This window comes from Pseudochaenichthys georgianus, chromosome 15, assembly GCF_902827115.2.
Source record: "Pseudochaenichthys georgianus chromosome 15, fPseGeo1.2, whole genome shotgun sequence".
Lineage (NCBI taxonomy): Eukaryota > Metazoa > Chordata > Actinopteri > Perciformes > Channichthyidae > Pseudochaenichthys > Pseudochaenichthys georgianus.
Window position 1 is genome coordinate 17,476,929 of NC_047517.1, and position 404,088 is coordinate 17,881,016.

The 404,088-nt window shown below is 43.1% G+C and overlaps 13 protein-coding genes, 1 long non-coding RNA gene and 1 pseudogene across 25 annotated transcripts; 6 read left to right on the forward strand and 9 right to left on the reverse strand.

Annotated features, from left to right (window-relative positions):
- Positions 1-5,709: 5,709 nt before the first annotated feature.
- On the forward strand, positions 5,710-8,516 carry irf2bp2a (interferon regulatory factor 2 binding protein 2a). Its single transcript, XM_034101007.2, has 2 exons — positions 5,710-7,097; positions 7,396-8,516. Exons 1-2 carry the CDS (start codon positions 6,263-6,265, stop codon positions 8,112-8,114), a joined length of 1,554 nt encoding a protein of 517 aa, XP_033956898.1. The 5' UTR covers positions 5,710-6,262; the 3' UTR covers positions 8,115-8,516.
- Positions 8,517-20,740: 12,224 nt separating this feature from the next.
- LOC117459299 (uncharacterized) lies at positions 20,741-67,772 on the forward strand. The gene is made up of 4 exons (XR_004553509.1): positions 20,741-20,827; positions 22,896-22,976; positions 23,724-23,773; positions 67,420-67,772. It is a non-coding gene; the product is annotated as an uncharacterized lncRNA (long non-coding RNA).
- An 8,269-nt stretch (positions 67,773-76,041) lies between these two features.
- On the reverse strand, positions 76,042-77,718 carry LOC139435226 (uncharacterized). The gene is made up of 2 exons (XM_071205678.1): positions 77,233-77,718; positions 76,042-76,839 (listed from the first exon to the last, which is right to left on the reverse strand). The coding sequence occupies exons 1-2, from the start codon at positions 77,452-77,454 to the stop codon at positions 76,345-76,347; spliced, it is 717 nt and encodes a 238-aa protein (XP_071061779.1). The 5' UTR covers positions 77,455-77,718; the 3' UTR covers positions 76,042-76,344.
- Positions 77,719-137,750: 60,032 nt separating this feature from the next.
- On the reverse strand, positions 137,751-148,770 carry LOC117459642 (interferon-induced, double-stranded RNA-activated protein kinase-like; annotated as a pseudogene).
- Positions 148,771-149,838: 1,068 nt separating this feature from the next.
- On the reverse strand, positions 149,839-186,311 carry LOC117459400 (uncharacterized). Its single transcript, XM_071205598.1, has 29 exons — positions 185,971-186,311; positions 184,179-184,305; positions 183,903-184,057; positions 183,696-183,819; positions 183,466-183,533; positions 183,296-183,377; positions 182,373-182,404; positions 182,244-182,286; positions 182,088-182,164; positions 181,841-181,960; positions 181,578-181,712; positions 180,704-180,917; positions 180,474-180,617; positions 180,274-180,375; positions 179,613-179,675; positions 179,150-179,284; positions 173,255-173,415; positions 162,660-162,783; positions 162,450-162,523; positions 162,226-162,372; positions 157,641-157,773; positions 153,974-154,047; positions 153,751-153,870; positions 153,509-153,661; positions 152,749-152,953; positions 151,870-152,004; positions 150,795-150,893; positions 150,569-150,631; positions 149,839-150,375 (listed from the first exon to the last, which is right to left on the reverse strand). The coding sequence occupies exons 1-29, from the start codon at positions 186,063-186,065 to the stop codon at positions 150,250-150,252; spliced, it is 3,330 nt and encodes a 1,109-aa protein (XP_071061699.1). The 5' UTR covers positions 186,066-186,311; the 3' UTR covers positions 149,839-150,249.
- Positions 186,312-188,294: 1,983 nt separating this feature from the next.
- On the reverse strand, positions 188,295-190,650 carry gpatch11 (G patch domain containing 11). Its single transcript, XM_034100015.1, has 8 exons — positions 190,496-190,650; positions 190,066-190,292; positions 189,937-189,978; positions 189,710-189,830; positions 189,510-189,600; positions 189,180-189,317; positions 188,855-188,936; positions 188,295-188,754 (listed from the first exon to the last, which is right to left on the reverse strand). Exons 1-8 carry the CDS (start codon positions 190,543-190,545, stop codon positions 188,699-188,701), a joined length of 807 nt encoding a protein of 268 aa, XP_033955906.1. The 5' UTR covers positions 190,546-190,650; the 3' UTR covers positions 188,295-188,698.
- A 119-nt stretch (positions 190,651-190,769) lies between these two features.
- Positions 190,770-208,970, forward strand: heatr5b (HEAT repeat containing 5B). Of its 5 annotated transcripts, none has more exons than XM_034100010.2 (36): positions 190,770-190,923; positions 191,430-191,594; positions 191,679-191,890; positions 192,344-192,452; positions 192,631-192,780; positions 193,526-193,697; positions 193,791-193,948; positions 194,038-194,332; positions 195,815-195,970; positions 196,291-196,541; positions 197,089-197,200; positions 197,303-197,455; positions 197,549-197,648; positions 197,744-197,853; positions 197,939-198,102; positions 198,243-198,418; positions 198,538-198,643; positions 198,733-198,923; positions 199,169-199,328; positions 199,525-199,714; positions 199,959-200,128; positions 200,222-200,360; positions 200,648-200,833; positions 201,083-201,334; positions 202,098-202,279; positions 202,368-202,436; positions 202,600-202,779; positions 202,867-203,107; positions 203,547-203,783; positions 204,274-204,401; positions 205,188-205,332; positions 205,500-205,772; positions 206,020-206,244; positions 206,351-206,502; positions 206,618-206,831; positions 207,728-208,970. In XM_034100010.2, the coding sequence occupies exons 2-36, from the start codon at positions 191,469-191,471 to the stop codon at positions 208,033-208,035; spliced, it is 6,192 nt and encodes a 2,063-aa protein (XP_033955901.1). In that variant the 5' UTR covers positions 190,770-190,923; positions 191,430-191,468; the 3' UTR covers positions 208,036-208,970. The 5 variants fall into 5 exon arrangements, with proteins under 5 accessions (XP_033955901.1, XP_033955903.1, XP_033955904.1 ...); XM_034100012.2 differs by having other exon boundaries at positions 200,648-200,827; XM_034100013.2 differs by having other exon boundaries at positions 194,038-194,287.
- A 223-nt stretch (positions 208,971-209,193) lies between these two features.
- On the forward strand, positions 209,194-240,211 carry LOC117459632 (striatin-like). Of its 2 annotated transcripts, XM_034100642.2 has the most exons (17): positions 209,194-209,538; positions 221,522-221,625; positions 226,583-226,656; positions 229,086-229,164; positions 229,988-230,149; positions 230,544-230,682; positions 230,768-230,930; positions 231,882-231,992; positions 233,806-233,952; positions 234,068-234,204; positions 235,330-235,505; positions 236,611-236,658; positions 236,756-236,877; positions 236,956-237,123; positions 237,215-237,355; positions 238,049-238,237; positions 238,666-240,211. In XM_034100642.2, the coding sequence occupies exons 1-17, from the start codon at positions 209,326-209,328 to the stop codon at positions 238,833-238,835; spliced, it is 2,343 nt and encodes a 780-aa protein (XP_033956533.1). In that variant the 5' UTR covers positions 209,194-209,325; the 3' UTR covers positions 238,836-240,211. The 2 variants fall into 2 exon arrangements, with proteins under 2 accessions (XP_033956533.1, XP_033956534.1); XM_034100643.2 differs by lacking the exon at positions 231,882-231,992.
- A 495-nt stretch (positions 240,212-240,706) lies between these two features.
- Positions 240,707-264,717, reverse strand: vit (vitrin). Of its 4 annotated transcripts, none has more exons than XM_034100080.2 (23): positions 264,508-264,717; positions 259,554-259,639; positions 259,267-259,332; positions 258,502-258,658; positions 258,284-258,417; positions 258,129-258,206; positions 257,242-257,430; positions 256,547-256,591; positions 255,918-255,956; positions 255,791-255,841; positions 254,815-254,877; positions 254,065-254,127; positions 251,479-251,553; positions 250,711-250,776; positions 250,203-250,265; positions 249,093-249,155; positions 248,789-248,836; positions 248,032-248,103; positions 247,715-247,862; positions 247,527-247,630; positions 246,490-246,716; positions 245,559-246,072; positions 240,707-243,421 (listed from the first exon to the last, which is right to left on the reverse strand). In XM_034100080.2, exons 2-23 carry the CDS (start codon positions 259,585-259,587, stop codon positions 243,243-243,245), a joined length of 2,478 nt encoding a protein of 825 aa, XP_033955971.1. In that variant the 5' UTR covers positions 259,588-259,639; positions 264,508-264,717; the 3' UTR covers positions 240,707-243,242. The 4 variants fall into 4 exon arrangements, with proteins under 4 accessions (XP_033955971.1, XP_033955970.1, XP_033955972.1 ...); XM_034100079.2 differs by having other exon boundaries at positions 259,554-259,644; XM_034100081.2 differs by lacking the exon at positions 250,203-250,265 and having other exon boundaries at positions 259,554-259,644.
- A 1,387-nt stretch (positions 264,718-266,104) lies between these two features.
- Positions 266,105-272,472, reverse strand: opn6a (opsin 6, group member a). The gene is made up of 6 exons (XM_034100115.2): positions 272,334-272,472; positions 270,579-270,784; positions 268,498-268,597; positions 267,147-267,251; positions 266,835-267,058; positions 266,105-266,707 (listed from the first exon to the last, which is right to left on the reverse strand). The coding sequence occupies exons 1-6, from the start codon at positions 272,470-272,472 to the stop codon at positions 266,264-266,266; spliced, it is 1,218 nt and encodes a 405-aa protein (XP_033956006.1). The 3' UTR covers positions 266,105-266,263.
- Positions 272,473-303,678: 31,206 nt separating this feature from the next.
- spast (spastin) lies at positions 303,679-307,332 on the reverse strand. 3 transcript variants are annotated; one of them, XM_034100647.2, is made up of 17 exons: positions 307,225-307,332; positions 306,976-307,133; positions 306,808-306,891; positions 306,637-306,723; positions 306,366-306,523; positions 306,141-306,274; positions 305,944-306,037; positions 305,779-305,853; positions 305,608-305,679; positions 305,439-305,514; positions 305,252-305,343; positions 305,093-305,172; positions 304,959-305,001; positions 304,766-304,845; positions 304,609-304,679; positions 304,477-304,517; positions 303,679-304,384 (listed from the first exon to the last, which is right to left on the reverse strand). In XM_034100647.2, the coding sequence occupies exons 2-17, from the start codon at positions 307,091-307,093 to the stop codon at positions 304,259-304,261; spliced, it is 1,431 nt and encodes a 476-aa protein (XP_033956538.1). In that variant the 5' UTR covers positions 307,094-307,133; positions 307,225-307,332; the 3' UTR covers positions 303,679-304,258. The 3 variants fall into 3 exon arrangements, with proteins under 3 accessions (XP_033956538.1, XP_033956537.1, XP_033956539.1); XM_034100646.2 differs by having other exon boundaries at positions 306,976-307,331; XM_034100648.2 differs by having other exon boundaries at positions 306,637-306,720; positions 306,976-307,330.
- A 575-nt stretch (positions 307,333-307,907) lies between these two features.
- memo1 (mediator of cell motility 1) lies at positions 307,908-315,118 on the forward strand. The gene is made up of 9 exons (XM_034100823.1): positions 307,908-308,380; positions 309,716-309,797; positions 309,875-309,943; positions 310,118-310,230; positions 310,635-310,746; positions 311,782-311,924; positions 312,083-312,159; positions 312,384-312,488; positions 312,847-315,118. Exons 1-9 carry the CDS (start codon positions 308,320-308,322, stop codon positions 312,976-312,978), a joined length of 894 nt encoding a protein of 297 aa, XP_033956714.1. The 5' UTR covers positions 307,908-308,319; the 3' UTR covers positions 312,979-315,118.
- Positions 315,119-315,508: 390 nt separating this feature from the next.
- Positions 315,509-319,073, reverse strand: mkks (MKKS centrosomal shuttling protein). Its single transcript, XM_034100999.1, has 4 exons — positions 318,035-319,073; positions 317,527-317,708; positions 316,625-316,735; positions 315,509-316,534 (listed from the first exon to the last, which is right to left on the reverse strand). The coding sequence occupies exons 1-4, from the start codon at positions 319,017-319,019 to the stop codon at positions 316,106-316,108; spliced, it is 1,707 nt and encodes a 568-aa protein (XP_033956890.1). The 5' UTR covers positions 319,020-319,073; the 3' UTR covers positions 315,509-316,105.
- Positions 319,074-319,484: 411 nt separating this feature from the next.
- Positions 319,485-369,912, forward strand: slx4ip (SLX4 interacting protein). Of its 2 annotated transcripts, XM_034101057.2 has the most exons (8): positions 319,485-319,571; positions 320,907-320,964; positions 334,986-335,075; positions 335,398-335,524; positions 356,632-356,709; positions 358,547-358,635; positions 368,947-369,053; positions 369,137-369,912. In XM_034101057.2, exons 2-8 carry the CDS (start codon positions 320,938-320,940, stop codon positions 369,903-369,905), a joined length of 1,287 nt encoding a protein of 428 aa, XP_033956948.1. In that variant the 5' UTR covers positions 319,485-319,571; positions 320,907-320,937; the 3' UTR covers positions 369,906-369,912. The 2 variants fall into 2 exon arrangements, with proteins under 2 accessions (XP_033956948.1, XP_033956949.1); XM_034101058.2 differs by lacking the exons at positions 319,485-319,571; positions 320,907-320,964; positions 334,986-335,075; positions 335,398-335,524 and adding an exon at positions 342,284-342,326.
- Positions 369,913-372,662: 2,750 nt separating this feature from the next.
- jag1b (jagged canonical Notch ligand 1b) lies at positions 372,663-397,147 on the reverse strand. The gene is made up of 26 exons (XM_034101024.2): positions 396,782-397,147; positions 396,226-396,531; positions 389,788-389,839; positions 387,045-387,302; positions 386,454-386,514; positions 384,153-384,283; positions 383,936-384,055; positions 382,404-382,517; positions 382,203-382,316; positions 382,006-382,119; positions 381,622-381,668; positions 380,956-381,129; positions 380,399-380,549; positions 379,342-379,506; positions 379,119-379,232; positions 378,872-378,985; positions 378,594-378,707; positions 378,042-378,158; positions 377,348-377,375; positions 376,871-376,956; positions 376,173-376,286; positions 375,977-376,086; positions 374,801-375,040; positions 374,074-374,205; positions 373,694-373,841; positions 372,663-373,145 (listed from the first exon to the last, which is right to left on the reverse strand). Exons 1-26 carry the CDS (start codon positions 396,836-396,838, stop codon positions 372,676-372,678), a joined length of 3,651 nt encoding a protein of 1,216 aa, XP_033956915.1. The 5' UTR covers positions 396,839-397,147; the 3' UTR covers positions 372,663-372,675.
- Positions 397,148-404,088: the final 6,941 nt, after the last annotated feature.

Here is a 404,088-nt window from a genome sequence, read left to right on the forward strand (position 1 = left end):
CCCACAGTATTACTGTACCACTTAAGCTGAGCTGGATGTGGTGAATATGACTAAACTACTCTGTGTGCCTGGTAAGTATAATGGCTGCATGTATGACAACACCATTCATATTTGTTGCAAAACTGGTTGGTCAAGTTCTCAGATAAAGGTTGTCACCACTTTCATTCTATAAAAAAGGGCTCTAACACAAGGATGAAAGGAATATTTGATAGAGAATTATATACCAACATAAGCAGCTTGGTATCCGAAAAATGACATTCCCTTAAAAAAAACTGTAATGTTGTTGTCAAGGAAAGCTATGTTTCCAGGTGGATGGATGGTTCAAACCATTATATGACCTTTTAACAGGAGACCGCTCTTCATGTCCCATGTAAAACAAAAATCAACATTGACTTTAATGGCCAAACGCAACTAAAATAAGTCCCAAGTTGTAATAAACTGTGATCATCCCCCGTGAATTCACACGCACACGGTTGTACTCGTCATTCCAGCTCTACTTTCTATTCCAGCTCCTCACAGCGAGCTGTTTTGCTGAGACAAGGCTTTGAAGTGGACGTGGGAGGTGAGGCGTCGTGTGCCCAGATGCCCAGACACTGTGGTTAAGGGGGCTTTATCACACAGACAGGAGGACATCGCCTGGCCTCCCATCTTTTACTGCGGCTGAATGTGACAACCAATGCTCCTCAGCTGCTCAGGGGCCAGGCCTGCAAAACCACAGGCGGATAAAGAATGCCACGCCATCGTGACAACTTGCACTTTTATGGAAAGGGGGGGAAGGACATCTCTGGCATGGACGCTCACAGCATATGATGAAACATCCTCCATAAACCAGACAATCAACGGGAGGGCAGGGAAGCATCTGTGGAATCTGTGACGGGAACCTCGGCGGATTTATGACCAATACCAAAAAAGGTCTGCTTCCAAGTATATGTGTTTGGAGCGTAATTGCGAGAGAAAGAGAGATCACTTTCCAAATCCAGCCACAACATCTGTAAGCGATGCATTACGGTTGCATATCTCTATGATCTTCCCAATTTGAATAAGCCACATTCTCTCTATGAACAATTCCCCCCGAAAATTGAGGTTTTCCAATTAGGTCAGTATTTGATATTCTTGGCTTCCCTTCCTCCCACAGTTATTTTGTATTCTATACATCACAGACATTACTCTGCTTACCCTTTCTGCTTTCAAGGCAAATGTTACTAGAAAAGGAGTCGCTTTGATCTTCTTCCAATAGCAACCCTGAAATATCTTCTAAATAAAGGACTTGTACATATGCATGTTCACACACACACACACACACACACACACACACACACACACACACACACACACACACACACACACACACACACACACACACACACACACACACACACACACACACACACACACACACACACACACACACACACACACACACACACACACACACACACACACACATAGTTATGCATTATTCACCGGGGGTTTTATCCAGTTTGAGCTGAATTAATACATGCAAAGAAGTAAATACAAATCACAAATCACACGGGTGCTCTAACTAATGACAGAAAAGGACAGCAGCAGTGTGAAAATCATGCGCTGCACTTGAATTATTTGACATCCGAGTGCTGTGTTAACTGCTGTGCCGGGGATGTCAGAGTCCATTTTCTAGCTAGGCAGCTCAGAAACAGACAGGAGCACCGGTAATAAATAAGCCTACTCTGGGAAAGTTTTATTTTGGCTCAGACGTAGAGGTTACATAACACATGAAATACTCTTTTCTTTGTTGGCTCAACGAGAGGAAAGAAATGCAACCTTTGTCAAGATGAGTAGCTGAAGGGGAAAATGCTATGTGTCAAAAATATAAACGTTCCTGTTACACAAATACACACATTCAGACACCTACTGTACATACATATTCATACTGCTGTAGATCCTCGTAATTTGGACTTGTCCCTTGGGCTGTATAATCACTCAAGGTATGAGAACAAACCAGCCGTACAGAAGCTAGAGCAGTGATACTGTGCTGTCCTTCTATAAATATGTGTGTGTTTGTTTTGTGCATGATGCATGAGGACATTTTGAATATTTTGTCTGAGTCTGCCACAAAGCTGAAATGACTGCACTGCTCAGTTCAGTGAGCTAAACATAACAACTATGAGTCATGGCTGAAACTGCCTTTTAAGGGCAATAAGTACGAACCGTTTAAATGTGCAGTTAATGTTACTCATTCTAATAGTCACTTATAAATTGGACTACCTAACCTCGAATACTGGTTCAGCGAGTTCAAACTATGTGCTGATTTTGCTAAAAGAGGTCAGCGAAGGTTTGTTTACATCAACGTCTGGTTGCAAATGTATGGGGGTTTCCACTGGACGGAAATTATGTCGTCAGCTTGCTATGCATGCAAGCTTAGCATTACAGTAGCAAAGCTCAGTTTCTGTTCCTGACTGCCAAAATAGACTCTGCACTGCATCCTTCTGAAACTACCTTCTGTTTAAAAAATGGATGTGAAAACAATATGAATTTACATTTTTTTTCTTCTGGGACTATTTCCTCTACTTTCGCCTCTGCTATTTTCTGGGTCGCCTGTCCCCGGTCGATGCGGTCAGATTAAGGGGATATGTTACCATCTTGTTTTTTATTTCTAAATGGATGCACATGTGGCGCATCTGGGTCCAAGCCTGACTCATTACTCACTTTTGTATGTTCCATTCTCTGCAGCCATGGCAACTGCTGCATGTTTGGCAGAAAGCTTTTGAAGGCAGTGGAAAAAGAGAGAGAGAGTGGGAGCCTAGGGAGGGAGCATAAAGGGAGAGCAAAAAAAAGGGAGGGAGGGAGGGAGGGAGAGCGAGCAAGCTCTCAGTAGTTGGCCTACATCCAGTGTAATCATGCCATGGAGCCGAAATGAGGCCTTTGGCAGCACACCAGGTTTCTGAGAACAAAGATGTGAGCTTCTAATGTTGGCGGTGGGGCCTGCTTGGCATCCTTTGCCATTTCCCAGCAGCCCTTGCCTTGGCCAACTGCCAGGCCTCCACCCCCCGCCCCCAATGGGACAGCAAAGAGGATCAGAATAAAGAGAGAGACTTGTTTTTCACTCGCCTCTTGCTCTGGCCCAATGACATCACCTCTGCAGCCTCCAGCCCCCAGATTCCAGCCGCCCAGCACATTTTTCTCTTTTCGCCATCGACCCTCCATTTTATTTGAATTCCACCATTTTATACCTAATCAAAACAGACTCCTTAAAATGCCTAATTTCTGCATTTGTGCATATGTTGCAGAGCATTTCCATGCATCATGCAACCAGGAAATATAATGAATCAATTCAGAATAAGCAATAAAACATCTTTTAAAGAAATCAGGATAGCAGCTAATATATAATGCTTTAGCATTATCTTTCATTGTATATAAACTCTAATCCTCGCTGGCTAAAAATAGCGCCGTAAACAGGATAGATATGGTAATTGGGGTACTGTGATAATCTCCATGGTTACATATCCCTGTTGCATACAGGAGCTCTGCAAAGCTTGCACATTAGTCCTTACATTTACACCCCCCGCCACTCTATTAATCTGCAGGCAGGTCACCACAGCAGCTGCTTAACTTCAGTAGTGTGTCCTCACACTGTCCTGCTGTAACCTCCTGTATGTCTGTGCAACATGTTAGCATTGAGTTGGCTGCTCACCTCAGCAGTTGTGCCGAAAAAGGTTATATAACATGTATGTTGTTCTACTGAAGGACAGATGGAGAAAACATCCAGTGCTGAGTTCGGTTTAGGCATACAAAAACTTCAGAGAGAATTTGTTATGATTTGCTGCCATGAATAAAAGATGGCCAATATAAAATTTAACAGGCTCAGAAAGCGATAGAACAAAAATAACGTCATCACATCAGGCCTGCGATGCTGTCACACTCTGGGTATTCCCCTGGCCGTCACCTACTGTAGCTCTCACTCTTTATTTAGATATGTCTCAATTTACATACTGCTCGAAGAAAACAAGTTCAAAACAGCGTTATACTCCATCTGGTTTGGTGTGGTGATGTTACTGTATTCATGCTTCATATTGCCAATCAGAGCCATCATGTGCATGTCTGGCTTCCTCTCAGACTGTTGTCGCCTCTGCTCTGCAGCCACAGCAGCTTCTATTTTAAATCAATGGTTTCCTATTATAGAATCGGGTGATTTAGTTGTCATTTAATTAAATCACAGCATGCCTCCGTCTTGCATAATAGTGCGTAGCTATTTGCTTGCACAAACATCGAGTGAGCGGAAAAGCAAAGGATCAAAGCATAACTGTTTCCCACCAATCTTAAGGAAATCTTTTGTTTCTTTTGCTCCACACAACGGCCATTTCCTAACTGTGTCATAAAGCCTATACCAGCACTTCCTAGTGTTGTTCACCCAACAAGGACTAGGGTTCGAGAGAAAGCGGACATGGGAAACAAACAATACAGTAGTTTACATTCAGAGCAACACTGGGGGTACTAAAACCATGTGATGTTCTAAAGGGAATATAATTGTATTGCATTGTGGGCAGAAACAATCATGTAATGGAAATGTGCTTGGTGGTAACATGGCTGCCTTATTATTTTGTTTATGGAAACCCTCTGAAAAAAAAAAGCCTCACGCCACAGTGTTTGAATCATGGCCGCCGGGCAGGGAGCCAAATGGCCTGATGTCCCGTAGATGGGTGAGGCGGATGAGGGTACGTGACTAAACATCTTGCTTCCTCTTTCCAACGTCACATGGACTTGCACAAACATATCCTGCGTTGTGTCTGCAGGTTACAGACGCATTGCCTCACCCAAAGCCCGAGGCTAAACTGCAATGAGTTGGAATGAGCCCAGATGAGAGGGAGGAATCTGAACTCCTGGGACACTCCTCCACTTCAAACCTACACTTTTACTTCAGGGGATTTTTGGCTGGGTTTTTTTTTTCCATATGAAAACTTGTGACATTTTGTGTAAAACATAATAGTGTAACACACATCTTGACATCTCACTCAGAGTAGGCCTAATACTTTTTTATTTTGAGTGCTTTAGTTAATCATTCTTACAAACAAGTCAGAATGGATGATTCATTCAAGTGTAATTTAGTGGTGGCAGATTGAGATGACTGACTGTTTTGTTCACTAGAATAAAATGTGGGCAGGCAAAGCTATATTCATGCTCTAACCCCGATCCATTCAAGCTTGCAACACACTGGCTCTGGCTGGAAATCCCCACCTCATGACAGAGCTTCCTGGTTACTGGCTAACAGAGGTGCCCTTTTCTTTCTTTTAACATTAACAGGGTAGGAAAATATTATCCAACTGGTGATAAAAAACCAGTCAGTGCATTTTGAATTCATTCTGGCAAGGTGACATCATTATATTGGCAGTAGGCTACAAACCTTCTAATGATCCTAAAAATATCCCCTATGAAAAAAACCAAAAAACAGTGTGTTGCTGCACATTTTCTATGTATATTTCCTAGATTACAGTAATTGTTTTTCCAAGGATCGATCCACCTCATTCATTGCACAACAGTAGTAGTAGCAGCTCATGGCGTCGAGGCGCTGTGTGTGCATTGAGAAAAACAAGCTGCAGAGCGTTTTTCAGCCTGAACCGGATAATACACTGAATTTAGGACAAAGCAACAGTCAACTGCAGGAGCTACCGACTCTCTTTTTATTTTATCCCCTGGCGGTCTACTGCTAACCTACAGCCACGTTTTGGTCATACAAAAAAAATCTCCTTCTCGCTGCAGGCAGGTTGGTATCGGCGGTCATATTTGTGCAGGTTTGATAATAATAACACTGAGCTAACACGGGTTACTCTCTTCAGTCGGAGGAGGAGGTGAGGCTGAACTGGGTGCAGTTTTGGCAGAGGCTCAAGTGATTAAATAAAAAATAAAAAAAGCAGTGAGTGACAGAGGCTGCAGTAAACCGATGGGGGAGAGGAAGGAGGGGGGGTCTGTCGAAGAAATCAAGTCAATAGAAACTGAAGTGGAAGCAGGCGTTTAGAGCTCCGTGGTGACGTCACTGCTCCACATTGAGCCAGTAGTAGAGAGTCAGTGGAGATAGATAGAGGAGCGCCGTAGTAAAGTACACACCGTCATGAACTTCTCCCTCTAAAACTTCAACGTTGTTGCTCTATACGTCGGGAGAAGACCAGTTTGTGTGTTTTTTTCGACAACGGGAACGTGCTCTTTATTGGCTTTTTAAAGGGAGCTCGGAGGAAAGCAGGAGAAGAAGACATATTTTGGGTTTCTTTTCGGGGGGTTGACGACGAGCGCTATGTCGTCCGCGGCGGTCGCTGCTTCTTCCAGGAGGCAGTCGTGTTATTTATGCGACTTGCCCCGCATGCCGTGGGCAATGATCTGGGATTTTACCGAGCCCGTCTGCAGGGGATGTGTCAACTACGAAGGAGCAGACCGCATTGAGTTTGTCATCGAGACTGCCCGCCAGCTCAAGAGGGCTCACGGGTTTCAGGAGGGCAGGTCTCCCGGGCCGGGGAAGTCGCAGCTCTCCGGGAAGGAGATCCAGGCTATCAACCACGCTTCTGCCGGAGACCCTGGCTCCCGGCCGCCTCAGCCGCTGGACCGCTACCCGCTGTCCTCCGACCGCCCGCCCAGGCTGGGTCCAGAGTATCAGTCTAGCAGGCAGGCAAACGGCATTCCCGTCCCCAATGGATTTCCTAAGCCTGACGAACCTCCGGAGCTGAACCGCCAGAGCCCCAACCCGCGCAGGAATAGCGCGGTCCCCCCGAATCTAGTGCCTTTGGTTAACGGAAACATGCCCTCGGTGCACGCCGTCAACGGCAGACCGGGCCAGATGGGGCTTCCCTCCGCACTGGCGGGCGGTAGTCCCGCAGACATGGGCAAGAGACCTGTCTCGGTCTCCAGCACCGAACACGACAGAGACGGCAAGGAGAAGCACAGACCGGACAGTCTCACGCCGGAGCTCTCCGAGAGCCACAAAAACAGGGCAGACCCGGAGTGGATAGGCAAGGGCAAAACGGTGAGGGACCTGATGGCTCTGCACACCTTCGACAACAGGTTCAAAAAGGACCATGCGGCCATGCAACAAAGGGTTATGAGCTATGAATCCAGCGCCACGGCTTCCAAATCAGGTAAGCATCCAATAGTGTTGAAATTCATGAATATTGTGTGCAATTTAATTTTTTTTCAATTATTTTTATTTACTTGTTAAAGAATAGTAATTTGGTTGTAGTGTACAAATTAGAAGTATAGTAGCCTGAAACTTTCAAACTTGATTTTATTGTTATGTATTTGTTGTTATTTTTTCGTTCTGTGCCCTGTGGTGCAGCAGGGAACAGCAAAAAAGCATGTCTCCCTTTCAATGGAATTGTTGGTCCTTGTCTGAGCTATGCAACTCAACTACTTTGTTTAACCCTTTCCCACCTCCAGACAGAGGAAAACACCCCCGGAGCATGAAGAGAAAAGCCTCGCCTGAACCAGACGGAGAGGGAACAGCCGCCAAGCTCAATGGAGAAGGACAGCAGTGGTTACCACCACCTACTGACGGACTGAAAATGCCTCCAGTTCCCCCGCCAAGCTTCGCTTCTCCCCCCTCAACAATATCCCCCCACTCCCGCACCACCCCACCTGAGGCTGCCCAGAACGGCCAGTCCCCAATGGCTGCTCTCATCATGGCGGCAGACAATGCAGGTGGGAACAGCTCCCCCAAGGACGCCAACCAAGTCCACTCCACCACCCGGAGGAACAGCAGCAGTCCCCTCTCACCGTCCTCCATGAATCAAAGGAGGCTGGCGCAGAGAGATGCATCCGGTGCAGGTACACCCCACGTGCCAGGCATGGACCAAGTGCACCCCCAAAGCATTCCGGACTCCTCGGTACCTGGCAGCATACCCCTGTGCTGCACGCTGTGCCACGAGCGTTTGGAGGACACACACTTTGTTCAGTGCCCGTCTGTGCCCTCTCACAAGTTCTGCTTCCCCTGCTCGAGGGAAAGCATAAAGCAGCAAGGTGCCACGGGTGAAGTGTACTGTCCAAGTGGAGAGAAATGTCCCCTGGTTGGCTCAAACGTACCGTGGGCTTTCATGCAAGGAGAAATCGCCACCATCCTTGCAGGAGATGTCAAAGTAAAAAAGGAGAGGGACCCTTGATTTTGTTTGAACACTTCTTTGGGGAAGGGGAAGCAAAAATATGAGTATAAATATATAAATATCACATACATACCATTCAAACAAACTAACGGACTTGTACATATTGGACCCAAGGGAAGAGTATACTTCGTAAACATGGTTGTATAATTTTTGATTTTTGAATACATTGTGTTTCTATATTTTTGAAGATAAAGGTATGTACTCATTATAATGGACTACGTTCCTCTTTGTTGATGTTTAACAAAATTCTTGATGTACTTCTAGGTCTGGTGGCAGTTCCTGTTTAACGTAGAATGTGACTAATGCTACTCTACGAGCACTTGGAAAAACTGAAATGCTTTTAGCTGTACTTGTATGCACTTGTTTAAAAATTGCCAAATACAATTTCTGATCTTGTATGAACTTATTGTCTGAGCTTGCTTCATTGAGTGATTAAGAAGTTACACATGGACAGATGAGGGGTATGAGGATAGGTGGCTCTCTGCTCTGATGCGCAGGCTTGTTGTGACGGCTCAGGAGATTTGATTTACGCTGCACAACATAAGTAGGCTACTGTGTTTTCTGCACACATGCCTGTGTATGATTCATGGAAAAGCATGGGCGGAAAAAAACACAAATCACATTGTCCCAAATTTGCTCCAGATTGTGCATCACTGTAACTGATGGCAGCGTACAGAAATAGGTGCCAAGTCATGTTCAGTCAGCTGGAATCTGTTGAGTCAGTAATGTGTGAATGTGCATGATTGTCAACATGATACCATAGTGTTCCACACATTGGAATTTTAGCTGAAATTCACCCCTCTGCAAACATTCATAGCTTTTATAATGGTGCCACATACTTTCAAGCGTGTATGCAAATTATTTTAGATGTTGTGACGTTTTTGATTTAAGACAAACCTGTCATTTTCAAATATTCAAACTTTTGAATTACCAAGCAGATGAAAACCCATTTTGAATAAAACCAGCATGTCAAAAATATCCCCAAGCATGGATAAGGTGCATAAGCACTGCAGCACACCCCCTTTGACTATCACTGATACTACCAAGAGCAAATGTCTGCCTAAGTATGCAATGTTTGCTCCTTTAGAGTAAACAATGACACTGTTGCTGCCTTGCGTACCAACCTCGCTCTGTATCTCTTGAGATGCACATTTAATTGTCGCAGATTCATGGCGGCACAGCCATAAAAACAGCAATTCTGTCTCCGTAATGGCGAGTAGGCAGCCAGACTCATCTCTACAAGCAATAAGCGCCTTATGGGGTCGTTATGTGGCAAACTGCAGTTACTGTGTCTGCAAAAGAGAAGCGATGTTGAGGCTGGTTTCTGCTCCCTCAGACAAAGAAATCTCACTCCCATGTGGCTGACACTGCATCAAGCCGACAGTCACATGGAGATACATATCTAGCAGCGAGTGACTTGGTGTGGTTGCGTAATAATTTGACACATAAACTTGCTTCCTGCTCATGTTTCTTTGGAGCTGTCAGTGCAGCACCTCAAATTCAGCACATTCTGTTTTGTGTCCACACACAGACCTTTAAGTCGTGGCTTTATTGTGTTGCATTGGTGCCCATTCATTTTTTTTTCTGAACTGAAAGTCCATTGACGTCAATGCACTGATGTTTTAAATGTATTTTGGTAGGCACGTTGAAGACTTAACAGGGATTACCCCCTCTGTAATAAGATGTATGGTGTCCTGATTAACTGATTGATTCATTATGTTGAATGAAAACATAGCCTTTGCACCCCACTGTTTAGCAAACTAAGAAGGGCATGGCTAATTCTCGTTCCCTTAATTGACAAAACAAACCCTCAAACATTTAGAACAAACAGCTTTCTCCAGTTTGATCTGGGGCTGAAGAGCTTTTTTTGACCGACAGAAACCTGTTTTTCACTAGTGCAAATTCCAAAGCCAGCTGTTTGTTTCTAGTCCTTTTCCGGAATCTTTGGAATAGTTATCTTATCAGTTGGACTTCAAACGCAGCCCAGTTTGGATAAAGGTTCACATTTCACTGTGCTCAACGACACACCCACTACAATATTCAACTCACATACTGTTCTCAGAGATTTTATTAGTCGGCACTTTGACCTACTTGTTCCTTATGATAGTGTTCTGGGAGGATAGTTGAACTTGACACACCGTATGCTATCAGAGATGAAAGGCAGGTTTTTGCAGCCTGTCATGATGCAAAGAGAACATTTCTCTGTCTCTCTTCCCGTAACGAGTTATCGCAGCACAGCCAATACCTGTTTGTTCAGTACTGACTAAAATAGCCTACGCCGTATCTAATACGCTGATAATGTGTCTCTGGAAGTGGCTCTGTCATAACACAATGCTCGGGTGTTGCATTGTTACCAGAGGAATCGGTGCACAGCAGATGCTCGGCTGCAGCCTGCCCATTTATATGCAGGAGGGAACATTATGGGGAGATTTTCAGTAAACAACCTGCATGTGAACACAAGGTCACACAGAGTTGATGGCAGGAGCTTGAATTTCTATGATTATATATTTTTTTGTGTTTACACTTCCTAAAGTGAAAACCTCTCCTCTGTTTTCCATATAAGCATGCAGGATCCATTTGTGGTAAATGACTCACAGGCTTTCATTTTTGTTTACTTATAAGAACCTTCAGGGATTTTAATTGTTTAATCTCCTGCTTATGAGACAAGCAATGGACTTTGATGTTGCTTTTACCCTGGAACCTCTTTATTGGAAACCTAGTCTGAGCCAGGTGAAGTCCAGGTGAAACTGATATCACCTCGGGCAGAGATTAATTTAAATTCCTCCTCCTTCCGCTGCTTTATTATAGTAGCTTTTTGTCTGGTTTAGCTAACAGTCATGTTGTGTTGCAGGATTACATCCAAGTGAGAAGTAACTCCGACCCAGACGTTCTTTATCAAGCTGCGGCAACACACAGCCCAATCAATGGTCATAAAACCTGTCATTGATTGATTTACTTGACACAGTCTTGTTAATCAAGCTAAGTGAAAGGCAATGGCAGATTTCTTCTCTCCTTTTAATGGTTGACTAAATTGTAGGTCGACTGCAATGTTACACAAAGATCTTTATGTGATAGTAAAGCCATATCTGGGTTGGTCAGAGTTCATATTTGTTGTGTGTTTTTTGGAGCATGCTTGATGTTTCTAGTAGTATGCCACCCTGGTATGAAGAAATACTAAAAAATACACAAAATAAATCACATGTATTCATTTAGCTAGAAAGAGCAAGTGACTAACGCTGAAAACATCTACATCAAAAAGATGTATTACATTTACATTTTTACATTAAAACGTCGAATATGGTAGAGTGGGTGGTTGGAGGGAGGGAAGGGCTGCCTTTGTGGGAGACAGTGAAGCACTCGCCGTAGCCAGCTGTTTCACAAATGAATCTATGTTTAGCACAATAAATCAAGAGGCATGCTCGTGCTGCTCTAATCCCTGAAAGCGAGCGGAGACAGAGACGCGCCAAAATGAGAATCTGGTCCACATTTCACCGCTCCCAGTATAACTGATCCGCTTGGTTAATTTTAGACCTGTCAGGCAAAACAAGGTCACAGCAAATGTTGTATCGAGGACACGCTGGGATCTGCTCATTTTTCCTTTCTTTCATCAATCAAAGTTTCCCTTTGGAGTTGGTCTCGAGCTCCTTTGAGACTAGTAATGACAGTTTCTCTTCTCAGCACCGGGGGAGTAGCTGGAGCTCCAACCAGCAATTAGGAGGAAGGAGCACGGCTGAATCCGCAGGATGTGTAAAATGTCCCTTCTGATTCTTGGCTTGGTGCTCTGAGGTTTTTTTTTACATCTTACTGGTCTGGCCTGGTTACCATGAAGGCTTGCAAACTCAAGATGATTAAAATGCTGGGTGCCAAATTTGTTTTCTCTCAGACTGGTATGAGACTAAATTGCTGTAAGAGGCCTTCGAATAGTTCTGTGTTTGTGAGTTCAATGAGTTTGAATCGGTTTCGAAAGCGCTTATTTTCTACGTAGAGAATGAGCTGGAAACCAAATCAGTGTCTCCAAATCTGTCTTTCCATTCCCTTTTACGTTGTCCTTCATGTTTGCATCTGCATTCCTTTATACACATCATCATACTTTGTGAACGCGAAATAAGATCTATGGTAGCCTTTTTTCCCCTCCATCTTTCTTTTTCTCTCTCTGACGCTCACTCTCGATATTCCTGTATTCCTCCTTTTTGCTGTGGTGTTGCTGCGAATCAAGTCTGTGAAATGGAAATGAGGATTCTCTCACTCTCTCACTCTCAGCCTCCCTCTCTTTCCAGACATCAAAACCAGGCTATGCCTCCAATGTTTTTCTCAGATCTTGGAGTGCTGCCAAATCTTATAAGTGGAGCAGAGAGAGACAGAGAGAGAGAGAGAGAGAGAGAGAGAGAGAGGGTTGGAGGAAGAGAGTGAGCAGAATGCAGAGGAAGGAGAGGGGGCGCATGACAAAAAAGATGAAAGGAGAGAGGATGAAAAATGTACAAGGGAGAGAGGCAACGTGAGAGATGAGGACAAAGCATGGGACTGATCCAAGAGCATTTGGGCTTTTTCTCACATTATAGCCGAGACCAGCACAATCCCTCTTTTTTTCTGCTGAGCCACTACTCCTAGCTTCTGGCTCAGGATCAGCTGATAAGATGGCGTTCTGCTACGATGCCAAATGAAAACTAGGAAGCGAGCAAGGGGAGTGTTATCTCCTGCCATCTATAATATTCAGTGCATAACAACGCGGCTGTCGAATTGAACCCTAAAGAGGCTTTAATTAAATACACCCTATTGTGAACATTGTAATGTAAAAATACCCCTACAGATTTCAAAAGTCATGACTTCCCTCTTTCTCTGACTGAACTTTGCCTTCCAGACGTATATTTTGAGACTCTGGGAGGGGCATGACAGTCACAGTAGTAAGATACTTGTTGCCACTTCTGAGCTATAGTTAGATGTAGCCGTCAATCTTAGAGGCGCTAAAAGTAAACAGCAGCTTTTCTGTGGAAGGATCCGTAGCCAGCTAGGGCTTTGGCAAAAAGCATTTATCAACACGCAGTGTGTATTCTGAAAGGCAGTGAGCCCGTCCTTTTCAAAAACACTGATGCAATCATAGTTGTGCTGTTGTGTCTGTATTGTCTGTGAATGGGCTCGGTGGTGGTTGTGGGTATAGGCATTATTATGGGGGTAGCAGGTGACTGTCTGTCCCCCCCGCACCCCGAGGTGCTTGTTTAGTCAGCTGAGAGCCTGTATGGATGTGGCGGCTTGTGAGGCCATCTGTGCGCAGCCTTTTAAGCTGAACAACGACACAAAGCCCATGTAGGGGAACGCAGAATGTGCCTGAAGTCACGATACGGAGGTTAAGCAGATCTTTTCAAACAAAGGGCTGGTACAGCGAACCATATTAAGATAAAAGGGAAACATAGCAGCTACAGTGATGTCAAATATTTTAGCTGAATGTCTGTTGAGAGGACGGGCTAGACGAATGGATCCTTTTCTGGGGTGTGTCAGCAGGTCTGTGGTGATGTATAATGGGATGCTCATTTCCTCGTGTCCCTGTCTGTTCCAGGGCCTTGGCCACCGACAATTATCGCCAGTGTCTGCATGCAACAAAATCAGCTGCCTCCACCACAACCACACGATTTAACTTTCACCGTCGCGTTGCCAAACAACAAAGCGCCACGCAAAATGGTCTGAGACGACTTTTATGTGCTGCATAAAACCAGGATTCCTCAGCGAGTTGTACATTGCCTTTCATCTTCATGCAGGCATACAGTCGTCGGAAAATAAGAACGCGCTTAGATATCCTGTCACTTGTGTTTTTATCCGGGAGTACGAAGCGTGTGCATGCCCACACACACACACATAAGCTCATGCACACTAATACCCATCCACAACCTCGCTGTAGTTTCTTTGTATGTTACATAACCGTGAGTGGGAGCAATTTCTCTGAGTGCTAATGTTGTTGTCAATCAAGGCTTTATAGTGGCAGACACTGCACAATATCTGCAGAGGCAGAATAAAGCTTTTATCGCCTTTGTTCACCCTCCCTTGCCAGTCAAAATATTCCATATTGCTTTTACCTCCACCTCTTGTTTCCCCCCCCCCCCCCTCCTCTTTGTGTCTTTTGGAAATAATTTTCTGGAGAAGTGTTTACGTTGTCCCCCAGCCATGGAACATTTGAGTTGGAGTTAAAGAGCGAGAGGAGGTCAGGTCAATAGAGAGAACAAGCAGGGCCTGTGTTTGACAGGTGTGTGCTATTATTGGAGCCGGCGACTTCGAGTGTATTACACAACTGTGTCGCTCGGACAGGTTTATTTAGACCGCAAGGAGAGCCTTCGGAGTATCTGATAACTCGGGCAGAGCATGTCACAACAGGTGTCTGGGGGGATAATGGTACAGTAAATAAGAGGAGGGTTTTTATAGCTCATGGTTGATCTCAAATATGGAGCGCTACAGAGAAAGCATTCCCCAATTGAATTCCCCCGGAGCACTGGCACAAAGGCGACCCAGTTAGTTGGATCCAACACAAGCACACTTGTATTTAGCCATCAACATAAAGTATGCTAATGACAGGTTGTGCTCCATATACTGTATACATGTCTGCTGCTCTGTAATGATATAATCACAGAGCAGTATCAGGAGCCGCTCCCCTCCCTTGTCCTCCTCGCTGGCTGGAATGTGCAGGGGGAGAAAAATGATCCAATGTCATCCGGAGTGATGGAAGTTTCTCTGTTGAGCCAGAGAGAAATGTTCAGGGAGGGAGGGAGGCGGGGGGGAGAGCGGATATTTCTGGTTGAGTGTGAGTTTGAGTAAGTCCGGGCACTGAGCCAAGCATGCCGATGGAGGGTAAGGGAGGGGCGGGAGAGGTTTTGCAGAGAGAAAGGAGAGCGATAGAATACCTTTTGGGCTGGCGCACTGTCAGCTCCACAAGTACACAGCTGCTTCTGGAAAATTCTGCTCCCTGCCCTACTAAACCACCAGGCATGACATGAATAACAAGAATGGCCTAGCCGTCAACAGCGGATACTTTTTCTTTTGACGTGGGACTAACAGACTGGTACAAATGCCCTGGCCTTGCACATAGTGGAAAAATCAACAATGAGGGGGACACCGGGGCACAATGTGGAAATGAAATCCTGGGTTTAGAAGGCTTTGTCTAGACAAGGACGTGGTTGACATAGACCCTGAGGGCTTTGGAAAAGGCTGCGTAACAAAATGCCAACTGATGTGTTTTGATGGGGTTTCTTGTCCACCAGCCAGTCACTAATTGGAGAGTAAGAAGCCACTAAATTGCTTTTGCAGATTTCCTCTCCGAGCTGCATGAAGCCAAACAAAAGATGGCATGCTGTTTCTAACATGACCAGTCAACACTTGTCCCACTCTAAGTACAGCGTTACCAGTGTGTGAGTGTTGCTCTGCAGATGAGATAATGCTAGCCCTTATGCGTCCATGGGGTTGTTAGCCATGCACAGCCCTCCCTGGTGTTGACATTTCCCTGCCCAACCTGTCTGAACACATAAGGGAGGCTCCTCTCAGGCTGTCTGTATCCATGGCTGATAAAGAGGTGAGTCACCTGTATGAGTAAATGTGTGAGAATCCTGCTTCCTCCTCTCCCTCGTAGCAGCCTTACCCACAACCCCCGTCATCCTCGTTCACAAGGCCTTATGTGTACATCCAGCACATGGTGGATAGTATGAATAGCAGCGACCGCGTGGCTCGCCGCTGACACCTGACATTTTCATGCCCCAGCAAGCCTCTGATACATTTGGCGCTTGGCACGCATTCTTCTCCCGGGTTTATCCATCTGTTGATGCAGAGCCCAACCCCTCAGCCACTACTATGCACTCGTAACATAACACGAGGCTCGCCTTTCCCTCTATTCATCTGAACATGCGAGCACTGCATGGCACAGCTTTCACCCCGCCCTCCTCCGTGTTTTTTCTCTGGCTCTTGCTCGCTCCCCCTTCCCCGCCGTGCAGTCTTTCTTTTCCCTCGCACTAACACTATCCACCCAAGTCATTAGTCTTCAGATTGGCATTCAGCTGTTCTCAGAAACCCACCAAGATGGAGAACAAAAAAGTGAGATGGGAATAGAGTGGATCTGGAGTGATAGTGCTGGCAGCAGACAGAATGTAAGATTGTGTGCAGGCGGGGTGCTTCCTGGCTGCCCGCCAACTTCCAGCAGCAGCACTGCAGCATGTCAATATGCTCGTTGCCAGGGAAACAAGCAGATCACACACAGCCCATACAAATCCTTACATTTCTTTCCACCTTGTATTTGAATATAAAATGCTCAATGAAATTGTACTACTCTCCTGTCCACCGAGGATCATCCTACAGAGTTCAAGGAGTCCCTAGTAGTGCAACATTATGGGAATCATACCTCACTACCCCCCCTCCCCCTTAATACAGACAATGAACGTGTGATCTTGCCCAAAGTATTGCTCATAATTAGCTGGACTCTAATTGTCGACTCATGGTACACAACAGATCATTCCTTTATGTTGTTGCCACTGCAGAAAGCAGGCAAGATTCTCAGCTAATAGCTTTAAAATAGCTGCGTAAAATCAACAGTTTATTTAACGCAACATCTTTTAAATGGCAACCAAACAGAGAAACATCTACCAATTGCACACGTATGACGATGGATTTGCTTCTTTGGTGCAGGATATACTGTATTGCGGTAATGTTGACCAATCAGTGGTCTGCAGGGCAACATCAACCAAAATAAATACCAGGGATTCTTCAGACTGTTTGCTAATGTAAAACCATACAATTGCTGAGTTTAGTAGAGCCATGCCTTACCAAATGCATGAAGAACGTTGTGACCCAATGTTATTTTAAATGATGATGGTGACTCACAATTGTCTTAAAAAGGAACAAATAAATATCTGAGCGAATGAATACATTTAGTTGTCTTTGTCATTTCATGATAAAATGATAATATTGTCCTTCCTGGGCTCTTCAGAGTGTGAGTGTCTGTGTCCTCACTGCACATGCTATCCGATCGGTGATTGTACCCTGCAGCAAACAGCTTGCCTGTGAGTTATTACTGGCAGGGGTGTACTCCTCCATCAGGCATGGTGAAAGAATGACCTCAGATGCATCAGGCAGAGCGGCGGCTATGTTACAAAGTCACAACTTGCAACATAAGTCATGCGTTTTAGTCTGTTGAGCCACAAAGTGCTATAGCTACCCAATCCATCTGTCTTAAGCTGTGACCTTGATCAGAGCTACCTCCTCTATCTCTTTGCAGACCCTGTAATGCTTTCTTTTCTCATCTCGTAACAGTGGTAAAATACAAATATATATCTCAGTGTTTCCTTTGTGCTGCACAGTCTGTCACTCTAGAACAGCCTGTATTGTGCCGTGTTTAGAAACATATACTTTGTAAGCCAAGCTGTCTAAAGTGACCTTGGCAAGACAGCGCTAGCCCTTTATCTCTTTACTTCCAGCTCTGCCTGTATAGTGGGGTTTTATGAAAAGGCCATGATTAACAAATAAAGGAATGAATACCAAAAGATTGTATCATGTGGCCATATGTTGTAGAATGTTAATATGTTTGAACATAAGCCCTTAAATGCCACTGATTAGCCTACAATGTAGTAAGCAGATGCTGGTCTGATTACAATACAATGAAGGCAAATTGCTTTTATATTAGGTTTTTATTTTAATTGAACATTTGTGTGAAGGACAGCTGAAGGACATCTCTGTCAGCCACACCTAGCCTGGCACTCTTATCCATGTCTGGCTCCGTCTGTGCTCGTATCACTGGAGGGGAAAGGGGGTGTGCCAACTATAGCGCCTTAGTACTTTTCAGAACTCTATCCGTGCCTGTGAGTGGTCGAACAGCTGCTGCTGCAGTGTCTGAGCTTGCTCGGGGATGCAGATGAAAGTGCTGATGTGTCCTGTTATTTCTGGTTGTGCGGTGCCCTGGGGGCCGAGGAATCTTTGGAAGAGACCGGGCAGGATTGTTGGGGGGGGGGTGTTCTGGGGGTGGGGCCGTGCCCAGAGGTTTTTTTTTAGCTGAGAGTTTCTTCCAGAATGCAATGTGACCCTCGTTGCCACATGGCGCTGCAAGAATCCTGAGGGGGTGAGGAATTGCTGACAGTACCAGGCTGAGCGATGGGCACAGACACGAGCACACAGATTGATGTCTCTGATGATTGCCGGTATTTCTGGCTATCTTTTGTACTTGGAGGGAGGGGCTGCTGATGGCCTGTCACGCTCTTAAGTTTTACAATCGTTTGATCCAAACATCTGCTAAATCCTAAGCTTCATAGCCATTCTTGAAATTGAAAACAAATAGCTAACCTCAAAGTTTATTTACTACTCCAGTCAAGTCTATTTTATTTATACAGTCCAATAAAGATCAATTTAGCACATGATTGTCATACATTTTGAAATGGAAATATGGAGGGTAAGTCCCTTTAAGTAAAATCTAAAGATCTACAATTGATCAATAGCGACAGCCTCAAACAGCTAGTTGGTGGACCTTGAGGCGAGGTGACTTTTTGTCAGTTTGATGACATCATTAGAAGAGTCTTTTGTTAGTCTTCTTTTCTATTAATAATGATACTCATATACTACATTATATCTATGCTAAGTCATAATACTACGTGAAGCAGTAGGGCTCATGTTTGGATTGTACAAACATATTAATTAAAAACAAATGTATATAATTAAATACAATTTAAAGCTGCCAAATAGAAATATTGGTGGTTATGCTGGCAGCATTTATAGATAAGCAACAACTTAAGTTCTGGTTAATTAGGAAAGATAAACATATTTTCCATTGTGCACAAAAGCTCAGGAATTAAAGCTGCCCTGTGGGATGTTTGATTAACAGAAAAACAACTTATGTTTACATTCAGTTGCTCACCAATTGTAATCTTGAGTTGTAACTAACGTGTTGAATGCCTGCATGCATGTGTGCACAAAGTAAACAAAAGAGGGAAAGCAATTTCCATGGCACTAATAGAGGGCTCAAACTCCACAGGGAACCTTTCATATTATTATTGTTAGAAGTATAAGCATTATTAGTATTGTGTATCTTCATAGGGGTTTTCTCATAGCAGTTTTCATTTAAAAACAATGTCTTCCTCCCCTAAAGGGAGCACTATGTTGTGTTTTTTCTAGTGACTAAATTGTTTCTGCAATAAATATAATCGTTAAACAATATCACAATTATTTTTTCGAATAATATCCAAATATTTGACCAACACAGGAATGTTTTCATATATTCTATTACTGTGGTTTTGCTTTCATAGTCTGTTTTATTGACTTGGTGGTAGATGAACTTGAACTCCCTCTTCGTCATCTAACTTACTCCACATCTGCTCGAAGCCCTGCTGCATAACAGCAGCTGCTACATGCCTGAAATGTTAATGTCAGACATCATACTAGCATTAACTCTCTCTGCTGGTTGTAAATGTTATCGTAGATCTTTGCACAGACATAAAACTCCCATTTCCATTCAGTTCACACCCGTTAGTAGTATTAAAGCGCGAGCATTTGGCTTGGCGCGTGACAAAAGATGCCATGTCATTTACTTCACTACAAGTCCCCCGCGGCTCACAACTTGAAAACTACTTGATTTATTTGGCTGCTGAAAATAGTCCAGTATTTCCAGTGTTTTCTCATTCTGTACTTCATCAGAGAAACCTTGTCCGTATACATTATTACACTATATTAATTAAGAGGGATATTGCAGATCGCTCCATAAATCATTTTCCTCACATTGTCGTGCTTAGTCTAACGTAACAATTTGCATCTTGTTCCCTTCATCACAGAGAACACTTCTGTGGAGGAGCAGGAGGAAGAAGACGTGTAAAGGCAACAGCTTCATTGTCATGTTTCCCTCAAAGGAGTTTGACATTAACCCTTAGTAGGAACGCGTCCTGTGCTGCCTCGCTGGTGTTGTTCTCCTGCACATATGGGACCGTTATGCTGGGTTGGAAACGAAAGGTAGAACTTTATGTGTGCGCCAATCAAATGCAATAACTAGAATACGGCACACATGGTGCATTTACTGTGTGTGTTCATCTGGTAGTCTGTTCTTCAGACTTCAGTATGTTCAAGAGTTTAAGGTTTTTATGTGGAAAAACATTGTCACTACCAGTAGAATGTGTTATATGTCATTACTCATTTAAACAACACTTTGATAGCTGTGTCAGAGTTGTTACTCTGACCTTTTGAGACTACACATGAATGCAGCACAAAAGTAGACAAAATAATGTTGTACCTGCTCTGTAATATCGATATACTCCAAAATGTAATGGTTTGTTTTGGCTCCAATACTTTTACAAAGTTTTATAAAGTAATGTTTCCATAACCTTGCTGACAGACAGACAAATGGACAAACCGAGCCTTGGCAAGGTAATGAGTCTTGGGCAATTACTTTATAATAACCAACAAATAAATCTTCCTCTCTTTTTAGTAGGAGAGTAGGACTTCACTGATACAGCCTAATTTTCTCCTTCAATCAGATGACAACGCTTTCAATGCCAGTTCTCTGGTTACAATATTGCTTTATATATTATGTGTCAACATTGTGTTCTTTGGAGATCTGAACTGTGTACTCACACAAAGGCCCCAAATCAGACTGCTTTGTTATTTTAGCCGCTCATGTGATCAGCACTCAACACCAAAGGGCTACTCTCAACCTCCCCTCGCTCCCAATCCTCTGCAGACCGACACAGAGAGAGTCTGTTACCAGAGAAACAAAGGTCAGTGTACTGTGTCGTCACATTTTCAACTCACAGGACACATTTTGAAAGGGAAAAAGGGCTGCAACAAACACCCTTTGTGTTCACTAAAACAAGACAGCGTTTGTTGTTGTGCCTTGGGCTGTGATGTCATCGTCACGGTTCATCCTCACTGTGACCTCTGGTCAGACTATTCTCAAATAGCTTAATCAGGAGGTGCACGCAAATGATAGCGTTGATTTTGTTTCTCTGTCACACCCACACGTCCTCCCCCTCGCGAAAACGCAAACATGCATGCATTCATCTAATAACACACAACTAGATCAGTGAGTTCACTGTTCTCTGAAATCCCAGTGGGAAGCTGTGCTACATAGACTCTCTGCTTGCTGGAGCTGCACAAACACCATCATCAGTGCTATACTGTCTGAGTACCATCATTATCTGAGGCAGAGAGAGGCTGAGAGACATCAATCTGATTATGTTGCAAGAAAGCTCTTTGACTTTTACAGATAACTCATAAAACTGGCAACAAAAAATCACACAGGAAGCTGTGAGCTTCTATCGCAGCGACCTTTGATGATGTAAGTGATGCAATCCTCATGATAGATGTGTCAGGCTTTGGCCTTGGGCTGATCTCAATGTTCTACTCCCTGAAGGCAGAGCAAGCTAAACGGGCCAAAGCAGCCCCCATCAATACACCACCATGCAACGCTCTGGATCACCTCAATTGGCGCAATTAATCTTCCCCTTGTAACAAGTTGACAAGCCTTTAGCCAAACAACAAACAAAACATGGCTGATGATGATGGCGGGGCCACATGCTAATTCGGCTGCAGCTTCGCAGTTATCATCCTAATAAACCGGGCTGCACACCGCCTTTACCTGAGATTACAAATTAAAATGCAGTGAGATGAAAGCGGGATTACTCTGCTAAGCGCTCTGTAACAAAGGCTGAGGTGGATTAAGAAGGCTGGAGAAATTATGCATTTTCACCCACTCTTGCAGTGCTTGTTAATATAATTTATACAAGTAAATATGTTGTTGTTTGCTTATTGACCTTATTACCATGCTACTCAGGTTTAATTTACATTACAAAACCTGGAAGATTGATGTAACATTCACAACATAAACCCACATTTCTCTTCTGGAAGTTTAGTTGTTATGTCTATTTGCATATTTACAACTTTCCAAGGGTCAGAAGAGAAGTTTGATACCCGTCTGTTGAATAAGAAGCTATAGTCAGGAGATGGCTAGCTTAGCATAAAAAATAGCGCTGCATTCATTTGGTGTCGGACTAAAATTAAGAGTTCCTATCTTGGTAAATTCACGTGCGATAAACAAAATATATGCCTACCACCTCTACATTTCTCAAATTAACGGGTTGTGACTTGTTTGTAGTAAAAAATGACAAGTTGGCAGTTTGACTCTTTTTAAAAATCTTTAGGCAGAGCCAGGCTAGCTAGCTTACTATTGCTTTCCATCTTTATGCTGATCTAAGATAACGGTGTACTTGGAATGGCATCAGATTTAGTGTGCAGATATCTCCTCATCCAACACATAACTGTATTCCTTGATCAACTTGTCGAACAAATCTTGAGCACAGCAACACTAGCTAGATAGCTAGCTAGCAGGCAACGCTTACCAGGAATTGTAGCAAGAGCGAGACCTCAATGGATGACGAAAGCTGAATCTAGCATGCCCTAAAAGCTAATCTAAACTACAGCATTTGTAGCCTATGGCAAAGTCTGAGATTTACATGACTTTTAAAAGTAAATTGAAGTAAGTTATCAAGTGTTATGTAAATTAGCTCCAACAATGGGCTGCTGTCAGACTGGAGGTTGGTCCATGGCCTGTTTTGAATACAATACACAATGCAAAGCAAGGGAGGTTAAGACGTACATAATATGTGCATTGTTTCCTCGTTTCAACTAATATCTTGATCTCATTCAAATGTGATTTGCGGTAATGCGTGCCGCCGTGCCACGTCTTGTGCATAATCAGCTGAACACACCATGAGTCAAAGAGATTGCATAACCTCTATATGTCATGAGACTTATTTGGTGTTGCCTCATTCTTGTGTTTGTTTACAGAAGGAGTGTATGAGGAATGCAGCAGTAAGTCAGAGGAACAGCAGTGAAAGTCAGCATGAGGCCATGGTCAGATTATACAAGGTGATGTTTAAAGGAAATAGTCAACGTCATCAATTCAGTATGTTCTGGTAAATTCCCAGTGGCCGACTCAAGTCAGTTGACCTGTTGTTCGCCTGTCATGACTGGTTTGTTGAATTGGTAAATTGACCATAATAAACTGTAAAAGGGGACAAACCAAAGCTTTCATGCAAAGAGAACCCCTACAAAAAGTCTAATGGTCTTTATTATGTAAAAAAGGTTAACTTACTAGCTTTTTCCCGAGCTTTCACCCATATTGCATTGTCTCCGCATCAGTTTTGACAGTTGCAGTGAGGTAGCTTCGTTAATGTATTACCGCAAAACAATTTCGAAAAAACGTATCGGTTAACCCTGGGTTGGGATTGCTCTGTCAAACTGCTATCTCCAGAATCCAAAGTTGATTCTTATTGCGTAATAACAGCGGTATTTGCTTTATTTGTAAGTAAAAGTAATTCAATAAATGACAGTTATTTTCTCATTAAATCCACATATTCATTTTCTTTCCTTTCTTCTTTTGAAACCTTTGCAGTATTCTTCCACAGCTTATTATTGGGATATAAAGTGCCTAGAGCAATATATTATGCTTATGTTACACCTATACTGTACATGGGGAGTCTGCAATTGATTAATTTCTCATTCATGCCATTTGATATAATTGGGATAACTGAAAACAAATAAGAACAGTGATGAATAAAACCAGTGCTCTGTATTAGCTGGTACCTCATTAACCCTAGCGTTTGTCCTTCACAGATGTTACCATGGCACCTGGACAGCAGAGCGTTGAGATGTTAAAATCAAAGGTAAACTGATTTGTGATCATCGACCACAGGACATACGTACGAAGAAATTGAAAGCATGTGTCCTTTACAGATCGTTTTAACCACCATGGTAGTGGAGCCACATGGAGCACAAACACAGAGAGCTTACCATACATTTGCTGCCCTGAACACGACGAAAAAGTGTTATGTCAGCGCACAGAGAAATAGCATTAAATAGGAAGCAGAGAGGTACAAAGAGGTGTAGAGGGGGATGAGGAGGAGGAGGTGGAGGAGGAGGAGGAGGGTACTCTGAGATGCAGGCTGTACCTGAGGCATGGAGGGCTACATCATTATTCAGAGCAGCGCTTTGATGTTGAGGCTGGGTGGATCTCACAGAGCAGGCGAGAAGCAGTTCTAATTAAAACAGTAACAATGCAGCTCGAGTTGCCCCGAAGAAACGGGGCTTTGAAGAGTCACTGAATGCCCCATTTAGAGCCGGCTGCCCAGAGATAACAGCAGACATTCCACTGACGGACTCTGAGGCCTCTGTCGCAAAATGTGTATTTTCTTGTTACATTTCATAAAGCATGCCTCTCAGTGTGTGCGAGGAGTTCTCTGTGTCCTACTTTCTGGGTTCTTCGGTGGCGTAGTGGGCCTGACAGCAGTGACAGATTGAGATGGGCTGCTGGTACTCAGAGGGCAGGCGAAGACAAGAAAGCCTGGGGGATATTCCAATGACAGGTAGACAGAGGGGAGACAGAACTTCATTAAAACGTCTGCAGAGCTGAGCTTTGAATATCAAATGAACGTCCCCAATCAACACAAAAGAAAATGGGCGTTCACATTTGAATTCTTATACATATACAGCATATTCCAAAATGTTCCCTCACCCCGTCGATAGCGTAGTGCTGTTCGCTGGCTTGTATAAAAAGCCGATTTTACCCTTGTCCGCCAAGCATGTTTATGTCTCTCCTCATATCTACTGAGGCGTACTGCTCTGAAAGGCCCAAGTGGGCTGTAGAGAGAGCTGAGTGATGCTCTGAGACAGTAGCAGTTCAAAGAGACTGTCTGCACGGAGAGAAGGGTCTAATTTTAACTTGGAGACAGAGGGGCTCATGAAACAGCTCTCCGCTTCACTACAGCTCAATTATTAATCAACACAAGAAGTCTCTCAACTAAAAAGCCTGACACGTTATTCATCCCCCCCCTTCGTCTCCCATGCTGTTTCATTCACACACAAAAACCAGCCACACACACACACACACACACACACACACACACACACACACACACACACACACACACACACACACACACACACACACACACACACACACACACACACACACACACACACACACACACACACACACACACACACACACACACACACACACACACACACACACACACACACACACACACACACACACACACACACACACACACACACACACACACACACACACACACACACACACACACACACACACATACCAAAGCTACCCACCCGACACTCATCTTGAACTATGCAGTGCCCTCCAGAAATGCAGGCAGGCTTTGGTGAAGATGACTCAAAAGCACACAATAAGGTGTGTACAATGCTGGGGAACGTTGCACAACATCTCAGTTTTTTAAATGCTAAAGTAGTTGTTTGAGAAAGTGGGCTTTTATTTTGAAAATCAAAGTATTGTTATATTTTGTCCACTGTAGCTGTCTGGTAAATACATATTTTTGAATCACAGATACTTCCAAACTGATAATATTCTTTTAATAATAAGCATCAACCTCAGACGATTGTATTCATATTTTCAACATATTCTTAATTAAATTAGGTTTGTTCATTATTTGTTGTGGCTTATTGTGAATTACTCTGCTGAAATGATATCAACGTATAGGGAGTGGCATTAAGCTTGAAAGCATCTTGGTTATGCAGCATAGACACAAGACTCTCCTTCATTATTTTAGCAAACGCAGTTTCGGTTACGAAGCAGCCGGTCATCCCTGACAGATGACCAAACATGTGACGCCATGCTGACTCCCCCACAGCTGGTGGTGCAATAGGAGAAATGACAGAATCAAGCAGTTTGTATATTTCCCAAAAACATAGTTGTACTAAGCACGAGAGGTTGAACAGCCATCACATTGCTGTTGCTCCTTGAAGGATTCAGCTGAGCTTCTCTTAGTGACAGCAAGTCAACAGAGCCCATAAAACACTTCATTATTATTTTCCCTCTGTGCTTAGCTTTGAAAATCCTCCAGTCACTTGTTTGCTTCTCTCACAGGACAACTGCTGCTTTAATTCAGTTTCAACACGTAGGTTAAAAGCATCAACTGCTACACTACATTATATGACTGCAGCTGCACATAAGCTCTGTGTGGGAAGTAGGTTGTTGACCTTCACACCAACAGCTACAGTTTCCTGGTCAGCACAAGCCTCTGACTGATGTGCAGATGCAGCAGTCGGAACCTGTTGAATGTTTGTTGTGTGGCCTAAGCAGTGCAACCTCAGGCAATCTGGCAAGGGGTGTGCGCCTGCTGTGATAATGACACCATTTTAAGACCCGTCCAGACAAGCTGACAAATTGCTGCTGAGTTTTCATGTTGACGAGGGGACTGTAAGGCAAACACAGATAAACACATGGATCCCTCTCCCTCTCTCTCTGATGGATGGACAGTGACAGTATGATGATGTGTGTGAATGTATGTTTCTTTTTAAGAGCTAATATCAAACCCACTGAGAGCCAAGAGAGGCTTTGTGTAGATATCTCACTCAATACGCCCGACACATTTTATTTGTTTTCAGCAACAGACCAAAAAAATCCAATTGTGTCGGCATAAATCAGCAGGATCAATACGGAAAATACAATAACGCATCCTCAGTATTGTTGCTCTGCAGTAAGTACTTCCCTGAACATTTTTCATTATGAAAACTGCGATTTATCATTGATTTGCCTGCCACAGCATATAATGCTGCTGAACTCTGTGGTGTGTCTGCGTTAATTTGGACAGCACAGCTGGATTTAGCACGGGCTAAGTCTATCTGTGACAGGCAGCAGGTGCTGTGGATCATGTAGAGAGGGAGATAGGGCTGGCTAAAGACAGTCAGGTGTGGTGCTGTCTGTAGATAAGGCTACAGAGGCTAACTTTAACATCTGACGGGAGAAAGGAAAAAGCTGTGATTACCATTACTCTGGAACATTGGCTGCTGAGAGATGGAGGTGATATCTGAAACTCATCCTCTTCCAATATATGTCAGCTTTAGACAGGAGGTCATAAAGTTAGGAGAACATGTTTGTCCATTAGCTAAAGCCCCCCCCCAAACCATGATGGTCAAATCATAGATAGCTACAATCTAATCTTGGATTACTGTCCTGCAAAATAGCATGCTATTAATGAAAAACATGCTGTGTGGCAGAAAAACTGCTGTTTTACTGTGAGTATAATTTTGTGACATTTTATGATTTACACCTACCAGAAATTAAGAGCACCCAGAGGGGTAGTAAAAATGACCCCATTAACTAGCAATCAAATGTAACTATAAAATGACAGCCATCTCTGGGTTGGAAAATTATTGGGAACAGTTGCGATCATTTAGATACGAAACCTTACAAAATAATGAACAGTTCTAGTTTTTAGATCTTTAAATGCACATCATTATTTCATGTGTTAGCTTAAATTGTACAAAAGACAGCTGATATTAGCTTAAATAGCAGTAACATTTTAGAAAGAAAAATTGGCTTTTGCTAGACAGAATTGAGAGGTTTTCTTTTGTCTACCTCCACCTGAAATCAATTATATTATACTTACTGTGAATTTTGTAGAGTAAATCTGCTATTGTAATAATTGTTAACTGCTGTGTTCCGTCTGCAAACAGAAACCATGACATAGCAACAGTTAACTAAGTGTGACAGGGCTTAGCGAATAGTCAATAGATACATTTCCATCATCACGAAGGTTGAGGTCATAGATAATGTCCCTTCTTATCTTGCCATTCTAAGATGGTGTGCCGGAATAGTGTTTTTTTTCCTAAGTGGAAGGAGATTGCAGTACATTTTGACACTACAGGACACTTCAGAGTTTCCTGGCAGCATGGAAACAACAGGGCACCCCCGCTCTTCTCAGCACCGAGCCGCTATCTACTGTCTGTCTGTCTGGTGGCCTACGTAAACATGTGTCACGCCATGGAGCCATGTCAGCTCTCATGCTAATAACATGATTTACCCTCGCAGTTATTAGTGTTTTCGCACCTTATAAATTGCTTTGATGTCCCCCTCCGGTTTTCAGCGCTCTAGGAGTTCATCCGGTGTTTTATCCTTGCACAATTTTGTTTTTTCCCTGTCGAATCTTATGTTATGCTTTGGCAACAAAAAAGAAGCTCTCTGAGCTAGGCATCGTCCCATTAGAAGTCGAACGCAGCGGCAGGCAAGCTCAGTATCTGGCCGCGGGCGATCGGGGCAAGAAACTTATTTGTTGCTTAGTGAAATAAACAAAGCAAGCCTAAAAAGACACAGCATTAATTATTCACCCCCCCTGCACCACTCTGACATTCTGATTATGACTGGAGGTAGTTGCAGGGTATCAGTAAGGTTGCAGAGTAGGCATGACAGAGCTTCAAACTCTATGTTTACTGCCAAGAAATATGGGCGTCTGTGATGTGTACAGTAATAATGGTTATAATTCATCAGGAGAGAATGCAGCCTATTTTATGAGACACTCCCCTGGAAGGAAAGACAAGGTAATTACTAGTCTCCATGACACTGATGGTTATTTTTTTTCCCGACCTAAAATCGGCCGCATGCAGGACTCGGGTGAAGTTGGTCATTGTTATCGCTAATCATGTAGCCTACTTGGAAATAGAGAGATAGAGTGATACTATGACATGTGAAAACAGGGGTGTTGACCTCTGGTTTGATTACAGGTGTAAAGGTTTCCATGTCTGCCAAAATACTGCCTTACTACCTAAACAAGCAGCCTTGAACTCTCCTTGGGCTGGGCTTGGAAAGCTACCAGTGACTTAGCACACGTTGTAGAATTCTGCTAGTGGGGTGGTTTTGGGCCAACCCAACACAGTCATCTTTGTTTCGTTGGTGCACAACACAAAAATACCATTGTGTCACATTATTGCTGCGGTGTTTGCGTAACATCAGAACATGATTTGGTACAACAGCTGCTCAAAAACAGTGAGTGGAGGTTATTGTGGAGTCGACTCACTGCGCAGCCAAGGTGGAGTTGATTGAATTATAAAAGTATTTTACAGCCCTCATTGACAACAACAACAACCTCAGGCAACTAATGAGCTTATCTCCCATCCCACTGCTCACTGAAGCATATTTTTCGGGGCCAAAAAATAAATATCCTTGTGGTAAAATATTGCAGCGGCACTTCCAGCGGCATCAGTGCAAGTCTCTGGTGTGGTGGGGAAGTTGAAGTGTTGGTAGTCTTGGCAGGCCTGCACGAGGGGTGCACTGTGAAAACTGGCATGTTGATGCTTTCATGCCACCGTCACACTGTTCACAAGGTGCCCGGGAGGAGTGTCACAACGCATTCTTCTCACCTAGTAGTAGAGCATGTCCCCGTCACACTCCGGGTTGCCGTAGTCAGACGGCATTTCCCTCCTGCCATCTGTCCCTGGTGCTACAGTCGCATGCAATAGTTATTCTAGTCACCTAGGTCCAAACTTTAATCTGAGTTTACACGCTTAACTGTGCTACACTGATGCCACACAAACAACAGCTATTTTCCTTTAATGTTGCATGTTGAGGACCAGATTATTTGTCAGGGCAGAGATTGTTGACATGTGTCCACAGTATATTTGGTTACAACTTAATCCACTGAACATTCTGAATATGGTTACGATGAAAAATGCCAGATGGAAGTCATTATAGGACTCACAAACAGGATGGATGATTTGATGGTCACCAACGATCAACTTCATTCCAATCTCCATGAGAACAGTCACTATCAAAAGGTTATTATGTATTTTGAGATAATAGTTATTGTTCCTTAAATGATAGATTATGATATGTGACCTACATATCATAATCTATAATTTAAGGAACATTTCAACCCCAAATAGAACACATGTACATTTGTGCGCTCACTAGTTAGTATGTATCACTTTAGATTGTTATTGTCTGAGTTTCAAAGATAGATATTCCCACACTACATTTTATTTGTCACGCTTCCTTCTGTGCAGTGATACTGTTAGCTGTTGTTGTTCGGTGGAGGAAAATAGTACAGAAATGATCACAGCTTTAGGTCGGTGGAAAAAAGGTCATTTAAGTTGTATTTTTGCACTATTTCCATAAGAAAAGGCAGTCGTGGCTGATATCTCCAACACTCAGCCAGGGTAAGAGATAAACATATTTTTCTATTTGGTGAACTATCCCTTTAAAGCACAGACAGGAGGTCCTTATATAGTAGTTCATGTGTCAAACAATTACCCCACTCTAGCCGAGTCTTTCCCGCCTGGCACTGGCTGCTGTGACAGTGTTATTAGTACAACATTTGTCATGTTGCGGTTTCCTAACCTCCCCCCGTCTTCCAACAGTCTCAGAAACAGTCGAGAAGGCACCACATGGTATGCAGCACACAGCACATGGTTTCAATTACAACCAGGCTGTAGTCTAGTTTTGGAGAGGCAGCACAAGCAGCCTCTTTAAGGCCAAATCATAACAGGGTGAAAAGATATGAAAAATATTGAAGATCTTTTACCAATCTTGCATTTTGCTTTTAAATGTCATGCCACGCAAGCTACCATAAGCCTACTACTATTTTAAATATTAATCATAGATTGTTCACTTGAGACCAATTGAGGCTTATTTTCAGCAAATAAACATTGAGCTACTTTTTTATATTGTAATCTCTTGCTGTTCAAATAAGGCTCCTGTTTTGTTTGCCCGTCACGACAGCTGCAGTAGAACATTGCTTAGCCATGTGCACCAAAGATGAAAGTGAAGCATATATTCAGAATGTAATTGCAATCAGGACTTAAAAGGCTGCAGCTCGACAGAGATGATGGAATGATGTGATGAGCGCATAAATCTGAGATAGAGAAAAATGCATTATGCCCTGTTCAGATAAGATGGACACCATTTGTCTACTTCCATTTGGAGTCCAGGCACTCAAGGCAATTTAACTGCAGTGTTTCTCCTCAGAGGGGATCCATTAGTTATTGGCAGAATAGCTCAGGGCCAATAAAGCACATTGACTTCAACCTTTACATCCTATTTCCTTTCCTGTCCGCGCCCTTTCATGGTTCATGCTCTCCAGTTTCATTTCAGGGAACATGTCTTATTTCCGCATTCAGAACGAATACACGGTGGCTGTCTTCAGTGGAGTTTTTAGTAAAGCAAACATGAAACACATCTGGGAGAATGGGCAAAGTGTTTATGAGTGGCTTTGGGATGGTTAAAAAAAAGAATAATTTGATGTGTCACCTTGGAGATGGCAGTTGACAGCTGTTCCATGCACAAGCCGGGCTTAATTGGCGGGGAAATTAGCCTGACCTTGACTGCGGCGGCGCGGCCGACGAGCGCCGCTGCCTGCCACTTGAAATGACATTGTTGTAATTTTCGACAGCAGCGAGCAAACACTCAGAGCATTAATTATATGGTGGAATGTGCCTTGGTGCAACAGACGCACACAGTGAATACTTATGTAAGCTGTCGCTCCAGTCTCCATAGTAACCCGCAGCATTCTAACACATGCCTTCTCCGATCCACCTCCCCAGAAGTGGGCTGTTTCCATGGAAACCAGGCAGCTGCCTTTGATGATGGCTCTCATGAAACGACACCCGCTGATAACGCTGGCTCCTCTGAGTCTCGGAGAGGGAGGATGGATGGATGGATGGATGGGTGGGTGGGCGGTGGTGGCGGGTTTTTACAGAGATAAATTATGGAGAAAGAGAAAGCGAAAGACAATTATTTCTCCTCCAGAATCTGAGTCACGTAACCACAGAACGGCTCACCTCTTGTTCCCAGCTGGAGTGCTTTACCTGGCACCAAAGCAGGATTGCGACAGGAACAACCTGAACCAGATGAGATGTAGCAGACATGTTTCTCTCAGCCACATCAGGCTTTTGATTGTTCAAAAATAAGAGGCATCAAATGTTTCAACAGAGGTTCATACCCCACCATCTGCTGATTTATTTATTTTTTGAGTCAGACTACTTAGCTTCTCTCACTGTTCAATCGTTTGGCAGTGGCAACCCATACTTTGGCAACTCTCCCTGTCAGCTTTTTGACCTTCCTCTTATATCAGAACACTTATCATGTGTGGGATATCCTGTTGCATCAGGAGAAAAAACAGTTTGTGGTTAGAAGTGACTGTTATTCATCACCGTTGTGCAACATCCTCAAAGAATCAGATAGGCCTACCGTTTTTGGCCATACATACCAACTGAAATTTGCTCGACTCCACCTCCTGTGAGCCGTGCGGCGTGGGTTTAGTAGTTGCAGGGGGGGGCTATCATTGGTCAGATGAAACCTAAACCTGAATGTATGTCTCCTGCCTGTGGGCTAAAGCAGTCTGTTTGCTGCTCTATGGGTGGAGAAAATAGCTTTGGCACTTTCAAGCAGATTAAAGTGGTCAGACAAGTAATCCCCCATGAGTCATAAGGGAACCAGCTGGGGGGGAAGGGAGGTGTGTGTATTTGCATGGGGAAGGCCAGAGCAGTTTTATTCTTCATATTTCATCACTTTCCTTTTTCACCTACAACAAATTGTGTGTGTGTTTGTTTATAAGTGTTCAGACACTCCTCCAGTGTTTCAATTTCATCTGTCTGTTGGGCGCTTTGAAGTGAAAGGGCAATTTCGCTTTGACTGATTCAAAAGAATCACTGTACTTTCCCCTTGCAAGGCACGCCAGCTGTGTCACTACATGTCTCACTCCGAGTCTGGGGATATTTAGCAGCTGCTGCGCTCCTTTCAGACACAAATGTAATGGCCCGATGATCTTATGTTTCTGAAACTGAGACGCATCACTTTCACAAGCCAAATGATCTAACCCGCAGCTACAGAGAAGCTACCAGTTTGTGGTAATGCGTCACAAGGAAGATCGAATGTAAAGCCCCGAGAAAGAAAGGAGAAAAGGAAAGAAAAGGCATGATGATATCTCACTGATAATCAAGATGTCTGGCTCTCTGCGCTATGAAATGTACAATTTTGAACTTGTAATTGTTCGGCACTTAAATAATACCAAAAAAAAGGTCTGGATTAGCTATCTGAGAAATGTCATTAGCTAGTCGACACATTGTGAAGTGTTTGTGTGCCTTCAGGTCTCTGCATTTTGAGGGAAGTGTTTTGATGTTGGGTATGATTCACATTTCCCTCAATATTTGACACTCAGTGGGTGTACTTGCCTTCCCTCAGCAGCGACATTGCGGGAGTTAAAGTGCGGGTGCAAGCGAAAGCAATATCCAGGCAGAGGCAGAGCTGGTTGGGGTAGGCTGATGTTCGTTTGGGGCTTTGTGTCAAAGAGGAAGTTATTCTGCTCTCCAAGGCATGGTTGTGAAAATACAGTGTACTTGCACAGATGGTCGTGATGAGTCACGTCATCAGGCTTCCTCCTTTCGTGCTGGATAATCCTCATCAATTAGCTGTATTGTCAGCTGGCTTTTCACACCAGTGAAATTGATGTCTGAATGCTTGACGGCTGAGAATCTGGGCCTCTTTTCCCTTTGAATAGTGACTCACTCGTCATCAGGGAGGAAAAATGTTTTGTTGTTGGAGCTTTTCTCCTCAGTGAGTGTCGATGATTTATTTACGGAGCCGCAGGCATTCACGGCTAAACCCTCCCACCATGTACCGTCATGAATAAAGACAGCGTTGCATCACACTGGTTTTCATCAGTTAACAACAAAGGCACACCATGTTTTACTTATGGGAACGATGGTGAGCAGGCTCTTACTTGTCCTCTTCCTGCTTTTAATGCTTGAATGAGGTTTTGTTATCTCTGAGATTGCTTTCATGGTATCAGTGACGGGAACTGGATACAAGCACAAGAGATTCTCTGAGGCAGATGTGCTACTGGAAACGTTATCCTTACCTCTAACATATACAAAGACAAACACTCACACACAAAAGGAATGTCAGAGCTCAATGAAAAAGACTTGACAGCGGGACAGTATATCACTTCCTCTGCTAAACTTGACCTTTAAACCTAATGTGTACTGATACTTCTGACAGCTGTGGGAGGAACAAAGAAGCATTTAGACACTGTGTTAGGACTTTATGTTTTTAAAGCTTCTCAAATCAATATTTTTGAAAAACAACAAATGGCTATCCTTAATGTAAAAGGTGCTTTTGTACAAACCCACAAAGCATTTATCACCTAGTGCAGTTAGTAAGTGCATTTGTTTTGGTTTGAAGGCCCACACTGTCTTGGTTTACTTTCACTACTTTCACCGTTATTGTTTTTGCCTTGCAGGCACATGTTTTTTGGCCCCAAAGCACAGATTTTGAGCACTCAATTTATACTACCAGACTGGCGGCAGACAGACAAAGTTGTTGGCTATAGCTTGACATTATATTGAAATGTTGTGCCTTAATTCAACGGTTGGCTTTGCTCTATACTGGCTTTGGTACCAAACTAAAATGCAAAGCTCTCACCTCAAATCTTTATGAGATGATAATGTGTCAATTACTGTTAACAATGAATTCTGCTCTGAGTAGAGTAGGAATAACAACAATTATGCTGAATATGAATAAATAACAATACAATTCTAAATAATATAATATTGCAAAAGATAATGCTAAGTGTGAATGTACACAGTATCAAACATCTGATTATTAATGAGCAGACATTCATCATACTGACTGAAGCCACGAGATGAAACTGGAAATGAGGTTTGGGAGGGTGAGGTCACATTTCAGAAAGAAAAGAACCTCCTTCCTCTTTGTTCATAACCAGAGTACAGTATTAGTAAGCCTTCGTGCAGGAGGTGTAATCCAGTGTGAGTTATAGTCTGTCTCTGTGAGGTGCTGCAATGGAATCTGTGAATGGTACAAACGCATGTGTTGTTGTGGTGTGAACAACACTTACATCATGGTGTAGGTGTGTGACAGAGAAGAGCTTTGCTATTTGAGGAATGAGGACACTGCATCTGTTCACAGCTTCAATAACGTTTTGCTCGCATGATATCAGTCCGTTTTGTCCCCTCTCAGGCAGTACACCAATTTAGTTTTGAGCACATATCATCCGATTGCTATACTCTGTACAGAAGCCTTGGAAATTATTTGCCGGGTAGGGGCATAATGTAGAATTTCTGAGGGCCCTTTCTGTTGATTCAGGGGAAAATCCATTTCACAGCATGTGCTGCCAGCCAAGTGTCCAATTAGTACTGTAAGAAGAAAAAGTTCCCTCATCGAGGCAGGATTGGAATTACATTCTGTGAATTCTGGAGCCGTCCTCGCCAAGGTCTGACACGAGGGAATCAATGACTTCACCGAAATATCAAACTGTGCCATACATTAGAGTGTTTCATTGCCTACAACCTTGATCCACCGGAGTGAGGCAATTTCGTCATCTTTGCCGTTGAAGACGAGCCACGGCACTCCAGCCGCACTCCTGCGGATATTCAAATAATTGTCCTCGGCTCTGTGTGTGAGAAAGGGAATGAATTTGAATAATGTATTGCAATGGGAGTGGCCTCCGAGGTCATAAATTCTGCAGCTACATCAGCTCAGCCCACGGGAACGGGAGGCACACAGGGTTGTTTATAAAATGCCCTTGGAAAAATGAGTCTAATCCCCAGCCAAACCGTAAACCATGGGGAGAGCATTAGATAACCCACAAGCTTCAGAGTAATGAGAGTAATGAGGAGGATGGAGAATCAGAGCCAGGACAGAGAGAATGCATCCATCTATTGGCTGTATGCTCTGATTGCCCAGACCATTTGAGACAAACTGGAGCCTGACACAGTACTGGAGTTCATTTAGTCTGATCAGCAGCAATAAGCGCTTTCCAAAGCCAGCGAGTGCTCAGGGCTGGCCGTAGCAATGCATCATGAACCCTGTATCCCCACTCATTTGACATCTGTTTATCGTGTTGTATCATATTGTTATTGATCCACTGTGACTTTCAAATCTCCACCAACCCATATCAAAAGTTATTGGAGGTGTTGTAAGAAAACATGCTTTCCCTCTGTTCTACAACATCTTGTAGCCAGGAAAGAAATGACATTTTTGCCTGTCAACCAAACGTCACCATCCCAGCTCTGTTTTCACACCGCTAACGGCTCTACCACCTTGGAGTGCGCTAGCTTCAATGCAAATGATGCTGCAGTGTTAGCTTACACATCTGAGAGTGTTACAGGATGATGACGCACACGCACGTTCAGCTCCAGCTAACTTTTTCCTCAAACACAACGTTTTTTTCTAGATGTATAACATTAATACACTTTTGGCCTGTCATTTGTCATGTTGCTTGTGGTGTAAACCACCGTACTACTCCATCACGAGGAAGTACAGAAACACAAACAAAGGCTGATACACAGATATGAAGGTAGATATGGAGCAAAATGCGAGAGCGTGTAAAACCTGATATGAGCACTTGCAGAAAAAAAATCTGAGCTTGTGTGCATACATTTACACTTGTATAAAATATCCACGTATCTGTGAACCAAATTTGAAGTCACAGAAGAAGAAAAAAAGTTTTGTAGCTTGTAGAAAAAAAATGAACTATATATAAAAAAATATTTTTTTTTAATATATTTTCCATTACAACTGCAACTTGGTTATTACAACCTCTCAAATCAGTCATTACAACTTCACGAATCTGCTCTGTGGCAGTATAAATCGACAAATCTGCAGCCTTGACTTTTGCTACACTTCTTGCGATGAATGTGTCGCTTAAGTAATTTTCACCTGTAGATGTGGGGGGAGGGAGGGGGGTTGGAGCGAAGGGGCGGAGCTATCAGAACGAGAAGGCGCAAGCTCGGGTCAGTCACAGCCATGTCAGGTACATCGAACCGGATGACTGCGGGGTCCCGCATGTTGCCCCTTTCACACCAACGCGGTGCCAGGGCCGGTTCGGAGCTTGTGTCTGATAAGCACGGGTTTTTCCTGTTCACGCCGCAGCCGGGCCGGCTCTTCTCCCCGAAAACCGGTTCTTACCAAGCTTGAAAAAAGTGTCAGTCTAGGCAAGAACCGCATACGTCACGCTCGGAGGGGGGCAAGATTAACCTGAACTAACAGTTTATGGAGTGTAACGGCTGAAGCTTGACCAACAACCAATCACATGAATCTCCCGCCCTGGACACACAAGCACGCGGTTTGATTGGCTATAGCTTGTACTGGCATATGATTCGATTAGTTGACGCTTCTGTCGAAGCTTCAAAAGTAGAACATTGCTCTACTTTTGAAGTGAGCAACGCGAGCAAAGCAAATTGTCCACTAGATACACTAGTACAATTGTTTTTACCTTACTAGCTAACTTGTTACACACACTTTATCTCACTAACTAGTGAAGCCTTAGAGGAGTCACTAGTAAACTAGTGACACCGATGTTTTTCTTACTAGTTAACTAGTGGAGGGCATTTTTTCTCACTAGTCAGGTTATGTTATGCACATGTTAGACTTTGACCGTACATGTTACACATTTTTCTTACATGTAAGGCCTTTCCTTCAACTAGTTTGGCTTTTTTGGCACTAGTGAGCAACGGTATGCAACTAGTTAGATATTGATTCAACATGTATGGCTTTTTCCTAAACTAGTGGATATTTTCAGCCCACTAGTTGTGGTTTTCTTCTCTCTAGTTCAACACAATGACTTACTAGTTGACATTTACGTGCAACTAGTTTACTAGTGATGTGTCAACAAATTCACTTGTCAACATGTATGACTTTACATCTAGTAAACTAGTGAATCGTCGTTCTGATAGCCCCGCCCCTTCGCTCCAACCCCCCTCCCTCCCCCACATATACAGGTGAAAATTACTTTAGAGACACATTCATCGCAAGAAGTGTAGCAAAAGTCAAGGTCGCAGATTCATCGATTTATACTGCCACAGAGCAGATTCGTGAAGTTGTAATGACTGATTTGAGAGGTTGTAATAACCAAGTTGCAGTTGTAATGGAAAATATATTTTTCTGCATATGAACTAAGTTCATTTTTTTCTAAAAGCTACAAAACTTTTATTTCTTCTTCTGTGACTACAAATTTGGTTCACAGATACGTGGATATTTTATACAAGTGTAAATGTATACACACAAGCTCAGATTTCTTTTCTGCAAGTGCTCACATCAGGTTTTACAAGCTCTCGCACCATATCTACCTTACCAGCAAGTACAAAGCAAGCTCAGATTCCCCAGCTCCCCTTGATGTCTCATTAGCAGCAAAAGCAGGCTTCCTTATGCTTAGCCAACATTGAGAGAGGTGGGGGATGTGTGTGTGTGTGTGTGTGTGTGTGTGTGTGTGTGTGTATATTTCGGGGGGTGTTGTCCTAAAGGGTACTTTTGCAGAGTGCAGGTGAGCTGCGGGGCTGGCTGGCTGACTGCAGTGTTATTTACTCCAAAAGGGTTCCTGTAAATGAGGGCTGCCTGCCTGCCGCTGCCTCCTCCTGGCAGCCCTCCCCATAAAGCCCGGGTGACGGAGCAGATAATAAAGGGCCTGAACGCAATGAGTCAGCACTTTAGCCTCCATTTAATTTCATCTGAATGCAGAGCTGACCCCCCCGACACACTATTTCCCCACTTCCCCTTCTGTCTCCCCATACCACTCCTCTCCCCCCTCTCTCTGCAGTAGACTTAACCCATTCCTGCCTCCTGTGTCAGACGCATAGCAGTGCTTTCAAAGCTGCAGAGCAAACAGTCTCATGGCTGCATGTTTTTTTATAAAGTGCTTCCGTACAAGTGTGCAAGTCCCACACCCTTCCAAGGAAAATTGCTGTAAATCAGGACCATGTGCTTCAAATGTTTTCGTCCTTTGTTGTTTTTGGTATGCAGCCTCTTAAACTTTGCTGTGCTGAGACTGTTTGTGTTGGAAAGCCAGAGGCGGGGGCTCGAGAGGGAATGTAGGCCACACATTCCTTTCCGAGGTGCTGTCTGAACACAAGCAAACGCTGCCGCACAATCAGACCAGGATTTCCGCCATTCCACAGCATGGGCCACTGGGCCAGACTCTTTGAGTTCTCCTCTCACTTTTCACCCAATGCTCAGATCCCTGCTGTCGCTCGAAGCTCCCGTTTACCCTGTGAAAGGGTCTTGCATGCAGCGTGACTTTACATCCCTAAACGCCAACGGATCCATCTCCTCCCATTACAATGATTGCCGAGCTGTCACTCTTTGTTTTGCATCTGAATGATGAATCTATTCAAACCGGATGCTATCTGAAATGTGTGTCACACCTAAATATACTCAATCAAACTTGCAGTGTTTGTTTCTGTCTCCACCTTCTGCTCCTACAGTTTGCAGATAGTTTTAGAGATTGTTTGTTCTACTTCGAGATTTCCACTACACCACCCCGAATCCATTGTCTATTTATGGCGCGTCCCTGTGCTGTCCCCTCTTCTGCTCCACTGGGCTCATTTTTACTTATTGTTTGTGCCGTTTCCTGGGAAGGAAGAATGACATTGTCCAGACCTCCCATTTTTCCTGCTCCCTCCCCCCCATGAACTCTCTCTTTCCCTTTCTGACTCCCTCTCTTCTTCCTCCTCCCTATTTCCAACACTTTGCCTTTGTGTCTCATGCAGCTGCTGCACAATAACAGTGTTTGAGTGTAATAGTCCAGACAGGACTTTGGTTTAAATAAGCACCCCCGAGGCCACGTAATAACCCAGCAACCCCTGTCCCAGTCTCCCAGTCAGTCCCTCAGCGCTGGAGCCAGCTCCACAACACATTCCTCCTCATGCACCCTGCCAGCCGACCGGGCAGCCAAACCACCATAGGAAAAATACAGAGCATGGAACTGTGATTCACAGCCCTGATATAGAATATCACCTCCTCCCCTCTTCCTAGTCCAACAGCTGGTTTCCTGGAAACAGGCTAGTGCGGTGGGAGTTCGGGAAGGCGGTGGACTCAAGAAAACTCTGCTCCTTCAAAGGCCTCTCTGTTCACATCTGCAGCTCCTTGCTGCAATGTTGCAATGTCCTCAAGAGCAGCCTGTGTTTACATGAAGGGGAAACCATTCATTATATATAAATGGTTTGACGTAATGCAGGTTATCTCACATTGACATCAGTTAAAGTTCTTTGCATGCTTAATATCCGTGCATGTTTGGAGGTGAAGTGCTATCGTGGACACAGAACGGTTTCTTTCTGCAGCCGTCAGAGAAAGATGCATCAGAGTAATGCACACTATTGGTTGCCATCCGGGAATTATAAGCTCATCACTGACACCATCAACTAAATGTCTAAACTGCCGATGTAGTTGTAGACATCTGACTGTGACTACATCCCTTCGAACAATGACCCCCGATATATCCAAACCCCTTAAGGGATGGAAGGCATCCATAGATGACTCAGTAGTTTAAACGTGCCACAGAGTCATTAATTCACAGTTTAAATATAGAGTTCCTCTGCATATCTTACATTTGCAAGTAGAGTGTCCTTAAACTACTTTAGAGAGCATGTCAAGTCATATGTCTGTGTAGCCCTTTCCTGTATACACAATGACCTTGGAGTAGAGTAGAAGAATAGAAGCAGGGCTCACTTCCCTCCCGTGCACGAACAGCCTAATTTAGGAAAGCGTGTCAGTGTGAACCTTTTGTCACATTGCCGGGCTCAGAATACCCATTGTTCCCTTGATAGAGTCATTCCACTTAGGAAAGGCTTTTAAGAGAGCCAAGAATGTGATGCATTCTGCGCCGGCACACATCTGCATTTTGATGCATACAGCATGGTGAATTAGTGCACACATAATACTGGCGGGAACACTGGCTTTGACCCGCACACACATGCATGATATAGGCAGATTAAGAATAGAACTGGCTAGCATGAGATCATGTGTTCTCCGGCTCATTAGGTACATTTAATATAGTCTGCCTGGTAAACCATCTGTTCCATCCGCATGATGCCAGATATGATGTTATGCTGGCAGCCTTGTTTGTTCCTGTTTACCATTTTTAAAGATGGTTGTTATGTTGAAAGGCTACATTGCATTATATGTGCTATAAACAATATAGCACATAAAGAAGAATGTCCAAGATGAACGTTTTGCCTCAAAAAGGGCTTGATATTAGATGTTTAGTAACAAATGAAAAGCTATACGACTGTATGATAATGTCTGTATGGTAGCTGGGTAGGATTAGCTTAGTTCACTAAAATAACTGGAATGTGGAAAAACAGCCTGTTTCCCTTTGTTCCCAAGACAAGCTCGCTGACTACTGGCTGTGTGCTAGATGTCTTCCATACACGAGACAGGGCTGCCAACCTTTGAGTTCAGCTTGGAGTGAGATTTCTTTGGGGGGGGTGAAAAAAAGAAAATAAACTTTCATGTGTCCAGTGTTACAAATGTATTGAACATGTACAAACTATTTACATAAACAATTGACAAACATAACTTGACAGGGATTAACTCTAACAAATTAGAGGTCGCTTCCATAAACCAGTGGCGGCGCAAGATATTTTGCTTTGGGGCTGCCGTGTGGTAGCTTGACCTTTCATAGAGGGTGCTCAAACATTTAGGGTTTCCCATTAAGGTACCGGGCGCTACAGTGGAATACGCACACACACAGTGTACCTGTGACACAGTGAAGGCTCGATAGTCAGCTCACATATGTGTAAGCAGGGGTAAAGTGCAATTTTTTCTACGTGGGGGGTGGCCCTAACATCCTGTAGGGGGGTTCGGGGGCCTGCTCCCCCAGGAAGATCTTTTTTTAAATATTGAAGTTGAATGCATCAATCTGGTGCACTTTGAGAGCAACATTAAGAGATCTATGAATACCTCTCAACATCCATATGAAACAGAACTGTACTGTAGAACAGATTTACTTTTTCTTCATGGATATTTTACAAATCACTCCCCTTTCAATCTGTATTCTTGTTTTACTGTCATATAGTATTTCATAACTGTTTTTCATGTATTCTCTTATTGTTTTATAACTATAATGATCATATGAAGGTGTGCCTCGGAAATAATTGTTTACATAAATGGTGACCAAACCGTTTGAGACCCACTGAGATAACAACAACAACAATGCCAGGCAGCCTACCGTGCGCTGTCTCTCTCTCTCTCTTTCTCGCTCGGATCGGCGTTCCGGTTTGCTGTTCCTTCACTTTATTTTATATTTATATGCATTTATTTTGGACGAAAACTTAGCGTGAGGAAAGGCATGTGTGGCTGCCAACCCTCACGCTCAATGCGTGAGGGTTGGCAGCCCTGCATGAGAGGTTTATCAACCTCCTCAACTAACTCTCTGCAAATGGTGAGAGATTTTAAACTATTCCTTTAGAAGGTTCTTTGACCCATTACTAGTTTAAAGAGAGGATAGCTAAAGTGCTCTGCAGTAGCCTAACCCTAGTTGGTAGCATCCTTTTATATCGTCACATTTCACCTCGACTTTGTCCGCTGGTTCCTTAGCATTAGCTTTGTGAAAAGAATAAATATGCTTTGGAGATAATTATGGTTGTAAGGTGTCGGTCATCTGTATCTGATAGTGAATTATTAAACATATAAACTTAAAAAATAATACAAGTATTGTGCTGCATGCCTTCACTACTGTACCTCCTCTCAGATGTTGCTGTAACAATTATTAGTATTTGGCTATCTCTGCTTAAAATTATGGAATTTAAATGATGTTAAACAAATACATTATATATTTTATGTGAGTTCATATGTTCACAGAAATACTCACATTCAAATGTTAAATTGAATTTGGATGTCTTATCAGGAGGTGTTTCTTAAATCTGTGTGTGATCTACGGCTGTCTGTATCTTCGTGGCTGTATGTGTGTGTGTGTCACTGCAGCAGGGTGTGGGTGTGTGAATCCGCAGAGACACAAAGCTCCCATGCCTCTTTGCAGTTGCCAGCAGCCCCTCTCTTCTCGTATTGGCTGGGAAGGTCTTGGGGATTAACTTTCCACTTCTCTGATCCACTTTTCAACAGAGCCAATAGCTATGCAGGTCTGGAAATGTGTTATGTGGCTGGGTGAGACAAAAATCAAGGCCAATTGCAAACATAATTTATGAACCCTGTCTCAAGGTTATTTCTCTTCCTTACCTCTGCTGCCTTTTCGTTACGATGACCTCATCTCCATTATGAATCTTCCCGTAAACAAGGACATCATTAATATTCAAAGGACATTTATCATTATACAGAAAACATGACCAATCCAGTTCGTCCAATATATGAATTTCCCCCTGTTGCTAGCATTGGAATTCATCTCCTAATTATTACATAAGCTTGTTTTGCATATTTCCATTAGGTTTTTGCATGCTCCATTCCAAATCACAGTAATTGCTTCCTCCTCTTGCCTCTTTGCGACTCAAGAGATAACGCTCTGCAGCTGCACATGATTGTTGTACAATTAGAAGGGGAAGCCAAAATTAGGATGTGTGAATATATAGCGAAAAAACTCAAGTTTACTGTTATTTCACCTCCAGTCACCACAGCTTTAGTGCACTGTGGTTTATTAGCACAGTATATCTCTGATCCCAGGCAGCACTGTATGATTTCACTCAAACCGCAGGGTGGAGAAATAAAATGGGTGAGTCCTTTAGGAGATTGGAATGAAAGCCTCCATCAAGGCAGCCAGGGAGGGGGGAGCTGAGGTATTCCTTTGAAGTGGCTGGCTCAGATATTAAATAATTGAGTTTCAGGAGATTAAAGTTTCAGAAGCTAATTTGGCCCCCTCCACGGCCTGTCACTCCAGGGCTCAAAAGTCTGCAGCCTGCAGACGATGGGTGAATAAGTGTGACTCACTTCCTGTTTATGGCCTGGCTGGAGAAACCCTATATCTGTGGCAGACTGAAACAGGAAGTTCACCCAGGGCACACTCTGTATGTCTCTGACTCACAGCGAGGGTGACGCCATCTTTGCTTTCCGAGTTTTCAAGAATCCAATCCTGTGCTTCAGCAACAAAGTGGCACAGAGAGGTTTCACTTCCCCTCCTCCTTTTGCCTAATAAACACTCACCATGGTTGCTGACAGCTCAACTGTTATGAGAGAAGTTAATTTGCTGATGCAAGAGGAGTACGTTGCTTGTGTAATCTTGGATTTCTTTGTTGTCTAAATGGGAGGGTTTCGGTTTCAGTCACTGCTTGCTGATGGTAACGCTGAACCGCCTGGAGGTGAAAGCAACATTATTTTTGTCTGGAATGTGCCTCTCAGCTGACATTGAAACCTAATTGTCAAGCACCTTGAGGAGGACACTGCCCAAGTCGTAAAGTAATTGATATGTATGAGGGCATAAACACAACCACATCGTCTTTGAGGGTAAACAACAGACTTTGACAAAGGAGGTGTGAGGACATGGTGGTGAATTACCTATCCTGCTTTCTTTTCTGTCCGTGTGTGACTTATGCCGGTGCAGAGACTGTCGCCACAGTGGGCCAGAAGTCTTCCTTCAATGACTCAAAGCCGATAATGAAAAATAACAACTCCATCTTTACGGCTATAGATCGGCTGCATTGTGCCCGGCTGTAAGGGGTTGTAGATTTGTTTTGCAGAGACTTTAACCTTGCAGAGATGTCAAGATGAATCAGAATTACAGTAGATGTGACCCAGCTGAGGCCTGGACTGTCTCCGTTGCTTTGAAATACGAGACGTCTGGATCTGCTGCCCTCCCCATGGCCTGGAAATCACACTCTCATCCTCTTTGGAAAATTATTTAACAAAGCAAATATGTGGTATCTAGCCACCTTGTGTATTCAAATCTTCCTCCTGTAACATAGTTCAACTGCCTGTGTGATCACTTACAGCCTCCCACCCCTGGAGTATTTGTATAGCTCTGTGTAAAGCTCCTGTCACCTGGGCCAGTAATGTGTTTTGACTGTCAAGGGTCAGAGTTAGCTAAAGGCGATGTTGCTATGTTGCAGGGGGAAACAGGCCTCCTGTTGTCATGTGGGCCAGAGGGCTTCTGGGATGGAAAGCCAAAGCCCTGCGGTGAGATCAGTATGGAGGAGGACTATGTTTAAGAACTAGTCCCTGTGGGCTGTTTACGCCATGCTGAGGCAGCATTACTCTAATCTAGCTGGAGGAAAAACAAATATAGCTTTCACACTGAAAACACACCATTACTGCACACTGCTGTGTTATTAGTAGTTGCTGTCAGTTGCATCATATACTAAACAAACTGCATGTATTTTCATATTAAGTGTGTTTTCAATTCTACAGAACTAAATGTGCTACACAATGGAGGAATGTGTGCACATTTTGCTTGTTATTGTAATAAAAGGAGATGTTTTGGCATGTGTGTGAAGAGCTGGTCACATCTGAGTGTGTTCTTTGTGTGCAACATGTTATCGCAGTTAGATCACAATACAAACAAAAATCATTTCAACAACCTGTGTTTTCTCAAAGTAACCTTTGGACTCTGGAGAGATTATTTAAGGTGTTTGATTGCTTGAGGATTTAAACAAAATAAGAGATGCTCAATTAACTGCTTCAATTAGACTACATTTAAGAAAAAAAGCGTATTGTGTTTTTTTTAACAGTAATGCTGAATAACCTTTAAAACATGTTCTTAATAACAAGGCTCTAATTTTGTATTATAGGCACCAAATAAGTGAGGTGATAAGAGTGTTTGCATAAGTAAAAATAGTGTATCTTTAATTCAGGAATAAATTGACACAGAGAAGGCAAATTGTCCCAATAATCTTTTTATTTTTCAACCCAAAACATTACAACCACTGACGGTAGAGCCGTCTAATATCAGTCACCAAGGTAGCATCTGCATCATCTCCAGATAAACACACAGCATTATGACTAAAACAACAACACCAACAACAACCACAGGGGTAGCCTTCAGCAAGGAGCCACTGCCCCTCGCCTGCATGCCCCTTCTGCTCATCTCAGTGGACCTGAAAACTTTACTGTGCCTAACAAAAACACAGCCAGAGGGCTTCGGTGGAGTTTTCAGCAACGCACTTACAACCACCTCTGTCACTTTACCTCTCGCTTCTACTCCACTGAGATAATGTCTTCACTGCCTCGGGGAATGATCTAGGATGAACCCCTACAGATGAAAGAGAGCAGTGTGACGACAGGTGGAAAAAAGAAGAGCAAACACGAACTGCCAGGGAGTTTTTAGTGTTAGCAGCTACACAAAAGGCCCACAGCAACGTAGATCCCGCCCTCCTGTGGTATGGTGGCCAGGCATGCTGGAGCTCTGTCTGCATCTGGGCTCCTGTGCAGACTAGCTCCACTTTAGCTGCAGGCTATAGGGGGGAGGAACGGTGGGCAGGGTGTGTCTGCTCACCATGGAGGCAGGTGGGCAGATTGCACTCAGAGGTGGAGGGAGGAGAGGGGAGCAGGTGGAGTCGTGCCCCTGGCTCGCTCCCAGCAGTAACTAGGTAGCCAGGTTGACTTGACAACGGCGCTGATGAAATCACGCAGACGTGTAGAGTAGCCAGTCACCTTTTCAACAGGAGAGACAAAGGCATGCCACGTGAATGTAGAGGGTTGACATAGTGCAAATACGTCCTCTTCAGAGCTCTGTATAACCATCTGCCGTTGTGCTATGGCAGGAACACATATGTAATATTTGTGTGGCCATATGTACCCTTAGCTTTAACACTCAGTAGTGGTGTAAGAAAGTCATCTTTAGATGAAGTATCAATACTAAGCTGTGCGAATACTGCATTTGAACAATTTATCTTCATGTTATTTTGCATAGTTTTCCGAGCAAGACAAGTAATCAGTGCCCCTGTTCAACCCTTAGTAGGTAAAGCTTGTCGTTTGGGTTCAAATAGGTGGAGCAAATGTTGTATACAGAAGTCTAGAAAGAGTTTATTCAGGAAAACAGCCCCTGATATATTATTGTTTATTTCATTATGTAACCATTGAATCATAGCATAAGTAGAAATGGAAGGTTTTAACTGGTTGAGATATAAATAATTAATTTTATATATTCTACAAATGAAGTACAGTCCAAGCAAGGGATAAAGGCCCTCCAAAGGGGGTTGTGATGTGATTCATATTAATACAATACAAGGTATGTTTATCACTTTTCACAAGAATCTCCCACATAATGCATCATTCTTTTTTACAATTATTGACATAATTTGCTTCTTAGTTTTGATGATTTTGAGACTAACAATTATTTCAAAAGAGAAATTACTTTAGGTCGGAACTACTAAAATGACATCGGAATGCAACGTGGCAAAAGTCACCTTTAACTGATATGTAACAGATTAAAGAACTATACTGTATATTTTTCCAGGCAATGATTCTCTCTCGGTCACTCTACGAGACATTCTTTTTTTTCTCCCCGAAGGTTGTCCCAGATATCCGGCAATGTTTGATCTAGGCCAGCTCCACAGCAGGGTAGCCAAGGGGAAACCAAGGAGCCAAGTTAACTGGTTCATGTCACTCATCAACTTATTTGAACAGATATAGGTTGCATAGGCCTACTGTGAAAAACCAGGCAGCTACATCCATGAAGAGTTCTGGTTAAAAACTCTTCATGGCCTGTTTTCAGTAACACATTCTCACATCCCACAATCATTTTTCTGACACTAAGCAGCTTACTTTACATATATGTTCATTTACATCCACTTTTTCCATTGAGTTTGCCAGGGCAAGAAAGCAGAAGAGAGTGAAGTTCAGGCTGGGGCTAAACAAAGCAGCGCTGTCATAAGCCATCAAGTTCTAATAAGGCATAACCTAGTGCTGGGTGGGCGAGGGAAGCCGTGTTTTTCTGCTATTTCCATTTATAGACTGCACCAACGAGCCCCCTGGGAGATTGCTCGCCATGACTCATGTCTCCAGTGCTTCTGGTCCAGACTGCACTCTTTCCCTCGTTCATCATCCCCGAGCATCACTGCCTTTTTTTTTTTAGAGCTGGCTTTGTGTTTATCTCACTTTCCTTATTTTCATTTATTTGCTCTCAAATGTCTCTGCCTGTGCTTTTATTCATCCTAGATAAAGCCCTGTAAGCCTCGTCAGAGAGCGTAAAAAAAAAGAGGCAATCAATGGGAGGAGTAGAGTACGAGGGTCAGACACGCCACCGAAGCTGCTGATGAAAGAGATAAGCAGGCTGAAACAGTCCCATGGAAATAGTAGTTACAGTACAGACAGCGGCCATTTCCCAGAACTGTTGTTGTGGTGAAACGGCAGCGTCAATATGGGGGGATGTCTCTGTCTGCCTTTCCTGGCTTTTCACCATCACGTGGTCTGCTTGTCCTCTCCCACCCCACCGTCCCCCTCTCTTTGGTTATATTCCAGTCACGGCACCATTCCCTCTCTTCCCCCGCCACTCTACCCGCCCCACCCCTCTGTGCTCTGTCAGGTCACCCGCCTTGTTTGTTCAGATGGAACAGAAGAGGAAATGAAAGCTCTGAGTCCACGGTTAACCCATTCCTGGGACTCTGCTATGCTATTGTGTGTGCATTCCTGCTTTTTTTTCTTTCACCTCTCTGTTTCCATGCTTTGATGGTGATTTGCATCTATATCAGGAGGCAGGGGTTATTTTCTAGTATAGTATTGGGAAAAAAGAATGAGCTCAAAATACATGCAAATCTTAGCTGCTCCAAATACGATACTGTGACAAAGCTGCTCTGCAGTCAGTTGAAGATAATAACCATGCTCTACTTAATGTGCAGCCTGGGATATTTATGCATGACTTCACTGGAAAAATGCTGTGTCAGACAAAGCTAGAATTTACATTCTCTCTTATAAAGATTCACTATTTCTCAAATGCACATGAGCTGCTGTGTTTGCACACCATAACAATAATGTGTGGGCGCATACATAAGCTTGTGCTCATGCTCAAATGTATCCTCCAGTCTTCCACATTCTTGCTTGGTTACTATGCAACCAGGTCAGAACAACATGGACACCACAGTAGCTGAATGGCCATTTTGGGTAAAAGTACTCTGCAATAATAAACAGTTTCTGGCAGTGAGAAGTTGTTTTCCAGCTGCAGAGCTGTGCCAAAATACAGAATTAACTGCAATACCATTTACTGCTGTGGAAAAACATCAGCCGTCCAAACCCACATACCTACTGAGGCTTTGAACAGCTTGTAATCCCTCAGCAGCGAGATGGCTCTCAGAAACACGCCAGCTCAGGCTGCTGCCAAAGAAATTACTGCACAGTTATGGTGTTACATTAGTATAAACTAAAGTGTTCTTTCCTCACTCTGTCTCTGAGTGTTTTTCAGGGGACAGAACCGTATTTACGTGAGCTTAAATGGTCCTTCTTTGCCCACAGCTGGCTATTGTTTTTGCTGGGAGACGTCTTTACATGGGGAACTCAAAGGTTGGTAGCCCTGATCGGCTGCCAACCTTTGAGTTCAGCTTGGAGTGAGATTTGTCATGTGTCCAGTGTTACAAATGTATTGAACATGTACAAACTATTTACATACAAAATTGACAAACATAACTTGACTGGGATTAACTCTAACAAATTAGAGGTCGCTTCCATAAACCAGTGGCGGCGCAAGATATTTTGTTTTGGGGCTGCCGTGTGGTAGCTTGACCTTTCATAGAGGGTGCTCAAACATTTAGGGTTTCCCATTAAGGTACCGGGCGCTACAGTGGAATACGCACACACACAGTGTACCTGTGACACAGTGAAGGCTCGATAGTCAGCTCACATATGCGTAAGCAGGGGTGAAATCTTTTCTACGTGGGGGGTGGACCTAACATCCTGTAGGGGGGTTCGGGGGCTTGCTCCCCCGGGAAGATATTTTTTTAAATATTGAAGTTGAAAGCATCAATCTGGTGCACTTTGAGAGCAACATTAAGAGATCTATGAATACCTCTCAACATCCATATGAAACAGAACTGTAAACATATTTACTTTTTCTTCATGGATATTTTACAAATCACTCCCCTTTTAAACTGTATTCTTGTTTTACTGTCATATAGTATTTCATAACTGTTTTTCATGTATTCTCTTATTGTTTTATAACTATAATGATCATATGAAGGTGTGCCTCGGAAACAATTGTTTACATAAATGGTGACCAAACCATTTGAGACCCACTGAGATAACAACAACAATGCCAGGTACCGTGCGCTCTCTCTCTCTTTCTCGCTCGGAGCGGCGTCCCGGTGCTCTCCGGCGGCAGTACTACATCCCTGAGTGCAGGCATATTGTCATTCAAGAGAGAATACGATGGCCTACATGTTTTTCTTTTAGCCGATTTACCTCGTTAACATAGCCTAAATAACTTTCATGGGAGCTCAGACCCCTCCTTATGGGAGGTCAGCTCCCATTGGCTCCCACATAACTCCAACCCTGGTGGAGAGTCTATCAAACCGGCCCACACCTGTCACCTGTAAGACATGAACAACAGGGTGTCGCTGTTCAGGTTGCTAGGCGACAGTGCTACGGACCGCGGGTGTCAGGTGACGCAAACAGGAAGTCCTCCGTAAACCAGACCGTCTCATTTCATAGACCGCTCGGTTTGCTGTTCCTTCACTTTATTTTTATATTTATATACATTTATTTTGGACGAAAAGTTAGTGTGAGGAACGGCATGTGTGGCTTGAGATGGCAGCCCTGGGAGATAAGCCTTGGAAGCAAAAAACAGCTGCATTGGATTTTTTGGACATTGGAGCAGGAATTGTTCATACTTATTTTGAAGTGATGCCAAAGATATGTTAGATTTCAGTGGAGATCAACTGAAATTCACCGTTTTTCAGAAGAAGGGAAGAGAAACAGAATTTGTGAAGCTCCAGTTAATTTAGAGTTAGACAAAGTGAGGCTCAAACGTTACCGACTAATTTACTTTACATGTTTCATGTTAATCCCCAGTTATGTTCTGCCAATTATCTCTTATTTACTAGAATCAGTGAAAGCCCATGTGAGTACAGCTTGTGCAATTGGTCAAGGCTACAGTTAGTGCTGAGTAGTGATTATAAGGGCCGTGCTGTGTTAGCCTTGCACTGACATGTCATCATCATGGACTCCATGACCACACTATGCCAGGTTTCTTGGAATCGCTGGGAACACGACTATTTTCCCTGGCGGTGGGCCACGTTAAATAGATCAGCAACAGAGTGTGTTTTGTAATTGAATCAAATAAACAGGATAAGCTGGCCAGTAAACAGTAGAAGGAGGGCAGGGCGTCACTGGAGGTCTCAAGCGTTTCAGGTTCTGCAACGCCCATAGCTTCAAGGCATACAGTTTGTGTAGGTCTCCATTGTACTGTACTGTATGTACAAAATCTGAGCAAGAAGCATGGTGTTTATACACTTTTATTTCTGAGAAATGGCAATAACACTTGGTTAAGTAACACATTGATGTACATTATGCTAAATCTGTAGTTTAATCGACATTGAATTCAGGGGTTGTTAGCTTTGTACTAATATAAAAAAAACTTAACAAGGCTCTTTTAACAGATATTAATATGCTAAGAAATAGTCATTCCGTTTTTTTAAGTTATGTTTGAGTTAAAAAAGATAGAAACATCATGTTGAGTGAATGTTATTGTTGTTGGTCTGCCTTTTCCTGTCCTCATGCTATGCTAGGCAAAATGCTTCCACCTTCGCACTCATGTACTGTTACAGTTGTATTTGCTCATTCTCAGAACAAAGACTACCAGCTAGTTATTTTTAAGTATGTCAAGTGTACTGCACAAGATGTTTGTAGTAAGAAGTGAAGACAAGTGCACTCCTGTGATCCTACTGAACGTAGTGTAGGGGGTCAGAGGGCATGGTCCACCCCGAGGACACAGAGAAGTTCATCTTTGTGAATTGTGGATAAATACATGATAGTATTGTGCCCTGGGCTGTATCCAGGCAGGACTTCAATCTGCAGCCGCAGTCCCCCCCCCCCCCTATCAGTGGGCCTGGGCTGTTGTGACTGGGCCAGTCTGACAGATAGACCATGATGAGAGTCAAGGCTGAAAGCCAGGCTCTGTGACTGCAAGGCCAGGCCAGGGATGACGCAGGTCCAGGGGAACAGAGAGCACTGTGGACAGCCCTGGCCCCCCCCCCACCCCTCCCCTCCCCTCTAGCCCCTCCTGTGCCTCGGAGCACTTCCTGCCTCTGTCATACTACCAGAAAATCCAATCCCTGATCAAAGGCAAAGGAGAAAAAAAAGGGGAAGAGAAGAGAGAGGAGACAGAGAAGTGAAAAGGGCGAGGGAGATTGACGTGCGTGTAGGGGGGGAAAAGGGAGAAAACAACAAACCTCTCTTTATCTGACAGGGGAGGCAGCTGCTCGGGCCGGGGCACCTGTGTGCCTGCTGCCTCCCAGGCCGACGCCAAGCTCCGCCCTAGTGCCAGACCCATGAAAGGTTGCTATGGCAACACCCCAGGCCTGCAGTCTGAAATAAACAACCTTTCAACCTCATCTGAGGAGAGTAACCTTTAGATGATCTGTGGTCGGGCTGAGGTTGTGCTGGCATCGCCGACACGACTAATTACTCCTCACATTGTTCTTATTTTATGTGTAAATATCTGAGAAAATGCATTTTCTAAGGGCTCCATTTCTCAAGACAGAAGAGAAGAGCGCACACACCTGTTCCTGCGCCTGCCCGAGGCAACACCTAAATCCTTCAGGACTCAGGCAGCACCATTGTTTCAGTGCAATTACCCAGGCCAGATTAAAAATCAACTATCATTGAGCAGATGTCCTGGCTTTTTTTTTTTTACTGCACAGGGGCGGGGGATCTTATTACATTTCACCAGGCTGGATACAGACAGTGGAACCCTTTCCTTAGGATTGGATATGTCCTCTCTGTTTAGAGTTTACACACATACACACATACACACACATGCTCACCGGTGTAGAGGACAAGGCTTGTGGTTCTAAGCAGAAGTGACATCCCATTCATTTGAGCTGGTCAGGGTCTGATGTCCCCCATCTCATCTTACAAGGCTTAGCGCTGTGAAATGACATTGGCCCAGCTCCAGCAAAGTCCAGTGCAGTGGCTAGCATCCCTGAAGCTGGCTCAGTCTGCACCGCACCCACCCACACAGCGATGCTCGGCTGTCTGTCGGCAGCTTAATACTGTGTTATGGTTAAATGCCGCCATTCAGTATAATTTCACAGCTGTTAATGTTCCGAAGCGGTCACTGTCTGTCGTTTCCAAAAATACCCTGACAAGAGCTCACTAATTGATGTCAAATGTGAAGCTGAACTTGTCAAGTAATATGAGCTGATTACTTCATAGATTGCTGCTATGAAATTTGACAAGTGCACTTCAAATGTTAACTTGATAAAGACTGCATTGTGAATATTAAACAGGCTCCTTGGCGTGATAAATATTTGACCCAAAATCCCCAGTCGAATTCGCCTGCATATGCTCTCCGGTTTGTTTTGTTAGTGGTCACTTGCCGGCAGTGATGCAGCAGGATGAGGAGACAGTTGCCATGGTGAACACACTCACAGGAGTAAGAATCTTTTGTGTGGAGGACTCGTGACATAATTGCCTTCATTAATTTTCTTGTTAGGAACAATAAAGGATGTGCAAATATACACAAACAGACAAACCAATCAGTTCCTCAAAGCATCACGGAGGCAGGAATCAGGCCTAATGCAGACACACAAATATGTACAGTATGTGAACAAGATAAACATTGACTTACTGCATGTACAGTATGTGCGCTATATATACCAAATCTGTGTTTGAATAGCTTATCGTGTGAAGCAGCACATGAAACAAAACTATTGGATACAGATGACATTTGAACAATGTGTTCTATCATCACCAGCATCACACCATGTTGTTTGACTTTGAGTTAACAAATGAAATCCTGTCAGCGCGGCTGCACTGTAGCCTGCTATCCATGTCAGTAAGTTTCATTTGTCCGGCTTGTCCGCGTCTGTTCTTTGAAGGTTTTACTCTTTCATCCCCCTTCGTTTAATCTCGCCCGTCATGACAGCAGCGTTCCTGTCCCTGTGTTTCCATGTAGGGCAGGTTCACGGGGATGAGTGTGGGAGGGTGGGTGATTGATATTGACGGCCCGGTGGCCCTGGAACAACATGGAGCAGTGAGCATGCGGCGCTGCAGGATGATAGAGGTGGCATATGATAAACGAATATGCGATGAAACAAGGCCTGTGAAGGGAAACTATTTCTGTTCCTACCTCAAGGGTTCATTATTTACTTTTTCAACCTTGTGTTTCCACTGAGGCCAAAAGCAATCTTCAATCGGTCCAGAGCCCTGAGGAATAAGTGAGATATCTCATTCGGTCCTCTAACATTTTTACCATACTTAGTAAAAGCTCTGGGAAAGATGCTCAAACAAAAACACCAAACCCAGCTTCAGTCGTTTGAACATCACTGACAACACTGTTTGACTTCATTCACGTTCACTCTTTGCTTCTTCGCATCCTCTTGATTGCTGAATAAATCTGCCTGGGTATTGCTTGTGCTCTGCTCTGCGTGGTCCATTAATATTCCAATCATCTCCTCTATCAGATAAAGGGGAGAGACAGACTCCTCTTCATCTCTCAAAACACCAGCTGTGCAGAGCCGTGAGACATGCACACAGAGCTGTAAACAGAGTAAGGCAGACGCATTAATACATTCATACATACGGGCAAACTTATATAATTGAGGAGTTTGCAGGCAGTGGCATACATTTTGCATGGCGCTCATCCTGCATGATTCACGATGTGCACGGTCCTTTCCTTAAGATAATTCACAGATTTTGAGGCACCTGCACACTAATAGAAACATGTGCAGATATCACCTCCTGCAGTCAGGTGGGTGTTGATATGCTGCTGGCACCCCCAACAGTCCCTCCTTTCATATCCCACTCATCTCCCCCATCCTCCTGCCAACCCTTCATTTCTCAGAGCCTTCCTGTCACTCACGCTCCACACTATCCTTGTGTTCCCCCCCCACCTCTCCTCAAACTCCAGAATTGCATCGAAGCGTAGTTTCCCCCCCCCTGCCCCTGGGCTTTGCCGGTCCCCGCTTCTCTAAAGCGATTAGTCACTCAGGCATCCAGTGGACCAAGAGTCTGGAAGCTTCTGATAGAGGACTGCTCGCAGCCCCAGTGACAAACTCAAGGACATTTTAGTGTTGTTGTTGCTGTTCGTTGCAGTTGTTTATGTGGAGGGCTGCGTGAGTGTCCAGCTCCTGGGGGCCGAGTCGAGGCAGTGAGCCATGGTAATTACATGCCACTCGTCACAACGCTTTCTCTCTCTGCCCTTACCATCGCCAGCAAAAAAGCTAACAGCTTGTGTGTTATCTTCGTAATGATTCACCCATCAGTTCACATGGACACAGCACTCTCCCGTCTCCCGGCGCACAAACACTCACCCCATGCTCTCGCACAAATGCACCCTCTGCACACAGCTTCCTGTACACGCACCTTGGAGTCACAATACCTGGCTCCTGAATGTAGATTTTCTGGCCTCATTTAGTTTTATTTAGGATCAGCTGGACGCATTTGAAACACAAACCTATCAGCGTGCATCTGTAACACAAACAGGGTACATTGGCAAAGTTGCTGAGCGATGCAGTGGATTACCTCGTTTCCCAGAAAACAACTAAATCCAATTAAAGGAGCCCATGGACCATAGCAACATGTGGTAAACACAGCATGGCACCGTCGCCAGGTTGTTATTCAATCATCAGAAGTAAAACAAACAATTACTGCAGGATGACCCTAATGCAGGAACAAATGAGAATGTATGCATGAGGAAGCCTGGGTTGGGAGAGGAAGTGATCCTACCCATCACCCACGACGGCAAGAGCTGCTTATTCACAAGAATAATGATAATACTGATGAGACAGGCATTGTCGGAAATTTATTATTTTGCTGTCTAAATGTCTTTCATGTTCAGGACAAAGCATTTCCAGTGGTTTAGCATTTCAAAGAGAAACGGCCGTATTGTTTTTATTAGGAGTGATGGAAGTATGCTACCAATGCTAATTAACCGTATTAATTGTCTGGTTTAATACATTCTAATCAGAAGGGCGGCTTTGTAGAGTTGATTAATATTTCATGATGCCTCATTTGTTTTTGTTCTATGATTTATTTATTTTTTATGTTTAGGAGAACATAACATCTGCAGGAGCTCTGCTCTGTAAGACGCTCCGACTATGAATGAGTAAAATATAAACTCAATAATTAGCTGATGGGAATTCAAACATGTCAGCCTCTTATACTACACTCTCGATATAGGTCCCCTATAAAGATGGATGTGTATTCTGGTCACACGCTGCGGTGGCGATGAGGGATCCATATGAATAGGATTCATTGTAATTTTATGGAGGAATCACATTTCAAGGCTCGCTCACTCTCCCAGTTGCTATGGCAACAGTCTAACAGAGTTGGATGAATGGATGGGTGGACGGACTAATTCAGGGAACATTGATCCATACTGCAGATGTGATTTAATCTGTCTTATTGTTATCAAATAAAAAGGTATTTTAATCCCCCTTATAGTACATTTATAAGCAGTATGTAAACATATGTTAAATAGCTAAGGCCAGGATGTTAAGCTTGGGATATTCTCTTTTTTTCTTTCTTTTAGATTTGTATTATAAAGGTTGATTATACTGGTTTTTAAATGGTCAAAGTGTGTGGATTTTAACGGTAGATTCCGCATGTTTTAGTTTAATTCTAACCCCCATATGCTGGTGCTGAGGCAATTGAAAACAGGGAGAAAACAAAGGTAATGATCGGTGAAGCAATATCTTGTGAAACTGCTGCACACTCATGGTGCCTTGACACCCTGCTGTACATATTTTCTGTTTTTGGCTGATAGCATTGCTGGTGTGTTCGCAGCCAGATGGCCTTGTGTGCTTCTACAGCTGACTCACAGTGACTGGTGCAGCGGAGGCTTTTGCTCTTCACTACAGGCTGTTAATCGTGCAATTCTGGGCCGCGGTCAGGCGCTTCTCCCTTTCCCCTGATATACGGCGTTTAGCAGAATGGTGGCGAGATGATTAAATCTTGTGTTGCAGAAATGTTGCACGGAGAAAAGAGATTGCCTGTGTGCAGCCGAGCTGATGCTGGATGTGATTGAGTCGTCCTTGTGATTGCAACCCAGCCTCCCCCTCCTCTCCTCTCTCCCCCTCTTCGAGTCTAGAGACTGGTTGTGGCTTGTAACCATGGCGACGGCTGGTCTTGTTACCTGCTAAGAGGGGGGAAAGAGTGGAGCTTGTGACTGAGGTTACTAGCCATGGCGGACGAAGGGAGGGAGTTCGAGCTAGGGGACGGGGGGGACTTCACACAAAGACCACACTGTTCCCTGCACATCCATTCACTGCCCCAGCAGCCAGGGAGGGAAACAAGATCAATAGCATGGCGTGGTTGATTAGAGTAACTCAATATTACGACTTCAGTTTCCAGGGATGCTTTTAGAGCAGCCATATCAGGCCCTCTCTGTCTACCCCTCATGTAAGCAGACAGAATCATTGGCAAGCTCCACAGGCCATGAATAAACTCTAAACATAGGATTGACTTCATCGCTCCCTACGGAGATCCTAGTGACACATATTTACCTTAGTCCCATGCTGCAATCGCATAGCTTATGCTGAAAGGGCGCAATAGAGTATAATGTTCTCTAGCTGGAGATCTGAAGCAGTTTTTATTAATTGCACGCACATAAATGACCACGTGTCATGGCAGTCAAACAACCCAACGTTTTGTCTCATTAGGCTCATTAATTTGCCACTCATCTTTGTGTGAATCTGCATTATATACCTCGCCTGGACTAGTCTGACTCCAAGGCTCCCTTCAGTCTTTATTTACACACTGACTTATTATTGAGTGGCTGCTTTACACAGAGAAGTAATTCATTTTTGACCAATGATGTGCCAGTTGCTTGACAACAGTAATTACATCTTAATGAGTGAAAAGCTTAATGTCAAATGATTCAGTTGTAGCTGGATTGGCGCTTAATAGCTTTTAAGCCCTAAGTAAAGCAAATAGTGACAACATGGGCAGGTTAAGTACACTTTTTCATCTTCAAACGTTATCATGTAGTGCATGATTTATGTGCGGGGCGCTGAACTCTGTGCTCAGCGAGTTATGCATTCCGTAAATGATTGATATTTGAGATCTGACGTCTGAGGGGCAGCAGACGGGGTAAAAGAGACGGTTTTTCCCTGGCTATTCAAACATGCCAGTGAGACTGTCAGAGGCTCACCTTTGTATTTTCTGTGTGCTTTACTCTCAGCAGAGTGGGGTGGAGTCAACATTGGAACTGTACATTCACTCAGTGCTGAGCAGCTGCGAAAATGGCCTCAGGTTTCCCCCCTCCATGCAGGCCAACGCATTCCAGAGACACATCAATGGGATTTGTTGTTATGATGGAGCGAGGCTGGCAGTGGCCAGAAATGGAAGGACTGTTTCCATGGAGACCACTCGAAGGGCCAAAAGCAGCTGTAGACAGTCAGCTGATGCCCTTTGGGTAAATCCTTTCAAACATGATTTGCTTACCTCTTTATTTATTAATTTGTTCCTCTTTCAGCATAGAGAAAGCCCCTCACGACACACAAATGGCCTCCACCATTTTGTATACAGTGAGTGGATAGGCTTCAATGTCACTTACTTTGATTTTAACAAACAATTCATAACAATTGTAAACCCTGACACTCAAAAGTATGATGTATCACTATAGAGCCGCTATTAGCAATTAGCTGATGAATCAATTAGTCACTAAACAGAAAGTTAATGGGGACTAGAAATTAATTATTTGAGTCACATTACAAGCGAAAATGTCAAATATTTACTTGTCTCAGCTTTTATATGTGAGTATTTTCTATTTTTCTATTTAACTTATCATTGTTGATTGAATGCATTTGTGTTCTGAACTGTTGTTCAGCCAAAACAACACATTTGAAGATATCCCAACATAATGAAAATCCCCCAGTCGGAGCCCTACATTACTAATCTTGCTTCTAGAAAAAAGCGGCCCTCTGTTTTCCGAGCCCACCTCCTTGCGTTACACTCCACATGAATGTGTTCAGCATGTCACCGTGTGTGTCACATCACATGTTGCATGTGTTCTACGTGTCCTCTCTGTGGAACAGGCCGGCGTCTGTGTGTGAGCAGGGAAGCGAATTCGGACCTGTTTGAACAGATAATGCGGCCCAGCACGTCTAAGAGGACAAAGGGATCTTTTCTGGTCCGGAAGAGAGTGTGTAACACTATCTGCGGCTTAAATGGAGCGGGACAAAGAGTCAGGGGATCATCATGTATCACCACTGCCACTATCCTGCAGGAGACAACAGTGAGTGTGTGTCATCGCTCAGTCTCCAATTGCTGTTTTGTGCAAGTCATGAATGATATTCTTACACCATGTGATCCGACCTCGATTCATTATAAGCGCATATCAGGCTACAAGCAAGGATATGTTCTAGCCCTATAACTTGGTTTCATGTCAGCTGATTATACTAAACAAAGTAGGGAAATCTTGCTGCACTTGTTCAAACATTGGGAAGTTGACTAATGCTCATTTGCTTACAGCTGGTGGAACTGCCAGTTTACTCTTCAAACAGCCTGGAGCGCAGGTGTGTCTGTGTGTAACTACAGTATTTGGTTAGTATGTTACTTCATTGAAGTTTCATGGACATTCCAAACTAATTGTTTAATATCTGAAATGCAAACATCTCCACCACGTCATGGCCTAAAAGATATGACATTTTAACTTTGTTTGAAATGTTGAGTTGGGTGTGGTTTGTGTGTGCACAGTCTGTTTACACTGCAACTAATCCGGCTCACCTTGCCTCACTCTACCAGTAATCGTGGGAAAGAATGCATCTCCTCCACTGTACTCGTTTCCTTTTGTGACGGAGGTGTTGCCGGGTCATAATGTGAAGCGCTGCCACCGCTTCTCATGACTGTCATGCCTCCCAGGTGTCACCTTTCCAGATTGCCGTGTTGATTCTGTAATGGGGAAAGACTCTAAACAAACCGGAGCTGCAGTGACCTCATTTGCCTCAGGAGGTTCACAGAGTACAGCCGTGGTTTCACTTTACATTCATCATTGTGAAGCCATAATTAGTGTAAAGGTGATTCAGACGGCGCTGGTCCAACGCAGTAAAGGGAATTATTAGGATTGTCTTGCTAAAACCTTATCAGAAGACATTAATTAATGATGATAGATTGTAGCACTGTGCCCAACTGGTAACAATTCAAGTTAGTGCCTAACGTTTGTAATATTGATCCTTTTTGGAAGCACTAATACACTGAACAAGAGAAATAGCACCAGAAATGCCGACCTATGCTAAGGACAATGCTGCATTTAAAAGTTCCTTGGATTGTCCCAATTCACAAGTTGGGATGTGAAATCATGAGCATTAGGTCGTAGCGTGGAAACAACGATGAAAATGTGTTCTATTTTAAAGCTGAGACAGTTTAACATCACATTGATATGTTCTAGAGTTGTTGTTTATGGTAATTCTCCTAGTGACCTATCTGGAATTGTTAACCAAATTGAAACATCATTTCTGTATCTGGCACTTGATTCAGTTTTGCTCCAAAAATTGAATTGGCTCTTCCTTGGCCCTTGCTTTAAGTTTCATGAAAATCGTGCCGGTATTATGCAAAAGTGCTTTCGCAACTCAGGTTCTTCTCTGCACACATCAGCAAAACGCCCCAGAAGGGTAATGCCGACCACTTGGCAGAGGTTCGGTCGGGCTCTGCCACATTTGGGCCCATTTAAAGCAATGTTTCCCAGCCGTCAGCAGCTGCTTTCCATCTAGTGGCATTTTCCTTGTCTACCCCCCTAGCCAGCGCCTCCTCCACCACCACCACCATTCCCTCTTTCTTCACGTCAAACTTGGCAGGCTAGTTTACACTCTGATTTTCAAAGCCGCCCTGTTCTCTGTCAAATGTTGCGTGGCAACATCAAACGCTCTGCCGGACAGAGCCTTCCTGGGATTCCAGCGTGGTGGGCGGATAATTGGAGGCAGGCCTCAGCGGATCTGGCAGATGTGTGATGAGTTTTTACTGGAGCGTTGTTTTTTTTTGTTTTTTTTGGAGTGGTGTGTATGTGCATGGGGTGGGGTGAGAGACGGGTTTTTAGAGGGAAAACACAAGGGCTTTCTTTGTTGTCGTCCCCTCCACCCTCCCTTAAGCTGGCCACAGGGGCGTCTTATTGGCCCAGTGGCCAAGTAAGGGCTGAATGTGGCAGTAAACATTGCATACAGACACGATATTTGAACCCAGCATGTGGAATTTGATGTCTTAGGTTTGACTCACAAAGCCTTTGAGCCTCCAAACATTTCCACATGTCCTGTCCTTCGTTTTCTGTTTCACTTTTTCTTGAAGCAGCTTACTTACGCAAGAAACACCCAGATAATTACCGGGCACTTTTGTCTGGGGGTTGGCCGCAAGTTTGGGTGAAGGTCACTGCAGTTGCTGTCAAACATATAGTGATTACAAAGACGTTCAGGAATTCCCCCCCCCCGTTTTCCTCCACCCGCTCACCCCACTGTAAAAGCAGGAATGCTGGACTTGGATTCTTAGTTTTCCTGTCCATCCATCATTGAGCAAGCATAACAGGGACCCAGACCAACTCCTCCCAAGCTAAGGGTGGGCTTCCACTGAAAGTGCTAGAGGCCAGGGATCAGTGGAGGGTTGGGGAGAGGGAAGAGACGATGGGGGGGGATTGTTGGACTCGGGAAATTGTTAGACACAGAAGGAAATGGACAAAGGGGAAAAAAAGACATGTAGACAGAGTTCCAAGAAAAAAAAGAATGAAACACAGCCCTCCCATGTTTTAGTAAAGTCCCTTGGGCTCTTACAGACAGTATTATGTTCAATTTTTTTCTTTTTACACAGGAAGGCGGTGCAGATGTTCCTGAGAGCAGGCCTGCGGTTTCCCTGTTTTCCTTTTGCTGGTCTGTTCCCGGATCTCCAGTGTTGCCAAGGCGCTGCCTTACTCGGTGCTGGCGTTTTTGTTTTTCCTGAGAGTGGGGCTCTAACAGGAGGGTCATCTCCAGGCCAGCTCCAAATGAGAAATAGTTGGCCGGCTGCCCTGGCGGCCACTCAAATCCGCCCTTTTGAAAAGATTACTGTGCTGCTGCTGCCGCCGCCTCCTGTGGGGCATGCCAGATCTGCTGAGGGGAGAGGAATGTGCAGGAGGGCTGGAGGAGGGAGGAGGGGGGGCCACCGGGGGGCCACATTTCATTCGACCTCTTTCAGAAAGTTTTTCTCATTACTTTTCTTCTCCCTCTCCTCCTGAAATGTTTCAATTTGCGCTGTGCCGAACAGGACGTGGACTGTTCCCAAATAAAACCTGACAGGGTTTTTCCACCTAGCCAAGAGGTGTGTGACACAGGCCAGTTCCCTCCCCTGGTTGTCTTTTGGCTCCTAGTTTTTGTTTCTAAGGGACTCGTGATGAATGATAGATTGATAGAGTTAAGGTCCACTGTGGGACTGCAGCAAGCTATCTCTGCTAAGCTGCTTTGCCTGATAGGCTGCTGACTGTGGAGTCTCCAAAGCCGGAGCAATAAAAGTTGATTTGTGGGGGCATTGTGAGAAGCCCCGGACACTTACGAGAGGTGTGTATGTCTCCTCTGGCCTGTCACAATCAATACTACCCCACCACCACTGGGCCTCTCTGTCTCCACCGTGTTTACTCTTAAATAATGCATCATACTCTCGCACAAATACCTTCCATTCACACGAGGGATGGAGACCATTAGCCGTGGCCATGTGGAACAATGAAATACAGCCTCTGCATCCTCTTTCTTCTAACACAACCAGCAGATAGAGCATGTTCCTTCTCGTGAGTGCTTCTGCATGGCATTGTTTTAGAACTGCCTGACCTAATTTAACAACTTCAACATCCAATCTTTTCAGGCTCTGATTACACACCCGCCTAGCTCCAGCTCGGATTAACCCCTGAAAAGAACTCTATAGCTAGGTTGTCTGAACCTGACATAGTTCTCCCCTCTTAACTGCGTGGCCTGAGGGGACACATACCTCCATGTTGTATTTATTTAAAAATATGTTAGTGCAGTATATAAAACGGTATGTTAACAGGGCGTCTAGCAAAAGGGAAACACTTCTCTGCTATTATACATCACTGTTTATGATTCTCTTAGCAATCATGTTACTGGAGACTTTGATAAATGCTGAGTAATTACATCACTGCTCCACTATAAGAATGTCGGAGCCTCCCCGGGGATCATTAGCTGCTGACAGATTTGGAGTGATGAGGCCTTGGTGGGTGGTCCTTATCTGCAACAGTCAGGAAACAGGGCCAGACCCATAAACTCCCGCTTACCACAGAGGAAGCACCGTGTAAGGAGACCACACCCTAAGTTGCTGTAAACCTTGAATGTTCCCAAAATATGTGAAAAAAAGTGGACTTAGAGCTTGGTCCAAATCTCCCACTCTCACGGCCCTTAAGGGACCAGGGAAAGCAGCGGCCCAGCTTGGTTTAATTTGCTAAACTGGTCTGTTCCAGTAAACATCAGTGCACATGCAGGCAGAGTCAGAGCGTTGCTGTCAGTTCCTCTGCTCCACGCTGACACTAGAATAGCTGTGTGCGTTCCTGAGTCACATCATCTGCTTAGCAACACGCACGCCGGGGAGAGCAGGACAGAGCGCTGTGATTGGGGGAGACCATGCAGGACCCTCAGGACACAGAGCGCTAATTGCAGAGCAGTTTTCCTCCTCCGCTTTTAGCAGATGCAATACGCCAGCCACAGAATAGGGGTTGCATAACAGGATTTCTACAGCAGATCCCCCTCCTCCTCGGTGGCTCTCCCTCCATTTCCCTTTTATGCGCCCCCCACCCTCTTCCTAGCAACTCCATCTCTTCCTCTCCATCCACTAACAACAGCTGGAACCAAGCCAGATGGTTCAGATGCTATTTTAAAGAACAGACGGACAAAAGATTGAAAGATTCAGAGGTATTTTAATGGTTTTACTGCAATCTGTGTATTAAATGCATTTGTGTACGTGTATATTTGAGAGACAAAAGAAAAATCCTTTGTTAATTGGTCCTGCGGCTGTGTTGTTGACCTGACTTGGGTCTTTGGCAGTCGGGACAAAGAGCTCAGTGTGGCCAGCCTTTGTGCTGCAGAGCTGGAAGAGCGGTTTCCATATTGGGACAATATGCGCCGTGCCCTCTGACCCTGCTCAGAGGCGGCGGCTGGAGAGCACTCAGAGATTTGCTATCCAGAAACACAAAGCATTCCAGTCTCTCAAACACATCCACAAAATAAAGAAACAGAGAACATGTTGACACAAGTAGACGACGCACACATGCACACCAACTGTTACTTTTCGTTCTTCAACCCTGCGGGCCAAAAATTACACATGCAAGCGTTTTGCTGTCTGACGGGGGCAGGGCAGACTTGGCTGGGGGAGCAGAGAATATCTGCAACACATACAGACTGGTGATCTCACTCTCTAAGGGGAACATGAAGTATTTATTGCCACGGGGCCAAGAAAGAGTGTGCATCAGCAGGAGGGGGTGGGATTTGTTGTGCTTTGTGGGAGATGGGAGTGGGAATTAGACATAGCTCTTGTATGGCTTTTTGTTTTGTACAGTTTCAACAGCGGTCTTGGAGAAAACAAAGAAGAATTACGCAATGCAAGTGTCACTCAACCCTGATTACAGTCAATTACAAGCAAAACACAAAATATAAACGGTTACACATCTGCTTTGCATCTCAAAATTCAGAATGCGCCTATACCGTGTTGTACTTTCATTTTGTGCATGCATGTATGTTCACGTTGGAGAGTGCATGGTCCCTTATCAGAGGAACACACTCTTATGAAGTCTTTGCATGTTTGGCTGACTACATCTGCCATCTACAATAACCCTCAAAGTGATGTCTAATGTGCTGAGTATGTTCTGATGTTTGTGTGCGAGGGTGAGGGGAGGATAGTCCAGAAATAGAAATGTTCCATGAAAACATCAGATTGGAAAATCATCGCACTGTAAAGGCTACTTTCACAATCGCCCCGGAGGAACCGAGGCTTGTCCGTTTCATTTGAGCTCCCATTTTGCCCTAATTCACTTCTCCGACTCACATGTATTTAACCCAATGTCAGCTATGACTACCCTCGCTCTGTTATCTCAGCCTTTACTCCTGTCAGGTCATGTTTGTTACGAAAGGGTTGAGTGCTTTTTATTTCGTCTAGGGAAGTGCTGTTAACATCACAGCCATTATGATGACTGAGTTACTGTATATGAGGCAGCAATCATTCCTCTGAATGCCAGGCTGGAGAGTGGAGTGCAGAAATGAGTAAACAAGGTGTGGCGCCGTTGAGAGGAAATTCATATCCCTGAACTATCAGTCAGTGACTCATTCTGTTTTTCAGGATTCTCCCAGAATGTGTGTGAGCAGCGCTGACAGCAGACCGGTCCCAGGGCCTTTTTATGGCAGGATGCTTTTTCAAATAGACTTGTCATGGCTCAGGGCACAGCAGAGAATGTTTATGTAAGTGGTCAAAAATAGGCAGCACATTTTTTCATGTTTAACGTGAGTCATGACTTCATTAACTCTCCATGCACAGCATCAAGAGACTATGTGGCCTCTATTTTTTGTTTTGTGAACAGTAAATCTAGGGAGTCTACAGTCAGTGGTAGCATATCAGCTTGCTCAAAAACTCAGAACGACAACAATAACATGCTGATGTGCTATTTTAAACGAATCAGGAACATTGAAGGCACAAGCAAGTAAATGCTAACGTCCATCGGACGAAAGACACGTTCAAGTGGAGGGAGCGATTGTCATGTTCCTGCATGTAATAAAATAAAAATAAATAAAAAGTTCCTGAATAGTGCAAGTTAAAAAAATACTAGCGGTGCCTGAAAATATGTGTTGAAGAGGTCTCAGTTGAGCAAGTTAGTATGCTAACATCAGCTAATTAGCTTAACACAAAGTGTAGCCTATACTGTAGCTGAGGCTAATGGGAATGTCATTAGTTTTGTATGAATGTCATTATAAAAGAAAGTATTGCACACTCAATTTTGACCTGATAATGACACTATATGGAAAGTTAAATGAGCCACGAAAGCAAAACATTTACAGTAAGCAATTCAGGGCATGTTACAAGGAACATGTTCACGCTGCAATAGTGCAACACCAGCACAAGCCCACCATTTAATACACGGTGTCCCATATGACTTACTTAACATTATGCTGCATACTGTGGCAAGTCAAGCGCAAAATTGAATCACATATTTCATAACAAGAATGAACAGCAGCTTCTGACGGGTGCAGCATTTCACACAGCACTTTATTATGGCAGAACCAGCCAGTATCTCCACCGAGGTGTCTTTGCTGACCTAACATAATGCTCCTTTCATCATACATACATATATTGAATAATAAACTGTCCCACCAAGGCCATCCTCAGCACCTTCCATAATGTGAAAGCCATAGACAGTTTATCACTGAGTTGTCCCCACAGCGAGACAATGACATGGAATAAAGGGCAACTATAAAGGCACTACGTAGAATAGTATTTATACTATTTAGCACATGTTGTATTGCTAGCTAAGACTAATATTTAGCTAATTCTCATTGAAGACCTATTCTTTGTTCCCTAAAAATAACACAATTACCAACTTAAAGAAAAAGGAAAAGGGTCTGATTGTTAAATGGCAAATCCAAACATGTCTCCCCCTCACCATTTATCCACAACACCTGCTAACCCAGGCCGGATCCAGCCTGCACACTGGATAAATGCATATCCAGATCAATGGGCTTATGAGAGCTGCCGTTGAGTGGTGAACAGAGCCGATTAGCTGAGTCTCCACAGCATGTCCCCTCAGGTTGAAGAGAAACACAGAGGAGGTCGCCAGTCACAAGGTCATTGTGGAGCTTCTGGCCGTACATAGCGAGGCAGCTCCCGGCACATATGCTTAATAGAATAAGACTCTAACATTGATCAGCGCCCGCTCTAATCTATGCAGAAATCCCATTGATTTTGGACCAAGTCTAGCTTCCTTTTGGAAAAGTGCTAATGTTTGATGGAACCGCTCGAACCCTTAGATTTACAGTTACAGAAATATGTACTTAAAAAAAGGTTCACAACAAGCTTCTTCAAACTGCTCGGGTTTTAAAGGTCAATGAGTGCAATAAGCCCTCGTGAGACTATTTATGTGGCCGCCTGAGCAGTGAGGTGTGAGCTGATGGCGAGTCTGCGACGGTCAATGAAGGCAATGTTCTCCAGTCAAGGGGCATGACATGAATAGAGTCACAGCTAGGCTCGTTTTTGTTACATTTTACCCAAGACTTGTTTAAAAAACTGCTAAAAGACACTCATGACTCTGTGAGCTCTGCCTCAATAAGGCGCATAAGACTGCATACATGGAGGGAATGAAAGAGACGTATTCATGCCTTTAGGGTAATATCGTAATCATGGGTACCTAGGGTCTTATAAATCTTTTCAATTAGCAAATTATAGGCTGTCAATGACTAACATCACCATTCTGTGTTATGAATATTAGATACAGTAACTCAACTACTAATTTCCTCCTTAGAGTATATTAATAACGGGCAAGTATAGAATAAAGACAACACATGTTTAATATATAGTTTGTTGGATGGGTAAAATGACTAGATCAACAAAGTGGGTTTCATGTGAAAACAGAGATGACTGATTCATTGGAAACTTTCCAAAAACCTTCCCATGTGTGACTGCCATCCTGAGACAGAAGATGAATGGGCTGCTCTTTCTCCTTTTCCACAGAGATACTGGCCTTGTGTTTTGATCCCTGCCTTGTGAATTGAAGGCTCTCTACACCATGCTCTGTATCCTGAAACCCACTACTCATGGGGGGGAGTAGGACTGTCTTCGTCGGCACAAAGGCCACCTTTGACTAGGAGGCCTGTAATGAGTTGGAGGCGGGAGCTGAGCAGAGGCCAAGGGAATATCTGATGACTAAGAGGCTGCGAACGTACTCCACTGTACACGACTGTGTGATTAATGAATGCAGCATCATCACAGACCGGCCTTCACCCAAAGCTGTGAGGTCATCACCTCCCCTACTGCTCTTATGTTACCATGTAGCCAAGATTAATCTATGAAAAGGAAATGCATTCTTCAAAATACATGCTATTTGCATTCATTAAAGCAAACTTGCCTGTCATTTGGGTAGTTTTTATAAAGTCAGCGAGGTCTGCTGTAGTCTGCGAATATTGATCTGGAGCCTTATGTCTTGTGTGCTGGCTCAGGGTATATTTGCAGCTGCTGTTACTGGAAATGGATCCCTGGAGCGATCTGGATTCAGCTGATCCAATTAAACGCGGTGAATAATTGATCTGACAGTGAAACTGAGCCCTGTCACATGGGAGCGGTGACATCATCATTTAGGGGTTGAAACCGTACTCCTGTGCAGCTGGACTGCCCCGGGTCGTTTGTTCCACAATCAATCCACTGTATCTGATTACCGCCTGTGAAGGACGCAAAGCAGACCATGAGGACAGCAGGGGAGGTTACGCTGGCATTATCACGCTCAGCAAGACTGTACAAAGACAACAGACTCACTGATAGCCGGGAACTGGAAACTCATGAGATTGTCACATGTCTGCAAACCTTAACCCACTAAAGTAAGATCATTTAAAGGGATACTTCTGTATTTTTCAGACTCATTTTCTCATGTTTTTAATTCAAAATGACTAATGGGGACAACAATCTTTGAAATTGGTCAAGTATTGAGGTAGTTTTTTTATTACAGTCTGTTTGTTATTTTGTCTTACCAAATCTCGCTCAACAATGTCCATAGGAAATGTTGCAAGAGGTGACTTGTTGCCTAGAACACAAGAGTGGAAACTAAGTGTGAGTTGGAGAGCTGTGCTAGAATAGTTTGTTGTGTTGGAGTAAAGAAGGTTTAGCTTTGAAGTACAATCTAAAAGAGTTTTAATGTAATAGCTGAATTTCAGATGTTGACATCGTGAATGAGCCTTAACCAAGATTTCAGATTGAGACTTCTCCTTGAGCACAAACTGAATAGACACAACAACCAGACCGGATCTTTCAAAACAAGGTTGTCTCACTTTGTCAATGGAAATGGAAATACAGTTATTTCCCTTTGAGTTCTTACTTCATCTAGAATGCTGAGTTTGCAGTTATTTTCTACGAGAGAACAAATAATTCCATTGTTTCTTTTCTCACAGTCCTACGTTTGCCTCTTGCGCAAGCTGTGCTGCATTGCGTGCTACGAAGGCCATTCCTAAACAAGACCTCCATGTGAACCAGATGGACTCAGCGTGGGTCGATTATCTTCCTGGCCATGAAATAAGGTGCAAATAGGAGCCATCTTTGACCCTGGCCTTGGAGGAAGCTTATATTATAATATCTAATGAAACCCCTCCAGAGACGTCTGCTTCTGCCACTCGCCACCTTTTCATCTAGATCGGCAGCACAAATGAGAAAAGGAGGCCGTTGAACATCCAACATCTTGTCTGAATTAGACTCGAACCCTTGGGCATGGAACAGGGGGAGGTCTGCTTTCCAAGTCTCCCCTTGGTTTCTCACGGAGATAGGAAAGGGTGTGGGGTCCCGCTTACAGCTGACTCTCATGCTGAAAACATTTTGCTGGGTCGGCACTTCCGATCTTGTCATGATGAACTCATGGGCCTGATGAAATCGCCCACGTGGCCGCACAGTCATTGTGCATCACTGTGTATTGTCCACAATTGTAAAGTAGCTTTATTGCTGTCTGCCTGAGGAAAGCTGAGAGATTCATCAACTAAGCCTGATTCAGACAAAATCATGACGAGTTTCTCCAGACCAGATGTTTTGTTGATGGCCCATGTTCGTCCATGTTCACCAATTTTCTTTCTTAAGTTAAGCCCTATGATTCCATCCTCCACTTTCGCTGTCTCCATGGAAGCTGTTGGAGCTGTTACTGGCTGCTATTCAAATGTTGGTGTTTAAGAGCATTTCATTCTTTCCTACTATTATTTTTTGGATGTAGCTAGGTAGCTTGCAAGGACGATGTCAGTGACATTCTTAACCCTTCGTTTAAAGCTCAGTGGGATAAGGCCAGATCTGCTAAATCACTGAACCAGTCTGCGACCAGATTTAGCTTAACATAAAAACTAGAAGCATGGGAAACAGCTGCAAAAATCCACCATTTCTATATCTCACGAATTACCCCCTAAATCATTAGTTTAACTTGGGAACAAACTGAAATGTTTCACACAGAACACAAACAGCGGTCTCCTAGGTACAAGTCCTCTGTTTGCTTAAAAAAAGCCTCCAGGCCGGCCCCAATCTTAACCCAACCCGTTGTCTTCTGTAGTGTTTAGCATGAACCCAGGATTAGCCTTATCACTAACCAATCATCTACTTGACAACTACTCCTAACCTCACATTAACCTAAATTGAGCCCTAAAACCAATCACAGAGAACAGCAAGATAGGAAAACCCATTTAAAGGGAAAATACACTTTAACAAAAGAAGAACAGAACGATTTCTATAATAGATGAGCATTTGAAGTTCATCAACAAGTTGGGTTGTCTCCTTTGTAGTAATAACTTCTAGCTCTCGTGAAAATAAACATGAATCAAATACGCTTTTTTCTCAATATAGAGAAGGTCAACAAAAGCATGAATTGAGTCATTGGAACTTCATGCGGGCCATGAGGTGACCCTGTCAGTTAATTAGACGAGGGTGGTGACGGCTCCATCCATCAGCGTACGTTTTCTTCACTCTGAGTCCAGTCCAGTTGGAACATTTCCCTCATCCGTCAAACCTAGGAACATTTCCAACTGCAAAGACCACCAATGGGTGGAGACTGAGAGCTGGAATGAAATCTTTCGAGCAACACACTGACAAGAGCTCGACCTCCCAGGAAAGGTCATGCGGTGTTACCAAGGCAACAGAGAACACCACCGGTATGTTAAAAAGGTAGCCAGGAGGGGTGAAAGGGGCGCCTGAGCTGAATCCATGGCTGCGGAATTTCAGTGTGTGGGTGCGGATGCGTGTTGAATATTAAAATATTCTCTTAAAATGAAGTCGGTGTAGCCGTGCCTCCATCCATTACACCACTCTGATGTTCCATAACCATTAACATCTGTTAAAGCCCAATGCGCACCACAACACATCCAGCTCTCTTGACAAGGAGGGTATTTTTAGACATGTACTCATTAGTGCTGAGAGATCATTTGTAATGAAGGACAGGAGGGGAGAAGGAGGCCAATAACACAGTGAAAGATGGTATCCATATTCAAATAACCGAGGAGCGAGTGGGTTTAACTGCTAGTGAGGAGAGTGGAGGTGAGATGTGAGGGGCAGGCCAATCAAAGATTTTGAGGAGAGCGATGCAATAAAATAGTCAGGGCAAGGTCGAAGAAATTATGCAGCACATTATGCATTATCTGAATGCTTCTATAAAACATAGACATCATGTGACCTCTAACTAATTACATATGCTTATAAAACTGCTCTGTTCCCTGGACCGGGATCAGGCCTATTGTTCTCGCTGGGATTAACATTCCTCCAGTAATTCAGCCGTAATTCAAATGAGTTTGTCAGCTCTATTAGCAGAGCGGCTATGATTCAGAATCACGCATGGTATCGATTACTAGACTCTCCTCATTGTGAACTGTTCAATTATTCTACTCTGAAATTATATATAACCTGCAGTCAACATGTACCATATGTCCTGTCTTGGTCATACAATGGTGGTATTGAATCGTGGGAGTGTTATCTGTTTTTCTATAATGGCATTCAGTTTTAATTTGCTGCAGGAGCTAAAGAGCCGTGCAATCCGCCTCTTTCTCCAGGTGGAGGTTAGATTGGATAAGAATATAGTGCCATTGTCTTTCAAAGTGAGAACACAAACATAGATGGGGTGGTAGACATCCATGCCACTTCCCTACTCCTTCAGCTCTTACTGTGGGATGTAGCCTGATACAACAGTGCCCCCTAGAGGACACGTCTCTGTGAACTCAGAGAAACCAGGGGCGAATCCAGTTGTTTTTACAGACTGAGAATTACTCAGAATATAATGTTAATGAGATGTAATTACCATGGTGCACTCAATTGAACATTTTTCTAATTACCAGATGCTGCACTGAGTGCTTAATGTGTCAACATGACATATAACCGAGCGAGGGGGGAAAAGCACAAAATAGTAACTCTGCGGTCCAAATAGGCTTTTGCGTGGCCTGGTCTTGTCCCACCGGGCTGGCACTGTCACTGGCATCACAGGAGAACACAATGGGGTGATGGAGGGACTCATTTGCCAGAGCGGCCTTTGCTGCCACACAATTAGCAGCTGAACAGTGGGCACACCAAATATCCAAGTGCCACTCCACAGGGAAGCCAACTCTGTGTCGGCCAATTTGGCGTCACTGGCCAGTCATTGTCCCTGCAGGCAGCCGGCAGACTGGAGAGAAATGTGCCCAGGTGCTGAAAAAGCCTCAGAGATGGAGCGATACTATCATAATATCATAATATCATAATTACTATTTATTCATGATTGGATATTGAAACATCTGATTCATCACTAGAGCTCTGCAGTGGACCTGGCAGGCTCATATTTTTGTGACATGTCTTTGTAAAGGTATGTCACATTTACTTTTTTTATAAGACTTCAACTGTCTCACAAAGGGACTGCAAAAGAAAACATATATACGTATCAATATGAAAGGTAAGCTATAGTTTTGATAAATATACAAGATAGACCAAGGATTAGACAGAACAAAGCTAGTTGTTTATTCATGTCTTCATGCTAAGCTAAGCTCTGGCCACATATTTATTAGTATCTTCAAATGTACCTCTCAGAAATAAAGAGTTTTACCTAAAATGTCTAACTGTACCTTAAAAAAATGCTTTCTACTTGGGCTTTAATTTAATTTTGTTTCATCGGCACACAAAAATAATTTGGCTTGTAGTAATGAAACTAATAAGAGAAGCGCTTCACCTCTCCAAAGAAGAGAGCATCATCAGTATTTCGACAGCCTTAGCCACCTACTGTTCATCTGCCACCCACAAGAGCCTTGAAATGTCATCATGCACAAAGCTGTCATAAAGGCTCTGAGCTAAGGCGCTAAAGGAAAGCAAGGGATGCATTGGTCCTTGAAATAATATAAACAAATGGAGGTGATGTCAGAAGGGCATCATTGGCGACAGCATCTCCAAATCTGCGTTTCCCACCCATGTTGCTATGTACTTCACTTTAGATAATTTACAGCATGGGAAAAGCTCTTAGGGATGGCATTATCTGTTCTGTGGAGAATGTATCGCCTGTAATGACAGCGCACAGCATGTGCTCATAGGGTAACAAAACGCAGATGACAGGATGGCAAAGGTGATTTAGACCACAGGGTGTTGATTTCTGGGAATGTGGCTCAGGAGGTTGGAAATACAAAGACAGATGGCCACATGGTGCACTGGTTCCCCTATGAGGCTCCACACACAACAATAAATCCATTTATGAGATGGCTCTCTGAGTGTGATGCCACTAATTTGGGTCTGATGAAGAACACGGGAGACGAGTGCCAGCAACGGGGACTTTCATCCAGCCCTAAAAGGATTTTTGAGAGCCCAGATGTGCGGTGCATTGAATTTGATTCAACTGTTCATCCCTACAGGGGCTTTTAGAAGGATGTCTTATCAAGTAATATGCAGAGTTTTATATAAAACTAAATTGTTTGTAGTAATGGTACTGTATCAGTACATCAGCAGCATGATTACAAGCTTTGAAAACGGCACTATTGAATCCCACACCGGCAACACATTAGTTCAGTAGCTACAGTCGTGGTAAGTAACTAAGGATATTTACTGAAGTACTTTATTACAAACATTAACTTTACTTGACTATTTCCATTTCTTGCTATACTTATACTTCAGTACGAAGTGATTATACTTTCTACTTAACATATGAATTATGAATATGATGTATTCTTATAGGTAAAGATAAGACTTTATTGATCCCCAGGAGAAAATATACAAGCTACCCAGCATTTAAAAACTAATCAAAATTAACCTCACCGTTACCAGCGGTAACATTAAAGTGATGTACAAAATAATGTAACCGTCATTATAATCCAAGAATACCCTATTATTTATGTAAAATGGGCCATTCTGCATAATAATTACTTTTATTTTTGATACTTTCATTATTTCCATGCTGTGGTTTAGGTATACCTTTATTTAAAGATATATCTTCCGCCACTGGTAAAGAATGGAAACCCAGTTTCTAATCAGACCCTATACCTGCCCCGCTGTTAACTGCTGATACACTGAATTTTGCCTTACAAAGGGTTCACTGACTTTGACTGCCATTGATTTTTTGGAGGTACCAGACAGAACAATAAGGATCAATATAGGAGTCTAGGACAGTGTCTATGAATGGGGGTGTGAACCATCCCAACACCACAACCATGGTGAATTACAATGTGTAAATGAATGCTAACTATCTCTTTTGTCTAGACTGAAATATTTCAACAACTAAGACATGGATTGCCAATAAATGTATAAAATATATTTTTGGTCCCAAGAAGAGAAATCCAAATGTTTTATCACGATAAATATTGACTTGATTGCAATGCAATTTGGACCACCCATCCATGTCCTCCTTACTGATCACTTTAATCATTTTAACAATGTGTCAACTACTCTACTACTTCATGACAAATACTACATCTGAGGCTGACTAAAAGCAAATGTTAGCATGCTAACACGCTAAAGTGAGATGGTTAACATTTAACATATTGATAGTTACTCAGCACCAGATACTAAAGATAACTTCATTTAAAAACAAAACTATGTGGTGGTCAATAAAAACTAATTACAATATGCAAAAAATGGAAATAAATGCATGGCGCATCATGACTTGATAAACTCAAAGTCTAGGATTAGTTGTGACTTACAAAACAATGACCCAACCTCTGGCTGCTATTATGAATAGACTCTTAACAATAATATTTACAACACTAAACTGGGATTAATGAGAACAAGAGAGAACAGAGATAGTAACTTTATTTGTAAAAGTACGATGTGAATAGCTGGTGGTTTTGCCATATTCATAATTCCACCTAGTGTGGTGAGCTCTTTCATTCATGGACAATGATTGGCCTAACAAGTTTAAGCAAGACATTATTTGCTGCTCTCGCCAGTCACCTCAAAGGAGAATACAGACAAAGAGATGCAATTGTAAAGTATTAAAATATATTTCAAATTCACATTTGAAAGCCCCAATTGACCTTTCACTTAAATGGGAACAAACCCACTCAGTCAGAAAGGTTTAACAGCTCTCCAGTACAAGACAGGCGTGCTGATGGCAGAGAAGGAGGCAGAGTGTGTCTGCTTTTAGAGGTTGTGTTGGCTCGAGTGAAGCCAAACTGGACACAAATCATCTGGAGCACCATTCAGAAGGGTGGGCGTGCGGGTGGGTAGGCAGAGCAGATAAAACGAATCCTAAAAATCTCCTGGCAGCTGAATAAAACAGCCCCAAAGGCTGTCTGTCATGGCATGGTGTTCAAGCGATTGGCCCCCTCTTTCTGTTCATGTCCTGGTTTCACAGCGCTTTCATCTTTCTCCCTGCCTCTCCCATACGTGCCTGTGTAATTACTCCTGACACAAAGAGGAAGAGGCAAACGTGAATCCACAAACATTACTAAAGTGATTCCTTCCTCTATCGCTTAATTTCTCTCCCAGTTTGATGAGCTTGCCTTATTTCTCTGCAACCTTGTTAAAAAGCCTGAGTGCTTTGGGCTCAGTTAATCACTTGCCATCGCACTACCCAAATTGACCGTCACTTAGCATTTAAATTATGCAATGAAGTCACCTTGCTTGATACTGGCTGGAATGAATACTCTCTTTTCTACACTGTAAAAAAAATAAAATGTTTTTTCACAGTAATGTACTGTATTATTTTACAGACCTTTCTTGTTTTTCTATATTAAGTGTAAATACCATAAAAATACAGTAAATTACTTTTATTAAAAATAAATAAAGGTTTTATTCTGTAAATTGGTTTAATGAGAAATTATCGTTTTTTTACAGGATAATTCCATTGTTTAATTGTCTTGAATGTTAAATGACATGGAATTCTATGTAAAAACACATACAATACACATCATTTTACTACATGTAAAAAGAAGGCAACTTTCTTTTTTTTGCAATAAAACCTTAAATTTAATGTAATAAAAAACTGTATTCTGTACTGTTGTAGAATAAAAATAAATCTTATTATAAAACATCTCTAAAATGTTAAATAAATGTATAAATCTTCACAAAAAATGTAATATATTTCAGAAATACCCACAAATGATTTTGTTTAAATAAAGTAGTTTTCATAGTATGCTATTAAAGGTGTACAAAAACATTCTATAGAAAATACGATACTGGAACCTTTTGAAAGTATATTTATTTATACTTATAGCAAAAACACAGGGCAAAGGGGACACACGTGTGAAGCTGACAATTGAGCAGCCCGACCAAGCAAGGAGACATTACATTAGATTGCATTGCATTTAGCTGACGCTTTTATCCAAAGCGACTTACAATAAGTGCGTTCGACCAACAAAATACAAACTTGAAGAAAACAGAATCATATAAGTACATCAGGCTTCATAGAGCAAAAACATTTCAAGTGCTACTCAACTGGCTTTAGATAAGCCAGCCCTTTATTAGTATATAAGTTCTTTGTTAATAGTTCTATCGCTCAAGGTGGAGTCGAAAGAGATGAGTTTTCAGTCTGCTCCGGAAGATGTGTAAGCTTTCTGCTGTCCTGATTTCAATGGGGAGCTCATTCCACCATTTTGGAGCCAGGATAGCAAACCCACGTCTTTTTGCTGATGGGAACTTGGGTCCCCTTCGCAGCGATGGTGCAGCGAGCCGTTTGGTTGATGCAGAGCGGAGTGCACGTGCTGGGGTGTACAGTTTAACCATGTCCTGGATGTAGGAAGGGCCAGATCCATTCGCAGCATGGTACGCAAGTACCATTGTCTTGAAGTGGATTCTAGCAGTTATCGGAAGCCATTGAAGGCAGCGGAGGAGCGGCGTGGTGTGGGAGAATTTAGGAAGGTTGAAGACCAGGCGAGCCGCTGCATTCTGGATGAGCTGCAGAGGTCGGATGGCACATGCAGGTAGACCAGCCAGGAGGGAGTTGCAGTAGTCTAGGCGTGAGATGACGAGAGCCTGGACCAGAGCCTGTGTCGAGACAGAGGCAGAACGTCCAAAAATACAACCCGATGTGGGCATTTATTCAAATCATAAGCACATTATTCACAGCCTCAATTGCTGTTCCCCTGAACACAGCCAGCCGCCACAAGGATCTCACCCACACTACCAGCCTCCACACACAGGGAAACAGAGCCTAAATACCTACACACTAATCAGCACAACAAGACACAGGTGAGGGGGGAGCAATTAGACACAGGTGTGGGGGGGAGGAGACAACACAGGGCACCAGGTGAACATAATCAGGAGTAACAGAAAGAACGGGAGGGGGAACACTTTTCAAAATAAAAACACATGTGCAATATACAAGGCCTGAAGCCGTCAGTCCATAGTGACAAAGTTATCTTCGTCACATATCCTTACCCCTCTCCCCAGGAAGCACAGTGTCTTAACCGTTTTGGCCATTTTGCCCTCCTCCATGTGTCTCCACTCCGCCCGGTGTTTCCAGAGACGTTTCATATAATTCATCCTGAGGTTCTGGATCCCTCCGCTCTTCTCAGAGAGCCGGGACTGCGGCCTCTTCCACGGAGCGGGATCTGCCCGGGACCGCTGTAGTTGCATCAGCGTGGCCATCTGCTGCGTCATGATGATGAGCTCCCTCTCGCGCTCCTCCTTCTCCTTCGTGCTGCGCTGCAGGTGACGCTGTAGGCTGCTGTTCTGATTATGGGAGACCTATGAAACACACGGAGGAGTCCCCACCGCCCGTCACCCCCCCCTGTCAACGCCTTTGAGGATACTCCGTTCACCCTTTCACCCACGCCCACCATCCTGGAGATCGTTGAACACATGAAGGAGATACAGAGGGCTGGCACCGATTCCTTCCTGGATTTCAAAGACCAAACTAAGGCGATGCGCAGGGCTGGCAGCATGTCCTTTACCCCCGCCCCTCAACGACGCCTACCACAATCACTGCAGAGACGCGCACCATCTCCCCCGGCTTCATCACCATGCCTACCACAATCATCCAAACCAAAACAATCTGCAAACTGATATCTGCTGGGTCCAGGCTCAAGGGCGTATGGCACTCTCAACTCTTTCCAGGACATGCCGGGCCCTGCCTGCCAGTAGCTTTGCCGATATCTGTGTTGATAGGAAATAGATTAAGAGCGGTAAATCATCTTAGATACAGGAAGCGCTCAAACGTTTGTGTGAGTTTATCTAATTTAGCAGTGATTCCATGTCAGCCACAGCTTGTTACAAAAAACATGACTGATAGTGTGTTTAACAAACTTAAACTAGCTTTATTAAATGTCAGGTCTTTGGCAGGAAAAACATTTTTAATCAATGATTTTATCACTGAGCACAATCTTGATTTTATGTTTTTAACAGAAACTTGGATTGAACAAAATAACAGTGCAGCTGTTCTTATCGAATCAACCCCTCCCAACTTTAGTTTTATGAGTCAGGAAAGAATGCATAAGAAAGGGGGTGGAGTTGCTATTCTGTTCAATGATTCCCTTCAATGCAGGAAGACATCGTATGGAAACTTTGATTCTTTTGAATATGTGGCCCTTCAGCTGAAATGCTCCTCTCGAGCTCTGTTCCTAAATATCTATAGACCACCCAAATACTGTGCAAGCTTTTTTGATGACTTTACTGAACTGCTGTCTATAGTGTGTATTGACTTTGACCGTCTAGTCATTGTTGGTGATTTTAACATCCATGTTGACAACCCCCAGGACAGAGGGGCTAAAGAACTGTTTTGTGTTCTTGATAGCTATGGACTGACTCAGCATGTGACGGAGCCCACGCACAATAAGGGGCACACTCTGGACTTAATTATCTCAAAGGGTCTGAATATCTCTAAGGCTGTGGTGACTGATGTTGCGCTCTCTGACCATTCCTGTGTTTTCTTTGAGAGCTCTATTTCTGTTCACACAAGTGCTCAAAAAGAGGTAACCACAAAGCGATATTTAACTGAAAATACTAGGGAAATGTTTACTCAGAATTTTTCTTCCACACTTGCCCCTGCTAACATCTCAGTAGATGAGCTAGTAGATCATTTTAATTCAAAAATTAAAAATGTTATAGATGCCATTGCTCCAATTAAGGTAAAGGAAGTGACTGGGAAGAAAATATCTCCATGGAGAAAGGCCATGACCGTTAAAACAGAAAAAAGAGAATGTCGAAAAGCTGAACGCAGGTGGCGAAAACAAATCTCCAGGTTCACTTTGAAATTTATAAAGAGAGACTTGGCCTTTATAATTTGGAATTGAAAAACGCACGACAATCATTCTTCTCTGACATCATTACCAAAAACAACGCACGTGCCTTGTTTGCTACCGTCGACAGACTAACTAACCCCCCCAGTGTCAGTAGCCTCTGAATTTCTAACCACCAGGGCGTGCAATGATTTTGCCTCCTTTTTCACTGACAAAATTCAGAAAATCAGACAAGCAGTCAGTGCCTCTGCATCAGGAACAGCAAATGTGTTGTCTCTGTGTCCACTTAACATCAATTCAGACATCATGACACAATTCCATCAGATTAATGATAAAAACCTAGAGGACATTATACAACTTCTGAAGTCCTCCTCCTGCTGCCTTGATATTATTCCAACAGGATTTTTCAAAGATGTTTTGCCTTGCATGGCCTCAGAACTACTTCATATAGTAAACAAATCTCTTCACTCAGGTATTTTTCCACAGGCCCTGAAAACTGCAGTCATTAAACCGCTCTTAAAAAAGAATAATCTAGATGCTTCAGTAATGAACAATTACAGGCCCATATCAAACCTGCCATTTCTAGGTAAAATCATTGAAAAAGTTGTTTTTCAACAGTTGAGTAATTTCTTGCATTTAAATAGTTGTTTCGATGTGTTCCAATCAGGCTTTCGTCCAAACCACAGCACTGAGACTGCTCTTGTAAAGGTCTTTAACGACATCCACTTAAACACAGACAGTGGCAGAACTTCAGTGTTAGTATTATTAGATCTCAGTGCTGCGTTTGACACTGTTGACCACAGCATATTACTATCCATCCATCCATCCATCTTCTCCCGCTTATCCGTGGTCGGGTCGCGGGGGTAGCAGTTCCAGCAGAGAGCCCCAAACTTTCTTTTCCCTGGCGACATCAACCAGCTCTGACTGGGGGATCCCAAGGCGCTCCCAGGCCAGCGAAGAGATATAATCCCTCCACCTGGTCCTAGGTCTACCCCTTGGTCTCTTCCCAGCTGGACGTGCCTGGAACACCTCCCTAGGGAGGCGCCCAGGTGGCATCCTAACTAGGTGCCCGAACCACCTCAACTGGCTTCTTTCGACGCGAAGGAGGAGCGGCTCAACTCCGAGTCCCTCCCTGATGACCGAACTTCTCACCTTATCTCTAAGGGAGACACCAGCCACCCGGCGGAGGAAACCCATCTCGGCCGCTTGTATCCGCGATCTCGTTCTTTCGGTCATGACCCATCCTTCATGACCATAGGTGAGGGTAGGAACGAAAATGGCCCGGTAGACAGAGAGCTTTGCCTTCCGGCTCAGCTCCCTTTTCGTCACAACGGTGCGGTAAAGCGACTGCAATACCGCTCCCGCTGCTCCGATTCTCCGGCCCATCTCACGCTCCATTGATCCCTCACTCGAGAACAAGACCCCGAGATACTTGAACTCCTTCACTTGGGGTAAGGACTCATTCCCTACTTGGAGTGGACAGTCCATCGGTTTCCTGCTGAGAACCATGGCCTCAGATTTGGAGGTGCTGATCCTCATCCCAGCCGCTTCACACTCGGTTGCGAACCGATCCAGTGAGTGCTGAAGGTCGCAGACCGATGAAGCCATCAGAACCACATCATCTGCAAAAAGCAGTGGTGCAATCCTTAGTCCACCGAACTGCAGACCCCCCCCCCCACGACTACGCCTCGAAATCCGATCCATGTATATTACAAACAGGATTGGTGACAAAGCGCAGCCCTGGCGGAGGCCAACCCTCACCGGAAATGGGTCCGACTTACTGCCGAGGACCCGGACACAGCTCTCGCTTTGGGAGTACAGAGATTGGATGGCCCTGAGTAGAGACCCCCTCACCCCATACTCCCGCAGCACCTCCCACAGTAACTCCCTGGGAACCCGGTCATACGCCTTCTCCAAGTCTACAAAACACATGTAGACCGGATAAGCGTACTCCCAGGCCCCCTCCAGGATCCTTGCGAGAGTAAAAAGCTGATCTGTCGTTCCACGACCAGGACGGAATCCGCATTGTTCCTCCTCAATCTGAGGTTCGACAATCGGCCTGACCCTCCTTTCGAGTACCTTGGAGTAAACTTTCCCGGGGAGGCTGAGTAGTGTGATGCCTCTGTAATTGGCACACACCCTCTGATCCCCCTTTTTGAAAAGGGGGACCACCACCCCGGTCTGCCACTCCTTCGGTACCGTTTCCGACTTCCACGCAACGTTGATGAGACGTGTCAACCATGACAGTCCCTCAACACCCAGAGCCTTCAGCATTTCCGGGCGGATCTCATCCACCCCCGGGGCTTTGCCACTGTGGAGTTGTTTGACGACCTCAGTGACCTCCCCCCGGGAGATTGGCGTTGATCCCCCGTCATACTCCAGCTCTGCCTCTAACATAGAGGGCGGAGTTGTCGGGTTCAGGAGTTCCTCAAAGTGTTCCTTCCAACGTCCCAACACTCCATCAGTTGAGGTCAACAACGTCCCATCCTTACTGTACACAGCTTGGATGGTTCCCTGCTTCCCCCTCCTGAGGTGTCGGACAGTTTTCCAGAACAACTTTGGTGCCGCCCGAAAGTCCTTCTCCATGTCTTCTCCGAACTTCTCCCACACCCGCTGCTTTGCCTCGGCCACGGATGAGGCTGCTGCCCTTCGGGCCTGTCGGTACCTTGCAACTGCTTCGGGAGTCCCCCGGGATAACAAATCCCTGAAGGCCTCCTTCTTCAGTCGGACGGCTTCCCTGACCACCGGTGTCCACCAGGAGGTTCGAGGGTTACCGCCCCTTGAGGCACCTAAGACCTTGAGACCACAGCTCCCCACCGCGGCTTCGGCAATAGAGGCTTTGAACACCGACCACTCTGGTTCAATGTCCCCAACCTCCACAGGAATGCCCGAAAAGCTCCGCCGGAGGTGTGAGTTGAAGGCCTCCTGAACTTGGGCCTCCTCCAGACGTTCCCAGTTCACCCGAACTACATGTTTGGGCTTACCAGGTCTATCCAGAGGCTTCCCCCGCCACTCGACCCAACTCACCACCAGATGGTGATCAGTTGACAACTCCGCCCCTCTCTTTACCCGAGTGTCCAAAACATACGGCCTCAGGTCCGATGATACGATAACGAAATCGATCATGGACCTTCTGCCTAGGGTGCTCTGGTACCACGTACACTTATGAGCATCCTTATGTTCGAACATGGTGTTTGTTATGGCCAATCCATGACTAGCACAGAAGTCCAGTAACAAACCACCACTCCGGTTCAGATCAGGGGGGCCGTTCCTCCCAATCACGCCCCTCCAAGTGTCTCCATCATTGCCCACATGTGCGTTGAAGTCTCCCAGCAAGACTAAGGAGTCCCCTTCAGGAGCCCCATACAGGACTCTTTCCAGGGTCTCCAAGAAGGCCGAATACTCTGAACTGCTGTTGGGTGCATAAGCACACACAACAGTCAGAGTTTTCCCCCCCATAACCCGCAGGCGTAGGGAGGCGACCCTCTCGTCCACTGGGGTAAACTCCAACAACGAAGCACCTAACCGGGGACTTGTGAGTATCCCCACACCCGCCCGGCGCCTCACACCTTGAGCAACTCCGGAGAAGAATAGAGTCCAACCCCTATCCAGAAGTAAGGTTCCAGAGCCGACGCTGTGCGTAGAGGTGAGCCCAACCAGATCCAACTGGTACCGCTCCACCTCCCGCACAAGCTCCGGCTCCTTCCCCCCCAGAGAGGTGACGTTCCACGTCCCCAAAGCCAGCTTCTGCCGCCCGGGTCTGGTCCGTCGAGACCCTCCGCTTTCACTGCCACCCGTCTGGCAGCGCACCCGACCCCATCGATGTTTCCCGTAGGTGGTGGGCCCGCGGGACAGAGAAGCGGAGGTGTTGCCCACGTTGCCTTTTCGGGCTGGGCCCGGCCGGGCTCCGTGGCAAGCCCGGCCACCAGGCGCTCGCCGACGAGTCCTCCTTCTGGGCCTGGCTCCAGAAGGGGACCCCGGGCTTCCTCCGGGCCGGGTATCCTCACTTCTTGTTTTTCCTTTCATGAGGTCTTTTGAACCAATCTTAGTCTGGCCCCTTGCCTGAGACCAATTTGCCATGGGAGACCCTACCAGGAACACAAGGTTCCAGACAACACAGCCCCCAGGTTCATCAGGGCACACAAACCTCTCTACCACGGTAAGGTGCTGGTTCTTCAGAGAGCATATTACTAGACCGACTGGAAAACTGGGTGGGACTTTCGGAAACAGTTCTAAATTGGTTTAAATCCTACTTAAAGGATAGAAACAACTTTGTTTCTATAGGTAAATACACATCTGAGTTGACAAATATGACATGTGGGGTTCCTCAAGGCTCCATCTTGGGGCCTCTTCTCTTTAACATCTACATGCTACCACTGGCTCAGATAATGAAGAACAACAAAATAAGTTACCATAGCTATGCAGATGACACACACATTTACGTAACAATTTCACCAGGAGACTATGCTCCAATTCAAACACTGAGTAAGTGCATTGAACAAATCAATGACTGGATGTGTCAGAACTTTCTCCAATTAAACAAAGATAAAACTGAGGTAATGGTTTTTGGAGCCAAGGCAGAACGTATAAAAGTTAGCGCTGAGCTTCAGTCTGCAATGTTCAAACCAACAGATAAAGCCAGAAATCTAGGTGTAGTCATGGACTCTGACCTGAGTTTCAACAGTCACATTAAAACAGTTACTAAATCAGCCTACTATCACCTAAAGAATATATCTAGGATTAAAAGACTAATGTCACAGCAGGATTTGGAAAAACTTGTCCATGCCTTTATCTTCAGTAGACTCGACTACTGCAATGGTGTCTTCACAGGTCTCACTAAAAAATCTATTAGAAAGCTGCAGCTGATTCAGAACGCCGCTGCTCGAGTCCTCACTAACACTAAGAAAGTGGACCACATCACTCCTGTTCTGAAGTCTTTACACTGGCTTCCTGTGTGTCAAAGAATAGATTTCAAAATATTGCTGCTGGTTTATAAAGCACTGAATGGTTTAGGCCCAAAATACATTACTGACCTCCTGCTAAACTATGAACCATCCAGATCTCTCAGGTCTTCAGGAACTGGTCAGCTTTCTGTCCCCAGAGTCAGAACTAAACATGGTAAAGCAGCGTTCAGTTATTATGCTCCAAATATCTGGAACAAACTCCCAGAAACCTGCAGGTCCGCTGCAACTCTTACTACTTTTAAATCCAGGCTGAAGACTTTTCTTTTTGTCGCTGCTTTTAATTGAACTATTCATATCTTAAACTGCACTGTAACTTTTATCCATGTACTTTTTCTTGTAATGTTTAATTGAACTATTCATATTTTAGACTGCACTGTAACTTTTATCCATGTATTTTTCCTTAATGTTTATTTTATTAGCTTTTCTTTTTTAATGCTTAATGTCTTTCATTTTTATTTTTTTTGTAAAGCACTTTGAATTACCCTGCGTCGAAAAGTGCTATATAAATAAACTTGCCTTGCCTTGCCTTGCCTTGCCTTGCCTTGCCTTGCCTTGCCTTGCCTTGCCTTGCCTTGCCTTGCTGTTCACCGTCTCCAGCTTCTTAGCGGCCACTCGCTCAATTTCCCTCTTCAGCTTGCGGTTATTCCCCTCCAGGATTTTTACCAGCTCCTCCCGTTGCAATTCTTCTTCCTTCTTTCTGGCCTTCTGGGCCGCGAGCTCTGCCTGTCGCCGTTTCCGTCTCTCCAGCTCCTCCAGCAGCTGACGTTCTCTCTCCTGACGGAACTTCTCCTCTGCCAGTTTCTTATCCTCCAGGCGTATCAGACGAGCTTCCTCCACTAAGCGCATCTCCTCTTTCTGCTCCCGCATCAATTTCCCGTTCTCCGCCAGGATCTTTGATGCCCCAGCAGCAGAGTTAGTGCCCGTCGAGCCTTTAGCAAATCGGCCGTCTTGCCTCCGGAGTATCCGTTCCTCTCTTATTCTGGATTCCCGTTCCTCTTCCCATGCGAACTGCTGCTCACCGGCTGCCTGAAGCGGCAGGAGTGACCTCATCATCTCCCTCAGTTTCTCCATCACTCTCACCTCCTCACTTGGTCAATCCCACTTCTGACACCAAGTGTGAAGCTGACAATTGAGCGGCCCGACCAAGCAAGGAGGCAGAGGCAGAACGTCCAAAATACAACCCGGTGTGGGCATTTATTAAATCATGAACACATGACACACAGCCTCAATCCTGCTGTTTCTCCCTGAACACAGCCTGCAGCCACCAGGATCTCACACACACTCTACCAGCATATTACTTATTAAAAGTTGTTTCATTTAAGGTCTGTACTGTTGTTGCGTGAGACATTATATTCAGCAGAAGTCTCCACGTTTGCAGTCAACCAAAGTAGCTTGTAAGTATGCTAACGGACATAAGAAACACACGACCACATCGCTCAGAGTTTGGCCTGGAGTACTGCCGTTTATTGTAACTGCGCATGCTCATTAGCATCACCACGTTTCAGGCACATTCTGATGATGTCATACACATGAACTCAAACATGACTTTGTTATTATACAAATATGCTCAACAACTGTAATTCTTCAAAAAATGAATCATTAAATGTTGTGTTTAGATTGTACTTCTATAGGTTTAACATTACATACTGTCTTTAAACATTAAATCTAAACAAACACTGCAAGCTAAAGTTTGAAATGATTTAATCTGTTTTAGCTGTTTACAGCACTTGCTTCCAAAATACAACTTATTTTACAACCTTGAGCAAGTGTTAACACTTTATTGAAGGCGTTTGGTCTTCTGTGAAATAACAGGATTTCTCTGCTGAGTTTTTGGTGCGTCACTTTATTGAAGGTGTTTGACCGTAATAATTGAGGGAAAACCTGTAAAATAACAGTGTTTCACTGCTGAACTTTAAGTTCTGTCACTTTATTGAAGGTGTTTGACTGTAATAATTGAGGGAAAACCTGTAAAATAACAGTGTTTCACTGCTGAACTTTAAGTTCTGTCACTTTATTGAAGGTGTTTGACTGTAATAATTGAGGGAAAACCTGTAAAATAACAGTTTTTACATGCTTAACTCTAAATTATGTCCGTAATAAATAAGGGAAGAAACCTGTAAAATAACAGTGTTTCTCTGTAAAGGAAATTAATTATATTTACTGTGAATTTACAGTTTTTTCCCATTATTGTGATTAGGGTATTTCACTGTAATTTGACAGTAAGTTTTTGGAAGCACCAGCTGCCAGACTTTTACCGTTTTTTTACGTTTTTTTTTTTTACAGTGTAGACTAAATAAACACTCCACTGTTAAGCCTTTAATGGAACATGAATCCTATCTCATAGATTCAGTCTGCACGTGCAGGAGTATACGCTTCCTTTTGAATAATTTAACAGCAAATCAAATGTGATTCCGCAGACTGCCTGTTGCCTATATTTACCACAATGGTGTTATATTTATGATAGCAGTGAGGAGGATGTCTCTTCCCTTGATTTGGAATGATCCCATGGCAGAAAACAACATTATCGTTGGTGGTGGCAGTGGGTTCATATTGTCACCTTCAGCTCTCACACCCGTCACAGATAATGGCAAACACTCTGACACTTAAGTGTGCAGTTTACGTTTCTTCAGAGGTGGTAGACAAGTTTAAGTGCAAGGTTTTCCATATTCTCTTCCAGAGATATCCATCCTAACATCATGATTGCATCACATGTCTTTCCTGTGGGGATGAAATCAGCACAACAGCTGGGCTGTCAGAAGGTGTCATCTTTTTTTGCAAAGAAAACAGGGGAAGAATTGGCTGCAGAAGCTTTCAGAGGATACTCCTGACACCTCGCCGCCCCCCCTGCTGCTCTGCTGAACTCCAGATGGGGCTGACTCTTTGACTTATTAAAGATTTACCTGGTGAGTCTGCTGTCATGTCCTTGACCTTTAAGCGAGCGAGGAGTGGCAGCGACTGCACAAAGATGGTGAGCGCTTTGAGGACTCGAGGGGGCAGGAAGTTGACAAACGACTTTTCTGGCTTTGCCCGTTGACAGCTTTGGCAGGCTGTCAACAGAGAGAATGCAATATCATTTGTAGTAAATTACCAGCCCACACAAAGTGACACAAGGCAGCGTAAGTCAAGTTGTTCTGACAGCTCCTTCAGCTGCCACGCAGCGCACACATCTGCCAAGACAACTGCACCACACACTCAGACACGTTCCACGCTTTTACCCACATGTACACACACCAACATAGAGAAACAGGAATCTTAATACAAGACCGTCAGAATGCTATTTGGAAATAAGCAGTTATGGGAATTTAACAGAATATTTCTTTATAGAACAAAAAGATGGGGACCTTTACCTATTTGTGGCGGGAAATGTTTTCTGAAGAGTTTATGCGATGGTCTTGGGCCCACATCTAAAACAATTGCACTATTTGTTAAACCATTTGTCTTAAAAGTGTTTTTTTTTAACAAAACTTTACTTGGTCTTTGTTCACATGGGACTGGTGTTTTCAAAATATGTTTCATGATACTTTAGAACAACAAAATATATTGATAACAAAGATTACAAGAAAGTGGATGTACCTTAGAAACTAAACTACAAGCACAATGAAGTATTTGGTATCTATATGAACTCTTATTAAGTTTAATATCAAATAATTGTTCAATTGTAATTCATATTTAATGTGAAAACATTGAATCAACACAAATTCATCAATTGTTTTTAAATCCTTACACAAAAAATTGAACAGTGTGATTTTTCATGTGATCTAAAAATATCAAAGGTGTCCTGTCGTTACCCAAAGTATGTACCAGATACAATAAGAAAAAAATATTCCACAAATGATTTCTTTGCAATATTTGACCAAGCTTATAAGTCATATTTTCTTGAAGGTGGAAAAAGTACTTGTAATGATTCTGTGTGTTTCTCAAATCACTATTCTCTTGCATCAGATGCTTCATCTTCCTGAAAATGTCATTAAGGATGGATTTTCGACAGATTAGAGTAAACATATCTTACAGTAGAAAGCACATTTGCTTACATCCGATAGATTGACAAGACAAACCCGGGACAAAGAAGAAACAAAGCACAGAGGAAGTCTCTCCAACAGAGATACACCTCACCTGCTAACCAAAGAATTCCTGTGATGTTGAAATATTATTTATTCTTTAAAAGCTAACTCTCAGGAGATGGTGGGGTGATATCTTTTAAGAGTAAATACAACATTTTTAAATGAATATTGTGATATATGGAGGAATATTTAGCTGTTGTGAAGCAAAGTATTTTCTCTGATTTACAGTGCATTTAATGTCGACCAGTTGGGAGTTCTCACATGAAATGAGTTGTATGTACACTGAACAAAAATATAAATGCAACACTTTTGTTTTTGCTCCCATTTTTCATGAGATGAACTCAAAGATCTAAAACATTTTCTATATACACAAAATAACCATTTCTCTCAAATATTGTTCACAAATCTGAACAAATCTGTGATAGTGAGCACTTCTCCTTTGCTGAGATAATCCATCCCACCTCACAGGTGTGGCATATCAAGATGCTGATTAGACAGCATGATTATTGCACAGGTGTGCCTTAGGCTGGCCACAATAAAAGGCCACTACAGGTGTATCACATCCCAAGAGCCATCATTGCTCTTAACACCTGACATGTTAATCAATGTGACTCTGTACATATACATATATATCATTACTATTATTATAAATACACACTATTATTATTATTATTATTATTATTATTTATTACATTACAGATTTTATTTTTATACTCCTGGAAATAATTACTGCACTTTACTCTTTATTCCTTTATCCCTTATTTCTAAGTATGTATGCTGCGTGTATTTTGTTGTCTTATGTTGTGATGTTTTGTTTTTGTTTTGATGGCACCCTTGAAAGGGAGAAGCATGTATCTCATTGTACATGTATAATGACATTAAACTATTCTATTCTATTTGAGAGAAATGGTTAATTTGTGTATATAGAATTTTTTTTAGATCTTTGAGTTCATCTCATGAAAAATGGGAGCAAAAACAAAAGTGTTGCATTTATATTTTTGTTCAGTGTAATTACAATACAGGAGCTTGGGGGAGGATGTACTGTAGGTGTGAAGAGATCTGATCTCCTCTGCTGACTGGAGCTGAATCAGGAGGATGAGCATGAACACAAGGTGTTTTTTCTTTTAACTGGGAGCTCAGAGACACAGCTCCAATGTGATTGTAACGGCTTGAAAGAAAAAGTGACAGCAGATCTTTTTGTCTTATATTTAAAAATAATCTCTTTGGGGAAGAAAAACACTGCAGAAATATTCTGATGTAGCTTAACCTCGCATAGCCTGTGAGAAGCACATATTGAATAACATCAAACAATTATTATTTCAGAGTCTTACCATAATGTAGATTTTAGTGTCAAATATAAGTTATTATTATACTGAAAATATCTAGGGTAAATGTCAGCTGCGATTCTAGAAAATAATAGGTTAATTAAACCAAAGTTAGCATTAAGTGTGAACAAAACAGGAGAGTTATGTGCCGCAAAACATATACAAAATTAGATGAAACGAGATCTGAAACTCTGAAATGTCAGTAATGATGTCAAGTTTCCACGAGTTGTGGTAAATAAGTCAAAACAAGAAAAATCACCGTTATGGCCCATTAAACAGCAGTGGCAGTTAAGTGGGTTGGACAGTAGCAGGATGTGGTTCTGCAGAGGTGGAAAGCCCAGAGTAAAAGCCAAGTGGGACCTCGGGCGAGGAGAGGCAGTGTGCTGCTCCAGTTCACAGGAGTTCAGCAGAGGTTAGGTTGGCTATAACTTAACAGTAACTTCTGAAATAAATGGAGACCGGGGAAGATCACAACACAATCTGACAACTCACGGTGTCCTCCACTGTCATTTTGAATTTGATGTCTGCTGTTGGGGGATAGTTTTGTCTTTGTAGGTTCCTTAAACACACAGAGCAGAAACCTCTCAGTTTGCTACTACACACAGAGTAATCGGTTGCTCAAACCCCTGGGACTTTTTGGGAAGACACGCGGCTGCTGTGCTCCTGACTGGTGAGTCCATTTTACCCTGGGCTACATGGTCCAGGCCACTGACTAGAGCACTGCTTCAGTGCCCACACTGCCCTCAGAGGAAGTGACCTCAATACATCCAATAACCCTGCTCACACAAGCGCGACAGCTGTGGAAGATTGGAAACATGCCAGGTTTCTTATCTTAGATAAAGCCACAATGAGAGAGTTGTCATGGTTTTGGTGTTGTAAATGTCAAGAGAGGAATGATTCAAAGTCTTTTCATGCAGTTGATATCATCTTCAAATAAAAAATAAACTGTTGTTTATTGAGGAAGTGAAATGACATTTAGAAATTTGACAATCACATAAAGAAACCAAACTGGGAAAACTTAAATTAGGTTTGGCTTGAATTTTTTAATGGTTCTACATCCTGGCATAACCCTTTAAAGTCCTCACCAAGAAAAAAGCTATGAAAAAATGTTTTTTATTTCAATTTTGTATTTCCTTTGGGCAATAATAACAACAAACAACATAATATTTAACAAAGGACCCACAGCTTTAGTCAAACGATGCAACCTGAAAATTAAAACATACATTCAAAATTGAAAACTTATAATAGCCAATGAATCAAAAATACATTTAAGTAAATGTAACACCCTTTTCACCCCGGTTACACGTTTCATTCGCCCTGTACGATGGGCGCTGTAAGTGATGAAAATGGGGGATGTTGGCTTATCTGGCGCCCGCAGCTCACAGCCAAAGTGTGAGTGAGCGAGGGAGAGAGAGAGGGTGCACCGATTCCGGCGCTGTTGTTATTAGCATCTGGTGCTAGCTGCTCTAACGGATGTAAGAAGAAGATGTTTCTACAATGATGTGGAGGGAGAGTCCTCTCCAGTCAGACTGAGAGGCTGATGACGACAGCTCAGTGAGGTAAAGGACTCTTGAGTGTTTAGATAGTTCACTTTAGTCTAAGTTCAAACAGTTTGGTCACAATTTATGTAAACACATATTCCCAAGGCACTCCTTTATAATTATTGGGATAAACAGGTTTGAAATCATTCCAATGTATACTATAGGACAGTAAACCAAAAACATCCTATAAAACTGGAGAGATAAAAAAAATGCATAAATAAATGTTACGGTAAAATAAGATATGAATGAACAACACAAATAAAATAAGTTACATTCATTTCTTATTGGCTATGGTAGGTTATTGGTTATGTTCACATACTTATTTGATTACATCCACTTGTCTAAGATGATCACAACAGAGACTTTCGACCCAAAACCAGCTGTTGACTTGTGGATGCAAGCAGCTAATCACAGACTCAACCAGAGAGAAAGAAGTAGGCCTACATCATCAGCTACCATGTCTGACAGAGAGGAGAACAGTCAGGAGAACCGTCAGGAGAACAGTGAGGAGAACAGAGAGGAAGACAGAGAGGAGAACAGTCAGGAGAACAGTGAGGAGAACAGAGAGGAAGACAGAGAGGAAGACAGAGAGGAGAACAGTCAGGAGGGTATATGACAGCTTGTAGGATTACTGGTCGTGCTAATGTTGTCTTGTGTTCACCTCTGCATGTGTGTTCTGTGTTCACCTCTGCATGTGTGTTCTGTGTTCACCTCTGCATGTGTGTTCTGTGTTCACCTCTGTGTGTTCAGTGCCGTGTGTCTGGCAAATAAAGTCAAGACCCCCTCAAAAGTTACGGTTTATTTCATTTTAAGGATGAGCACCAAGCAACATCTCCAGCTGCTCCTTTGAGAACCAGGGCAAAAAAGTTATGTGCACCCCTGTCTATAACACCAGTGCTACGTGCCGACCCTGAGTTCATATGCAACTCGCAAATATCTTTCTCTCTCTCTCTCCTCTCTTTTCTCTTCTCTCTCTCCCTCTCTCTCTCTCTCTCTCTCAATTTTGGTACGCAAATGCGCCTTTTTTCAAATGACCCGGTGCACCTGCGCACCAGTTATGTGCAGCCCTGCCTATAGTCATAATCATCACTTAAATCCAAATCCAATTTTTGAGAATTTGCTGGTACAACACCAGAGAGCTGCATGACCTAGCACCATAAAATGGTTTAGCGTACAAAATGGTTTAGCGTACATTTTTTAAATGTATCATCTTAGCATCGATACCTTTACCACTAAATGTCATCTCAACCATTTGGTAAAACCGTAAAACATATCTTTAGATAGTAGAGGAACAAACCCCCAAAAAAGGCTTTAGTTATCGAGATACGCCTACCCGAGGTAGAACAAAGCACAACCATGTTTTTTCATTACTTTAATATCTGTAATATATGAAACTGATTGTTGTATACAAATATTTGACTGCAAAATAAAAAAATATGGTTGATGTACGGAACCTTCCCATAACCGAAAATAGTGAAAATGTAGGCTCCTCTGAAGGGGGCCATGTCAACCTTATCACGTGTATATCTGGAAATAAGGATCAGAATGTCACCAACTTTGGTTTATATGTTCAGGGTGAGGCAAAGCATACACTAAAGCACATTTTGTCCCAATACCTTTGTCCATCTTAGTAAAATATACAATCAAACACTGATACAATTTAGGCGGAAATGAAATTTGAAAGGAAAAATCCAAAAGGTACGTTTATACTTTTCTGTCATTATTAAAGTTAGGAGACCAATCCCCAAAAACCTTATTTATATGTACCAAAGAGTGCTTATCTTATGATAAAAGTTGGTTATTTGACTATTAGTGACAGAAGAGGTTACCAGCCCCTAACAGGTTGCTAGTGCAGCAAGGTCTTCAAACTGACAAATAGAATGGGCCCTAGGTGTAAATGGATGAACGAAAAGACACAGACCATAGATTAAGGCAAAAAACAAGATTTAATATAATTATTTGTATATAATATATATAATAATAAACCCATCTTTATCATTCTTAATGCATTTATCTTTATATTTATTTACTGTGAGCCAACAGGCTTACATTTAAACCAGGTATATCAGGGAAAGACATTTAGCCTATATAGGATTTAGACTACTTTTTATCATTCCTAAAATTTGCCTTAACATTAACATACATCAATGTTAAATATATACATAAACATATAAATCCTACAGAAAGGGAGAGATATCATAGAATGAGGCAGAAATTACATTACACTAATGCAAGCACATTAAACAGCGTTTAACATTTAGAGATTTCAGCTCAATGAATGGACATCCGTACTTCCATTAAAGGTGGGGTAGGTAAGTTTCAGAAACCGGCTCGAGATAAACTTGTTGTTATATTCCATGGAATGCTCTTAACATCGCAATAGCAATGAATATCTTAAGTGCTTTGACAAAAAATCCATACAAAAATGTCTTCTGTAGAAGCCGTAATACTGTAAAAAGTACAACCAATCCGTTTAGCCGGGCCTACCTGCCTGTCAGCCTTCCATCGGGGCACAAATTTATCTCGTGCCCTCATTGGTCATGTGCGCGTTCGTGTGTGTTGGAGGAGGGGCTCTATAAGGAAGTGGCAGATTTTCTCCGGTTGTGTATTTTCAAATTCTAGCGATCTCGAGCCGGTTTCTCAAACTTACCTACCCCACCTTTAATAGTATGGAAATCCTACTTCTAAAATTATTTCATCAAACATAATATAACATTAAATATGTCAAATTAACAACAATAAATGGTCAGAAGTTTGATAATTTTTTAGCAAATAGTCCGTTTTAATTACTTAAGCTTGGCTTCACTATCTTAACCATAAAGCATAAAATCAACCGTTCGGTAGAGCCTGTCTTTAAGAAATTGTTAGGCCCTTTTTAATCTTTTTTTTTTAAATGTAAACGTTTAATTTTTTTAAAACCTTTGAAAATCCCACCAAACGGAAGCCTCGTGTCAGGTGATTTTGTTGTTGCTAACTTGCAGGCTAACTTGCTATCTGTGCTATTGAAACACAGTGACATCTAGTGGATGTTATTAGCATTACATATGTCAACCGCGTGGTAGAGCTTGCTGACAGAGATCTAAGTAAACGGATTTTTCCGTAAGATATAGTGACTCAAAGTGTGCTCTACCATAATGGTCGAGCAGAAGGGTAAAGAGACACACTTTAAATACATATTTTATGTAATAAAGAGGAATATCAGCAAAAATGTTCTATGTTTTCTACAGGCCTCTCACAAGGAGGATAAGGTAACAGATGCAAAAAATATATATTTAAAAAATGTTTTCCTCCCATACACCAGCAGATATTTAGAGTGAGTCGATAAACAGAAATTAACCATTAACTATCCAATTTTCATGAAAGCAGATGATCCACCTAGGGCATCTTTTCACAGGCTCTGAGCTCATTTTAGCTTTGCAGTGCGGTGCAGGTTGAGTGAACACACTGAGCCGCAGGAGCTGATTCGTGCTGATTCCCGTGGCCTATTGTGTGCACCACGGCCAGGTGATTGTGTGGGATCCTGCATTTGGCACTTGTTACTGTTGTTTTCCACAGAGATGCTAATCATCAAGCATGCGCCAGAGGCATGATTAAATGTCACACAGCTCCTTCGGTTGTGGCCCCCTCACTGTGAATAAACCCTTCTCACCCACAGGCCGAGGAGTGTGGCCCAAGCAGCAGAGCCACAGCTCCCCCTACAGCTCGCACTGCCAAACAGAACTACAATCAGGACAGTGTGCAAAGGTTGTTTTTTCTTCATCCAACATGAGTTTAAAAAATGTTAACCATGTGTTTGGGAATAGATATGGATTTCCCCCCCACTTATACCTAAACACATGACCATGTAGTAGTTATTATGTTGTAGTTGCATATGTATTGCATAATACATGGGCCCTTTATTAAAACAAATAAGTCTTTGGAAATAATTGAGTTATTGAGATGGGGAAAAAGATAAGAAGCCAAGACAGCCATGTGGTTTATTGATCTCTAAATTATACGGACTCCTTTATCATTGTGAAACTCAGCCATGTGACACTTCGGCATCTGTTTTAAGTGGCTACACAATATATGCATCTCCTTGTGAACTATACTCAAAAATAAAGTTACCCAACAAACTGATTCATAGCTAGACTATGAAAAGTATTGAAATCTTACTTTTCAGTATACTAGCAATTGTTTTTATTATCTTCCTATAAACCACATTGGCTTTGTGACACTTGATTTAAGTTCAAGTTGTTTTACCATTAGACATTTTATATTTTGCCATTAATAATAATAATAATAAAATACATGGGACTTTTATAGCGCTTTTCATGAAACTCAAAAACGCTTTGACAGAGAATTAAGAGGAGAAAAAGAGACAAGAGAAGCCAAAAAAAAATAGATAACAAAGAAATACAAAAAAGAGATAAACAGAACAGAAAATAGGGGGGGAGGGGGTGGTCAGTGGTTGAATGGAGTGTTGAACAGGTGGGTTTTGAGTGATGTTTTGAATGCTGTGAGGGAGGAAGAATCTCTGATGTATTTGGGTAGTCAGTTCCAGAGGGTGGGTGCAGCAACGGAGAAGGCTCTGTCGCCCCAGGACTTGAGGTTGGTCCGGGTGGGGAGGGACAGGAGGTTGGCAGTAGCAGAGCGGAGGGAGCGAGTGGGAGTGTGTCTGTGGAGGAGGTCAGTCAGGTAGGATGGGGCCAGGTTATGGAGGGCTTTGTATGTCATCAGGAGGATCTTGTACTGTATTCTCTGGGGGATGGGGAGCCAGTGGAGCTTGATGAGGATGGGTGTAATGTGTTCACGGATTCGGGTGTGGGTGAGTTGACGGGCGGCGGAGTTCTGGATATATTGAAGTTTTTTGAGGATTTTTGCAGGTGAACCGTATAGGAGGCTGTTGCAATAGTCCAGACGGGAGGTGATGAAGGCGTGGATGAGGGTTTCGGCAGCAGTGGGAGAGAGGGATGGACATAGACGGGCGATGTTTTTGAGGTGGAAGAAGGCTGTCTTTGTGATCTGTTTGATGTATTTGTTGTAGGAGAGGGTTTGGTCAAATATGATGCCTAGGTTCCAGATGTGAGGGGAGGTTGGAACTGGGAAGCCGTCTATGTTGAGGGTGAAGTTATGGATAGGTGTGGTGAGCTTGTTTTGTCCAATGATTATTATTTCAGATTTATCGCAGTTGAGTTTCAGGAAGTTAAGTTGGAGCCAGGATTTTATTTCAGCGATGCAGTTGGTCAGAATGGAGTGGGTAGCAGTGGAGATGGACTTGGTGGAGATGAGAAGCTGGATGTCGTCGGCAAAGCAGTGGAATTGAAGTCCATGACGGCGGATTATGTGACCAAGGGGAAGCAGGTAAAGGATGAAGAGGAGGGGGCCGAGAACTGAACCTTGAGGGACACCTTGGGGGAGAGGAGCGGTGGGGGATTTGCAGTTATTGATGTAGATGAACTGGTTTCTGTCAGAGAGGTATGAAGTGAACCAAGAGAGGGCAGTGCCGGTGATGTTGAAGGTGGTTTCAAGACGGGTGAGGAGGATGGAGTGATTGATGGTGTCGAAGGCAGCGCTGAGGTCAAGGAGGATGAGGATGTTGAGATTACCAGCATCGGAGGAGAGGAGAAGGTCATTTGTAATTTTGAGGAGTGCGGTTTCGGTACTGTGGTTTGAGCGGAATCCGGATTGAAAAGTTTCATAGAGGTTATTAGCAGAAAGATGATGCTTAAGTTGTGACGCTACAGCGCGTTCCAGAACTTTTGACAGAAAGGGTAGGTTCGAGATTGGTCTGAAGTTATTAGGGTTGTCAGGGTTTAGTCCAGGTTTTTTCAGAATAGGGGTGATAGCAGCTATTTTGAGGGACGGTGGGATGGTGCCAGAAGACAGGAGTTGATTGCTGTAGTGATGAGTGAAGAGAGAGTAGGAAGGCAGGCCTTAACAAAGCTGGAGGGAATGGGGTCCAGGGTGCAGGTGGCAGTTTTCATTCCTGTCAGGAGATCAGAGAGGTCAGTAGGGGAGACAGGGGAGAACTGGGACAGGGGTTGGCAGGATAAGGGGGGGCAGGTGGCTTGAGGGAGAGCTGGTGTGGTAGTGGTTAAGCTGCTGTAAATGTTGTCTATTTTGCTTTGAAAAAATGTGAGAAAAGAGCTGCATTTGTCTACTATGAATGACTGAGTGGTCGTGTCCAGGGGGCTGAGGAGTTTATTTATTGTGGAGAAGAGTGTTTAGGGGCTTCCGGAGCCAGAGTGGATTAACTGAGAGTAGTAGGTGGTGCGGGCATGGGAAAGGGCATCTTTATATTGCTGAAGGTGGTCTTTGTAGGTTTGAGAATGAATTGTGAGACCTGTTTTATTGCGGAGTCTTTCAAGTTGCCGGGCACGGGTTTTCATCAGACGGAGTTTAGGGGTGAACCAGGGAGCAGAGTGGGTGAAGGAAACTGTTTTAGTTTTTATGGGTGCAAGTTGGTCAAGGCAGGAGGACAGAATGTTGTTGTAGTAGTCAGTGAGATCAGATGGGCTATGGAGGTCCACAAAGGTAGTGGTGGATATTTTTTCAGAGAGGGAGGATGAGAGCGAGGTAGCTGAAACACAGCTTAATTTATGGAAGTTGATTTTGCGTTTTTGCTTTGGTGGTGGGGTGGGAATGTTGATGGTCATGGTGATGGCTAAGTGGTCTGAGCCAGACAGATGGTGAAGGTTTAGTCCAGTCGAGCAAACAAGATCCAGAATGTGGCCACGGTTATGGGTCGGAAAGTTGACATGTTGAATGAGGTTGAAGCAGTTAAGCATGTCCGTGAAGTCTGTGGAGTCAGTGGAGTCCATGTGGATGTTGAAATCACCAAGTAGGAGGACTGAGGTGGAGAAAGAACAGAGCTGGGTCAGAAATTCAGAGAAATCAGAGAGGAATTATGGGTTTGGTTTGGGAGGGCGGTAGACAACACAAGACATTAGTGATATTAAGGTATGAAGCACCTTTTAAATGTATGAAACTGTAATTAAAAAGGAAAAAACGGAAACACAATAAGGTTTATAATTTTATAGTAAGCTTATAAAAAAACCTCTACATTTAAAAAAACATCCTGAATATACAAGCACCCAAAGGCAATAGCCATGGGCCAACAAGGTGTGATAGCAATTGCATGGAGGGAAGAACAATAAAAGTACATAAAAAAGACAAAAAAGTTACAAACATCATGTCAAACATCTCGGCAATATTTGACTATTATACTGTTTTTCATCAATATATTATATGTCTCAGATATACAAAACATGTCTCTGAAGTGTTTGGCTCAAAATACCAAACAGATCATGCATCCCATGCATCCCATAATCCCCTCTGTTTCAGCCCTGTTTTAATGCTGATTCTCTGTCTTTTACTTTAGATGAAAATAAGGTGCCACTCCCCATCATACTTGCCAACCTTGAGACCTCAGAAATCGGGAGCATCCTTGATGGAGCATATGTGTGGGCTGGACCTGTATTTTACAGGAAAGGAGTGAGCAGAGGGTCGTGTTGTCGATTCTTGTTCAGTTTTCTGTGACTATCTTCCTCACCCTCTCAGACTTTGAGTTGCGCGCGCTGCTAAAGAGACGCGCTACCATGGAAACCAAACAATGGTGTAGCTGTATTACAGTCCGAGTGGAAACAGTCCTGAGTAAATCTGATTTTGTCAGAAATCGGGAGAAATGCGGGAGAAATATGACCCCGGGAGGAAACAGGGAGAGGGCAATGAAATCGGGAGTCTCCCGCGAAAATCGGGAGGGTTGGCAAGTATGCTCCCCACGCCCCTCTGAGAGATATTTACCTTGGTTGGTGATTGGCTAATGGTTACACAAGCCAAAAAATCGTTATGACATCATAAAGGGGGGTGTCATTCTGGAAGTTAGGGAGGCAGTGTGGCAACAGGATCATAGGATCAGACATTTCTTCAATGTCTAAGCTATCGGAGATCTCTTTCAAGTTGGCGTCGAGCTGACTTGCTTCAGGTCGCTGTTCTGGCTTCTCACACAGCATTGGCTTTATTACTAAGTACTAAAAAGAAAAAAAGAAAAGGTACTTAGATCTCTGTTACATCAAGCAGAGGTGGAAGAAGATGTTTTACTTAATTTAAATTAGCACTACTACAGTGTTAACATACTCGGAACTGCATTCAAAATTGAAGTAAAAGTACAAGAGTATTGGTATCACAATATACTTTAAGTACATGAATTAAAAATCCTTATGCAGGATGACCCATTTCAGAATAATATCTATTAAATTATTGTATAATAATGATTAATGAATTAATGTGTTCATCATTTTAAATGTTATCCTTGATAAAGATAATGTTGATTTGAATTACTTCATGTGCTGCTGGGTCACTTGACCTGCAGTGATAAATTAAAGCAGCAAAAGCTGTAAATTAAAAGTAGGAGTAAAAGTACAATATTTGCATCCAAATTGTAGTGGAATAGAAGTACATTAGCATAAAATATAAATACTTAAGTAAAAAACAAGCTCCTACAAATGTACTTTTGTAGAGTACTTGAGTAATCGCACTTGGTTACATTTTTGCAGCGTATGGCAATCATGGGAACATGGATTAAATTGATGGGAAATAGTAAAAACTACAATTTTAAAGTCAGGGCTCTAGATTGAAAGGCTAATTAAATAGATTGGTTTTAATGTATTATAGTCGTTTTTTTGTTTCCTTAAGGGTCTGAGTGTTTTTTTAAACTTTAAGATAGATTTATTATAAGAGACAAGGTTGAACTTCCAACATAAAATAGAACATCTCACAGCCTTGCTAATGTCCTATGCATTAACACAGCTACAATTATTGAAAAGTTTAAAAGCATAACATATCCCTAGTTACACAAGAGGGTTAAGAGCATGTTAACATACTAAACAACTAAATTGCATGTACATTGACAAAATGGACAAAAAGAACAGACCTCATGGTAGAAATTGTGTTGAAACTCTTTGGGAAATGTCTGCTCTCTGAGGTCGGTCAGAACCTGTGCAGTGAAAGGACGTGTTACTGTAATGACAGAACTGACAAATCTGCTCCATCATGCTCTGATGAACTGAAATAGTTTCTAACAAAAAAATGTCTGGCAGCATAAAATAACAGGTTATTACCAATGACAAGTACACAGTTAGCAGAATTTTGAATCGTAGCGAGAAAACTCACCACGGCCCTTTCATGACCCGTGGGCATTTTCCAGAGGAGTTCAGAGTATATCAACCCCAAAGGAAAGATATCAACTTTTCGGTCATAAGTCTTTTACCGTTTCTGTTTTGATACAATACAAACACAATATTGACAAGAAGGCAAGATGCAGCTGTACAGTATATAGAGAGCTCAACCTTCCGGTTGAGCTCCATGGGACCTTATTTCGGAAAAGTTTGTCGTTTGAATTGTGCCACGAATTACACATATGATGTTTGTCAATTTAAAAGATAATTTTACAAGTCAAAATAATAAAAATGTGTCGTAAAACTGTGAACACTTTTTTTGTGTGAAACCGCTCAATGAACAATCTCCTGTCTCGCACCACACACCAAGACGGCCGTCACGTTGGCACATTTCACTTCTTTCTTTGAGGCGAAAAGTATTAAAAGAGGTGAAAATCACTACAAGTCTGGGCATGTTGAGAGCTGCACATACGGAAAAGGGGAGTTAGGTTGTATCCGTAAGAGCCAGCATGCGGGACCCGGGTTCTGGGATTTGTAGTCTTTCTAGTTGCATATTTTTCAGTCTTATATTTCAACAGTTTTACGACAAACTGTGACTTTTTTGACATGGAAATGATTTTTTAAGATTGACAAACTTTTTCCAAAATAAGGTCCCATGACTCCCACCGGAAGGGGAGGGACTTCGCCTCTCTATAGAGTGGCGAAGTCCTTCCCCTTCCGGGGGACCTCCATGGGACCGTGGGACCTTATTTCGGAAGAATTATGTATTGAAGTCAATGGAGAGAGAAAGATTATCTTTCGATCCCGTTTGAATTGTGCCACGAATTACACATATGATGTTTGTCAATTTAAAAGATAATTTTCAACCTAACCTGGATATGTTTGAGTTAGCCGGTTGGCCTAATCCAAAACATACGCGCTCTCGCTAAACTGTACTACGACGCGGGTTATCAAGTGGATCGCTCAAGCCAGCCGTGTCCTATCTAGTTATGTGCGCTAAGGGGTGGCATTTGGAGCATTCGACCAATCACAAACATGGACAAGCGTACTGACAGCGCAGCGTCATACTTCCTGAATGAAAAGTCAACTATAATATTAGACATATGAAGAAGTTAAACTTTAAACATCCATGACTTAAACACTTTATCCAGGATAAAAGCCACATAGCGGCACCTGCAAGGTGAATACAGCTGGTAAAAGAACAAGTGTTTGAATGCGTACATTAACAGGTTTATGATATCACTGGCACCCCATCTAAGACACGAGTGGATCTGACTTTAATTACATTTGACTCAAGTGTTTCGTCAATTTAATGTGTTGCTTAAAATAATACTTCTGCATCCAGTCTGTGACACTGTGAGTGTTGCACGGCCAGATATGGCTCAGCTGACTCAGATAAGGAGAGATATGATACATTATGATGTGATATGCCACGGACTGTACTTAATGTTACTTTGATCCGGTTACTTATGTTGTGGCAGCTATTTAAGTAAGCTTTCTTAACGCTAATGTTATAATAGTCAGATTGCTCTGAAGATGGGAGGTGATATTCTATTAATGTTCACGTTCACACAGTCGGTGATTTTTGCCGGCTGTCTTTCCTGCAACGGCAGCTTTTCTGTATTTCCTTTCTCCTGTAATATGACTTGTTTGTTTGTTTGTAGCCTTTATTTAACCAGGTGAAAGCCCCTTGAGATCAAAAGATCTCTTTTTCAAGGGTGACCTGCAGGACATTAGTTACACTTGTAACATAAAAACAACAGAACAACAATAAGGATGACATACAACATAATGTACAGGGTACAGTTTACAAAACTCTATTTACAGTGACAGGTACCATGAGTATCAAGCAGCATGTCACCCAGCCGAGTTTTAAAATGATGCAGGGGAACCAAAGTGCTCAGTTCTAAACAGGTTTGCAGACTGTTGCAAGTTAGTGGAGCTGCACATCTAAAAGCTTTCTTCCCTAAGACAGTCCTAGCACTTGGCACATTTAATAAAACAACATCATGAGATCTCAGGCAATACGTACTTTCAATTCGTCGAGAGATCAGAGAGCAGATATAAAAAGGTAGTTTTCCCAACATGGCTTTATAAATGAACATGTACCAATGACTGAGCCTCCGTACAGTTAGTGATGGCAGACCTGCCTTGGCATACAGGGTGCAGTGATGAGTAAGTGCTTTACAGTTAATAACAAATCTCAGAGCACTGTGATACGCAGCATCTAACTTTTCCAGGCAATGGGCAGGTGCATTCATATACATCAGATCACCATAGTCCAGCACAGGTAAACAGGTCACAGTGACTAGCCTATTCCTGGCTTCAAATGAGAAACAGGACTTGTTCCTGTAGAAGAAACCTAGCCTAACCCTCAGCTTTTTAAGCAGATTAGTGACCTGAAGTTTAAAAGTAAGACAATCATCAAGCCAGATACCAAGGTATTTGTAACAGGCAACAACTTCAAGTTTAGTTCCTTGCGTAGTTACAATATCAAAAACAGGCTCTGGTGTCTTTTTAGCTTTTGAAAAGAGCATTACCTTGGTTTTATCCACATTTAAAAGAAGCTTTAATTCAGAGAGCTGAGTCTGAATAGTGTTAAAAACAGCCTGTAATTTAACAACAGCCTCCTTAATGGTGGGACCTGCACAGTACATTACAGTATCATCCGCATAAAAATGTAAAGTAGCTTCATCCACATTATCACCTAAACTGTTAATATATATGGAGAATAAAAGTGGTCCTAAAACAGAACCTTGTGGTACACCATTAGAAATGTTTAACCATTCAGAAGACAGTCCATCAAAGTGAACACATTGGGACCTTTCAGAGAGGTAGTTCACAAACCACCCCACTGCAAGGCTGGATATGCCAATACTGAGTAGCCTCTAGTGTTGCACGGTGTACCGATACTTAAAAGGTACCGCGATACCCTGCCGTTAAAAACGGTACGATTCCTCCGTTTCATTAGTATCGGTACTTTAAGAATGACGGGGAAAAGTACTCCCGTGAAAAAGTGCCGTTTTAATAAGAGCCGTGTGTGTTCAGCGCTCTGCTTCCACTCCTTGCACTGCAGCCGTGCCTGCAGTCCCGCTCCTCTCAAGCACGTTCTAAGTCCCTCCCCTCTCTCGTGCACGCGGCCACGCGCTAGCTGCCAGAGCATGTGAGAAAACGAGAAGCATGGCTGCAAGTGGGAGTGCAACTGCCGCTGCGCTTCGGCTTGTTGACAAAAAAGACGCCAGAAGTCTGTGAACGGGCCGTTCAGGTGTTCAGAGCAGAGCTCCCTGTCGGAGCGGCAGAGCGTGATGTGCACTGAAAAGTTTTTCTGTCGCAATATTATCGTTGAGCAAACGTAACTAGCAAACTAGCATCACTATCCGCTAACGTTAGCTTTAGCCTTCGTTTTCTATTAGTTTTTTTCATAGGCTATAAACGGAGGTGGTATAAGTATATATCTTGTACTTGAGTAAAAGTAGAAGTACCCAGGTCTTGTACTTGAGTTAAAGTAGAGGTACCAGAATGTAGGAACAATCCTGCAATCAAAATGTTCCTCAAATAAAAGTACAAAAGTATTATCATCAAAATATAGTTAAAGTAGCGACAGTAAAAGTAGAAGCACCAGAGTGTAGGAATAGTCTGTTACAGTAAAAGTACTGCATTCAAAATGTTCCTCAACTAAAAGTATTAAAGTAGCGACAGTAAAAGTAGTCATTGTGCAGATTGGTCCATTTCAGAATAATATATATGATATGTTTTATAATGATTGATCATGAAAGTGTTCTCAAAGCTGGTGAAGGTGCAGCTAGTCTGAAGTACTTTGTATACTGCAGGGTAGCGGGTGGAGGTGCAGCTAGTCTGAAGTACTTTGTAGACTGCAGGGTAGCTGGTGGAGGTGCAGCTAGTCTGAAGTACTTTGTATACTGCAGGGTAGCTTGTGGATTTACTCCAGGTGGAACTAAAGTCTGATTTAAGTGTTGATTATATTTCACATCATTCATCCACATCCGTGAAGTAACTAAAGGTATTAATACATGTAGTGGAGTAAAGGTACACCATGTACCTCTGAACTGTAGTGGAGTACACAGTAGCAAAAGAAACATTGAAATACTTAAATAAAGTACAAGTATCTCAAAATTGTACCCAAGTAGTACTTGAGTTTATGAACTTAGTTACTTTACACCAGTGGCTATAAAGATAGAAAGACTAAGCACAGAGGCATGAAAATACATTTTCAAAATGCTCAACAGTGCTGCCAAAATGTTAAACTCACTGCTACACAATTAAAATAAATGCTTTTATATATATTTATATTAGATGTGACTCTTTGGCGTTTCTGTTCTTAGTAACACTGCTGCTTTAGTTGTTCTGACTGCTAAAATCATCTGTTATTCCTAATTTTAAAGCCGATATTCCGTGTTTCCCTTTTTTTAAGAAAAGTATCGAAAAAGAATCGGAATCGCAATTCTTGACTTGGTATCGGTATCGAAACCAAAATGTTGGTATCGTGACAACACTAGTAGCCTCTGCTTTAAGATGCGATGATCAACGGTGTCAAACGCTTTGGAAAGTTCAATAAACAGAGCTGCACAACTCTGCTTATTATCTAAAATAATGTCATTTACCACTTTCATTGTCGCAGTGATGGTGCTGTGTTTCTTTCTGAATCCTGACTGATGTTTAGACAGGATGTCATTTGTACATAAAAACTCCTTTTTTTTGTTGTTGTTCGAGCACCTTAGCCAGAACTGACAATTTAGAGATTGGCCTATAGTAATTTAAAATAGTTGCCTCCCCTCCTTTCAGTAAAGGCAAGACATAAGCAGACTTCCATACTTATGGAATTGTATTTGTGCTGAGGGAGAGGTTAAAAAGAGAAGTAAGAGGTGGAGCAATAAAATCTGCAGCTATCTTTAAAAAGAAAGGTTCTAAGTTGTCCGGGCCAGCCGGTTTCCTATGATCTAGCTTAGATAAGGCTTCATGAACAACATCAACAGTAAAAGGAGTAAAACTGAAAGGGTTTTCCAGACCACGTTGTTCAGAGTCACCGACTGTGGTGTTTACAGAAGCAGAGTTAGTCACAGAATCAAACATAGAACCGCAGGACACAAAATGCTCATTAAAGCAATTTAGCATAGTAGCCCTGTCCGATATAGTGGCAGATGCTGTGGTAAGGCACGGAGGTAGCTCATTACGGATCTCACCGGTGGATAACGATTTTATTACTTTCCAAAATTTCCTAGGATTATTTAGGTTTTCTGTGGTAACTGACAAATAGTACTTCGACTTTGCACTTTTGACATTTGAAGTGAAGCTATTCCTTAGCTGCCTAAAACGCAGACACTATCTCTGAGCCTGATTGCCTAGCCTTTGCCCAGGCCTTGTTTCTCTCATGAAGGAGACTAGACAGCTCAGCAGAAAACCAAGGATTGTCTCGTCCCTTTACTCTAAATTTACGCAGGGGTGCATGTCTATCAATGATCTCCATAAAACCAAGATAAAAATAAGACCAATCAGGTTTCCACATCAGCACACATCAGACTTGATCGCTTTAAACTCCGCACACTGAGCTCTGATTGGTCAGCAGGCAATGCTTTCACTGAGTTGATCTCTGGTCCCGACCAGGTTAGTCGCACAGCATAAGTTACCATGGAGATCTAGCCTGCTAAAAAGAGAACCAGCGTCGTAGGACCGGAAACCCCGAGTTTTCCCTGAAGTTAGCCGGCTAAGCGAAAATCCTGCTTCGTAGTACAGGCCTCTGGTCCTTTCATCAGACGGGAAGCGAATTTTTCCGAAATAAGGTCCCATGGACCGGAAGTAGATGGGCGTGACTTCGCCACTCTATATCTTAAGTTTATGTTTAATATCGACATGTATGAAGTATATATGTATTTAAGTCAACACATGAATCTAATCCAATGGTTATTGAAACCAGTCTGATATTTTTAAGATATTAAAGTGGCTGAGATTAAAACATTTAAAATTTGCGAGAAATCTGAAATTAGTGATAGGGGGGGTTTTAATTGTCAAGCAACCACATCATCAAATTTGCAAAGTTGTATCAACTTAGTCAGACTACAGACATCACCACTTGCCATTTAATATGCCAGCACTGGAATAAAAAAAGAAATTCTCGGCATATTTTTCTTCAATGGTCCTACAAAACTGGCTATAACCCACATTTTAAATTTGGCAAAACCTTCCCAGCTCTCCCTTTGACATGTGTCAGTACAGAACATCTCACCTGCTCAGGAGCCATGTATGAAGGGGTTCCTTTGTACATCAATCTCTTCCTCAGGTTTTCAGCATCGTTGTCATATGTGACCATACCAAAGTCTACGATCTTCAATTGTCCATCTTGCCCAATCATGATGTTGGCAGGCTAAACACGGGAAATGTATTATACAACATAGCAGTTTACTAAAGTAAGTGTCTTAATTGAGAACAAGCAGTTTTCATGATCGTGGTGTAATAAACTTTTTTTCCTCCACTTTCTCTTACCTTCAGGTCCGTGGATGAGCATCTTAGAGTGAATGTACTCGACTCCTCTGACTATTTGCTGAAACTTAGTTAGAGCCTCTTCTCTTCTCTTGGAGTCTCGCAGAGATTTCTCCTCATTCTTCTCGTCTATCCACACTGTGAGTGTGTAATCACACAACTCCAGCTGAATATATAGGTACCTTATCGATGGATTGATAGAACACCTGGAGGAGAAAGAGAAGACAAATGAAAAAGTGCATACCTCAAATACGTATCTTTATTGGATATCGGATTGTCGCTTACTGTGTAGAGCTGCCACTCTCATCTGGACTGTATCCTGAATCCTCCAACCAACAGGTGAAGTATCGCACAATGTTATCGTGAAGGAGTTTTATCAATGTCTTCACCTCTGGCAGAGCTTTTTCAATACTAAGGAGAAGAAAGTAGCTTTACTTTAACTTTACTTTTTTGCACATCATCTTTAAATGTTATATTGCACTGGGAAAAGTCTAATGAAAAACATGCAACGTAATTATAATGTTTGACTCTCCACATTGTACAATCTTTATTGCATGATTCTTCCCAGTCAGTTTTTCTATTGCGTTAAAAACTTGACCATAGGTTCCTTCGCCCATATTCTCTATGCAGTCAAAGTCTGATGTAAACCTAGCGAAAGAAAAAAAAAGTATTTATTATTGTATAAAACAGCCAAACAAAACTATACCTTAATGTTTGAATTTTTCATACCTTGACATTTCTGATTAGGTTGATGTCTTATCATTGGGACAGTTTCCTGTTTTCACTTCCTGATTCTCTGATGTAGAACTTAGATCATAGAAAAAATGGTTCATTAATCTTTAAAATGGTTTAAATCTCCAACAGGCTCACTATACCCAGTGCTGCTTTGCTAGTCATCTTGGAAACCTTTTGCGATTCTAACAAGATATAAATCAAATGAAAAGCACCAATATTATAATTTTGTGAAACCATATGTACTGCAGCCTTCAAGGTGATTTACCGTGTTTTGGGCCTCACAACAGGATCTTGTTCCTTTAAAAAAAAAAAGTCCCATTCAAAATGTTAAATGAAAAGAGCCCTTCTCCCTCAAAAAAGTCCCATTAAACATGCACATCTTCCTTCAAGCAATCCCATGCATTTTTTCTAAACCCTTTCAGTCAATGGGCTCTTCCTGGGCCTCATCAACATCCAACTCTGAGTCTTCCTCTTCAGTGTCACTGTCCAGCCTTGTTGAGGATGGCTCTGTGTCAGGCTCAGAGAGCCTTAGGTTTGCCGGAATGCCAACCAGTTTTTCCACTCTCACATTTGTGAGCCTGTTGCAAACCTTTGTGTGGTCTCAATAGCCATGCAGTAAGCAGTGTGCTATGGCATGGATATTCAAGTGTACTTGAATGGCATCTGTTTATTTTAGTCAAGATTATGCTAAAATATACTTTCCCCAACTATATTTAAGTTCCCTATGAAGAGCCAACCTTCGATTTTGAAAATTCCCAGTTTATTCCCATGGAAAGTTTCCATCTTTGAAAATTCCAGGAATTTTGCAACCCTAACTGTGTGTAACATACAGTAGTCGTAGCGTATAGGCTCACGCTTTCATTCGTTCTGAAATCATTAATTAATTCTCGGATACAACTATAAGGCTATTATTTGCTTTTGTGACTGCTTACCTCTCCGGTCCCCTGTGTACAGCAAAAATGCCGCTGTACAATCTCATCAGAGCCACCTGTTGTCGGTGAAACATCCTCCATACTGCAGAACATCTCATTATACGCACGTTATCTGATTATATAATCATATGCGCCGTCCGCTAAAGTCTGTTGATATGCTCTCCAACAGCAGCATGGAAATAAACTGCAAATGCTCAATGGTGGAGGCTACGGTAGAAATTGCAGGGATTTACATTTGTACCCCCTTAATGTCTGACCAATTGTTGAACAGCATTTCCGTGCACATGACTTTGTTGACAGTTTAAAGTACGTTTGAGGTTTGCCTGTGTAAACGCGTACTGAACCTTTACAAAAATAAAACAATGTAACCATCTTGCGTCTGGTAAAGAAGCTGACTATTAGGTGTGAATGCAACCCTACACAGTTTCATAAATGAGGCCCAAGGTCAGCCGAGGAGTACTTTTTTTAGCCTGATAACTACAATCTTAAAATCAAATCTTGACATTTTACAAGTAGAATTCAGTAGTTTTATTTTGTAAGAGCCACCTAGATCCTTTGAATATCATAATCCAATTAAAATTATTAATGACCTAGACTTATGCATTTTAAAGTGCTTTAATTGATTGAGGAGACCTAGTGTGCATGTGTATAACTTACCTCTATAGTTCTACTGAAAAAGGTTGGATATCTTTCCAACTTGGCTGCTTCCTCCATTGGTTTTCCAGGAACAGCTGGACGCTCCTTATCACCAACCACAAAGCTAGAGCATCTATTGTTACACAGGATTTTATGCATTTTAAAGGTCCCATGTCATGCTTTCTGGTTATTACCCGTCCCCTTGTGTGTTGTGTAGCTTTTTATGCATGTAAACGGTCTGCAGTCACAAACCCTCAAAGTACACCCTGTAGCGAGTACAATTCTAACACAGAAAATACCTGTCTATGCTGCCACAGAACGCCTCGTTGGAGATTTCTCTTTTTCCATTTTACTTCTTGGGTATAGTGACGTATTTCGGGTATAGTGACGTTACGTCCGTGGAGCCGTTACGTTTGGACCAATCTGCGGACTTCCTCACACACACATTCGGCGGGACGTTGCGAGGCTCGCTGCTGCGGCTCACTGGTGTGGGGACGCTGCGAGCTGGCTCACTGGTGTGGGGTCGGCGAGGCGGCAAGACACCGCTGCACTCAGCCTGGGCATACACACATACTCCCAGCCAGGCTGCGGGTGTGTGTTTCAGGCTGGGTTTCGCTGTCTCGCTGTCTCGCCGATGGCCACTGGGCTCATAGGGAGGGGGGGCAGGAGCTCCAACAAGCTGTTTAGGACAGAGAGTGAATACACATACTATACAGAGAGGCTGTATGAGAAACCAATGTGAGTTTGGAAAATTGCACAATATAAATGTATTTTAGTATACCTCAACAATGGAATTATGATCAGTAGAAATGGCCATGACATGGGACCTTTAAGATTTTGAATTAACAGCCACAATTTGTGTTTGGGTGCCATGTGGAGACTTACTGGGGAGCATCATGTGGTTCCTGTCTGGTTGATTGCCCAGCTTTTATATTCACCCTGTCCTTCAGAACATTTTCATTTAGCATGCCTAAAACTTTAGTGGCCGTTTTCTGAGGAACTTTTGCAGCTTTTTCTGTCTGAAAGTCAGGAAAAAAAAGAATAATAAATCCAAAGAGCTACATTTCGCAAACAATATTAACAAAGTAGGCACATCCGGGCAATAAATGCAAGATGCTGGACAGAAGAACAAAAACAAATAACGTACACAAGAAAATACTGCCATTAACATACATCAATAATAACTACTATCTCATGTATAGTGCCAAGCTCTTCATCAGAAATATTTTTAAGGGTAGAAAGTAATTAATCAAATGTATGTTCATGCGAGAATTATCTTATGCGCAGACCATTTAACAAACAAGCATCCTACCACTGGTATGGGATTCTCCTTCTCTCTCAAAACCTCTCAGGGCACTTTTAGCTGCATTCTGCTTGGCTTCCATTGGGTTATTTCCAACACAAATGGGAAAGGATTGACCATTGACCACAGCCCTCGTGCAGAATCGAATGAAGAGTGGTAAAACATATAGTTATAGTCGATGCCTTGTGACAGTGTTACACAATTAATTAGCAATGTGTGTGTGTTTACATATATATATTATATATATATATATATATTAGGGGTGTAACGGTATAAGTATTCGTATACGTGTGTACCGAAGTGTACCGAATGAATACAACGTTAAACGTCAAAAATTGAGAACGTGAACACATTTTTGGAAGTAATCTCAGGTGCTGCGTCGCAGCGTTGACTTTAGTGGAGTTTACACACGGCGGCGTGCGTTGAAGCTTCAACGCTTCTGCCCATTGACTTTGAATGTGGTGACGTCACGCTTCGCCGAACTGCATTTTAGTTCAAAAGTAGAGCAATGTTCTACTTTTGAAGCTTCGACGGAAGCGTCAGCCAATCGAATCATATGCCAGTACAAGCTCTAGCCAATCAAACCGCGTGCTTGTGTGTCCAGGGCGGGATATTTATGTGATTGGTTGTTGGTCGAGCTTCAGACAAGCCCGCCGGCAAGCTTCAACGCTTCTGCCCATTCACTTTGAATGCGGTGACGTCACGCTTTGCCGAACTGCATTGTGGGGGCAAAGCTTCGCTTTGCTCGCGTTGCTCGCTTCAAAAGTTGAGCAATGTTCTACTTTTGAAGCTTCAACGGAAGCGTCAGCCAATCGAATCATATGCCAGTACAAGCTCTAGCCAATCAAACCGCGTGCTTGTGTGTCCGGGGTGGGAGATTCATGTCATTGGTTGTTGGTCGAGCTTCAGAGAGGCCCGCCGGCAAGCTTCAACGCACGCCGCCGTGTGGACGCTGCATAATGCTCACATTGGGTACAACGCGTCATAGAGCGACCAAGTCATTTCATTGGATGAGAGGCACACTACGAGAGCTGGTCGGATGCGTTCAAATGTAGTCAGTAATTTGAGGAACTGGCGAAATGGCGAACGCAGATAAAGTTGAGCTCGAAAATCCTCCAGCATCATTGAAGTCTCCGGTTTGGGAACATTTTGGTTTCGCAGTTACGTACAAGGATGACGGACAAAGACAGGTGGACTGAACCAAAGCCGTTTGTCGACATTGTTCAACTAACATTGGTTACGCGGCTGGCAATACATCAAACTTGCACACTCATTTCCGACATGTCCGTTAAAGTTTTAAATCTTCCGGACAAAATTAGAAAAGTTCCAGTCAAAGGTCTTCTTTGTTATTTATTGAGCTTTAAAACAAATGAATAATGACTCTAATCATATAAGAATAAAACACAGAGGACGGAGATCTCTTTTTCTCCCCCTCTTCTCCCCGCTGCAGCCCAGCAGCTGATCTCAAAGCACGCTCCCCTCTCCTGCAGGGGGGCGTGGTACAGCTCACAGAATCAGCCCCTTGCAAAAACAGGGCTGGAAAGAGCAAATAGAGTGAAATGAGGCATGGCTAAAATGCAGGATCTGTTTGGTATTTTGAAAAAACAACTATTTATATTAGGGCTGTCAAGTTAACGCGTTAATTATTTTAACGCGATTAACGCATGTGTATTTTTTTTCCTCGGCCACCCCGTAGTTTCAGAGCGCATCGAGTTTATAATACCATCTACAAGCTGATGCTGACAGCCCCGCTCCTGCCGCCCGCTTGCAGCAGACCACACTTCCACGCTCACCGGCAGGCACCGACTGGCCATCGGGAGGACCAGGAGGGTGTGTGGATGTGTGGCTCGAGCGAGCGAGAGAGAGACCTTACGTGCATTGTTGTTGTTAGCATCTGGTGCTAGCTAGCTGCGCTAACGGATATAAGGAGCTGTTTAAATGAAAACAGAGGAGCGACATTTTGCCACAACTGCGCCGAGCACTTGACTTTATGCAGGAAGCCAGACAGCGGGACATTGTAGGAGAAGTCAGCACACTCAGCACACATGATTGCAGCATCCAGGCAGCTCCCGTTCGAGCATATGCCTTGAGTTGCACATAGCTCCAACGATCCATCACACACGCACCATTTGTATTGTATTATTGTATGAGAGAGGTTCCAGGTTGAATTGAGGCGAATATTTGTAATGTTCAGAGGTTGTTGTGTTTAATATTCATGAGAATATTTGTCATTGTTCAAATGATAAACATTTGCATAAAGCATATTTGTCTACTCATATGTTGATAAGAGTATTAAAAACTTGAAAAATATTCCTCTAAGGAACATTTAGAACAGATCAAAAATGTGCGATTAACTATGGACATAATATTTTAATCGACTGACAGCCCTAATTTATATAGGTATGGCTAGGGTATCGTTTGAATTTCCACGATTCCGATTCTACTTTTCGATTCCGGTTCTTAACGGTTCTCGATTCCGATTCTTTGAGGGGCAGGGTAAAAAAATGATACATGCTTCTTCCACCAAAAAAATTACATTTATTCGAGAAACTTTTACACAGGTTAGTTTAAAGTAATATTCACATTAATCAGTCTGTTTATATTCACTGCTATGTAACTTTAACCTGAGAACCCCTGAAGCTACAACAGTCCAACTTTTAAAAACAGTTCTTGTTGAGAAAAACAAGCATATCTGCCTTCTCAGGCATACCGGGAAGAAATGTTTGAACATTTTTGAAGTAAAATGCTTCAATCTGGTGCACACGCAGAATTACTAGAGACTAGATCTAGGGGGTACAACTCCAAACACCCATATGAAAAAGATCGGTTTACATTTGAATAATTAAATAACAAATAGCCTACATGTAATGCATTTTATTTTTGTTGTTCATTCATATCTTATTTTACTATTTTATTTATGCATATTTTTTTATCTCTCCAGTTTAAAACGATATGTCTGGTTTACTGTCCTATAGTATACATTGGAATGATTTCAAACCTGTTTTATCCCAATAATTATAAAAGAGTGCCTTGGAAATATGCGTTTACATAAATTGTGATCAAAACGTTTGAGACCCACTGAGATAACTTAGACTAAAGTGAACTATCTAAACACTGAGAGTCCTTTACCTCACTGAGCTGAAGTTATCAGCCTCTCAGTCTGACTGGAGAGGACTCTCCTCCACATCATTGTAGAAACATCTTCTTCTTCCGTAAGAGCAGCTAGCACCAGATGCTAATAACAACAGCGCCGGTTCCAGTGCACCCTCGTGAGCTGCGGTTGCCAGATAAGCCAACATCCCCCATTTTCATCACTTGCAGCGCCCATCGTACAGGGCAAATGAAAAGTGTAACCGGGATGAAAAGGGTGTTACATTTACTTAATTATGAATGTTGTTACATCAAGGCCGAAAATTAGGATGAGCACCAACGGTCAAAACATTTATTTTTTCTCCCAGAGCTGTCAGCGCAGCGCCTCCACAGATCTGGCGCCCTAGGCGAACATTTATAATGCCAGTGCGACAGGCCGGCCCTGGTCTCAGGTTACACTGTAGGAAATGTAGATACAACGCTACATTTCCCGCCCTGCTGCAGTCATACAGTAGGCTACGGAGAGCGGCGAGAAACATTTCCTCAGGAATCGAAAAGCGGAACCGAAATTCACATTTCTAAATGATACCGTTGGAATCGAAATGTTGGAACCGGTTCCGAACCGGGCAGATCACGGGAGGACAGCCAGACCTTCTGACCGGGCTGGTAGTCCTGGGCTGGAGTGCGATGGCGGTCTGCAAGCCTCTGGTTGCGAGCAGCAGTGCGAACGAGAGCTGCCCGAGCTTCATGCCAGACTCTGCGGGCCCGCCGAAGATGCCCCTGTACTGAGGGGACTGCCACATCCCTCTCCTGGGCGGGGAAGAGAGGGGGTTGGAACCCAACAGAAGCCATGAATGGAGACATTCCTGTGGCGGAGCAAACCAGGGAGTTGTGGGCATATTCAACCCAAGGCAGGTGGGAGGCTCAGGAGACTGGATGGTGAGAAGAGACACAGCGAAGGGCTGCCTCCAGGTCCTGATTCGCACGCTCAGTCTGGCCGTTGGTCTGTGGGTGGTAACCTGATGACAGACTGGCCGACGCCCCTAATGCCTGGCAAAAGGCTTTCCAGACTCGAGAGGCAAATTGCGGACCCCTGTCAGAAACAATGTCCAGAGGAATGCCATGCAATCTAAAAACATGCTGGGTGATTAGTGTAGCAGTCTCCAGAGCAGAAGGTAACTTAGGTAGGGGAACGAAGTGTACGGCCTTGGAAAAGCGGTCAACAATCGTCAGGATAACTGTATTTCCTTCCGATGGGGGAAGACCCGTCACGAAGTCCATGGCGATGTGAGACCAAGGCCGATGAGGAATGGGAAGAGGGCGGAGAAGACCAGCAGGGGCGCGGTGGGATGCCTTACTGCGGGCACAGATGGAGCAGGCGGCGACATACTTCTTGGCGTCAGAGGACATGGAGGGCCACCAGAAGCGTTGTTGGATGAGGCCTAGAGTCCGAAGTGCTCCTGGATGGCAAGCTATCTTAGAATCATGTCCCAACTGGAACACTGAAGATCTGGCGTGCGGTGGAACGAACAGCCGACCCGGTGGACAACCCTCAGGAGCTGGATGGTCCTCTTGTGCCTCCAGGACCACCCTCTCAACCTCCCACCTGGCTACTCCCACCACACAGGAGGATGGAAGAATGGTTCCTGCGGATGGCTCCTCAACCGGAGGAGCGAACTGACGTGACAGGGCATCTGCCTTGATGTTCCGTGAGCCTGGCCGATAGGTGAGGGTGAAGCTGAACCGGCCCAGAAAAAGTGCCCATCGAGCCTGGCGAGAGTTGAGCCTGCGAGCAGAACGGAGATAAGCTAAGTTTCTGTGGTCCGTCCATACCACAAACGGATGAGTTGTGCCTTCAAGCCAGTGCCTCCATTCCTGCAGGGCTAAGACTACTGCCAGAAGCTCCCGATTTTCCACATCATAGTTTCTTTCTGCCGGGGAGAGCCGGCGGGAAAAGAAGGCGCAGGGATGCAACTTCTGGTCAGAGGCTGAGCGCTGGGAGAGGACTGCCCCTACACCAGTGTCGGAGGCATCCACTTCGACCACGAAAGGGGCTGAAGAATCAGGGTGAGATAACACAGGAGCAGAGGAAAAGAAACACTTCAACATAGCAAAAGCAGCCTCAGCTTCAGATGACCACATAAAGGGAACTTTAACTGAGGTGAGCTTGGTGAGTGGGGCGGCTGCTCGACTATAGTCACGAATAAACCTGCGGTAAAAGTTGGCAAAACCAAGAAACCTTTGGAGTTGCTTTCTCGTTGTAGGAGTGGGCCATTCGGCCACTGCCATGACTTTGGCAGGGTCGGCTCTGATCTGTCCCTTCTCTACCACAAAACCCAGGAATGAAACAGAGGAAACATGACAGGCACACTTCTCAGCCTTAACATAAAGTCTGTTCTCCAGGAGTCTCTGCAGCACCAACCTCATGTGTTGGACATGTTCTTGGGGGTCACGAGAGAAAATGAGGATATCATCAAGATACACAAAGACAAATCTGTTAAGCATATCACGAAGAACATCGTTAATGAGTGTCTGAAACACAGCAGGGGCGTTAGTTAACCCAAAAGGCATAACTAAATATTCAAAATGTCCCAGGGGCGTCTTAAACGCAGTCTTCCACTCGTCTCCCTCCCTTATCCTAACTAGGTGGTAGGCATTTCGGAGGTCCAACTTAGAGAAGATGGTGGCTTGATGGAGGAAACCAAAAGCTGAGTCTATGAGCGGAAGAGGATACTTATTCTTTACAGTAATGTCATTCAAGCCCCTGAAATCAATACAGGGGCGTAGAGTCTTATCCTTCTTGTCAACAAAAAAAAAACCTGCCCCCAATGGAGAGCGAGAAGGGCGAATGAGACCAGTAGCAACAGAGTCAGTGATATAAGTCTCCATGGCCTCCCTCTCCGGCTTGGAGATATTATAAAGTCTGCTCGAAGGCAAGGGAGCACCGGGGAGCAAGTCAATGCCACAGTCATAAGGTCGATGAGGTGGTAGAGACAGGGCACGATCCTTGCTGAAAACCTCCTGGAGGTCATGATACTCAGAGGGAACTGACGTGAGGTCAACAGGTCTGGGGGGGAACAGGTCTTGAAGTAACAGTGGTGGGTATGGCAGAGTGTAAACAGTGAGAGTGGCAGAACAAACTCCAATTGACGATGGATAAGGTGGCCCAGTCTATGTGTGGGTTGTGGAGTTTAAGCCAGGGGAGACCTAACACCAGCGGAGAAAGGGGTGAGGGAATGAGATAAAGGGAAATGGTCTCGTGATGATTACCTGAGAGTAACAATGACACTGGGGCAGTACGGTGAGTTACACGGGCAAGAAGCCTACCATCAAGAGAAAAAATGTTCTTGGGCTCGGGAAGGAGTTCTGAGGGGAGATTAGACTGGAAAACCAGGTCAGAGTCAATAACATTTTCATCACCCCCTGAATCAACTAAGACTTGGATAGGAAGGGAAACTTGAGAACTAGAAACCGTACCCTTTAACTGGAGACGATTAGCGTGGGAAGGGGAGACAGAAGTATGGCTCACCAGCGCCCCTCCCCCGGCTGCTGAGCCTGCTCTTTTGGCCGAGCGGAACAGTTGGCTCGAATGTGGCCAGCCTGACCACAGTATATGCAGAGCCTCTGGAGGAAACGGCGTTCCCGTTCAGCAGGTGAAAGCCTCATTCTCCCCAGCTGCATAGGCTCCTCTGGGCTTAGGGATGAGGAGACGGTGGGTGGGTCCCGGTAGGAGAAAGGCTCCAGGCGTTGGTTAGGAGGTGCAGACTGTCCAGGCAGACGTGGTGACTTGGGTTGGGAAAAGGGGAGAGGGAATCTCTGCCTGTCTGTTCTCTCCCTACGCCTCTCACGGAGGCGATTATCTAAGCGAATGGCCAAAGAAATTAACTCCTCAAGGGACAAAGTCTCATCTCGAGCAGCTAGCTCGTCCTTTAACTGGTCGTTTAATCCACGGGAAAAAACTATCTGTAGAGCCGTCTCATCCCACCCGCTCTCTGCTGCGAGAATGCGGAAATCAATTGAGTAAGTGGAGACTGACTCAGAACCCTGGCGTAAAGAAAGGAGCCGATTACCGGCCTCCTTACCCTGAAGCGGGTGGTCAAAAACTCGATACATCTCGGTCTCTAACACAGGAAAGGAGTTATAGATAGCTGGGTTACTCTTGGCTATGGCTACCGCCCATGCAGCTGCTTTACCCGATAACAAACTCATAACGAAAGCTACTCTAGTTCTGTCAGAGGAGTAAGTTAAAGGCTGCTGATCAAAAACTAGAGAGCACTGGTGAAGAAACTGACTGCATGTCCCTGAATCACCTGAATACCTCACAGGGGTGGGGATGAATGGTTCACGGGGTTGGCCGGGATGAATGACTGGAATCTCAGGAGCTGGAGGCGGTGGCGCAGGAGCTGGAGCCGTCAGAGTGTTGAGCTGGGTGAAAGACTGGTCCAAGCGGCCGCTGAGTTGAGTGAAACCGGTATTAAGGTTGTGGAGGGATTCCATGATACTTTGTAGGGCTTGTTCGTGCTGCCCCACACGAGCTCCCTGTGTCGAAATAGCTTGCGTCAATCTCTCAGTCTCTGCGGGGTCCATGCTTTGGCCAGATAATTCTGTTACGGCCTATAGAATTTTGGACCCCAAAGCAAAAGACTGGAGAGAGATGGTCAATAAACAAAAAGCTTTATTCAAGCAGAGAACAAAAAATACGGCAGTGGAGTCAGGTAGTTGGCTGGCAAAAATCCAAACAATAAATCCAAACAACGAGGAGAGCAGCGAGACACACCGGAGGGTCGAAACACAGAGGAATTATCTGGCAGGGAAGAGGCATGAGGACCGGGCTTTTATATCTACAGGTAAAGAGGTGAGTGGAAACAGGTGTGCCTCGTCTGCTACTGGGAGGAGCCAGCCAACTCCCAGTCACACACCAGCCCTGCAGAGGGAAACAGAGAAGAGAGGGGTGAGACAGGAAATAGCACCCAAAAGCACACAACAAAAATACAACTAAACAGAATCATAACACTTAACAATGCATACAGTAACCTAACTAGCAAACTAACTATCTAACGTACAAGCAGTGGCGTTTCTATATGTACAAAAGTGGTGGGGCACAAAAAACTCAGATGTCTAAATATAAGCTTCTGCAGAGAGGTTCATGGCTGGTGAGGCACTGGCACTGACTCTTCAGGTTTACAAATATATTAAATCAAAATATAATATTATTTTCAAAAGCTTTTTTTGTCTGATGCTTCAATTACTTTTAAACAGAAGGATACCCACAAAAATGTAATTTTATCATTTAAATATTGAATTGTTCTCTCTTAGTAAGATCCCATTTTCAATAAAATTGCGGTTTTACCTTGACTTGAAGATTAAGTCCATTTGCCTATCCTTCTGGACAAAAATCTCTATTACTTTTTTGTAAAAGTCCTCCTTATCTTCTTGTAGTTTCAAAAGTCTATCATAAATCTAATCTAATCGATAGATTGATGATTCGAAAATGATAAAAGTAGGGTAGACATGTGGATATTATCCGGCTGAACAAAACGTACATTTATCTAACAGGTTTGTTTCCCACAGATCTTATTTTGAGCTATTTTCTAAAATCCTATGGAGAAATCTCGTTGCTTTTTTGTGGAGGGAAGCCATGCACAGCTTACTTCCTGGTTTTAGGACGCCTCACTGCAGCTCTCTCATCTCCTCTTCACACACACCACACTTTTCGCGGCACACGTACTTACAGCCAATCAGCTCTGAATGATGTGAGATGACGTATGGTGGGGATGGCAGCACTTTGCCCCTACGGTCATTATTTTTTGCCACACACATTAAATAGGAAAATACTCTGAGCATGCGCAGTGTAGTTTTTGCAGTCACCGTTCACTTAGACAGTCAGAGGGAGGGGCAGGATCAGGTTTTGTCCCACATGGCTCTAAACAGCTCAATAGGCACACACTGTAGACACTAATTAAAAGAACACATACTAAAACAGCAATGTACAGACGAATCAGATGATTAAACATGATCTTAAAATATATTTTATATATTTTTTAATTTATTTTTTGCATTTTGTTGTAATCATTATTTTAATACTTTCTGCTGACACTAGGTGGGGCTGTGCCCCACCTGCCCCTAATGACCAGTCGCCACTGCGTACAAGGATGACCTTATTTTAGCAACCTCGCACAGAAGCCTTTTGGTATACAGTAGCATCCCACTTAATGTTTTACACTCTTGGATGCTACGCATAGCATCGTTAGCACAGATGGAGCTACAATTGCTCAAATGCTAACCCAACTCTAAACATTCATTAACGTTAGCTTAATAAAAACACCAGTAACATAACATAAAGTACGCAGGGTTGACTTACCGAAGAAACTGCATTCATGGACGGTCTGTTTTAACCGCAGATAAATCCTATATTTGCATGACGAATAGTCCACCAGGAACCAACACAACAAACACGGCCGAGTTCAAGTAGTGTTCTCCTCATGAGCTGAGCCGCTGTAGCATCACGGAGCCAATGGAGCTAACGGAGCTAGCAGTGAGACAGAGGAGCTAGGGGCAGCAGTCCCGTTGTCATGAAGGGGGAATCTAACTATATACAGAATATGTTTTTGTGGATCCAGGCTAGAAACATGTTCATTTTCTGATGTTAAGTTGGACATTTTAACATAGGGTCTACGGGAATTGCTCCCATCTGCATCCATCGCCTACAGTTACTTTGCAGCATTGGGCTTCACCGCACTGTCCCAGGGTTCACCGCTTGGCTCTGATAGGCCAGAAGTCGGTTTGATTGCATTCGGGCTCAATCAATCAATCAATCAATGTTTATTTATATAGCCCAATATCACAAATGTTACATTTGTCTCAGTGGTCTTCACAGTGTGTACAGAATATCAGTATGACAATCGGTGTTGGGCAAGTTACTTCCAAAATGTAATATATTACATATTACTTATTACTCTCTTTTGAAAGTAATAAGTTACATTACAAAATTACTGTCTCTGAAATGTAATGAGTTACACTACTTTAGTTACTTTTCTAGTTACTTTCACCAAAATAACCGCAAAAGAATGGCTAGGTATTTTAAATGCTAAAATGTGGTTTAGTGCAGCTCATTATACATCCAGTGAAAGGCGATGTGGTATAGCATAACAACTGTGTAGGCCCTTAAGGCTACTAACAACTTGTATTACACGGCTTAGTTGAATACTCGATTCTGATTGTAAATTCTTAACATGTGACACGTTGTTAATCCAGCAGTACAGACCACTGTCAAGGACTATAATGAAGGTTGCTAAGGAGGATCAAGAAAGAGAAAGGAAAAGAGGTTAAAAGACGGAGCGCTGGACATCAGATAAATCCCCAGAAGAAGGCAGACAGGAAGTGAATAATAACAGGACACGGAATGGTCTCTGTATTTTGTTTAGTATATGGCCGTGTACAGGCCCGGCTCCAGAACAACATGACTCAGGGTGCCTCTGAGGTTACAGGGGGCGCAGCAGTAGTAGGTTTACATGAGCAATAGTGGCCGGCAACAGCAATGAAAAATAGCATTGATGGTCCCCAATGAACAGATTATGGCATTTGTTATGTTTTGAAACCAAGCAAGTGAGAACATTTCAAGTGAGTTAAAAGTGCAATCCTGAAATATTTCATATAGTCCAAAGTGGACTGTGGCAAAGAAAAGCACAAAAGCTTCAAAACTGTACCGATAAAACAAATGAGAACATATTGTAAATCAAGGCAAATATTATTTGAACCAGCTCATGGTTTGAAATGGCAAACATTGAAAAGCAAAAGTATTATTAAAACCATGTAGCCTACTAAATCATCACCTTGGTCCCATCATATACTCTGGGAAGAGAATATTTACTGTGCTTGAAAACTGGTATCACATCATCATGTGAGGTTGAATTTGTGACCTGGAGATCATTTCAGCTGCAACATTAGCTCGTTGATAAGCTTGGGATATGAGATCTTTTTGTAGCCATTCGTGGTGAAGGCATCTGTGCTATTGTATGCATTATTTTTTACCCAACATTTCTACAGGCAGAATATGGCACTATTTTCACATATTCTAGCCCTTGTCTATTTGTATACCACGAGCTGCAAAATGACCACCTAACCCCACTGTACAGGCGGGTACTTGTTTAGATATACCTGGGCAGGCTCTGGTTCGGGCCGCAGAGGGGCGGCGGTGTTTCGGGCGATGAAGACTGCTGCTCCGGGGTTGAGGGCGGCGAGTCAGGCGGGAGTAAGCTAGTGTCCACAACGGAGGGTAACGTGATGTCCCCATCTGACCCGTTGCTACTGTCTGCAGTAGATGCAGTGTTGCTGGCGTTTAGTGATGGTTGCTTTAACCATTTTCGTATAAATGATTATCCACAGATGTGTGTCACTGCTGTGGAAGCACTTTGGAAATGATGCACGCGCAGCGGAGCAGGTCACGCGCACCTGACACAATTTGTTGTTAGTATTTTTCGCTCCGTTCTCTTTTTTGAATAGCGGGTGAATAACATTCAACTGCCCCGAAGATCCCAGCGCGAAGCCTGAATGGTAAACACCAGGTTTACTAATCTACCCTCACAATTTGTCTGGTGTCGGAATGTCTCGCTATGTTAGTACATTGTTAAAAAACAAAACACCATTTCATTTCGGGTTAAAATGTGTCGTAACTGCGTTACTGAGCATTGTAACGGGTAATATATTACCCACATTTCATTAGTAATGCGTTACATTACTTCGTTACAGCAAAAAGTGGGAGAAACCTCAGGGAGAGCAACAGAGGAGGGATCCCTCTCCCAGGACGGACAGACGTGCAATAGATGCCGTGTGTAAATTGAAAAGATAATACATTTGCAACATAGGTAGTCCAAATGTTTGGAAATGCATGTGTGTATAATAGGAAGATGAATCCACGAGGATATCCATCCAGGACCGATGATCCAGGACCACAGCCACGACTCAAGATCCAGCGCTCGCGATCCAGGACACAGGACCGCAGGATCATCCATGACTCCGGATCCCAGCGTATATAGACACCAAAAAGAAAGACATTTGGGGAAGCTGGGTTAATCGGAACATGAGAGTACACAGGTATAGACAGAGAGAAGGAAGAAGTAAGATGTCCCCCGACAAACTAAGCCTATATCAGCAAAACTAGGGGCTGAATCTAATCAGCCCTAACTATAAGCTTTATCAAAAAGGAAGGTCTTAAGCGCACTCTTAAAAACGGATAGGGTGTCTGCCGCCCGAACACAAACTGGAAGCTGATTCCACAAATGTGGAGCTTGATAAGAAAAGGCTCTGGCTCCCATTGTACTTTTAGAGATTCTAGGAACAACCAACAACCCTGCATTCTTGGAACGCAATGCCCTAGTAGGACAGTAGGGTATAATGAGTTATTTAAGGTAAGATGGCGCCTGCCCATTAAGGGCTTTGTAGGCGAGAAGAAGAATTTTAAATGATATCCTGTGTTCTATAGGGAGCCAGTGTAAGGCAGCCAGAACAGGAGTAATGTGGTCCCTTTTCCTAACTCTGGTTAGTACACGAGCCGCAGCATTTTGAATCAGCTGAAGCGACTTGACTGACTTCTTGGTACTCCCTGAAAATAAAGAGTTACAATAATCCAGCCTAGAAGTAACAAATGCATGGACTAGTTTCTCTGCATCGTTTTGAGGCAAGATATGCCTGATTTTTGCAATGTTACGTAGTTGGAAGTAGGCGGTCCTTGAAATTGATTTTATGTGGGCGTTAAAGGATAAATCCTGATCAAATATAACACCAAGATTCCTTACAGTCTCACTGGAGGCCAAATTAATGCCATCCATAGTTAGTATATCTTTAGATAATTTGTTTCGTAGATTCTTCGAGCCAAGTACAATAACTTCAGTTTTGGTCGTGTTTAACATCAAAAAGTTTAAGGTCATCCACGTTTTTAAGTCCTTAAGGCAGTCTTGAATTTTATTTAGATGATTAATTTCATCAGGCTTGATTGATAAATATAGTTGAGTATCATCCGCATAACAATGAAAGTTTACAGAATGATTCCTTATAATATTGCCTAACGGAAGCATATATAATGTGAACAAAATAGGTCCGAGCACTGAGCCCTGTGGCACTCCATGGCTAACTCTGGTTTGCGTGGAGGATTCATCGTTAACACGTACAAACTGAGAGCGTTCAGATAGATAGGACCTAAACCAGCCTAAAGCAGTTCCCTGTATGCCAACTAAGTGCTCTAGTCTTTGCAATAGGATATCATGGTCGATAGTATCAAATGCAGCACTGAGATCGAGCAAAACAAGAATAGAGACAAGTCCCTTGTCTGAGGCTATTAGAATGTCATTTGTGACTTTAACCAGAGCTGTCTCTGTGCTATGATGTGTTCTAAAGCCAGACTGAAAATCTTCAAATAAATCATTGTTTTTTAAGTAATCACACAACTGTTTTGCGACCGCTTTCTCAAGAATTTTTGAGAGGAACGGAAGATTAGAAATAGGTCTATAGTTGGCTAAAACCTCTGGATCGAGGTTGTGCTTTTTAAGAAGCGGTTTTATCACTGCTACTTTGAATGATTGTGGAACATAGCCTGAAAATAAAGACATATTCATAATATTTAATAAAGAAGTGCTAATTAATGGAAAAACTTCCTTCAACAGCTTAGTTGGAATTGGGTCTAACATGCACGTTGATGGTTTAGAAGAGAGAATCATTGAATGTAATTGTTCAAGGTTTATGGCTGAAAAGCATTCTAGTTTACTATCTAGTGTAATATTAGAACTTACGTTTCCGGGAGCTGTTGATAACACTATACTGGTCAAAGGCAAGAGGTCATTCATTTTGTTTCTAAGAGTAACAATTTTATCGTTAAAAAAGCACATAAAATCATTACTACTGAGTGCTATGGGAATAGAAGGCTCAATGGAGCTGTGGCTCTCTGTCAGCCTGGCTACAGTGCTGAAAATAAATCTTGCATTATTCTTATTCTCATCAATTAATGAAGAGTAGTAGGCTGCTCTCGCTTTACGCAGTGCTTTCTTATATTCATTGAGAGTAATATGCCAAATTAAACGAGATTCTTCAAGTTTAGTGGAACGCCATATCCTTTCAAGTTGTCTAGACTTTTGCTTTATTTTGCAGGTTTCGGCATTATGCCATGGAGCTAATCTATGTTGTTTTATTTTCTTCTTTTTCAAAGGAGCAACAGAGTCTAATTTTATTCGCAGCGCATCTATAGCACTATCAACAACATGATCAATTTGGAGTGGTGTACATTTTGTATAAGTTTCCTCCCCTACATGCAGACATGCTATCGAGTTAAGTATTGGTGGAATCTCTTCCTTAAATGTGGCTATAGCACTAACAGATAGGTTTCTGCTGCAAGAGCTTTTGACTAATGCTTTGTAGTCTCGTAATAGTACTACAAAAGTTACTAAGAAATGGTCGGATAAAGCAGGATTATGCGGTTCGACTAATAGTTGCTCAATTTCAATACCATAAGTCAGAACAAGGTCGAGAGTGTGATTATAGCAGTGGGTTGGTTTATTTACACTCTGACAGAAATCTAATATAGAGTTAAATGCAACAGTAAGGCTATTTTTATCATCGTCAACATGAATATTAAAGTCACCTACGATAATTACTTTCAATCAATCAATCAATCAATGTTTATTTATATAGCCCAATATCACAAATGTTACATTTGTCTCAGTGGTCTTCACAGTGTGTACAGAATATCAGTATGACAATACGACACCCTCTGTCCTTAGACCCTCACATCGTACAAGGAAAAACTTCCAAAGAAAACCCAGTTTTAAAGGGAGAAATGGGAGAAACCTCAGGGAGAGCAACAGAGGAGGGATCCCTCTCCCAGGACGGACAGACGTGCAATAGATGCCGTGTGTAAATTGAAAAGATAATACATTTGCAACATAGGTAGTCCAAATGTTTGGAAATGCATGTGTGTATAATAGGAAGATGAATCCACGAGGATATCCATCCAGGACCTATGATCCAGGACCACAGCCACGACTCAAGATCCAGCGCTCGCGATCCAGGACACAGGACCGCAGGATCATCCATGACTCCGGATCCCAGCGTATATAGACACCAAAAAGAAAGACATTTGGGGAAGCTGGGTTAATCGGAACATGAGTGTACACGGGTATAGACAGAGAGAAGGAAGAAGTAAGATGTCCCCCGACAAACTAAGCCTATATCAGCAAAACTAGGGGCTGAATCTAATCAGCCCTAACTATAAGCTTTATCAAAAAGGAAGGTCTTAAGCGCACTCTTAAAAACGGATAGGGTGTCTGCCGCCCGAACACAAACTGGAAGCTGATTCCACAAATGTGGAGCTTGATAAGAAAAGGCTCTGGCTCCCATTGTACTTTTAAAGATTCTAGGAACAACCAACAACCCTGCATTCTTGGAACGCAATGCCCTAGTAGGACAGTAGGGTATAATGAGTTCTTTAAGGTAAGATGGCGCCTGCCCATTAAGGGCTTTGTAGGCGAGAAGAAGAATTTTAAATTCTATCCTGTGTTCTATAGGGAGCCAGTGTAAGGCAGCCAGAACAGGAGTAATGTGGTCCCTTTTCCTAACTCTGGTTAGTACACGAGCCGCAGCATTTTGAATCAGCTGAAGCGACTTGATTGACTTCTTGGTACTCCCTGATAATAAAGAGTTACAATAATCCAGCCTAGAAGTAACAAATGCATGGACTAGTTTCTCTGCATCGTTTTGAGGCAAGATATGCCTGATTTTTGCAATGTTACGTAGATGGAAGTAGGCGGTCCTTGAAATTGATTTTATGTGGGCGTTAAAGGATAAATCCTGATCAAATATAACACCAAGATTCCTTACAGTCTCACTGGAGGCCAAATTAATGCCATCCATAGTTAGTATGTCTTTAGATAATTTGTTTCGTAGATTCTTCGGGCCAAGTACAATAACTTCAGTTTTGGTCGTGTTTAACATCAAAAAGTTTAAGGTCATCCACGTTTTTAAGTCCTTAAGGCAGTCTTGAATTTTATTTAGATGATTAATTTCATCAGGCTTGATTGATAAATATAGTTGAGTATCATCCGCATAACAATGAAAGTTTACAGAATGATTCCTTATAATATTGCCTAACGGAAGCATATATAATGTGAACAAAATAGGTCCGAGCACTGAGCCCTGTGGCACTCCATGGCTAACTTTGGTTTGCGTGGAAGATTCATCGTTAACACGTACAAACTGAGAGCGTTCAGATAGATAGGACCTAAACCAGCCTAAAGCCGTTCCCTGTATGCCAACTAAGTGCTCTAGTCTTTGCAATAGGATATCATGGTCGATAGTATCAAATGCAGCACTAAGATCGAGCAAAACAAGAATAGAGACAAGTCCCTTGTCTGAGGCTATTAGAATATCATTTGTGACTTTAACCAGAGCTGTCTCTGTGCTATGATGTGTTCTAAAGCCAGACTGAAAATCTTCAAATAAATCATTGTTTTTTAAGTAATCACACAACTGTTTTGCGACCGCTTTCTCAAGAATTTTTGAGAGGAACGGAAGATTAGAAATAGGTCTATAGTTGGCTAAAACCTCTGGATCGAGGTTGTGCTTTTTAAGAAGCGGTTTTATCACTGCTACTTTGAATGATTGTGGAACATAGCCTGATAATAAGACATATTCATAATATTTAATAAAGAAGTGCTAATTAATGGAAAAACTTCCTTCAACAGCTTAGTTGGAATTGGGTCTAACATACACGTTGATGGTTTAGAAGAGAGAATCATTGAATGTAATTGTTCAAGGTTAATGGCTGAAAAGCATTCTAGTTTACTATCTAGTGTAATATTAGAACTTACGATTCCGGGAGCTGTTGATAACACTATACTGGTCGAAGGCAAGAGGTCATTAATTTTGTTTCTAAGAGTAACAATTTTATCGTTAAAAAAGCACATAAAATCATTACTACTGAGTGCTAAGGGAATAGAAGGCTCAATCGAGCTGTGGCTCTCTGTCAGCCTGGCTACAGTGCTGAAAAGAAATCTTGCATTATTCTTATTCTCATCTATTAATGAAGAGTAGTAGGCTGCTCTCGCTTTACGCAGTGCTTTCTTATATTCATTGAGAGTAATATGCCAAATTAAACGAGATTCTTCAAGTTTAGTGGAACGCCATATCCTTTCAAGTTGTCTAGACTTTTGCTTTATTTTGCGGGTTTCGGCATTATGCCATGGAGCTAATCTATGTTGTTTTATTTTCTTCTTTTTCAAAGGAGCAACAGAATCTAATTTTATTCGCAGCGCATCTATAGCACTATCAACAACATGATCAATTTGGGGTGGTGTACATTTTGTATAAGTTTCCTCCCCTACATGCAGACATGCTATCGAGTTAAGTATTGGTTGAATCTCTTCCTTAAATGTGGCTATAGCACTAACAGATAGGTTTCTGCTGCAAGAGCTTTTGACTAATGCTTTGTAGTCTAGTAACAGTACTTCAAAAGTTACTAAGAAATGGTCGGATAAAGCAGGATTATGCGGTTCGACTAATAGTTGCTCAATTTCAATACCATAAGTCAGAACAAGGTCGAGAGTGTGATTATAACAGTGGGTTGGTTTATTTACACTCTGACAGAAACCAACAGAATCTAATATAGAGTTAAATGCAACAGTAAGGCTATTTTTATCATCGTCAACATGAATATTAAAGTCACCTACGATAATTACTTTGTCTGTTTTAAGAACCAAAGTTGATAAAAACTCAGAGAATTCTGATAAGAATTCTGAATAAGGACCTGGTGCACGATACACTGTAACAAATAAGATTGGCTGCAAAGTTTTCCAGGTCGGATGCGTAAGACTAAAAACGAGGCTTTCAAAAGAGGTATAATTACATTTTGGTTTAATATTGATAAGTAAACTTGAGTCAAAGATTGCTGCAACTCCACCTCCTCGGCCCGTGCCTCGAGCAATATGAGTGTTGACATGGCTGGGTGGAGTGGCCTCATTTATGCTGACATATTCTTCATGTCTCAACCAAGTTTCAGTGAGACAGCATATATCAATATTATAATCTGATATTAAATCATTTACCAATATTGCTTTAGATGCTAGAGATCTTATGTTTAAGAGACCACATTTAATCTTCCTGTTTTGTTGCACTGTAGTAGTTGTTACATTTACTTTTATTAGGTTATTATGTATGACACCTCTATTAGGTTTTACCTTAAATTGTCCTTGGGCAGACACACACACCGCTAATATTGGGTATTTTATTGGGTTCGGGATTCCTATGGGTGACTGCCTAGGAGAGAGCGCAGAGAAGCGTGTAAGACTGCGACTCTGCCTCCTGGTCTCAACTCCAGTTTGTCATGGATTACGTCCACAAAGCCCTGAAATGTTTGCCGAAATGAGATCTGCACCTTTCAAAGTAGGGTGAATGCCGTCTCTCTTAATCAGACCAGGTTTTCCCCAGAAGGCTGTCCAATTATTTACGAAGCCCACATTGTTTGCTGGGCACCACCAAGACAACCAGCGCTGAAATGATGACATGCGGCTATACATGTCATCATTGATCAGATTGGGGAGGGGACCAGAGAAGATTACGGTGTCCGACATTGTTTTAGCATAACTACACACCGACTCCACATTAAGTTTTGTGCATTCTGATTGGCGTAAACGAACATCATTACCACCGACGTGAATAACAATCCTACTGTATTTACGTTTATCTTTAGCCAGCAGTTTAAGATGCGCCTCAACGTCGCCCGCTCTGGCCCCCGGAATGCATGTGACTGTGGAGGCTTCGGTCTCTAAATTCACGTGTCTCATAATAGAGCTACCAATAACCAGAGTTGGCTTCTCAGCGGGTGTCTCGCTGAGTGGGGAATATCTGTTAGATACGTGAACGGGTTGGTGGGGACCTGCGGGTTTCGCGTTATGCCCCTTCTGAACAGTCACCCAGCCTCCCTGCTGCTCGGGAGTTGCCGGGGGACAGCTAAGAGGAGCTACATTTTGCCGGTCCGCACATGCTAACATGGGCTTTACTTTAACTGAGTTACTTTCTAAGATGCGGAGCCGGGCTTCTATGGCTATGATTCCCGCCTCCAACCTAACAACTATACTACATTTAACACATGTATCCTTACCAGTAAGCAGTGTTGGGAAAGTTCACTTTCTACATGAACTAGTTCAGTTCACAGTTCACACATTTTAAAATGAACTAGTTCAGTTCATAGTTCATAATTCAAAATGTTGACCTAAAGTTCATGGTTTCAAAAATGAACTAATTTATAGTTCATAGTTCTTTTTTCAATAAGTTGCTGCGAGCTATTATTTGTCTCCTGTACGATGTTAATGGACCATTTCAATGTTTACAATATCCTCAGAGGGCCGTACAAGTTATTGACCTCTGCTTAAAAAAACTAAAATCACAACTCATTCATTTCATTCTGTGCAAAGAAAAAGCAACCTCTTAATCCAGATATCTCACCATGACTCGCGTATGCATGCATGTGCAGGGTGTGGCGTGACCACCAAAACAGAAAGATATGGACACAAGATGTGTGCAAATGTATTTAGTTTCCTATCCATGTGAACATGGTTTAAGTGGGGGGGGACCTAACCTCCTCTAGGGGGGTCCGGAAAGCATGCTCCCCTGGGAAGATTTTTTTTTAAATGTTGAAGTTAAAAGCATCAATCTGGTGCACTTTGAGAGCAACATTAGGAGATCTATGGACACATCTCTCAACACCCAAACACAACTGTAAACAGATTTTCTTTTAATTTATGGATATTTGACAAATCACTCCCCTTTCAAACTGTAGGCCTATTCTTCTTTATTAATAACTGTCATATAGTATTTTATACCTGTTTACTTTATTCTCTTATTTTTTTGATAACTATAATGATCATATAAAGATGTGACTTTACCTCACTGGTTGTAGACAAAGCTTCTTATATTCGTTAGCATAGCTAGCTAACCAGATGCTAATGATAACAACACAGTTATTGACTGTCTGATCAGTATGACAGATGAGCAGATCGCCACTGGGCTTTCAACTAAAGACACAGACACGCAGGAACTGCGGCATGTGTATGGACTTATCGGTACTGCAATTTCTGAAGTGCTGGAGTGGCGTTCTGGTGCTCTCCGTCAGAACTGCACCCCTGTCAGTCGAGACATATACCACGTGATGACACGTTAGGCTCGTGTTGTGTTCAAGGACCCTAACCTTGGCCAGGAAAAACAGGCACTCGCTTGTTTAATTTTTTTGCGGTCTAGATTTCTTTCATTTTTTATTTTTTGCGTGTGTTTATAAATTACCTCGAGCCGTACCAAATTGTCTCGCGGGCCGTATACGGCCCGGAGGCCGGAGGTTCCCCACCCCTGCCGTAGAGTCTCACTCTGAGCGAGTGCTGCTGCAGCTGCTGCAGCTGCTCTCGGCTTCCGCGGTTCCACATTGTTTCTTGTGAGGAGTCTGATATATTTAGTATATTTATATTTTAGTGCGACAGCCAGGGGTGACAGGCGCGTACGCGTCACAGGCAGCTTGCTGTTGCCAGATTGGGTGGTTTTCCGCATTATTTTGAAGCCTGTTTACGGTGTGTTTTAACTGGGTTTTCGGCTGAAAGGCATATGAAATCTGGCACACTTTTGAACGCCGTTATAATACAGTGCTGAGAATGAACGCACTTTTGAACGCCGTTATACAGTGCTGATAATGAACGCGTTCTCAATTACGTTCATCTAGCGGAAATACAGTACGTTCAGTTCACGTTCGCCCAAAATATGAACGCGTTCATGAACGATCGTTCATTGAACGCGTTCAGGTACATCACTGCCAGTAAGGGAGGCCGGGAAGTAACCAAACATGAGACAGGAAGAGCAGGAAATAGCACCAGAAGGTGGGGAAAGAGCCATGGCTAGCTATCAAGCTAAAGTAGCTACCGTTAGCAAACCCGAAAAGAGTGTAGGCAACTGTGGAGTTACAGTCGCTAAGAGAAGGAGAGTTGTGAGTGCTTAAGCTGTAGTAACGTGTATCAAGAGTTTTAAAACGATCGATTAAGTTTAAGTTAATAAGCTATCAGCAACAGAACAGGCACACGGGATACCCGGAGATGAAAACAACAACAACCGGAAGTTACAACGTGCAACGTGCTCACCGCAATAGGTTCCTCCTTTCTAGTTCAATGTGGAGACAGCGTTTGGTACTCTGGTACTCTGGTACAATTGTATCTGTTTTAAGAACCAAAGTTGATAAAAACTCAGAGAATTCTGATAACAAATAAGATTGGCTGCAAAGTTTTCCAGGTCGGATGCGTAAGACTAAAAACGAGGCTTTCAAAGGAGGTATAATTTAATTTTGGTTTAGTATTGATAAGTAAACTTGAGTCAAAGATTGCTGCACTATTACTCCACCTCCTCGGCCCGTGCCTCGAGCAATATGAGTGTTGATATGGATGGAGTGGCCTCATTTATGCTGACATATTCTTCATGTCTCAACCAAGTTTGGCTCGATTGCTTATCCTGTCTGTGTAGCCCGGATGATGCTGCATCGCAATTTTTGACGTCGAGTTTTATACACCGAATTTTTTGACATCGAATTTTAAACACCGAAATATTTGACGTCGAATTTTTTTCACTTCAACATTTTTTTTACTTGAATTTTTACATTTCTATTTCACATAGGTGAATTCAGAGCAAAAAAAAATCAGATACATGATTTTCAAAGTAATTATTTTCAATGCTATAAATTCGGTGTCTGATAACATTCAAATACTTCTGTCTCTTGTTTGCTTCCATACATCTGTCCCTAGCGAGAGGGTGTTCTCCACAGCAGGAGACATTGTTAGTGCCAGCAGATCTGCCCTTTCGGCAAGCGATGTGGACAAGTTCATCTTTCTTTTAAAAAACATGAAAATACAATAACAAGCAAGTCCTAATGTCAAACTGGCTGCTTAGGTGCTAGTACAGTACAGTTCAAATACAGATTATTTCAGTTCATCGAAATGCTGCACCTTAATGTTTATTTTATTATATTTTGTATTTATTTGAGTGAATATTCACAGTTTAATAATAATTAAAAACCCGAAACAAATATTTTATGTTCATTTTTTCTGGTGTAGGCCGACCGAAACGTGACCTAAAAACCGAGGTACGTACCGAACCAAAATGTTTGTGAACCGTTGCACCCCTAATATATATGATGATTTTATTCAATGCTTATGCTATGTTTTCATCATAGATTATTTAATTTAAATAACGGTGGCCGTAACAGGTTGGTAGATAGATTCAGATCTTCCATCCATCCATCTTCTCCCGCTTATCCGTGGTCGGGTCGCGGGGGTAGCAGTTCCAGCAGAGAGACCCAAACTTTTTTTTTCCTGGCGACATCAACCAGCTCTGACTGGGGGATCCCAAGGTGCTCCCAGGCCAGCGAAGAGATATAATCCCTCCACCTGGTCCTAGGTCTACCCCTTGGTCTCTTCCCAGCTGGACGTGCCTGGAACACCTCCCTAGGCGCCCAGGTGGCATCCTAACTAGTTGCCCGAACCACCTCAACTGGCTCCTTTCGACGCGAAGGAGGAGCGGCTCAACTCCGAGTCCCTCCCTGATGACCGAACTTCTCACCTTATCCCTAAGGGAGACACCAGCCACCCTGCGGAGAAAACCCATCTCGGCCGCTTGTATCCGCGATCTCGTTCTTTCGGTCATGACCCATCCTTCATGACCATAGGTGAGGGTAGGAACGAAAATGGCCCGGTAGACAGAGAGCTTTGCCTTCTGGCTCAGCTCCCTTTTCATCACAACGGTGCGGTAAAGCGACTGCAGTATCGTTCCCGCTGCTCCGATTCTCCGGCCCATCTCACGCTCCATTGTTCCCTCACTCGAGAACAAGACCCTGAGATACTTGAACTCCTTCACTTGGGGTAAGGACTCATTCCCTACTTGGAGTGGACAGTCCATCGGTTTCCTGCTGAGAACCATGGCCTCAGATTTGGAGGTGCTGATCCTCATCCCAGCCGCTTCACACTCGGTTGCGAACCGATCCAGTGAGTGCTGAAGGTCGCAGACCGATGAAGCCATTAGAACCACATCATCTGCAAAAAGCAGTGGTGCAATCCTTAGTCCACCGAACTGCAGACCCCCTCCCCCACGACTACGCCTCGAAATCCGATCCATGTATATTACAAACAGGATTGGTGACAAAGCGCAGCGCTGGCGGAGGCCAACCCTCCCCGGAAATGGGTCCAACTTACTGCCGAGGACCGGGACACAGCTCTGGCTTTGGGAGTACAGAGATTGGATGGCCCTGAGTAGAGACCCCCTCACCCCATACTCCCGCAGCACCTCCCACAGTAACTCCCTGGGAACTCGGTCATACGCCTTCTCCAAGTCTACAAAACACATGTAGACCGGATAAGCGTACTCCCAGGCCCCCTCCAGGATCCTTGCGAGAGTAAAAAGCTGATCCGTCGTTCCACGACCAGGACGGAATCCGCATTGTTCCTCCTCAATCTGAGGTTCGACAATCGGCCTGACCTTCCTTTCGAGTACCTTAGAGTAAACTTTCCCGGGGAGGCTGAGTAGTGTGATGCCTCTGTAATTGGCACACACCCTCTGATCCCCCTTTTTAAAAAGGGGAACCACCACCCCGGTCTGCCACTCCTTCGGTACTGTTTCCGACTTCCACGCAACGTTGATGAGACGTGTCAACCATGACAGTCCCTCAACACCCAGAGCCTTCAGCATTTCCGGGCGGATCTCATCCACCCCCGGGGCTTTGCCACTGTGGAGTTGTTTGACAACCTCAGTGACCTCCCCCCGGGAGATTGGTGTTGATCCCCCGTCATACTCCAGCTCTGCCTCTACCATAGAGGGCGGAGTTGTTGGGTTCAGGAGTTCCTCAAAGTGTTCCTTCCAACGCCCTAACACTCCATCAGTTGAGGTCAACAACGTCCCATCCTTACTGTACACAGCTTGGATGGTTCCCTGCTTCCCCCTCCTGAGGTGTCGGACAGTTTTCCAGAACAACTTTGGTGCCGCCCGAAAGTCCTTCTCCATGTCTTCTCCGAACTTCTCCCACACCCGCTGCTTTGCCTCGGCCACGGATGAGGCTGCTGCCCTTCGGGCCTGTCGGTACCTTGCAACTGCCTCGGGAGTCCACCGGGATAACAAATCCCTGAAGGCCTCCTTCTTCTGTCGGACGGCTTCCCTGACCACCGGTGTCCACCAGGAGGTTCGAGGGTTACCGCCCTTTGAGGCACCTATGACCTTGAGACCACAACTCCCCGCCGCGGCTTCGGCAATAGAGGCTTTGAACACCGACCACTCTGGTTCAATGTCCCCAACCTCCACAGGAATGCCCGAAAAGCTCCGCCGCAGGTGTGAGTTGAAGGCCTCCTGAACTTGGGCCTCCTCCAGACGTTCCCAGTTCACCCGAACTACACGTTTGGGCTTACCAGGTCTATCCAGAGGCTTCCCCCGCCACTCGACCCAACTCACCACCAGATGGTGATCAGTTGACAACTCCGCCCCTCTCTTTACCCGAGTGTCCAAAACATACGGCCTCAAGTCCGATGATACGATAACGAAATCGATCATGGACCTTCTGCCTAGGGTGCTCTGGTACCACGTACACTTATGAGCATCCTTATGTTCGACCATGGTGTTTGTTATGGCCAATCCATGACTAGCACAGAAGTCCAGTAACAAACCACCACTCCGGTTCAGATCAGGGGGGCCGTTCCTCCCAATCACGCCCCTCCATCATTGCCCACATGTGCGTTGAAGTCTCCCAGCAAGATTAAAGAGTCCCCTTCAGGAGCCCCATACAGGACTCTTTCCAGGGTCTCCAAGAAGGCCGTATACTCTGAACTGCTGTTGGGTGCATAAGCACACACAACAGTCAGAGTTTTCCCCCCCATAACCCGCAGGCGTAGGGAGGAGACCCTCTCGTCCACTGGGGTAAACTCCAACAACGAAGCACCTAACCGGGGACTTGTGAGTATCCCCACACCCGCCCGGCGCCTCACACCTTGAGCAACTCCGGAGAAGAATAGAGTCCAACCCCTATCCAGAAGTAAGGTTCCAGAGCCGACGCTGTGCGTAGAGGTGAGCCCAACCAGATCCAACTGGTACCGCTCCACCTCCCGCACAAGCTCCGGCTCCTTCCCCCCCAGAGAGGTGACGTTCCACGTCCCCAAAGCCAGCTTCTGTCGCCCGGGTCTGGTCCGTCGAGACCCTCCGTTTTCACTGCCACCCTTCTGGCAGCGCACCCGACCCCATCGCTGTTTCCCGTAGGTGGTGGGCTCGCGGAACGGAGAAGCGGAGGTGTTGCCCACGCTGCCTTTTCGGGCTGGGCCCGGCCGGGCTCCGTGGCAAGCCCGGCCACCAGACGCTCGCTGACGAGTCCTCCTTCTGGGCCTGGCTCCAGAAAGGGACCCCGGGCTTCCTCCGGGCCGGGTATCCTCACTTCTTGTGTCGTCTTTCATGAGGTCTTTTGAACCAATCTTAGTCTGGCCCCTTGCCTGAGACCAATTTGCCATGGGAGACCCTACCAGGAACACAAGGTTCCAGACAACACAGCCCCCAGGTTCATCAGGGCACACAAACCTCTCTACCACGGTAAGGTGCTGGTTCTTCAGAGAGGAGATTCAGATCTTAACATATTAAATTACAAATATACTACAAAGTAGTAGTGATCCTTTCATTATTTGTATCAACATATAAGTTGCATCTTTTTGGCATTTCCGTATTTCTCTCAAGAAACCCAAGGGTGCAGTTTATTTTCATTGTACTATGAGAATAATCAGTTTTAAAACTAAATAAATGTGTAATGCAATGTTGTTGTATTAGAAGTTGTTCCATTCGTCATGTCTAACTGAAATATGGAGAGATTGGATCATATCTGCACATTGACCCAAGGTAGGTCTAATGTAAGTGAATGCTTTGACATGATGACTGCCTCAGTGTTGTGGTTTTGGATGTATAAGGTTGTGGTGCACTCTGTTTTGTTTGCAACACCAATAAACTTGATTCTGATTTGCACACTTCTCATTTTTTCATCTCTACTGCTTTTCAAATAGTGTATATTTGTCAGACCAGTCTTCCCCTTTATTTCCTATGATAGCTGTGTTCAGTGTTATATTTAGTTCAGATATCTTTTTTAGTTCTAGCTTGTACATCTTTATTCATCAAATGTACTTATAGTCTGGATATAATTTGAGTCACTGGCTATGTATGGGATTAGTTTTGTTTCATAAAGATAAAGCAACACTTTCTCAGAATCGAGCAAAACTAAGAGTTTAAGAGAAAAAAAACTGAGTCAAGCAAAATAAATGTAATTTCAAAAATAAAACTATAGCCGCGTTCACACCGCAGTACTTTTCCCACTTTAGTTCCGTTATAGTTCCGAAATGTTGCGTTCACACCAAAAAGTGCCGGAACTAAAATTAGTTAATCAGAACCTTTTTTACCCCCTTTTCCGTCCCTGCTAGAGAGCAGGTACTTTTGTTGGAGAAAAAGGTTCCTATGTCTGATTGGCTGGGCGGAGGCGGAACGCAAACCACGCCCCGTAAAACTCAGAAAAAGTTTTGTGAAGCCGCCATTTTATTATCCTCACATTAGCATTATTACCATTAGCATTAGCCCAGCGCACAAACGCAGAGAGACTAACTTATCGCAACACAAAAGAAAACATGGGAGCGGTGGAGATGAAGAGGTATCGGCGTTCTGGCGATTTACTCGGAAGGCTTCAGTAGAAACTGCTGGGAGTCCCAGCAGCTTCTACTGAAGCCAGTCCACAACTCTGGGGACTTCCTGCCGGGTGGTTTGGCAAGACCATGTTGGGTAAATGCTGGACTTTCCATAACAGAAGCTTCCAGTAGCTTCGAGAACTTTCGAAGAAGCTAGCAAGCATAACAGTTTTAGCTAAAGTCACCTTTTATTGGGCTTAGGTTCCTCAGAGCACACGTCTTCTTCATATTTTAACTCCCAGCGTGCTTTCCGTGCTTGTTTCTTCATTTGTACTACGAAGTTTTTCGTTTTTCCCATTTTTAAACCCTTGGTGCACAATACAATCACCGATGCAGAACTTAGTCTTCTGCCAGACGACCACTGTGACTAGCATGGTCCTCAACTCAGAGATTTAAACCTCTGCCCTTAGAGGTTTCTCAATACTCAAATCTCCCCTCCTCGACTCCTATCCTCGACTCCCCTCCTCGAGACTTGCTGCCGCCCACAGGAGATGCGAGCGGAGGACTGAGGAGGGGAACCGAGGAGAGAGGAGTGGAAGCAGCAGGCTGTTAGAGAAATGAGAACTCCTCTCCTCTGAGCGGTCATTTTAAAGAGTCCATTAATGATGACAGGAGGCACATCAGATGGATGGACAGATGTGTTCATGATGACTTATATTATATATTTACTTTTAATTCATTCACAGTGCGGTATAAAGCGACAATAACAGGCTACAGATGCGGACATATACACACACACACATATATTTATATAAATATATACAATTTCAGAATCAAACAAGTATGAGAGCACTCTCATAATAACGTAACACAATCAGAGACTGGATATAAGTTTGAGTTTGTGAGTACATTTGTCAAATGTTTCTACGTTATTTTTACAATTAAAAAAAAAAAAAAATGACCTCTGAACAAACGCCGTAAAGCAACCTTAAATGCCAACATACCAAATCAAGGTAATTGAGCTGTTACACTGGGAAAAGTTCATGAATGGTAAAAGCCGCTGCATTTGGCTGGCTGCTTTATGTTTCAAAGATATTTAATCTATAATATTTGCGACATACATATTGATTGTGTTAAACCTTAAGCTGCCTAATAACTAATAACTTGCTAATTATGTCCTTATTATTTTTCTATTTCTATGTTTTAATTTTGCATTTCTATTTCAAAAATCATCTTCTTTGATTCTATCTACGACAGTCCATGAATAATTGAAAAGACTACTCCAGTACAGTGTGTGTGCTTGTATATTTCAATGTACAGTAGATGCATGACCATTATTACCCAAATACATTTGTTTTTATTTTGAAACGTTGCATATTCAGTACAAAACATGTGACTATCTCTGGCATTTAATAAAATGTAAACAATAGAGTTTAAAATAATGATAATATTGGATTTCACATTTAATTAGTAAAACCCACAATATTAGGTCCCTCTTCTTTTTAAGGGAGCACTATTCTGCTTTGGGGGTTTTCCCTTTCGGTTGGTGACACTGTTGTTGATTTATTCAGAATTCAAGGCACGGCTTAGCATGGCTACCACAGCATTCTGCAGCGCCATGCCATCCCATTTGGTTTGCGCTTACTGGGACCATCATTTGTTTTGAACAACTCAATGACCCCAAACACACCTCCTGGCTATGTGAGGGCTATTTGACTAAGAAGGAAAGTAATGGAGTGCTGCGTCAGATTGATTGATACATTTGATTTCGAACAAGTAAAATAAATAATTACAAAACATAACAAATGTTGCAGTGCATAGTCATGTAAGAGAAATCAAAACAAAAAATGACATTTACAACAACAGCATTAGCAACATAAACAGGGCCACATAGTGTTCGAAAAGGAGTGAGAAGAAGTATAACTTATTTAATCTCACCCCCTTGTCCCTAAATGATTTATAATCTATAATGTGCAATAATTATCATTATTATTAATTATTATTGTTATTATTAATCTGCTTTACCTGATTGACATATATACATATACACATATGTACATATACATACACACACATACACATATATACATATATGCACATATACATATACACACCTATACTCACACATATACACATACACATTAGTAACAGTAGAGAATGCAAAGTGATTTCTGATCTAGAACTTGTTTTACTTTGTTTAGTATGGAAATGCTTCTTGACAACTTTGATTATATATGTTTTATGTGTGATTTCCAACTTATTGTGTCATCTATTATTACCCCAAGACATTTATTTTCATGGACTCTTTCAATTTCAACCCCATCTATTTTTATTTGCATTTGTGTTTTTGTTCTATGTTTACCGGACAGCATTAATTTTGTTTTACTCAAGTTTAATGATAGTTTATTTTTGTCAAACCATGTTTTTAATGTGTGCATTTCATTTTCTATATTCTCCACTAGCTGTTCTAAATTCTCCCCAGAACAGAATACATTTGTAGCCTCAGTACATTGGATACTCTACAGATGTCATTGATGTACAGTATAAACAGTTTAGGACCCACCACTGACCCCTGGGGGACACCAAAACCAATGTCCAAACATGAATAACAGTCATTTCCCAACTTCACATACTGCTGTCTATTGCTTGAATAGCTTTTAATCCAGTCTAAAACTATACCCCTGATACCATACCTTTCTAATTTATATACTAGGATGTTAAGCTTAATATCTATAAAAATCCATACTGCATATTTGTTGTGTTCAAGGGCATCTGTGATATCCTCAATTGATTCCATAAGTGCCAGTGATGTTGATCTGTTTGATCTGAATCCGTATTGACTGTCCGTGATTAATTTGTGCTTTTCTATGAATGTCTGTTGTTGAATACTTTTTCTAGTATTTTTGAAAATTGGGGAAGTAAAGAGATAGGTCTGTAGTTTGTGAAGTGGTCCTTGTTCCCAGTTTTGTATACAGGTATGACTTTAGCTATTTTCATTTTGTTTGGACAAGTACTGGTTTGGAATGACAGGTTACAGATGTACGTTAATGGTTTAGAAATCCCCCCAATGACAATTGTTACTAATGTCACAATGTCATTATAATCGGTAGACTTTTTATTTTTACATTTTTTAACAATATCTAATATCTCTCTTTCATCAACTGGTTTAATGAACATTGAGCAGGGAAATTAAAGCATGTTAACATGTCACAATAAAGGCACAAAATACAAATATGAAACCTGAAAATTAGCATATAGTGTCTCTTTTTTAGTTCAGATAAAGTGCCAGAGAAGTGCAGTCAATCCCTTAACCATTTCTCTACATATATTTATAACAAATACAATCATTTTATCCTATGACAGACATCGAACAGAGAGATCTCCAGATGATTAGACTGTAGCCCTTTCCTGATCCATATTTTGTGTCTGAGCCCATTTTTCCAGCTCTGCCATTAGTTTAATTGCTTCAGGACGGTCTTCTGGCTTCTCACGCAGCATTAACTTGATGATTTCATTCTGCAAAAGAAAATTCTACTGAGATCTTTGAACCAATAATGTTATGCTGTCTACATTATTGTTGAAGCACTACTCAACAGTATTTTTGACATCGAGAATGATATTTTCTAGAAACAGTTATCTGTTACATACAGACAGCGGCCGTTCTGTTGTGACTCCTAATGAGTGGGGGAGGAACTATTCAGATCCTTTACTAAAGAAAAAATAATAATACCACACTGTTGAAGCAGTCCATTAAGTATATTACTCAAGTTCTGCATTTAAACTCTTATTTAAATAAACATTTTTTAATTTTCTAAAGTGAGACCTTTAAATCATTGGTTTGGTTCAACCAATTTTCACAACCTCAAAATTGTATATATATAAAAATAAATCAATTCCAATTATTAATATAAACATCAGCAAATCCTTATGTTCGAGAAGCTGCAACCAAATATTAAAGTAAAAAGTGTTATGAAAAGAAAATACTTGAGTTAAATAGTACCTCAAATTTAAACATGAAATACAGTAGGTCTGTAATAACAATATGTTAATGTACCTCTTTGGCAAAAGTCAGTGAAAACTCTTCAGGGAGCTTCTGACTTCTGGCATCATTCCAAACCTGGTATTCATAAAGTGATAAAAGGATAAATAACAAAGAACAAATCAATACAATACAAAATGTAACAAGATTTATTAGAAGATAAATGATATCGTTCCATCCTATCTGCTATCTATAGTACACTGGTTTTGCTACACACCATACTGATAAGTAATCTACTACTGATATTTCATATTTATTTATTTGTACATGATAAACATTATCCTACACAATATGGTGAAATTGTTGTGGCAAGTTATTTATCAAATTTGAAAAAATAACACACAACACACACATTTCGGAAAGACTCACCACTCCTCTTTCGTGGCCAGTAGAGAGTTTCCAAAGGAGTTCAAAGTATATCAACCCCAGAGCAAATATGTCCACTTTTCGGTCATAGGTCTTCCCCGTTATCTGTGATAAGAATTGCAAATAGTAAAGACAGATGAAGATGAGAAATTTGGGAGCATCATTAATGGTGGTAGGCATAAAGGTAGCCTACCTTAGCCAAAGAGAAGAACACATTTGTTAAGACAACAATACATAATTATTAAAAGTTATTATCAGTCCATCTCACTTGCTCAGGAGCCATGTAAGTCGATGTTCCTCTGAGTCCAGATCTCTCCATTAAAGCGGTGTCATCATCATCATCATCTTTGGTGACCATACCAAAGTCGCCGATCTTCACTTTTTCATCCACTCCAAACAGGATGTTTTCAGGCTTACCATTATTAAGAAAAACAGGAGTAAAATAATTTAAACCTAGGCCACAAAAAGGCATTAACACATTATAAAGTGAACCTAAGAGTTCAAAATGGATTTGAAAAGGTAGCTAAGGTTCAAACCAGCATTACATCTAAGCAGTGCTTGCTTGTTGGGTCAATAAATTGGTCTGTATTGATCAATTAATAGCCTAATATTTGTGTAGTTGATTTCAAGGCACGAAGAGAAAACCCTATGTACCATATACTGTAGGTAGAGTCTACTGTATATCAACATTTGCCTCAGATATACACGGCAGAGTCTCACCTTAAGGTCTCTGTGGATGTGCCCCATGGAGTGAATATAGTCGACTCCACAGACTATTTGCTGAGCAATGGCTACACTTTCTTGTCTTCTCTTGGAGTCTTGCAGAGACTGAGTGTTCTTCTCATTTATCCACTTCTTAAGGGTTTTTTTTTTGCATAACTCCATCTGAATATAGAGGTACTTTGCTGATGGATCCTCTATAGACCTAAGAAAAGAGAGAGAAACATGATAATATTGCTCTCTTTTTGATAGTCACTTCTTCTCTTTATGTTTTGCTAATGTTTATGCTTTATGAGCCATGTGCAGGTAGTCGTGGCCCAGCCTTGAATCAAAGATATGCTCTGCATGCTGTCTATAGCCTGATCCAGGTTAGTGTAGTGGACTTACTGGGAAGAGCTGAAACTGCCAGCTGAGTTTCCAGCTGTAATGTGACCTTGGTATCTTGAATCCTCCATCCAACATGTGTAGTATCTGACGATGTTACAGTGGAGAAGCTTTGACAATGTCCCCACCTCTCGAAGAGCTTTACTGATCCAAAAGAGAACAACAATGGAATCAGTAATCAAAGTATTTGCATACATACTGCATAATGCACATTTGATCTGTACTACTGCATACTTACTCGTTACTGCGGACAATCTTTACAGCAAAACCCTGTTTCAGCAGTTTGTCTCTTGCTGCGTGAACACAACCGTAGGCCCCTTTTCCAAGACACTCAGTGACATCAAATTCATCAGTAAACCTGTCGAGATCAACACTTTTGTTCAGGCAAAAGGGTTCTTGATTGTACAACAATTGTTGGGAGAGATATTTAAGAGGGTTCTTTTCATACCTTGAAAGGGTGGATGTCTGATTTTCAGTATTTCCTATGATCTTGTCTTTGACAGGATGCTTAGAGGACAAAAGAATAACATACATTTGGTACAGTCAACATCTGGTACCCTGCTCTCATTGTTGTATACTCTTTAATAATAACACTGTTATTATTTTTGCCCTCTACACATATCGAGTAGGCAGCTTTCACAGTTGTTCACAGATTCTGACAGAGGTGGGAGAAGTACTATGATCTTGTACCTAAGTAAAAGTAAAAGTACCAAAGTGTAGGATTACTCTGTTACAAGTAAAAGTCCTGCATTCAAAATGTTACTCAACTAAAAGTACTAAAGTATTAGCATGAAGTACTCATTGTGCACATTGGCCCATTTCAGAATAGTTTATTATGTTTTAATTATAATCATTGCTGCATTCTGATTCTGATTATTCTGATGATTCTGATTAGTGTTATCAAAGCTGGTAAAAGCAATTTGTAATGACTTAATGTATATTGCAGGGTAGCTTGTGAATTTACTCCAGGTGTAACTAAAGTCTTATTTAAGTGTTATTTAAATTTCACATTATTAATTCAAATATGTAAAGTAACTAAAGGTAATACATAAATGTAGTGCAGTAAAAGTACACTTTTACCTCTTGTCATGATTTTAGTTTTGTGTGTTTAGTTTCTGGTCTTATTTTGAATTTCTATTCTCCCTGTGTCTGGTCTTCCTTCCTGTGTTTACCCTCCTGTGTCTGATTGTCTTATTGTGTTCACCTGTTGCCCTTGTGTTTCTGCCTCCCCTGCCCAGCTGTGTCTTGTCCTGTGATTACCCTTCTGTGTATTTAGTCTTGTTTTCCCCTTTGCTCCATGTTCAGTCGTTGTCTTCCTTGCACCTCCATGTTTGTCCCTGTCGGTTTTTGCCTGGATGTTTCCTCGTGCTACTGGTTTATGGATTTTAGGTTTTTTCTTGTTTGTTCATTGTCAACAGCTTTTGTTAAATAAAGCTAGCTTTTTGTTATACTTTGCACCTCTTCTCCTCATTCTGCGTTTGGGTCCTGATAACCCCCAACCCTGACACCTCTGGATGTAGTGGGGTAGAAATACAAAGAAGCAAGCGGGAAAACCTTTGGAACTCAGTATCACTGTCTACATGTGTTGTACTGCAGAGTATACATCACCCACTTTACACTTAAAAGGATGAATCAAACCCTCTCAGGCTTATGCTGCCATAGTTTTGAGGGGAGGTGTGCACCCTTGTAAATTCGTTATGTTCCTCTATTCTCAGCTGTTAAAGGTGACATGTCATGCTTTTCCGGTTATTACCCGTCCCCTTGTGTGTTATGAAGGTTTTTATGCATGTAAACGGTCTGCAGAGTCAAAACCCTCAAAGTACACCATGTAGGGAGTAAAACTCTAAAACAGAAAATATCTCCCGAAAACGCCTCGTTGGAGATACGTCATTGTCCATTTGATTCTTCCGGGTACATCATGATGTCATGTCGTCCCCGGAACGAAATGGACCAATCCGTGGAGCCGTTACGTTACGTCCGCGCAACCGGTACGTTAAGCCCCCGCTGATTGGTCCAAATTGACCAATCCACGGACTTCCTCACACACTCAGTGCATGCAGCTCAGCTGATTTCTCCTCCCTGGCTGCAGGCTGATAACAGACAGTTGGGATCGCGGTGAAATTCTCTCTGCAGACCCATTCTCACAGCGTTTATCAACCTTTTTCTTACTCAATATCAAGCCACACTTATTGTTTTTACTTCGGCTGTGACTTTGTGTGTGCTCAGGGTGAGTTTGGCTGTGTTTCGCTGTGTATCGCTAAACAAGGAAATCACACCTCCACGGAGCTTAGCGCGATTCACAACGTCCCGACTGGTCCCGACCAATCGGAGCACACTGGGCTCACAGGGAGGGGGGGGGCAAGAGCTGCAGCGAGCCGTTTAGTGGAGAGAGTAAATACACATACTTTACAGAGATGCATATGCGAAACCAATGTGAGTTTGGAAAATTGCACAGTCTAAATCTATTCTAGTAGACCTCAACAATGGAATTATGATCAGTGGAAATGGCCATGACATGTGACCTTTAAGGCCCTCTGGGATGTACTTGGAAAATACACTCTGAGATATTGAACATAGATGTAGCTCTAACTCCAGCTAAACAGTGATAAAAAATTAACCAAAATAAATAATAACAACAAAATATATATGTTTTGGATGAAAACCATGTACTGATGCAAGGCCATGTGCATATGTGTTCCAGCATTAGTTTTGTAATGTATGGCTGTTTAACTCGTTATATCTGTCTTGTAAGACATATAATAAAATCTAATCAAAAAAGATTGTGGTATAAAGAACATACCTGATCCTTGGAAGAGTTTGATGAATCTGTGAATATTCCAGAGCCACTTGTACCCGTGGACATGCTTTGTGACGATGAAATAGACTCTCTAAGGAACATAATGAGAGGCATTGTTACAGCTTTCCCGCATTAAGCTATACAATCTGTTTCAATAATAGGATAAATAAGTGCCTTACAGTGAATTTGACAACCTGGTTGGGGTATCACTTTCAGACTCTAAGGGCATCTATACAAAAAAAAAGATAATTGTTAGAATGTAGCATGTTCCAAATCAAATAATGTACCTCTTGGAGCCCTTTTCAATATCATGTTTATTATTTAATGTCACCACGCGTCAGATGCCGGGAAAACAGACCTGAGCTTGGGAAGGGTTTGTTGAATCTTCTAATGTTATTGAGGGACTTGTACTTGTTGACGTTCTTTGTGACGATGCCTCATACGAACCCCTAGGGGAATACAAGGACAGACATGAGTAAAGCCTTCTTGGTATTTCACTCCATGTTCTGCTTTCATACCAATGGCAATAATGCAAAATTCATACAGGGGAGCAGCGAAGTGCCTCTTGCAGCAATAATTAAATGTTTCTGCGGGTGTGAGGCTATTTATTTCTGTCACTATGTGTCACTAATGGATATAGAAGAGGAGGATGAAACCATATTTAATAGGCACACATACATGCACACAGCACACAAAGTGAAATTTCACCTCTGCATTCAACCCATCAAAGAGCTAGGATTGTAGAGCGCCCGGGGAGCAATGGGGAGTGGGGGGGAAGTCCAATGCCTTGCTAAAGGGGACCACAGCATGGCCCAGGAGGGGAACTGGGACCCTCTCCACAGTCCAAGCCCCTGAGCCACTGCCGGACAAATAATTCTGATGTGAACTGAAAATGCATCCTCCATTTTGTTTTAGATCAACGCATTAGAGTTAAAGTTAAACTATCCCCAACTTTTGTGTGGCCGCACATTGCAGCAAATAAAAAAAAGCTGAGGTTGGAGCGGTACGCGCAGCTTTACGCATGAACGCTTGCCACAGTCAGCACTTTGCCACTCCCAGGTGTGAATTCAGAGTAAGTGCTTTACAGGGGAGTTGATGGCGTTGACAACACAGGCGATGCACCACCTTCAGACACTGTTGATCTGACGGACAACTAAAATGAAAGAGAGGGTGTTTGACATAACATTAGACATTATCAGAAGAAAAGAGGCTATACAATACATTAAATCCATCAAACAGAAAAAATGAAATGCCTTGCTTGTATGTTTAATGTAAAGGGCTGACTTGTATATGATCTCTGAGAGCATTAGGCTGCTTTCACAGAACCAGCAGTAAAAAGTCTCTGCACTGATATTGCAGTTGCGTTTCTATGGAAAGGGCAGTGCCGCCCAACCAGGAGGAAGAGTTTCCCTCGGCATCGGGCACCACCCGTAAATTGTTTTGAGTGATGCGCTCAAAGTTAAAACGATTTCAACTATAACCTCATTTACTGCTAACCTTTTGACACACAACCAACCTGATGACAGCCGTATAAAATAAACTTAACTAACAGTTTTCACTACAAAGATCTGTGCCCAACTTCGCAGTGAGCAAAGAGAAAATGGTGTACCATGTAAATGCAGCTTTAGGGAAATTAAACCACTACTTTTCTGCTTAACTACCCTTAGCTGCCAGTTAAGTACACCTTGCTATCACCGTTGTATTACACTATTTTATTGTGGAGTGGACCTATTAAACTTCAATTGAGGATTGTTGAGGATTTAAAGAAGGACACAATATAAAATACCTTGCTGTCCCAGTCCGACTGCTCTTGAAGGGCAAACCAGGCGAGTTTAGCTGCATTTTGTTTGGCTTCCTTGGCAATCCTTCCCTCAGCCACAGGATACTCTTTGTCTTCGATTATTAATCTGTAGGAAAATCTGTGGTTTTTTTAAAAGGAGGAGTTTAGTTCATAATTGTAACGTTTGAATGTTGTTTAGAACAGGAAATCAATGAAGAGTTAGCATAGAGTGACTTTAGTGTCTATTCAGGTTACAGAGGTTCAGGTTCATACTCACTGACGCTCATGGGCTGGTCCCCATCTTCTGTCTTCGATGAATGTATGGCAGCGGTTTTTTTTTCCGGCAGTAGTTGTCAATTAATCCAATGAAATTTTGTTGAGTTGGTGTAGGGTTGTAATTGACATCTGCAGTCTTGAGAACACAAATGCTATGTTACACCCTACAGCACATTTTAAGCCATATGTATTTTAATAGGGGCTTGTTAAGAAAACAGGACAATAAAATCTTACTGTCGCAACTCATACCTGATGTGCGCCCCCTGACAAGTCTCTCAGGGCATTTTTAGCAGCATCTTGCTTGGCTTCCTTTTTCGTCTTCCCCACACCCTCAGGATAGACTTTACCATTCAGGACTACCCTCTGGCTGAATCTGTAGAGCAATTGTCATAATTCTGTTATTCAGGCAGATTTGAAATAATGTTGGTGTGGTTGGGATGCATTAAATCAGTTGATTCTGCACACTATAATAGTAAGCCTCTAGTAACCATCCATATTGTAAATTGTTATGAACTTACTCTACTCCTTTAAGCCCCATACAAGATATGTGCTACTGCTTTAAAATGATCTCAATTGAATTGGCTACTATCAGGAGGAAAATTACTTCAGGGACATATATGTGTAAGTTACAAATATGTGTTTAAAAAACACATTATGTATAGTATACTGTATACGTCCTTATATGTCATGATTTGTTTATTGTTCTTGGAGAGGTTGATTACTTGCACTTAGGACATTGTAAAATCAACAACCCCTTGAGAAGCTCAGTAAAGTCAAATAATGTCTATTTCATTGGCAATTATTTAATAAGGAATAAGTTAATTTAGGCCATTCGTTATAAACAAAAGTTACATATGAGGAAGTAATCACCCAGAAATGACCGATCACTGTGTGAGTGAAAAGTGTGAGCTACTGTATTATGAACATGCAGGACTTTAGGCCTACATTTACTGTATTCTGTATTGAGTTACCAATGTAGACCAACCAAAACGTAGTTTAATTATTCTTTAAGGAGTATTAACCATTAAGCTGTTTTTCCGGTGAGAAGTCCAACAACATTGATATTGAACCACTCCCACTCCGTTCCGAGTCTTCCGACAGAATAATATAGCTACTGTACACAGGAAGGCTTAAGCAAAACTCACGGGTAACAGGAATGTTATAAACTTACGTTTTATTGTGGTGTGGGCCAACAGAGCCAAGGTCCTCATATTGAAGTAACCATTTTTTTTTCTTCGCGTACTTGTTCAGTTTGTCAACATCACTTCCACTTTCCATCTTAAATTAAGTCAAAATTCGATCCTAAATTACATAAAACGATAAAATCGAAGTACACCGCTCACAGCAGCTCTTTGATTCCCCATTTTTGTTCTATTTTTGCTGCAGTATGTATCCTGCTTATATCCTTGCAGCTTCGATTCAGCTGACTTTGGATACAACTGAGTTTCGATTTCCTCGTCTACAGTAAACGTCATAACGTTACGTGGCTTGACAATAGCCTACTGATAAATGAATCCAGACAAAAAACAAATCTTACATTGTTATAGTTAACACATTTGTGTTGCACCTGTTTTAGACCATTGACGTTTTAGATTTGATCGTTTGGTATTTATGTTTAGATATTTTTTTCATTATCTACTTGCATTTGTTTTAACCTGACATCTGCTTTTCTACATACTTACAACTGGCCACCACCCATACAAATATTTTAACCAACATATGTGAAAGAAGGCTGACAAAATCGCTCAAAATGTTTCGTTCAGGAACAGTGGTGTGCATACAATATCACAGGGTAGGGGCAATACTTTAAAAAAGGGGCATCCCTTGCATTAAGGGTTTATTTTTGGTTTATGCATCCAATGTCTCAGTATATGACTTTTGCCACAGCCACAACGGCAATGCCCAGTGTCTGGCTGCGGGGTTGGGTTGGGCACAGTAGGTTAGGCAGGTTTGGAAAGTTTATTGTTGTTATATGAATGTAGTCATGTCAGCCGAATGACAAATATATTATAGATGGTGGTATTTGTATATCAAAGTAATTAACCAGGAGATGATTATTTGTTAAAAGTAAATACAGTTCAACAGGGCAATCAGATTGTGAAAGATTATAAGATATAATACAAAAAAAAAGCTGCTGTTTGTTTTGGCTAACTCAGTTAGGTGTTGATGTTATTAGATGACATATTTTTGAAGGATATTTTACTGTAAGATATAGGCTACTAATAAAATGTGGGTCTACCTGTTTGTTACATTGCCACCAGTGTTTTATGTTATTGCCTCGTCATGAATCACCATGGACCAAATGTATTCCTCCCTTTAAACAAACAAATAAAAAAAACACTTACCATGTCCATTTTGTTTTGTTGCAATGTTTAATTCCAGCTTTTCAACTTCAAAAGTGAGCTTTGTTAATTATACGGATGTCCACGATTAAATAAACAGACACCTACTACCATACAGTCTACAAGAATTGCGTGTGAGTGTGTGTGCTTTTACATGCAATATGCAGACATTTGTAAGTTATATTTCTTTTGCCATTATTTTATTTTCAAACTTAACATATTTAGTAGAAAACAAAAGATGTAATGCATACATTTGACCATCCCCAGCATTGAATAAAATGTCAACTGTGGACACAGGAATTACCAGCACATGATTATCTAAAACAGCTGGACAGATAAATATGTGAGTTACTTTTTGAAATCATGATAAAATTGGATTTTACATTCCAATCTTTGACTATTAAACTGCTAACACTTAATTCGCATGATAAATGAACTCCTGTAAGTGCATACAAGACAGTGCTAAGTTGCAGAACATTAACCATTCGTCAATACATATTAAACAGTATATCAAATATGTTCATCAGATGACAGACCGATCTCATTACCCTCATAAGATTTGTCACAATTCATTGTGATAATCACACAGTTGCCCTTTTCTGAGGCTCATTTTCTGTCTGAGCCAACTTGTCCAGCTGTGCCTTCAGATCACTTGCTTGAGGTCGCACCTCTGGCTTCTCATGCAGCATTTTCTTGATGATTAGGATCTGCAAAAAACAACACCTTTAACTGAGATCTGTGTGCAAACATTATTATGTTGCCATGCTACAACATTTCAAACAAAACAAAAAATGTGTTCTGCTTGTTATTAGTATAAACAGCAGCAGTTCTGTTTAACTCCCCCAGCTATAGAGATGGACAGCTGTTGTAACGCGGCAAACCTGTATTACATTGTAATACCTCTTCTTGGAAGGCCCGTGAAAAGTCTGTCGGGAGAATCTGTTTTCTTGCATTTGTGAAAACCTGGTATTCGTGCAGTGATAAAAGGATGAAAGAACATGTTAGTTAGCCTGAATCAAACAAATAATTCAACAATTGAGTTGAATGTTGCATATAAATACAAGAAGAGAAAAGCTGACAAATGATGGTAACATTCTTGCGGCAAGTCTTTGTCTGTATACTTCACCTCTACTCTTTCATGGCCAGAAGAGACTTTCCACAGGAGTTCCAAGTATATCAACCCCAGAGCAAATATGTCCACTTTTCGATCATATGTCTTCCCCACCTTTTGTGAAATAATAAAAACACAGATTTGCCTGATGTTATACTAATATAACTCATAGGGAAATATTAGCAAGTCATGCTAGTGAAGTAAATTAAGTTTTGGCTTCAAGTTCTGTTTCATGGCTTATGTTTGTAGATACACTTAATTCACAGTTTGTTGTATTGGCAATAAAGTTCTTACATATTTTACTTTCACCTTTAATACGATCAACTGGCTGCTATCTCAAAACTGGTACTGGATTCATATTTAGTAAGATGTGTAATTTCTACTTTATCTTTCATATTTTTATGAATGACTTCTTAATTCATATTCAGCTACCTTTGGCTCTTTACCTGCTGTAACAAATGTACATTTCCCCTCTGTGGAATGAATAAAGGTATTCTGATTCTGATTGTACTGCCAACAGTAAGAAAAGGTTTGGCTGGGCTAAATAAACAATAGAGCATAGAGTGGTGCAGTGATGTTGTATTTTCGTAGGCCCATCCAAATGTGAGCATCGCAAGGGCTTCCTCAACAAAAGCAATGTGATCTTTGCTTAGTGTCACCTCCGCTAAGCTGAAGGAGGACTCATGTCCGCGTGATAAAGTCTAGTAGTTTATGTAGTCACTTGTTAGCAACCACCATCTCTATGAAAAATACAAGCTTTCAACCTTCACCAGTGGGGAAATTACTGATGTATTTTCTGTCGTAGAACAAAACGTAAACATATTTTCAGTTTGTGTTAACCACAGACCTGATTTCAGGAATCTTTGACATGTTCAAATGGTGAGGGAATCAGAAATGGTAAAAAGCAAACTAATTTGCAGGTTTTAGGAGTCTTTCCTGCACCGCTCTATTGTGCTAGGCATATATAGTAATAGTTACTAAAGGTATAGTTGAAAAATAATTAGTCCACCTAATTAAAACCAGTGGAAGGACATATTTGTTCAAATGAAACAGAAGAATTAAGAGTTTTTGCCAGAATAGATCATCTCACTTGTTCATGGGCCATGTAAGATTCGGTTCCTCTGTTCTCTGTTCTGTCCATCAAAGCGTCATCATCTCTGGTGACCAGACCAAAGTCACCAATCTTCACTTCTTTATCATCCAGTCCAAACAGGATGTTCTCAGGCTTCACAGAAAGAAAAACAATTGAAACAAATGAACACATGAGGAAGAAAATTAGAAGCTTGAAAAACAGTACTTAAGGGCTAAACCAGCATTATATCTTTATCCACATGTGGGTCGCATTCAGAAGAGTGTTCAATTTGATAAGATATCTTTAGGCTTCTGCTAATCACGAATGATCCTCTCAACATTCTTTATAATTCTTGTTGCATTTTGCAGTCTGATAGATTTTTCCCTTTAGACGATCAAAGCAGAGAGTAAAAGATTGTATTACTTTTATTCTCATTCTAATTTAAATGACTATTCACATGTAATATTAGGTGAACTGAAGCTTCTAGCAAAAATAATGTCTTGTGCTTCGAGCATTTCGGGGCAGGATCTTGCCTAACAGTTTTAAAATAATCATGGTGTTATTGTTGTTGAGGCAAACCTAGTACCCTAGTATCTTTATGACTGGATTTCACAAGGATCACTGGTTTCCGAGAGAGGTCTGATTGTATAGAAGTTCATAGAAAAATTAGCCTGCTTCGCATTGATGTACTACCTCAGTAAATATATTCCTGATGACTTTATGGATTAGATTGCTAGTTTTAAGTCTTCTTCAACACAGAATGATGTTCATTTAGTAAATTATGACCCCATTTACAGCAGCATATGCTTTAGGGCCTGGCTTATTCTAACATTTTGGTCACCTAATAATGGCTTGTTATTCTACCAATTATTTTGTTACACTGCAGTCTGGTCTCACCTTTAGGTCTCTGTGGATGTGCCCCCTTGAGTGAATATATTCAACTCCACTGACTATTTGCTGAGCAATGCTTAGACTTTCTTGTCTTCTCTTTGTGTCTTGCGGAGACTGAGTGTTCTTCTCATGAATCCAATCCTTAAGTGTTTTCGTTTTGCATAACTCCATCTGAATATAAAGGAACTTTACAGATGGATCATCTGTAGACCTAGAAAGACAGACGAAAAATGTTTATAAAAATACTCTCCTCTGACTTAAAATGTAGACTTGAATGTTATGCCTATACAAAATTCAGAATATTGAATATAGTAGTAAAATACTATTTGAAATGACAATATATAGTAATGAGCAATATAAGGTCTCTTCTCTGTGTGTTGTAATCCGAGCTTCTCTATTCTTTGGTTTATTGCTTGGATAGCTACGAGTGCCTGTTATACCTGTTATCTATGGACTTATGTATCCTCTGATAAAGGCGTCCCACTCCCAACCATAGACTGTACAGTCCCAACATGGAAGCGTTACACCCACCCTCCACTTTCCCTCTTAGAGTAATACTGTTAGCTCTGTCAGCTCCTTTGCTATAGTTTGCACTGCTAATGCTGTTAGCTAATGCTGTTAGCACCATTAGCAGCTAGCCGTCAGCTCAACCATCCCCATGTCGAGAGCTGTGTTCAGATATCCCTGACCCTGACCCTGAATGAAAGATGTGTATTGAATATTATATATATATATAGCCTGTTTAAGGTTAGAACGTGGACATTACTGGGCATCGCTGTAACCGCCAGCTGAGCTTCCAGCTGAGCTTCCAGCTGAGATGCCGTCTTCGTATCTTGTATCCTCGATCCAACAATTGAAGTATCTGATGACATTATGGTGGAAGAGGTCTGCTAATGTCCCCACCTCTCGAAAAGCTTTCCTGATTCAAAGGAGAACAACCATGGAATCAGTATACAAAATATTTACATACATACTGCATAATGCACAGTTAACTTACTGCATACTTACTTGTCACTGCGTACAATCTTTACAGCATAATACTTCTCCTCTAGTTTAAGCCTTGCTTTGTAAACCGAACCGTAGGCTCCACTGCCAAGATACTCAATGGGATCAAAGTCTGAAGTAAACCTGTCGAGATCACCACTATTATTTAGGAAAAAAGGGTTCTTGATGGTAGATCAATAATTGGCAGAGATTTGTTGCTCCCTGCAGTGGAGTCAAAGTGCCTTACAGTGGAGTTGATGATGATGATGAGGATGGTGATGGCGGTGCACCATCCTCCGACAGTGTTGATCTAACAGACACCTGAAATACAAGGAAAAGGTGTTAGTGTGTTAGACATCATCTTGGGGGGAAAAGGCCATTGCCTGGAATACAAAATGTATTTCATCCAGCAGAAAAAAATAAATGTCTTGCTTGATTGTTTTATGCAAAGGTTTTTTCAAAAATAAAAGCTGTACAGCGGCTGACTAAAGCACCAGGAAATATAAACTATCCTTGAGTGTGTGGTGACACCATGTTTGACCATAATTCACCTTTTGTATTGTGTTGCCACACGGACCCTTGTTTAGTGGAAACACTTAGCTTTAGCTCGTCATTCCTGCCTAGCTTGTCATACTGAGCAGACGTGTGTTTACCTTCTTCATGTTATCCGATAATAAAGAGTGGAACTCTATTCTCAACACACCGCCTCCGACTCCCTTTCATCGGCACTACACTGGTGACCCTGACGTTTCCGAGAAAGTTTCCGGAAACTTATCGAACATGGCTGAACGCGATGTCTTCGTAAAACTGCCGGAGTTCTGGGAGCACGCCGCGGAGGCATGGTTCGCCCACGTGGAGGCACACTTTGCCTGCAGGCAAGTCCGCGATGGGGACTTAAAATATTACCACGTGGTGGCAGCGCTGGGAAGCTCCACTATATCTAGGTTGGTGGGATTTGTCGCTGCTCCCCCACACTATGGCAAATATGAGGCGATTAAGGCCCTTCACCTTAAGACATTTGGCTTATCTGCTAAGGAGAGGGCCCACCAAATTCTGGACAGTCAAGGCCTAGGGGACAGCAAGCCATCTCAACTCATGGAGAGAATGCTAAAGCTGCCAGGGGGCGAAGATCCACGGATTTTATTCACGGAGATTTTCCTGCGTCACTTACCTTCCCGGGTCCAGACGGCGCTGGCCAACACACCTGTCACGGAGCCCCGTGCCTTGGCTGAGGAAGCGGATTGTTTTTTCCTGGCTACACGACAGCCCGGTGCAGAGACGTTAGCCGCGACGCTCAGCGGCCCATCTGCAGTCAAGAAAGCATGGCGGAGGCCGAACACGGCAGTACCGAGCCGGCGTGGAGACACCGGAGTGCTTTTACCACGCACGTTTCGGGACAATGGCGAAGAGATGCATCGCTCCGTGCAGCTACAAACCCCCGGGAAACGGAGGTGTCGGCGCTCAGTAGTGGCTCTGAGCGTCGGCGGCACATGCAGGCTCCTCTTCGTCAGCGACAGCATTTCGGGGAGCCTGTTTCTGTGTGACACGGGCGCTCAACGAAGCGTAGTTCCCGCCTCGAGTGACGACGTTACCCGTGGTGGGCACGGACCGCGATTGACGACGGCTAACGGCGGTCCCATTCGCACGTACGGCGTGAGGCCTATGTTTTTGTGCATCGGAGGACAGCGTTTCAGCTGGGATTTTGTGACAGCGGACATTTCTTTTCCCCTGCTCATGGACTCTTGGTGGACGTTAAAAATAGGCATTTGGTTGATGCCTATTCAACCAAATGCCTATTTGACTGAACACAGCTTGGCTCCCATCTCCATCACCATGGATGCGTCGAACTACGCGGTCGGCACAGTGCACGAGAAGTGGGTGGAGGGCGCTTGGCAGCCGCTCGCCTTTTTCAGCCGCCAGCTGACGCCCAGAGAACGCAGGTACAGCACCTATGACCGTGAGCTCCTGGGTCTTTGGTTGGCCGTGCGGCGCTTCCGTTTCATGCTGGAAGGCCTGGAGTTTACAGCGTTTGTCGACCACAAGCCGCTCACCTTCGCTATGTCAAAGGTGGCGGAGCCTTGGTCGGCACGTCAGCAACGGCAGCTGTCCTACATATCAGAGTTCACTACAGACATAAAGCACGTGGCTGGCAAGTCGAACCTGGTTGCTGATTGCCTCTCCAGGGTCGTCATCGGTGCCGTCCAGTTGGGTCTGGATTATAATCGCATGGCGGCGGACCAGGTCGCCCGGCGTCCAGGCTCTGAAGGTGGAGAGCACTGGGTTGTGTTTGGAGGACGTGGTGTTCGGCGACGCGGGCATTACTCTCCTGTGTGACATCTCTACGGGCCTGGCGCGGCCTGTCGTCCCTGCCAGCTGGAGGCGTCCTGTGTTGGAGGCTGTGTACGGCCTGTCACACCCCGGCGTTAAGCCTTCGGTACGCTTGGTGGCGGCGAAGTTCGTTTGGCAAGGGCTGAAAAAGGACGTGAGGACTTGGGCCAGAGAGTGCGTGGCTTGTCAACGCACTAAGGTGCACCACCACACGAAGGCCCCGTTGGAGCGTTTCCTGGTGCCTGAGAGGAGGTTTGATCACGTCGACATTGACCTGGTTGGTCCATTGCCTTCCTCTCAGGGGTTTTCCTACCTCCTCACCATGGTGGACGGAACGACCCGTTGGCCGGAGGCGGTTCCGCTCGTTTCGACGTCGGCCGCAGACGTTACCCGGGCCTTCATTGCAACATGGGTGTGTCGTTTTGGCACCCCGTCGGATATTTCCTCAGACAGGGGCTCTCAGTTCACGTCCGAACTCTGGAACGCCGTGGCAGGCGGTTTGGGGGTCAAGCTGCACAGGACTACCGCTTACCACCCTCAGGCTAACGGCCTCTGCGAGCGCTTCCATCGCTCCATGAAGGCGGCCCTCAAGGCCGGCGGCCCTCAAGGCCGGCCTTACGGACGGTAACTGGGTTGACAAGCTGCCCTGGGTGATGCTGGGCCTGAGGACCGCACCTAAGGAAGACCTGCAGTGCTCTACAGCGGAGATGGTCTACGGTCAGCCGCTGAGAGTTCCGGGGGATTTCCTCCCAAATGCATCAGCTCCCTGGTCTGCCACGGCCCAGCGGGTTTTCCTGCGAGACACAGCGGAGGCTTTCGCTCCAGTTCCGACTACTCAGCACGGTGCGCCAAGGTCTCAAGTTCCCGCGGAGCTACGCTCGGCTGGGCACGTTTTCATCCGTCACGACGCACACAGAGGCCCCCTGCAGTCCCCTTACGATGGACCTTTCTGGGTTTTGGAACACGGTGACAAACACCTGGTGGTCGACATGGGCGGTAAGGCTGAGCACGTCTCGGTTGACCGGGTTAAGGCTGCTCACTTGGACGTGGACCAGCCGGTGGTGCCGGCTCGGCCGCCGAGACGGGGCCGCCTCCCGGCTTTGATTCCTGTCAGGGAGTGCGGACCTGTTGTTCCCGTCCCTCCTCTGACGGGGGCCGCACAGGCGGAAGTCGCTGTACCGACTCCGGTGCGCAGATCTCGTGGGGGCAGGCGGGTTTTTCCTCCCCGCCATACGGATTTTGTTTACACGTGAATTCTGGGGGGCCTTGTGTGGTGATATTATGTTTGACCATAATTCACCTTTTGTATTGGGTTGCCACATGGACCCTTTAGTGGGAACACTTAGCTTTAGCTCGTCATTCCTGCCTAGCTTGTCATACTGAGCAGACGTGTATTTACCTTCTTCATGTTATCCGATAATAAAGAGTGGAACTCTATTCTCAACACACCGCCTCCGACTCCCTTTCATCGGCACTACAAGTGCCAGTTTAGTAGGTGGAACTTAGTAGAACTGTGTTAGGATTCATTAATTGTAAACTGGCAATTGAGTGTATATTTCATGGTGAAGTACATAAATATAAAATACCTTGCTGTCCCAATCCGTCTGTTCTTCAAGAGCAGACCAGGCAAGTCGAGCTGCATTTTGTTGGGCTTCTTTGACTGTCCTACCTTCAGCCACAGGGTACTCCTTGTTGTCCATTATTAATCTGTAGAAGAATCTGTTTTTTTTTTTAAAGATGGAAAAAGTTTAGATCAGAATGTTAAAATGTGATTTAAAGATCTCCTATCATGCTATTTTTAGGCATATAATGGGTCTCAGATATTTAAAAATATATAAAAAACATGTGTATGATGATGCAGTGGTTGCGTTAGACTTTTTCGTTGTCCGGGAGGGAGTGCACGGTCGTGAACTGTGGGGGGGGAGAGTATGCTCGTGAACTGTTAGCGCCGGTGTTATGCGGTGTTATGCATGCCCGCCGAGAGATGCATGCACCTCGCGGGAGCGCGCCCAGCGTAAAGCGAAAACTCAGATCTTTCAAACCCGGAGCCTCGCTGTGGGGAGAAACTGTGGTGCTGTTCCGAGTTTGTTCAACTCTGTCAAAATGACGGACTGCTTTCAGATTTTTCCGTCATTGTTAGAAGAATTCCGTCGTAAACAGAAAATATTCGGTTAACGCGACCACTGGTATGATGTGTTTTGCTCAAAATACCAAACAGTTCATGCATTTTAGACATCCCTCATATCCCTCTGTTTCAGCCCTGTTAGAGAATTGCTGATTCTGGGTCAGTAGCTGCTGGCCCCGCCCCCTTTGGAGCATGGCAGATACTCAGCTAAACGCTGCTGTAATTAACCGCCATATCATGTTCCAAACCACTTCAAGGATTATTTCTGAAACAGTCCATCCATCCATCCATCTTCTCCCGCTTATCCGTGGACGGGTCGCGGGGGTAGCAGTTCTAGCAGAGAGCCCCAAACTTTCTTTTCCCTGGCGACATCAACCAGCTCTGACTGGGGGATCCCAAGGCGCTCCCAGGCCAGCGAAGAGATATAATCCCTCCACCTGGTCCTAGGTCTACCCCTTGGTCTCTTCCCAGCTGGACGTGCCTGGAACACCTCCCTAGGGAGGCGCCCAGGTGGCATCCTAACTAGGTGCCCGAACCACCTCAACTGGCTTCTTTCGACGCGAAGGAGGAGCGGCTCAACTCCGAGTCCCTCCCTGATGACCGAACTTCTCACCTTATCTCTAAGGGAGACACCAGCCACCCGGCGGAGGAAACCCATCTCGGCCGCTTGTATCCGCGATCTCGTTCTTTCGGTCATGACCCATCCTTCATGACCATAGGTGAGGGTAGGAATGAAAATGGCCCGGTAGACAGAGAGCTTTGCCTTCTGGCTCAGCTCCCTTTTCGTCACAACGGTGCGGTAAAGCGACTGCAATACCGCTCCCGCTGCTCCGATTCTCCGGCCCATCTCACGCTCCATTGTTCCCTCACTCGAGAACAAGACCCCGAGATACTTGAACTCCTTCACTTGGGGTAAGGACTCATTCCCTACTTGGAGTGGACAGTCCATCGGTTTCCTGCTGAGAACCATGGCCTCAGATTTGGAGGTGTTGATCCTCATCCCAGCCGCTTCACACTCGGTTGCGAACCGATCCAGTGAGTGCTGAAGGTCGCAGACCGATGAAGCCATCAGAACCACATCATCTGCAAAAAGCAGTGGTGCAATCCTTAGTCCACCGAACTGCAGACCCCCCCCCCCCCCCCCCCCCACGACTACGCCTCGAAATCCGATCCATGTATATTACAAACAGGATTGGTGACAAAGCGCAGCCCTGGCGGAGGCCAACCCTCACCAGAAATGGGTCCGACTTACTGCCGAGGACCCGGACACAGCTCTCGCTTTGGGAGTACAGAGATTGGATGGCCCTGAGTAGAGACCCCCTCACCCCATACTCCCGCAGCACCTCCCACAGTAACTCCCTGGGAACCCGGTCATACGCCTTCTCCAAGTCTACAAAACACATGTAGACCGGATAAGCGTACTCCCAGGCCCCCTCCAGGATCCTTGCGAGAGTAAAAAGCTGATCCGTCGTTCCACGACCAGGACGGAATCCGCATTGTCCCTCCTCAAACTGAGGTTCGACAATCGGCCTGACCCTCCTTTCGAGTACCTTGGAGTAAACTTTCCCGGGGAGGCTGAGTAGTGTGATGCCTCTGTAATTGGCACACACCCTCTGATCCCCCTTTTTAAAAAGGGGAACCACCACCCCGGTCTGCTACTCCTTCGGTACTGTTTCCGACTTCCACGCAACGTTGAAGAGACGTGTCAACCATGACAGTCCCTCAACACCCAGAGCCTTCAGCATTTCCGGGCGGATCTCATCCACCCCCGGGGCTTTGCCACTGTGGAGTTGTTTGACGACCTCAGTGACCTCCCCCCGGGAGATTGGTGTTGATCCCCCGTCATACTCCAGCTCTGCCTCTAACATAGAGGGCGGAGTTGTCGGGTTCAGGAGTTCCTCAAAGTGTTCCTTCCAACGCCCCAACACTCCATCAGTTGAGGTCAACAACGTCCCATCCTTACTGTACACAGCTTGGATGGTTCCCTGCTTCCCCCTCCTGAGGTGTCGGACAGTTTTCCAGAACAACTTTGGTGCCGCCCGAAAGTCCTTCTCCATGTCTTCTCCAAACTTCTCCCACACCCGCTGCTTTGCCTCGGCCACGGATGAGGCTGCTGCCCTTCGGGCCTGTCGGTACCTTGCAACTGCCTCGGGAGTCCCCCGGGATAACAAATCCCTGAAGGCCTCCTTCTTCAGTCGGACGGCTTCCCTGACCACCGGTGTCCACCAGGAGGTTCGAGGGTTACCGCCCCTTGAGGCACCTAGGACCTTGAGACCACAGCTCCCCACCGCGGCTTCGGCAATAGAGGCTTTGAACACCGACCACTCTGGTTCAATGTCCCCAACCTCCACAGGAATGCCCGAAAAGCTCTGCCGGAGGTGTGAGTTGAAGGCCTCCTGAACTTGGGCCTCCTCCAGACGTTCCCAGTTCACCCGAACTACACGTTTGGGCTTACCAGGTCTATCCAGAGGCTTCCCCCGCCACTCGACCCAACTCACCACCAGATGGTGATCAGTTGACAACTCCGCCCCTCTCTTTACCCGAGTGTCCAAAACATACGGCCTCAGGTCCGATGATACGATAACGAAATCGATCATGGACCTTCTGCCTAGGGTGCTCTGGTACCACGTACACTTATGAGCATCCTTATGTTCGAACATGGTGTTTGTTATGGCCAATCCATGACTAGCACAGAAGTCCAGTAACAAACCACCACTCCGGTTCAGATCAGGGGGGCCGTTCCTCCCAATCACGCCCCTCCAAGTGTCTCCATCATTGCCCACATGTGCGTTGAAGTCTCCCAGCAAGACTAAGGAGTCCCCTTCAGGAGCCCCATACAGGACTCTTTCCAGGGTCTCCAAGAAGGCCGAATACTCTGAACTGCTGTTGGGTGCATAAGCACACACAACAGTCAGAGTTTTCCCCCCCATAACCCGCAGGCGTAGGGAGGCGACCCTCTCGTCCACTGGGGTAAACTCCAACAACGAAGCACCTAACCGGGGACTTGTGAGTATCCCCACACCCGCCCGGCGCCTCACACCTTGAGCAACTCCGGAGAAGAATAGAGTCCAACCCCTATCCAGAAGTAAGGTTCCAGAGCCGACGCTGTGCGTAGAGGTGAGCCCAACCAGATCCAACTGGTACCGCTCCACCTCCCGCACAAGCTCCGTCTCCTTCCCCCCCAGAGAGGTGATGTTCCACGTCCCCAAAGCCAGCTTCTGCCGCCCGGGTCTGGTCCGTCGAGACCCTCCGCTTTCACTGCCACCCTTCTGGCAGCGCACCCGACCCCATCGATGTTTCCCGTAGGTGGTGGGCCCGCGGGACGGAGAAGCGGAGGTGTTGCCCACGTTGCCTTTTCGGGCTGGGCCCGGCCGGGCTCCGTGGCAAGCCCGGCCACCAGACGCTCGCCGACGAGTCCTCCTTCTGGGCCTGGCTCCAGAAGGGGACCCCGGGCTTCCTCCGGGCCGGGTATCCTCACTTCCTGTGTCGTCTTTCATGAGGTCTTTTGAACCAATCTTAGTCTGGCCCCTTGCCTGAGACCAATTTGCCATGGGAGACCCTACCAGGAACACAAGGTTCCAGACAACACAGCCCCCAGGTTCATCAGGGCACACAAACCTCTCTACCACGGTAAGGTGCTGGTTCTTCAGAGAGGTTCTGAAACAGTATGGATCTCAAATGCTTTTTTTCTTGCGGGTTTACTAGAAGGTGAGTTCCTTTTTTTATTTCCTGCTTTTTTAAACATGTACTCTCTCCAGTATAGGATAGCTCTTGAGTGTTAGCGATGCTTGCTAATGTAAACAAAGACCATATTACTTCCAAAACACGTAGCGCATTGTTTCTGATAGCGACATTTCTGATAGGGCAGCGGATGTAAAGCCAGCCCACATTTCTGATATTACGTGATATCGGCAGCAAATCTGGATCAGCTCCATTGTACCCCCGTTTTTTAGAGATTGGGTAGGGAGGAAAAGAGAGAGGGTTTTATTTTCTGACACTTTGTGAGTTCCCTGACACACCAGGGACACATATTTATGTATACTCACTGAGGAATATGAGCTGGACCATCTCTCTTCACTTCAACGTATGAATGGCCAAGTTTTTTTTTTTGGCAGTAGTGGTTAAGTAATCCAATGAAATTCTGTTCAGAGCTGTTGTCCTGAGCATTGACACTGAGGCTTCTTGTCTGACTACTGTAATAAACAAGAGACAATTAAAACAGATGAAGACATGAAAATAAAACATTGCACTGGCTTTGCGTTTTACTTACCAGATATCGGAATCATTTTGATTTGGTTCCTTTTTTTGTTGAGCTGATGTAGGGTTGTAATTATCATCTGCACTCTTGAAAATAAAAAAATACATATTGAGATACAATAGTTCACCCAGAGGACTGTGCCCTGCTGAGTAAGTGACTACCTTTAATTATAGGGAGTTGTTCAAAATAGAGGACAACAAATATTACTGTCGCAACTCATACCTGATTTGTGCCCTCTGACAAGTCTCTCAGGGCATTTTTAGCAGCATCTTGCTTGGCTTCCTTTTTCGTCTTCCCCACACCTTCAGGATAGTCTTTACCATTCAGGACTACCCTCTGGGTGAATCTGTAGAGCAGTTGTCATGTTTCTGTTATTCAGGCAGACTTGAAATAAGTTACATCTGCACACTATCATTAAGCCTCTACTCCCCCAAGATTGTATTGCACATTTAACACAGTATATTTACAACCTCATACTTATTTTTGAGGATCCTATTTTATGCAACATTTTACCACTCTATCGCATTTACCTCACCACAATATACAATTTTTTAAAGATATTACAGAATACAGGTCTTAATCAGAATTACATTACATGTTACTTGTTAGACGCTTTTATCCAAAGCGACTTACATACATTCATTACTGACAATCCCCACAGGAGCAATTTGGGGTGAAGTGTCTTGCCCAGGGACACAACGACATGCTGACTGCAGTGGGACTCAAACTTGCTATCCTCTGATTCGAAGATCAGCGCAGTAAACCACTGAGCCACAGCCTTCCCTATAAATAATAAATGTGACCTATAGGCCTAACCCAGTTTGGTAAGACAACCTATATTCTGTTATTTAGCCAAACAGATTAACATCATGAAACATAGAGGGAAAAAAGTGTATGCTCAACCTACTTGACTTCCATTCAAATCTATTAGGCCTAGTCATTTCCCGAAAATAATGTCAATTGAATTTGCATGGAACTAATTAACAGAGAGAAAACTTACTTCAGGGAAACAGTAAGTAAGTCACCATAACAATAATTAAAATAATTAAAACAACTATAGTTGTTCTTAGACTATTTTTAGTATTTTATGGGCTTATTGTTTTTGTAGAAGCACTGGGGCCATGGAAAAAAAACATGTACCCCTTAAGGAGCTCGTTAAAGAAAAAACAACGTATTGTAGTAATCACTAATTTACTCTATGTACATAATTCACTCATGGAACTACGGGTTGGGTGTATTGTTTCCGCACGGACATAATGTGTTGCTAACTATATATATTGTGTGCCCTCCTGGCTTCTTCCTCTTGTCTTCCCGGTGTTGCAGTATAACGTGAGTCATGACTGTCACTACCCGATCCGTCCCCCTGCCCGATCGGTACTGCGCATGTGCGAGATGGTCCGCCATATTGGACAGCTCCGGACGGCAACCCAAGATGGACACTTGACACAATGGCTTTTAGCAAAGCTCAAAAATAAAACGAGAGAGATGAGTTATTGTTATTACAACGTGACTTCACTATTATTTAACAACTCTTTTTATTGGGTTCTTTTATTTGGGGTACATTGTCAGAATAAGTGAGGAATGAATTTAACATCTGTTAGACAGCTATCATACTGAATAAATATTTACTGTGAATGTATGCAAACATGTATGGCATATGGCTGTCCAACAGAAGTTAAATCCATTTCTCACTTATTCTGACAATGTACTTAACCCCAAATAAAAGAACCCAATAAAAAGAGTTGTTAAATAATAGTGAAGTCACGTTGTAATAACAATAACTCATCCCTCTCGAGTTTTCCTTTTGAGCTTTGCCAAAAGCCACTGTGTCAATGTTGTCCTACTTGGGTTGCCGTCCGGACTTCCGGACCATCTCGCACATGCGCAGTACCGATCGGGCAGGGGGACGGATCAGGTAATGACTGACAACTGGCGACATTCTATCATTTTCGTCATAGGAATCCGGGGCGTGAACATTGAGGACCCATTGTTGACTTACCATGTCGATCGCCTCGTTTGTCGTTTACGTTCATCTTTTGCTATATCTGCCTTCCTAAGATCACTTTGATGCACATTCAGTACTCGTATGTGAGGTTGTGGGTGAGAGGTGGATATCGTGACGCTTACAGGGAGGTATCGCACATTACAAAGTAGGTGACTGTGTGGATGCCTGTTCAAAATATTGCAAACTTGAATAAATCATTGAAATTATATATTTGTGTCCGACTTTCATTTGTACATCGTTGTTAATGTGATGTATAGTAGCTTTGATAGCTGTCCATACCTTCAGACAGCCTAAAAGTAAAACACAAGTCGTTTATTCACAGCCCGAACGCTCATCGAGATGACTGGATCACTCATGACAGGTTGTGATCAGCTCCGATTAAATTGTGATATCAATGCTGTAGCTATTCTCCAGGGAGCACGTTTTTTTATGAAATACCTGTATCCCTCTCATCACAACAAGACTCTACACTGTGCAGGAAAAACAATTACATACATGAAAATAACCTTGATGCATGGGAATGAATGGGTAAGAAGTTGTATTTATTTCCTGACCAACATTTGTCTGGAAGACTGGGATACACCCTGGATTGGTTACCTCTACATCACTGGGTGAACACTCTCTATAACAGATATTATAAATGTTTACTTTAATTCACCAAACTTGCATGTCTTTGCACTATGGGAGGACACTGGAGCAGTTGAAGAAACTTCTGAGCATGGACTCTATGTTACGATGTGTGAAGCAGGTAGGACTACCTATGTTGCAAATGTATTATCTTTTCAATTTACACACGGCATCTATTGCACGTCTGTCCGTCCTGGGAGAGGGATCCCTCCTCTGTTGCTCTCCCTGAGGTTTCTCCCATTTTTCCCTTTAAACTGGGTTTTCTTTGGAAGTTTTTCCTTGTACGATGTGAGGGTCTAAGGACAGAGGGTGTCGTATTGTCATACTGATATTCTGTACACACTGTGAAGACCACTGAGACAAATGTAACATTTGTGATATTGGGCTATATAAATAAACATTGATTGATAGGACCCAAATGCAGATTTACGTGAAATTCCTTTATTTCAAGGCTATAAGGACAATCACTAAGCCACCAGGGTGGGAGGAGGGGGTCAGGAGGACGGGACTGAACTGACCGCCCAGGGGCACGGCAGAGGACCAGGAAGGGGTCTCGGGCGGACGGCCCGGGGGCAAGGCAGAGGACCAGGAAGGGGTCTCGGGCGGGCGGCCCGGGGGTAAGGCAGAGTCCAAAAAGGGGGACTCGGGCGGACGGCCCGGGGGCAAGGCAGTGGATCAGGAAGGGGTCTCGGGCGGACGGCCCGGGGGTAAGGCGGAGTCCAAAAAGGGGGACTCGGGCGGACGGCCCGGGGGCAAGACAGAGTCCAAGGTGGGGACCATGGAGGGGCGAAGGCAGCGGCAGGAAGAGTCAGGGGGCCGGGCCCGAGGGTGAAGACCAGACAGCTCCGCAGGCCGGGCAGGAAGGCGCTGACGGGACAGCGCCGGGATTGGCCAGGACCCCCGGCAGGAGAGCAGTCGGCGGGGCCTCCAACAGCACAGGACAAAGGGTTGGCAGGACCCCCGGCAGGAGAGCAGACGGCGGGACCCCCAACGGGACAGGACAAAGGGCCGGCAGGACCCCCGGCAGGAGAGCAGTCGGCGGGGCCTCCAACGGCACAGGACAAAGGGTTGGCAGGACCCCCGGCAGGAGAGTAGACGGCGGGACCCCCAACGGGACAGGACAAAGGGTTGGCAGGACCCCCGACAGGAGAGTAGTCGGCGGGGCCTCCAGCGGCACAGGACTAAGAGTTGGCAGGACCCCCGGCAGGAGAGTAGGCGGCGGGACCTCCAACGGGACAGGACACAGGGTTGGCAGGACCCCCGGCAGGAGAGCAGTCGGCGGGACCTCCAACGGCACAGGACATGGGGTTGGCAGGACCCCCGGCAGAAGAGTAGTCTGCGGGACCTCCAACGGCACAGGACCTGGGGTTGGCAAGACCCCCGGCAGAAGAGTAGTCTGCGGGACCTCCAACAGCACTTCAGTAGGGACTTTAGATGGGACTAGAGAAGGGACTAGAGAAGGGACTAGGAAAGTGACCTGAGGAGGGACTAGGGAAGGGACTACAGAAGGGACCATAGGAGGAACTAGAGAACGAAACTCGAGAGGAGACGCGAGAGGGGAACTAGAGAGGGGACTTGAGGAGGGACTAAAGGAGGGACTAAAGGAGGGAACTGGAGAGGGGACTAGAGGAGAGACTAGAGGAGGGACTAGAGAAGGGAACTTGAGAGGGGACTCGAGAGGCGAACTAGAGAGGGGACTCGAGGAGGGACTAGAGGAGGGACCAGTGGAGGGACTAAAGGAGGGAACTGGAGAGGGGACTCCAGAGGGGACTAGAGGAGGGACTAGAGGAGGGACTAGAGAAGGGAACTTGAGAGGGGACTCGAGGAGGGACTAAAGGAGGGACCAGAGGAGGGACTAAAGGAGGGACCAGAGGAGGGAACTCAAGAGGGAACTCGAGAGGGGACTTGAGAGGAGACTCGGGTAGGAACTTGAGAGGAGACTCGAGAGGTGACTTGAGAGGGAACTCGAAAGGAGACTCGAGAGGGGACCTGAGAGGGAACTCGAGAGGAGACTCGAGAGGGGACTCGAGAGGAGACTTGAGAGTAGGGCTGCAACAAACGACTAATTTGATAGTCGATTAATCTATCGATTAATGAAACGATTAATCGACTATTCGGACTATTACGCCTTGCACAATTTCTCAAGCGCTCTTATTTAGCCATCAACTTTTAGATTTAGCTTGAGGTTGTTTTAGGCATGTGGAAACTAACAATGAAGACAATAAAGATGAATACTTGATTAAAAAATACATATTATTAAATTAACTAAACAAATTGTTTACAAAATGAACATGGCTTTTTATTTAAATTAATTAATAATATTTCACATCAAAAGAAACAGTGTTTTAGCAAATAATAAATAATGTGATAACAGAATAGCTGAAACTTTAACAAACTAAATAACTCAGTTACCTCTAATCATTAACCCATGTTTGTATCATGTAGTTAACTCCGTGTGTTGCTGCTAGCATACATAACACCTGACGTGAAAACGTTACTCGTGGACGGGGCTACAGAGCTACTAGAAAGACAGTCGAACCCGGTGCATTTCTCCGTCTGAATGTTGCGCACTTTTGCTAAATGTTTAGACAAACTGCTCGTGTTACCGCCCTTACATGCTAAACTGTTATTGCACTTTTGGCAACGAGCATCGAGACGGGTAAAGTTTAACCACACCTCGGAGCGGCGTTCTCTCCGCCATCTCCGCAGTGTGTTGCTGCATGTAGCAGCCGCGTGTGTGTAAACTGCCCCGCCCCCTCCCACACAGACCAGGGAGAGAGATCTCGTCTGATCGAAAATACATCATAGACGCATTTGTTTGTCTTTTTGCATATTATAAACGAGCTGGCGACACTAAGACCGCAATATAATGTTTTTGTATCAATAATACATGACATATATTTTTTAAATGTCCCCAGTACCGATAACGTTGTAGCTTAACGGCGCGTAAAACGCACGTGATGACGTCACCAACGAATCGACGACTGAATTAGTTGGCAACTAATTTGGTAATCGATTAAGTCGATTAGTTGTTGCACCCCTACTTGAGAGGGGACTCGAGAGAGGACCTGTAAGGGGACTTGAGAAGAGACTCGAGATGGGACTTGAGAAGAGACCTGAGAGGGAACTCGAGAGGAGACTCGAGAAGAGACTCGAAAGGGGACCTGAGAGGAAACTTGAGAGGGGACTTGGGTAGGAACTTGAGAGGGGACTCGAGAGGGGACTCGAGAGGGGACTTGAGAGGGGACTTGAGAGGGGACTTGAGAGATGACTCGAGAGGGGACTTGAGAGGTAACTCGAGAGGAGACTCGAGAGGGAACTGGAGTGGTGACTTGAGAGAGTTGGTTCGCAAACAGAACACGGGGGGCTGGAGTCGGCCGGTATGCTGACTGGACTCGTGGAGCTGGCGTCGGCTGGAGAGCCAGCAGGAGACGGGGTGCTGGAGTCGGCCGGTATGCTGACAGGACTCGGGGAGCTGGCGTCGGCCGGAGACGAGGGGCTGGAGTCGAAACCATGGCTGTTGGGGCCAGGACTGAGGCTGGAACCATGGCTGCAGGGGCCGGCACTGGAGCCGGAACCATGGCTGTTGGGGCTCGGGCTGCTAGCCTGGCCTTGCGACGACTCCTCTTAGCAGCCGCCTGAATACTCCGTGGACCTCCATAAGCCAGACGAGTTCCGGAATACGACTCCTGGACAGGAGCAGGAACTGGGGCAGAAGCACGGGTTGACTTCAGGCGGAACCCACCAAGGCGTATGGTGCCAGATTGGGAATTGGGAGACATGGAGCTAGCATGCCTAGGGCTAGCAGGCCGGGAATCACATGCTTGAAGGAAGTCCAAAATCCAGTCAGGTAAGAACTCAACGAAACATGGTTTCTCTGCTGCCAACCGGAGCGCCTCTACCAGAGCGGCCCTCTTCTGCCGAACACTGGACGCTCCCTTCCACCAATCGAAGCAGCAAGCCAGATAGAAGGTTAAATGCTGCAATTCAACCTCCCATGGATCATCTGCTGGGTCCATTTGTGGTCGGGTTGTAATGTTACGATGTGTGAAGCAGGTAGGACCCAAATGCAGATTTACGTGAAATTCCTTTATTTCAAGGCTATAAGGACAATGACAGAACAGAACACTCACCGTGGACAAGCCAAATCACAAGACAACCCGACAAAGAGAGACAGAAAACCCAGAACTTAAATACACCCAGGACTAATCACATAAACACGAGACAGGTGAGGAGGGAGGAGAAAACACATAGTTACCAGGTGAACACAATTGGGTAATCAGAGAGGGAAACCGACAGAAAGCAAACAGGCAGGAAACGGGGGTGAACACTTTACAAAATAAAATAGGAAACCCAAAGATAGAAAAGGACACGAAAAATACCAACAGACAAATCCTAACACTCTAAACAGAAAGGAAAACAGCTAAGATCTAAAACTATACATTGCTTGCTTAATGAAATGTAAACAACTTCATTACTGCTTACTCTGGATGAGTGATGTAAAATGTTTGTCAATATTCTAACATGTCTTTTTTCTGTTTATTTTAAGATCGAGTGCACTGGGTGCACTATGTGGTACCACACGTACTGTGTTGGGGAGCCCTCTGTCAATGCAGATTTCTTTTGTAAAGGCTGCACTTCTTACACACACACACACACACACACACACACACACACACACACACACACACACACACACACACACACACACACACACACACACACACACACACACACACACACACACACACACACACACACACACACACACACACACACACACACACACACACACACACACACACACACACACACACACACACACACACACACACACACACACACACACACACAGTTTATTATTTCTGTTGGCAAAATCCTGAATGTACTCTTCCAATATGAGAGTAACATGATAACAAAGGTATCCCAGCTGTAGCTGTGAACATGACAGGATGTGAGATGACCTAGAAGAGCATCAGGACTGTTTGAGGCATATGATAGCTATGTGATTAACATGATAATTCAGCCTCTATGGAGATAGACATATGACAAGCATGCTCATTTCTGACGTGGAGCTAATCTGAAGTAAACATTGAATACTGCTTTCTATTCCTCCATCTTGTGACTGTGTGACTGCCTCTCTTGGATATCAGCATGTGAAGGACACTGCTCAGGAACTAGCTGATGCTCTGTATGTGATGACTACTTCCATTCTGGAGAGGATCACAGACACATGGATCAGAGACTGAAGCTCAAGCCGGGGACCAGTGAGATTGTTCTAACAATTTCCAATAAATGTTATTCTGAAACATAACTATCACTGTTGTCTTTCCTTCTATAAATGAAGCCAAAAACATGTCAAGCTGGCGCTTAGCCCTCCAAAAAGTGCATGGTTGCAACTTAGAGGGTTAAGCATTTTATATCAGTGGGTCCTCATGGTGCAACACGGAAGGCAGACAGAATTGCAGACACAGTGTCACATGAACTTTAAATATTCTGGAAAGTTCCTTATACAGCTTAGCCTTTTTGATCTCATGAAGTCCCTAAGTGACACACACTGAACAGTCTGGTGGGTTATGGTCCTTGTCATTTGCTTTTGTGTTCCCATAACAACATGTCCAAGGTGTCCATGTGCCAGGCTAACACATGTGACAGAACTAGCTACATTTGGAAAGGTTTTTTGTTGCTAAAGTTAACATTCAAGCCATTTAAGAATAAAAATGCTTACATGACATGTCATTTGTTAAACATTAAGCTGTCTTGGGCTCTTTTCTGATTCTGATTACATATAACCTGTTGTAGAAACATTTATTGATGAAATTGATATGAAACAAATTCCATAAATATTGCTGTGACACTGATGTCACATCGGGACATTAACCCTAAACATTCACAGTAAACCCAGAGTGACATATATGCACAATTACAAATATGATTATGATCTGCTCAGTTAATTTAGCTGATTCAATTATATTTAGTTAACATATTCTTTATTATTCAATTCAAAGTATGTTCAAACAAATCTAAACCAAAAAAATCATCCTCATTAATGAAGTTATAAATAAGAGTTACTTTACCATTAAAGCCCAATGTGACATATATGTCACATTTCAGATATTTGACACACACTTGTGTTCTAGGTGGTCTATTTAGTCTAAATGACGTTCCCCTTAATTTCCCCAAAAGTAGAAATGGGTCCGGGTTCTTATGGGTTAAACGTATAGGCTTAAAGCAGTGGTACTCAACCTTGTCCTAACCAGGAGCCACATTGACGAAAAAATATTTTTGCAAGAGCCACAATCCAAAAACACTCCTTTCCTCCCTGAAACCATTATGCATTTGAGAATATGGATAATAGTAATATGTTACTAAGGAATGAAAAGCATAATGTACAGTGCAATAACTGTGATTTATTATTTTCACTGCAACCACAAAACACACATTGCTGACTGCCCATAACAACAGATAACAGACAGCATGTTTACTGATCATCACAGGATGCCTCTGTCGCTCTTTCACTCGTATTTGTGTGGAATACGTTTTTTTGAGCAGTTCGGTTCTGTTTGAGTCTCGCCATCTTTTCCGCCCTCAACTCTCCACCTTTCGGAAAGTCGGTACTGAACTTCGGGTGTTTTGTGTCGTGATGGCGCTGCAAATTGGACCTTTTAAATTGTGAAATGACGTTGTCACAAAGCAGGCAGATGCATTTTCCCGAACCGGTGGAGACGAAGAAAAACTCGAGTTCCCAGTCCTCTTTAAATGTTCGATATTCCTCTTCATATTTTCGTTTCCTATATTCCTTTACCATTTTTGCATAGTGCTGTAAGCTAGTTTTCCCAGTGTGACGGAGCAATTATCTCGCGCACCTGCAATCAGAGCGCGAAACCTGAAATAATTTAGAGCGCGAAACCTGAAATAATTTGTGATTGGTTGTTCAGAGGGATGGGGGGGCGGCTTAATAGACTGATGTGTGTGATGACTGGTGTGTGACTTGTGAGTGATAATGAAATGTTGATGAATTCTGCTGACAATGTTTTTTTGTTGTTGTTTTTTTTGTATTATTATTATTATTATTTATTTATTTTTAAGTGGGACTTAAAAGAGCCGCAACTAGTCTTAAAGGAGCCGCATGCGGCTCGCGAGCCGCGGGTTGAGTATCGCTGGCTTAAAGCATGGCTTAAAAGCATAATATAACTACTGTATTATATGTATTCAACGTGTGCCCCGCTGGACTTACGTTTCTGCGGTTGACCGTTACTGTGACATATCAGTATAGCCACGGAAGATAGTTTGTGTGTTTCATTCCCATGCATCAAGGTTATTTTCATGTATGTAATTGTTTTTCCTGCACAGTGTAGAGTCTTGTTGTGATGAGAGGGATACAGGTATTTCATTAAAAAAACGTGCTCCCTGGAGAATAGGTAGACTACAGCATATCACAATTTAATCGGAGCTGATCACAACCTGTCATGAGTGAACCAGTCATCTCGATGAGCGTTCGGGCTGTGAATAAACGACTTGTGTTTTACTTTTAGGCTGTCTGAAGGTATGGACAGCTATCAAAGCTACTATACATCACATTAAGAACGATGTACAAATGAAAGTCGGACACAAATATATAATTTCAATGATTTATTCAAGTTTGCAATATTTTGAACAGGCATCCACACAGTCACCTACTTTGTAATGTTCGATACTTCCCTGTAAGCATCACGATATCCACTTCTCACCCACAACCTCACATACGAGTACTGAATGTGCATCAAAGTGATCTTAGGAAGGCAGATATAGCAAAAGATGAACGTAAACGACAAACGAGGCGATCGACATGGTAAGTCAACAATGGGTCCTCAATGTACACGCCCCGGATTCCTATGACGAAAATAATAGAATGTCGCCAGTTGTCATGACTCACGTTATACTTCAACACCTGGCTGCGAGCTGACAACATGTCCTTTTCGGCTCTTGAATAAAGTCAACTTTGCACCTTCGATGCACCGCCTCCGACTCCTATCTCTCGGCACTACAGTATATTATTTTACGATTATTTAATAATAAGGAAGTCAATTTCTGATTTCCCATGAGTAGCTCAATAACGTTGATATAGAACCACTCCCACTGCTGCAATGCACTGTCGCTATACCGATTTGCATAACCCACCGGTAACAAATGTTAAATTACTTACGTTTTGCAGTGGTCTGGGCCATCAGATGGAGACTCCCTGTATTTCACAGTACATCTTTTTTTATGTGCGTACTCGTTGAGTCTTGCGACATAATTCCCACTATCCATCTTGAATGATGTAACCGTCGACATTTGATCTTTAATTACATAAAACTGTGAGAACAAAGTTCAATCTCACAATACTTGTTTATGTCCCATTCCAGCCTTGTCCCTTCTGCAGTCCTGCGCTATCTCTGCGCGTCTCTTTCGATTCAGCTGACTCTTGATACAAGTAAGTTTCGATTTCCTCGTTTTCAACGTCATTCACGTAAGGTTACGCGGCTCGACTCGTGTTTGATTCATTACTGGTGATGACAGACAACAAATAGTAATATTGTTTCGTTTTAAATAAAGTATATAGTCCATGATTCGAGTTCACTGCCCTTTGAATGTTATCGTTTTAGGTAGGTTAATGTTTAGATGCCTTATTGTATTTTATATTTAACTGCATCCAATTTAATTAAAATTGGAGAAGAAAATGGACACTGGAATACGATACTATTCCAGGGTTTATTATAATATGTCCAGAAATGTGCTGTTTGTCCTATCAAATTGTTTAAGAAAGAGACCAAAAGTCAATATTTACACACTACTGCTGGCAAAAATGCAGAAATGTGTCATTTGGCAAAAAGTTACTCAGTCCAGTGGAGTGCACACAATGTCTCAGGGTGGGGGCAACACTTTTCACAAGGTATAGTGTTTATTTCACAAGGTCACTCCATGTTTAATCGTCAGACAAAAGTTTGCATGCTTACCCAGGGGCTGGTTAGGTTAGGCACAGGTTAAGCAGGTTTGGGAAGTTTCCAGTAAATGTTTTGTGACACTTGTCACGTGTCAGCCAAATGAATTTGATATTAATGCTTTCAAGTAAGCTAGACAGTCACAATCAGAAAACTTTATTGATCAAACTGGGAATTGGGCTAAATTGTTGTTTTGTCCCATTCTTGAATATCCATTTATAAAAACAAATAAGTATTATTAAAATGAGTGTATTGCATTACTATAATGTAAAAATATTTAACAACAATACATACAGGATCGCTGTACTCTGTGTAGTGACAATTAAGTAATAATGTAATCTGATCTAATATGTGAAAATAGAGGTAATAACTGAAAGTGTTTGGCTCTGTCTTTGTTAGCAGGTTGTGACAGGTTTCTGATGAGTCAAACTAACACCTACCTGCAAATGACACTCCTGATATTACAATGATGAGTTGGTCGATATTACCATCTTATTGTGATTTCTAAAAAAGAAAGGCATTCCAGTCACAATCACAGACACCACTAATATTAAAGTCATAGCAATAGCCATGTAGCTGCAGCCACAGAGGGCACACCCAATTTGGCTTTGGTTGAAGACAGGAGGAATTCTGCTTGTCTGACACACTTGTAGTCACAGGACAACTTTGGCCAATCATACGGGATGGACATTTAAGTGACAAAACTGAGACATACAAGTATCTCCTTAAGACATATCATGGGTAAAGAGAGCTTTCTGCTCATTTCTGCACAGCACTTTCCCTCTCTGTTAATACCTACCATAAAGCTGGATTTCACCTGCCAGTGGTTGACCAGTTATACCTCCTATTATCTTAACCTTTAAATGTTTATTCGACCTGAAAATAAAAAAAACTTGATTTCGAAAGAAAAATACTCAAATATTGAGTGTTATTCCTTTATGTCAGAAATGCTATATGTTTAAGATTCGGCATTTAAAGTCGTTATCGTCAAGTGTTTGAATAAGGGAATGTGCCCTTGTTCCAGAAAAATTCAGAGGTGATCAAATACCCGTGCAGACTAATTTGAATGTAAACAAAGCATATCATAAGCAGAGGAATCCATGTCATGCAGCAGAAATTGTGCAACACTTTACAGAGGATGACCTTCACACTCTTGTTGCCAACATTTTATTCAGACAAGTCATTAAAAGCAAAGGGTTTAATTTGACAACTTGAACCCAGACATGCAGCGTGGAATACATTGTTTCAATGAGTTGATAACTTAACCATGACTTCATTATTTGTTAAAAGTTAAAATTGCAATATGTCAAATCAGACGGAGGTTCTTATTTATATCATACATTTTGTCAAAACATTATACATATATATATGTTAATTAAAACGAAAAAATAAATGTTGTTGTATATTTTTGCAGAACTTTCGAGACTTGCTGACTAGTTTTCCACCGGGAATTGTCATTTCCACCCACTAAAAATGTATCAGGCAAGAAGCCCTTTTCAGTGTTCAGAATCTTAATAAATACAACTCCTAGAGCCTTGAAATTTGGTAGAAACACAGATAAAATGTTAACCACAAAATAAAAATGGTTAAAAGGCACAAGCAGATGTCATATTTATATTACTGGCCCTTGAAATAAGAAAAAGTGCATAATTGGTGCTTTGGGGGCCACAGGCAGTCCCCCTAAGTTTACACATATGGACATTTTCATACATGCCCATTGCATTAAAGTAATTGATTGATGTTATACCAAATTTCAGGGGCTCTAACATAAAAAAAAGTATCCGACTTGTTGCAACTTGACATGTCAAAGTTGTAATTTGTTGCCTTTTTGAGCAGCCAACATTGTGATGTGCACTAATTCCTGCAACCCTGAAAATGTGTGTGAAAAAAGGGTCTATAAGTGCGCATTCTGTGTGTAAAGTTACAAGTTCCTTACATGTTTTCTTACGTTTAAATGTAACAAGATGTGGCATCTATAAACCGAGTACCCATGTATAGACCTGCATTTGGCAAGTGAGGGTGAGATTAATCCAACCTACAAGTAAAGAAATGCGCTCAAAATGTATCTCAATACACATATTTGCATAAAGGAAGTGCTCAAAAGCCACTTCCATGGAGCATGTAACATGTAGCATGTACATATTTCAACACATGCAGCTAACACAACAACTCAATACAGTTTACTTAGCACTGAAAAAAGTTCACCGGGACCTCGATGGTATGCCAGGTAGTTGATTGTGCTTAAAGCCTCTGTATGTAGACTACATGGAAGGAACTTGTTACTTAACGCACAAAATACCCACATAAAGACCCCTTTTCACACACATTTTCAAGGTTCTAGCAATGAATCCACATTACCAATCTTGCCACATCTCAACATTCTGATGTTAGAGCCCTTGAAATGTGTCACAACATTAATCCAACACTTTGTTTTTAGCAGGAAATATAGAGATGTCCATATGTATATACTTTGGGGGTGCATACTGCCTGGGGACCCAAATCCACATATTTGTCTTTTTTCCAATTTCAAGGGCCGGTAATGAAATGTATGACATCTGCTTGTTCACTTTCATCATTTTGATCCAGTGTGTATAGTCTTTTTTATGCCTCTACCACATTTAAGGTTTTACGAGTTATGCCAAGGTTTATTTGAAGGTATTTAAGGCCAAATATGTCCACCTGTCTAAGATGTGGTTTTTGGTAGGAATATGACTGAAGACCCAGTGGCCAAAAAACATATTTGACAAACAATGCTTTTTTTTGTCTCAAATGGCATAATATGCTACTTTAATGACAGACGCCTCGGTGTATATATGTGAGGACCGATCCACTTCATGGTTGCCATGTATTGCTGTGGACCAGAGGGAGTGGAGTGCAGCGCGCGAGGTCCGTTGGATAAGCCGTTCTGTAGAAGCCGTAAAGTGCAAATAGACGCGCATCAAAATCCCCTCCACAGCACAACCATGTCTGCAAATGGCCACTATGGGTTGTCTCTATGGGGGTATGTGTGTTTTGCCTCTAGTATTTATCTGTACCTTTGCAGTACAAGTGCACAGGGCAGCCCTAAAAAAGACATCTCTTTGTTTGCCAGTCTGAACTGAACTTCGACTTCCCGCCTGCTTTTAACAAATCTAGGGCATACATATTTAATGTTTGAGCAAGATTAAAAATGTAAATAAAACCTTTATCTGATTCGTTATAAAGCATAATGCACTCACTGGAGAAAAATGTAAAAGTTTTGAAAAAACGACTCTGCTCCATTATTCGAAATTAACCAATCCTAGGAGAAGCTCGTTAACTTGATAGTCCGATTTCATGGAAGCAAACATGCCTGGTAAATGTATTTAGAAACCTATAGAAGACTTGAGATTAACAAAGGGGCAACTGCCTGACTGCTATCTACTAATTCCCCTCCCAGTCAACCCAAATGTTTTTCAGATGCATCCTCTTAGGCTGCGGCCCCACGAGGACGAAAACGGCTAAACGCATAGGATTAACGCAAACGCAATCGCAAACGGCTTCCGTCCACATGCAATAATTATCCGGATAGTGTCTGCCCACACGAGACCGCTCCGTTTAGCTCCAACCGCTGGAGAAGCTGCAGTACATATGCAGGAGCCTCTACGTGGCGCTGTAACTTCCTCCACAAAAGCAGCGAAGAAGCATGGTTGTCATGGTTGCCCTTCTGTTTATTCTCCGCGGTGGGGGCCGAGGGAACCGGGCAGAGTTTTTCGCCAGTCAGCGTGTATTAAAGTTGAAATCTTCCGGACAAAATTATAAAAGTGCCGGTCAAAGGTCTTCTTTGTTATTTATTGAGCTTTAAAACAAATGAATAACGACTCTATATAATATAATGATAAAATACACGGAGCCTCTCTTTTTCCTCCCTCTCTTCGGACAGCGCCAGTGTCTGTCTCATGCAGCAGCTCATCCAGTAATCAGTGACCCGGCCGACTGTAAAAATAAACATATTTATAACTAGTTTAGGGAGTTTGAGAGGTAATTAAAATAGCTAAGGGTGATGATCTGACTTGAAGTGTGTGTTTTGCTGCAGCGGGAGGAGCTGCAGGTGAGCAGAGCTGCGTGTCTCCGTCCTGTCAGATTAGACTTCACTCGAGAGAAAGATAAATAATCTGAATTCAGGGTGCAGTTTACTTTGACGTGGGGGTGAGCAGCAGAGGTGGGGAGAGGCGGGGCTATTGCCTCATCATTATTGCTGTAGATGTTGCACAAACAACTGTAGCATGGTCAATAGCGTCCGGAGCACGATAGCAACTCTGCGATCCGCCATTGTTGTTGTTGTTGGTGGCGAAACACTTCAGCACTGGCGCGGGGTAAGCGGAGGTGAGCAGAAGAGGTGGGGAGAGGCGGGGCTATTGCACAATCACTATCAGTGATCTGAAAATGTCCGTATAGGGCGCACACACGGAGCTGTTTGACCCCCCAGAGAGTGGCGTATGCATTTCTATCCACCTTGGGACCCGTTGTCGTTTCCTCAGTCGTTTAGTGCCATATTCGGTCGTCCTCGTGTGGCCGAACGGTCTATATGACACTAAACAGTAACGCAAACGACCAAATTCGTCCTCGTGGGGCCGCAGCCTTATATCCGTGAAGCAAGACTCATCAGTTCAACTGATCCTGGAGAAACTCTACAACATTTTTACAACAATATCTTCTATATTACTTAGAGAGAAGTGTATCTCCATATGTAACATACCAAACACAAAATAAACTGTATTAAACCTAACAAACAGGACATGTTTTCTCCCATGAAAAAGAGCCAATGAAGAAAAGGAGAGCTTCTCTTAGGATTTTGAGATAACTTGTTGTTTTAGAAAACAGAGCAGAATAAATCTTGTCAATTAAAATACAGAGCTAATTGTTTTTCTCAAGTAAATGTATTGCACTTTGGTAGATTTGACACGGAATGACCCATTTCTGTGCGCCATACCCAATCAATGATACATAATTATGAAACATTTGTCATATTAGTTCATGAAAACATCAGTCATTTAAACAGATACCCCTTTTAGGAAATACAAACTCTCAGTGTTATGGAATATGATGCTGAATAGCCATGCATTGCCTGTTGTTTAATGATTTTCTTGAAATAATCAAAAAGTCTGACTGTTGAGGCACATATCTTTAAGACATGTCAATCTACGAGTGCACTCTTCAACGTCTGTCTTTAGTTTACTTGCTTCAGGTCGGTGTTGGGGCTTCTCGCACAGCATTGACATGATGATTTTGCACTGCAACACAAAAAGAGTGTGATCTCCATCATTTACATGGACGCTGCCATTTCCCAAGAAGCTCCATATACTCCGCTGACTTTACTTGGGCAACCTACCAAGTAAAGACATCTGTTTTACTAGCTATTACAAATGTGACTACATTATATATACAACATACAACAGGCTTTGTTAGGCTACTTATTCCATGAGGCTTCAAATATGTTATAACAGTTCAAACCCCTATACACTAACATAACCAGTTGCAGTTGGAGGCCTTGACAAATGGCTTCCATCCTGTGAAAATTTTTTGTTTATATGTCAAGCAAATCAAAGAAGACTGGTGTACCTCCAGTGGAAAATGTTGTTGAAACCCTTGAGGTAACGTCTGGTCTCTGGCATCATCCCAAATCTAAAATTCATGTGATACAAAAAAAGGGAGAAAAAAACGAACATGTTGTTAGTGTGAAATCGATAAGCTGCCCAACATTTCCCAGAAGGCGTCTTGAGATGTCACAGCCAGAAGAGCACTGGTGACCAAAATCCATTTGGCTGTTTCAACTTCAAGTTCCTGCTTTTGTGGATGCTGACTCACTGTCATGACTTACTAAGACACTTGGAAAATACAACAGAGCCATTGTTATTGTTATTATAGCATACATTTATACCGTATATAACTGTACAAAACAGACTATATAATTTACATGCATTATTCAACTGTGTAATATTCACATCACTTTGGCATGTTTTGTAATTTGTACATAATTATTGTTGGTATAAGTTGTAGTACAATGTGCACATTTTTTATTTGACTCTTCTATGTTAATACATATATATTATTTTGTTGGTATTTTATTGTAAAATGGAGCTAATCTAACCCTAACCCTACCAATGACTGTTGAAATATGAATATCAATTGCATAACACCTATTTTCTATCAGTTAGCTAAATATTTGTATAATAAACAGTTAATATCAACTGGAAATCATTTAGGAATCTCAATAACTCACCGGTTTCCTTTCATCAAGTAAGATCTTCCAAAAGACTTCAAAAAAGATCAACCCCAAAGCAAATATGTCCACTTTTCGATCATAACTCGTGCGCCTGTTTTTCTGTTATAAATAAGAGCAAAATAATAATGTTAGTTAGCTCGACAGCATCATTAGTGGTTAAAATCTGCATACATGTTTAATAACACAGAACATCTCACCTGCTCTGGAGCCATGTATCCCGGGGTTCCTTTGTACACCGTTCTCTCAATCAGGTTGTCAGCATCGTCGTCGTTCTCATCCGTGACCAGACCAAAGTCTCCGATCTTAGCTTCTCTATTTTGCCCAAACATGATGTTGGCAGGCTAACCATGGAAAATACAAAAACAAACCTGTAGCTTCATGATCAACGTGGTGTACTAAACAATGTTTTTTTTTCACTTTCTCTCACCTTCAGGTCCCTGTGTATGAGCATCTTGGAGTGAATGTACTCGACTCCGCTGACTATTTGCTGAGCAATAGTTAGACCTTCTTCTCTTCTCTTGGAGTCTCGCAGTGATTTCTTCACATTCTGAACATTCTTCTGGTCTATCCACACTCTGAGTGTAGTGTCACACAACTCCATCTGAATATAAAAGAACTTAACCAACGAATTACCGGTTGACCTAGAAAATGAGAAAAACTGGTTTCTTAAAGAGGCCCTTTTAGCTTTTTTGAGTTTTCCCTTTTCCTGTAGTGTGTTATATAGTTATGTGTGCAAGTAAACTCCACAGGGAGTTTCTCTCCCACACACTCCCCCCCTCTGCATGAAACGTCTCCATCGGACCCCTTTGTTTACTTCAGTAACATAGTGACTAAAGCATGAAAACATGTCGCAGTAGAGACACAAAATACTAAATTTGAAAATGAGCAGAATATGGCCTCTTTAAATATAACTAAAACTATGCTCAAATGTGTTTGTCAATTATTTTAATGAATAACACGAGATGATGACAAGAGGACACCGATGTCATCTAACACCAACTGTGACGATTGTATCAAGTTTGAGATTTTGATTCAGAAAATGTAATTTGGTTTAGTATAATCTGATTACTAAAAAGGTAATTTGACACAGGAAAAAAAAACATGACACCTTAAAAGACGGCTGACAAAATAAAAGAGGAAACATTCATTGACCAGTATTGAAGTAAAACGTAATAAAATGTTGTTGACTAAAACTATATATGATAAAAATGACTTAAACTTTAGTTTAAGACCAAGCCTAGATCTAAATCTGCCAGAGTGAACACTTAAGTAAAGATATTTATAAACTGCGTGTGGCTTACTGTGAGGAAATGCTACTGTCATCTTTGCTGTCCCATTGGTATCCTGAATCCTCCAACCAACAGGTGTAGTATCGCACGATGTTGCTGTGTTGGAGGTCTGACAATGCTGTCACTTCTCGTAGAACTTTTTTGATCCTGATGAGAACAAGAACATCGAACAGTTAATGAAACATACCTTTGATTATGCAAAACAAAAAATGTAAAGGAATACAGCGCTCATTTAAAATGGAAATAAAAGGAAGCATCTTTCATACGTTACTTACTCTTTGCAAGGGACAATCTTTATAGCATAATCCTTCTTTAGCAGTTTTTGTTGTGCCTTATAAACACGACCGAAGCTTCCGCTGCCGAGGCGCACAATGGAGTCAAATTCAGATGTGAACCTGTTGAGGGAAAAATTGTGACAAAACATAATAAATATACATACATAGATACAGAAGGTAAAGGCCACAGCAGTGTAAATATGATACTATGCTACGATTAGGATGAAACCTTTTTTATTTTCCATACCTTGAATTCACTGACTGCTTTGTAGTTTCCTTACTTGGACTACTTCCTGTCTTCTTGTCATTGAAATGTATCACATCCTTCATAAATGATATAAGGACAGTTAAAAAGACAGACAAAAAACAACAAACGAATCCAGCACGATTGATATTTTCTTACATCTTTGCTGCTTCTGGGGGAATTTTTGAAATTTGCTGCAATTCTAGCAAAAAAAAGAACAATCAGAAATAACATCAGGTGAAATATGATGTACTGTGGCTTTAGCGTGAACGGGAGAAGATGCTTTACCTTATTTTTGGCTTCACGTCTGGACTTTGAATCTTTTCAAAAAGAAATAAAACACAGCCAATTATACTTGAGGGTATATATATATATATATACCGTATATATAAGAAGAAGAGGAATTGGGAGAGATTAAACCCTCTTTAATGGTCACACATGCAGAGCGCACAGCACACACAGTGAAATGTGTTCTCTGCTTTTAACCCATCCTAGTACCAGGAGTCTAGTACTAGGGGCAGTGGGCAGCTATTGTACAGCGCCCGGGGAGCAATGGGAGTGGGGGGGGATTGTCCGGTGCCTTGCTCAAGGGATATATGCAAAATCCATTACTTAATGTCCTAAAGAAGTCTGTATTTACTACTCAGATTTCAATGCTGTGAACTACACTAATATGGCAGCAATTATTGACACACTCTTGGTTTTTCGAACTTGTAAATGTCCCCTCTGTGGGACTAATAAAGGTATTCTGATTCTGATTTGCTCACACCAAAAATGTGTAACCCTAAAAAGCATCCTCCTAATTGATTAAGTCACTTGCTGCTATTTTTCCAATAGCAGAAGGCAATTAAATACATGACCAGTTACGTAAAACATTAAAGGTTAATAATCCAACCTTTGTAATAGACTGAGCAGTACCAACTGAAGAAGTATCAGAATCAGAATACCTTTATTTGTCCAGCAGAGGGGACATTTACATTTGTTACAGCAGAAAGAGCCAAAGAAAGCTTAATGTTAACTAAGAAGCATGCATAAAAAAAACATTAAAGATACAACATTTTAAAATATGACACAATACACATCCTGTAACAGTTCTGAAGATATAGCAGCCAGGTATATATTGCACAGTTATTAACGGCATGTATATATTGTACATCATTTGTATTTCAATGTATGAAAGCATTAAGAGGATAGCACAGGAATTAACAGACCTTGTCCTCAGGAAGATTGGATGAATTTGAGAAAACAGTTGAAGTCTTGGGCAGACTTTTATGTTCGGGATTAAGGAACTCCCTTGGAGAATAAAGACGTGAGACATTATAGTAAAAGATTCTTAACATGGAATGTTAACATATGGCGTAATCCTTAGTCGGTGCCTTACGGTGGGCTCGGTGGCGTGGACACCCTGGCAAGCGCCCTGTCATCAGACGCAGCTGAGCACAAAGATGCCTAAAAAACACAGAGGAACACAAAGTAATGAACATGCCTTTCCTTCCTCTTGGCTTAAGCCTTAATGCACCACAATATTTCTCCCCTCTAGACTTGAAAACAACATAATTTGTTATAGGCTTTTCATTAAGCCTGGAGAAACTAGTGAGTATTACTACTTACCTCCGTAGTTTTATTGCCACATATCTCATGACATGCAAGCTTGGCTGCTTCCTCTTTAGCTTCTTTTTTCGTTCTCCCAGTGGCAGTTGGATACTCTTTATCATCAACGATGAAGCAACAGCATCTAATATCAGAAAAATAACGTATTGATTGCTTTTTCAAACTGTGACAAAATAGCTGGAAAGCTGAGAAAATTAAGAGACTTACGGAGCAGCATTATTTTGTCCCAGTCTTGTTGACTCCGATGCCCTTATAATAAGCCGTTCCTTTTGACCATATTCATTTAGCCAACTTATATAGTTGGGCTGAGTGAAACTTGATTGTAGAACTGGTGCAGTAGAAGCTTCAGCTACCTTCTCGGTCTGTCAAGAAAATAAGAAATATACATAAAGAAGATATGAAGATAGTGATTTGGTCTAATATACTTTGAAATACAAATACTCACACATGCAGTATGTCAATAAAGAGGTAAAATAATCTTACAGGGTCAGGTGATTTCTCCAACAAGCACCTCAGGGCATGTGTAGCTGCGTTTTGTTTGGCTTCCTTCTTGTTATTTCCCACACCATCAGGATACACATTACCATTCACGATTGCTCTGACTGTAAACCTGAGAAGAAATGGTAAAACTTTGTTGAAATGCAAGATGATGATGATGATAATGTGATGTGATGGGGGTTGTGTTACAAAGACATGAATCTGCATTTACTTAACATCCCCACAGTTGAAGTTATAAACGTACATTGTTGGACCTCTTAGGCCCTCATCGGTAAACTATGCAACTGCCACTGTTGGGGGTAGTTGCTTATGAGATGTCAAAGTTTATAGGTTATGAATGTGACCCAGAAGATATGTATGTCATGATGACCCACTTATTTTACATATTTGTGTTATTTTGTATGTTTACAGAGAAACCCATATAAGTACAAGTAATTAGTCAATATTTACGATAATATAAACTAGGTTTTATCTCAGAGACTGTATGAAAATAGTTCATAAAAATATAACTTTAATATATGTTGCATGATTCAAACAGCAAGGCATCTCAAAATGATTTAAATGCAAATCAAAAGATTAAGAATTGTAGCTGTCATCAAGATTGTGTAAACTACAATGCAATTTAAAAATTGTAATTTTATGATGTCAGAGTAAATACCACACATATTGGTAAAGAAACAGTAAATATATTTTTTTAATGATGTTGTTAAATACCTTAAAGAAATGATATGCCTGTATGTAAGATACACAGATATATTATAAAAAGACAATGAAAAATAAGCATCAGTAAATGTGGAACCTGTATAGTAAGTACCTTAAGTACAACGTTGAGATACTTTTACACCACTACAATTCAGAGGTAAATTATGTACTTTTACTCCACTACATTTATTTAATAGATGTAGTAATTTACACAGATTTGGATTACAGATGTGAAATATAATCAACACTTAAATAACACTTTAGCTACTCCTGGAGTAAATTCACAAGCTGCCCTGCAGTATCCAAAGTCATTAAAACTAGCTGCACCTTTACCAGCTTTGATAAACCCTTTAATGCATCAATTATTATAATCAAAACATATCATACAGTATGGGCCAAACTGCATAATGAGTACTTTTACTTTTGGTACTTTAAGAATATTGTTGATCCTAATACTTTTGTACTTTTATCTTGAATGCAGGACGTTTACTTGTAACATAATATTCCTACACTGTGGTTCTTCTACTTTTACTTAAAGTATAACATGTTAGTACTTCTTCCACCTCTGCACGTATGTCACTCGTGCACACTAAGCCCTTGTCCAAAATGAATGAAATCACTGCCAGCAAGTGAGCTTGTGCCTTTTAACGTTATGTTTTAAAACTAAATGCCTCAAATTGATGGGGGAGTCTGTAAACATGCAAAAACAAGGACAGACTGGTATAAATAATCGTCTGTGCCACAGAGGATATGTATTTGCCCCCTGTGCCAACCCTTACTGCGCTAATCGTTCTCCCCTACTCTAAACTATAACCAACGACACTCCTACACTACAACGAACTAATATGACCTTCTAATAAACAAACTGATATAACAATGTAGTAGGCCTATACCGTTTCTGCTATAACTAGGCGCCCATGCCTAGACCCATTTCCTTATCTTCTACAAACAAACACCATGTGAAAATACTCTCAACACATACGATAGGAGTGTGTCAGGCTAATAAAGTCTCAGTAACTTAGAATCCTGCATGCATGTTAAAAGATGGCGAATCATCATTATGAATGCAACTTACGTTTTAATGTGATCCGGGCCAACAGATCCAACGTCCTCATACCTCAGCGACAACCGCTCCCTCTGAGCATACTCGTTTAGCTTAGCTACGTCCATTATGCATATCCCTACAGTCGGAATGTCATTTCAAAGTGCAACATTCACGATATTAGCTATTAGCTAAATGTTTCAGTTTTCATCTCAACTGTACCCGTGTTCTACGTAGCTCGATTCCGCCTGACCGAATTAAGTTTCGTTTTCTCGGTAAACGACGAGAGACAGCAAGCGCATTTCGTGGCATCTGCAGGCAGTGGCAAGTCCTTCCGGCATATGCCACAGAGGCCGCTACTCTGTGGTAGCTGTGGCAAGTCTTTCCGGCATATGCCACAGATGCCACAACTTGCCGAGGCATCTGCCGCTGCTCAACGGGAGTTGCCACAAGATGCCAGAGTAAGAGAAGGTTTACTGTAGCTGCCACTCGCCTTCCGTGGCAAATGCTGCTATTTAAACCCGTATTTATCGTGTAAAATGTCGCTGTTTAGGCATGACTTTATCGAACTGATCTGTACACAGGACTGATGTGCGATCTCTGTTTTTCAAAAAGAGTATACATTATCATTTCTATTCAATTTTACTTGGAGCATGGTTTGCTAAAATAAACAAACGTGCTATATTTATGATGAAATATTGGCAAGTGAGGGTTGCAACGCCCTTGGCAATTGTCGCTTCTTGAGGGGAGTTTCCACTGCTTGCTACGATAAACCAGGTGTAGCCTATGACTAGTAAAGACAAATAATTAACAAATAAATATCTGTATTGACACAGCAACGTGTACACTGGTGTTATTAGACTTGGCTACAGACTTAGGGCAGCTGTAACTGATTGCAGTTGCCACTGCTAGTGAGATGCTAAGGTTTACTTTATAAATTAGCCAAAGGACTTATATTTGCCCCATGCCTTCAGCAGCAGCAGGCCATTCACTTTGATGTTATCCCGTTATGAAATGTCATCATTTCGACAATAAAGAAATGCTATAAACGTTATCTTGCACGTTTTATCGAACCATCTCCGTTTCTAACTTTCAATATATTTAAAAAGAGATCTCGCTCTCATCTGCGTGCGGGGGCGGGGCCTCACATACATGCTGCTGCGCTGTGCACACTCTTATTATACATCCATGTGTGCACACAGTTCTGCCGGTAATGAATATTAGGATACATTTTGTGAGGAAAATTTTCCACCAATAATTCCAATAAGTATTCCAAAATGTATTCACTTCAGGTTTACGAAAGTAACTGTATTCGGATTAGTTGTTTATCAAATGTAACGCGAGCTGAATACAGTTACGCTACTTGGTTTTTGTATTCTGATTACGTAACGCCGTTACATGTATTCCGTTACAACCCAACCCTGTGTACAGATCATCAGTCCTGTGTACAGATCAGTTCGATAAAGTCATGCCAAAACAGCGACATTTTACACGATAAATACGGGTTTAAATAGCAGCATTTGCCACGGAAGGCGAGTGGCAGCTACAGTAAACCTTCTCTTACTCTGGCATCTTGTGGCAACTCCCGTTGAGCAGCGGCAGATGTCTCGGCAAGTTGTGGCATCTGTGGCAAATGCCGGAAGTACTTGCCACAGCTACCACAGAGTAGCGGCCTCTGTGGCATATGCCGGAAGTACTTGCCACAGCTACCATAGAGTAGCCGCCTCTGTGGCATATGCCGGAAGTACTTGCCACAGCTACCACAGAGTAGCGGCCTCTGTGGCATATGCCGGAAGGACTTGCCACTGCCTGCAGATGCCACGAAATGAGCCAGGCCCTACTGGAGACGACAACGTCACACATCGTGGCAGCCTGCAAACAGTAACCAATTGAAAGCTATAACCGTTTAAGGTTATAATAACCCTGGGAAGTTTATGGGAAACGTTTAAGTAGTGAACGTGATGTTTTTGTTTTAATAGCAATTAGGTAGACCACTGTCATAATGTTTTCTTTGCGGCTTTCTACAATATTATATATAATGTGTCTTGATTTTTTAAACGTTTGTTATGTTTTGTTGTTGAAACGTTTGTAGCTTCAATAAGATATGTGCCTACCTTGAGAAAACGCTGTAAGCATTCAAAAACTACAGATCCCAAGAAGGTTTAGGTAAGAGCCAAGTGCTAAGATTCATGGGAGCTGGAGTTGGTACAGTTTTTTTTTTAATCGTTGAAGAGGGTTTTTACCCAGCAAATAGAGGACCTATATACACTCACAACTAATGGTCACACACAAACAAAGGCACAATTATATTCTATTAAACCTAAAGTAATGTGATTTATTATTGTATTATTAGATTGCTTAAATACAAATTAAGATGACAAGGTATACATCTTCAAACATTTAATGAACACATAGGATTTCAATTGCTTCTTAAACATGTCTTCAACATTTAAAAAAGGTAAATAAAAAAGGCATCCTGAATTTCCCACTGACTTAATGTAGATTTCATAAAACCAAGACCGCCGCACAAACATTATAAACAGTGATGTTCTTCCAGAGATGGAAACAGATTCAAATGAGAACAATACATACATATTTCTGTACTGCTAATCGACTATTTCCTTAACTGCTTAAGAACCAGGGGTGACGAGCCTGGTTCACAGCGTAAAATGCTCTCTGCACCCCCTTTTAACATTATGTTTGGCAGGTTAAACATTTTCAACTGCTTTTTCACTGGGAACTACTGTTCATATTTTTGAGTTTAATCGTGGTCTGCTTCTGTGTCCCCGGGACAGTTAGAGCACAAGTCGTCTTCATCTGTAAGAAGAAAAAAATATATATATATATATATAAAAATATCTGCAAAGGCAATAACAACAAGAATAAAAACCCACAGCCATGTTGTCATCACTCTTACCATTGTAGGTGGTCCCACACCATATGCAGTAAAAATGGATTCCTCTCAAATAGGACGTCAAAATGGGCAGTTTGTCAAAAGACTGTAACAAAGAGAGACACATATCAAATACATTCATTTTACTCAGAATTATTTACCTTATGCCAAGACAACAATAGTGTACTATACACTGGCAGAATGTGAGATACATTTCCTATGTATGCTTTTTGGCATCAACTCTTTGAACTATTATTACCAAAAATGTATTTGACAACAGAATTGATTTGGGTTAATGTATTACAATTACACATTGCAGCACTGTTAACTAGGTAAACTCAATACTGACGCTTAATTCAACAATCTCCTCTTCATCTTCTTCTTCTTCTTCTTTTTCTTCTTCCTCCTTCTCCTCAACATCATCCTCCTCGTCGTCATTAGTTTCTATTTTAGGCCAGTACCAGTCTTCCCTTGCGACAGTGATGCCCTGCAAAGACAATATAGCCAAAAGATTTACACAAAGAAAACCACAAGGGCTGTTACTACATCGATTAAATACAAAAATCATGGTCATTCTCATGGCACATTTGTATTTATTCTCAGTGAAGAGTATTTAGTTCTTTAACAATAGCACTGTATTATAGTGATGAGCTTATATTTTAAACTTAATTCCTCTAACCTTCTGACTGTCAAGCTGCTCACAGGCTCGCTGACTCTTTCTGAGATCTCCTTCAATCTTCCGCTCCTCTCTCTCTGTCCTTACTCTCGACCTGATGTAAAAAAGCACACCATCACACAAACACATTTTGAAACATTTGAATGATAAGACGGGAGATATTCAGAGCCAAAGTGCATCTCATGGAAGGCTACACACTTCACCTAAAGTCTTCCAGAGACTTTGTCTCATTGTGTTGTTTGGCTCGTGTTTTCTGACGGTAATGTTGAAGTTCCTCCTCAGCTTTTCTTTTCTTCACCTCTTCCATTCCAATTCCACCTCTGTCTGATTTAGCATTCAAAGACACATAATCAAACACTGTAAGCCAGCAGTTGCATTTCACATACTTTTACCAAACCAAATGTAATTGTGTCACAAAGGTATTGCCTACCGGTTTTGATGTTTAAAGGAATTGGATCAACCCTTCCTGCTCCTGAAGAGGCAACATGTATGTAAATGAATACACACACACTACAAATGCAAAACAGAATACAATTACATTAATAAAGAAGAAACTTGCCTGCCTTCCCTAGGCCTTGACCAGCTTTGTAACCCATTTTCTGCAGAATTGCAAATCCCTTGTTCTCATTGCAAATTGAGTTCTGTAAAGCTGCCTCTCTGCTTTCCTTCTCTTGCTCTTTATAGGTCTTCTGGCGGTTCTTGATGTTTGTCTCCTTGATCTCTGTCTCCTTCTTTATTTCTTCTTTCAACCGCCTCACCATGCTGACACCTGGCTTCACATCTGGTCTGAAAGACAGAGGGACATCGAAACAGTCATTGGGATGATACAACACTGTCAGCATGGCTGTAAACTCGCACTTCTATATTTTCACAACTCTGAAAATACCCAATTTTCGTTTTTCAGTCCTGATACCACAGGGCAATCATGTAAATCATGTAACAGTAAACGTTAATGTAGTAGCTTAATTAGAAATCTCCACAAGGCTTACATTTTACTGAGAAATGCATCGGACATATAGTCCTCTTCCTCATCAGACATTTTGACCACGCAAAAGAGAACAAATGTAGTAAATTAGAGCTACAGCACTTATAATGCATAAAAAAATAATCCGGTTGTGCATTTGTATTTTCTTCACTGATGTTTGGTTCGTTCAAATTCAAATTCCGAGTAGCTACAAGTGAGGCAACGAATATACAGTTCCGGCAGTTTTGAAAAAATATTTCCACCACCTCTTTTCATTTCAAATGCAAGGAGACAACTTGGAAAAAGCCTATACATACTTTGAAATATTTTTGTACTGCTCATGTTGCGGTAGTTTTTTTTTGTGCACATCGTTTCCTCAGTTTCACCTCGGGCTGATTTTAACGCGACACCGCCGATTCTCGTCGTCGTTCATCGCTAGGTTGTCGAAAACAGGTAAGATGAACAATTTAACAACATGTATACCATATTTCAGAGAAGGTGTTGTTGTGGAAGTGTTATTGAAATGCTAAATGTTTTAAAAGATGATAAAAGATAGCTTACACTCAGTTTAGGTGGGTGTGTGTAGCTTAGAGTATAGCTTGTTCCTCGTAGTAACCAGCTAGCTTAGGTTGCTAACCAGCTAGCCATCAACAGCTGGAGGCAGGCAGTTGTCAGAACTGGGCAGCAAAGTGTTAACATACAGCTTTGACAGTTCAGATTTGTACACATTCTGCGTAAAACAAACAGTGTTTAACGACTTCTAAAGCATTGATAGCTGCTATGTCTTTATTATTGCTTGTGTGTCTTGCATCCACCTGATACAGGCATTGCAAGGATGGCAAAAATGTCAACAGATATTTAGTGACGTAGATGGTGCTTATTTACGTTTTAGGTGATTGGAAGGAATGGCATATATTATAAAAGAAAGACAAAGCAAACTCACGTATATAACATTGCAGAGGCTACGGTGTGCAGCAGTGTTTTGAAAGGTCCTCGCCATGGAGCTGGCTCACAGTCTGCTGCTCAACGAAGAAGCCTTGGCCCAGATCACTGAAGCAAAGAGGCCTGTCTTCATTTTCGAATGGCTCCGCTTCTTGGATAAAGTGCTCGTGACAGCAAATAGGGTGACTATTGAGATTTCAGCTTTGTTTTTCTTAGTGGTTTTCATTTGAGGCAGTTTGTGACATTGTTCTGCATTCAAATGGCAGGTGGATGTGAAGGAGAAGCAGAAGAAACTGGTGGAACAGCTGACAGGACTGATCAGCAGCGCCCCTGGACCACCAACAAGAAAACTGCTGGCCAAAAACCTGGCCACGCTTTACAGCATCGGCGACACCTTCACTGTTTTCCAGACTCTGGATAAATGCAATGAGATTATCAAAAGCAAGGATGACACACCTGCGTACTTGCCAACAAAACTGTAGGATCCCAATTATTTTTATATATTTTTTAGAAATACACTCACTCTACATATTTGCATTAGGATAAAAGCTGCTAGCACTGCTTTGAGTGTTTCGGCTATATACTGTAGGCTTACCTTCAAGGGTATTAGCAGTTAAGCCAAATGTTAATCTGCAGAACGACATTTCATGTTTAAAGGGGGGATTAAGTGTACATTAGCAGATATTATGCTGTGTTTTCTTGCTGATATTAGTGGAATCTAACACTGTTTGTTTTACTGTAGGCTTTTATCTATCAATCCTTCATACCTCCTTGACACTGTGGAGTGAATAAAAGCCGGTTTGAATGTTTTAATAGGAGATTTAAGTTATAAACGTGAACTCATTTATTTATATGTATTTAAACAGAATTAGGTCTTATTTCATTATTGTGTTGTTTCTCAAATAATTTAAAATGTATAAATATTTTGCAGTGCTGCAGTGGCATGCGTTGGAGCTTTTTATGACAAGATGGGCAGGATGCTCGGAAGCTCATTTCCCGACACCATTAATAATATGTTGAAGGCATTAAAGAGTGCAGAGGTATGTATATTTCGCAATGGAATGCAGCTTTCAATTTTCTTTCAGCAAGAATGTGTTTGGTCCAATTTTAAACTGGAAAATAAGAACAGAAATTGATAACTAAAAGAGATGTATTTTCAGAAACAGATGTGAAATGTATTTGAATTGTCCTGTTTTCAAAATTGTTTTGCTGATGTAGTCCCAAGGCCGAGGAGAGATCCTTCTCAGCCTGCAGAAGGTGCTCTGTGGTCTGGGAGGAGCTGCAGCTTCATGTCACAGAGATATCTACAAGAATGCCCGCTCTCTGCTCACAGACAGGTCCATGGCCGTGCGCTGTGCAGTTGCAAAGGTTAGTCTCAGAAAGATAATGGAATTGTGTGCTTCAAATCACACATATTTTGCTATGTCATTTAGGTTGAATCAACTCATGTGAAAATGCAAAACTCCTCCCTATTTCGAAAGACAATTTCCTGTTTAGAAAACATGACGGTTGTACTGCACATTGTACAAGTTGTGTTACTAGCAGTTGTGGAATAAACATTCACATATCTTACTAAAGTAGTTGTAGCAATACAACACTTATACTGATATTTTTTGCTACTTTTTATTTGATTTACAAATAGTAAAAGTACTTTAATTTGTACAATGGTCTATTTCAGAATCATATTTTGTATAACTGATGCATTGATGTGTCACTCACTTAATGTTGCAGCGGGTAAAGGTTGGGCTATTTCTAATGACTTTATATAGTAAAGTTATAATGTTACATAATCATTTATGAGTATATTTGTATTAATTATATAACTTATAAGTCATTAAGTAAATAGTACAATATTTCTCTCTTTATTACAAAATACAAATACTCAAGTATTATATACAAATATTATACCTCAAAATAATACTTCAGTAAGGACTTATAAACCAAAATAAACGTAGTTACTTTCCAACTAGTGGCTAGTATATTGCAAATATATGTATAAGCATCGGAATTGTTTGTATGCATCATCCATATGTCTATATTGAGATTGTTACTGCACATGCATGACGTAGAGGTTAATAACAGGACCCCATCTTTATTCTTCTTCTCTGATCAGTGCCTGTTGGAGCTGCAGAACGAGGCAGTTTTCATGTGGACCACAGAACTGGAGAACGTGGCCACTTTGTGTTACAAAGCATTGGAAGGATCCAACTATGGTGTACGGGTAGAAGTGGCCAAACTGCTGGGGACAGTCATGGCCACCGCCCTGTTGCCCAAACATGCATCAGGTAGGTTAAAGGGCTGATGTGTGTGGTTTATGTCTAGTTATAAGTCCAGCTCACCTGTAGTGTATTTCATGAGCTCAATATGTTCTTCCTCAGTGATGCGCCAGAACGTGAAGCGGGCCACTCTGGAGGAAGTGCTGGAGCTCATGGCCACGGGCTTTCTGCGTGGTGGATCGGGCTTCCTGAAGAGCGGAGGGGAGATGTTGAAGGGGGGAGGCTCTGTGAGCAGGGAGGTGCGGGTGGGCATCACACAGGTGAGGTGAAATCTCAAACATCAGAACATGAGCCTGCATTTTCTGATCAATACACTTCTCACGTGATCCTTTTCTATATTTCTCTCCAGGCCTACGTCGTGTTTGTGACTACACTGGGTGGTCAGTGGCTGGAGCGCAACTTCGCCACGTTCCTGTCCCATGTGTTGGACCTAGTGTCCCACCCGCGGGCCACGCAGACACACGTTGAGGCTGTGTACTCACGCCGCTGTGTTTCCTTCATGCTGCGCGCCACCCTGGGGGGGTTACTCGGGGAGAAAGCACAAATTGCAGCCGGCAAAGAAATCTGCCAAGCCATCAGCAAGCAAATGAGGGCTGTGGGTAAGGAGGATGGGGGGGAAATATCACGGTTCAGAGCATTACAGAGTAAGTACTCATCCATTATTATCACTTTTAATTCATTTAGTTTCTCATCTCTTGCATGGTTTGCGTGTTGTCTACAGAGTTGGTGTTTTTCCTTTCCTTCTTGTTGTGTGTGGAGATGGCTTTCATATCTACTTTTCTTCCTACTTTTGCTCTTTGGGATCACTCTCCTCTTTCTTTACTTTTTCTTTTTAACCACAAGCAGTATTATAATGTCAGTAACATCAAACGCTGCCAGCTCAGCATTTGAGTTACTTATGCTTGCATTATTGCATAGCCTCCGCGGGCTGTTTGCCATTCTGTTATTGTATTGCAATCCCTTAGGAGCATGACATAACTCTTTCTGAGTGTAGACATCTGGCTTACACCAGCAGAAAAAACTGCATGTGCCACTAAATTCACAGACACAGTGTAGAAACAAGCCACCCGTCCCCAGCAACAAGACTTCATATTTGCATGTTTTTCCATCATTATGTTTTATTGATCTCAGTGCCTCAACTTTTTATTTTTTTGGGATATAGCAACACATTAATCATTTTTTCAATCACCTTTATCTCATTCAAAAAGGATGATTCTTACTCTGATTTGCTTTGCAACCTTTAAACTGATGTCAGCTATCAGAAATGTACACTCTTGTTCATATTGATTGATTGCTGATGATAACTATGTTGAATGTCAGTTTCTCTTGAAAATTGGTCCTGGGCTCTTATATCTTTGCTGCTTTTCCAACCATCTGGATCTGTGAGACTTCTTGAAATTGTATTTTGAAATATCTATGTGAAAAGTATCTTGAAAAATATGTCCTGGAGTGGAGACATATGTTCCCCTCTTTATTCTATACTTAGTTCCTGGTTGCCTAAACTGTTTGAAATAACATGACTAGCACAGTTCAAGAAGCAGCCTTCCTCTTTCTAAAGCTATTTAATTCCTTTTCTGTCTGATCCCTCTTGACTGTTGCCTATACAGAGCTCTGAGGATTTCAAGTTCTTGATAAATGACATTCAAAAATTCTTATCCATGATTTACCTGAATTTAGATTTACTGTTTTTCCTTTGTCCCTTCATCCATTAATACAGCTATAGCCAGTGTGTCCTGTTTGTACCGTTTTGAAAATACTCAGAGCTCTGTGTTTGTGACATGTAGCAGCGTGCTTCTCAGTATTTTGTGGGGAAATATATTCAGATTCATAATGTGTGAAAGCAGTACATAGGCTAATGTGGCCAGTGAATTATGTTATTACTAAACATGATTTTTTGTAGCATATAAGATGATTATAAATAACTTCTAAAACGTGTAAATCTGACAAAACGGAAGTTACAATCCAGTGAAGGTCACCTTATCCAGCAGTGCTGCACACATTCTTAATTTGTAACATTAATCATATTTTCTAAGGAACTTTGAAATTGTTCAACTTGATAATTATTGCATTTTGTAAAGAAAAGCACTTCTTTTTCGTTTCTCTTTCCATGCCTCGTGTTTTTCCAGAGGCGGTTGTGAATGACATCAGTGGAGAGAACAAGGCCGGGGCAGCTGACGTCTCTGCCAGTCAGCATGTCATGGTGTGTGCCCTCAAAGAGCTGGGCAGCCTGGTGCAGAGCCTGAGTGCCACGGCTTCCCCGCTCATACAGGAACCTTCTATTGGTGAGACACACACCATTTCATTCAATGTCTCTTCAAGTTCCTCACAAGCTGGGGATATATAGTTGATAATACCCCTAACTGGAGTCAAATTTGCCAATTTATATGTCATTGGCCAGCCTCTTCTGTAACTTTGTTTATGGGTTTTAACATTTTCACCTTCCCTAAAACAGAATAATGCTGCTAAAATGTTAATCTACATCCATGACTGAAAATACATCAAATGCAATTGTTGCATATAGCTCTTAAAGTGAATCAAATACATAATAAGCTCCATTCAGATTTCGATTGATTTGTTTACAACTCCATGTCCTCTTCCCCAGGGCTCCTTGAAACCGTCACCTCAGTGCTGCTGCACCCAAGCATGGCGGCTCGTTTGGCCGCTGCCTGGTGTTTGCGCTGTGTTGCCGTGGCGCTGCCGTATCAGCTGACCCCGCTGCTGGACCGCTGTGCGGAGAGAATCAACAGCCTGAAGAGTTCCCCGGAGGCTGTGAGCGGATACAGCTTTGCGATGGCTGCTCTGCTGGGAGGCGTGCACCAGTGTCCGCTCGGTATCCCCCACTCTAAGGGCAAGGTGTGTGGCCTCAGAATGTAATCTTACCGGCCATTTTGGTTGGCCTATATAGATTTAAAGGGGTATATATCTTTTTCAGGTTTATACTGGTATTTTGGGGTTATACTAGGACATATTTACATGCTTTAAAGTTGAAAAACATATAATTTTCCTCCTATTTTCTGCCTGGCGCCTGTCTCTTTAAGCTTTCAAAACACCCATCTGATGTGAGTTTTCGGTCTTCCTTCCTTGCGCTGTCGCCTTCGTCATAATAATACCGTAACCAGGGGTCACTTTTTATGTCAACTACACAGAATAAGTGGCACTTCTACAGGTGACTCTATAGTTACAACCTCAAAGATGTCATGACAGCTTGTTTAAGAGACAACGTTTCTTAAATCGAGATATTCCATTCCATGGCATTTCTCCATGAATAAGGCATTTTGATACTACCACAGTTTTTTTTATAAACAACCTACAGTACCTGATATATTATTTTAAAAAATACATGGAAACCTCACTTTCTACAATATGGCACCCTCAATGAATCTGTGTTCTTGTCTTGTAGTTGGTGGTGAGTATAGCTGAAGACCTCCTGAGGACAGCTGCTCAGAACAGTCGTCTATCCCTGCAGCGCACACAGGCAGGATGGCTGCTGCTGGGGGCCCTCATGACTCTCGGTGAGCCCCCGTGACACACCTCCAATGTCTGTTACCTTTGATTTGTCAACAATACTGTGTCCCTCCCTCTCAATCTGAAAACCACATTGTGTTTGTGCCCAGGTCCCTCCCTCGTGCGCTATCACCTTCCCAAGATGCTGCTGCTGTGGAGGAACGTGTTTCCTCGCTCGCAGAAGGAGCTGGAAGCGGAAAAGGCTAGAGGAGACGCCTTCACCTGGCAGGTCACCCTGGAGGGCCGAGCTGGAGCACTGTGTGGTAAAGAAACGCACACATACCCCCCCCCGGAGACAATGCTTTGTATTGTTAGCTGACACAATTGAGCAACACGCCTGTTCCTCCCCTCTGTAGCCATGCGGAGCTTTGTGGCCCACTGTCCCGAGCTGCTGACAGAAGATGTGATCCGTAGACTGATGACTCCCATTGAATGTGCCATGACCATGATGTCTCAGTGAGTGTGACACAGTCCATTCATTGTGTTAACTACTCCTGCATTTATTTAATTAATTCAAGGTTATATTTCTAAACATTTTAATGTTTTTTCAGTGTCCCTGCCATCATTAAGGTCCATGGTGCTCACCTGAAAGCAAGCGCAGCGATGGTGAGGCTGCGCTTGTACGACATCCTGGCTCTATTGCCCCCTAAGACCTATGAAGGTAACTCGGTCATTTCTGCATTTTATTTCCCCCCCAATAGCGTTTTTGGTGGTGTTTTTAAAAAAACATTGTTTTTCTTTTGTAGGCAGCTTCAACGCCCTGCTGAGGGAGCTGGTGGCAGAGTTCACTTTGACTGACAACTCGGCCAACACAACCACCTCCCTGCTGCGCTCTCTCTGTCACTATGACGACAGTGTGCTCATGGGCTCCTGGCTACAGGAGACGGACCACAAGTGCATAGAGGATCAGGTTAGTCAAATCAACAATGACGTGAAAAAAATCGCAAATATAATACATATTCTAAAAATAAGTGTCATTGTAACTTGGTTTAAATAATAAATATCTATACTCAAAATGATCCATTATTATCTGGTGTGATCATCATACAGCTGCAGCCCAACAGTGCATCTGGCAGTGGAGCTCTGGAGCACGACCCCTCCTCGATCTACCTGCGTGTTCCTGTAGGCGAGGCCATCCCGGGCCCTCTCCCTTTGGGTGTGTCCGTCATCGATGCCTCAGTGGCTCTTTTCGGTGTTGTTTTTCCCCACGTCTCCTTCAAACACAGGTGAGAAATTATGTTGTTGCTGTGGAGATTTGGACATATTTGCAACATCTTTGCATCGTTTCTCTTTTTGATTGATACATAATAATTCTCACTGTTGTTTCACACCCGCTATGATTCAGGCTGCAGATGCTGGACCACTTTGCAGAGTGCATAAAGCAGGCTAAAGGAGTTCGACAGCAGGCAGTCCAACTAAACATCTTTACTGCAGTGCTTAGTGCCCTTAAGGTGAGAATACCTGTTTCATATCCGCTTTAGACAGGAATATCACGTTTGATTATTTAGGTAATGAGAAATAATCTCTTTCCTGACTGAAGGGTTTGGCTGAGAACAAGAGCACTCTGGGTCCTGAGGAGGTGCGTAAGTCGGCCCTGGCTCTGGTGATGGGAGCGTTGGACAATCCCAACCCCATCCTGCGCTGTGCTGCTGGAGAGGCCCTGGGCAGGATGGCTCAGGTCGTGGGAGAGGCAACCTTCATCGCCAGAATGGCACAGACCAGCTTTGATAAGTAAGCATTTCATATCTGTATTTTGCCTCTATTTTCTCTCTTTATTCCGTTATTTCCCGTGTTAAAATAAAAGGAGAGCACCCCACCATTATAATGAGTTACAGAGAAGTTTGTTTCACATTTTATTGTAGGTCAATTTCAGTCCTCAATTGTCCTCATTATCTATCTTGGACTGAATCTGTCTTTCCTCTCCATCCTTGGCTTCAATCTTGTGATGCATATCTCTCCTCTTCCTCTATTCCCAGACTGAAGTCTGCCCGTGATGTAGTATCAAGGACGGGCCATTCACTGGCTCTTGGCTGTCTGCATCGATATGTTGGAGGAATTGGCTCAGGCCAGCACTTAAAGACCAGTGTCAGCATCCTATTGGCTCTGGCCCAGGATGGGTCCTCTCATGAGGTCCAGGTACGGGGAATTACTGCCTTAATATCCTTTTTTCCTGTTGCTTGTTTCCCATCTGGACTGGATTATAGATTGGTTTACCTGGATCAAAGTGTGTTGTTTTTTCCCACTTTTCTTTCTAAACTGACCCCAAAGCAATGGTTATTTTTTATCATTTGTGCTTTACAGCTTACTTATTATGTTGCTCTCTTGTTAACAGACATGGGCTCTGCACTCTCTGGCTCTGATTGTGGATTCTAGTGGCCCCATGTATAGAGGCTACGTGGAGCCCACGCTGTCCCTGGTGCTCACCCTGCTCCTCACTGTGCCCCCGTCCCACATAGAGGTGCACCAGTGTTTGGGCCGCTGCCTGGGAGCGCTCATCACCACTGTGGGACCAGAATTACAGGGTAATTGTGGCAGATGTGCAGTACTTACTTACTGTGGCAGTAAGTAAGTACTGTATAACTCTCATTTGAACCTTTCAATTTTGTAGATATAATATACACTTTCCCGCAGGTGGCAATGTAATCACACTCCAAGCCTCTAACCAGAAGACATATGGATATAGGACATTGGAACATTAAAATTGCCATTACACATACTGTGATTCTAACTGCTAAAATTGCTCTTCCTATTCTGTGTTTTTGCCAGGAAATGGAGCCACTATCTCCACCATCCGCTCGTCCTGCCTGGTTGGTTGTGCCATAATGCAGGACCACTCGGACTCCCTGGTGCAGGCAGCAGCCATCTCCTGTTTGCAACAGCTGCACATGTTTGCTCCACGCCATGTCAACCTGTCCAGCCTGGTGCCTTGTCTCTGTGTAAGACATGAAGAGATATATTGAGTTTTTATATGATAGAAGTTTTAGTATTTCTTGATCTTACATTCCTACTGTATTGTGGGATCCCTGCAGGTGCACCTGTGCAGCCCTCACCTGTTGCTGCGCCGCGCTGCCGTGGCCTGTCTGAGGCAGCTCGCTCAGAGAGAGGCTCCAGAGGTCTGCGAGTATGCCATGAGCCTGGCCAAGAGAGGGGGAGACAACAATACAATCCGTGAGTACACATCGGGAAGCTGACCAGCAGTTAGAGGATTGTTCAGCTTTTGCGGCTGCTAAGCCTGCACAAATAAAACAAAACGGAACAGTATCATTCTCAATACAGCAAAAGGTTGAGATGCTCTCTTAACTGTGCTCCTAAGAAATGAGCAAATCTGTGCTCCTCAACTATTGCCAATGTTTAATCAGGGAATAAGTATACATCTGGGTCAAAACTTCTCCCTTATTATACCAATGAGCCTCATTTCAAAACACACATTTGTGTTTGCTTTGCGCCTGGTTTAGATCTGAACATTACGGAGACCGGTTTGGAGGGCGTTCTGTTCGGCATGCTGGATCGGGAGACAGACAGGAAGCTGTGTTCTGATATCCATGATACACTGGGCCACATGCTGTCGTCTCTCGCTGTCGAGAAGCTTTCTCATTGGCTGAAACTCTGCAAAGATGTCCTTGCAGCAACTACAGGTAAAGGTAGAGTTTAAAACAACAAATATGACAAATTACCACTTTGTGTCTTTTAAAGAAAATAAACATGGAATATAGAACAAAGTAAGTTTCACACAGAAGCCACGTCAGGTTTATTCTACATCCCAAAAGCAGTTTAAATGTTTCCTGATACCAGCAGAGTAGAGCAATGCATTTATTATCTGTCATTGAAGTGACCTGGTATCCTCTGTTTTTAAATCTGTTTATCATGAATGTGTCCGTCCCCTCTTGCAGACGTAGGAGCACCTGTTGTTGTCGAGGTTGAAAAGGATGAGGAGGACTCGGAGAAAAAGGACGAGATGGACGATGACAGCATGTTCACAGGCCTGGGCGAAGATGACAAGTCCAAGCCCTCTGTGGCGCCCCGCTGGGTGACGCGGGTATTTGCCGCGGACTGCCTGTGTCGCATCATCCTGCTGTGTGAGAATGACAAAGCGCACTTTGACCTGGCTGCTGCCCGCTCTGCACAAGCCAAGAACCCCAAAGGTATTCAGCATGTTGCCAGAACAGAACAGCTCAGATCACTTTGAGGATTTTTGATTGATTGATGCCTCCTTTGGTCTGTGTAAAACATATTTTCTACTAACCAACCAGCTGTTTATTTGGTTGTTCAGTTTATGTTTTGCGACCTTCAGGAAGCTGCTGAATAAAGATATTTTATGTAAAGATAGAACAAATACAGAAAATTGGTTATAAGGTTATCTGAAATAGTGCTGTTTTTTGTCTAAGTCATGGCACAGTGTAGTGATTTTAGCTGCTTTGGAACCAGCAGCTACAAAAAGGCATTTTTATTGTGGGTCGCAGTGTTTAAAATTAATCCCTTGAAAGTTGCACTTTAACTCAATTAAATCTCAGCTTCTACCTCAATATACAGATGATTTGTGTCAACTTCTAATAGTGTATTTGTTGAGTGCTTCTGTCTGTTATCTTAAGTTCCCAGTAAAGGAAGACGTTTAAAAAGCTACACAGAAACATGGTAGCAGCATCAAAGCACCATTAAAGCACATATGGAACAATGACTGGCTAAAATGTAAATGAACATAAACCTCCAAACTATCATTGCTTATATTCAGCTCTACGTCTTAATGGTGAAAAAAGATCACTTGTACTAACGGAGAATTTGAGCTGAATATGTAACAAACAATACAGAATGGGTAGATCATTCTGTTGTTAATTATAATGATTGGTTGATTAATGTGGTGTTGAAATATGTTTCTATTCCTCACACAATCCTTGTGGTTCCATCCAGGAGATCAGTTGGTGCTCCATTTGTCGGACCTCATCCGCATGGCCTTCATGGCGGCCACAGACCACAGCAACCAGCTGAGGATGGCCGGCCTGCAGGCCCTGGAGGACATCATTAAAAAGTTTGCCTCCGTACCAGAGCCCGAGTTCCCAGGCCATGTTATCCTGGAACAATACCAGGCCAATGTGAGTCAGAAATACATACAATTCAACAATAAATAGCAACACAGCAAAGGGAAACAAATTGTAAACATGTATTCATGTATGCATTTAGGTCGGAGCTGCCCTAAGACCTGCCTTTTCCCCTGATACTCCGTCTGACATAACAGCTAAGGCATGCCAGGTAAGACCCTCTGCTTTCCTAATAAACATTTAAAAGCTTAATTGGTCATTTCATAAATGTGGAGATGCACCTAGCCCACTCTGTTTGTAATGAAACATCCGTTCTAATAAACAGCCCTTAAAGGACTAATTTGTTACATTGACTTCTCTATATTTGACTACAGGTGTGTAGCACGTGGATTGGCAGTGGCGTGGTCAGTGACCTCAATGACCTGCGGCGGGTTCACAACCTGCTGGTGTCGTCGCTGGACAAGGTGCAGGCTGGGAAAGGCTCATCCAGTCAGCTGTACAGTGAGAGTGCCACCACCATGGAGAAACTGGCCGTGCTTAAGGCTTGGGCTGAGGTGAGACTAAAGACCCCAACCACACAGTCCCATATGCAAGTTATGTCTCTACTGTAACTGACAATTCACACCAACCTTCTTTCCCAGGTGTATGTGGTGGCGATGAACATCAAGAAAGATGCAGAGTCTAAGCCTGCCAAGCCAGTCCAAAGTGGAGAGGATGACGACGATGAGGATGATATGGGTGCAGACGTGCTTCCTCCCGACAGCCTCATCACTCTGGTGCAGCCCGAGCTGCCGTCGCTCAGCCGCCTGTGGCTGGCCATGCTGCGAGACTACGCTCTGCTCACCCTGCCTGCGGAGTTCTCCAGTCAGCTGCCCCCTGACGGTACAAGACTAATTCTTACCCACTAAATAAATCCTAATCAGATAACTTCATATGCACGATTAAACGCACACAGCACAAGTTCTTTGTTTGAGTTCGGGTCCCATTCAAATTGTGATTTCATTCTTCTGACAATTCCAAAAACCTTAAATGTGTTTTGGACACTTTTTGAAAAACATATCAACAAACCTATTATTGTCAAAAAGCCGTTGAAAGTTTAAGATGTTCCACCACATTGCTATGACTGTGGTGAGGGTCTAGTTCTTCAGATAGAATTTGTCATTTCTTTACACATAATGCAAATTTGAGGTGTTCAAATGTAAACAGAAATATATGATTCAGGAGCATATAAATGGATGTTTTTATTTGTTCACAATTAGAATCACCTTTCAGTAATATGTTCCAAACAAGTCCTTTCCCTTCTTTGCGTGTCTGTGTTCAGGCGGAGCGTTTTACACTCCAGAGACTATAGACACAGCAAGACTCCACTATCGCAGTTCGTGGGCCCCCGTCCTGCATGCCGTGGCCCTGTGGCTGAGCAGCACCGAGTTCGGGGCTGCTGAAGAGAAAGAAGACGTCCCCTCAGCTCTCTCCAAGGCTCCGGCCATCTCTCAAGCAGCCTCCTCCACCACAAAGAGCTTTGAGGAGTCGGTCAAAGACAGGATGCATCTGATGTTGGGTAAAGAGACCGAGTCATTTGTGCTATATAATGTTCCTGATATGTCTCGTAATGTCTCAGGGAAACCTTAAGACATTTATTTTCAAACTTGGCAGTGAAGATATAGTTGAGTCAATTATTAACTGTTTAAAATGTGGTGGAAAAAGGTCAAGGTCCATAACTTAACTGTGACAGTTTCACACGGACTTTTAAGAGGATAAAATGATCAAGTGAAATACATGTTAACTGCAACCTGAATTGTGGGAAGAGGCATATACTGTAACCACAAATGTAGTTGTTTAAAACTGTTTGGCTTTGTTCCTCACAGACACTCAATACCCTACCACTACATGTCTTTAAAAAAAAAATAGTTTTACATAGCAACTGCTTTTGTTTACCTTACAGCCATGGACACACCTTGCTTCCTCCCACAGTGAAAGAGGTAGCATTGGATAGAAAAAGAGAATAGCATGAACACTCCCTAAGTGCATTTCTGTGTTCTGTCTCTCAGGTGTCAGTATAGAGTTTCTTTGCTTCCCCCGGCCCGAGGAGCCCATTCACAATGTGATGTCCTGCCTGCACGCCCTGTTCACTCTGCTAGCATCTCCATGCGCTAAGATCCATATTGCAGAGGACCAGGTAAAGACACAAGTCGCGGTGCAGAAAGACTTATCTTATTATATGAGGGGAGATATTTGGTGGAAGATTTGTCCTACGTTCCTAGAATTTGTTGTGAATACACATTTGAAAAAAATATATATAAATATTTAAACTTGAAATGTGTTTCTGTGTTTCGGTAAACAGCATTTGTATATGATTATTTGAATTGTACTCGCATTTCAGAAGCAGCATTACTATCCTATGTCAATAGAAATCAAACTGTCAAGTTCCAGTGGCTGGCTTTGTTGATTACAGATGAACTTTAAGTAGCAAATAAGCAACAATGTATTTTATCCATGGCCTTTTTCATTTACACTTTGCAGCAGTGATATATTTACCAGTGCCTGATCATCGCCTTAGTGTAAATATCTGGTGAATACCACAGGGTCACGTGATATTTACTGACTTTATGAGGGGACAAGGATCACCCCAATGCTCCTCTAAACATTTGACTGCCACGCAATGCATAATTGAGATGCTGAGGGCTTCAAAGGATACACGGGTTGTTTATAAATTCACAAAAAAAGCAGGTTGTTTATTCTCGGTTGCATTGGTTAGAGCCTTTGAAATAAGACGTGTGGTGATACATCCCCTTATATTGGTTCATGTGTCTCTTTGCTGTATACAACTTTTACAAAAAGCCCCTTTTCTGCTCAACAGCTTGTGGGCCTTTTGGCAATGAACCAGGAACAATGAGTAGAATATCAATGTTCACATCCTCAGTGTTTCACAGAGAAACTACTGTAATTGTTATTTCTGTTGTAGCTGTTGGCAGTGGAGCTCCTGAACGTGCTCCACAGGCTGCTGTTGACTCGGGATCCTCCTGCAGTACAGCTCCAGGTCACTGCTGTCGTACAGGAGACCATCAGGGCCGCACAGGACCATCTGCAGCGACAGAAGGCTGGCAAGGGTTAGACACCAACACATTTTGCATTACATTATACTGTTATATTCTGAAAATGCCATACTCAACGTGCTGTATTGCCTCACCATCTATTAAGTCCATTAAGCTTTAAAGTCGAGTTGTTTCAATGATGCGGCTGTATGAGTTATTTTGGTCGCTGTGATTTTGCTCAGGCAAAGAGGAAGAAGGCGAGAAAGACTCTCAGCCCAGCCTCGGGGAAGGAGCAGACACGGGGGAGCTCGTCCCGGGCAAGTCTCTGGTGTTCGCCGCCATGGAGCTGCTCGTCTTCATCCTGGTTCGCCACTTGCCGCAGCTTAATGCACGTGTGAAGGAATCACCCAGCCACGTGCCACTCAGGCCTCAGCGGCTCCCTGAGGAAAGCGCCCGCCTGGTGGCAAACACAGTTTCCATCCTGGCAGAACTGCCCTCGCTCTGCTCTCCTGCCGGTGAGGCCCGAAGCAAACTACAACAACACAGCACACAGTGATGGCAAATCTCGGTTCCAACATGGATGATTTATTTAGAATGATTAGCCTGCTTAGCCTGCCTTTTTCACGTTTATGTATGCTGATGATAAAGGCTGTTAATGCAATGGTTTCTTGTGCCTTACATTAAGCATATAGTTTAAGTCTAGCAATGTGGTGTTCACTGTCAAACGATCTCCCATGCTCACCGTTTCTTTTTGCTCTACAGGGAGCATGACCATCCTCCCCACGGTGCTCTTCCTAATCACGGGGGTGCTGAGGGAAACGGCACTTAAGACCGCTGATAACTCTGTGCCTGTGACTGTGACAGCGGCCCTGCAGGGCATCAAGACCATCATCACCTCCCCTCTGGCCCGGGTGGAGGGCATGCAGACACAGTGGAGCGGCCTGGTGAGGAGCGGCCTGGCGTCTGTCCTAGAGAACTCACGGCCAGGTAAGCAAACGCACACAAACAAACACAGATGTTTGATGTTGAACTTACTGAAGAAGGTGTAAGGAAAACATTGACAGTATTCATGCTTGTTTGTGTATTTCTGTAGAGGAGTCCAGGCCTGACATGGATGAGGTGAGCATGTTAACAGCGATCACACTCTTCCTGCTGTCTGCCAGCAATGAACTTGTAGGAGTAATCGTCCTGCAGAAGGGCTGCATGGACCGCTTCCGGAACGCCCTCAACTCTAGTGATCCCTGGGTAAGCACCATACAAACCCAGCTCAAATATGACAATATCTAATGCCTGATCAAAAGATGCATCCCTGGTGTGTTTAACCATGTTAAAGTGAGGGATATCATTCTTTTTGCCACAGGTTCAGGCACGGTGTTACCAGCTGCTGTTGTCAGTGTTTCAGCACTCTAGCCGTGCCCTGTCTACGCCGTACATCCACGCTCTGGCCCCGCTCATGGTGGAAAAGCTGAAGGCGGTGGAGCGCAGTCGCCCGGGGACTGCTGCCGAGCTGCAGGCGGTGCAGGAGGGCATCAGGGTGCTGGAGAATCTCGTAGGCATGGGGGAAGAGCAAAACCGTAAGTATGCCTCCGCCTAATGGACCACTAAAGATCTGTGTTTGTTCCATTAAAGTGTTCAGCTGCATTAAAGAAGGTCTTAGCTCACTCTCTTGTGATGTGTGTTATCAAAGAGGAGACGTATAGAACATTCGATGCTGAATTTAGAATCCCTGAACTGGTTTGCTGTCAATTTGCTGTGATTTCCACATTATGCTATACTGTAGATGTTATATTATTCTTGTTTTTGTTTCCCCAATGATATCTCTATTTTCTCTTTTCCATATTAAAGCAAACTGCACTGCACTGCATGGAAGTCTATAAAGAGATGATTGATTTCCTTTATGTTATATTTAGCTATGGTGTGTTGCAGCTTATTCCATGTTTTGTGTTCAAACTGTTTTTATTGGAGATTTAGATTGTGCATCACGTATTTAGAGCTGCAACCACAGATGCATTGCATGACAGATTGGTTGATTGATACAGATCTACAGATTACTTACTTGATTGATCAATGTATTCATTTGTTTTAATAGCAGTTGCCCATAAAACCTGGTTGCCTCTACAGAAGGCTTTTTTTGTCCGAGAAATAATATCATTGCTGTATTGTAAGGAAAACGAACAAGGATGCTAGGCATTGATCGTCACACTGGTGAAACTGACCATAGAGTTCGTAAATTGGCTTGATAAGTTACTCAAACGAACATTTCATTTCCAAAAAGTAACATTTTTAGTTTCCAATTAATACGTCAAGTCCACCCAATGCATAGGTCGGTTTACGCCTAGTAGAGTTGAATTGGATTTCTCGCCTCACTTCAATTTGTAAACAGTGCAGTGCCCTTTTCTGTTTTTCACTATTAGTTTTTATGTTAGCAATAACCTTTTTTAATATGTCATTGTAATTATGTGTTTAACAGGGGTGCAGTTGCTGGCTCTTCTTGTGCCAACCCTCATCTCCTACCTTTTGGATGAAAATGCAATTTCCTCAGCGCCTCAAGTCTCCAGAGCCCTGCATGAATTTGCCCTTCAGAACTTAATGCGGATTGGCCCCCTCTATCCCGCTGCCTTCAAGACAGTAATTGGTGCCGCACCTGAGCTTAAAATCCGTTTGGAATCGGCTATCCTGGCCAACCAGGCCAGCAGCAGAGCCAAAGCTGCAGCCAGGCTAGCTCAGCCCCAAGTGCAGGCTGCCCCCACCATCAAACTCAAGACCAACTTCTTCTGAACCCCACTTACAATGCTCTGTACACTCTCACAGCCTAAATGTATGTTGTCTTTTGTAGGTCTGTTTTGTTGTCTGTCAACGGAGTATACACTGCAGTTTCCTAAGTGTATTTATTTATTCCTCATCTCATTTGGATTTGATGTTTGAGAACTGTTCTTATAGGTATGAAGGAAAGTGTGTAAATATCATTAATAAGCATTTGAATGTTGACTTATAAAAAAAACTCACTTTAAAATCTGCAGGAAAGGTTGATTGTCTGAATGTATTATTACTGCACATTTATGAAGAGACACAATTTACTTTTTTTTATCCACATCTTTTTTCCTGATCAATGCTTTTATGTCTGGTCATTATTTGATCACTATCCAAAATATAATGTTTACTGTGCCATTTTTGCTGTGATTTTGCATCACCATAAGCTTGGCAGTATTTATTTTTCCAATCATGCATGTTTAATTGGGGTGGTTTTAGAATATGACCTTAGGGTCCGCTGTTTGTTTGTTTGTTTGGTTTCTTATTTTTGTTTTTGTTTCTTAAATTATGTTGTGAACATTACTGCTACATGTTTTTAAACAAAGCTGAGAATTTACTGCATATCATTGAGATTTGAATCAGATTTTATGAGAGCCCTTTGAATATTAAATGCATCACACTTTTGAATAGTTTTTGGGCAGAAATTGTAATTCTTAGAGACACTTAATCGGTCTGCTGATTAATGGGGGGAGTTAGTACTACATACTTTAATATGTGCTGCATATCATCAAGAATGTTGTATTGCTTATAACTTTGATCAATTTATGTCAATAAGTAGGCTAATAGCTACCTAAATGGTCGAGCATCTGTTACCATTATAATTTGGCAGATTTGTTGAAATTGTCCTATGTTACATTCCAAATGTATTTATTTTAAATGTGATTAAAGTAGCTTTGACCTCACTGTGATGATGCCTGTACATGAATTCACATTTTAGCCAATAGTTTAACGCATTTTTTGAATTAATTCCGCAGCAGGATTTGTCACAGAATGTCAATGAATCATGTTACATTTTTGATAAAAATGTATTAAATTAATCTGGGAGTCTCGGTAAGGGAAACGAGCGCTCCCATCCAACATGCTGTGGGCGTGGTCGTCGTTGCCGACGTCATTCAATGACAGCTAGCTGTCAGAAAGTGAGTTCATTCCCTCGAGCCGAGGAGACCGAGCGCAGTCGTCAGGATTTTGCCCTTCCGTTGATATCAAGCACCACGAACAAGCGAGACAAACGGACAGACCTTTACACCGAGCCCGGCCATGGACGAACAGGCGGGGCCCGGCGTGTTCTTCAACAACAATAACAACTCTGTTTTAGCCGGCGGTGGGAAAGGACCGCTGCCTGATGGCGACGCTGGGGAGGCGGCCAGGGCGCAGTACAGTATCCCGGGGATCCTGCACTTCCTGCAGCACGAATGGGCCCGTTTCGAAGTAGAGAGAGCACAATGGGAGGTGGAGCGCGCCGAATTACAGGTAAAAACCACTACATCTTATGTATACACGGTTATATATTAGTGGCATTATCGGGTAACAGCGCTGCTACATTTTAGTAACTCGCGTAGAGTTTCTGTGTTTGATTGTAATGGTTACTAGGCTAGCTTGTTAGCTTTAGCTCAGGAGCTAAAGAAGCTGCAGCGCCCCCCCCGACCCGACTGCACGACGACTGTTTGCGACCTCTTTACTATGACTTACGCTACTACACTTGCTCGCTTCTTTAACTAATTGTAGGACAGGCGATTAGAGTAGCGTTATAGGTGCATAGTTTTAAATAAATGACTGACTGAGAGCTACATTTACTTGCAATGTAGTGAATGTGTAATGCTAAGACGTTGCATAGAAACAAGCAACTGCTACCTACCTACTTATAGCTAATCGTAAAGCACCCCGCCTTGATTTGTATTGCATTTGACATCTAAACCAACAAAAACAAATATGGAGGGATTGATTGTAGGTTTGTTAAGTGTTTTGATCACTTAAGAGCTGTCAGTACAGCCAGACAGCTTACTGTACAACGTAAGACCATGGACTTAGTTTGCCTTGTTTATGTATCTTATCAAAATCTGCCTACCATGATACTCGCACTTCTGAAGAGAAAGTAAATACAACTCTCTGTGTTTTGATTAAAGGCCAAAGTGTTATATATTGCTATTATAAATTGGTGCACTATTCAAAAGTATATTTCACTCTTACTTGATGGTCACACAAATCAGTTATGCAGCTATTATAAGTAGGTGGCATTTTGAGTTGATGTTTGGTTAAACTAGAAGATAATGTCTTGCAAATACCCAAATCCACTTTGTTTTCCAGCTATAGTAGACTTTTCCAAAAAAAAAATATTGCATTATTTGGCAGTACCAAATACTGTACCAGACATCTCGCCATATATTTGCAGGTGAATGGGCTGACAGGAATCAATCATCAATCAATGTTTATTTATATATCGGTGGCTGTGGCTCAGTGGATAGTGTGCTGGACTTGGAATCAGGGGGTAACCAGTTCGAATCCCACTGCAGTCAGCATGTCCCTGGGCAAGACACTTCACCCCAAAGTGCTCCTGTGGGGATTGTCCACAGTACTGAATGTATGTAAGTCGCTTTGGATAAAAGCGTCTAACAAGTGACATGTAATGTAATGTAATATAGACCAATATCACAAATGTTACATTTGTCTCAGTGGACTTCACAGTTTGTACACTATCAGTATGACAATACGACAGCCTCTATCCTTAGACCCTCACATCGTACAAGGAAACACCCCACAGTTTAAAGGGGGAAATGGGAGAAACCTCAGGGAGAGCAACAGAGGAGGTATCCCTCTCCCAGGACGGACAGACGTGCAATAGATGCCTTGTGTAAATCTAAAAGATAATACATTTACAACATAGGTAGTCCAAATGTTTGGAAATGCATGCGTCTATAATAAGAAGATGAATCGAGGATGTCAACAATCCTGTGGGAGCCATCAGGGAAGTAGTATAGTGAGAGTCTGGCAGGACAGTGACAGTGACAGGTTCAGCCACGACTCGAAGTCCAGGATCAGCCACGACTCAGGATCCCAGCGTATATAGACACCAAAAAGACATTTGGGGGAAGCTGGGTTATTCGGAACATGAGAGTACACAGGTACAGACAGAGAGAAAAAAGAAGAAAAGTGTCCCCCGACAGTCTAAGCCCATAGCAGCAACACAGGAATATTGTCTATAATGTTGCCATAACTGGCCTTTAGAAACTGTCATCATCGTCTCTACAATAAGGAAAATGATTTTGGTCACCATGTGTCTCATTTGGTTATCCAGCAATTGAGGTGAATTGCTGTGGCTTATTACTAGTATTTAACTTAATCTCCCTGCCAAAAGTTTGGACGAAGATTCTGTTTTTCTTCCCTTCATTTGACCTACTTATGTGGCCATAGTTGTTGGATCCCAGAGAAGAGACAACACATGCCTTCTGTGACCAGCAACAGGCAGCTACATGGACACAATGACCTCATCTAACAAAGAGACCAGAGGGAGACACTGCATTGTTTTTAGATTGGTGACGTATGCCCTGCTCAGTGTAGTAGGGTTTTGACTCATCTGGCTCTTGAAATAAGCTTCCTGTCTGCTGCCATGAAGCAAGCTCATCAGTGGAGCAGCAGCAACTGCGGCAAAGCACAGTGAGGTTGCTAAATGGCTCATTGGGTAGTTTGTTTGTGGCGGCAAAATAGTGTGCTCTGAATTTGAGTTTTTGTTGCAACTAACTCAGAGTTAGGCCTCTTAGCCTCTTAGCAGAGTAAGGCTGCTTGAGGTTTTGAACATAATTGGACCTGCATTCAAACGTATGGCTTCCTCACAATTGTACTCCAATCACTGTAGCACAGTACCAATCTGTATAAGAGGTTTCAATAATGAATTCTCTATTTTGTCAGCTGTGACCATTACTCTTGTTTCTCATATAAATAGGTTTCTGTGCCAGAGCTGTTCAAATCCACAGGGGATGTAACCTTGCTGTGTCCTTGAGGGATATGTACATATTGCAAACATATACAGTACTTTTACCCATAGAAGGTATTGGATTAACCTTCAGTAAAAAGACCACACAGTGTGGAAGAAAAGACATACATTCTTTTTTTAGATGAACATAAATAGACATGTATGAATAATGAACAGTTCTAGTGGGCGAAGAGCCTTGATGGAAGATGCCATGCAGCATTTACTGTACCGTATGTTCCTTTTGGTCCACTTCCCTCTGCAACATGCTGCTCTTAGTGCTCATCGTCATGTCTGCACACTTGTGTTTTAATCACAGAATCAAAAGTACATGTTATCTTACATGGTTTTAGATCAAACACCATTAAGAACGTACATAGAGCGGCTTCACAACCAAGTGAATCGCCTCCTCACAGGATTTTCTTCCTTGGTTGCGTAGACATTGAATGGAAGACAGTTGAAGCTGTGTCTTACGTAGCTGTTTGGGAGGAAGGCAAACCCCAGGGCTTGTAGGAATGTTGTCCAGCCAGCCTGTTAGGTCATGCTCAGTCAGAGCCACTCCTCTCTGCTGGAGCAGCACAGAAACTGTACTGTACATGCAGACTTCTCCTGCTGCTGTGCCCTCTCTGGGAAGCGCATAGACTGCTGTCAATTATAATCAGACTATAGTCGAGTGGCCATTGTTAATCAATGGATGACTCAATCAAGCTGATCTGCTTGGCTACTCAAAGGTTACAGATTTCTTTAGTCAATTAGTGTTTTTTTCTAATGCTTTCTCATGCTGAATGACAGCAACTTATGAGCACATCCCTGGTGAACACGAGATCTAAAGTGTTGCTTTGACATGATTCTTTGTTGGTTTACAATTAAATATACTAATAGATAAATCAACAAAATCATATGAGTGTTAGTCAACAAATCGTTTTTTAAGTCAAGGACAGCCATACTCTTTGCAAATAGATATTTTGTTTGCAAATAAATTAATCTTTTGTACATTTAGAGCAAGCAATGTATGATGGTTAAATCAAACTCTCTATTAAAAGAGATACATATAACTCTATTAAACTGAACAATCACCAGTCATTGTAAAAAATAAACATTACGCTTAGCCTGAAAATGTGTTCCGATTTAAATGCTATTATCAAACTTCTACAGAAATAAAAGGTCAGCTGGCACTATTAAAAATGGATCTGGAAATATCAGCTAAACATACTATGGAGTCACAAGTACGGTCTAACCCCTGCACAGACTGCAGAGAGCCCAAAGAAAAACGGTCCTATTGCATCGTTGTGGTTCAATAATGAACTCGGGTCACAGGCGCTTTTCTGCACTGGAAAACAAATACAAAATCAAAGGGTATTTATTTGGGGGAAAAATGATTACATCAGTATTCTCCCCCACTGTGCGACACAGTGCAGACATGAGCTGAATAGAGGTTTCAATCATGAAATGATTCTCAAATCTATTTCAAATGTATATAATAATAATAATAACTTTTGAACTGTAGTTTATTTGTGATATTGATTTGAATCCCCTGCCGTGCCGATCAGCACAGATATTTTTCAGACCGGATGACTGATATGGAGTCAAGTTACGCCCTGGTCAGGCCAGCCAGTGCTTCACTGTGCTCCATCTGCTCTCCAGTTATGGGGAAATCCCTGCTCCAACTACGGTATCTCTTTGCCAGAAGTATCTGTCAGCAGCCATAATCTGACACCAGGAGAAGGTTGAAGGTGACTCAGGGTGTTAGGTGGCATCTATGCGGGACGGGTGTAGACTGAAATGTGGACACTTATCTTTCTTGGGAAAGAGGTTTTCTTGTATGTCTAAAGAAAAGGCTTTTAACAGGAGCACAATTGTTTCGTGTCTCATGTTATTCCAGTTGTCTTCATGTCTTGGAGGACGGCAGCCTAGAATTAGCCTGCCTCAGTCAGGTGACTTATTACTGTGATCTCATGTTTACTTTGACTAATGACAAACCCTGGGGCATATTTAATTCAATGGCACGACGATAAAAAGATTGAACCAATGCACAATCATACACATGCATGCGCAGTGCCATTCAGAAATTCAAATATGGGCGTCACCGCCATTCCTCAGTTGATACTACATCCACCCCCAAGCTGCAGTTATTTTTGTTTGCCCTCCCAGTGTGCGCTTCAGAGTGGGAAAGTACAAAACAGAACATGTGTCCTAACCAAAAATATATACAGTATCCCCAATGTTGTTGCTCTCATATAGTGACAGACAGAGAGAGAGTGGAAGCGCCACAACATTCTTTTACCATGGAAGCTAATGCTACAAAACGGCTCACATCCTTTTCTCTCCAGGCTGTAAACCACAGATAAATATCTCCATCACCAGTCATAGGTTTGAGACAGAACACAGTAACTTTCACCACAAACACAGTCAGCGTAGTCCATATGAATACCCACTGTACAGATAATGGTGAGAGATTTGAAACAGACTGGGGCTGAAGGGACTCTTGTTTATTAACCGAAGCCTGGTCCTCTGAGCGGTGCTCTACTGTCCCTGTTGGACTCCCACCAGAGCCTTTCTCCATGCTGCAGAGCGGCCTGTTAATTCCCCTCTCCTTCCTGCGTTCACACTTACAGCCTTCATCTGTCTACTTGTGTGGGACAGCTGCCTGCTTGTGCCACAAAGTCACCTGCCTCCCCCAGTTTTACAGCCAATCTGAGGTCGCCAGTCTGTCAGAGTTGTAAATTGGTGTACTCACCAGCTCACATTGCTGTAGTCTCAATGTGTTGATGATATTGTTGTTTTCACACTATTGAAGGTCCAAACCGTGTTTCGCTCCTTTTGAAAGTGAGTGTCATCTATGTCTACATGTTCGAGTACATTTCTACCCAAAAATGACTGGAATTATTTATTTATTTTTAATGTCCATTACTGAAGTATTGGCAAAGGTTCAATCATATAGTCTGGACCCTTTTCCTTGCCTCATAGTATGCAAACTTGGGACCTCAAAATACCCAGGATTAAGCCGCATTCAACATAGGAGTTAAGGTGGCATAAAGAACAATGTCACCTGTTCAAATGCGCCCTGCTTTTATTTGGGAAAATGCTGTCTTTGTGTGTGACTGCTTTTTTCTCTCAATAGATGTTCTGAAATGGGGAACTTTACTAGTTTTCTTTGATACTGTTAATATAAGTTCACTCTCTATTGATACACTATATACATGCTCATCATTTCTGAGGCTGGCTAGTAACAGGACCGATTTTTAGACTTTATTTTCTTTTTCTTTGCTTTTGTAAATGTTGTTTTCAACATACTTCTGCCACGACCACACCTTAGTTACACTACCTATTAGTCAGAGAAAATGCTGATGTGGAAAAATGTAGCTCTTAGCCTGCATACAGTTTGTGAGCGTGTGCATGTTAGCAAAGAGCCTCATGTTATTTTCATGCAGGGATGCACCCTTGTCCTCAAGGAGCCCAGCATACTGTCTTTGTTCGCACCCTCTGTAAAGTAGCACTGCAGTGTCAGCTTGACGTGAGCTGTGTGACGGCAACGTGTAAAATGAAGTGGAAACTCGTGATGGGATGGAAACGAAACAGCTGTGTCTCTGAGGGTTTAGGAAAAGAAAGAAGATGTCGTTTTTGACTGAGAGACATCTCTGGCAGTGTAAAGATTTTATTTAGTTTATTGGCTTTTGTACAGAGATGAATGGCACAGACTTTGGTTCATTCCAGATAACTGAGCAGAAAATCTCTATTAAATCCCAGTTTGAGCAGCTCACTGTCTCACCCTGGCCCCTCAGAGCAATCCTTAATCTGTGCCTGTGGACATGAGCCGCTGGATCGATGTGCAGTGTCTGCATTTGAAGGGGGTGAGCTCCAGCCACCATCACAGGCCTTCAGTATTTCACCATGTACCTCAGTGCTTCTGTGTCAACAGGACGGTGGATTACCCTTAGCAGGTTGTGTGATATTCACACCTGACAGTCAATTAGATGCTTTTGTTGTACTTTTGCACACGGTAGTCATTAGGTGGCCTTTTTCAGGCTGCGGCCACACGAGGACGAATTCGGTCATTTGCGTTACTGTTTAGTGTCATATAGACCGTTCGGCCACACGAGGACGACCGAATACGGCACTAAACGACTGAGGAAACGATAACGGGTCCCAAGGTGGAAAGAAAGGCATACGCAACTCTCTGGGGGGTCAAACGGCTCCGTGTGTGCGCCCTATACGATCATTTTCAGATCACTGATAGTGATTGCGCAATAGCCCCGCCTCTTCTGCTCACCTCCGCTTACCCCGCACTATTGCTGAAGTGTTTCGCCACCAACAACAATAACAATGGCGGATCGCAGAGTTGCTATCGTGCTCTGGACGCTATTGACCATGCTACAGTTGTTTGTGCAACATCTACAGCAATAATGATGAGGCAATAGCCCCGCCTCTCCCCACCTCTGCTGCTCACCCCTACGTCAAAGTAAACTGCACACTGAATTCAGATTATTTATCTTTCTCTCGCGAGTGAAGTCTAATCTGACAGGACGGAGACACGCAGCTCTGCCCACCTGCAGCTCCTCCCGCTGCAGCAAAACACACACTTCAAGTCAGATCATCACCCTTAGCTATTTTAATTACCTCTCAAACTCCCTAAACTAGTTATAAATATGTTTATTTTTACAGTCGGCCGGGTCACTGATTACTGGATCAGCTGCTGCATGAGACGGACACTGGCGCTGTCCGAAGAGAGGGAGGAAAAAGAGAGGCTCTGTGTATTTTATCATTATATTATATAGAGTCGTTATTCATTTGTTTTAAAGCTCAATAAATAACAAAGAAGACCTTTGACCGGCACTTTTATAATTTTGTCCGGAAGATTTAAACTTTAATACACGTTGACTGGCGAAAAACTCTGTCCGGTTCCCTCGGACCCCACCGCGGAGAATAAACAGAAGGGCAACCATGACAACCATGCTTCTTCGCTGCTTTTGTGGAGGAAGTTACAGCGCCACGTAGAGGCTCCTGCATATGTACTGCAGCTTCTCCAGCGGTTGGAGCTAAACGGAGCGGTCTCGTGTGGACAGACACTATCCGGATGACTATTGCGTGTGGACGGAAGCTTTTTTGTGATTGCGTTTGCGTTAATCCTATGCGTTTAGCCGTTTTCGTCCTCGTGTGGCCGCAGCCTCAGTTGCTCTCAGAGACACAATGTGCACAGATTACCAGTTGTATTGCAGAGACTAAAATGACCCTCTGAGCAGAGAAGGTGAAGAGACAGCTGGATGTGAAACCTGGGTTATAATTGACTGAAAATGCTCCAGGAAGTTACATTGATAATCCGTCTAAACTCAACTCTTTAATTTCAGAAATCAGTGATTTTATTAATCTCCAGTCTGTCTCTTTTTGTTTATCCAGTGGACTGTAAGTGATGATATTAACCTACTTAAAGGGATCTGTTTTAAGAGGCAATGTTGCTGTAAATGTGGTGATAAACAAATACAAGATACTCAGCTGTAGCTATGTCAGTGTCTGGCACTTCTGTCTCCTTTTCCTGCCTTTCCCCCCCCCCTCCCCATCAGGTCGGCCATCATCATCAACTTCCTCCTGACTGCTTTTTGGTTTTGTTTTGTTTGTGTTTTGTTTGTCTACCCTCCCTCCTAAATGTAAAGCGTCTTTGAGTTCAAGAAAAGCGCTATAGAAATATAATTTATTATTATCATGGTGCTCATTGGTTTGCGGTAACTGAGAGTAAATCCGGTATTAACTAGAAGAAAGGTTGTTTGCTTTGTAAATGTGGGATTTACAACAGCCCTTCTTCTTTAGCCCTGGCCAGAGGGCCAGCATGTCTGACTATTTTGGAACAAGTCTGGAAGAAAACATGTCTGGAATTCACAAATCTCCGACTTTGAGGCCTTCTCTAGGATATCATTTATAGTCATCATGACCGCATTTCGTGGCTTTGTTTTTGCCTTACTCCTGCTGTCTGTGTAATTCCTTTCCAACAATGTGGCCCTAAATACCCTATACGTTTACTGTTAATCTCATGTTATTGTGAGACCTGTACAACTGTTTTTCCTTTCAGCTTTAATTATAGTGGTGCAACAGCCACATTTGACTAACCTATCCGACCTAAATGGTGTTAAAAAGGGATATCAAATGTTTACTTCTTTTTAATAGCTAACATAATTGCAAAGAGCTGAACTATATTCCTTTTTATATCCATTTTGTATTTGCAGTTTTATGTGTTTCTGTCTGTTTTACTGATTTAATTAAGAGAAGGTTGACTGCATGCCAAAGTAGAAGGTATTGTGACCAACTTTCTTAGCTGAGCTTACCAGTATTTAGCCAGCGACTGGTGTTTATTTTCCTCCCTAGCTTTAAGCCTCTCTCTTGTGCGTCCTTTTCCTGTCTCTGAAAAGCCCTGCGCGGTGGAGGGACGCCCCGCTCTCCATGTCTCTCACTCAGACAGACTAAGGAGCCCTTATCCAGCGACCCAATAATGCAGGCAGTGTGAGGCCTGGAATTAAATGCTTCCTGTGTCTCTTTATGGCCCGAGTCGACTCATTGCATTCCTCCCAAGGTTAATGTTTGATGGCGGAGAGATGGCGAGCCAGAGATTCACAGAGCCGCACTCTTCTCTGTCTCTGGCATCGCAGGACGCCAGGGGTCCCTGGGCCAACGCTTCATGTGGATACGGAAGTGAATAGATGCTCGCTAAATCAATCAACGCAGATGTACAGTTTTATCACAGTGAACCAGGAGTCAATGTGCATCCAGATTAACAGCCTATCAAGTGTTCTTCCACTTTGTCATCCGTGGCATTTTTGATGTAGGGCGTTAAAGAGAAATCTAGGCCCTTTTTATGGGTAATTTATAGTTTTTTTGCCTCTGCTGAGCATTTGAGCCAGACATATTGACTGTGTTCAGCTGGACATCAAGAGACATTTAATGTCAAATTGTTTTGCAATTTGCCTAATGATGTGCTGGTTCTGCAGCCCAGTGACACAGTTCTAAAGCAATGGGCCAGTGGTCCTCACGGATATTTGGATTGGGAGCCACTTTAGAGTTAGTTATTTTGGGAGTCACACAGTCTAGCACAATCCAAACGGGGATCATTTTCCATATGCAACATTTTTCGTATGTCTATTTGTGTCCCTTTTCTGTTTCTTGTCTCTTAAGCAAGTTGTGCATTACTTAAAAACCTACTTTTCAATCCAGCTACAAATCTATATTTCTCATCAGGTAATACAAATGAATGGCTTACTCCGCTATGACTCGCCTAGTCTGCACTATGTTGATGAGCCACCTTTCTTTCTTGTTATGCCTTCCCGGTTATTGCTCGATGATTCTGCCTCTAGGATGTGGAAAGACGGAAGAGTACTAAACGTTGTTAACATTGTTGTCAATCCTGAATGCATTAGTATGGGTCCAGCTGATGCACATAAAACTGGATGAGTGAGACGGTGTGGAGGTAATCGGTAGAGTGATGTATGTGCTGTGCTGACACACCTTTTCACGAGGATCAATTGTTGGCATCTGTGTAGACTACTAGCATGTGACTTGGTGCTGTTTACACATAGCCAAGCTGAGAACCCCAACCTTTAAGGGACTGTCGTGGAAGGTTGTTATGAATTCTTCTGAACTGTGGATAGAGAGAAATGCTCGTAATAATACGAGGCAGATTGAAGTGCTGTCATGACTCGTTACTGCAGGCAGCAGCAGCGCTACTTGCTATCCGTGTGAAACTGTGATCCAGCCCACTCAAACTCGCACCCTCCTCTGCATGTCGAGTGACATGCAGGGAATCAAGTCCATATCCATTCTCTGTTCGATGCTAACGTCTGGTTTTATGAATCTTTCCCGAGCACTCTCCTTTTGCACTCAGACAGGTGAAGTCTGGCTTTTGGTGCTTTTCTAAATCCTTACCGCTCTTCTATGCTTATGGTTTACTCGGTTTCAGATTTTATTGAAATGTTAGGTAATCCAAAATAAGTTTCAGAATAGTCTTCCCATAACTACCTGGTGGCACTGAGATATACCTCTTGTGCTCATTGTCTTGCTGGTCATTTTAACAACTGACGCTAAAGAAGAGTGTTGGAGAAACGATGGCGTACTTATCCTCCTTTCTTTAGAGATTATTAGCAGCATCTCGAGCTGCTTGACAGTGCTCACCCCGCTGTAACCTCTTAAATACAGGACAGACTGTATGAACAGATTTAGTGTGTTTCTGTCTGCTTCTCAGACTACATGTTGAAAGTGACTGTTGAAGAATGTAAAAGCTTCAGCATCTTAGTAATTTATTTTGTTATTTTCCAAGAAAATTAACTCAGTCCACGTTTTCGTTTTTAAAGGCCTGCACTTCTGGTGACACACGTGCACAAACAAGAACAAACAAATCAACTTGTTTTCTTCACAAAAAGCATCCATGGTGGTCTGTGCATTACACTGTAATTGCATTTGTTCATACCGGAAGGAGCATCGAAGATGCTTCCTAAGTTAATACAGTTCACTTTGATTAACGACAACGTTTTTCCTCTTAATCAGATAATGACTCATGAAACCTTAAGTAAGCTTCCAGTCATTTCTGTTTCATTTGCAGCTCAGGCCAAGTACTGGGTCGATGTGTTTGTACAGGAGTAAAATGGATTCTGAACTGAAGTGTGACACGCAGAATCTGAAGTGTGAGATGGGCAAATGTTTCCCACTTATAATAATAACCGATGATAATGTAATCCTGCTGAAAGCTCAGTAATGTATCGCCGTTGCCCTTGAGTGAGGAATTGTATCTGTCTTGATGTTTTGCACATTTGTAAGACTGAATAATTTTGACATAAATATATTTAGGTGATTACAATGGTTCAATGTCGGGCGCTGCTGGAAGATAGTTTTGCGCAATGTGAGATCTGCTCGGTTTGATTTACTGCTGCAGCTCATGCCCTGCCTGCTTCACTGTGAGCTGGCCACTAGCACTCTCATTTCAAAAGTGCGTACACACACACACACACACACACACACACACACACACACACACACACACACACACACACACACACACACACACACACACACACACACACACACACACACGTGTGTGATTGTGTGTGGTACGCAGCAATGTAATGTAATGCTGACTCAGACCGAGTGCGTCGACAGCTGCTGCCTGTTAGAGAGACAGTGGTGTGCAGAAGGAGGGGATATTCGAGGAGGGAGGGGGGCGCTTGTGTGTGGGAGAGTGAGTAGGTTAGATCAAAATAGAATAGTACAGATTGGCTTTTTAATTCCCATCATGCCACACATATTGATTTGACATCGTCCTATTTCAGTCTCAACAGAAGTAGTTGTTCTCAGATGCTGCCTCGTGGAGGTTGTTTTTGAAGTCTTTGTTGCAAGCTGGCTCACATCTAAGATGCCAGAACATCGGAAACATTGACTCTATTTATAAAAGGAATCGCTGTACATCTTTTACTACTTTTAAAATGAGACCTGACATTCCTATTTATATGTTTTCAGGCCCAAATCGCATTCCTGCAAGGGGAGAGGAAAGGTCAGGAGAACTTGAAGAAAGACCTTGTGAGGAGGATAAAAATGCTGGAGTACGCGCTGAAGCAAGAGAGGTGAGTTCCTTTCTACCCACTGCTGCCTCAGCCCACCCACAATACACACAAATACAGCAGTAAACAAAAGCAGTATTTCCATGTTTTTTCACACTCTAAAAATAAAGTCCTGCTTCTGAGAAATATAGAAAAGAAGAACATGGCCATGTGAGAATTCTTCTGGTCAACAAGTCTGCAGCACCTGCACAGAGCTAGCGCACGCCAGAGTTCAACACTTTGATAATGAGTTAAAGTTTTTTGTTAAGAAAGTTAGCTTCCTCCTGTTGACATTCAACTCGTACCAGTCTGATGTCTCAGCTGGCGTCAGCAGGAAGAGTATTGGAGTGAGAGTGCTGGAGAGAATCCCCCCCGAGTCCTGGTGGTGTGATGTCTCTGGACAAGAGCGTGTGTTGGCATGAAAGCGTTGTTTGCCGTCGGATGCGGATGATGCTTCAGCATCCTACATATAAGGACCAGACGGTAAGATAGGAGCGAGGAATCCTCCTACCACCCAAGATGAGGTCACTGTCGCAGCTTTGTTCCTCTAGTAAACCAGAAGAATTACATTGTTTTCATTCGGCTGTGCATTGGCCCGTCGCCACCTCACAAAAGCTCTCTGTGGTAACGGTGGTGATACACTTTGCATTTCCCTTTCTCCTCGTCGCATGGCTGCATCCTGGAACGAGAGGTGTATTGGTGACTTTGAACCATCGAGTATGTCATTCAGTCACAGACTCTGTAGCAGTGGACCTCTACACAAACTAAAGAAATAGTCCTCTTAAAGGATGATTCCAGATTATAACAAGCAGGGTCATCACTTAGTAGTTTCGGCCTTCACTCCCATTGATGATAACAAATAATCAAAGTAACTGCTGGAAAAAACCCTCGAACACGTTAAGAAACAGTTGCAGTCACTTATTGAGATAATACATTTTAAATGGAATTTGAAAACATTTATTTGGAACAGAACGGAACGCAAAAGTAAAATGATGTTATCAACATGTCAGTAACATCCTTTACATGTTACAGACTGACATCGTGATACAACTTTGACACAGTTGACTTACTGTAACTGTGTGTTCCCACAGTTTCCTGTGTATAAGAATAAGGGATTATTATTGATAAACACATAGGATTTGTCTAGGTTTGTTGGACAACCTCAAGCTGGGAATGTGTGGAATTCTATGAATGCAAAGCAGAGTATTGCAGACATGAAAGTGACTAATCTGCAATTTCTTTGCTGGATAAGTAAAGGTTACAAAACTGAGACGGGTAACAGATGAAAACGCCTGACTGCAGGTATCTGAATTTGATGGTTTACTTTTAGGGTAATGAGAGCATTAACACGTCTGAGGTGGACAGGGCTCAGCGGTTTGTTACATTTTGCCGACCTGTGCTCTTTGAGTAACTCATCATTAGGTCTGATAGGTATGGAATTGTCCTCTGGCTGTTTGTAGTGTATATTTATCTACTTTTCTCCGGTGAGATCATCGCATACTGGAGCCTCAGGAGCAATGTAACCCAGAATTACTAACACTTGTACCCGGTTGCTTGAACCTGAACGCAATTTCAGAAACAGCTTTCTGAATGTGGGATGTACCCAATTTAAAATGAATTTGATTTGGATGGGGGTTGCTTCCTCTGGATCTCAGGGTGAGTGGCGAGGCGGGGGCTGTGTGAAGTGAAAGGTGTGAGAGCTCTCCCAGTGTTGACTCTCTACACCAGGGGTGCCCAACCAGTCGATCGCGGGGAGATTCCCAGTCGACCGCGAGATGTGTCTAAAAATAGAACAACAATATTCTGTTGTATCGTTAATGTCCTATAACATAATCTTCCTGTGCCAGAATAATGCACTTGAACACATCAAAGCTTTGTGATTGGCCGGCGTGACCCCATGTGTTGGGCGTGGCTGGTGGGCAGTGGGCAGTGCACTAGTTCGCTAACGTTGTCCGTGTCAACACCAGGAGTGACAGTCCGCACAGACACACAAGACCGCAATCATGGCAGAAGCAAAACATATAATTTTCACTCCGAGTGGGAGGATGATTATTTTTGTATCTATTCCAATTCAAAGTCCATCTGTCTCATCTGCAATGTGAGCGTGGCTTTATCGAAGGAGGGTAATTTAGGAGCGGCATTTCAAAACAGTGCACAAAAGCTACGAGACGGAATTCTCTCCTAATTCTGCCCTACGCTCCCAAAAGGGGAGGGGCCTGAGAGGAAAGCTAAATGCACAGCAGTCTATTTCCACCAGGCCCAACAACAAGAGCAAGGCTGCTACCAGAGCATCTTATCGTGTCAGTCACGTTCTTATCAAGTCTTTCAAAGACGGCGAAGTTGTGAAAGAAGCATTCCTGGACGCTGCCGATGCGTAATAAAAATAACAGAAGCATTTCAACAGGTTTTTGACATGATAAAAACTCAAGTTAGATACCGTTATTAATCAGCTGTAAGTTTGAGTTTGTTTGAACTTATTCATTATAATTATTGTACAAAATGGTATAAGAATGCAAACTTAAATTGATTATAGTCTATTATCAATTCAGGTTAAGAAACTAGTGTTGCTTGCATCCTATTTTAAAGGCATTTATTTTTATACTCTACTAAAATGCAACAAAAAAAGGGTTTGATTTTATTAATTTGGTCTTTTTTATTGCACTTTGACAGCAGATTCCTGAGTAGCTTCAGATCTGAGTTGTCTTATTAGTAAGCCTAATTTATACTTTTGTAGCAACACTATTTTTATATAATGGCAAAGAAAGGGTTCAGAGTCTTTTCTTTTGTTCCTGTGTCATATGTGGCGGCACTGTTCAATGTTTCTTGAAAACATTACCCACTGTAGTGACATGTGAATAAACTCCAACTCTGTATCAACAACACTGTTGTGTAACTTCTGTTATACTTGTATGTGTGTAGATTAGAAAGAGGTAAGATAAAGGATCTGCAGTATTTTATGAAGTATTAATCGTACAGAGGTCAGTTTTATACAAGTAGAAGTGTGTATTTACCTGGCAGTATGCTGGTAGTAATGGCTACACCTCTCTATTTGGACTGGTAGATCTCGGCAGACTGGCAACTTTAAAAGTAGCTCTCAGTTCAAAAAAGGTTGGGCACCCCTGCTCTACACTGAGGCCCCATTTACACGGGAACGGAAACGAAAATGAACCGAATTCGATATCAAAAAAGTATTCCGTCCACACGCAATCGGCTCAATAAACGTGTCCGTTCACACGAGACCGCTCGACCCGCTGGAGACACTGTAGTACATATGCCGGGCCTGTAAGTGGCGCTGTACTTCCGCCACACAATACACCAAAAGCAGCGAAGAAGATTTCCCGAGCATGGTTGCCATGGTTGCCCTTCTGTTTATTCTCTGCGGTGGGTTTAGCAGCAGAGATGGGAGGAAGGGCTCTGGCTGTTTCTCTTTTTCTCCCTCCCCAAGCGGGTGCTCCTGCTGTAAATCTCCCCGGTAGTCCACCAGCAGATGAAAAATACCGGCCTCTTCCAAGGGACGAGGGAATTGTGCGGCAGAGTTTCAGTTAACATTTTTTTCCGCTGGTCAACATGTCCGTTAAAGTTTAAATCTTCCGGACAAAATTAGAAATGTGCCGGTCAAAGGTCTTCTTTGTTATTTATTGAGCTTTAAAACAAATGAATAACGACTCTATATAATAATATAAGAATAATACACAGAGCCTCTCTTTTCCTCCCCGTATCCTGCGTGTCTCCGTCAGCAGCAGCTGATCTCTGATCTCTCTCTCCTGTCCGATTAGACTGCAATCGCGTTTATGTCCATATCGATCAAATCTAGCTGAAGGCTCCTGCTGGGTGCACTGTCCTGCGAGATACCGGACTTGGCTCAAAACACTCGGTTGTTGTTGGCGAAACACATCAGCAATGACGCGGGTGACACAGGGGTGAGCAGGAGAGGTCAGGAGAGGCGGGGATATGGCGTATAGAGGCGTACACACAGAGCCGTTTGACCCCCCCAGAGCGTTCCGTCCGCAGATCTACCCACCTTGGGACCCGTTATCGTTTGAGGGGTCAGTTTCTGCGGTTCCGTTACGGCCTCGTGTGAAGGAACCGCCTATACGATGGAAAAAGTAGCAGATACAACCCGAACCGTCTCCATGTAAACGGAGCCCGAGGGTGTGTGTGCAGGCACTCGAAGAAATCTCAGTAATGCAAAGGCCGAATAAACCAAAGACTCCCATTGCCCTTTTATATAAAATGCCATTTTATAGTTGTTTCTAAATGCAGGGGAAATGTTTGTGAACAACCGTTCTAGGTAATCATATTGTGATGATATTTCGTATTACCGTTTCACACCATTTTTGTCAAAATTACTCATTTAGATGCCAAACAAATGACGACAACGTTTTTTAAGTTTGTTTCACATGTGTAGAGTCTAATAATAAATGTTTATTGCCTGATCATCATACTGTATATGTGATTTTGCATACAAAGACAGCTGAAACTATTAAGCCGATTAATCAACATAACAAAAAAAGCTAAACTGTTAACATTTTTATTGTCATAGTCTTACATTTTTATTGTCATAGTCTTACTCTTCCATGATAGTAAATGTAAGGTATTATCTGAAGATAAAACAATCTATGTGAACTGAGGACCAGGAAGCCAGGAAATGGAAATGTTTCACTACTTTCTAATGGGTAACATTATTAAAAGATAAGAGTAGTCTGTTGCAGCCCGTTTCCTATATAATGACACATATTGCTATCTTCAAAATATTCACTTTAATGTTGTGAAATTGCTGTGAAGCTGTCTGATAAGAGAACGTGTCTGGGGAAAGTAGAGCAAGTTGGTGTTGGGATGACGTTCAAAGCCTATTATGCAGATGCCATGCATAATGAGTTTTTTTAAATAGCTTCTTTTCAGACCGTTTTTTTTTTTTTTTATCAGCCCCCGTTTGGTTATTTGTCTGTCTCCAACCTTCTTTTTCTTTCTCTCCTTACAGAGCAAAGTACCACAAGTTAAAATATGGGACAGAGTTAAATCAAGGTGACATGAAGCCTCCGACCTACGACTCGGGTAAGTCTCAAACAGCCAACTCCACCTCCTCGTACTAAATCACTTTGATTGTTGCGTTCACATACCTCGGGTGACAGGACTGGTACGCATGTGGATGCTGCGTTCAAGTTGAAGCTTGTTTTCCTTGATGGCGTTCCTTTCAGTGTCCTTTCCTGAATGAAGAGTACCGTTGTTGTTGTTGTTGTTGTTGTGGTAACGGATATACTTCTGAACAAATATTGAACTGCTGAAAGAGGCAATCAGTCAGTTTGAGCACAACTGGCTTGTATACATTGCCAAAGAGATGTTTACAGACTAAGGGCCTTATTCACATGAAAGAACAACCATACTTAGAATTGAAAAAGACACAAACTATAAAAGTCATATTGGGCTAGTTTTCCCAAACTACTAAAACATTTATTTTACTCTCGTGGTATCTCGGTCTAGTATTTCCAGACATGATAATATTTAGGATGTTATTAGCCTCGGTTTGAGGATATCTACTTTGGATATTTCTATATCCACCCAAATATATGGCGCTCAAAACATTAAACATTTGCATTTAAGGAAACAAAACGGCACGTATCCAGAAACAGTGTTTCTCCTAATTTACATAATCCTGCTGCCTACAATTATTCATTTTATTTTGCAGAAAGTAGTCCCAACAAAACAGTATGTTATGTGGATTATACAAAATAACTGGAGATATATATTGTTTTTTTAAATGTAAATAGAGCTGTAACAATTAATCAAATTATAAGATTATAAATACTTATTTTGACATTCTTAATTTCTTGAAGAAAAGGCCATTTGCTGCTTTTCTACTTTGTGATTGTAGATAAACTGAACCTCTTTGAATTGTTGAAGGAACTCAAAATGTACGTAATCGCATTTTCCAACTTTCTTTGACAATTTTCACACCTAACAATACTTAAGACTGCATTCTGAAAGAATTATTACCACAAATTAGATAGCTTTAAGTGCTTGGATATATTAGAAACTTGATCCTAAAGCCATTAAAAGGCTTCTGGACTGCTGCAAAATTGATCTTGTGGTGAGATTGTTGTAAACTGAGTCAAATTTAAATATGAATGCCTGTTCATCATCTTAGAAACGTATACAACACAAAAGCTAAACCCTCACCACCTCATGCAAGTAAGAAAGCACACAGATAACATAAATCAAGGTTGAAATACTTTAAAAAAGGACTAGGAATGTCTGAAATGCTTCTCTCACTTGTTCCCCCTTTCCTTTGCAGTACCCAGTTTTGCCTCGGTATTGTCCCTGTGTCACTGCGCTACCTGATCCTTGTTATATTATCGTAGTTGAATTGGCCTTGCATGTTCAAGTGCCATCATTAAGTTGAATTGCGACATTTCCTCTCCCCTCATCTCTATTCATGAGAGGAGGGCTGTTCAAAGCACACAAGCCCTTGAAGTGTTGATGAAGGGGAGAGGTGTTAGGCGGAGGGGAGGGAAGAGGGGTGAGAAGAGGGGTGGGAGGTGTTGGTGATGCACCTGCCCGATCCTCGCCCTCCTGAATTGGGCATGACCCACTTTTTGAGTCACCCTCGTTTCTGCCCCGCCAAGTCAACATCCTCGACACACACACACACACACACACACACACACACACACACACACACACACACACACACACACACACACACACACACACACACACACACACACACACACACACACACACACACACACACACACACACACACACACACACACACACACACACACACACACTCTCTCTGTCTAAATCTTATTAACACGTCTCTCTGCCCATTGAAAAATTCCCAGTAGACTTGCAGAAAGAGTGCTTAGTCAGGGCCGTAGTCGGGCATAAACACTGTGTTGTTGTTGTTGTTCTGGTCGCTGCAGGCGCGCACACACATCATTGCTCTTCGCAGTATGTCATGGGATGTAGTTGGAACAGCCATTTTGAAGGTGTCAGAATGCATCAATAAATATCCAATATCTTGTTGTAGCATTAAGAGAAAGCTGTTGCTAATGAGACTTGTCTCTGTCTTTACTGCCAGTGCTGTGTACACAGCTTAAACTCAGCAATATTTATCAACTGGGATGTAAATACATGGATTAAGGATAGCTATTTATTTTGCACATGTTGACTGATGATAACTATGGTCCAAATCCAATAAAGAACAAAATAGGTGAATGGGCAACAATGTAAATACTCCTTATACTGCCCAAGTGTTTCGAAAATGTTTCATTATTTTTGTATTGATTCACACACACATCAAAAATGACTCAAGATCCTCTTCCACTTAACTCTAGTCCACTGTTGACTTGTTAATAGCACCCATGCTAGTTGCAAGGATGCTGCGAGGCAGGAATGTTTTGGTCGTGTTTACAGAGTGGAAATGATGTGAAAGGCCGTGCTGTTTGTGGAGCCCTGATTTGTGTCCTCCTCATCTGCAGATGAAACCAACGAGAATGAGTCTTCTGGATCGCTCAACAATCAGCTGTCCTGGAAACAAGGCCGCCAGCTCCTCAGACAGTAAGAGCACATGCTTTGATCTTTCTGAAACAGTCCTCGACCCAGAAAATGTAATCCCTGCTCTGCAACTGACCTGTATCAAGACCCCAAGATACATTTCTCTGCAAAAGTATTCTCATTTGTGTTGGACTAGACTTTTATTAATTATACTACTGGGTCAGAAGTGCTATGGCCCAAAAAGAATGTGTATGAGCTCCCCCACATGGGCTGCAGCTGTCATTACATGCTCTGTGTTTTGTTTTCTCTGGTATACCCAGCGGGCTAAGGGAAGTTTAGTTATCATGTCAGCCAACTCTACAGTGTGTGTGTGTAAATAAACCAGACACCATCGGGCAGCCTCACACATCATGTGCCCTAACATGCCGGCCGATGATGCAGCCAATTCATTCTCGACTCTGTGTCAAGGGACAGATCAATTATGTGCTGAGACACCGTTCCCTTTCAGTCAGATGCCCGCTCAAATGTAGAGCTTCTGCATATTACATCGGTGTAATACTTGATGAGTAGCTCATCTGGCCTCTAAAAAGCTGATGCCATCAGCTAGACTACTGCCAGAGGACATAACACTTTAGACAGTCACAAGTACTCGACTATTCCTCATCTCTGACCATGTTGTTGTCTTCGGAGTGAATCAAGTATTCATTATTGTTATCAAATTGTTAATTTATTGGCTATTGCAGCATTATGAAAGACTAACTTCAATGTTTTTGCATCTTCTCATCCAAACTTCTTCTACTCCACACTTTACATAGATATGCTTGTATTCATTTCACAATAATCTGGGCTATAGCATTGGTAACCAAGTGCATTAACCTTGTTCCAGGTACCTGCAGGAGGTGGGCTACACAGACACCATCTTAGATGTGAAGTCCCAGCGGGTCCGAGCGCTGCTAGGACTAGCTGGGGACGGGGGAAGGACGGGGGAACGGACCAGTACTGAGCCTTTAGTCAACGGGACAGACGCATCAACAAAGGGCGGCAGAGGGTAAGTACGCTCCCCTAAAACTATCTATAGACTCGGGTACTACAACAAGTCCATTATATTCAACATAGAGTGGCTCATGTCTTAAATGTAGTGAAACTTTAAACAAGCATTGATCATCATGCCGAGTCACTGTGGAGGTTGTGAAGCCTCAAACCGAACATGAGTTTTTGTGTCTTCTGTCGTTTTTGAAGTCCACATGTTTTGATTGATTTTGAAGTTTTGCTAAGGACAGCCCAAAGTCGAACAGTGGCCATAAAGTTCCACATACCAATGTTTGCTACATGTGTGTTGCACTTAGGACTGATTGGGTGAATCAGTTCATATGAAACTACTTTTTATTATCACTGTAGCATTTTATTCTGATTGTATTGTATGCATTATTGTTCCTCCACAGAAAAGCTGAGCTCTCTGACACCAGCGCTGTCCTGGAGGCCTTCAAGTTCATCGAGAATGCTGCAGCAGAGTTCAGCGATGATGATGACGATGATGAGGACAGCGACGGGAGGGACAGGCCTAATGTGGAGTCCAGGACGGTAAGGAAACGGTCTGCCCTCAACTTGTGCACTCAGGAATGGTTGCTATGCTTTTAATAACGGTGAGCATTATTATTTTCCCAAGATCCTGAGAAAGAAGCCCACGTCGTCAATAACGCCGGCCAGTATGGACACGAGCGAGGACCCTGACACAGAGGAGGCTATGAAGGGCTTTGACTTCCTGTCCAGTCCTGACGAGATGGACACCTCGCCGGAGTCCAGAGGCAACGGGGACGGAACAGACTGGGGTGAGTCAGGAGTCTTTCAATGAAAGCGGAGAGTTGGGATCCTATGAAAAGCACCATCACAGGTTTAGTTATAGTTCCTATTCCTAGTTATACATTCCTTGCTACTTATCTTCTTTTTATAGTTTGGTGACTGTTCGTGGAGTTCCTGTCATTCACATATCACGCTGTGGTCATCAATCATGATGTTTTGATGTCTCTGTTTAACCCATAGTGTGTGATCTCTTCCACTGTGTGTTCCCATAGCCAGCCCGTGACCACTGTGTCTCTTCCACTCCCCTGTCAGCAAATCAACATGACTCACTTTGAGTCTCATTGGTCCTTAGGCCCAAAGCCAGAACATGGGGTTGATGTCATGCAGAGGGCTTTCTTTGTATTTGAACGTGGGTTTGAGCATTTCAGTTGCGTACAACAATTTGGTTTCACAAAGATTTCACACTGAGGATTTTATGATTGGACATAATTACTCAATGTGGGTGTGATGATGACCTATGGGGGAGTTGGGGATTACAATGGAGGCTTGACGGAGGGGAGTAGGGAATCTGGGACTTAACTGAGATGATATTTTAAAGGGTGAAGCCAACGGTTTAGTTTTCAACTGGGATTGAAAATGCCATCAGCCCTATATTTAGTTTTTTGGTATTTGACCAAAAATGGGGAATTAAAGCAGAAAAATAACAGATAATTGTATGTTTCCCCTACAATTCCTTAGATATATCATGACATGTTCACATGAAAGAATTCTAAACATGACATCCACTTCCCTCCAAGCACTAAAGAAAAAAGTAAAAAGATTACACTAAATAGTTATAATGATTCTGATATAACTGAGGTGGTAGTGGCCTGCTTACAGAAAAGGTCTCTGCAACTCGCCCCCCCCGGCCCCTCCACTCGGGCCTCGACCAGAGCAGTTCCTCAACAGCCTCTCGGTCTGGTTTTGTTCCCCCTGTGTAGAGAAGGACGAGCAAGGTCCCATTTCTGAGGCCTGGGACGTGGACCCGGGCATGATAACCAAACTCAAGGAGGAGTACAGAAAGGAGCGCAAGGGGAAAAAGGGGGTGAAGAGTAAGTCCTGTCGGGCGTCGCTGCCTCCCTCCTCCTCCTCTCTCTGTAGACTTTCAGCCAAAAAAGCCTCGAAACAAAAACATCTTGGCTGCTTTATTCTCATCTCCTTCTTGAGCTGCTCCTTATTATGCCTTCTACTCAGCATTGCTCTGTCCTTTTGTCTATCATTTCACACTGAATGTCCCCTCTGTCTTCTTGTGAATGTACACACTCTGTCACCCTTTATGTCCCTACCCAAACCTCCTGTATGTAATGCCTGATGCATGATTTTCTGTCCTGTTTCATTGTTTTGTTTTCTATTCATCATCTTCTTCACGCTGTCAAATGTCAGACATTTATGTGAGTTAGTCATGCTGACGTGTCCATCCCCGTCTTATCTGGGCTAGGGCTGCACGATTTTGGGAAATAATCTAATTGCGATTTTTCTGACAGATATTGCGATTCGATTTGTGATTTTGTTTTTAAGCGACCCAACGGAAGTTTATTGTAAAAGGCGGCCATATCTCCGGCTAGGAAGGTCGTATCAATGTGCTCCCGTCTCTAGCACCCCCGCAGCCCGAGCTACGAGTGAAATTAAACTTACATGAAACTTCCGTTGGGTTGCTTTAAAGTCAGGCTTCAAGATTCACCCTGCAATAGATTTAAAACATGTGATGGAGCATTACTAACCTGACTCAGATGCGTTGTTTCACCAAACCATCTAGGAGAGCTCCATTGGAAGCCATTTGGAAAGGGCAGGCACTTTCAAAAGCACTTGGCAGGTGATTGGATCAATCTGTCTATCACCTTCTATCATGGGCCACTTCTGATTGGTTAACAATGGCTGGTACATGTGGAGCACTGCACTTCTGATTGGTGTGGATGACTGACACACAAGAAGAACAAAATAAAATCGCAGGCTTTGCGATTATTTTATTGCATCATTTAAAATTGCGATTTCGATTTAAAATCGATTAATCGTTCAGCCCTAATCTGGGCTAGAGCTAATCTCCACAATCATCTGTTTCCTACATCAGTATGTCCTCAAATCCAAATAATCTCATCTTCATCTGTCAGCCATGTTGATACTACAGTAATGTTTCTGCTGTTGTAATTTGATGGCAATTACAAGCGTTTTTTCCGTGAAGTGACTCCGCTGAATACTACTGCGCTCAGAATGAAGCCTCACTTCAGCCTCATTCAGTTGGAGAGCTCTTAGATTTCACACCAAGCTTTGCATTTCGGGTTTTTTCTTCTTTTTATGAACCGATTATTTAACTATGATTGAATCATGAGATCCAATACCTCGGTTCATCTCACTTTTTTATTTAATCTCAACACCACCTTTTTACACCTGGCTTTCTCCTCCTCTGGTGTAGGCAGGAGTCTATTTTTGATCTTCACACCGTGTTGGTACTTTTATCACGTTCATGTGGAAGAGGTTGTCAGTGTGAGTTTTTGGAGCAGTTATTCTTTTGGTATACTGTATTGCATTGCCTCAGGTTTGATTCTAAAGGCCCAGAAAGACTTATGTCACTAAATGATTCTGGAAGATAAACATATCTCAACACTTTTTCTACCTTTTCCACTCCTCTAATAAGAACTCTGGTGCTCACTCCTTCATTTTCTCTTCTTTTACAAACTATAATTTATGAAGCTGTTTTCTTCCCTTGCAGTGCTTCCTTTCCTGCCATATTCATTCTCTTTTTCAGCTTGCACTCACAGCTTTGTAATGATATATTGTATTGTTTTCATACTTTTTTTTCCCGCTCTCTCTCCGCTCTCATCACTGTGTGTCTGTTTGCTAACACTGTTGACCTGCTTCGTTAAACAGGACCAAACCGGTCCAAGCTGCAGGACATGCTGGCTAACCTGAGGGATGCAGAGGACCTGTCCCACATGCAGCCCCCACCATCCAGCCCCCAATCCCGACCCAACGCGGTCCGGTTCAACGAGCATGAGGGGAACCGACCGGATGAAGGTACTCCAGAAAGAACGTTTTGTTAAGTGTTAAGTTTTTGTAAGATGTGCTTAAATCCCCTCCATCAGTCTTATCAGCAATGGTTTATGTATTTAATCGTTTGTTCTTTCCCCAGTTGAGGCGCTGACCTTCCCGCCCACCTCAGGGAAGTCCTTCATTATGGGCGCAGACGAAGCCATGGAGAGCGAGCTGGGCCTGGGGGAGCTGGCTGGACTCACCGTGGCCAACGAGGCCGACAGTCTGGCGTACGATGTGAGTAGGCAAAATGGAGTTAAGAGCCAATAGACAATGTATCTGGGGAAAAACGATTTATGTTCATGTTCTCTGTAAAACAGCTGTCCCACCTCTTGCCTGTGACCTGTGGGAAATGTGCCAAGTCACATCACATGCTGAAAACGTTCCATCTGTGTGTCAAACTGCTATTTGTATAGACAGCGGCAGGGAAGTCAAGTCAGCGTTTCTGCCAGGGGGGCGTCTTGCCGTCATTTGACACCCTTATTCAGCTCGGGACGCCCTGAACTTGGTCCGAGGGCGTCCACAAATATTAATAATTCGAGAGAAGATCGAGAGTTTTTATCACTTGAAATAACGAAAAGGAAAAAGGACAAGGACATCCCTCTGTTGGAGGGGCAAAGGAGTCTGGTGGGATTCTTTTCGGAGTATTGAAGATCGTTTCCCCGACATCGAAGGTGCCTGCCGCAGGACAACAACACGGAATGTGTGCGATTTAGACGCGATGAGCGGGGGGGGTTTTAGTGAACTGCAAGTGCCGGAGCCTCGCAGCGGCGAAACTGAGGCTCCGTGGTAAACTGTGGTAACATGAAGAGACGTTTGGGAGCCGAAACAGCCGGCGCTTTAAGAGAACCAAATGATCCGGCTCACTAACGTAAAAAGACAGTATCTATAAGGGACGGCTCAAGTCAACCCCCCCCCCGCTCTCGGGGTGGACGCCCTCTCAGCCCTGGTCTGGCGGAAACACTGAGTCAAGTATTAGTGCAATGTCCACTTTAAGGCTTACACATTCAATACACAAAAACATTAAGCAAACACTTATTTGGAATATTGAGTTAGTTTGAGTGTAGCTATAAAGGCTGTCCCATGAAAATGTCTTGTATTTGTTATGAAATCTTTGTAATCGAAAGATCACCTTCTACATAAGACTTCAGGAAATTACTTTTTTGGAAATGCCTTCCTTTCATCTAAATTTGTAAAGAAAACGTTATTTTCAATCTTTGTGTTATATAATATGGCCAAAGGCTGAAAAGCTACATCACATTGACAACAATGTGCAGCTATGGATTATTTTAGGAGTTCTCATTATAAATAAAAACACATATCATTTGTTGTTGGGTTTCTGATTTGATCTCTCCCTCTCAGATTGGCAACAATAAAGATGCCATGAGAAAAACATGGAACCCCAAATTCACTCTGCGGAGCCATTTTGACGGGATTCGCGCTCTGGCCTTTCACCCGGTGGAGCCCGTCCTGGTCACCGCCTCCGAGGATCACACACTCAAGATGTGGAACCTTCAAAAGACCGCTCCTGCCAAAAAGTAAGCACACAGGAATTTAGTGATTCCTGCTGTTGGTGTGGAATTCGAAAGACAACACACGGCTTTAAATCTACAGTATCTGTCCATTCCTTCCTCATCAGCTCAGTTAGAGACACGCGTACTCAGCAACAGTGCGTTTGATTCAGTGTCTTTAAACCTGCAGCAGCAGAGAGAACATCATTAGAGGGAAACTCTGTTGTTGGCTTACAGTCCCATAAGGAGGAACGCTTTGTATCTGCTCTATGACACATTCAGCTGAGGAAACGGTCCCCATGTGACAAAGAACTGACACAAGACTCATTACATCAAGTCACAGCTCTGTTGCCCACACACAGTCTGATGTTGTTTCAGGGGTATTAGTTCAATGAAACGGCATGATACAATAGCAGGAAATTGAACAAGCAAATGTCTTGAAATAATTCACCAACTTTCATTTTGAATCTGATCTTGGACACATACACACACTATGTTTTTGTTCTGCCAATAGGGGGTCTCTCATCATTGTAGGACACATAGGATTTCTTCTTTTTTAATTGTTCAGAGGATTTTCGACGGGAGCCGAATATCCACAGAGGTCTCCAAAGCAAAGACACTTTGCATTAAACTAGTAAAAGATACTAGATAAAGCAGTTTCATGTTAGAAATCAGTCTAAATCCAACACTGTTAGGCAGACAGAGACTGCTAGAATAGGCTCCTAGCTTTATATATAAATACGTATATAGTTATAATTATTATTATTTAAATGTACCAAGATCGTACCTTTTTTAAAAGTGTAGCTTTCAATTCAATAAAGAAGTACATTTATGACACTTTCTGGAAGACAACCACATTGCTGTCGCATGCATAAAGGGGGGAGAGGACGTCATGTAAGGGGACCAATTGAAATGGACCGTTACCTTGAATAGAATTTCCCAGAGTTTGAACATTTTTGAAAACATGGAAGGGTAATTTAAGAACACAACTCAATAAAAGATACGCGGTAAAGCTAGTCTTTTCAAAAAATCCATTTTACTGCAACAAAGTTAAACATTATTCTTTTAAAGCTGGCATTGTTGTTTTTCATGTTCTTTCTGTTCCATTAATGAACACATTGTTTGTCCGCAGGAGTACATCTTTAGATGTGGAACCAATCTACACTTTCAGGGCTCACAGGTAAAAACACTGCAAGTGCGCATACATAAAATAAATGTTTATCCATCAAAGCATTAGAAGAGTCGTTTTGCTAATTGATTACCATTTGAAACCACAGGGGGGCTGTGCTGAGTGTGGTGATGAGCAGCACAGGGGAGCAGTGTTTCAGCGGAGGGGTGGACGGGACTATTCAGTGCTGGAACACCCCCAACCCCAACATCGACCCCTACGACTCCTACGGTAACAGCGCCGTGTGTTTAGTTTGAATCAGAGGATTGATCAGTCTGATCACTGTCACTGACTGTCTCTCTGCCTCAGACCCCTCCATGCTGCGGGGGGCGCTGTGCGGACACACCGACTCCGTGTGGGGTCTGGTGTACAGCAGCGCACACCAGCGCCTCCTCTCCTGCTCTGCAGACGGGACTGTGAGACTGTGGGACGCCAACACCACCTCCCCCGCCCTCGCAGTATTCAACGAAGACAAAAGTACTTCAAACGTGTATTATAACCTTATTTTTCCTAATATTCGTTTAAGTTGAATAGTCATCATTAATGTATCTGTCTTTCTGTGTCCCAGAGCTGGGGATCCCCTCCTCAGTAGACCTGGTATGCAGTGACCCGGCCCACCTGGTCTCATCCTTCACTAACGGAGAGATCGGACTCTTCAACATGGAGACCCGCCAGCTGGTCCTCAGTCTCGAGTCCAACTTGGAGCCGGGTAGGTTTGCCAAGTTAAAGGCTGCAGCATTTAGACCTCGATCAGTACAATTTTACATTGGTTTCTAATCTTACAATAATAATAAAAAACACCCTATACTATAAACTATATACCGTGGGTTGAATTCAGCAATGAAGAGGAAGTAGAGTCAGAAAATATGGCTCTTGCGCAACATCTAGTGGCAGCTATAGGAAAGGAAATCATAAGCAGACACATCTACTGACCTAAAATGTGTTTCTGTGTTTTGACCAAAAAAGATAATACAGTAAGACCTAATTGTGCATAATATAACAATGTTTATTGTATTTCTAGTTTTACTCACTTTACTCGAAATGCATTGCGATTCCCAACATTATTGACCTGCCCATTATAACTTTTCTTTAAGAAAGAAAATGTACAGAATACCCAAACATCTTTGTGACTTTTAATGTTTCATGAGATAACATTGACTATATACATGTTCTTCAAAACGTCGACTCGAACACACCAATGCTGCGTATGCATCATATGAATAATGTACATTTGACCAGCAAAAAAATATAAATCGGTTATATAAATATGAGACTGATCAGATGGCCTTTGGAGATAATGCTTTCAGACAGTTTCAGCTACTGATCTCATCCAGATGGACTGCCCCCCCTGAGTTCCCTCTCCTGCTGTGTGACGTCTAACGTGCTTATCTGTTTCCACCAGGCACTCCCTGTCAGATCAATAAGGTCCTCAGCCACCCGACTCTTCCCATCACCATCACCGCGGAGGAGGACAGACACATCAAGTTCTTTGACAACAACAGCGGGAAAATGATTCACTCCATGGTGGCTCACCTGGACGCTGTCACAAGCTTAGCTGTAGACCCCAACGGGCTGTACCTCATGTCAGGCAGTAAGTACCAGAACATATACATGTTACACTTTGTATATCATTTTTTACGCACCTGCTGAATAAACCGAGATGATTCAGTCACTATAATGTAAAGCGGATCCGGAGTGTGCCTTTATAAACATGTCTATACTTTTACAGTCTGATCTCTTGTAATCAGTTTAACACTCATCCATAGAGAAAACAAATGAATGTTCCTAACTAATTTTTAGCTCCACTTTTGCATTATTGAACTTATCAATTATACTACACACTATTACTTCTTAACATGTAAAAGTAAAGCTATTCTATAACCCCTCAATTGTCATTTTAAGGTAAATAGGGTTTTCCCATACACCAAACTGCACGGACTACAAATGCAAGTCTTGTTTCCAAGTTTAAGGAGCAACAGGCTCATTGTTACTTATATAACTGGTCATGTCGCTTCGCAGGTCATGACTGCTCTATCCGTCTGTGGAACCTGGATAGTAAAACCTGCATCCAGGAGTTCACGGCTCACAGAAAGAAGTTTGACGAGTCGATCCACGACGTGGCGTTCCATCCAACGAAATGCTACATCGCCAGCGCCGGGGCCGACGCTCTCGCCAAAGTGTTCGTATGACGCGGAGCTGCGTGTCCCCCTGCAGCCCCGCTCTCGGACTCAGTCTCCCATGATCAGGGGCCAATAGAGACACAGGGGGGGGGGGAGGAACTTCAGGCAGGGGTCCAGTCCCACCTCTCACAGCCCACTGGTTTCTTGTCCCACTGGCAGACTATGTAGCCTCAAAACGGACCGTGACTCTCCATGACGAGGGTCGGCAGGGAGGGCAGTCAGGAGGAAATCTGCTCTCTGCCCCCCCCCCCATCTACCATCCAGGCAGGCCTGGGTGTGACCCGCCACAGCACCCCCCCTCCTCAGACAGACTCACCTCTGTAAATAGCAGGCTCAGGACAAGTGTTAGAGCGAGGAGTGGAGAAATTAGGTTTCAAGCCGGTCTTCTGCCCCGTGACTTCACGCTCATCCCAAATCCCCCTGACCCCTCAACCCTCTCACACACCAGGTCCGGGCTCTTTTACTCCAAGTCAGGTTTTGTGTTGTGTTGTTCCAGAAATGTGGGGTACTGAAGGCTCACTGGAGCTGTCGTGGCAGCCTCTCACTTCTTCTTCTTCTTCTCTGCTTCCCAGACTGACTCTGCTTGCTGGCCTGCCTTTATTTTTTCCTTTTTAAAAACACGTATTGACAAATGTGCCTTTGCTTTAAAAAGGTCTTGAAAAATGTTATTTTAACAAGCTTGTTTTGGGGAACAGGGAGGGAGGGGACAGCGGAGAAACGGAGCTGGATGGTCACAATGTTGTCGATTTTAACATTGGATGTAAAATTACAAATGCTTATAATAAACAAAAATATATATTCAGTCTTAAAATTTACTGTGCAGCGTGAGTTTGAGTGCTCCTTTTTGATAAGTGTGGTTGGGGAATCAATTGTGTGCATTTCAAAGCTGGTAAAGTGATACAGACCATTAAATATAATGCCTGTTTGTTAGATTCAAGTAACTGTACACTTCAGAAGTAAGATTGCAAGCGTATGTGTCCAAAGTAAACCATCTTGGTTAAATAATTACAATTCAAAATTCTAGATGTCCATTTTAGGAATAACTAACTAATTTTGGCCAGTTTGCTCTTGTGTGAATTGAATGGCTTGTACTGTATGTAGTTTTCCCCAATTGTGCGGATATGCTCGACTACAATGTGATGTATCATGTCCGGATATTTACAGTAGTCCAATGTTTAGCAGAAATTAGTGCAGTACTGTGGGACTACTTGGAAATAATGAGTTCACCATCCAACACTGAGGGAAGACAAAGCTATCCTGGGTTTAAAAAAAGACAAGTCAATCAAGATGTTGCACGTGTAGAGTGCAGCTTCAAATGAGCCATTTTCTCAGTCACTGGTTTGTATATGAAAGTATGTTCAAAATAAAACCTGCTGTAAAATGTTTACTGGGCTCTGATGTTGGTCATTTGGCAAACGCTCAATGGATTCTGTGTGTTTCGCCATGAGATGCAGCTTGATCCTGTTTGATTAATTTTTTTCTACATTTTGACTAATTGAACTTACACAGAATTAGTCATTAGCAGCTTCTGCTTGCTGTATATCTATGAACGAACACACACACACACACACACACACACACACACACACACACACACACACACACACACACACACACACACACACTGGATTACTGATACATAAGAAAACTTAGAAGCTCGGTGACTCTAGGGCTACTGCTTCAGTTATAACGGTTGACTTTTTCCCTAAGATTTCCAAGTGGATTTGGGGACAAATCTTCGCATTGACATGAGAGATAACGTTAAGTGTTAATCACTTTGCTTGTGTGTTCTGATTTAGTTAAAAATACGAAAGAAGTGCGATTTTGATAATAACATCCAAGAGAAAACATGAAAAACAGCCACTTTACATTCTCTTCATTTTCTTTATTTTATTAAAAATTGCACAAAAAAAATATTGATCAATTATGAGCATTATTAGCGAAAGGCTTTTAATATGCATATGTACAAACAGGACATAACGGGAAGAAAATCATAAATACTCTTTCGAAAAAACGGAGAAATGCCTGCAAAGTTAGAAGCTACCACACTGTTAAAAAACAGAAGTGAGGAGACGAATGGGTCATTCCAGAGATCACCTATACAAAGATATACAATCTCCTCGTTCCTCACTTCTCACACAAGTCCTTGTTGTTGATTTTTCTGCCTTTCACATAAGCCTCAATTCAACTGACACTCATACCAACAGCAATATCAGCACCATAGTCTTTGAGAGGAACTTTAACAATGTCCCCATTATCAAATCTCTCCTATTAGGAAGATTAAAATGCACCATTTCTAAGAAAGTTTATCCTCTTAACAGAGAATTGTTTAAAAAGCAGCATATTATGAAGTTTATGAAGAATGTTAAGCCATAAGAGGAAGTGCTAGGCAAGCTTTAAATCTATATTTCTCTGTAAGCACCACGTCCTAGTAAGTTAACGTAATGTTTGTTTATCATTGTGGTGGTACCAGTTTCTAATAAGGCTCCTTCTTATAAAGGTGCTGTTGTACTGGAGGACTTTCAATTTTGGGTTGCCAAAATACAGTATGTTCTCCTAGCATGCTACATGCTTTAAAATGCTTGTAGTTACAAACACTGGTTGCTAACAAATGAATGTTATGCTTGATGCTCTGCAGCTCTTTTCCAGAAGAGCAGTATCCTACGGTGGCCAACAGGTGCAAACGCGCCAAACACTTGCATAAGGAGAAACACACTGCACTTTCAAATAACAATGCAAATATAAAAACACAAATGTGCCCAAACACATGCAAAGGAAGAAACATCTTTTACAATATGACATGTGCGCAGCATTCAGAAAACATTCACTGAATTGACGAAACATGCGCAGGGTTTACTAAGAGTGCTGCATTAAAGGTCCCCTATTATACTGTTTTTCAACTATATATTATACGTCTCAGATATATACAAAACATGTCTCTGAAGTGTTTGGCTAAAATACCAAACAGATCATTGTAGCATCCCATAAAACTCTCTGTTTCAGCCCTGTTTCAAAAGTGCTGATTCTCTGTCTGTTACTTTAGATAAAAATAAGGAGTTACTCCCCACGCCCCTCTGCGAGATATTTGGTTAAAAAAAACACAATGGTGCTCTAGGTAGAGATTCGGGTGTTACCTTGGTTGGTGATTGGCTAATGGTTACAAGCCAAAAATTGTTATGACATCATAAAGTGGCCAAAATCTGATCAACTCATTTTCAGTTTTAATATCAATGGATCAGAACAAAAAGTGAGCAAATCTTTTTTTCCTGAAACTTTCAGAATCTCTTTATACAGAGTATGTATAAAAGACATGAAAAAGTGGATTTAGCATAATAGGTGACCTTTAACAAAACGTTGCAAATGCAAAACGATGCAAAACACAACGTAAACAGGGACACTAAAAAGTGAAGCATACAGCGTGTGACGCTTGTTGATGTTCGGGGATTATAAAGTTGGCCGTCTGTCACTGTTGGCAAAGTTAGTCTGTTTCATAATTGTAAGTGTTTTGCCACTATTATTGAAATGACTAGGTTAGCTAAGTTAGCTAGCTAGCAACTGATCTGCAATAATATCGGAAAAAATCATGCAATTACATTGTTAAGATAAGACAATAAAAGATGCATTTTAGTACGTTTCCAGTAACAGTGCATCGTTTTTTGAAACTGCAGCGTGTTTCTTCTAATGGAAATGTTTTGGGCCGTTGGGACCTGTCGGCCACCGTATATCTGAGGTGTAACTATGCATTAGAGAGGTGTACACAAGAACTATACATAATCGTGCCAGAGGAGGATAAACACCAGTGGCTGTAAAGGGAAATTTCACAACCCTAAATTGTTTCCGATTAGTGCCTTCTAATTGATCTATAAAGCATTCAATGATTTACTACCTCTGTCAGGGTTTGGTTGTTTGTGTGTTGCTCAGTTTATCTTAGCAACACAGTTAGTAGGATTACGGAAAAACGACTTGCCCTATATTTATGAAACTTGTTAGAATGGCCTTGTCGGCGATCTTCAAGTGCCATTCTTGGTAAACCCCTACAACTTATAAACCATTTATAAAGGATGACTCTTTAAGTTTGTGGATAAAATGAATAGGAATACTCTGGTCTCTTTACAACACCAACAGAGAACAAATGGTACCACAGTGTGCATGAGATGTCGCTGTTAATGTAAACCCTTTACCATTAGCACCATCTGTATATTTGGGACCGGATAGTATTTCACTTTGAGATTTATTTTGTCCACAATCCTCGCCTAAATTTCGAATCACCTCCCTGTTTAAATATGGGGGAGCTGCAGCCAATCCAGCACCGCCATCTGGGCACCAGAGTGAGTACATTTACTATCAGTGTTCCGTGAAGACGGCCCAGGATCAAGATGTCCGTCTGTACTCCTCCTCCCCTCCACCCGTGCATCCTCAGTTTCTAGGCTGGGAGTTGAACTCCTGGCAGATGTTGTTGATGATCTTGGGAACAAATTTGTAGAGGTTGTCGAACTCGTCCACAAAGAAGGAGTGCTCCTTGTCGGGGTCTGTGGCGATGTACTCCAGCTCATCGTGGGCTGCCCAGGCGATGCCGATGGAGTATGCAATCACACCTATACAGTAGATCACAGGGAGGGACAGCAGGTTACACACACACAGGCCTCACATATGTTTGTCACATCAAACACACACTGTTTGACACCTCACTGTGGACTGACACAGACCAGAGGAAAGTACGTTTTGGATCATTATATTGTTTATACTGGGTTGAAGCCTATTTCCTCCAAAGTGTATCCCGCAAACTGTATCCCTGTTCACAGAGAGACAATAGTTCCTCATTGTATTTGAGAGAATATATCCAGGCAGATATCCACATGGCCATCAACCACCTGACAACACAAACTTGGCAAAACAAATGTAGACATAAAAATAGAAGCAGAAGTTAGAGGAAAATGTATTTGGGGTTAATGTCCCTTTAATTGGGAAAAAACTGATTTAATTATTCTTATAATTCTTTTGCATGGCCTCAGATCTACTTCATAGAGTAAACAAATCTCTTCACTCAGGTATTTTTCCACAGGCCCTGAAAACTGCAGCCATTAAACCGCTCTTAAAAAAGAATAATCTAGATGCTTCAGTAATGAACAATTACAGGCCCATATCAAACCTGCCATTTCTAGGTAAAATCATTGAAAAAGTTGTTTTTCAACAGTTGAGTAATTTCTTGCATTTAAATAGTTGTTTCGATGTGTTCCAGTCAGGCTTTCGTCCAAACCACAGCACTGAGACTGTTCTTGTAAAGGTCTTCAATGACATCCACTTAAACACAGACAGTGGCAGAACTTCAGTGTTAGTATTATTAAATCTCAGTGCTGCGTTTGACACTGTTGACCACAACATATTACTCGACCGACTAGAAAACTGGGTGGGACTTTCGGAAACAGTTCTAAATTGGTTTGAATCCTACTTAAAGGACAGAAACAACTTTGTTTCTATAGGTAAATACACATCTGAGTTGACAAATATGACATGTGGGGTACCTCAAGGCTCCATCTTGGGGCCTCTTCTCTTTAACATCTACATGCTACCACTGGCTCAGATAATGAAGAACAACAAAATAAGTTACCATAGCTATGCAGATGACACACACATTTACGTAACAATTTCACCAGGAGACTATGCTCCAATTCAAACACTGAGTAAGTGCATTGAACAAATCAATGACTGGATGTGTCAGAACTTTCTCCAATTAAACAAAGATAAAACTGAGGTAATGGTTTTTGGAGCCAAGGCAGAACGTATAAAAGTTAGCGCTGAGCTTCAGTCTGCAATGTTCAAAACAACAGATAAAGCCAGAAATCTAGGTGTAGTCATGGACTCTGACCTGAGTTTCAACAGTCACATTAGAACAGTTACTAAATCAGCCTACTATCACCTAAAGAACATATCTAGGATTAAAAGACTAATGTCACAGCAGGATTTGGAAAAACTTGTCCATGCTTTTATCTTCAGTAGACTGGACTACTGTAATGGTGTCTTTGCAGGTCTCACTAACAAATCTATTAGAAAGCTGCAGCTAATTCAGAACGCTGCTGCTCGAGTCCTCACTAACACTAAGAAAGTGGATCACATCACTCCTGTTCTGAAGTCTTTACACTGGCTTCCTGTGTGTCAAAGAATAGATTTCAAAATACTGCTGCTGGTTTATAAAGCCAAGCTGGTTTAGGCCCAAAATACATTTCTGACCTCCTGCTAAATTATTAACCATCCAGATCTCTCAGGTCTTCAGGGACTGGTCAGCTTTCTGTCCCCAGAGTCAGAACTAAACATGGAGAAGCAGCGTTTAGTTATTATGCTACAAATATCTGGAACAAACTCCCAGAAACCTGCAGGTCCGCTGCAACTCTGACTACTTTTAAATCCAGACTAAAGACTTTTCTTTTTGCCGCTGCTTTTACTTTTAACTATTCACATCTTAAACTGCACTGTAACTTGTATCCATGTATTTTTTCTGATTTTAAATGCCATTTTCTTAATGTCTTTCGTTTTTTGTAAAGCACTTTGAATTGCCTTGTGATGAAAGGTGCTATATAAATAAACTTGCCTTGCCTTGCCTTATCATGCTTTTACATTTTTGTTCAGTGCACTTAAAAAATGTTTCATAGATGGAAGGACCTAAACACTTCGTGACCTGACCTTATTTCCCTAAATCTCCTTCTTTTTCAGATTGTATTTTGGTTGACCTCTCACCTTGGCTATGGACAGCCAGTGAAGGCGCCCTGACGTCATCGTAGGAGCGCCCATCTGTAATGACAATCATGATCTTGCGTTTGTTGGGTTTGGATTTGCTGAAAAGCTGATCTGCGGCGAAGGTGATGGCAGCGCCGGTGCTGGTCCCGCCGCTCCAGTAGTCGACGCGTTTGATGGCGTTCAGTAGCTCGGCCTTGTTGTTGTACTGGCCGAAACCAAACTCCAGCCTCTGCTCATATGTGTACTGCACAGCCCCGACCCGCGTGTCGGTGTCAGAGATCTCAAACTCCCGTGTGATGTTGGCCACAAACTGAAGCACTGTGCGGAAGTTGCCGGTTCCCACGCTGCTGGAGCCGTCGATCACAAAGGCAATATCATTGGCATTGAGGCAAGTTTTACTGCACAGCAGGCGGTCGGTGTCACACACTCTCTTCACTAGGGGCTGCACGGCCTTCCTCAGAGCAAACCAGCTGGACACAGGCAGGGAGTAGAAGCCGTTTGTCCGACACACAGCCTGTTGGATGAAGGCCACACTTTGTTATTAAAGAGGACATATTATGGTCATTGTCAGGTTCATACTTGTATTATGGGTTTCTACGAGAACATGTTTACATTCCTAACTGTTCAAATAGTGACTGTCTGAATATACCTGTATTCATCCTCTGTTTGAAACGCTCTGTTTTAGCACCTGTCCCTTTAAGCTTGCGTCCCGAAAACAAAAATATGCCAGAACTTTACAAAGGTAGTTCTCAAGTTTGGGTAAAGACAAGTTGAGTCAAATCTGATTGGCTTGTTTAAACCCTCGTTTTCGCACATTGTGGGTCGGTAGGCACTCTATAAAACCAACTTTACGTGTACAAGCACTGGAAAAGTGAGTTTTCAGGATATGTCCCCTATAAAGCACTGACATACCTGTATGAAAATACTTCACCTTGTCAACAAAGTTGGTCTCAACCAGGTTTTGTTTCTCATTATCATCCGCCCCCTCGATGGTGACAAAAAATATGTTGATGCCAGACTCCCGAGCGAGCCGAGACGCCTCCTCCACCTTGTCTGTGGGCCAGCCATCCACCAGCACCACAGCCACGTTAGGAGCCCCTCCACGGTTTCCGTTGGCATCACTGAAGAAGTGCTTGTTGATGTAGGAGAGGGCCTTTCCTGTCGGTGCACCAGGGGGCAGCATGGACACGTTATATCATGCAACTGTCTATGGTGTTTAAAATAAATAAATGTATTTGGGAGAAGACAAGCTAAAGAGGTAACAAAAACTAAAAACATATAGATTACAGAGTATGAAAGTAAATAAAATTGACACATTTTGAAAAATAAATATAGACCTTTCAAAGTGCTTATTTAGTGGACTGAGATTTTTGGAAGATCTAGTTCTCTCCTAACCAATATGGGCAGAATCTGCTGCATGCCACATAAAGACTTTACAAAGTAGATTAGGTACAATTGCATAGCTTTAACGGTATACCGTCACAAAAATAGTGATATCCTATCATTTAGTCTTGGTGGTCTAAACGATGGCAAAACAGGAGAGGCACTGTTGGGGAGAAGCTTTTACAACCACTCACACTTTTGTATGATTAGAGAGCACTTTTGGGCAAACACAAACAACACTATTGTACGTCAATGCAACATTTAGCAAGTCATAAAGACACATGTGGTATTGGATGCATGCTGACGCACTGACCAGGCAGAAAAACAGAACGTTTCCTCTTAAAGCTGACCCCTATGGGCTGGTAAAACCAACTGCTGTCAGAGCGGGGGGGGAAAACACGACTTACAGGAAGAAGGACTATAATTTACCCAGCAGTGTCTTGCAGCAGATTTAGATTTAATTCTATCCTTGCATGTGAAAGTGTACCTCGCTTGTTAACCATGCGATAATTGAGCCTCTTTTCACTTTCACACTTTAGTTTATAGGCAATTAATGTATCTGGCAGCAAGCAGCGGGTCGCTCACCTACATTGGAGAGGCCTCCCTTCTGCCCAATCTTTTCTATAGCAGACTTCACCTCTCTGGAGTTGGAGTAAGACTTCAGACTGATCTCTGTCACAGGGTCATCCCTTTAGACAAAGAAAAATCATTAGCATAATGTTTTCTTAACGAAAAAATGGCCGATAGCATCACAACAGGAACAGTGAGGTTACCCATATTGGATGAGGCCCATCATGGGTCCGGCCACACCCACGTTGATGGTCTGAGCCACCTCAGACAGGAAGTCCTTCTGGATCTTAAAGCGCCTCTTCCCAATACTCCAGCTTCCATCCATCAGGAAGACCAGGTCCACTTTACAACCTACGAAAAGAGGACACATCTCAGGGTTACAACAATAAACGCAATATTGTGTTTGGTAATACTTTGAACGCTAAAGCAACGCTAGCAAAACAGTCAATGTGACAGACATTAGAGGCACCTTGTAACATTTTTGACCACTGGTGGCAGAATAATAATTTGAGGTACATACCTGGATCTCCTTGTGACACAGGCACAGGCTCAGGTGCTCTAGGTACAGGTTCCTGTTCCCTCACGTTAAAGCCTGCAAATCCAAGAAACACACAATTTAAAAGCAGTGATCTACTTTTTGATATTTTCTTTTGTAAAAAAAAAAAGTTATTTTCAACTGTGGCTGCGAAGAAGTGCGGTCGTCTTTCAACCAGAAGGTTGTGGGTTCGATCCCAGCCCATGCAGTCAACATGTTGATGTATCCTTGGGCAAGATACTTAACCCTGAGTTTCTCCCGATGGCTTGGCCAACGGTGTGTGAATGTGTGTGAATGTTAGAGTAACATACACTGCTCTGTATGAATGGGTGTGAATGGGTAAACGACATGTAGTATGTAAAGCGCTTTGAGGGGCCTTAAAGACTGGATAACGCGCTGTATAAGTACAGTCCATTTACCATTTACCATAATACAAAGCTTTTTCAGAATTATCATGAAGGTTTGTTTGTTGCATTTTCATTGAATGTGGCAAAATGGCAGCCATTCTCTTTTGAGAGAACCCAAACGTTATCCAGTATTTGCGGTGGCAAGAGTTATGCCAAACAGGAACTGGTTTTATCCGCAACCGTGCCATTGACTCCAAATCCAAAACCTTTCAATTACAGGCTGTGCAGAAACCTCTATTTCCTTGGATAGCCTCGGTTTGGTTTGTACTTACAGTCCAAACTGAGTATTTACTGGCAAGATGACTGTTTTGGGGGAAAAGTGCAAGCTATCTCACCTGATTCATAGGGATTAGCATCAGGCTTCCAGGCATCCACTGGCTCCACTGCACAGATGATATCATAGAAGCTCAGCATTAGCACTCTACCACAAAAACACTCACCATGATAGCTACAGAAAAAGGTTGATTTATTTCCCATGAAATGGAAAATATTGCATTTTTTTTTTAAAGCTCTACTCATTATTAGAAGGCTATAGCAGCAGCAGTTAGGAATTAGTATTGCTTTATAGATACAACATGGGTTATACCATTTTTCCTGGATACAAACAGCTGTTTTGACGCCATATTAACCAATGCTCACCTCTAGTATGGGTTGTATCCAATGGCACTCTACGGTTGCCATCTGATTCTGGGGTGCGAGGCACTAAAGGTAAAGACATGTTAGTGCTGACAGACTGTGAAACAAACACATGTAAACACACCAAAGTGTTACAGCCTGCGCCTATCAGCTCCAGGTTTCATTTGGTTGGATTGTGTTGCCACTCAGTTTTCCAAAACCATGTCCCTTCTACTTATTTAGATTTGGACCTCTGCTGTATCATCAAACAGATGGAACCATGGCCTATAATCTGAAAGTGAGGGCTTTCTGCATGCTTTCTTGTGTCTTGTCAATGTGCCATATTGTAAGGTTTCACGTTTTGTAGTGTTAAGACTGTGACTAAAAACAAATCAAATGTGCTTACCTTTCTAAGAACTTAAAAGGAATAGTTTTTGCATTACATAATTCACTTTCTTGCTCCTGTGACAGTTCGATGAGTAGAAAAGGCAATAACAGAAGACGTTTTATATGAACACTAAATGGAACAACAAAGAAATATATCGAAGTAATGAGAAGCAAGTGAGAGAAAAACAATCTAGTGATCCATTTTCCAAGTCTGATGTAAATAATTTTCACCTGTGGTTATGACTTAAGAATGGGTATAAAAAATATATAATCTGTGAAACAGGTGGGGGTGGGAGTGTTGCCAGGTTAGGACACAATTGTTAATACACGTATACGCCATAGACTGTATATGGTATACGCACATTGCTCACTTTAGCCCCTTGTGGCCAAAATAAGTATTACAACAACAAAAAATGATCTAGAATCTAGATCATCTGGTTTTACCCCCTACTTATTTTGAGATGGAAGATAAATTATGGAAACTACAACGATTATTATGACAAAACCTTTTTTTCACCTGTTTTTAAGTCATAAACAGGAGAGAAAACCATTTAGATCTGACTGATAAAAATTGATCCCCAGAATTTGTGTTTTTATCACATGACTTAGGCCTATGTGGAAGTACTGAGAAAGATAAAATGGAACATGATGAGAGAGACTTAGAAAAACACCATCCAAACATATAACAATGTAAAAACCTGAACCCAAAGAATTGTTAGTTCCAAATTAGAATAGAAAAACACTTACGGTACGGTCCAAAGTTATAAAACCAGCGTTCATATTCTGAGATATCAGGCCTGTGATCCCGAGCTAGAGGAGGATGTTGTGAAACCCGTTAGTATTCCCACAAAAAACTTCAGAGGGAAAAGCACACATTTCCATGGTTGAGATTGGTCATATTTCCCCCAACCAATCCCATACCATTGAAAACATCGGCTTTGTGCAGAATTATCACTCACAGCGTCTCATTCTCACATGCACTAAGAATAAACCTGCCCTATGATCTTATTTTCCACACTTCACAGGAATCTCTCATATGGCAGGCAGATGGCAAACACAATGTCCTGAGAGAGACATTGTATGTACTTACAGCTGGAGCCAATTCAACACATACATGGTCAGCAGATACCTCCCTCTATCAGTCACACTAGCATGCCATGTTTGCACATGCAACATAAACGGTTACAAGGTGTAGTGCCTGCCACTATGAAGGGGGGCAGTACACATCAAACCGTCATGTTAGACTTGGTCTTACCTGTAATCTCAGGTGTATCCGTCTCACTCCATGTGTATCCTGAGTCTGGAGCTGCATAACTAACATCTGAATGTACAGCAGAGAAGGTGCTGGTATCAGCAACTACAATGGTAACACTAATGATACACCAATTAGCCTCTGCTGCATTGTATTTAGTGCGTTTTAGCTAATGTTAGCATGGTAAACTGGTATGGTGAACATGGTTAACATTTTACCTACATGTTAGCAATGTCCTTGTAAAAGATGGATGTATTACAATGAGAACACCTTCTCCTTTTCTTAATACATTCATGTTGTGAACATGTTAGCATTTAGAAAGAGTTGCTAGCATGTACAAAGGACACTATTTTGGTAGCGTTGGTCGTTCTGGTTGCCCTCTGTAGTCTGAGTAGTATAACCCTATAACATTTTAGTAGGCTTTGGGTTGCATACATTGAAACAGTCCATGTGGAGAGCAAAAGAGGCTAAACACATTGGCCAAAATGATCAGTACCCATTGGCTATTGTCTGAGTACAATGGACTTTAAAGTAGCTCGATTCCAGTTTATTTGTATTGATCACCATAGAGTAGGCTGTGAGACAATACAAATTCTTCCAAAATTGTTCTTGACTTTATTGGGAGCTTTATCAATCAATTTCCAAAGGCCACATAGTTAGCACCAGATGAATACATTAAAACCTAAGTTAATCTTAAAGATTCTAAAACGTTTACATTTGTTTAAGAATAAACAAATGACAAAGAAGGATGATCTACTTTGTATTTGGTACCTGCTGGTCGTCGAGCTGCAGGGAACCAATCAGGACGAGGAAAGGAGGGAGGTGCCCAATCCCTTCTGGGAAAAACTGTGCAGAGGAAGATTAGAAAACTGTAGGACAAGCAGCATGGATACTTGTGACCTCCACTAAACCTCGAACGTTATTAGTGGGGTAAGCACAAGATGTTCAGCCTTGAGTCAGACACTAATCATACATTAGTCCCTTAGACAGACAGTGGCTGAGCGGCTAAAGGAAGTGAAGACATACTCTTCCTGAAAGACACAGGAAGCGTCATGTATTTCTAATTTTTCAGTTTTGTACCTGCTGCTTTTGGCATGACAATTGGTCGACAGACACAATTGTCATGCCAAAAGCATCAGGGAGTACACTTGGCCTGACTCTTGCATGGCCTGAGATTAATCAAATATGATTGAACACTAGAAGCCCTAACAGCTGAGCAAAACAAAAACACTGCATGCATCTATCTAAACTGGCCGAGCCATGACACACACTTCAGTAAACCCCTCCCTGCGGTGGATGGGTAACTTACACAAACACACGGCCTGGGTTCTGAGGTTCCCATCCAATAGCAGCAAGAAAGAGCCCAGCGAAGCGTGGGAGTATTATTCTAAAGTTGGTGTCAAACTAGGGACAGTGTAGATAGAGGGGACGCAGAGATTAGCCTAATCTGTGGCTGGCCAAAGGCTGAGCGCTCTACAGCAGACAGTGGTGTTGTTTTTTCTAATGAAACAGGTGCTTTAAAAGGATTGAGTTTAAATCTCTTCTAATCATGGCCACTTCAGTGGTCACTGCGGTCAGAAGTTCAGAGGAGGATCGGGCAGGGCCGCCCCTGGCCAACTTGTGGCCCCACGCAAAGTTATATGATGAGGCCCTCTGTGTCGCGAGCGTCAAAAAAACTAGGATTACTATTGTGAGGCTGTAGGCCTCAAACATCCAGCGAGGTTGCACTTTACAACCATGTCTGTCCAAAACGTTTTATCTTGTTAGACATTAGTGTGAAATGGTCCTAGTGTATACAATGTGAAATTTAAACAAAAATGTTTTGTGAGGTTGCTGTGATCTTAACTTCTCACCTTTGTCTTTTGTATTGTTTTTGCCAAAATGTAAAGGCCGCAATTATTTGAATGTGACGTAGGGACAACCCAAAAACATAATTCCCCCACCATGGCCATCGCTGTGTGGAGGCATAACAATGACAATGAGTTAACAGCCGTAATACTTAAGTAATACTAAAATGTGTCATCATTTGTAATCATTTTGATATAAAGCATTTTCCTTCTTTTTTTTATGCTTTTTACTATAATTATACAGTGCATTTTTATAAAATGTTATAAACACGGGGTCATGGAAAGTGTTGCATTTTAACACCAACAACCAGAGTCTTGAGATGTTTTACCGAGGTTTTTTCATGAATTATTTTGGCTGTCAAGTGGGCATATCTCATTACAAGTGTGAGTCTTAACTGCGTCGTAATGTATCCAGAATGCTAAGCAATAAATGCAAACATCTGTTTAGGGCAGCCGGTTGGAAAATCGACTCAGGAGTAAACCGTTCAACTTGTAAACTCCAAAGCCGGCAAACATCCACCCTGCTGGAGTGTCCTTGAGAAAGAGTCTGAATCCCTTCTGGCTCCAGGGGCGCTGTGTAGCTGATCCTTACCTCTGACTTCTGACCTCGAGCTTAAAGAATTTCCCTAAGGGGTTAAATAAAGTATCACTAGTTATCCACAAGCTACCTATCTGAATAGCTGCTCCTCTGTGCACCGGTCAGAAACTCTCTCTCAGCATAAACAGACAATGGTGCCCGGCTTAAAACAGCTCACACTGCATTTTAGGAATCATATCATACAATCAAGCACAATTTAAACGGATATGGCTCCATCTAATTTTAGGGATCTATGGTTTTGCATTCCACAGAAGCCAAAACAGAAGAGCATTCTTCAGGGAGCCAAACCCAGGCTGGTTTGACCGTCTAGAGCTTTCTATTCCTGACCGGCTGGAGAGAGGATCCAGATCCTGCAGCGCTGTGGATGGGTTCATGTGTCTCTCTGGGAGAAGCACCGGGCCACTGGATGCTGCTGCTTTTATCTCTCTCTTCCTCTCTGCAGGCTTTAAAAAGCTAAGGGAAAAGACCATTCCAGATGGGATCTGTCATAAGATGTTATTACTGTACAGACAGATCACCATTCTCATTGTTGTTTTATTGAAGCGTTTGCTCAGGAGAGTCGAGATTCGACACAGGATGAAATCAGGACAGTGATAAAACAACCTCAAACTTCTCTGAGTTGTGTGACATACCATCTGACTTGTGTCTCTTTGTGGTCATTTTTTAGTGACTTCCTGTTTTGTGCAAGGCGGCCCACAGGACCTGTCCTTGGTAGTACCACTCATAAATCCGCCCATGGGCCGCCCATTGAACCACAGCATCGCAGAGGGAAAACATTAGTGCTGCTTTATGCAATATTTTATCTGAGGTTTTGTTGTTCTAGGTGTTTCCCTGTTTGATCAAACCTCTTGATTCTCTATATCAGTGATGGTGCATTGCATGAACTCCCGCTCAGCGTCTGGAGAGACTTACCGGGGTTTGACTGGCTCATGGTTGGAGTCCGCTCGGGTGGAGCCGGCTGAACCCTGTTAAAAGCTGTTTGTAGAAATGAAAAGCAGGCAGATAGAATAAAAGAGGAAAAGGAGGGAGAGGGGGGGGCAGAAGAAAGCTTCAGTTCGGGTGGCTCCATCCACAAATGCAGCACAGCTGTTTCTCTTCAAGTGAAAGCATTTTCTCGCAGCATGATATCAAAAACGAAAGGATATATGCTGGGTGCATTTACAGGCCTTCATTTGCCTCTTTTCATCTTGGAAAATGAAAACACGTATAAGAGGATGTACCCGATGACAGAGAACAGCAGTTATCGGGGAAGGAATGTTAGCTGGGATGCCTGATGGAGTGGATTAGTGTTGACCCCGGGGTGAAGATCACAGGGGCTTATGGGTGTGGATATGAGGGTCAGACTTACAGCGGCCCACGTCTCCTGAATTCTTGTTCGCAAAAAGACATCTGTCCCCTGTGCTGCCCTTGGCCCACATTCCCTGTCAGTCCCGCCATGTCTTGTTTATTTGGATGTGTGTGTGTGTGTGTGTGTGTGTGTGTGTGTGTGTGTGTGTGTGTGTGTGTGTGTGTGTGTGTGTGTGTGTGTGTGTGTGTGTGTGTGTGTGTGTGTGTGTGTGTGTGTGTGTGTGTGTGTGTGTGTGTGTGTGTGTGTGTGTGTGTGTGTGTGTGTGTGTGTGTGTGTGTGTGTGTGTGAGTGTGTGTGTTTATGAAGAGGCAGACCTGGGCCAACTGGAGAGGAGGGTTGTCTCCTGATAGCTGAACCTGCGTCTGGTCTGCGCAGACCTGGGGCCGAGAGGGTGAGACAACTGTGTTACGAGACAACATGAAAACGCATTCTTACTTTTCTATGCGCATTGCTATTGAACATGGTAACGGTTAAACATCTCGACTTTGAAAGACAACAGAACAGGGTAATGCTTTACATAAGGTTCCTTGTAATAAGGTAATTATGCCTTGTAACATTATTATGCATTACAAAGCATTACACACACATTTATTGACTATAGCGAACATCGTGCTTCATAGCAAAACTATTGTATTTATATGTAATATTTATACTCACATTTATCTACCTTACCACATCTAGTGTTTTAGTTGGGCAGTTGCAAAAAGCACACTTGAATAAGTGCATGGTTAACTGCTAATAAATGCATAATTAAAAAATAAACAAGTAAAGGTGTAATAATCACATAAGGTAATACATGTGTTTGTATTGCTATTATTAACTATTATAGGAAACTTGTATTTCATTGTATTAATCAATCAATCAATCAATCAATGTTTATTTATATAGCCCATTAATGTTCTTAAGCAGTCTTTAAGTGCTTATCAATTATTTATAATTTAACAATAAACAGTTATAATACGTTTGTATTGCTTTTTAACATTATCGAAAGATAATAATGTTACTTAGCATCTTATAAAGACTCTTGAGAGCTGTTATTACATGAACCTTAATATAATTAGAATGGAAGTTGGGCTTCTTCTGAACATCTGGTCCAGCCCAGGGTTAAAAGACTAGTACAAGTATTTAAAAGCATCTGTTAACATACAGAACAGAGATGCCATGCAGGGTTTACAGATATCAGCACAAAGAAAAGATAGAGCAAAGAGCCACTGGAGGAGTGGAGTGAAGACAATCCCTGGTGAAGGTAGAATGAAAAAAGACACATCATGATGATTAAAGATGTTTTACCTGCACTGGTACGTTGTGGGAATCTATTGGGATAGGCAGCTCCTCTGAATACTTTGGAGAAATGCCACGGTTTAGTTAAAGTATTATAGGTGGTGTAAAGGACTTTCCAAGAGAAGTGTCAACATACCTTGACTGGGAATCTTTCCTTGAGCATTCTGTGACTGTCCTATCCCAGTGATGAGCATGGGCGAATTTAGACAACACAATTGTAATGTAAATACAACACAGTTTAGGATTAAGCATAACTTTATCAAGCCTTTTATGGCTTGAAAGTAAACTGAAACGATTTCCAATTTTAAATACACAAGTTGGGCTTTCGATAATGACAAACTTGTTTTGAAAGTAAGACCACTGATACCCTTAGTACACAATAGGGATGGGACGATATTGGATAAATTGCGGATCAAAATAAAAAAAGCTTGCACTCAGTTGATCGTGGTAATTTTCCATTATCGGGATGATAATTAATCTCCTCATTATTAGCTTATATAAGACATTTAGTTTTCCCCTGAAAAAGATGATCACTAAAAAAGGTGATTTAGCTAAAGTTTAAGTGCACTTTTAAGATTTTCTACAATTTGTAGATGATTATCGTGAATCACAACTATGTTGGCTTGGATATTTGAAATGTGCATATCGTCCCACACCAATACACACTATTCCCCGATGACTGAGATAACACATGTTTCGGCATACATCCCAGCGTAAATAAACAACCCTTACAACACCTCATCTTCTGTGCTTTGCTCCACTTACTTGAACCTGCGGTTGCCACAGAGGCAAGGTATGGGTGACTGCTGCCTGGATAGAACAAAGACAAATGGAGTCCCAATAATGGAGAGCAGAGAGATAATGTTACAGAAAATGAAGGAGAAAGAGACGGTCGGGAGGTTGTCTGGCACACCGCCCATCTAATTTACACACATACCTTAAGATATTGCAGTATTGTCTGCTCTCTTTAGCCGCATTTCTATCCAAAACAGGGCGGATGTCTCGCAGTGATTACTCTCTGATAATGTTTTAATATAATAAGAGCGATGAAGGCTCCAATGATCAAGTGTACAGTGAAGTCAGTCAAGCAACGGAGCTGCAGCGTGCTACTTTTACAGACCAGCTGCAATTTGTCATGATTGCAGTTGTTACTTGTAATTACCGGCTGAAATCATTTGTCCTCATCATTCACTTTCACACATATGAAAGCTTGTTCTTGCAAACAAGCATTTCTAGCTACAAGCAGCTAATGTTAGGGAGACGTCAGCTAGGCGGGGTGCTACTGCAGTGGATCGTCTGTGCGGACCGGTATTATTGGATTATTAACAGCATCCTGCATCCAAGTAAATACACAATCCTGCACATAGCATACAGAGATCCATTGATTTAGGTGAATGAATTCACCTTTTGTACATGCAACAAAAAGCGTTAAAACAATGATGTAAGTGCAGTTAAATCACCTGCATCTCTGACTTTATGGACAGCAGCCCGAGGCTTGGAAGTAGTGGGTGGTGGTGGAGGCACAGTTGTGGTGGTGGGAGGCAGAGTGGTGGTGGTGGGTTCAGGTGTTGTAGTTGTGGTGGGTTCAGGTGTTGTTGTTGTTGTAGGAAGCACTGTGGTGACCGCAGGCAATTTGGCCTCCTTTTGACCTGAAAGGAGACTATAGATTATGAAGGCAGTCATGTACAAGACGGATGGATAGGGAGGAGGCAGTCACAACTTTGTCGTAAAGCATTCTTGACATGTTTCAATGGACTCCAACTCCTCATTCAACAAGAGCGAAGTTCAACATGTCAGACTCGGAAGCAGGGATGTCTGCGTCATAAACGTTGTTCTCCGGAACACACTTATTTTAAATCTAAGACATAATCGTGTTCAAAACTGGGCAAAAACTGAAAAGTGAAATATTTTAAATGTCGTTTGACACTTCATAGTGGTTATATGTCATCTAAATCTAATCTAGAAACCCTCAGACATTTTATCTATATTTCTCTTAGTTTTAACAAACATGTCTAGACATATTACGTGAAGCTAAATCATTGCATGACAGATAGGTTTCCAAATTGCATTTCTGCCTATGCATTGTGCCCTTTTTGACTACACACAGACTGTCCACATGCATGCAACCAAAGCCTGCTCATATTTTATTGGTCAGTACAACTCATACTTCAAACTCTGCCGATACAGAAATCTTGTCAAGTTACCTTAAGAGATTAACTTTGTCCTATTAAAAATGTCATTGTAAAACACCAGCGAACAATGAATCCACTCAACAACAAGCTAAATGTTTTGCACCTATTCTTGTAAGAGAATCTTGTTGCAAGTGTAAAGATAACCCTTCTCTCACTTGTTTTCACGTAGGTCGGTCTTGAGGGCACGTAGTCCAGAGTAGATGGGTAGATCACTCCTTTCTTGGGCTTCCCCACTGAAACACAATCAAGTCAGCTGTGGGTTTGAGTGAAAAGGAAATGTGTTTGACATTGTTTGCTTCGCCAATAATACCTGAGACCACGAACGACTCCCTCCACTTAGGTAGAGACAGAGAGCGAACCCCATTGGAGTTGCTGCCTTTGTAGAGGTTCTGCCCGGCCATCTTCCTCACTATCACCTTCCCTCCTGTGTTAGTGATGACACCACTGGAGACACAAAACTAGTTATCAGATGTAACAAAAAACATAAAGGTATCTTTATTGCTTCACTATTATAAATCTGCTTCTAACCTGTGGATGGCTGCATTGCAGATGCTGGAGATGGAGGCGAACACGCCGGTCCCATAGACTTGCTGCTTTGTCTCCTTACAGTGAGCAGGACATTTGGCTATGAACTCTGGGAGATTGATCTTTCCCGCTCTGACATCGCACTCTATGTCTGGAACAACTGTGGAGGAAGAAGAAGAAGATGGTTGAGGACAAACTATAAGATGGGTCATAATTGTTGAGGTAACATATATACGATTGTTTTGACCAAAATGTAATTAGATCTAAAATAATTGGTCAATTCATTGATTATTGAATTGCCAGAAACATATCTGACACTGTGTTGGTAATCAAATAATTCCTCAAGCTAAAATATGAACCATATGAAGGTCTATTGGGCCATGGTAGGAAACAAATAGTGAGGAAAGTAATATTCAGGATAATAAATTGAGTTAATTTGTAAGTTTAGGAAAAGTGTAGAGCAAGAAAACAAGAAAAATTGAATATTCTCTGAGATTTTTAAGTCAGACATTTGGAGATTTAAATTTGTAACACTTTGTTCATAATTTATTTGAATTAAGGGATAGTTACTGTATGTCTATAATACATTGAAGTTGTTATTTGAAGAATTAGTTGGGAGAAAAACAAGCACATTTGAAAACATCACTTGATATATTAGAGAGAATTGTAATGATATACTACTTTTTAAGTGAATATAAAGAGACAGCAGTGGAGACAATAACACTGGGACTGACAGAGATTACAGGAATACTTATTGATCATGTCTACCTTGCTTTGGCTTCTTGTTCTTTGATCCTTTAGGCTTGGCCCAGCAAGCACAGGACAGCAGGAGCACTGCGGGTGAGGCAGAGGGAGTTTCACATAATAGCAAACAAAGTATCATAATTATCTGTGTGTTTACTGTACACACAAGACCTCTCAGAGGGTGGTGCTGTTTGATGATGTGAATGTGCGGAAAGATAAGGGAGTTTTTTGGGAAATATTAAACATTATAATGGAGGATTATACATTCAAAACCAGCTGTACTCCTGCAGAGAGAGAGCCAGGTTGCTCACCCAGGCAGATGGCAGTGAGGGATGCTCTGATCATGATGGGTGGTGTGCCGGTTCAGCAGGTCTACCAGATGTCCTCTTCTAACCTCCTAACCTTGGAGAGAGAGGAGAAGCTGCAGAATTTCACTGTTCACCCCTCAAACTCATTTCCTGCTTTCTCACTAAAAGTAACTTTTGACACTTTGCTCAACATGTCTGAATGTGAAAGCGTTGTAGTGTCAGCTGGAAACTAGACAGACTCAACTTGTGCCACTGTGGTATACTTTCCAAAGATGTGTTGATATGTAGCAGACAGACTTCAGACTGTAACTACACACAGAGCTGAATGAGTCATCCAGCATCCGTAAAGAATTTTGAAAACATTTATTGTAACTCACATAAATCAAATATGGATTATATTTCAGCAAAACCTCTTGTTCTAATTATCTGGGTTATAAAAGGCTGAAAGCATTTGCCAGTCAGAAGCTTCACAGCGAACATCTGGGCTGAGACAAAGCAGAAAGCAAGATCTCTATCTATGGAGTCAGAGTCAATTAGAGAGCACACACAGACACCATTTAATGTATAAGGAATGGAAAGTTGTGTTCAATCCTCTATGGTTCAATCAGATGGCTTCTTTGTTTGGCTCTAACAACCACATGAAGCTGGGTCCCAGTCTGAACTACAGTATGTTTACAGCAGACACAGAAAAGGTCTGTCATTCCAAACCAAAAGGTATAATGAAATTAGAAGGCAAAAACAGGAGTTGGAATGTTGTAGTAATAATAGTGATACAACAGATAGTCTGAACAAAGACAGAGGGTCAGAGAAAGCCTTACACTGGCTGGCAGATTAACTATCATTAGAACGCCAGTCCATGCTCCGCACCACAGTGATGGGATGGAGCTCCCCTTGGGGACGTGATGACTGACGCTCGGTGGTACAAGAGGAATGCTGAACCTCCCATGAGGGCGGCGTCCCGTCTGTGACTGCCGCCACACACCGGCAGGTTCAATCTGACCAAGTGGTGAACATGTAATCATACAGCGACCTCTGAAGCAGGGTCAGGTGTGATGCAGTTCAAACTGTTAGCAAAACAAAGTATTACAGCGGAAAACGCAGTGTTAAGATTCACATGTCACTCTAGCAAAGTTATGCCTAGATAAGTACGATTTTTATTTTTTTAAAGGCAAAAAGTCATTGGCTTTATTGATTTTTTATATCCATGATGATTGTATCTACTCGACTTCAGAGTTGTACATAGTATTCCCATATGTAATTCATCAAATAATATCAGTCAATCACTCATTAGAGCACAAAGTAGGCTTTGACAGAAACATTTTATAATTTTTCAATATTCAATTCTGCAAAACACTGTCTGAATGCTAAAAATAAAGCTAAAGCTAGCAACCAATTAGCCTAGCTAGCAAGACTGGGAACAGCTTCTCTTATTCTAAAAAAACAACAACTTTATATCTAATTTTAATAGTTCTGAGATGTACAATAGTAAGTTTAAAGTGCTGAGCTGTCACTTGGCCTGGCCTGAGTCATGACCTACGTCTATGTTCTCCGGAAACACTAAGTCCCACAGCAACAAACATTACCGCATGGCTAACCACCATATCGGATCTTGCTAGCAAATGTTTTGGCATATGGCATAGGTAATTCCACACCTCTGCTTTAAATTGGCATTCTGATATGTTGACTCTAATCCTTACTAATCTTAGTCCTCATACCCAAATTTAACTAACACAAATAACTAAACCAAGAAGTAGTAGCCAATCAGAGGCAGAGTTTGGTTCATGCTTTTGCCATAAAAAGCATTAGGCAGGTCAAGTGACATCATTCTGCATTAGCAGTTAGCAATTAGCCATGTGCCATGTGCCAACAAATGTAGACCGGTTTTATTTTAACATAGGCCAAGGATAAAGAGATAAAGATGAGAGGGACGAGTTTACCTTTGACTTACTGCAAACTACAGGACCTCAGGAATTCACAATTTCTAGCCAAGAAATTCTGCGATGTAACTCTCATAATACTACAACATGTTGGGTGTACACTTTGTATACTAATTAAAACACGTTTCTTTTAAATGTATTAACCTTTATGATTTATAACCTTTACACGCAGCCAGGTTAGCTGCTGGCTGCTTTTACTATTGTAACTGTAGCTGTAACTCAGCTTAATATTAATCTCTTTATCTTACTCTCCGCAAGAAAGTGAATAAGTGCATTTCCATAAATATTCAAAAATACATTCAAAACTCGAGCGTGAATCACCAACTGTCGCCCAAACGCATTTAGTGCTGGATTTTAATTTCATTGGTTTGAAGTAAACATGAGTGAGCAGTGTAATGAGGTAACATAACATAATGTTAAGTTAAAATGAATCCAGCAGTGATAGGAATTTCCCTGATGCAGCTCTAAATTTGTATCTGACATTCATGAGCACTGACATGATTTTTCCACAGTGTTGTGCTTTGACAGGCAGATGGAACCTTGCTGCACAGTCAGGACTACAATTTGTCCTCGCGGGGAAAGATAGCTGAGGCCGGGAACAAGCTGGGACAGATATGCTTCATCTACAGTTAAGGAGACAGACCTGCAGCATGTTCGAGGTGAGTCAGCGCGCTTCACTGGAAAATGAAAAATACAAAACTGGTCTATCATACACCTGCGCCGAAACCTAGACCGTCAACACCTCTTCCCCAATGTAGAGCTGCTCCTAAAGAAGACTTCTGTTCGGTGACTTGTTCCTTTGAAAAGTCCTTTGATGACATCATTGTAGGACAAAATGAAAAAATTACAATGATTTGAGACCTCTTAATGTGTGTTCTCAGTGTGAGCCTCTAAATGCCTCCTTCTCCAAACAGTGAAACGTGGGGCAAATTATATCCTCACACACACACACACACACACACACACACACACACACACACACACACACACACACACACACACACACACACACACACACACACACACACACACACACACACACACACACACACACACACACACACACACACACACACACACACACACACACACACACACACACACACACACACACACACACAGAAGACCCAGACAGATGCAGGACCTACAATTTCCACACTTGTGTTAGCCCCAAACACCCTGTGTGTAATGTAAATGTGTAGGGGGGGTACAGTGGATGGTCATGTGTTCTGATATATGTTCTTCACAGAAAATGAGCCAAGGCCATTGAGTGTGGGTTTGAAAAAATTATTTATCATAGAATTTTTCTTTAGCTAAATAATGAAAACGACCCGAATACCATACAAGGGTTAAAGTACTTGTCAACACAAGTTCAACTAAAGGATATAAACAACTAATAAAGGACGAGATCTGGGATAACTTATCACATGCTCAGAAAGCTTTGGAGACTGCATGTGAGGGCTTTCAGACCACCGCTTACCACCCCCATAAATCACCAACAGGGTGGGTTCCATATTGTGTCGGGTTGTATGCCTGAACTTCAGATAAGGCGTTGGTTGAGCACAGCTTCTGCTGGCCTTTCACCAAACAGATCTACTGCAGATCTCCTTTGTGCTAGGCGGGGACACAAATCAAACAAACTATGAGAAGCCATCCAAAAAGTAAGCAAAGTAATTTTCCAAGCCACTGCAAGAGATGAAAGCTTCTGTCTAGGGGCCTCAGTCCCTTTCAAACCCAGGAGCTCAGACGGGTCACATATTTTGAGGAATTAAAGCGCAATTCACTGCAAAATAACATTCTACAATGTGGATTACATGCAGATTACAAGGCCAAGCCATTGCAGTGAAAATTGCATTTTCAGCTCCTGCAGGCAAATAATGATGCAGGATGAAAATCACACCTGACAGCTGTATAACAGGTATACAATGGCTTTAATGCAAACAGGATGTACGGTAGCCATTAAAAACGCCGGCTCACAATGGGTTCTCAAAGCTTGGGCAGACCACACACATGTCTTAAAAGTGTTTTTGATAAGCCCTGATAATGCACCTTTACAGTGAACTTTAGGGCCACACAGCTCCATGCCAAACACATGGACTGTATTTAAATCTGTTCCTGTTTTAGCAGCACTCCCAGCCTGTGTTGGCCAGTCTGAAGGCAACAAGGGGACTGGGGCTTATTTGAGAATCATGACCGGTCAACAACTTGGTTTCACAGTGTTTCTGAGTGATGGCATGAGACAGTATTTACACACACCTAGTGCCAGGGAGTGTTACATCCCAGCATTCATAGGTGTCAAAAGTGCATATTAGGTGTGTCAAGTGTTGTAGCAACAAGCCAACTAACCATATGAGAGATCAGACACAGGGGAAAGCCAACATGTCTCTACAAAGTCATCTCTGTGGACTTTTGTGCTGCTGCTGGGACAGTATTTGTGTATTAAGCACAGAACAGGCTGAATTACTTTAATTCTTGGCACAGGCTTGAGTGCAAGCCACAGCCTGTCTGCTGCTGGACATGTTTTATAAAGACCACCTGTGCTTAATCAGACATGTCAGAAGGAATACAAAGAGAAATGTCAAACATAATGTGCAAGAAATAAAAATAAAATCTGAAGAGCGCACTCTTGGGGTTTGTCGATTATAATACTTGCAAAATGAGTCATTTCAAAATAAAGGCTTGGGCCAGCCCGATAGAAATGTAAATATATAATAGCTGGATCATTTTACACATATTTTATAGTATAAGCTACAGTATGAATGACGATTAAATGGCTGAATTAATTCAGCTAAAAAACCCAAGTAATTCGTGTGGTGTTGTTTAACATTCCTTACAGACTTGATTATCAAAACATAAGATGTCATTCGACGCAATGCATATCAATTACGCGCGATTCCATTTTGAAATGGATTATTAATTCACGCCACGCAGCAAACACAAACTCCCCTGTTCATATGGAAAATAATTGTATCTTTCTGTTAAAAGTCCTCATCTCCATAAAGTAATAAACGTTAACTTACCTGGGAAGATAAAATAGTCCTGAAGGCGTAAAGTAATTCCCTGCGCACTTTTCCTTTTACGCGTTCATTGAAAAAGCAAATTAGGACCAGCAGGCGTGTGAGCGAGCGCTGAACTGTTCCACCTGGACTTTTACTCCTGCATGATCGGAGAGCTCATTAAAAGTGGAGGACGGGACGGGGCCAGAGCTTCCCCTCTTTGCCCGTCCCACTTCAGGCACCCAGCTCTTCGCCCAGGCAGAAGTAGATCAGTGTCCCGGGGCCATCGGGAGAGGATGCAGAGACTTGGCACTCCGCGGCACAGCAGTGCCAGCATCCTTTTGTTCGGTTGACATGGTGTTTAAACAGGAGAATCTACCACGTAGGCTAAATACAAAGTTTTAGCATGGCCAAGGAAATCATTTGCTTAATTCTGCTGTAAACGGCATAGTGACTCTTATGTAAGGGGGGAAGAATGAGCTTCTGATTTACTGTTCTGCAAAAATCTTCTGACTGAGAAATAAATAAAGTAAAAGCAGGGGGGAAACTCTCATCAGAGTCATCACCCCTCCTCCAGCAAGCAGCTAATTAACACCTGTTTGAGAAACAGACTCTTTAAATCACTTTACTCTGGGGTTTGGGGCTTTTTTCTGCTGTGGTCTATGCAGGGAGAGCCTGTTGCTTTATGCAGATTTGCACTGAGGCTGCAGCAGTTATGCATTATATGGTTATGCAGAAGCTGATTGGCATTTTGATTTAAAGGTCTTAAGAGCTGTTGTAAAAGAGCTCATTGTGCGTGTGATTATGGTATTCACAGAAACCACCTCAGGAACTTTTTAAAGATTAAACCTTCATGACGCAAGTAGATAATTGCCGGTTGATGCTGATTGAAAAAAAAACTGCTGCTATTTCAGGGTAACTCAGTTTTGTTTAAACAGGGTATTGAAAGCTTGAAGGCAGAACATTTTTATAAAATTCACCACACCCATAGAAAAGTAGAGTTTTTTTGTTTTTAGACACTGCATCCCTTTGATATGATGATTCAGTGAATGGAAATGTTAAATTACATTTCTACAGGTGACAAAGTGTAGTAGCCTATGGCATCAATCAGCGAATGATTCTGAAGCTACTACAGTGAGTACAGTTCAATGTTTCCAGATGTTATCCTACATCTGTTTCACTACATTACTGGCTGCACTTTTTGTGGGGTGGAGTACTTCGTTCAGGTAAATCAGTTTATGTCCGATTTATACATAGCTGTTACCAATGTGGATTGAATAAAACAACAATCGCAAGAAGGCCTGGCTACCGGCAGAGGCAGGACTCTGTGGTCACTGTAAAACAGGTGGAAATGTGACAAATATAATAATATCAGAATGGAAAACCTTAAAGAAATGTCATGTTAATTTCAAACAGAAACAAAAGATAAGGAGATGGACATTTAGTATATTTAGCTGCACTGCAACCGGACAGTATGTCAAAAACATACACACACATATTTGGACAGTCTTCATTTTGTTGTATTTTATCTGCAGTATGTTGTGTTATTGCTAATATTACTATTGTTGTATTGTAAATTTAATCTTACCTTGATGCTTTGGCAAAATAAAGCAATTGTAAGAGCTGGAAATGAAAACCCTTGCTTCAACAAGTGTGAAATCCCACTTGAGATTCAGAAAATAATTCATTAACACAGATTACAAGTACATTCTGTTAACACGGGTAAGAAACAAATATATAAAAGTACTCTTAATCTCCCCAAGCATTTGGTGAAATGTCTTCAGAGCCTGTCACACCAGTACTCTGATGTTTCGATGTGTGAGGGCAGGTCATTGGTGATGACAAATGGAGGCGTGTGGGGAGGGCTGTTGACCCCTGAGTCACTTTCAGGAATGGCTGTGGCGTATTTTGCCTCTGGATTCTGGACAGGAAGTAATGCAGCTGGGGGCGGGGCCTCAGCCTGAGGTTTGAAGTTTTTAAAATGCTGCAGACGTACCACCTCCCTGCGTTCCCGTGTGCAGGGCAGCAGCACAGAGATGTCATTGCGAAACTTGGAGCTCATGCCAAAGTAGATGAGCGGGTTGTAGAAGCTGGCAGACTTGGCAAAGAGACGTGTCATGATGCTGGTTGTGCTTGGCACATGGAAGCCCCAGGCTGACCACATAGACACGACTGCATATGGGGACCAGGCCATGATGAAAGCTGTGCAGATTACAATGGAAATCTGGAGAGGAACATGAAGGAATAATTTAGAGGAGCTGTACAGAAAGGGCCCTTTTAAAGAGCTCTTTAAAGAGTCTTATTTTACTTTTCGAATCAATTCCCACAGATATCAACTTTTTCCCCCTTACCCTTGTGACATCTCTCTCCACCTTCCTTTGGTGGGATGTAAGGAAACCATCTGCGGTCATGGCGTTGGTGTTTTTCACTGTGTTGATAATGGAGGTGTAGCAGAAGAGCATTATCGTCACAGGGATGAAAAAGCAGAAGATGAGGATGGAGATGATGTAGGACTTGTGGATGGTGGAGTAATTGGCTTTGGCCCAGTCCACTTCACAGGTACCGTATCCTCGATCTAAGAAGAACAAGACACTAAGGTCACATCCAAGCTTTCAAAAGTTGTATTCTCATTTCTTCCATTGTGATAGTGTGTGAGAACAGACCTGTGTAGCTGCCCCAGCCTAGCAGTGGAGCAGCAGACCAAAACATCGCTCCGGTCCAAATGCAGATCAGCGATACAGCAATGGTGTTCACGCTGATACAGTAAGCTGCCAAAAATACAACAGGAACATTACAATATAATATTCCCACGTTATGGAACAGAGTGTAGGAGTTGGAAAAGGTTAGAAAACAGGACAGAGTGAGAGGCACTTCAAGATGCAGCATTCTTGACTTGTTATGAATGTGAAGAGTGTGACATTTTTTGAACAATGCTGCCTTTTCTTATATTAACAGCCTTTGCAAACATCTGCGACTGAAAAGAACCTCTGTTGACAAAGTGTACACAAAGCGTTGTGTTCAGGAGAAGAAAGAAAATAGCGTTCCCATATCTAATGTCAATATAACACATGAGAAGTGCAGTAGAGTTTGTGAGGGGATTGGCCAGGGATATAATCTTTAGGATTGGCAATGTACTTTGTTGCCATGGGTTACTCATCTTTGCTGAATTACCTCATGTTGTTTCTAAGATCCTCCTGGCCTCCTTTCATTTCGACCTAAAATTAGGTTGTTTTTATGTGATTTTCAGATTTGTATCCTTATCTGTTGCTGTAGATTACATGACATGTTACTTGTTAGACGCTTTTATCCAAAGCGATTTACATACTCAATACTGTGGGCAATCCCCAGAGGAGCAATTTGGGGTGAAGTGTCTTGCCCAGGGACACAACGACATGCTGACTATAGTGGGGTTTGAACCTGTGACCCCATGGCCCCAACACCAAGGCTCTATCCACTGCGCCACATGCCTCTACACCTAGAAGATGCAGTTGTACTGTACCATGTAAAACATGGCATGTGATACCAATATACAAAGGTTTTATATTGTTGTGTTTTACGAACAGTCACAGTCACACAGTAAAAACTCATTTTCTCACAACAGAGGCAGTTGCTAAACCTAATTTCCATATAATTAAGACATTCTTCAGCATCAGTTACACCCGAAAATAGAAAATGTCACCTCAAGATAACTTAATGATACGTTTGCAAAATGTAAATGAAATTGCTTGAGACAAGTGGTAGTAATTTCCACAGCTGAAGTCGGTAATGAGGCTTCATTAGCAGCTAAACACACTTTCCTGCCAGATAAGAACTGCAGGAATGTGAAGTGGGCAGAGACTCCCCATGTGAAGTGGGCAGAGACTCCCCATGTGAAGTGGGCAGAGACTCCCCATGTGAAGTGGGCAGAGACTCCCCATGTGAAGTGGGCAGAGACTCCCCATGTGAAGTGGGCAGAGACTCCGGCCTTAAGCTTTGTTTATAATCTCACTTAAATTCAAAGAGGGTAAATCTGACCTTTGTTTGGGTGGCATCCCTTGATGTATCTGGTGAGGCTGATAACGGTCAAGGTATTGATGCTTGCAAGGCCGAAGAGTAGGGTAAAGAAGCCATCTACCTGGAGGAGACACAGCGAGGGGAGAATCATGACACGACATCTCTGAAATGTCTTTGACTGCTCCTCGAAGCCTCGGGGGGGGGGGGGGGATCCATTGCATGCCTAATTGTTTCACATCTTTGTCTGTTGAGTTTATTTAGCTTTCGACTTAATCAGATAGAGACGCTGCAGCTCAAGGGCACTTGCTGCCTTTTGAAACATATGCTTCAGACCGTCACTTCAATGACTGCCTAATAATGCATTCAACAATGAACCTTTTCTAAGCATCAGTCCATTGTTAGGGATGATTATCTTTTAATCACAGCTCTCCTTAAAGGGAATAATGCGACTTTGTTTCAGTCTGGCTCCAACTATGCAACAACCGGCTCCCTAGTGTACCATTTTCAGGTGACATGGATCAGTTAAGGTCTCTGATTACTCTCTTGATCTTCCTTAGTGCTAATCCTATTACTGTCAGTCATCACGTTTGTTCACCCCTCACATTCGCCAGATTACTGGACTGCCAACGTCTGGTCTGGGCATGTTTGTCATTCAGCACCTTCCCTATTTTTATAATAACGAAGGACATGGGACATAAGGACGGTGGCTTCTCGGACTGATGTGATTTGATCTTCTCTGATAAACTCACAGTATAGTGTTTCTGCCCTGGCTCATGAGAAAATATGTTAATTTGAAACAAACATAAGAAAAGTAATGACTTAAATTCAAAGTATTTTTGTTCACCTTGTAAATTATTTCGACAATCCTTTCCCTGTATCCCTTTTGCAACTTCAAAGCATCCTATAAGGCTCTATCATATTCAATAATGTTCTGTCCCACAGGGATCTGGCCTAGCTTGCAACCGTTCATGTCCCATCATGCTCCATGTAGTAATCTGCTAATGTTTCTCACATGCCTGTCTCCTTCACCTTTCTGTTTCTACCCTCCTCTATTTCTGTCCCCTCTTACCTATTTACTTCTGACTCTCGCTCTCCCTTAGCCCACCTCTCCCAGGGGAAGGTGAAATAAGAGGGGCGTACTGCCGCTGCTATGCAAATATTTATTTCCCACCTGAAAACCTGATATTGGATGCCTGAGAGATGAGATCATCTCAATGGCTCTACTGAAGCTCATAAGAGCAGCAGACCACAATTACAAAATATGTCTCTATCAGATTTCGGGGGTTTACACTCCTGGGACTTAAAGTGTTTTGGTTGCAGCAGCTTGTTTTCGTTCACTCACGGATATCAACGTTTCCACAGCCAGCCTTGAGCAAGAAAAATACCCTGGAATGAATTCCAGGCTAAAGTATGACAACTATTTAATTTCAAGCTGAGGCTGGGGGTGGAAGGAACATAGACATTCTTAGAATTTGAGGACAACTCTTTCATTAATTTAATACAAATGATATGTCAAAATGTAAGAACATTTGATTTAACCCAGCAATCATGTCTCTTATTTATTTCCTGTTTGGTTGTTGACAGGTGCCATGCTGCTTGAAGAGTTTCCCCATTTAAAGGCCCCCGTAGCGGTAATCTTATTACAGATTTAACCTCCAGCCCACATGGCTACTAGCATAATCCTTTGCACACACACACACACACACACACACACACACACACACACACACACACACACACACACACACACACACACACACACACACACACACACACACACACACACACACACACACACACACACACACACACACACACACACACACACACACATACTCACTTTACTGTAAGACTAGCACTGATTATTTTAATGAACTTTATTAATTGGGATTTGCCCAAGAAAGCAGATGCATTTGTTTTTTAGAACTCTGCATAGTCATTACTTTCAAGTCATTTCAATCCAAGGTTTCTGATTGGTGTTCATGCTGCAAATTGCATTATGATTAAAGATTTGGTGGAAGATATTTATAGCATATAAATATGAAGTGATTCTTTTCAATGTAACCCGTTTAAATTAAGTGTTGTGTTGGTGTTGCTTTTACCTGGTACGTCCAGATCCAGGTGATCAAATACCCATCGTCCCTAAAGACATTGAATATTTGCAGGATCCCTCTGGAGTAGCCGAATATGGAGATGCTGGCATCAGAGATGGCAAGATTTAAGGTGAGGAAGTCGGTGGACTGTAGTGAGGCCCGCTGCCTGTACAGGACAAACATCACTAAACTGTTTCCAAACCAGGACAGCCATCCTACAGACAGACAAACAAACAGCATGTCAGTGAGTATTTTGGCACACATATTGTTTGGTACAGTTACTATAACACTACTTTAAAGTAATATATTTGTGAAATGTATTGGAGTGTACAAACATCACTAAACTGTCTAGTATAGTATAGTACATTTTAGTACTTGGAATAGTAAACGTTTTTTTTAAAGATCATGAGATACTAGTTTATGATAGAAAAAAGTGTATTTTATAGTATAGAATAGTATAGTCCTATATAGTTTAGTCCTATATAGTATAGTCCTGTATAGTATAGTATGGTACATTATAGTATAGTGTATTGTGGTATAGTGCAGTCCTTTATAGTTTATTCTTATAAGGTATAGTATAGTATGTTACAGTGTAGTATAGGATAGAATAGTAGTGTGCAGTACATTATAGTATAGTGTAGTTTAGGATCACATCATTTCATTGTGTACTTAAGTAAAGTAGAACAAAGTAGAGGGTGTACAGTGCCTTAGGGTGTAGTGAGTAACTAATGCTGCAGTGATATGGTGCTTGAAAGAATGTAAAATTGTAGACAGCATACAGAAAAGAGCTACACGATGTTTGATGCATCAAAGATTTGCTCCCATTCTGGCAATGCAGGCAGGCATGGACTGGGTGTCAGGATCAGCACAACCTAGTTATATGCACGACACAATAATACAATTCAATTTAATCATGCAATGTGGTAGAGTATATTATGTTAAAGTGTTGTATAGTGTGTTGTTTTATATTATATTATAGTATTATTGTATGTTATGGTACTGTATATTATGGACTAGCATAATGCTGGAGAGTATGGTAACAATGGAGTCTAGAGTAGATAACAGTGAATAGTATAAGAAAGTGCTTTGTTCTCCTTGACCTAGCTTTATGTCTATGTCTGTGAAAGTACGTTGAATAAAAAGAGTTCTTGCATATACACATACCTGACCATTAAAGATGATTCTGAAGTACAGTCCAAAAAGTCTAACTTAGTGGAGGGCAATGCAGTACAGCGTGGCATTATATAACTCAATAGAGCAGTACACAATGCAGTAGAGAGGAGTAGGATAACTTAATAAAGTAGATATGGAACAGAGATCCAGAAAGCATGACTATTCTGTATTTTAGTAAAAGTAAAAGATAATTGTATTTCTTTTTATAGCTCAGTCTAAATAACACAAAATCCCTGGCCTGCATTAGTGGACGTGGACAGTGCCAGACTGTCGGTGACAGCGGGACTCTTGGAAACATGAGGAACAACAGTTGTTTTTGTTTGGACTCTTGTGTTACTCTTTCTTGCTAGTGTTTGTCCTGAGGGGTTTAAAGGACACAACTATTTTGGGTTTTTTCTTGTACAGAGCTATGGAAGCCAGAACAATTTGAAACTAAGAGGATATATTTCAAGAAGATTGTCATTACTTCACATATCAGCTTCATAGACATTCATCTAGGGTGCTTGCAATGTTTTTTATTTAAATTGTAATGAGTATGCAAAAAAAGACATTTCAAGTCACATTAAATTCAGTGTATGGTGTTTGACTTACCCAACACTAACAGATATATTCCAACGATAGTTTCTCCTTGTTCGGACAGGGGTGGCTCTGTATTCACAGTACTGAGGTTATTATTCCTCCAAGGAATATTTACCACCTTCATAGGAAAACCCTTCAATGTAATTTCCATGGCCTCTGTTTTGATGGCAAGGCATGAATCCTTGCTGTCCTCTCCAGTATCTCTGCTCCCCTCTGCTCTCAGTAGATACGACTGTGTTACAGTAGGCCTGCCCGGTTATTTCATTTTAAATCCAGCTTATCCCGGTCGCTAATACCTCACCATTCACTGTCCAAACGATTGCACCTGTAATCCTCTCTATTTATTAGCAACTAAGCAGAGATTTTGGATGAAAATCCAAGCCTACAGGGAAATGTCTGGTCAGCTGTTCTACTAATGGAAATTGCTTCTGTAGGGGTTTCATTTATTTTAATTAATTAAAGTCCTATAGACTCATCTCACACAAAGAAGCTTAAAGGCCATCAGTGGAGGCTACACCTACTAATGCTGAACTATTTTTCTAAATTCAAATTGCCTCCTTTGCCATTGCTGATTTTTGTAAACTGTTCATTTTCTTGCTGAAATAAGAACAATCTATCTGATTGCAGTCTTGTTTAGCAGCCAACTCAAAAGATGGTGATTTAACTTTCTGCCAAGACATCCAAACAGAATAAGGATTAATGTTATACAATATGTCAAACAATCAGCCCAATCCATTAGTATCATTCTGAGGATCTTTAAGTAAATGGAGAAAACTAAACTTTTGTATTCTAATCTGTATTTCTAACTAAACAACTCACAGTGAATGGTTACATAATTTGTAGCATATATTCTCATTTTAGTTTAGCTCAGTTTATTCAGCACTAATTATCTCAGCCAACGGTTTTATGTTTAGGTTTGGTTTCGCTGGTTTGTTTGTCTGTCTAACAAAAAAAATACTGGGTAGGTTTTCATGAAACTTGGTGGAAAGGTAAAGCATGGGCCAAAATAGAATCCAATACATTTTGGAGTAGATCCGGATAACAGTCTGGGTATGAGCATTCTTTTTCACTTTGGAAACCACCTCGCTACTGCTCACAACTACCAAAAGAAAATATCTGAGTGTACAGCATATCTATAATATGTGGTGGCTAGGGGTATGATTCTCGCTTAGGGTGCGAGAGGTCCCGGGTTCAAATCCCGGACGAGCCCTCTCCTGTTTAGTTAGAAGTTGTAGTGTATGTATGACGTAATGCGCTTAGGGCTAGAAAATATCCATAAAATATTGTAAGTGGAGTGCCTTTGAACACATAGTGATAATGGTGGAATTCCTTTCAACCTTGAGATTGAGGTGGTGTTTGGCTATAACTACATGAAGCATTTATACTCTGTTTATTTGAGTGCCCTTTTTCTTTTGTATTGATATGCTTTGGTTCCTCAAATTATTTGAAAGGATATGAAAATATAAAGCCATTGCCAACAGCCCATTTGTTTAGCTTAGCTAGAAAACAGCTTCATAATTACTGTACAGATATTTTAACTATTTGCAAGAAAGCCAATAAGCGTATTTCCCAAAATGTCTATTCCAAACTTTTCCAATACTGTTTGTTCAAATAGGGCCCTACGGAACAACATGGGGAAACATCTTGTCACTTCATATTGTCTGGAGCTAGTAAGAGCAATGTTTTACAAGCTATGTAGTCTGGCAACAATTAACAGCATCTTACCCATTCAGAGAAATCCCTTGAGAAAATGAGTTGTGCCAATGATTACTAACTGATTGTTACGAATGGGTGAAGCAGGTAGGACTCAAATGCAGAATAACGAAAAGCGAGCTTTATTAAATAAATTAAAGCTGTGGCAAAACAAGGCAGAATCCAAAATATCGAACACCAACGAGCAGCACAAGGAACACAGACCGTGGAGTAACATGGAGGGGAAACAATGAACCGACATGGAACACAGGGGAAGACTAGACTAAATACACAGAAGGGTAATCACAGAACAAGACACAGCTGGACAGGGGAGGAGAAACACAAGGACAACAGGTGAACACAATCGGGTAATCAGGGAGGGAAACAGACAGAAAGCAGACAGGCAGGAAACGGGGGTGAACACTTTACACAATAAGACAGGAAACCCAAAGACAAGAAAAACACCAACACAGACAAAACTACAAACGTGACATAACCTGAGAATCGTGACAGAACCCCCCCCCTCAAGGGACGGATCCCAGACGTCCCAAAAAAAGGTCCAGCAGGGTGGGTGGAGGGGGACCGGAGGGAGGACACATAACTAGGGCCAAGAAAGGGTGGGTGGAGGGGGTCTGGAGGACGGGTCTCGGGCGGACGGCCCGGGGGAAAAGCAGAGACCAAGGAGGGGGTCTCGGGTGGACGGCCTGGGGGCAAGGCAAAGTTCAAAAAGGGGCGAAGGCCACAGCGGGCAAACTCAGGGGGCCGTGCATGAGGGCAAAAGCAGCGGCAGGAAGAGTCAGGGGGCCGGGCCCGAGGATGAAGATCGCGGCACTCAGGGGGCCGGGCTCGAGGGAGAAGACCGCGGCTCTGAGGGGGCCGGGCTCGAGGGCGAAGACCAGACAGCTCCGGAGGCCGGGCAGGACCCGGTGTCGGCCGAACAGGAACCGGAGCCAGTGGGACAGGCTTCAGCAGGTTCCCCCACGGAAGAGGACCAGTAGTTGGCAGGAGCCCCGGTGAGACAGGTGATGGTGGGGCCTCCAACGGAACAGGACAAGGGGTTGGCAGGACCCCCGGCAGAAGAGTTGTCGGCGGGACCCCCAGAGGAACAGGACATAGGATTGGCAGGACCCCCGGCAGGAGAGCAGTCGGCGGGACCTCCAGCGGCACAGGACATAGGGTTGGCAGGACCCCCGGCAGAAGAGTAGTTGGCAGGACCCCCGGCAGGAGAGTAGTCGGCGGGACCTCCAACGGGACAGGACAAGGAGCTGGCAGGACCCCCGGCAGAAGAGCAGTCGGCGGGGCCTCCAACGGCACAGGACAAAGGGTTGGCAGGACCCCCGGCAGGAGAGCAGTCGGCGGGACCTCCAACGAGATGGGACAAGGAGCTGGCAGGACCCCCGGCAGGAGAGCAGACGGCGGGACCTCCAACGGGACGGGACAAAGGGTTGGCAGGACCCCCGGCAGGAGAGTAGTCGGCGGGGCCTCCAACGGCACAGGACATAGGATTGGCAGGACCCCCGGCAGGAGAGTAGACGGCGGGACCTCCAACGAGACAGGACAAGAAGCTGGCAGGACCCCCGGCAGGAGAGTAGACGGCGGGACCTCCAACGGGACAGGACATGGAGTTGGCAGGACCCCCAGCGGAACCTTCAACAGACCAGGACATTGGGTAGGGACTTGAGACGTGACTCGAGAGGGGAACTAGAGACGGAACTCCAGAGGGGACTAGAGGAGAGACTAGAGGAGGAACAAGAGGAGGGACTAGAGGAGGAACTAGAGGGGACTCGAGAGGGGACTTGAGAGGGGACTCGAGAGGGGACTTGAGAGGGGAACTAGAGAGGGGACTCGAGGAGGGACTAAAGGAGGGACTAGAGGAGGGACCTCGAGAGGGGACTGGAGAGGGGACTCGAGAAGTGACTAGAGGAGGGACTAGAGATGGGACTAGGGAATTGACTAGAGGCGGGACTTGAGTAGGGACTAGAGATGGAACACGAGAGGGGACTCGAGAGGGGACTGGAGAAGGGACTAGAGAAGGGACTTGAGTAGGGACTAGAGAAGTGACTAGAGGTGGGACTGGAGAAGGGACTAGAGAAGGTACTAGGAAAGTGACCTGAGGAGGGACTATGGCAGCTGGGACCAGGACTGGGGCCGGAACCATGGCTGCTGGGGCCGCAACCATGGCTGCTGGGACCGGCACTGGAGCCGGAGCCGCTGGAGTACGGGCTGGAATCCTGGCCTTGCATCTTCCAGAGACCTTTTGGAGGCTCCGTGGACCTCCAAACGCCAGACGGGTTCCTGAGAAAAGGTCTGAGGTTGGAACTAGAGCCGCTGGAACCGGAACAGAGGCCTGGACCATGGCTGTGTGGGCCAGGTAATCGAGCAAGGAAACATAGCTCTGTGGGCCGGTACTGGTGCATGGATCCATGGCTGTGGAAACCGGAACTGAAGCCGGGATCATGGCTGTTGGAGCACGGGCTGGAATCCTGGCCCTGCGTCTCCTAGAGGCTTTTTGGAGACTCTGTGGACCTTCAACAGGACAGTAGTCGGATCCCAGGAAAGGGTTAGAAGCTTGTGCCAATTCCTCAGGGCTACTTGTAAAGGTTTGTAGCCACTCCGGCAACAAGCTCCTGAGCCAGGGCTTGCGAGCAACCTCCCGGCGTGCCTCCTTCAAAGCAGCCTCTTTACCCCGTCTAGATGAGGCGTTCTTCCAGGTGTAAAAAATGTACTCCAGAGAATACCCAAGACATTCCGCCTGTGGGGCCAAAACATTGAAATCTGCTGAGTCCAAATTTGTTCGGTTCATTCTGTTACGAATGGGTGAAGCAGGTAGGACTCAAATGCAGAATAACGAAAAGCGAGCTTTATTAAATAAATTAAAGCTGTGGCAAAACAAGGCAGAATCCAAAATATCCAACACCAACGAGCAGCACAAGGAACACCGACCGTGGAATGACATGGAGGGGAAACAATGAACCGACATGGAAGACTAGACTAAATACACAGAAGGGTAATCACAGAACAAGACACAGCTGGACAGGGGAGGAGAAACACAAGGACAACAGGTGAACACAATCGGGTAATCAGGGAGGGAAACAGACAGAAAGCAGACAGGCAGGAAACGGGGGTGAACACTTAACACAATAAAACAGGAAACCCAAAGACAAGAAAAACACCAACACAGACAAAACTACAAACGTGACATAACCTGAGAATCGTGACACTGATACCTCCTCTCCAGAGACATGTTCTAGTTTTCACTAATCACCGCCATTAAGAAAAGGGTCATACAGACGATGACTTTTGTCCTGCCAGCGAGACTTTGCTTAACTATAATGTAAAGCACATTTATCTTTATGTACACTGAGGCCAGAAGAATCATACGAGTAATGAAGTCAGTGTGAGCTAATGTGGGCCCTGACAAATTCCCTGAGCTCTGATGTTAGTGTGAGAGCATCTAGAACCCACTTTCAGTACAACCATCAGAACAAATATTTATTAGGAGAGTTTGGGGATTTCACGAACACATGTTCCTATTTTATTGATTAAAACCCTTTGTTATGTATAAACTTACAATTGCACCACATCTCCCCTCCTCCACCTTGCTGCTCTTCACAGTGAGCTGCTCTGTGGCAACACACCTAGCGAAGGGGTAACCTAAACCGCCCCCCCTCGGCCAGTGTTTAGATCACAGTGTGCACCTTGTTTTCCTCCTCTAGCCGCCACAGAGCAGCTCTGCTGGCCCTCAGGATGTGGAGGGAAGGGCCGCCGCTGCTGCCAGATGCCTCGGTGCTTCCGAGTCCTCCTCATCAAACCTCTTCTTTGAGCCTTTCGAAAACCAGTCCGGGGAGAGTGACGGAGCTGAGGGAAAGTAAACCTCCGACCCCAACTGTCACCCGTCCAGCAGCAAACACTGAACACAGTCATTGCTCGGCCCCACCTCCACCTAAAGACGCCCCACGACATAGCTTCAGCTCTGCAGTGATCCCTGTGTCAACCCTGTCTCCTAAAAATTACGTTCCCACAGAACTAAACTGCATTCTGAATTACGTTTAGCTAGAAACATATTTTCTCCCACGTTACGTTTGTTATGAACGTATCTCAAATACGTTTATTTTCTACATATCTTTGCCATTTATTGTCTTGCTTATAATAATGATAATAGTCATTTATAAATATCATTTTAGAGCACACATTTGAAATCGACAATCGGGCTCGATATATGGTTAAATTAAAATCAGTAGGCGAGGCTGTAATTTCGCCAGCTGTTACTCTCATGAGCGAGGCAGAACATAATAGTTTTAACATGCCAAAAAGCTGCTATGTCGTTTATTGCACCTCAAACATTAAAACAAATTCAGAGTTACGTGTTTCTGTACTTCCTCTAAGAAGAAAGGACAGTAACAGAAGATCTCTGTGGCTTCAGGCTTGATCGCTGTTCAAATAACAGCGTTGGTTTCCCCAAAAGTGGGCAGGGCTGTAAAGTGAAGTAGATTTACTCTCATCTATTATTCAAAACCATTCTATTTATTCTAACGTAAATTACATGCCAGTGTTTTATCTTTTTATTTATTTGTTTTTATTTTAAATCGTATAATGTCGGACTTTTTTTGTCGTCTGTGTACAGCCCTGGAGGTTTAGGCGATAGGAAACACATTGGTGTGTACACATTTAAAACATGTAATTACTAAATGGGTGAAAATCGCTTGTATCCATAATGGGCAGCATTAATATATACCCACACGACAGCTCATTGTTACTTTGTAATTCTACTCCACTACAATTCAGAGGTTAACCTGGTATTTTTACTTCACTACATTTATTTTAGTTACTTTGCAGATTCTGATTAATGATGTGGAATATAAACAACCCTTAAAGCAGACTTTAGTTACACCTGAGTACAATTCAGGTAAGGTGATTGTCAAGTGCCAACAATCAGGAGAGATATTTGATAGTTGGTGCTTCAGAAGACTAAACATTTATCTGCAGATCTTTATAAAGTATATTCATTACTCGTTATTCTCTACTTATACACAACTTGGGTCGCAGGTTCCTCAACAGTGCATTACAAGACATCTATCAATATGTGTGTACTGTATACCTCCACCATTAAACTGTCATATTCTGCACATTTCTTATACTATCTACTACATACATAAGAGTATAATTAATGTGTATTATATCAGTTAAAATAAGTGCTTCAACATAGTTAACATTGCAGGAAAGCAATATTTTAGATGTTAAGTACTTTGTCAGGCTTAATATTCATCTGTAGATAGATACCCCCAAAGCTTTTTTCTTGTTTAAAAGAAGACCTTAACCTAAAGTATTCTTTAATGTGTTAATAAAGGTGAATTCGTTTTTCTGTTTTGCACATCCTCCTATTAATATCTGTGTACATCCGGCACTACACTGTTTTATTGTAGAGATCACTTAGTATCTTCTTGACTTTTTATATTCTATATTTCTATCATTGACCTTCTACTTTCCCCCTATGAAAGTATGTACTCTTAATATTGTTTTAATCAAATAACATTATTCAACAAAAATAGTTCAATAACATGCTTTAACTACTAGGCGGTGCACACAAGGTACACACAGCATACTAATAATAACTTTGTATTATTAGCGTCGACACTTATGTATGTATAACATCTGAAGATGTGTAGTTTTATTCATGTTTTTACATAATTTTACAGGATATTGCTATACTATTTCTCTTGTTTTACTTCTACACATTAATATCTGATTTGTAAAACATCACAGACAGAAAGGCATATCCGTCGTTTAATGGTAAGCTATTGAAATTGTGATTCCATAGATGTGTCTCCCATCACCCAAATCCCCTGACTATTCCCTCAACTCAGTATTTACATTCTGATATTCAAAGAAAATCAGTAATATCTTTAAAAACTATAAGTCCTTTTCTATCAGCTGTGCACCGTTATGGTGTAAATATAACCAATATACCAATTGGATCAAATATAAAAGTCAGCCGAATTACTATTGATACTGCAAGGAGACGTATTTTGTGAAAAGAAATGCAAGATGTTGTTTAATTGTTGATATATTTATGATCCACGTCAAGTATTCAGTTTTGGCGGCAGTTCTCCTGTTTGTCCAGAAGTCTTCTCATCAGGGCTCTATAAATAAAGAACTACGGCAGATGTGTAATATGTAATGCAGCCGAACCGTGTATTACAATGCCGTTATGTGATGACTTCCAAAGAGAAAAGCAAGCACACTCTGAATTAGGTATTATTTTATTTTTCGTTGTCGGATATCATATCTTATTAACACCATATCCCAGCGTGCATTGCGGCTAAAACATCCAATCAACAAGCTTCAAGCTGAGGATCTTAGGTAATCAGTTCAGTGGGTGGTTTGTGGTGTGTATCACTCGAAATGTCCCGTCTGTTTCCGGTGACTTTATTTACGGCTAAAAAGCCCAAGATTATAGAATTAAATGAATAAATAAAAACAAGGATAATTGTGTGTTATTGTTGAGTAAATAACAGTGTGTTATTTAGAAAAGAATAACAAATTAGAAGGAAAAGATTTTAAAAAATACAGATTTCAGTATTCTGAGGCTCTAAACCCCATTTATTTTCCTCACAGACGGAAAAAAAGTCCGACATTATACGATTTAAAATAAAAACAAATAAATAAAAAGATAAAACACTGGCATGTAATTTACGTTAGAATAAATAGAATGGTTTTGAATAATAGATGAGAGTAAAATCTACTTCACTTTACAGCCCCGCCCACTTTTGGGGAAACCAACGCTGTCATTTGAACGGCGATCAAGCCTGAAGCTACAGAGCTCTTCTTTTACTGTCCTTTCTTCTTAGAGGAAGTACAGAAACACGTAACTCTGGATTTGTTTTAATGTTTGAGGTGCAATAAACGACACAGCAGCTTTTTGTCATGTTAAAACTATTATGTTCTGCCTCGCTCATGAGAGTAACAGCTGGAGAAATTACAGCCTCGCCTACTGATTTCAATTTAACCATATATCGAGCCCGATTCTCGATTTCAAATGTGTGCTCTAAAATAATATTTATAAATGACTATTATCATTATTATAAGCAAGACAATAAATGGCAAAGATATGTAGAAAATAAACGTATTTAAGATACGTTCATAACAAACGTAACGTGGAAGAAGATATGCTTCTAGAAGATATGTAGAAAATAAACGTATTTGAGATACGTTCATAACAAACGTAAGGTGGGAGTAAATACGTTTCTAGCTAAAGGTAATTGAGAATGCAGTTTAGTTCTGTGGGAACGTAATTTTTAGGAGACAGGATTGCCTGTGTTTGCAGCCCAGAGAGAGCGAGGTTTTCTGATGCCTCTGTGGTGTGAGTCTTCTTGTTAAAGTGGGTAATGTGATAATGGCTGCGGTATAGGCATAGTTCAGAAACCTCACAGCACAACGCACTCACAGCCAGATATTCTAGTGCTAGTCTTAACTGCATAACACGTTTTTTTGTTTAAGGAAGGACCATTGTTAAGGGCATACTTGACCCAAAGATGATCATTTAAATATCAATTACACACGGTTGTGTGTCTTTGAATTATTCTTGTATGCCTCTACTGTATGGGACAAGAAAAGCCCGGAGGAATTTAAGTATGAGAGGGCCGAGACCAACAACAGCTAAACTATTTCGAAAGATCTTTTTAAAACTGTCTCTGCAGTTCAATTGAAATGTCCTTTATCTGGTCGTATGCTCACCACCACCACACATTTCCACTAAAATATCGCTTTCTTAAACAAGTCTAACCCGTTTAAAGTCGTCTGGATGAGTGCACCTGCGCAAGCATGAGAGTGTTTATGCAGATGTCTTTTTAAAATTTAAAAATTAAGTGTTTTGGTGAGCATATGACTGAAAAAGATTAGAGTGAGAGTTGGTGAACGGATATTTTGAAGTATACCTTGAACAAACAATTGATCATCACACCTATGGTTGTAAGAAGGCCATCCTCTTACAGAGAAAGTGAGGAGATTAGACTGTCTGGCTGAAAGAGAGCGGCACGTCTCGTGCTGTCAGTGTGGAGGACAGCTGCTGCTAAGATTACGCTGCTGCTAAACTAGCAGGTCAAAGACCAAGGAGGAACCTGCACTCAGGTGCTAAGGACAACAAAACTGACAGTCAACAAAAGACATAAGACAAGTTTCTGAAGGCAGGATCTTGCAATGAGTTCATAGTTGTTGAGACATTAATGCCCTGTTCTGACAAACATCCTGAGATGTGACACTTACTGTACAGGCAGTGTACAATGCTCAGGTGTTAGTATGTCAGAGGGAGACCTCAAGATCAGCATAAGTGTGTGTGTGTGTGTGTGTGTGTGTGTGTGTGTGTGTGTGTGTGTGTGTGTGTGTGTGTGTGTGTGCGTGCGTGCGTGTGCGTGTGTGTGTGTGTGTGTGTGTGTGTGTGTGTGTGTGTGTGTGTGTGTGTGTGTGTGTGTGTGTGTGTGTGTGTGTGTGTGTGTGTGTGTGTGTGTGTGTGTGTGTGTGTGTGTGTGTGTGTGTGAGTGAAGCTTGGCAATCCCAGTGCAGCCACAGTGGACCACTGTATCATTAGGCTTATGATCAGTACTCTCCCTCTCCCTCTGTGTGTCGAGCAGAGCCTGAATGTGAGGTTAAAAGCTCAACATTTTCCAAACGGAAAATCACAGACACAGATACTATTATGGAGGTGTGTGTATATGAGCTGTCTGAGTGCAACAAAGCCTCTCTTGACAGAGGACATACACCAGGTCAAGAGACCCAATACAGGATCTGCCTAAAAAGGTCTACACACGTTCTCTCTCCATGTCACTACACGAGGGGCACAGGGACTGCTTGTATGAAGGCTCCACACAGTATGGAGGTAAATGGCTTGCCTGTCATTTGTTGGTCTATGTCCTCACAGCAGTATAACAAAATCTATACTTCCTTTTTGTGCATAGCTATTTAAAGATTTTGGCCAACATGGCCTCCAGTTGTCAAGAGCAAATCGGTGAGAAAGTTAGCTTGAGGAGCTTTGTTTAAATGTAGCCCTTTCTAGGACCTGTGACTTAATATCAGATCAAATCTGAATGCAAAAATAGATGATTGAATGGAACATTTTAAAATATTTCTCTTTTCCCTTTCGGCATATTCTCAGATATAGAACAACCCATTGAAAGAAACATCAAGCTGGCCTACAGGTGAATATGGCATAGGTCCAGTATCAAAACCATAAACCACTGCCTGGCCTGCCCACAGCATGTCCACACCTCCTTCTTGTAAGTGCTTGAATCTCTTAGGAGTAATATCAGTTTTTAGATATGGGCACACTTGTTAGTCTTTCACAACTTTCACAACTTTTCATTTATTTGAGTTATTAAGTAAGAATAATTTGAATAATATGGATATTAGGCTTTGCACGTGAAGTAAGACCTGGAAAAGTGTGACCCCATCCTAGAGATTCATGGTAGAGCTTTGTGATTTGCTTGTTTAGTCAAAAGTGTGTGAAACCCCTCAGTGAAGCACACAGTTTATGCAGTTACCACAGGTACAAAGAGTGTTCTGTGTTTCTCACTAACTCTTCCCCCTGCACCAAAACAGTTTTCTGCCCTACAAGGCATTAGCAGAAGTTGCTGCTTCATATATATATATATTTAAATAGCGCTTCCTCTTACAGAGCTTTTGTTTTGCTGTCCTGTTGAACTTTAACACAGTAAAATAACACTCTGTATTGTTGGATTTATCTACAAAACTATATTCAGGAGAAAAGGGGCTAAACTGTTGCCTGATATGCTTTTTGCACAATACCCCATAATAAAACCTGTGGGGAAAGAATAGATGAATGGTTCAGTATGCATTTAAAACTGAACACAGGCTCTGTGTCAAGCCCCAGTGGAGCCCGTGTGTGGACTGGTTTTGTGGCTCAACATCTTTGGCTCTGAACCACATGCAAACATTTACTTGGGCACTGCGTCGAGTTTGCAATTTCTCCTCCAGACTCCGTTTGTTTAAGCAGGTAACTTATGTAAGTAGGGCTCATTGAAGGTTGAATACACCCCATTCCCAAAGGGGTCTGCACATCAGTTTTGACACGAGGGGATATATTGCCAAAATATGATTGTGGAAATATAAATCTGCAAATAAAACTGTACTTCCTGTTGGGATATGGACGGTTTGATGTCTACTGACTGTGGCTTCTGCTTCCACAAATGCAGATCGTGGCTCTGAGAAAGTTTGGTTTTCTCTTGAATTAGCCCCCCTTGGTCTGAGTGAAAGGTTTGTGCCCAGAGACTGGACTCTGGAGACCGTCCTCTGGCCTTCTGGGGATTGAGGAGATTAGTGACCTCTACTGAGGAGCTACGTCTGCAGGAGCCTCCAGAAACTGACAACCTATCACACCGTGGATCTCTTTGGAGCCCACCTGTCCCCCAACTTGATGTGTTGTAACCATAGACTGTATATATAAATGGACGTAGGGTCCGTGACGTCACCCATAGGATTCTGCAGAGTTGCCGTGAAGCCCTTAGTAGGCGGAGTTGGCCACTAACGGCTCAACAGTGATGTCAGAGTTCAACTCCCGCCTTCTCCAGCCTGCTCCAAATAAGGGCAAATAGGCGGAATCTGCTGCCACCGAGCTGGAAGTTCCAGAGCTAGCTGAAGCTACCAAGCTAAGCTAGCATCAGTGTTGGGAAAGTTCACTTTCTACATGAACTAGTTCAGTTCACAGTTCACACATTTTAAAATGAACTAGTTCAGTTCATAATTCAAAATGTTGAACTAAAGTTCATGGTTTCAAAAATGAACTAATTTATAGTTCATAGTTCTTTTTTCAATACGTTGCTGCGAACTATTATTTGTCTCCTGTACGATGTTAATGGGCCATTTCAATTTTTACAATATCCTCAGAGGGCCGTACAAGTTATTGACCTCTGCTTAAAAAAACTAAAATCACAGCCCATTCATTTCATTCTGTGCAAAGAAAAAGCAACCTCTTAATCCAGATATCTCACCATGACTCGCGTATGCATGCACGTGCAGGGTGTGGCGTGACCACCAAAACAGAAAGATAATTTATGGACACAAGATGTGTGCAAATGTATTTAGTTTCCTATCCATGTGAACATGATTTAAGTGGGGGGGGGGACCTAACCTCCTCTAGAGGGGTCCGGGGGGCATGCTCCCCTGGGAAGATTTGTTGCACTTTGAGAGCAACATTAGGAGATATATGGACACATCTCTCAACACCCAAACACAACTGTAAGCAGATTTTCTTTTAATTTATGGATATTTGACAAATCACTACCCTTTCAAACTGTTTGCGTGTGTTTATAAATTACCTCGAGGGCTGTACCAAATTGTCTCGCGGGCCGTATACGGCCGGAGGCCGGAGGTTCCCCACCCCTGCCGTATTGTCTCACTCTGAGCGAGTGCTGCTGCAGAGCTCTGCTCTCGGCTTCGTCCATACTAATTCATTCATTCAATTCATTCAATGCTCGCCGGTTCCGCGGTTCCACATTGTTTGTTGTGAGGAGTCTGATATATTTAGTATATTTATATTTTAGTGCGACAGCCAGGGGTGACAGGCGCGTACGCGTCACAGGCAGCTTGCTGTTGCCAGATTGGGTGGTTTTCCGCATTATTTTGAAGCCTGTTTACGGTGTGTTTTAACTGGGTTTTCGGCTGAAAGGCATATGAAATCTGGCACACTTTTGAACGCCGTTATAATACAGTGCTAAGAATGAACGCACTTTTGAACGCCGTTATACAGCGCTGAGAATGAACGCGTTCTCAATTACGTTCATCTAGCGGAAATACAGTACGTTCAGTTCACGTTCGCCCAAAATATGAACGCGTTCAGGTACATCACTGGCTAGCATGCTCCCCATCTGCACGCTGCCGTCGCATTTTACCTTTCTAAGGTAAGCGGACATGAAACTATTCAGCAAAACTATAAATAATAATCTAAGTTATTGAGTTTTTAGCATAATACTTCAGAATCTTAAAACCCCTTAAAGAGCCTGTGACACGGTTTTCCCCCATCATCCAAACCCATCAATTTGAGTACATATTGTCCCCTTGAAAACCGTTACTGAACTGATTTTGGATATTTGTACTTTGATAACCATTAATCTGCCTTCAATGTTGACAATTTTCTGGATCTTCTCGCGGATTCTTCAAGTCCCGCCAAATGATGGGTGACGTCATTGCGGGCACAGCGCTCCAGCTGCACCGTCCAGGATCCCAGCATCTGCATGAAAACCTTTATATATATACAGTCAGATGTAAACGCACGATGGTGCACACAGCAGCAAGCTCAGACAGCGATGACAGGTTAATGTTGAACGTGTCTGAGAGCTCATATGAGGCTGAAGGATCGGTTTATGTTGTATCTGTTAGAAGTTTAGGAATGAGGTGCGTCAATATGGGCGATCATATGGTCATGTAGCCAGTGGTGGACTGGGACTACAAATCATCCCGGGACTCTCGACCGGCCCACTTCGGTACCTCTAGTAAATTGTCAACGGGGGGAGCGGGGGATGTAAAATACAAATATAATGTATAATGTCTGTGTCCTTGACATTAGCGCTGCTAGCCACCTGTGCCCTGTACTACGAAGCCAGTTCAACAGACCCTGGATATGTTTGAGTAACAAACAAACTAACAACAAACGAGATCTCGCTAAGCGGTCCTACGACGCTGGTTATCAACTCGGTAAATCAAGCCAGGGTTTCTCTCTCCAGCTGAGAGCGCGTTCACGTCTAAGACACGAGTGGATCTGACTTTAATTACATTTGTCTCGAGTGTTTCGTCAACATAATGTGTTAAATAATACTTATGCATACAGTCTGTGACACTGTGAGTGTTGCACGGCCAGATGAGGCTGGAGAAGCTGACTCAGATAAGGAAATATATGATATATTATGATATTATATGATCGATGATCTGATTGATGATGTAATATGAATGATAAGTGCGACACGTCGGCGTCTTCTCTGCATACGGCAGTTTAAACTGTATTTTCTTTATCCTGTAATATGACTTGAGAGATTTAAACTCCGCACACTGAGTGGATCTCTTTTCTATAGACGCCGGAAGCGGGCAGCGTCAGGTAAAAGAAGTTATTTAGCCTTCTCAAACCTGAGCCTCACGCGCCGCCTATGGGGGATGTGCTAGTTACTTATCCGACCGGCCCACTTCGGTACCGGCCCATCAGGATTCGTCCCGATGGCCAGTCCGCCACTGCACCCAGCCCACGTAAATTGTCAACGGGGGGAGCCTCGCTGCGGGGAAACGGTGGACCTAGTGTCCCGATCGGAGTGGGAATAATAATAATAATCCGTGCATTTTATCCATTAATTTCCCCAACATTGTGGTAAAAAAAACACACGTTTAATCCACGTTGGTGTACTACAACTACAAAAAGCATCGGTTTGTTTTCTCATCAGGAAATGCAGACCGGCTCAAACAAACGATTTTTAATCATCATCCTCACTCATCATTTAATGTATCATATGTTCGCCGAATTTACATGAAAGCACTAATAAATGTAGTTTCATCCACTTGAGTTTATAACCACAAAAATAATCGATTTGTTTTTATATCACATCCGACGGGAGGAAATTCAGCAGCTCTCACTCCCGATTTTTAATCCTAATGTAATCATCATCTTCACCACGATCATTTATGTTTATGTCGCCGAATTGACATGAAAGCACTGACAAATATGAATATACTGTAGTCAACTTCATTAAAACGTTATTAACGTGCCTAATCTCAGTAATTCACCATTTCTACGCATGACAACACACTTTGTCCGTGTTTGGCTCTCGAAGCGTTCCCGCATTGACGTCACTTCCGGCTTCCCCCAAAACTTCAAAATGAGTCGAAGGAATTTCCCCGCGATGTTCGAAATTATTGATATTTAACTAAACGGTATCGCTTTTTCTTTTTTAAACTGACGGTTCGAGATTACTAGTAGACCAATATTTCATTGCACAACAGTTGTTGGGATGGTGTCACAGGCTCTTTAATGTTTGTATGCAATTGTGCTAAATTCAACACTGGAATCAAGCAAATATTAATATGTTTGCATGACATTAGTTATTTGTATTTTGATATCACTTAACTATACGTTTAATACATTTAAGTCAAGCTAAGGTACATGTGATGGTAGCTAGTTAGTGCTCTTACCTGTGATGCCTCCTCCAAACAGCATAATAACCAGACTGTATCATTAAAACTAAGTACCAGTTCTAGATCCTTGACTTTAGACAAACAATTCAAAAGACAAAATGTATTTAAAGACCAATCTTTATTTGAATGTGCCTCTTAACCTGAGATATTAGTTATACAGTAATAGTATTGACAATCTAAAAAAACTGAGCAACTCAACAGTCAACTTTATGTTTCTTATTGTCTAAAGCATTTATTATTTTCATTTTCCCCCTCTCATATTCAGTGTGGACGGATTGAGACAGCGTGGTGTCCAGAGAGCTGCAGAGACTTCAGGGAGAAACCTCCGTGTGATGGACGTCCTGTCTGTTGGTTTGGAGAGGACTGAGGGTCTTTCCTCTGCGAGAAGGACCAGGCCTGATGGAGGAGCCCATGCTGGGCAAAGCTGATACCAACTGCACAGGCCTAGTCTGTCACTTTATTTGACTAAATGTGTTTACTTATACATTTAATAGGTTTACACCTTCTGTCCATATGTGCTTTTTATTTAAAACATTTGATTAACTTTTGGTTCACATTTCAATAAATTGTATTTGCACTCCTTTTGTCCATTATTCTTACTGAAAATGTTAGATTACACATTCACATCTGACTGAAGATTGGCCCCATTTATTTGTGACGTTGCAAACTCTGCGGTACAAGGCACAAGTGATGTGAAGCTCATAAAGTGAGGCAAATGTGTAGATGTGGAAATAGCTGCATTCGATCAGCTGACTGTTTTTACAATAAAAGTAGTTTCTTAGTGAATTTGTAGCCTTTATTTAACCAGGTGAAGCCCCTTGAGATCAAAAGATCTCTTTTTCAAGGGTGACCTGCAGGACATTAGTTACACATGTAACATAAAAACAACAGAACAACAATAAGGATGACATACAACATAATGTACAGGGTACAGTTTACAAAACTCTATTTACAGTGACAGGTACCATGAGTATCAAACAGCATGTCACCCAGCCGAGTTTTAAAATGATGCAGGGGAACCAAAGTGCTCAGTTTTAAACAGGTTTGCAGACTGTTCCAAGTTAGTGGAGCTGCACAACTAAAAGCTTTCTTCCCTAAGACAGTCCTAGCACTTGGCACATTTAATAAAACAACATCATGAGATCTCAGGCAATACGTACTTTCAATTCATCGAGAGATCAGAGAGCAGATATAAAAAGGTAGTTTACCCAACATGGCTTTATAAATGAACATGTACCTGAATGAATGTCCTGTATTGGTCTTAAAATCTCATAACATCAGCTTTTAATGTTCCTCTTGGATGCTCTTCTTGACCCTCAGAGAAGGAGAACATGTCGTGTCTTTCAGGCATGTCATTTCCTAACAAAAATGACAGGAAACATAAAACATATTATTGCAGAACAAGTGTGTTATTTATGAAAGCGGTGTGTTTGTGTGTTTAGGGGCTGTAGATATAATTATTTTGTAATTGTAATTAGAGATGTCCCGATCCGATCACGTGATCGGGGATCGGAGCCGATCACGTGATTTTCAAAAAATCGGGGATCGGGATTTTTTTTATTTATTTATTTTTTATAATTTTTTTTATTATTATTTAATGTTACAAAACAAAAATGAACATGTTCACGTCTTAAAGTCATCCTGAGGACTTAGTTTTGGTTTAAATTACACAACATCATGTATGTGTTGCTTTCTTTGGGCTTGTTTTCAGACCTGGTTGCTTATTCCTCTGAAATCTGGCAACAGAGTGGGCGCAGTGTCTAATAGTAGCAGTAAGCTAACGAGAGGCTACGTTCAGCTGGTGACTCGGGAGTCGGGACAGAGAAAATGTCAGGAGTTTGGAAGTATTATAAAATTGAAAGCGAAGGCAGTGTAACAGCCAGATGCAATGTTTGCAAGGCGGAGGTTCCGCGTGGTGGAAAGAACAGAGCTACGTTCAACACGACCAATCTAATACGCCACCTGAGAAACAAACACCATCAACAACACGACGAGTACACAGCGGCCACTCAGGTAACGGCACTGAAACAACCGACACTTTCAGAGACTTTTAAAAGGAAAGACAAACTACCCCAGAACAGTGAAAAGGCCAACACAATAACAGCCAAGATAGCTGAATTCATCGCGTTGGATGACCAGCCGTTATCTGTTACCTTTTTTTTCTCTTAATGCATTGCATAAAGATCGGATCGGGAAAAATCGGTATCGGCAGATTGTCAAAATCAAATGATCGGAATCGGATCGGGAGCAAAAAAAGGTGATCGGGACATCCCTAATTGTAATGTGTTTTTTTTATTTTAACAGTGAGCAATCAGATTATGAATGAACAGTATGAAGTTCATCAACATTGAAATATATGTTATTATCAAAATAATATTTAACTGTTACAAAACGTAGTGCAACTGTAGAAGCTTGCTCTGTTGTCTCACTGAAAGAATAACTTTTACCACGTTTTTTACAGACAATATTGAGAGATAAATAGTAGCAGTTCTCACTATGTGTTAAATGTCTTTGCCTTCAATACATTAAATTAGAAAGCTGACAAAGTCATATTGCTTGTTAACATCTAAATGTGACTTTTTGCATGTAAAAAACCCTCAACTTAACTGATGTGCAGGTGATCTAGTATTTAGTATTGTTTAATGAAAGGTATATCAGTGTATTCAAGTCAATACTTCATTCATTTAAACCAATATCTTTCTTGATTCTTTGTACAGTATGAAAAAAGAGTCTTTGTACCTGAGCTGAAGTTCACTGCTGTGAGGAGTCCAGTTCTGTCTCTCACTCTCTGGTCCAGCCTGTCTGCATCACCTGGACACCTTAAACAAACAGATATATATATATGTAAAGTACCATGTGTACAAACAATATAACTGATTCTCTTCTGTTGAACATGTTGGATTGTGTATTGTCCGAGTCAGGGTCCTTTTTATTTTACTGTAACTTTGGAAGTTGTGTTACCAATGCTTACTGTTTATTTGATACCCATTTGGTAATGCAATTAATAAAAACAATAAGGTTTGGGTTCGTTCTTCAGATGACTGAGATGTTAACGTGTAAGCTCAATAATGAACTCCAGCTCAATCAACCATATTGTAATATCTAAGTAATCATCTTAAAATATGACATTAATAATTGTAATATACACACAGCTTATTGTGAGGTTGATTTCACATACACTACTTCGACATTAGCTTGTCTACATACTTGAGCATAGCCAATTTAAATTAACCTTAGATGCATACATTTCTACCTACACAGTGGCGAGCCGTGACTCTTATACCTAGGCCCTCTGACCCCCCCTTCCCTCGAAAAAAAAGAAGAGATATTACGTCTCAACGTAGACTTCAGCGGAATATCAAAACAGTGGTCCGGGGTGCAAAACGCATCAATGACAGCGACCCTCTACCACACAAAACAACACCATATAAACACCTATCATGACAGGGCACCCACAGCCAAGTAGCAATTACAGATGAATTAAGTCGGCACGGCGGCCCTCATTGAAAATGACTTAGGCCTACCTTTGATGATAAATCACTGAAACACAAAGTCCATCCTCCTGTCCTTTTGGATGAAGCACTTGCGGGTCATTCAGCTGATCCTTTGCCACTCCAGTTTATCATTGTAACTCAATCTTGAAAATGACTCGGTTAATAATTTCGCAACGGTGTCATCACTATCACTGAAGTGAGCCATCATGAACGAACTTATGCTAATCATAAATCTATCGATCATAAATCTATCGATTAGATTTATGAATCAAAAAAAGTAGGATAGACATGTGGATATTATCCGGCTGAACACAACGTGCATTTATCTAACAGGTTCGTTTTCCACAGACCTTATTTCGAGCTATTTTCCAAAATCCTATGGAGAAATTCCATTGCTTTTTGTCGAGGGAATCCGAGCGAAGCTTACTTCCGGGTTTTAGGACGCGTCACTGCACCCCTTGCATAGACCTCACAGCGGGCGGAACCTGTCATAAAGTCCGCGAAAATAAAGCCCGCCCATTTAGAGGGAAGATATGATTGGTCAATTGTACTGTCATTTGACATTACTCTCTCGTTGAGTTACTATAGCTGGCCCTCTGTGAATGTAGAGAGGGACCAAGCTCTCCCGTCTTCACAGTAACTCGCAGAGACTGCATTTAACCCTTCACATTCCAACAAAAACTGAACAGGCAGATTCGAAGGATTTATTTCTTTGGAAATATTATTTTAAATACAATTAAATCAAGTTATTTTGGTAAAATTAATGAAAAATGTAACAACAACAAAATATAAAAAATAATATTTAAATACATTTTTTTTTAGAATATCTTAGGCCCTCACAGAGGGCCCTGACGGCTCGCCACTGTACATACATAATAAAATATCTCTAAGTTACAAGGATGTAACCTTATTTTATCAACCTCAAACAGAAGCCGTTTGTTCAACAGTATTATCCCACTTAACGCTTAACACTTGTCTATTTCGTTTTAACCTTTATATATACAGTCTATGATTTTAACTTGGAGGCTACGATTAGCATTGTTAGCACCGATGTAGCTACCACTAGCTTACATGCTAACCCAAGCCTTACCATTCATTACGTAGCTGATTAAAATCATTAACACATAAATAAAGCCCTCGAATTTCACTTACCGCATTCATGCACCGTCTGTTTTAACCGCAGAGCGAGTCACAATAGTCCGATATATAAGCATGAAGAACAAACAACCACGGCCGGCTACAAGTTGTGTTTCCTGGATGAGCTGAGCAGGCAGAGTCCCTGTAGCTAGCTTCACGGAGCAGCTAGCAGAGAGACAAGAAGCTAACAGCGGCAGGCACTTGACAGAGCCGTCACTCAATGTGACCACGCCCTAATTTATGCACAAACTTTAAGACCTAATATAAATAAAAGGGTCGCGTTAGAAAACAATTCACTCACAGATCCATAATCATGAAGGTGGAATCTAACTATATCGATAATAAAAATGTATGGAGCCAGGGGTAGAAACATGTTTTTTTCTGCTGTAAAATTGGGCATTTTAACATGGGGGTCTATGGAAATTGCTCCTTTCTGCAGCCATCGCCTATCGGCCAATATATGAACTGCAGTGTGTGGCACTTCCGTATTGGCGTCCCGGCTCTTCCCCAGAGTTTGCCGCTTGGTTGGTTGTAACACATTGGCGCCTCTGTGGATGGCAGAAAGGCGTAAACAATCTTGAAACTGTCAGTCAGGATCAAAGTCGCAAAAGCGTGACCCCGTTAACAACATGGATGTTCTCAGTTGTCCTGAACCACCATTAGGGTCGTTGACCCCTGTGTGACAGGAGGCTGGTGGGCCAAACCCTTATCCTCTCCCTCAGCAAGAACTTGTTATTCTTAAAGATGACACTCTGATGAACCATGACACCTGCCTGTTCAAGCCTACTTAAGAAGGAGCAAAACCGTTTTTAGACTGACCTGCTGACCGCTTGGTGAATGTGGCCCCTTCAAGGCCCCTTTAACCCTTTAACTACCAAGAAAAAATCTATGGAAAAATTATTTGTTTGCATTTTTTAATCAAATGGTACACAAATAACCACTACCAATTGGTCGAGCTGGCCTTTTATGGTAAAACTGCATTTTCAACAATCATCATAAGTACAGTATTTGTATGCATCAAACTCAAATAAAACACAAACTCAAATAAAAAAATTTCTTTTATGGAAAATGAGCAATATATACAACCAGATACATTCATAAAAGATCATAAATTATAAATGTAAAAAAAATTAAATGTAAAAAAGTAATGTTTAAGGTGGGGTAGGTAATTTTGGAGAACCAACTCGAGTGCGCTAGAATTTGAAAATACACAACCGGAAAAAATCTACCACTTCCTTACAGAGCCCCTCCTCCAACACACACGAACGCGCACATGACCAATGAGGGCACGACGAGATAAGTTTGTGCACAGATGGAAGGCTGACAGGCAGGTAGGCCATCCAGTTATTTTAGCCGGGCTTGCTAAAATGATTGGTCGTGCTTTTTACAGTACTACGGCTTCCACAGATGACATTTCTGTATGTAATTATTGTCAAAGCAGTTCATGTATTCATTGCTATCGGGATGTTAAGAGCATTTCATGGAATATAACAAAAAGTGTTTCTGAAATAAATTACATGCCCCACCTTTAAGTGTTTTTCATAATAAAAAAAGACGTGCACATCTTACTGTATATGCTGAATTTGCCTAACAAGAGACCACTGGCCTAACAACAAATGTCTATATCCTGTTGGCCTAACTTGCTCATCTGTGTGCAACTTTGGGCTGCATTTCATGCATGAAAGGTGCTATATAAATTATTATCACTCTTTCACTCTGAGACTAATAAGGCAGAACTAGATTTAGTAATACTACCATGAATCTAGCTATTTATTTACCATATTTTATTGGAAAACATCTCTGAAACTCTGAAAAAGTAATATTGCTAGTTTACCATAAAAGGCCAATTTGACCGATTGGTTGAGTATATTTTCCAAAAATGAATTACACCCTTGTTAAAACTTTTTGTGTGCATCAAGTTATCTAATTATGTTCAGTCAGTGCTCTGACACTAAAATATGTCAAAAAGGATATGGTTACCTTACAAAAGTTGACCAAAAAGAGTGATTTCTTCAGCAGTGATTTTTAGCATGCCAACTTTCTCAGTTGAAGCTAGCTGAAGGGCTTTCTGTTCGAACCACAGTGACATCTAAAGGTTGTTTTGTGCATAACATGTCAACCAAAGGGTAGAGCTGGCTGAATCAGATGGAGTAAAACTTTTTAAAATGTTTTTTAACAAGATATCAAGACACAAAATGTGCTTTACCAAATGGTGGTGCTGGCTGTTAAAGGGTCTTCTGAATTTTCCAGAAGTAGTTGCCTCCGCCAAGGAAGTCCTGTTTTTAATTCCCTTTGTCTTTTTGTCTATCAGCGCGAGAAAAGAAAAACCCCTGATGCAAGTTTTTATAAAACGTTGTGAAAGGTTGTAGCATTGGCCAAGTATCCAAGTTCAGAGTCACAGGGCAGATACACAAATTAAGCTTACCTTTCATTCAAATAAAACGATTGGATATTTGGCATTGGTGGAGTCAATTATATAAATATAAACGAACCAAGTGAATCACCCTTTTTCGTGTTGTTAGAAAGTCAATTTATTAAAACAATGGTTATTTTTCGTATTTAGGGTCACCAAGTATTCACCAGCAGGGGATGGAAGGCAGCGAAATGCTCCTGAAATAGTTTGAACTTATGACTACATTCATTTGCAAAATCAAACATGTTTGCTGACTGTGTGGCTGGAGGTAAGTTGAGAAGATCCACACCACTCATGAGACATGAGAGTGCTATCAATCTTCTCATTAGCTCTTGGCAAGAAATAATAAAACAGTGAATAAGTGCATTTTCCAAGGTATCAAACTTCTATTTACAGTGGCTAGAAACAAATACATTTGAGAACAGGCAAACTATGGGGCCATTGTATTACGTCATGGAAAACCCAATACATTTGGAGTTGTATTGATCACACGTAGGTCTACTGATCCATGCTGAGAAAATAGGTCATTGCAGTAATAGTGTTGGACACTATGGGTGCACCCGACTCTCTCAGGACCCCACAGAGAGGAAGGAGATGAGGTAACGGGAAGAGAGAAAGATTGTGGGAGAAAGAAGAGCTAGAAAGTTAGAGACAAAGGAGGAGAGGGTTAGGCGGGTACTTACAGGAACACAGGATGTTGAACAGATTAAGTTTGGCCCTGTTCTGAAATACACAGCTTATTCAATAATGATCTATTGTAAACATTTTACAGATGAGGTGTACTGGGGACAGGTAACTAATGTGTATGCTGACAAAGATGTATTGTTTTGTGGAGTACATTGTACATCTCATGCACTTTAGAGGACGTGCTTCCCTGACCACCTGGACACATACCAGACGGTTTGAATGGTGCCTCACTTAAGCGTTCAATGCCCAGCTGTAGAACTCCTGGCAAGATCTGGGCTTCCACTTAAAATAGCAACCACATGGTATTGTATATTAACAGTGTCTGTTTCTGATAGAACAGATGAGACAACCGATCAGATATTTACTCCTCTGATCTTCACTATCTCAATTCAAATCTGCTAAACCGTTTCTCATAACAATTAGTTTTGAAATTGACTTCAAATGTCTTGTCCAAGTGAGGAAGATATATAAAATGTGCTCATCTTTTGAGGATCTATGTGGCATATGTAAACGACGCCTGCTGGTGTTACATCAGCCAAGTTAGCAATGTGATTGCAGTTAGTAACTTAATCCTTTCCTGCCAGCATGAGCACAAGAGTGCTAGATCTTGGGTCGATATAGTTGCTTCAAACATTTATTATTTGGTCATTTGAGGGCAGCAGAAACAAGTTGTGAACGCAGCAAGGACATATCATCACCTTTAAAGGCACAATGATCTGTCCTGAATATTAAATAAAAGGCAAGTAACTGTAAAAGATTATAAAGCACAATGAACTACATTCAGATAATAATTCTCTGTTAGTTGTTTACTGCAAACAACGCTATTCAAATTAAGAAATGGTGGTTCAATGCTTCTGAATAGCCTCATAATCACAGGAAACTGCCAGGTTTGACGCAATTGCTCTTCCTTGCTTATTAATGCTCTTTCAAGGTGTTTAAATACACCTCACACTGTGGGAACACGCTCTGTGGCTGCCAGGCTTGGGTGGCTCTGCAAGATGATGCCATTTATCAGTAGTACCACTGGGCACATTGCGGAGGTTAATTCACACTTTACTTTAATTATATAGTGATTTACACAGGATGCTGCAATGGTACACATTAAACTTTATAACCCTTGGTGTTGCGCTACCCTATGATATGTCAAAATCCCCGCCTAAAACATCTAATGATCACTGCAGTCATTTACTAGCTCCAGGTTTTCTTCCTGTTCCATATGAGGTGGCATCAGTTTAACCCTTGTATGGTGTTCATATGTGTGTTACTCAGCCAGTGTTCGTGGGTCTGGTGGACCCGCTGCCTTTTTGGGCTTCAATTCAACACAATCAAACTATTTAATGTAAAATACTCAACAGATGTTTACTTCAGCTCAATTACAAGCAATATAAACAACAAATATGGTTAATATTTGCCCTTTTACATTTGTTAGATCACATTAATGAATTAAAGTGCTACTTGTTTTTTTGCCCACTGACCGGCTTGTCTTTTTTTTTAATCTAGCTGATGCTCAATCTCTTCCTCTTCTTCAAAGTCACTGTCAGACTCAGAATTCTCAGAAATGTGATCCTCACATTCTGAATGAAGCCTCTTCCTCTACATCATCATCAAATGGTTCTCTCTCTTCCAGAATAATTTGCAAGGCCCTCTGAGCAGAGAATCTTTTGGCCATCTTGATCAGTTGTGATGAGGACCCAAACTGGCAAAGCTTTATTTATTGTGTCTTGCCCCAAATGTGCAGCTTGGATAGTGTGAAAAAAATAAAGATTGGTTCCCGCAAAACATAATGCGGAAATGTGAGAGCAGACAGGTGTCCGTGCTTGAATTTATCAACAATGTTGCAACCTTGTGCAGGAATGGCAGGGGCAGAAACACAAAAGTCTCTCGCACGCACGCACAAGACCCAGACAGGTGCAGGACCTACAATTTCCACACTTGTGTTAGCCCCAAACACCCTGTGTGTAATGTAAATGTGTAGGGGGGGTACAGTGGATGGTCATGTGTTCTGATATATGTTCTTCACAGAAAATGAGCCAAGGCCATTGAGTGTGGGTTTGAAAAAATAATTTATCATATAATGTTTCTTTAGCTAAATAATGAAAACGACCCGAATACCATACAAGGGTTCAAGTACTTTCCAGTGATTCGGCCCTCATACATTTATCAGTATGTGTTCAGTTGAGATTTCATTATAGTTCAGTTTGTGTTTACTCTGCCACAAAGTCCAATTTAGAATCACAGTGAAAGACGTTGTGATAGCAGAACATCCATCACCAAGCAGACACCTCAAAGTCTGATGCTGAGGATGAGGAGCACCTCTGTTTGACACAGAGCCTGATACAGCAGTGACTTTTTTTGTATCATGGCAGCCATTTCTGGTAACACAAACTACAGAATTAATCTCACAAACCAAATCTAAATATGTTGGCATGAAAATATCAATCTTATTATTTAAAATGACCACCACAGAGCCACAGTGTCACGGTGTACCACAAAGTAAAGAATTAAAAATACCACAAGATGTGTGATGTGTCTGCTGTGTTGTGAGACAGTGTGAGATGCTGTAGGACCTATAGGATACAGGGAGATGAAAGAGCTCCAGGCCTGTTCCCGGGCACGAGGCCAAGACCGCCCGTTTTAAAACATCCTGATGAAACCAAACCGCTCCATGGGCTTGTTTCAACAGGACGTCTTTGATGGATTGTGATGTCCAGCACAAATGGCCACTAATGTGTGACCAAATGCTTGAGAACACAGTATGCTGAATACATCATTTTAAACAGGTATACATGACATACAAAGTGGCTTCGATAGTAAGGGAGTGTACACATTAAAAAGTCTGAGGATCTACAGAGATATTTTGTGTTTTTTTGCTCTTTGGTTTTGTTCATATTTCGTATCTATAAATAACTTTTATTTCAATTATTTATTAAGATCGCTTAAGGAGACTTACAGTAGGCATGCCAACATGTTCAGATCTGCAAATCTCTGACTCTGCTTCAGTCCTTTTTGGCTCTTTCACTAATGCCAACACAGGAATGTGTGTGGTTTGATCTCAATACCTGCCAAAGCTAATTATATTCATTTAATTGCTTTAATCTTTGCACAAACAAAACACATACAAAAGGGCTTGCGTGATTTATGATCCTGTTTTTAAAGTAATTAAGATTATTAAGATATTAATTTATCACGAGGAAGAAAAAACAACCTTCTCTGAGTTCACTCAAGGTTGGAAAATATTGGTGGTCCATCACTTCCACTCCATCACTTCCTGAAAGCATCAATGGTCCCAGAAGACGACTCATATATACTTTGGTCATCCCCTGACTTTTCCTATTACCCCATCACAAGGTTAAAACTTTTGGTTTTGAGTGAAATATTTAGACAACTAATGGATGACTTTTTCAAGGCATTTTCAAGGCATTCAAGGCATTTAAGGTTCCTTCATGATGAATTCTAATGATTATGATAGTCCTCTGACTTCTCATGTAGCACAATCATCCTATCAGCATCAGCTGTAGGCTACTACGTGTTTTGTGCTAATTAGCATACGTTAGTATGCTGACAAACTAAACTAACATGGTACAAATTATTCGTGCTAAACATTAATGCTTAGCATGTTGGCATTGTGAGCTTGTTAGCATGGTTACATTTTCATTTTGCTTAAGGAACCACAGTGTGAAAGAGGGCTACAACCGGACAGCGCTATTAGCATGGCTGTAGACTCATGTTCAAGCGTAGTTTATGGCTGTGTCACCATAATCACCCCCTTGTTCACTCATTCATTACTCCCTCTATAATAATGGACTCTCAACAGTTTAACCTATGGCAGGGGTCACTTTTGAGACTGAGATCTACCTGAAGTTAAATAAATGTACTTGTTTTTAAGTCTTAAGTCTTTTAAGTCGACTCTAAGCAGTTTTCTGAAATGTTGGATACTCACCCATAATCTATAGTTCTGTAGAGTAATGCATTGGAAATTCTTGCATCTATTAAATGTGGCACATTGTGTTTTAAGATTCTTAGCAGAAAGAAGTGCGATTGATACATTTTCATCCAATTGTGGAACGTTTTAAGGTAATAGTAGATATATTAACATTCAAAATGTCAACACTCAAATAATACGATGGACTGTAAATGAAGTTATATTAGAATTGATAGGGAGTGACATTTGCCACAACCTATGACTGACCAACTTCACATTATAGGCTCAGATACCAATACTCACCCAATCAGGCTTTCTTGTGCTTTAAGTGGTTGTAGCTGTAAAAAGGTGATAAAGTAACACTGTCCTGTGTGAGTTCATTACTGTCAATAAAAAGCCATTTGCCATAATATTATATTGTAATACTCCCTTTAGTACAACATGATATACAATGATAATCTTCAGATAAAAAAAGTGATTTTAAAGGATTGACTCTGATGGTAGGTTGATACTCACTTATACATTATGATATGGGAATGGGCAGGTTGCTGCACAGTGAACCTGACCGGGGTCAGAGGTGCAGCTGACTCTGTCCTCACATGAATGACCCGAGGGAAGGGCAACAAAGGGATAAAAAGGGGAGGACAAGAGGGAGTAAGAAAAGCAGGATGACTGTCAGAAAGGGCATTTTTCTTTTGAAAATGCTCAGTCCTCTCTGCACTTTCACTTTTCATCAAGTGTTTTGGCTGCACACGAGCTGAAGGAATGCACCGCAGGGCAGCCTGCAGCTAACCTTGACAGTGAGTGCACCCTTCCCCTCAGCATCGTCTCCCCGCCCTCCCTGCGTCTAACCCCACGTCCCAACATGTCCACCTCGGTCCAAGGCCAATATGTATCCTGAGCATCATCTGGCAAGGGTGTTTGTCCACACTAACGTCATCACTTATTTGTTTGGGTGGCCACCTGGATGTGAGACTAATGACAAACATAGTTTGTTTTGTTTTGACAAGCTGCACTGACTGATATGAAGTCTCAAACATCTGCATACTTTCTTTGAAGTCAAAGACAAAAGTTTGGCTCCTGATCACCTCTCTGAAATGAATGGCTTTTTGGGTCATGCGCGAGCAAGCCAGAGCGTTCGCTCTCCTCTGTCCACCTCACACTTTAAAGCTTTGTGGCTGCAGGCTGCAGTGGAAGAGAAAATACAACATGAGCTTAACTGGGTTCACTCTAAACTAAAGCATGCAGACACTGATACACTCTGACTTTTTTTTTATCAGCACAGTCTGAGTGACTGAAAATAATCTCCTTTCACTATGGATCAATCATCTCCATAAATTGCTACAACACTTTATAAAAAGTTTATTTTCTACAGGCTTTTTTTTTTAGTAAAAAGGTGCCAGCATCCCAAATTAGATAGTGTAAGACTAGCTACTTCAGACCTTACCACAGACCTATCCCTCTGCGAGAGTGAACATTGGTTACTCTAAACACTTTGGATGAACACAAATCAGGCAGCAAAAACAAACCCCTCTCATTTTAGCTTTGCTACATTTTGTGGATGACATTCTTTCACAATTGTTATATATGTCCCCTTATTGAAGCTATTCCCAATGCTCCCATGTGTCATATCTAACCATCATTTAGGTTTACAAATATGTCACTCTGGTAAAAACCACCCATGATGATATATTGTCAGGGCTACAATCTTAAGAAGTAAGGAAAATCTATGCAAGAAAGTGAATAATCTAATTTCCCAAAATGTTAAAATATCCATTCCATCCAAAGTGTCAACCTCACATGATCTTGATTGCACAGTTTCCTTATTGCCCCAGGCTAAGGCTGACCTAGTATACATAGACCCATTTTCACATATATGTTCATATTTATGCAGCCCATTTATTCCACTTTCACACACTCACCAACACACCCATCATAAATAAACAGAGAGCTAATATATATGACTTTGCTCATAAAAGACAGATGTTGCCATTGGATGCAAGATTAGACTCGGCATGTAGCCTCCCCTGGGGGAGAAAGATAACACTTGCATGGTAAATGAAGTTATGTATTGGGTGTTTTGAGGCCGGGGGAACAGTAGCAGCCAGTGCTGGAGAGTGGACACACTCAACCCTGAAGGCTTTCCACTGTGAGCCCTCAACCACATCTTCAAAATAAGGGTGATAAAGGGGCCAACTCCAAAATGTTGAAGGAAGTCCCTTTCCACCAGCTCAACAATTTACAACCAGGCTTTTCTTAAAAAATAGCCAAGCTCACAGCCCTTCTCTGAAAATGCTGCTGCACACAGCCAGTGTACTGTATTAAATCATCTATTACTGTAAGGCAGGACCATTGATAAGACATGTCCTGTTTCTAATTGCTACCTACATAAACTTAAAGATCCCAGCAGCATTGAAGTGAGACACATGCATTCACTATAACAAAACCCTCCCATCCACATGCTGCTTTCATAATGGGCCACTTGAAGAAACACTCTTACTGTTTGCTCAGTCAGTCAGAGGTCCTCACTGTGTTGACTATTATTCTACTCTCTACAGGGTGGGCTATTTCACTGGCGGTATCAAATGATCACCTATTCTGTTTTCCCTTGAGTGGATGTCGTGGTCGAAGCATCAATGAGCCACTGTGGAGGTGTGGGCCTCTGACACGCACCCAAAAAGGGAAGCTGTCAATCATCTCCAAGGTTTAAAACCACCTCAATAATGCTCTGTCTTCTGTCAGCTTGAAATATTCAATTCTGTCTTGTGCATATAACTGCTCTTTACTGTAGTTACAGGTGCTATTAAAAGTAAGAACTTGTAAGAATGTTGATATGAGGTGATAAGCTCATCCCGACATGGAAGCTGTGAGAATAAAATGATGAAGGTTCATGCAACAAGTCTCTCATAAAGACAATTTGTTTACTGTGCAGGATGTTCTCAGGGAAGAGTAAACACATCTCTAACACTCGCAATTCCTGTTTGGCATAGTGAAAGAAGCTCTTCAGTCATGACACGTTTTAAAAACCCACTCCACCTAACATCTTTCCCCTGAGGAAAGAAATAGTCGTAGGTGTGGTTGCAGCAGTGGTTTGAATGTTAACCCCTTTTTTTTTTTATTCCGTCTAATGGTGTGGAAATAAAACTCAGAGATGTTTTATTAATCACAGAAATAGTTTGTATTTGCAGTCTGTAAACATCTGCAGGGAGGGATGATGCAGTTGCCGTGCCACATTAACCACAGGCAACACCACCGGCTGACCATAGGAAAGGCCTTTGGGAGAGAGGTGGGATTGAAGTTGAGTTTTTCAGTGGAAATGTTTGGAGTGCACTGAAATTAAATCTCCCCGACTGACCACAAGCATTTACCCAGCCATGCAATACCAGCTGGTAACCCATCCAAACTGCAGTCTTCTTATTAATCACAGTTCAGCATAATGTAGCTTCACTTGTCAACCCTGAGATTTTCTCCGTGTAAGTACATGAACACAACATGCAGACGCTTCTACAAGTGTTAACTATCTGACGCAAACTTCAAACTAAATCAAATCCAACACTCACGCTGGACGGTGTTCTTCAACACAGCAGTTTATTTTCATTCATAGAAGTTTACTGCATTCCACAAACCTGTGGTTGCAGGCAAAATATCGACTGCCTCTAGATGCAAGCTGAGCAAAAGGACGGAGTTGTGTAACAGGTGGAGTGGCAGCACCATCTACCTTCAGGTGAGAGGATGTGTAGAAGAAAATGTATTTGAATGGAGATGGGAAATAAAAACAGAGCAAGACCTTAATTAAAGAAGGAAATACAATGAAATAATAAAGCCGAGGATATTTCCACAAATGAATTTATTGATGCATGGGGAAAGTAGGAAGCCGTTGCCATAACTCTCTGATTCCTTAGGGTCTCATACTTTCAAATACAATGAATTTATTTTTCTCTTCAAACTATAAGTGCATGTGGAAAGAAAAGTTATATTACAAATGCACCCCAAATCTTCCCTCGACTGTTATCACTCATGAGTGTGAACGGAGAGATTAAACCATCAACATGTATGTACATCATGTTACTAATGGGGGGGGGGTAACCTTATCTAAATCGGTAGTTATATCAGGGTTTGCCCTCCTGAGGCAAGAGAAAGACCACTTGTAACTTTGCAGGACATTCTTGAGAATAAATAATGACATTTCAAGTTCTAGAGTGTTTAAGGACAAAATACAGTAAAGAAACCGGCTAGCAAAGTGTTCCCATAAAACAGGAAGGGTTTCCAAATGTCATAATATTTACACATTATAGATGTATCCACCTGCAAAGAGTTTAATTGTTGTTTATAAGTTCATTTATGATGTTTTGTACCATTGCACAATCAACTGCTATTTTATTAACAGTTTTTCAAACCAAAAGAAAGTTCAACAAGCTGTCGTGTCCCCAAAATCCTTGTTCCATTTGGCGTACATGCCAAGAGTCCCCGGGCTAACACTGGGCTTAATGCGCTTCAGGGAGTCCTCAAAGTCTTTGAGTTTGATGTTACGCATCTGTGGGTACAAGCAATACAGAATTACTATAAATACTGTTACATAATGACACTTCAGAAACCTCTTTTGTGTTGTGAGAACTGTATCATTACCTCACTAGCAGCCATTCTTCGGACTTCGTCTGGTCCCAACTCTGTAAGAGAAGATAATTATACAGGAAATAGAATCCGAGTTGATGTAGAGCCTGAAATATATATGAGCAGCAGAAATATGCAACGCGTTACCTCTAATGGGTCCGAGCGCAGCGTCTTTAGCTAATGACGTGAGGTCACTTCCCGAATATCCGTCGCTCTTTCTGTCAAGTTACAAATCCACGAATGTTGAATACATGAATGCACACGTACACACATAAATGAAAGGCTGCAAATATGAAAAACTCACTTTGCGAGATTGGACAGCTCAGTTTTGCTCAGTGGATTCCCATGCTTTGCCAAAAGGTTTTCCAGCAGTGTTAATCTTGTCTAGAGGGACGACAGTTAAATCCTATAAGTTCATTCACTTTAAAATATGTTGCATTATTAAAGATGACACTGATCATAGTAATGAACTGTGATGAATGTTCAAATGTGTTTACCTCAGCATCCGGCAATGCCACATAAACCCTTTTTGCAAAGCGCCTGTAATATTTACACAAGAGGAATATTGTTATTGAGCTTGTAACAGATGAAAACTGAATCAATGTGCAGGGTGTGGAGTGTCATCATTTACCTCAGCACTGCTTCATCGAGGTCCTGAGGCCTGTTGGTCGCTCCCATTACGAGCACCCTCTCGTCCCCTCCTGACTGCACCTGAAACAGAGAAGCACTGTTTTGCTTAACTCCACTCGAAACTCTCTGGAGCTGGTTCACTTTGACATGTGGCTCTTACCCCATCAAACTCAACGAGGAACTCTGTTTTTAATCGACGAGACGCTTCGTGTTCTCCCTCCCTCCTTTCACACAGCAAGCTGTCAATTTCATCTGAATGGAAAAACAAAAATAGAGCTTTATTTATGACCAGCAGATGGGGGGGATAACCCAGAGCACATTTGGTCAATACATAGACTAATACAAACCAATAAAGATGACAGAGGGCTGCAATTCTCTGGCAACTGAAAACAGGGCTCGAACAAGCTTCTCACCCTCTCCCACCTGTAATGGTGATGAAAGAAAAGGTTAAAAGAAATCCTAGGCTAAATGAAGGGAAGTCTGGAAACGTACTCTAGGCATATTGAGCTTTCTTACATATTTAGAGGTCAGACTGGCAGCGCTGATGTTGAAGAATGTGGCGTTTGACTCTGCTGCGACTGCTTTGGCCTTGTGAGAGGAAGCAAAAAGCAGTGGTGTATCTGATAAAACTGAGGCAACACCATCAACAACATATAATTATAACACAGCTTCTAATCGAGTGCTTACCAGCATTGTTTTCCCATTTCCAGGTGGGCCGAATAAAAGCAAACCACGTGCCGGAGATCTCAGACCAGTAAAGAGCTAGATGGCAAAATGTGACAAAGCATTGTTAGTACATCTCAAATTGTTAGGATCAGTGTAAGCAGAGGATACATTTTCATAAGTGATCACCTCTGGTCTTAAGGCAGGGAGGATGACAATCTCTTGGAGTGCTTGCTTGGCCAGTACCTGTCCCGCAATGTCTTTAAAAGATACTGATGCCGCACTGCAATGAACACAGAAAGCTGTTTTAGGAGGACATTTTCATTTTGTTTAAATGTACGGACAGCTGAAATGGCAGGTGTTGTTCTATCATTGCTTGCAAATACCTTTCAACAATTTCATTCATGATTAGGGAGGCCAGTTTGCTGTCAACATTTTTGAAGTTTTTCATATCCCTTTTTGCCGGCTGCTTCACAGTTGTGGGTTTTCCATTTTGATGTCTTCCCACCCGTGGGGTCACCTTTGAAGGGACAAAAACATTACACACTTCATCATAATTAGACGTATTGAAGTGACACACAACTCGACGACTAAATGCAATTTGAAATCACCTTTGGATCGGTGGGTCTGGATGGTGGGCGAACTACAGTGGAGGGTCTGATGTTACCTCGCACTGCAGGCTGGCTTTTAGGCATAGGATTTGGTTGTGGAAGACCATGATTGAAGGACTTCAGTGGATCGCTCCTCCTTTTAGATGCCATTGTTGCTTCTGTGAAGCAAGAACAGCATTGAACTTCAGTATCAGCTCAGATAACCAAATCATTTTGTTAACAAAAAAGTAAGTCAAGAATTTAGGATGTCAACAACAACAATAGAACTTACCTAACAGACTGAGCCTTTCTTTTGCCATGTTGAGATTCGTGACCATTTTATCTTGAAGTCTTTTTGCTCTGTTATATTGCTCTGCTGCTGAAAAAACATGGGAGTATAATGCTAAATCATGTCAACACTGCACACTGTGGACATCTGAGAGTTATGTTTGTTTTAACACACCCTGTCCCGTGATCTCTACAGCAATCCCCCTTTCAAGCTCAGAAATCCCCTTTTTGTACCACTGCACAGCCTCCTCTTTCGCTCCTGTCATAACAGAAAGCGGGTGTTTGTTACAAGCTGTCACATGACACAAGACATCACACAATAACTCATAGACACTGAACAGACCTGAATCATCTTCGTCGATCCTCAATGCCTTCGATACATACTCAAACGCCTGTTTATGGTAGTTTTTAATGACTTCGCCGCTGTCTTTGCTTTTACTTGCCATTGTTTTGGCCGACATCACTATCACGTTCTCGCCAGTTGTAACTCCACGTTAGCCACTTTTAAATGAGGACAGGGTCAAATAGCATTTATAATTCGGTCAATCCGAAGTCATGGGTTTATAAAACAAGCCATATGCAAAATATGTACCAGTAAGTCCAATGCTCCTCGGTCTCATCGCAACAAAAACATTTCCAAACCTAACTTCCGCTTTCCCTTGTGTACCTCGCTGTCTTCTTCTCCTTCTTTTTGTTTTTTTGAGGCGGTTGGCATCCAGACGTTGCATTACCGCCTCCTACTGGATAAATATTAAAACTACAATTTCCAAAGTAACTAACATTAATTACTATATGAAAAATGGAAACTAAATACACATTTAACCTCTTATCGCAAATAACTAGCCTACTACCGTAATAATTTCTCAAAACTCTGAGAGGATATGGAAGCCTCTCTCTGCAGTCGTTATTTAAATGCATTTCATAACCTTTAAAGGGAGTATTTTTTAATTGACACACGGTTCACAGTCCTGCAATACTATACAAACATACATACATTATAATACAATACTAATGTAATACAATACAAAGGATCTTTATTGGTAGGACCACATCAAAAACAAAGCATTCCGCACATGATAAATGCTTCAATGCCTGTGAGGTGAACGGGTACAATACCACTGGACCCGCTCACTGTACGGGCAGTGCAATTTCGTTACCAAACATCCATCTTAGTAACGGCTACGCCTGTTTGTTTTTTCACCAATCACTGTCTGTTGCATACTATATTAACCAATCAACATATTCTGACGTCACTCCCATAACGGTTTCAGCGACGCCCCTCACCTGGCTCCACACAGACAAACAAGGAATCCTCTGATTCCGTCTGTGACAGCCGCTTTTTCTGTCACTGCTTTTCTGGCTGTACAATATTTGCACAATATACGGGTTTTGTATTTCGTGCCTTTTCGGTTTGCATAATAATAACGATAGACTGTCTAAAAGGTGACGTTAGCTGCTCTCTCCGGCAAATTTATCAACCGGTAACAACACCACGGCCAGCTGACGGAAACTGAGCTTGTTAGCCAACTAGCTGTCTTTCCAGTCGAACTGCCCTTTGTCTTTACAAGCAAGTCTGCTAGCTGGCATTGTTTTTCCTCTTGGTTAGTAGACATCGGCTTTTGCAATTTCACCTTTTTTTCAACTGACTAAAGTTAAGCAAACCAAGATAGGCAGCTTGGGAACCAAGATGTCGAACCGAGTGGTGTGCAGAGAAGCAAGTCACGCCGGGAGCTGGTACTCTGCATCGGGTAACTGTCAATAAAGCACCGTCCGTGTTAGCAGGCTGTGTGCTAGCTGGCTGTTTTTTTTTCATGGTAGTATGGTTTATTGGCTTTGTCGGCTCTATTTTGCATTGCCTTCATTATCTTAAGATCAAACACTGTCTAATGAAACGCTTGTCACAGCAGACAATGACTGTGAATGTAATAAATGTAACGCTAATCCATCTGATGAAAAGTCGAGTAGCTAACATTAGCTGCTATTGACTGCCCCTTCTCTGTTATCCCGTTTAGTGCACGGTTGGTTCTCCTCCTCTGATGGTCGATGGAAATCTTCCAAAAATAATCAGACACATCAGCTGTTCAGCATTTTGACAATAAATTAAATATTCTCTACATAACAAAAGCTAACTTGGCTAATTGTGCAGAACTTCCTGGCCTAGCTGCCATATCTGGTTATAGTAAGAGATTCCCCGAAATAGCTACAATTTAACTTGAGTTTCTGGTATTGCGGTCTGGTCTCTTACTCTGAATTTGGGAGCAAAATGTTCGCTGCTGTGAAACAAAGGACTTGGCAGGGCAGAACATTGAAGGTTCATGTTGCACCCCTTCCCCCATTTCACTAGCTATCTGCTTGTTTATAGGTATTTGACGTCGAAAGCCTGCCTGTTTATCCCTTTTAAGCTTGCGGTACTGCATTGTTTGTAATAACAGTATTCGACAGATGTTTCATAAATATGTTTCTGTTACAAATGAACAATAATATTTCCATACAATACATCTGAAAACATAGATAACATTATCTTCCCACATTACAACTATCTTTTTTCGTTTTATACAAAACAATGATAGTAGTTTTTCCCTACAGATTTAGTTACGTTAGTTAGCTATGACTGATTGATGTTGTAATAACATGAAACCTTATATAGACTAAAAATGGTAGTGTTTTCCAGTAGAGAGTGTTGACAAGTTTATTTTTGTTGTTTAACTGTGCAAGAACACATTAACTTATGCTTTTTGACTACAATTTCCTTAAGGGTCCAGTGTATGATTGCAATGTTCTACATTTTTCCACCAACAATAAAATAACTTATTTTATTCTTATTTTTATTTATTTATTATTATTTATTTTTATTTTTTATTTTATTCTTATTTTTTATTCTTATTTTTTAAATATCACACCAACCACTTTAGCAACACTTTTATCCATCAGGGATTATTACTGTGACATATTACCTTAATTTCCCAGGGAGCTATCCCTTCATCTGTACTCTGTCAATAAAATCTTTGCCAGTTTTTGATGCTGTCCCTTAAATGTAGTTATTGGTCTGAAATACAATTATTTTTGAATTTCTACCTTTTCAGGATCCCAGTTGAATGCACAACTAGAAGGATGGCTGTCTAAAGCAGAGTCCTCCACCAGACCTGCTAGAGCCATCATAGCACCGTAAGCAAACATTGAATAAAATATGTCAAAATAAATTTTTGATGTCTTCTTTGAATTGTACATGCTTTTCTTTGCAGGCATGCAGGGTATACCTACTGTGGTGCTTGTGCAGCATATGCCTACAAGCAGGTTGATCCCTCTGTTACGTAAGTCATTCGGTTTTCATCTCTTTTTCTCCTTGCATTTAAAAAAGGCTTTGTCTTATCTTACATTTCCCTCAGAAGAGTGAACAGATTTGAGTTTAGATAGAAGAAAATATGGTGCTGGTGGTGTGCCTTATGTGAATAGAGTGAGTGAGATAAAATCCTGTTGCCCTTCAGTCGTAGGGTGTTCATCCTGGGACCTTCACACCATGTGCCCCTCTCCCGCTGTGCCCTGTCACCGGCAGAGATCTATAGAACACCTCTCTATGACCTGAGAATCGACCAGAAGGGTATTCAACGTTTTCACTCATGAATTTGTAACTGTGACTGCTTTTTGTGTGCGTGTTTGTTGCTCAACCTCAAATGTTAACACATGCTAACAGGTTCATTATATAGGAAGGTATTTATGAGGTCATGTAGTAGGAAGAATAGACACAGTTCAGGTTTGTCAAGTGTAGAATGTAGTCGAGCTGACCTAAGCAAAGTGCAGACCTTTGGAGGTGAACATTTTTTTTGGATCATCCAGGCAGTTCCCTCACTATTAAGATAAAGGGTTTCAATAATCAGGTTTTTTTTTAAGCTAGACTCTTATACCTACGGTAATTTTGTGTGCGGCTCAAAACAATGACTTGATCAGTAGACATGGTCGTTATAACATGCACAAATTAAAGTGAAACTCACCTCTGTTTTACAGTTTATGCTGACCTCTGGAAAACTGGGTTGTTTGAGCGGATGAGTCTGCAGACAGATGAAGATGAGCACAGTATTGAAATGCACTTGCCTTACACTGCTAAAGCCATGGAGAGGTAATGCACATAGGAGTGGCATTCATTGAAACCACGTTTTTTTACATTCAGTGTTTCTCAACAAAACACATTGGGTATATTCTTGAGCTCTAACAAATGATTTGAATGCATTTACTTCCTCCTAAATCATTTGCTATACTAAGGTGTAATTTGGGCCATTGTAGGTAGGAATAATTACGGAGGCTTTGAAAATACATGACTGTGAATTAGGCCCATTTTGAAAAAAACAACATTGATTTGGATAAAATGATTTTGTCCATAATGTTCCATACTGTTACACCTCTTCACTTATGTGGGCTTATGCCATCCCTATATACCGTCTGAATCTGTAGAATGATGAGATGGATCCAACTTTTGGAAATTAACTCAATTGTTTTCCCTTTATAACTTAAGAGAATATTTCTTTTTTTCTACTAGACTTGGTGTTTTTTTCCCCTTGCAGAATTACAAAAAGAAGTGGTACATTTATAGTTTTTTCCCCCAGAATATCACCCTCCTTGCGTGACTCTGTAATTGTTTTTTTGTGCCTAAACATTGCCCTAATTAGCTGTCATATTTGCAAAGCCAGATTTTAAGTCTTGCATAATTACGTCCAACTTGCCTGCAGTCTCCTTTCTTGTCTTTGCTCGCGCATTGCAGCATATTTTGTCATGTTTGTGTCACCTGGATCAGTCGAAATACTGAGGCCATTGGCATGAATCTGTAGTTCTGTTCATTCTTTCATTGTCATTCAAAACGTACTGGCATTCAGAATCACATTGGTTCAGGGACACCTGGAAAGTGTGATGTGCATAATTGATACAGCCTTCTGTCAGGGCTGGCAGGAGTCAGAGGCATTTTCTTGGTTTACTAAAGCAGGGATCGGGTGTTATGAAAGAAAAAAGATTAGCATTTTCTCATTAGTCTCAATAATGGATGAAAAATAAACCTGTATTAATGCAGATTTGATTTCCACCCATGGCCATGGGAGAGATCTTTGACAGTGAGGTGCAGATATTGTTGACAAGTTTTTAATTCAATATTGTGATGTTGCAGCCACAAAGATGAGTTTAGCATCGTGCCTGTGCTCGTGGGAGCCCTGAGCGAATCCAAGGAGCAGGAATATGGGAAACTGCTCAGCAAGTACCTGGCAGACCCTTCCAACCTTTTCATTATCTCATCCGACTTCTGTCACTGGGGTAGGTGCCGACAAATTTAAGCACTGAAATATACATTCATTTTATATTATCATATATTATTCTGCATTTAAAGGAGTATGGTTTGTCATCTGAAGATAATTCTGCCTAAATGTCATAGCTGTGACATGTCTCTCCTGATACTATATTTGTTTTTTTAGGTCAACGGTTCCGGTACACATACTATGATGAATCTCAAGGAGAGATCCACAGGTCCATTGAGCATCTTGATAGAATGGTAACCACTAAGCCATATTCAATTCCAATGTGATGATTACAAATTAAAAAAAGTCATTACACAGAAGGTCAGAAGGTACATGGGCATAGACTTCTGTTTTGTTTTCTCTCGATCATGAAGTGTGTTTTCTTGAACACACAGAACAAAAATGATACAGTATTGTATACATGATTCATTAACAACAAAACAAATCAAAAGATGACCTTTCTTCTGTGCTTGTGAAGGGGATGGGCATTATAGAAACGCTGGATCCAATGTCTTTCACCAACTACTTGAAGAAGTACCGGAACACCATCTGTGGGCGGCACCCGATTGGAGTGCTTCTAAATGTAAGTACCACAGAAGAAGAGCCTTAACAGGTGTATCACTATTTAACATTATGTAGGCATTTGGATGGGGGTTCAATTGACTGCTACTTGCTTACATAAATTACAACTGTGAAAACATGAAATACTTGCTTTTAAGACTCCGACCTCTTAATATGAAGAGTATATTCTTACTGTAGACACATCGTTTCAACGTGGAGAAATCAAATCTTGAAAGGATTGGACAATACATATTTGGGGCAGTGCTTTAGTTATCAGTCATTTGGCCCTGGAGAACTGTTAAATAACTAAATGATTGCTTATCAAGAGAATGACGCATTGTATCCTTATTGCCTGACATGCTAATGTTGCTGTTTTGCAGGCTGTTGCTGAGCTGAGGAAGTCTGGCTCGGAAATGAACTTCTCTTTCCTGAACTACGCCCAATCCAGCGAGTGCAGGAACTGGCAGGACAGCTCCGTGAGTTACGCTGCCGGGGCCCTCATCGCTCATTGAGGTCGACTTTTGCAGGGGCCACCACAGCGTTGTCGCCCTGCCCCTTACTATCTATCGCCATAATCTGACCCAGATACCCTCCCTCTCACCCCTACCCCAGTTACGCCCACCCCTTTACAGGAAGGACCGAGACACTCGAAGCCAAAACAGTCTTCTTTCTCTGTCTCTCCCTCTCCTCCGCCTATCTCCTTGAAGTGCAGTTTTGAGATTATGTAGGCCTAATTGGTTGGAGGAAATGGGAGAGAGCGTAATATTTTGGCTCAGAGTTAGCGTTGGGAAGGGGAAATCTTACTTGGGTTTCGAAGTGAGTTGTAATAATGCAATCTTTACATTTTGCCTCTCGATCTGTGCATATGTAATTTGCCTCCAGAAAGGAATCAAAATAAAACGGCACATCTTAACGGAGCATATTGCAATTCTGCCAGATAAAAAAGAAATGGGTGTTTTGACTGACTGCTACAAGACACACGGCACTTAAAACAGTTTCATTGGTAATTACTACCAATCCTTAACATATGTTGTAGTTGCTAACAAAGGGCTGCACCCACCAAATGTTGCTAACTCCCTACTGTACAAACCAAAAACATTTATTACTCTTTTATTATTTTTTTGTTTACTCATATTTTATTCCTTTTATTTCTCCCTACCTTTTATATTTTAATTAGACGTGAACGTATTTACTCGAGTAGTGTGTAGATTTGAACAAAAGCAGTGTTGTTACTTAGGCTCGTATATGGCTTGCCCAATAAATTATTGTGTGCAACACTGCTTCCAGATTCCAATTCTATACCTGTAGCATTATAGATATGTTTTTCAGGGGCCAGACTCCAGTTGTGCTACAGAAATGTAATCTAAGCTGGATATCGTGTAAATCACTCCAACACTGACACCTCTACTCTTTGTTTACACTGCCACCTTGAATCTCTGTTGTTATTGAACTGTCAGAAGACTCAAGCGTTAGTTTTATTTTTTAGCTAGGTATCTAGAAAATGTCCTTTGTTACACATGCCATTCTGTGAGAGCAGCACAGTATGCTTTACCCCGACCAAAGTGGTTAAGGACTCGATGATCTGCTAGAATAGTTTGAAAATGTAAAAGATCGGTTCATTTGGTATTTACAACTCTTTGTTAATATGTTTTGATCTAAGAATGCCAAACGTTATTGAGAATATATAAGCCATCCTTATTTATGTTTGTTTCCAGCATCACATAGACAAGGTTGGCTATGACGAGCAATGGGTGGCCCAGTTTCAAGATTAGCGCATAGCATTAGCATACTTTGCTACAAGGTTGAACATAACCTAGAAAGAGACACACATTGCTCCTAGATTAAAAAATGATAACAATTATTAACACAAAAAAAATATATAAATATAAAATGCTCAAATATTTTTCATAGATTAACAAACGGCATACATATTCTGAATGCTAACACCTCATGATCCATAGTGGCAGTATAGGCTTTAATGACCATATGATATGGATATTTGATTATCTCTGACGCATTAAGCTACAATGTCTTGTTCAACCAAGTGGGCACAGACTGAAAGATTAAATGCTCAGACTCACTTAACTTCTGTTGCTAATTTAAGGGAAACTAGTAAAGCATGACACACTGTGCTATTGTGCCTTTTATCACTGTTGTAAACATATAAAGTGTATTCTCACTTTTAGTCTTATTGAAGTGGGTGTACTTTGAGTTTTTTGTTCTTCTACATGTACCCCTGCCTCGTGCCCAAGAATATCTCCAGGTAACCCGCCTGGCACACAGGAGTGTGTGTTACCTGCCCCCCCCCCCTCATCTGTTGGTCTAAAAATGGCACCAGCTGTTATCTTTATTCTCCAGCAGGGAGTGGTGTTTCTGTTCTCCAACTCACCTCATTCCCGTAGAGACAAAAGGCTGAACCTCAACACTGTTTATTTTCTGTTTATGGATATGTGTTTGTCTTTTAGGAATGGTTTTGTGTATAATGGTTTTTCTTGCTTAGAGAATGGGATCTTACACGTCACCAACCTAAAATATACTACTCCCTACATGGAGTTTTTTGATCTCAGGTTCCACTGACAAAGCATCCCAAAAGGCTCTTCAGATAAGGCCTTGGATTCATGTTACAAAACAAGTAAAAAGTACTGAAAAGCACGTCTGCTCTGGTGTCTTGTTCTTCATGTATTTACAGTACTAACCTTTCCATGCATTTTATTTGTTATAATCTATCCAAAGTCGCAATGAATTACAGCAGATAAAGTGTTGAGGGTTAGTTTGCGTGTAAACTGCAGTTTTTAACGTTGGATGATAGTACATTTACAGTGCTGTGCTACATATACTACTTCTCATGTAGATATTCACTATGTTTCGTGTGTCCATTTAGTTTGGAGACAGTTAGAAAAGTCACCACCAGAGAGAGCCAGATGGTTGAGGGAATAGTAAAATGAACACATTGTACCTCCATCTAAAAAAAAAATAGTACCAGATAGTATTGCATATCATATGCTATGTATAGAAATAAGGCAAATGTATGTGTCAGCTTAAACTAACCAGGATCAGTTTTATTGCCAAGTATCTTTCAAATACAAGTCATTTGCTTTGGTATAATGGTCCATAAATAAACAGTAAGAGGAAGACATTTTTAAGATGGGAGCAAATATAGAACCTTTTTAAAAAGGAGAAGAAATGTAAACAGGAAATATAAATAAACAAAAAAGGAAATACAATAACACTGACACACTATATTGAAATAGATGAGAATGGACTTGATGGCAGTGTTTTAGTTCACCATCAATTACTTTGGCAGTTTGTACTTCTTCCGATGATGCAACAATAAGACCGACTGAAGAGTCACACAGCGTGATGGGGACGTGTGGGGCTGCGTTCTTACGGAAATCCAGAATCATTACGGTTTTCGTTTAACATTAATAGTACACATCAGTGTTTATTATTGATATTGCTGACAAGTAGGATAAAAAGTCCACAGACGATGCAACACATTTCCACTAACTGATGCCTGGTTTCAATCAGATTTCCACTCAAGGCAATGCTTACATCTAGTGTCACAATGTATATATTTAAATATAAAACACCATTCATTCCTCATCATGATCATCAGAAATGGATAATATACTTGTTCTGCTAGTTCACATCCTGAATTAGATATCGCACATCCAGTGCAAGATTAGCAGTTTCGACAGCAACTTGCAATGCATTGAGTTTAGCCGTGAAGGAGTCAAGCACATGTGGCTGCACAGAAGCGTCTTCAGACAGAGGTGCAGGTGAGAACTGTGGGTATTTAGAGTTTAAATAAGTCCACTTCTGAATTGGGCTACTTTCCACAAGTCCACAGCCACAGGAGCCCAAGCTATCCCCCATGTGTTCTGTCAGAACATCTGCAGGGTGAGACCAGTGGTGGGCATGAGTGAGATCCATTAAAGAACTCCTACCATCGTGCTCCAGCGCCGCGGCAACCGCCTCCAGAGAGCGACAGAATCCCTCCACGCCGAGGAGACACTCCGCCTGTGAGCAGCCTAGCGCAGATACTGTCTCTGGGATTTCATTCATGCTCTGAGATGAAAATATGTCATTATTAAGACATGTTTGAATCAGAACACAGTGACAATTTTTAATTAGATTGAATACAAGTTTGGTTCTTACCTTGTGTCTGATGTAAGCAGCTAAGTGGGTCTCTGTACACCCACCCCCAAGTAAAGCAGATGGTTCTCTGAGGGTGAGCCTCAACACATGCTCCGTTTTCTGGCACACCACCTTTGACAGACGAATGGAAATTAACACATCAGTTCATTGGTTAAACTTGCTTACATATTATTGCTTACATATTTTCTTTCAAATACCTATTTTTATTGAAACGCTTTCTTACCATTTTCAGGTTGATGTTCTATTCTGAATTATTGAGTAACGCTGTTTGTGTTATCATCCGTTGGTTTGTTCTTCCTTTCAATTCAATTCAATTCAAAGGGGCTTTATTGGCATGAAAGTTAAATTAAACAATGTTGCCAAAGCATCACAATACAAAATAATTAACAACATTAAATAATTAACAACATTTCCCTGTTTCTTTTAGTATTTTACGACAGTATTTTGCATTTTATTGTTGTGTTTTATGTGGTCGCTGTAAAACACTTTGTAATGATGGTTTTAATAAGTGCTATACAGACAAATTGTATTGTTATTACCATATTATTATTCCAAGCCAATGTCGTAAATGCAATTATTATTTGTTTTGAAATGACCCTATAAAAATAATCTATGCTCAGCTGATGGATGCTTTTCACAATAGTGCTGTGGAAGAATTCAATCGTTCCCCCTGGCTGTGGTAGGAAAACACTCCACATCAATGGGCTTTATGGGGCTGTATTGGTTAAATCATATCTTTGATTTACGGAATAATATCGAGAGGAGATTGCAAGTCTTAGTGGGCGTGAGATCCATCTGATGTTAGGAGTAATATAACAGACAGTTGGTTTGCTCTTCTTGTGCGTTAATGACTGAACAGTTCTCTCTCTCTACAATCCATCCTCCTCCTCACTGCATCTTACCTTCAGCTCACTGAGCATGGTCTCGTTCCTGTGGCAGAGGATCATTGTGCAGATCGCACACTCTCCAGGAGGATATAAATGCAGCATTGTCTTGGATCCAAATGTCCTGATCCTTAGATCCCTCACCCTCCCGTAGGCCTTGGCTGGGATGGTGGTGTGCAATGTGGCCACGGGTTGAGCCCCTGTTGGTTAAAGTGGACAAAATGTGAAGAGGACCTCTCAAACGCTCCAAAGTAACAGGAGAATATATACCGGACAGTACACTTTACATATGTTCATCCACAATATCACACCCGAAGGAATGCAGGAATCTCATAACATTAAGTAGCATTTAAGAAGTTTCAAATTTAGATACAATATTTTCAAACACGCATATAAAATCTACTTGTTCAAGTGCTTAATTAAAGAATCCATCTATTGAAGATATATTATGACTATAAATGTGTTTTTCTACAAATAGTTTCAGCTCTAAAAATGATATTTCTTTCAAATAAAGTATGGCACCTACCTGTGAGCTGAGTAAGGGGCTCCATGAGAGTGATTCCCAGTCTTTCTATCACTATGATACCATGACCCCTCAGGTATTGCTGCAGAACTGGGTGAATGACCTTCTGGCACACACAAAGCTTTACCTCATCTTTAACCACCTGTTTGCCGAGCTCCAGGAGCTGATCCAGTATCTGTGAGTCAGTGTCTACACCTGGATGCAGCTCGATTATCCCATCTCCCAGTTCAGAAAGGTCCCCAGCAAGGGAAGCACTGAACAACACCATGCGCAGTGCATCTGAAGGCAGGTTCTCTACTTTATCTATAGTAAAGACATCCGGCATGTCCAGCAATACACCTGGAAACACTGTTGAGTTGAGCACACCATGGCCTTCAACAGACACAGTCACTATTTTGCCAAGACTGACTATACCTGGGCTGCTGCAGGGAACAGTCAGCAAAAAAGCCTGTACAGCCAACCTGCTGATGTGAAGGGTCTCTGGCTCTGTTAGCACACATGTTGGTTTGCTGGAGATAACACTGCGGGCCAATGTGATCAAGCTCTGGCTGCTGCAGAAGTCGAGCTTCACTTTACAACCACAGTCTTCTCCTTGCAGGTAACTGGTGCACAGACCCAGCAAGTGCTTGTTCACTCTGATGGCCACATTTCCTCTGAGACCAGACTGCTTTGCCTGCTCAATAAGAGACAAACAAAGAATAGCAGCGAACAAACCACAGTCACTGAAACGAGAAACGTGGTTGAGAATGGAGGTTTTTATCAGATTGATGAAAGGCTGTGAGGAGGAAATGGCTGGAAGGAGAACTGAGGAAGTTGAGGTGGTCACTACGTGCCCCCCGATGTTGTTGTGGACTTGTTTTAGTCTACCTGTCGGCCCAAAACAAGATCTCAGGAGCTGCCTCAGCAAATCAAGCTTTTTACAAATATCCGCGTTGTCCAGAGGTAGATCCGTACACAGAGATGGAGATTTCTTGGAGAGTCGAGACATGACCTAGCTGCAAATTCTCAATCAGAGCAGGCTAACATTATGAACATCCTCGACAACTTCATATTACAGAATCACATTTGCTTCGGTATAGTGAAGCTATTTGTATTGCCTGCCCTAAACTAGACACATTTGGGAATACACCCTTTATATAGCACAATAAAGCAATATAAAACGTGTATTAGATGATAAAGGGACTATAATATGTGAAAGAAAATACTATTCAGACACAAGTTTGATAATCTAAAACCAAAAGTTTTATACAGGCTCTCTCAATACGCAACTTGTTACCATTGTAGCGCACAGAGCGTGGGGTCCTAAAAGGGTCCTAGTCGCATTCTCCCGACAGTTTGGAAACATAAACCTTAACTTTATACATTTACACTAACTTACTTTATAAAAGAGAAAAGATAGTTCCCTTGCTACCTTACTTACATTTCACGGTGTATTCTTAACCAAAAGTCAAGCTCCAAGTCCTACTGGTTTTGCAGTAGTTGGACTACAAACGATGGTGTGACGTCATAATCGTTTGACAAACATTCAAAATTGGTGGCGGTATGAAAATGATCTTTTCCTAATTTTGATTAACTTACAGAATGTATTACCAAGGAAATGTGTTTGATTCCATCGTTGTCTTTGCATTAACTTGACACTTTGCATTAACTTGACACTTTGTTAATACTAGCATTGGTAAATAATGATTGTTCTTGTATTCCAGCTGTGCGACCGTACGGAGTGAATTAACTCTATCGATCTTTACGTTACGTTTCCACTAACTAACCCTATAACTTCCAATCATTCTAAGTGCTTTAGCTGTATTTCAGATAATTTGGACGAAACTTTGTATTCTAAAGTATATAAATCATATTATAAAAATGAAGGTAAAAAATGTAAACCAGCAGTGTTAGCTAATAATTGCTAATATTTTGGATTTTTCTTTTCTGGAAAGAGATTTTTTTTAATATTTGGTGAATTGTTTTAAAGATCCTCACCAGCATGTCCCCAATGTTGTCTACTGGGAGATTATCCTTAACACTAGAACTATCTAAAGCAGAATCCGGCTATCACTGCTGCTGGAAATATTATTCACAACTGACTGGTTTGAACTGATGGCTGGATAATGCGCATACATGATGATCAATATGTTAAATAACAAGACAGGAAAGATATGAACACGTCTGAGATAATTTGTTAAATAAAAAAAGGAAATATGTGCCTTTTTTATTTATTTAACAAGCTTCAAATATCAGGATATATGGGATGCATTATTTAATACAAAATGATTATGTTGATTGTTATGTTTAATGTGATTATATGTACATTATGATATGTGTCCTTATTATCCAACAAATAAGGACACTTTAAATAAAAGCTTACATTAATTCAAATAAGCAACCTGTTTAGGTTACTGTTAGAAACATGGCAGTGTATTGTGTTTTAGAGAACCCTTATGCTGTAGTTACTATTATAACAAACCTACAAATTATCTTTGCAAAACATGAATTATACACGGAAACAACTGAAACATTGACTTTGATTAAATGTATTGTGTTAACAGATTTCACAGAACTGTAATAGTTAAGTTGACAGCAATAATATTCATATTTTTTTAATTTAAACTTAATAATATTGCATTCAACTAACTTAATTCAGTTCTGTGAAATCTGTGGACATCATTTACATTTAATTAAAGTCAACAGAGTTTTTTCAGTGTAAGTAAGTAAGGTAGGTTAACTGTGGAGCACCAACATACCATGAGTGTCTGTCTATGATAATGCAGTTACAATTATGTTCTATTGAGGAATGTACTAAAACCAGCCTACCAGTATTGTATGTTGTGTTGTTTTTAGGCTACTATGTGTAATGTATGGCTTTATACACTTGTTTCAGGTTTAACAAGCTGGCTGCTGTGTTCACTGCAATGGCTCCCCTCAAGTTTGTTATTAAGGTAAATGAAACAAATATATTCAGCATACAATCGCTTGTGCTGTAGTGTTGTCTTTAAGTAATATACTGTATAAAATGCAATGCTTTACATTTGTTTTTTGAGCCTGCTGTGTTTGACTTAACATTTATTTGTTTGAGTTTGAAGTTCTGTATAACTTTCAAGTTGAGAAGTTTTTATTTTTATTTTCTAAGTGTGACTGGAGGTCTTCTCCCTCTGTGCCGCTGCTTGGCACCGGGCCAGCGCACGAATTGTGCGCACCGGCTATTTAAGCTGAGGTGCCAAAGTGGGTATTTTATTCAAATGTATTGTGTGTGGTGTTTTTAGATATTTTGTATGTTATAAATAAAACTGTATTCTGACCCTTAAAACTGTCTCTGCCCGTGGTGTAAAACTAACCTGATTGTCCTTAGCAGTATTAGACCTAGTCTTTATAATTTCCTGGGGGCGAAACTCCCCCAGGTGGCGTTGTCCGCAACCGACTTTAAACACCTACCCTCACCACTCCGCCACATTCTGGCGTTGTCGGCAGGATCACCACCTTAAAGGGGCAGAGACAAGTTTTTGTTTAGTTTTCTTACCTTTTTGATGTTTAGTTTCAGCAGTAAGTGTCTTTTCCCATATATGTAATTGTAGAGCAAAAACAGCAGTGTGTAATATAGGGATCCCTCTCTTCATACCATTGTGTGTGGCTTTGGTGTAGCTGTCCTCAGTTGTTATGGAGGACGAGATGCAGCAGCTCCGCGAGCTAGTGATGGAGCTCAAGGCAGACAACGAGCGACTTCGTCAGGAGCATGCTGCTTCGCGGATGGACCCTGGTGGTGCTTCTTCTTCTGTGCCGGGTCGTCATGACCCGTCTGCAGGTGTCACTGCTGCTGAGCGAGTTATTATTATTCCAAGGGACCGTAAGTGTCCCATGTTTAATGGCAAGACAGGCATGGTCGGAACTGAATGGATAGAAGAAGTACAGGCATGTGTGCGTGCCCGCCATCTTTCTGCTGCGGACCAAGCCCTCTACATATTTGATCATTTGGAGGGAGAGGCGAAGGAGGAGATCAAGTTTCGCCCTAGGCTAGAGCGAGGAGACTCAGACCGAGTGTTCACCATCTTAAGGGAGCTTTATGGTTGTGCTCAGTCTTATGTCACCTTACAACAAGCTTTCTTTTCTCGGCACCAACTTGAAGGTGAGACCCTTCAGAAGTTTCCTTAGCTCTCATGGCTTTAATGGCTTAGGTTGAGCAGCATGCACCTTTTGGGATGCCCAATGCAGATGTCCTCCTTCGGGATCAGTTTATTGAGCATGTTCTGGACAGTTCTCTCCGCCGGGAGCTTAAACAGCTTGTTCGTCACCAGCCTATCGCCAGCTTGTTGGAACTTCGTGGCGAGGCTATTAGGTGGGAAAGGGATGGTCTTCCAGGGGGTACTAGAGGGCGTAGCTCCTCTCTGCCATCAGCTTATGGTCTTCAATATGGAGTACAGGGTCTCTTCCAACCCCCCCAGGTTCACTTCCAACCCCCCCCTCAGGTCAATCCACCTGGGCCAGGGTTGAGTGAGTTGATGGATCTTATGAAACGTCAACAGGAGCAGCTGAACACACTTACCCAGACTGTAGCCTCCCTGCAGATGCCTCGTTTCCAAGGCCAAACTTCTAGTAGTGGTCCTTTAATATGCCGAAGGTGCCAGCAGCCTGGACATCTTGCTCGGGAGTGTGATGGTGTGCGGGCTCCCCCCCGATATCGTAGTAATTCTGTTGCTGGTGTTAACTCCAGTGCTTCTCTTTCAGCCCATCCCTCCTACCGGTCGGAAAACTGAAACCCACTGAGCTGCCGAGCCACAGCTCAGTTGGGGAGTCTACAGGTTCACTGGAAATTGCCGCAGCTGACTTAATTGGCTCTTGTCCAAACATCAATGTTTTGATCGAAGGTGTAACTGTCCCGTGCTTGGTGGACACTGGTTCCATGGTGTCCACAGTCACTAAGAGTTTCTTTTTGGAGAAGTTTGCACCTTGGGGCCTTGATCGCCTTGTCACTGGCTACAGCTGCGAGCAGCTAATGGCTTAGCCATTCCATACATTGGCTACTTGGAACTTGATGTAGAGCTGTGTGGCAAATGCGGCTTTCACACCAGCGCTTTTCAGTTTCTAGCTCCGAGCGGGAGCTTTTCTGGTTCAGCTCCGGTTTCCCTTTTCAGCTCCCGCTCTGTGCACACCGCCCACTGGCGCCCCAGAGCTGCCCCTGCTGCGTCATGACGTCACCGTTTATATCGCTGATTTGCCCCCCAACGGCAGCCATTACGGCAGCTCACAACAACAACAGCGTCGGGTCGATGATCGTGTTGCTTTTAATCACACGAAGCCAGAATAAATTGAATAACGACTTCTCCAACCTTATACTTTTCTCCAGAGTGCCGTGGTTCATTGTTTATTAATGTGTTTGTGCAGCATTTACCGACCGCTGCAGTGCTGCTCTTCCACGGGAGTTTATTCTCCCGTTAGCTCCCGGTTAGCTCACACTGCAGCGGCCGCTCTAAAGTATTCACTGTCCGACTCACACAAGCAGCTGATGCATATCCCCAGTTCCCTTAGCCTAAGTGAATGTGTGTCAGTCTGAATTGACACTGTTTGGTATCACAACGCTGTTATGAAAGTTTCTCTGGTATAAAACGGGTGATGTTAGCATAGCAACCGAAGCTAAACTGACTACTTGCATCCGATAGCTGCAATAATACAAAACAACACGTCTGCCTCTCTCCACAATGATCGATAACAGTGAACGGATGGTCAAAGTAAGGCACAAATAAACAGAATCACACGAAGCCTGGTTAGTGTTGCCTGACTTTATAAAGTGTGTTTATAGGCACTACTGCTTGTAGGCAGGCATAACAGTCGACCCATGGGAGGTGGGTTTAGTTTCCTGCACGCCTCGACGTAAGAGAGACGTAAGCGACGTCACCTCTTAGCTCCAAAGCTCTTGCCTCTGGACCGACAATTTTTTGGAGCTGGAAATGAAGCGGATTCCGGAGCTAAGAGCCGGCGCAGCTCCGGTGTGAACTGGAAAACCCGGCGCTTTTCAGGCTCTAGCTCCGAGCCGGAGCTGAAAAGGCGCTGGTGTGAAAGGGGCAAAAGTGATGTCCCGTTGTGGGATCCTGATCGTTAAGAACCCCCCTGGTGCTGTGTCTCCTGTCCCTGGAATCCTGGGGATGAATGGTCAATGTGGGGACGACCGAAGTTCTGCTTTACCCACGTACTAGTCTTGGTATCTTGAGTGCTGCCCAGGTTGTCAGCCTTCCCGCAGGTGTGACTGAGGTGGGGTTATCCTTTGCAACTGTTTCCTCTCAGACAGCTGCCCCCTCAGTGCACAATAGGTTAGATACATTGGACATGTCTTCACTGACTGAGCAGGAAAAGACAGGCGTAAAGTCTTTGTTGTTCAGGTACCAATCTGTCTTCTCAGCCCATGATGGAGTCTTGGGCTGTACAACTCTCATTTCACATGACATCCCCGTACTTGATGATGTGCCTGTCCGGCAGAGGCACCGCCGCATCCCTCCATCGGAGTACGAAGCAGTGAAGGCCCACATTAACCAGCTCTTGGAGTCCCAGGTCATTAGGGAGAGCTGCAGCCCCTATGCATCACCAATTGTTCTGGTGAAGAAAAAGGATGGGAGCCTGCGCTTGTGAGTTGACTACCGCCTCCTTAACAGCAAGACCAGGAAAGATGCCTTCCCCTTGCCTCGTATTGAGGAAACCTTGGATGCACTTTCTGGGGCCTGCTGGTTCTCCACCCTTGACCTGACCAGTGGTAACAATCAGGTTCCTATGGCAGAGCAGGACCGGGCCAAGACCGCTTTCTGTACACCTTTTGGGCTCTTTGAGCATGCCCTTCGGGTTATGCAATGCCCCTAGCACCTTCCAGCGGCTGATGCAAAGGATGTTTGGCGACCAACAGGGCCAGTCACTACTGCTCTATCTTGATGACATCATCGTCTTCTCATCCTCTGTTGAACAACATCTGCAAAGATTAGAAACAGTGCTCGGTCGGCTTGAGAAAGAGGGCCTAAAGGCCAACCTTCAGAAATGTGTCTTCTTCAAACAGGAGGTTGGATACTTGGGCCATATGATCTCCAGCCAGGGTGTCTCCACAGACCCTAAGAAGATTGAGGCAGTGGCAAATTGGAAATGCCCTCGTCATGTTTCAGAGCTGCGCTCCTTCTTAGGTTTTGCCAGCTATTACCGTCGCTTTGTAGAGGGCTTTGCAAAGTTGGCAGGACCTCTGCATCAGTTAGTGGCAGAGCTGGCAGGCACCAAGTCAAAGAGGAGATCAAATCAACTCTTGGATGCGGCATGGACACCTCAGTGTGAGGAAGTTTTGAGTCCTTGAAATCCAAGTTGGTCTCAGCTCCATTGCTGGCTTATGCAGACTTTTCACGCCCCTTCATCTTGGAGATTGATGCCAGTCATAGTGGCCTTGGGGCTGTCCTTTCCCAGGAGAAGGACAGGGTTGTGAGACCGGTGGCTTATGCCAGCAGGGGTCTTCGGCCCACTGAGCGCAACATGTCGAACTATAGTTCCATGAAGCTGGAATTACTTGGGCTCAAGTGGGCCATGACCGAGAAGTTTCGAGAGTACCTACTGGGGCATAAGTGTACTGTCTACACCGACAACAACCCGTTGAGTTACATCCAGTCTGCCAAACTGGGCGCAACGGTGGGCGGCCCAGCTTGCGTCTTTTGACTTTGTTGTCAAATATCGCTCTGGTCGCAGCAATGGGAATGCTGACGCACTTTCACGGCAGTACGTGCCTGGTACTTTGCTCCCTGCCAACCTTCACCAAAACCCACCCTCAGGTCTCGTGGTGCCTGCAACTTAGTCTTTGGTCTCGGTTCTTCCAACTCACTCGGCAACCGATCTTCGTGCCTGGCAGGAAGATGACCCACTCCTCGAAGAGGTATTGGTGTTTTGGCGACGTAAGGCTCAGCCTACCTCGGCTGAGAGGCAGCAGCTTCGCCGTCCAGTCATGGCGCTTTTACGTCAATGGGACCGCCTTGTGGAGAAAGACGGAGTCCTTTTCCGATGAGTGTTCCGTCCTGATGGAGGTGAAGAATATCTTCAGCTCATTTTGCCTGCTGTTCTCAAGCAGGAAACATTGAAGCAGTTACACCAAGAGCATGGCCACCAAGGAATCGAAAGGACTACGGAGTTAGTCAGACAACGATGCTATTGGCCGGGAATGTCCTCGGATATCAAGAGCTGGGTCCAGGAGTGTGAACGTTGCCAGGTGGCAAAAGACTCAGGATATGTACCCCATAGCTTTATGGGCCACTTGCTTGCCTCACGACCCAATGAAATCTTGGCAATAGATTTCACCTTGTTGGAACCCTCTCGGAACGGGCTTGAGAACGTCCTTGTCATGACTGACGTGTTCAGCAAATTCACAGTAGCTGTCCCCACTCGGGACCAACGGGCCTCTACTGTGGCCCAAGTTCTGATTTACGAATGGTTTTATAAGTTTGGCGTCCCAAGCCGTCTTCTTTCGGACCAAGGAAGGAGCTTTGAGAATTCTTTGATCCAGCAACTTTGCTCTCTGTACGGTGTTGCAAAATCCCGTACTACCCCATACCATCCTGCGGGTAACGGGCAATGCGAACGGTTCAATAGAACCCTCCATAATCTCCTTCGCACCTTACCAACATCTCGCAAACATGATTGGGCTTCCTGTTTGCCTCAGGTGCTGTTCTGTTACAACACTACGCCTCATCAGAGCACTGGTGAATCACCGTTCTATCTGATGTTTGGACAGGAACCTCAACTTCCTGTAGACTTTCTCCTGGCTCGAGTGCAGGAGCCGGTACCTGGTGGGGTACAGGATTGGGTGGTCGAACACCAAGACAGACTCAGAATTGCTTTCGAGGGTGCTCGTGAGCGGTTGTTGGCTGCTGCTGGCTGCCGGAAAGAGCGGCATGACCAGTGAGTCCGGGAGGCACATCTCCCAGTTGGCCAAGTGGTTTACCTGAGGGACCATGGGGTTAGAGGGCGACATAACATCCAGGATCTCTGGAGCTCTGTGGTCCACCAGGTTGTGAAGGCGCCATCTGGTGAAGGAACAGTCTATACTGTTTCCCCAGTGAACGACCCACAACGAGTCCGAAATGTCCATCGGGACATGTTGAAGGCTGTGGTTTCGTCCTGAAACCGACGCTTCTCCACCCCGGCCTCCATCTCCACCTGTCTTGACCGCTTTGACAGATGACCCCTCTACAGACAGCGACCTATGGCTTGTGGTTCCTGACAATCACTCTTTTCTACCTGTAGTAGCTCCAGGTGCAACTTGTCCCTCCGTTACAACCCCTTTGCCGGTCAGGCCTATTCAGGAAATGCCTTACCCTGCAGGTTGCTTCTTGCCAGGTCTTTCAGCATCGCCAACCGACCAGCCCAGTACTAGCCATCAGGCTTTGCGTCGAACTATCCGTCCTACAGCTGGCCACCACTCAAACGTGTACCATCTTCCTCGATCTACTGGTCCCCAGGACAATGCAGCTTGTCCAGACCCGGTATCCAATTCCCAGTTCGCTGTTTTTTTGTCTTGGTGTTAGCTTTAGCCTTCCCGTATCCATCGTCGGGTCGACGATGCAAAAGTGGAGGGTAGATGTGACCGGAGGTCTTCTCCCTCTGTGCCGCTGCTTGGCACCGGGCCAACGCACCAATTGTGCGCACTGGCTATTTAAGCTGAGGTGCTAAAGTGGGTATTTTATTCAAATGTATTGTGTGTGGTGTTTTTAGATATTTTGTACGTTATAAATAAAACTGTATTCTGACCCTTAAAACTGTCTCTGCCCGTGGTGTAAAACAAACCTGATTGTCCTTAGCAGTATTAGACCTAGTCTTTATAATTTCCTGGGGGCGAAACTCCCCCAGGTGGCGTTGTCCGCAACCGACTTTAAACACCTACCCTGACCACTCCGCCACATAAGCACAAGTGAATCATATTCTTTAGTATCTTGGGAACATGTATATTTCTTATTTCATATTTGGAATTCTGTTATTTCTAAGCAAAGAAGCATTTAAGATATTTTCATGGATCACATAGTTTCATAATAACTCGTGAGATAACGTTTCTCCACAAAATGCACACAAGAAAAACAAAAATGAACGTGCATTTGATTAAAGCTTTCCAGCTTGTTTTGCCAGCAGTCACAAACAACAGTTTTAGATAGAATTTGAATTACTATACTATAAATAACTACAGACACTTGTTCTAAAGTGGTGTGAGCTATTATGGTCTATTTTAATCCAGCTGTTGTGCAGTCGGGGAAAAATGAAACACAGGGATAATTGCGTGCTTCTCTAACATTAACTTTATTTTTTTCCAACGCCTTGCATGTTGCCATTATTCTTAGTTTTGATCTTCTCAGTAGCCAATTATTTGGCCACTAGAGGGAAGTACAGACACATGGTATAACTGTGTGACCTCCACATTCTGATGTTATTATTCATCCGTTTAGAACACGTTATTCAGAGTTTCTGGTCACCTTTTGCGAATCTCAACTGACTGCCTCCCTCAGTGCGTTTTGTTAATGGACCAGCCATGCATAGCAGAGGAACCTCATTCTATTAAAAAGCCAAGCTGTTCATCCTCAGTCTGAGGCTCTGTCAGGAATAATGCACATCAGATGTTTTTGTTAAGTGCAGGAAAAGCCGCTGGTCTCTCTTTTGTTGATGTTTCATTTATTGAGAGTTTTGGATGAGGGCTGCAGACATTTGCACTGATCTCTAACATCCTCCGTAATGCCATGTGTGCCTCGTTGACCAGATATTGCATTCACTCCCTTTATTTGTTTCATATGCATGCCGGCATACAGGCTGCCCCACCACCCCCCTCAGCTGGTTGTGCGAGAGTAAAACCCCCTGAGGTTCACGGAGGGTTCCTTCCCACTGGGCACTTAATGATACTGTTTTGTTACTCTGCCTGAGAAAATGCACACAGCCTCAACCACGCTTAACCAACTGACCACAAACAAGTAGGGATCAGTCTAAAACAAAAGCATTCAAGATGCTACCCTAAGCTCCTCTATCGCAGAACAAATATACATACCACCATGTTTTTTAATAAAATAAAACTGCACAGAGATTTTTTTTGCTCATATTGAAATCGTTGTTATCTGGCTTGCACAGAGAGCAAGTATCGTTGGAGCAGTTATGGGTTATGTTCTTGGATTCGCCATGCCATGTTTAGTCGGATGTTAAGCGGTGTGTTTTTTGATTCTTTTTCCTATAATGTTTTCAAAGCAGCTCTCTCCCTGGTCTGTGAAACTGCAGGAGGTGGTGGTATGCTCCTTCTTAAGTAGGCTTAGACGATATAGTGACCTGCCACTTCTCAGACCTCCCGAAAAGGGCCTACAGGCTAAAGCCCTGATCCACTGAAGCGCTCGCTGTCTGCCAGGACATTACTGAAGCAGAGCCCTGCAGTCTGTCTTCTATTAGCAATATGCGCTGCTGACTTTCTAACCATCCAATGCAGTAGGTTGAGACAAAAGTGTTTTTAAGAATACAAAAACGGAGATTTCACAGAGCAGTTTAATGTCAGAGGTTTACTTGCTGTTTAGTGTTGTCACTCTGTAGATGAGCTCAAATCAGACCACACATCCTGCCTCTGTACAAAATCATCGCAGAAACATTTTGACACTTTCCAACTTGGGGAATCTTTCACAAAAGACTGTGACAAGGATTTAAAAAAAAAAACTCCCTTTCATCTCAGCACTGCCCTACATTGCTGTACATAATTCATTGTTCATAATGAGGCCAAACACTTCTCAGCCTGCTATTTCTCTCAGTCTATCAATTTCTTAAGGATGTGTCTTCCTGAGTTTTGTTTGCCGTGTGTTACCTGGAGATATTCCTGTCTGTTCTTGCTGCTGGAATTCCTCTCCTGGGTTGTGTCTCTTTCTATTTTCAAATAAGGAGGACTCAGGTGTGCTAACATTCACCTGAATAAAGGGAGCTTGGCAGACAAAACACTTCCCGAAACTATCTGTAAATAACCTTCGCTTTTAAAATAATCAAATCTCAAGCTTCACCGCTCAGTATCTGGCAGTTGGAAAAATTGGAAAGTGAACTGTCTTTTTCTTATTTATATCAAAAGGGGGAAACCCAGGTGACTCACAGCAAAGAGAGAGTGCTGGGAATGAGACAAATAAAGCCGGAGAGCAAGATTGTCACACCCACAGATCTAAAGAGCTCCCCCGGGTTCTTTGCAGACTTGCAGAAAGAGGGAGAGAACTTCAGAAAAAGAGAGAGACAAAGGGAGAGATGCAAGTTTTATTGAGTGAGACCGCATCTGCTGCCCCTTCTCTCCCAATGTAAACATCTGCGGCTGGTTAGTGTTAGCCTCTGAGCTAAGTGCAGTCCGAGAAGGTCTGCTTCTTATACGGCGCGATAGTAATGGCAAAGGGCAGCGAGGTGGGGAGGCGGGTGAAGCTGCTCGCAGGGTTTGGGCCCCGTGCCCAACATGGAGCAGAACAGACGGGAGGACGAAGAGCCGGGTCTGGGAGAGAGATAAGGGAAGGTAGAGAGTGTTTTGGGAACTGAGAGTGATAAAGACCAGAGCTCCAAAAACCAAAAGGAGCTGTCGATGGGTTTGAGTGTTTATTTGCAGACGGAACATATGAAGGAATTGTCTGATGTTGACCTGTGAGCAGCTTGGGTCTCCAATGATTTCCCTTTTTTCTCCTCACAGCTCATGACTGTCAGATTGGCAGTGGGGGGAATTAGGATAGAGAAGTTGAGCTTAGCCTGCAGGAAGATTCCATCCTATTCATTCACCGTGTGACAGCGCACTAGAGATGGCACAATAAAGGATTTGGTATTAAGTAGCACACCTTGCCGCCTCTCATTCAGCCTTCAGCCTCTGTTCATATCTCTAAAAAGCAAGACGGGGAACAAAGCAGTGCTGGCCCACTTTAGTGTGTATGAAAGGACTAACTTCATCTAGAATGTGGCCCTTTATCAAACCTGTCTTTCCAACAGTTGCACAGAGTATTGCTTCAAAGGAGTCCGAGCAAATGACACACAATAGGAGAGCTCATGAATTTGATAAACAAACATGTAAGGTTCATTAATCCTTCATGGTTCTGCTGATTGATCTTTAAAGATGGTGTTTGAGAGAAAGTCAATGATGGTGGGATTTGCAGACAGACCGTTTTTGAAGTTGCTAATCCCGCTGTATTTCACTCTTTCAAATAACCTTTCTCGAGGAAGACAAGCTTCTTGTGGTCCAGATTACTGCATTATCTCACAAAGTATTAGGCCCTTCGCAGTGATCCCACCAAAGAGGGGCCGTAGCGGGGGTCATAGTTCATGGCAGAGTTCATCTTAGAGATCCACTGGTCACTTTGGACACATTTAGACCACATGATGTGTTTAATTAGATTCTGCGTCTTTTTTGTCTTATCTGCCACACTCAACACAACCTCCCTTTGTAAAGGCTCTGATAGCTGCACCTCAGAAGTGGAGCCTTGACTCGGATATTGACACTTCTGCAGGAAATTCGGGTCAGATTCCAAATACATTTGCTCTTATTAGGCTTATTGCATTAGTTTGCTGCTTTCCTGACAACAAATCCCACATTTCTGAGAAACGCAGGGAATCACATGCTGTTTTTGTGTGAGGGACAGACCAATGTTTATCATTAAAGTCGCAGTTCCCAGTTGGGTCTTGTCTGCTGCTCTAATGTGATAAAAGGAAGTTAGTCTAACGCTTGCTAGATGTCTGGCTTCTTGCCCAAAACATAGACTCAATCAGAAGTTTAGAAACCAGTTGAGGGGATTCACCCTGCCGCGTCTCCATCAGTGCTGCACTCCCTACACGGCTCTCTTCTTTCCATGATAATGATCAAATGAACCTTGTGTCGCTCTTTTGAGCTCACATTAGCTTTTGAGCCATGTGATCTTGTGGCCCCTATTAGGATTAACATACGTGCAGGGTTCAACATGTTTGAAACATCTATATTCAAAGCAGTCCAATGCCACACACATTGAACTAAAACCTCAACATTTCCATTGAAGTAATTTACAATTTCTCTGACACGTAGTCAATATTTAAGTTTCACAAGATTGATTGTAAGGCCATTATACTACTATATTAAACTGCTAACTCATGCATAGTGGCAGTGTTGATTTCCTCATCCCCAAGGCCAGGGACGTGCACAGGTACGGGCTATTGTTGCCCGTTTCCCCTTTTTGGCTGACCTGCCCCTCTGGAGAGAGCGAGAGGTTTTTTTTTTTTTTCTGTTGTGGTCGAATCAACATGATAAGCCCACAATTAGTATTGTAGTGTCTCGCTGCGGGAAACACACCAGCTTCATTCTTCTTCTACTACTTCTTCTTCTCCTTCTTCTTACATGTAATTGCCCGCATGGTGAACTCCCTCGACGGGGCCGCTCGCTCTCTTCTCTAGATCGCCCCCTCTCTCTTCTCTTGATCGCCCTCTCTCTGCCCGCTTCATTGTAGGATTTCTGCCATGTCTCTACTTTAATTTGACCATCTCTGTTGTTATGTTATGGAATACTAAATAAATAAGTAATTAGATACCTTACACATTACTGTGCTCATAAAGAATGATAAGAATAAGAATAATGCGTATTGAACTGGTTTAATTAATTAGTGAGTTTATTTAAGATAATTATAGAAGCTCTATTTTATCAGTATGTCTGCAATAGTCAAACTACATTGAATTGTCCCCATTTTTTCTTTAGTAGTTACTAACATTAGATATTTTAATGAGATATGGACTGCAAAACCAAAAATGTCCCCGGTTTTCATTTAAAAAATCAAGTCACCGAATGCAAGTAGTTGCCTTAGCTTATTTTGTTATGAGATGATGATGTGAATTACTGTTCAAATTAGTTAATGTAATAATCGTTTTGGTCTTATATTTTTTTTCGGGGGGTGGGGCCCTTTTTCCAGTTTAGAGCAATAGCCCCTCCAAATGTCTGTGCACGTCCCTGCCCAAGGCCTTCCTTTAGTCTCCAAAGTCAAAGACTGCGATCAGGATTCCAGGACCCCTCCAACGTGTGTCAAGTCCAACCCCAAGACACCAGGGTGGGGCTCATCCGTTAGTCGCTCCCTGTGTTTTGATTGACAAGGTCTGACCCTCTGTTGCTAGGCTTTCCCACACACTGGTGCTTGTTGAAGGCAGTGAGCTGAAGCCACCAGTCATCCGTGGGCCGCTGTGAGACAAAGGGCTGAAGATCTGTGGGGACGAGCTCACTCTGACAGGCAACATGCATACATTTTATACAAGACGAGCTTGCACATAAGGGGGGCTCTGTTCTGGTCCATGGCATTTTTGTCTTTGTGAAAGCATTTTTCTTTTGTATAGAGACTTTAGTTTATATTTACGTTTGTACAGAGAATATTTAACAGTTTTGTATTTGTGACTCTCACATCATGATGTTTGGACATATTTAAAGATATGAGTCAGTATCACAGATGAATGCATTGCATTTCTAAGGGAATTATTATGACATCATGTTCCCATTAGTCTAGGTGCCAATTAGACATACTTAAGAACAAGTTGGAACCCATCAGGGCTTTAGGACTTGCCATATCTTGCAAAAGAACCGTGTAAAACAGTGCAAGCTATGACTGAAATTGAATCAAGTTCCCTGATCAGTCATATGGGGGCGCCCTCTCCTCTGGTTAACCTGTTAGGAGAAGTAAGGAAGCAGCTTCACTTCAATTATTACTGGGAAAAAAGTCCCAGAGAACGGAAAATGCTCAAAGAAATGGTGAGCTTGATTTGCTCAGGGGCGTTATTCAGACATTTCATGTAATTGGATCAGATGTAGTCAATAAAGCACCCTCAATCTTCTTCTTTGACGAAGGAGCTAACCTGAATCCTTTTAAGAGGAGGGGGCAGCTGGATGGAGTAGTGAAGTATAGGCTTGTGTCTAGAATTAGGACCTAAGTAGCGGGGCCTTCCCGTTCCCGCACACACCCTGTTAATTCTTTCTCCCGCGTCATCCACAGAGCGGGGCTGTAAGAACATCCCTCGGTCTGGTTTGTGAAGTTCAGTCATTCTGTCTGCAATACTTTCACCCAGTGGGAATCGCCTGGCCCAAAACAAAGCTTTGAGTGTGCATAAGTATCCCCAGTTACTAAATGAATAACCTCTTCTGTTTGTACACACTCTCTGCCAGTTCTGCACTGCAGAGCTTCAAATCTGTGTCTGGTTTTGTCTTTATTTGACTTTGTTTTTGCTACCCCATTCAGTTTGATGCTTTTTTTGCTGCATGACCACTGTGGGTCTTTGGGCAGTTGTTGCTCCTCTGTGTCAGGTTGTGGGTGGTCTCAGTCCATCCATTACTTCCTTGTCCAGGCTGAGGCGAAGTTCACACGAGACCCACGTCCATTTGCTCTCTGCAGCGGGCAGCTTTTGCACTCATGTGTAAACCATAATCAGGCTGGCCTGAGAAAGATGTAACAGCAACTTAACCAGCCGCGGCATTTCTGGCCTCCATGTCCCTTGTAGCTTATTGTCATTGACACGGTGACGTAGCGCTTCAGGAATCCACTCTGCAGCCCCTCTACTCAGCTTTCTACAGCACTCAGAAGTTGTAGTGCAGAAGTGCTTTAGGTTAGATTGTGGGGTTTTACAACCACTTGGATACATAGTTGGATAATCCTAATTTATGTGGTACATCGTCAGACTTTTGTGTGCAGCCTTCTGGGACGTGAGGCAGTAGCTTTATTGGTAAAGCCTAGAGAACAAGAATATACGCTTAAAGAGGAGAAATATGATCAGACAGACAGGGCCATGGTTTACTTGTAAAGAGATTGGTAAAGAGATGGCTAGACAGAGGAACTGGAGGGAGGGCAGTGCGGTGAGAGGCCTGGGGCGATGTTTGAGGACATTGGGGGGTCGTTGTGGTTTGTCTCGCTGTCAATCACCCACACTCTGATTTCCTTTGTTGTCTGTAAGCTCAATGCCCCTCAGCAACCTGTGGCTGTCCTTCCTCTTTGTGTTACAGTGTGGGAACTTTGCTGTGCTGGTGGATCTCCACGTTCTGCCCCTGGCCGGCCTTGAGGACACCAGCTGGTTTACTGCGCACCACATCGAGGTATAGACACAGGCAGAAGGGCGTTCGTGTGAATAAAGTGTGTGCGTGAATGCAAGGCTTCTGTTCTGCTTGGGGCCTTTTCAAAAGTCTGCAGCAGCGTGGAAACTAAAATGACTGAGCCTTCTTTCTGATCTTGTTAGTGGCTTTCATTGTCGCATAATTGTTCTCATCGCCACTTGTTGAATTACCTTTTCCGACCTTCAAAATGAGACTCCGACTCTTCTGTTGTCTGCCTTTGCATTTCATATATCTAACTTGTAAAGTCAAATAAAAGAACTTCTGTGTTGTAAGTTGAAAAAGATGAAATATCTTCACACTGTAGGAAGCCACAGCCCTGGTACGAGATGCTGTGGACCGCAGGGTGAAGCAGTACGCAGAGTCCCTCCACCACAGAAGACAGCCCAAACAGAAAAAGGAGCTGCCACCTGCTCCAGCCTTTTTGGTAAAAGGTAAAACACCGTCTTTTGACCCTCAATACACTATCCCAGAGCAAAATAATCCACTATTACATATGCTTATTATTGCCTTTTAACAATCCATAATATGAGTGACATTGCTTCTTCATGTGTTTACTGGTAAGTGAGTCTGAATTGTTATTATGTAATGAGAACAATGTTTTGATTTCCCTGTTGCTCACATCTCAGGAATGCAGTCATCTTTGTCTTCCTTTGCCATGTCTTAGGTGTGTCTATCATCAAGTCTTGAATAGGAACAATTGTTTACTTTGGCTTTGAACTCAATCCATTATTTATTCACTTGGCCCTCCGAGCAGAGATATCGCTGCGTGCATGGGAGTGAGCCACTGAGCCCTGAGAAGGATGGGAATGGAGTTGTAAAGCACATTAAAAAGTCATTTCATGGCTACCTTTTTTTTAAAGTGTGGGAGAAAAGACAACAGAACTAGTTGGGACACGGTGGCTTTCTACGCCCAGGGTGTGACCAGGACGTGAGAGCTGATATGAGTTCTTATATTGTGCAGCACTGTTTAACTTGGCACATAATGTAAATCCATTAAAAATGGCTAATGTTTGCAAGCCTTCGTGGGGGTTGGCACACCTGTGCTCTCTACTCGTGGTTAGCCTAACAGCAGTTGCCCTGACACATATGTTCCCATATAAATGATGTTTCAGTATGACTATGCCAATTCAATTCATCCCTATTTATCTAATGCAAGTACATTCCCTCAGCCACCCACGCACATGCCTTTGAAGCACTGTAAGCCCTGCTTCAGAGGAACCCCCGGCTGCTGTTGTAAGGCAGACAGGTTTGTCACAGGTAGCAGTTAAGGGCAGTTAAACCGCGCTCACTCAGCAGGGCAGAGAGAGTGGGATTACAGGGCAGTTGGCTCCATAAAGTTTCTCCTGTGGCTGCAGCTCTGCCTCTCACGCTACTCCCCACCCACTGAAACCCTGCATTCACATGTGCATTTGTTTTCAAACACGGATGCATGCGTACCTTATTCGACTTTTGTTGTTTTCTAAATTGAAAGTATTGTCGTCACAGGCAGCATTTGCATACTTGTAGCATGCATGTGGATGCTTCCATGCACAGAGGCGCTGATACTCGCCAGGAACATTGAGAATCAAAAGGAGCGACAGTGCGTTGGAGAGATATATCCTCCCCCTGGGCTAGGTGTGAACAGGCTGACGGTGTACGGTTACAGAATAGCATGTGTCATATTTCCCATGACAGACTGAGGAGAGACAGACATCTGTAATGATGGAGATCACAGACCGAGGCTACACACACACACACACACACACACACACACACACACACACACACACACACACACACACACACACACACACACACACACACACACACACACACACACACACACACACACACACAGTATTTCAGCAGGAAATATGCATGTAAAAATGATTAAGCTCCTTGCAGCGTTGCCAAAAAGAATGTAACCCGTGGAACATGACTCCATACCATACTGTAGAATCCCCCCCCCCTCTCAGAACATGAAAAGGTATCGCGCCTTAAACAGGCCCACACAGTTCATGTGCTCTAGTCCTATTAAAGGTCTTAAGTGAGTGTAATCACATTCTTGGTCTTTTCATTGTCCCATGTGAGGGAGGCGGCAGAGCAGTAAAGGTGGAGACTGTGACTGTGAGAAGTTAGCAGGCAGGCAGGAGCCATAAAAAGGGAAGGACAGACTATAGGCTTAGGGAGGGAAGCCCAGCAAACCTCAGGGTAGGTATTAAGTATTGGGGTCATCCTTTCTGCAGGCAGGTCAAACGCTAACATGCTAAGCCTAACAGGACTTTTAGCCCCGTCCATAGCGGGAAGTGGAAGCGGGTTTTCTGCATGTATCTGTTTCAGCAGAAGACCTTTTTTTAACATCTGTGTGCAACATTATGACATTTGAGAGCAGAATTAGGCTAGAGACCCTGAAGTGGGACATGTGTATGTGCTGTATCATGTGCTCATGCATGTTGTTACACATAGAGAAAGGTGTCAGGCAGGGTGGCACTGATGTCTGGGCCAAGAATAGGCAGATGGTGTGTGGTGCTATGTGTGGGATGGTATGGGGGGGGGATTGTGGGTCCTGTATGAGGCGGTGTTTGAGCTGGTGCCAGTGTGAAATCACAGGGGCTTCCGCCAACAGACAGCAGTAAGAGAAGCGTAACAGCCTCAGCTGTTGGCACTTCAAATGAGCCATCAACAGCTTTTTGCATTCCAAGGCCCTTCAGTGCAAATGCTTGTATCTGAGTTATCTCTATGGGTTATTGTATTTATGTATGTGTGTGGGTGCATATGTGTCTGTGTGTATTGCACCCACTGAACATGTCAGAGTGGGGCTTATCTCATGTCTTCTGCCCAACATAAATCCATCCTTGTCTTCGTATCTCAGCTGCAGAGGCCAATTTCCAACTGTCAAATCCCAGCCCCCCCTCTTTTTGTATACCCAGGCGACTTGAGACTTCATGATTAGCTCATAGTGATGTGATTTATTTATGTTTTCAGAGAGATGAACAGGGGGAACTTTTCCCACCAAACATCTTGGCTCTGGACAGGCAGAAATGGACATGCTAGACTTTAGAAGCCCAGGGAAGGAGAGCTTGGGAGAGGCCTGTCGCATTCTCCCTGGTAGACCGTGTTGGACACACCCACATTTCTCAGGGTAATTACAGATTGAAAATGAGTGGATAATAGGTTCTCTGTGCTTTGAGGAATACATTTTTGTCATTTAAAATGATATTCGAAGAAGGAAGCTGGTGCACGAGTGTCACAGTTGTCCTCCTAGAGATGCTGCTCAGCAGAAAAAGAAGCCAGAAAGAAAAACATGTTCACTTCAGACATGGCACAACACAACGTGCTGTGCATACTGCGCAAGCAAGTATTTGTCAGACATTACGGATATACTCACTGTAGATTAGATTGTGTGCTTGATTTCCGTTTGCTCTTGTGCCAGTATTGTTTTACCACAAGGGGATATAGATGTTTTGTCCATAATGGTGTATATATTGGTGTATGAGTGTAAACTGAGAAGGCCCATTTTACACGGATTTAGTTAGCATGCGATTTAAAACTGCCAAAGCACATTACCAGATGTCTTGCGTTTACTATTATTATCGATTCAGCCGCATTGAACCCTCCAAGCCAGGCCAAGCTCGGGTATATCGTAGCCCTGGAGTTTGAAGCGCTTCCTACCAGTCGGAGTTAGAGGAGTCCTGGCAAAGTGGCACCTTGAGTCCATTCTACCCCATGGCAGAGCTGGTTCCTTCTTCCTCTCCCTGCACAGGTGCCAGGGCTTAGGGGGAGGGAACACCTGCCAGCCTCTTTCCCCATGGCCACGGCAGGCTGGAGAGGCATTTTCCCAGGCTCCCCAGATGAATGGTCACTAATAGCCGTGGGAGAGGGCTTTGCGAGTGCTGCACAGTGTACCACTGACTCCTCTTGGCAGCCCTATGAAGGGGGCTTAAGGCAGCCTGGCCACGGCCAATGCGGGAAAAAGCACAAGTGTTGCTGGATAGCTTTACGGTTGGAGAATGTGTTTACGAATGACCATCTCCCTCCCAGTGAAGAATGCGGAGGATGAGTAGGGACTAAAAGGAAGATGGTTAATTTTTGCACCGCCATGTCATAGGTTGTGCTTTGTTTGGCTTCTCGGGCTCTTTGAAGGCCGAAACAGTTTATCACATTTTGAAGTGCTATGTAGTCAAATTGTGAGTGTTAGAAAAACAGTTGTATGGGTGTTTTTCGGTGAAACATGTCATCCTTTTGGGCTCGCACTGCAACAGTTCCATCACTTTCTGAAGACGCAGAAAATACTTTTAAAGTGACAACCTGTATTAACCCACCTTGTGTCTCCTCAGTGCTTCCACAGCTATTACTATTTCTATTATGTGGGGTCTGCTCTGTAAATAGAGAGGCATGCATGTGGCAGAGTTACCTGCCCCGCTCTGTGTTACTGGGCGTGAGGCAGGCTGGGATTAAGGCGAGGGGGAAACGGAGACCTGTGACAGGAACAAAGGAATTCCAAGGCCCAGGCTGGAAATGGATCCTGATCAGAGTAGCCACTCCAGCCAGTCTGCCCCTCTCCCTGCTCGCCCTCCCTCCCCTGGCCCCTGCTGGGCAACCCCCTTTCTCCTGGTGCTTTGTGGTGTTGCTGTGGCTCTTTAAATCCTTCCTGTAAGCCCCTGGCCTTACTCAGCAGCAATACATTGCACAGTCTGCCTCCAACGTTAACCCCCCCTTCCCCATTATTGCACACTACAATCACACTTTCGCTCGGTTTCTTTGTCCTTGGCATTTTCGCACCTCTATGACTCCCTCCTCTCCTAGCCGGTGCCATCAGTGCCTTCCTTGTCCACTCTGCTCAGCTCTTCTCTTGTCGCCTTTTAATGTTTCCTTCTTTCTGTCCTTCTCCCTCTTTCCGCAGGGTCAGCTGCGCTCTCCTAGGAGTAGGACACAACCGCAATCCCAGCCATAGCTGTCACACCACACTCTTTTCCCATATAATTAGGGCCTGAGCATGGATCACATTCAAGTGACTGTTCCCATTCACCACATTCTGGTCGGGAGATGGCACACACTTTCTTGAACTCATGCTGTGTGTTCTGCACGACCAGAATGCCTAGTTCTAGCAATTACTTAAAGGTTTTCAGTGGATGTTTCGCCTCTGCTCTTTGCTTCCACTTTAGAGGAATGGACCCATGTCATGTCCTCCTGTGAGCTTTGTGGTTTCCCCTGTGGACAGATGTTATAGGACTGCTGCCACACAGTATATGCCTTGTGTGGTCAGGAAAAGGTCACCCTAAAATAGCATTTAACAAAAGCAACACCGTTTTATTTTTTCAGGGCCTTTGCTCAAGTCAATTCAACACGTCATGTATTTGCATGGCTTTACCTGCTTTGTATCATCAGTCCCCGGTAGCAACACCTCAGATGGAATTGCCATGTGTGCTTAGTTCACCTATTTGGAGTTACAAACACAGGCTAGCAGATTTGCAAAAGCCCAGCAGCCTGGTTCCAATGAGACTCTGACCTTGGATTTTAAAGTCACAGTGCAGAACCCGAGTCCAAAAACTGATCTGCACAACATGAAACTAGAGGAGCATATTTTAAAATAAGCAGTGAGCATCTTCCTCGTTCTGAATGCTCTTACATATAAACAGTGGCAGCACTTATAGAGATGTGTGGCCTCTTGCGCTAATTAAGATATAATGATGATTAAATATGACATTTTGTATTGTGACTGCATCCCTCTCATCGGATTATGTTTCTGAGCAATGGATTCTTTCCCTCGATAATTGCTCTGTGCTCCAAAATGCTCCCCACCACTTTAGTCACATGCTGCATTATGGGTTGGCCTGCGCTACCATGCTGCGGCGTATTTTGTAACTGCGATGAAGGGGTCACCCAAATGTTAAATTGAACACTCATGTGCAAATATTGTTTCAGGTGGACGTTGTGCAGGATGATAAGGCACAGTGCTCCGCTACGGCCGTAGTTACAGTTACACACAGAGAGTGATGTCCTTCCAGGAAAGCCCCCACTTGCATATGGGTAACTTCCTCAAGCTCTCTCATCCTCCTCCACTCCACCCCTCTCTCTCGCTCTAAGCCCCAACTCTCCACCCACACTTGAGGACAGAGGGAGGGGGTCCACATCAAAGCGGAGATGTCAAAAGAGCAGGATTTTCAGGCACTGATGTCTGACTGTCCTGCTGATTCAACTCCTGTTCATAAAGGGGTTTGCGTGGGAATTGCAGTTCGCCTGACACACAGCCACTACATTTACATGCATGCTAAACACGTGGTTAATAGGAGGAATCAGGTTACATGCACTGCAATAACCAGGTTACTGTAAAACCTGCTTTTACATGAAGCTAGTGGATACTCAGATTTATTTCCTTCTCATTGCCCTCTTTGAAGCAGTTTTGGCAGAATTGAAGTGTATTAATAAGAGTGCACAATTGATAGTAGTTGTAGCCTGAAGAGTTCTTTTTTTTTGGTGGAAACATTTGACTAACTTTTCCCTCTGAACCATCTTATTTAGCATTTTGTATTAATTTAGTTTAATTTAAGTTAGTCTTAGACATGTTATTATCTTTCCCTCCATATTTTGGTCATGCTGCTGTGCCATGATTATATTGATGCAAAAAGTACCATCATGCATGGCAAATAAATTGGTTTCCTTAACTGTTGAAAGACCCTTTCACATACTCTAAAAAAAACTTGGATGGTTACAAACCAAATCTCATTCTCCTGTCCTATGCCCATTACTTCCAGGACACATATATTTTTGCGAAATCCTCACTATTTAAATCACTTCCAAATCACCTGTCCTTGCAGCCATTTTTAGATTCTTTGTTCATCTTGGCGGCATGCAATAAACACATTTCTTCCATAAATGATAGCTAACATGGAGTGAGTAGTAAGCTAACATGGAGTGAGTAGTTAATAAATTTAACTAGAATAAACTAGTATTGTTTATTCCTGGTAAAGGCCCTAGACACACTGTGGTCAGCCTAATGCACGGACAGAACGTTTAATGATCTCCAGAAATTCTCATGGAGTCCTGCAGGAGTCACAACAGCATGGGCTGTTGGAATGCGGATGGCGAGAAGAAGAAGGCTGTGTTAGCTATGGCTGTTTTTAATGATCTCCTCAGGATATAACTGAAGTTAATGAAGTCTGTTCCATGGGGGCTTACCTTTGACCCTGCTCTGAGAGTTTCTCACCCCTTTCTGTTCCCTTTTACAGTCCTCGTCACTCTGGATGCCTTTTGGTTTGTTGACTTTTCTTTCCTCTCATTGTTTTCCCAGGAAGCGGTGAAAGCTGCAGGGATGTGTGTGTGTGCATATATGTGTGTGTGTGTGTGTGTGTCTCGATAGTACAGTATTCTAGCCTTGGCACCAGCACTGTGGAGTCTGTCTTTTTTCCGCAGTTGTTCTGTGGTATATTACAAGATGGTATAACTATCTCAATACAAGTGGTTTCGATATTATCTACCACATTTCTGAAAACATGGCGTGCTGGCTTGTTTACTGTTTGATTTGACCTTGTTATAATATTGTTGTTCATCGGGTTTCAAAACAATTAAGCACAGCCATCTTCTCTTGCAGGAAGTACAAATGAAATCCTTTAAAGTCTCCACTCTGCGGATTTGAGTATTGCACCACTGTGGGCCACAGTTGCCACAGAAAGGGGCCACTCATTCCCAGAGGAGGCACTAGCAAACTGTTTGTGAGAGAAACATGAATGCAAGCTTAGCACGAGAGGACCCGGGCAGAGGGCCAAGAGCAACTCTGCGCTGTGCAGGACGTTATTAAGTTGGAGCAACAGCTGATGTCTCGGGCCATGGCGTTGCACTGGTTCCCAACTCTGTGTCCAGACGTCCCTGTCAGACTTGTCCTGGGAATTGGCTAGCTTGGCCCACCAGGGACACCAATGAGAATACTTGTAAAGCCAAACATGAAGTCAAAGAGTCTATGGAACAAAGATCTAAGCTTCTGAAAATATAGAAAGCCATGATTGTTCAATGAATGATGCTTCCCTTCTGAACCAAGAATGGGCAGAGAAAACACAACAGAGATTCAGATATGCATTCCTCTCTGGTTAGACATCCAGAACTGGAGATAGATGAGGACTACTTCCCTATTTTAAGAATAATAGAATATCTGAAGTTCTTTCCAATAAAGGAATGCTGCTATTGTTAACTACAAACATGCTCAGCATAGCATACAGCGTGTTTATGCAATTTTCCTTTGGGATCAATTAACCATTCTATTTAAAGCTTGTTGACTTATCCTACATACATTGTGAACATCACTTATTAAGGGACAGACTTGCAAAGACCCTAACTCTATAGACAATTTAGTGAGAGCTACTCCAATAGCATTTATACTCATGAATCTAGCAAATGACAACCATGTGTCTCCTGGTTCAAAACGTCCACTTTGTACTGTATAGTTCACAGGAATGACTAATCTTTTGGTTGTTTGGCCATGTAAATCTACTGATTTCAATCCAACATATTTTTTACTTGCTGAAGATCTGACTTAAGCCCCCCAAACAAACAAAAACTAAAGACGTCTGCATAAGAAGCCTGGAAGACCTCCACTAGTAAAATAACCAATATGTCAGCGGCTTATGCGAAATATTTGCAACCCAAATACTATGTTAGTGGTATGTTTTATGTTTATTTGCTCAACTGCATTATGGACAAAAAGACAACTACTATCATTATACATTGATGAACCCACTGAAATTAAAGGGGCCCTATTATGCTAATTCTCAGGTTCATAAATGTTTATGCCTCTACTACTAGGACATGTTTACATGATTTAATGTTCAAAAAGGTCTTTATTTTTCTTATACTGCCTGTGCTGCAGCACCTATTTTCACCCTCTGTCTGAAACCAGAGCCTAGTCTGCTCTGATTGGTTAGCTGGCCAGCTCTGTCTTGATTGGTCAACTGTTAACAGAATGGTCAACTGTTAACAGATTTCCCGCCCGTACAATGTAAGCTGGAGTGTTACACATTGATGTCATTCTTTTACAGAAGTAAACAAAGGACTACAATCGAGGCGTTTAGGATTTCAGCCTTTGCAGACCACAAAAACACAACACACTACAGGAAAGGGTAAACTCCATCCATCCATCTTCTCCCGCTTATCCGTGGTCGGGTCGCGGGGGTAGCAGTTCCAGCAGAGAGCCCCAAACTTTCTTTTCCCTGGCGACATCAACCAGCTCTGACTGGGGGATCCCAAGGCGCTCCCAGGCCAGCGAAGAGATATAATCCCTCCACCTGGTCCTAGGTCTACCCCTTGGTCTCTTCCCAGCTGGACGTGCCTGGAACACCTCCCTAGGGAGGCGCCCAGGTGGCATCCTAACTAGGTGCCCGAACCACCTCAACTGGCTCCTTTCGAAGCGAAGGAGGAGCGGCTCAACTCCGAGTCCCTCCCTGATGACCGAACTTCTCACCTTATCCCTAAGGGAGACACCAGCCACCCTGCGGAGAAAACCCATCTCGGCCGCTTGTATCCGCGATCTCGTTCTTTCGGTCATGACCCATCCTTCATGACCATAGGTGAGGGTAGGAACGAAAATGGCCCGGTAGACAGAGAGCTTTGCCTTCTGGCTCAGCTCCCTTTTCGTCACAACGGTGCGGTAAAGCGACTGCAGTACCGCTCCCGCTGCTCCGATTCTCCGGCCCATCTCACGCTCCATTGTTCCCTCACTCGAGAACAAGACCCAGAGATACTTGAACTCCTTCACTTGGGGTAAGGACTCATTCCCTACTTGGAGTGGACAGTCCATCGGTTTCCTGCTGAGAACCATGGCCTCAGATTTGGAGGTGCTGATCCTCATCCCAGCCGCTTCACACTCGGTTGCAAACCGATCCAGCGAGTGCTGAAGGTCGCAGACCGATGAAGCCATTTGAACCACATCATCTGCAAAAAGCAGTGGTGCAATCCTTAGTCCACCGAACTGCAGACCCCCTCCCCCACGACTACGCCGATCCATGTATATTACAAACAGGATTGGTGACAAAGCGCAGCCCTGGCGGAGGCCAACCCTCACCGGAAATGGGTCCGACTTACTGCCGAGGACCGGGACACAGCTCTGGCTTTGGGAGTACAGAGATTGGATGGCCATGAGTAGAGACCCCCTCACCCCATACTCCCGCAGCACCTCCCACAGTAACTCCCTGGGAACTCGGTCATACGCCTTCTCCAAGTCTACAAAACACATGTAGACCGGATAAGCGTACTCCCAGGCCCCCTTCAGGATCCTTGCGAGAGTAAAAAGCTGATCCGTCGTTCCAGGACCAGGACGGAATCCTCCTCAATCTGAGGTTCGACAATCGGCCTGACCCTCCTTTCGAGTACCTTAGATTAAACTTTCCCGGGGAGGCTGAGTAGTGTGATGCCTCTGTAATTGGCACACACCCTCTGATCCCCCTTTTTAAAAAGGGGAACCACCACCCCGGTCTGCCACTCCTTCGGTACTGTTTCCGACTTCCACGCAACGTTGATGAGACGTGTCAACCATGACAGTCCCTCAACACCCAGAGCCTTCAGCATTTCCGGGCGGATCTCATTCACCCCCGGGGCTTTGCCACTGTGGAGTTGTTTGACGACCTCAGTGACCTCCCCCCGGGAGATTGGTGTTGATCCCCCGTCATACTCCAGCTCTGCCTCTAACATAGAGGGCGGAGTTGTCGGGTTCAGGAGTTCCTCAAAGTGTTCCTTCCAACGCCCTAACACTCCATCAGTTGAGGTCAACAACGTCCCATCCTTACTGTACACAGCTTGGATGGTTCCCTGCTTCCCCCTCCTGAGGTGTCGGACAGTTTTCCAGAACAACTTTGGTGCCGCCCGAAAGTCCTTCTCCATGTCTTCTCCGAACTTCTCCCACACCCGCTGCTTTGCCTCGGCCACGTATGAAGCTGCTGCCCTTTGGGCCTGTCGGTACCTTGCAACTGCCTCGGGAGTCCCCCGGGATAACAAATCCCTGAAGGCCTCCTTCTTCAGTCGGACGGCTTCCCTGACCACCGGTGTCCACCAGGAGGTTCGAGGGTTACCGCCCCTTGATGCACCTAAGACCTTGAGACCACAGCTCCCCGCCGCGGCTTCGGCAATCGAGGCTTTGAACACCGACCACTCTGGTTCAATGTCCCCAACCTCCACAGGAATGCCTGAAAAGCTCCGCCGGAGGTGTGAGTTGAAGGCCCCCTGAACTTGGGCCTCCTCCAGACGCTCCCAGTTCACCCGAACTACACGTTTGGGCTTACCAGGTCTATCCAGAGGCTTCCCCCGCCACTCGACCCAACTCACCACCAGATGGTGATCAGTTGACAACTCCGCCCCTCTCTTTACCCGAGTGTCCAAAACATACGGCCTCAGGTCCGATGATACGATAACGAAATCGGTCATGGACCTTCTGCCTAGGGTGCTCTGGTACCACGTACACTTATAAGCATCTTTATGTTCGAACATGGTGTTCGTTATGGCCAATCCATGACTAGCACAGAAGTCCAGTAACAAACCACCACTCCGGTTCAGATCAGGGGGGCCGTTCCTCCCAATCACGCCCCTCCAAGTGTCTCCATCATTGCCCACATGTGCGTTGAAGTCTCCCAGCAAGATTAAAGAGTCCCCTTCAGGAGCCCCATACAGGACTCTTTCCAGGGTCTCCAAGAAGGCCGTATACTCTGAACTTCTGTTGGGTGCATAAGCACACACAACAGTCAGAGTTTTCCCCCCCATAACCCGCAGGCGTAGGGAGGAGACCCTCTCGTCCACTGGGGTAAACTCCAACAACGAAGCACCTAACCGGGGACTTGTGAGTATCCCCACACCTGCCCGGCGCCTCACACCTTGAGCAACTCCGGAGAAGAATAGAGTCCAACCCCTATCCAGAAGTAAGGTTCCAGAGCCGACGCTGTGCGTAGAGGTGAGCCCAACCAGATCCAACTGGTAACGCTCCACCTCCCGCACAAGCTCCGGCTCCTTCCCCCCCAGAGAGGTGACGTTCCACGTCCCCAAAGCCAGCTTCTGTCGCCTGGGTCTGGTCCGTCGAGACCCTCCGCTTTCACTGCCACCCTTCTGGCAGCGCACCCGACCCCATCGCTGTTTCCCGTAGGTGGTGGGACGGAGAAGCGGAGGTGTTGCCCACGTTGCCTTTTCGGGCTGGGCCCGGCCGGGCTCCGTGGCTAGCCCGGCCACCAGACGCTCGCCGACGAGTCCTCCTTCTGGGCCTGGCTCCAGAAAGGGACCCCGGGCCGGGTATCCTCACTTCTTGTGTCGTCTTTCATGAGGTCTTTTGAACTCAAACAACATAAACTCAACAAAATATAATAGGGCCTCTTTAAAACTAAGTTAGCACTCAGTCTCTATTCTTGCTATGCAATTATCTTTAACTGTATCAACTTCCCTGCCATGTTCGAATAGTCACGATTATCCTGGTAACGGAAATGTACAATCAATGATTCCTCTAAATATCTATTATTCACCAAAATATGTCTTATTACTTATTTGTCTCTTCAAAGCTGAGTGAATGCTTTGAGTTGGTGCCGTGCATGGTGTATAAATCAGTCCCTGATTATTTTTGCTAGAATGAAAAATAATGGAGCAGAGAAGGAATCTAACACTGACCTTTAATTTGATGGATTAGATTTTGTTCCGTCTCTTGAGAGACTTTATGTATGTTCACACATCTTCACTAAGCTGTCCAACTTGTGGATTTAGCTGAAGGCTGAATCTTTACTCAAGAGCTTTTGAGGATCAGATGTGTTCTCATAGGTGTAGCCTGTCACCTAGGTTCCAATTAAATGTTATAGTTTTGGAAAAATATTGATCGTAATTGCTTGGTATCATAGTAACAAACTGGTATCCATATTTCAAAGGCACTTTGATCTCTCGATTTAGTTTTATTTCAACTGTTATTAACTTTAATTATAAGGATTTATTCCTACTTGAAAGATGGAGCTTGGTTTGTTGAATCGAATTACTGATGTATTCATTTATGTATTATTGTTTTATTCGCTACTCTAAGATTTGTTTGCTAGTGAAATGATCCTAGTTCCTGATTAATCTACAAACACTAAGAAAAAGAAAGCCATGGTGGGACGTTAAATCACTGTCCAGTGTATACCTGTGGCAGTTTTGTGACACACTGTCTCTGTAATTACATGTCATTATCCAAAGAATCCCAAGACGGTTTCTTTTTGTAGACGATAATTAAATGCTTTGAATTGGTGCTGAGATGATAACAGCCAGCGGACCAGGAGAAATGTTAATGAAGACCCCCTCACACAACGCTGTTACCCTGCAGTCTGCCCTGAGTGTTGTACAGTAACAATACGTGTGGGACATACAGTATTTGTCATAGCTGAAAATCCACTAGAGGAGACTTGTCCAAGTTTTATTTACGAGTTTCTGTCAGTATTTTTGCCGACGGGTGAAAACCTCCCCAATTACAAAATGACAGCCTTTCAATGCCTCGTTTTTTGCTCAATGACAGTTCATATTTGACACTGCTAACAGAGCACTTATATACTAATAAAGGACTGGCTTATCTAAAGCCAGTTGAGTAGCACTTGAAATGTTTGGCTCTATGAAACCTGATGTACTTATATGATTCTGTTTTCTTCAAGGTTGTGTCTTCCTGGTCGAATGTACTTATTGTAAGTCGTTTTGGATAAAAGCGTCAGCTAAATGCAATGTAATGTAATTATCCAGGGAGTTCTGAAAGAGCCTCAAGTGCAGGAGGTCAGGATTCTTCTCTAACTATGAAGATGTGTACCGTACTTTTCGGAATATAAAGTGCACCTGCATATAAGCCGCAGCAGCTAAATTGTCCGTCTGTCTTGCTCTCGTTCTGTCTCTCGGTTCCACTTTTACTTTGGCGCGCTACCTGTCTCACTCTTTTCCGGCCTCCAGCTTTTCCTGCTGGAGCCCGCCGCTTAAAGGTGGTGGGCTTGGACCGGTCATAGAGCCCATAGTGTTAAAGGTGGTTAATTTTACCTGTAAAATCCATAGATTTAGGAGGTTCCCTAGTGGCTGTTAGCTGTACAAAAAATGGGGAAAAAAGTTGCGGCTTATAGTCCGAAAAGTACGGTAATCCTTTAATTGACCTTAAAATGCCAAAAATCCCTATAGTTAGCACTTAGGGAGGTTTCCACACAGCAACAGCTACATAACAAAGCCAGAAAAATAAACACGAGAGTGGTAATGCTCGAGTCAAAGAGGATACAACATTACAATTATTTTAAGGAGAAGAAGGAAATGTTAGCAAGAAGGTACAAAAGGGTAGGCAGCCACTGTCACTTTCCCAGAACTGTTGTTCTGTTTACAAGAAACAACGATAGTTACGGCTGTAACTACGGTTCTATGAGTCCCGGATGACCGCCAGAGGCGGTGCTTTAGCACTGGATATGTCCATCGCGCGCGCATGCGCAGCTCGAGTACCAATAACAACAAAGTCACCTGTGACCCACGTGACACCGGCTATATCAGCCGGTATTGTCAGAGGATCTGTTCCCCGAATCTTCTCGCGAGCACACAAGAATTCTGAGTGACAGGGAACTCTGGCGGTCATCCGGGACTCATAGAACCGTAGTTACAGCCGTAACTATCGTTCTATTTCGTCCCTACTGACCGCCAGAGGCGGTGCTTTAGCACTGGATGACCTATACCAACAATGTCATGAAGAATCCAAGCCCTTGCTCACCACTGGAAGCAGCGGAGCTCGGCAAAAGGACCATGCCCAAAGAATGGGGAGTGGCGACATTGACCTGATGACAACTGGAGAATGTGCCAGAAGACGCCCACGACGCCGCGGCGCAGATGGTCTCCAGGGGCACCCCTCTCAGGGCAGCCCAATATGTTGAGATGCTCCTTGTAGAGTGGCATCTCAGCCTGGTGGCAGGGGGCGACCACTGGCCCCGTAAGCCTGTGAGATGGTATCGACAACCCAGTGGGGAAGCCACTGGTTAGAGGGCCTAACCTCCTTTAGTGCCGCCAGGGCAAACTCAAGAGTTGCTCCTCCTGCCGTATACAGGCAGTAGCCTTGATATACGCCCTTTGGGCACCCCCCGGGCACAGCAACTTCGATGTGCCGTACTCCTGAATGTCAAAGCGTGCCAGCTGGGCAGGCTGATTGAAGTGAGTTTGTGGAAGGACCCCGGGCGGGAATGCCACATTTGCCCAAAGGGCAACGCATGAGAGTCCCACCTCGGGCATGTATTGTTTATGGAGAGGACATGCAACTCCCCGACTCACTTCCCTGAGGCTATCGCAAGCAGAAATGCTGCCTTTGTGGGCAGCCACCTAAGCCCCACCTGGGCCAGGGGCTCGAAGGGAGGAGGTGATAGGGCATCCGGCAGCAAGGGCAGGTCCCAAGCCGGAGCCCTCGGGGTGCAAGGGGGACGCTGCCGTAAAGCCCCTCTCATAAAGAGGGACACCGACCTGTGGCACCCCGCCGTGGCGCCGTCGACCCGAACATGTCGGGCAGAATCGCAGCCACATAAATTCAGAGTGGAGTGAGAACGTCCACTATCTAGAAGGGACTATTGTCTAAGCAACAATGTACATGCTGTCCCCAAGGAACACGCACATTCTTGCCCCCCAGTTGGGGTAGAAAGTGCGTGAGTGCAAGCTGCACGGCCCGAAGCTCTAGCACGTTGACCCGGCGCGCACTCTGCTGGGCAGACCACTGACCCTGAACGGTCCTGCCCTGCCGCACTGCACCCCACCCTGAGAGACATGCACCTATGGTGATGGTCTCCTGGCGGGATGGGATGGCACCCATGGGCACGCCTACCAGAGATAGGCCCTGCCCCTCCAGCGTGACGGAGAGTGGAGCAATGCTGCGACACCCTGACTTCACTGTGCCTGTGCCACTTGGCGTCCAAGTGAAGGCTGTTCAGCCACATCTGCATGGGGCACAACGACAGCGGGCCTAAGGGCCCAGCGGCCGAGGCAGCTGCCAGTCTGCCCAAGGGCCGGAGGAACTGAATATAAGGCACCCTCTTGCCCGGCCCACGTGGAAGTAGGCATCCCTCGGTTGGGAACCACTCCACCTGTGCGTATGCAGTAGTCAGCATATAGAATGGCAGCACCTTCAGGAATCTGTTGATTCCTCTGAGGTCCAAGATCGGGCGAAATCCGCCGACTTTCTTGCTCACGAGAAAGTATGCCGAGTAGAACCCCCTGGCTAAGCAGAGGGTCTTACTGGGTTGATTGCGTCCTTGGACAAAAGGACGGACAACTCTTGGCCCAGAGGTAGGGCCCCTGCAGGATCGCTGACGACTGTCAATTAGACCCAGCCGAAGGCTAGGGGCCGGAGCTGCGGTCCGTACCCCTGGGTTAAGGTGAAAACCACCCAAGGGACGGAAGTACAGACTGCCCAGAAACTGAGCTGCTGCTGGGAAAGCAGCCGCCGACCACCCCCGGGATTTCAGAGCCCAGCCCCCCGGACCCTGGAGCCTCTTGGGGGGTTCCGGTCAGGCTCTGGGGCACGAGGCCGCCTGGAAGGCGGGCGACATGGGGCACGAAAGTCATTGGGAGGCGGTTGAGTGGGCCGCTAAGACCTCTGCGGACCACCCCTGTAATCCAGCGGCTGAGTGCGGCTGCTAGAGCGGCCCCTGGGCCTGCTGGGAATGGGCACAGGTCTGCGAGGACCCGAGTGCTGCTGCCTGGTCTGCCTAGCTTGGGCGGCACACTCCAGTGCCTCCGAGGGCAGCTGATCTAAACAGCTCCCCTGGCTCGACTGGTCCGCGACGGAGGACTCTCCGTCAACCGGAGGAGGTGCGTCAGCCGAAGGAGGGGCGCCTACCGAAGGAGGGGCGCCCACCGAAGGAGGAGGGGGGGGGGGCCCTACACCGGGCCCAGGCTGAAGGGCCAAGAGGCGACTTCATATCATGCCCCTATCGGCAGCTAGCCGATCCACTTTAGAGGACAGCCTATTTCTAGTCCTTCTATTGGGGGGAGCACACAAAGCCATCGCTCCCTCAAGTCGCCGGGAACGGCCGAATTGATCTGGAGGAGTACGTGACAAGGAGAGGTGTCTGTTGGCTGCTGCCAGACGTTCCACCTCAGTGATTCGAGCCACTCTGAGCACCCGAGGCATGCAGCTACAGAGAGAACCTCCCTCAGATGCTCGAATTTCGTCCCCACTGACCACCAGAAGCGGCCGAGGCAGGAGGGGCAGCGGTCGTGGCCGTCCTCGGGCTCAAGAGAAACCCTACAGGCGCTACATGAATGAACCATTCTGTGGGTAGCCAGATGCAGCGTAGCCTGGAGCGGGTGCGGGAACACGCCTTCACCAGCTACCTGCTTAATGGAAAGAGTAGAGCGTTGCTGCTACTCGCCGAACAGAAAGAGGGATGTAATTACACCCACGTTACGGCAGAGGGAGCGGGAGCGGGATCACTGCCTTCACCTAGCTGGATTAGTAAATAAGGCAGTTTACCAAGAGCGGGGGCGAAAACACTGCCTTCACTGGCTGAGCTAGAGGCGAGTGCCAGATGCAGCGTAACCGGGAGCGGGTGCGGGAACACAGCCTTCACCAGCTACCTGCTTAACGGAACCAGGCAGTTTAGCGTCTACCAGGAGCGGGGGCGAGAACACTGCCTTCACTGGTTAAATTAAGACGAATGCCAGATGCAGCGTAACCGGGAGCGGGTGCGGGAACGCAGCCTTCACCAGCTACCTGCTTAACAGAATAAACAAGGCAGTTTAGCGTCTACCAGGAGCGGGGGCGAGAACACTGCCTTCACTGGTTGAGTTAGAGACGAATGCCAGATGCAGCGTAACCGGGAGCGGGTGCGGGAACACAGCCTTCACCAGCTACCTGCTTAACAGAAAAACAAGGCAGTTTGGCGTCTACCAGGAGCGGGGGCAAGAACTGCCTTCACTGGTTGAGTTAGAGACGAATGCCAGATGCAGTGTAACCGGGAGCGGGTGCGGGAACACAGCCTTCACCGGCTACCTGCTTAACGGAGAAACAAGGCAGTTCCGCGTCTACCAGGAGCGGGGGCGAGAACACTGCCTTCACTGGTCGAGTTATTGACGAATGCCAGATGCAGCGTAACCGGGAGCGGGTGCGGGAACACAGCCTTCACCAGCTACCTGCTTAACGGAAAAACGAGGCCGTTTGGCGTCTACCAGGAGTGGGGGCGAGAACTGCCTTCACTGGTTAAGTTAGAGTCGAACGCCAGATGCAGTGTAACCGGGAGCGGGAACACAGCCTTCACCGGCTACCTGCTGAACGGGAAGAGTAGAGCGGTGCTACTACTCGCCGAACAGAAAAAGGGATGTAGCTACATCCGCATTACCGGTAGAGGGAGCGGGAGCGAGCGCACTGCCTTCACCTAGCTGGGTAAAATAAAGAAGCTAACAGTATACGCAAGACGTTAGCCGAGCGGCTGCTGCTAACGATCAAGCGAGATCAAGTCAAATAACACACATGTTTAAGACCAAATAACTAGCTTCTAAAGAATAGAATAGCACAGAGCCGTAGTTACAGCAGTAACCATGGCCAGGGCTCACACGGCATCTAACCGTAGTTACAGTAGTAACTATGGCCAGTACTTACACGGCTTAGCACCGTCGTTACAGTCGTAACTCTGGCCAGTACTTGCACGGCTTGGATACTTACACAGCATAGAGCCGTAGTTACAGTAGTAACTCTGGCCAGTACTTGCACGGCTTGGAACCGTAGTTACAGTAGTAACTATGGCCAGTACTTACATGGTTTAGAACCGTAGTTACAGTAGTAACTATGGCCATTACACGGCATAGAGCCGTAGTTACGGTATTGCCTATGGCCAGTACGTGCACGGCTTGGAACCGTAGTTACAGTAGTAACTATGGCCAGTACTTACGGCTTAACCCCGTAGTTACAGTATTAACTATGGCCAGTACTTACACAGCTTGGAACCGTAGTTACAGTAGTAATTATGGCCAGTACTTACGGCTTAGAACCTTAGTTACAATAGTAACTGTGGCCGGTGCCTAAAAGTGTCAGCCAACGGCTGCCCACTAGACAATATAATATTGGGAGGATGAAATCCTCCTTAATGGCCATACATGCAGAGCACACAGTGAAGATTGTTCTCTGCATATCGTCCTAGTGCTAGGAGTCTAGTACTAGGAGCAGTAAATACCACGATATAGCGCTACTGCAACCATACCATGCGTTTACCGGGAGTAGCAGCGAGAGCACTGCCCTCACCGGCTGAGTTAAATAATGAAGCTTAACCGTACATGCAAGGTGTTAGCCAAGCGGCTGCTGCTAACAATCAAGCAACCAAGTCAGAACACAATGTTAAGACCAGATAATTAGAACCGTGTCTGGTTACAGTAGTAACCGCACATGCCGAGCACACAGCACCCGCCATGAAGATGTTCTCTGCATATCATCCTAGTGCTAGGAGTCTAGTACTAGGAGCAGTAATACAACGAACTAGCGCTACTGCAATCAAACCCTATGCTACAGGGAGCGGGAGCACTGCCCTGAGTTAATAGTTAAGCTCAACAGCAAGGTGTTAGCCAAGCGGCTGCTGCTAACAATCAAGCGACCAAGTCAGAACACAAATGTTAAGACCAGATAATAGCTTCTAGAAAATAGAAAGTACTTACCTTACTTTCTGCATCTAAACGAAAAACGGGTTTAAAGTATGACACTCTTGGCTTTCCATACTAAATCGAATGAGGGACGCAGCCAAAGCTGGGACTCAAATGCTAATGATAGCTCGGGCACAACGCCACAAGCAGAACTTTCAAAAGAGCATAAGGGCAACTTTATGGGAGAGGAAGCGGGAACACTGTCGTCACCAGAAAGTCTAAGCCACAAACAATAAGACGGTAATCAGGACAACTTGGCTGGGAGCGGGTGTGGAAACACAGCCATCACTAGCAACAAGCTGACACAAACCTGTCGGTCGAGGCTCTGCACAGCCGGCGCAGCTCCTGGAGGACGCGTCTAACGACCCGTAGCTCCGACTGTCAGTCGCGAAGCTTCACGCGGCCAGCTGTTTGCAGAGAAATCCCTCCGATCAAACGTTCAAGCCTGAACGCTGTAGGCTACGAAAACGTAGCCACGGTACCCTCGCGCAGCGAGAAGATGAAAAGGAACAGATCCTCTGACAATACCGGCTGATATAGCCGGTGTCACGTGGGTCACAGGTGACTTTGTTGTTATTGGTACTCGAGCTGCGCATGCGCGCGATGGACATAACCAGTGCTAAAGCACCGCCTCTGGCGGTCAGTAGGGACGAAATAGAACTGCATAGCGTGTTTGCTCGTCCCTCGCTTTAAATCAACAAATCCTTACCAGATGAGGCAACAGGCCTGTGACTTTGCCTCGCACGTCTTACATACCATGACAAACATTCCATGACAAATGGAGCAGAGGTGGTTTCTCTGTTTGTCCCAAACTGGGAGGTCAGCTGGATCAGCACAGAATAAATAGTACTGCAGGGATGAGTCAGATGCTTCAAAATTATGGCCCTTAGATTGAGCATGAGATTAAGATTGGCAGGACATTAGAAGAACATATTTTAAAGGTCCCATGACATGGCCATTTCTACTGATCATAATTCCATTGTTGAGGTCTACTAGAATAGATTTACATTGTTCAATGTTCCAAACTCACATTGGTTTTCTCACAGCATCTCTGTATAGGATGTGTATTCACTCTCTGTCCGACACGGCTTGTTGGAGCTCCTGCCCCCCACTGTGCTCTGATTGGTCAGCTCGCCCACTCTGTTCTGATGAGTCCACCACCGTTACAGCGGAACATCAGTGATTATGTGTTACAAGGGCGTTAGCAACCAGAAAGTGACACCAGTAATGACAAACAGATGAGAATGCTGCGTGGGGTCTGGGTGCCGTGTTGGCGGGACGTTGTGGGGCTCGCTGCTCCGCCCTTTGAGGATCGAGGAGCGGACAGAGTGAGCTGGATTACTGGTGTCGTTTCCTGGCTGCTGCGTGGGGTCTGCGAGACAGCGAGACACAGCGGAACTCAGCCTGAGCACACACACACACACTCACAGCCAGGCTGGAAAAATGAAAAAAGAGAAATCTCCAACGCGGCGTTCTGGGGCAGAATAGACAGGTCTTTTCTGTGTTCGGGTTTTATTCGCTGCAGGGTGTACTTTGAGGGTTTGTGACTCTGCAGACCGTTTACATGCATAACAAGCTACACAACACACAAGGGGGCTAATAACAGGAAAAGCATGTCATGGGACCTTTAAGCATAGCCTATAGAGTTTATAGTACAATAATGTGTAAGAATGAGCATAGGTTTTTGTGTTAAAGCAGTAGAACTGCTTTATCCCTGAAGTGTTGACCTAAGTTTGAGTCTTAGAGCTGACATTTTTGCAGCCCAAGAGCCCAATCTCATCATAGAAAGTGCTTTCAATCGGAATTCAAATATTTACATAGTGTGTCCTTTGATTTACTCCTTAAACTACTTTATATTTAAGCCTTAGAAACAGTGTCACATGCACAGGAGTTTTTCTAATGTGTCTTTCTGCTAGTTGTTACTCTTAACTGTGTTTCTGTTTTGTTTTTTTTATAGGAAAAAGTTTCCACCTGGTTGCAAATTTTCTGAAACGGCACTTCAACCTCAGATGTATCGTGAAGCAGCTCTATGGGGGTATGTAACCTACATGTTCCATGTTTTAAAGTATCAACTCCCAGTTAGATGAATCAGAAATAGACGTCTCAAAGGCACATATTCAGCCACATTTCCCACAGAACGAGTAAGTCATCAGTGGTTTACATGTTGATTTTTCTCCCCCTCACTTGTTTTTATGTCCTGTCCCTACCTGCTCGGGGTGTTGTTGAGAACAGGCAGCCATTAAGTGGTTCCCTCGAGAGGCTACTGAGAGTGGGAGAGAGAGAACGATTGGAGGGCTGTCTATGGAGGGCAATGAGAATCTATCTGCATGGCCCATCTAGTGCCTGTGACCCTTGGCCACCTTTTCATGGGACCAACATGGCTCCCTTCCTGTCAGTAAAGTTAATATCTGTTCCCTGGGGGCCTGAATGTTGAGGCAGCACTGACCGGCTGCAGACTGAGATGACGGCTTCTCTCAGCAGGTCCGTTACGCATCGAATTAGAGCCCGTCTCCTGGGGTCAAAGGTTGTGTAATTCAGTCCTCTGAGTTAGCTGTACAGAGTGGTCAGGCCATCATATATTATACAGATGGTTAAAGGTTTTATTCTGATAGTTATACTTGGCAAACTTGTATGCTTTGAATCAGGTTAGGAAGACTACTTGGTTAAAACACAATCTAATACTATAATTAGCCAGTCAGAATGCAGTGGTATTTTTCTGATTAACTACTTTTTTAAATTTTACCCTACAACACAAACATTCCAACAATGTTTCTACTCTTAGTTGAGCAAAAACTGTAAAATCTGTCCCAAGCTGGCCATTAGGGGAGCAGCAAGAAGGTCATTTATTCCATTCGGGGACATAATATTCTCAGTAAATGTCGTGGCAATCTGCCTGTTGTTTTATGAGATATCAATTGAGTACTTCCTAAACTTTCACTGGTGTAGGTCTAAAGAAATGCTTGTGGAATATCCTCTGATCACACCTTTGTTCAGTAAATGTATTTTTCTGAGAGTTGTAGGTCTTTCAAATATTGTTTGACAGTTTACACGTGTGGCCTGATAGTGGACAGGGAATTCATCTTCAGAGGCCAAGATTTGTTCCTACTGTTTTTTGTTTGGTATTCTGGCAAGTTATAGTCATAATTGACATCCAAACCTCCCACCAACAAAGTCATCCTTTTCAAATACTGCACACCAGTTGTGTTTATATTATACAGGGGTTTGTATGCAAGTTTATAGCCTGCTTATTAACCAAAGTTTGTGTCTTGGCTGTGTTTATTAACGGCTGATCCACACAAGTGAAGCACTGAGGAGGAATATGAGCTTTTACAGACTAATACTACCCCACAGCTGTAAACTCTTTGCACAGAGGGTGGTAAGCTCTGTGGATCAAGAATGCAAATGGAGAATATTGTAAGATTGTGCCAACACTCCTGTTATTTGTTCTAGCAGGAAGTTACTTTTTTGTCAATATTCTTCTTTTATTGAGCCCGCGAGAAACACATGGTGATGCAGAATACAGAGTAATGTTACAAACGTTCGGGATTGCTTACGGACAGTTTGATTTATTATCGATATACTGCGTGTACTAGTATTGTTAATGTAAATGGTCTCTGCCTTTGAAGCAGATGGAATAGTCTTATAACTCCCAAGAGCCGTTGTTAACATAACATTTCATGCTGCTTACGCGGCTAATAAAGCTCAACACTTATCTCTGAGCTGCCATTCTCTCCTTGGTCTGAGCTGAATATTTAGTAGATGTACATTTAAACCTTCACCACAATTCCCTCCGTCTGACTTTGACTCATAATTAGAGGTGAGCCCATGTTATTAACTAGCATGGTCTGTGTTGTTTCTTTGCCTGCCTTCAGATATGCGTGTGTTTCCTGAACGCTATGTAGTGTGTGTGAGCTGCCCGGAGGATGCCTCAGCGCACCATGGAAACCCGAGCCTGGCCGCGGTGAGTGCTGTTTATACTCCTCTATTTCCTCTTCCAGTCGCCTGGCGAAAAGTCCTGCATGGGCCTGTGTGTTATTATAGGGATGTGTTGCCAAATTGTGCTCTCTATTTAACATGTGCTGCTGATCCTCGTTACGTGAGGCGTGGAGGAAGGGGGGGGGGGCTATAGTGCGGAGGAAGGAGATGATGGCAGGGGGATGGAAAAAGTGAGGTGGGGTCCAACGATGCAGAATCATCACTTCTTCAAAAAGTCACTGCTCTCAAATTCTGCCAATTCACCCGAGCAGTACAATTTGGGTTGTTGTTTTTGTCAAGCGCAAATGTGGCTTGTTGCAAACCTCAACATTAATGAGTTGTCAAAAATATAGCCAAAACTAATTTAGCTCTTGGGAAAATCAAGAGAGATCTACAACTTTTATCCAACCTCATTGTTGCAAAATGCAGTCAATGTTTACATTGTCAGAACATGTAATTTATATTTGAAAGAAATCAGAAGTTTGTCTACCCTTAACCACAGGACGTTTTTAAACACATAGTTTGATATACACTAAATATAATGCATCATTAACACATGATTTAACCCGTTTTAAAGCATATGGCTCGACTAAACACTCTTCATTTTTAAATAAATGTACATTTTCACAGTAGATTCAGGTAATGTGATTGTGTGCAGCTGACTCTCATGTGCCTTGATCGATTAGTTTCAGATGAAGGTGGGTTCAGTTGGTCATTTTCATGTAGGAATGCACACTGTATATATTTGGATGTACTGTCATAAGACCTTTTACTGTACATTAGTTCCTTTTGTCCATTCATATTATGGACAACTCTCCTTTGGCCAGTGCTCACTTGATCTCAAACTCCCAGGAGTATTATGGGAAATGGTGGAGGAGCCTCTCACCTTGGCACTCACATCAAGGACAGACATCTCTCCCATCACATCCCATGATCAGCGGCCTGCTGTTTTTCTTTTGCTATTGTTTCCCTTTGATAGGTCTCTGCACTATCCACAGTTTGGCTTCCAATGAAAGCAGGGATTGTAATATTTTTAGTGGAGCAGCACAGTCGTCAGTGAAAAGTTCAGATTGTGTAACCAATTTTCCAGTTCAAGGAGGCATTGCTGTCGATTGCGTTCCTCTCCTCGGGATGTGGTTCTCAGGGCTCATACAGTATGAGCAGAGGGAATTGGAGGGTGGGAGTCATGTGGTGGAGCTCTCACTAGCCCAACTTCGAATGTGGTTTGTAAAGGGAAAGATACCAGACAGCAGGGCGAACGGTTTTCACATGACAAAAACAATCATTTGTTTAAATCGTTTGCTCCGTTCCAATTTGTCAGAAACTTCAGTCTTGGCATTTTCAGTGTTGCCATGAAAGAAAGAAAAAGAATGTATGCAGTGAGTCACGACTGATGTAGGGCTTAATAATGTTGCCGTCTAAAAATAATGGAGCCTATGTCAAAGTGTCAATGTGTAAACAAATATATTTTATTCCACAACTTCTGACAGCACTAACCTGCTAGTCCCAAAAATATGCCGCATTCCCTGTATTTAGCGGTGTTTCGGTTTTGTTGTGAGGATTCATTTTGTGTGACTTGCTGAACAAAAATCCTTAACCACAGTGGAAATGTAACCTCATGAGCACTTCTCATAGGGTCAGGGGGTTATGTTGTGAGGGAACCAAGGTGACATGATGGATGACCCTTTGTCCTGTCAAAACCAACATCTCAGTCACACACTTCATCAGACTGTAGTCCTGTGGGCTGTTCTTAGTCATGTTTTCAGCTGTGGATCTGTTAGAAGAGGAAATAGTGATATTTAGTCATCATTAGCGTAGGGGGTTCGATTTATTATAGATTTCCAAAACCTAGAGTCAATACCAAAATATAAAAAATGTAAATATTGTGTGCTGATTAACCACATCTCAATAAATGTGAATGGGCTTGCTCATAGTGACAATTTCCACCCAAATGTGCCGTTCCCAACAACTCTACAAAGTGTTAGCTCATCTGTTTGGTTTTATCAACTTTACTTTTAGAGGAAATCTCACAGCTCTCATCAACAACATGTCCAGCAGGCTCAGGCATCTTTGTTCAACAAAAAGCTCTGATAACCACACCAAGCATACACACCAAGCGCCACACAGACACATCTAGTGACTAGCAGGTTATCTTATTCCAACATGTAGGAGCTTGTGGGAAAAGCAACAGATCTAAAAGGGGAGTCACGTTTAAGATTGCTAACTTGCTAAAATGCTAAACATCAATTTAAATATTATGTCAATTATTTGTGTTTTTGCTGCCCCAAGTGATCAAGTTCAGCTTGAGGTATGCTCGGAACAAGCCCGTTCTTGCGACATGTCGCACAACCTCGTCTGAAGGCATGGACATGTAAAGCTGTTCCAAACTGCCACACCTGAACCTGGTGTGAACAGTTCTCTGACAGTCTGTACTGGAAGGCATTTACAGTGCTACACTAAGTACACAAGAACAAGAATTAGTTGAACAATGAAACAAAACAAAAAACAGCTTAAGAGAAGAATTCAATCCCTGTGTATTTCCTAAACTTCAGGCACCTGGCCTATCACGATGAAGACAGTGTGAATGTCAGGTAGACGCACTTCAGTTTAAGCATGTGTACACCTTTAATTTCATGTCTGGAGATGTTGACTCACCTCATACAGTGTTGCCAATCATTGTTATTTGAGATATTAAGAGATTACTATAACACTTACACATCCTAAACCTAGAACACACTGTTGCTCTGCAGAGGTAGGGCCGTTTTAAAACAACTATATTTTCATGGGAAGCAAACATCTCATAAACCACGTTTTTCTTCTTCTTGACATTTTAAGATTCTAATCCCTCATAATAATCTTGCTCCCATTGTGAGTCAGCACCAACAGCGAGGAGGGCAGCATGGGAAGGAAGAGCTAGTGTTTAGGATTGTGGCCGATGTTTTGTAGTCAGGCACAGAGTGGGCAGCCGAGGTGAGTGGCGTGCTGTGCCGCAGAAGTTTGGATCAAAGGCAGAGCAGATGTGTTTCCAGTCCCCCCCCCCCCTCTTCTGAGCCGTGGACGAGCCTGTGTGTTTACTCATGACCTCAGCACGTCTCTGTTCTTCAACAGCTAGCAGCAGAGCGTTCCCAAGCCTCCGCTGTCTCTCCTCTCAAGGCCCAACACACGGCTGGGATCTCTTTACACTGTCCCTTCATTCCTCCCTGTCTTAGGCTGCTTTCATTGATCGATTCATTGAAGAGTTAACAGCTTGTCCTAATCCTTAAACATGGGTGGATCCAAAAACGTGTGTCATTATACAGGGATAAGAACCGTGCTCTTTTTTGAGTCAAGTATGTGCCCATGCATGTTTGTTGACTTTGTTTCAGGGAAGATGTGGTGAGCTTAGACAAACAGGGCTTGTTTTCCTCAGTGGGAGCAGGGTGGTTGGATGAGGAGGGGGGGGGATTCACGAACATCTCTGCAGGAGGTATATCGGCCCTGGGAGTTAAATAGTGTTGTTGTTTCTTGGTGCCAGTTTAAGGATTTTGTATACTTAGTTGTGCCATCATAAAGCTGTGCAGAGGCTTTTCTGTGAAAGGAAGAATTCCGTTTTTACATCTCGATTCCTTTAGGGATTCAAACATTTCAAGTGGTGAGAATCATATTCTTGACAGACGAGTGAATAACTGCCTTTATAGGACGGCATCTCGCTGGCTGTGTGTGTGTTGGGTGAGATCAGACACAAACACATTAGAGTAATCCAGATCACAAGCAAATGTGAGTTGATGGTTCATCGGACCTTTTCATGCCGAGTTGCTTTCTGACTTTTTATCTTGTTTGTTTCCTCTTGTAGTTCCCATGTTTGAACTTTAAACAGCGGGACCTCTTTGCAACACCCATTGGATAAAGTAAAACATGCACGGTTGTCAAGCTGAAAAAAGTCTTTACTGATTATACAGAGCCCACCTCTATGTATGTCGAGTAGCTTACCGAATAAGCGATGTCTTTGGATACCAAGAGGGGTTTTGTCATCCTATGCTGCAGTGAAGTATTTCAGACTCTTTAGAGACTATTTAGCCATATCAGGTCATTACTTTCAAGTGCAGCTGCCTTAAAAGATAGCCAGCTTAATCGTCCTATCTGTGTTCCTCCTTATCTTGGATGGTTGAGGAGAAACTGTTCATTCCCTGTGTTTTATGGAGCCTGTAGCCGGTTATCTTTTTGAAGTTGTTTCCAGGAGTCGTCCAGAGTTGGGGAGAGCTCTGAGAATCAGTCCTGGTATCCTTTTTAAAACCTAATGCTTCACTCTCCCTGCTCCCCTTGCCCTTTTTGCCAGGCTTATCTCCGTCTGATCTGACATCCAGATGTGCCGTCTCGCTGCAGCTCCCGTGGTGGAGCCGTGTTGTTCTGGAGGCTTCGGGGCCAGGGGGGGGGGGCACCGTTGGTCGGTCCGCTCTATGTGTTGCATCACGAGTGTTTTGCAGCCTCGTGTGGGGGCGAGCAGACTGGCTGGCGGTGGGGGGGTTAAACCCTTGTTGCTGAGTGAGAAGTGGTGGTAGAAGTTGTTATTTACCACCACCCCCCCCCCCCTCCCTGTTCAGCTATTGGGAGTCTGCATCATTCCGTACGAGATTAGGCCACCTCGGTTCCCACACAATACTTACTGTTTTATCCACAGAGCTTGTGATAATTGTAATGTTGTTCATGCACCGGATTACTCCCCCTCTCTCCCCCCTCCTTCTCTCCATATAATCCCTCTACTTTCTTCTGTAGTTGCTATACACAGAATATCCGACCCCTGGTGATAATAATTCATGCATCATTTCTCTCTGTCTCGCTTTTCATCTTTCTCCTTCCATGTCTAACCCACCTCTTCCTCTCTTCATGCTTCTTCCTCTCCATCACTCTGTCCTCTCTCTCTCTCTCTGTCTTTCTCTCTCTGCTCGTTTGAAGTCGTGCCGACAGGAACAGAACAGGCACACAACTTTCCCAGAGAACCCCTTGGTTTGTGTTGATTTTTCTTTCAAGTTCATTTTCAAACGGCATTTATTCATATTAAACAGACGCAAATACATATCAAGGCCTTGCAATGCAAATGATGGCACCCACATCTTTCTCACAATTGTTGTTGTTGTTGTCGGGGTGGGTGTGTGTGTGCACGCAAGCAAGCAAAGGCACGTTTTGATGTGTCACTGTCCCAAATCCAAGGCGAGCTGCATTTGGATATAAGGGAGCGTAGAGAGGCTCTGCCCACACTCTGTAGCATGACTCTGTCTCTGCACAAAGAGCAGCCTGTGGAGGACTTCCTGTGAGAGGATTCTTGAGTTTGTGGGTATGCTGAAGAGACTGTTGGGGTCAGACGATATGACTCCTGGGGGTGCCTCTCCTTTTGTTGCACTCCCCTATAAACTCTCCCTTTCTCTAATTCCTTCTGTAGTATCTTGTCCCCTGATCGTTCTCGTCCCCGCCTACCTCCCTGTTGCCCAGCCTCCTTATCCACTCCCTCCCTCTGGCCTCTGTATTCCGTCCGCCGCACCACAGACCAGAGTGTAGCTACGTCTCAACACCCGGAGCAAAGCCACAACGCCCCAGCCTGCCCGTGCAGCTTGGGACGATTACTACTTCCTCGTTGTCATTGGTATCGTGACATGAGGAAGTAGACATTAAGGATTTTTTAAGGCAGCTGGTGGAGGACAGAGTTTGCCAAATTCCCTCGACTTACAGTGCACATTGATCATTTTACCAACCAGTTTATGGAATAGTAATGATCTGAAAAAATGGCTTATATTACATAAACATAGTGGCCACAACCTTGGTAGAATCAGACAGAAGTTTTTTGTTGTATTTTCCCAATGCAAAAGTCGACTGAGTCTTTTTAGCCACGCTCCATGGACGGCAATCTGTCTGTCAGGCCTACTACTGAGGGATAGTTATTTAATTTGGTGCGGGCATCCATAGTGATGAGAGGCTGAATCGTAATGACTGACCTTTCATCAAGTGCACCAGCAGGTCAAATCTTTCATTCAAGTGAAATACCTCAAACTTTATGGATTGGCTCAAAGACATTCGTGGTTCCAAGAGGATGGATTGTACTGACTTATCTCATCCCCTTGCTTTCTCTAGCTTCACAATGAGGTTCAAATGTGTGTTATAGAGTGAAATATCTCGACATCTATGGGATAGATTGCCTTGAAACATGCTCATGCGTTCATTCCTCCCTCAGGATGAATTGTGATAGCTTTGGTTATCACTTTATTTATCAGCTAATGTGATCATCATGTCGAAATGTGTCCATTATTTTGGTTTATGACCAAATACCTGCAAAAATTGCATTTCTATCTGCCTTAAAAATAACAGGTGCCTATTGCTGATTAGCATTTGTTAGCATTCGATGACGATAAACATGGTAAATATCATACCAGCTAAACATCAGCATAAAGCATTGTCAATTGGGACTAGGTAGTGTGGGGGAAACTTCTGTGTAGCAATGCAGTGGGAGTCACCGACTCATGAAGGAGACACGGGATGAGCATGAGCTTTGATGTCAAACACTGATGGTTTATTTAGGAGTATCGGCCGGAGAATTCACATCACAAGTGACGATCTGACTGCACGGGAGAGTTGCCACGTCAATTATGGAGCGCCTCTCTCTTGCTAGACCTTTTTAACTAGTTTCACAGAGTAATCAACATATTTGAGAAGATAGCCTAAACAGCTGGGAACACTGAGTTACTTGCGTCTGACACTTATGGCCTCGAAGATTTCACACCTTGGAGTCCACAAACACCGAGAAGGAAGTGTTCCAGTGTACCCACAACAATAAACCATCTGTGACCGAGCGTTGCCGGTCATAGAATGGGAACAACAACATTATGGCTGAAGCAGCCTATTTCCTTAGGGGAGATAACAGACGTCAGGGTTGGTCATACACATCAAAGGGCAAACAATTTAGATATCTAGGATTCTACAGGGCTCGACAGTAACGGTTGCCATTGGCAACCATTCAGAAAAAATTTCAACCACTTCTTGACCTTTGGTTGCCATCAGTGGCAACCAGTAATAAGGACAGCAAACCGCAAAATGTGCACCCCAAAATAGATAAATGTTAATTATTTGTTGTATTAAGAGTGATATTTAATTATTGTTGTGACCAGTCGGAACCTGATACTCAAGTTGCACATGCATTGGTGTGATTACGGAGCCAGAAAGCGATGCACGTTTACTCGCGTGTGCGGTGCGCTATGTGTTTGTTTTACAAAAAATGGCGAGGCAAATTAAGTTGTTTGACTGTGGGGTAAAAAGTTCGGCCAACCCGTCAACATCTCAAACGAATGTTCAAAGTGATTCAACTGATAAAGCGCAAGGTGAACCTGAACGAAAATCAAAGAGGAAATGGGTAAAGTTTTGGGAGGAGAAATATATATTGGCCGTTTCTCAATCGCGAGGAAACTGGCTTCCAAGCCAATATTTCAAGGATACTATGTCATCGAGTGCCGCCGAAGGACTGTTCCAATCTCCAGCATACTTGGAATTCCACCGAGGCCACGTCCTTGGTTTGGGGGTAATTTTGAGGCTGCACATGGGTAGACTTCGCGTCCTTCAAATCCCCACAATGCTTTGCGCACGGACCAATTTCCCCAAATCTGTGGCGGAAAATGTAAGGCGGGGCCTCTCATATGACGCACACCTGCACACTTGCTAGCCTGTTCCACTCTTCGTTTTCCGAATGCCAGGAAGGATTCTTGCCTAGCTTCTGAAGGAAGTGACTCGGAAGACATGTGCTACCAAGCAAGCGTACTCGCGATTGAGTAACGGCCATTGTGTACATTCTGCTCCGTTTTCCATTCACTTCCGGTAAAAGTTCCTTCAAAATAAGAGTCCCGATCTTATTACTACCAAAATAAAAGTGCAAAACGAAACTTTACCATAGGAACATATTGACATAAAAATATAATCACTTACATATTAAAGCTAATTTACAGCATTAATAATTCATTCTTAACTGTGAATGGTTTTCATTTATTTAACATTAGAAATGTATTAGTCTGGCCAATCCAAGGGTGTTTCTCAATCTCGAGTACTCTTGATTGGTAGCACATGTCTTCCGAGCGTCTTGCTTCAGAAGCGAGGCAAGAATACTTCCTGGCATTCGGAAAACGATGGCCGTTTCTCAATCGCGAGGATGCTTGCTTGGTAGCACGTCTTCAGAGTCACTTCCTTCAGAAGCTAGGCAAGAATCCTTCCTGGCATTCGGAAAACGAAGAGTGGAACAGGCTAGCAAGTGTGCAGGTGTGCGTCATATGAGAGGCCCCGCCTTACATTTTCCGCCACAGATTTGGGGAAATTGGTCCGTGCGCAAAGCATTGTGGGGATTGTAAGACGGCGGAGTCTACACATGTGCAGCCTCGAAATTTCTCCAAACGAAGTACGCCGGGCTTGGTAGAATTCCAAGTATGCTGGACATTGGAACAGTACTTCGGCGGTACTCGATGACGTAGTATGCTTGAAATAGTGGCTCTGGAGCAGCTTTACTCTGATTGAGAAACACCCCAAGACTTTGATGCTGAAGGGCCAATGGATCTATGGTGGGGGTCAGCAGCACAAAGGTCAAGAAAACCCACATTTGAAAGGGAGACAACGGATGACCAAGAAACTAGTGACTTGCTCAATTCATTTGTGAGGGATCTGTGAAGACCATGACAACAGCTGCACTACTGGTAGTGGTATTTTGTATACCAGCAATTGAGGATGGACAAATAATTGTGTTAATTACTTATTGAAAAAGCATTTGAACATTCTTTTATGTCACATGTTCCTTATTAAGTTGATGTATAACTGTATAGTATCTTAATTATTTAAAATATAAGGTGACTAAAAATGGCAACCATATTTCAGTTTTGGCAACCAAAAGCTGATGCCTGGTTGCCAGCCTGGCAACCACTTTTAAAAGTTAGCGTTGAGCCCTGGGGAATTATTCCCCAACAGGGACAACAGTAGTAACAAATATCACAATACCTTTGAAAACATGACTAGATCGATTTTGTAGGATTGACTATTAGTAGTTGCATAACATACAGTATATACACAATGAGCTTTTACAAAAAAATCTAATATGTACATAACTTTGCTATGATGAAGTCTTTAAAACCAGGACAACACTTACACGATAATATAATATGTTGAGATCCAAAATCGAACACAATACTATCTCGTCTCATATCGAGATATCAATATGAAATCGATATATTGCCCATGCCCAGTCCTAATTCAACACTTAGCTGGAAGCACTGCTGTGCCTTATTGCAGTCTGATGGAAATAGTTTACCAAGTGTCACTCTGATCATTTAGCCTTTCAGCTGAATGCTGCTTATCCAAGTTCAACAAATATAGTCCAAACCAAATCTACTCTGATATTCTCCCTCCAATTTTAATGCAATTATTTCATAATAAATTGGCGTGTTCTCAGCCTTTAATTTCTGCTCAATTTCCCACCAGCGTCTCTCGTTCCCTCATAAAACCAGAGTCTGTTCTGGGTCAGCCAAGGAGAGGACCTGTGATTAACCTTCATTAGCGACCTGTTGAGGGCACACGTTAGTGAGATGCAATCTCTGGCCAGTTCTCTGTTCTGCCTCAGAGGGTCCCCTCCGTAAGTGGGTGTATTGAACTTTGAACCTGCAACTCAAAGTTCTGCTTCAGTCTACTAACCACAAGGCAATGTTCCCTACTTTTTGATCTTCTGTCCTCACAGTGGCTTTTTGCTTGATATTTGCATTTTTCCTTTTAAACGTCTCAGTTCCATCATCCTTTCTGTGATCGATGTTTTAACCTTTCAAAAAAAATGGTTTCACCGTTTTGTAACCCTGTCTCAGGCTGAGAGCATCCTTCCAAACACAGACAGCTGACCATGAAACACACGTCACTCCATGACAAGCCAGTGATTATTTCCCAAAGCCTTGAAGGTGGTTTCTTTGAACAGTGTTACGTGGGGGCTAATTATTTGTGCCAGCTGGGTGGTTACGAAGTCTGTGTAGGCATCACAGAAAACATTCCTGTTGTACTGTATCATAGGTCAATAACTAAAGTGGCCGCACTATTTGGAATTCAGTCAGAAGAGGATACATTTATATGAAATATCTGTTTATGATATTGGAATTATTTTAGTTAATTGTAATTATTATAGTTTTACAGCAGGTAGTGAATGTTTTTTTATGTCCGACAATCCCAGATGATGACAGCAGTCAGCTGTGGAGCCAAACATTTCCAGGGGATGCCAGGAATAATATTTTCTGTTTACACCGTTTCTGTTTGTCCTCTCTAGACTGAGCTGAGCGAACAAAGCCAGTCAGAGTATTTTTCCAGAGTGGGAGAAACCCTAGAGCCTTCAAACATCCCCACGAAAACAAAGAAGACTGTGCTTCAAAAGATGTGAGTATGATCTAATGCAAAACTTTCCAACCCCGGCAGTCAGAGAGGACACTTTAATATCCTCTTGTCCTTTCATTTCTCAGAGCCATACAAGCTGGTGTCCAGCGAGAGCTCCATGCTTCCAGTGCGGGGGGGGAACAGCAGGTTGACCAGGGAGACTGTCCCCAAAACCAAAGAGAGAAGATTAAAGCTGGAGACTCAGAATCAAGCCCAAAAGAGACCAGCTGTGGTCAGAAGACCCTCCCAGAGGCAGACCACATGGTGCCTTGCCCCAGTGCCTTAAATGAAGCTGAGGCTCAGATTGGGACAACTCAAGAGCGGGGCCTGACCCGGGATCAGCAGACCGGGAACAGTCCTCCAGACGGCATTAAACCAACCGGAGCCTCTGAAATCAGTCACCAGACGAGAAAGAGCAAGAGGAGCAAGCCAAGCGACTCAGGGGAAGACCCTCACCCACAGAGGGCCAAGAGAACGTGCCTTGAAAGACCTCCAGCCACAACTCCTCACAACGAGTGCTCCACACAAACATCCAGGCATGACCTTCCTCCTCTGCTGCCGCCCCTTCCTCCTGCCGAAGCCGACGCAGAGTCCAAGGCTTTCCCAGTCTCCGGGCGCACCAAAACCACAGTGGAAGTGGAGCTGCTTACTCCAGGGAAACGGGCCCAGAGGCCCCCCCTCACAAGCAATAACACGGCACAGACAAACCAAAACAGGCTGGCCGCAAGTCTGAGGGGCCTATCTGTCAAGCCTGCATCCTCGGGCTCCTCTATTAGTTCCAGATCCACACTCGCAGAGGAGGGGAATGAAAATGTGCCCAGAACCTCGAGATTACGGCGACTGAAGAGGTCCTGAGGGGGGGCGAGACGAATACAGTAAAGATGCCTGACGCCACGGAGATAGATACGATATTGTGTCAGGCTACATGTTTACCTCACATGATGTGCATTTGTACACGTGTCACATTTTCACCACAATACATATCGGTTTCACATGTGCGCACACACACACACACACACACACACACACACACACACACACACACACACACACACACACACACACAGATAAAATGCTGAAGATATTAAGGCATTTGTTACATGAGCATTTGAGTTACACTTTGTCGAATACTTGAAACAGACTTTTTTCTCTCCACCCATAAGTAGTGGTAGTCAAGTCAGGCTCGCAAATGAAAGTCAAAAAAACCTTTAATTGGAGTTTAGATTTGGTTTTGTGTTAAAGATTGGGGATTTCAGACAGGCAGGAGCCATGCAGTACGTCATGGCTCTCCGTCTCGAACGCTGGCTCCTACGTGTCTGAAAACTGTCCACTTTCCCCGCTGAAGCTCTTCTGTGATGGATGGCTGTTTCCAGATTTATTTCATCACCTCATTCTCAAAAATCACTTATGTAGTTAGATTGCATTCATGCACAATTTAGACAGTTATTAGTTGCTAAGCACCTGAAATGTATCTCTAAATGTGAGGGTATTATGTAGCTTTTATATTGAACCAAATAAGTGTGGGTATATTTGTGGTTTTATTTGGGAGTAGCAGGTCATCTCTGGTAATGCAGGTTACATTTTTAGCTGCTGTCAACACCCAGTAATCTTGATTTATTTGGAGTTTCCTGGAAAGACATTTTGCGTTAAATAAATATGCAAACAAGTCACTACTTTACTGGAAGCAGCGAGAAATAACACGAAGATTTCTGCACGTTCTTTCCCTCCCACCCTGCAGACTGGCTGATCCGCAGTGATGTTCCTAATAAACCAGTGTTTCTCTGGAACAGGGGTGTAACCTGAGAGGAGTTCTTTCTCAAGAGCCAAATCTGTTCTTATCAAGACGGACAACATGGTGGATTAGTGAAAGTGACCCGTCCGTTTTAACTTCTTACATGGTTTAACGTTGTTCTCTAGAGGTGTTGATAATCTCTCTCTTTAGATTGAATCTGTGGCAACCAGAATCTAGATTCTGCAGAAAGATTTCACAGGCCTGCAAGTTTAAAAAGGTTTTATTTAAGCCCGCTGCTCTAACCACACCAACAAGGGCCACATTGTGTGAGGATCATGAGGGGCTGGGGTATTTTTGTCTCCAGGATCGACCTAATGCGAGGATGACTTGCTCCAACATAATTAGCTGTAAACACATTTGGACAGAGTCTCTGATGCGTCTCCGGCAGCGGTTCCCACGGCAGCGGCATGAGAAAGCTCTCATGAGCCGACATGTTTGTCTTGATGCATCACAGACAGACTCTTCACTCGCGCTCCAGAACAAAGACAACTTTAATTCTCTTTTCATACAAAATATTTAATAAATATGACTTTCAAAAATATATTGCCAGATCAACACATAATTCTCAAGTTCATAACACAAAGTCAAAAATAGAACAAAATGTTGCCATGATCTCAAAGGGTTAACAAATGAGATAAAACATGTTTGTCTTTAAGAGCCTCATTTAAAAAAAGAAAAGAAACTAATTTGCACAGAAACAAAGCGGAGGCAGTGTATTCTATTGGATTCTACAGTGTTCCCATTGCCCCCCTCCCCTCCAAGTACTCGGTCTAGCTTTTGATATTACGCTGACTAAAGCAGATGGGAATTGTGGCGTCATAATGACGTGACTTGCCTTTGAAATGTTTCGATGGTTTAAACTGAAGCTGCAGAAGGACTTTTGTTCCCTTAAGTGTTTATCCATTAGTGGCAAGCAATATGTCTGCCACCATGTCCATCCCTCGCAGCAGCTGATCTGTTGTCCTAACTTCACTGCCTTCAATCAAGGTCCTGGCAACAAGTAATAATGAAATGCCAAATGTGTGGAAAACGACAATAAAAGTGTTTCAGGCCAGACGTGCCCATCCTTTGTCTTCTTTGAAATGTGGCTTTTTTATAAAATGCGTTGAAAAATTAAGTCATTGAAAGAAATGGTAGACTTCCACAGCTATCAAAACCTCCAAACTAGACGGAACATATAAATAAAAAGGAATGATATCTTAAGGCTCTTGATTATTAAGTTAATAAATCAAATATACACAATGATTAATAAAAAAATGTACATATCTACATGTTCTAAACCGACATAAATTCTTCATATTGGCAGCAACTGCTGACATTGAAACCTTCCCCTCCCTCCCCGAAAAATAAAAATAAATAATAAAGTTGATATTTTTTCTCATTTGACAGTTGCTGAAGTCTAAAAGCTGAAAAGGCACTTTCTCCAAACAGAACTAAAAATAATTCAAAAACATACTAAAAATAATTATCTCTAGCATTAAACATGTAGGGTCGTTTTAGTCATTGTACAACAATTACACCAGGAGCCCCTAACATGTGTCCACTAAATTAAAATAACAAAAAGGGAACTGAAATGCAGAGGAGGACACTTGCAGCTAGTTCTACAGTGAAATGTATACCAGTGCCTTGTGTTTCCAGCCAACCAAAGCAACTGTCACTGCCAGTGTAAGCCAGCTTGTCAAAACTTAAATTAACACGGGGAATATCTGAAAATACTGTGGGGTCACGACTGACACGACAGTTTGCTAACTACACATGCCAAAGCTCCCCCGTCTCACCCACCACCGGGGTGTGAAGGCATAAGGCTTGGTTGCACAGCAACACAGCTGTCTGCTATACAATGTAGTCCATCCTGTTTAAGCTGTTTGCTGTCTCCAAGTCTCTGTTGTCCTGTTTATTAGTCCAATTGGGGTTTTTGGACGTGGAGTTGGAGACCGGCGTCTTCTCGTCCCGCTCCACCAGTGTGTATGCTGGCTGTTTGGCGAAGCGGCCCTTCTGTAAGTGCCTCTCCTTGTCGTCCTCATTCCCCTCAGGATGATTTGTCCTTATTTTGGTAATGATGGAGTTCTTGCTTTCGTAGTCTTTGATGGCCACCGTGAGGCCCGAGTGCTTCTCTATAGGGTTCTTGATCTGGTTGAGCTGCTCCCTCACGTTGTTGGTCGTGTTGTCTTCGGCGCCGGTGGCCGGCGGCCCGTTGTGGTTGCTCTGTTTCCGCCGGCGCCGCATGCACCACAGCAACACAGAGACCAGGACGAGGACCCAGATGACAATGAAGACGGAGCTGAGGAGGGGCACTAGGTAGTCTGAGGGAAGAGAAGAAGACGGGTCAAAGAGATGCCCCAAATATAAAGGGTGAAAGGAGTCCCAGTTAAACAATACACAAAAGGTTCAATTGTATTACAATGTCAAGCTTGCTAAATAGTTAGCATGCTTTGCCAGTGCAACCTGACCTCTGAGCCCTGGACAAGGAAGGAGGCTGCTTCTATTTGGCTGTGGCGGCAGTCTGCTGTCACTGCGTTGATGAATGGTGGACACATGCGGGGGTCTTACTACGAGTCCAGCCAGTCGCAGTGAGCCAATCTAAAACCACGTAGCCAGGCAGCTCTGCTCTTTCCATTCTGACCATACAACTGCCATGAGATGGCAGGACCTGGCCGACCAACTTATGTGGGAGGATTAGGAATTACTTTTCACACGTGCATGACTTTTCTTTGGTACTAGGCATCACTGTCATTTAAGGGCCTTGGCTCCATCTCATCTGATCTTATCATTAAAAAACAGAATGCTCACACACCGAGTGAAAGTCTGGGAAACTCACAGGAAACAGCCAGAGTTTGGAGGCGGTTCTTACCCGTTTTGCTGGGGCTTGGCACGCGCACTTCTATGATGGCGGCGATGATGGTGTTGTTGTTGTTGCCGTTGCCCTTGCTAACCAGGTCGAATATCCTGTCTGTGAGCTCTTTAATAGGACTACGGTCCAACCGATGGTCCTCCATAGCCTAGAAGAGTGAAAAAGAAAGTAACATTTAAAATCTGTGGCTTTAGGTTTATGTTCTATTTTTCATTAATTGTGTTCACCTGACACAAAACAACCCAACCTAAATCCACAAACTATCCCATTAATGCTGCTAAGAATGCACGCTGCAGGCTATAAATCAAAGGGGATTCTGAGCATACATTAATAGAGGCAGGCAGGCATATGGCAGACAGGGAGTGGGAGGAGGTACTTACGATGCAGACGTGGATTTCGTTGCTGGCTGAGAATGAGGGGTCACAGGTTATGGACACAGAATGCTCCAAGGAGAAATTCTTCACCACGTACAGGCGCCTCAGCTGCTTACACACATCCTCCACGGTCAGGCTCTGGACATGGAGAAGAAGGAAAGCAAATGTTACAACACAAATACAAGGAGAAGAAAGAGCTCGGCCTGCACTTTTGGCAGTGGGGTCAACATGGTGGGGATCCACCTCATTTAAATTTAAGACCACATGCTCGTATGCTTGTCACTGTCTGCTGTCATGCTTGTTAGGCAGTTGGCGAGTGATGGTGCTGTGAGTCGCCAGTGGTCCTGTTTAGCTCAAATCCATCTGATCCTGAAATTAATCTTGCAGTGCGGTCAGGGTTAAGAGTGGATTGGCATGAAGTCGTGAATGCCTGATTCTCAGGAACTTGGATGCAGTCAACAAAAAGAAAGGGGACAAAAAAGAAGGAAATATCCCAGCATTTTTTCTTCCTGGAGCGAATTTAAATACATGGCCCGATTGTTCAGGAGTCTTAGACGAAAAATCCTTTTGCCAGGAGGGATGGTTGAGCACTTTTGAAAACCTGATCTTTCACAGTTTGCTGCTCCCATTCATGTTATAGAGGTGATGGTGAGGGGGGGGGGGGGGGGCTTGAAAAATGACCCCAAAACCCCTACAATTCAATCTCTCCCTCCCTGGTGCCTAGGTAACTCACTTGAGGCATGGTCTCCTTGTTGAAGGTGAAGGTGATGTTGGCGCAGCTGTTGTCCTGGTAACTGGAGCTGGGGTGGCATTCGGTGGGACGCGGGGGAGGGTTGGAGCGCCAGCACTCCCCCAGGCCGACGCAGGGCTTCACAAAGCAGTGGTCCTCCCTGATGGGGACGCAGCTCCGACCGGAGGGACACCCGCCGGGACCTTTGGCCCCTATGTGGCAGGACATAAGGCCACATGACATCTGGAGAGAAACACAGGACAGGGAAACTATGTTAAGACTTTTTCCTTATAATTCAACAAATATAAGGCTATAGGGCTGATGATACTTTTTCTTTAATCCCAGCTAGTGATGTGGCTCTAGGGATTGCAAGGTCTGTAGCAGGAGCGTTGGGATATTAATAGTATTGAGGATAATTAAAAAAAAATCCAGCACCTCTTTAATAATCTCAGTTTCTTTCTGTTTTTACTTTGTCTCCCTCCCCAAACAGCGTAAATCATTTGCCAAGATATATCGTTGTCGTGGTTTAATCGGTTTACCACTGAATTAATACAAATATATCTAATATCTAAATAAATATTGAACACCAGAGATTAAATCCCAGGTTGGAGTTTACAGTTGTTCCCAGTCACAGATCAAATGGCTCTGTACAGATTAATTTCGCTCCCATTCATGTCGAGGGATACGCTTCTGTAATCCGCTAAAGTGCGGTAAAACCCACACGTCTCTGTGTTCCCATATCGGACTATATTTACCATGGAAGTCTGTATCTCACAGCCCCAGGTCATTTTCACCCCATGATGCATCTCTCCCCTGAAGGGAGCAGTGTCAGTGAGGCGCCGTTGTTAATCTGGCAGTTAAATGAGCGTGATAATGATAGCACTACTTCGGGCCTCTACTGTACATCACCCAATCTTCACCCCGTGAGACTTTGGGAGATTCAGAGCTGGCACCTGACACCAGTATTGTCGACACTGCCATTGTGTTTCTTTCAAAACACATGTCATCATCTCGGTACAGAATGTGATGTTCCCACGCCAGCTCCACCCTGTGACACAGTGTTGTTGTAGGCCCTACCTGAGATCTCTGAAGAAGGAAGAGCCTGAGATACATCCACCCACGCAACCATTTACACCAAATACTTCAGTTTTACATTATTTCACATAGGGAGGGACCTACCTTTGTGCACACAACTTTCCCATTCGAACAGTGGCAGGTGTTGCAGTCTTCGTCCCATCTGCGACCATCGAGGACGACAAGTCCATTAACAGAGCAATGGTTTTTCGTCTCTGTTAAAAAGAATCACAGTATTAGATCTGGGAAGGTGTTTGTGATGTGTGTAATTTGTCCTTTATTGTGTCGTGAAGACTTGTACCTTCATGACAGTGGGGTCCCGTCCTGTCCGGGGGACACAGGCAACGATAGCCGTTGATCTCATCCACACAGTTGGAGCCAAAGGCACAGGGGGAGGACTGGCATTCATTAATATCTGTCACAGGAGGGGAAGAGCGAGAGGTAAGAAGTGGCTCTGTTTGGGAATAAAGAGAACAGCCAGACAGCGCACAAATATTAGGTTAAGCAGTCGGCACATCAATCTAATTCCTGGAGGTCATGTGTCATTTGAACAGTGCGTACACATACACGGCAGTTAATAAAAACACAAGCAAACATGCTTTAAATCAGTCCCGGACGTTTTTTTTGTTGCCCCATGCAGCTTTATTAAAAAGGCAGCATCATTAGCAGGTATGCAGGAGCTGAGGGCTGGACTTAGCAGAACAAAGGCTTTGCAATGGGAAAGAATGTGGCCATCTGAAAGCCTTTAAGAGGGAAAACAATCTGTGTAATCAGTGTCAGAGAGCATGGCTGATTAGCTGTTGGCCCGCTAAGCCGGTTTCCCCCGGGGACAGCAGCAGAGCCGGTGGAGCGACACCAAAATGGCTCGGTCTGGCCTGCAGCCCAACGCACAGATAATTGGCCGGCTAGACCTTCCATTTGGAGCGGCTGTGATGGTCCCGGGCCTGCTCTAACTTATTGGGGATCAGGGATGGGTAGGGAAGCCGGGCTAATACTTACTGATCCGGCAGTCTGGACCTGCGAAGCCTGCAGCACACTCGCAGCGGTACCAGTTATCCCCGTCCACACAGGTCCCGCTGTTGTAGCTGCAGAGAGAAAGAAGGAGGCAATGGGGCGTCAGTTTTTAATCTGGATTTGTTTTACAGACTAACATCAATCGACACACATTTCGGGGCTGGAATTTTCTCATCACTCGACTATAATGATCTCTCAAAAGGTAATTGATGCAATGAGACATGTGCATGTGTTTGGGAGTGAGCTCCAGTGGTATGTGGTTATAAAAAGAGTCCCGACAGGGAGTTCCAGAAACTGAGATAGCTGATTGCTTCCCAGGAATGACAGGGAAGGGTGTATGCCAGTTTCTCAGCGAGAGAGAGAGAGAGAGAGAGAAAGCCTGCAGGTGAGAATCTACGACGCAGGAGGAGCTCCCTGTTTACATCTGTCTAAATCCACAGGAAATGTTTGGCTTCCACTTACCATGGGTGGGGACTGCAGTCGTTGGTATCTGAGAGAGAGAGAGAGAGAGAGAGAGAGAGAGACAGAAAGCAGTGAGTGTGTTTGTTTTTTCTCACGTGTGTATGAGTGTTCGGCGCACATGACGGCTAAAAGCACGTCTGAGCTTGCGTGTTGGGCTGGACTCCGCAGCGCCTGATTACTCTGCCTTATTACCATCGGAGCAAACAATCCACTCTCACACTCAAAAATACATTCTAGCCCCCCCTTCCACCACACACATTCACACCGGTATTCCTACCCCGGCTAGTTCTCCCTCCCTTACAAAAGTCTGGGGAATTTATGTTTTAGAGAACATGCGTACGAGGGCAGGGATCCTAGGGAAATGAAGGCTGTAGAACAAGCCGACATGTCACTGTTTGGACAGGAATGCAACGACGAGAGGGGAGAGACGGGTGTGTGTTAGACGAGGAGGGGGAGGAGAGGGGGGAGAAACATCTGTCTCCACTTTCTCCCTCCTCTTTCTCCTCTCTTGGCTGGCAGCAGCCAGAGAGAGGAGAGAGCTAAAAAAGAAACAAAAAAGGTACAGATCAAGAGGGGATGGGAGTCGGGTTTAATCCGATGCAGGTTTGCCTTGACTAGGTAGCAGGAGGTTTATCATCATTTAATAGCAATAACTGTCCACCTTTGTCCCATCCACACTTTAAAGAGTACTCACTCTGGGTGCACGTGGGACCCTCCCAGCCTTCCTTGCAGACGCAGGCGAACGACTCTCCAGTCACCACGCAGGTTCCTCCATTCTCACACGGGTTGGGAAGGCAACTTGAGTTTTTGGCTGACAGAGAGAGAGAAAGCGGTTTTGTCAGTTTCCTCTTACTTTTAAAAAGATGTTATCAGTGAAATCAGTGATCATGAACCTTAAGAACACACAAATGTCTGATGTTGGTTTGGCTTTTTGTACTGTCGGGTTTCCATCTTCTCTGAGGGAATCTGCATTCCAGGACTTTGAAGTGTATTGTCTGTGCAATCAGGGAACTGGAAGCGGATGTCTGTCAGCACTCACAGGAGAGGGGAGAAATGTGCAAGCAAAAGATGGGAGGGAGTGTTGACAAAGTGAAGGGATAAAAACTGTTTGTGGACCTTGGGGATCTGACGGATCTGAGTAATATTGGAGACAAGACGGTGCTCTCCCACAAAGCAGTCTTACGCGCGTGTGTGTGTGTGTGTGTGTGTGTGAGAATATGAAAATGTAAACCAAGTGGTGACTCACCTATGTTACATGTGGTACCCTCCCACCCTGGGGAACACTTGCACTGGAACGTGTCGACCTCGTCATGGCAGGTGCCACCGTTGTTACAGGTGGCTTCATCGCACTGACTTTCACCTGAGGGGATCATTTACAACCATCGCTTTAGCTGTGCACTCGTTCAGAATAAACACACACGGTATAGCAGATTGAGTAATTACATACAGCCATAAGCACATGCCATGAGCCTGCACAGGCAGACTACACGGGTGTGGAAGAAAGAACAAAAAGAGAGCTCTTACGGGAGTGGCAGGTCTTTCCCTTCCAGCCATTCTTGCATTCGCAAAAGAAATCAGTCACCAAGTCTCGACATGTCCCTCCATTATGACAGGGGTTGGTGCTGCAGTCATCGATGTCTGGTGGAGACATTGGACGGGAGTGTGATTAATGGGCGGCATTTCAAACAGTTTTTATGTTGAAGCATGATTACACGGTCCAATGAAGGAGGTGTGTTTGTGTGGAGGTCACGGCACGAGCAGTACTACTCACTGATCTCGCAGTGGTCGCCCTCCCAACCGTCGCCGCAGATGCACTGGTACACGCTGACTTTGTCGATGCAGGTGCCTCCGTTGCGACATGGGTTACTCTCGCAGTCGTTGATGTCTGAAATAAACAAGACAAATGTGAGATTGTGAGTGTGAGGTCAATCTGATATAGCACAATCGGTGGAGCCTTGTGTTCTGCACTGTGAGTGTGTGGGGTCTGGTCTTACTCTCGTGGCAGTAGGTGCCTCTGAAGCCCTCTTGGCACTCGCAGCTGAACTGGCCCGCGGCCTGGCTCCGGCAGCGCCCGTGAGGTCCACACACATTGGATGAAATGTAGCGCTCCCCTCCCGGCGTGCTGTTCGACGCCACAGACACGGTGCAGCTGTCAATCACTGCGAAGAGAAGAGACAGTAAAACAGCTGACATTCCATGTTTGAACAGAAACTTGTTCCAAATCATAAAATAGGGTTTATGTCTTCCAAGTGAAAAGAATGTATTTCATTGCTGATATTCACATGAGAGCATCCATCTGATCTGAGCCCATCATAAAAAAAGGAGATGAGAGCCAAAAAGTGACAAAGAAAGCAGGAGTGAGCATGAGAGAGGACGAGATTAGGAAATATCTACAAGTACAGGCCTTAAAATCCCCTGAGAAAAACTGTATCAGTGAGAATGTGAAAAAAATTAATGACGGGAGAAACAGCCATAAGCTGTTATGCTTTCATAAGCAATTCAGAGCGATCTGTTTCACTCTGCGCTGAAATCCCTTCCTTTCCCCCTGTCTGATCAGGTTAGAGGAGCGGGGGGGATTTTCTCCCCTGTAATCACTCCATTCTTGCCAAGAGCAAAGAGAATCTCACCGTCTGGTATCTGACTCCGTGGTTGGTCCACTCAATTACACACATGCACACACAAAAGTTGTGCACACTCAATGAGGAAAAAAAGGAGAAGTAGCCCACCAAGTCATTACCAAGAACACACACAGTGCTATCAGCCTTTTGCCAGAAGGAACTCAGAGGAGGGGAGAATCATTGGAAAAGCTTTGCAGAGAAGATGGAGGGGGGCTACACAAAAAAAAAAAACCTTCTCACCTAGGCCAAAAAACTTGCAATGCTTCAGACTGATGTATAGGTTTTGCGCTCATGGGAATTTTTTTGACAAATGCTGAAGACCTGGCCTTAGTCAGCATTTTACTACAGCAGTTTATGCAGATCAACTTACAGAAATGTTCTGGAAGAAGACAAAGCGTGAAAAGCTTGTGGTTACTGCAGGCAGGAGACGTACCTTTACACGTGGTGGTGCGACAGTGGTCTTTGAGGTGGGAGCAGTTCTTGCCCTCGTAGTCCTCGGGGCAGGCGCAGTAGTAGTCTGTGGCCAGGTTGAAGCAGGGCGCTCCGTTCTGACACGGGTTGGGCGAGCAGTAATCGATATCCAGCTATGGCAAAAAGGTATGGAATAGAGAGTGGTGAACCCGATAGCTCACATGGTTTCTGCTACACTGAACAGAGCAAAACCCACAGCATCCTCCCTGCAGGCTGTGCCAGGAAACAACACACGCACAGTGCTTGGAGGAAGGGGAAAAACAAGGCAGAGACATAGGAGCCGTCCTCCGAGTCTGGGCTTCAGCACTGAGGAATGTATCCCGCTGTAGCCAGGAGCAGCTTCAACAAAGCACTCCCTTTTAAAAAAGGAGGATTGTGGAACAACAGCCATTTAAGAGGGTGGGGCAGGCAAACTTTACAACGAACCCAAAGATACAGCAATGCTGGCAGATAGGGGGCCGAGAAGGCTTAAGATGCTAAACGATAGCAGGTATGATAGTGGTGGGAGTTGTGTATTACCTGGCAGAGGTTTCCTGAGAAGCCTGCCAGACACAGGCACTGGAAGCCATTGACTTCGTCCTGACAGCGGCCGCCGTTCAGACACGGCGCGCTCGCACACTCGTCGATGTCCCTCTCACAATGATCGCCGGCGAAGCCAGGGGGGCACGCGCAATGATAGCCGTTAACCAAGTCCTGAGGGAGCAAGAGAGACACAAGGGTTAAGCTAATGCAGGCACACACTTGATGAAGTGTTTTGACAGGGTGGGGTGCAAACAATAACTGTTAAACCAGGGAACAAAATGAATAGCTATAGCTGAGAGGGGGGGTCGCGGCAACTTTTGAGGGGACATTATCACAGCTCAGCAATTACTTCAACACATTTTCCTGGCACGGGCTCAACACAATAATGTTTATGGTAATTCTAGCCAGTGTGGTCAAGGACCTTGTGTGTCCCTCCCTTAGAAACCCCTCTGAACTCACTCCCCTCAGATTTGATTTCATAGAGGAATTCCACAACAATTCCACTGTCGGTTTTAGAGAGTACCGTTTACAGCAGCTATTTACGCAACCGCTGTAAATGTCCCTGGTTTTCGACAAAGAAACGCAATAAAGCAAACAAACAAGCTGGCAAACGAAGTAGCGAAGCCAGATAAAGCTAATAATGCTTTTTGACCCGGCACGTACCTTGCAAGTTCCCCCATTCTGGCACTGGTCCTTGCAGTCGTTAATGTCTGCACGAGAAAACAAATAATATGTGAGGATTAATACTGAACGGCTTGAGAGAATTGTCTGTCTTTGAAAACAAGTCTGTGCTTTACGTCTCCCATGCTAGAGGCCTTTGAAAACATTGTCAGAGCGAGAGAGAGTTGAATAGTGGTGTGCAGAATCCATGCAACACAGAGTACTGAGCAATCCTGCCTGCTGCCGAGTGGAACTGGTCCTGGGATTGTCCCCACAGCATGCGCACACAGGGCTTATAACATTATAGCACACTGCAGGAAAAGGCCACACTCCACAGACTAAATCAAAAAGGAGCTGGACAGGTGCATCCGACAGCCGTCAACTCACTGGTGTCGCAGTTCTGCCCCGTCCAACCAGGGACGCACTCGCAGAAGTATCCACCAATCAGGTTGCGGCACGAGTTGGCATTGACACAGGGCTTGCCGTCGCATTCGTTGGCATCTACAGAGGGAGAGAAGGGGTTAGTGGCATTTGCATGTGCAGTTGACAGGCGTGGCGTGGTCGGAGGAGGAAAAGAGGCTCACCTATCAGACACGTCTTCCCCGACCACTGTGAAGGACAGTGACACTTGAAACCGTTCACTTGATCCTGGCACGTTCCCGCGTGATTGCAGGGGTTTGGTGAGCAGTCGTCAACATCTAAAACGAGGAAGTCACTCGTGGTTATTCACCGTGATTGTATGAGGGTACTGACATTGAATGGCTGCAGGTTGAGTGGAATCTTACTGGTGGTGCAGGAGGGGCCGCTCCAGCCTGGCGCACACTGACATTCGTAGCCTTGACTGGTTTCTGAACAGCTCCCTCCGTTAGAGCATGGATTGGATAGACAGGCATGTTCCGCTAGAAAGAGAAACATTTTGAAATCACTCCTGTCAATCACTTCAAAAAATTAGAAGATCCACTATTTGATACATGTGTGATTTGATAAGCTGATATTTAAATTGATGTTTTTCTGATGTTGTAGCTGCCATGAAACTAATTCACTCTGACATCATATGGTGTACTATATTCAAAAGAAAAATAAATCAGATGCAAATATCCATTCAGCTTCTGACTCATTACTGGAAAACTGCACGCTTCTCTGCCCGCTGTCAGCAGAACACACCCAGGGGTCGACTTCCCTCACCCATCATCTTACTCCTTGCCTCCCCCCCTGGCCCAAAATCCCTCCCATCTCACTCTCATTACCCGCCCGGCAGAACACACCACCAGGAAATCATCTTTCATGCTAAGTTGACCCGACCAACGCACCGTGACTTCCCTCTGACTCCCCGCCATTCTTCTTCTGAGAAGGGGCACAAGATGAGAGAGTGGCGGGAGGGGGCGCGGGAGAGAGGGGGGGAGGATCTGCCCCTGGAGTTTCTCCTTTATGGACGAGTTAAGGATGAGTGGGTCCCAAATGAATCAAAAATGAATGATTCACTCGGAGAATAACTAGGCAGTTGGAGGTGATCAGTGGTATGCCGTGGGGAGGGGTGAGGATGCGGCCCTGCACCCGGGGGCCTCTATGTTACAATAGGCTGACGTATCCCCTGCTCTGAGGACCTCCTGTTACGAAGGGCACGGTTTCCTGACATCTCCGCAGTTAAGCTGTCAGCACCCCGCGAGGCTCAGATTTAATGAGGAAAAACCATCATCTCCATGGTAAGTGTTTGCAGCAGCTGAACCTTAGCACCGCACCCATCTGTCTGGAGGGCCTGAGGAGCGGGGGGATGACCAGCCCCTGAAGATCAAACCGGTGGATTACCTGACTTGGGGGCCACTCATGCTGGAGTGGAAACAAGATTATTGCCGAGTTACCACCTCCTCTGATTACAAACTCAAGGCACCTCTGACCTTTTGTCTGCACGCTAAGAAAGCCCAGAACCTACCCACTTACTCTAACTGCAAGCATAAGGATGAGACTCCATGAGATTCAATCTTCTATTTAAACTTGGGTTGCACAAGTATATCGTTTAATAAGCAACACCGAAAATAAGGGGGTTTAGGTGAATCTTGGAGTCTGTATTTTGGCAAAAAACTGATAAACAATGAAAACTCTAAGCGGTAGAGGACAGGACATTCTGACGTCTAGCCTTTGAGTCCACTTACCAACCTCTACAAAGATTGGTTCCTAAATGTCCCACAATGCAACTTTGGAGCATCTTTTCTCTCTCTCTCTCATTACGAGAGACAAGTAAACGGGGTGAGTTTTCTAGTCTCTTAAAAAGCTACTTCCAAAGCTTGCTAGCAATAGAAAGACTCAAATTGACACTCACCTCTCTCACAGTTTGCCCCAGAGTAGCCTTCAGCACAGGTACACTGGTACTTGTCAGGCCCTGTGTTGATACACGTCCCTCCATTCATACATGGCTGGTGAGTGCCACAATAGTTCAGATCTGAAAAGGGAGAGGTTACCACACCTTTAGTTTGTTTTTACAAAACACAAGCTGCTCTTACGGTGACCTGCAACGGAAATTATAGATGGGAATTCACCTTTATCGCAAAGGTGGCCGCCCCAGTTGGTGTCGCACAGGCACTGCCACGGCTCTACACAGGTGCCGTGTACACAGCCGGGGTGGGGGATGCACTTGTCACAGTACTGGCCCTGCCAGCCATACAGACACCTGCAAGACACAGTCATTTCATTAGCCTCAGAAGTGTGAAATTAAGTAAAACAAAAAAACATAAGCAATACAGACAGACACGCCAGAAGAAAAAACATGCAGAACATTCAGGAAAATTCACAACAATCACAGTGAGGTCAAATAATCTCTTATGGTGTCTGAACATATGAATAGCTTATTGTTCTGTTTATTTAAAATGACTCAAAGCAATACAGTAATAATCTGAATGTAATGAGCACCAGAATAGTGGATGCAACATGGCGCTGCACACATGAAACCAACCAAGGGCCACTATGCTTGCCCTCACAACAACTGTGCTGTGTCTTAATAGACCACAAATACATCCCAAGTAGCAGGGTGCTTATGCAACAGCTTTTAAACAATACTTGAGGACAAGAAAACAGAAGAGCATTTATAATTTTACCAAACAAAAAGACTAAATTACAGTTCCAATGGGACCTGTAGCACAGCTAGCATTAGCATGCGGCCAGACGCTCCCTTTAACAACACCCTGCCTGTGGCTTGGCAGTGGAGACAGAGAGGAGTGTTCGGCTGCTTTCGCTGCTGCTCATCCTGGTTCCCACGAGTCAGGAGTCAGGCTCGTGCCCCAAGGCCGAGGAGTGGAGCTCAGCCTTCTGACCACTGAAATGTCCAGGTCCATAATTACACTGATAACGCTGCCCTTTTCTTCCTGGGCTCCATAATTAAGAAGGCAACAATCCAGCCGGACTGATAAGTGTCTTTTTTTAAAAAGGTGGCGAGGTGGCGATACAGTTGCTGCTGTGGAGCCTAGCGAAAGGAAACCTTGTCCCTCTGGGGGGAGCGGCGCGCTGATTAGCCCGAGAAATGGACAGACTATAAAAATAAACGCGGTGGTTAAGTAAACCTCGGCCTGTGATTAAAGGGGCTATTCTTAAAAGTGTGCTAATCCTCTCCATGAGAAGCAGAGCAGGATTCCCCAGCAGGATCCCAAATCATTTAGTTATTACGCAGACAAAATACTGGGGAGTGACATTACATGGCCTCGCTCTGCTGACGCATACAACTGCTTTAACTCCTGACATGAAAACAGAGTGTTGTTGCTGTGCAGTTAATGATGTTTAAGCCATGCATTTTAGTCCACAGGTGCACTGTGTCAAATCTGAGGTATCAATAAATACACCAGACTAAATTAAGTTCCCATGGAGCGTAATCAGCAGTGGCACCACTGACATCAACTTAGCGACAAGGTGACTGCCCTCGCCGGCAGCTCATGTCGTTGTGTTCAGCTTTTGTTTAACGCTGTGCAGCAGCGTAACGATGGGAAACTGCTCACTGACTACAACAGTAGAAGAGCTTGCTTGGAGAGTTTTTTGGCACGCGGAATATAAACATAGTTAAACCCAGAGCTTTAAATATAGCCACACCTGTGCAGAGACTAAAGCAATTCAACTCTCTTGTTCTGAAGAGAACACACAAGCATTTACAAGAAACCTGATGATGTCAAAAGCTTGGGAAAAACAACATCACTGCTCGCACAATACGATCAAACCTGATCGTCCTTGTGCTTGATTTATGGCCAAATCAGACAACTAAGAAATCAGCCAATGCCTGAACTGTGGGAAGTTGGGGCAGAGCAGGGCCTCCGCCAGGATGAGATACAACTGCACACAATGCCCCAGCTCTGATATCCATCTGTGCCGGGTTTTTCCTCTGGCTGTGTGCATAAACAGCATTAGGAAAGCCATTAGCTACACAAACAATACACTTTAACGCTCATCCGAACGTTACATGTGATTTGCCTGATAACACTCGCCTCATTAGAGGGAAACGCATTACATTTCCAACATGGAGACTTGGCAGTTGAGCCTCTCCCTTTTCTCTGACTGGCAGCTCCGGTCCAAAGCTCCACGAGAGATTTACAAGCAGCTCAGCCAGCATCTCTGTTAAAGCCCTGGTACTGATAGTCTCTTGGCTAGAAAACGGAGCACGTACAGGGAAAGATCCATGCCATGACTGAACTGGTGCTTGGACACAATCCCTACACATCGGATTGATCCACACCACAGGCCTCTGGCAGCGGCCTTCGTAAGAAGTCAAATCAACCGTGTTTGACATTATATACAGTACATAAGCAATAAACCCTTGATAACAGACTAATAAATCATACTAAACGGCCTTGGTCACTTACTTGCATCCACCTGGCTCCTTACATGATCCATGTTCAGTGCTGCAGCCTTGTCGACATATAGCTAGAGGAGGAAAAAGGAAAACAAAAAGAAAGTACTGCCTGGTAACTAGGTTCAAATTTAGCTCCATTTTAAAAGCACATATAAATTATAGCAGTAAATTATTTCATTACTACCCTCCATCACATTTCAACATGAGAGAACACGTATTGCTGTCGACAAACAACGAGGCATGCTCTGCCATGTAACACAGTAACATATTTATTGAGGAATAGACTGCAGTCCAGGCTGATTTCCTAGGGATAGAAGTTTATTCCTCGTCATACGGGCAATGAAAAGCTTTATTTGATTGGAAGAGGAAAGAGAAATGATGTGAGAGTTCAGAAACAAAGGCTTCCATTCAATGCAAACCACACCGCAGACAGTGTATCGGCATGATTCACAGATTACAGTCTGGCTGATAGTTTAAGAAGTCCCATTCAGAGTCATAAATACCAATCTGACTGTCTCAAGCTGCTGGTCTGATCAGCATTTACATTTAGAAGTGATGTCACCCACCCATCTCATCATGCTGACATTTCATCACTTCTTACCTGTGTTGCAGTCAAGTCCGGACCAGCCTTCCAGACATGTCTTGTTTCCATTGTAGTCGCATGTGTAATGCCCGAAGAACTCATCCCTCGGGCGACAGAACTTATTGCAGCCGAAGCCATAGTAGTGCTCGTCACAGCTGACCCGGATCTGGTACTCAAACTGAGCCACACGGTCGTTGTGAGTCAGCTTTTGCCAATGCGGGCTGGGGTTGATCATGCCTGAATGAGAGGCTTTCTCTATCAACTTCCCATCTGCACCTAAAACACCCATTGAGACATGATTAGCATAACATAATTAAATGCTTTCCTCAGCTATATTAATAGTCATCAAATGTTTGAGCCAGGGACAGGATAGTGGAATGCAGCATTCTACTTTATGCATTTGGGAGTTGCAATGTTATGCGTGATCATACAGTGGGAAGTGGGAACCCAACGATTCAGACACAAATTGCAGAAGATCTCCGAGATAGCAGATTATATGCAATTAAACCAACTATGTGCGCTGGAGAGGAAGAAAAGTAGAAGGAGGAAATACAGAAAAAAGGGAAAGGCTGCCTGTAATGAGCACTCTTAACTGCTTTTTTCTCACGCTCCCTCTCCAACTCTCCCTGGTTGGGTTTCTGATTCTCAGGTTTACAGCTTGAGGATATTACTGGCCTCAGATGCTGTCCTCTGCATCGGCTCAGGCTAAGACAGAACCGCAGCCGCAGCGCGAGGATGCCACAGTCACTGCTGGGACGCCTGCCAGAATGCCATCAGCACTTTTCGCCCCCCATCACATTCATTCGTGTACTCAACAGCAGTCGAAAAGGACTTGAGTCAACTCTTTTTTTAAAAGTATCCAGCTAAACTTCAAACAGGGAGCAAAGGCCCAGGTTATGTTGTGCAACAACCAAAGGCGACTTAAAAAACACACAGACCTGACCCAGAAAGAGACTTATTTTCCTGTCAAACATGAGGAGGTCACGGCCCTGTCAAACGGGCAAGGACTGACCTGAGAGCCCAGGGCCGTAATGAGCCTCACACGCAGAGTAAACACTCAAACTGAGCAAACATGCTTAGCCTAGACTCCAGACACTACACTGTACACACATACAAGACCTGCACCTTAACACCTCTCATTCACTCACACAGGGAGCACTCGCTACTATACATCTAAATATGCCACCTGGGACTGGGAGAGAATGAAAAATATGTCAAAGTCGTTATTTACTGCCCTCACATGAGCAGAGGTGGCTGACCGCCGGGTGAGTTGCTTCTCTGTGTAGTATGATGCAATGCAGTGGGGGACGCTTCGCTGTCATTTATTGACTGTGCTGTGGTGTGCATCAGGGGCATACTGGAATCACATTGCCCAGTCACATTTCACAGTGGTCTGGAATCCAGAGCTCAGCTGTGAGGCATTTCTCTACCGAGTGCTGACCTGCAGTGTCAGGAGTCACACATCCTTACTACCTGCTGCCTGGCTCGGAGCTAAACATAAATCAGACGCTCTTTATAAAGCTTAGAGCGGTCGTGTTTGAGCATCATATTCAATTTAATATCGAGAAAATCTAAATGTTTAAGCTGTAAAAAGGGGACTTATTTTCTCACACACTGGATATAAAGTCATAGAAAAGTAATCTGGACAAAAAGGGAAACAAAGAAAAATGTACATAACTTTAAAACTGAAATGAAACTATTAACTGTGTTTATGAATCAGTCTGCATTCAAACATCAGTCAGGATGGTCACAACATATGAAGCTATCGGAGCTGCGAGCTAGCCCAGTGGAGCTCAGAGGGGCTTAACCAGCATTGACTGTGTACATTCAGAGGGCTTTTCACACCAATGCCCTAATAGCTCTCTGGGGAGCGGCAAATACAGCAGAAAAGACCGAAACCTTGTTGACCTCGAACGGACCTGCATAAACAAGCATGGGTGAGGGCCCTCCCTCAGCTGGGATCACTGCGCTGTCGCCAATCTGACCGCTAACCAGCAGGAATCCCAACACAGTTAACGACAGAAAACCAAACCTGCCATCCAGAATTTGGATTCAGCATGTTAACACCACGCCAGTTCATGGGAAGAACACCCACGGTGTTCGAGTACTACACTGTAAAGTCTTCCACTGTGAGCTCAGCATGCAACCCAGGTAAGGTCACTTTAACCTACAAGGCAGGATAACTCTGAGGCCTTGCCCCCCGCCCCCACGCATTGTGACTGTAGGCTAGTCCCAGGGCCGTGCTGGGCGGCCGGATGAACTCTGTGTTTCACGCCTCAGTGACAGTGAGACTGTGTGACCCCGACCCTGGCTGGCAGCACCTGCCATCAGTCATCGGCCAAATGAAAACATTTTCATAGGGGGTTAGCGTGGCCCCCTCTGTTCTCCTCCCCTCCTCTACCTCGCCACACTTGCTTCTCTCTGTCTGCACCCCCACCTCACTACCCCCGGTTTGCCCGGTCCCCGGTCCCCACTTCTTCTTCTTCTTCTTCTTCTTCCTCTTCTTCCTCCTCCTCGCTTCCCTGTCCTGCTCTCCCGCCTTACAGGCAGCTGTCAACACACTGTCCTAACACAGACACACACACACGCACACCCAGTGGACCATGTGGAAGAGGCCAGGGGGTTCAGGACAGGAAGAATAAACTTCCTTCTCCGACCTTCAACACGACTCCTCCCAGACGTTGCCATGAGGGTAGCGGAGGGAAGACAGAAAAAAGAGGGGAAGGCAAGATGGAGATGCCAGACCAGGACAAATACTCACCACCGGTTTCATTTTTGAAGTCCAAGGCTTCCACTATCAAAGTGTAGGACCTCTGGAAGACAAAAGGGAGAAACAAGGAGTGTTAGCCAAGAGCAGGATCATAAAGCAATCATTGTATTATGAATGAGTATAAACATTCCCCTTTAAAGATAAAGTGATAATTATGTCAGACGGGTATTGTGAAGAGAGCCACAGAACAGTGTTTTTACCTTTACCACCAATTTACTTTTCCAAGTTTCTAACGACCTCACCAGCCTTGCTAATGAAGCTTACTTCTCCCTCTCGTTGAGTTAGCTTACAACAGGACCCAGGACAGAAGCAAACTGCTAACTATTAGCTTATCACAATGGGCCTGTTGATCTGATTAAGAGAGGATAAGCTGGCGGTGGTGCAGAGGTCTCTGCATCTTAACGATTAGGATGAGACAAATGGGCAGTGGGGTCTGGTTGAACTGGACATCCACCCAGCAGGAGGGTGCGTCTGTCTGATGCACTTGAAACCAGCCAGATATAACAGCGCTGAACTGGACCAATTGCTATTATAAGTCAAAATAAAAAAGGGGATAAAATGGTACATTGGAAATGATAAAATTGGATTTCACATTTCTATAGTCAGTTGATGATGTCCAAGTCAGTTCCGTTTTATAAAACTATAGTGACCTGTGCAATGACTGGTGTATGACTTGTAAAATCAAGTCTAAAGTGCTAAAGCAAACTGTTGTCTGCAAGAATTAAGTTAAGAATTAATCGACATAAAAGTGTTTGTGACTGATGGTGAGGAGGACAGGCACCGAGAGAGAGACTGAATGAGTGCTACACTCTGCAGGGCCTGTCTTGATTTCAGCACTCCCCAAAACGCTTTGTCTGATTCAGGGTCGGTAGCGCTCACACCAATATCAGCTTACACATTCACGCTGCCCTGTGCCACAGTCTTGAGAGAGCGAACAATGTGCCTGTGAACGCGCATGACAGAGTCAGAGAGAAAGTATGCGATTGTGAGAAAGTGTAATCCACTTAAGTGCTCAAGCATCCACTAGAAAACACCTACTTGTTATATTCACACACATGCTTGCCCCCAGCAGCGCTGCCTGAAGGCATTTCAGAAATTCTGCATTGCTACTATGGCCTTCTTTGCTGCAGTGACTTCATGGTAAACAAACCTTTGCTCGAAGGAAACCCCCTGTTCACTTTCCAAAGGGAGAAAAAAAGAAGGTATGACTCACTTCTGGACTGTTTTCCATGGCTTTACCTTGTTTTGTAAGCCATTCAACTTTCAATCTTACCAGGAGACATTTGTCTGATCATGTGCCAGAGTTGCACTGCAATCAGAAGTGCTCATCAGCAGTTGTGAGTATATCCTGACTCACAATTGGCTGCAATCACTTGACACAGAACTCAAGTGAGTGAGTCAAAGGCAGCGTTTCTGCCAGGGGGGCGTCTTGCCGTCATTTGACAAAAAAAAAAAAAATTAGAGGGAAGATCGAGAGTTTTTTTTTTATTTGATTTTGATTTGATATACTTTATTAATCCCCGTGGGGAAATTGTTTCTCTGCATTTGACCCATCCTAGTGTTAGGAGCAGTGGGCTGCCATTTTGAACGGCGCCCGGGGAGCAGTGTGGGGAACGGTGCCTTGCTCAGGGACACCTCGGTAGCACTTAGTCTTGCCGGGACTTGAACTAGTGACCTTCCAGTTGCCAAGCCAAGTCCCTATCGACTTCACCACCACCGCCCCATCGCTTGAAATGACGAAAAAGGAAAAAGGACGCCGTCTGTATAACTGTACTTAAGGTACTTGCAGTCCCACCTGCTTGTCCACCTACATCTTTGAATTAATTGAGGATGGGAAAAATGTATTTGAGAAAGCTACCCAAAACAAAATCCCACATATGACGCATTGGGCGCATTGTGAGTTCATCCTTCGAACGGGAACTGAAATGCATCACAACGACACTGAACTGTCTGAAGTATATTGCCTGACACCTCAGCCTTCTAATATTAGTCATTATTGCAACATTGAATTGGGGTGGTTGTGACTAACATGAGAAGTAGGAGAAGTGTTACAAAACTTGACTAGAATTTGTAATCTACCAAGTCTCTTCAGTGACCCTTCAGTAACCTCTCAAACAATGCAAGCATATTTGATCAACATGTTATCAGTTTACACAGGCATTAGGAACAATGTATCCCTGCCAACTGAGAAGTAAAACAAGCCTGATTCACCTGCTACACAAAGAAACTTCACATTCTGACGGGTGGAAGTCAAATAATGAAATCACTTTGTGGTGAACTGCTGTCAAGAGGCACACATTTTAATGGGTTATTGGATGATTCCTTTACAGAGCAGTCCAACAACAAAACACACCCAAAAACTGCATGATTTGGACTTGTCTCAACAAGGAAGCTGTTGCAACATCATCACCACACACTGATGATGTGTTAGTACCACAATAACATGATTGACAACCCAATCAAATTAAAACCCTTTTACTCCGTGGCATTAGATAACAATGTTTTCAATTATCTTATTGTCGTTGGTGTTCGCATTAAGTAAACTACATCTGAACATCCACAGGCGTATCAATGAAACAATGTTTTAGTGGTTTGATCTAACAAGTAGCATTGCCGTTATTGAGATATTTGGTTCCAGACCAAATAAACAGTGAGATACTGCCCAACTTGTCATTCACTAACACTCCATAACTTCTCGGCGGTTATCAGCTTTGAACTGTCTGCCACTGCCAGGTTCACTTTTCCCAGGCTCCCAGCTGACTCACAATTTCTCTTTGAACTACAACACACACACACACACACACACACACGCACACACGTCTTCTTATCTTTCCTGGCCAAGCAGGCACTGTCCAACAGACAAGTAACATAAGCGATAAAGATCACTCCAGTTTGAAACACAATGACTTGCCAAAGAACACTACTGGATCCTCTCAGTAGGGGAATATTCCCAATACACACACACTGGCCTCTCATCCTGCCCTACGATGAACCATTGCAAGGTAATCCAACAAAATACAAAGTGAGGCATGGCTCACGGAAAAACAGGCATAAGCCAAAGGTCTAAAAAAAAAAGAAAAAGGCATGGCACAACAGATTAGACTGGTCTGAGCCTACACTCAGCACACAGGAAATGTCAACAGTCCAGTCAAAGGGATGTTAACCTTCTGTATCAGTTTCCCTGAGTCAATCACTTCAATAGTATCAGACTGAGATCTAACCAATGACTTGGGACTGCTAGGTAACACACCCTTGTTTGACATAAAACCCAGTCATGAAAAGACAACTCAATCATAATCACATTCAAAGCCATGAATGCATTGTTTTGCCAAAAGATTTTCATCAAAACAAGAGTTGCAGAGAGATCGTACAATCAACAGCTTATTAAATAACCTGTAGAGGTTCGTTAACCCCGGGGACACGATACAACCTCACCCAGAGGAAAGAATCTCAACTTTTCCCAACTGAAACAGACGCAAACAGATTTTGGATCTCTCACAATGCGAACAAGATCCAAACCAATGAACCCTAGGAATAAAAGTCAATATAAAGCATTTAACTAAACAAACAGCCAGGCATCCATCTTTTGCAATGGTCACTGGCCATTAATGGAAACAAAAACAAGGCACAGGTAAACTCCAATTAAAAAAAGGCATTTTCATTGGATGTCACGCTCCCATACAGCGTGAAACAACTTCGATAAGCAGCAAAGCTTCAGAGGGCATTATGTAACTTCACACTCACACAATACTGCAAGTTCACTGAGAAAGTCCTTAAAGTGAAAGATGGGGTTAGGTAGGAGGGAGGAAAGAAAAAAAGAAGAGAAAGAACACGTTTCTCTTCCCTCTTTCACTTGAGTAATTTGCACTTAACTGCCACATCAGAGCAGACTATATAAAACAAACATGTCATTACCCAAAAAGCAGCCGGCAGCGCTTACCCTCCAGGCTGTGCTGACTATTGTTCTGAGACTCACCTCTTCCCAGTTCTCAGGTGGCTCCGGCTTGTCAACAAATCAATCACAGTGATGCATGTATGTCTCAGTTCGGACAAAAGATGTCGGCATCATGAAAGATGAAGGAAGAATGAGCTATTCAATTAGGGGAATAATGAAATCAAATTTGAGCAGAATGCGGGGTGCCAGATCAACTAGGGCTTGAGATGTAAGGCAAGATATTACTTACATTAGAGTGTAAGAATATACTAGTGCTAATAAAAGTTCAGTCTAACTTATGTCTTCCATTCTTGTATAGGTGCAACATGGGCAAATCTGCTGAGGTGGCCACAGTTTGCTCCGAGAGCAAACTTCATCACTGCTGAGTCTACTACATCTGCTTCCTGTTGCTTGCCCTGCACTGGCATTACAGCTGCACTGCCTCTATTATGCTCTATAATCCTCACTGTAGTCACTGAGGGCACACCATTGTCCCTGCTTGATACACTGTGAGGGACCTCACTTCTCTGTGGAATAAAAGCACAGAGCAGACATTGGCAAATCCATACAGGGCATGGCACTCGGACAGATGCCTGGCTCTACCTGATCTAAGCACATGTGTGTAGCCTCATTAAGTGCAGCAGTTACTGTGGGTGGCAAGGTTAAAGGGATGAAATGCCTGGGGTCCAACAGAGCATGACTTAAACAAAGCCCTTGGCCTGGACAAGAGGCCAACTTCATACAGCTCACAAGAGAGGATGAAGGGGGGAAAGCTTCATGAACTCGGAGTACCCAACAACCCAATTGCACCACACTGCCATCTGTCCACAACAGCCAATCAACTGATGAAAAGGACAAAGAGTGATATCATACCTAACCTGACAATTGTTAATGTGCAGTGAAGTAAAGCACTTGAAGTGAAGGATGAGAGAATCTAACGAGCTGCTCTGTTCTTTTCCAAATCTCAACCTAGCTGCTCCAAAAACAGTTTTCTCCAATAGAGTTGAATACAATTAATGTATATAGACACAACATTTCTTAAATGATACATTGACTACACCACATAATCATTTTCTACCTAAATCAATGGATTTATGACTTTAATGACATCAGCCATAAGGTCTAAGACATGTAGGCCATAGTCTACTTGTTATCACTAATATATAAAAATAAATAAGCCAAGCAAGCAGAGTGCTTAAACATGAAATGGCACAGGTTCCATTTCAATGTCAACAAGTGCCGTTTTCAAAAGGAAAGGGTTTATAACAAGTAAAATGAAACTAATCTGGAACTGAGGGTTCTTGCCAAGTTAGTAATGCCATAGCGTGAACATAAACAGAAACCTTTGTCTTTTAAAAAAGGTGCGAGGCGCCAGTGTCTAAGTGGAGAGCGAATAAAAAATACAGACCATATCAAATGGCATGCTACCCATTGTTGAACTGGCTTTAACATCATAAGGAAAATAACATACATCTCAATGATCCATTCTACCCCAAAGGTAACAGACTTGTACAAATGTTGTACTCAAAAGTATTTCACATGAGATGTTCCAGTTCTATCACTTATCTGTGCCGTGTGAGGCCATCACTGCTTGAAATGACAAGAACTTCCATCAAGATTGTGGTAAAAATAGCCTTGATGTAATTGGACACACACATACCAGTGGACTGTGCCTTTCACCCATCAGGCACAAAGAAGGAGTTTGCGGGCCAAGCTGTGGGGCCAGTCAGTCTGTGAACAGTCCTACTTTTTTCACTACATCGAAATGTGCTCCAGCATGGCAAATCATATCTTGCAGAGCTACAACTCTCCCACAGGCCTGTCAGGCCCATTTATTTACTCTATGAAGAAGAGCTGACACTTGAGGAAATCAGAAAGTGGGCTTTCACTCTGGAGTTACTGAACTGTGCAACATGAGCAGCTGCCAGGGAATTCTGGGAGAATGCAGCTAACCCACCTTTATACCTCAACTTTTTACTTGTTGAACTCAAGCCAGGCAAGTAAAAAAAACATTTACGAGGAACATTTCAAGAATACATTGTACAAAGAAGAATCTAACCACATCCATGGTGGAGGCAATAAACTAAAATAGATTATCTTGACATATTTGATGGTTTTTAACTTTGGGTCATAATTAGACCATCTTTTTTAGAATTCCCCATGGATTGTGACCACTTTCGGTTTTATGATGATTCAACATGCAAAGTTCTTTAAACACCATAACACAGACAGGCCTAGGCCAAATTGCGAAAAATACCTGCACCTGGTTAATTGGCGCAGATAATGAGGAGACCAGGGGGGTCTTTCCTCAAAAGGATAATTCACAGAGAGCTAACTACCAAAGAAATCCACTTTTCGGGAGAGTGAGAATGAGTGACTGACAGTAATTGCACCTAACTGCCCTGCAAACAAACATGTTCTCTCCAAGAAGAAGAGATGGGAGAGAAAGAAGCGCATCAGGACATTCAGAAATGTTTTTAAAGTCTTCAACTCACCGGCCAGGCAAAACTGAAGGCCAAAACAATCCTCGATTTGTCATTCCTGACAGAACTCTTGAAAGAAAAGGTATTTCCTCCGAGGACAGGCGTAGATCCCATTCCGAAGCTGCAGGGCCCTGCAACAGAAACTCTGGACTGGTATTCCTTCAGGCAAACTCTGAAAAACGTATTGCACTGGTCCCGTGTGCATTTTCTATCCGCCGTGGTCCGTGTGCCATCACAACACATGCCGTTCAGCAGCTCTCCGTTTGCATTGTGCATCGATAAGATTTGCAACTCGAATTGTCCCGATCCCTCTGACACCTGTTGAGGACAGAAGAGTGAGTGCAATGGAAAACTTTGACCCCATTATTTAAAAAAACAAATTGTGATTCAAAACGGGACGTTCTGCCAATAGTTACCAGACATTATTTGCACTTGCAGCAAGCTAACTTTGCATGTGGCATGTAATGTTAGCATAGCCGTGTGCATAAAAAGGCGACAATCAAAATGTATGCAAACAGCTGAACTGAGTGACCCTTCCCGCTGTTTTACCCTGAAGAAGTCCACATACCTTGGCCAGAAAGCAGAGTAAAAAGGCAGCAACGACTGAGCCCCGTCTCAAAATCATGCCTCCGGACTGCTGTTGGCACTCGCTTGTTAGTAGTCGTGTGTCCGACACACGGCACCAAAGCTCTCCTCTGGTTTAAACATGCACGAGTGGGAAACAACACTTTGGTCAGCGGAGCACAGGTTCCCGGTTCATAGAAGACCTCTTCCTCGTATGTCCCTGAACCACTCCGTGAGTCTACTCTTCTTCGTTATCCGACACTTTGCCCCTGTTGTTGAAGAAAGTTTTACACAGTGGCCATGCGGCAGCCGAGCCCACTGCTGACTGACTGACTTACTGACTGCTGGCCCGAGCTGGTGCTGGCTACACAAGTTCAGCAGGGAGGGAGGTTCCCGAGCCGCGAGCCTCCATATTCATGAGCAGGGCCCAGTGAGCCCGCCCCTCTCACATCATGAGCATAATCATACACTCTTTGGCAGTAAGGTGGTGGGAAGAAAGAAAAAAAAATTAACTATGACCTGCAGTCATATTGATAATCACAATTCATCTCGACCAAAAACCTAAATAAATGAATTAGATTTTTTTAGAAAAGCATCAATTGACCCTTTATCTTCCTACATCATGGCTGCATTAGTTGCATACTAAACTCCCCACATAGCCTACACAATTTGTTTACCTCTGTGACATTTATGTGAATTTAAAAGGTGGGTAGACTGGCTTTAGCTGGTTTTACTCTCCCCTACATTTGAGACATTAACGTAATGTGAAATCATGTGGACTGCAGAATAAGATTGCATCAAGGCCGGTGGCTGAGTCAAGGGCATTTTGTTAAATGCATGGAATGTTTGAAATATTTCCTCATGAAATGCAAGCCTTGGATTCAATTCCATTGTTTGTTTTTTTAAATAACTGCACATTTTCAGCGTAGTTTCAGAAATACTTGACTAACATTTTTTCAATTTGAATTAATTCTGAACGTTTTAACAACATGTTATTATCACAACAGTGCCCCAGAGTGGCAGACCTGCAGTTTTTTTGCTTTTTTTTGCCACTCTACATCAAGTAATAAATGACTTCATGTTTCAAATAATCAATTTGTAGTTTATGGCCTCACAAAATGTATTTCAGGATGGATATTAGCCTGATTGAAACCAATGCTGACCAGGTCTACTGCTTGAACATGGATATGATATACAAAGATATTATTTCCTCAGTATCCTTTTGGTGTCGAAGGGCAATAGCGACCAGGTGTACCTCTGCAAGAAGGTAATCTGTGAACTGGATCAGTGACTACACATTAAAACACACACACATAGCCAAACACACAAACACCTATATGAGAGGATGCATGGGAACCCCCTCTGCCCCTGTGGTTACTGGTTTGTGTGGACCAATTACACAGGTCATGCAATGGGTCACGATCTAGGAAACACAGTTGGGAACTGTAGCATTGCAGAGAGAGGAGCAAATCAATCAGTAACTACGTAATGTTTCACCATCACACTTTATAGCTGTTTATAGCTGCGTTTGGAACTGATAAGCAGAAAGGTCTGGTATTTTCTCTCTATTTGTGATAGAAAACATACAAGGAACCAAGGTCTAGTTCATTGTTTTCACCAAAGGCACCAAAGAGTGAAATAGCTTATCTTTTTATCTGAGATGCTTCGAAGATTTGTACGTTAGCTTCTGCAGGGAAAGCCCCATTTGTCATTAAGAATTGGTTTTCAAATGACACAAGGCATTAGTAGTAGTAGCTGAAGTATTGTTGGACTAAAATGTATTTTTATTCAAAAAGGGAAGCTTGTAAGTGTTATTTCCAGCGTATTAAATCAATGCGTTCAATATTACAATGTCACCTTTTCTTTGGGTGAACTTCAAGATGAAAGGTATAACTTCCTCCCGGCGCTCAACTGATACACATCTCAGGTTACAGGCCTCATTGAAATGCTCTCTCTGTGTAATGAGGGTTAATTGGGAAGTTTTTAACCCTAGGGAGCTTTATTTTCCTTGATCGCTAAAGACAAAATTGAGTCTAGAGATTGTAGATGGTTTGAGGGGGGGGATGTGCCCCCGTGACCTACCCAGAGGTGATGCTTTTGTTGTGATGACGACAGTGGTGGGAAACAGTGGTGGTGTTACTAAATGTCAGTGAAAAGTAACCATGAGATATACGTATATTGGGCGATATGGAGAAAATCAGATATTCAAGTATTTTTTAAACATCTGGACAATATCTTATTGTCGGTTGACCTCAGTAATGATTGCGCATATAATGACTTAGTGGGTAAAACCAAATAATAATAAATACATTTCAAATTGACTATTCAAGTATTTTCCCATGTTTAGACATTAACCAAAAATTACATACATCATTCAAAATGAATTTTTAAACAGATGTTTCCATTTTGTACAGCCATGAAGGTTGCCTCCTTGCTTCAACCAGCTCTTCCATTGGAATACCAGCTTGCACGTCCATTTTACAGCTATCTATGCACCATGGTCAGTGTTCCCTGTAAGCATGGTCTGTCGTAGTCATGGAGCACAGACAGGGTTTCTCCTCTGAGGCCATGGTGCTAATCTCCTGCAGCCTTAATGTGATTATGGTAATGATCACACAAATGACCCCTGGGCTTTGGGGGATCCGTGGTTCACACATCCTCACACAGCGGCTGCACAGGCGCTGTTACTCCACTGGCCCACATATGAGACCACCAGACAGAGCCCGTCCTGGTGGCCTGCCCCTGTTCTTCTGTCCTCGCCGGGCTTGGAAGAGGAGAGTGAATGACCAAATAAATTCCAGCCAGGAACAAAAGAGCTGAACAGCCATGAGAGAGATGGATATCCTTTGTTGTCTGACACTCAATGCCGTATTCCAATCCAATTACCTCAGCCTTTTGCAACCCCTCCTATCGCAGTGCATGGCATTGAAGCCTGAATTCAGACTCGGACCCCTAACAAGAATGTGGTGGATTAGGTGCTTAGTGAGCATTCCCTTCCCCCTCTACCTTTACTAACATCTATGGTGCACTCTCTCCTAAAAAGATTTACAACTACCAGCCTTCTACTTACATGTTATTCCATTTATTTTCATGACATCGTCTGGCTCTCAAAGACACAGAACCAAATATCTTTTCTCTTGAATTATTTTATGCAAAAGTAAGTTGGCTATGTTGCATCAACAAGGTATCTCATTGTGGACAGTCAACAGTGAGAAATAGGCAAGTACCGCCTGACAGTGTAAAGGCAGATTCACAATTCAGCATCACGACGCGGGGAAAGTGACGTGAATGTCAACCGTCACACCTCTTCATATGCTTCTACACGAGACTGTTGAGGGTGAACACAATGTGGAGCAAGTCCTTCAACGCAAACATGTGTTTTTCTTTTTTTTACTTATACAGTAGATGTTTGAGCTTCACTGTGCAGGATGATGTACGAGTAGGGATTACATAAAGAAGGAGAAAGAAAGTTTGATGTGGAAAGTAAAGTAGTACAAATAGCGTCCAGCAGTATTTAAATAATCTTTGATGAGAATTAAGAATTATTATCAGGGTAATTTAACTTTTTTAAATTATTTAAAGCATTTTAAGATGTTACGAAATATTTCTTGAGGGGATCTGCTTAGTGGTCTAAAGTCCTTTACAGTAATTCAGTGGTGCCATGTAGGTAAGTGGATTAACTTATTGTATATACAGCCGTTAAAACTGGCTCCAACAGGACTGGCTACAACAGTAAAAGGCTGCTTAGGCATACTTGTACTTGATTAGGATTTAATAAATATATTTTAGTATATACATTTACATTTATGTATTGTTGTTACTATTACTGAAGTAAAAAATCCATCTTCCACCACTGTAAGTTATGCTGCTATTAAAGTTGTCCATTGAAACTCCATCTTCACCACGAATGCCACTCCCAAGTGAATGTAGGAATGTACTGTCAACACAATTACTTGAGGTTGAAAGTTGAATGCATAACATATCCTATAAATGTTTGACTCATCCATCTGGTGTTGTGGTACTGCTATGATGATCAACGGCCAACATCTCCAAAAATAATGTAATACACAGCTGCAAAATCATTGTGGAAAACCTAGACTCGTGGAGGCATAAATAGTTAAATTAAATTAGTGGATTCACCCAGTAAAGTCAGACTTTCTGCGTGTGAGTGAAACATGTGCGAGGTGAAGAAGCACATCTGAAGAGGACAGAAAGGGAGGATCTCTGTGTAGTTTAGTGTCCGTCCCAGTTAAAAGAATCAGTGTTTACATGGTGTGTTTATGGGAGCCGCTTTTACAGAACGTGTTACAGATGGTATCAGCAATCGGCGGTCAGATAAATATTATTTTCCACTGTTAAAGGTGGCCACTTTGTTATTTTCAAAGTGTATTCGAGAGCCTGTCCTGTGAGGTGATGGTATTTTGATGTCTGAGTGTGTTTGTGGTGAGTACCTCGATGCGGTTAGAGCCCAGCTGCTATGTGGAGCTTCAGTTAAAATTGGATTATAGAGGGTTAGGTTGAGAGCATTGGTCATTTCTTTCAAACTGTGCTTGATGCTGCAGGTGAGTCATTTATGTGAAGTTTATTCTTGTTGTCTTATTTTTTGCTTGTGTCATAGAGTATGTCAATGGCACTGGGGAACTACAGGGGATCGGATAGGCATTCTCCGTTAATAACCTGTTAATGGATCATCATGGGCGGTGGTGGCGAAGTCCATAGGGACTTGGCTTGGCAACTGGAAGGTCACCAGTTCAAGTCCCGGAAAGACCAAGTGCTACCGAGGTGTCCCTGAGCAAGGCACCGTTCCCTACACTGCTCCCTGGGCTCCGTGCATAATGGCAGCCCACTGCTCCTAATACTAGGATGGGTCAAATGCAGAGAAACCGTTTCGTTACATGGTACCTGTACTGTGTAATGACAATAAGTTGAATCTATCTATCATACTGTGTGTGTCCTCGCACATCCATAATGCCCAGAGGTGTTTGATCCTGAGAGGGGAGTGGAGGCCAGAGGGCCACAGTCTGTGAGACAAATCAGATTATCCCTGCTTAGGCTAGCATTTACTACTCACCAGTAGCATTTCCACCTGGCTGACAATACCAGGTCTCATACTGCTGAGCTGACCCTTGTGATCATGTGATTAAGGTATTTGTGTGTGAGTGCCTGATATGTCATTGCACAGTTGTTTCGCTGTGGAGAGTCAGAGTGTGTTCGATTAGATTTGCCGCTGCAGTAGAAAAAAGAACAAGCTGTTATGCCAAGGAATGTTTACGGCTTAAATCATTGATCAACATGACAACGTCTCAGGTGGGAGGATGCACCTATTCAGGCAGGAAGATTAGATCCCATCACACCATCCAAGGTGGTCCCCTCAGAGTTCGGAGGGCCTGTGTGTGTGTGTTTCCCCCAGGATCAGTGAGTCAGAACAGTGCTCTCTTCAAACAGGATATTGGCTGTGCTTTAGATGACTGCAGCTAATGATAATCCACTGATAAAACTCTTCCTATCTTTTGTCTCTGCTTGTCGATTATGTAGCACTTTAGATCGTGTGTAGGGGGAAAGAGAGAGACAATTATTCATCCTATTGCTGAGAAAACCTGCAGACACATCCAGAGGAACTTGATGTACATGAGCCCAGTCAAAACGACCTCCATTGCCAGCCTTGAAGGAAAATATTGATGCTGGCAAAGTCTTGACGTCCCTTGCAGCATGACGTAGCACTTTTTCCATGACACATTTGATGATTGCTTCCAAATGGGCCTGTCAGTTTTAATATAGGCGACCCCGGCATTTCACTTTCCTCTAAAGTAAACAAAACCCAACGGCTCTCCCACAGACACACACACACACACAAATGCACACACACCATACAGAACATGTGATCACACACCAGGAATGAGTCCTGAGATAGAACAGGCATTCGCTATAGCTGATGTATGTTTTCATGTTCAATCTTCTCACTCCTAAGGCGGTTCAAATGTATGTTGTTTTTGTAGCTTGAAAGCCACAATGTTATTTCAGGAAACTGGATGTAAGGCATTAAAAAGTAATATGTGGTGTTAGGAAGTTAAAATGTGACCAATATGAGATTTAAATGCAATAGAAGAAGCCTGTCAGAATGTTTACTTTGCACTTTTCCTCACAGTAATTAATTACAATTTAGTCCAAGTGTACTCTGTTAATCTTATGTAACAATAAACATATTTCTAGTCATAGATAAAGTGCTGGGCTAAGACCCAATGCTAACAGTTAGTGAGTCAATATACTGACAATTAGATTATACAGTGTCAACTAACAAGGGAAGGACAATATTCAGTTTGTTTATATACGTGTGTCTGGCTGCGCTGCAGGAGAAGTGGAGCAGTCACAAAGAACATGGAAAAATGTGGGAACAGCTCCATTACAAGAGCCATGGCAGAGCTGAATCTACGACGGCCCACTTCACTGGAGCATGTCAAATACCTGTTAATGTTAAACTAATGAGCCTACTTTCATTCCCATTGTGAATGTGCTGCTAGTTTAAAAGCTCTGACACACAATGTACAAGTGTACTGGTAGAAATATGCAAACTGTTGCTGCATGTGTTGGATCCTAAGTTTATTTAACACAAACTTTTCCACAATAAAATCCTAATTTGTCACTACTTTAATTCAATAGTTTAATATCTTGGGTATCAAGCAAATACGCTCTCTTGGTTTTAGTTTGAAGATGGATACCAGGTAGGCAATGGCACTTAGCTTAGCATACAGCTGGGGAACCAGCTAGTACAACTCTGGTTAAATATGAAAAAAATCCACCTTTGAAATTGTCTTCTTTACATTTCTGTTCAAAGCTGCTTCTACATTATTACGTTTCCATACACATAAACTGCATTGTCAAATTGTTGCATTTTTAAACACATAGCTAATTGAAACATGGTTTGGCTTAAAATATGTAGGTTTGTTAGGTGAATTAAGTTAAATATTTTTAATTAAAGTAAGTTGACCTTTGATTTCAAAGAGGACACAAACAACTGCCTTTTGGGTTTGTTTGAACAACTCCAACCCCAACCTTATCTTTGGTAAGAAATGTATTTGTTACCTTTCAAAAACAAATCTGAGACAAAAAAGGTTTACAATGCATTGAGCACAGTTCAGTTTTGTTGCATTGGAAACATTATTTTTAGGAGACTGGGTTGTTTTGTGTATTCATTTAATGTAACATGTTGATTAGCGAGATGGTAGGCTGAGTTGGCTTCCTTTCACCTGAGCCATGTCAACTGTTCCTAGTATTTTTCCAGTTCATTGACAGCTAGCTCTTTTTCTGTCCACT

Excerpts from the sequence above, each read along its gene's own strand:
- slx4ip (XM_034101057.2), top strand. The coding sequence starts at position 320,938 with ATGGCTCCCCTCAAGTTTGTTATTAAG. Across the intron at positions 335,076-335,397 it reads TTACTGCGCACCACATCGAG|GAAGCCACAGCCCTGGTACG; the intron begins GTATAGACACAG and ends TTCACACTGTAG. Across the intron at positions 369,054-369,136 it reads AAGACTGTGCTTCAAAAGAT|AGCCATACAAGCTGGTGTCC; the intron begins GTGAGTATGATC and ends TTCATTTCTCAG.
- opn6a (XM_034100115.2), bottom strand. The coding sequence starts at position 272,472 with ATGGAAATTACATTGAAGGGTTTTCCTATGAAGGTGGTAAATATTCCT. Across the intron at positions 267,059-267,146 it reads AGGCTGGGGCAGCTACACAG|ATCGAGGATACGGTACCTGT; the intron begins GTCTGTTCTCAC and ends TGTTCTTCTTAG. Across the intron at positions 266,708-266,834 it reads TGGAGAGAGATGTCACAAGG|ATTTCCATTGTAATCTGCAC; the intron begins GTAAGGGGGAAA and ends GTTCCTCTCCAG.
- jag1b (XM_034101024.2), bottom strand. The coding sequence starts at position 396,838 with ATGATTTTGAGACGGGGCTCAGTCGTTGCTGCCTTTTTACTCTGCTTT. Across the intron at positions 379,507-380,398 it reads TCGCACCACCACGTGTAAAG|TGATTGACAGCTGCACCGTG; the intron begins GTACGTCTCCTG and ends TTCTCTTCGCAG. Across the intron at positions 377,376-378,041 it reads GGGTCCCACGTGCACCCAGA|ATACCAACGACTGCAGTCCC; the intron begins GTGAGTACTCTT and ends TCTCTCTCTCAG.
- vit (XM_034100080.2), bottom strand. The coding sequence starts at position 259,587 with ATGATCAGAGCATCCCTCACTGCCATCTGCCTGG. Across the intron at positions 258,659-259,266 it reads GAACAAGAAGCCAAAGCAAG|TTGTTCCAGACATAGAGTGC; the intron begins GTAGACATGATC and ends CTTCCTCCACAG. Across the intron at positions 256,592-257,241 it reads CCATAAAGTCAGAGATGCAG|GCAGCAGTCACCCATACCTT; the intron begins GTGATTTAACTG and ends TGTTCTATCCAG.
- mkks (XM_034100999.1), bottom strand. The coding sequence starts at position 319,019 with ATGTCTCGACTCTCCAAGAAATCTCCATCTCTGTGTACGGATCTACCT. Across the intron at positions 317,709-318,034 it reads GCCCCTTACTCAGCTCACAG|GGGCTCAACCCGTGGCCACA; the intron begins GTAGGTGCCATA and ends TTTAACCAACAG. Across the intron at positions 316,535-316,624 it reads CTGCTTACATCAGACACAAG|AGCATGAATGAAATCCCAGA; the intron begins GTAAGAACCAAA and ends TTTTCATCTCAG.
- LOC117459632 (XM_034100642.2), top strand. The coding sequence starts at position 209,326 with ATGGACGAACAGGCGGGGCCCGGCGTGTTCTTCAACAACAATAACAAC. Across the intron at positions 226,657-229,085 it reads GCCTCCGACCTACGACTCGG|ATGAAACCAACGAGAATGAG; the intron begins GTAAGTCTCAAA and ends CCTCATCTGCAG. Across the intron at positions 233,953-234,067 it reads GGGGAACCGACCGGATGAAG|TTGAGGCGCTGACCTTCCCG; the intron begins GTACTCCAGAAA and ends TTCTTTCCCCAG.
- memo1 (XM_034100823.1), top strand. The coding sequence starts at position 308,320 with ATGTCGAACCGAGTGGTGTGCAGAGAAGCAAGTCACGCCGGGAGCTGG. Across the intron at positions 308,381-309,715 it reads GAGCTGGTACTCTGCATCGG|GATCCCAGTTGAATGCACAA; the intron begins GTAACTGTCAAT and ends CTACCTTTTCAG. Across the intron at positions 310,747-311,781 it reads ACTGCTAAAGCCATGGAGAG|CCACAAAGATGAGTTTAGCA; the intron begins GTAATGCACATA and ends GTGATGTTGCAG.
- heatr5b (XM_034100010.2), top strand. The coding sequence starts at position 191,469 with ATGGAGCTGGCTCACAGTCTGCTGCTCAACGAAGAAGCCTTGGCCCAG. Across the intron at positions 199,329-199,524 it reads GGTCCTCTCATGAGGTCCAG|ACATGGGCTCTGCACTCTCT; the intron begins GTACGGGGAATT and ends TCTTGTTAACAG. Across the intron at positions 202,780-202,866 it reads TGCTTAAGGCTTGGGCTGAG|GTGTATGTGGTGGCGATGAA; the intron begins GTGAGACTAAAG and ends CTTCTTTCCCAG.
- spast (XM_034100647.2), bottom strand. The coding sequence starts at position 307,093 with ATGTCGGCCAAAACAATGGCAAGTAAAAGCAAAGACAGCGGCGAAGTC. Across the intron at positions 305,680-305,778 it reads GAAATGGGAAAACAATGCTG|GCCAAAGCAGTCGCAGCAGA; the intron begins GTAAGCACTCGA and ends TCCTCTCACAAG. Across the intron at positions 304,518-304,608 it reads TGCGCTCGGACCCATTAGAG|AGTTGGGACCAGACGAAGTC; the intron begins GTAACGCGTTGC and ends CTTCTCTTACAG.
- irf2bp2a (XM_034101007.2), top strand. The coding sequence starts at position 6,263 with ATGTCGTCCGCGGCGGTCGCTGCTTCTTCCAGGAGGCAGTCGTGTTAT. Across the intron at positions 7,098-7,395 it reads CGCCACGGCTTCCAAATCAG|ACAGAGGAAAACACCCCCGG; the intron begins GTAAGCATCCAA and ends TCCCACCTCCAG.
- LOC139435226 (XM_071205678.1), bottom strand. The coding sequence starts at position 77,454 with ATGACGCAGCAGATGGCCACGCTGATGCAACTACAGCGGTCCCGGGCA. Across the intron at positions 76,840-77,232 it reads TGTGCTTCCTGGGGAGAGGG|GCTCTGGTCCAGGCTCTCGT; the intron begins GTAAGGATATGT and ends GTCTCGACACAG.
- gpatch11 (XM_034100015.1), bottom strand. The coding sequence starts at position 190,545 with ATGTCTGATGAGGAAGAGGACTATATGTCCGATGCATTTCTCAGTAAA. Across the intron at positions 190,293-190,495 it reads GATGCATTTCTCAGTAAAAT|ACCAGATGTGAAGCCAGGTG; the intron begins GTAAGCCTTGTG and ends TCTGTCTTTCAG. Across the intron at positions 189,979-190,065 it reads TCAAGGCCTAGGGAAGGCAG|GAGCAGGAAGGGTTGATCCA; the intron begins GCAAGTTTCTTC and ends TTGCCTCTTCAG.
- LOC117459400 (XM_071205598.1), bottom strand. The coding sequence starts at position 186,065 with ATGGACGTAGCTAAGCTAAACGAGTATGCTCAGAGGGAGCGGTTGTCG. Across the intron at positions 162,373-162,449 it reads CAAAATGATTCCGATATCTG|TAGTCAGACAAGAAGCCTCA; the intron begins GTAAGTAAAACG and ends TGTTTATTACAG. Across the intron at positions 153,662-153,750 it reads AAGATTGTACGCAGTGACAA|GAAAGCTTTTCGAGAGGTGG; the intron begins GTAAGTATGCAG and ends CCTTTGAATCAG.